At 44.9% G+C, this 576716-nt stretch overlaps 1 protein-coding gene across 1 annotated transcript; it reads left to right on the forward strand.

Annotated features, from left to right (window-relative positions):
* Positions 1-182925: 182925 nt before the first annotated feature.
* LOC146798150 (HHIP-like protein 1) lies at positions 182926-461273 on the forward strand. The gene is made up of 9 exons (XM_085625400.1): positions 182926-183396; positions 298987-299633; positions 386774-386917; positions 401505-401833; positions 404222-404348; positions 421322-421467; positions 428764-428845; positions 447987-448069; positions 455136-461273. The coding sequence occupies exons 1-9, from the start codon at positions 183118-183120 to the stop codon at positions 456005-456007; spliced, it is 2709 nt and encodes a 902-aa protein (XP_085481526.1). The 5' UTR covers positions 182926-183117; the 3' UTR covers positions 456008-461273.
* The last annotated feature ends 115443 nt before the right edge of the window (positions 461274-576716 follow it).

Genomic DNA, 576716 nt, shown 5'->3' on the forward strand with positions numbered 1-576716 from the left:
ACCCCAGAAAGGAAGAAATCCTTTGAGGAAATCTCCTCCCTCCTGTCCTGCTGTGTCTTTTGAATCAATAATCCCTCTGCCATATCTGTTCCGATGATAGTTTGCGGAAGCGGTGTATGTAGGGGGAAGAAGGAAAGCTATATAGCAGATACCAGAAAAACCCGTTGGCAACCACGTGTAAGCCCTATTGTGACAAATAAAATATGTACCTTGAGATGGCACTAGAGGAGGCGAATTCTGAGAGGAGTAGACGTATGTGTGGGAACAGTTGTTTCTTTGTATGGTGTCAGAAGACCGATCATTTATTTGCAGACAGAAGTTTCCCTGATGAGGAATAGTCCAAATTGGTGGAGATTTTCCTTGTTTAACCTTATCACTAAGGCTAGTGACATAATGGGTGACGTTCCAGTTTGTATACGCTTTTCTTTCATCAACAGAAATCTTACTATTTTCCATGATTTTAGCCATAGCTACCATTCCCTTAATTAATGAGCTATGACTAAAATCTGGACCACCAATATATGAACTAACGGATCGTTTGAACTTGCTTTGGTAGGCATTGGAGAAAATGACAAAATAAGCCCAAGCAGAATCCTCATAAGAAAACGGGAGAACTAAATATGGCATTCCTTTTTCTGTGATATGTGGCATAAGTCCACACACCCAACAGTCAGTCGTATTGACCACTAACTGGTGTTGATGTAATAACTGGACAAAGGAATTGTTATAATATTCAGTTCTTCTAATGAGTTCATGTTGAGGAAGGGTATGAAATAGATGTGGAGAGACAGTAGAAGAAGACGAAGAGGAAGAAGGAGAGACAACTTTTTGCTGCAGAGCATAAATAATCCAATTTATAACAGCCAAAAGGATACACAATAATATAATGATACATAAAGTTATACTGAAACGACTGTACATTATTTTACAGGATTCTTTCTTCATTTCATCTTTTCTCTCTCTTTTGCCTAGTGTAGTTTCCATCTTTCTAATGGATGCTCACGGCAATCTTCCTCGATCACTTAATTATGATTATCTGCCGTCCTATGACACTGCAAGTCCTGCAGGCCTATTGCCACTACTCAGGTCACAATCAAGACTCCTACCGTGACCCTGCAACCGGGACAGACTACTACACAAGAGAGAAAAAAAACGTAAGTGTTCTTTGGTCAAGGTCTCAAATTATAATGTTCTCTGTTTGGTATTCTCTGGTCTTAGAACAATGTTCGTGGATCTGTCGTATCCGAGCGACGATGTGGTGTTATCGCTTCCTGCAGAATGTCGTCGTCCTCTTTCTCGGACAATGTCCCTTTCAGGCGTGCATCGCTAAAAGGTACAAATCGTGGAACCTTTTCACTTTCAGAGTCACCAATGCCCCTACGCACCCATTGATCGTAAGGTAAAGGCAAAGGCACTTTCTTACAATGCACGCCGTGAATCCAATTTTTCTTTCCTTCAACTTTAACTGCTGTTCTCGTGGTTAAAAGCACCAAACGAGGCTCCTTCCACCTGGGCTCCAGATTTCTCGTCCTTTGGAAATTCTTGGTGCAGACCCAGTCACCTGGCCGAATGGAATGACCTGGATGTGTGGAAGCCTCCGGTAAAGTACTCTGAACCTGTTGATGGAGAACACGCAATTTAGTCGTAAGATCATGCAAGTAGTCAATTAACATTGGATATGGCAAGTCTGAGTATTTCTTAGGGCGAGGGACTCCCCATACATTAGCCGGGCATCCAAAAACCACTTCGTAAGGGCTAAGTCCCAAACGAGTGTGTACTGCAGTTCTGGTGGACAGAAGAGCCAATGGTAAAGCATCGGGCCAATTGAGTCCTGTACTAGCCTGAACTTTCGCTAGTTTCAACTTTAGTGTACCGTTGTAGCATTCTACTAAACCCGCTGACTGTGGATGATTTGCCGCATGGAACCTTTGCTTGATACCAAGACCCGCACAAACTTTTTGCATGACTTGGCCCACAAATTCGCTCCTATTGTCACTCCAAACAATGCGCGGCAAACCAAACCTGGGGAAAAATTCTTTCAGTAAAATTTTAGCTGTGGATAAGGCTGTGTTGTCTTTTAGACGGTATGCTTCTATCCATCTTGAAAAGGCGCATACTACCAGCAGAACGTATTTGAGATTGTTGCATCGTTCCATGTGTATGTAATCAATCAGCAACACCTCAAATGGATATGTCGGAGGAGCAAAGTGACCAGCTGGAGTTGGGGTTCCCTTTCCCGGATTGTACATTAAACAAACAATAAAATGTTTCACTACATTGTCGGCACACTTTGGGATTCCTTCATTTTGCCACACTGGAGCCAAAAGTTTGCATATGCCTTTTGCACTTAAGTGGGCTGGACCATGCGCCATAGTAACCACTGGGAGTACATAGGCATCTGGTAACAGCCAACGTTGGTGTTCAGATAATTCCACCCAACAACCCATCTCATCTAACATTCCCGTACTATCTTTCCACCTACTTAATTCCTAAATTGTAGCCTCTTCCTGAATCGATTTTACACTTTCTACTGTATTCTCATACATTACCTTCTCTCTGACCCAATTCGCAGGACCCGCCACATACATTCGATTTGTAGCGTCTCTCGCTGTCTTTTTCGCTACTTCATCTGCAAATGCATTTCCTCGGCCAACATCATCTGTAATCTTTTTGTGCGCACTACACTTCACAATCGCTATTTGGGTGGGTAAGGCAAGGAACTCGAGAAGATCAGTCACTAGCTGACCATGTTGTATTTTAGTGCCATGTGAAGTGAGGAATCCACTCTCCTTCCAAAGACGCCCAAAATTGAACGCTACACCAAAGGCGTATTGACTGTCGGTGTATACGTTCACTCATTTCCCTTTTGACAATACACCTGCTTTTGTTAGGGCTATCAGTCCTGCTGCTTGAGCTGAATTGTGTCTGATGCGTGCTGTTTCCACAACTGTATGTAAAGTAGTTACAGCATAGGCTGAAACTGTATCTTCATTAGGCATTTTAAAACAAGAACCATCTACCCATAGAGTTCCATCCGGATTCTCTAGCGGCGTATCTCTCAAGTCAATTCTTCCTTTTGTCTCTTCCTCGGTACGGAAGAAACAATCATGTTGCTCCTCAACACTTTTCTCATCTGGAAGTGGCAACAGAGTAGCCGGATTTAGGGTATTACATCGTTTGATGTGTACGTGACTAGCCAAAAGCGTCAGCTCGTATCCGGTTAGACGAGCACTCGTAAGATGCTGCGTTTTCGTTCTGTTTAGTAAAGTATCCACTGCATATGGTACCATGACAATGAGAGTGTTATCCAACACCACTCCAGCAGACTGTCAAATAGAAATTGCTGCTGCTGCTGTCGCTTTGAGACAACTAGGCAATGCTTTAGCTACGGGATCTAACGTAGCCGAAAAATAGGCACATGGCCGCTGTTTGTCTCCAAATTGCTGTGTTAGAACTGACAACGCACAACCCTCTCTCTCATGAACATAGAGTGTAAAAGGCTTACTGTAATCAGGGGTGCCTAGTACAGGAGCAGAACACAGAGCAGTACTTAAGTCAGTGAAACTCCTCTGACACTCGTCAGTCCAAGGAAGGGGCTGAGGCGTATCTTTCAAAGTAAGTGCCAGCAAAGGCTTGGCCAACAGAGAGAAGTTAGGGATCCACTGCCTACAGTAAGAGGTAATACCCAGAAAGGCACGAACTTCCCTTTGTGTGGATGGCACAGACATTTGCTTAATCGCCTGAATTCGTGCAGGGGTTAATCGTCGTCTCTCCTTTGATAGGAGATGACCCAAGTAGGTAACCTCTCGACGGACATATTGTAATTTGGAAGGTGAAACCTTATGATTCAGATTAAACAAGTGGCGTAACAATGCAACAGTGACATTTTTGCAAATATTTTCTGGATCAGCAGCGATCAACAAGTCATCCATGTATTGTATAAGAGCAGCACCAGATGGCAAATAAAAAGTATCAAGATGACATTTTAAAGCTTGGCTGTAAATGGAAGGACTTTCACAATAGCCCTGAGGTGCGCGTTTGAACCGGAAGCTTCGGCCTCCAAGAGAGAAGCCAAAAATGTCCCTACTCTCTTCTGCAATGGGAATACTAAAGAAGGCATTTTTTAGATCGATAACAGAAAACCAAGTCGCTGTGGAAGGTATCATTGTCAACAGAGCAGTGATATCTGGGACGACAGGAAATTGTGGTACAACAATTTTGTTTACCTCCCGAAGATCAATTACGAAACGATATACAGGAGGCTGAGAAGGATCAGTGCGTTTAAGAACAGGAAGAATAGGACTATTGCATATGTTTCCTCTCGTTTCCTCAACCACATCCTTCTGAATCAAATCATGAATGATTTCCAAAAGCGCTTTTTCACCTTCAGTGGAAATTCTATACTGCGGAATACGAGGCAATTCAACAGTAGGTTTGAGAGTGACAACATAAGGTGGAATCTCAAGACAGCCCACATCGTTCGGACCTGTGGCCCAAAGCGTTGTCGTAAGAGAAAGCAATTCAGGTGGAAACTGATCTTTGGACAAATACATTTGAGAAATCAGTTTCTGTCCTAAAGTAAGATGTACATCAGAAGGAGAACAATATATCGTAGCATGCATTCTTTTCAATAGGTCCAAACCCAACAGATTCTCACCGCAACCATTCGTCAACAGAAGTGGAGCTTCCAAATCATAAGGGCCAATTGAGATGGGCAGAGGGCAAGAAACCGGATTACGAACAGGGGCGCCAGAAAACCCTACTGATACGTTCGTTAAGCCAGACAAAGGTGCCCCAGGGAGTTTAGAATGAATGATAGAACTTCTCATCGCCCAAGTATCTAGAAGAAATGGCTCTAAAACACCCATTGTAGTGACGTTAACATAAGGTCCATTCTGATCTACTGTAATCGATACAACTCCCATGCTTTGTCCATGGTTGTCCTAGTTAGCATGAAGACTTTCATTTCCGTTTTCAATATAATGGTCTTCATTGTAGTACTGAGTAGACCTAACATTTTGCTGATCAAAGCAATTCACGGAATTAGGAGGAGGAAAGGCACGCTGTTCTTGAGTCAACACACCTCGACCTCTACCTCTGTTTGCTGATTGGAGGCTAGCACGACCTCATGGAGCAGACAATGCTCCATTGCTCTGTAATAAAACCGGACAACTATTTTTAAAATGACCTTCTTCTCTACAATAGACACATTGATTAGGTCCTAACAAAGGTCGCCGATTGTATGGCTCAGGTTTTTGATATAACCTCTGAAACTGCGGAGGCTGATGAAACTGAGGCTGAACATGACGAGGAGGATAAGCTTGTTGCAAAAAAACCTTTGTTTTTAATTCTTTCGTCTTTTTCTCTTGCTTTTCTTTTTCCTCTTTATCTCTGTTTTCATAATATTGTGCAGTAGCAAATATCTGGGCAGAAGAGGAAACAGCGCATGAACTTTCTGAATCTTTCAATTTGTGTGACAGCTCAGGGAGCAAATTAAATACGAATTTGTCCACGAATAATCGCTGTCCACTCTCCGTAGCCATATCTTGACCACTGTGATCAATAAATGTCTCCTCGAAACGAGTGAAGAAATCAGAGACACTTTCATCTTTCTTTTGTTTGCATGCCGCTAATTTATCCCAATTAACTCTCAATGCAGGCATCACCGTTTTCATTAATGTAATAATCCTACCAGGGAGTTCTGAAATCAAAGCATCAGGCTTTGCACCACCCACTTGGTCTCTATCTGTGGCAATTATAACATCCCAATTAGCACCTAATTCCTGTGCATGATTCTCCTTGTGAATCTTAGCCCATATTGTCTGTGGGACTACATTTCCCATCAACATGTCGATATCAGCTATATTCATGATGCAAGCGTCAACCGTCTGTGATAATTCTTTATAATAACCCGCAGGGTTTTTACGAGGATCCGGTAGAATCTGTTTTAGGGCCAAAACTTCAGATCTCTTCCAGGGGACGTGTACCCATATACGCTGAAAATGAGCAGGAATAGCTGGATTAGCACCTACTGCTGCAACCTCTTCCTTCCATACTGGAGGAACCTCTCTCATGGGATAATTTTTCAGTGTCAGTTTAACCGACGGATCAGAATCAAGGAAAGTCTGAGAGGATAATAAGTTTCTAAAGGAAATAAGTGTCCTACAGCATTTTCAACTTTGGAACCCACAATAAGTCCTTTATCAAAGTCAGCCTGAACATCTAACAAGCCCTGCTGAACCGAATTTAAATTCGCATCTTCCCATTCTTTAATGAGAGTATCACACATTACATCGAAAACATATCTTTGCGTGGGTGCATTCCATTGTGAGAAGGTAGGCATGATATCAAGTATACTGTATTGATCCATCTATGTGCAAGAGATTCCAACCTCTCTCGTTCCTCCGAATCTGGGAACTGACTACGAGACTGTCTTCGAGCAAAAGCCGGAGACACATTTAAAGCTTCAAAGAAAGGAGATAGAATACCAGTGACAGTGTCCGTAAGTCGCTTGCGCATGGACGGAGAATTGGAGACAAAGTATTAGGTGAACTGACAGGAGGAGAACCGATAATTGCAGAAGGAGCAGAAGGCAAAGGAGATCAAAGATCAGGAGATGAGGGTAAAGAAGTCGAAGTTAATGGTAAAGCTGGCAGAGGCGGTAATGCTGGAGGAGGTAAATGCGGAAGGGCCGGAACAGGTGGAGGTACCGTTGGCGGCTGAACAGGCTGTAACAACTGGGGTGCATTGGCACCTTGTGCATAGGGTGGAGGCAATCTCAATAAGTGAGACATTAGGGGATCTTCTTCTAAATCTTTCTTATTTTCGGAAGGGGAAACAGGCAACACCGGATAGCATGTATCTATTGCCATACGATGCTGTCTCTCTGAGATTTCTGTCGCATTATCAGTTTCATCGTCTTTAAATTGTTGGGCAGCCTGTATAATTGTCATACCATGTGCTCTTCTATCTCGTTTTGCTTGCTTAATTTCTTTCTGTTTGGCTTCCTTACGCCAAAGGCGGAAAGAGTCAAACATTGCCGGCCGGGCTTTTCTTTTGAACAAGACTGTTTCTAAATTGTCTAACACATCAGGATCGAAACTACAATTTTCTGGCCATTTTAGAACACCATCTTTCTTTGTGTGTCGGGTCCACGCCTCGTTAAAGGCAATGGGGCCAATACCATGTTTTGAATAGAGCTCATATGTGGGAGTTCCAACTGAAGGAATCGGACAAGAGTCCTCAAGCCGGGAATCCCTATTACAACCAAAGCAACAAAATTTTCCAAACTTAGTCAGACCAGGCATCTCGTGATATCACCGGACTGTTCACAAACTTCAAGGGGGTAAAACTCAGTTTACGCAGCACAAATGCACTTACCCCTCGGCTTCGGCTATTGCAATAGTCGAATCTAAGAAACCAGAAGATCAAAGTAACTAAGAAAACAAAATTGTGGGAGCGACCCACCAAATGCTTAACTAAGGACGTCTTCTCACGCCAACAGAGGCCCGTCTATCGTCTCGCCTTACCATACATCACCAAAGGAAGGGCCAAGGCAGGGCGTGAGTCAGGGCAGCAGTCGTCAGTAGCCGTCAGGAAGGAGTAACCACGCTGCAAAAGACCTTCGGACCACTTTCGACATACAGGGGTCGCTTGACGTGGCTCGCGAATCCTCCAGAATTTTCTTGCGGGTTCCTCACGACCTTCAGGCAGAACCGGTACCACTGAAGCCACCCCACGTTGGGCGCCAGTTGAAGAACCAGAACCATTTGGGCCTGGCGGCGCAGGGTATGCCTTAATCTCCTGGGTTCTCCTGCTCAGCTATACAGAGACACGGGACACTCTGTTAGGCGTTAGAAGATCAGATTTATTAGCTGCAGCTAGTACAGTTATCCCAGAAGTACATAAGGTAGGTTCTTAGGAGACTGCCACTGCACTCCGTGGTGCACAATCTTTTATACCATATAGGTAACATATACATTAACCAAATAAACACCCAGAATATACAAGAAAGAGCCAATAAGAAAAGTTGAAAAACAGGATAGAACCAATAGGAAAGGTTTGAAAACAAAGTGTCAGATGACTTGAAGAAACCTCTCCTCCAACTATGTTTGTCACCCCTCCCTCAAACTAATTCATTAACGGATTCGTAACTAACTTGCAGGTGGCGAGATACGTTTGTGTGTGTTGGAGGACAGATGTGAAACGAGAGAATGCTAGCAGAGGACAGTGAAGGCCAGACGATAAGATAAAGTCAGAAAAGAATAGTGTGAACCAACAGATAGTTGAGACGGGGATTAGAAAAACCAGACAGGGATTAGTGTACTCGGCCAGTCCTAACACCAGCTTTGCAAATAGAGGCAGAAGGGTTATTTCGACACGAAGCTGCAGGAAAAGCAGAATAGACTTTGTTTGCCATGCTGCCTGAGTGATGGCAAAACAAGATGGCGGCGGAGCACAAAATGGTGGGTCGATTCGATCATGATCAAAAATCGAAGTTCCTCTGCAGCTTACAAAAACTCATTCACTATTGTGCAAGGGGTAAGGAGACTACACACAATCTACATATTAAAGTATAGCACATTAGTGTCAAAGCATGACTTATTTTATCAATGCATAAGCAAAGACTGGCTTCTAATGCTACTAAAACTTGACAACATGGCAGGTTTTAAAACAGTTATCTGTCAGCAAATACACTATGTTACCAAATGCTTCTCTCACAGTGGTTCCCAAATGCACACATACTCACTGTGTGATTCTAGACAAACAACACTATCCCTTGCACTATACCAAAACACATTTCTTCATCTAGAAGGAGTACTACATTTTAGTATAAAAACATAACTCATTTCACAAATTCATAAACAATGTCTGGTTTCTAATTCTACCAAAATATAAAAACAGCACAGTTATCTGTCTGCAAACACATGAAAAACACAAATGCTTATTACAGAATGGTTTCTACATGCACACACACTGTCAATAAGATTGTAGAGAAAAAAAGTACTCCCTACACTTTAGCAGGAGAAATACATTAGTCTGATTAAAATCAAAATAGTCTACATACATCCCCTCACAATTAAATAACTCACCTTTTAAGTTGTTTTGTAGATTAAGAAGTAGATCAGTCACACACCAGATATCAGTCACACACCAGATTTTCTTATACAGAATCTCTGCACTGTGCACCTCTCAGCAAAAACAAAGAATGGCAAAGTTTCCCTTTCATTTTCCACACATATTCATGTAAACATCAAATCACAATCCTTCACACATAAATTCCAAAGCAAACACACATTTCTATTGGTTAAACATTTCAACCCTTTCCAAATGAAATACATTTCAACCCTTCCCCCAATCTGCCTTCTGCCTGTTACCATAGAAACAGGTCATGGAACACTGCACTGAGCACACAGGTCACAAGTTCAGCACACAATGTTGCTAAACAAGAAAGCAAGTATGCTTGACTTTTCAACATATCAGCTTATCATATATAATGTTCCTTACAATCAGTGTTTGTTAACCAATAAGAATCATGCGTTTAAAAAACAGAAATATACACCCTACCTTTCAGTGTAGAAAGTTGTCATACAACCAATGATTTCTTGTCTTTTTTCAATGTTTTTTTCCTTGGATCCGCGCACCCAACGTGAGAGGATCCGTGCACCAAACGTGATAGGATGCGCGCACCCTGCGCGCCTTTCGCCGTTTTTTGTTTTTTTTTAAAAAAGAGGGCCCCAGGGGGTCCTTCTGGGACCCACTAAGCACCTCTAGAGGGTCAGAGTATTTCCACTCTGCCCCCTTTATATGTTTTACACACTTATTCCCCTTGCTTCTTTAACCCTCGCTTCTATCGAGGCAGAAAATGGCCGCCAACAGTTCCTGGTTTCGAATGTAGACAGACACTCGACAGCCAATTAGCATTCAGCGCACGATCGGGAGGGTGCGCGCTCGATTCGGGGAGGGTGAGCTTACTGTGCGGGTAGGGTCCGCGGATCCTCCCCGGCCATAGATATCACTAACATTTTTACCCTAATTTTCTCAGGAACTAATGAACAGATTCACACCATTTATGCAAAAGGCACGAGTCTGAACTGAGGACTACCTCTTTGTCAAATTTGGTGTCATTCCATTCAGCGGTTCGGGCTGTAGCTGCGACAACAGATCCTATGGGAAATTGCATGGGGAAAACGTACTTTGGGACCCCCTTTTTTTCGGCCCCGCTTTAAGAATCACCACGAAACCTTCAGGGTAGGAGCGGAGCGGAGCTGGCCAAAGGTTTGAAACATTTCGCGAGGATTCATCAACTGGCACCAGACTTATTGGTAATAGAATATTGCGGATTTCCTATGGAAAATAGGTCCTAACTATAACTATCTACTGGCGACCGCCAGTAGATAAAATATATATATATATATATATATATATATATATATATATATATTATCTACTGGCGGTCGCCAGTAGATAGTTATAGTTTGGACCTTGTTTCCATAGGAAATCTGCAACATTCTATTTGGAATAACTTTGGCGCCGGTTGACGAATCCTTGCAAAATTGTCAAAATAGGTGGGGCGCTCCGCTCCGCTCCTACCCTGAAAGTCTCGGGGTGATTCGTCAAGCGAGGGCCGAGAAAAAAGGGGGGTCAAAAAACGCGTTTTCCCCATGCATTTTTCCATAGAACCTTTAGTCGAAGGTACAGCCCGAACGGCTGAACACAATTACTTGAAATTTGGCAGAGAGGTAGTCCTCAGGTCAGGGAAGTGCCTTTTGCAGGTCTGGTGTCAATCTGTTCAGTAGTTCCTGAGAAAATCAAAAGTAAAATCATATATATATGTCGGCGGAGCCTAACCACACATCTCATCCTGAGATCTGATTGGCTGTCAGCACTTCATCCAAGAAGTGTTGGCAGCCATCTTGGGACCAATATACATGATCGCACCTCATTAAAAAGCATTGCAGTTAATAGAAGGTTTTAAGACTTTAGTTACATTATAAATCATTTGTTGATGGTACCATACTCATTTTAGGAATTATGGTATGTTCTAAGGTGATTTCACCATGTGAAAAAGCCTTCTGCTGGGATATCATGATTGAGAGAAAAATATTTTCTCATGCTTTTCCCACAGAGGTTTGGAAGGTGATCTATAAGCTAAACTGAGAGCTTATTTTCTGTAAATTCACATTATCTTTCTCAGTCATGTGAGAATGAAGTCTGACATTCTCAGTAAAACATGTACATCCAACAAGGGCAGAGACTGTCAGTTGATTCCTTTGTGTTCTACTGCAGCTTCCCAGAGTGTTCCAAAGAACAACTAGAGCGCTAACAGTCCTACTTATGATAAACGTATGGCACACCTGAAGCCATCTTGCTTGGATGAAAGTGGTAACTCTTAAAACATTTAATTTAAAAAGCAACAAAATGAGGCGGTTCATTTTTCCATAAAAAGTATGATTAGTGCTGCAGAAAGAAAAATTAGGGCACATTTTGAGTGACTTCTCAAATCCTCTTCTATTTCATTAAAAAATTCTGACATGCAGACTGAAACATGCAATTTCAATACCAGCAGCAGTTTTCCCTGGTGAGCAGTAGCTTTGCTACAGTGATCTAATGAGCAAAAAGAGTGCTAACATTCTGAATTTATGGCAAATGTGTGACACATCTGAATGCCTTCTTGATGGAATCAAAGTAAAAAACTGAAAGTATTTCCTACTGAAGAGACTGCAGTAAATGAGGAAATTAGGAAACTTCATAACAAATAAGTCTCCCAAGATGGCCACCAGAGACAAAAGAGCCCAAATGTAGCCCAAATATCACCCAGATGTAGCCCAAGAATAGCCCAATGACAGAATGTCCCAGAGAGTTCTTAAAAACAACTAGAGCGCTTACTATCTTCATTATGACAAAAGTATGGCACACCTGAAACCATCTTGATTGGAATAAGCTGGTAACACTTAAAACATTTAATTTAAAAAGGAACACAATGAGGGGGTTCATTTTGCCATAGAAATTATGATTAATGCTGAAGAAAGAAAATGAGGGCACATTTTGAGTGACTTCTCAAATCCTCTTCTATTTCATTAAAAAATTCTGACATGCAGACTGAAACATGCACTTTTAATACCAGGAGCAGACTTCCATGGTGAACAGTAGTTTTACTACAGTGATCTAATGAGCAACTAGAGTGCTAACTTTCAGAATTTATGGCAAATGTGTGACATATCTGAATACCTTCATGATGGAATCAAAGTAAAAAACTGAAAGCATTTCCTACTGAGGAGACTGCAGTACATGAGGAAATTAGGAAACTTCATAACAAATAAATCTCCCAAGATGGCCACCGGAGACAAAAGAGCCCAAATGTAGCCCAAAATAACCCAGATGTAGCCCAAATATAGCCCACTGACAGAAGTGTGCAAAACACTTATTATTTTGTGTTTTTGCAGTGTTATATAGTGCAGACTTGTCAGGTATTGGAGTGCTTTACATGAGCATTGGTTACATCACACAAGAACAAATTAATTTTGGTTGTAGACATGGGGAGACTAAGTGATTTGACCAGAATCACAGAATGTCGAGCTGAAGCAGAAACTCCAACCTGGTTCCCCAGTTGCAAAGTTTGCAGTTCTGGAAGTAACACCACATCCTCTCCCCTAAGTGCAACATTTAATCAAGTGGTCAACTGGATAAAAAAACATAAAGATAACAAATAATTTAAAAGTGCTTTTTTTGCTATTTGAAAACTCAGAAAATATGTCCTTATTTTAGTCTTTTAGAGCACTAACCATAATGTTGATGCCAATAAGACCCTCTCATATATGTAATTTCTAAAGGAAATGCTCCAAGTATTACAGTTTTGATTACATCAAGATAACGTCAAGCGTTCCACACTTTTGTAATAAATATAGAATGTTAGCAATCTAGTTGTTCATTAGGATACTGTTGAGAGGCAGAGGCCAGGGGCACGGACTCTGAAAATTGAAGGCAGGTAGGAGGGTGCAAAGGCAACAATTTAACACACTGAGCAGGCAGGAAGGGCCGTGGCAGCACAACAGACTATGGAGGGCAGTGGAAAGGGGGGCAGGGGCAACAAACCAACAATACTGGACTTGCAAGAGAGGCTGTGGCAATGTAATAGACCATTGTGGGCAGAAGGAAGAGGCAATGGTAGTACAACCATACATGCCAACAGACCCGATTCAGCCAGGAAACGTCCAATGTTTTTAAGCTCAAATGGGCTTTATTTGATCTGTCTCCTGTCTACAATCTCCTCTTTTTCAATGTAACTCAAAGGGGAAAATCAATACCCCAGTTTTTTTTTTTAATATCCCTCTTACCAAGTTCAAAATGTTCGCAAGTATGGTACATTGGATCATGGAAGGAAATGGGGTAGGGACATGGACTTGGATAACAGAGGACAGGAGGGACATGGAGAGGTGCACCAAACTGACCCTGCAGGGCAGGCATCAGGGTTTGCAGCAGCACAATACACCACACAGGGCATGCGGGACGGGAGAGCAGCACAACAATCCATAGAAAGCAAGAGGGAGGGGATAGGACCATGCACATGGACAACAGAGAACAGAGGAGCAAGAGGCAATGGTAGCTAGCTGACCATAATGGACAGACAGGAGAGAAAGCTGCAGCGTAACAGACCATAAAGGGCAGGAGGGACGGATCAGGGGCATTACAATGGAACAGACAAGCCAGGAGGGAGGGAGTAGGGGTCTGCACATGTAAACAGAGGGCTGGGGGCAAGGGGGCAGGGCAGGAGCAGCAAGATAGCCATGGAGGTCAGGCAGGATGGGCACTAGAAGCAAGACACACCATGAAGAGCAACAGTGAGACTGTGATGGCATACACACAGACCATGGAGGGAAGGTGGGAGGGGGTCAGGGGCAGCTAACTGACCACACAGGGAAGGTGGGAGGGGCCATGGCAGCACAGAAGACCATGCATGGCAAGTGGGAGGGTTAGTGGCAGCACATTGGCTATGATGGGCAAGAAGGAGGGTGCAGGGGCATGCACAAAGGACGATGGAGGATAGAAGGGAGGGTCAGGACCTGTGCACAGACAAGAAAGGTCAGGGGAAGGGGCCTCACAATAGACCGCACGGGAGAGGCAGGAGGAGCAGTTGCTGCACAACAGACCAGGGAGGGCAGAAGGGTGTGGCAGTACAATGGACCATGTAGGACAGGAGGAAGAGGATAGGGGCATGGCATGTGGACAGGCAGGGTGGAGGTGGCAGGGACAGGTTACAGTCTTCTGATAATGCTAGGCAGGTGGGAGGGGAGTGGCAGCTCAACAGAACACTCAGAGTAGATAGGAGTGGCAGGTCCATGGAACATGGTGGGCAAAAAGGATGGAGCAGGGGCATGCACAAAGACATCGGAGGGCAGGGGGAAGGAGAATAGGGGCAGCAAGCTAAGCACAGAGTTTAAGCAGGAGGTCAATGATGGGGCATAGAATTGGGCAATGGAGGGGTGGAGGAGTGGACTGGTACATCATACTAAATTGAGGGCAGTGGCAGCACATCAGACCATACATGGCAGGAGGGAGGAGGCTAGTCCATGGATTCACACAACAGAGGATAGGGAGGAGGGGGATGAGGCAGCAAGCTAACTGTTCAGAGAAGGCGGGTATTAGGAACTTTATTGTTTTTAAAACGTGTGTCTGTGCGAACTACTTAAAATATGAATAAGTATGCAGCATAATCTCACTTTTATTCAGGAAGAAGAGGACGTTTGTGACTGTGACTCCGGGCTCACTTGGCAGAAACACCCCCTGACCCTCCACCCCCTATCGCAAAATGTAATGCCCGTGAAAAGGGTAGGTGATCACAGTGTTATATAGAACATAGTCCTGAGAGCACGATTGAAAATGAAAACTAGATATAGTGTATGGTATAAACTATGCACCAAAAAGTGTGATATAAGATGAACCGGGCGTGAAATATAATATGCAATACATTGTGCGCAATGACAGATTCATTGGAGAGCGCGAGATAGCACAGGCACTAGCGCATGCTATGCGATATGCGCCTTGGAGTGTAATATGCACAGGCAGTGTTGTGTAACCTAACTAGTCTCTAAAGTTGTAATATAAAATATGTGCTGGGGAGTGTAACGTTGCATATGCACTGTGACAAAGATATAGATCCCAGACTGTAATATGTATGGCATAGCACTGTGCGTTATAACATAGGCATCGAGGAAGGCACGTTAGATGGGGCATTATAACCCGTGCAAAGACAAGTGTGGCATGACATATTCACGGGGTGGTGTTACAGTGCACATGGGCTAGAGAGTGTCATAGCATATGCACTAGCTAGTGGAATACAACACAGAGGTGTGTGGCACTCAGCAGGCAATGGTGGGTGTAACACAGCATTGGGCTCTGCCAGGAGCGCGCTGTGACTCTCAAGTGATGATCGTCCCCTTTCCAGAGAGTAAAATAAAAAGTATTACACATCCGGCAGTGGATGTGTGTTTTATTAACCGTGAGGGGGGTTTCTTGCATAGTTTTGGTCAAATTTTTGTCGAATCCCCTTTGAATGGCTTGGTGTGCATGTGTATTAAATGTGCCCGTCAATAGCTACCCATGTTTGTATAAATAAACGACAAGGGTGTCTACCGGGATTAGGCACGGTAGGGCATCAGACATGTCAGAGCTTCACTAGTGGTGTAAATACATTCCACGTGGATTCATTGTATGCATAGTCGCCTTTTAATGAATATCACGCAAATCGTCATGGTGATAGGTACGTACGGTTTGTCCAGCATGTCCTAGGTGTGTCTATAAATATATATTTTTTAAAAATAATAAACAACAGTGGCCGGCCCTGGGGATTGGGGTCAAAAAAATATAATTAGGAGACAGGCCCTGGGGGATGGGGTCATCCGGGCCAATAAATTAGAATAAAAAATTAAAATAAAAAAAAGACTGGCATCATGCCGGAGGCCATGTCCCCTCCTTGCAGCACTCTGCAAACACGCCCCCTGGCGAGTTGTAAGTTGGGGAATGAATTCCTCTTCAATACTGAGGGTCCCTGAGGGCCAACTAGCCCAACAGGCATCTCCAGTATGCGCCAGGGAGCTGCGCTGCAGACAGGTGTTCTGAGGCCAAGCCCCTTTTTACACCTCTCTGCAACGCAGCTCTGTGGCGCTTACTGGAGGTACCTAGTGGTCTAGTTTGACCCTAGGGACCCTTAGGATTCAAGGGGACTTAATCTCTCAACTTAGAACAGCCACAGGGCGCGTTTACACAGTGGTGAAGGGAGGGGACGGGGCCTGAGGTGACGTGTGCAAACACGCACTATGGCACGTTTTAAATTGGGGATATAATTTCCCTTCAATACTGAGGGCCCCTGGGGGCTAACTAGCCCACCAAGTGCTTCCAGTAAGCGCCACTGAGCTGCATTGCAGAGAGGTGGTCCAGGCCGTGCCACTTTTTACACCTCTCTGCAACGCAGCTCTGTGGCACTTACTGGAGGTACCTAATGGGCTAGTTGGACCCTAGGGACCCTCAGGATTCAAATGAACTTAATCTCCCAACTAAAAACGGACACAGGGTGTGTTTACACAGTGGTGAAGGGAGGGGACGGGGCCTGAGTTAACGTGTGCAAAAACGCCCTGTGGCCTGTTTTAAGAGGTAGTTTTAATCCCCCTGCCCTATTATATACTAGGGGCTTACAGAGGAGGTCATGCTAATCACAGGGGGACCCCAACGCATAATGTTCCCTAGTGTATGTAGGTGTTTTCACTGTATTCTAAAGTGTCTTTTAACATAGCACTGGCTCTAGGACTGGTTAGTCAGACTCAGTTACCACCAGTATCCGTCTGAAAAAGTTGAGGGTACAGGATGATTTTGCAACAAGGCTTCTTTCTGCTCTTCTTTTTGTTCTTTCTGCACGTTATCCTTCTTCCTGCACTTTTCATCGTCTTTGAGGACTTCTGTTGCTTCTTTCTGCACTTCTTTTTTTTCTTTCTTTCTGTGCATTTTTTCTTCTTTCTTCACATGTCCTATCTCTGTAGGCATAGTTAGAAATTAGCATTTAAAAAAACCTTTGAAATTCACAGAAAAAAACATAGGTTTCAGGCACGTTATAGTTAGGAATTAGCATTTAAAAAACCTCAGAAATTCACTGAAAAAACCATGAGTGATGTCATTTGAGATGTCATCAGTGATGTCATGAGGGATGTCACTGACCATGTCATGAGTGATGTAATATGTGACGTCATCAGCAGTCCATTGCGGGCGCGCGAGTTATAGTTAGCTGAACTAACTATAAGGGGGGAATTTCAATGGTTTTGTACAAGTGAAAAGTCCAGCTAACTATAACACCCCTGAAACCTATGGTTTTTTCAGTGAATTTCTGAGGTTTTTTAAATGCTAATTCCTAACTATAACGTGCCTGAAACCTATGGTTTTTTCTGTGAATTTCAAAGGTTTTTTAAATGCTAATTTCTAACTATGCCTACAGAGATAGGACATGTGAAGAAAGAAGAAAAAATGCACAGAAAGAAATAAAAGAAGTCCTCAAAGACGAAGAAAAGTGCAGGAAGAAGGATATCATGCAGAAAGAACAAAAAGAAGAGCAGAAAGAAGCCTTGTTGCAAAATCATCCTGTACCCTCAACTTTTTCAGACGGATACTGGTGGTAACTGAGTCTGACTAACCAGTCCTAACCAGTCCTAGAGCCAGTGCTATGTTAAAAGACACTTAGAATACAGTAAAAACACCTACATACACTAGGGAACATTATGCGTTGGGGTCCCCCTGTGATTAGCATGACCTCCTCTATAAGCCCCTAGTATATAATAGGGCATGGGGATTAAAACTACCTCTTAAAACAGGCCACAGGGCGTTTTTGCACACGTTAACTCAGGCCCCGTCCCCTCCCTTCACCACTGTGTAAACACGCCCTGTGTCCGTTTTTAGTTGGGAGATTAAGTTCATTTGAATCCTGAGGGTCCCTAGGGTCCAACTAGCCCACTTGTGGTAAATATTTCATTACCGGTACTATTTTTTATGCGGTAAAGTCTAGTAAGAATAACTCAGTAAATATAAGAGGCAGAATCCGTGGTATTAGAGGTTCTAAAAGGCTTTATTCCTTTACAAAGGAAATACAATTCGAATTGCAGGCTTCTATTCCATCACCACGAAAGTTCAGGAAGGAAGGGCATACATTATTGACAGATAATCAGTTTTATAGGAAATGCATTACAGTGAAACAGATGCAAGAGGCGTAACAGCTGATAATACAGTTAAAATGTGCATACGTAACTAATAGAGGCGGACATATAGGCGTAACTTAGTAAACGTCATTATACATGATGTCACAAGTGGGTGGATCCATAAAAGAATCCTGCAATGTCAGCAGAAATATTTGGCAGAGATGCGCGCGCAGCCGCATGACGTGTGATTGACGTGCAACTAGAGGGTGAAGGGGACTTGACATTTAGCTCTACATGTGGAGACAGAAGTCTGGGGGGTCATGTCAACCTAATCCCAAATCATATCTTCAAATTTCAATTGTTCTTTATTTCGGTCACTTGGACCATAAAAGAATTACAACATTAAAAGAAATTCATATCATTGGAAGATAAAATTTACAGATAATTCAGCAATTTGTAAAACCATCATTCGTTCAATAACTTAATACACTGGGTGCGTCTGCGCCACATTGAAGTTAAAAATTTTGCCAGTGCAAAAACAATTGGGGCAGACAGATCACTTTTCAAGATCCTATAGGCAGGATGATAGTGCCTAAAACCCAGGTTCCTCAATATTGGAACAATCCAGTAATTTCTTGCTTTGCTGTATGCTGGACAGAAGAATATTATGTGTAAGTCGCATTCCCTCCAATAGTCGCACGCTGGGCATTGGAGTGAGCTCTCAACATTTGTCCATCGTGCAGTGTGCGCTTTGAGAGGAAGGGTGCCATACCGCCACTGTAGAAAAAGTTTCCTGGAAATTGGGGGGGCAATATTGTCAAGAACATCCTCCTGCATATATAAATCTTTTACCCCCAAGAATTTGCCCGTCAAAGATCTCTCCTCTGCATTGGTTGTGTTAGTGCGCAGTTGATATTCATAAAAAACTTTTGAGAGAGACTTTCGTGAAATTCTGGGGCAGATATTTTCTGGGTCGGACCATAGATTTTGCCTGCCCAATGACTCACATAATTGCTTGACATGTCTGAGCCAAGGAAACCGTACAGGATTGCTCAGTTTCATTATTTCCTGGAGCTCGGCTCTGAAATTAGACAATTCTGGTACCGACCATAGTCTCTGCCAATACAATAGCGGTTTCAAACTTAATTCTTCCAAAATCGGTCTTAGGCCTAAGTCCAATCTCAGTGGTAAAAGAGGGGTGCTAGACGGGAGCCCTGCTAGTTGCCTGATAAAATTGTTCTCAGTGACCTGTAGAATATGAGTGGCAGAATGCCCCCATAGTTCGGCACCATAAATCACTGCCCCTTTAGCTTGCATCCTGTAGATCTGTAGCCGAGAAGAAAGTGGCTGATATGTCAAACCACGGGACATCCTTGCCAGACCACCTGTCATTTGGGTTAGTTTGAGTCTAGCCTTAGTGCAATGTGAGTCCCAAGTCATAGACTCATTTAATGTTATCCCAAGGTATTCAAATTTGGAGACCCTTTCCAGCCTGATGGGTCCTAGTGTGGGGTTAGGACGTAATTTCTTGGGGGGGTTGAAGATCATGTACTTGGTCTTCGAAGCATTGATCTCCAACCCCCGGATCGAACAGAAATTTGCGAATCCATCAAGGATCCGCTGGATGCCCATTGGAGACTTTGAGAGCAACAGGGTGTCATCCGCAAAAAGAATAGCAGGTACCCCTGTGCCTCCGAGTCTAGGAGCATCAATGTTTTCCAGCGCATTTAAATGACCGATCACCCCGTTGACAAATAGGCAGAACAGAGTCGGCGCCAGCACACAGCCCTGTCTGACCCCCCTGTCAACGGGGAATCGGTCAGTCAGGGTGCCCCCCCTTCCAAACCTCACCCTTGCATAATTCCCCGAGTGGAGTCTTTTTAGAATGACTGATATATCGTTGGGAACCCCCATTTCATCCAGAACGCCCCAAAGTTTGTCCCGGGGGACTAAATCAAATGCAGCACGCAAGTCAACGAAAATAGTATACAAAGTGCCACCTTCTATTAAAACAGTTTTCCAATGAATGCACTTTAATCTAAAAATCTGATCAATGGTGGAGACTTTCCTCCTAAAGCCAGCCTGATATGTGCTCAAGATGTTTGATTCGTCCATCCACTCTTGTAAGTGATTGAGAATCAGTCTCCCAAATAATTTTTGGGAGACGTCTATGAGACTAATTGGTCTGTAGTTGGCTGGGAGCAGAGGCGAACCCTTTTTAAAAATTGGGACGATCTCTGCTCCCAGCCAAGTATCAGGAAGCTTCATGCCCTTGAGAATAGAATTAAATAAAAACACAAAGTATGGTGCCCATACTTCAGGTTCCTGTTTAAACAGGTCTCCCGGAAGGCCATCCAAACCCGGTGCCTTTCCTGACGCCAAGCCCGTAATGGCTACTTTAACTTCTTTAAGTGAAAGAGATAGTGACGAACTCAAGGATATACTTGTTTGTGCCTGGACAGGATCAATCACCCTCCCCTCTGATGGTATATATAGGGACTGGAAATGGTCCTGCCAGGATTTAGCTGAGATGTTTGGTTCAACCGCAGAAGCCAACTCTTCTGAGCCTGTGTTTACACAGCGCCAAAATTTCCTTGAGTCTCTACACGCCAGATGTTTTGTTAATTTCTCCCACTTTTCCTGTTCCCATTCAAGCTTTGCATTTGTAATTAAGAATTTGTATGCCTTCCTTTGCTCACTAATTTCGTCCCTGTCATGTCCGTTCTTTATTAAAAATAGGAGGTCACTTTTAGCCTTCCTACAGGTAGAATTGTACCAAAGGGGACCACAGGTAGTCACACGGGCCCTATGGGGATTACTAGATAGAATTTCTAACACAGAAGTGGTGAGATCTGCATGTAGCTCACCCAGCTCCGTGAATAAATCTATCATGCTAGTGCCACTATTTAGAGCTTGAGCCTTCTCTAACAAGGGGGTAACTAAGGCGTACAACTTGGGGAGCAACCCTTGTTTCGTTAGTATCGTCTCCCATTTTATTCTTCGTCTATTGTTAGAAAGAAGTAACCCAGCATCTGGAGACTCTCCATTCCTTTTCAAGGGTTCAAGACCCGCGCAAAGAAGCTCAAGCTCCAGAGCATTATGGTCGCTATCCTCTCTTAGCAATATACGAAAGTCACTTAGCTTTGCCCATAGTGCCAGTGGGACCAGAATGTAATCGAGGTTTGATGTTATATTTCCCCTGTGGAAGGTACATTTTGGAGGTATGTCTGATGGTAACCTTCCGTTACAGGCCCTAAGTCCGTGTTTAAAAGTAAGTGATGAGATTTGCACCGCCAGAGGAGACCAAGCTCTTGGGGCCGGAAGCTGGGAGGGGGGTATGGACCAAACAAGGTCCTCCTCCTTGGTCAAGCTATCCGATGAGCCCATGAGGGGCTCATAATGGCAGTTGAAATCTCCTCCTATTATATAGGGGACGCCTTCAGGGATTGTATTAAGGGCAAGATCAAGTTCATCAATGGTACTTGATTCTTTCGAAAAGCTAACTGGCCTTGAATAGACATTTATTATCAATAGCCGGTACAAGTCTGGCCATTCTAGGAGTACGGCCAAAATATCCTCCGAGTTTAATGCCAACGGGACAGCCCTGCAGCCTAGGTCTGTGGCTATCCAAATAGCCAGACCGCCAGAAGGGCGGCCCTTGCCACACCATTTAGCATTCTTTGAAAAAACAGCGAAGCCAGTGCGAGTAAAATCTTCCCTCAGCCAGGTTTCTTGGAACAAACAGATGTTCCTATTCTCTATGAAGGTATTCCAAGCCGGGCAATTTAGTTTGTTGGATAAACCTGCTACATTCCAGGATAAGATATTTAAAAGGGGAACTTTGATATTCTCTGGGTTGGGAGATAGTGATATAGTGTCCATGGGATTTGCATTCGGGTTGGCAAGGGGTTGGTCTTGTGCAAGGCTCCCCAGCACCACACCGCTAGGTTCTATAGGAGACACTTCACAAGGATTCAGATTCATTTGTGTCTGCTGAAATCCAATAATCTGTGTAGAATTGTCAGGTGGGTCAATGTGTAGTGGGGTGCTGTTGCAATTCTCCACCTCCCCTGAGTTTTGCCTATCCAGTCAATCCACTCTATCTAAATAACTAAACCTATTGTAAGTTGGAAAATAATCATCCCTCATAATTCTAGGAATAGGGTGAATTTTTTGTACAATAGATCTCCTCCTACAGTTCCTTCTGGTAGACACAAGTTCCCATCCCTCTCCCTCTCGCTCCCCCTCACATCCCTTTGAGGGATAGAAAAAAGACAAGGGGAGTGATTGAATTGGCGACCCCTGCGTGTTCCGTGGCCAACTGCAGATATACTTAACAGTGGCAGGGTCCCTAAAGTTTATCACTACACAGTCACCCTGGATAGACTTCCTGGTGGAGCCTATCCACGGTGTTCTTCTCACCATAAGAACCTCGCTATGTGAGCCCTCAGGCAAAGGTCTGTTGATGGACAACCAGTGAATAATTTTATTTTTTAATGCTCCCACTGATTCTCCGGAAGAAGTGGGTAATTCCGGAATACCTGCCAGAATCACCACATATGGCATAGCTTGGGGCGGGAGATTAACTATCCTATGCTGCGGGGTCAGCATTGGTGTCTCTAGAGGGGGAGGAGCCAAGGCTTCTTGTCGAATTATATTAGCGATAGATGACTTGGGTGGCAAGAATTTCCCTGATGTACATGCGGAAGGTTGTTGCGTTGGAATAGGGAGAGGTAGGGGTGGGTGTTCAAAATTATTATCCCTCTCCTTGTTAGTATTGCCATTGGAAGACTCAATCCCCTCTACTGTGGATAATAAACCCGTGTGAATTTTCACTAGAAGTGACTCTATCTTGGAGATGCGAGCCTCCAAGGGATTAAGAATTTCCCTTAGGAGGATTCGGATATCCAAGAGAGTGGGTATCTCATTCCCTATTGTACAATTAGAAGTAGGGGGTGGCACTGGCCTTTTTTTAGAAGATGATGCCCCATTTTGCCCAGGTTGCCTTAATAACTTTGATTTTGGAATCTTGTCGGACGAGTCGTTTTTGGTAGAACACTTGGGAGCGTTCACCTTACGTCCGCCAGAGGAACCAACCTTTTTTGGGGATTTCTTTTTCGATATTGCCCCCTCCCTTGTCCTCCGTGTTAAATCTAAAGTGGAGATAGGATTGTCGGTGATTATGTCACCGGTAGAGAGGGTTGGAGTCCCCTTCAAGGGAAGTGATGGCGTTCTGGCAGAAGGGAGAGGCATGATGCTTAATTCCGTAATATCGGACATCTCGCAGTCAGTGGTATTTACAATAGGACTGCACTGCTCAGCTAAATCAGGAACAACATTTGGTCCTCCAGGGTCTGCTGTGTTTTGGGCAACAGATTGTTCAGGCGTGGTAGCAAGTGCCAAGGGCCCTAGCGAGGATCTTCTAACCCAGTCAATTTCCTGGGATATTCGCCGTTCAAGGATGGAGATTTCGTCGATAATTAGAGAACCAGCTTTAGCAAAGTAGGTGTCTAAGGGGCCTTTCGGTGCTCCAGCGGCCCGATTAGATCTGCTTCTAGTTTCCCTGGCCGACATTCTCATACAATTCTTTCAGTACCAAATGCAGGGATTGGTAGCACGGTGGGGCCTTGGCCGTACCTCTGCCGTCCTCGAACGGCCTCAAACGGCCCGCTCTTTGCCCGGTCTTCGCCCCGGCCGTCGTCCCGCACGCGTCCCGCTAGCGCGTGGGTAGTGAGGGTCGTGGAAATAGAGGACAGGAGTGGGGAGGAGGAGTTGGCGGGAAGAGGGCCCAGGTGCAGCGGTGATCGCCGCGCTCGGCACTCTGGTCCTCGCAGTCCCGCCGGCAAGGATAATGCACACACCAAAGTCCCTTGATGAAAATAGGGTCCAGATATCCACAGGCAGGTGAGTTGGCAGCTTTCCCCCAGCGACGAGAGCCTTCAGCAACAGCTACGAGCGGCGCCCGGGAAGCAGGGACCGCGCTGTTTTTAAAGCTGGTACGGCGGGAAAGTTCAATTTGCAGGAGGAGCTGGCGGGAAGAGGGCCCAGGTGCAGCGGTGATCGCCGCGCTCGGCACTCTGGTCCTCGCAGTCCCGCCGGCAAGGATAATGCACACACCAAAGTCCCTTGATGAAAATTGGGTCCAGATATCCACAGGCAGGTGAGTTGGCAGCTTTCCCCCAGCGACGAGAGCCTTCAGCAACAGCTACGAGCGGCACCCGGGAAGCAGGGACCGCGCTGTTTTTAAAGCTGGTACGGCGGGAAAGTTCAATTTGCAGGAGGAGCTGGCGGGAAGAGGGCCCAGGTGCAGCGGTGATCGCCGCGCTCGGCACTCTGGTCCTCGCAGTCCCGCCGGCAAGGATAATGCACACACCAAAGTCCCTTGATGAAAATAGGGTCCAGATATCCACAGGCAGGTGAGTTGGCAGCTTTCCCCCAGCGACGAGAGCCTTCAGCAACAGCTACGAGCGGCGCCCGGGAAGCAGGGACCGCGCTGTTTTTAAAGCTGGTACGGCGGGAAAGTTCAATTTGCAGGAGGAGCTGGCGGGAAGAGGGCCCAGGTGCAGCGGTGATCGCCGCGCTCGGCACTCTGGTCCTCGCAGTCCCGCCGGCAAGGATAATGCACACACCAAAGTCCCTTGATGAAAATAGGGTCCAGATATCCACAGGCAGGTGAGTTGGCAGCTTTCCCCCAGCGACGAGAGCCTTCAGCAACAGCTACGAGCGGCACCCGGGAAGCAGGGACCGCGCTGTTTTTAAAGCTGGTACGGCGGGAAAGTTCAATTTGCAGGAGGAGCTGGCGGGAAGAGGGCCCAGGTGCAGCGGTGATCGCCGCGCTCGGCACTCTGGTCCTCGCAGTCCCGCCGGCAAGGATAATGCACACACCAAAGTCCCTTGATGAAAATAGGGTCCAGATATCCACAGGCAGGTGAGTTGGCAGCTTTCCCCCAGCGACGAGAGCCTTCAGCAACAGCTACGAGCGGCGCCCGGGAAGCAGGGACCGCGCTGTTTTTAAAGCTGGTACGGCGGGAAAGTTCAATTTGCAGGAGGAGCTGGCGGGAAGAGGGCCCAGGTGCAGCGGTGATCGCCGCGCTCGGCACTCTGGTCCTCGCAGTCCCGCCGGCAAGGATAATGCACACACCAAAGTCCCTTGATGAAAATAGGGTCCAGATATCCACAGGCAGGTGAGTTGGCAGCTTTCCCCCAGCGACGAGAGCCTTCAGCAACAGCTACGAGCGGCACCCGGGAAGCATATCTAATATCCTATGTTTAAAGAACTGTGTTATCCAAAAGGAAAGGTCTCTAGGATAGAATCTATTCTATACAGACTGTTAGTGCGTGTACAAGCGTCTAAGTGTCTACATGAGATGCGAGGGGGTAGGAATATTCCATGGTAACGGGGGCTATGAATTACTTGCATGAGGACAGCGAGGCCTGGCCCTTTGCACGGTAGCTGGAGGAATGTTTACCTAAACTACTAGACAGGAATGTATCGGATGAGGAGCGGAGCAGATAATCTTGAAGGTGAAATACAGTTTTTGGCAGGCAACAGGCTGGATCAGGCACCGTTAGCCGCGCAGGGAGTAGGACAAAGTTCATGGATGCAGATGCAGGCTCAGACTGGAGCTTTCAGAGGCAGAAGGCAGGAAAAGGCTTGATGACAGAATTCTGGGCCTACTCGCCTGAATCTGTAAAATGTGGAAAGTGAACCACATAAAGTCGGTGGCCTTTCATACTTAGGAATGGAATATCGGACCCATTCATGGCGGATCTGAAAGAGGACATGTTGACGGTGGACGCACATATATTTGCGTCTTCAAAACTGGAACTGGAGGGAACATACATGTACTTATAGCATGCACATGGAGCCGTTGGGGTCTACGATAGGGGACATAACTGATCACAAAATTCATATTTCCTCATTCCCTCCTTGTCCCCTACGGACCCTCAGGAGATATCGATCTTCATCAATCCATCGATCTGTTCATATAGCATCATTTGTTCTTCTTTCTTCTTCCGGGATCTTGAACGAAAACTTGGATGTGGGATACACGATGTGGCACACAGACCACAAATCGCTGGCCCACATTGTAGACATAAGCAGCAACTGAATAGTATGAGAAAGCCAATACCTAGGAAGGATAGGATTCTCCATCCCCAGGCTGACAACACGTTCCAAAACCAACCGGACCAAGTCCAGGTGCCTGGACTCTGGTGTATCTGGCTCACAATCTTATGAAGGCGAGTTATGGCTTTATATACTGACGGCGAATTTTCTGGTATGAAAACACAGCAATTTGATCCGATGACCCTACAAGCTCCGCCCCTATCGGCCAGGATGACGTCAAGGACAAGACGATTTTGAAGCACAACAATCCGCATGGCAGACTGCTCTTCTGTTAAATTGCCCAAGGCGGAAGTAGTCTCGTTCACTACTGCTTCAAGGGTTCTAGTTAATCTACGTATCAGCTTACTATTAGTGACTGTACCTATATAGGGAAAGAAACCTTTATTGAAATCTGTGTATTGCTCCCATGCTGTTTCAGTGTAATCGACAATTGGGAGATCTCTCTGCTGTCTATTGTGTACTAAATGGGTATTTCTATGATAATCAGGAGGAGCTAGGAAAACAGGTGGTAGAAGGAATGCTATGTAACAGGTACCATCCCAATCTAGAGGTAGACGTATATATGCGGTCTGGCCACATATAAAGTAGGAATGGCGAGAAGCTCTAAATGTAGACTTGCCTTGATCACTGAATTTTATTACAGTGGTGCATTTACTATGGCCCATGTGTATGGAACCATTCTTTCTTACACATAATTCCCCTTTTACTGGGAATACTGACATGGCGGGCAAGATTGGTGTAGTTTCAGATTCAACGTTCAGGATCATGAGGTTAAGTGTAAAATTACCTAATCCATATACTTCATTTTCTAGATCAGTTCCTGTTCTTTTGGGAAGTCCCTCCTTGTTAGGGTAGCAGACTTTAAGCAAAACTAGGTTCAGGTTTCCCCATACCCAGTTGTCTTGATAAACTGCGTAATTTGAATCTAGGGAATTAATCAAACTAAACCATGCTCCACAGGAGCCATTGTGTGTGAACGGATAGGGAAAGAGGGGCAAAACTCCCTTATAGTTCTGATAGGGAGGGAGTCGGCCACATATCCAACAATTTGTGGCATTGCTGGTCTGATGGGAATGATGTAACATACTAATGAATGTGTTGTTGCGCAGCGCAAATCTATAGGACAACTCATGCGGAGGTAATTCGCTAAAAGAATGTTCTGCAGTTACATTGTAAGCACGCTTAAGAATAGGGTAATACATGTGTAATAGTATGCTGGAAATGATGATCAGAAGACTTAGAAAAAACAAAATTAATAATGTTACTGTGCAGTGACTACGAAGTGATTTACAATACGCATGCTTTTTAAGCTGCATCTGTTGATTTCTTTCTCTATTCCGGTCTAGAGGATACATGTCAGAGACAAATTCAACCGATTCACCTTGGAGAGGACTTAAACAATCAAATTGTCTGACTTACTAGACCTTAACTTTAGTTTATAAAGTTCAGTGTTTGTTGGTTCAACCAAGGGGAGTTTTGAGTCTGTCTGTGAGGGAATGCAGGGCTGAGCGTCCACACTAGATGGTAGTCCATAAAATTTCTTGATATGACTCGAGTGCAACCACCCTTTACGTCCCTCGATCTTCACGGCTGTCCTTGTGGTTAGTAGAACCAATTTTGGCGATTTCCACCTAGGCTCCAGTTGGGTCTTCCGGTCGAAATTCCGGACCAGAACCAGGTCGCCTGGAACCACGTCATGGGGCTTCACCTCAGTATTATCAGGAAAAGCTGCAGCTACCTGTGAACGACAAGATTGTAGTGCAGACATCAAGGAAGCCAGGTAATCTGTCAGCATATTACAGTCAACATCAGTGATTTTGCGAGGTATAGGCGTCCCCCACATATTTGGTGGTCTACCGAAGATCACCTCGTACGGGGATAGCCCTGTTCGAGAATGTGCTACCATTCTCATGTAAAAGAGCGCAACTGGTAAGGCTACTATCCAATCGACACCTTTTTCTCTACATATTTTGGACAATCTAATTTTCAGAGTTTGATTATGGCGTTCCACGAGACCTGCTGCCTCGGGATGTCGGACACAGTGGAATTTCCATTGGTAGCCTAACAAAAGGGAAACGTGTTTCATTAGTTCGGATGAAAATGGCTGGCCGTTATCTGAGTAGACAACACGTGGTAAACCGTACCGTGGGAAGAATTCTCGAACTAACTGTTTGGCAGTAGTCGGGGCAGTGTCATCTGAAACCGGGTAGGCTTCTGTCCAACGGGAAAGAGCACAAACAACTACGAGAACATATTTGAATCCTCGACATCGTTCCATCTGGATATAATCCATCTGGAGGACTTCAAAAGCATGATCGGGAGGTTGAAATCCACCCTGCTCTACGGGGATGCTTTTACCTGGATTGAACTGACAACATATCATACAGGTACGAACTTTTTGTTTAGCTGCTGCTCGCAAGTGTTTGTTGAACCAAATGTGTTGAATGCTGTCTAGCATAGCTTTTCCTCCTAGGTGCACTGGACTATGTATTGTGTTAATGATGACTTGAACCATGGAGTCGGGAAGAAACCATATAGATTTTTCCTTCGTCATCCATCCTTGATCCGTTTGGATCCCTCCTAATTCAGTCCATTTCTTTATTTCTTCTTGTGTAGCATGTGTCTGTATGTCAATTACATCGAGGGTGGGATCCTTAACTGTCATGCAATGTGTTGGTGTCGGAACTATTGTCTTTGTCGTGTCAGTTGTGTGAGTCTGATTCTGAGCAGTTTGTTTAGCTGTTCTGTCAGCTAGGTCATTACCCTGAGAAATGATATCGGTAACTTTCGTATGAGCTTTGCATTTCATAAGCGATATTGCAGTAGGTAGATGAATCGCGTCTAATAGGGCTTGAATGAGGGGTCCGTGTTGGATGTGGGCACCGTGAGAAGTTAAATAAACTCTCTCTCGCCACAGTACGCCGAAGTCATGGACGACTCCGAATGCATAACGTGAATCTGTGTATATGTTGACTTTCTTATTTTTGGCTTGAATACAGGCTTGTGTCAGAGCGATGAGCTCTGCTGCTTGAGCTGACAAAGTGTTAATACAATTTGTTTCAATGACTTCAGTGTCTGTTGTGACTGCGTAAGCGGCCACTAACTCTCCTGTACTTGTTCTCATACATGACCCATCTACATACAATGTTAAGTCTGGATCTGACAAAGGGATATCTGTCAAGTCTTGTCTGGGTTTCGTCGTGATAGTAATGACTTCGACACAATCATGTGCCAATGGATCTGTTCCGCCCACTGGTAACAGTGTGGCAGGATTTAACGTATTACAACGTCTGATTTCTATGTGTGGCTGAAACAATGTCAATTCGTAACCAGTGAGTCTCGCTATAGTCAAGTGTTGTGTTTGTGTGCGGTTCAAGAGAACCTCTACTGCGTGTGGTACTTGTACTGTCATTTGGTGTCCTAACACTATGGCATCGCTTTGTCTGATTGCTAAAGCTGTTGCTGCCACCGATTTCAGGCACGCAGGAAGAGCCTGAGCTACTGGATCTAATGTACTAGAGAAATAAGCACATGGTTTGTGTGATCCTGCTTGTTCCTGAGTGAGTACTGACAAGGCAGTACCGTCGCGTTCTGTAACAAAGAGTGTAAACTGTTTACTGTAACATGGTGTTGCTAAAACAGGTGCTTGGCATAAAGCTTTCTTTAAGCTTTCAAAGGCGTGTGTATGTTCTGGAGTCCAAGGGAGGACAGTCGATGTGGCTGCCTCCTGTGTTGTCAACTGGATGAGTGGTTTTGCTAGAAATGCATATTGAGGGATCCACTGCCTACAGTATGAAGTGAGACCTATAAAAGCCCGCACCTCCTTTTGTGTCTTGGGTGGTGGCATGTTAGCGATTAACTGGATATGATCAGGTGTAAGCTGTCTTCCCTCCTTGGACAGCGAGTGCCCAAGGTAAACAACTCGCTGGACACAGAATTGCAGCTTAGAAGGGGACACCTTGTGCCCCTTGTCGGCCAGAAATTTTAAAACCGTCAGTGACGCTTTTTCACATTCAGGTTCGCTTCGGGCGGTGATCAGCAGATCATCGACATATTGAAGCAAGGCAGTGTTAACTGGCATGTGGATACTGTCAAGTTCTCGTTTCAGTGCTTGGCTATAGATGCTGGGGCTTTCTGTAAATCCTTGAGGTGCGCGTGTGAATTTAAAACTTCGTCCATTTAAACTGAATCCGAACAGATATTGACTTTCCGGATCTATTGGGACGCTAAAGAAAGCATTCTTGAGATCAATTACAGTGAAGAACGTTGCTTCCGAGTCAATAGCTGTTAGTAATGAAGAGATATCTGGGACCACAGGGTATTGTGGTACAATACATTTATTTAATTCGCGCAGATCAATAACTAATCGATATACTGGTGGTGCTTTTGGATCCGTTCTTTTAAGAATCGGAATTATCGGGGAATTACATACATTGGAGTCGGTTTCGACAACCACTCCTTGTGCAATGAGCTCGTCAATGATTTGCAGCAAAGCCACAACAGCATCTGGTGGTAACTTGTATTGTCGCATTCGTGGTAGTACTACTCCTGTTTTCAGTGTGACTCGATATGGTGTAATGTTCATGCAACCAACATCAGTGGGGCCTTGTGCCCATAAATGTGTAGGTAAATTCTGCAGCCGGTGATCCATGTCTCTAGACACGTAGTGACCTTTAAAGTCACGTAAAAATAATCGTACTCCTTCCGGAGAACAACATATTATAGCTCCTAGAGCTTTCAATGTTTTTATACCTAACAAGTTTTCTGGACATAATTTAGTAAGCAATAAATCTGTAGTACGTGTCAATGGACCAACCGTCAGTGGAAGAGGTTGTGTTACTTCATTAATGATAGGTTTTCCTGAGAATCCAAGGGAAATATTCTGTGAGCCTGAGAGGGGTGCCCCTGGAACTTCACTGCGTCTTATAGTTGTTCTGCTTGCCCCTGTATCAAGTAAAAACTTTCTGTCTTCCCCTAATAGTTCACTATGTACATAAGGTCCCTCTTGGTCTACAGGAACCTCAATAAGGGGTAAGCCAACTTCCCTCTCTAGGCTATTTCATGTATATCGCTGATAATCGGGATAATCTGCTTGTGCATACTGATACATCTGTTGTGTTGTTGCTTGTGTTGCAGCAATAGGCTGCGCTTGTGGTGGTGCTACGGTCTGTTGTGGAGCTGCCTGTTGCGGAGCTAGTTGTTGCGGAGCTAACCTAGGTTGTGCATGCTGAGGGATTTGTTGTTGATTCTGATCCTGTCTAGGTGGACGTGGTCTCTCCTGGGTTCTACCTGTGGCAATATTATGTTTCAGGACTGGACAATCGTGTATATAATGACCTTGTTGTTTACAATAGTTGCATGTCCCTTTCGTAGGACCTGCGGAATCACCCTTTTGATGACCATCAGCTGGAACTGACTGGGCAACAAGCATTTTCATTTTTGTATCTTTCATACGTCTTTGTTCGTGTTCTTGTTCTTCTCTAATTCTATTGTGGTGATATTGTAACATCTGTAACATCTGTGACGGGGTATTACCTTGCCAGGTACTTTTGAATTTCAATACTCTATTCTTGACTTGTGGTAGGGAATTTTCAACTAATTTTGTCACAAACAGATGTGGATATGACTCGCTACTTGCTTTTATGCCACTATTTATACCAAAACATTTTTCAAATCGGGAATAGAAATCACTAGTGTCTTCATCTTGCTTTTGTTTACAGGCTGAGAGTGCACCCCAGTCTTCCTTTTTCGTAGTTAATAAACGTGGCAGTACCTGTACTAGTAATCCTGGTAATGCTGTAGTCTTTTCCCCAAGCCCTGCTCCTGCAGCTCGGGCCCTTTCTTCGTTTTCCAATGCTGTCCAATCTATCTTTTGGTCTCCCACCTCCCATTCCTTTTCTTTCAGTTTCTCGTAAACACCGGCGGGTAGTAGGACTTTTAATATTTTCATAATGTCGGGGTAGGTATACTCTCCCATGAGTAACATGTCTTTTATCTCACGGTGGAAACCTGCTGGGTCCTTGTCATGACTGGGTACTACTTTCTTCATTTCTAATAATTCAATTTTAGTTATAGGCGTGTACACAAACACGCGTGTAAAGTTATTACCTTCACCTCTGATTGGGTGTACTTCGCGTAACGGATTCTGTCTATCTATGTGATACATTTTTCTTCCCATAATGGGAACTGGAACGTGTTCTGGGCATACGAAAGTTATATACTGGTTTCGGAATTCTAGAATTTCATTAATTAAATCAGTACCTGACCCTCTCCATTTATTCGTGAGTAGTTCTGTCAATATGTCAGGTAAGGGTCCTGGATCAGAGTGTTGGCTTTTATATAATATAAGGAGGTGTTGAATCATGTATATACTAGCTAAACGCTGTTCGTATGGGTCAAGATTCAGAAACGTGTGTGCTAGTGCATCATCATTGTATTCGCTGGGACTATCAGCCCATTGTACTGCTGACCTGGCTAATTCTTGTTCGTCCATGGAATCGAGCATGTGGTACCCCCTTCGATCTCGGAGTAATTTATCAGCGGCTTGGAATAGGTGTTCAGGGGATCTTGTATTCAACATAGGGGTTTGAAAATGTCGATTATATTCTGGACGTATCGGACGTATCGGGTCATTAAAACCTCTGGTATTATTATGGGGTCTTCCTCTACCTACATAAGCTATCGTATCTAATTGTTCTGATTCTTGCTCCTCCTCTTCCTCTGATTCAACTCTGTCTGCTTCTCGTCTTTCTTTATGTATTCGTTCTACTTCCTTGCGGATCTTTCGATACATGGCGATTATACACGCCTGTCTATCATGTTTTTCTTCTGATATGTTCTGACCCCATTTGGCAAGTTTTTGCATGGTATCATGATCTGCCCCAGGCCTGTCTTGGTTCCTAATCACGCAATTTATGAAGAAACGTAGTAGTTGTCTTTGTACATCCACTTTCTGGTATTCCATAGCTTCGTTAACACTTTCTGGACCTCGCCCTGTTTGGACAAAGCGATATATATTGACTAGGTGTTCAACCATTCCTGGTATCGTCATTAAATATAATGTAGCTCGTCGTATACGTAGTGATGATATGAGCAATTTGTCCTGTCTACCTGGCACTGGATCGTATCTACAATCCACAAGCTGTTCTTTAAACATGTCGGATGTCGCTAATTGGGGTGTACGTTGGAGTGCTAAATCTCTAAGGGTCTGTTTATTTCGCGGCGGGGTGGCAAACATGTCTGTCGTACCTCCTGTAGCACCATCTGAGGTGCTAGGCACGAAAGGATTCGTTGGACGTAGGATAGAGATTGTAGATGCGGGAAAAACTGTAGAAACGGACGGACCTGTGGGAATGGGCGTAGGAGTCTGTTGTTGCGGGGATACAGACGGATGCTCTTGGTGTTGAACACCATCGGCAAGTGGTGTGTGTGGTATGGTATTAGCATACTCGGGAGCTACGTCATCTAAATAGGAGGAAAGGAAAACGTCCTTTGCTGTTTTGGGATGTGTTTTGGGATGTGCTTTTATCGGGAGCAATGGAGGAGTTAAGTCTTTTGGTATTTCCGGGGTAGCCTTAGGTAACCCTTCGGCCAAAAGAGGATACATACCATTCATAAGAGTGTTTCTTTGTCTATCTACTTGTTCTGATTTTACTCGGGTACCTTCCTCAATTAATAGATTTTCTCGGGTTTTATTTGAATTCTCTCTACCTTTCTCTTCCTGTCTGAGCGCTTTTTCTGTACGTCTATATGATTCTTTACGCCATAATTCAATGGCATCTTTCTGTGATTGTCTGGCTTTCTTTTTCCATAATTCTTCTTCTACTCTCATGATGCTATCTGCATCCCAGGTCCCCGCTGCGGGCCATCTCTGATTTTCTGGCAAATCCTTGGTGTAGTCCACCCATAAATCAAGAAATAATATGGCATCTAGGCCATGCTTATGATACATAAAGTACCCTGGAGTGTCCCTTGGTGGGATGGGAACAGCTTCTTCGAGTACCCCTTTTCTAGTTTTGATCTGTCTTAATTTCGAAAAGAGCGGCATTTTTAGACGGTTACTAGAACACACTTTATACAATGAACACAATAATGAACAGTCATTCACACCACAATATATAGAACGTATTAAAACATTTAACACTTAACAGTTTTACGAACGATGATAACTAATAGAAAACTAGTTACTGACATAATACTGACACTAGATAATACTTATTTATATGCAAGACATACTATATATACTGCTAAACAGTACAGATACACTGCTGAAACAGTGCAGACCGGATTTGTGTACCCAAACCCGTCTTGACCGGCACAGACTATGTGCACGTTAAATGCCTCCCCGGTAATGGTACTCACCGGGTAGCTCGGAACGGAAGGCCTCGGAACGGAACTGAAACTGGACCGGACTGGACTCGACTCGATTGGACTCGGAACTTCGGAACCTGGTGGGCCTCTGTATACCTCGGATCTTGCTCTCTCAGCTAGGCTCTGGTCGGGATACTTCGCACTTCTCACCGCCTCGTCTGGGTGTTGATCGCAGCCTCAGTCGCCCCCGCTTGGCCGGAGGGAGATACAGGAAATCCTGCAGGTACGCGTTTTTGTCCGTTCAGCTGTGGCAGGAGACCGGGCCTGCAACGCACCTCCGGCGCGTGAGATGAGAAAGTGTCCCTATTCGGGCGCCAATTTATGTGGTAAATATTTCATTACCGGTACTATTTTTTATGCGGTAAAGTCTAGTAAGAATAACTCAGTAAATATAAGAGGCAGAATCCGTGGTATTAGAGGTTCTAAAAGGCTTTATTCCTTTACAAAGGAAATACAATTCGAATTGCAGGCTTCTATTCCATCACCACGAAAGTTCAGGAAGGAAGGGCATACATTATTGACAGATAATCAGTTTTATAGGAAATGCATTACAGTGAAACAGATGCAAGAGGCGTAACAGCTGATAATACAGTTAAAATGTGCATACGTAACTAATAGAGGCGGACATATAGGCGTAACTTAGTAAACGTCATTATACATGATGTCACAAGTGGGTGGATCCATAAAAGAATCCTGCAATGTCAGCAGAAATATTTGGCAGAGATGCGCGCGCAGCCGCATGACGTGTGATTGACGTGCAACTAGAGGGTGAAGGGGACTTGACATTTAGCTCTACATGTGGAGACAGAAGTCTGGGGGGTCATGTCAACCTAATCCCAAATCATATCTAATATCCTATGTTTAAAGAACTGTGTTATCCAAAAGGAAAGGTCTCTAGGATAGAATCTATTCTATACTGACTGTTAGTGCGTGTACAAGCGTCTAAGTGTCTACATGAGATGCGAGGGGGTAGGAATATTCCATGGTAACGGGGGCTATGAATTACTTGCATGAGGACAGCGAGGCCTGGCCCTTTGCACGGTAGCTGGAGGAATGTTTACCTAAACTACTAGACAGGAATGTATCGGATGAGGAGCGGAGCAGATAATCTTGAAGGTGAAATACAGTTTTTGGCAGGCAACAGGCTGGATCAGGCACCGTTAGCCGCGCAGGGAGTAGGACAAAGTTCATGGATGCAGATGCAGGCTCAGACTGGAGCTTTCAGAGGCAGAAGGCAGGAAAAGGCTTGATGACAGAATTCTGGGCCTACTCGCCTGAATCTGTAAAATGTGGAAAGTGAACCACATAAAGTCGGTGGCCTTTCATACTTAGGAATGGAATATCTGACCCATTCATGGCGGATCTGAAAGAGGACATGTTGACGGTGGACGCACATATATTTGCGTCTTCAAAACTGGAACTGGAGGGAACATACATGTACTTATAGCATGCACATGGAGCCGTTGGGGTCTACGATAGGGGACATAACTGATCACAAAATTCATATTTCCTCACACTAGGTACCTCCAGTAAGTGCCACAGAGCTGCGTTGCAGAGAGGTGTAAAAAGTGGCACGGCCTGGACCACCTCTCTGCAATGCAGCTCAGTGGCGCTTACTGGAAGCACTTGGTGGGCTAGTTAGCCCCCAGGGGCCCTCAGTATTGAAGGGAAATTATATCCCCAATTTAAAACGTGCCATAGTGCGTGTTTGCACACGTCACCTCAGGCCCCGTCCCCTCCCTTCACCACTGTGTAAACGCACCCTGTGGCTGTTCTAAGTTGAGAGATTAAGTCCCCTTGAATCCTAAGGGTCCCTAGGGTCAAACTAGACCACTAGGTACCTCCAGTAAGCGCCACAGAGCTGCGTTGCAGAGAGGTGTAAAAAGGGGCTTGGCCTCAGAACACCTGTCTGCAGCGCAGCTCCCTGGCGCATACTGGAGATGCCTGTTGGGGGCGCGTTTGCAGAGTGCTGGACGGAGGGGGCATGGCCTCCGGCACGATGCCAGTCTTTTATTTATTTTAATTTTTTAAGAAGGGGGGCTGTGTGGTTCCCCTTCTTATTCTAATTTATTGGCCCTGATGACCCCATCCCCTAGGGCCTGTCTCCTAATTATATTTTTTTGACCCCAATCCCCAGGGCCGGCCACTGTTTTTTATTATTTTTAAAAAATATATATTTATAGACACACCTAGGACATGCTGGACAAACCGTACGTACCTATCACCATGACGATTTGCGTGATATTCATTAAAAGGCGACTATGCATACAATGAATCCACATGGAATGTATTTACACCACTAGTGAAGCTCTGACATGTCTGATGCCCTACCGTGCCTAATCCCGGTAGACACCCTTGTCGTTTATTTATACAAACATGGGTAGCTATTGACGGGCACATTTAATACACATGCACACCAAGCCATTCAAAGGGGATTCGACAAAAATTCGACCAAAACTATGCAAGAAACCCCCCTCACGGTTAATAAAACACACATCCACTGCCGGATGTGTAATACTTTTTATTTTACTCTCTGGAAAGGAGACGAACATCACTTGAGAGTCACAGCGCGCTCCTGACAGAGCCCAATGCTGTGTTACACCAACCATTGCCTGCCGAGTGCCACACACCTCTGTGTTGTATTCCACTAGCTAGTGCATATGCTATGACACTCTCTAGCCCATGTGCACTGTAACACCACCCCGTGAATATGTCATGCCACACTTGTCTTCGCACGGGTTATATTGCCCCATCTAACGTGCCTTCCTCGATGCCTATGTTATAACGCACAGTGCTATGCCATACATATTACAATCTGGGATCCATATCTTTGTCACAGTGCATATGCAACGTTACACTCCCCAGCACATATTTTATATTACAACTTTAGAGACTAGTTAGGTTACACAACACTGCCTGTGCATATTACACTCCAAGGCGCATATCGCATAGCACGCGCTAGTGCCTGTGCTATCTCGCGCTCTCCAATAAATCTGTCATTGCGCACAATGTATTGCATATTATATTTCACGCACGGTTCATCTTATATCACACTTTTTGGTGCATAGTTTATACCATACACTATATCTAGTTTTCATTTTCAATCGTGCTCTCAGGACTATGTTCTATATAACACTGTGTTCACCTACCCTTTTCACGGGCATTACATTTTGCGATAGGGGGTGGAGGGTCAGGGGGTGTTTCTGCCAAGTGAGCCCGGAGTCACAGTCACAAACGTCCTCTTCTTCCTGAATAAAAGTGAGATTATGCTGCATACTTGTTCATATTTTAAGTAGTTCGCACAGACACAATGTTTTAAAAACAATAAAGTTCCTAATACCCTCCTTCTCTGAACAGTTATCTTGCTGCCCCATCCCCCTCCTCCCTATCCTCTGTTGTGTGAATCCATGGACTAGCCTCCTCCCTCCTGCCATGCATGGTCTGATGTGCTGCCACTGCCCTCAATTTAGTATGATGTACCAGTCCACTCCTCCTGCCCTCCATTGCCCAATTCTATGCCCCATCATTGACCTCCTGCTTAAACTCTGTGCTTAGCTTGCTGCCCCTATTCCCCTTCCCCCTGCCCTCCGATGTCTTTGTGCATGCCCCTGCTCCATCCTTTTTGCCCACCATGTTCCATGGACCTGCCACTCCTATCTACTCTGAGTGTTCTGTTGAGCTGCCACTCCCCTCCCACCTGCCTAGCATTGTCAGATGACTGTAACCTGTCCCTGCCACCTCCACCCTGCCTGTCCACATGCCTATCCTCTTCCTCCTGTCCTACATGGTCCATTGTACTGCCACACCCTTCTGCCCTCCCTGGTCTGTTGTGCTGCAACTGCTCCTCCTGCCTGCCCCGTGTGGTCTGTTGTGAGGCCCCTTCCCCTGAACTTTCTTGTCTGTGCACAGGTCCTGACCCTCCCTTCTATCCTCCATCGTCCTTTGTGCATGCCCCTGCACCCTCCTTCTTGCCCATCATAGCCATTGTGCTGCCACTAACCCTCCCACTTTTGCCATGCATGGTCTTCTGTGCTGCCATGGCCCCTCCCACCTTCCCTGTGTGGTCGGTGTGTATGCCATCACAGTCTCACTGTTGCTCTTCATGGTGTGTCTTGCTTCTAGTGCCCATCCTGCCTGACCTCCATGGCTATCTTGCTGCTCCTGCCCTGCCCCCTTGCCCCCAGCCCTCTGTTTACATGTGCAGACCCCTACTCCCTCCCTCCTGGCTTGTCTGTTCCATTGTAATGCCCCTGATCCGTCCCTCCTGCCCTTTATGGTCTGTTATGCTGCAGCTTTCTCTCCTGTCTGTCCATTATGGTCAGCTAGGTACCATTGCCTCTTGCCCCTCTGTTCTCTGTTGTCCATGTGCATGGTCCTGTCCCCTCCCTCTTGCTCTCTATGGATTGTTGTGCTGCACTCTCGTCCTGCATGCCCTGTGTGGTGTATTGTGCTGCTGCAAACCCTGATGCCTGCCCTGCAGGGTCAGTTTGGTGCACCTCTCCATGTCCCTCCTGTCCTCTGTTATCCAAGTCCATGTCCCTATCCCATTCCCTTCCATGATCCAATGTACCATACTTGCAACATTTTGAACTTGGTAAGAGGGAGATTTTGACAAAAAAACTGGGGTATTGATTTTCCCCTTTGAGTTACATTGAAAAAGAGGAGATTGTAGACAGGAGACAGATCAAATAAAGCCCATTTGAGCTTAAAAACATTGGACGTTTCCTGGCTGAATCGGGTCTGTTGGCATGTATGGTTGTACTACCATTGCCTCTTCCTTCTGCCCACAATGGTCTATTACATTGCCACAGCCTCTCTTGCAAGTCCTGTATTGTTGGTTTGTTGCTCCTGCCCCCCTTTCCACTATCCTCCATAGTCTGTTGTGCTTCCACGGCCCTTCCTGCCTGCTCAGTGTGGTTAAATTGTTGCCTTTGCACCCTCCTACATGCCTTCAATTTTCAGAGTCCGTGCCCCTGGCCTCTGCCTCTCAACAGTATCCTAATGAACAACTAGATTGCTAACATTCCATATTTATTACAAAAGTGTGGAACGCCTGACATCATCTTGATGTAATCAAAACTGTAATACCTAGAGCATTTCCTTTAGAAATTACATATATGAGAGGGTCTTATTGGCATCAAAATTATGGTTAGTGCTCTAAAAGACTAAAATAAGGACATATTTTCTGAGTTTTCAAATAGCAACAAAGCACTTTTAAATTATTTGTTATCTTTATGTTTTTTTATCCAGTTGACCACTTGATTAAATGTTGCACTTAGGGGAGAGGATGTGGTGTTACTTCCAGAACTGCAGACTTTGCAACTGGGGAACCAGGTTGAAGTTTCTGCTTCAGCTCGACATTCTGTGATTCTGGTCAAATCACTTAGTCTCCCCATGTCTACAACCAAAATGAATTTGTTCATGTGTGATGTAACCAATGCTCATGTAAAGCACTCCAATACCTGACAAGTCTGCACTATATACCACTGCAAAAACACAAAATAATAAGTGTTTTGCACACTTCTGTCATTGGGCTATATTTGGGCTACATCTGGGTGATTTTGGGCTACATTTGGGCTCTTTTGTCTCCGGTGGCCATCTTGGGAGATTTATTTGTTATGAAGTTTCCTAATTTCCTCATGTACTGCAGTCTCCTCAGTAGGAAATGCTTTCAGTTTTTTACTTTGATTCCATCATGAAGGTATTCAGATATGTCACACATTTGCCATAAATTCTGAATGTTAGCACTCTAGTTGCTCATTAGATCACTGTAGGAAAACTACTGTTCACCATGGAAGTCTGCTCCTGGTATTAAAAGTGCATGTTTCAGTCTGCATGTCAGAATGTTTTAATGAAATAGAAGAGGATTTGAGAAGTCACTTAAAATGTGCCCTCATTTTCTTTCTTCAGCATTAATCATAATTTCTATGGCAAAATGAACCCCCTCATTGTGTTCCTTTTTAAATTAAATGTTTTAAGTGTTACCAGTTTATTCCAATCAAGACGGCTTCAGGTGTGCCATACTTTTGTCATAATGAAGACAGTAAGCGCTCTAGTTGTTTTTAAGAACATTCTGGGACATTCTGTCATTGGGCTATACTTGGGCTACATCTGGGTGATATTTGGGCTACATTTGGGCTCTTTTGTCTCTGGTGGCCATCTTGGGAGACTTATTTGTTATGAAGTTTCCTAATTTCCTCATTTACTGCAGTCTCCTCAGTAGGAAATACTTTCAGTGTTTTACTTTGATTCCATCAAGAAGGCATTCAGATGTGTCACACATTTGCCATAAATTCAGAATATTAGCACTCTTTTTGCTCATTAGATCACTGTAGTAATGCTACTGCTCACCAGGGAAAACTGCTGTTGGTATTGAAAGTGCATGTTTCAGTCTGCATGTCAGAATTTTTTAATGAAATAGAAGAGGATTTGAGAAGTCACTCAAAATGTGCCCTAATTTTTCTTTCTGCAGCACTAATCATACTTTTGATGGAAAAATGAACCCCCTCATTTTGTTCCTTTTTAAATTAAATGTTTTAAGAGTTACCACTTTAATCCAAGCAAGATGGCTTCAGGTGTGCCATACGTTTATCATAAGTAGGACTGTTAGCGCTGTAGTAGTTCTTTGGAACACTCTGAGAAGCTGCAGTAGAACACAAAGGAATCAACTGACAGTCTCTGCCCTTGTTGGATGTACATGTTTTACTGAGAATGTCAGACTTTATTCTCACATGACTGAGAAAGATAATGTGAATTTACAGAAAATAAGCTCTCAGTTTAGCTTATAGATCACCTTCCAAACCTCTGTGGTAAAAGCATGAGAAAATATTTTTCTCTCAATCATGATATCCCAGCAGAAGGCTTTTTCACATGGTGAAATCACCTTAGAACATACCACAATTCCTAAAATGAGTATGGTACCATCAACAAATGATTTATAATGTAACTAAAGTCTTAAAACCTTCTATTAACTGCAATGCTTTTTAATGAGGTGCTATCATGTATATTGGTCCCAAGATGGCTGCCAACACTTCTTGGATGAAGTGCTGACAGCCAATCCGATCTCAGGATGAGATGTGTGGTTAGGCTCTGCCCACATATATATATGCTTTTAAATGCTATTTTCTCAGGAAATACTGAACAGATTTACACCAGACCTGCAAAAGGCACTTCCTTGACCTTATGGCTACCTCTCTGCTAAATTTCACGTAATTCTGTTCAGCCGTTCGGGCTGTAGCTGCGACTAAAGGTCCTATGGAAAAATGCATGGGGAAAACGCGTTTTGGGACCCCCCCTTTTTCTCGGCCCCTGCTTGACGAATCACCCCGAGACTTTCAGGGTAGGAGCTGAACGGAGCACCCCATTAGTTTTGAAATTTTCGCGAGGATTCGTCAACCGGCGCCAAAGTTATTCAAAATAGAATTTTGAGATTTCCTATGGAAACTAGGTTGTAACTATAACTATCTACTGGCGACCGCCAGTAGATAATATATATCCACTGAAAAAAACATAGGTTTCAGGCCTGATATAGTTAGGAATTGGCATTTAAAAAACCATAGAAATTCCCTGAAAAAAACATAGGTTTTAGGGGTGTTATGGTTAGCGGGACATTTCACTCGTACAAAACCATTGAAATTCCTCCGATATAGTTAGTTGTCCTAACTACATCTTGCCTCGCCTGCAATCCACTGCTGATGATGTCACATATTACATCATTCATGACATGGTCAGTGACATCACTGATGACATCTCAAATGACATCACTGATGACATCACTGATGACATCATCCAGTGAATGTGGTTTGGTTCGTTATTTAAATATGTATTATATATATAGCAATTTGCATTGACGAATGAGTGGATATATAAATATAAATATCTGGATGGAGGATTTAGTAGCAGTGTGATTGACTGTTTATTTGACTCATTTATAGTGTCTCACTAAATATATTATATAGTGACTAAACTGTGTGAATATCTGTATCACTTTGTCAGTTGTTGTGTAAACTGCTGCACCAGTTGGTTACTAGCTATGTGAAAGTCTGTATTAGTTATTGATTAGTTAACTGAGTATTGGTATGGGAGAGTGAATGTGTGTGTGGTTCGGTGGTGTGTGTGTGACTGCCCAAAGATGTGTGAATAGTTGATTCAGTAGGTATATGAAGTTAAAACTACATGTTATAACAGTTGTTTGGGTGAGTGAATATCTTTATGGGTGTGATGATGAGCAAATATATGTCTCAATGGTACATGTCCAACAAACTAGAAAAATAAAAGCCAGTGTATGTGTCAGCTGTTGTATATAAATAGGTATACATAAGACTCAGTGATTGTATGAGTGACTGTTTGGACAACTTTATACTTGTAATATTGATTTTATAACACACTAAGTATGAGTTACTATCTATATGAATAGATGAAGTGGTGTTTGTAAAAGTGTGTAGCTAAGTAAATGTAAGTATGATCCATTGTTTGCATAAGTGAGTAGGATGACTTCATAAGAGATTAGGATGTGTGCTGGTGTGTAATGTTGATATAGATGTATAAGTATATTTGATAGTGTTCTATTGATCATTGACAGCATGTATAAGTGAATCTATAGGAAAGTGATTAGATGTGTGTGTAGATCTAGAAATCACTGAGTGGGTGTCTAGAAACTTGTATTGATGTGTCAATGGGTTCAAATATGGCACTGAAAGGTTATACTAGTGTATGATGAGGTGTATCTGATTGTCACGTGGATGATGTCATCAGTGATGTGCTTTGAGAAGTCATCAGTGATGTCACTGACCATGTCATGAATGATGTAATATGTGACATCATCAGCAGTTGCTTGCGGGCGCGTGAGATGTAGTTAGTACAATTAACTATATCGGAGGAATTTCAATGGTTTTGTATGAGTGAAATGTCCAGCTAACTATAACACCCCTAAAACCTATGGTTTTTTGAGTGAATTTCTATGTTTTTTTAAATGCTAATTCCTAACTATATCAGGCCTGAAACCTATGGTTTTTTCAGTGAATTTCAAAGGTTTTGTAAATGACAATTTTTAAATGTCTTAATTGTTATATTGATTTTTTTTATACTGATTTCCTACAATTTTTAAAACTATTTATTTTTAGATATTTTATTTTTTAAATTACATTATATTTACATTATACATTACATTACAAAATATACTTTCTCAGAATGAATTACTTTAGTTTAAATAGTTTGCAAATAGGCAATAGACTTTTAAGTACAGTAGTTACAGTTGTTGCAATGGGCAACACAATTTCAAACACAATGCAACATTGAGCTCAATGGGAATTTCTAATTAAATGCAAATAGTTACTTTATGGATTACTTTTCTAACCACAGGACTGGATCCTAGATTCAGTCCTGCGACATCTCCTGTAAACAGTAGCGTAAAAGCATTTTGGTTACAGTAGTGATTTTTAAGGAATATTATTGTATTTTAAAAGTTGACACTCAGAATTTTTTCCACATAGAATCACCAATTTTATCCTATGGCAGGAAATTAACTTAGCAGGTAAGTAGTGTTATTGTTACTTTTCCTTACTCAGTGGTGGATCCTGGATCCAGCACTGGTGCATCTCCTGTAACCAGTTGAAAGAATGCGTTTAAGTCATACAGATGATTTTTTAGGACTATTTTTAGTTTGTGAAAATAGACACGTAGAAACTTTTCAGGTGAAAACCAGACAATGGATTCCTATGGAAGGAAATACAAGTTACTGGTAAGTACGGTTAGAATTACTTTTCAGGGTCAGTGTGGGCTAAAAGATGCAGCACTGGGTTTTGTCCTGATAACAAGTGAGTAAATCGGAATTCGTTCTTCGGATGATTTTAGGTGAATATTTTAAAGTTCCAAAACTCCACACTTAGAAGAATTTCCAAGTGAAACCAGTCAATGGTAGCCTATGGAAGCACATTCAAGTTACTGGTAAGTACGGTTAGAATTACTTTTCAGGATCAGTACTTGGCTCAAAGATGCAGCACGGAGGTCTCTCCTGATAACAGGTGAGTAAATCGGAATTCGTAGTTCTGCTGATTTTATAGGAATATTTTGAAGTTCGAAAACTCCACACACACAAGAATTTCCAAGTGAAACCAGTCAATGTTACCCCATGGAAGGAAATTCACTTAGCAGGTAAGTAGTGTTATCGTGACTTTTTCTTACTCAGTGGTGGATTCTGGATCCAGCACTGGTGCATCTCCTGTAAACAGTTGAAAGAATGCGTAAAAGTCATACAGGCGATTTTTTAGGAATATTTTTAGTTTGCGAAAATAGACACTTTGAAACTTTTCCGGTGAAAACCACATAATGGATTCCTATGGAAGGAAATGCAAGTTACTGGTAAGTACGGTTAGAATTACTTTTCAGGGTCAGTGCTGGGCTAAAAGATGCAGCACTGGGTTCTCTCCTGATAACAGGTGAGTAAATCGGAATTCTTAGTACATCCGGTAAGCGCCCCAGACCTGCGTAGCAGAGAGATGTAAAAAGGGGCACGGCCTGCACCACCTCTCTGCAACGCAGCGCAGTGGCGCTTCCTGGAAGCACCTGGTGGGCTACTTGGCCCCCATGGTCCCTCAGGTTTGAAGTGGAATTTTTTCCCCAACTTAAAACGTGCCACAGGGCGTGTTTGCACACATCACGTCAGGCCCCGTCCCCTCCCTTCACCACTGTGTAAACGCACCCTGTCACCGTTCTAAGTTGAGAGATTAAGTCCCCTTCAATTCTAAGGGTCTCTAGGGTCAAACTAGCCCACTAGGTCCTCCAGTAAGCGCCACAGAGCTGAGTTGCAGAGAGGTGTAAAAAGGGGCGTGGCCTTTGAACACCTGTCTGCAACGCAGCTCCCTGGCGCACACTGGAGATACCTGTTGGACTATTTGGCCCTCAGGTACCCTCAGTATTGAAAGAGAAATAATTCCCCAACTTAAAACGCGCCACATGGCGCGTTTGGACAGTGGTGAAGGAAGGGGGCGTGACCTGAGGTGATATGTCTGCAAACACACCCTGTGGCGTGTTTTAAGTTAGAGAATTAATTCCTCCTCAATCCTGTGGGTCCCTGGGGGCCAAGTAGCCCACCAGGTACCTCCAGTATGCGCCAGGAGGCTGTGTTGCAGAGAGGTGTTCAGAGGCCACGCCCCTTTTTACAACACTCTGCAACGCAGCTCCTTGGCGCTTACTGGAGGTACCTGGTGGGCTAGTTGGCCCCCAGGGACCCTCATTATTGACAAGGAATTAATTCCCCAACTTAAACAGCGCCACAGGTCATGTTTGCACACATGTGAACTCAGGCCCCACCCCCTTCCTTCACCACTGTGCAAACGCGCCCCGTGGCGCATTTTAAGTTGGAGGATTAACTCCCCTTGAATACTGACGGTCCCTGGGGTGCAAGTAGCCCACCAGCTACCTCCAGTAAGCACCACAGAGCTGCGTTGCAGAGAGGTGTAAAAAGGGGCGTGGTCTCAGAACACCTCTCTGCAACGCAGCTCCCTGGCACATACTGGAGGTACCTGGTGGGCTAGTTGACCCCCAAGGACCCCCAGTATTCAAGGTGAATTCTTTCCCCCTCTGCAAACGAGCCAGCGGGCGCGTTTGCTAAGTGATGCTGGTAGGGGGCGTGGCCTCCGGCACGATGCCGGTCTTTTTCTTTTTTTTTGGTTTAAGAAGGGGGCTGTGTGCCCGCCCCCCTTCTTTTCCTAATATTTTGGCCCTGGGGACCCCATCCCCCAGGGCCTGGCCCCTATATTATTTTTTTATTAAAAATTCTGGAAGGGGGCCGCCTGGTCCCCCTCCACAGGCTCTAATCGGTCCCCGGAGACTCCATCCCCCGGGGCAAGGCCCTTTTAAAAAAAAAAGTTTACTTCTAGGAGGGGGGCTGCATTGCCCCCCTCCTTAGGCCATTTATGGCCCCGGGGACCCCATCCCCCGGGTCCGGCCTTTTTAAAAAAAAATGTTACATCCCATTTTGGGGAGGGGGGCGCGTGGCCCCCCTCTCAGGCCATTTCTAGCCCCAGCGACCCCATCCCCCGGGGCTGGCCCTCTTCGTTGGGGGCTGTGGGGGGTCCCCAATCCCCCTACGGTCCCAGCCGGCTCCCCGCATCCTGCGGGAGCCGGCATTGCTTTTCCACACGGGGAGTAGCTAACATGCTTCTCCCCCAGTGGAAAATCAATCTGCTTTACTATTTGGAAGAGAGAGCAGGTTTCCCTGCTCTCTCTTCCAAACAGCAAAGCAGTTTGCTATTGCAAGGTGGGAGCCACGAGGCTCCCACCCTGCTATAGCAAACTACAGTGTCCCGGGGTTGGGCACCCCGGGACACTGCAGGAGCCGGCCCTGGGGGGTGGCGGTCCCCTGGGCCCTCAAGGGCTCCAGGAGGGGGGCCATGCAGCCCTCTCACACCTTCTTCAAAGCCCTGGGGGGTGGTGGTCCCCGGGGCTGTGGGGAGCCTTAGAGGCCCCCCAAAAAGTATCGTATTAAGCACTAGGGGTGGCGGTCCCCGGGGGCTGCGGGGGGCCGTGAGCCCCCCGCACACATTAGCAAAAAGCCACGGGGTGGCGGTCCCTGGGGCTGGTGGATCCATTTGGGCCCCCATAACAACTAAAACATTGCCCCCGGGATTTGGCCCACCCGGGGGCTAAATAGCAATGAAGCACGCGCTTCGTTTTTAAAAAAAAAATGCTTTTTTGGGCCCTTGGGGTCCTTGTGGGAGCCCCTGAGCAGGCCTAGGGGGTCAGGGTGTTTCTACCCTGCCCTCTTTTGCGTTTAGCGCATTTCTTTCTTAGGTTTCTTGTGCCTCGGTTCTACCGAGGCACAAGATAGCTGCCAACACTTCCTGATTTGGAGTGTTGACAGCCAATTAGAATACAGCTCGTGCACGGCAGGGTGCGCTTCGGCTGTGCTTAGGGTACGCGAACCCTCTGAGGCCATAGATATATATGTACTTTCAAATGTCATTTTCTCAGGAACTACTAAACGGATTTACACCATTTAAGCAAAAGGCACGAGTCTGAACTAAGGACTACCTCTTTGCCAAATTTGGTGTAATTCCGTTCAGCAGTTCGTTCTGTAGCTGCGGCTAAAGGTCCTATGGGAAATTGCATGGGGAAAACGTGTTTTGGGACCCCCTTTTTTCTCGGCCCCCGCTTGACAAATCACCGTGAAACTTTCAGGTTAGGAGCAGACCGGAGCTGGCCAAAAGTTTTGAAAATTTCGCGAAGATTCGTCAATCGGCGCCAAAGTTATTCCAAATAGAATGTTGCGGATTTCATATGGAAAATAGGGCCTAACTATATCTAGCTATTGGCGACCGCCAGTAGGTAATATATATTTATTGCTAACGAAGCAGGTACAGAACCGCGTTGTGATTAAGCACAGGTGGGGAGGCGTGCACCCGGGGAACTTGCTCCTGACCAAAACCCTAAGAGGGCAGGTTCCATTACGGGTCACATTATAGGATTACGCATTGCAAGCACACTATGTCCACCGCAGCACTACGCAGTAGAGAATCGGCTGCAGAAGGGATGTTTTCAGACACACCCTCGACATCACAGTCCCAAACATTCAGGGGGACCAACAAGGAAACAACCTATGAACAAGGAATAAAAGAAAAATATTGCATACTGGAGAAGCTTATGCGGCAAGAACAATCAAAATGGTGGGAATCAAAATCCCTGCAGGGATATTTGGATGTGGGCAGAATACCGAGGGGTTTGCGCATCATGATAGCCCCTAGTTATGATACCCTGAACCCCCTAATGATGGCCGAGTGGGCGGAAATCAACTTGGAATCATCAAGGAAATTGGTCCAAGTATTGGTAAAATATGCTGTCATAGACCGCGAGGCATTACAACTTAAAATAGGCGCCCTGGAATTAGAAATAAAAGCATTAGGGGATCCCCACCAAACCAAATTACATGAGGAAATGGTTAACAGACTAGCTAAGGAGGAAGATAAAATCAAACAACGCAAGGCTTTCAAGTTCCAAAGGGACAAGGATGACTATGCGCGCGGACAGATCTTTACTTTCTCACGTAAATTTGATGTATACAGATCAAAGGCGGCAGGCCAACATGGACAATTGCACAAGACCGCCCCAGCATCCAATATCCAAGATGAAACAGCTTCAGATCTATGCTCGGCTGTGGAGAGCGAATCAGAAGCTGAAGGAAGAACAGACCGAACACATTTAAATGCCATCAAACCAACCTTGGGGGAGGAACTCGACTATATGAGGAGAAGCAGACGGGAAACATTGAGGCCACGCAACCAACCAGCAAAAAACGACGAACAACGTCTAGAAGACAAAGGAGAAAAGCAAGGGAACGCCACTTACAACAAGCATCCAAACAGGGGGAGAGGACGGCGGGGAGGATGGAGAAACAGGCAGTAAACAATCCTCCTTCTATGACTTCGACGGCCAAAACAATAATCAACCTGGCTAATATCAATCTGACCCAGGCCGAAAAGCAGTTACTGTCCTTAGGATTATCATACTGTCCTCAGTCTGACTTTGATTATCCGACAACCCGCGTAGATGTTTACAAATTTATCTGTAAGCTGAAACTCAAAAAGTTCCGTGAATTAAAATCTCGGTCCAGAGGGGAAAGTACGGATATGGCGAATAACACAAGTGACACCTGGGAACTACTAGTTGCAGACCTAGAGGCCCTGAGAAATCTACAGGAATTGGCGAAGGAATCAGACATATCTATAAACAGATCAAGTCAAAGCCTGCCTTCTGAACCCTCTACCAAAGATCAATCATTGGAAATCAATATCAACACGAAACCGTCTACTCCCTTTAAGGCGAAGTCTAAATTTATGCCCATCATGCCTCGTGATTCCATCGATGTCTTCAATGAACAGGTCGTGGCACAAATTAGGAAATTGAACCTCAACATCAACAAACAAAAAAGGAAAGTAACCAATCATGAAAGACAATACAACCAATTGATGACAAAATTAAAAAAAGAAAACAAAATAGTTATCAGAAACTCCGATAAAGGGGGAAACATTGTACTATGGCCAATGAATGAATACATGGAAGAAGCCTACTTGCAACTAAATGATGTGCAATGTTACCGTAGAAGCACTGTACTAAAGTATAAAGCCATGATAAATCAATTCTATTCCAAATTATTGGCCTGGAAGAGTGTGGGACTTTTGAGTATGGAAGAGTTCAAATATTTAAAAACAGAACATCCAAAAACTCCATCTATGTACTTTATCCCTAAGGTTCATAAAAACATTCATAAGCCCCCCGGAAGACCAATAATAGCTGCCATCAATGGACCATTAGAGCACATGTCACGTTACATTGACTTTTTTCTCCAAGAACATGTGAAAAAATTGAAATAATTTGTGCAGGTCGCCGGGGACTTCATCAGGAAAATCGACAATATCCAATGGCAAGAAGGATATTTTCTCCTGGCCTTAGATGTATCCTCACTATATACGTGTATCAGGAACCAGGATGGTCTAAAAGCAGTTGATTATTTTTTGGCAAATAGACCATTATACTATGCACAGCATAACAAGTTGATAATGGATATGTTGGGTTTCTGCCTTGAGAATAATTTCTTTATGTTCAAACATCAGATGTTCCAGCAAATTCAAGGTGTAGCTATGGGGGCCAGCTTCTCCCCCAGCTACGCTTGTCTATTCATGGGCTGGTGGGAGGAGCTGGTCCTCATGAAAACATATGAGCAGACATATAAAGAGAATATCATATGCTGGTTACGCTATATAGATGACCTATTCATTGTATGGCAGGGAACCCAGGATAAAGCCATTGAATTTGTCAAATTGTTAAATGACAATGATGTAAACTTACAGTTCACTTCCAGCATAAGTAACACAAGTATAACCTTCCTAGATGTTCAGGTCAACATAGCGAATAATAGCATGAACACTTCACTACATCGTAAGGAAACGGCAGGCAACACTCTGTTACATGCTTCGAGTGCGCACCCTCCGCACTTGATATATAGCATTCCATATGGGGAAATGCTTCAAATCCGCAGAATATGTAGTGAGGAAGAGGACTGCAATATGAAACAGAAAGAATGTAGACAGCGATTCCTTGATAGGGGTTATACGAATGCATCCATTCAAAGTGCGATTGACAAATCAAAAAGACTTCTGAGACATGAGCTCATACAAAATGTGAAAAAGAGCAAGGATAAGGAAGACACTCCAGCTGAGCCTACTAGACTTCTCCTTACCTATTCAAAGCAGGAGCAACAGCTAAGAACTATAATAAGAAGGAATTGGCCAATAGTTCATGATGACCCAATAATTGGTACACTTTTGCCCAAACAACCTGCCATTACATACAGAAGAGCGGCCACAATGGCAAATGCTCTAGTAAAGAAAAACCCTGAGGAAAGTGAGAAAGCGGGTTGGTTGGTGGCCAGGAAAGGTTTTTTTAAATGCTCTGTCTGTAAAGCTTGTAACTATGCTTCAAACAGAACTACTTATCAGACAGCGTTTAATGGCACGACACGAGAAATCAAACAACACTTGACTTGTCGTACTGACTTTGCAGTATATGTGTTACAGTGCTCCTGTAACCTATTGTATATAGGTAGCTGTTAGAAATGGGATTTCTGGTTGGCTAAGGCTTGCGCCAAAGTCAGGCAGAAACCACCACTCTAGTCAGGGCAAGGAAGTTACACGCCAAAAATAACCCCTGCTCACCCCCTTGGTAGCTTGGCACGAGCAGACAGGCTTATCCCTGAGGCGATGTGTAAAGCGTTTGCGCGCGCACCCAGCAACAACACCCAAGGCCCACCACAAAGGAAACTCCACACAAGGTATTCTATAAAAATAGCCTTTGTATTATACACAGCACATCAGATAAAAACACACACTTTACAATGTGCCAACAGGCACGGGCAGAATTTACAAGGGATTATATGTACAGGGGACAGGGCCACATGGACCCCTGTCCGAAATTAGCACTCTTAGAACTTAGGAATAATACTTTAGAACATAGCACACAATAACATATATAACACACAATCAGTAACTCCTGGTAACCAGAAAGTACCACCTACGCAACCCTAACCACCTTAGGAAAATACTGCGCAGGGAATCAGGACCTCACCAGCACCACCTGTACTAGGAGAAAAACAACCACCTAAGTATCACTCTACCTGTAGGGGTCTAAGCACATAAACACAGGATGCATAAAATACATTCAGAGGTGTAAAGCAAAGCACATGACGCATAAACACATTCAGAGGTGCAGGAAAGGAACAATGGCGCAAAAACTCACATTAGCCACTATCTGTGGCAGTCCCTAGGCCAACTAGCCTTGTAGGGCAAGGACACCCTGTGTCCAGCAAAGTCAGGACGCGCCGGCGCAGGCTGCGCAAACCAGCGCGCACAAAGCACAACCTACACGTAGCAGTTGCCCACTAAGTGCTGGGCAACTGGAGAAATGCTGGGGCCAACGTTGGAGCCTCGCAGGCTCTAAATAATACTGTGCTCCTTCGTTGGAGCGGCCCACTGCCTTACGGGGCCGCTCTGATTCAGCGCTTAATGCCCCCTGAGCCTCGTGGGCTCTGAACAGCTGTGGGGGGGGGGAGGCAACGTTGGAGCGGCCCGCTGCCTTTCGGGGCCGCTCGTAACAGATAGGGAATGCCCCCGTTCGTTGGAGTCCCACACGGGGGACTCCAAGACAAAATGCCCCCGTGGAGCCTTCACGGCTCTTAAGAAAAATGCCCCCGTAGCAACAATGGCCCCCATCGTTGGAGTCCCGCTCGGGGACTCGAAAGAAGAATGCCCCCAACGTTGGAGCTACACGGAGCTCTTAGACATCACCAGAATGCCCCCGACACAGGCGCGGAGTCCCCCCCAGCCCTTCGGACTTACCGGGCTGTTCCGGGGACTCCCGCGCTGCCTCCGCTCTCCTGCTTCCGGGGCCGCAGCACTATCTGTCACTTCCCTCGTGGCGGGGCTGGGGAAGTCACGGCGCTGCCTCCTCTTCTGGGCAGAGTGCCCCGGGGCGCAGGGTAGGCTCCTGCCGGCTCCGGGGCTCAGAGCAGCCGCGATGCTTTGTTGGGAGGCGGGGTAGGCTCCCGCCCTCCTATTGCAAGTTCCGGTTGTCCCGGAGGCCCGCCCTCGGCCTGCCTGACTTCCGGATCGGCCGAACGGGCCGCAGCGGTGATTTTACGGGGTAGGCTCCCGTCCAAAAGTACCTAGACGCGGGGTGGGCACCCGCCAACGAGTGGCAATGTCCCTGGCAGGGTGGGCACCTGCCAGGAGGTTTTAAGATCCGCAAAGACAGGGCAAACGCCGGGTGGGCACCGGCAAAGCGCTCCTAGCGCTAAGGGCACATAAGAAGCGCTTCCAGGCGCTTTGGGGACACAAATAAAGCGCTCCCAGCGCTTTAGGATAAAAAGAACCACAAAGTGCAGCAAAGTTCTTCCCTGCATGCAGCAAGGCAGGGGTGGGGGGCAAGGCTGGACCCAGAGCCAGCTCACTGGGCCTCCAGGCAGGGAGGTAGTCCAAGTGGCGGTCCTCTGGTCCAGCAGCAGCAGCAGCCCCCCTCAGGTAAGATCCTGGCAGAGAACAACTTCTGTGGGGACACAGCCCCATTTTTATACACTAATACCCTTTGTTCTCGGTTCAGGGTGAGGGGGAAAACCAGTCGCAGCTGGTTGGGGAGCACCCTTGATGTGCTCAGCCCCTCACTCTATTCACTGGCAGGGCTAGGGTCGTCAGTCGCACCACAGGGGGAGGAGCCAGCATTGTGTGGGGAAAACCCTGCCCTATTCAGGACCCAGGTGTACTCCTCCCACCCATCTAGCTGCTGATCTCCCCATTCACCACTGGGTGACTCATCCTGACTCTGGGGAATCCCTATCCCGTCACATGACCTCAACCAGCCAATCACGCGACAAGGCACACATTTACACTGCACACCGAAGTGCCCACTTCTAGAAGTGGCACTTCCACACTAGGTACATGCACGCCGCACACATCACCGCGCAGCATTCAATCACCCGAGTCCGCACATACCAAACTCGGGCCTGCACACCCCACGCATCAGGAACTACTAGGGACACATACATTCCCCATGCATTCCTATGGGAGGGCAGGCCTATCTCACCACATGCACTCAGAGCGCACACGCACTTTACCCTGGGACACAGGGAAAGTGCGCAGAAACCAAAAAATCACCACACCAAGTCACCAGTAAAAAGCAAAAAAGTTCAGGGGTGAACCTGCCAGAAGGGCCAAGTCCAACACAACCCCCTTCCAGCCAAAACGCAGGGCAGCCCAATCACCACCGTGATGTACTTCCCTGCTTGGGGCGATAGAACACGGACGCGGGCCCGCAACTGCAGGGACACCCTCCGGTTCTACGCCACAGTGAACCCATGGAATTCTTTCTAACACCACTGTCTGGACCAACTGGGCTACCCCACTGGTACACCCAAGCTGTCCGCGGCCAAGACCAGGTCCTAGGCCACCCAGGTGCCACCGGTCTTTGCCTAATCACAGAGTGGGGGGTAGTAACCCCTGGCACATAGCGGCCATTCTCCACTCTTCCTCTCTGCAAGACAGGACTAGACTGCCACTGGTTCTCCAGCCTAGGGTCTACACCCTCAGGCGGACCAGGAGTCTCAGGGAAGGCTCTCCTCCCCCCACCTCTTCTCCTAGGGTTCCTCCTCCTCCGGCGAGGGGTACACCTAGAACGCCATTCCAACCCAGGGTTTAACCCCTCAGGTTGTACCGGGGCCAGAGGTGGGCTCTCCCACCCCCTGCACCCCCTTCCAGAACCCTGCTCCCTACCAACTGGGGCGGTACCCCTGGACGAAGAACCGGTCGGGACGCTGATTACAGACGTCCCACCCTTCAGGTCAGGCTGATCCCAAACCTGGCCTTCCAACCTCCGGCCTAGAACCTTTGGTGGAATAATCGCCTGGCACTCCAGGACTTTTGGGGACTTACACTCCATCCCCCTGAGGCTATCAAATGACACATATGTCGAGTGACTGTCTGTCTGGCGCTGATCTCCCGTCCCCTGTCCACCTGACAGTGCGCGGAGATCCCCCAGAACAGAAGTGGTGCCACCCTGGTCACTACACAGGATCCTAGCCCAACTTGGTAGTCCCTGACCCACAGGCTCTTCCACTGGGGAACTCATCCCCCAATCACTCCTCACGCTGGACTCCTGTACCCTCCCTACCGGAGCGGTACTGCCAGACTCCAGAACCACAGGAGCCCTGTTTACAGGCGCTCCAGGTCCTCTACTCACTAAGAGATCTTCCTCAAGTGGACTAACAGGACAGCCTAGGTCCCCAACTTGGTGTTCCCTCATGAAACCATCCAAGTCCTGAGGCAGGGTTTCGGGCATCTGGGGACCCTCGGTCACCCCCTTACTCCCGCTCGACTGAGCCAGGCAGTAAGCCCCTACATCCTCCTCGCTATCCTGGGACCTAGCTGGGCTACACTGAGCCTCCTCCACCACACTGGGCTGGAGGATCTCTGACCCACTATTGTTGGAATCACTCACTAATGACTCTAGAGAACCTCTGGCCCTTTCCCAGCGCTCTGCTTCCTCTGCAAGTTCCCATGGACAAAAAGAGTTATACCTCAACAGGTGTTGGCGCAACCCTGGAGAACAACTACTGAGCATCTGCTCTTTGATAATCATATTGAGTACTCCATCCAAATCCTGCTCCGGGTAAAACACCAGCCAGTCCACCAGGGCATCATGACATTCCTCCACAGCCTCCTCCCAAGACTGGTGAGACAGCTTCTTACTGCCCCTGAACTTCAACCTACATTCCTCCTCTCGGGAACAAGGTACCACACTCGGGGAACTGGGACTGGGACTCTCTATACTGCACTTTATATCGCTGCCACCACTGGACTCCACCCTCACTGGGGAATCCAGAAAACTACTACTGTGCTCAGGGGACAGGGAAAGGGATGAGGCGCTATCTCCTACGCTGGACCCAGCAAGGGACTCCCTACCCACGGGGTCCTCACTCTCTACTGGCGTCCAGGTACTGTCATCTTCTTCTGAATCTTCAGGGCTCCCCATAGACCCACCACCCTCCAGGTGAGAGGCCCGGGCCCTGTCTTCCTCACTGCGCTCACGTTTCCATTCACCTGCTTGCCATCCAATCATGTGGTTCCTCAGTTCGTACACAGTGTCTGACTCTCTCACCCCTATGTTTCTCTCTCTACAGAACCTTTCCAACTCCTGCATACTGTAATAAACTAGATCACTGGGATCAAAAGCAGGCTCCATTCTGGCAGACGTGCTAGAGAAAAGATCACACAGGAAACCTAGGGGTCTGCGTTTAACACAGGAGTACACAATTCACAAAGGATTCAGCAAGCTCTCTATCCCAGAGAACTCACACTCACTTGCCTAGTGCCACACACCACTCATCCACACACAACCCTCCCCACGGACTGGTAAGGCAGTTTCTACCACCCCTGATTCCTCAACCTGACCACCACGTGACACAGGTACCAACTCTGGGCGCAGGGCGTGGGACAAATGTACAGGACACTATTACGCTGCCACCACTGGATCCCACCCTCTGGTGAATCCAGAAAACACAATGCACTAAGGGGGATGATCTACCCTCCCGAGCTAGGGACACCTAACTCAGAGTGCACAAGAAACACATTTCCAAAGAAATGACATTTAAAAACAAACCTGAAACAATAATCCCTATACCATGTGATTATCTAAATGCAGAGTTTTGTAGTGCGGCCAGTTGCCGCTGCGGTACAGCGCAAACGCAAGGCCAAATCCCACCGCTGATCACCAATGTTAGAAATGGGATTTCTGGTTGGCTAAGGCTTGCGCCAAAGTCAGGCAGAAACCACCACTCTAGTCAGGGCAAGAAAGTTACACGCCAAAAATAACCCCTGCTCACCCCCTTGGTAGCTTGGCACGAGCAGACAGGCTTATCCCTGAGGCGATGTGTAAAGCGTTTGCGCGCGCACCCAGCAACAACACCCAAGGCCCACCACAAAGGAAACTCCACACAAGGTATTCTATAAAAATAGCCTTTGTATTATACACAGCACATCAGATAAAAACACACACTTTACAATGTGCCAACAGGCACGGGCAGAATTTACAAGGGATTATATGTACAGGGGACAGGGCCACATGGACCCCTGTCCGAAATTAGCACTCTTAGAACTTAGGAATAATACTTTAGAACATAGCACACAATAACATATATAACACACAATCAGTAACTCCTGGTAACCAGAAAGTACCACCTACGCAACCCTAACCACCTTAGGAAAATACTGCGCAGGGAATCAGGACCTCACCAGCACCACCTGTACTAGGAGAAAAACAACCACCTAAGTATCACTCTACCTGTAGGGGTCTAAGCACATAAACACAGGATGCATAAAATACATTCAGAGGTGTAAAGCAAAGCACATGACGCATAAACACATTCAGAGGTGCAGGAAAGGAACAATGGCGCAAAAACTCACATTAGCCACTATCTGTGGCAGTCCCTAGGCCAACTGGCCTTGTAGGGCAAGGACACCCTGTGTCCAGCAAAGTCAGGGCGCGCCGGCGCAGGCTGCGCAAACCAGCGCGCACAAAGCACAACCTACACGTAGCAGTTGCCCACTAAGTGCTGGGCAACTAGAGAAATGCTGGGGCCAACGTTGGAGCCTCCCAGGTCTCTGAAACAAATGAAATGCCCCCTAGAGCCTCGCAGGCTCTAAATAATACTGTGCTCCTTCGTTGGAGCGGCCCACTGCCTTACGGGCCGCTCTGATTCAGCGCTTAATGCCCCCTGAGCCTCGTGGGCTCTGAACAGCTGTGGGGGGGGGGGAGGCAACGTTGGAGCGGCCCGCTGCCTTCCGGGGCTGCTCGTAACAGATAGGGAATGCCCCCGTTCGTTGGAGTCCCACACGGGGGACTCCAAGACAAAATGCCCCCGTGGAGCCTTCACGGCTCTTAAGAAAAATGCCCCCGTAGCAACAATGGCCCCCACCGTTGGAGTCCCGCTCGGGGGACTCGAAAGAAGAATGCCCCCAACGTTGGAGCTGCACGGAGCTCTTAGACATCACCAGAATGCCCCCGACACAGGCGCGGAGTCCCCCCCAGCCCTTCGGACTTACCGGGCTGTTCCGGGGACTCCCGCGCTGCCTCCGCTCTCCTGCTTCCGGGGCCGCAGCACTCTCCGTCACTTCCCTCGCGGCGGGGCTGGGGAAGTCACGGCGCTGCCTCCTCTTCTGGGCAGAGTGCCCCGGGGCGCAGGGTAGGCTCCTGCCGGCTCCGGGTCTCAGAGCAGCCGCGATGCTTTGTTGGGAGGCGGGGTAGGCTTCCGCCCTCTTATTGCAAGTTCCGGTTGTCCCAGAGGCCCGCCCTCGGCCTGCCTGACTTCCGGATCGGCCGAACGGGCCGCAGCGGTGATTTTACGGGGTAGGCTCCCGTCCAAAAGTACCTAGACGCGGGGTGGGCACCCGCCAACGAGTGGCAATGTCCCTGGCAGGGTGGGCACCTGCCAGGAGGTTTTAAGATCCGCAAAGACAGGGCAAACGCCGGGTGGGCACCGGCAAAGCGCTCCTAGCGCTAAGGGCACATAAGAAGCGCTTCCAGGCGCTTTGGGGACACAAATAAAGCGCTCCCAGCGCTTTAGGATAAAAAGAACCACAAAGTGCAGCAAAGTTCTTCCCTGCATGCAGCAGGGCAGGGGTGGGGGGCAAGGCTGGACCCAGAGCCAGCTCACTGGGCCTCCAGGCAGGGAGGTAGTCCAAGTGGCGGTCCTCTGGTCCAGCAGCAGCAGCAGCCCCCCTCAGGTAAGATCCTGGCAGAGAACAACTTCTGTGGGGACACAGCCCCATTTTTATACACTAAAACCCTTTGTTCTTGGTTCAGGGTGAGGGGGAAAACCAGTCGCAGCTGGTTGGGGAGCACCCTTGATGTGCTCAGCCCCTCACTCTATTCACTGGCAGGGCTAGGGTCGTCAGTCGCACCACAGGGGGCGGAGCCAGCATTGTGTGGGGAAAACCCTGCCCTATTCAGGACCCAGGTGTACTCCTCCCACCCATCTAGCTGCTGATCTCCCCATTCACCACTGGGTGACTCATCCTGACTCTGGGGAATCCCTAGCCCGTCACATGACCTCAACCAGCCAATCACGTGAGAAGGCACACATTTACACTGCACACCGAAGTGCCCACTTCTAGAAGTGGCACTTCCACACTAGGTACATGCACGCCGCACACATCACCGCGCAGCATTCAATCACCCGAGTCCACACATACCAAACTCGGGCCTGTACACCCCACGCATCAGGAACTACTAGGGACACATACATTCCCCATGCATTCCTATGGGAGGGCAGGCCTATCTCACCACATGCACTCAGAGCGCGCACGCACTTTATCCTGGGACACAGGGAAAGTGCGCAGAAACCAAAAGATCACCACACCAAGTCACCAGTAAAAAGCAAAAAAGTTCAGGGATGAACCTGCCAGAAGGGCCAAGTCCAACAGTAGCACTAAGTTACAAGTACATAAGCGCATATTGCAGCACATTAGAGCCATCACCAATAGCGACCCAACCTATCCTGTAGCAAGGCATTTCAAGATGCAACATGACAATAATTTAAAACATCTTCAGTACTATGTCATTGATACGATACCTCCACTTGGCAGAGGTGGGGATCGGGAACAAAAACTTAGGCGCTTTGAAACACGCTACATTCTAGAGCTAGACACCAAGCATCCAGGAGGTCTTAATACTAGCGAGGATCTGCACACATACCTTGACTAGATATACTTTCATCATTTGTAAAATGGCATTCTTTTCCTTTCTTTCCTTTTACAGTTATTGCCAGGGATAAATGGGATTCAATGGGATGATAGTATTATATGTTAGGATTGTATATTAATGTGGAAGAATATTTTAATATTGTATATTTTAACATTTATGTACAATGAATCTTCTTTTAACATGTTTTGTATTTTATGCTTGACATATCTTACTATCATTTTATGAATTTTTAACTCTCCCTTCAGCAAAAATGTTCAAATGTCCCATGATTTAAGACCTTTTAATGGATTTATCTTTGCACAGACAATAATGATATGTTACAATGTTGGTATTTTACCTACTTTGTTAGGGGAGGTTTTTACAAACATTATACGTGGGTGTTTTAAGAATCTATTTATTTATATTTATATATTTATGTATTTAATATATTTTATACAAGTATCTATGAATGTCTGTTAGAGCTAGGAACGTCCAGCAACGATCTAATCCCCCACATTACATATATTGTCTGTTCATGAGGTAATAGTTGACATGATAATTGAGCATATGGCATATAGGTGACTTCAGTCGGCGATATTTTCAGTCAGAACTTATAGCTCAGACAATTACAGTCTGTGACACTAGATAGCATCCTTGTTATTATTATAATTGCACATACTGGGAGGTTACATATTAATAACCAGTCCCTTTATACACTTTTTTTACTACCTTTTATGCACTTACACTTTATTGAAATTTTAACACCGGTTCTCTTACTAGTTCGTAAATCTTTTTTTTTAATATTTAATGGATACACGGGTATAATCACTTTCTATCACATAGGTCCTATGTAAAACAATTTATGTTAGCAAATGGAAAACATATAGGTCTTTGGCATTTATGCCATTTTTCCAACCTTTTAAGTGACTTCACAGGTATGAAGCATTGAAATATTATATCAATAGCTGACATGACAACCAGGTCATTTTACAATGAGAGGCACTTAGTGATAAAATTGTAAAGCCTGATGTCTTTCTTTTAAATTACACACTTGTAATTTTATAGTCTGTTTTCCATGTTGATTGTACCATGTGACCTCGCAATAGCACTTTAAAAATGAATGCCTTCCGTGTAAGCGCTGTCATGTGATCAAGGCAGAGGAGCTGCCGAAACGCGTCATGGTGGAGAGTTGCTTGTAAATAAAATCAATCAAGCACCTATCTGGGTCCTTTCTCACTTTGTTCCAGCGGAGTGGCATGAAGGCATAGAGCGAGCGTTCATTGATATATATATATATATTGTCCAACAAATTGCCCAAGCATTTTAGGGGCGCACTCACGGCAAGACACCACCAGCCGGTTCCTCCCTCACAGGTATCACCAACGGCTTCTTTACTTGGGAAATGACCACGCAAAGCTTCTTTAGTAAAACATCTTTATAGGACCTGACGCGTTTCAAAGCCTTTGCTTCTTCTTCAGAGGTCGCCATTCAAACAGTCACAGGATACTCTGTGCAGACTCCGCCTTTAGTAGGACGCGCATAATGCGCGCTCTGCATTCTGGGATATGTAGTTAACAGAGCGTATTTCACCTTAAGTAGGTCCTGCGAGGCTGTTCCTTTTAAGGTTAATTTTATCTCCCTTAGTGGGCTACCAAGAAGTTTTCATGGTCTCGTTATGTCCCGAATCGCCGTACCGCATAACAGTTCGGAATAGTTCCGATCAGCGGTCTCCTCTTTCCTGGATGTTGCTGCCCCCCACGGCAGGACTGCCGAGTTTAATATTGTCCAACAAATTGCGCAAGCATTTTAGGGGCGCACTCACGGCAAGACACCACCAGCCGGTTCCTCCCTCACAGGTATCACCAACGGCTTCTTTACTTGGGAAATGACCACGCAAAGCTTCTTTAGTAAAACATCCTTATAGGACCTGACGCGTTTCAAAGCCTTTGCTTCTTCTTCAGAGGTCGCCATTCAAACAGTCACAGGATACTCTGTGCAGACTCCGCCTTTAGTAGAACGCGCATAATGCGCGCTCTGCATTCTGGGATATGTAGTTAACAGAGCGTATTTCACCTTAAGTAGGTCCTGCGAGGCTGTTCCTTTTAAGGTTAATTTTATCTCCCTTAGTGGGCTACCAAGAAGTTTTCATGGTCTCGTTATGTCCCGAATCGCCGTACCGCATAACAGTTCGGAATAGTTCCGATCAGCGGTCTCCTCTTTCCTGGATGTTGCTGCCCCCCACGACAGGACTGCCGAGTTTAATATTGTCCAACAAATTGCCCAAGCATTTTAGGGGCGCACTCACGGCAAGACACCACCAGCCGGTTCCTCCCTCACAGGTATCACCAACGGCTTCTTTACTTGGGAAATGACCACGCAAAGCTTCTTTAGTAAAACATCTTTATAGGACCTGACGCGTTTCAAAGCCTTTGCTTCTTCTTCAGAGGTCGCCATTCAAACAGTCACAGGATACTCTGTGCAGACTCCGCCTTTAGTAGGACGCGCATAATGCGCGCTCTGCATTCTGGGATATGTAGTTAACAGAGCGTATTTCACCTTAAGTAGGTCCTGCGAGGCTGTTCCTTTTAAGGTTAATTTTATCTCCCTTAGTGGGCTGCCAAGAAGTTTTCATGGTCTCGTTATGTCCCGAATCGCCGTACCGCATAACAGTTCGGAATAGTTCCGATCAGCGGTCTCCTCTTTCCTGGATGTTGCTGCCCCCCACGGCAGGACTGCCGAGTTTAATATTGTCCAACAAATTGCCCAAGCATTTTAGGGGCGCACTCACGGCAAGACACCACCAGCCGGTTCCTCCCTCACAGGTATCACCAACGGCTTCTTTACTTGGGAAATGACCACGCAAAGCTTCTTTAGTAAAACATCTTTATAGGACCTGATGCGTTTCAAAGCCTTTGCTTCTTCTTCAGAGGTCGCCATTCAAACAGTCACAGGATACTCTGTGCAGACTCCGCCTTTAGTAGGACGCGCATAATGCGCGCTCTGCATTCTGGGATATGTAGGTAACAGAGCGTATTTCACCTTAAGTAGGTCCTGCGAGGCTGTTCCTTTTAAGGTTAATTTTATCTCCCTTAGTGGGCTGCCAAGAAGTTTTCATGGTCTCGTTATGTCCCGAATCGCCGTACCGCATAACAGTTCGGAATAGTTCCGATCAGCGGTCTCCTCTTTCCTGGATGTTGCTGCCCCCCACGGCAGGACTGCCGAGTTTAATATTGTCCAACAAATTGCCCAAGCATGGATATAACTTATGCTCGTTATGGACCACATATCCCATAATACATTGAGAGACATGCACTTAGCCAAGCCCACTGTGGGCGTGTATTTAATGAGCAAAACGAAATAAAGAGAGCACTTCCTGCAACAAGCCTATGATTAAGATGTGTTACATCGAAACGCGTAAGGCGCAGAAGATTGTTTGTTGGCACGACGGAAAAAGCAGAAAAGAAAATAGCCAGAGGGCAGGCTTCCTTCCGAGTGCACTCCTAAGCTCCAGGGCAATTGTTTAATCAAATTACTCGCGGCGGCCCTCGTCGTAGAGGAGTAGCACCACCTCGTCATCTGAGGGGCTGAGGAGAGAAACAATTCTTTACCGGACAGCGTTGGAAGCCCAAAGAAATTGACTTTTTCACGCTGTGCTAAGCCTACTAAAGGTATTCAATCATACTAAGTATTGAAGATTTCAGGAGCCTACATAGGATATAACTTATGCTCGTTATGGACCACATATCCCATAATACATTGAGAGACATGCACTTAGCCAAGCCCACTGTGGGCGTGTATTTAATGAGCAAAACGAAATAAAGAGAGCACTTCCTGCAACAAGCCTATGATTAAGATGTGTTACATCGAAACGCGTAAGGCGCAGAAGATTGTTTGTTGGCACGACGGAAAAAGCAGAAAAGAAAATAGCCGGAGGGCAGGCTTCCTTCCGAGTGCACTCCTAAGCTCCAGGGCAATTGTTTAATCATATATATATATATATTCAGTGAAAAAACCATAGGTTTCACACACGTTATAGTTAGCGGACATTTCACTCATAAAAAACCATTGAAATTCCCCCGTTATAGTTAGTTAAGCTAACTATAACTCGCGCACCCGCAATCCACTGCTGATGACGTAACATATTACATCACTCATGACATGGTCAGTGACATCACTCATGACATCACTGATGACATCTCAAATGACATCACTGATGACATCATCCTTGTGACAGAGTGGTAGACCTCCTCTCACCCTAATATAACCTTTGATGCAAACATTCAAAAATAGAGACTGAAATTTTCAAAAAAATGGACATACCAATATCAGTTACAACAACCTATTCAGTAATTCTAAGATCCACATACACATCCACTCATTCACCAACAGTCCTGTACAGTCACTCATACATGTACTCACGCATCATGTGTACTCATACACCTATACATCCTGTTACACATTGTCACTCATCCATAGAGTTACTCACACACATAGTCACTCATGCTAATAAAGAGTCAAACATCCATTTACTTGCATATTCAGTTATACACACACCTCATCACGTACTTCTACAGAAACTTACACATACTTACTCTTTTAAATAATCACTAATAAAAACACATAATTATTCATACAGGAACTGTTTCAATCTCTCACTCTCACACATACTCACTTATATACACCAATAGTCAAATATAATTCTTTAAAACATATTTAGTAACTCATAAAGACACTATTGAGACAGTCATTCACTCACTAACACACCCATACACACACTCATCCAACCATACAGTCATGCACACATGCTGTCTTCAACACATACAACCAGAGAGTCAATCATACATGCACCTATGCACTACGTAATACCCCCCACCGAATCATGCAGACACTCAAACTGATACTCAAAAAACAACCTAAAATCCAATATAAACACCCATGTAGCTACTCACCAACCCAAGCAGACACTTATACACAAAGTGAGAGACTGATACAGATAATTACATATTTAAACATTACTCACTAAGCCATGTATTCACTAAGATACACTTAATCAGTCAGTTACACAATCAAATTTTCAAAAACAAATCATCCTTTCAGACACTTATATACCCATTTATTTTTCCATCGACCTTGAGATATACATATATAAAACATATTTAATTTTCAGAACAATACACATTCACTGGATGATGTCATCAGTGATGTCATTTGAGATGTCATCAGTGATGTCATGAGTGATGTCACTTACCATGTCATGAGTGATGTAATATGTTACGTCATCAGCAGTGGATTGCGGGTGCGCGAGTTATAGTTAGCTTAACTAACTATAACGGGGGAATTTCAATGTTTTTTTATGAGTGAAATGTCCGCTAACTATAACGTGTGTGAAACCTATGGTTTTTTCACTGAATTTGCAAGGTTTTTTAAATGCTAAATCCTAACTATAACGTGTGTGAAACCTATGGTTTTTTCAGTGAATTTGCAAGGTTTTTTAAATGCTAATTCCTAACTATAACGTGTGTGAAACTCATGGTTTTTTCAGTGAATTTGTATGGTTTTTTAAATGCTAATTCTTACCTATAACATGTGTGATTCCCATGGTTTTTTCATTGATTTTTGATGGGTTTTTTTTACAAATTCTTATATTAAACGTATAACATAGAGATTCTTTTTTTCCTTTTTTAAAATTTTTTTTTTTTTTTAAGTGCGCGTACGGTAAGCTTACGGTAAGCGTACGGTTTGCGTAATGTTCGTAATTTTTCTACTCTTTTTGCGTATGGTTACGCAATTTACGTAGCCGTGCGTACTGCGTACGTGGCGCGTAAGCGTGTACGCTACACGCGCACGTTACGCGGAAGTGTTGGGGCGTGCCCGTTACGCGCATGCGTACTTTTACCGTAAGCGCTCCGTAAGCGCACCGTAAGCATAACGTACGCGCACGGTGGGTCATGTGATCAAGAAACAAAACTTTTGATTGGTTCAAAGTAGTTTCAGTTCTAGAACTCTCCTACACCACACCCATTCCCCTCATTTCTGCTTGTGATCCCTTAGGAGAAGGAGCTGACTTGTCTTTGGGATACGATGGCAGACCAGCACTCTTCTGCTGAGAGTGAGGCTAGCAGCACCACCATCAGGCAGAGAAAGAGGAAACAGAAGAGCTCTTTTATATGGGAGTATTTTACTTTTCCTGGGGGTGAGAAAAAAGTAAATGCTGCCTTGGTGACTTGCAAGCTGTGCCAGCGTGTACTTTCGAGAGGTAATCCCAACAAGAAGTATTCCTTCGGGAATCACACTATGTTGAGACACCTTGAGGATGTACATCCTAGGACACATGCACGACATACTAGAGGCAACCCTTCAGTAAGTCGAGCAAGCACATCCACAGCAGCTCAGCCGAGTCCTTCTTCGGAAGCTCAGCAGAGCCCTTTATCTGTGGGGGCAGATTCACCTCTTTCTGGTCCTGTGGAAACTAACCATCGGTTTGCGAGGGTTACTATGCGGTGTTCATTTTGCCATGGTTTAATTGTTCATAGGGAGACCAGTCTTCCCCTCATTAACAGCAAAATAGACCAGCACATTTGTCCTACCAGCTAATGTTCCCATTCTTCCTTTCCTCTGTCCCTGCATGAACACAACGGCTCTTTTAAGAGCCAACCTTACCTCTCAACTTTTTTTAATTTTTTCTTAAAAACTTTTTTTTTTTTTTTACCGTACGCGTACGGTAAGCGTATTTTTTTTTTTTTTTTTTAAAACACTAAAAAAACAATTATCACATTACAAGGTCCTTGAGGGTTAATAACTAAATACTGAAAATCTGTTTGAGGAGAAGTGGAAGAAAGGGACCATCTAATTTCTGACTTACCTGACCCACCCAAAAATTTAATTATAATTTTAAATTTAATTGAAATTGCTTATAAAAATGGCTTTATTTTTCGAAAATTTTCTTTCTCAATCTGGAAAAAAAGAAAAAAGTATTAATATTTAATAAAACATTTTATAATACAGTACACGTATTTACATATTTTCCAAAAAACAATTTTTTGCCTTTTTTTTGCTGTTTTCAGAATATATTGCATTTCACTATAAATCGTGAAAGCAATTGCATTCATCACTTAACAGCGGGCAAAAAAAAATTAACAATCTCAAAGATTGTTTTAAAAAACCCCAGAATCTCTTCTCACTAAAACATAACATTATAGAAATGCAAAATATTCAAAAAAAATTTCATCTAATAACAATAACTATTTCTTTAAAATACCATCTGACAATTTTGTTACAGAAGCATAATCACAAAAATAATATATCTCAAATAACTCCACAATACATCTGGTTACCTTTCCTTTAGGCCAAATGGTAATTTTAAAATTCTTTTTTGATTATATTTCCAATGGTAATCCAATAAAATTCCAAAATTTAAATTGGACAGATGTTACCGATTCTCTCTAAAATTTTGGTTTCCGAAAGATTAATTAGGAATTAAATAAGTCCACAATACAATTGGTTACCTTTCCTTTAGGCCAAATGGTATTTTTAAAAATCTTTTTTGATGAAATTTCCAATGGTAATCCAATAAAATTCCAAAATTTAAATTGTACAGATGTTACCGATTCTCTCTAAAATTTTTGGTTTCCGAAAGATTAATTAGGAATTAAATAAGTCCACAATACAATTGGTTACCTTTCCTTTAGGCCAAATGGTAATTTGAAAAATCTTTTTATTTGTAAATTCCAATGGTAATCCAATAAAATGGTAAAATTTGTACAGATCTTGCCAAGTCTCTCTAAAATTTAGGTTTCAGGAAGATTAGATAGGAATTTGCTAAATCAAAAGGCAAACGTTGCTTGAAAATCAATTGGGAATCATTACACAGTGTCCAGCCTTTTTCACATTTAAGATAAACTGTGTAATGTCCAGAAGTTACAGTAGGTCCTTCATGGAAAATTATTGCAACTGTTACAAAAGTTTTTCCTGAAATTGATAATTGCTGTCCTATAAACTTCTTTATTAAAGTATCCAATTTTGAACCATCAGCTTTACATCGTTGCATCATTAAAATTACATACTGTCCGTATTCCTTTAAAATTAACGTTGAAAACATGTCAGATTTACACTCACCGCATTCCATGCTATGATAGCACCTTTAACTAATTTAGCAAAAGTGACTGTTTTACTGTCTGGCAATGTTAAATAAATAAACCTTTCAGAATCAACATTAGAGCCACATGTATTGAAACAGTTTTCACAACTATGTTCCCATTTATAAGAGACACCAAACATATTTTCAATTGGCAACCCTTCTTCTTCCAGTACCTGAAGAAAATACATCAAGAACTCCTGTGCGTCTTGCTGTACATTTTGAGAAAACTGTGTTCGTCCTGAACATACATCTAAAAGTTTTCTAATTTCAGTAGCACTTTCTATTTGAGTTTTATCATTACTCAGCTTTTGAAAAAGGAGACTCAACTCAGAACAGAATCTTTTTGTCTGATTTACTATTATCTGCTCTTGCAAACTTTCCAGATAAAATGCAACATTCAGCACTACATTAGCGTAGCAGTTGACACCAGAGCTATTTTCAAAATGACAACCTACAACCTCTTCAACATTTTCCTTTTTCTTTTTGCTTGCAATTTCTTCACTCCTCTTTTTTTTCCTCCTCTCTACATCCTCATTACAGATATTCTCAATTCTCCTTTTTCGAGAAACTACACGTTTCTCCAACACAGGATACTGACCTAAATGAGGAGCATAGGTTCTTCTTAATCTATTATACTCCTTTACACAGTTTGTATCAGCACTAACTTTTGAATCATCAAAGTCTATCATGAATAAACCAGATAATGTTTTCACTCGTGACAAAGCTACATAAGCCATACCTTCTTTGAACACAGTTGAACCAATGTTTACAAATGCACAATCTACAGTCAATCCTTGAGACTTGTGAATAGTTACAGCATATGCTAGAGAAAACGGAAACTGTTTTCTTTGTACATATAAGTCTTTCACAAGCATGAAACGAACTGTACAACGACAAATGTCTATAACTTCTTCTATCTGATCAAATTTTATTTTTAAACATTCAATTCCATCTTTTTTCTGATAATTAATAAAACCCACAACTCTTCCCATAGCTCCATTTACTAAGCCTTTTTCAACATCCAAATTTCTCCTTAAAAATACTCTACAGTTCATGCAAACATATAGATTTTTTTCTAATCCAGCAGTTTTGGAAATGTTCTTCTCTAGTGAATCCAATTTATTTTTCAGTTTGCCTGTTAATGTGATAGTAATTCTTCCATCCTGAATTTTGTCAACTGCTTCCAATTTTCTAATCTCTTCCTTTTCCAATTTCAAAAGCTCCTCATTGAATATTGAGCATTCACGTAGAGTTGGCATTAAGCAGATGACACTTTTCTTTTCTGCAATGTTCTTGTATATCTTCTCTGCAACTATTTCTTCCTTTGGAAATAAATTATGTAGCAACCGACTCTGTAATGCTTTTGTGCCAGCTTCAGTGAGTAGTCCAATTCTGATATCTTTCAGAATACTTCAATATTCTTCATCGTTTGCTTGCCTCATATTAGTAGTAAGTTCCTTGTACTCAAAGAAGGACCAACTATTTGCATTACCAATGCTTCCCAATGACTTCTTTGTGTCTTCATGTGTCACAGTATTAAACACTGGTTGTCCTTTAACTGGAGTAAGCTGTAGAAGATCCCCAAAAACTATGACATGTTTTCCACCAAATAACATGTCATAGTCTGTCCTTAGAATTTGCTGCATTCTTAAATGCACAAAGGCAAGCATTAAGTTTGATACCATGCTCACCTCATCAATAATGAGAACTTGCATCTTCTTCAATACTCTTGAAACTTCCAAGCATGCTTCTCCAGTTAGCTTGTGGTATTGTATTTTGTTCTCATGCTCCACTGGTAACATTAGCAAACGATGTAAGGTGATTCCTTTTATGTTATATGCTGCTAACCCAGTTGGAGCAGTAACCACACAAGACAAAGTTGAATCCGTTTTTTGCTGTAGGTAGCTACTGATGACTTTTATTAAGAAACTTTTTCCAGTTCCAGCTTGTCCGCTTACATACATCCTGATTGGATGAAATGATGTGCATGAGCACTCTTTTTTTTCATGTAGTAATCCGTGATCAATTTTGTTTCTGATCTCTTCATAAATTTGTTGCTGCTCTTCATTCAGTTGTCTTTCCAAATTTGGTAAGTCTATAAATTCTTCTTGAGCTTGATTCATAGCCGTTTCCACTTCATTCATGGCTATTGCAGCTTCATTTTCAACGATTGGTTGTCCTAGGGGATCTTGACTGAGTGTTCCTGAACTTTGGCTGTCTTGAGAACTGTCTCTAGCTACTTCAGCTGCAATTGTAGTTTCCTGTTCAATTTCTTCATTTAACATTTGCACATAATTTGTGAAAGTACTGCATTCTATGCTGTCTTTGCAAGCATTAAAGGAATCTTCATAGCTTTGAAATTCTCCCAGTAGTTCATCCTCTGTACGCCATGGTTTAAACAGCTGTAAAAGAGCCAAGTAGTAAAATTCCTTTTTGTCAGTAGTGTCGCAACTCAGCTTCCTGTGATTTATCAAACTTCCTTTTGTTTGCTTCACCAAACATCCTTCCTCACCAATGACTTTATATTTTCCATTGTTGATGTCTTCTGTGGCTTTCCGTGAATAAATGTAGTTCTGCAGCACTTCATAAAGACACATGTTCTCTAGATGAAGACTTCTCTTGGGATAATATGTGTCCAACATGTTTGATTTCAAAATATCTGTACTTTCTGGGTCATTCTCGGCCAAATATTCAATTTCTACAACAGATTTCAGTACCCGATTTCTCATTGCTGCAAGGCCTAAACTTGCCCAAATTATTCTTCTTGATTTCGAGTAGAGACTTGCAGAAGATAACCTATCTGAACATTCGTAGGATCCAATTTCTCGATGCGATAACATCTTTAAACTGAAACTGTACAGCTTCTTACTGACAGTCTTCTCGTGAGAAATCTCTTCCCACATTTCTTTCAATTCAGTTTTTTCAGATTTAGTAATGTAAGACGTTACATATCGAGCAACAGCAATGGAATTGTCAGCTACATACTGTATATCCATGTTAGCATTCCACATGGATAAAATGACTAGGTTGTAGTCATTTATATTTTTTGATTCTTCTTTTCTTTTAAGGTTGTAGGTATTCTTAGGTGATTTTCTTGTAATAGTATGTCTCACAGATGACATAAAACTGTTTACTCTTCCATTTGAAAGAACAGGTCTAGGAAATCCAAATCGACATTTAGTGTAGTATTTATCTTTGCTCTTGTATTTCCGTCGACAGTATTTTCCACACCGATGACTTTGGAAACATAAAACTTGCTCCTTTAACTTTTTCTCTTCTGTGCTTTTTGGTATAGCACATGTTGCATATTCTTCAATGAAAGATAACACTGCTTCATCAGTATCTGTTCCAAACTTTGGGGCATCCTTGATCCACAACAGCATATGAATATGAGGAGCACCTCTTGCCTGGTACTCTTTTCTCCAAAAGAAATCCACTACTTCTCCAAGAGGTTGATTTTTTTTATTGCAGATGAAGGACATCATAGCCTCAAATCTATGATTGAAATATCTGCAAACATTAACCGGATCCAATGAGCACAGTTCTCCTGCTGTCTTGTATTCGATGTTTTTAATGTTTGAATTTGCCTCTCGTAGAAAATCCAGTAAATCATCCCAAGCGTACTCAGCACAGCTTAGGGTAAGGAACCATGTTGGTGTTCCTAAATTCCGTAACATACATTTTAATTCACCATGGCGTCGGTACCAATATTCAATTGTCCCATGCTGACAAGCCATCAGATTGATCAGTTGTGTTTCCAAATGATCATCTCGGTGCTGCACTTTCTCCATAAAATCCTTAGCAGACACATTTTGTAAATGTACTCCACTTTTTAAAATGTGATTTACTGCATATGATAATGCAGACAAGTCGCTTTCAAATAAAAGATGGAACAAATAAGGAATACTTTGTCGAAATCTGGGATCTTCTGCATATAGTCTTGTAGTTCGATACTCAGAAGCTGGAATCTGTTCTGGACGTTCATCGTATCGTCCTCCTTTTCCTGTAGGAAACAGCTGGGGAAAACATCGAGCTTCCAAGCTCTCCTCCCATACACTCACGGGAGTTCCTTTTGCTTTCTTCATCTGAAACATATCAATATTGTCTCCCATAACTTCTTTTGAATGAAGAGGATGTATGCTAAAATGTTTATAAATTTCTTCTTCCTTTGACTTGTCCACTTTTTCAATTTGTCCAGTTGGTGTTTCTGTGTCTTCTTGTAAATCTTCTTCTTCTTCTTCTTCTTCTATATAAATTGATTCATACCATTTGTTATTCCTTTTCAAATACAAATTTGCTCTTTGTACTTTCCGTACATCTACCAGCTCCTGCCAAATCTTCTTATTCTTTGTAGGTACACCATTAACCAGAATAACTAATGGTTCAGTTTCCAAAGTATCTGCATCAATAGTTTCCATATTTTTTTTCAAATCCAAGGGCAAATACACCACTCTACCTTTTAAACCTCTCAGTAAATCTGAAGGAGGTAATTTACCAGTTTTGGGCTCCATACGTACTATGGTCTGGAAAGGATGAACACATTGAATAAGTATAGACTCATATGTATTTAATTCAGAAAGTTCGGCAGGAATAGCATCCAATTCTAAATTATTATGTACAGCTCTGGTCGGCATTCTATTTTCCTCTAACTTGATGTAACAGTATTTACAAATACGCTGATCTTGACCCAATTCAAAACAATTTTCAAGAAATATATATGTGGCAAAATCCTTCCACTTATAATTATCTTCATTTTCACTTTTTCTGTAGAGATCAACATTCCTGGTTTGTTTTCTATAATGAGTTCTGCGGCAACAAATACAAGTAATATTTGGTCTTTCATTAGAGATTATTGCAAATTTTGTTATGTGATCATTAAATGCCTTACTTACAGAGGGTTCTACATTCTCTTCCACTTCTTCCTCATTTACTGTGTCCTTTTCTGCACTTTCTTGTTCTGGACCAAAGTAACAAAACTGAATTTCATCAGTAACCTTCTCTACATCTGATACCGATCCACGGAACAGAGCCCTATTCAATTCATCTAACTTTATTGCTGGACTTTTAGCAAAATACAACCGTCTCACAAACTTTCTCATTTCAGTATGAAGAACAGCCAGCATCCTAAAATGATGAAAAACACTTTTACACACTTTTCTAGATAGACAAGCCAGAGAATGTCCCTGCAAACCAGTATTCTCTCTCACTCTGCATGGATCTAGACTTTGAAGCACCTTAATCTTCTGTTTAACACTTTTTTTTTACTATATTCTCTTAGAAACTCACAAAATTTATCAATAGATTCCTGACGCACAGTGCAAATACTACTACAATTCCAAGTGTACACTGGGGCTTTAGGACGTCTCCCCATAGCCTCATCCGCCATCACTTGTACCTCATCTCTTGGAACCATTTTCTCCTTCTCCGTTATACAACCATTTTTCTCTTCATAAGCACAACCTCTGGTGTCAACTGCATGCAGCAAACTATTACTTTGAAAATAACTCTCTTCATTAAAAAAAGGTTCACTACTTGAACTATGCATCCATTCTCCTAAAAACACTTTACAAAAGTTTGTTCTTTTCACTAGTCTTTTCCTTTTGCTATGTGATTTCAGTACATTGACCATTTTATCTAATGTACGCATCCTGTTCAAAATTAAAATGAATAGTTTCCTTTTTGCAACCAGCCTTAGTGATGCTGAATGTATTTGCATTACTGACTGCAACCTCAAACCCCACTCGGTTGTGAATACTATGCATGATTCCACAGGATAAGCAGCTGGGTGTGTGCTAAGAGTCTGCTTCTGCAGAAAAAATAGCTCCCCCTTTCCTACTAATGCAACTGTAAAATTACCAGAGTAATACGCAATAAATCTCTGTCTATAATTCCTCTTTGCACACAGAGTCATGGTTTGATATTAGTCAGAAAACGAAATTTCTTTGCCAATTTGAAAGCACACTTACTACTGTTTTTTTGGCAAGTGATATGTACTTTTACAGTCTGACACATTTTGAATCCACTTTTCATATTCTGAAAAAAGCACATGTCCAAACAGCTTTTTGAGACCAGCAACATGTGTAACCTGGGTGACTGACTACACTCCAGCAAGGGCAACCAGCCTTAGTGATGCTGAATGTATTTGCATTACTGACTGCAACCTCAAACCCCACTCGGTTGTGAATACTATGCATGATTCCAGAGGATAAGCAGCTGGGTGTGTGCTAAGAGTCTGCTTCTGCAGAAAAAAATAGCTCCCCCTTTCCATCTAATGCAAATGTAAAATTACCAGAGTAATACGCAATAAATCTCTGTCTATAATTCCTCTTTGCACACAGAGTCATGGTTTGAAATTAGGCAGAAAACAAAATTTCTTTGCCAATTTGAAAGCACACTTACTACTCTTTTTTTGGCAAGTGATAAGTACTTTTACAGTCTGACACATTTTGAATCCACTTTTCATATTCTGAAAAAAGCACATGTCCAAACAGCTTTTTGAGACCAGAAACATGTGTAACCTGGGTGACTGACTACACTCCAGCAAGGGCAACCAGCCTTAGTGATGCTGAATGTATTTGCATTACTGACTGCAACCTCAAACCCCACTCGGTTGTGAATACTATGCATGATTCCACAGGATAAGCAGCTGGGTGTTTGCTAAGAGTCTGCTTCTGCAGAAAAAATAGCTCCCCCTTTCCATCTAATGCAAATGTAAAATTACCAGAGTAATACGCAATAAATCTCTGTCTATAATTCCTCTTTGCACACAGAGTCATGGTTTGATATTAGTCAGAAAACGAAATTTCTTTGCCAATTTGAAAGCACACTTACTACTCTTTTTTTGGCAAGTGATAAGTACTTTTACAGTCTGACACATTTTGAATCCACTTTTCAGATTCTGAAAAAAGCACATGTCCAAACAGCTTTTTGAGACCAGAAACATTTGTAACCTGGGTGACTGACTACACTCCAGCAAGGGCAACAAGCCTTAGTGATGCTGAATGTATTTGCATTACTAGAAAAAAGACGGGCAGTGAGGTATATCCTGCGCAAACAATTAGTGATTAAAACAGTGAAAAAGAGAGACAAAATTATCACAAGGGTTGCATCAAAGGGAACAAAACAGCCACCACCCAACGCTGTTGCCTACAATTGTAAACAATTGCAACTGTACAAAGAAAAACACTTGTAGTTCCCTGAGCAAACTAAACATATCACAAGCTTCAATTTCAATTCATAGAAGTCATTTACGGATCACAGATAAGTATGTTAATAGATAAGGGCCTTGTCCAATCTGCATCTTCTTTTTATAGTCTCTGTGATCACAGCTAAGACATTTCTCCTTAGGAGACTTGTTCAAACCATAGGCGCCTCAGTGTTCAAAAAGTAATCCAAGTCCATATATGACTTTTGCAGAACAGAATATTTATTTCGATTTCAACAGGTTCAACAGGTCATAAAAGAACAGCTCAGGGAACTACAAGTATTTGCATTACTGACTGCAACCTCAAACCCTAAAAGTATTCCTCATTTATAACAATACACCTTATTTTATGGTGAAAACATAGTCCATTATATTTTACATGTTCCTTACATTTAAATTTCTCCCAAAACACAAAACGATAAACACAACTTCAACAAAAGGAATTCCAATTCTATTATTCATTTCTTAATTTACCATATACATCCCCTCTCAAACTCATAACTCACCTTTAAAATTAGTTAGTTGTGAAAGAAATGTGGCACTCAAACAGCAGATTATCAGAGCCAGGATCTCTGTTCTGTACACCTCTCTCCTCTCAGCAGAACCAGATAATGGCAATGTTTCCCTCTCTTTTTCCACACATATACATGTTAATTTCAAATCTCAGTGCTTCCCCCTTTTTTTCAAATGTAATCACACATTTCTATTGGTTGAAAACCAACCCTTTTCCAAAAGTACCCTTCCCCCAACTTGACTTCAGCCTAGTACCCTTCCCCCAACTTGACTTCTGCCTGCTACCATAGCAACAGCTCTTGAAACACTGCTGTGTAGAGTTAGGTCAGAAGTTCACCACACAATGTTTCATTTCCAAAGAGCAAGAGTGCTTGACTTTTCAAACCTAACAGCAAATCCATAGTACTGTTCTTTGGTAACACATTTTTCTGTACCAATACAAAACATGCTTCTATATATTGACACATACAGCCTAGTTTTTAGTGTAGAATGGTATGAAACAGCCAATGAGTTCTTTTTATTTAAAAAAAATATGTATGCCTCCATTTCCAAACTGTCTTTCATTTCTTTTTCCCATTCTACTGAAATACACCTCCTGAGTGCATCCCGATATCCTTGGAAGATGTTCACAGTGTGGATTGTAGGGCACAGCTATGTCTTCTGGAGAGAAAAGTATGCAGAGAAAACAGGTATGGTGAGAGACCTTGCTTTGCCAAATGTAGACATTAAATGGATTGGTCAGAGAGGATTAAAGTGGCACCAATTGATGCCATTGGTGAAATCCTTCATGCAAATCCAACACCCTGACCTCATAATAGTGCACTGTGGTGGCAATGACCTAGGCACTTTGACTGGGGTAGGTCTGGAAATGCTTATGAAGGAGACCTTTGCACAACTGTTTTCACTTTTCCCTAAAACTGCCTTTGCGTATTCTAACATATGCCAAAGGCAAAAATGGAACTGGTCCAATCATTTTTGTCCGCAGATTGACAAAGCAAGAAAGCACGTCAACAAATCTGTTTCTGCTTTCCTCCGAGACTATGCTATGGGTTCCATGTATGGTATGGGTTCCTTGCGTTACGACATGCAAGACATTTATAGAGGAGATGGTGTACACTTCACTGATGAAGGGAACAGAGTCTTCCTCTTGAACCTTAGACTCTGCATCGGTACTTACTTGTAGGTACCACTAAAAAATCAAATCACTTCATAAACACAACGGCTCTTTTTAGAGCCCCCTAATATCTAAACACTTAAATCTGAATTTTATTTCTTTTTTCTTTTTTTTTTTCTACCGTACGCGTACGGTAAGCTCACCGTAAGCTTACCGTACGCATACCCCGCGATTTTTTTTTTAAATTAACAAATGTTTTTTTTGTACTTTTCTGTCCTTCTTTGACCCCCTTTCAAATGTTAGGGGGGTCTGTAACTCTCTTCCTTGCCCCCTTTTCAAGTTATCTCCCTTTTTTTTTCTGTGTGAAACACACGAAATGGCGGCCGACACTTCCTGATTTCGTCCGATTCGAATGTTTACAGTCATGTGACAACCAATCAGATTTGAGCTCGCGCACGGCACCGTACGCGTACGGTAAGCTTACGGTAAGCGCACGGTAAGCGCACCGTAAGCTGCCACAGATATATATATTGATTTAAATGCTATGTTCTCAGGAACTACTGAACAGATTTACACCACACCTACAAAAGGCACTTCCTTGACCTGCGCACTTCCTCTCTGCCAAATTACAAGTAATTCTGTTCAGCCGTTCGGGCTGTAGCTGTGTCTAAAGGTCCTATGGAAAAATGCATGGGGAAAATGCGTTTCTGGACCCCCCTTTTTTCTCAGCCCCCGCTTGACGAATCCCCCCAAGACTTTCAGGGTAGGAGCGGAGCGTAGCGCCCCATTAGTTTTGAAAATTTTGCGAGGATTCGTCGACCGGCGCCAAAGTTATTCCAAATAGAATGTTGCGGATTTCCTATGGAAACAGGGTCCTAACTATAACTACCTACTGGCGACCGCCAGTAGGTAATATATATATATATATATATATATATATATATATATATATATATATTCACTGAAAAAACCATAGGTTTCACACATGTTATAGTTAGCGGAAATTTTACTGATAAAAAACCAATGAAATTCCCCCGTTATAGTTAGTGCAGGCAACTATAACTCACGTGACCGCAATCCTCTGCTGATGCTAATACTGTATTTAGACACTTATTTGCCCATGTCTTCTTCCATTAAATTTTAGCTATACATATATTGCAAATATTTTTTTCCATAAAGACACATATGTCATCAGCAGAGGATTGCGGTCACGTGAGTTATAGTTGCCTGCACTAACTATAACGGGGGAATTTCATTGGTTTTTTATCAGAAAAATTTCCGCTAACTATAACATGTGTAAAACCTATGGTTTTTTCAGTGAATTTGCAAGGTTTTTTAAATGCTAATTCCTAACTATAACGTGTGTGAAACCTATGGTTTTTTCAGTGAATTTGTACGGTTTTTTAAATGCTAAGTTACTTTACGCCATTCGTGGCGTGCGCGCCCACTTAACGCAGTTCGTTCCGTGCGCTTCGCGCACCGCGCGCCCACTTTACGCAGTTAGTGCCGTGCACGCACGGTGGGCACGCGGTGCGCTACGCGCACCGCGTGCCCACGTTACGCTAGATGGGCCATGTACGCACGATGCGCTTCGCGCACCGTGCGCACATGGGGGACATATGATGCGCTTCGTTGTGAAAGGTAATATTTTAATTTTGCAGTGGTAATATAAGCTATGCACTAATGGTGGCCTTCGGGCACCTTTTGCACATGGGGTGGGGAGAGTATGGATATATTTTTTTTTTTAATAACTTTTTACCGTACGCGTACGGTAAGCGTACTCGCCGAAATTATCGAAAAAATGAAAATTCCGTTTTTGCCTTTAGGGGAACTTTGGGGACTCCCTCAACATGGCTAGGTGCTTAGGAGCTGTCTAAACAGCCCCTTTACATGTTTTTGCCCTTTGTTTTTTAACCCCCTCTCAGAGTGCGAGAGAGAAAATGGCGGCCGCAACTTCCTGGTTTCGACCAATTCAAATGTTTACTAAGATCTAACAGCCAATCAGATTCGCGCTCGCGCACGTCACCGTACGCGTACGGTAAGCTTACCGTAAGCGCACCGTAAGCTGGCTTAGATATATATATTGATTTAAAGGCTATTTTCTCAGGAACTACTGAACAGATTTACACCAGACCTACAAAAGGCACTTCCTTGACCTGAGGACTACCTCTCTGCCAAATTTCAAGTAACTCTGTTCAGCCGTTCGGGCTGTAGCTGTGTCTAAAGGTCCTATGGAAAAATGCATGGGAAAAACGCGTTTTGGGACCCCCCTTTTTTCTCAGCCCCCGCTTGACGAATCCCCCCGAGACTTTCAGGGTAGGAGCGGAGCGTAGCGCCCCACCTATTTTGAAAATTTCGCGAGGCTTCGTCGACCGGCGCCAAAGTTATTCCAAATAGAATGTTGCGGTTTTCCTATGGAAACAGGGTCCTAACTATAACTACCTACTGGCGACCGCCAGTAGGTAATATATATATATATATATATATATATATATATATATATATATATATATATATATATATATATATATATAATACTACATATTTATTTTTAATTATACAATATGTAAATAACCTCTGGAAGAGGGTAGTCATGTATCCGGAACATACCACTTAGAAGAGTGCTTAAGGAAATCCAGGACTGCTCCATGCAAGGCTTTGTGGGCAATGCATGAAGCCTTAAACTTAACTCATTGCCTGACAGGCAGCCAATGCAGGAATTTAATGGCTGGAGCTGCAGATTGCCATTTGGGAGTCCAAGTGATCATTTTGCCAGCAGTGTTTTTCAACACCTGCAACTTGTTTAGATGTTGCTGCTGCATGTTGAGATATAAGGCATTGCAATATCTATCTTGGAAAGAATAAGCGCTGTGATCACCATATTATTTGGCAATAATGCAATGTAGGGGAGAATCTTTTTTATCATCCTAAGGACATAAAGAGTGGAAGAGGTGTTCGCATTAACCTGAGGTCCAAAGGTAACTTTGTGGGCTATAATAACACCTTGCTTTGCATACTGGGGTGGGGAGATGGCCGAGTTCTGCAGGCCAGCACTAAAATGACCACAGGGAGGGAGTGTTTTCAAATATAATAACCTCCGTTTTGGATGAGTTCAACCTCAGACAATTCAGCTTCATCCAGTTGCCTACGGCTGACATACAGTCGCAATACTTTAAGGCTTTGCTGCTCTTAGAGGACGATAATGCCACCACGATCTGTGTGTCATCTGCGTAGGATGTGAGGTCAAATCCAAAGGATATGATTGGAGATGCCAGCGGTTTAACGTACATATTAAAGAGGGTGGGGCTGAGGGAAGAACTCTGTGGAACACCGCATGGCAAGATGAATGGTTTAGATTGTTTAGATGTAAAGGGGGCCAAAGCAACCTTCTTTGTTCTATCTGATAAAAAAGAATCCAGCAGCTTCAGGGGTGTCCCCTTGATCCTGCCAGCCTGAAGACATTCTACAAGGTGCTTGTGATCAACTGTGTCAAAGGCTGCTGACAGATCAAGGAGCACCAGTGCTGCTGTTCCACCACCAATAACTATGTATCCAATTTCTTCTGAGGTTTTGATAAGAGCGGTCTCAGTACTATGGCCGCTCCTAAACCATAATTGGGTAGTGTCCAATAGGGAACGGTCGGTCAGGAATTGGGTGATTTAAGAGTTTAAAGCCCTTTCTATGACCTTTGCAGGGAGTAGTAGCCAGGAGATGAGCCTATAGTTGTTTGGATCATTTTGATCCAAATTGTTCTTTTACAGCAGAGGCAGTATTGATGATGTTTTCCAGTTTTGGGGGAAAATACCTGACGTGAGCATGCAGTTAAAAATGTCGGTGAGGCATAATGCTATAGTGTCTGCTGCTTGTTGACCACAAGAGGAGGGCACTACAGTCCCCTCACTGCCATTGACACTTTCAACACAAGGAGTAATCTGGACTGGGTGGGGGGAGGGGCACAACTTACAGCAGCATAACCCAAGCACACAAACCTCTGGACCTCACAGTCATCACCATGGAGAAGCAAGAAAGCATCCTTGGTTAACTTATCTGTCCATGGCATACAAGGACAATATAAATGTTGTTATCACGAACAAAGCTCAGCAGCAACAACATTTGCTACAGTAACACAATCACATGTGTGCAATCAGATGACAACTAGGAACACATATGACCAAATAGTATATCTCAAATGCACACATACATACAGGACTGTGACTATGTTGTCAGACACACCAATAAGACTCAACAAGACATGCACAAATACCAGCACACATGCACAAATCTTGCAACACATCGTAAGAAGAAGTGAATGTATGTCATTTAAAAAGCATGAATGTGTAAAAGAACAGCACACCTTTGTCAGGCACAGGTTGCCACTTGAGTTTCAATGGCTATGTACAGTCAAAGAATCAATACATGAGCTGTTCGTGCACAAAGCTCTACCTGCTCGGCAAAATGCATCTAGTTAAGATTACAATGTTCTGAACCAATATAGGCCTCTGTGTGTGTGACAATTGAGGACAGTGCAATGTACATACAGTCATCATGATGTACAACAGCAAATGTAATGTTTGAGTTCCCTTGACCTATGCAAAATCACAACATACATTGGGTTTTTCTTCTACCCACAGGGCCTGCTGGGGACACTGCAGGAACAGAACAAGAATCCCAGTCCCAGACTCTGGTTGACCCTGAGCTCTCCAGTGTGGAAGTCTCACAGTCCTCTTCGGACGACGATGAACGACCTTGCCCCTCTGGTGTGGATCAGCATGCAGCACCAGCAGCTGTAACTCCAGCACCCCCTGCGAGCACTCCTGCAACATCTGCCAACACCCAGATGACCTCTACCACCACGGACAGACCAAGGCAAGAAAACACCAATGGCACAGCTACACAGGGCACTCTGGAGTTGGCGGACTACACCAGTGTCAACAATGAAGGAGGCTCAGTGTTGTCTGTGTCTGCAACGGCAGGGCATGCTCGTGTGGGTAGGGGTGGTGTGAGGGTGCGCTGGGTGAAGTCACGTCCTGAAGATGGTTCTGCTACGCAAGATGAACCACAGTTAACACGCATCATAAATGCATACTGAGAATGCACTGGAGACTTTGGCCAGGTAGTTGGGATCCTCAAGGACATACAACATCTGCAGGCTGCACATTATGCCAAAATGGACTCCCACATGTCCAGGATGGAGTCCAAAATGGATGACCTCACTGCGGTACACAGGGCCATCCTCACATGCCTCCGCCAAATTGCTGACAACATGACCACACCGCCCTGTGTGCCCAACACATCTTTTGCCACTACATCTGCAACTGCCACAGGGAGGGATGAGGACTCTGGCAAAGAGTCCCCTGCACCTGAGGGTCCCCCTCAAAAGAAGAAGAGGGGTCATCAGAAGAAGGACAAATGAGAGACAGATGGCCATGCCTACCCCCAGGAAGTGAAAACCTGCTCCTGATATCAGTTCTCCTTGTTAACTGTGAAGAACCAGAACCTTTTGGGCCTGGCGGCGCAGGGTACGCCTTAATCTCCTGGGTTCTCATGCTCAGCTACACAGAGACACGGGGACACTCTGTTAGGCGTTAGAAGATCAGATTTATTAGCTGCAGCTAGTACAGTTGTCCCAGAAGTACACAAGGTAGGTTCACAGGAGACTGCCACTTCACTCTGTGGCGCACAAACTTTTATACCCTATAGGTAACATATACATTAACCAAATACACACCCAGAATATACAAGAAAGAGCCAATAAGAAACATTGAAAAACAGGACAGAACCAATAGGAGAGATTTGATAACAAAGTGTCAGATGACTCGAAGAAACCTCTCCTCCAACTATGTTTGTCACCCCTCCCTCAAACTAATTCATTAACGGATTCGTAACTAACTTGCAGGTGGCGCGATACGTTTGTGTGTGTTGGAGGACAGTTTGTGAAATGAGAGAATGCTAGCAGAGGACAGTGAAGGCCAGACGATAAGATAAAGTCAGAAAAGAATAGTGTGAACCAACAGATAGTTGAGACGGGGATTAGAAAAACCAGACAGGGATTAGTGTACTCGGCCAGTCCTAACACCAGCTTTGCAAATAGAGGCAGAAGGCGTATTTGACACGAGGCTGCAGAAAAAGCCGAATAGACTTTGTTCACCGTGCTGCCTGAGTGATGGCAACACAAGATGGCGGCGGAGCACAAAATGACGGGTCGATTCGATCACGATCGAAAATCGAATTTCCTCAGACCCTCCTTTTGCCAGAACTCATGCAAGATAGACTCATGTTAATCTGAGTCAATGTCGATGGCCATAAGGTCATCGAGCTGTTGCTGTAACATCATTCTTATGTTCTCTGTTACTTGTGGTTTGGGTTTAGGGATGCACATAGTAGCACACAAGTCGCAGATGGCAGGACCACAGTGCATACAAAGGCAACAAGAGAAAATAATGGTCAACACTATTCCAAGGAATGTCAACGCTTTCCAACCCCATTTGGACAGTAGTCCCCAAAACCACTCCGTAAAAGACCAATCTCCTTCGTCCTGGTGAATCGACTCAGAGATTATATGCAACTTGGAGATAGCTTGGTATACTGTCGGAGCGTCATTAGGTATGAAAATACAGCAACTTGACCCGATCAATTTGCATACTCCACCACGATCCGCAAGAACAAAATCTAAGGCAACTCGATTTTGTAGGGTCATAAGATGGTCCGCCTGTAGTTCTGCCGTGATGTTACTTAAGGCTCCTACAGTGATGTCTATTGTGGTTTCTACGACACAAACCAGTTGCCTTATATTTCTGCTGTTGGCCATTGGGCCCCAAAAAGGAAGAAATCCTTTGAGGAAATCTCCTCCCTCTTGTCCTGCTGTGTCTTTTGAATCAATAATCCCTCTGCCATATCTGTTTCGATGATAGTTTGCAGAAGCGGTGTATGTAGGGGGAAGAAGGAAAGCTATATAGCAAGTACCAGAAAAACCAGTTGGCAACCAAGTGTAACCCGTTTTGTGGCAGATAAAATACGTGCCTTGAGATGGCACTAGAGGAGGCGAGTTCTGAGAGGAGTAAACGTATGTGTGGGAACAGTTGTTTCTTTGTATGGTGTCAGAAGACCGATCATTTATTTGCAGACAGAAATTTCCCTGAGGAGGAATAGTCCAAATTGGTGGAGATTTTCTTTGTTGCATCTTATCATTAAGACTGGTGATATAATGGGTGACGTTCCAGTTTGTATACGCTTTCCTTTCGTCAATGGAAATCTTACTATTTTCCATGATTTTAGCCATAGCTACCATTCCCTTAATCAATGAGCTATGACTAAAATCTGGACCACCAATATATGAATTAACGGATCGTCTGAATTTACTTTGGTAGACATTGGAGAAGATGACAAAATAAGCCCAAGCAGAACCCTCATAAGAAAACGGGAGAACTAAATACGGCATTCATTTTTCTGCGGTATGTGGCATAAGTCCACACACCCAACAATCAGTTGTGTTGACCACTAACTGGTGTTGATGTAATAACTGGACGAAGGAATTGTTATAATATTCAGTTCTTCTAATGAGTTCATGTTGAGGAAGGGTATGAAATAGATGTGGAGAGACAACTTTTTGCTGCAGAGCATAAATAGTCCAACCTATAAACGCCAGAAGGATACACAATAATATAATAATACATAAGGTTATATTGAAACGACTATACATTAATTTACAGGATTCTTTCTTCATTTCATCCTTTCTCCCTCTTTTGCTTTGTGTAGTTTCCATCTTTCTAATGGTTGCTCACGGCAATCTTCCTCGATCACTTAATTATGATTAGGCTTTCCTGTTTTCAGTTTCTATTTTTGGTAAATTCTGGTAGGGTTTTTTCAGTTTTTTCAATACCTTAAAAAACAGTGGTTCTCAGTGGTTACACATTTTTGCGCCATTAAAAACAACAGAAACAGTGTTTTTCCGGTGTTTATGGAATTTTAATTTAATTTTTATTCTTGCTTGCTTTCTGCACTGATAGTGAGTGCATGTGTATAGGTAGTGTGTGCACAGGGTATATATGAGGACAAAATACATTTTTACTGCACCAGAATGGACTACTAAGTCAATAGCATTCTTCATTAACTCTGAAGATTGTAAAGATGCTTTCAGCATACACTCTAGCAAGTGACAAGGATATCTTACAGGGAAGTACTTCAGCTCAGGTATCTATTTTGACAGGCCATCATACAACTTGTTCATATACGTAGCTGAATTACTGCAAATACAAACAATATCACTCCAATCTTAATTGAACTTGGTAGGAACTTTTTTCAGCAGCATTCCAAGTGACACTGTTCCATGTTTAACAAATGCCTGGCGTCATGTTTTCACCACTATCTCAGATGCTTGGTGACAACATTAGTTTCACACATACCTGCCACTACATCTTGCATTGAATGTTTGAAAACTGGGCTGTTTGGCAATTCACTTACAATCAATACTGACTCACTAGAAAGGGGGACAGATGTATCAAAGGACTTCACCCATTCTCTGTCTGTGGGTAAATGTGATGCTACATATTAGGAAAGATTCTGATTAATCCAGCCATTTCACCTATCAGTGAAGTGAAATGTAGCCAAAATTTCAAATATGATTTTGATATTTCCCAATTCTCTACAGTTTATACAATAACTAAATAAGACCTAAAAATGCATCTAAACACTGCATCTTTAGACCAAAGACCACAAACGTAAAAAAGACAATGTTTCAGTGACATCCCTAAACAACAAAACTCAAGCAGAATAATGTTATCCCAGTCTCTCTTGATACTACCTTGTATAACAAAGTTACATTGTATTGGCCCCTTAAGGACGAAATAAAAATGACTCTTTCACTCATCTTTTCCTTTCTTTGAATGGCACTTAGTTTGTGGTTGCAAAGGTGTTTTTTCAGTGTTTATATGATTACACCAGTGATGGCTATTTTCCTTTCGGTGGGGTTTTATCAGTTATTATAGGTTTAAACCTAAAACCAAATAGCCTAATTATGATTATCTGCCGTCCTATGACACTGCAAGTCCTGCAGGCCTATTGCCACTACTCAGGTCACAATCAAGACTCCTACCGTGACCCTGCAACCGGGATAGAATACTACACAGGAGAGAGAAAAATCTTAAATGTTCTTTGGTCTAGGTCTTAGATTATAATGTTCTTTATCAGGAACGGTTTGGTTTTGGAACACTGTTCGTGGGCTTGTTGTATCCAAGCGACGATGTGGTGTGATCGCTTCCTGCAGAATGTCGTCGTCCTCTTTTTCAGACAGTGTCCCATTCAGGCGTGCATCGCTAAAAGGAATGAATCGTGGAACTTTTTCACTTTCAGAGTACCAATGCCTCTACTAACCCACTGATCGAAGGGCAAAGGCAAAGGCACTTTCTTACAATGCACGCCGTGAATCCAGTTTTTCTTTCCTTCGACTTTGACTGCTGTTCTCGTGGTCAAAAGCATCAAACGAGGCTCCCTCCACCTGGGCTCCAGATTTCTCGACTTTTGGAAATTCTTGGTGCAGACCCAGTCACCTGGTCGGATGGAATGACCTGGGTCGGTGGAAGCCTCTGGTAAAGCACTCTAACCTGTTGATGGAGAACACGCAAATTAGTTGTAAGTTTATGCAAGTAGTCAATCAACATTGGACATGGCAAGTCTGAGTATTTCCTAGGGCGAGGGACTCCCCATACATTAGCTGGACGCCCAAAGACCACTTCGTAAGGGCTAAGTCCCAAACGAGAGTGCACAGCAGTTCGGCTGGACAGGAGAGCCAGGGGCAAAGCATCGGGCCAATTAAGTCCTGTACTAGCTTGGACTTTTGCCAGTTTTATCTTCAAAGTTCTGTTATAACATTCCACTAGACATGCTGACTGTGGATGGTTTGCCGCATGAAACTTTTGCTTGATACCAAGTCCCGCACAAACCTTTTGCATGACTTGGCCCACAAATTTCGCTCCCATTGTCACTCCAGACAATGCGCGGCAAACCAAACCTGGGGAAAAATTCTTTCAGTAAAATTTTGCCTGTGGATAAGGCTGTATTGTCTTTTAGAGGGTATGCTTCTATCCACCTAGAAAAGGCGCATACTACCACCAAAACATATTTGAGATTGTTGCATCGTTCCATGTGTATGTAATCGATCTGCAACACCTCAAATGGATATGTCGGAGGAGCAAAGTGACCCGCTGGAGTTGGGGTTCCTTTTCCCGGATTGGACATTAAACAAACAATACAATGTTTTACTACATTGTCTGCACATTTTGGAATTCCTTCGTTTTGCCACACTGGAGCCAAAAGCTTGCATATACCTTTCGCACTTAAGTGGGCTGGACCATGTGCCATAGTAACCACTGGTAGTACATAGGCATCTGGTAACAACCAACGTTGGTGTTCAGATAATTCCACCCAACAACCCATCTCATCTAACATTCCCGTACTTTCTTCCCACCTACTTAATTCCTTCTTTGTAGCCTCTTTCTGAATTGACTTTCCACTTTCTACTGTATTCTCATACATTCCTCTCTCTCTAACCCAATTCGCAGGACCCGCCACATACATTCGACTTGTAACGTCTCTCGCTGTCTTTTTTGCTACTTCATCTGCAAACGCATTTCCTCAGCCAACATCATCTGTAATCTTTTTGTGCGCACTACACTTCACAATTGCTATTTGGGTGGGTAAGGTAAGTGAATCAAGAAGATCAGTCACTAACTGACCATGTTGTATTTTAGTGCCATGTGAAGTGAGGAATCCCCTTTCCTTCCAAAGACGCCCAAAACTGAACGCTACACCAAAGGCGTATTTGACTGTCGGTGTATACGTTCACCCTTTTCCCTTTTGACAGCACACATGCTCTTGTTAGTGCTATCAGTTCCGCTGCTTGAGCTGAATTGTGTCTGATACAGGCTGTTTCCACAACGGTATGTAAAGTAGTTACAGCATAGGCTGAAACTGTATCTCCATTAGGCATTTTGAAACAAGAACCATCTACCCATAGAGTTCCATCCGGATTCTCTAGCGGCGTATCTTTCAAGTCAATTGTACCTTTTGTCTCTTCCTCAGTACGGAAGAAACAATCATGTTGTTCCTCAATACTTGTCTCGTCTGGAAGGGGCAACAGAGTAGCTGGATTTAGGGTATTACATCGTTTGATGTGTACGTGACTAGACAAAAGCGTCAGCTCGTATCCAGTTAGACGAGCACTCGTAAGATGCTGCATTTTCGTTCTGTTTAGTAAAGTATCCACTGCCTGTGGTACCATGACAATGAGAGTATTGTCTAGCACCACTCCAGCAGACTGTCGAATAGAAATTGCTGCTGCTGCTGTCGCTTTAAGACAACTAGGCAATGCTTTAGCTACAGGATCTAATGTAGCCGAAAAATAGGCACATGGCCGCTGTTTGTCTCCAAATTGCTGTGTTAAAACTGAAAACGCACAACCCTCTCTCTCATGCACATAGAGTGTAAAAGGCTTACTGTAATCAGGGGTGCCTAGTACAGGAGCAGAACACAGAGCAGTACGTAAGTCAGTGAAACTCCTTTGACACTCGTCAGTCCAAGGATGGGGCTGAGGCGTATCTTTCAAAGTGAGTGCCAACAAAGGCTTGGCCAACAGAGAGAAGTTAGGGATCCACTGCCTACAGTAGAAAGTAATACCCAGAAAGGCACATACCTCCCTTTATGTGGATGGCACAGACATTTGCGTAATCGCCTGAATTTGTTCTGGTGTTAATCGTCGTCCCTCCTTTGATAGGAGATGACCCAAATAGGTAACCTCTCGACGGACATATTGTAGTTTGGAAGGTGAAACCTTGTGATTCAGATTACACAAATGGCGTAACAATGCAACAGTCACATTTTTGCAAATATGTTCTGAATCAGCAGCGACTAACAAGTCGTCCATGTACTGGATAAGAGTAGCACCAGAAGGCAAATGAAAAGTATCAAGATGACATTTTAAAGCTTGGCTGTAAATGGAAGGACTTTCACAATAGCCCTGAGGTGCGCGCTTGAACCGGAAGCTTCGGCCTCCAAGAGAGAAGCCAAAAATATCCCTACTCTCTTCGGCAATGGGAATACTAAAGAAGGCATTCTTTAGATCGATAACAGAGAACCAAGTCGCTGTGGAAGGTATCATTGTCAACAGAGCAGTGATATCTGGGACAACAGGAAATTGTGGTACAACAATTTTGTTTACCTCCCGAAGATCAATTACGAAATGATATACAGGAGGCTGAGAAGGATCAGTGCGTTTAAGAACAGGAAGAATAGGACTATTGCATATGTTTCCTCTTGTTTCTTCAACCACACCCTTCTGAATCAAATCATGAATGATTTCCAAAAGCGCTTTTTCACCTTCAGTGGAAATTCTATACTGCGGAATACGCTGCAATTCAACATTGGGCTTGAGAGTGACAACATAACGTGGAATTTCAAGACAGCCTACATCGTTCGGACCCGTGGCCCAAAGCGTGGCCAGAAGAGAAAGCAATTCAGGTGGAAATTGATCTTTGGACAAATACATTGGAGAAATCCGTTTCTGTCCTAAAGTAAGATGTACACCAGAAGGAGAACAATATATCGTAGCATGCATTCTTTTCAATAAGTCTAAACCCAACAGATTCTCACCGCAACCATTCGTCAATAAAAGTGGAGCTTCCAAATCATAAGGGCCAATTGAGATAGGCAGAGGGCAAGAAACCGGATTACGAACAGGGGCGCCAGAAAATCCTACAGATATATTTGTTAAGCCAGCCAAAGGTGCCCCAGGGAGTTTTGAATGAATGATAGAACTTCTCATCGCCCCAGTATCTAGAAGAAATGGCTCTAAAACACCCATTGTAGTGACGTTAACATAAGGTCCATTTTGGTCTACTGGAATCGACACAACTCCCTTACTTTGTCCATGGCTGTCCTAGTTAGCATGAAGACTTTCATTCCCATCTTCAATGTAACAATCCTCATTGTAGTACTGTGTAGACCGAACGTTTTGCTGATCAAAGTAATTCACGGAATTAGTAGGAGGAGCAGAATGCTGTTCTTGGGTCAACATACCCCGACCTCTACCTCTGTTTGCTGACTGAAGGCCAGCACGACCTCGTGGAGCAGACGGTGTGCCATTACGCTGCAATAAAACCGGACAACTATTCTTGAAGTGACCTTCCTCTCTACAATAGGCACATTGATTAGGTCCTAACAGAGGTAGCGGAATATATGGCTCAGGCTTTTGATACATCCTCTGAAACTGCGGAGGCTGTTGAAACTGGGGCTGAGCATAGCGAGGAGGATAAGCTTGTTGCAAAAGAACCTTCGTTTTTAATTCTTTCGTCTTTTTCTCTTGCTTCTCTTTCTCTTCTTTATCTCTGTTTTCATAATATTGTGCAGTAGCCAATATCTGGGCAATAAAAGAAACAGCCCATGAACTTTCTGAATCTTTCAATTTGTGTGACAGCTCGGGAAGCAAATTAAATACGAATGTGTCCACAAATAATCGCTGTCCACCCTCTGTAGCCATATCTTGACCACTGTGATCAATAAATGTCTCCTCGAAACGAGTGAAGAAATCAGAGACACTTTCATCTTTCTTTTGTTTGCATGCCGCTAATTTATCCCAATTAACTCTCAATGCAGGCATCATCGTTTTCATTAGTGTAATAATCCTACCAGGGAGTTCTGAAATCAAAGCATCAGGCTTTGCACCACCCACTTGGTCTCTATCTGTGGCAGTTATAACATCCCAAGTAGCACCTAATTCTTGTGAGTGATTCTCTTTACGAATCCTAGCCCATATTGTCTGTGGGACTACATTTCCCATCAACATATCGATATCAGCTAGGTTCATGATGCAAGCGTCAACTGTCTGTGATAATTCCTTATAATAACCCGCAGGGTTTTTACGAGGATCCGGTAGAGTCTGTTTTAGGGCCAAAACTTCAGATATCTTCCAGGGGACATGTACCCATATACGCTGGAAATGTGCAGGAATAAGTGGTACGTTACCTGCTGCTGGAACCTCTTCCTTCCATACTGGAGGAACCTCTCTCATGGGATAATTTTTCAATGTCAGTTTAACCGATGGATCGGAATCAAGGAAAGTCTGAGAGCATAATAAGTTTCTAAAGGAAATAAGTGTCCTTACAGCATTTTCAACTTTGGAACCCACAATAAGTCCTTTATCAAAGTCAGCCTGAACATCTAGCAGGTCCTGTGGAACCGAATTTAAATTCACATCCTCCCATTCTTTAATGAGAGTATCGCACATTACATTAAAAAAATATCTTTGCGTGGGTGCATTCCATTGTGAGAAGGTAGGCATAATATCAGGCACACTATATTGGGGACCCTTTTTGATCCATTTTTGTGCGAGAGATTCCAATCTCTCTCGTTCTTCAGAATCTGGGAACTGACTACGAGATTATCTTCGAGCAAAAGCCGGAGACACATTTAAAGCTTCAAAGAAAGGAGATAGAATACCAGTGACAGTGTCTGTGAGTCGCTTACGCATAGACGGAGAATTGGACATGAGAATAGGAGACAAAGTATTAGGCAAGATTACAGTAGGAGAACCAATAATTGTGGGAGGTGCAGAAGGCAAAGAAGATCGAAGATCAGGAAATGAGGGCAAAGATGTCGAAGTTCATGGTAAAACTGGCAGAGGCGGAAATACTGGAGGAGGCAAATGTGGAAGAGCCGGAACAGGTGGAGGTACCACTGGCGGCTGAACAGGCTGTAACAACTGGGGTGCATTGGCACCTTGTGCATAGGGCGGAGGCAATCTCAATAAGTGAGACATTAAGGGATCTTCTTCTAAATCTCTCTTGTTTTCGGAAGGGGAAACAGGCAACACCGGATAGCATTTATCTATCGCCATACGATGCTGTCTCTCTGAGATTTCTATCGCATTATCAATTTCGTCGTCTTTAAATCGTTGAGCAGCCTGTATAATTGTCATACCCTGTGCTTTTCTATCTCGTTTTGCTTGCTTAATTTCTTTCTGTTTGGCTTCCTTACGCCAAAGGCGGAAAGAGTCAAACATTGCCGGCCGGGCTTTTCTTTTGAATAGAACTGCTTCTAAATTATCTAGCACATCAGGCTCGAAGCTACCATTTTCTGGCCATTTTAGAACACCATCTTGGGTCCATGCTTCGTTAAAGGCAATGGGGTCAATACCATGTTTTGAATAGAGCTCATATGTGGGAGTTCCAACCGAAGGAATCGGACAAGAGTCCTCAAGCCGGGAATCCCTATTACAACCAACGCAACAAAGTTTTCCAAACTTAGTCAGACCAGGCATCTCGTGATTTCCCCGGACTGTTCACAAACATCAAGGGGCTAAAACTCAGTTTACGCAGCACAAATGCACTTACCCCTCGGCTTCGGCTATTGCAATAGTCGAATCTAAGGACCAGAGGTACTAAGGAACAAAGGACACAAATTGTGGGCGTGACCCACGAAAATACTTAACTAAGGACGTCTTCTTACACCAACAGATGCCCGTCTATCGTCTCGCTTTACCATACATCACCAAAGGAAGGGCCAAGGCAGTGCGGCAGTCAGGGTAGCAGTCTTTAGTAGCCGTCAGGAAGGAGTAACCGCGCTGCAAAAGACCTTCGGACCACTTTCGACATACAGGGGTCGCTTAATGTGGCTCGCGAATCCTCCGGAATTTTCTTGCGGGGTTCCTCATGACCGTCGGGCAGAACCGGTACCACTGAAGCCGCCCCACGTTGGGCGCCAGTTGAAGAACCAGAACCTTTTGGGCCTGGCGGCGCAGGGTACGCCTTAATCTCCTGGGTTCTCCTGCTCAGCTACACAGAGACACGGGGACACTCTGTTAGGCGTTAGAAGATCAGATTTATTAGCTGCAGCTAGTACAGTTGTCCCAGAAGTACACAAGGTAGGTTCTCAGGAGACTGCCACTTCACTCTGTGGCGCACAAACTTTTATACCCTATAGGTAACATATACATTAACCAAATACACACCCAGAATATACAAGAAAGAGCCAATAAGAAACATTGAAAAACAGGACAGAACCAATAGGAGAGATTTGAAAACAAAGTGTCAGATGACTCGAAGAAACCTCTCCTCCAACTATGTTTGTCACCCCTCCCTCAAACTAATTCATTAACGGATTCGTAACTAACTTGCAGGTGGCGAGATACGTTTGTGTGTGTTGGAGGACAGTTTGTGAAATGAGAGAATGCTAGCAGAGGACAGTGAAGGCCAGACGATAAGATAAAGTCAGAAAAGAATAGTGTGAACCAACAGATAGTTGAGACGGGGATTAGAAAAACCAGACAGGGATTAGTGTACTCGGCCAGTCCTAACACCAGCTTTGCAAATAGAGGCAGAAGGCGTATTTGACACGAGGCTGCAGAAAAAGCCGAATAGACTTTGTTCACCGTGCTGCCTGAGTGATGGCAACACAAGATGGCGGCGGAGCACAAAATGGCGGGTCGACTCGATCACGTTTGAAAATCGAATTTCCTCAACTGTCACTGTACTCTCCCACATGGAATGGTGGGTCTAAGTTGGAATGATGACTCAAATGACTGTGGACTTGGCTCTGAAAATTTCATCTACCAACACTAACAACTTCTCTGTGAACTTTGGATTTCTATCACTCTGTACAGCACTATCAATTACATGTACTGTTTCCCACATGCATCTTAATTAAATCATAATCACACAATACTTGCCTATGTTGTGAATTAAACACTGTTTGTGAAATAGAGATGATGACCTGCTTAACAAATACTTTGCAGGGAAAAAACTACAGCAATGAAAACACAGTCTTGTGAGTAATTGTGATGTGACACATATGAGAGATACACACAACAAGGTCAACAAAACACAAAAATCACATGGAATACATACTCATTGCCTCCACTATTGTGAACTGAAAAGACACTTAAATGCACATACACTAAACTCATTCAGACAAAGTGGAAATCAGGCCACAGGTACAGTATGCAAATGAATGTTGGATGTCTGCATACAGACAACGCATGCCTCAATGTGGAGCACAGGTTTATTACACAGTCACAACATGTTGCCTCCACAACAGATGCAAGCTAACCTCACCGTGACAATGAGCACAAAGTAACCAAGAGAGTAAAAATGTTAGTACTTGGTTGTGTGGCACTCCTTCCTGTTTCCAAGAAAAGTTGCACTCTGTAACAGCATTGCGTGTTTTGGAGGTCACATGTCACCAGACAACAGCCAAAGGACCCTGTGAAGGACAGACATAGAACAGTCTTGAAATACCAAAATATCTGCATACATCTCCAATAGACATTCCATACACAAGTCTTACGATTTGTGAACACAACCTAGGACTCATGTCAACACTACTGGTGAACATACTAACTCAATGGACACATAACTACAAGGACCATGTCAATTAGCATGCACCCACACGTATGCATAGACATTGCACTACATACACATATCAGGCAAAGAAAAAGCTTAGTCAACTCATCACTGTATACTCACAATCATGAGAAAATGTTGTTGATGCGCTGTCTCCGAACATCCTCCTCCCCCTCATCATCACTGGCAACATGACCCAGGGCTGGATACTCCCCTGCTGGAGGCTGCTGGTCATCGTCATCTTGAATGAGAGGTAGCTCATTCCTCAATGCCAGGTTGTGTAGCATGCAGCACACAATGATGATCTTACACACCTTTTCTGGTGCATATTGGAGGTCCCCTCCTGTCTGGTTCAGGCAGCGAAATCTGCTTTTCAGTAGTCCAAATGTCCACTCTATTACTCGCCTGGCCCGCCCATGTGCCTCATTAAAACGTATCTCAGGAGGCGTGACAGGGTTCCTGAGTGGTGTCAGCAACCAGGGCATGTTGGGGTATCCGGAGTCCCCTACATTCAAACAAACAAACATATCATAGGTCTGAAAAGAGGGTAAAGCTCGAGATGCAAACAACATAAAACATAAACTGACATTACACACCGACAAGCCAGGCATGCTGATTTGGCAGCTGTGACATCATCTGTGGAATCCTACTATTCCTCATGATGTACGCGTTGTGTGCGGATCTGGGGAAACGTGCACAGACATGTGAGATTGTCATGTCAGGCAGACATACCACCAGGGCATTGATGGAGTGAAAATGCTTCTGATTCCTGTATGTCAGTTCAATTGCTTGTGGTGGTACCAAAGCCACAAGTGTACCATCTATGAAGCCAATGACATGTAGCATCCTTCCTAAAGCATAAAAGTAACTCTTGATGTAAGCAAATTGTCGTGGTGTTGGGAATTTGATGTACCGGTTCAGCAAATGCAACATTTCTTCCAAAAAATCACGGGGCACACGGCTAAACATTGTCTGTGACATCCCACCAGCAGTTGCCACAGTGTACTGGAAGGTTTCCGTGGCAAAGACATGTAGGGCTGCCATCACCTTCACCTTGGGGGTGAGCGCTGATGGATATGGGCGTCCAATTTGCAAATGTGGCGCCAACTGCTCTGTCAAATCCTCAATTAGTGGTCTGGTGAAGCGGTAATTTCGGATGCGGTCACGTTCAGCCATGGTTTCTAGGTCTGGGAAGGGTCTGTGGACAGCTGGTCTCCTGCGATACATAGGTGACGAAGAAACATTATCATTTCACTTTCAAATGTGGCAAGGAACATGCTAAATATCACATGCGACATCGAAGCAAGACTCAATGAAGTTAGGTGTGTACTGTTGAGCATTGACACAGATGCCAGCTATGTGCCCCTCACAGAACATTTCAGGTCCTGATTGTTGTACTATAAGTGCGATGCTGTGCTGTGAACAATCAATGGGGTAGGTCAGAGTACATCTGAACAAATATCACATACCAAACACACACCTCAGTGACTAGCAAAGATAGATGTGTGGTCCAAATGACAGGTGTTTGAAAGATCCACCCACAGGGATCATGTAATGCCACATGGACACTGTCATGAAGTAATGTCTGATGTACACGTACCATCACACCCATGAAACACACATGATGTGATTCAAAATGTGTTTGCATGGCAAACAGGTATGTCTGTGACACAAAGACACAACAGCAACTCACATGCCAAATACAGATGGCTAGTTAAAAAGTGAATTACATCAACAACATAAAAAAAGGATTTTGTGCATTGAACAATACGCAAATACTGTGGATTCACCCCAGAATACTAGCTCAAAAGCACTTTGTAACACACAGTCCATTACAGCTGTTATTCAGGGTGTATGTAACATGTGATCACACAATGGGCCCCTGGAACTGTGTCCAGGCCTGGGGGGGTGATCTGTCAAGTAGTCACTCACAGTTGTGATGTGCATCACACACAATGGATTTGTGACAGGCTTATTGATTGGCTCAGCCAAAATAGTGTGCATTGCATCCTTTGGCTGTTTACTGTAATGGGGACAGACACGGGTGACTATACAAAAGACGTGGCGTACACTTCAAGACCAAGCCGGATGCATACATTGGCTATTGGCCTTCTGTGGTACAGACGCGGGTGACTATTCAAAAGATGCGGCATACACTTCAAGACCAAGCCGGACGCATACATTGGCTATTGCTCATCATGGGGATCGAGGTGTTTTTGTAGCATGTACGAATCGCGTGCAAACAAATGCGGTTGGACAACAACAACAATGTATCAAACTCGATAGTGTCATGATGCAGAATTTTTTAACAATGCGGTAGGCGTGTCCAAGGCATACAATGTGATGGATTGGACAAATTCGGATAATGCAATCATCTCCGACCTACATCTTTGGACCCCTGGAACAGAATCCGCCTCTGCAGCACAGATATAAGGCTGTCTGTTCCCAAGATACTTCACTTGCCTGCACTACATGCTACTTGCCTACATCTCAACCTACCACTGCTGGTGTCTCAGCATCCTCTGGGGTCTGCAATGGCATGTACTGTGGAGAGGGCCCCAGCTTTCACAGAGGAGGAAAACCAGGTCCTGCTGGACAGCCTCCTTCCACAGTACAGCAAGGTGTATGGTAAACCAGGGGAGCAGGCGAGTGTTGATTGCACTGACTTCTCAGTACACCATGTTTCCTAACAGGCACTACTAGCATTCAGATCACCAAGGACATGCATGCACACATAGTCATTGTAATTCTCACAGTGTGTAGATTCATGTACTGGACAGGTACAGTGATGTAAAAGTGTATCCTGTGCAATTTCATTTCATGCACTGAACTCATGTTGTTAAGACAGGCTTGCATACAGGACAACTGCTACTGCTGATACTTGAATTTCCTTAATACATCATCTGCCCTACTATCAATGACCTATATGTCCACATGTGTGAGGAACAAACATGTAGCATGTGTAGTAATGGTGTGTCACTAAGTCATCCTTACAGTTCGACGCCCATCAGAAGCAGGAACTTTGGCTTACCATCGTCCGGGCTGTGAGATATGTGGGGGTCTTCAAATGCTGCATCCGCCACTGCCAGAAGAGGTGGCAGGACCTCCGTGGCTGGACCCGGAGGATTGCAAGAGTCCAACTGAAGCTGTCACCTCCTCGCATAAGGGGTGGACGACGGACCCTGACCCCCCAAATTCTCCAGATACTCCCGGCGGTCTTCCCTGACCTGGATGGGCAGCTGAAGGCCAGACAACAGCAAGGAGGGGATGAGTTTGTGTCATTTAGCTGAACTATGTCTGAAATGCATGTTGCATTCCCTCAGCCTGGTAATACTCTCACAGGTCGTGTGTCTGATGAGACAACACTTGTGTGCCAAAATGAAAAGATGCCCCATTCTCATCTGATGCCCAGGTGTGTCTCTTTCCGTTTGTGACATATGTCACTATGCTCCTGTGTATTTGCTGTAGTCTAAGGTCACTGTGTACAGCACCATGTACAACAGGTGCATTGAGTTGACCATCATGAGTGATGTGATTGTCTGACATGTGTCAGCAACTTAACAGAAATATGACCTGCACTCTGTGTGGTACATACCTAAATGGACGATTAGCTTATCTGGGTAAACACAGGTTTGTGACATTAATACTGCACACACATGCAGCAGGTACGACCAATGTTGATGCCTCCGACAAATGAACTGGATAAGCTTTCAAAATGCATAGTAACCTGCCTCGTGCCCTGGGTAATCCCATGTTTCACATGGACCAAGGACAGGTATGCCAAGTCAGGCTAACCGCGACACTGTCATATCCTATTTTTGTGTGTGTTAGGCAACACTGTAACCATTGCAAATGAAGATTAATGTGTCTGACTCTGTGTCAGTGTGTACAAGACAAGCTATTTTGATTACACATGTTGCCAATGTATAGGATTTGGACAGACATCTCATGTATGGAAATTGGCTCAGTTACACAGGACTAATCATGTGTGTGTGTTATCCCTTGACTGTGCATAATGGTGGCTTAAACATATATGTGTATGCTGTATTACTTTGTTTTTGGGAGTTTGCAAAATGTTCCTGAATACAGATTTGAGACTTCATATACTCCAATGTCTCAGTAAAACAACATGAGCTTGTCAAAGTGTTTGAATTCTATGTAGCACATAGGGGACATGAATACTTGAGCATTTCAGATGTTACTTGAACAGTTTATACACGAGTGTGACCTGGTGCTGACTGTTAAATGGTGATTCACTGTCGAGGTAACAAGAGTCAGTACAGACAGTTTAGGCAGACAGGACTGTGGCATAGTGTGCCACATGAAAACATTTAAGATGCAGTATTTGTACTTGTCAGTTGTCCTGCATGCAGACCATGTTAGCATTGGAGTTCACGACATGAGCCCATCATGGTTACTGGGGATGGAAATATGTTCTTCATGTACACTTAGGAATTTGTCCATCCCATTTGTGTGCCCACTTCCAGACTACTTGCATGAGATGGGACATGTTTGTGATAAGCCCTGACACTCATGAGCATAACAGATCAGACAACATGCTAGACAGTGCCCTGTTGGCCATGTATTTGGTTTAATTTGAGATACATCTAACAGATATTTCCATTGCGATCATGTGTTTGGTGACCATGATTCACTGGCAGACTGACAAGGGACCTTTTTACATATGTGTGAGGTAAAGGAATAGTGGCTTTGACATTATGCAAGGCCTTGCTCTGTGATGTGTTGTGAAAAGAAATCTTGTGTCTAGTATATGCAGATGACTGATGTGAATCTGTTTGCCCTCCTTGTGAACAGCATCATCTACGGCAACTGGAGGAGACAGTTCCACGGACCAGGAGGAAGCGGCTATCCAGACGGGGTCCACTGTGGAGGAAGATGAGGGACCCAGTGGCACAAAGGGTGAGAGGAGCCACACTGAGGGCCGCTCAAACACATCAACATCAGCTGATGAACCATCCAGCTCCAGTGATGACTCCCTTGTGGTGGTGGGTATTACCAGAGCAGAGGCCACACCCACAGAGTCTGTCACTGCCACCACCACCACCTACACCCTCCCAGCTGCTCCCATTCAAAAGGTCCGTGTTCACTACTGTGTGAGGAAGCATGTCTCCTTTGGTCCAGGCACCGCACCCCCTGCATCTGTCACCCCTGCTACCCTGAGTGTGGAGCCTGTGGGCTTGCTGAAACAGCTCCATGTGGGGCAGACATCCATGCTGAGTGTCCTCCATGCACACACCAGTCTATTAACACAATTGGTGTCATACATGGAGGGCATATCATCAAACATGTCTGACCTACAGCAGACAAATCAGTCCATGGCCTCCTCACTGACGGCAGCAGTGTCCGTCCTACAACAGTCCCTCACCCCTCCTATCTCTGCCCCATCCACAGTCCACACCGACCTACCTAACCAAAGCACACTCACACAGGCACATGCACACACCCCAACAGACAGAAGCAGCACACAGCAAGCTCAGACAAAGTCCAAACAAACACGCACGCACACTCAGGGGACTGACATCACACACAGGGGATAGGGAAAAAACAGACATACACCCATCCACAACCACTGCACATTCCTCAGCTACCTCTCCATCCTAAAGCCCTACCCTAGACTCTCCTGCAACCCCCCCTTCTCAGAGGGTCTTCCTCTGTAACCTAGGACTCTTCCCCACTGATACATCAGACCAGACTCGCAAGGGGAAGAGGAAATCACCACGCACAGGGAGGAGATCCCCCACCACATGCACACCCTCCCCTAAGAGTAGGAACACTGAGGCCCCCACCCGTACATCCCCCAGGACAAAGAAAGGCAAAACCCTACCATCCCACACTTCAACCCCCGAAAACTACATCTACTAAAGCCAAGACCACCCCTCCCAAAGTTCACACACCAAAAGCCATCCAAGGTTCACCCACACACTATTACACCATCCCCAAGATGATAAGGCCCTCACCCCCTACCACAGGCACTTCCACTCCCACAACACCACACCCTCAGTCACTTCCAGACACTGCAGTGGAGACCCTGCCCCCCATCTGACCTGTCCACTGCAGTGGAGCCCCCACCCCCACAATCTGACATGGGCACTGCAGTGGAGCCACAACCCCCTCAATCCGATTTGTCCACTGCAGTTGATACGGACACTCCAGTAGCCCCCAATCCACCCATTACACATCCTAGTACACCCTAATCTTGTACCTGCGGTGCCTGGCCTGCCCCAGAAGATGCCCCTCCTTGGGGAGTTGTCCCCTAGTAATGTCAGTGCAGGCAAGCAATGGATGAAGACTCATCCTGTCTGGCCCCTGAAGGACTCATTGACATGGACTGGCCATTGGCCTTGTTTTTCGGCGAGAATCTTGATTTCACATTTAAATGCTGAATAAAGCAATGTTTTCTTATTACTGCTATTTTCTTTTGGTGTACATGATGTTGCTGATTAGTATACTAAAAATTGCTGTTGAAATATTGTTTTAGGCCAAAACATGATAGAGTGATATGATGGACTGCCTGAGGTCCATGGGATATTTGTCCTATTACAGTATGTTGCAGGGTCGTTGTTGGCTGAAATTGCTTCTTGTCAGGATCCACATTGTTTTGGACAAGGAATGTGACATTCTTTTCACAACCTCCCATCTTTGGCTTACAATTCAGCACATATGTCGGGCTGACATTTATACTAATTTTAAATGTTTCTAATGGTATGCACCACTCCAATGGACATGCATATTAGCGCATCGATGATGAACAAGTCATCTGTGTCATCAGTGCCACTTGGAAAACATGGATTATGACTACGTGCCGCCAACTTGGGAAACACACCTGTACACAGGCTGATGGGACCAAAGTATTCTGTGCGTTGTAATAGTTTAGCCAATGTCCGAGTCTCATTCTGACAAGGCAGACCCATGCCACGACCAAGCTTGACACAGTGGACCTTCCACAGAAGTGAAATCAACTCTTGGCAGTGTGTTAATCTGTGACTTTTCCAAAGCCCATGGTATGTGTTCTGTGATCATGAATTTTTGGTGATGACAGCTCTTTTTCTACCAAGACTGTAGTCCCTGCGGATGTTCCTGTCTGCGAGGCTTGCAAAATTGCCCTGTGATTTGTCCGCCTATTTGACTGTGAGTGTCCGTGATGTGGATGCATGTGACAAATAGAGTCAATCTGGTGTCCGCCTTGGTTGGGTTGCTAAAAGTCCCTGAACTGTGTGTAAACTCACATTAGACATAATTAGGATCGCACGAGTCACATCTGTGCTACCAACATTAGCGTGTTTTTTATCTTCTGTTTTCATGCGTTTGGCACTTGTATGTGTGTATGACTGCTCACACTCAGCAGATCCTTCCCTGTCACCTGATGTCAATGTGCCTTATTTGTAGGTCTCTTTGAGGGTTTCATTGCTCTGGGACAGTGTTGGATTTCCCTATGTGTCTGATACATTTCACATTATGCACATGTCATCTGCCCTAAGCGGAGTGACAAATTCCATCATGTGTAATGCCTAGCTATGTGTCTTGTGTTTGTAAAGCACAGATCCAACCACCACCCATGGGATTGTCATGGGTGCATGTGCAATGTCACCATTTAATGTATGCTTAGCTGCTGCACACTGTGTATGATCAAGGTGGGTGGTGTTTAGACTGGCCAAATGTGACTCGCCTCTTGGCAAGACCCCTACCTACATTGTGGCCCTACATTACTGGCCATGCCCTGTGAGTAATGTTTGGGTATGTGTAATGGAAGTTGTTCTGGCAAGACACAGGACACAGTGCCCAAGAGTGAGTGTGCTTCAAAGTATGGTCTACATCATGATTTTGCATCACAGTGGGTCACCATACAGGATACTGTCACCACAGTGTAGTGGCCTTGAGGATACCAGGGATGGTGAGTCAGTCTCCTGATGTGCTGTTTGGAGTTCCACCAAGATTGTTCCACAGGTGACTGTTGTTGACCTGCACATCAAACAATGCCAAATTGCCAACATTCTGTAACACAATAATTGAGATGCATCTGGGTTATACTCAGGACGCATATGTCTCAGTGTAGTTTAGACCACCACCGTGTGTGTGTGTGTGGGGGAGCCTAGAGACACTTACACACACACATGTTGCGTTTATTCTGCAGTGTGTGATTGGCTGGTTGATTTAGTGCATCTTGACCCACGTATATCTACTGGCTTTGTGAACAGTGATTCGATGTTTGTTTTATTTACTTTATCTACTGTCCCTGGGACTCCAACATCTTCAATCTGACCATTCATCATTTTCTTAATTTGCCATTGCTGTCACAGTGTGGAACAGGATCTTGTCTACACTGTTGTTTCTGGCGGATTTCCTTTGTATCTGTGTCTGTATGTGAACCAATGTGTGTTTATGCATTTTGATGGTCACTTGTTCCATTGTCCAAATGAACATTGGTGGCAGTGTTAGCCCACAATGGCAATGCTTGTCTCCACATGGCAGGCTTTTTTTTGGAAGGCCCAATGATGTTTGCCTCAACAGATATGTGCTTGTTTGCCACACAACCACTACTTCGTCAGTACATTGCTTGTGGTTTTAGGCCTCAGAGAGTCATACATGATTGTCTGCACATGCTGGGAGTCAGAATCCCACACTCACCTTTTTGTCACTACACTGATGGGAGTGTTACACCCCATGTCCCCTATGTGCTTGGCACTGCTGGGGGTTTGAAACCCACATTCATCTTTTGGGCACCACACTGATGTGGGGGTTATACCCCATCTCCCCTATGTGCTTGTCAATGCTGGGGCTTTGTACCCCACAATCTACTATTGTTCACTACAGTGATGGATGTAACTGCATTTGTTTGCATAATGTGTCACTGATTCTGGATGTTTGCACAATACACAAGCTTGGCATGGGAGTAGGGGGGGGGGGAGTGTTTGCCCTCCACCTCCTCTGGAGAGGATTGTGCTGGGGGGATAGACATACACCTCCTCTGGGGTGGCCTGTGCTGGGGGGATGGGCTTCCACCCCCTCTGGGGTTGGACTGTGCAGGGGTTATGGGCATACATCCCTTCTGGGGTGGACTGTGCTGGGGGGATGGACATACACCCCTTCTGGGGTGGACTGTGCTGGGTGTATGGACATCCACCCCTTCTGGGATGGACTGTGCTGGGGGGCTGGGCATCCACCAATTCTGGGGTGGATGGTGCTGGGGGGATGGGCATCCACCCCCTATGAGTGTTTTAGCTTTCGTGGGATCGTGACATATTAGTGGGTGGTTGGTGTCTGACTTACCGTCTGTGACGTACGCGTCGGTTCCGGTTGTTGATTCGGTCATAGGCGTACAGTATAGGGATGACTTGCGCGATCGGATACATGGCATCTTTGTCTCGTACGCGGTGTTCGTATTGTGGCACGATTCGGACATGATGTACAGCTCTTTGGGATGCTGTGACGTGCTGGAGGGGGCGACCTGTTCGGCACCGAGGAAGTACGCATCGTACTTGCCCAGCCGGAAACTGCTATGGTAATGGATTCGGGCGAGTCCATTCAGCGTTTACGGAACCGGTTCGTACAGGAATTGTTGCTCGATTCGGAGCGTGCGTGTCACTCGGGAAATGCACACATTCGCGCATCGAACTTCCTCATTTGGATGGACCGGCTCCGGGAACGAGTTGGTCGGAAGGTAAGGCTACAGATGGCTTTGAGAGGGCCATCCGAGCGAGATTAGAATAGGCCCCATAGAAGGAAAGTGTTAAACTTAGTAAAAGCATAGGGAACCATTTCAGTATAAAACCTTACTTGACATCACACACACACCATTTGCACTGTGGTACAAGGGCATGTGCATTGGCGAAAGGAGACCTTAAGGGCAACAGCACTTGGGGAGAGAGCAATAGTGACGTATCTTAGCAGATCTTGCACTGCTGCCCTGTCCTCCTTTCAACGTCATGCAACAACTTTAGTTACTGTGCTACATTGTGTGTAAAATTAGTAAATCTGCTGCTTCGTTTCTCCAGACTAAGCAATCTTCACATATAATGCCAGTATGGAAGACATATAACTCCTACGCCCAGGCACCGATGGACGGTGGTAGTAAAGGAATCTTAGCAGCTAGAAAGGGCACTTATGCTCTGCTGAAATTACTTTCTTTGCCTTTATTTCTTAGATTCTGCGATTTCGGATAGCTGTAAGGTGTCCCACTGACAGATGTTTTGTGAAGCAGTTCTGCATTATTTTATGAAAGCCCTTTCTTTGACAGTAAAAAAATATGTTTCTGACTCCAACTGGTAAATTGTGCTTAGATGGTGAGCCAACAACAAGAGAAGGTGCCCTTTAGGCAGTTACATATACACAACTCAAATGTTAATTTTAAAATTTAATATAGATGAAAAACAATATAAGAGAACACCCATAGGAGAAAGGATAGAACAGTGTGTAATTATCACCAGTGGTGGTTGGTGCAGGTAAGCGCAATGGGGCGGGGCACGGGCGGAGGCAGGGGGAAATTCGACAGATGACGGAATAGGAAAAATTCAAATAAATAAATCAATCCTATTCTGTCGTCTGTCAACTCCCCAAGGGCCCACCACCCCACTGCACTTACCTGCACCAGTCACAACTGATTATCACTGTTTAGTACAGAAAAAGCATAAATGCATATAAAGATATTACAAAAACAGAGTCCACCCATATATAACCATATATTCATCACTTCTTATATTATGACTAGTTTTTTGTGTGACCGTCTGTGTAACCACTCATTGGAGATGCTGAATAGGCAGCGCAAGTCTCCATTAAATATGCTTGTTAATTGGCCAATGGCCCTTCCCCCCACCATTTGTCAAACAGCCTGGTATTCCCTTATGACATAGTATCAGAAATGTTGTCACTGTCTGATACTATGTCATAGGATTTAGAATCAACTTTTTCATGGTAACGGCTCCCTGTGAGAGCCACACATCAAATATAGAATGATAGAAGAGTAACAGTAAATTAACAGGATGCTTTTCACTGAGTTCTGAGTAATATTACAGTATGTTATATATATAGCCCTTAAAGCTCTCAAATTTTCCGAGATCTATGCATGAGTCGCTCATCCTGGGATTTGTAGTGTATTTATCTCATTTTAAAATCCCACAACGCAAAGAATAAACCAAGAAAGGACGAGATAGTCCTTCATGGACCTGGAAACCAGAGGGCTCCGCTGCACAGTATGTGCTTGCTTACAATTGACTCCTAACAATCAATGGCAGCTCCTCCCCTATGGTGAAAGAGCATCGCCCACTGCTCTCAGAGCAGTTAAAAAAGGAAAAATGTACTGGTTTAGTTCTAGGTGCGGGGCTGTGCTGTGCAGAGCAGGGAGAGGAGTGGTGGGCACTTGCAAAGTGTAAATGACGGTTTGGCTGGCCGTCTTGGGCCGGACAAACAGTCATGCTCACTTTGCATGTTCTCACCTGGCTGTATTGCACAGCCTGGGTGGAGAACATGCACAGGCTCCCAGTACCTATCTGAGCACCGAACCACGGCGCTCAGACCAATCACGGCACTGCTGTCATGATGACAGCAGCGTTGTGATTGGCTTTTGAGGAGCCTGTGTGCTTCCGGCTTCGGACCAGGAGTCAGAAGAGAAGGGGAAGAGGAGAGGTGGCGACCGTACACAGGTAAGTGATTTATATATATTTTTTATTCCTTCCCCCAATCACCCCTGCCCCACCAGCCCCGTTCAGTAGCAGCTGCAATTGCTAATAACACATCACACAGACAGCAAGCTATGGTAACCTTACTTGATTCCCTAGTTCTTCAAGCTTGCTCTGATTCATTAAAGGTTCTGGTTTGTCTCCTAGAAGGTGCGGGGATAGCTCATCAGCAGATGCTCTGGGTGTGCATGGTCCTGCGCCATGAGGAAACCAAGCAGTGCTGATCATAAAAGCTCAACTATTGTTAGGAAACTGTGAGTCACCGCTTGCTTACTCTCTCCCTCCATCCATCCCATTCTAATGAGAGATTCTTTTCTGCCTACCCATAGCTTTGAGCGAAGAGGTCGTGGTTGTGGTTACTTCTCATCATTACCTCATTAGCAGTAGCACAGCCAGTGTGGCATGGGCCCAAGTGCAAGGAAGTGATAGGGCCCCATGACTGCTGTTTGAATGATAAAATACAGCAATAATCAGTATTCAGTGGGCCCCTCAGACCTCTGTCCTCCGGTACTACTACACCTGAGACCAGGGATGTATAAAAACAGTGTAGCAGAGAATTGTGCCCCTCTGGTATAGTCTTTCAGAAAGAATCAGAATGGTTAATCTTTGAAACAAGTGTACACAATGTTGCTGCAGCCATTGGCACCGAGTTTGACCTCTGCCTAGATTGGATGAGGTACTCATGCTTCATGATGGGAAACTTGACAGCTCTGCAAGACTGTTTCAATAATTGACAGGTATACCTTGCCAGACAACACTTGCACCATTCGGGCAGTTTCTCGCAGAAAATCATGAATCGAAGGATGAATGGCACTGGCCTACACAGTATTGTGAATTGGAAGTAATTTAGGGAAGTATCCATACTCCAAGGGCTTTAATAATGCAGTAATGCTAAGAACAAGTGAAGCAAATGAGCCACACCCATTTAGCAGAAGAGAGATATTGATGTCCTAAGTAGCTGGTGGTGCAATTCGGAGAACACTGTTGACAATATATTATTAAAGCATGCTGTGGTAGCATATTGTCATTTACAGACAGCAAATTCTCAATAGAAATAACCACTACATTTGCAAGCCAATATAATGCATGAGATTCTGCAATCCCTTTATAAATGTACGTCTATAATCGGTAACTATTGACGCACATAGTCGCCGAATAAAGAATAAAAGATGTCAGAGCTCGACTTTAATAAGTTATTGCAGCCCAGTTCTGACACTATGATGCCTGCTGCCAGCAGCCAGGTGAAAATTAGGCCAGGTCAGGGAGCAGCTGTTCAAAGCGCTGAATTTGAAATGTTGCTTTTCTGTCTTCTGCTTTATTTTCTAGCTTACAGTGGCAAGCAGAAATAATGTGATTGTTTTTGTATTTACTTACATAATTAGAGAACAGTTAGAATAATTCTCCATGTTTCTACACATTCTGAGTTACTGCAGTTTTTTTTTGTAAAAATAATACTGACTTGCATTGAACTCTGTCTAATATTTTTTTGCAACAAATATCTAACAGGTTTTGATATGTTTAATTTTGCACTAGAGGTTCTATGTTTATTCTTCATGTTTGCAAACATTCTCTCTCTTTCTGAAAGAGCTACACACCAAGGTTTTGAATGATTTGGGGGAAAGGTGATGGTGTGACCATGTATCATGTGGGATAAAGTACCCCTTGCCACACATGATAAGGAAATTGCAAGTCACCTTGGAGTTCCTTAACATTACAAAGCAACTCGGTCTTCGGCCTCGTTCCTCTATAGAGTCATGGAATTCCTCAGTGACGAAATATCCTTATGATATATGCAGGAGGTACTTTCAGGCACATGCATCAACCATTTTTGCGAGCGCAAACGGTGCGATTCACAAAAATCAGCCGTTTGCGCCCGCAAAAAGGGCATTTGCGATGCATCAAGGTTCAAGGCACTCGCAATTTGAGAATTCGCAATTATTTGCGATTTGTCAACTTGTGATTGCATTAAATGAATCACAATTAGCAATTTTTAAATGCAATGCAAGAACCACTTTAGAATAGAAATTTCACTAATGGGGGCGCAAATTACCATGAAGTTGAACTTGATGGTAATTTGCAAAAACTTTGAAAAATGCACTTTAGTGCATTTTTCCAAGTTTCATGTTGCGCGCACACATGCCCTTGGGGCATGTGTGTGAGCAACATGGGTTCACATCACTATTTCAGGGGTGCAACAGGGTGTCATTTTGACACCCTTGCACCCTTGAAATTGCATGTGTAATTTACGAGGACCTATTGGTACTCGCACATTGCGCATGCAATCTCCCATTCATTCCTATGGGCCTGTAGGCCCATAGGACTGAATGGGGAGCAATTCCTTCACTGCACTCGCAATTTGCGAGTCGCAATTAAGGAAATTGTAGGAATTGCTATTTTCGCAGTGATTCCTACATGCATAGGCATTTGCGCTTCCTTATTAGCGAATCCTTATTTTTCGCTAATAAGAAATCGCAAATGGCATGTTTGATGCATGTGCCTGTTTATCCCTTACATATCATGCAAATGATAAGGTATGGAAATGGGGTTTCAGCAAACATTTGTCATTTGCACATCATCAACCAAAGTGTCTTGATATTCTTGATCCTATTAAAAACTTTCTTTCCATCACACTTGAAAATTACAACAAGGGGCTTCATTTCTGCTTTCCTAACTGATGATATATTTATTTTCTAGTGTCTGTACCGTTAATTTATAGGTATTTTCATTTTATTGTGTGTTAGAAAAATGACATCATGCAGCCTTTGCTTTCACACCAGGAAGATGTCACAGTTCATTTCACAAAAGCCTCTCATTTTGCAGTCAGAGTAGAAACGTAAACACAAATTTCCAAAGTAAAAGAATAAGGAGAATTTGTCAGGAGACATAGTCTGACTCTTGACCTGTGTCTGTGATTGCACAGCAAATAAGACAAGATAAAAACAAACTTTATAGATATCTTTATTATTAATTCACCTTGGGAATGTCAGCACGTTTATTTTGGGGGAGCTGGTGCACTGCTCACACCCTTACTTCCAGCGTTTTTGACTGTATGTAATTCAGAGACATGGGCGGTATGCACCTAATCCCTCTTGTGGGTATTCCATCATTCTGATGATTCTGCATCTCTAGGGTCAGGAATATAACAACATTCAATATATATCTTTTTATTAGTTTTTTTCTTCTCATAGAAATATTTTGTTAATAATTAAGGGGATTTTCCTACTCACACCCTGTTGGAAAGGACTATTAATGCACTTACCTACACTTGCTGTGCCACTGACACTTAGATAAAACAGGTAGAAGTTTAGAAATATATCCATTAAAAATGTTTCGGAATACCTACAATAGTGTCGTACTTATATAGGACAATGTCACAACAGTATAAATTCTTGGTAATTGGCTTAATGAAAGTTTTTGTTGATACCACCCATTTTGAGACAGGCAGGTCTTCAGTATTGTTCGACTTGTCCCTTTCTGCCGGGTCATCCCCAAACTTTTTTGACTTCACCCTCCTGTTCTGATCCCAGTTTTGTAGGTCTTTAGAACTCTATGCACTTAACCACTTCTAACCAGTGCTTGTGGTCTCTCAGTAAAAACATGGTAACATTTGCTTACACCCAATTGGCACATTTAATTTACTTGTAATCCAAGTAAAATGGTACTACAGGTACACAAAGCCTGTAAATTAAATTCTATTAGTGGGCCTGCAGCACTTATTGTGCCACCCACTCAAGTAGCTTTTTAAAACATGTCTCAGGCCTGCCACTGCTGCCAGTGTGTGGTTTTAAACAGCTATTTTGACCTGGCAAAAGAAACCTGGTAGTGAAAAATTCTTAAATGTGTTTTTTACTACTGCAAGGCATGCCTCTCCCATAGAATAACATTGGTTTCCTTTATTACATTTAATAAGTGATAACTTTCTATTGGTAGCAGGTAGGATTTTCCGGTTTGATGTCTAACTTTAATAGTAAAGTCGGGTTTTAAGTCAGAATTTTGAAAATGGCACTTTTAGAAAGCTGGTATTTTTTGTACCAACCATTTGGTTCCTGCCTTCTGTATCCGGGGTCATATGACTAGGTGTGGCAGGTTTGGGAAATGGTACCGCGCTGCTGGTGGACAATACTGGTCAAGCAATACTCAAAAACCCTCTATGGTGCATATTGGAGATTACCACATGTACACGTAAAATCAAGAAAATTTTCACATTTATAGACTGGAGCTATGTACTGGGGAAACACTGCATCGCCAGAGCTTGAAAGACTCCAGGTGACCTGTCTATGCAATCATGGCTGCAATATTTGTTTAAGTGGGCAACGTGGCATTCACTACCGCTCCAGCGGGGTGCTCCCCACAGTGGGATACTTGGGATATATACCTAGAAGAGTTAGCAACTAAGACTGATTGGAGGCCCTGTGAGGGGCATCATGGCTCCTCTGCTCTGTAGGACACACACATTTAAGACTAGTACCCCTCATTACCAAGCCAAGCACATGGATTGATCGCCTGTTAGTCCCTGCTGTTCACCACCGCCAGCTTGCACGGCCCACCTTCCCCCCTGGTTTCAGGCCTGGGGGCGGGGTACCAGCACCCGAGAGTAAGTTGACTTATTCCTCCCACCGGCTACCCTAGAGAGTGGTGTAGTGTACCAGTACATTTTCACTCATAATGCAGACAACATCGGGCTGCCTCCACGGAAACATGGTTTATAAGAATATGCCCCAGTTGGGCTTTTCTACACTCTCACACAACATGAGGTTCCTGATAATTGAAGCGTATGAACTACAGACCCGTTCATGAGGAGGCATGAACTGAATTGGGATATGGGATGCACCCTTGTGAGAAGTTGGCCTGGTATATGCTGTTCACTAGTTAAAGTGGACACCTTGCACCAGTACAATTCGACTCTTATGGTAGATAGGTTTAAGACAACCGTTCAAGAAAGCTATCCTAGTGGTAGCTGTGGAGAGCAGCCTTCAGGCTAAGTCTTTAGAGGAATGTAAAGCAGCTTGTTTTACCTTATGATCTCTTGAATCACTAAATAAAAGGACACCACACAGGTATATATATCAAATATATATGTATATATTACTAACAACTCTCTGCTAATCTGTTTATGAGATTAGAAGTCAGGAACATATGCACAAATCAATATTTCACAATAAGTTAAGCAAAAATATGGCTGGGGCCCTAGGGGCGTACCAGACAATATACTAAAAAAGAGACTTAGAGATAACGACTTGCGAGGGGACAAGGCCTAGGGCCTTCAGAAGCGCTGGGGCCTCACGAAACCACCCAAAGCAGGTAAGTAAAGGACCTATGGGAGACGCATGCAGTGTGAGAACACAGCCGCGAATCCCTATTGACTTTAATGGAGCAAGTCGCGATTGGAAATTAAGTTTTAGGATACTTCGGGAGAGTCTACAAGCAAGTCCCTTACAGGGTAAGTAGTTCTAGAACCAACACCCACAGGAGCACCGTAGTGCTGGAGTTACCTCACCCAGGGAAGCTGGATGCATAGGTGTCTTTTGGTGTCGGATCGCGCGTCGTTTTAAATGGGAGCCAAAGAAGACTTGCTGCTTGTGAAGACAGGATAAGTGTCCGGTGGAATCCAAGCCTGGATTCAGAAGAAGGAAGACCTGAAAGCAGAGGGAACAGCGTTCAAAGTCACTTGGCAGTGACCCGGGGCAAGGAAGATGGATGCCCACAGTCGTCGGGTGATTTCAGGTGATCTACGGGTGTCTTGACTCACAAGGTCCAGGAGGCATTGACAATGACCAGGAGCAGGATTCAGCGTGTCACACGAAAACTTCAGCTTACTGCGGTGTCAGTGACCAGATTGGCGCCAACAAGCCTTGGTAACAGCAAGTCTTGTGGAAAGGATAAAAAGTCAGCGGTGCAGACCAGCAAGGTCTGAGGGACCCACCCAGCAAAGGTAAGTCAGGGCAGGCCTGGAGCAACCAGGGGAGTCCTTTGGAACTATAGAAAAGTCTTCTGGGGACCCACAAGCAAACCGGCAAGGGATCGCAAAGATTCCTCGGGAGGATTCACTCAACAGGGGCCCACGGTCACTCGAGACAGGGTAGGCCTCTGATCTTCGGAGGGATACCTGCAGGAGGCTTGGACCACCTGTGGTCCAATGCACAGGTTCGTAAAATGTTGAGAAGGGGTTGCACTCGAAAATAGTTCACGGTACCCAGGTATTGCGGTTCCTCGTCACTCGTGGGGTCCACTTGCCTCAGCGTCCCTGGGGACTCACGATGTCCTTGGAGAAGTCAGGAAATCCTCTCCCTGGGCTGCAGGGACTTCGGACTCCGGCAAGAGCGGGAAAGTTTGCGACCGTTGATTGCAAGATTCGGTGCCTGCCAAGCAGGGGAGTTACTCCTTGAGTCCAAGGGAGATTCTTCCGTCTTCCAGAGGTAATGGAACGTCGAAGGTCCAGGATTCTTCTTCAGAGCATCGTCCAGGGATATCTAGTTTGCAATGGCAAGGATCCCCTAACTTATACTGAAAGGAAGGGCGGGACTAGCTCTATGACCCCACCTATGGGAGGGTCAGGGGAGTGGGTGGCTACACCCACTTCCCTTTGTCCAGTTTTGTGCCATAGCAGGGGCAGGTAGCCCCTGAGCCGGTTTGAACTGGTGTATGTACAGAGGAGCCTACTGCTCCCCCAGTGCAGGACTTCAAAGAACTCTAGGAGTGCACCCACCCAGCCCCAATACACTAAACCCTGTCTGGGAGGTGGTCACACCTCCCTGTGACAGGATACCTATTGTTGGGCCTCCTCTACTGCGAGTTTCGGTCATCAGCAGGAGGGCAGCCCAGTGTCTGTGACTGGTGGCATCAATTTTGTGATGCCAGGGCTCTTCAGGATTCTACCAAGTTTCCACAGTGGGTACATGTCTATCACTCTAGAAGGGTGGGATCATACTCCCACACCAGTTACTGGTGTGGGGGCATGATTCCAAAGCGTTTCACACCAAACACTACATGTTTTCATGCTGCCATTCCAAAGTTAGCATTTACCGCGAGGTTATAATGCACTTAAGAGTATATGGTTTGACCGCATTCACAAACAGCCCCAGAGAATGGACTCTGAGAGCTGCAGAGGGGCCCTGCTCAGGCAGAGGCACCCACTCACATGGAAACCAAGCGCCCTGCCCTCAGGATTGATAGGGCCTGCCTTAGGGGTGACTGATAGGTTTAAATGTGTGTGCAGGGAGAGATATAGTGAACCTATATCTCAGTGAGGAGTGCTAACACTACCTCACCCAGGCTGCAGTAGCAGGCCTGTGGTGTCAGATTTAGTCTCCTTCCCAGGGGTGGCATAATACATGCTTCAGCCCCTGGTAGGCCTGTGAAGTACCTATGCACTTTGTACCTAAGGTACCATATACTAGGGACTCATACGGCACCACAGTATCCAATCACTAGTGCACCTAATATGCACTCCAGGTTGTTTAGAGAGAACAGAGAGGCTGGGGCCCTGATTAGCAGAGTCCCAGCCAGACTATAGCCAGAAACCAGTGTAAACATCAGAAAAAAGTGGGGGCAACATAAGAGGCAGATCCTACTCTCCTACACACCCCCCCCCCAAACGCAGGGACAATAAACTAACCTTGACCAGTTGAGTCTTCGTGTTCTAAGTGGAAATACCTTGAGAGTCCATCTGCATTGGCATGTTGGGTCCCAGGTCTATGTTCCACTGTATAGTCCATCCCCTGTAGGGAAATGGGTGACCATAAAAGTTTTGGGTTTTTACCTTTTATCTGTTTAAGCCATAGGGGGGGCTTGTGGTCAGTCTGAACTATGAAGTGAGTGCCAAACAAGTATGTCCTCAGCTTCTTCAGGTCCCACATCACAGCAAAGGCCTCCCTCTCTATAGCTGACCAACATTTAGCTCTAGGGGTCAGCCTTCTGCTAATGAAAGCTACTGGCTGGTCTTGACCTTCATCATTCAGTTGAGATAGTACAGCTCCCACACCCAGCTCAGAAGCATCTGTTTGGACAATGAACTTTTTGGTGTAGTCTGGACTCTATAAGATGGGAGCAGTGCACATGGCCTGCTTTATGTCTTCAAATGCCTTCTGACAGCTAGCTGTCCACTGAACCCTTTTGGCATTTTCTTTGAGGTAAGATTATTCAAGGGGGTCACTATAGATCCAAACCCCTTTACAAACCTCCTATAATACCCAGTCAGGCCTAAAAAGGCTCTCACCTGTGTCTGCGTGGTTGGAGCAACCCATTCCATGATGGTTTGGATTTTGCTCTGTAAAGGCTGAACCTGGCCCCCACCTACAAGGTGGCCCAGGTACACAACCTGACTCTGCCCTATCTGGCACTTAGTGGCCTTGATAGTGAGGCCTGCTTTGTGCAGGGCCTCCAAAACATTTCTGAGGTGGACCAGGTAATCCTGCCAGGAGGAACTAAAGGCAGCAATATCATCTAGATAAGCTGAGCAATAAGTTTCCATCCCTGCCAGAACTTTGTTCACCAACCTCTGAAGAGTGGCAGGTGCATTTTTCAATCCAAAGGGCATCACCACAAAGTGGTAGTGCCCACTAGGGGTCAAAAATGCTGCTTTGGCTTTTGCATCTTCAGCTAACCTGATCTGCCAGAAGCCAGCCGTAAGGTCAAATGTACTTAGATACTTGGCTGAGGCCAAAGTATCAATCAGCTCATCTGCCCTTGGTATGGGATAGTCATCAGTCCTGGTGACTGCATTGAGGCCTCTGTAGTCTACACAAAACCTAATTTCCTTCTTACCACCCTGGGTATGAGGTTTGGGTACTAGGACTACTGGGCTAGCCCACCGGCTATCCGAAGGCTCAATCACACCTAATTCCAACATTTTCTGGACTTCAGTCCTGATACAGTCCTTGACATGGTCAGGTTGCCTGTAGATTTTACTCTTGACAGGCAGACTGTCCCAGTGTCCACCTCATGGGTGCACCAGGTAGTCTGACTAGGGGTCAAGCTAAACATATGTCTGTACTGTTGCAGAACTTGTCTGCATTCAGTTTGCTGATGGTCAGTGAGGCTGCTTGCCAAAGCAACACCATCTACTGACCCATCATCAGGGTTCTGTGAGAGCAGGTCAGGGAAAGGGTCACTCTCCTCCTCCTGTTCCTCATCAGTTGCCATGAGCAAGCCCATGTCAGCCCTATCAACATATGGTTTCAATCTCTTGACATGGAGCTCCTTCAGGGGGCTCCTGGGAGTTGCAAGATTCGCCAGATAGGTGACTTCTCCCTTTTGCTCAACAATGATATGGGGGCCACTCCATTTGTCTTGGAGAGCTGCTGGGGCCACATGCTCCAACACCCACACTTTCTGTCTTGGCTGGTACACAGTCAGCACAGCCTTTTGGTCATGCCAAGTTTTTTGTAATTCTTGGCTGGCCTCCAGGTTTTTGGTTGCCTTCTTCATGTATTCGGCCATCCTGGAGCAGAGACCAAGTACATAGTCCATCACATCTTGTTTGGGGGGTTTGAGAGGTAACTCCCAGCCCTCTTTTACCAAACATAATGGACCTCTTACAGGGTGTCCAACCAGAAGCTCAAATGGGCTGTAGCCAACCCCCTTCTGTGGAACCTCTCTGTATGCAAACAAAAGGCAGGGAATAAGAAGGTCCGATTTTCGCCTAAGCTTCTCTGGGAGTCCTTTAATCATTCCCTTTAGGGTTTTGTTGAAACGTTCAACCAACCCATTGCATTGTGGGTGATAGGGGGTGGTGAATTTATAAGTTACACCACACTCCTTCCACATTGCTTTAAAATATGGTGACATGAAGTTGGTACCTCTGTCAGAGATTACCTCCTTTGGGAAACCCACTCTGGAGAGAACTCCAATGAGGGCTCTTGCCACCACAGGGGCTGTGATGGTCCTCAGGGGAATTGCCTCTGGGTACCTGGTGGCATGATCCACTACCACCAGGATAAATCTGTGCCCAGATGCAGTTGGAGGGTCAAGGGGACCAACAATGTCAATTCCTACTCTTTCAAAGGGTACCCCCACCACCGGTAGTGGTATCAGGGGGGCCAGGGGTTGGATCTCTACCCTCAGAATATAGGAGTCCCTCATCCCAATAAACTTTATGGGACCCACTAGCACTCCCAGCAGACTCAGCAGCAGCCTGCTGTCTGAGGGGTTCACAAGAGGGGCAGCACTGTTGCTCCTTACTCAGATCTTCCCTAGAAGGGACCCCCTGCCCCCAAGAACTCAGCCTGATCAGGCTCAAGTCCCTCTGGGGCAGTTCCTTCTTCAGGATCTGCATCTCCTCCCTCAAGAGGTGAATCTGTGATCTGAGGCAGAGGGGAAGGCACTGCTTTAACCCTACTGCTCCTCTTCTTGGGAAGCACCTGGTCCATGGTTTCAGGATCCAGAGCCGGTTCAGTGTTATGCATTTTGCCATGTGACCTGGTCACAGCAAATACCTCTGCAGGGATGCCCAACATCTCAGCATGAGTCCATAGCTCTACTTCAGACCAGGCTGAAGTCTCTAGATCATTGCCCAATAGACATTCTACAGGGAGTTCTGCACTGACTACTACGTTCTTGAGGCCAATTACCCCGCCCCATGAGAAATTCACAACTGCCAGACTATGGTTGGTCCTGACATTGCTTGCATTGGTTACCTGGTACATTTCACCCAGGATGATATGCCCAGGGTCCACAAGATCCTCTGCCACCATGGTGACACTAGCACCTGTGTCCCTGAATGCCAAAGCCTGTTTGCCATTTATTACAGGCTGCTGTTTGTATTTGTCCAGATTACTGGGGCTCACTAGGAAGGACATAGCAATGTCTCCATCACAAATCAGCAATGCCTGAGTGGGTAACTCTGACTAGGCCAGAGTCCACTTCAGAACCCAGGGTCAACCATACTACACCCTTATTTTGTGTACCACCTCTACCAGTAGCTGCACTAGGGGGAACAGTTGCCTTAGGGGAAGGAGTGGTGGTGGTTTGGTCTTTGGACTTGTTACACTCAGAAGTCCAGTGCCCTTTCTGTTTACAGAATTTGCACCAGGGCTTCTTTTGGCATTTTCCCTTGTTGGATTGTGAATCTCCCCCAGATGCAGATTTTTGGGGCCCTTGTGAAGACTTCTGGTCTTTTGACTTATCCCCACCTTTCTAAGAGCCCTTCGAATCCTGCTTCTTGGTGTCACCCCCTTGGTTCTGGGTTTTCTGCCTCACCCTGGTTCTGACCCATTTGTCTGCCTTCTTTCCCAATTCTTGGGGAGAGGTCAGATCAGAGTCCACCGGGTATTGATGCAACAACTGGTTCTGGCAATTATTAAGGATCTGTTCTCTCATCATTAGATGATACAATTCCTTGAAATCAGTAACCCTATTGCCAACCAGCCAACCCTCCAGAGCCTTGGTTACACAATCTACAAAGTCTGTCCAGTCCTGAGTCTGTGCTTTCTGGGTGTCTCTGAACTTCAACCTGTACTGCTCAGTGGTTAAGCCAAACTCATCTATCAGTGCACTCTTCAGGACTTCATAGTCATCAGCATCCTCTTCTCTAAAAGTGAGGATCTTGTCTCTGCCTTTATCTGAAAAGGATAGCCACAAGATTGCTGCCCACTGTTTTTGGGGGACCTGTTGTACTCTACAGGCCCTTTCCATAGCAGTTATCCACTTGTGGATATCATCCCCACTCTGGTAGGGAGGAACAACCTTGCTCAGGTTCCTATGGTCTGGAATATATTCTCTACCTCTAGGGACACTGTTTATGCCACCAGGGGGTTCTAACCCCTCTCTTCTAGAAGCTCTCTGGAGCTCAAAGGCTTTTCTATCTAATGCCAAATGCTTGGTTTTGAGGGAAAATCTTGCTTCCTCATACTGCAGCAGTTTGTACATTCTGTCAGAGGAGGTCTCCCTTCTAGGACAGTAGGAGCTCCTCTGCTGGACAGATTCTCTGCCAGAGTGATAGGAGTGGTCAGACTCTCTAGAAAGGGACCTAGGCCTTTCCTCCACTCTGTCAGTTCTCTTAGGGAGAATTCCTCTGTCCTTTTCAGACCCTTGTGGATCTGGCCCTTCAACCACAGAATCCTGGTCATCCTGATTCTCATCATCTGACCCAGACACTGTAATTGACCCACCCCCTGATTCAGACCAATTAGCTCCTATAGCTAATCTAAGATCATCTGCTGTCAGCAGGTCTATCAGGTGTAGTGTGGAGGGTCTCTGTCCTATCCACAGGTGCCTTGCAGCACACATGGCTTTCAAGTCAAAGAAAGTCATGTCCTTATACTGAGGCTGGGTGGGCCCACTGGTTCCAATCCTTAAGGACATTGTAGTGTTGTGCAGTGTTGTACTACCTACACTGTGGCCTACTGATCCTAGCTTGAGCTGTAGAAAGGGTGTGCTATCCCTTTACACACAGCTCTAAGTTCAGTAGAACTTATTGATACTAAACTTGACTTTATATGTACCTTGAGTACTTATAGTGGTTTTCAGTTAGTAATTCAAACTGCCCACCAATGTGAGAAGTTGGCCTGGTATATGCTGGTCACTAGTTAAAGTGGACACCTTGCACCAGTACAATTCGACTCTTATGGTAGATAGGTTTAGGACAACCTTTCAAGAAAGCTATCCTAGTGGTAGCTGTGGAGAGCAGCCTTCAGGCTAAGCCTTTAGAGGAATGTAAAGCAGCTTGTTTTACCTTATAATCTCTTGAATCACTAAATTAAAGGACACCACACAAGTATATATATCAAATATATATGTATTTATTACTAACAACTCTCTGCTAATCTCTTTATGAGATTAGAAGTCAGGAACATATGCACAAATCAACATTTCACAATAAGTTAAGCACAAATATGGCTGGGGCCCTAGGGGCGTACCAGACCATATACTAAAAAAGAGACTTGGAGATAACGACTTACGAGGGGACAAGGCCTAGGGCCTTCAGATGCACTGGGACCTCACGAAACCACCCAAGGCAGGTAAGTAAAGGACCCACGGGAGACGCATGCAGTGTGAGAACACAGCCGTGAATCCCTATTGACTTCAATGGAGCAAGTCGAGATTGGAAATTAAGAGTTTTAGGATACTTCGGGAGAGTCTACAAGTAAATCACTTACAGGATAAGGAGTTCTAGAGCCAACACACACAGGAGCAGCGTAGTGCTGGAGTTACCTCACCCAGGGAAGCCGGGTGCATAGGTGTCTTTTGGTGTCGGGTCGCGGCGTCGTTTTCAATGGGAGCCAAAGAAGACTTGCTGCTTGTGAAGACAGGAGAAGTGTCCAGTGGAATACAAGCCTGGATTCAGAAGAAGGAAGACCTGAAAGCAGAGGGGACAGTGTTCAAAGTCACTTGGCAGTGACCCGGTGCAAGGAAGATGGATGCCCACAGTCGTCAGGTGATTTCAGGTGAACCACGGGTGTCTTGACTCTTCAGCCACGAGGTCCAGGAGGCGTCGACAACAACCAGGAGCTGGATTCAGTGTGCCCCCGAAGTCTGCAGCTTACTACGGTGTCGGTGACCAGATTGGAGCCAACAAGCCTTGGTAACAGCAAAGTCTTGTGGAAAGAATAAAAAGTCAGCGGTGCAGACCAGCAAGGTCTGAGGGACCCACCCAACAAAGGTAAGTCAGGGCAGGCCAGGAGCAACCAGGGGAGCCCTTTGGAACTGTAGAAAAGTCTTCTGGGGACCCACAAGCCAACCGGCAAGGGATCGTGGAGACGCCTCGGGAGGATTCACTCAACAGGGGCACACGGTCACTCAGGATGGGGTAGGCCTCTGATCTTCGGAGGGATTCCTGCTGGAGGCTTGGACCACACGTGGCCCAATGCACTGGTTCGTAGAACGTCGTGAAGGGGTTGCACTTCGAAAATAGTGCACGGTACCCAGGTATTGCGGTTCCTCGTCACTTTTGGGGTCCACTTGCCTCAGCGTCGCTGGGGACTCACGATGGCCTTGGAGAGTCAGGAAATCCTCTTCCTGGGCTGCAGGGACTTCGGACTCCGGCAGGAGTGGGAAAGTTTGCGACTGTTGATTGCAAGATTTGGTGCCTGCAAGCAGGGGAGTCACTCCTTGACTCCAAGGGAGATTCTTCCGTCTTCCAGAGGTAATGGAACGTCGAAGGTCCAGGATTCTTCTTCAGAGCATCGTCCAGGGATATCTAGTTTGCAATGGCAAGGGTCCCCTAACTTATATTGAAAGGAAGGGAGGGACTAGCTCTATGACCCCACCTATGGGAGGGTCAGAAGAGTGGGTGGCTACATCCACTTCCCTTTGTCCATTTTTGCACCAGAGCAGGGGCAGGTAGCCCCTGAGCCGGTTTGAACTCGTGTATGCACAGAGGAGCCTACTGCTCCCCCAGTGCAGGATTTCAAACCACTCTAGGAGTGCACCCACCCAGCCCCAATACACTAAAACCCTGTCTGGGAGGTGGTCACACCTCCCTGTGACAGGATACCTATTGTTGGGCCTCCTCCACTGCGAGTTTCAGTCATCAGCAGGAGGGCAGCCCAGTGTCTGTGACTGGTGGCATCCATTGTGTGATGCCAGGGCTCTTCAGGATTCTACGGTGTTTCCACAGTAGGTGCATGTCTATCCCTCTAGAAGGGTGGGATCATACTCCCACACCAGTTACTGGTGTGGGGGTATGATTCCAAAGCATTTGACACCAAACACTACATGTTTTGATGCAGCCATTCCAAAGTTAGCATTTACCGCGAGGTTATAATGCACTTAAGAGTATATAGTTTGACCGAATTCACAAACAGCCCCAGAGAATGGACTCTGAGAACTGTAGAGGGGCCCTGCTCAGGCAGAGGCACCCCCTCACATGGAAACCAAGCACCCTGCCCTCAGGATTGATAGGGCCTGCCTTAGGGGTGACTGATAGGCTTAAATGTGTGTGCAGGGAGAGCTATAGTGAACCTATATCTCAGTGAGGGGTGCTAACACTACCTCACCCAGGCTGCAGTAGCAGGCCTGTGGTGTCAGATTTAGTCTGCTTCCCAGGGGTGGCATAATACATGCTTCAGCCCCTGGTAGGCCTGTGCCCTTGGTACCTAAGGTACCATATACTAGGGACTCATAAGGCACCACAGTATCCAATCACTAGTGCACCTAATATGCACTCCAGGTTGTTTAGAGAGAACAGAGAGGCTGGGGCCCTGATTAGCAGGGTCCCAGCCAGACTATAGCCAGAAACCAGTGTAAACATCAGAAAAAATTGGGAGCAACATAAGAGGCAGATCCTACTCTCCTACAACCCTACAGTACAATACAGTGTTCATCTGTTGTTGCTATAAACGTTAAAGGTACTTACAGGCTATGTTTAGATTGTTCCCTAAGTGTAACCTGGAACTGGTGTGATTCACTGAACAAAATACTTGTATTGTGTATATATGTTTAATGAAAAATGTCAATAAAGAAACACTTGCGAATAAAACTGACTAGGTGCAGTTGGCAGTTTGTCTTTGTGTATTGCTATCAGACAGTTAAACAAAAGTGGAATAAATGTTGGCAGGATGGGCCATCTATGACCTGATAGGGGGCAAAGCTGTCATGTGCCACAGTTGCACATCACAAAGGCTATGCCTCAGCACACTCACAAAGGGTTTGACACTACTCTTTTGAGCCTCCAGACAAGCTGGGGCCAGGCCAGGTAGGCACCTCTGAGGGTAGAAACCTCCATAAACATCTCAAAGCTGGCACCAAGTATAAATATTGGATCCTCAGACCCAACGCTTCAGTACACCTCTGGACCTGTAGATAGTATAGAAGAAGGACTACTGTGCTGCAATGCTGCTGTCGTGACCCTGTTAGTAGGACGAGAATATAGGATGCCACTAACCTGGAGGACGGACCAGCGGGGACGATGACGGACGAATATTCCCCTTCCTCCCCTGGGCGCACCCTCCCAAGGAGGACCTGAACACTCCCGTGTAAGGGAGCACCCCGGGGAAAAAAGGGAGTGGAGGAAACAAGAAAAGCTGCCGCTCCGACCGCTGCCCGTCACCCTAGTCCCAGCGGAGGGTTCGGAAGCTCGTCAATATTCTCCCAGTGGGACAACTGTGCAAACGAGAAAACAAAGGAGTTAGGACAAAGAATCTAGGGGCAGTTGTCACAGACCCCAACCCCAGGATGAACACCCACTCCCTAGTAGGACAGCAGCCAGGGCAGGGCAAGTTTGTTAAGAAACGCAGTCTCACCTGGCTAGATGAACGGAGGAACACTAGGTCTTCTCCACTCGCCGTGGGGAAAGACTAAAGTAACGAGAGGTCGTTTAACCCTAGAAATGCAGGATAGTAGGAAATTCTGGCGTCCATCCGCAAGCCCAGGGAAGGGGGAGTTAGCGACCAGTTAATCCAACAAACGCTGTTCAGTGTCACAGCGTTGGAGGCAAGTTTGCTTGCAGCTTGTCGTGGCAGTCAGAGCACCAGGCAGCACTGTTCTTTCTACAGCTAGCTTGGCGCAGAAGGCGAGGAAAGGAAAACAAGGAGAGGTTCCGGGAAGCGGGATGCTCCCAGGACGGCTGGAGGCGAAGGAGGACGCGGGTCCGGCATTTCACTCCCTCGCAAGTCACTCACGGGGGCCTAAATACCTGATTCTCCCTTGATGCTGGTGAGGTTTCGGCGTTTGCACAAGCGCCGGTTCGTGACGTCTTCCGTCGATTGTCAAGCGCCGCCCCTTCCGGGAGGAGGCGCTTTATAGGCAACTAAGGAAGGGCAACTGCCGAGTCTTCCTCCGTTGCCCCAGGGAGTTATGGGTCATGTAGTTCCCGCGGCGCCGATTTCCTCGGAACCGCGTGGACTGTCCATAACAGTGGGGCTTTCTGCAAGGGGCGGTTCTGTGGAGCTGGGTGGTCGCGACAGAACCCCCTCTTGTGGACCGCCATCACGGTGGTCGTCCTGGTTTGCCCGGATGTGCTGCATGGAAGCGTTCCAATAGGACAGGACAGTGGAGGTTTTGCAATGGTTCCCAGGACCTGTCCTCCACCCCGAACCCTTTCCAATCTACTAGGTATTGTACCCGTCCCCTCACTAGCCGGGAGTCCAGGAGTTCCTTCACCTCGTACTCCTCTTGACCGTCAATGTGTACAGGGAGGGGTCGGTCTGGCAGCCTCATGTTCACGGGGCAAGACTGAAGCAGGGAGACATGGAACACAGGGTGGATATGCCAGGAGTCGGGCAGGGATAGTTTCATGGCCACGGGATTTACTACTTTCTCGATCCTATAGGGGCCTATGTATCTCGGGTCTAGTTTATTTGCCCCTTTTAGATGAAGATTCTTTGTGGCGAGCCATACACTATCCCGCACCTTATATACTGGTTCTGTGGTTCTCCGCCTATCTGCAAACCGTTTCTGTGTCTTTTGTGCTGTGGTTAGGTGTATGCGTGCATCGTTCAGTATGGATCGGAGATGAGCGTGATGCTCATGGATACTGGGAAGTTGGGAGTCTACAGGCCATTCAAACGGAAGCATGTTCGGTTGATGGCCGTACATGCAAAAAAAAGGGGAGCAGCCTAGTGTAGTGTGATCCGCGTTGTTGTAGGTGAATTCTGCTAACCAAATCAGGGCTAACCAAATCAGGGCGTACAAGTCGGTGTTGTTTTGCAGGGTAAAACAATGCAAATACTGCTCCAGGGTTTGGTTCAGGCGTTCTGTTTTACCATCCGTCTGGGGATGGTAACTGGTTGAAAGTCTGGAATCCACAGCCATGGTCTCACATAAGGCTCTCCAGAACCGGGAGGTGAATTGAGTTCCTCTGTCGGTGATGATAACACTGGGTACTCCATGGGCTCGGACTACATGCTGAAGGAAAATGAGGGCCAGCTCGGATGAGGTGGGGAGTTTTTTCAGGGGGATAAAGTGTCCCATTTTGTCAGGTGATCCTCCACCACCAAGATGGTGGTATATCCTTCACAAGGGGGCATCTCTACGATGAAATCCATCGAGATGGTGTGCCATGGTCGGGGAGGAAGGGGTAGTGGTCGCAGCAGCCCTACGGGTTTAGAATGGTTAGCCTTCCCCTGCGCACATACAGAGCAGCTGTTTACATAGGCCTTAGTATCGTTCCGTAATGTGGGCCACCAAAAGGAACGCTCGAGGCAGGATACGGTCTTGCTCACCCCCATGTGTCTCCCTAATGCTGAGTCGTGAACCCATTTCAGAGCCTGTAGTTGGAGAGGGATGTTCGGGACATATAATGCATAACAGTGGTACAATATCCCCCCTTTTTTCCGTTCGGTGTTCAGGGTTTTCTTGGATCCGTGCCTGAACATCCAGTTCTGCGGAGGCCACCTTTATGTCTTCTAGGAAATCTGGCGAAGAGACCAAGGCTAGGGAGGCGTTCCTAAATGCTGATTCAGAAATTATCGAAGGCGGTTCATTGGCATCCTGTGATACGCTTCCCCCTGGTTCGTCTAGACGGGATAAGGCGTCGGCTTTTCCATTTTGCGTTCCTGGGCGGTACTTGATCATGAAATCGTAATCAGAAAAGAAGAGGGTCCATCTTAACTGACGGGGTGTGAGGGCCTTGGCAGTTTTCAGAAACAACAGGTTTCGATGGTCAGTATAGATCTCTATCGTGGGATGCGCTCCCAAGAGGTAATTTGCCAATCCCAAAAAGCTCTGTACTGATTTGACGTTATGAGGGGTATTCCAGTGTGTTATCGCTTCCACCTTACTAGTGTCCATCTGGAACCCCTATGCATTTATCACATATCCCCAAAACACGACTTTCTGGACGTGAAACAGGCATTTCTCCAGTTTGGCGTACAGGGAGTATTGCTGTAGCCGGTCCAATACTGCCTTCACATGGATCACGTGTTCCTGGGGGTCTGACGAGTAAATAAGGATATCGTCAATGTAGACTACACAGAATGTTTCTAGAAATCCCCGGAGTACCTCGTCCATAAAATACTGAAAGGCCGCCGGGGCGTTACAGAGCCCGAAGGGTATTACCAAATTTTCGTAGAGTCCAAACTTCGTACGAAAGGCCGTTTTCCATTCATCACCACTGCGAACACGTACCAAGTGATATGCCCTGCGTAAATCTAGCTTGGTAAAGTGACGAGCGCCCTTCAGTTGATCCAGTAACACCGGTATCGTGGCACTGTTAATCGCCTTGTAGTCTATACAGCGACGCAATTCGGGGAATGAAAAAAAGAGGAGAGGAAGCTGGCGACGAGGAATGCCTAATGAATCCGGAAGCCAGGTTTTCCTTTAAGTAGGTTTTCAGGTATCGTGTCTCCGGCTCAGTGAGAGCATAGACCCTGCTGCATGAGATGGCGGCCCCGGGAATCAACTCGATGCGGCAGTCGTACACCCGATGCGGAGGGAGTTGAGTGGCTTTCTGTTTATCAAATACTTGCTGGTATTTGTAATAGACGTCCGGTAATGAGGTAGAACAACAGTACCGATCTCCCTCCCGTCCGGTAGCCAGAAGTCCTGCCAGGGTATCGCCTGCCCCATCATGTTGCATCTCGTGTCTTGTGCAGTGCTCTTTGCAGAATGCGGAGCTCAGTGACACCGTGCGGGCTGCCCATCGAATGACTGGATCATGCAGAGTGAGCCAGGGCATGCCGAGAATGAGGCGGAACTGTGGAGCGTCGATGATATCAAATTGGATGATCTCAAAATGGTCCTCCCCGTACTGCATCATGAGAGGGATAGTATGGTATCGCACTGGTCCCGAGTCGAGCGTGGTTCCATCTACAGCCCTCACGATTTCAGGGTTTTTCTTTCTCTCGCACTTCACCCCAATGTTTCTTGCATAGGTCTGGTCCATAAAGGTTCCGGTAGCTCCGGAATCGAGTAAGGCAGGCAATTCCAGGGGGTGTTCTGGTGAGAACCAAAGGGTGCCCAACACATTCATATGAGCTACGGAAGACTGCATGGTGTAGGCTATGACTGAAGAGATCGTCTTTTGTCTATCACCCGAGTCAGCGATCTCATCCTGTCTCGGTTCTTCAGTTTTCCGCCGACTCGGCTCGAGCTTCAGGCTGGAAAGTCACTGCTTGCATCCGCTGCGGGTTGGGGCGATCCGGGAGGTTAGTTCACGCGAATGAAGTGTCCGCTCTTCCCACAATATAGGCAGAGCTTCATCTTCCGTCTCTTTTCTCTCTCCTCCAGCGTGAGAGGGCCTCGAATGCCTCTGATCTTCATCGGTTCTTGACCGTCTTTGGGTCTGGCGGTTTCCTCGGAGGCAGGTTTCACCCTAGGGTATAGAAGCCGGTTGTCCCCTTTGCTTCTGTCCCCCTCCGTTCTTGGAGGCGGTGGTCCAGTTGGACCGCAAGATCGATCAGTTCTTCGCAGGTCTGAGGGAGCTGCACCACTTGGGACAAGACATCTTTTAACTCTCCCCTTAATCCCTGATAGAACAAGGTTGTTCTTTTCTCCTGAGGCCAGTCCGTTTCCACAATGTTATATACGTCAGGAGATCCTGTGAGCCCTGGCGGAGAGTGATGAGTTCCCTATCCAGCGTCATTATATGAGACTTCCTGTCGAATAACTTCCTCATTTCCAGGCAGAAGTCAGTAAAACTGTGCAAAACAGGGTTGTTACGTTCCATCAGGGGAATGGTCCAACTGGCAGCATTCCCGCCCATATACGACATCATGAATGCGGTTTTCGCCATTTCATCTTGGAATACTGCGGGTTTACACAGGAAATGCAGCCGGCATTGATTCAGAAATGTTTCGAATTTCTTCGGGTCTCCATAGAAGCGTTCGGGAGGCGCCAAAGGGATGCTAGTATTTTGTATAACATGGACGGTGGGAGTAGTGTCCAAGGTATGTGTTGGAGCCGTGGCACCCGAAAAGAGCCCTGTCCCTTGGGCGCGGTCCGATGAGGGTGGAAAGCCAGCCTGGGCTAGACGGGTAAGAGTCCACTCCTTAATGTATGACCCTTTACCCCTGCCCTCTGGCGTACTTTTTCGGGATAGCCCAGCTACTTCTCTACGCAGGGTACCCATCTCTTTTTTCAATTCCTGGTTTTCTAATCTAGAGGTGTGGACCTCCTGCTGAAGAGCGGCCATGCTTTCCAACATGGAGGACAACACTGCGCCGGTATCCATCGTCCAGGCTGGTTGACTATCTCCAGACCCCATCCCCAGACAGTACCTCTTCTGTTTCCATCGCTTAATGGAAACCGAGCACCAGATGGATCGGTGGCAAGGTTTTCCATTGAGAAACCTGCCGGTTCCCAGATCAGAAACCCGAGATAAAACAAAGCGTCCCGCAGGCGCTCAGTGTCATTGCACCCGGAGCCTACTTGGGAGGCCTCACTGCAGCTGACACACGCTGCAGCCTAAGAAATTGATTTATCCAGACAAGAACAACAAGTAAGTCCCGAGCCCCGGTTTCTCAGCTCCCCACCCTTTCCACTCAGAACCCATCCCTAAAGCTTATATCTCCGTATGCCTTATTTCACAGTACCCTACAGTGCACCATCACTGCAATCAGCACCACGCTGTCAAACAGAATGCTACGGCTGTAGCGAACTTAAAGAAGAGCTTACCGGCCATCTAACATCCTGATGTGCCGTCCTGACCTCACTTTGAGGTAAATATAATTTCTTCCACCACAACATGTTATAATCAGCTACCTCTATGTCTTTACTATAATGCAGTAACTGACATGCATTCTCTTGTCCTTTCACTGAAGAACCCGGCCGGGTCCTCACATGAGTTTTTACCTTCACCTTTCACTTCACTGTCACAGAGGCAGCACTCTCTTCATCCAGGTAATTCCCTATAGATGCCTTCGCATTAGTTTTTCCTGCATCTGTGCCGGTATATGGGCCTTATGCTTTCCTTATTTTGTTTTAGATGTCCCTACATCGTTAGTCCTGAGGAGACTCCCATTGATAGAAGGGTCAAAGCGCCGTCGACAAGTAAAAAAGAACAGACCATTTCCCAGCCTGTATCATTGTGTACTGAAGCTGTAAGAAATACTGTATAAGAATGGTCGTTTTTCACAACTGATGGAAACCGTGTACATAATAATTCACTTTGTATATTCACTTATTGGTTCCATTTCTTCACTTGGGGACACAATGCACAAACAGTACTACTTTTGACTGAAAGAAGTGTACCTATTGTTTATTTATTTTTTCATAAAATATGTTATACCGAGCAAACTGTGTAGAAAGTTTTTCTTGCCCTCTGACATTAGATGGTCCTTTTATTGCGAATGTGCACAAGCATTTCAAATATTAGTTCTATTTATCCACAGGAACCATTGTTTTCTTATATATAAATATTACCCTGGTTCTGTCGGGAGTAGGGTTCCCCTGTTACTTCCTTAGACTTTTCGAGCGGTGGCTGCACGGCGAGGGATCTATCCTTTAACTTGGATTTTTTCCTTTACACCCTATTGACAATAGGGTTCTATCCCATATAGGGCTATAATGTCGGAGGACGAGGCTCCTCTCTACACAGAAGACTATAGTGCAAAAATTATCCGTGGACCGTCCCTTTTTTCAGCACAACCCACCCAAAACACAAACCCCAGGCAACAACTGTTAGAGAAACTAGAGAAGGCAAAAAAGAAACACGTCAGAACGGAGCTTCATGCTCGTATGCTGACGGAATACCTGAAAGCAGGCATAATCCCACAGGGACTGCAAATCAGAAACGTCCCAGGCATTTTTAGAGAAGATCCTAAATTCAAAGGGAAATTTAGCAACATCTCCACCACCTGCTCGCGCCATTGGATGGTACTAGGAGTAGAAACCGCACTAGAGCACGTAAAGGCCGAACTGAAAGAAATAGAAGAGCTTGAGAAAGAACTCCTAAGTGGAAACGCAGTAACTGAGGCCAAAACACTACTAGACAAACTCAACAAAACCATAGAAGACTTTAACACATTTGAACTTAAGAAAAAGGCAGACAAAGTCTCCAAAGACATCAAAAATTATTCAATAGAAAAAGCATATCCATATCTTAGAGAAGATTATTACACAACCATTGGCAATCAGAATAGACAAAATACCTGGGGTCGATTCAGAAGGAATCAACCGGTGACATTCTCCGAATCCTCTGGGGGTTCCGACGACTTAGACACACAGGCGGGCCCTAGTGGCCCAGACAATGACCCAGGGCAGCCTTTTTTAGACAAAGGAGGAAAAGCCAAAACCAAAACATGGTACCAACACCCAGGAGAGAGAGGCAGACTCGGAGAAAATACTACCAATGGGGCCCACAACCATATTAACTACAAATAGTAACCATTCTGACACTATCCCTATTTTTAACCTATCTCAGCATATGCTGTCATCAGCAGAAATTTCGCTGCTAAGCAAGGGTCTGTCCTTCGTCATTGCTGAGCGAATGGACTTTTTCGCACTAAAAACAGAGATCTTTCAATTTTTTAGAAAGATAAGGTTGAAAATATTTTTTAAAGACAAGGACCCACTCACACAAGACTCCTGTACAGGACTAAGACCACCCTCAACTTTCTAACCCACAAACTGTATGATGCCGCCAGAAATGCTGGTTTTTGAGAAATTGATCATACAAGGCATCAACAACATGAAAGCCAGCAAATCCTTTGCCCCATACAACATCACATACCCTGAACGCCAAGCGTTACTAGCACTTGAAAATGATGATTCTATGATATTGAAACCAGCTGACAAGGGAGGAGGCATTGTGGTACAAGATCGAATAAACTATGAGGCAGAAATACACAAGTAGATAAATGAAGAAAAACACTATAAGAAGCTAAGGACCAACCCTCTCACTGAAATTCGAAATGAGATCCTGAAGGTCACAACGGAAGCTAGAGATGAGGTTTATATCCCCAAGAAGGAATTTGAATTCCTTAATGCAGATAAACCTAGGACCCCAGTACTTTACACCATACCAAAAACACACAAAAGTACCTCAAACCCTCCAGGGCGCCCCATATTGACAGGATGTGGCTCCATTCTGGAACCTATCGGGTCATACATAGACCATTTCATAAAAGACTTTGTCCCCCTTCAAGGCATATATGTGAAAGATACTCTGTGTTTATGATTAATTTGGTGGATGGTATGCCCTTCAATCTAGGCACTGACCTATTAGCCACCCTTGATAGAAGCTCTCTTTACACCAATATACCGCAGGCTGACAGCATAGAAGTTATAGCCAACCTTCTGGAGACAAGACCAAGACCCACTCAGGTACCCACTAGCTTCATCCTCACACTACTACGCATTGCTTTGCAAAGTAACTATTTCATTTCCGGAGGACACTATTACCAACAGTGCTCCGGTACAAGTATGGGAGCAATTTTTGCTCCAAACTTAGCGAATATCTATATGGACTACGTCGAGCACAAGTTTGTCCTTGACGTCAATAACAGGTACCGCCCTAACATGAAATGTTGGAAGCGGTAAATTGACGACATCTTTGTTATTTGGACAGGCACAGACACAGACTTTAACAAGTTTGTCAAACATTTAAACACTGTCCAGACACATCTCACATTTACGTCCACCACACATGAATCCAAGATAGCATTTCTAGATCACAATATTAGTCATCAAAATGGGGCATTATACACCTCGCTCCACAGAAAAATTACAGAAAGGAATACATTGCTATCCTATCGCAGCCACCATCCACGGGCTCTCAGATACGACCTGCCAGTTGGGCAGTTCCTCAGGATACGCCGTAACTGCACACACAAAGCTGACTATATGAGGGAAGCAGAAATACTCAAAGCCAAGCTAGTTACAAGAGGGTACCCTAACAGACTAGTTAGAAGGTCACTAAAACGTGCCTGGCATTGTCCAAGAGAAGAGTTACTGAAAACTAAAGATAAACAAGGGTTGGATAAAATAGTTTGCGTCACCACCTTTGGCACTCACACCAACCAAGTTCGTAACCTTATCACAAAAAATTGGAATCTAATCCAAAACATAGACCAAACACTTGAGACACCACTGTTTGCATACAAAAGAGGAAAGACTATAAAAGACCACCTTGTGAGATCTGCAACAGACATAAAAGTGACCTCACCCAATACACTTATCGAAGCATGGGGCCTGCCCAAAATAAAGGGACATCATAAATGTGGCAATTGTGTCTCATGTGATTTCACATTCAATACCACCACATTTGAGCATGGCAACCTCAAAAACAGTCTAGAAACCTTCTCTAACTGCAACACACGTAACGTAGTGTACTGTATCTGGTGCCCTTGCAATCTTCCATACATTGGTCAGACACAACAACCAGTTAAGGCTAGGATCAGCCAGCATCGCAGTCGCATTCGCAGATCCGTACCCAATGCTCCCTTAGTATCACACTATAATGAGAAAAACCACACGGCAGATGACGTCAAGTGGCAAGGGATTGACATTGCAACCCTACCAGAAAGAGGAGGCGATATCACTAACATACTCCAACGCATCGAATGCCGTTGGATAGACAGAGTCAACTCCATAGAAGAAGGCCTTAACTCTCTTGAGGAATGGAGAGGCTTTGTAACAACACTACATTGACAAATCCCCTTAAAATGAATCAGTGCCATCAACGTACACTTTCAGCCAGAGACCCCTTCCGCTTGCAAAGTAAATGTACAACACACTTTTGATCGAATAATACTGTCAATACATCTATATAGTATGTCTAGCGCAGCCATAGTACAGTTCATTGTGCTCGCGCTTTGGGAACATTAAAACTAGCTTAATGTCTAACAGACTCTGCCTCAATAGAATGTATATTACATACTGTATTTAACCTGGTTGAATTTAATAATTGTAGATGTAAATAACGAACTAGTGCCATTTTTTACACATGTAATGATGAATATGATGTTTCTAAAATTTTAAAACCAGTAACAGTACAGCACGCACAAATCACCGGGTAGAGCAACTATCTCCAGACCCCATCCCCAGACAGTATCTCTTCTGTTTCCATTGCTTAATGGAAACTGAGTACCAGATGGATCGGTGGCACGGTTTTCCATTGAGAAACCTGCCGGTTCCCAGATCAGAAAGGCGGTAAACCCGAGATAAAACAAAGCGTCCCGCAGGCGCTCGGTGTCATTGCACCCGGAGCCTACTTGGGAGGCCTCACTGCAGCTGACACACGCAACTGCCTAAGAAATTGATTTATCCAGACAAGAACAACAAGTAAGTCCCGAGCCCCGGTTTCTCAGCTCCCCACCCTTTCCACTCAGAACCCATCCCTAAAGCTTAACTCTCCGTATGCCTTATTTCACAGTACCCTACAGTGCACGGTCACTGCAATCAGCACCACGCTGTCAAACAGAATGCTACGGCTGTAGCGAACTTAAAGAAGAGCTTACCGGCCATCTAACATCCTGAAGTGCCGTCCTGACCTCACTTTGAGGTAAATATAATTTCTTCCACCACGACATGTTATAATCAGCTATCTCTATGTCTTTACTATAATGCAGTAACTGGCATGCATTCTCTTGTCCTTTCACTGAAGAACCCGGCCGGGTCCTCACGTGAGTTTTTACCTTCACCTTTCACTTCACTGTCACAGACGCAGCACTCTCTTCATCCAGGTAATTCCCTATAGATGCATTCTCATTAGTTTTGCCTGCATCTGTGCCGGTATATGGGCCTTATGCTTTCCTAATTTTGTTTTAGATGTCCCTACATCGTTAGTCCTGAGGAGACCCCCATTGATAGAAGGGTCGAAACGCCGTCGACAAGTAAAAAAGAACAGACCATTACCCAGCTCGTATCATTGTGTACTGAAGCTGTAAAAAATACTGTATAAGAATGGTCGTTTTTCACAACTGATGGAAACGGTGTACATAATAATTCACTTTGTATATTCACTTATTGGTTCCATTTCTTCACTTGGAGACACAATGCACAAACAGTACTACTTTTGACTGAAAGAAGTGTACCTATTGTTTATTTATTTATTTATTTATTCATAAAATATGTTATATCGAGCAAACTGTGTAGAAAGTTTTTCTTGCCCTCTGACATTAGATGGTCCTTTTATTGCGAATGTGCACAAGTATTTCAAATATTAGTTCTATTTATCCACAGGAACCATTGTTGTCTTATATATAAATATTACCCTGGTTCCGTCGTGAGTAGGGATCCCCTGTTACTTCCTTTGGTTGACTATCGTGGGCTTGACAATCTGTCGTGACCCTGTTAGTAGCACAAGAATATAGGATGCCACTAACCTGGAGGATGGACCAGCGGGGACGATGACGGATGAATAGTCTCCTTCCTCCCATGGGCGCACCCTCCCACGGAGGACCTAAACACTCCCGTGTAAGGGAGCACCCTGGGGAAAAAAGGGAGTGGAGGAAACAAGAAAAGCTGCCGCTCCGACCGCTGCCCGTCACCCTAGTCCCAGCGGAGGGTTCGGAAGCTCGTCAATATTCTCCCAGTGAGACAACTGTGCAAACGAGAAAACAAAGGAGTTAGGACAAAGAATCTAGGGGCAGTTATCACAGACCGCAACCCCAGGATGAACACCCACTCCCTAGTAGGACAGCAGCCAGGGCAGGGCAAGTTTGTAAGGAAACGCAGTCTCATCTGGCTAGATGAACGGAGGAACACTAGGTCTTCTCCACTCGCCGTGGGGAAAGACTAAAGTAACGAGAGGTCGTTTAACCCTAGAAATGCAGGATAGTAGGAAGTTCTGGCGTCCATCTGCAAGCCCAGGGAAGGGGGAGTTAGCGACCAGTTAATCCAACAAACGCTGTTCAGTGTCACAGCGTTGGAGGCAAGTTTGCTTGCAGCTTGTCGTGGCAGTCAGAGCACCATGCAGCGCTGTTCTTTCCACAGCTAGGTTGGCGCAGAAGGCGAGGAAAGGAAAACAAGGAGAGGCTCCGGGAAGCGGGACGCTCCTAGGACGGCTGGAGGCGAAGGAGGACGCGGGTCCGGCGTTTCGCTCCCTCGCAAGTCACTCACGGGGGCCTAAATACCTGATTCTCCCTTGATGCTGGTGAGGTTTCGGTGTTTGCACAAGCGCCGGCTCATGACGTCTTCCGTCGTAGGGTCCTGGCGCTGGATACCTTCAGCGGCTCTCGGGTCTCGGCAAAGTGAAATACACACTCCGGCAGGGAATACCATCCGCCTGAAACCTGGATACACAATTACGGGCAAGATTGTCAAGCGCCGCCCCTTCCGGGAGGAGGCGCTTTATAGGCAACTAAGGAAGGACATCTGCCGAGTCTTCCTCCTTTGCCCCAGGGAGTTATGGGTCATGTAGTTCCCGTGGCGCCGATTTCCTCGGAACCGTGTGGACTGTCCATAACAGTGGGGCGTTCTGCAAGGGGCGGTTCTGTGGAGCTGGGTGGTCGCGACAGCTGCGAGAAGTACTGCTACTCTTCTGCCCTGCTTGCTTAGAAAAGATTGGACCTGCACTCTTCATCCCTGGCTGAAATGACTCCAAGTGTCATCTGATTGAGAGGCCTCAGAGGCTTCCCTGCATCTGCCCAGCTGACATTCCACTTGGACCTGCAACTGGCCCTTTCTGAGCCCTGCTGGCCTCAGCTGGAGTGAGTTCCTGATCTGCAAGAGGTACCCCTCAGGTCCTAAACCCCTGGTGTGGCATCAGATGAGCTCTCTCTTTATGAACAGGATAAAACCTGAAGTTTTGGGCTCTTTGCAACTGGGAACAGACTTGTACATGCCAAGATCTTGCATATGTGCTGCCCGCCAACGGGAAGCTCTGGTGACCGGCCACACAAGAACTGCCCTTCATTCTACAGCAGCCACAGCCCAGAGCAACCGCCAACGCAAATCTCCAGCAACAACCGTCTACGATGCCTGACAGAATTCTAGTCCTACAGTGAAGTCCGCCTGTGATGCCCAGCCTGCTCATCGTACTACAGCGACAACCATTCAAAACGCTCTTCCTGATCATCGCAGCCCCCTTCCCCATGAATGGAACTCTTCGTGCTGGTTTTTAGAAGGTAACTCTTTCAGCTGGACTGACCAAGTCCCTGTATCCCTCCCATGCTCCATCATGGTCAGCCTGAACTTGTGACTTTCACATTGGCGGCATCTGAGACATTAAAGTGGTGGGGCAGCACAGGGAAGGCAGTGTGCGGGGCAACACAGGGGGTAGCACTGGGAAAATAATTTTAAAAATGCTTACCTGCCACCCGGAGGAACCTCCAATCGGCCTGCAGAGCATTACTCTCCACCCTCCCCAGACTTTGGTCCATTAATGTGGGCATCCCCTCCCTTAGTACACCACCCTCTTCGCCTGCATGCACCAGTCAATGTCGACTTCCCAATCTTGGAATGCGGGCCCCACTTCAGCTCTCCAGTTTCTGGCTATATTGCGCTTGGCAACAATTAGGCCCAATGTGACTCATAATCTTTGCCTAACCTTTAGAGTAGTTGTCTCCCAAATATTTAATACACACTGTTGAGGTGAGGCCTCTGCATGCGTCCCACACACCGTCGTCATGCGGGTAACAATCGCTTTCCAGTACCCCTTGAGTCACGGGTAGCCCCATCACAAGTGTAGAAATGTTCCCTTTTGTCCACACTTGTTACGACAATGTGGAGACTCAAGTTTGCCCATCCTTACTAATGTTGTGCATGTATAGTATGCCCTGTGTAAGATCTTTAGCTGAACCAATCTAAATCGAGAGTGTATTGCCACCTCCCGGGGAGATGCAAGCCCCTCCAGCCACTCCTCGTCGCTCAGGTCCCCTAAGTCATCCACCTATTTTGCCCGCACTTTCTCCAAGGTATCGGGGGAGTTATTTATTAGTTTACGATAAGATATAGCTTTCTCCTTCAAGTAATCATCCAATAGCCTGTCCTCCAGTGGCAAGGAGACCGGGAGATCAGTGCCCTTTGGGATGGCCCTTGTAACGGGTGCTGGACCTGAATATAACGGAAGGTTCGGACGACGCTAACTCATAAACTCTTCAAGTCAACGAAGGCCTGGACCCTCCTATTCAACCACACATCTCCAACTTTTGAAAGGCCAATAAGATTACAGTTATCAAAACCTGGGTGGCTCGCAAGAGATCCCAACCGCGCCATGACCCATAATATAGTGGCCTGGGTGATCTTCTCTCTCCACCCAAGCGCCGACTACGCGTTATGTCATATCTTGACTGTAGTGAATGTTGGTTTGGCTACAGGCATTCCACGTGTGCTGCCGTAGAGGGCTTTGAGATATCTCCCTGACCCCATGTTATACCTGTCCATTTTGTAGGCTGGGTCTTTCTTGTGGTATTTGTACCCATTGATTAATGACTATAAGTTGCGTCGCCCAGTAATAATATTGGAGTGCCAGCGGAGCTATCCCTTCGTCATGCCAGCTTTTAGTTAATTTAGTTTAGCCTACGCAAGGCACTCTCCCTTCCCAGAGAAGCATCCGTACCTCTGCCTCTACCGTGCAGAAGAATGCAGGAGGGACCAGATAGGGCCTGTTCTGCAAGATGTTCAAGAAGCGGGGTAAAGCCATCAATTTGTATAGCGAAGCTCTGCCCAACAAAGACAGGGGCAAAGACCTCCCAAAGACGACTCAGAGGGTGGAGGGGACCAGGTTGCATTTGTAAAAGACTGCAGGGTCTCCAGTGATGTAGACACCCAAGTATTAGAATCCTTCTGTACACGATTTAGGGAGCTTTGGTTGTGGGCCATGTAGGACATATATCAACAATTTCTACCAATTTATGGTGTCGCCGAACTACTTTTGATATCAGGTAAAGACGTGAAGCACCCTATGCAGGGAGGAATAAGGTTTCGCCAAGTAGAGAAGGATGTCATTTGCATAAATGGAGATTCTATCCTCCCATTCTGCAGTCCATCTAAGTACCTGAATAAGTGGGTCACCCCATATCCATACCGCTATTGGTTCTAGGACCAGCGCAAATATCAGAGGAGAAAGGGGACAACTCTGCCTTGTCCCTTTTTGCAATTTGAACACTGCCCATCACCCCCATTTACCGTCACTTGCACTAGAGGTTCCGTGTATAGTAATCTGACCCATGCTAAAAACGTCTCTCCCAGCCCTAGTCTCTAGAGGACTGCAAATAAGAAGGTCCATTCTATCAAATCGAATGCCATCTTAGCGTCCAAAGATACCACCACTGCATCTTCCCGAATGCCATCCGCTCTCCCTAGTACTCCTTGGAGTCGCTGCAAGTTGAGTGCGGTATTTCTGCTGGGCATGAAGCCTGACTGATCAGGGTGAATTAGTTTGTGAAGCTTTGGAACAAGTCGGGTTGCCAACACTTTAGCCACAATCTTAAAGTCTGCGTTCAATAGGGATATTAGTCTATAAGAAGCACAGTCTCCCGGTGGCTTCCCGGTCTTGTGGAGCTCTACTTCATTAGAAAGCCTTTGACTTTGAGGCAATCTCCCAACTTTAAGGCTTTCCTGGTACATCTTAACTAAGTGTGGGGCAATTTTGGACGCAGACAGTTGTAGAGCTTATTCGGTTGACCGCTTGGGCCCATAGCTTTCCCAGTTTTTAAAGCTCGGATGGCTTGCACCACTTCACTGTCTGTAAGGTCTACTTCCAAACTGTCCTGGTCTGCAACCTCCAGTGACAGCATATCAAGAGTTGGCAACAGTTCCTTTGCTACTGTATAAGTGGTAAGCGCGGATGATGTATATAGTTTCCTGTAGTAGTCCGCAAAGGCGTTAGGGATTTCCTGTCCGTCTCGTACTGCCTCCCCTGTACCCAGATTGATTTCAAGTACCCATTTGGAAGCCTCTTCTCTCTTATCCAACCACTCCAGTAGCCTGCCTGCCATGTCTCTCACCTTATATAAGCGATATAGAGTTGCTCGATGACTGGTCCTAGCCGGGTCCTCAGCAATGTCTCTATACTCTTTTTGTTTAAGTCTTAGACTATGTTGTCCATCTGCTGGATCTGGCAGTAGCAGTTTGGCCTCCAGTCTGAGGATATCCCCCCCGATGTCCTCCAATTGCCTTCGTTTTTGTTTTTGTGTGCCCAGTAATCAAAGAGATACCTTGGCCTCTGACAATCACATTGTAGGCTTCCCATAATACCGGGCTGATTCTACTGAGCATAAATTCTCTTCGAAGTAGCAAGTTGTTGTCTTTTGCATACCAGCATGGATTAGCGATATTTTCAAGTACCATGGATTGAGTGTTATTATAGTATTACTGACCGAGGGTTTACTGCCATAGCATGTGTATATCGGAGAGTGGTCAGAGACTCCCCTCGAGGGATGCACCATCTCCCTAAAACTAGAAGTTGTCCTGCCAGCCCAAAAATATAATCTATACAGTACAGACTCCCATGCACCCCAGTGTGGAAGGTAGACTGGCAGGACTGTGGATTCCGTATCCACCATATACCCACTAGACCCAATACCGACAGAAAATCTGACACAAGTTTCCCCGAGCGGTCTTTCTGTTATGCTGGTAAGCTGTCTATTTCGCTATTGAGCTCTGCGTTGCAGTCCTCCCCTATGAGCAACTCTCCCTGTGGTAGGGTGACAATGTGCGAGCCGAGGTCTGCGACTGTGGGCGCATGGAGTCTCGGGGGTATAGAAAAGGACATAATGTTAAATGGTCGGCCTTCCCAATATCCCGATAGTGTTACAAAACGGCCATTAGAGTTGCTTGTAACCTTTTGCGTGATAAATTAAAAGGATTTTTGTAAGAGGATGCCCACCCCTCTTGAGCCTCTGGTATAGCCTGCATATGCCGCCGGTTTATAGCCCCATCTATTTAATGCAAAATATGTGAACCCCTGTATGTGGGTTTCTTGCAGTAGGGTTATATCAGGAGAATAACGCTTTAAATACTGCAGCACTATCCCTCTTTTGATTTTATCCCCCAGCCCATCATTCACATTCCAAGAAAGGTTTTTATTTTTTTTTTTTTTTTTTTTTTGAAAACCTTTATTTCGAAATTCAGGACACAGCTATTCAGCCGACAGCCCGAAGGTTCGGCAGCATTGCAAGTTAGATACAGTAATGCGTCCCGGATACAGTACGAGGAGTAATGCAAAGGTCCAATTTTAAATAAACACAGAAAAAACACACAACAAACCCCAGCAAGGCAGAACATTGAAATCCCATGGCGAAAGCCCCCAGGGGAGGCAGGACCCCACTCATCTACTAAGTATAAGACTGTGTGCGGAGGAAGAAGGGGAACAGCAGAGGCCCAGAACGGGTACCAAAACCAAACTGTGCTGGAAGGTAGGTCAGGGGGAAAGCTGTTCCTCGGGAGGTTCCGGATCCGGGGCAAGACATATTCCCCCCCTGTATTGGTTCCACCGCCCCCAGATGGCATGCCACTTCCGGGGGCGACCTCTAGAGCAGTAGACCGTCTTCTCCCTAAACATGCTCCAATCCATGTTCTCCTTCCACGCGGTCAGTGTAGGGGGACCCGAGGAGCCCCATAATCGCGCGATATCCCTTTTAGCTACCATGTTACCCAGAGTCACCCATTGGGTCTGTGCCTCATCGAGATCAGTGGGCCCCCAAACGTTCAGGAGGCAACACCGCGCCTCCGGCTGTACCACAATGCCCGTCACCTCCCCCATAACTGCATGGACTCTCCTCCAGAACTCCACAATGACACCACATTCCCAAATGATGTGCAGAAAAGTACCCACCATACCACATCCCCTTCTGCACAGGCCATCCTCCGAGAATCCCATGTGGACCAGCCTTGGCCCCGTAACATACACCCGGTGCAGTATTTTAAGCTGCACCAGCCTCAGACGCGACGGGATCGCAACCTCCTTAGGCGAAGAAACCGCTGACTGCCAGTCCTCATTATCCAACTCGAGGCCATCCCTGGTCCACTGTTCTCTCAGCCCCAATAGCAAGTCTGCCCGGACGTTTATCAACTTCTTATATATGAGCGAAATCGTGCTCTCGGGCATATGACCATCAAGGACACGGTCCTCAAGGGGAGAGGACTCCGGCACCTTCTCACCCTCCACTAGGACTGATCGGAGGGCGTGACGCAGCTGGATATACCTAAAATACTCTGAAGGCCCTAGCTCAAACTCAGTCTGCAACTCCTCGAAAGACTTCACCCTCCCCTTATGCAGCACATCCCCCACCCTGGATATACCTATCAGATCCCACTTATCAAAGCCCTTCGTATGCCAGAGTCTTCCCAACCTTTCCGATTCAAACAATGGGGTAACGAGGGTTAGCCTGTCCTTCCAGCCCAGCGAGTCGGTCGCCACCTTCCATACGCGCACCGCCACACCTGTGGGCCCCGTGAGGGACGAGTCTAGGGACCGCGAATACAACGCCCTGTAGTAGTTGCCGCCGCGCAGCAGCCACCTATCCATGGCATACCCAGGGCTGAGGGCAGGGCCGTAAAACCCATGGTTGATCGCGCTCAACTGCGTGGCCCAGTAGTACCGTCGGATGTCTGGGAGCGCAATGCCCCCATCGTACCATGGGAGCGTCAACTTTGAAATAGCTATTCGCGGCCGCCCATCCCACAGCAACGTCCTTTGGAGGCCTTCGACCTCCCGAAAGTATTTAGCCGGTACCCAGTCCAAGGTGTTCTGGAGGGCGTAGAGGAAGCGGGGAAGAGACATCATTTTGAACAGGGCCGCACGCCCAACAAGGGAGAGCGGCAGCCTCCGCCAACCTTCAACATCTCGCCTCAAGCGTGCCAAGGGGGGGAGCAGGTTCCTCTCATAGCGCACAACAGGATCCATGGATATAAAAATCCCCAAATACACAAAACCTTGCTGAGCAACCTGTATCGAACATGTTCTAGGGATCGGTGGGACCTCGCCCCTAAGAACGTACAAGTACGATTTGCCCCAATTAATCACAAGCCCCGAGTTCCTACCGAACGATGCGAGTACGTCACAGACCACTATAAGTGACTTCTTTGGTGAGGCAAGATACAGCAGGATATCGTCGGCATAAAGCGAAATACGGTCCTCGTGATCAGGCGACCACCGAAGGCCCCGTATATCCGAGTGCCAACGTATCCACGCAGCCAACGGTTCAAGGGCGAGGGCGAACAACAGAGGCGACAGGGGGCAGCCCTGCCGAGTACCCCTTCCAAGCTGAAACGGAGCAGATGCCCGACCATTCACCACAACATTCGCTAGTGGCCCCTCGTACAGCAACCGGACCCAACTCACAAACCCGCGACCGAAACCAAACTTGGCCAGCACGGCCCATAAATATGCCCACTCCACCGTGTCAAAGGCCATCGTGGCATCGAGAGATGCCACAACAGCCGGTTCACGCAGCGTGCCCGCCCTGGCGATGACGCCATGAAGACGCCTAAGGTTCAATGCTGTGTTTCGGTGCGGGATAAAGCCAGACTGATCAGGGTGGACCAGGTCGCCAAGTACCCTAATCAGACGGGTAGCCAGGAGCTTGGCCAGAATTTTCGGCTCAGCGTTGAGGAGTGAAATGGGCCGATAGGAGGCGCATCTATCTCGGGGTTTCCCCTCTTTGTGTATGACCACGATCGACGCCAGCCGCTGATCCAACGGAAGGATCCCATCTCCCCGCGCCTCCAAAAACATGGCGCGCAGGTGAGGGGCGACCCTATCCGGGAACAGTTTGTACAGATCGATCGGCAGTCCGTTCGGTCCAGAGGCCTTACCCGAATTCAACGCGCGAATCGCCCCCGCCACCTCGTCAACCGTGATATCGCCATCCAAATCGTCCCTATCTATGTCAGAGAGGCAGGGCAACTCGATATCACGGAGGAGATCAGACGAGTCTTCGGGCGGCCTGTCCGACACAGAGGAATAAACCCTATGAAAATACTCCGCGAAACACTCCACAATCCCTTCAGGTTCCACAATCGCCTCTCCCCCCTCTCCAATCAACTCTGGCACCACTCTATTGACCCGTTCCTTCCTGTCCAGCCACGCCAGGAGTTTCCCTGCCTTATCTCCAACATCATACAGACGGCCCTGTTGTTCCTTGCTGAGGGTCTTGGCGGCGTCCGTCACCAGGTCCCTATACTCCGCCTTCTTCAAGCAAAGCTCATGCAATGAGGACTCTGTGACCTCCTCCTCCATATCCCCTTCAAGGGCCGCAATCTCCTCCTCCACTTGCCGCACTTCGCAATCCCTCCGATTCTTGGCAGTCACCACCAGGGAGAGGGCCTCCCCCCGAAGCACGGTCTTAAAAGCTTCCCACAGCGAGATCGCCGAGTCCACGGATCCCAGATTGTCCTTAAAGTAATTATCTACCTTCTTTACCAGGGCGCTGCGCATCTTGGGGTCTCGGAAATACCAAGGGTTAATGGGGGCCACCCTCCCTCCTCCCTCCCGACCGAGATCCAGCCGGATCCACACTGGCGAGTGGTCAGAGATACCACGTGCCATGTGCCTCGCCTCGGATATCAACGAGGCATGTGCGGCCAGAGTGAGCAGGTAGTCAATCCTGGAGAGGCTACCATGCGCCCCGGAGTGAAACGTATATTGACTCTGTGTGGGGTGCCGGAGCCTCCAGCAGTCTATCAGGCCAAACGTGTCTAGGAGGTCTGGAAGCCATTTCTGAGCCCCCCCTGTGTCCCTGGGCGGGTATCTATCCAGCAGTCCGGAACCCACAGCGTTGAAATCCCCTCCCACTACCAGCATGCCCCCCGGGAGAGTCAGCAAAGCCCTGCCCAATTCAGCAAATGTGGCGGCCTGCAGGGCCGGCGGGACATAAACCGACACCAAAACCAAAGTCCTTCCTTCCCACCGCCCCGCCACCGCCACAAACCTCCCCCTATCGTCAACAATGGTGGAGTCCACCTCAAAAGGCAGCGATGCTCTAACGAGGATGCCCACACCCCTGGACCCAGAAGAGAATCCCGAGTGTGCAATGAATTTATACCCCTTCCTATTCAGGGCATAGCACGTATTGCCTATGAGGTGCGTCTCCTGCAGCAGCACAACGTCTGGCATTGAGCGTTTCAGAAATTGCAAAACAATCCCCCTCTTAATGCGATCCCCCAAACCATTAACATTCCAGCTTATAACACTTAGGCCTCTACCCCCCATCCTCAAACGGAAAGAGGCCCACCCCACACCCGAGGCGCCACCATGGAACAGCCCTGAGGATAATCATCATGCCTTGCAGAAATAAACCCCCCAACAACAAACTCGAACTCCCCATAACTCCCCCCACCCTGCACCCCTGCTGCAGCTTAAAAAGCCCCCCCAACTTGCAGTGTGCCTGTCGCCCTACAAAAACAAAAATCTACAAAAAGTACCCTAAGGGAGGAAAAGAGCACCCCTCGTCCTCCCGCAACCCTCCACAGTTACTGCACTCTGTTCAAATCTTCAAATACGGTCAAATCAAGTCAGGCCGGCTTTGAGTTATCAGCCCTGTCCATCCCGGCCACTGTCTCCATGCTCAGCTATGTCGTCCCCGGTCCGTCGCCGGGGCAAAGCGTCCAGCCATTCGTCGGCCATAACAGGAGAGTCAAAAAAGAATGTCCGATCTTCATGCACCACCCGTAGTCTGGCGGGGAAAAGCATGGCATACTTTAGGTCCCGCTCCCGAAGCCTTCGCTTCACCCCCAGGAAGCTCTGTCGCTGTCTCTGCACCTGCTGGGTAAAGTCCGGGTAAAAATTCACCGACGCATTCTGGAAGGGGACTGGGCCCGTCACCCTCGAAGCTTGCAGGATAGCGTCCCGATCTCGAAAATGAAAGAGCCGGGCGACAATCGGCCGCGGCGGGGCACCCGCCTTGGGCCGTCCGCCCGGCACCCTATGGGCCCTTTCCACCGCAAAAAACTTTCCAAGGCCCTTAGGCTTCAGATGATTGAGGACCAAATCTTCCACAAGCAGGTCCACCGAAGCCTCATCCGAGGACTCCGGGACCCCGATTACGCGCACGTTGTTGCGCCTGGACCGGCTCTCGAAGTCCTCCAGCCGGCGGGCGGCGAGGTCACTCTCGGCCCTCAGCTTCCGGACCTCGTTCTGCAGGTCCGCAACCTCATCAGTGAGGCCCGTGGTCTTGTGGTCCAGGTCCTTAACGCGCTCGTTAGTCTTGCCCAGGTCCGAGCGGATCAAGTTGACATCCACCAGGATGGCGTCCACCTTATGCGCCAGGGCCTCGAATTGCCTCCCCATCGAGGTCTGCATCCCATCAAGCGCGCCCATGACATCCTGCAGGGAGAGCTCCGGGGTCCCAGGCGAGTCCTCCTTCTGGGCATCCGGCGCCTGGCTCGATCCACTCAGCGATGTCTTCAGGAGGGCGTAGCGGTCCATACTGTTGACTTGGGAATACGTTCCCCGCCTGGTGGACTTAGTCTTCAGCCGATCTCCTTCTGCCTTGCCCGACATAATGGACTCCAGGCAGTCCAATGCAGTGAGGACCGTCCCCTCTCAGAGAGAGGTATAAAGAGTGAGCAGGTCCGCCTTGTTCTGCCAAAGTAGCCCACCGAGCGTCCCCGGGGTTATAGAGCCACCCAGAGCACTACAGTGTCCGGGCAGACAAAGGGAACGAAACCGAAAGTGAAAGAGCGAGGGCCTCCGTCCGGCAGTTCACACCTCACCAGGCCGTTGTTGATCAACTAGGAGTCGGGCATCCTGCCAACTCTAGCCCCTGGCATCTCCGGGAGTTAGGCCGCAATCTTTCGCCAGTCATAAGTCCGGTTCCCGATGGGCGATCCGACCGCGGGTAGCATCAATCGCCTCCCTGACAACTCAGCAACACGGTGCCATGCATACCATCAGGATTAGAGTCAGGATAGTCGACGGAGGGCGCGAGGGTCTCGGGAGCTCTAAGCTCACGCGGCCATCTTGGTCAAGCGCTAGGCTCCTCCCCCCAAGAAAGGTTTTTAAAGTTTCCGGACACTTGTGACATATTCTAGTAATTATACATGAATAACATTTGGATTCTCAGCCCAGAGGTCTAGCTACCTCATAGGAGCTCCCCGTTTCAACAGTAAACAATTGAGCATGCTGAGTTGCTGCCAGGGGTGGGATGGATTTACGGATACTTTTGATGCTAACTTGGAGAAGTCTTGGTTACATACATTTTCACATTGAAGACATATGCCGAGTGTCATTGCCTCGTTAACCAATTCACTGTCCCATAAAACCGTAAAAAACAGACTAACATAGCAATTCTCCCCCTCCCCCATCCCTGCCTCCCTGCATCGTGGACTTAGAACTGCCCACCTTCCCACCTTCCCAACTTGCGGAGTGCCTCTGTATCCCATACCTTATCATCCATTTAAGGGGAGCGTGTCTCAACCAGCCCACCACCCGTCGCGTCCCCCCCAGCCCTACCTGTGAAAACATTTTACCACACAGCAAAATTTTACTGGAGTTCACATACAATCACGTACCCTCCCATTAGTTCTTCATAAAATCGACCATTCAGAGTCTCAACCCACAGCAACTAGATGTCTACGTATTTAGTGTTGTGCTTCACATTATAGCACTTCCTAGGGGCATAGTTCATCCCAGGCATTTTCCACATCTCCTCGGGTATCTGGGTCTAAGTTCCCAAGACTTCAGTTAAGATAGATGAGAGCCCAACAGCTGCTAGGCGTCCGGGAATCTCTCAGCGTCCGAAGCCGCCTCCTGACTCTGTTGCGATTCCAGGAGTCGCTGCACATTATTTCTTCTCTGTTGACGAGCATTGGATCTCCTGTTCCCGGGTTGATGCCAACCGTCCAGCCAATCCCAGGCTTCCTCTGGGGAGTCAAAGGACCACGACTTTCCCGCCGCTATCACGCGGAGTCTAACCAGGAATAACATTGTGTATTTTAGTTCTTTTTCACACAGGACTCTTTTAACCTCTAGGAAGGAGTGACGCAACTTTTGGACCTTTGCGGTAAAATCCTGAAAGGTGATTGTGACATTGTCGTATATTAATGGGGGGTGCTGATTGAGCAGTTTGAAGTATGACATCTATGTCTCTATAGAATCTTTGCCAATATTGGACATGGGGCGCACCCGGTGGGCTCCCCGGGACATGATGGGCCCGCTCCACCAAGAAGTAGTTGGAAAGTTTGCAGGGTTGCAATTGATTCAGGATGAGGTCTTCAACAAATAGGCCCACTGCTGGGACTTCCGCCCATTCCAGAACCCCCAAAATTCTTACGTAATTTCTGTGTGCACGCCCCTCGAAATCCTTCAACTTAGCCTCCAGGGCTGCAGACGCGGTCTGAAGTTTTTTAATTGGTTTTCAAGTATCTTGGTAGGGAAATGGAGGCTTACAATCGAATATTCCGTGTTTATCACACGTTCACTTAATTTGCGGAGGTCCAATTGCATCAGTGTTACTTCTGAGGTGACTGTGTCGATTTTGCTTTCCAGTGTGGAATGGACACTCTGGATTGCCTCCATTATGTCCTGTAGTGTGGGGGCCCCCTCCTCAACCAATGCTTTTTGTCGTGTCTCACATACCCCGTCCATCGGTGCATCTGACTTGGGCTGAGCGAATTTGTCAAGTTTCGCTTGGTGCGTTAATTTAGGTCCCTTGTGGCCTGACATCTCGTGTGACTGACTCTTAATAATGGGCACTTGTGGCCCATGTCCTATACTGGTGATGTTGCTCTTAGGCCTTTGCCATCAGGGCATTGAATCTCACCCCCACTCTGGAGCCCACGTGTGAGGGACCTTATTAGGTGCTCAATTCCTGGGCCCCTTAATACAGTACATGTGGCCCGGAATATCTCAATTCAGGAACGAGAGAGAACCTCCTCCCTTCCCGAGGTACTTATGCAGCTTCAGCAGCTCAGGCAGGAGAGGAGGGGGCCAGTGGAAATCCCCCTTGCCGCACCGCAGAAGGGGACAGTCACTCCACCACTGGGGCCTACCCTCTCCCCTCCTCTCGTGGCGTGCCCAGAAAGTCAGCCTCAGAGTACCTCTTTTGCCTCTTGGCCCTGAACACAGTTTTGCCGGCTCAGGCAAATTCGCCTGTCGCACCCTCTGCTGGCGTCTTCTTGCAACGCACTCCTTTTCATGCTGCCAAAGCCGCCGCATCTTTCTGCTCATAGACCATAGACCGCGGCCCTCCGGTGCCTGGAAGGACAGGCCGCCCGCCGTATCTTTTCCACCGCCGCTCAGATGAGAGTCCTGAGGCTAGGGGCCCCCGTCGATCTACACCACAGTGGTCACCTCCGTTTCACTCTGCTGCGGCCTGACCCCCAAGACAATGACGCAGAGTCCGCTTCACTCCACTAGGCCGCTCTTCCAGTGCCACTGGGTCTCCGTGGAAGGTGAATTGTCACAGGAGTCATGAACTCCCCAACTGCTGGAGTCGGTGACGGAGTGGCAAACGGATCATTTATCAGATTTACAGGGGTTCACGACGGGCAGCTGCCGGAGCTCGATCAAGGTGCAGCCATCCCTATCGGCCGTTGGCCACGCCCCAAGGCCTCCCAGAGTTGACCATTGGGGCGCGTCCAACACAGGGAATGCAATTAGGCCCCAGCTGGACACCAGAAACCGGTGGACACATCCACAGTTGTAAGCCGGACCATGGGACCTTGTATGTCTCTCGAGGATGGACTCACGCATGGCTTCAACTGTGCTTGGGGCTCTGTTGGCTCCCCCTATCTTGTGGAGCACCTATTGACATAGGGGAAGCACTAGGGCTCGTACTGTGAGTGGCAATTGAGCTTAGAGTTTCCTGCTTCTGTGGGGATATCCACACGTACTTACTGGGGTACTGAAGTACTGACTCAGCCACTTTGTTGTTCACCTGGGATTCTGTCCAAGCCCATCCACCTGTGCCGCCTCCGTTGTGTGTATTTCTGGAGGGCAGGCGGGTTGGCAACCATTCTACAATTCAATATCAGTGCTGTTGATGGGAGCCTTGAGTGATGGAGCCCCGCAAATCCCTGCAGCATGGCCAAGGACAAACATCCCCCAGCCAGCAAGCAGGGCACACTCAACAAGCATGCCCACCAGGGGGCAAGTGGGCACCCCCCATGACATCATCAGCTGGAGGACATCAGGGTTTGGAGATAGAGGAGGTGACCCTATCACTGGAGGAAGCTACCATACTACAGGCCATCAACACACCCTGGGATGCCTTAGATGCCAAAAACGGCATGGTGGGGACTGATGTTACCCTGCTGAGGAAGGACCTGAGAAAGGGCGGTCATTATACTTACAGAGGGAGAAGAGTACTTACTAACAGTGGAAGACACTAACAAGTCCCTGCCACAAACACTGCGACACCCCAGTCTTCCTCAAAGTCCTTGGTGGTCAGGGCAGAGGACAAAGAGTTTTGGAAGTCACCGTAATAACATTTGATTTGTGGGATTCCCAGAGGAATGGAGCAGTGGGTTCTTGGCGCAGTTCCTCAAAAGGTTGCTCTCGTCATGGATCTCCACAGACAGATTATCCTTGTGATTTGTAATTGAGTGCACCCACATGAGGAACCACTCCTGCAACAAAAACAGATCCCGTTCCTCCAAGCGTGGTTTAGTGGCCGACCCTCAGGATTCTGATATGGACCCGCGGGACCAGGCAGAAAATGGCGGAGTCCTAAACAAGTGGAGTGCACACACGGAGGCGGAAAATGACAGAGCCTCCTTGGGTGATGGGGCGCAACGACTGGTTGCATTCAGCTGGTGGTCTCTGGGGGTTGTGTTACATGAATTAAATACACCCCCCTCACAGGTCCCACAGTACTGAATCATTGGGCGAGTGTATATTTAGTTGAAACATTGGGAGGTGGGCAGAGTGGGAGATGGAGGGCCTGGGTTGAGATTTCTGTAGGTCCTGTATCTAGGCACCCCCTGACTCACATTATCAGTTCTGTTCTTCATTGTTGAAGGTGGTGAGTGGGAACGGTATTGTGCATTGGGGCTATGCTCTTGTTTTGCAGTTGGGTTGGAGTGAGTCCCAAGCTTATACCAAGGCAGATATTTTTGAAGTGAATGGATGGGGGAGGGGAGTTGTGTTTGGGTTAAGGGTAGGCCATATGTAAAAGTGTAAAGGAATCCATAACACTACATGTCTGATAGACATTCGCCTTCCACCCCATAATGCCCATACACAATCCATTCCAAGATTGATAATGGCTGAGTATATAAAGAAGGGGAGCAGCTTAGTATGTGCACTATCATGGAGTGTGACTGGGATGTTGGATAGTATTAAATGAGAAGTGATCCTTCAGGTGGCTAGGGGATTACACCCAGACATACTCTTTTTACAGGAGACCCATTTTCTGGAAAACCGGTGTCCCTTTTTGGTTGCATGGATTTTGCACAGGTGTTTCGTGCTGTTTCATTAGCAGTTCTAGGGGAGTAGAAATTGGAATACATAAAAATCTCCCACTCACTGTTTCTAGGGTCTGACCGGATAATGTGGGCTGGTACATAGCAGTTTCAGGGCTACTACAAGCCCATGTAGTCTCTATGGAGTGCATCTACACCCCACCCCCCACCTCTGACCTTTGCTTTTCTGGAAAACATTGGTAGTTTGCTGAGGAGCTTCCCCCTGGACTGTGGCTTCAGGGAGAGACATAAATGGGTTTGTTGACTGTGTATGGAACCGTACAGCGTGTGGGGGGGCAACAGTCAGGTCAATCAATCAATCAATTGATCAATCAAATGTTTATCAAGAGCAGCAAATGACCCGAGAGGGTCTTGCGGTGCTAGCTGCTAAGCAGTGGTATGGTCATTCCAACATCCAGGTCTTGAGCTCTTTCCTGAATTGCTGGATTGATGGTAAGGTCCTAAGGTGCAGTAGAGGCTGTTCCATACCTTGGCCGCCAGGTACGAGAAGGAACATCCTCTGCTGTTGGTTTGGCAGATCTGAGGGGTATCTGTGAGAAAGAGGGAAGCTGATCGTAGGTGATTTGTGGGTTGGTGGAAGATCAAATGTTTGTTGATGTATACAGGCCCTTTGTTGTGTAGGGCTTTCTAAGTGTGGGTCAGCACCTTGAACTGGCATCTCTTCTAGATTGGGAAACAGTATAGCTTTTTGAGGTGGGGTGTGATATAAGTCCTTCTGAGGAGGTCGAGTATGAGTCTTGCTGCTGAGCTTTGTTTTGTCCGTAGTCTCTTCAAGAGGCGAGTGGTGATTCCTGTGTAAAGTGTGTTCCCATCCTCCAGCCTGCTGGTGACAAGGGCCTGGTTGACTGTCCTTCTGGTGGTGACTGGGAGTAATTTGCAGATTGAGCGGAGCTTGCGTAGGGCATGGAAGCAGGCGGGTGAGACTGTGTTGGCCTGTTGCTTCATAGTCCAGTCACTGCGGCCCCTTCCCCCGGAATACCCCCCAGGAATTCCCCCCCGAAATTCCCCCGTACCCACCTCCCAAGCTCTCCTCCCTCCCACCTACCCTATTTAATGGCGGCTGCTGTGAAGGCTCGCCAAAGGCAAGCCCATCTGCGCCCGTCCGCGACCCGACCGTGGCCAGCGCCAGGAACCCTGGACCTCCCACTACCCATCGCTACAACACCATCACCCTCCTCGCACTCAACCCTGGAAGATTTAGAGAATGCCAACAGGCCTCGCCGATCACGACTCACGGCCAGTACTCCTGCCTCCACTGCCGCCAGACCCTCACCGCCACCCCAGCCTCCAACACCGCCGATGCCAGCACTGGCGACACCCTAAAATGCATCCTCCTCAACGTACGCTCCGTTCACAGACACGCCATGGAAATCTGGAGCCTACTCAACTCTCTCTCGCCAGACATCGCCTTCTTCTCAGAGACCTGGACCAACGCATCCTCCTCCCCAGACATCAGCACCACCTTTTCAGACAGATACAAGATCCAGAGGATAGACCGCCCCAACCACCCTGGAGGAGGCCTCGCCATTGCCCACAAAAGCACCCTCCGCCTCACAACCTCCAGCGAAACCTTCCCCTCCGCGGAACACCTGCACTTCCAGATCCAGACCACCCCCAAAGCCACACTCTGAGGAACCCTAGTCTACAGACCTCCCGGCCCCCGAACACACTTTGCTACCACCATCACCGACTTCATTGCACCCCACGCCATCGCCTCAACCAACTACATACTCACTGGAGATCTGAACTTCCACCTTGACAACCCCGGTGACCCCAACTCCACTATCCTTCGTGACAACCTCACCAGCATCGGACTTTAACAACTCGAAAACACACCGACCCACAGAGCAGAACACACCCTCGACCCCATCTTCGCAGCAGGAAACAGCGTCCAATTCAGCCACACAACGCAGCCGCCATGGACCGACCACCACTGCATACACGCGCCATTAACAAACCCAAGGCACCCAAATCAGCCCTACGCCCACCATGAAGGAACTGGAGCAAGGTTACCGATGAGCAACTTAACTCCACCCTCACCCGAGACAACCACACCTGTGCACCCGATGCAAACGACACAGCCAGAGAACTCCACACCTGGATCTCCGACTGCGCAGACGAGCTCGCCCCGCTACGCAACCCCGACAGACAACGCCCCAGGAGAGCTTCCTTGTTTTACCAGCGCCCGCCAAGAAGCCAGACGCACCTGCAGACGCCTGGAGAAAACTGGAGAAAGACCAAGACAACCGAAAACCACACCACCTACAAGGACGCCATGATGGACTACCACAACCAGATCAGAGCCCCCAAGAGGAACTTCATCCACAATAAAATCCTGGCCAACTACACCAACTCCAAGGAACTTTTCAGTGTCATTCAAGAATTCATCAACCCACACAGCGAAGCCACAGACATCACCCCATCCCAAGACCTCTGCGACAAGCTTGGAACCTATTTCCACCTCAAGATCAAAAACCTCTAAGACAACTTCATCGACCATCCACCAGGTACCACAGACTGCCCCCCGCCCCCCAGAAACACCAGCCAGCCCACCATCTCCAACTGGACACCCATCACGGCTGAAGACACTGCCTCGACATGAAAAGCATCCACTCGGGGGCCCCCACCGACCCCTGCCCCCCCACATCTACCACAGAACCGCGGCTACCATTGCACCCGAACTACAACGCACCATCAACACCACCTTCAAAACAGGCACCTTCCCAGACGACTGGAAGCACGCAGAAGTCAGACCTCTGCTCAAGAAGCCCACAGCTGACCCCACCGACCTCAAGAACTGTTGGCCGATCTCGCTCCTTCCCTTCGCAGCCAAAGTTGCAGAGAAAACAGTAAACGGGAAACTGACACGATTCATTGAAGAGAACGCAGTCCTTGACCCGTCCCGATCCGGATTCCGAAGCAACCACAGCACAGAAACCGCCCTACTCGCCACCACAGATGAAATCCGCACCCTCCTGGACCAAGTCCACTCCGCAGCCCTCATCCTACTCGACCTATCAGAGGCCTTCGACACTGTCTCCCACCGCACACTAGTCGCTAGACTACACGATGCAGGCATACAAGGAACAACCGTGGACTGGATCCGATCATTCCTCACCAGAAGAAGCCAAAGGATCAGACTCCCATCCTTCCTCTCCGACCCCACGAAAATCACCTACGGAGTCCCACAGGGTTCATCCCTGAGCCCCAGCCTCTTTAACATCTACATGGCCCCCCTCGCTGTCATTGTCCAACAACACGGCCTCAACATTGTATCCTATGCCGACGACACCCAGCTCTTCCTCTCCATCACGAAAGACCCCACCACTGCCAAACTCAACTTCCAGAAAAGAATGCAAGACGTCGATGACTGGATGACCAACAGCTGCCTGAAGCTCAACACCGACAAGACAGAAGTCCTCGTCCTCGGTACCACCCCTTCTGATGGGACAGCACCTGGTGGCTGCCTCGGGAACCCACCTACCACCTCGGACCACGCCAAGAACCTGGGTATCATCCTCGACACCTCACTCACCATGAACTGACAGATCAACACCGTCACCTCCAGCTGCTTCAACACCCTCTGCATCCTCCACAAGACCTTCAAGTGGATCCCCCTGAGTCAAGGAAGACAGTCACCCATGCACTCATAACCAGCAGACTGGACTATGGAAATGCACTCTACGCCGGCATCAACAAGTCCCTACCCTGCAAACTCCAGACAATACAGTACACCGCTGCCAGACTCGTCCTCGGCATCCCCCGACATGAACACATCAGTCAACACCTACGAAGTCTCCACTGGCTCCCCATGGAGAAAAGAGTCACTTTCAAAATCCTCACGTCTACAAATGCCTACACAACAACAGACCCAAATACCTCAGCAACAGAATCAACTTCCACGTACACAAAAGAAACCTCCGATCTTCCACCTTCGCACTGGCTGAAACCCCGCGCATCCACAGAGCCAGAGCAGGCGGAAGATCCTTCTCTCACATTGCAGCCAAGACCTGGAACGAGCTACCAGCAGACATCAGACATGCCCCCTCCCTGAACACCTTCAGGAAGACCCTCAAGACCTAGCTCTTCGGCTAAACTGATCTGCGGACCCCCCCGCCCCTCAGCATCTTGAGACCCTCAGGGATGAATAGCGCGCTTACAATTCCATGATTGATTGATTGAGTCCTCTTGCTGTCTAGGACAATGCCGAGGTGGAAGGCATGGTCTGTTGGAGTTAAGGGGGGGGCCAGTTCCACTGGCCACTATACGTTGTTCCATGGTGAAGTGTTGTACCAAAGATGAGGAATTCCATCTTGTCCATGTTGAGTTTGATACATTTGTCCTTCAACCAGTCAGCGATGTTGAGGAACTTCGATTTCTGATCGCGATCGAATCGACCAGCCATTTTGTGCTCCGCCGCCATTTTATGTTGCCATCACTCAGGCAGCACGGCGAACAAAGTCTATTCTGCTTTTTCTGCAGCCTGGTGTCGAAATACGCTTTCTGCCTCTATTTGCAAAGCTGGTGTTAGGACTAGCCGAGTACACTAATCCCTGTCTGGCTTTCCTAATCCCCGTCTCAACTATCAGTTGGTTCACACTATTCTTTCCTGACCTTATCTTATCGTCTGGCCTTCACTGTCTTCTGCTAGCATTCTCTCGTTTCACAAATGTCCTCCAACACACACAAACGTATCTCGCCACCTGCAAGTTAGTTACAAATCCGTTAATAAATTAGCTTGAGGGAGGGGTGACAAACATAGTTGGAGGAGAGGTCTTTTCGAGTCATCTGACACTTTTGTTTTCCAACTTCTCCTATTGGTTCTATCCTGTTTTCTAACTTTCCTTATTGGCTCTTTCTTGTGTGTTCTGGGAGTGCTTTTGGTTAATGTATACGAACCCTATACAGTATAAAACCCTGTGCGCCACAGAGTGAAGTGGCAGTCTCCTGAGAACCTACTTTGTGTACTTCTAGGATAACTGTACTAGCTGCAGCTCAATAAATCTGATCTTCTAACGCCGACAGAGTGTCCCGTGTCTCTGTGTAGCTAATCAGGAGAACTCCGGAGACTTGGGTGTACCCTGCGCCGCCAGGCCCAAAAGGTTCTGGTTCTTCAACTGGCGCCCAACGTAGGGCGGCTTCAGTGGTACCGGTTCTGCCTGAAGGTCGTGAGGAACCCCGCAAGAAAACTCCGGAGGGTTCGCGAGCCACATTAAGCGACCCCTGTATGTCGAAAGTGGTCCGAAGGTCTATTGCAGCGCGGTTACTCCTTCCTGATGGCTATTGACGACCGCTGCCCTGACTGCCGCCCTGCTTTGGCCCTTCCTTTGATGATGTATGGTAAGGCGAGACGATAGACGGGCCTCTGTTGGTGGGAGAAGACGTCCTTAGTTAAGTATTTTCGTGGGTCGCGCCCACAATTTTGTTCTTTGATTGATTTCTTTGGGTTCTTAGATTTTTCTATTGCAATAAACAAAGCCGAGGGTAAGTGCATTTGTGCTGCGTAAACTGAGTTTTACTCCCTTGAAGTTTGTGAACAGTCTGGAGACATCTTGAGATGCCTGGTCTGACTAAGTTTGGAAGAATTTGTTGTCTTGGTTGTAACAGGGATTCCCGACTTGAGGACTCTTGTCCGATTCCTTCGGTTGGAACTCCCACATATGAGCTCTATTCAAAACATGGTATTGGCCCCATTGCCTTTAACGAGACATGGACCCGATACACGAAGAAAGATGGTGTTCTAAAATGATTTGCTAGACAATTTGGAAGCAGTTTTATTCAAAAGAAAACCCCGGCCGGCAATGTTTGACTCTTTCCGCCTTTGGCGTAAGGAAGCCAAACAGAAAGAAATTAAGCAAGCAAAACGAGATAGGAAAGCACAGGGTATGACAATTATACAGGCTGCCCAACAGTTTAAAGACGATGAGATTGATAATGCGACTGAAATTTCAGAAAGACAGCATCGTATGGCGATAGATAAATGCTATCCGGTGTTGCCTGTTTCTCCTTCTGATAATAAGAAAGATATAGAAGAAGATCCCCTAATGTCCCACTTATTAAGGTTGCCTCCGCCCTATGCACAAAGTGCCAATGCACCTCAGCCGTTACAGCCTGTTCAGCCGCCAGCGGTACTTCCGCCTGTTCCGGCTCTTCCGCATTTGCCTCCTCTGGTATTACCGCCCTTGTCGGTTTTACCATTAGCCTCAACTTCTTTGCCCTCATCTCCTGATCCTAGATCTCCTTTGCCTTCTGATCCTCCTGCAATTATCAGTTCTCCTCCTATCAGTTCTTCTAATACTCTGTCTCCAATTCTTATGTCTAATTCTCCGTCTGTGCGTAAGCGTCTCACAGACACTGTTACTGGTATTCTATCTCCTTTATTTGAAGCTTTAAATGTGTCTCCGGCTTTTGCTCGAAGACAGTCTCGTAGTCAGTTCCCAGATTTTGAAGAACGAGAGAGGTTGGACTCTCTTGCACGTAAATGGATTAAAAAGGGTCCACAATACAGTGTGCTTGATATTATGCCTACCTTTTCGCAATGGAATGCGCCTACGCAAAGATATGTTTTTAATGCAATGTGCGATACACTCATTAAAGAATGGAAAGATATGAGTTCGAGTCCGATCCCACAAGACCTGTTAGATGTTCAGACTGATTTTGATAAAGGACTTATTGTGGGTTCTAAGGTTGAGAAAGCTGTAAGGACACTTATTTCTTATAGATCCTTATTGTCCTCTCAGGCTTTCCTTGATTCTGATCCGTCGGTTAAACTGACACTGAAAAATTATCCTATGAGAGAGGTTCCTCCAGTATGGAAGGAAGAGGTTCCAGCAGCAGGCAACGTACCACTTATTCCTGCTCATTTCCAACGTATATGGGTACATGTCCCTTGGAAGAGATCTGAAGTTTTGGCCCTTAAGCAGACTCTACCGGATCCTCGTAAAAACCCTGCAGGTTATTATAAAGAATTATCACAGACAGTTGATGCTTGCATCATGAACTTAGCAGATATTGATATGCTAATGGGAAATGTAGTCCCACAGACAATATGGGCTAAGATTCGTAGAGAGGATCACGCGCAGGAACTAGGTGCTCCTTGGGATGTTATAACTACTACAGATAGAGACCAAGTGGGTGGCGCAAAGCCTGACGCTTTGATCTCGGAACTTCCTGGTAGAATTATCACCTTAATGAAAACTATGATGCCTGCATTGAGAGTTAATTGGGATAAACTAGCAGCATGCAAACAAAAGAAAGATGAAAGTGTCTCTGATTTCTTTACTCGTTTCGAGGAGACATTTATCGACCACAGTGGTCAAGACATGGCTACAGAGGGTGGACAGCGATTATTTGTGGATAAATTTGTATTCAATTTGCTTCCCGTGCTGTCACACAAATTAAAAGATTCAGAAAGTTCATGGGCTGTTTCTTCTTCTACCCAGATATTGGCTACTGCGCAATATTATGAAAATAGGGACAAAGAAGAAAAAGAAAAGCAAGAGAAAAAGACGAAAGATTTAAAAACGAAGGTTCTCTTGCAACAAGCCTATCCTCCACGTTATGTTCAGCCTCAATTTCAACAGCCTCCACAGTTTCAGAGGTTGTATCAAAAACCTGAGCCATACATTCCGCGACCTTTGTTAGGACCTAATCAATGTGCCTATTGTAGAGAGGAAGGTCATTTTAAGAATAGTTGTCCGGTTTTATTGCAGCGAAATGGAGCATTATCTGCTCCACGAGGTCGTGCTGGCCTCCAGTCAGCAAACAGAGGTAGAGGTCGGGGTGTTTTGACTCAAGAACAGCGTGCCCTTCCTTCTCCCAATTCTATGAACTACTTTGATCAGCCAAATGTGAGGTCTACTCAGTATTACAATGAAGACCATTATATTGCAGGCGAGAATGAAATTCTTCATGCTAACTAGGACAGCCATGGACAAAGTAAGGGAGTTGTGCCAATTCAAGTAGATCAGAATGGACCTTATGTTAACGTCACTACAATGGGTGTTTCAGAGCCATTTCTTCTGGATACTGGGGCAATGAGAAGTTCTATCATTCATTCTAAACTCCCTGGGGCACCTTTGTCTGGCTTAACGAATGTTTCTGTAGGATCTTCTGGCGCCCCTGTTCGCAATCCAGTTTCTTGCCCTTTGCCTATTTCAGTTGGTCCTTATGATTTGGAAGCTCCACTTCTGTTGACGAATGGTTGTGGTGGGAATCTGTTGGGTCTAGACCTATTGAAAAGAATGCATGCTACGATATATTCTTCTCCTTCTGGTGTACATCTTACCTTAGGACAGAAATTATTTCCTCAATGTGTTTGTCTAGAAATCAGTTCCCACCTGAATTACTTTCTCTTCCAGCAGCGCTTTGGGCCACGGGTCCGAACGATGTGGGTTGTCTTGAGATTCCACCTTGTGTTGTCACTCTCAAGCCCAATGTTGAATTGCCACGCATCCCATAGTATAAAATTTCTGCTGAAGGTGAGAAAGCGCTTTTCGAAATCATTCATGACTTTATTCAGAAGGGTGTGGTTGAAGAAACAAGAGGTAACACATGCAATAGTCCTATTCTTCCTGTTCTTAAACGCACTGATCCTTCTCAGCCTCCTGTGTATCGTTTCGTAATTGATCTACGGGAGGTAAACAAAATCGTTGTACCGCAATTTCCTGTTGTTCCAGATATCACTGCTCTGTTGACAATGATACCTTCCACAGCGACTTGGTTCTCTGTTATCGATCTAAAGAATGCCTTCTTTAGTATTCCCATTGCAGAAGAGAGTAGGGACATTTTTGGTTTCTCCCTTGGAGGCCGAAGCTTTCGGTTTAAGCGCGCACCTCAAGGCTATTGTGAAAGTCCCTCTATTTACAGCCAAGCTTTAAAATGTCATCTTGATACTTTCTATTTTCCGTCTGGTGCTGCTCTTATCCAGTATATGGATGACTTGTTAGTCGCCGCTGATTCAGAAGATATCTGCAAAGATGTCACTATTGCATTATTACGCCATTTGTTTAAACTGAATCACAAGGTTTCACCTTCCAAACTACAATATGTTTGTCGAGAGGTTACCTACTTGGGTCATCTCCTATCAAAGGAGGGACGACGATTGACACCCGAATGAATTCAAGCGATTACGCGAATGTCTGTACCATCCACACAAAGGGAAGTACGTGCCTTTCTGGGTATCACTTCTTATTGTAGACAGTGGATCCCTAACTTCTCTCTAATAGCCAAACCTTTGTTGGCACTCACTTTAAAAGATACGCCTCAGCCCCTTCCTTGGACTGATAAGTGCCAAAAGAGTTTCACTGATTTACGTACTGCTCTGTGTTCTGCTCCTGTACTAGGCACCCCAGATTACACTAAGCCTTTTACGCTCTATGTTCATGAGAGAGAATGTTGTGCATTGTCAGTTTTAACACAGCAAGTTGGAAACAAACAGCGGCCATGCGCCTATTTTTCAGCTACGTTAGATCCTGTACCTAAAGCATTGCCCAGTTGTCTCAAAGCGACAGCAGCAGCAGCAATTTCTATTCGACAGTCTGCTGGGGTGGTGTTGGATAACACTCTCATTGTCATGGTGCCACATGCAGTGGATACTTTGCTAAACAGAACGAAAACACAGCATCTTACGAGTGCTCGTCTAACTGGATACGAGCTGACGCTTTTGTCTAGTCACGTACACATCAAACGATGTAATACCCTGAATCCAGCTACTCTGTTGCCCCTTCCAGATGAGGAAAATGTTAAAGAACAGCATGATTGTTTCTCCCGTACTGAGGAAGAGACAAAAGGAAGAATTGACCTGAAAGACACATCGCTAGAGAATCCGGATGGAACTCTATGGGTAGACGGTTCTTGCTTTAAAATGCCTAATGGAGATACAGTCTCAGCCTATGCTGTAACTACTTTACATACAGTTGTGGAAACTGCACGCATTAGACACAATTCAGCGCAAGCAGCAGAATTGATAGCTTTAACGAGAGCTTGTGTATTGTCGAAAGGGAAAAGAGTGAACGTGTACACTGACAGCCAGTATGCTTTTGGTGTAGCGTTCAACTTTGGGCGTCTCTGGAAGGAAAGGGGTTTTCTCACTTCACATGGCAAATACAACATCGTCAATTAGTGACTGATCTCCTCGAATCACTTGCCTTATCCACCCAAATAGCAATCGTGAAGTGTAATGCACACAAAAAGATTACGGATGATGTTGGTCGAGGAACTGCGTTTGCAGACGAAATAGCGAAAAATACAGCGAGAGATGCTACAAGTCGAATGTATGTGGCGGGTCCTGCAAATTGGGTCAGAGAGAGAGGAATGTATGAGAACACAGTGGAAAGTGTAAAAGCGATTCAGAAAGAGGCTTCAGAGAGGGAGATAAGCAAGTGGGAAGAAAGTACAGGAATGTCAGATGAGATGGGTTGTTGGGTGGAATTATCTGAACATCAACGTTGGCTGTTACCAGATGCCTATGTTCTCCCAGTGGTTACTATGGCACATGGTCCAGCCCACTTAAGTGCAAAAGTTATTTGTAAACTTCTGGCTCCAGTGTGGCAGAATGAAGGTATCCCAAAATGTGCCGACAATGTAGTGAAGCACTGTATTGTTTGTTTAATGTACAACCCGGGAAAGGGAACCCCAACTCCGGCGGGTCACTTTGCTCCTCCGACATATCCATTTGAGGTGTTGCAAATCGATTATATTCATATGGAACGATGCAACAACCTCAAATATGTTCTGGTGGTAGTATGCGCCTTTATAAGATGGATAGAGGCATACCCCCTAAAAGATAACACAGCCTTATCCACAGCTAAAATCCTTCTAAAATAATTCTTCCCCAGGTTTGGGTTGCCGCGCATTGTCTGGAGTGACAATGGGAGCGAATTTGTTGGCCAAGTCATGCAGAAAGTTTGTGCAGGTCTTGGTATCAAGCAAAAGTTCCATGCAGCAAATCATCCACAGTCAGCAGGTTTAGTAGAATGTTACAACGGAACCTTGAAGTTAAAACTAGCAAAGGTTCAAGCAGGTACAGGACTTAATTGGCTCGATGCTTTGCCGTTAGCCTTGCTGTCCACCAGAATTGCAGTACACTCGCGTTCGGGACTTAGCCCTTACGAAGTGGTTTTTGGATGCCAGGCTAATGTATGGGGAGTCCCTCGCCCTAAGAAATACTCAGACTGCCATATCCAATGCTAATTGACTACCTGCATGATCTTACGACTAAATTGCGTGTTCTCCATCAACAGGTTCAGAGCGCTCTGCCGAAGGCTTTCACAGACCCTGGTCATTCCATCCGACCAGGTGACTGGATTTGCATTAAGAACTTCCAGAGGACAAGCAATTTGGAACCCAGATGGTGAGAGCCCCGGATGGTTTTATTAACTACGAGAACAGCAGTTAAAGTCGAAGGAAAGAAAAATTGGATTCACGGTGTGCATTGTAAGAAAGTGCCTTTGCCTTTGCCCTACGATCAATGGGTACGCAGGGGTACTGGTGACTGTGAAGGTGAAAAAGTTCTACGATTCGTGCCTTTCAGTGATGCACACCTGAATGGGACACTGTCTGAGAAAGAGGACGATGACGTTTTGCAGAAAGCAATTCCATCACATCGTCGCTTGGATACGACCAATCCATGAACATTGTTCCAAGACCAGAGTGTTCCGGGGAAGGAACGATACGATTTGAGACCTAGACCAAAGAACACTTAAAAGATTTCTCTCTTGTGTAGTATTCTGTCCCAGTTGCAGGGTCACGGTAGGAGTCTGGATCATGAGTAGTGGCAATAGGCCTGCAGGACTTGTAGTGTCATAGGACGGCAGACAATCGTGATTGAGCGATCGAGGAAGATTGCCGTGAGCATCCATTAGAAAGATGGGAACTACACTAGGCAAAAGAGAGAGAAAAGAAGAAATAAAGAAAGCATCCTGTAAAATAATGCACAGTCGTTTCAGCATAACTTTATGTATCATTATATCATTGTGTATTGCTTTGGCGTTTGTCAGTTGGATTATTTATGCTCTGCAGCCAAAAGTTGTCTCCCCTTCTTCCTCTTTTTCTTCTTCTACTGTCTCTCCACATCTCTTTCATACTCTTCCTCCACATTACCTCATTAGAAGAACTGAATATTATAACAATTCCTTTGTCCAGCTATTACATCAGCACCAGTTAGTAGTCAATACAACTGACTGTTGGGTGTGTGGACTTATGCCACACACCACAGAGAAAGGAATGCCATATTTAGTTCTCCCGTTCTCCTATGAGGGTTCTGCTTGGGCTTATTTCGTCATTTTCTCCAATGCTTATCAAAGCAAATTCAGACGATCCATTAGTTCACATGTTAGTGATCCGGATTTTAGTCATAGTTCTTTGATTAAGGGAATGGTAGCTATGGCTAAAATCATGGAAAATAGTAAAATCTCCATTGATGAAAGAAAAGCATACACTAACTGGAACATCACCCAATATATGTCTAGTCTTAGTGGTAAAGTTAGGAAAGGAAAGTCCTCACCGATTTGGACTATACTACATCAGGGCAACTTCTGCTTACAGATAAACGATCGCTCTTCTGACACTATACCAAGGAATAACTGCTCCTACACGTACGTTTATTCCTCTCAGAACTCGCCTCCTCTAGTGCCGTCTCAAGGCACCTATTTCATCTGCTATAATAGGGCTTATACTTGGTTACCAACGGGTTTCTCTGGTACTTGTTATATAGCTTTTCTTCTTCCCCCTACTTACACCGCTTCCGCAAATCATCATCGAACCAGATACGGCAGAGGGATTATTGATTCGAAGGACACAGCAGGACAAGAGGGAGGAGATTTCCTTAAAGGATTTCTTCCCTTCTGGGGTCCAATGACCAACAGCAGAAATATAAGGCAACTAGTCCGTGTCGTAGAGACTACAAAAGACATCACTGTAGGTGCCTTAAGTAATATCACGGCAGAACTACAGGTGGACCGTCTTATGACATTACAAAATCGAGTTGCCTTAGATTTTGTTCTTGCCGATCGTGGTGGAGTGTGCAAACTGATCGGGTCAAGTTGCTGTATTTTCATACCTAATGACGCTCCGACAGTATACCAAGCTATCTCCAAGTTGCACATAATCTCTGAGTCTATTCATCAGGACGAAGCAGATTGGTCTTTTACGGAGTGGTTTTGGGGAATACTGTCCAAATGGGGTTGGAAAGCATTGACATTTCTTGGTATAATTCTGACCATTATTTTCTCCTGTTGCCTTTGTATGCACTGTGGTCCCGCTATCTGTGACCTTTGTGCTACTATGTGCATCCCAAAACCCAAACCACAAGTAACAGAAAACATAAGAATGATGTTGCAGCAAAAACTCGATGACCTCATGGCTATCGACGTTGACTCAGATTAGCATGAGTCTATCTTGCCTGAGTTCTGGCAAAAGGAGGGTCTGAGGAACTTCGATTTCTGATCGCGATCGAATCGACCCACCATTTTGTGCTCTGCCGCCATTTTATGTTGCCATCACTCAGGCAGCACGGCGAACAAAGTCTATTCTGCTTTTTCTGCAGCCTGGTGTCGAAATACGCTTTCTGCCTCTATTTGCAAAGCTGGTGTTAGGACTAGCCGAGTACACTAATCCCTGTCTGGCTTTCCTAATCCCCGTCTCAACTATCTGTTGGTTCACACTATTCTTTCCTGACCTTATCTTATCGTCTGGCCTTCACTGTCTTCTGTTAACATTCTCTCGTTTCACAACTGTCCTCCAACACACACAAACGTATCTCGCCACCTGCAAGTTAGTTACAAATCCGTTAATAAATTAGCTTGAGGGAGGGGTGACAAACATAGTTGGAAGAGAGGTCTTTTCGAGTCATCTGACACTTTTGTTTTCCAACTTCTCCTATTGGTTCTATCCTGTTTTCTAACTTTCCTTATTGGCTCTTTCTTGTGTGTTCTGGGAGTGCTTTTGGTTAATGTATACGAACCCTATACAGTATAAAACCCTGTGCGCCACAGAGTGAAGTGGCAGTCTCCTGAGAACCTACTTTGTGTACTTCTAGGATAACTGTACTAGCTGCAGCTAAATAAATCTGATCTTCTAACGCCGACAGAGTGTCCCGTGTCTCTGTGTAGCTAAGCAGGAGAACTCCGGAGACTTGGGCGTACCCTGCGCCACCAGGCCCAAAAAGTTCGGGTTCTTCAATGTTTCTCAAATATCTGTGGAAGTTGGCTCTGCTGGTGGAGGGGTCTTTTGACAGCGAGAGGATGAGTTGAGTGTCGTTGGTATAGGAGATGATGTTGAGTCTGTGTTGTTTGTCGGTGGTGGCCAGGGGGGTCATGTAGGTGTTGACGAGGGTGTAGGTGAGGGACGACCCTTGGGGGATGTTGCAGATGATCTTTTAGGGCTCCAAGGTAAATGGTGGGAGTGGAACTCTCTGGGTTCTTCCAGTGAGGTGAGTCGCGATCCTTTTGAGGACATCTCCCTGGATCTCTATATGGTGGAGTTTGACGATCAGGATGTGATGGAAGACAGTGTCAAAGGCGGCTGATAGGTCCACGAGAATGAGGGCTTCAGTTTCATCAGGTTCCAGGAGGGCTCTGATGTCATTGGTGGCTGTGGTTGACTCTAAAACAGGATTGAGATGGGTCCAGGAGGTTGTTGTGTTCCAGGTTTTCTGTATGTTGATGGTTGATAGCTTTCTCATTAACCTTTGCTGGGAAGGGGAGCAGCAAGATTGGCCAGTAGTCCCTTGGTACTGCAGGATCAGTAGATGGTTTTTTCAGAAGGGCCACACTTCAGCATGTTTCCAGTCCTCTGGCAAGGAGGCTGAGGTGATGGAGGTTTTCTGACTCTGTCGCCAATTGTCATGCTTATGAGGTTGAAGTTGCGGTTGGGGCAGGGGTCCATGGATGCTCCTGAGTGCAGTGAGTTAATGTTGGAAAATGTGGTTTGAGTGGTGAGGAGGTCCCAGTGGGTGAGCCGGTGTTTGGTGTTTGAGTTTGTGGGTGTGAACAGGTTGACACTGTCACTGTGGGGGGTTGGGGGTCCACTTTCACTGGCCCGGTTTAGGGAGAGCAGTTCATCCTCTGGGACAGGGTTTCACTTATTTCTCTGGGGCACACAGGACATCTTCCTGGCTTGATTATTTCTAGTGCACAACTCCAAGGATAGGGTGGTGGATGTTCAGATACTGGCCAGAGGGCTCTCGAATAATTCTCCAGTAGATCTGCTAAGGAGGTTGCGTCCGGGGAAGCCATGGAAGGGCTGGAGGCAGGACAATTGGTGGTTGAGCAACCCAGATCATAAAACGCACCATGTCAAGACAACTGATTCTTACTAGACTGAGAACACGGATCGGTAGAGTCCCCCAGGTGTTGTGGGAAGTACTGAAGGCTATGATCTGAGTTGATAATATTAGCTAGCAAGTGGGGAGAAATATAGGAAACAACTAGAAATGTCTGCCCTTGAGGGACAGAATCTTCCTCTAGAAGCACAGCATTTGGTGTCCCCTTTTCTACTTGCACTTCGTGTTGCCTGACACCACCAAACACTACTAAAGCAAATACAGATGAATGAGGCCCGAAGGGTGTGACTCACCTCGAAGAGCTGTTTCTAACAATGGGAAAATGAAGCCAGCAAAAACCCTCTATGGGTTATGCTACAATGTGATTAGCCATGATCCGATAACCCATATAGTCAGGAAGGACGGCACGGTGATCAGGGGTGACCGTGGAAAGGTTGAGAAGTTTGAGGCATAATATGCAACTCTGTATTCAACAGAATTGGTGTTGGATCGGACTACCTTAAGGCAGTTTGTGCATGACCTTCCAGTCAGGACACTGATGAACGACGAAAGAGATCAGTTACAGGGTGACATACTGAGGAAGAATTGACCGAGGCCTTGCATCAGCTTCGTGGGGGGAAGACTCTGGGGCCCAATGGGTTCCTGGTAGAATTCTTTAAGACTAACTCGTCCTTTATTAGAGATGGTAGCTAAAAACCCTAAAAGTTGAGACTTCTAAAGATCTGCAGACAACAGAAATAGTTGTTTTTCATATGCCGGGACGACAGCCTGATCGCTGTGCATCATACCACCCAAACTCCATATTAAGTGTAGAAATTAAAATCATTGCAAAATGTCTGGCACCTGCATCTTGACGGGGGGTTAACTCCCTGGTACAGAGGGATCAATCAGGTTTTATGTCTAAACGAGCCGCTAGGTACAACATTGAGAGAATATATAACGCCATGCACCTGACGAACCGTATTCAGGGTCTGATAGTTCTTTTTTTAGCAGACTTCAAGGAGGAGTTCGGCTAAGTGGGTTCGGAATATGCCTTTCTTTTACTGAAGAATCTTAATTTCAGCCCTAAATTCCGCAACTATGCAAAACTCTTGTACACTGATCTGCTGGCCAGAGAAATTATTAGAAGTGCTGTGCCAGTGAATTTTAGGGTGCAGAGAGGGATGAGACAGGACTGTTCTCTTTCCTGCTACGTTTTGCTATTATGATTGAGCCCTTGGCAGCAGCCACAGCTGCTGCAGGTAAGAGCGGTGGGGGGATGGGGCCAGGTGAGGGGGGATTCCGAGGTATGACCACGGGGGAACATTTATTAATTATTTAATTTTCCCTCGTGGTCGTCTCTCGAAATTGCCCCTCACCTTGGCCACCGCTCTTACCTGCAGCTGCCGCGGCTGCTTGGCAGAATGGGTAAGGGTGGATGCCCAGACAGTCCATGCCCTGCAGGAACTTGCTTTGGTGTTCCCATTGCAGTGCCTTTTTTATAGGCACCGCCATGGGACCACCACAGAAACGCCTGCCAGTGACAAACAACATCAAAATCAGGTTTGGCGGTGCGGGAGCGGGGAGGTCCTGCAGGACCAAACTCAAAATAAGGCCCTTAGTAACAGGTAGAAGATGGTGCTGTTGTGGCTGGGACTCATAGTGGCTAGGAAGACATCACTCAACAATTGAAAGACTCGAGCTACCCTCCCTTCCAAGGGTGAACAAGTTGGTCTGGACACGTTTATGGGTCTTGAAAGAGCAATATTTCAATCTAGTGATTGTCCTCAAAAACACAAGAGGATATGGGGGGACTGGGTTGCAGAGATGGGCATTCCACTAGAGCCCATAAGCTGTCAGTTATGCACTTTGGATGACGAAATTAACATCTTTCAGCCGGATACTATTCAAAGGTAAGGTTGCTATTGTGGAGGTGGTAGGAGGTGCAATTGGTATTCTAAACAGTGGTGTTTGTTGTAATAATAGGAATGAAGTACTCGTTGATTTTGTCTTTCATGATGTATTTGTCTGATTTGAACTTCAAGAAAACTCAACAAAATGTATTTTAGAAAAAGAAATGTAAATCTAAAACATTTGTGGCTTTGCTGGGTAGCATGTGCATTTTATACAAGTACGTCCCAAATCAAAATTTGCCCCTTAATCTCTAGCAGTGTTTCCTAAACTGGGAGTCGCAACCCACTGATGGGTCGCAAGCCAATTTTTGGTCGGTCACCAAAGTCCAGTCAATAAATAAAGATGCCTTTAAATTCTGTATTTATGTGTCACATTTGCTGAGCTTCAGAAACAAAAGTCAAATGCCAGGCTATGTCTTCTGCTGCTCGTTTTTATCATGGCAACTTGTGCTTATGAACTCCTTTCACCTTACTGTCAGAGAAAGAAAAATAAAGTTAATTGTGTGAAAATCTGCTGGGGTTCATGAAGTGTGAAAGGAAAGCTGGAGGATGTCATTTTTCCTAACACACAACAAAATGTAAATACCTGTAAATTAACTGTACAAATTCAGCAGCGAGGAATGCAAAATGAAGCACATGTTTTGTAATTCTGAAGTGTGATGTTAATAAAAAATGTATTTTAGTAGGATAAATCCCAACACTTTACTTTGGTGCTGATTTAGATCTTGGAGGGACACCCGTCGTCCCTCCATAGCGGCAGTTACAAGTACTGCGTCGAGCTGAGGGAGTTCTGCATGCTGTATTTAGATGTGGTCTGGCTGAACCACCATCCGCATCAATCGACTGTTTACCTTCGCGTAAGTGACGCACCTCCATCGTCACAACAGACTCCATTGCTGGCTAACAGTACTCTGTCTCCGGCTGGTTTGCTCCGAGCCAATTTAGAATTCCCTGTTGTACTGGTGTAGTCCTAGCAGCAGATTCCTGATGGAGTGAGTCCCTGGTGGAGTGGAGACTGTCAAGTACCACTTTGATGATGGGTCACTACACATATAGTTTGTGTTTGGTTTAAAAATATATGTAGGTGTAGTGAATCAGCCACTTTTGTGGTCTGACACCCTATGATGACCCTCAACCACCACCATTCTGTACTGACTTAAGTGTGTTCTGCCTTTTAGTTGAATAGTCTTTCCAAGAATAGAAGGTATGGGATGTTGAGGTGCAGTCTTGTGGGTGGTGGTGCACACATGTGCTCAATGTTGTATACTGAGGGATTTAGTGTATAATGCTATTTGGGTTAGGTGAATTATGACTTTGACCTATTGGCTTTGACGTGGTCTAATGTCATTCTGCCTTCTGACTTTACCTTGCTTCAAACTTTTCTGTGTGCACAGTGGTGCTTGTAAATTGTGTGGATAAGAATTATAGGTGCTCCTTGCTTTTTTGATTCCATCTTGCTTTGGGCCTTTGTGTGCATGGCTTAACTAACTCTGAAGCCATTTTCTGTGAAGAAGAGGGCATGTTTTGCTTTCCTGCTGTTTTTCGCATTTTACTGACTAGAGAGAACTGGTTCTTATCAGAGGAATGTACATGGTTTGACTTTTAGTCAGAACAGGGGCCTGATCAACCCTTGGTCTGACCTTGAAGCAGGCTGGTACTGGCTCTCATGAGAACTAGGGGGCGTGGCTTGCTAGAAGCTTCGCTGTGTTTTGAATGTGTATTAAAAAGGGGAGTCGGCACTGGCTCGGTGGAAGTTCATCCGTGAAGCAGACGTGTTGTCACGGAAAGTGGGGTCACCTCTGAGCTTTCGCCCGGTTCAAGCAATGGACTCCCCTTGAGCAAAGTGGGGTGAAATGGAGCATAAGGTGAGGTGTCTCTGCTACTAACTGTCTCTGAATTCTTTCCTTTCCTTCTTATTTTCTGATTCTTATATCCATACATATATATTTCTAAATATATATTTGTCTTGATTGATATTTGCAATCATACTATTGATATGTTAGAGTCTGCTATGTTAGGTGCAGTTGGCTTACTGTGTGATGCTATTTACTAATAAATACATCCCAGATATACCAATTCGTCTTTTCCTTGTAGCAGGAGGTGTGGACTCTTCTTGGCCAAGTATTCTGTTGTAGAAGGATGGGTGAATTCCCTTCTAGCAGGTAATTGTGTTATAGGAAGTTGGCGCTACTCCTCACAAGTGATGCGCAAATTATTGTTTTCTTGCCTTGCCTTTGGGGGAGTGTTGAAAGTGTGCCCACCTTAGGAAGTGCTGTGTATATGTTATATTCCATAAGTTTGGAACTGATATTCTCTCCCTGGGAAAGTGACGGTACATTCCTTGGTCCAGGGGAGATCTAAGGTTTGTCATTACAGTAGGTAATCTGTCATGGGCCTTTTGGAACATATAGCATAGCACACATACAACATACACCCACTTTTGAATGTATACCCACATACACCACAAACAGAACACCCACCACATAAAAAAAGATTTATCAGTTTCAACACAGGTGTGTGCTTTTTACATTGATAAGTTGTACAATGAACACTAATGCATTACACATAAGGACAACTTTGCATGTAAGGACAATGTAAACAAATATGAGGCTAAAGCAACTGTTAACATACGATTCATAGTATGACGTAAATAGGCAGCAATACAGGTAATTATTGTGGTCAAGTTGTAGCAGCAAAGGATGGACCTGGACAATGGGATTCAAGTTGGAAACAGAAGTGGGTAACAGACAAAATGGTGAGTTATTACCTCATTTCCTTGGAATCTGCCAACTCAAGCATGGAGTTATCCTGGTCACAGTTGTCCCGACCGAAAGGCACATCATGATAAGCCGGGTGTAATCCTGGCTGGCCTCCCTCCAACAGCTGCTTTTGCCTATGATTCCGTCGACAAAGGAGGGAAATCCTGGTGGAGCCGGTGGCACCTGTACGGTCTTTCATCAATGGTCCCGCCAACATTTAGATCGAGCCGGAGGACCGCCATGTAAACGAGCGATGAAACCGTGAAAAAGTGACAACAGGACCAGATCCGTCAAGATCTAAATCAAGCCCTTAGTCATGCATAAATAATAAATATACTCACTGAAACCCAATTGCCACACATCATCATTTGTATGCAATATAACAGTAAGTCCGTTCAAATGTATTTCAATGGAAAATGTGTTGTCTGCAAATAACAGTGTGCTACCACATGATAATTTATTACATTAAAAAATAGCCTGCCTCGTGTCCATTAAAACTAGGTGGGTCAGGAACGCTTGTCATTCTAAAAAGTGGGTCATGATTCTAAAAGGTTTGGGCACCACTGCTGTATAGAACAGTGAAGGCAAGGTCCGTGTTTCAATTAAAATGTCCTCCTGCTGGAATCTCTTCTTTCATCTCCCCATTGCAGACGAGGGTGGTGTGCTTTTCATCCCCTGGAAGGCTGAAGCAATGCCTCTGAGGCAATGTTTACAGTTCTAAATTTACTTTGGGAAGAAGTTTGTGTGCGCACGCCAGTGACAGAGCTGGCAGAGTCAAAGATGCGTGCATACTCAGCTGAACGAATCCCATGGAAAGCTGTCACTCAGAAGTCCACTGAATAAGAGTATAGACCAGTCCCTGTATCCACATCCCTCCTGCGAGAGCCTCTGAACAGGTTAGTGCTTGATTAAGAGGTGCGCAAATGGAATTGTTTTTTAGGCTCAGTTGCTGTAGCATCAATCACAAATCAAAATGATTAAAACCAATTTAAACATTCCTATATATGCCTCTTAAGACATCAGGGCACTACCATGATCATTGCTTAAAGTGAGCAAGGGAGTTATTTTTCATCAGAGCAAGAAACAGAAAAAGGACAGAAAAGAGAGAAGGGAGGAATAGAAAGATGAAAAACAGGGATAACGGGAGAAAGCAGGGAAGAAATAGTACCTGCATCAACGAGAGAAACAGAGACAGGAAGTATAGGGTGATGCATGAAAGAGGCATGAGGTGGAATCAAGACAAGGCAGCGTTGGTTTCCACCAACCCTGCCATTCAGCAGCACCTCCCAAGCACTCCTAAGAAAAACATTAGTGTCCTCACTTTCTTAAAACACTGTGAATGGTCATCACGGCCCACGCCATCATCAAAACAATGGGCATGTGTGTGTGAAATTTAGAGTATTCCGAACAGACCTGAAACAGATCTACTCAAAATACCCAGATTTCTGAAAATCACAGACATCTTAGAAAGGGCACATGGGGAGGCAGACTTACCCATCACTGCTTCCCTGCCACGCCCAGCGGGAAACATCCAGAAGCACTAGATAGAGAAAATATGAGTTAATTAATTCAGTTCTCAATGATCCTAAGATGGAATAGAAATGAAGTCATCCAGGCTCTCCTTGTTGGGCGTGTCTCCCTGCTGACCCCTCCCCTCCCCCAACATATCTCCTTAGTAGGGGTTGGCAAAGAATTCCATTCCACCAGCGGAGCTGACTGAGTTTAGCTGACTCTGTGCTCCGCACGTAACGTGGAGTTTCACAAAACTACAGGAAGTGACACGGAGTGGAGTTTTTTCTCTTGTGCGGCCCACCAATGGCAAGTTGGCGAGCGCTCATGAGGGAAAAATCCCATGCTAGACTTCCTATTGGTGAGATTTCTCAACAAGGGCAGTCGCGGCAGGTCGTGACCGCTAGAGTTGAGAAATCTGCTGCTCGCGTTGAGGAAGTTGCCGCTCGAATATAATTTCTACTCTAGCAGCAGAAAGCAGCTGATTTTACAGCATGTGCCAAACTCCTGGCACTTAAAATCACTGCAAGCAGCACAACTTTACATACTCCACTGCTGGGTGAACTCCACGGAGCACTTCTGAGTTTTTCTGTCACTTCGTGGAGTTCCGCGGAGTAAAACTCCGTTATCTCAATCCAGGCCTACTCCCTAGGCTCATGTTCAGCTCCGTAATCTCAACATTCATTCAACCGTGAGTTGGCCAGCTCTGCGTCCCATAATATGTACTGTTTGTTTCAATGGACAATTCTTAGTTTTGTAGGAAATAAGATCCCTGCCTGGGTGCAAAGAGCCAAAGATGCTTTTATTACTGGCTCCAACCTCTACCTTCTCATCTCTATTGCATCACTCACATTCAGAATATTAAGAATCTGAGAACCCTTATGGAACACTTTACTTTTCCAGGCCAGAATTTGCTCCTTAGCCATTTTGTCTGTGAGCTTTACAAATATTGTGAGTGCTCCACATGTGTTACAAGTTTGAACATATTTGATTCAATATCGCAACTTTCAGCTAAGTCCTCATTGGAACCTTCCTGGGCTGTGCCATACTGTGACAACCACACAGCTTTACAACTCCATTTGATTGGTTATGATCTGGCTGTTCAGACATTTAATGTCCACCATCTCAGAGGTCAATTCCAGTGATTTAGTTTGTTGTTATCTGACATTGCCCTCCATTATGATGACTCTCGTCCTCAGCCTCAAAATGGACTCATTTAGAGTGTCCTGTTTGGCATTTGAACCTCCTGTAGTTTTATGTTTTGTAACATCTTAAATAAAACATGTTTAAGTGATGACAATGACCTAAGCGACCTGTCCATCAAAAGACCTTCCTCTGCCGTATTCTTGGTGTCAGGCAAGTTGAGATCCCTTTGCATCCAATGTGTTTCTTTGTTCATGGCTATATAAGGATAGAATACTGCAATGCAAGATCCAAGCAAACACCAAGGGCCATATGTAGGTAGGTTCACATTTACTGACTCATAAATACCGAATTTTACCGATTCGGTATTTATGAATCGGTAAATGTGATGTAGGTAATCAATCGGTAATATTTACCGATTCAGAAAGGGTCGGTAATTTCGAATCGGTATTTACCGATTCGGTAATGATGCATACCTTCCCATTGATTCCTATGGGCCAGGAGGCCCATAGGAATCAATGGGAAGCCAGTTACCATTACCGAATCGGTAAATACCGATTCGGTAATGGCGGGAGCACATTCAAGGGTGGCAGGGTGTCACATTGACACCCTGTTGCACCCCTGATTCCTGCATGTGTGCACATGTGGCGGACATACATGCCCTGAGGGCATGTATGTCTGCCACATGGCACTGTTATTTCAGCAAAATATTGCTTTGTGCAATGTATTCGGTATTTAGCACCAACCTATATTTGGTGCTAAATACCGAATTCTTTTTCCTAGACATCACTCATTTGAGTGTTACCTACATATCATTTCAGGATTCGGTATTTACCGAATCGGTAAAATTACCGATTCGGTAATTGTACCGAATCGGTAAATTACCGAATCCTGAAATATGCCCCCTACATAGCAAAAGCCAAAATACCGGTCGGTAACGGGATATTTACCGAAAATCGGCCGTTACCAACCGGTATTTGGCTTCCTACATATGGCCCTAAGACACTAATCTAAAAAAAAAAAGATATAACATTTCTCCTGCAATGCCTCAAATGGAAAAGGCAACCCTAAATGGTCTCTTCAGAATTAATAAATAATAGCAAATGTCTTTTCCAACAAATGAATATTTAATAAAAAATGAATGAATATTTGAAAGATAGATAGATAGATAGATAGATAGATAGATAGATAGATAGATAGATAGATAGATAGATAGATAGATAGATAGATAGATAGATAGATAGATAGATATAATCAGGTCTGCATTTCCATAAGAAGTTCCTTATCGTTTTGCTAATGACTTTGGTTCCATTTGACGATTCTTCAAGAAAGTTTCCAAACCAGTGCTCTGTTTTGCCGAGATTGGGCATGGAAAATTTTGGGGTGATGTGTCAAGCATTTTCTATAGACTTTTCTGAACAGCACTACTGCAAGAATGGAATTACACCAAATTTGGCAGAAAGCTCTTGGTCCAGAAAGTGTGCTTTTTGTGTAATTCATTCACTAGTTTTAGAGAAATTAAGTCTCAAAAACGTTGTGTATATATATCACACCATGGATGATCCTGGGAGCAGAAAGACATCAAGATGAGATCTAATTGACTGCCACCTCACCCACAATGATATGGTGGAAGCCATCTTAGGATTCTAGACTCAGCTCTTGTCCAGGAAAAAAGGTAAAATAAAGATATAAGGGGTCTGGGTAGGGGTACTGTGCTCCCCAGCCTGGGCCCCAATTATTATTTTTTTACATTTGCCGCAAATTTGCACTGCATACGCAATCCGCAGCAACATTTTTTTTTAACATAACATGCTCTTTAAAATAAGCCTCCCCAGGTTGGGCCAGGGCCTAGGGGCGGCGCTATATATTTTATAGGATGGGGGGCATGCAGCCTCCCTCTTGGAGCCTCTTCATTCCTGGGGACCCCATTTCCCATTCCAATTTTGTGGAAGGGGGCACATGGTCCAGCTTCCTGGGCCTTCTCAACCCATTCCCTGGGATCCTATACTTCTGTAGCTGGTGCATTTTTAGGACCAAGTCTGGATGGTTCTTGTGTTGACTATCCAACAACAGCCTTACATTCTAACCACAAATCTCCAGGAACCACATTTTCAAATAGCCAAATTCAAATCCGCTCATAACATCAGAGAACTGTGTCTTACGTAGTTCCTTTTTCGTGTAACCTAGGCACATAAATCTGATGGCAACCAAACATGAAGCATAACAGGTTCCCTGAGAACCTCCCGGCTCATAAATACAGGTAGCGTAGAGTCTGTGTCCAGGATACATGGAATATTAATAGGAACATCCCGCATTAACACATGTCAGATTGCTACCATCCTTAGCTATCTTGATGAAGACCTCACATGAATGACTTTAAGGGGTCGAAGCACCGACTTATTAGGATATATCCATATTATTGAGTGTTGAATTACATGAACCCAAATGTCTTTATTGTTGGGTTTGTAAAAATCGTTTTGTCCTAAGGGCAGGAACCATTTTGTATTTTTTGTAAATATTGTCAATGTCATATATGTTTGGCTCACATATTTGCACATTCACTGCGCCGTCACTTCCAGCACCTACATTTTCTTAATTTTGTATTATTGTGACTTCATTAACATTGATCACTAGTATAATGGTGTTTAAGATTTTTGGCCAATTGGATCATGTATGAAGTCACAGGCTGAATAATTCCTAGGGGAACACTGTTTTTACAACCTTATTACCCTTGTTCCTCAGAATACTGGGGTGCCTGTTTTTGCTGGGTCATTAGGACATCCAGCAGGTTTTTTTCTATCAAATTCCTCATTTCATCAGCTTTGTAAGTCAACAATCTGTTAAAATCCACATTCCCTTGCAACCTTTCCTCAAATTCAATGTTGACTTCTTTAGGTGGCGACTCTACCATCACTGCTCTTACAGGACTAACATGTGTCTGAATTCCTGGCAACGCATTGTACCAGGCATTGCTGCTGTCACTGTAACATCTGCTGATGCACTTGGTACCATTCCAACAGGAGTTTGGACTATTGTATTATCTCCCCCAAAACCTGCCTTAACCCCTGCTTGTTTCTGTTGGTCTATATGTATATGGAGGAGATTAAGAATTCAAAAGCCCATTTATAAATTTATCATCATCATCTGTGTCCTCATCCTCCTTTATATGTTTTTATTACACTGATCTTTATCATTTACTGTGAAAGGGAATGTTTTCACACATTCATTCATATCCCCCTCCAATGATTCTCCTATCTGTCAAGTTTGATCTCAAGCCAATGTCTAGATGAACTCTTTACCTCTTTAGAGGCTTTCTTTCTCTCCTTCTAAGTCGCCAGGCAATCCCATTTTTTAAGTGCCACAAAATGCATAGGTCTAGGCATCGGTTTCATGCCATTTATGGTTGGTCACAAAAAATCTAACTTTCTGATATTAAAAGTACACTCTAATGGAAACTGTAACTTTTGATCATGTGCAGTATGTTTATTCAATTCTCAGAACCAGTTACATGTATAGTACCCAACCTCCTTCATCTCCTACTTCACCGCATGGATCACCAACTGTACCAATGGAGTAGCCCCGCTATAATCCACAAAATCCAAGACCTCCAAACACGCCAGCTGGTACACTATAGAGCTCAGATCCACCAAGCGCAACTGCCACCAACTGGAGAAACGATGGCACGCCACTAAGCACCCCGCTGACAGAGCAGCCCAAAAATCAGCCCTCAAGAATTATCGGAGGCGCATCAAGGAAGCCAAGCAGAAGCCATCATCATCCGCATTAACTCTGCGGCTAACCACACATAGGAACTCCTCAAAATAGTCAAAAGAAATCTCCAACCCAATAGCTATAGAGAACACCATCCACCCCTCCCAAGAACTCTGTGACAACCTATCAGACTACTTCAACAGCAAAATCACCAGTATCTACAATAGTTTCAACCTTCAACCCGCCACCCTCAACCATCAGGCAAACATTAGCCAGACCATCACCACCTGGTCTCCACTCACCACCCTGACCACCTTAGCCATCATGTCTTCCATCCACTATGGGGCACCCAACGACCCCTGCCCCCACCACCTCTACAGCCTTGCAACAAAACCAAATCAGCACACATCTCACCAGCATCCTCAACACCTCCATCACCACTGCAACCTTCCCGGACAGATGGAAACATGCAGATGTCAGACTCCTCCTATAGAAAGCCCCTGCTGACCCCAGTGATCTAAAAAATTATTGTTCAATCACCCTGCTCCCCTACCCAGCCAAAGTACTAGAGAAAGCCATCAACCAGCAGCTCACCAAATTCCTGGAACAAAGCCACCTACTGGACGCCTCATAATCAGGATAAACCAGATTGGTCGCACACTGCTACACCTACCAGGCGTGTTCCCCCAATGAAAATGGTCCCTGAAGGTCAGCGTCGGCGGATACACCTATGCTCGAGTGTGAATGCAAGTATGCGTGGCGTGTGCCATCCCTGGACACGTGTTTCGAGGTAGTGGAGTCGACGGGCTCAGGTTACGCACCTGCGTTGCTACGAGAGGTACATACCTGATAATGATTTTAGCAGCCTACACAGCAACCCAGCACTCTTTCCTACTCCCTGCTGACGAGAGGCAACAACCTCGAAACACGTGTCCAGGGATGGCTAACGCTATTCACACTTGCACTCACGACACAAGCATAGGTGTATCCGCCGACGCTGACTACAGGGACCACAGTTCTTTGGGGTAACACGCAGGTAGGTCAGCAGTGTGCGACCATTTGGATTTAGTTATTTAGTGGCTCTTTGAGCCGGGGAGTCGACGGGCTCAGGTTACGCACCTGCGTTGCTACGAGAGGTACATACCTGATAATGATTTTAGCAGCCTACACAGCAACCCAGCACTCTTTCCTACTCCCTGCTGACGAGAGGCAACAACCTCGAAACACGTGTCCAGGGATGGCTAACGCTATTCACACTTGCACTCACGACACAAGCATAGGTGTATCCGCCGACGCTGACTACAGGGACCACAGTTCTTTGGGGTAACACGCAGGTAGGTCAGCAGTGTGCGACCATTTGGATTTAGTTATTTAGTGGCTCTTTGAGCCGGGGAGTCGACGGGCTCAGGTTACGCACCTGCGTTGCTACGAGAGGTACATACCTGATAATGATTTTAGCAGCCTACACAGCAACCCAGCACTCTTTCCTACTCCCTGCTGACGAGAGGCAACAACCTCGAAACACGTGTCCAGGGATGGCTAACGCTATTCACACTTGCACTCACGACACAAGCATAGGTGTATCCGCCGACGCTGACTACAGGGACCACAGTTCTTTGGGGTAACACGCAGGTAGGTCAGCAGTGTGCGACCATTTGGATTTAGTTATTTAGTGGCTCTTTGAGCCGGGGAGTCGACGGGCTCAGGTTACGCACCTGCGTTGCTACGAGAGGTACATACCTGATAATGATTTTAGCAGCCTACACAGCAACCCAGCACTCTTTCCTACTCCCTGCTGACGAGAGGCAACAACCTCGAAACACGTGTCCAGGGATGGCTAACGCTATTCACACTTGCACTCACGACACAAGCATAGGTGTATCCGCCGACGCTGACTACAGGGACCACAGTTCTTTGGGGTAACACGCAGGTAGGTCAGCAGTGTGCGACCATTTGGATTTAGTTATTTAGTGGCTCTTTGAGCCGGGGAGTCGACGGGCTCAGGTTACGCACCTGCGTTGCTACGAGAGGTACATACCTGATAATGATTTTAGCAGCCTACACAGCAACCCAGCACTCTTTCCTACTCCCTGCTGACGAGAGGCAACAACCTCGAAACACGTGTCCAGGGATGGCTAACGCTATTCACACTTGCACTCACGACACAAGCATAGGTGTATCCGCCGACGCTGACTACAGGGACCACAGTTCTTTGGGGTAACACGCAGGTAGGTCAGCAGTGTGCGACCATTTGGATTTAGTTATTTAGTGGCTCTTTGAGCCGGGGAGTCGACGGGCTCAGGTTACGCACCTGCGTTGCTACGAGAGGTACATACCTGATAATGATTTTAGCAGCCTACACAGCAACCCAGCACTCTTTCCTACTCCCTGCTGACGAGAGGCAACAACCTCGAAACACGTGTCCAGGGATGGCTAACGCTATTCACACTTGCACTCACGACACAAGCATAGGTGTATCCGCCGACGCTGACTACAGGGACCACAGTTCTTTGGGGTAACACGCAGGTAGGTCAGCAGTGTGCGACCATTTGGATTTAGTTATTTAGTGGCTCTTTGAGCCGGGGAGTCGACGGGCTCAGGTTACGCACCTGCGTTGCTACGAGAAGTACATACCTGATAATGATTTTAGCAGCCTACACAGCAACCCAGCACTCTTTCCTACTCCCTGCTGACGAGAGGCAACAACCTCGAAACACGTGTCCAGGGATGGCTAACGCTATTCACACTTGCACTCACGACACAAGCATAGGTGTATCCGCCGACGCTGACTACAGGGACCACAGTTCTTTGGGGTAACACGCAGGTAGGTCAGCAGTGTGCGACCATTTGGATTTAGTTATTTAGTGGCTCTTTGAGCCGGGGAGTCGACGGGCTCAGGTTACGCACCTGCGTTGCTACGAGAGGTACATACCTGATAATGATTTTAGCAGCCTACACAGCAACCCAGCACTCTTTCCTACTCCCTGCTGACGAGAGGCAACAACCTCGAAACACGTGTCCAGGGATGGCTAACGCTATTCACACTTGCACTCACGACACAAGCATAGGTGTATCCGCCGACGCTGACTACAGGGACCACAGTTCTTTGGGGTAACACGCAGGTAGGTCAGCAGTGTGCGACCATTTGGATTTAGTTATTTAGTGGCTCTTTGAGCCGGGGAGTCGACGGGCTCAGGTTACGCACCTGCGTTGCTACGAGAGGTACATACCTGATAATGATTTTAGCAGCCTACACAGCAACCCAGCACTCTTTCCTACTCCCTGCTGACGAGAGGCAACAACCTCGAAACACGTGTCCAGGGATGGCTAACGCTATTCACACTTGCACTCACGACACAAGCATAGGTGTATCCGCCGACGCTGACTACAGGGACCACAGTTCTTTGGGGTAACACGCAGGTAGGTCAGCAGTGTGCGACCATTTGGATTTAGTTAGCCTCATAATCAGGATACCAGGCAAATCACAGCACTGAGACCGCACTGATTGCTGCCACTGATGACATCAGATCACTCCTCGACTGCAGAGAAACGGTGGCCTTGATCCTCCTCGACCTCTCCGCAGCATTCAACACCGTCTCACACATCACCCTCATCAACAGACTCAACAGCATAGGCATAAAACAAGACTCCCTCAAGTGGATCGTCTCCTTCCTCACAGGGTGCATAGGGCATCTGATTGCATCCCTTTACCTCTGCACCCAATGTCATCATATGCTGCGTATCATGAGGATCATGCCTCAGCCCCACCCTTTTTAAATATCTACATGACCCCCCTCGCAGACGCCATCGGATCCTATGGAGTCAACATAATCTCCTACGCAGACTACACTCAACTGTTCATCTTACTCACCGAGGACCCCTCCAATGCCAAAAACAACTTCTGCAGCGCCATGACCAACATAGCGAAATGGATGAGAGACAACTACCTCCAAATTAACTCTGACAAAACTGAAGTACTTTTCTTCGGGAAGAACCTCTCCACATAGGACCACAGCTGGTGGCCTGCAGAACTTGGACCCACACCAATCAACCATGCACTCAACTTCGGCATCATCTGCAACAGCCAACTGACCATGAAATGACAAGTCAACGTAGTCGCCTCCTCCTGCTTCCACACATTTCACATGCTCTGCAGAATCTTCAGATGGATTCCAAACAACACCAGAAAGACCGTCACTCAGGCCCTCGTCACCTGCCTCCTTGACTACATTACCCTCAACACTGGTATCCTCACCCAGCTCCTCAGAAGACTCCAGACCATACAAAACGCCACAGCCAGACTCATCCTGGAGCTCCCCAAACAAACCCAAATCGCCCCCCACCTTAGAGACCTTCACTGACTCCACATCCAGATGAGATGCCAGTTCAAGATCCTCACACACACCTATAAAGCCCTCCACAACCTAGGATCTGCCTACATCAACCATCGACTGAGCTTCCACCAACCCACCAGACAGCTGGGTTCCTCCTCACTCGCCCTCACACATAACCCCTGCATCCGTTGCAGCGGTGGCCACTCCTTTCCTACATCGCTGCCAAGACCTGGAACAACCTTCCCCTCCAACTCCGTATGGACCCTCACTGGCAGACTTCAGAGAGGGACTCAAGACCTGGCTCTTCGACACAGGCACAGCGCCCAGATAACCCCAGGGGTGACAGTGTGCGCTTTACAAATGCTTGATTGATTGCTTGAATTCAAAGGATGGTGTTCCATCAGCTGGCATTTTCTGACCCTCTTTAGGAATATCTGTAATTTTGCACTTTGTCACCAAACTTCCCATTGTTTATTATCAAAACAAACACACGATAAGCTCCAAAACTACTTTAAAACCACAACAAACAGTTTATCGAACAACAACCATTTGCAGCGCAGCTCTGTCAAAGATAAACCTATGAAACCAGTGGCTACGAGATTGTAACCCAAAAAGATTTACATCACAGTTGCCACTGTGTTCTTTTTTACAAGGCCATTCTGAGGTCATTTTTCCCCACGCTTTTGCTTTTTGAGTGTCTCAGTCGCACATTTTTAAAATGTTAGTTTGAAGCTGCCCTATTTTTAGGTATAATAACAAGATAGTGAACATGGCTAGTAACAATAAATGGCGCCAGATGATGGCTCTGCTGTGTTTATATACATGTTCTATTTATGTTTATGATATGTCTATTTGAACTTTGATATAGGAACTTGTCCTATGAAGTGACCATTTCAATTTGTTGGCCTGGGCCGCACAAAATCTCCTGAAATGCCTGTTTGTTTCTAAGTTGCTGCAAAGATGATTATTGGCTTTGGCGACCCTTGACTGTTAGGAGTCATGTTATTGCTGCTCTTTACATTTTGCTCTCCTGTAGTGAGCTTGTTTTCTGTGTACTATCCTCTAGCTACAGTTTCAGCCTTCAATTTGTAGGGTATTTGTCGTTGATATCCTGGTTCCATTATCCGGACCCTAAGAAAACTGAGCCGCGTGACAATCTTTTGGGTACTCCAACCAAATGAGCTGAAAGAACTAAATTCTGCCTCACAATGTGGCAATTCCTAGTTAAATTCTAGACATTTTTAGAACATAAAGTGGAAATAACTGTGGGGATGTGATTCCCTTCTTGTAGTTTCAGATATTCCAAGGGCTCTCAGCCAAGTGACTGCTCAGTATCAGATCATCACTTCGACAGCAGACGTCCCAGCTCACCTGTGCCAGCCACTACATTGAAAACTCAATTCCCCGCTTAATTCTGATAGATGGTAGAATATATTCCTTACCTGTCCCTGCTGACAACACCCAGACTAACCCGAGGGTCCAGCAGGACCACCCATGAATGTGCGTACAGAGTTGCTTTCCGCACCAGTGGTTCAGACATGACGATCTACTGAGTTCCAGACATTTCTTCATTTCGATGACTTCCTGTTTCACACACACATTTTCTCTTTTTTTGGAATGGCAGCTTAGGGGAATCTCGTAACCTTTATTTTGTTGCAAGGGATGTGCAAAAATGATGCTTTTTTACAATCCGTGCACACTTCCTCCCACGAGCCGTGTCTGCTATCACAAAAACTCTCATTTTATTTCTCAAATAATACTGTAGTGGATACAGTGAACCTTTAAATTATTAATAAGGAAGTGCCTGAATTTAATTTTATAGCACACTCTATAAGGCACTCACTCCCTGCATCATATATTATGCTTCAAAAAAACTCCCCTCTCTCAACCAGTTTGGGGCGTGCTCCTAGACATAAAATTGTTTCTTCTACATTTTCAAATTGAAAATGATTAATATCACTTTCTAATGATGCGTTGTGTAATAATAATAACAATACAAATTATTAATAATAGTCATTGTTTTGTTGTCTATTATTATAATAAGTACAGGAGGTAATAGTAATAAAAATGATTATATTGATAATAGATATGGGGCGAGGTGACCACATTTATTTCCGGACATTAAACAAAAACAAATTTGCCAATGAAAAGCAACTAGTTAAGATCATCCCATGTTGTGGCATGTTTCGAAAGGTGTACTTACAAAGGCCCTGATCACAAGTGGGGTGGCTATTGACAGGGTAGTATTCGCATCTGTGCAAATACCATCAATGCGCTGTGAGATAGTTACCTGTTGATATATATACCTCATATTCAGAGTTTTTATCTTGTAAAATAGAACATGAATTTGGTGCTTAACAACACCACGAATTCTCTGTGTATTTATAATTACTAAGAACTTCCCCCATTCAGCTGCAGAAGGCCTCATATGACAAAATGTACCTGGAGAAAATTGGTGGGAGTGTAATGACTGCATATTTAAGGATTCTGATATCTGTGGTACCAGCACTTAATGGAATTTAAGGGCCCACACATAAATGGGCCAAGTGGGTCCAATTCACTAAGGCTTTTTTCACACCATACCTTAGTTCAAATGAAGCGCATACAAAAAAATTAACTGCTTCTTTTGTTTTTGTATATAGTGCGGCTCATCACCCGTGAGGGTACCCAGGCTGCTGTCCTTGGGCACGAGGAGATTAAGTGATTTGCCCAGAACCACAGGATGATGCGCCGAAAGCCGAGACTAGAACCCGAGTTGGGAGCTCTGGTCGCTGTGCCACACCATCATATGTGAATGCAAACTGACAATCCTTAGTTAGCATATTTACAAACACATATGAACAGCCAAAAAGGTTCAGTTGCCCTTATTTGTACATGCACGGTATGTGATGGGAATGTGGGTGTTCCTGGGTAGCATAATTCCACCAGGTATAAGAAGGCATATAATCCTTGCCTGTACTCTCGTACCCAGGAAGTGCATGCAAACATGCTCCTAAAGAAAACAGCAGCATTCCAGGGTGGGGGTGTGGAAGGAAGACTCCCCTATTTAGGCACTCATGAGCAACCTCTTAATAGCTCGGCTATTGCCCCAACATGGAATCACTGTTGCCAAGAGGTAAATCGGGGCCTAAAAACTAATGAGGACTACACCTTTTGGGGGAATAACAACCGATAAATGTGTTTCCGTGTGCCAGTTCCTGAATGTTTTAGCACCGGAGTTTCACACTGAAATTTCAGCAGCAGATATTTTCCATGTGAAAACTAAAAACTTACAATACTGATTGACTTAATTCCAGTTTCTGGACCACTGGGAAATTGTAGATACTTAAAATGCCGGTCACAAAGGGTGGGGAAAGATAATTTACTGGTGGGGGACAGGGGAAGTTAAGTGTGCAAATACACATTTGTAGCAAATAAATGTAAATGGTCCTAATATTGCCTTTTCGTTCAAAAGAGAGCTTGGAAAATGGATAAAAGCCAACAAATGTGCCAGCCACTTATACTTAATGGGCACAAGAGGCTTAAGCAGGGCATTTAAATCCTCGGGAAAGCAGCACGCTTACACAGCACTCCTTGAGGGATGGGGCGAGAGTCAACAGCATCCTGTCATTCCATATAGTGATCAATTAGGAGCGGGGCTCGGTTAGTGTAAACGCTCGCTTCACATTCCCAGCTGTCTCAAACGAGCCACCCACCCCTTCGCTCTGATTTCCTCCTTTATACATCAGCACCGGTCCACCTCTTGAACAAACTGTGGAAAAGACACGTTCCGTGACGGAAGCGGCGCAGCCTGCGTGTCTCTCTGGGTCCGGATCCCAGCCGAGGAGGAGGAGGAGGGGGACAGGCTCAGAGGACTTCCATGACGCCGTGCAGCCTGAGCGGCGCCCTCGGTGGGCTACTAGCTCTGCTACTCCTGGGCCCCGTGGACTATGGTAGCGGACACCCTCAGTGCCTCGACTACAAGCCCCCTTTCCAGCCCCCCAAGCCCTTGTCGTTTTGTTCCATGTACTCCGGTTTCGGCTGCTGTGACTCGCGCCAGGACGCGGAGCTCTCGCGCAGGTTCGACTACGTCACAGACTTCCTGGACCAGCCCGGGGTGCAGCGCTGCGGCAGGTACATTCGGGACATCCTGTGCCAGGTGAGCCCTACACGCGCACGCCATGGAGGCTGTTTGGCGCCCCCTCAGGCCAGGGAAGAATTCTGAGTGTTGTGCTACTGGTCCGTTTTAAGGAGCAGAAATGCTGTGTGTGCCATTTCTCCATATGTGATGGGAACTGTAGTTGCATTTATATAGCGCTTACTACCCCTGACAAGGCATGAAGAGCTTTTTTTGGAAAGTAGCATGCTACTCTGGAACCCATAAAGGATTAGTGGTGAATTAGTATAGTGAAATATGAAAGTAATTTGAGTGGTGGATATGTTAGTCTTAAAATTGCCGAGGGTTTTCTGAGTAAACATGATACTTTTGTTTTCCTATTCGAACATAATAAATTCTCCACATAGAGCCTCTGGTTTGGGGTGTCAGAGATCCTGCATACTTTCCACAACCAAGAATCTGACATTTTAGTTTTATTTTAACAGTGAAGTGGCTGCAGTAAATTTTATTCACAGTACTATACGCATTTACTCCTGAAAAGTATGGAATACGATGCTTCGTCTAAGGGTTGTCCTGGAATCTTTAAACCAAAAAGTGCTGCCTCTCTCCCATGCCAACCATTATACTAAGTGACATCATGTCTGCTGAACTGAGGTGTAATCCTAGGATAGAAACCACAGGAACTCATCTTTTGGGTACCTTTTGATCAGTTTTTTTTTCTGCCTCAACTTACAGTAGATGTTTTCCCTTGTTTCTGTGCTCCCCATATCATTATGGTGCCTTACATTTGCCTCCTCTCTGCTTTTCTTCTCTCCTAGCCAAGGTCGCAGCTAGACCCGATCTCTTGGGGGAGTGGGGAGGGCCTAACATTCCAGCCAATGGAGATATGGCTAACACTTCAAACAATGAGTGATTTGGCAACTAAAAAGCAGATTCTACAGGTTACAATACCAAGTATTTTAGGACCAGTTTTTGCAAAGTTATTTAAAGACAATGACCCATTTTTCCCCAATTGTTTTATTGGCATTTAGATTACCATAGAACAGTTAAAGAATGCATGGACCTTGAGTCATACAGAATGCATAACATAGTACAGTATAATTCATTGTATTATAAAATATAGATCTTAATTAGGGCTCCCGGTTTTATGGTATTTGTTGGCCATTTCCATCTGTATTTATCGATGTTTTTTTTTTTGTCATTTTATCTGTATCTATCCACATTTTTTTGTCACAAGCAAAAGAAGATTCTGCAGCTAGTATTTTTTCTTATTTATGCGAGAGAGGGGCTATGGAGAGATTGGAACGACTGCACGCACTTAGAAAGTTACCAAACAAAGCTGAAAACACTGAAAGGCAGAACATTCTATGTCAAACAAAAAGTGTGCATTTAATGTACAGAATTCCAGGGAACATTAAGCAAGTAATGTTAAGCACCGTGTTCGAAGAGGGAGTGATGGGGATAGAGCCTCTCTTTTGGCAATTTTTGAAATTTTTGATCCTAGTTGATTTACACACCTGATTTCATGATGTGTAACTGGCAAGTCACAGGTTTGATTCCTAATCTATCTTTCATTCCTCCTGCGATTGAATAAGTGAGTGCCAATCCCTTAGAAATATTACTGCCTGTCAATTATTCTACTAGGAATCTGTGCTATCCTAAATCAAAATAAAATAGTAGCTGTACTTAGTACCCCACATTGAACAGTTTCCATCTGAAATGACCAAGGAACATCCATAAAACCACCAGGTCAAGAGAACTGGCAAAAAAGTAATTGGTTTAAAATAACTTTGCAACGAATAGTGTTTTAGCATACAAAGAATACAAGTAATCCTTCAATCTACATAATCCATACAATGTGTGGCTGAGGGGCAAAGTCCTACTAAGAGGTCACTACACCAGAAACAGAAATTATGCCTGTTCATAGCATGGCATAATAACAAAAACAATGCTTTCAGTTCTGAAGCCCGCAGCACATAAAGTGTCAAATATACTAAATCATCAAGGTTGTTTATAAACCCTGTGGAGGCAATGCACATTATAAATGCAACATTTGTTATGAATTTCTCCAAAATTCCTTTAAGAAGAATGACCATATTCTCCACAATGATTGGTCATAAATGACTTTACTAATTAGTGAATTTATCTTGTCCTAGGTAGAGAGACACCCTTGAATGGAGCAAGGTTGACAAGTTTGTCATTGTAACACCAGAAAACCTAGTGCATAAAGCAGTGTTTTTATTGATCAGTACCTTTACATTGACAATCTTTAACACACAATGTTAGAGTTCGGCTGCTTTGACAGACCCAACCTTGGTTTGACAGTATAATAAGGTTTCTCAAGCATCTTGCTACCATACTACACTAGTTTGAAGAGGCAGGACACACGGATACAATCCTTGCACAAGGGGATAGTCCTGTAATTCTTTTTCATAAACCGCATTCCGGAGAAAAAACACACAAGGCATATATTAAAGCAAATCCTGCATTTCTCTTACAATGAGCTCTGAGAAACTGAGCACATAAGGGTTTGCTTGATGTCGAAGAGGTATGCCTCTGATTAGACATACATTTCATGTTCAGGCTTCACCTAGCTGAGCTATCCCTCAGGTTACAATGCTCCACCTCCAAAGGATAAGAACCTCAAACTGTTATTTTTGCATGATTTCTTCTAAAATTTACACTGGCCCTGGATTCAGGAGCAGCTCCTTCATAATGGCGGAGGAGCATCGTCCCACTGAGTCAGTCAGTGGAAAATAAAATGATAATATAACAACATTATCATTTTTGTTTCGCTGACTAACTGTGCCAGGGAGTCTTCAGTGGGGCGGGGCTGGGCATGGCAGGTAGGAGGGGGTAGTGTGCGCTGTAAAGTGAGCATGTCAGTTTGGCCGGCTGTCTTAGGCTGGCCAAACAGATGTGCACTTAGGTTTCTTCAAACCAGCTGTGTTGCACAGGAGGGTTGGAGAAATACCACAGGCACTAAGGCATGTCTGAGTGGCAAACTAGACCACTGAGACCAATCCTGGCGCTTGTCTCATGCTATGAGAGCAGCATCTGGTTTGAGTGGGGAGCCTGTGCTGGTGTTGCAGGGACTGCTGAGACACCATCAGGAGAGAAGAAGAGTCCCGACGCGTCGGTGGCAGGACAGGTACTTAAAAAAAATTATATCTCCCTTACCCCCGCTCCTTCAGCCCCCCCACTGGAGTTTTGTGGCAGCCGCCACTGCCTGCATTTAGTGCCAGAGGGAACCCACAAAATATATTGAAAGCCTCTACATGCACAATATTATTTGAGTTGTTACTAAAAAAGTGCAGCAAGAGCAGCATGGCATCTTGGAGCTGAACTAACAACATTATAAAAGTAATGAAGATAATTAATAACATAGATGATTTTTAAGGGGCCTCCTGAACATAGAATGGTCCTCTATTTTGTACCAGCCAAAATAATTTCCAAATAGAGGAAGCAATAAAAGAGAAGGAACTTCATGCCAGTTCATGCTGACATATTGTGATAGCCTTGAAGCTTGTAAATAACTGACTCTGCGAGGCCGATGTCGCAAGCATTGGCATAGTTCAATTCAGAGGTGATGGTAGCATTAACAATGCAAGCTATCAATTATCACAGGATGACGTTTGGTTTTCTCCAGATACTCATTTAAAAGTAACAGGACAACACAACTGGGGCAGCAGGATGACGGAGGTGCAAATGCCATGCTAATCGTGTCTGACATCGTTCAGTACTGAAACTTATCTGGCCCGCATCTAGAAACTGGTGCGCTTCAAGATGCTTAGAATGTCAGTGAGTCAGAACTTCTCACCAGTTTTAGTGACTGCTGACAAAAGAAAGATGAGCCTATTGTGACACAAACAAGCGTGTAGCTGAACTTACTTCTGGGTGTAGGAGAGACATGTGAAGAGAGACACAGTTGTATACGCCAATACCTGCCATTTTTTTTTTTTTTTAAACCGTTTATTACAAGTCTCAAGAATATACAAGTATGGGCCTACAACCTTCCGGCCGGCCACTAGCAATGACAGGAGCATACGACATACATTTATAAAACACGTGGTGTTGCGGAGGAGCATGCTCAGGAGGTAACAACGTCAAAAGCCACATCAGCCAGACCCCACTATACGGTTTCATTTTAAATTAAGAACAACAAGAAAAACCACACCCACAAGGCAACCCACAATCGGAAATAGCAGCACGTGCTCCCCTAGAGGGGGGATCCCAACTATCCACAGGAGTCTAAAGAGGGGGGAAGGGAGCAGAGCGAGGACTGGGGGAACCCAATGCCTGGTACCGGGGGAATGAGTCGGCTAAGGGGACGGGGCTGGCGAGGTATCAGGCAGCAACGGTGGTGCACAGATACCCCCGCGGTAGGCGTTCCAGGGGCCCCATACTTTCACCCATGTCCCAGGCTTACCCCTCGCCACATACACCACCTTTTCTCGAAACATGCACCAGTCCATGTGTTCTTTCCAGGCCGAGACCGTCGGGGGCCTCTGGGATCCCCACAGTTGAGCAATATCACGCTTGGCTATCATATATCCCAGAGTCACCCACCACGTCTGCGGCGCCGAGTAATCAGTCGGTTCCCACACATTCAACAGGCATCTCCTCGCTTCAGGCAACAGCGCCACATGCGTAACCAGTCGCAGCACCTCATGTACACCACGCCAGAACCCTTCCACCTCCGGGCACTCCCACAAAATATGCAGAAAGGTCCCCAAAGCACCACACCCACGCTTACACAACCCATCTTCAGCATAGCCCATACGCAGAAGCTTTGGCCCCGTCATGTAGACCCGGTGGAGTATCTTGAGCTGGACGAAGCGAAGGCGAGCCGGTATGGCCACCTCCTTCGGGGAGGCCACCGCGGAGGTCCAGTCCTCGTCGTCCAACTCCAGCCCGTCGGCAACCCAAGCCGCACGAAGGGCAGTCAACAGGTCCGAGCGGTCGTTAATCAGCTTTTTGTATATCAGTGAGATCGTGCTGTCCGGGACGTGCCCATCCAGCATTCTATCCTCCAGGGGGGAATATTCCGGGATGGAGGCAACTTCCGAAAAGACGGAGCCCAGCGAATGACGGACCTGCAAATACCGAAAGTATTCACTGCCCTGCAACTGAAATTCCGTCTGCAGCATCTCAAACGTTTTCAATCCTCCCCTCGTCCAGAGATCCCCCACTTTACTAATGCCTATTATGTCCCACTTCTCAAAGCCCTTAGAGGTCCACAGGGAGCCCAACCGCTCAGACGCGTATAGTGGTGACGCCCGGGTCAAACGGTCCTTCCACCCCATAGCTGCATTGGCCGCGTGCCACACTTGCACCATGACACGCGTGGGGCCCGTCAGACGAGCGTCGGGCGCGCTAGAATAGAGCGCTCGATTGTAGTCGCCACCTGGCAGGAGCATCTTGTCCATTTCGAATGCCGGGTTTAAGGCGGGCCCGTATAGGCCATGGTTAATTGAAGCTAGCTGGGAGGCCCAATAGTACCGTTTAATATCCGGGAGGGCAATCCCCCCGTCATACCATGGGAGCGTCAACTTCGCCAGGGCAATACGCGGCCTCCCGTCCCAGAACAGGCGGCGTTGCAGACTCTCCACCTCACGGAAGTAGCGCGCCGGGACTAAGTCCATAGTGTTCTGCAAAGCGTACAGGAAGCGTGGCAACGACATCATCTTGAACAATGCCGCCCGGCCGAGCGGCGAAAGCGGCAGGCGCCGCCAGCGTGCGACATCCTCCTTCAGGCGCTGGAGGGGGGGAAGCAAGTTCCGTTCGTAGCGGGCCTCCGGGTCCAGAGTAATGAAGACACCCAGGTACCTGAACCCCCGCGAGGCGATCTGAATCGGACAGCCCCGCGGGAGGATGGGAGCCTCCCCAGAGAGCACATACACACATGATTTAGCCCAGTTGATGACAAGGCCGGAGTTGCGACCGAATGAATGTAAAACATCAACCAGTACTATTAGTGATTTACGTGAGGAGGCTAGGTACAAGAGGATGTCATCAGCGTATAGGGACACGCGGTCCTCATACTCGGGGGTCCAGCGGAGACCACGGATAGAGGGATGCCACCGCAGCCACTCCGCCAGGGGCTCCAAGGCAAGCGCAAACAGGAGCGGCGACAAGGGGCAGCCCTGTCGCGTGCCCCGGCCCAGCTCGAACGGGGCCGATACTCTTCCGTTCACCACCACCTGCGCCAATGGGCCCGAATACAACAATTTGACCCAACTGATGAACCCTGGGCCAAATCCAAACTTCGCAAGCATCGCCCAGATGTATGGCCACTCAAGCGTATCAAACGCCATGGTGGCGTCTAAGGACGCCAAAATGGCCGGTTCCCGTATGAATGGGACACGTGCGAGCACCCCATGCAAACGCCGCAGGTTAAGGGCTGTGTTGCGATGGGGAATAAAGCCGGACTGGTCCTGATGAACCAGATCGCCCACCACGCCGACCAGCCGATTGGCCAGTACCTTGGCGAGAATTTTGGGCTCCGCATTCAGTAGCGAGATAGGCCGATAGGATGTAACCCGGTCCCGAGGTCTCCCTTCCTTGTGGATCACCACGATTGTAGCCAGATGCTGGTCCAGCGGGAGGGAGCCCAGCGAGTGGGCCGCCAGGAACATTGCACGGAGGTGGGGCGCCAGTGTATCCGGTCGCAACTTGTACAACTCGATAGGGATGCCATTCGGGCCCATGGCCTTGCCAGAAGCGACCGAGCGTATGGCGAGGGCGATTTCGTCGGAGGTGGGAGCGGCGTCCAGCGACACTCTGTCCTCCCCGGAAAGGGACGGCAGCGCGATATCCCTGAGAAGGGCACGGGAATCCTCTTCAGAGCAGGAAGAGACCGGGGAATACACCTCGCGGAAATAATCCGCGAAACAGGAGACAATTTCTTCTGGCTCAGTTACACACACACCATCCGTTTTCTCAATCAGCGGGACCACACGATTCGCTCTCTCCTTTTTGTCCAACCACGCTATCAGTTTACCAGCCTTATCACCCACATCATACAGTCGCCCCTGTTGCTCTCTACTGAGGCCCCTGGCCGCCTCCGTGACGAGGGCCCTATAGGCCGCTTGCTTGAGTTGGAGGACATGTAGTGCAGCATCCGTCACCCCACCTTCTAGATTACCCTCCAACTCGGCTATTTCAGCCTCCACCCGGGTCACCTCCTCCCGCTCGCGCCTCCGGGCGTGGGAAATAAGGGATAGGGCCTCCCCTCTGAGTACTGTCTTGAAGGCCTCCCACAGGGAGATAGCCGAAGGCACGGACCCCACATTCTCATCAAAATATCGCTGCAGGGATTTAATCAAGTCAGCGCGAATGGTGGGGTCGCGCAGGTACCAGGAATTGATTGGGACTACCCTACCCACCTGCCATTTTTTAATTGGTATGTGAATATATAGTTTGAAACACATAGAATACAGAGCTAAAAAAAAATGCACAGTGAGAACATAAGCTACCTTTGGCAGGTACAAACTGAGGGATTTAGGTAGTTAAAAGGCCTGAAAGTGCATCCAATCAACCCCAAAACAGCCTTTGTGGAAGGAAAACCCAATATGCACTTCACAGTACAACAGGGCCTACAAGCCCACAATACATTTTGCTTAAGGCAACAATTATCTCAGATCTGGAAAGTAGACATGCTTTGGAGGCCTGTGTCATTACTTACTATCATTGGTAAAACCTGATGACAGAATATATCATTTTTTCATGCTGTTCTGTGTAAATAGTGCCTGATGTTATAAATGGGATCAGAGCAGTAAGAAACTCAAGCAGCAATGTTTCTGCCATATCCGCGTCTTGGGACTCTTAAGGTCTAGGACAGTGTTGTACAAATGACAATGCACTACAATGTCACTACCTCTGTGGTTACACTGTGATGGAATTTGCACCCTCTGGTTTTTGTTGAAGTTAAAGTGTGGTGTGAATGTGGTGCGCTGTGATAACTGGGTCTTTCAATTCTGTTGATCTATCTTGAGGCCCCTTAACCAGCCCTTCATGGCCCTGAAGAAGCACGGTACTGGTGAGGCGCAAACTCTGCACCAGTAATTGCCAGTAGTGTGTGGTAACTGCTCACCAGTACCATGCAAATTATGAGTTTAACCCCGCAGAATAGGAAATTAATTTGAAGACCTGGATTTACCAGGTGGTGTTCCCCTTGGTATTCCCCTTCCAATGAGGTTTAAGACACACATTTACAACCTGCTCTGTGCATCTGGTAAAAGTGTGCAGGGAGCTGTGGCAAGGCGAGGTTGGGAAGGTCATTAAGAACGTCAAGGTGGGAGGGAAGTATATTGACTGGCTGCGTCATGGAAATTGATTCACCAACATGCTAAAGGGTAGCGAAAATGACATCACACAGGCTTTAACCTGAATGACATCAACGGAAAATTCATTGTATTTTCTTTGACCCCAGATCTTTCTAGGAAGTGATGTCACTTGATCTTAATTCAAATGGAATTACAATAGTTGACATTGTTGAAGTTCAATAATAACTGTGCAATTAATATAATGACACATCACAAACGCCTATTTCAGACACTATCATGATCTTTGAAAGTCATGGGGTGTAATACGATACTTACTCTAAATTGTAGCATATGAGCCAGGCCTGTTTCAGGGGTGCTTGGCGGGATTCTCTACCCTGCAAACATTTTGAAATAATGGGATCAAATCGTCCATTTAAAATCAAAATTTCACATAAATGTGTTAATAAGCCATGGGCTTTAAAAAGACACTGTTAAATATACAAGTCCTTTCAAGTTGTGCCAAGCCAATTAAACATGAAACTGCCCAGGAACTGACCCCCTTTTTTCCAGAATGTGCTATGGGTGCAGCTAGATGTCAAAAAGTACCTTTATTGTGCAAGTCAACATTTTGCCATGTGCCCCCCATTCCAAAAATGACATACAGCATACCAGCTCCAGAATTTTCCTAATAATTTTATCCATTTACCTTTAGTGACCCACATGTCAAACTTCATCTCTAGTATCGAAGACCACATTTTGTCATGGTTGCCTTCACCCTTGATGTCACATTTGACCGCCAAAAAATTTCCTCCAAAGTGGTTGCGCCAGCATTTTGCAACAGGTGCTCCGTGTGCCAAGAAATTCCTCAAGTATGCCACCAGCAGCATTTTTCCACAGGTGTCCCAAGTGATAAGAATTACCTTTTGTATGCAAGCATTAGTATTTTACCATGGATGCCCATTATGCCAAACATAACCGCCAGTATGCAGCATCAGCATCTTTCCATGTGTACTCCCATGCCAAGAATTATCTCCTGTATGCCAGTGCCAGCCTTTTGCTATGGATGTCTCATATGCCAAGCATTACCTCTAGTGTGCCAGTATTTTGTCACAGGTGTCTGTCATGTTACAAGTTGCCTCCAGTAAGGCAGCACCATTATTTTGCCATGGGTGCCTTTAAAAGGCAAGAATTAACTTCAGTATGTCAAGGCCAAAGACAGACTTGCAGGCCTAACACAACATTCTCACTCGGGTTCACTTACATAAAATTACACTCACACTCATTCACACTCACTTCCTCACTCTCAATCATTCTCACTTACCTGCGGTCCCTCATTCATTCTCGCTCACACTGACTTGCAGTCACTTTTACTCTCACTCCTTCATTCTCCACCATTCTCAGTTATTCACCCTCAAACTCATTCCTTCTCATTAATTCTCACTCACCCACTCTCACTCACTTGAAGTCACCTCACTTTCACTCATTCTTAGTTTCTGACATTCAATCTCCCTCTTTTTCGCTCACTATCACTGACTGTAACTCACACACTATTACTCTCACGCACATGTACACGCACAGGGTTGCACTCAAACAATACTCTCTGAAACAAACACACTCACCATTTAAATATATTTGTACTTACCTCTACTGCCAGTGAGGGTCCCATTCCAGTGATCCCGTTTTTATTTATTTATTTATTACACTAACAATGATTAATAAATTATCCACTGGTGGTGTAATAAAAATGGGCAGAAATCAAGGAGACTTCCATGAGGGTGAGCTCCCTCTGTGGTCGTGGCACTGACTTGGCCCCTTTTGAGGCTGGTGTCCCAAAAGTAGTGCCATGCGCCACAAGATACAATCCAGGGGTCTAAGCTGCAACCACTGTAGACCTCAAAATTATGTCTATGTGTGGGGGCATGTAATGCTCCCCCCTTGCCTTGTCTGATGTTTGCGCAGGGATTATGGAAGTGGTTCTGGCTATAATTCAACCTTTTCCCACGGTAATTTTACCTGCTGGATTTTCCATCTGGTAAAATCAGGTTTGTTGTTACAGTACCAGTACATTTGGGTGGAGGTGCAATGGACCTTTTATAATTGTGTAGAATGGAATTCCATACTGGAGTTTCACTCCAGACACTTCCCTGTTGGGCCCATGATTATGGACACCTTGCAAGTTGGATGATTAGGCACAGAGAGTGGGCCACCATGAGGCACAAGAATCAATGAAAAAACAGAGAAAGGCTCCTGTGCCTGTGTATGGCTTTTAGAATGCCTCAGTAGCTGAAGTGGGTAAGATCTATTCAGAACACCGTTTTAATTTCACAACCGTCTAGAACGGATAATGCTAACCTCCAGTTGCCTCTTGCTTAAAGGAATAGGAGGGGGGTTCCCAGTGGTTAATTTGTGTAAAAAAAAAAGTAAGTGTCAATTATTTCTCAGGAAGGCACTGGGGCTCATGCCATCCACTGCCTCTTCTAGGTCTGCCAGATGCCGTTTCCAGCACTTAATACTAACTATACTACACTCACTGATACAAATATAAAATGTTTCACTATTCCAAACCATTTTGAGCTGTAAGAATTGACTTTACACACAAGTCCATTATGTATTTTTCCCATGTATATGGAACTGTAAAACAATTTGCTGGTCTTAAAAAAAAGTCAAACAACACAACCATGTGGTGGACTGGCATAATGAAGTCCGGTGTTTGTAAATAAGTTCTGGTGCCAAGAACCGCCAAACACCGTCACAAATTAAGCTCTGGGGTCTCTTGTACTGTGAAGTCAAGGGAGAAGCAGACACAGAGGGAAGAAACAAGCTTTTTCACCTTGGTACCTGCTACTTGTAAGAAATGTAAATGTGTACAATTAGTTAATCAGCAAATCTAAATGCTGGCAATATATGGCTTTAGTTGATGGAGTCATTAAAGACTTCATGGTGACATCGATTTAATGTTTTGAGAGGTAATGCAAGGGCATTATAAGGTGAGATCTGAAATTCGTCCTTGTCATAGAAATATATATAAAAAAAGGTTTGCTATAGGTACAATCTGATGGTGAATTACTGAAAATATATGGAAGATTTGCTAACATTTCGCAACAGGTTTGCGTCACAAAAGAGAAACAAACTGAATGCAAAGTGTTGTGGTGGGAATTACTTTCCAATGCAAATCTGGATGTGCGTTGAAAAGCTGCCAACAATAATGCAAAGTAGTGTGTGTTCCTACTTTACACAACTTTGTGTCAATGAGGGCTTACCATGTGTGGTACATGGGTTTTCCCTGCAACCACCTTTTGGTTTGGCGCAAATCCAAACCTATCTACAAGGATTGGCAGACACAGATTTGCATCAAAAACGTATGCCTCCTCGAGGCAGGCATAACAGCTAAGCAATTTTTAAAAGTCTTTACATTTTTACAAGTTTGCATGTGTGCTCTACTGTACAGCACACAATCAAAGTAGGAAAAGTATTAAAGCATAGTTTTTGAGATTGAAGGGTCCCCTTCCAGTACAAAACCTACCCTTGACAGAACTCACACACCTTTGCACTATAGTGTGCGTTGGCGTATGGCAGCCTATAGAGCGCTTATACAGAAAGAGAGAAAAACAGCGCCTTATCTTAATAGATAATGGTGCTGCTCTGCCTTCTCACATTCATGCCACTAGCAGCTTTGGTTACTGCACTACATACAAACTTGGTAAATCTGCTCCGTATATTTTAAATGCACTTTTTTAATGCTAAACACTAAATTTATTTACACATTTTTACGGCAACCTTTCTTATCATTTGTATAATATAGATTTTAAGTAATGGCTAGCATAATACCAGTGCTTTCAGTCACAGGATGGGGCCTCGTAGCACTAGAAATACGCGTCACTTGGAGTAAAACTGTGACTGACTACACACACAGACATCTGCAGTGATCTCATTAGGCCTTGGAGCTTTTATAATGCATTTCCATTATTCCCACATACTTTTTGTTCACTGCAACAAGGTACTTTATCAAAAGGCTGTCATTGAGACCCCGTTTCCAGTGCAGTCCAGTACACATCAGCACATGAGATAAAGGGCTGGTGTGTCCTGAAGCTGTAGCAGCCCAGGCCGAGACACAGGACGGGAGAGGGGGAGGGGGTGGAGTGGTGGGTTAAAGCATTTTTAGCCCAATGAGCGTGGCGCGCCCGCTCCAAGTATGTCCATTCTATCACAGTGATAAGCCCCAAAGAGGGAAAAAGCCATCTGTGATTTCTTTAACCACTTAGAGGGAATTATTTTGATTTTTGGGTCTCAAGGCTGTGTGAAAGGAGACACAACCACAGATCACTGTGCCTTTCTAAGAATTCCAGGGAATTTGCATACCTCTCACTGCCTGCCTGGGCCATCACTTTCTCGATCCGTACCCCTCGGATTTGGGGGGCCCTGGGCCAAACAACTTTTGGGGGCAGGGCCAGCTTTAGTGCTGGTGGCGCCCTGTGCGACAATGTCTGTTGGTGCCCCCCAATGACCACCTCTGCCACGGATTCCCGCACCACCAATCTTTAACAGTGCCCCTCAAGTCTCCAGAACCACTGTCTCTCGGATTCATTTAGTTTTATAGCACCACTCATACCAGTGTAAGGTGTCAGAGCACTTTACATCACACACACATTGCACAAAGAGACAATCATATGTGTGTAAATCAGTGTATAGGAAATGTTACATGAGGCAGGACTACAAGGTGTCGTGTAGGAGTGACATGTCATTGATACTGGTAGGCAACATAGTTTGAGGGTCCATATTCTGGAAAAGCACAAATTCAGAATTTTAAATGTAACACCATTGGCAGGGGTTCTCTATAATAACAAGAATTGTTTTCCACCCAAATGAACCCGTTTGGCAAGATTAGGATAAGGAAAGACGGGGCAAAAAAACATATAGCTATAACATATACCTTGCAGTTTACACACAGCTCTTTGGTGACATTTAATAGCTCAATGTTCTATATTAGGATTTTGACTTACAAACGACAAGTAACAAAAGGAGATCTCTAACAGAAGCAGTAACCCACTGACTTATTTACAATACATGCACTTCGTTATCTGCATAGTACACGTTCTCAGCAGCAGGCATTTTAACCCTCTGCACTACCTTTTGATTAGTCAAAACTTCCACTAGAAAAACCTCTTGTCCCTTTCCAGGAACACAATCAACCACCGAGTTATCTTGACGTTTTAACTGATGCCTACAAAAATTTCTAGAGGCCAGGAATGCACGCGCCAGCAGGTTGGTGCTTTTAATAATAATATTGTAAAAATGACGCCCCCACCCCAATTCAGCTCCCGGCGCGGTGGCACCGGTCGCAACACCCTAGAGCCAGCCCTGTTTCGGGGGGGGGGGCGGCCTGTTCAGAACACGTTTGAACATATATGATCAAATTTCATCTGTGTCATGCCTCCTTTGGGCAGGTCACTGACAGTGCCCAAGCACACTCTTCCAAATTCTAAATGCGTTTACATCTAATATTCAGGGATAGTGACATGTACTATCAATATTGTAACACAACAGCAACTCGCTAACATTACCCCAAATAATTTCTGTGACACCGTCCTATTTCTCATGTCAGGTCCTGTTTAGATCTAAAAGAAACTTTTTTTATGGATGTTGCTTGAAACATTAGCACAAGATTTATCTGCAAAATGTCTGTACTAGACTCTCACGCATAAACCACGTTAAAAAACTGAACTAAAGAGAAAACTTTTTAAAACAATCAGGTTAAGAATTTTTCAAGGTCATCAGGGCAAGACTCTCTGCAGAGCAGAGCTGGCTCTATTTGGGCCCTCTGAAAGGCTGGGGCCTTGCACCGGAGCCCACTTTACGCATGCCTTAAAACGTCTCTAGCCAAGGGTCACTAAATGGTGTGTGTGTTTCCTACAAGGCTTCTGCAATCTTTCATTCTATTCTGCTTTTTTTCTGCTGCAGGCGGAAGGCTTGTACTAGAGATACAAATCTGCACTTATACTCTCCAGGACATTTTCATGGAATTTCTAATGAGTCGCATGACATCTCTTCTTCGTTCCTCACAGTGTTTCATTCATAAAACGAAATTGATGAATATCCCTGCTGGCTTCAGCCCACTGCGCGAAGGTCTACAAGGAAATTGGGGCAATCATCGACAGGCTGATGCCCCTGAAAGTCCCCTAGGGCTGGGGAGGAGGCAGTCAACATATCAGGGTCCAACTGAAATATGATTCACTCTGCCCCAGTGCCAGGTACCTTCTATTGGAAATCCTCAGATTTTCTTTATAGGCCAATCGCCCTCTGACGTAAATCCGTTCAGTGGTCTCAGATGTCAGTTGCACATATTGAATTAACCTAAGCTCAAAACCAAACATGGTAACTCAATATTCAGGTCTGATACACAGCCCTAAAGACCCCAAGTTAAATTATATATATATATATAATAAGGAATACACAAACTCCTCTTATGTGCGATAAGATGTTTTTATATATATATATATATATATACTATACTGTGGCAATTTGGATTGTGTATTGTGTTTCTATAGGAAATGTCTTTTTTTTGCTGCTAATAACTTTGATGCCGTTTGGCGGATCTATTTGAAACTTTCCAAAAAAGTGATCCCTTTCGAATAGATTGCACGTGAAAAGTTTTGGGGTTATCCGTTAAGTGGGGGCGAACAAAAGGAGATCCCATAATGCATTTGACTTATTCGATTTTCCATAGGAACTTGAGACACAGCTAAAACCCAAACTGGTAAACAGATTTAAACAAAATTTGGCGGAAAGTTAGATCTTGGTCCAGAAAGAGGGCTTTTTGTGTTTCGGTGTAAATCTGTTCAGTAGTTTTGGAGAAATGAAGGTGAAAAAAACGGTATATATTAGGCCGTGAAGGATCCGTGGAGCCAACAGATCCCCTGCTGAGATCTGATTGGCTGCTACCATTTCAACAAGGAAGTAGTGGCAGCCATCTCAGATCTCAGTCCTCAGTCTTACAAGTAACGTAAAGAAAGATATAGGGGCAGGGTACAGATAACCTGACTTCCCAGGCCTGGTGACACAAATTCACAGAGGATCCACTGCAAAATAAACAAGCCAATTGGTCTCGCCTTTGGGACAGTATAAGTTTTTAGCCATGCAACAGTTGATGTTGTTGCACCAAGGATATTATGCTGCATAACTAAATACTTATAAGGTCCCAAAGGCGAGACCTATTGGCTATGCCAATGCTTGTTTTTTTTTGTCAGCAGAGCAGCCCCGCCTGCAAAGCTGCTGCAGCAGGAACAAATAAAATGATAAAATAGAGTTATTATCATTTTATTTTTGCTTTAATTACACTGCTGAAAAGAAGTGGGGTGAAGCTCTTCCATCAGTGATCTGCTAGTTACGAGTTCAAATTCTGGTAAGTATGGCTCAGCTTTGCTTCCTTCAAAGGTAAATAAATTGAGTACCATTCATCTAGGCAGTAGTTACACTAGTTAACACTTAGAAGTGGCAGAAGCGCTTTAGAAGAAACAACTTAATTAGCTACCACATGTTTCATCCACTGGACTTTAAAAGGAACTTAATCATCCAGGGGGTGGAAGCTGCGCCCTGGATGCAATAGGTGCAATAGATCAAAAACGTATGAACAGGTAGAATTACCTCTCTGGGAATATACAGAAAGTGTAATATCCACGCTCAATATGGCACATACTGTACACAAAAAAAGTATAAAGGTGTATCTACCCCACAGGACATAACACATATAGCAGATAAACATATAGAAGGCGTAACTGCTGCCCAAGAAGTGAGACACACAATACATGACAACCATATCGAAGGTGGCGCTACCACCCAGCCATCATACATGTGGGGTACAAGGAATATACAGAAGTTCTAACTGTCCAAAACATACATTAAATGCAACTTCCATCCCCTACATCATGCATATGGAAAATATGAAATAAACATATACAAAATAATAAGGGTAACAACCACTCAAGAAATGGTACGTATGGTACATAACAGAAGAAAGGTGTAACTACTACCCAGGACATGATCAGTACAGGACATAAGCATACACTGGGTGTAAGTACTACACCGTGCATCATGCATATGGGACGTATGAAATACACAGAATGTATAATGGCCACCGAGGACATGAGAATTACAGACAGGCATACAGACAGCGCAGCTATCGCTCAAGGCATGATACATCCGGTATATAAAAAACATACAGAACGTGTAACTACCACCCAGTACATCACGAGTACAGGGCATAACCATACTGAAGGTGCAGCTATCGACCAGGGCACGATACACTCTTTAGATGAAAATATACAGAAACTGTGACCCAGGACATGTGTGGCACATAACATACATATTGTATTGCATATATATTTGGTACAACCGCCATACGTGCATCATGCGCTATAAAGAGAAGAGTCAACGTCCACCCAGGCAATCATAGCTACAGTACATACCCTCAGAAGTTTTAATGACCGCCCAGAAGTAGCCTGTGACACATAGAAGCTTTAACTACCGCACTCAGACAAACGAAACACACAGAAGGTGTAACTAACGCCCTGGACATAGTATGGACAGTTCAAAAGAGGCATACAGTTGTATACGTATCCGTACCCCCAAGGGCACGATACGTACAGTACAACAACTATATAAAATGTGTAAGTACGGCCCTGTCCTAGGTGTGTTCCGTATATACAGTCAGAAGAGAACTACCACTGAAAAAATACATACAGTACGTGGAGGGTAAAACCGCTACCCAGGGCACGAAATGTACAGTATATAAGAAATAAACCGGCGGTGTTAGTACCGTCATGGACATACCCAAGACGCTATGTAAATCACAGGAGGCGTAATGGCGCCTCGGTCAGGAAACATACGGTACATAAAAGTACGTGCATATGTTCCAAGTGCCATTGTATCTATGGTGCCCAGGATCACACATGGCTAACTCAGTGGTGTGTAGACAAGAAGGAGCGGAGCAATTAATGGAGTTGTCTGAAGTGAGCGCTGTGTATATGTTGCCTGAAATAACAAGCGTGCGCGCCACGTGCTGAAGGTCTAAAAAAAAAAGGCGTGCAGGCTGCAGCGGGAGAGAGAGGCGGATGGGTGCACCCGTGAGAGGTGCGCTCGCACGCGGGGAGAGCAGTCTGCTCTTTTTCGAAGCACACTCTCGTGCTTATGGTGTGCCCCTGCACGCTCCCGCAAGGTGTATGCCGCCACAAGCACGAGTATGTGCTTCAAAAAAGAGCTGAACGACGGCTAAAGGTCTCCTAAGCAGCGCATGCGCTCTGCGTAGGCGAGACCTAAAAACCAAGTGTGGGCTCCTGCACTTGTTTTATTAACCTACCCGGAGTGGGCAAGGGCCCGGGGGAACGCATGTTTTTTTTTGATGGAGGGGGCAAATGGCCCCCCTCTCGAGCCTAATAAGGCCCGGGGGACACCAACCTCCAGGGCCGAGTAATTAGATATAGTGAGATGGGCTCTCGGCCCCCCTTCTGGAGACGACTTAGGCACCATGGAGCTCATCTCCCAGGGCTGAAATGTATAAAAAAAAAGGAGAGGGTGCAACCCGGGCCCCCTCCCTGAGCTTTAACAAGGACCTGGGGATCCCATTTCCCAGGGCTGTAACTAAAAACAAAAGGGAGCAGGGCCACTTGGCCCTCTCCCTGAGCCTGTAATGGCCCCAGGGACCTAATCCCTCCAGGCCGGCCCACTTACTCTGCCCCAGGGACACAGTAGTTTCCCTGCATGCGCCAGCAAAGGCAGGGAAACACGTGCTTGCTCTCGTCTGGCAGAAGCATTTTTAAATCTCCCACCAAACAGGAGCAAGCATTAAGTCTTCTCGCAGCCAGGGGGAGCTTTAAAAAGGCTAAGGCCAGCTGGGAACAGACTTGTGTTCTGCTTCCCTGCCCGCATAAATGTGGGCAGGAAAACGGAAACCATGATGTTTGTTCCCTCCCGGAGGGAGTGCATAAATGCAGGTACTCCGCAGGAGCAACGCTGAATTTGCAGGGAGCCGGCTGGAGCTGCGGAGGCCCTTGGCCTCCACCTGCAGCCCACAGCGTTGTGCTTGGTGGGTAGCCTGTGTGGGCAACTGGGCACCCACCATTTATAAAGACTGTCCCTGTGGGATGGGTTCTCCTTGGCCTATAAATGCTTGTCAACAGGGACTGCATGCGACCCCCCCTTTCTTAAATACTCTGCCCAGAGGTATAAGGTCCTGGGTCCTAATAAGGCTCGGGGGAGGGGGGCCATTGTCGCCCTCTCCTTTCATTTACATTGCAGGTCCCAGGGAATTGGGTCCCCAGAGCCTAATTAGGCTCAGGTAGGGAGGTCTACACAGCATCTCCCATATTTATTTACTCAGCCCCTTTTTTATTATATTTGGTCCCGGGGTGAGGTCCACGGGCCCCAAGAAGGTTTTGGAGGGCCATACATCCTCCTCCCCCGTTTAATTGGATTTGGCGCCAGGGTATGGGTCCACGGGGCCTAATTAGTCTCAGGGAGAGGAGCCATGTGTCCTTACTCCCCTTTTTTATTGGCTTTGGCCCCGGGGAAGGGGTCCCAGGGGCATGATAAGGCTCAGGGAGTATGGCTGCACACACACCCCCATAAAATGTGGCCCTGGGAAATGGTGTCCCCGGGGCCTATGAAGGCTCGGGGAGGGGGATGTATGCTCCCCCCCCGTAACATATATATTTTGGCACGAGAATGGGATCCCCGGGGCCCATAGGCCGACCCACCACCATGTCAACAAAGGCTGTCTGCAGCGTGCGGTTGGCTGCCTTCGGGGGTTTTCCTGTTGCCAACACCCCGCCACTCATGACTCATGCAGGGTGTTGGCCACAGGGCCTGGCCTCAACCCTCTGCTGCTAAAACCACAGAATTCACCAGTTATAGTAACTATGACCCATGCCCTAAGGTAACTATAACTTGTGCCCACGTCATACACTGCAAATTACCCCTACATCACTCATTACATCTTCTATGACATCATTGATAATGTCACTGTAACATTTGCAATGAAATTATAGATGAGATAACTGTGCATGGCTGGGGCGCGAGTTATCGTTACCTCAGGGCATAAGTCCTTGTTACTTGAGATAACTAGAACTTGTGTAAATTTCTGTGTTTTTTAGAGTTTAAAACGTTACTTTGTTACTGACGATTTCACTTAGTTATAACGCTACTTTAACCTTTGTTTATTTTCCGTGAATTTCTAGGTCTTTTGTAAAGTATAGTAATAAGTTATTACTATACATATATCCAACCCTATATAATTCACATCATTTTTTTTTCCTACAACTCACATGACAAAGGAATAGAGGGGAACAACACAGAAAAACCAGTCACATTTAAAAGAATTTGTAATCTAATAACCTAGCCAATTCGAATGCCGGACTGAGTTTGTAGCAGTGTCACAGGAGCCATGTTTGTGACCCTTCTTACCTATGGCCATCTCCAAGGTATTTTATTCACAAGGTACTACAATTTAAACAAGTATTTGTCAAATCCAATAGGTCTTACTTTAATGTGCTAATGCATGCAGGCTTAGCACATTATACAAAGACACATGGGCTGGAGCTGACCAAGAGGGCTTTAGGTGTAATGTAGTTCATTGCAAGCACTCGAGAGGAGGGAAAGGATACATCCAAACAGCCAATTAGGCATTAGGTGAGCAATAATGAATACCCTATTAGGCTGAGCATAGACATGATTGACAAAGTCTCCAAGTGTTGCCTAAAAAAGGCTGGTCAAAGAAAGCCAGTGGTTGAAAGGTCACAGCCTACCATTTGTATATTGTTAGCAATAGATCTGTTTGACACCCGAGCTGTCAAGCTCAGATATAAATAAATGACACACCTTCTTAACTAGATTTCATATAGTGCATTTCTATTGTCTGCATGTGTTTAGTGTGTATGAATGTGAACATATCTTTGAAAATAAAAATGCTGTGCTTTTTGTGTGCAAATGTCATTTTGAATATGTGTTTGAACAGCTGCTGCAAACTCTGGTGTGAGTATTCACTTGTAGGTGCACAAGTCCAGCCTTCCCGAAGGCTGAGAAAATATCTTCACTGTGGCAAACAGGAGAATGTGGCAAAGTGTATCAGTTCTCACAGGTCACCAAGAGGTTCATAAGGGGAACTGCAAGAAAATGCTCTGCCCTCTTATGCAGTACAGTGTGCAAGATGCAGTCCTGCAGGACGCAGCGTGACCGCGCGCAGTGGGTGCATCACTGGTGCCCCTAAGGCGCACCAAATGCAAGCCTGTCTGTACCCATCCAATTCTGGACCGTGCCCAGCGACATGACCCCTGGCCCTTCTGCCCCCGAAGATACATCATTGTCGTGCTCAATTGACACCCTTGACCCCTGGATGCCGCAACAAACATTGCCGCCAAGCCATGCTCTATGGTAGGACCTTTCACCTGCACCCACTGCAACTCCACCTGCCAAAGCCCACACACAAGCCCCACCCGAACAAACCACCTGAATGAAAACACCATCTCTCCTGCGCCCTTCTCAACACACGCTCACTATGCAAGCATTCCACCGTATAATGGGACCTCATCGCCACCCTTGCACCCGACATCGTCTTCCTCACTGAAACCTGGCTCAACCCCACAACCGCCCCAGACATTGCAACAGCAATCTCTGATGGATATAAAATCACTCACCAGGACCACACCAACAAGGTAGGAGGAGGAAGAGCCACCATCCACAAGGACATCATACAGTGCAGCACCACCACCGACAGCACCACCACCGACAACACCCCCTCATGGAACATCTCAGCTTCAAGCTCCACATGGACGACAAGACAGCCATCAGAGGCACCCTTGCATACCAACACCCAGGGCTGCGCTCCAGCTTCTGCAACACCATCACAGACTTCATTGCTTCCCTAGCCTTAGACTCCAAGGACTACTACACCTTCCTTGGCAACCTAAATTTCCACTTCAACCTTAATTTCCACATCAATAACAACAACACCGCACACCTCCTTGCCAGCATGAGCATCCTCGTATTGACTCAGATTGTCCACGACCCCACACACACCACAGGAAACACACGACCCCATTTTCACCTCCAGCCACAGTTTCAAATACAGCCACGTCACAGAACTCACATGGACCGATCACTCCATTGTCCACTTCAACATCTCCAGCCCCCGCACCACCAACCCCAATATGGCCAGCGACCCCACCTGAGGTGGAACAAAATCTCAGAGACAAGCTAGACATATGCCCTCAACACCTCCAACCCCATTACTGCCACCAACCTCAACAGGGAGTGAAGAACTTCAATGCCTGGCTCACCAATTGCACTGACAGCATTGTCCCCATCAAGAGCAACATCCAGAGAAAATCCTCCAAAAATGCCAGCTGGTACACCCAAGAACTCAGAGCAGCCAAACAAGACATCAAACAGCTGGAGCGTGAATGGCGCACCAGCAAGGACTCCTCATGCAAGGCAGCCTTCAAGACCTTCCTCAATCTCTACCACTGCCTGATGAGGGCAACAAAGAGACAGCCCTAGCCGCATGTTTAGAAACCAGCCCCAACAATGCCAAGGTACTTTTCAACATCAATTAGGAATTCTCCAACCCGGCTGCCAGCGAAAACATCGCACCCTCACAGGAGCCGTGCAACAACCTTGCGACTTCTTCCACAACAAGATCACAACCATATACAGAAACTTCGAATCCCAACCCACACTTATAGACTTATTAAACAGATATGCCACCACTGCAACCGAAACGAACCACCGACTGACCACCTGGAACCTTCTCTCCACCCAGGACACCACCTCCACCATGCAAATCATCCACTCTGGAGCTTCCACAGACCCATGCCCGCACCACATCTTCAACCTCGGAAACCAAAGGATTGGCCAGGAACTCACTACCTGCTCAGCACTTCTATCACCACCGCAACATTTCCCGATACCTGGAAACACGCCAAAGTCAGACCGCTTCTCAAAAAAATCCACCGCCAATCTCAATGAACTCAAAAATTACTGGCCAGTCTCCCTGCTCTCATTCCCAGTGAAGTTACTGGAAAAGATCATCAACAAGCAACTCATGACACACCTTGAGCAGCAACAGCTCCTCAACACCTCCCAGTCGGGCTTCCACAACAATCACAGCACTGAAACCGCCCTGATGTGCAGTCAACAACGACATCCGAACCTTCCTTCAACGAGGAGAAATAGCACCTTTGATCCTTCTCAACCTCTCGGCAGCCTTCAACACTGAATCCCACCACACGTTGTTTGAAAGACTCCACCACATAAGCTTCCAAGGGGACACGCTAATATGGATCACCTCCTTCCTCACTGGAAGAACCCAGAGGATGTACCTCACACCTTTCACCTTCGAACTCAAAGAGATCACCTGCAGTGTCCCACAGGGCTCAACCCTCAGCCCCATACTCTTCAATGCATATATGGCCCCACTGGCCAACATCGGCAGATCCCACAGTCTTAATATTATTTCCTACGCAGACGACACCCAACTCGCCCTCTCACTCACCAAGGACCCCACCACCACCAGAACCAACTTCCACAGATTCATCACAAGGGTCACTGACTTGATGGAGAATAGCTGCCTGCAGCTGAACATAGACAAGATGAAAGTACTGATCTTCAGCAACAGCAACAATACATGGAAGGACTCTAGGTGGCCATCAGAACTAGGACCCGCACCCACTCCCTCCGACCAGGCCAGAAACCTCAGAATGATCATTGACAACAAGCTCACCATGAAATCTCAGGTCAACGCCATCTCCTCCTCATGTTTTCTTACTTTGCCCATGGTAATGAGATCTTTAAGTGGCTACCTCTACACACGAGATGCATCATGACACAGGCCCTCATCTCCAGCCGCAGCCAGACTCATCATCGGTCTTCCACGATTAACCCACATCACACCCCACCTCAGGCAACTCCACTGGCTCCCCGTACAGAAGAGATGACAATCCAAGCCGCTTACCAGTGCACACAAAGCCCTACACAACCAAGGACCCACATAAAAAAACACCGCCTGAACTCCCCCCAACCATTGTGAAGACTTCGTTCCGCGTCCCTTTCTCTTGCCCATACTCCCCGCATCTACCGAAGCAGCAGTGGAAGATGCTCCTTCTCCCAAATTGCAGCAAAGACCTGAAACAGCCTAACCACGCAACTCTGGACCATCACCTCACTTCCGGAATTCCGAATGGCCCTCAAGACAAAGCTGTTCCAATAAGCTACCAGGGTCTGCAAGGCCTGGGATACCCCATTGAGTGTTTAGTCGCGCTTTAAAAAACCTGATTGATTGATTTATTGATGCAGTCTGGGTCATGGAAACTGTGGGACAATGACCAGAGTTTTGAGGTGAAGGTTTCTGGAAGGGGGCAAGAGCAGAGAGAGGCTGTAGCAGAAAGCAGTGAGACGGCGCCTGGCTGAAGGCTGGAGTGCCCTGCAGCAGAGAGGAAGAGCTTAATCAGTATTGAGAGACAGACGAGAGGGGTTGAGAGCCAGGTACAAAGGTGAGGAAGTTATCTTCACTCCCCTGCTCACAGGGGACAATGCAACATCCAAGAGAATGGTAAGAGGAGACCTGTATATTGGCTACTGATGCTGCGGGGCTTGTGAGGCAGGGGCTGCCACACACCTGTGTTCCATAAAACATGTCTGGAAGGTGGCAGGTTTGTTCTAGTGGCAGCTCTAGCCCGCCCCTCCTGTTGTCTTGCTGGCATGTTTGGGCAGCTGGTGGGGTAGCAGGTCAGGTACTGGGGCTGCAGTAGGTGCTAGGCAGTGCTCAGTGGGTAGTTGGGCCTTTTCAGTGGAAGCAGCTTTGCTTGGAAAGAAGAATGATAGTGGAGGTCTTGAGGACAGGAGGCAGGAAAGCATTATAATGATAATGTTGATAGTGGTGTTGATGGTGATGACAGTGGTAGTGCTACTGGTAGTGTCACACCGTCCCCCTTATGAAGTCACACAGGATAGTGTCCTAGTCCTTAAAGCACCCAGGGCTGATCCAAATAGACAGATTATTTAAAAAGTGTAGCAATCTGGGTAGCACTACCATCTTTGACAAGGTAATACGACCTGCAACTGAGATCGGTAGAGTTTTCCAAAACTCGATATTCCCTGTCAGTGATTGCAATACAGGACCCAGAATGCCATCGATCAAATCAGTATCGGTATGGTACACCCTCACTACCAACTTCCTAAAAGTGTGCACCTCTACCCTATTTTCGGATCTGTCAGGACTTCAGCCTTTGCCAGTGAGTTTGCTTCCACTGGGAAGGTGCTTGTCTTACCCCAATTAGTGATGTGGCCAAAATGCTTTCCGAAGTCAACCAGCAAGGGCTGTGTACTGCCTGCATCTGCCGGCCTATTCCTAATATATAACAGGATGTCATCAGCATATAAAGAAAGGAATAGGATCCCAACCCTCAAAGCTTTGTTGCTTTGTTTTTGAGACTTCTTTTTTTTTTTTTTAAACCGTTTATTACAAAACTCAAAAAATATACAAAGATGGGCCTACAACCTTCCGGCCGGCCGCTAGTAAACAAAAGGAGCATATGATACACATTGTAGAGCGCGCGTTGCGGCTAAGGAAGATGCACAGGAGTTAGCAGCGTTGATAGCCACACCATCCGGACCCCACTGTACGGTTTCATTTTAAACTGAAATAACAACCAGAAAAAAAAAAAAAAAAAAAAAAAACACAAGGCAATCTACAATCAGAAATAGCAGCATGTGCTCCCCTGAGAGGGGGACCCTACCAATCCATAGGAGCATCAAGAAGGGGAAGAGATCAGGATTAGGGCTGGGTGAAACTCAATGCCCGGAACAGGGAAGATGGGTCGGCTACGGGGATGGGGCAGGCGACGGATCGGGCAATAACGGTGGAGTACAGATTCCCCCGCGGTAGGCGTTCCAGGGGCCCCAGACTTTCACCCATGTCTCAGGCTTACCTCTCGCAACATACACCACCTTTTCCCGAAACATGCACCAATCCATATGTTCCTTCCAGGCCGAGACAGTCGGGGACCTCTGAGATCCCCACAATTGAGCAATATCACGCTTGGCCACCATATATCCCAGAGTCACCCACCACGTCTGTGGCGCCGAGTAGTCGGTAGGTTCCCACACATTCAACAGGCATCTCCTCGCTTCGGGTAGCAGCACCACATGCGTAACCACACGCAGGACCTCATGCACACCACGCCAGAATCGCTCCACCTCCGGGCATTCCCACAATATATGCAGAAAGGTCCCCAAAGCGCCACACCCACGCTTACACAACCCGTCCACAGCATAGCCCATACGCAGAAGCCTCGGCCCCGTCATGTAGACCCTGTGGAGTATCTTGAGCTGGACGAAGCGAAGGCGGGCCGGTATGGCCACCTCTTTCGGGGAGGCCACCGCAAGGGTCCAGTCCTCGTCGTCCAGCTCCAGTCCATCGGCAACCCAAGCCTCACGAAGGGCAATCAGCAATCCCGTGCGGTCATTGATCAGTTTTTTGTAGATCAGTGAGATTGTGCTATCCGGAACGTGTCCATCCAGCACTCTATCCTCAAGGGGGGAACACTCCAGGATGGATGCAACGTCCGGGAAGACGGAGCCCAGTGCATGACGGATCTGCAAATACCGAAAGTACTCCCTGTCTTGCAAGTGGAACTCCGTCTGCAGCATCTCGAACGTTTTAAATCCTCCCCTCGTCCAGAGATCCCCCACCTTGCTAATGCCTATCATGTCCCACTTCTCGAAGCCCTTCGAAGTCCACAGGGAGCCCAACTGCTCGGACGCGTATAGTGGTGACGCCCGGGTCAGACGATCCTTCCACCCCATCGCCACATTAGCCGCGTGCCACACTCGCACCATGACACGCGTGGGGCCGGTCAGCCAAGCGTCGGGCGTGCTGGAGTAGAGCGCTCGATTATAGTCCCCACCCGGGAGTAGCATCTTATCCATTTCGAATGCCGGGTTTAAAGCGGGCCCATACAGGCCGTGATTAATCGCAGCCAGCTGGGAGGCCCAATAGTATCGTTTGATATCCGGGAGGGCAATCCCGCCGTCATACCATGGGAGCGTCAGCTTCGCCAGGGCGATACGCGGCCTCCCGTCCCAGAACAGGCGGCGCTGCAAACTCTCCACCTCACGGAAGTAGCGCGCTGGGACGGGGTCCATAGTATTCTGCAAAGCGTAGAGGAAGCGCGGCAGAGACATCATCTTAAACAATGCCGCCCGGCCGAGCGGCGAGAGCGGCGAAAGCGGCGAAAGCGGCAAGCGCCGCCAGCGCGTGACATCTTCCTTCAGGCTCTGGAGGGGGGGAAGCAAGTTCCGATCATACCGGGCCTCCGGGTCCAGAGTGATGAAGACACCCAGGTTCCGAAATCCCTGCGGGGCGATCTGGATCGGACAGCCCCGCGGGAGAATGGGCGCCTCCCCAGAGAGAACATACACGCACGATTTAGCCCAGTTGATGACAAGGCCGGAGTTACGACCAAATGAATGCAAAACCTCAACCAGTACTATAAGTGAGTTACGTGGGGAAGCTAGGTACAAGAGGATGTCATCGGCGTATAGGGATACGCGGTCCTCATGCTCGGGGGTCCAACGGAGACCACGGATGGAAGGCTCCCACCGCAGCCACTCTGCCGGGGGCTCCAAGGCAAGCGCAAAAAGGAGCGGCGATAAGGGGCAGCCTTGCCGCGTGCCCCGGCCCAGCTCAAACGGAGCCGATACTCTACCGTTCACCACCACCTGCGCCAATGGGCCCGAATACAGCAATTTGACCCAACTGATGAACCCTGCGCCAAAGCCAAACTTCGCAAGCATCGCCCAGATGTATGGCCATTCAAGCGTATCAATCGCCATGGTGGCATCCAGGGATGCCAAAATGGCCGGCTCCCGTATGTACTGAACACGTGCAAGCACCCCATGCAAACGCCGCAAGTTAAGAGCTGTGTTACGATGGGGAATAAAGCCGGACTGATCCTGGTGAACCAGTTCGCCCACCACGCCGACCAGCCGATTGGCCAGGACCTTGGCGAGAATTTTAGGCTCCGCGTTCAGTAGCGAAATGGGCCGATAGGATGTAACCCGGTCCCGAGGTCTCCCCTCCTTGTGGATAACCACGATTGTAGCCAGACGCTGGTCCAGCGGGAGGGAGCCCACCGAATGGGCCTCCAGGAACATCGATCGGAGATGTGGTGCCAGCGTATCCGGTCTCAATTTGTACAACTCGATGGGGAGACCATTAGGACCCATGGCCTTGCCGGAAGCGACCGAACGTATGGCGAGGGCGATTTCGTCGGAGGTTGGAGCGGCGTCCAACGACACTCTGTCCTCCTCCGAAAGGGAAGGCAGCGCGATATCCCTGAGCAGGGTACGGGAATCCTCTTCAGAGCAGGAAGACACCGGGGAATACACCCCACGGAAATAGTCCGCGAAGCAGGAGACAATTTCTTCCGGCTCAGTAACACACACACCGTCTGTTTTCTCAATCAGCGGGACTACACGACTCGCTCTCTCCTTTTTGTCCAGCCACGCAATCAATTTACCAGCCTTATCACCCACATCATACAATCTCCCCTGTTGCTCTCTACTGAGGCCCCTGGCTGCCTCCGTGACGAGGGCCCTATAGGCCGCTTGCTTGAGTTGGAGGACATGCAATACGGCATCCGTCACCCCACTTTCTAGATTACCCTCCAACTCGGCTATCTCAGCTTCCACCCGGGTCACCTCCTCCCGCTCGCGCCTCCGGGTGTGGGAAATGAGGGACAGGGCCTCTCCTCGTAGTACTGTCTTGAATGCCTCCCACAGTGAGACAGCCGAAGGCACGGACCCCACATTCTCGTCAAAGTAGCGCTGGAGGGATTTAATCAATTCAGCGCGAATAGTGGGGTCGCGCAAGTACCAGGGATTGATCGGGACCACCCTACCCTCACCCCTCGGAAAAAGGTCCAGGTGTAACAGGAGCGGGGAATGGTCCGAGATACCCCGTGCCAAATGGCGCACCTCTCCCACCCTCCCAACATAGGCCGCCGGGACCAGGACATAATCTAGTCGTGAGAGACTACCATGGGCCCCCGTAAGGAAGGTATACTGTAACTGCGTGGGATGTTTTAAACGCCAGCAATCCACCAATCCCAAAGTGTCCAATAGACCAGAGAGCCACGCTTGGGCCCGGGGGAGGTCCCTAGGGGGGTGACGATCCACAGTCCCGGAAACCACCGCATTGAAATCCCCCCCCACCACCAGAATCCCCCCCGGAAGGCCAAGGAGGAGGCGCCCCAGGTCCGCAAAGGTAGTCGACTGTAGCCCCGGTGGGACGTATACTGACACAAAAACCACCACTTTGCCCTCCATCCTTCCCACCAAGACCGCGTAACGTCCCCTGTCGTCATGGAGCACCTCATCAATCTCAAGCGGAAGCGAGTTCTTAACCATGATGCCCACACCCCTTGAGCCAGACGTAAAGCCCGAATGGGCCACTAGGCGATAGCCACGCCGATTCATGGCGCAGAAGGAGTTGCCAATGAGGTGTGTCTCCTGCAGAAAAACTACATCGGGCGAGATTCGCTTCAAGAACTGCAGGACCACCCCACGTTTAATCCTGTCCCCCAGTCCATTCACGTTCCAGGACAAAAGAGTTAGTTCCCTACCCCCCATCATAGACAAGAGCCACCATTCGTCCCCCCGAGAGCACTATAGAGCTAGCACAATGATACTTTTGCCTTGTGGTGAAAACGAACAACACCCCCCCATCCCTACCCACCCACCCCAACAAAACTCCCCCCTCCCTTCACCCCTGCATGAGCCCGAACAGCCCCCCAACGTGCAGTGTGCCTGTCGCCCCATATATATAATCAAAACTAGCTAAGCCCCCTAGAGGAGGAGGGAGAACCCCCAAGAGACCCCACACAACCTCCATAGGAGGGGAAATTATACAGACAGATGCTTAATCGAGAGTGGCAACATTTTTGTCCAGAGTGAAGCCCAACATCACCCCCTCAGTCCCGATCCAGTGTGCCGTCTCACCCCGCCGCCCCCCCCGCCCCCCAGATCACGATCCCCAGACAGAGTGTCCAGCCAGTCTCCGGCCGCTTCGGGGCGATCAAAAAAGTGCGTGCGACCCTCTACCTCCACTCGCAGCTTGGCTGGGAAGAGCATTGCGTATTTAAGGTTCAAGTCCCGAAGACGGCGCTTGACGCCTTGGAAGCTCAGTCTCTGCTTCTGAACCGCTGGGGTGAAATCCGGATAAAAGTTCACCTCCATGTTGTCAAGCTTAACCGGCCCCAACAGTCTGGAGGCTTGCAGGATAGCGTCTCTGTCCCGAAAGTTGAAAATCCGGGCAATGAGGGGCCGCGGAGGGGCTCCGACCTTCGGCTTTCCCCCGGGAACCCTGTGGGCCCACTCCACCGCGAAGAATTTACTCAGCCCCCGTGGCTGGAGATGGGTAGCGATCAGGTCCTCCACAAATAGGTCCGCCGCTGCTTCCTCCCGTCCCTCGGGTACTCCGATGATGCGGATGTTGTTTCTCCGGGCCCGACTCTCGGAGTCCTCCAGGCGCCGATCCATAAGCGCGCTCGCCTGACTAAGCCGGCGCACCTCTGTTTGTAGCGCCGCCACATCAGTAGTAAGGCCCGATGCGGTGTGGGCCAAAGAATCAACTCGGTCGTTGGTCTTGGAAAGATCGGCCCTCACCAGGCCAACATCCACGAGGACCGAGTCGATCTTCTGTGCTAGTGTGTCGAACCGCTGGCCTACCGAGGCCTTCATCTCGGCAATGGCGCCCATGACATCCCGCAGAGTCAGATCCGTGGGCAGGTCCGGGGCATCAGGAGGGTCCTCAGGGGATTTGTGCGGTCCGCCGGGAGATCCCTTCTGGAGGGTATAGCGGTCCATACTGTTGGCCTGATGGGTGGTGCCACGCCGGGTCGGCTTGGTCTTTGCCCGGTCTCCATCTTGTTTGGTGGCCATGGCCACTAGTCTCCCGGTCGCACCAGTCACGTCGTGAAGGGCAGGCAATCAGGGCCACAGGCTCCGGGGGGGGCCACCCCCGATCGGCGGGGTGGGTCACAGCCGGCGGGCAGGCCAAGTCTCCCAGCGAGACCACACCAACACAAGGAGCCCCGCGACCCAACCCTGCAGTGATTGCAAGGGGGTGCGAAAGCGAAAGCGCGGGGTGCGCGACTCGCCAGGCCCGGCCCGCCGCTGTTGTTCACTTTGTCACTGGGTCACCCCTCAGCGCAAATCCGGGGTCTGGCGAGGAGAAGGCCGCAGACTTCAACCGGTGCTCACTCCGGTGTCCGAGGTCCGATTTGACAACGGGAAACGGGTGCCACCTCAGCTCAGGCTCACCAACACATTCCCCTCATCCGAGACAGGATAAATTCAGGATAGTCGTGGGAGGTTGCGGAGGTCCTCGGGAGCCTCGCACCTACGCGGCCATCTTGGTTGCGCGCTAGGCTCCTCCTCTTTGAGACTTCTTAATGGATTCTGTAAAGGGTAAAAAGCAGTGAGGACAAGGACAGCCCTGTCTGGTCCCACAGAATACAAGTGGAGTCATATAGCCATTTCCAAAATATCATAGCCTTGATGAACAGCCCAAACAAACAATGCTAACCCATTAACAAATATAAAAGTCAAAGTCTTAAAGGGGCTGTCCTAAAACCTACTCTCTGTAATTCTTCTTATCTTACTTTTTTGAAGAATTGATTACCTGAGGTCCTCCAAGGGTTTAAACGTGTCTTGTTTAAAGGACACCACGTAGGAACATTATGCGCTGCTTTAATAAGAAGAAAGTGTGAGGCACCTATTATTATGGTTGAGAGATGTGGTCAGATCAGAACCAGAAGACCTCAGTTGTAATCACAACATTGCCACCTGCCCTGGAAATCTGGCCATATGGAAATCAATTTAAAACCCTCAAAATTAGTAAGTGCTGCGTAAACAAAGGAACTTTGCTCAGCTTGTAGTCTGTTCACTTTGCACCCTTGCCCTCCAAGAGTCTGGTCACCGTGCAGATAGTAGTTGCATTAAAATAGTTGGCACTTCATTTAGCTGTTTAGTTGGTATTCCTGCAGCACTTTTTGTGAAATCCTGTTCTGTGGTGTGCATCCAAGAGTAGCATGATTATAAAGGTAATGTGTTTGATATTCTGATCATAACACCATTTGCAAACAAATATTGCAGGGCTGATCAACAATAAAAATAGTACAACAAATATGCAATTACCACATCCCACCGAATATCAGCAAAATAAACCCAGAATACCGCACTCTATTTCTAATTGTCCCAACACCCATACTAGCAAAAATAGCTCACAATCCATATTTATTGAAAAAACGCTAGTGCAGATCTAAAATTGCGTTTTTTTTAAATCTGTATTTCTGGTAGTACACTACGAATACTTTATACTTTATCGTTTATACACTCCCCTGCCTTCCACACACACAGACTTATCTAGGTCCTTATTCTATTTACTCACGAGTTTACAAACAGAATGGCAAAATATCTCTCACTATAACTCCAAGAGGCCCACCTCTTATCATTCGATTACCATTTCTATACTCCATAATGTCTTTATGCACATTTTTAGTCTTCTTTTCATTAGCCTTGTTTACTATAGTGCAGTATCCCCATCAGGGGTGGCTGGTACCCTTTGAAAGTGGTGAGGCGAGTGGGGCGCCCCACCATCTCGCAAAAAAACCGAAATAAAACACACCTCCCTCAAAAACCTCAAAGTAAACCAACCCTCTTTCCAAAAGCTCAAAATAAAATATCTTCTCCCTCTAAAAACCCAAAATAAAACACCTCCTCCCCAAAAGCGAGCGTAGCGTAGTTTTCCGCCCAGGGCTAGTGTGTATGCTACGTTGCATGTTGCATTGTTGTGCAGTAGTGACTGCACCAGAACAGAGCAGTCAGAGCGTCTGGTTTTAGACAAACTGTGCCATCTACAGCGGATCAGTCTCATAGTCCTTCCTTGAAGCTAGGTTTCATCCTCTTATTTGCTTGCACTGCATAAATGAAAATAAATATGACACTTCTGAGCTGCACTGTTCGCTATCGAGCTAGCACATGTGCTGCAGTCGGCATGATTTTGTTCAGAAAAAGGCGCATTTGTACATCTTTGAACATATGAATGTGCAGCACTTAATTTGAGCCAGTGGGGCCCACTGGCACTCATTTTTCTGTATCAGACTTTTACAGAGACAAGAGAGGGAAAATCACACAGAGCAGAAGAACGGACGCAGAGATAGTTGGACAAAACTGTCAGGAAGGAAGGAAGCGGGAAACTGCAAGACCAAGTTAAGGGGCAGAGAGTGTCTGTTAGTGAATTAAAAGGGATAAAGTGAAATTAAGACCTTGGTATTCGGTGAGCCAACATTTAGTAGCCTAGCGGCAAGCTGCAGAGGAGAGTTTTGGGCACCAGCCAGGGGCGGCTCCTCCGTTGGAGCGGAGGAGCGCCGCCCCACTTAAAATCCCCCCAAACCCTGAAAAATAAAATGGTAATTTATTACCATTTTTTTTTTCTTTCCCATACCGAACAAAGCGTCAAGACCGGGGCAGGGCCGCTGCTGAGTGACAGCATTGTGTCACTCAGCAGAGAGGAGGGTGGGCTGGCAAAGCACTGTTTAAAGTGCGCATGTCTTTTTGACTGTCCGTCTTGCGACAGGCAGCCACACGTGCACTTTGAACAGCTCTAACCCAGCTGTCTTATGACAGCTGGGTTAGAACAAGTGCAGGCCTACAGAGCAGTGGGGAGCACCGAGTGAAGCCGCTCCCTCCAATCAGGGAGCTGCTCTCATGCAGCATGAGAGCAGCGCCCTGATTGGTCAAAGGAGTTGCTGCTTCCAGTTCCAGTGGTGAGAAGAGGAGTGGAAGATGTCGCGTTCAGGTAATATTTTTATTCGATTTGGCTTGCGCCTGCCCCCCTCCCCGTAGATATTAGCCGTCACTGGCACCAGCACTCACTCTTTTACAGATTAAGAACTGAGTGTGTGTGATGATTCCATACTGTGTGTTTCCTTGTTCTGCCTTGTACTTGCAGGATACTGCAGAAAGTTCACAGTTTGCTGCAGCTGAAACCATGTAAATGTTGTTGCTTGTTTTTACATTTACCCGATTAATATTGCATGCAATCTCGCAAGCCCTCCCACAATATTGCTAAAATCCTACATGAAAAAGTTACCTTGATTTATACCTTTCTGCATGTTTCTATCTCCTCTCCTACTGTTGAATGGTATCCTTAGCTATGTTCCTTTGCATGACCTACTCTATATAGTGAATATATAGGTAAGAAACTGAAATAAACGCATTAAATGGTTACCTTAGAAGAGCAAGATTAAACCCAATAATCACTGGATTAACCACTAACATTGAGTTCAGGAGTAGCGTGCTGGAAATCTCTACAGTGCCTCTGCATGGGTAGTAAGTTCAGTGTAAATACAATTACAATACAAACCAACTTAATAAGGTGAAGAAATCTGTACAGCTCACAGAGCAGCAACAATTGTACTTGTATTGGACTGCCTTGATCTGCTAGTATCTAACCTCATACAAAACATGCAGAGAAAGGACCATAAAGTGAACTCATTGCCTCGGGTTCTGCGAGCCCCCTACACTGCTTGTCTTTCACTGTAGAGCAGCCACCCCACAGGACAGTACTCCACTATTCTTCATATCATACATCACCTCACATGCGTTGTGCTTTGTGCCTGAATTGTCATGAGCACTCTCCCATTTTCTCCATGTTGGCTGCATGCAGCTTGCATGGAGAAAACGACCTCCCCATAAACGCCTGTACAGACGACGTCTTAGCCAGTCACATCGCTGCTATTGCAGCGTTGGTGTTGACTTAGGGGAGGGGATAGAAGCTGCCTGCTTCTGCTTCCTGTGAGAAGAGAGAGAGCAGGAGACGCGTCGCAGGACCGGAGTCGAAGGTAGTTTTTTTTGTTTTGAAATGTCATTAAATTACCCCACCCACTCCCCCCGCAACCCCCCGCCATGCCCCCGCCACACCCCCGCGAGTCATGCCGGCCGCGACTGAGGGAGTGCAGATTCTTATCATAAAGCAGGCTGAGCAAATGTACTCGGCATTGTACTTTAAAATTTTATACTTTTAGCTCCGGGTTGTGGTGGAAAATAGTGAAGTCGAAATAAAATGAAAATAAATTAAAAATATCGCCATACTGCCCACATAATGCACATACTGACTCTAATAGTAAGATCGTGCAGAAAGAACAGGACAAACATTACAGAGAAAAAAGCTGGTTTATTAGGAGAGGCATGCAGCTAGCTTTCAGAAATATAATGAAAACAATCCAGTCTCACTATTACACTCTCAGCCACCTATGCTCCCACCCTTAAGCACCCTTAAATGATAAACTCCCCCAAGCAAACGATCACATAAACCACTACCATTCTGGTTCCTCTCCTACCACCCAATCTCCTTCGTATTCCTGGTTTCTCCCCATATTGCTGTTCCGCCATCTTTCTCTTGCTGTATCTTTCCCTGTTCTGTTGTGTGTTTTTCTCTCTCTTGCTCTGGGTGAAGGCCTGATAAATAAGTGCCAGTCCCCAAAAATAAGTGCCGGTGGGCCCCACATGCAACCACTGGCACACATTAAGCACTGGATATGTATTCCATTACTGCTGTGCTGCTCTGCAAAGGGGCTGGGAGATTTCACACACATATGGTCTGGATGTTTAGTGACGGGTATCTGTCACAGTTGTGACGGAGTAACCTGCCCCCAAGATCTAAATCAGGCCCTATGTCATTTTGGAAATTACATTTTCAAAATGAACTCTCATCTAGAATGCAATGTATCCCTGTACAGGCCTTGCAGAGACAAGCACAGGAAAAACCAATAGGTCTTGCCTTTGGAATCTATTGGCTTTGTCAGTCTTTTGAGAGATGCTGTACAGTGTAAAGTTAAAATGACGAAGGTACTATTTTTTTTCTTTTTATATGACAATCTGAGTTGGATTGGTAAATAAAAAGAGAAAAGTCTGAAAGCAATTTCGAAAATTTTAAGCAGCTAGAGGTGAAGCAACAAGGAGGTAGTGGAAACAACACGGAGCAGGGTAGGGAGAAGCACGCAACATGAGGCACAAGTGGGTGGCAACAATGAGAAAGTGGGTGGGGTGATGGACAGACACAAATGGGTGAGAGAAAGCAATGTGGCCATCAGCGGAGAAAAGCAAGCGGGTGAGAGAGAGAGGAATGTAGAGCTGGGATAAGAAGCACATGAGCAAGTAACCAACACAGGTGAAGAAGCTAACAAAGGTGAGTGCAACAGGGAGGGTACCTGAGAAGAAGACCACAGACACGAAAGAGCACCACAGAGTGGGAAGAGAAGCACACTGGGAAAACAGCTGGCTAAAAAATGCACTCTTGTGCTGTGCTTAAGACAAAAGAAAAAAGTAGTTCCCTAAATGTGAGCGGTGGATGGATACAATCAGCTTTAAAGTACTTCACAATAGTGACAGGCACAATTTGGATAAGGCAAGTCATCAAATGAGAAGCATCCAAATGGGAGTGACAGTAAAGTCAACCAAGGGTAAGCAATAGGTGGGCTTCAGGCCGGATGTATGACGTTACAACGCATACTTTTACAACGCATGCACTTACAACGCAATTTTTACAACGCAACATCCACTACAACGCATTCCATTACATCGCATGACACTACAACGCATTTTTAAAAACTACCTTTACAACGCATTCCATTACATCGCATACTACCTTTACAACGCATACAATTAAAACGCATAATATTACTTTGCATTTAAGGTAAGTATTGGATAGTATAGGGGTAAAAATTACTATTCTAACTCCAGGGGGTGCAACACTAGGGTAAGTGTTGGATAGTATAGGGTTAAAAATTACTATTCTAACTCCAGGGGGTGCAACAGTAGGGTAAGTGTTGGATAGTATAGGGGTATAAATTACTATTCTATCTCCAGGGGGTGCAACAGTAGGGTAAGTGTTGGATAGTATAGGGGTAAAAATTACTATTCTTACTCCAGGGGGTGCAACAGTAGGGTAAGTGTTGGATAGTATAGGGGTAAAAATTACTATTCTAACTCCAGGGGGTGCAACAGTAGGGTAAGTGTTGGATAGTATAGGGGTAAAAATTACTATTCTAACTCCAGGGGGTGCAATAGTAGGGTAAGTGTTGGATAGTGTAGTGTAATATTATGCATTGTAATGGTATGCGTTGTAAAGGTAGTATGCGATGTAATGGAATGCGTTGTAAAGGTAGTTTTTAAAAATGCGTTGTAGTGTCATGCGATGTAATGGAATGCGTTGTAGTGGATGTTGCGTTGTAAACATTGCGTTGTAAGTGTAGTGCGTTGTAAAAGTTGCGTTGTAAAGGTTGTTCCCCCTTCAGGCCTCTCTGTGTTCTTGGTAAGCCCACAATATGTCCTTTGCAACAAGACAGCTGTGTTGTCTGGCAGGCTCCACCTGAAAAAGAAGAACTACAAAATGTAATGTTCTCACAATAGTGTGCGCATTGGATTAGGAGAAATGGCATTCCTTGAGAATAATTAGCAGCATAAGTCAATTTGAATTTACAAAGAAATCAAAAAGTGCAAAAAAGGTTTTCTGTTTCTGTTATCACTAAGGTATGCATTTATAGGTAAGTAAGACAAGTCATACCTCCATATATCTTCTGAGTCTGTTTTACTGGTAAATATATATTTACTATTCTTAACTCCACATCTACGTACCTTGAAGAAATTTGTATATATTGTAAAGGTTTATGTATGTGGAATTAAAAACAGCACATATATTCTAACTAATATAAACTTACCTTCACAATATTGTGGTAGTCCATAGTTAGGCCATGATATTTTGGCACGATGATATTAAAAATTCAATATTCTGGTATAATAGCAAGCAAGCAGGCACCTATACTATTCGCCACTTGCACTGTGTCACCCACATGTGGAGTTGCTGTTTGGTGGTACTCCAAAAACAATAATTTAGTACAGTTTTCAACTTTATATTCAGATGTTGTAGGAAATCCTTAAACTCACGACTTTTAAAGGGTAAGCCATTTTCAGACATCACATTGGCTGGAATTCCCCATGTTGCAAATATTTTATTCAGTTTCTCAATGACTCATTCATGAGTAGTGGATGAAAGATCTGCTATGAGTGGAAATAAAAATATTAATCAACGATTACTAGTAAATGATGTCCGTTATCTAGTGGACCAAAGAAATTGATGGCTTTTCTCTCCCACGCACGTTTAGGGAGTTCTGACATATTCAACGTATGTTGAGTCACATTAGAAAGGCAGTTGCATAGATGACAAGAACTTAGCTCCTTTTCAGCTCACTCATCTAAATATGGGAACCAAACTCGACCTCGAAGAGCACTCTTGGTGGCAAATATACCACTGTCATTCGTGAGCCACTTCAATCATTCTCTGTCGTAAATTCTCCAGAATTAGGATTCTCAAATCTAGTAGTATGACTCCTTCCTGAGTTAGAACAGTTAATCTTTAACATTCTTTTATTCTTGATATTCACTATCATTAGTTAGGGGTTAAATGTGTTGGTTCTATGATTGATGTGTAATTATCTTTTTCAATGTCAGCATGTCACTATCATGACTTGAGGCAGTGATGATCTGAGCTAATCATATGGCAGCTGGTGTATTAGTTTTGACAAAGAAACTTATATAGTCCTCAGCCGTCTTAGATGGAGTCTCTTGACCTTGTATAGGCACTCTTGAAAAGTAGTCAGCAGGATTCTGACCCATTGTGAACAATTAACAAAGGTGCAATTGTGCTCTTGCAATCTTAATCCCCATCGCTCAAAGCAAAGAGGCATCTTGACTTTTGGATTGCCAGATATAGTCAGTAAAGCTTGATAATCTATTGCCAAAGTAAAAGGTTTTCCATACAGGAACACATGTAAGTATTCACAGACCCATACCACAGCCAAACTCTCTTTCTCAGGTTGTCAGTAAACACATTCTGTTTGGGACAAACCTCTACTGGCATATGCCCCAATATACCTTCCTGCATTTGCATGTCCACTGTGCTGTGCAAGGTTAGCGCTTAACCCAACAGGGCTAGCATCAACAACAATCTCTGTATTATGTTTGGATTGAGGTAGCCTATTTCAGTATCACTTTCAATGGCTTGTTTAATTTTCTTAAAGCTTCTCGCGCATTCCTGCGACTACTCAAATGATACATTTTTCTTCGTCAACTCTCGGAAGGGAGTACTTACAGGAGCAAAGTCCCTTATGTATTCTGAACAGTAACTGGCCATGCCAAGAAATAAACGTAGCATAGAAACGTCTTGTGGAGGATTAGCATTTGATAATGCTTGTACTTTAGCAGGCGCATGTGTCATGACGCATCTGAAAAGATATGACCAAAGAATTTCAACTTCTTCTTGTGGAACTCATATTTGTCTGTATTTAATGTCAAACCTGCATCTGTAAGTAAATAGAATACATACTTGTGCGAGAGCTGTATTGTGCACCTTCTGTGTAGCTCCTAAAACCAATATGATATTGCTATAATTGAATGCATTCACAACAGGTTGTATATGTCGAATTACATCTTGGAAAAGTTCTGCTGCTGATGACACATCAAAACTGAGTCTCTTGTAACAAAACAGAGCAACATGTGCAGAAAATGTCGTAATGTACCTGCAATCATCTTCAAATGTCAACTGATAATGACCTTTGTTTAAATCAAGGCGAGCGACCAGTTTTGCACCTTTTAACTGTGTTATCATGTCAGCAATATGTAGACCTGGATGTCGTTGTCTTTAAATTGTTTTGTTTGCCTGACACATGTCAATGCATATGCGTACAGCTCCTTCACTGTTCTTTTTGGGAACAATCACTATGGAAGAAACCCATGGCGTCGGTCCAGTAGAACACTCAATAATTTCATGCTTTAGTAATGATTAAAGTTATTTTTCAACAGCTTCTTGTAAGTGGAAAGCAATTTGTCCATGTCTCTGAGCAACAGGACGGATATCTTCAATAATATGCAATTTCACTTTCATAGTCTTAAGCTTTCTTAACCCATGGAACAATAAAGGGAATTGACATACTATTTTGTGATGAGCTTTCATATTGTAATTCATGTAAATCAGTCCTATATCAGCAGCTGTGCTGAAGTTGAGTATACAGGCACTTGACGTTGTACATTGAAGCACATGGATGGGTACTTTCACCTTCATCTCTTGTGTTTCATAGTGGTGACAAAAGAACCTTGACTTTTTATAGAGGTCGATACAACCCATGGATACACTTTCGTTTGCAAAGACGTGAGTTGTGGTAAAGAAGACAGTTCATTATAGTTCTCTTCAGGCATTGTTTATTGAGGCACCACTCTCAATGATTAAAGGTATCTAACATCCATTTATTTTCAACGTAATCTTTGGACAATGTTTATATGACTTTGGTGTTTTAGAATGTCGACTAATATGTGACTGACATTTTCTTTCATATGAGGCAACAAGCGCACATTTCTTTGAGGTAAACATTGACATGGCACAACCATCTTCACTTTCACTCAATGTCGAGGCAGATGATAAGTTTGACGAAGATTTAGATGATGATTTACTTTGTTTGGTGCTGATTTGTCTCAACTGATGTCACCTCTTTGCCTTGTGGGTGTGCATCAAACATTGCTTCTGGAAGGTTCTGGCAGCCATTTACTTTTCGCGCCATGACACACTTACTTTTCCTTCACTCTGCAAACTGTCACAAAATGGTTCTCCTTGCCACTGCCTTTACATATCTGGTCAATGGTGGGACATTTACCTTTGTGTGGAAATGAAAATCCGCATCTAAAACATAAATAATTTTTACGTGTAGACATCACTTTGTGTCCTTCTGTCTTTTGCTTTGGCTTACCTTTTACGGTCATGACTGATTGACTCTGAGCATCTATGGCCTCCATGTCAACAGCTTGTCTTTCAGCATGCTCTTCAGCTCAGGGAGCCATCAACCCACGCTCCAGACTAAGAGTTTCTTTCAGCATTCGTCATCTGAATCAATCTGACAAGCATCCATCTTTAACTCTACGATGCATAGCTTCTTCATCATTGAATTAATTGAACTTACAGTGTTTGATGAGCATCTCGAGTCTCTCTAAAAAGTCATCAATGATTTCACCAATTCTGTCATTCTTGACTGAAAAAATATATTTTATAATCAACATATACCAGATTAGACTTGAGATTTAATGTTTTTCTAATCTGACTGTATGTGATTGGTTCATCAGTTCGTGGCATTTTCTTTATAACTTCTTTCACACCATCGCCAGCAGGATTTTATAGATACTTAATCGACTTTTTGTTATCAGTCTCTTCAAGTGCGTCAATGAAATCATCAAATGGGTCTAACCAAGCAGTCCATGTTACGCCAATATTTTGCTTTTTGGCTGTATCAAAAGGGGGTGATGGTTTGACTAATACATTAGAGTTGTAGGCCAGTGTGGAACTTAAGAACACTGCTTGTGGATTACCGGGACTTGGTGTGGATAATTCTTCGGTGAGACCTTGGGACATGCTGACCTCTCACTCAACTTTAATGATGGGGGGAAACATGACCTTCTTCGTAGCCATGTGAGAAATTTCACTATTCCGAAAGGTGCTCTCGACTTCCTTATTCTTCGAAGACCTGCAAAGTTGTTCTGGGGCCCACTCAACACCTTTGTGAACATCCACTTCAGGTATGGAGGCTCCGTAAGCACAACCCAGTGTACTCCTCCTTTAGCCACTTCACCACTTGCTGTGGTATGGTGACTCTCTTTATAGATTTTGGTAAGTCATGCATTTCTTTTCTTTGGACCACCAGTTTGTATTTCTTCCACCTGGTTGAATCTGCCTTCCGAATTAAACTCCGTATAATATACAATTTTATCTTGCATCACCTAATGTAAGGCCTTACTAGAAAGTTCTCGGCCGACGACGTGTATTCTTTGCACTATTTTTGTAGTCTTCAACTGCTTCACAGCCGCTGGAGCTGCACTTTGACTCCCATGCATGAAGCGTTGATTCCGTACTTCCACAGCCACACACATGGCATGCATGAGTAGTCTGCCTGGACCACGGCAAACTCTCTGAGAGAGAGCAGTTGTTCCTCAGGTTATTAATCCCCTATCTCGCCGCCGATTGTAGCGTCTACCCCAGCCTGGGTACCTGCCAATGACTATGCCACACACTGAGCTTAGTAATTCACGCCTTTATTCTTCTGTGTGTAACTGCGAACTCAATATTTTAAACCAAGCTTTCATTGCAGACTGTTCTAACACTGGCGTCAGAGCTCTATGGAATCCAGTAACAACCAAAGGGGTCTCGTCATAAAACTCACAAGACACTACAATATACTCCAAGCCCCTCACAGGAACGGAAAGCTAGGTCATTGGTCAGAGGTTTAGCCGGTCACTGATGTCAAGCAGAAGCACTTGCCCTGATTTAAGGTTGTCCAGATAAACTCTCCAGGACAATGATGTATTACCAGCAGCAAATTTCTTTATAAACTGACTAAATTAGGTGTTTGTTTTTTGCAGACCAGTTTATACAGAGTTGTCTTTCAAGAAATAGAAAGACCCTCACCATAATTGGGCCCCTGCTTGTTCCAGGCTACTAGATTTCAGCACCTTGTTCCAACCTCCCTCGCCAGCAACAGACTGTGAGTATCATACCTCCAGTGGCAGCCTGGCAGGAGCCCTCCGAGGCAGCTGCGTGAACGTAAGCCCGGATCTCTAGGAAAAGCAGTGATAATTGAATGAGCCTGGAATCACATCTACCCTCTACCAATATGGCGCTCGCAGAGCTACTGATCCCATTGTTCTTAATATGGCATCGTTTACGAACACCCTTTTGCCATTAGCTGCAACAGCTGGTTTGGCTCAAAGTATTATTCACAAAGACAGAAGGAAAACATCTGGAAAGAGACAGATTGTTGCGCCACGTATCCGTGATAAGCGAGTGTTGGGCGGTGATGTGCGCTTACTCATAAAGGAGGATTAATTGCCGAAGTATGTGAACAGAAAAACTGACCCTAGACGGCTCGAATGTGTCTGGGAGCCTAAGTGGTTCTCTAAAGATACAGATGTCATTGTGAAGATGAACGTGAAGTGGTGTCTGACGGAGTATAATCTTTCTAGTTTTGATTGGCATTTGTGTAGCGCACATTCAGTCATTAAGGGTCCGTAAACACTACTGGCTGCCTTTCTATACAAGTACAATCGCAAATTAAGCCCAACTGGACTTCTAAGGCCAGAAAAAACAAATATGTTCCAAAATGAGGATTCACTAGTGAAACAAATTAGTTGCAATGTGTTTAAAGTGGTCCAAAACCTAGGTGGTTCCTAAACTCGTCTGTGCAATTAAAGCAGAGAGCAGCTGTTTTCTTTGCCTCTAAAAACAAGCATTGGCAATGCCAATAGGTCTCACATTTGTTAGAGTTAGAGCTATTGGCATTTTAAATGGCAATGTCTTTTACCCATGTGTTACGGGGGGAGTGGATGTATGTGGTGTGGAATTATGTGGGTTGGATTGGAATTGCTAGCTGTGGAATTGTGTAGTGTGAAGTAAATGTGTGTAGTGGAATTATGTGGCATGGTATGTAGTGGTATTATGTGGATAGTAATTATGTGGCTTTGAGTGCACTGGGATTATGTGGAATGGGATTGTGTGTCATGGAGTGTAATTATGTGGAATTGCATTTTGTGTTGTGTAGTGGTATGTTGAGGAGTTGTTAAATTTTGTGGCATGATGTGGTATTCTGTGGTGTGGATTGGATGTATGTGGTATGTTGTGTAAATGTGTTTTTTTTTGTTGAATTATGTGATATGTAGACAAATTATGTGGTGTGGAATGTGGCGCTGAGTGGAATTATGCTGTTTAGAATTATGTGGCATGATGGCAAGGTTGGGAGAGCGTGTAAGCTAGTAAGGAGGAGAGTGCATAACATGGGAAAAAGAAAGGTGAAAAGATAATGAATGGGAGAGAAGAAAAAGGAAGCAGGAACAGTGTACAGAGAGGGAATTGTGAGAAAGGCTAGTGGATGGAAGAGCAGGAAAGAAGTGGAGGGGAGAAAAGGGAATGAAAGGAGGAAAAGGGACAGTGAGAGGAGTGTGAGAAAGGAGAGTGGAGTGAAGAGGAAGACAAGAGAACAGTAGTAAGAGGAGAGGAGAAGGGAAGCAGACAGAGGACGGGGAGAGTTAAACTTGCCACAGTGCATGAAGCCAATGAGCCTCACTGAACTCTGAATGTATTCCCTGCATGATCATGTTAAGCTAGAGCTTTTCAACTCTGGTGTTCACTCCAGTGCTTTTGGATTTTACTTCCAGCAGTTGGAAGGAGCTTTTATGGGAATGCAAGGGGGCACCTGAGTAGCCCTAACAGTGGCATTTGTCTCCGTTATCTACAGCTGCCAGGGCCAAATCGGCCGTAGCGGACACTGGGCATTTCCCCGGTGGGCCGGAAGGGTGGGGGCTGGTTTTGCTAAAGGTGGACGGTTTTGAAGAAGTGCTGCAATATCAGCCGCCTGTAACAAAAGAGGCAGCAGGAGTGGGACTTCCCACTCGCACCACCGCCTCACGCCCCTTGGGAGCCGGTCGAGCTGATTGCCAGGGCTGGTTTCAGTTCCCAATCCGGCTGTGAAAACTTCACTCTCTGATAGAGCACACCTTTACTCTGTACCAAGCTTCAAACACTAAACTTGCATTGCTGGTGCATCAGGAGGGGGAGACATAGCGATTACATCAGTCTGATGTCTTGCTTTTTTGTTTCCACTTTATTTCAATTATTTTTCCTTATCATGGTGCTTGGGATCCAAATCCAAGGCTGATTTCTCAACAAAACTATTAGATAGAATGATGTTAGTATAGCATGGGCCGGATATAGAAAGCCATTTTGAAATTGCAAACCGTGTGATTTGCTAAATCACAGGATTTGTGACCGCAAAGTGGATTTTTGTTTAATGTTAAACCCATTTTGCAAGTCAGAATAGCATTTCTGACTCGTAAAATGAGTTTATTGACCCAAAACAAATTGCAATTAAGAAGGAGTGTGAAAGGGGCATTCCCTCCCAATTAATATTTGTTATGATACGTATCAGTGGTTTGCTATCACAATTCCAGCTGCAAACAAATCATCGATCAGTCACTGAATTCTCAAAGGAGACAGTAACTAATTCGCAAAAAGGGAAGGTATTCGCCTAGGAATTTTTCCCACACTGTGAATGATGTCAGCAGCTTGGTGGGAGTAGGAAGTGGTCTAGGTGACCACTACGTGCTCCTCCCCCTCCCCCCAATATTTTTCCAAGCGGGTAACTTTTTTAAAGCACCATCAGTTGCTTTAAAAAAGCTAAAACAACTTTGCAGACCGCCATCCCTGTGTTTGTAGCCAAGCATAAGGGGTTGTAAATAGCAACCTGACTGATTAATATTTGATTAGGCAGGTCATTTTATGACCCCAACTTGAGATCTTGCTGTTCTACCTATTTGGACATAGGCCGCTTTGTAAATTAAAGCCTGGTCTTTTAGTAAATGTGGCCCCAATATAGTGTAGGCAAAGTAATAGAAGAAAAATAAAATACGTTCCACTGGGAACCCTGATCTGAAATGAATCGCTGCTAGCCGACCGAACCCTATGGTGTACCCTGCACCCTGGGAAATTTTGGAGCAGATTGTTGGCAGATTGGGGTATTTCACACTAAAAACTTTCAAAAATATTTGCTGAAGAGCTGTGTTTTCCGTGCAGCTCTTAAAAGGCACCGATGAATATTATTTGAAGGATCAAGAACTGCCTACTGAGGTAACCCTCCCTCTTAACAGATCAGCCCTCTAGAAAATTGTGAAAAATGTTGCCACATCATGTATCTTACAGCACCAACTTCAAATAATTAGACAAAAAAGTTATAGACAGTTCTGTAGAGACGTTCATGAAAACAGTTCAGTACCTTTTTGTTGTGGCAGACAAATCAGCCCCTTCCCATGGGTATTGGGGGTTCACCCTAAAACCACCTGGTAAAATTGTGGCAAAATAGAGCATTTTTTACTCCAGTTTCCCTCAATATTGGCTAATAGGTTATAGCTCTAATAGGCAGTTTACATCGTTTTGGTGTGCAATACAACAGCCTCCTGCCATCGATCAAGATGCATATTGCATCTTGATTCACATATGTCTTCTATCTACTTTCCTGTTCAAATCCTTCCGCATTCAGGTAGATTTGCAGCAGTATAATATTATGACTCAGAAGTTACTTGGTGGGGACTTTTAGGAATGAAAAGTTGCACATATGTGTTAGCCTTAATTTGTAGGCATCTGAGCTGTCCTTCAGGTTTACCCCCAAACCTTAAAACAGAAACCTTATGATGATAATGTTATAGAAGGCCTAATTAATATGCACGATGAAGTGCCTCCATGTGACATGTAAAATAATAGTTGTAGCAGCAACTGCCCTTTGGGAACCAGGGCATTTCCTTCCTTCCTTCCTTCCTTCCTTCCTTCCTTCCTTCCTTCCTTCCTTCCTTCCTTCCTTCCTTCCTTCCTTCCTTCCTTCCTTCCTTCCTTCCTTCCTTCCTTCCTTCCTTCCTTCCTTCCCTTCTCTTTCATTCCTTTTTCTTCATTCCTTCCTTTTCCTTCAATCTTTCCTTTTTTTATCCTTTAATCTGTCCTTCCTTTTCCTTCATTCTTCCCTTCCTTTTTCCTCCCTTTCTTGTCGTGCACACACCAGAAAGTAGCTTTTTCCTTATTTTTTTTGTTGTTCTTTATTTCCATTTTACTTTCCTTCCTAACATAATTTGCTTGCTCATTGCTGGCGTGGCCAGTGATGATCAATCAGCTGGTGTCTCTGGGTAGGAGTAGGCAAAGGTGAAAATGGAGGAACAAAAGGGCTTGCCTACGGATTGCCAATAGTGAAGAAGCAGGAGGGCATGGACAGGGTTCGGCAGAGAAACTAGGTAATGGCTCTGGATGGACTGCATGGAAGCAAGAACAAGAGACTTAGTGTGGGCAGAGCTGATGACAGAGGGCAGTGAGGGAGTTGCTTGCGACAGTGCTGAATATAGGGGAGAAATAGTTTGTGACTAGGGATGGGCAGTGGAGAAGACACAATATATTGTATGGATAGAGACGGAAACTGGCAAAGACTGAACAGGAGAGCTAGGCTAGGGATGAGCAATGCTGAAGGTGGTGTGGACCAGGAGGGCACGCATACGCGTCAGGCGTGGGGAGAAGTGAGCAGATATGGGCAGAGATGTGCAGGGATGAAGAATGAACAAATGACATAGGATTGGGGAGTGGAGTGAGCAAGGATAAGAGTACATGACTAGGGATGGACACTAGTGAAGAAGGATCAGGAGGGCATTAATGATGATGCAGAAGAAGGAGGAATAGCAGGAGATGGCTAGGGATGAGCAGTATCGAGGAAGGAGCTAATGTCTGGAGACCGGGATCTTGATAAAGAGGAGCAGGAGGTTATTACTTTCAGCTGCCAGTCACGACATGCATGGCCAAAGAAGATCAGGAAAGAAGAAGGAGGAATGGAAGGGCACGGCTATAGTAAGCAAGGGTGAACAATGTCGGGGTGGGGGAGAGCGACTAGGGATGGGAGGAAGAGAAGGAAAAGTAGGAAAAGGCTGATGCAGCTAGTGGTAAGATAGGCATGGCAGGAGGGCTTTACCACAGAGGGAAGTGGCATTGATGGTACAGGAGGATATGTTCAAGAGTAGAGCAAGTGATGAAGGAGCAGGGGGTGCTGACTTGAGATGGGTGGTGGTGAAGAGTGATTAGCAAGGCACGGCTTGTGGTGAACGGCAGTGCGGAAGGTGAGGGGAGATAGAAGACAATGGTGAAGGTGTGTCAGATTTGACTCTGGAAGAATAGGACAAATAGGCTAGTGTTGATTAGTTGTAAGGAAGAAGGCACAAAACAGCATGGGTAAATTTGGGTAGTTTTAAAGCCGAAAGAATGAAGCCAGTTCAGGGCAGTGGTTAGGTAGTCGTTGTCGCTGGAAATGGAAATTGGAGGAAATGGCAATTGTAAACTACTGAATTATCTTATAACACTGTCAATCTATCAATCAATCAATCAATCATTTATAAAGCCCAGCAAATCACCTGCGAGGGTCTCAATGTTCTGGTGTTGCTGGCTGCTGCGAGGTGATATGTTCATTTGAACAGCCAGGTCTTAAGTTCTTTTCTGAATTGCTGGAGCGATGAGGTGGTCCTGAGGTGCAGGGGGAGGTTGTTCCAAGTTTTGGCCGCAAGATATGAGAAGCAGTGTCTTCTGCTGTTTGCTCGACGGATACAGGGGGTATCCTCATAAAATACGCCATCTGTAGTCAATCACATAACAGGCCACAAGGGAATTTAATTATTAATATGTTGACTAAGGCAGCAGTACTACCTGTAATGAAATCTTAAATAATGAAACCACTGACCAGCTTTACTACAAGCCCAGGTTTTTCTATTTTGCATATTAGAACAAGCCACAGGAAGCATCTTGAGGCTTAATCATCCATTTATCACTATCAGGAAAATACAGATCCCTCCCGCACAAAATGTGGAATATGAGTCTCTTGTTGTGCACTGATCATAACTCTCTGAAGTGTTCTGGGATAACTGCAGATGGAGTGACGGGGCACTGGTAGACATGGACACTGGGAGACTGGGAAAGGCAGACTCTGGGAAGACTTTGACATGTTAAAAAGGATAACAGATAACTATAAGACATAAAAACAGGACAATACCAGGACCAAGGTATTTGTCTAACATTTGCATTCATAATACCCCACATCCACCCATCACTCTTTATGCTTGCTCAGTAAGTATCCCTAACTGGGGTAGGGCAGAAGACATGGGTCTTGAGCTCAGCATAACACAGGGTCACAGCTGTCCTTCACTGATGAAACCACAAAGGCAGAAACTGGTCTGGTGTTGCTTGTTTGCCTGTTTAGAGGAGACACGGTGAGCAGTGTAGATTGAATCATCCTTTGTGGGGCATGGAAAGACTGCTTTGCATAGGATTAGTGCTTGTGTGTATTGGCAGAAAGATAAAATCTAAAGGACTATAATACAGCCCAGAGTGTTGACCAGAAGCTGAGATTACTTTAGGCATTCCACCTGTCACATTGTGTGCAATTTCTTGAACTCACAGGCTTGGGATTTTTGGGCACTGGGTGACACAGGTCGTGAGAGGGACAATTTTGGGAAAAGGGTACCGAGAAGCATGGATCCTTGGAGATACGGCACTGGAAAACTGGTGATTATGACACTCGGAGATGTGGACACAAGTAGGCATGTGCACTTGAAGATAACTAGTAAACACCTCAGGCCTAGGTTGATGAGTGGCCACCAGCCTTGGTGAGACTAAGAAGCTAAAGTCACTTGCCTACCTTTGCAATCGTAGTACTCAGCATCCAGTCCAGCTAGGAGCAAAGAGAGACTCACCATTAAAACTAGTAGGAACTCCCTACTGCCTGCATTCCAAAATCTCACCACTACTCCCAGTTGATCAACCCAACAATATGCCCAGTACACAAGGAAGAATAAAGGGGACCAGCAACTCCTGGGAACAAAGCTGTAGGGTATCCTGAGGCAATGTTTTGGTATAAGAATTTATCAGGGAAGCAGATAACACTGACACTCATCTACAGATCAAGCAGCACAGACAACCGTAATACTTGTAGGGATTGGTGAAATGTTCCAAGATCAGACCCTTTATATAGACATATTTAGAGAGAGGCCACAACCTGTGGAAAATATCTAGGGTGGCGGAGAGAAGTAAAATATATGAAGACAAGGAATAGAGAAGCACAAGTTTAATAGAGAACCCCATAGGAGTAAGGCTAAAACTGCACAGAAATGTTTTGATAAAAGGACGTGAGATGAAGCACCCTCAAGTGGCATTATCTATCACCATCTCTTTTGGACACCGACCAGCACCAAGAGGGTGTGGAATTAGACTGTGGTGTACCATACCGATGGAACAGGATTTTTACTTTTTTCTGGATGTGTTTGCACTGCAGGTAGAGGGAAGATTCTTCTGCAGAAATCAAGAGGAAGGACCAACTGCTTTTGAAGTAACCTATATAATATGGATGGGATGACATCAGTTTAAGATGGCTGCAATCGCTATAAAGCCTTGGGGTTGTCACTTGGTCAATTTACATGTGCAAGGTGCAACTCTTGCCCTTTCTATTGTCCAGAAATGGCATGACGTAATAGCAGTCCACCTCCACTCTCCACGCTGCAGATACCTGCATTGCAGGGTATACTTACTAAGATAACTCATATGGGTAATGCAGTTGGTGGTGAAATCTGCGTGTAATCTCTGCTCATAGGTTTGAATCGTTACATAGCTCAGAGGTTTAATGTGTCTGCTGCAGAGAATTATAGTGCAGGTTACAGATGTCTGTTTTAAGTAAGATAGCTTCGATGGGTAATACTTTTACTTAAGAAATCCTTATTTAACCCACAGTCCACAAGTGATAATCCTGCAAAATCTGTCTGTTATCTGTGGACATAAATTTGAATCCTCGCAGGATTTAACTCAATCTTTTGATATTTAACATTGATAGAATAGTTTAAATGGACAATAATAATGAATTCTTATTATTAAGTGTGAAAAACGTGAATTTGTATGTGTGTCTATAAAGCAATTGTTTTTGCATATCTGCAGGTCTTAAGACGAAGAAAACACTCAAATGTCACTCTGCCTCTTGCCAACTGACACCTGAGCATAGCGTTTTTTTAGGTATTGCATAGGCAGCGCATGTGCTGCATGCCCTGTCTCAAAGAGACATGTTGTATCTAAGATATGGACTTGAAAAAACGCCAATGTTTTTTATTGTTACTCTTACTGTCCTTTGGAAATGCTGGCTTTTGATTGGTGAATACACTTAGTAGTCTCTCCTTTTGTTCCACCCTGGAGACTGCCCCGCTACATGAATCCTTTCACTATGGGCCATATCTTTTCCTTCAGTGCACTACTTTGGCTTTTGCTCTGTCCTCACTGCTGCTCTCAGTTCACTTAATCTTCTGTGCGGTTCCCTCACAGCTTGTTTGGATACTGAACAGCAGCTTTTTGGTCCCTCTCATGGCCTGCAGTTGCCTCCTCCTCCCTACCAGTGGCGGCCACTCGTACTACAAAGTGGGGGGGGGGGGGTGGGGAGAGGGAACACAAAAATTAAAAAAAGTGTCAATTAAAAAAATAAAACGTATTTATTTTATTTGTTTATTTTATTTGAAGAGTTTTATATTGCGCTGGCTAGACCCGGATGTATCGGAGCGCTTTATTTGAGGAATCACAAGTTACAAAATTACATTCGTTACTGGAGCATAAAATACCATTGGAAAAGACAGTGTTACACAGTAACATGAGTTCGAAGAGTATAACATAACAAGGACAAAAGGAGGCGGGGGAGGGAAGGAAACACAACGGAGAGACGAGGAAGAACTATGTCCAATGTCCGGCTGGGTAGGTGCCGGCCGAGGGGGTTAACCAGAGCCAAAATTCCTCTATAGCTGCCTAAACAGCTCCACCGGGCATCGGCCATGTTGCTCGGACTCCACGGTCAGTAAAACATTCAAATAGTTTCCGCCCATGGGGCATCGTCATAGATTCCATCGGCCGCACCAGTCCCGGAGTTACTGGGAGCGCCGCTCGCCTCATCCTCCAGCTCGACCCCAGGAGAGCCGAGTGTGCCACCGTAGTTCCTTGGTCTAGGCAAGGGGAACTCACCACCACTATCAGAACTTTTAAAGGCCAACGGGAAAAACTGAGTCAATCACCAGTCAGGTGTGACTCGAATAAGCTTGTCTGCCTCCCGCTGAAATCTCTCACCTGCCCCACATACCTTGACTCTAAGGGTAGGTGGTCCCTAGAAAGATTGTTGCCTAAGTAAGAGTAGATGTAAGAGGAGGTGCTTACTTGATGCTTTTAGGTGAAACAATTTAAGGCCAGTTGATCTAGTCCCACTGCTGCACTTCTGGAACACGTTCATTTTCCGTGGTCGTCCGCCATCTTCGGTATAGGCAGCATGGTCAGGCAAGTAGGGGAATTGCAAGGAGGTGGATCGAAGAATGGCAAAGACATGTTAATTTGAGCTACTTACTCCTGCAGGGTAAGTCAGGTTTACCGCATGGTTCCACCTGGATCCGTGTGCTTCTCTGTCTATTTATGCTGTGCGCGCTTAAATTGCAAAAGAGAGCCGCCATCTTGAGGTATTTTAGTCAGACAGTTAGGAGAATTGTTCGTGTGATGGGAAAGGATTGTGAGCTTTAGTGAGAATAGATTCAAGAGTAGGTGCTTACTTGGTCCTCCTGGCTAATCGATTCAACACCGGCTGATCAAGTCCACCTGCCATACCTCTGGATTGCGCCCATTCTGCGTTGACAACCTCTATCTCAGAAACAGGCATCAAGGTCAGGCAAGTCGGAGAAATGCAGCAAGGTGGATCAACAAAGGCCGAAAGATAACCAAAGACATCCTCTTGACCCACTTGCTCCTGTAGGGCAAGTCAGGTCCGCTGACCGGAGCTGTGTGCAGATGATTGCTCGCTGAGCCAGACCAATCACATCGTGCCTTGCACGTAGAAGTCTGTCTTGGACGATCTGACCCTCCCTGCTGTCCCGACAGCCCGCTTCCCTGTGTGTCGTCTCGCGCCCGTGAGCCTGCTCCTCAGAGGAGTAGAGTCGCGGGAATCGGTGAGTCAAAAAGGCCCATTGTCCACCAGAGCCCCAGGCGAGTGAGACTCCTAGCTAGTCCGGGCAGCTCAATAACCGCCCCGTCGCGGCTCCGGAGAGAGAGCAGTTTGAAGAGGCTCCAACGAGGATAGGGTCCAGAGCTCTGATGACGGTGGTGGGGTCAGTCGTTGCGCCAGTGAGCTACCGATGAGGTGAGCAGGGTTACCGGGTTCAGTACGGTGTCAGTACTCTGACGGCCACTGCCTTGCTCCTGATCCTCGCCTCCTAGTGAGGAGCCTGCTGCAACCTGTGCACGTCCCAGCTCCCAATCTGAGTGCTGCTCGCATGCTGGGAATGCTATTCTAAGCATGTGTTTCATAAGCAATGGGGTGACCCTGTGTCCCTCAGAACCTGGGTATAAGTTATATGAAAAACAGTGGTTCTGTCGGGTGAGACCATACAATTACTTTGTTTGACAAATACTTTCAACAGAAAAAATACATATATAAATTGACGAAAAAATAAATTACATTTGGACAGAACAAATACTAAACAAACAAAAACGCATAAACTTGTGTGGAGTCAAATATATCAGGTGGTGAGATATTCTTTATATATAAATTACATCATTTATATTCACACCCATATATTTCTTTTTTAGCAAAAGAAGGTTGCCAAAGTTGTGAACATTATAGTGAATTTGTGAAAAAATGACATAGTGACATATGTGACAAAGATAGTGCGTAATATATACACAGTGATTAGAAACAGTATATATACATAGTAAAACAGGCCAGTATAAGAATAGACAAATGACAGTGTTTCCTTAGATCAATTCAATTCGTTGTGAAACAAGGTCTTAGACTGGGCCTTAAGAATGTCGACGTTTCAACCCTATAAAAGCGATCCTAGATCATCATGCGGGTCTTCATCAGGACTAATGATACACAATGGCAACCTGAAAATGCAAATGAGGCATATATCAAAGATATTCCTCTATGGAGATAACATGTTTTCCACAAGCCACAAAAATGTGGGAGCAAAGTTGGATAATCAAGACTCACCTAACGGGCAGTTTAGGTCAGCTTTAGAATGGTGCAGTGCGGGGGAAACCGCTCGTCCGATCGAATTCTAAAGAAAAGAGTTGGGAAGGAATAAACTAACAAATAAATTGCCCTCTGAGCGAATGCTCGATATTAGACATTAATTAGTAATCCAACTCACCCAGATTATGCGATACGTAATGACAAACTAAACATGTATTGAAAGTGCTGACCAGGTTACGGCATATCCAGCAATCTCAAAAATGCGAGCGCTATGAAAATGCAGACAACAGTAAACTAAACAAAATGTCACGCACTTAGTCAAAGGGCACCGCCCACTACTCTGGCTCCAACCCCAATTTGACGATACTGGTCAATAAACAAGGCCACCAAGGAGTGAACCCTGTCATACAGGACATAGTCAGTGTTAAAGCGGAGCTCACCTTGAAGGTAAATGTCAAAGACTGGCTAAAAAGCTCAGTTAGAAGTGAAGTCAGCGTCAATCTGGAATTTATCGAGGTCTCCTCTTGTGGACGTCTACAACAAAAAGACCCAGCGGGCAAGCTTAGGAGGGCATGCTATAACGCCAGGTGCTGAAAGGCGACTGGCAAAGAAGGTAAACGAATGCTCACCTTGATTTATGACCGCCATACATCGGCGTTAGGCTTAATCTAAGGAATCTTGTTTAGGTCCTCTGGACAGCGTCTATAACAAAAAGCCAAGTTGTAGGCATAGCTACTTCAATGGAGGACAAAGTTGTAGGGAACCAAGGGGGAAAGAGGCTAAGTAGCTCACCTTTTAGGAATGGAAACCGCAATGAATGACGGTCTGCACGAGGGCGCAGTAATGAATCCTGCCGTGGAACTCCCTGTCAAGAGTGTCTCAACGCCACGTTTACTAACCGCTTAAGCCTGTCAGTCAAATTTGATTGGATTCAGTAAGTGCGAGCAAGATTGATGTACAAAATTGCGAGGCCCCTTACTGGTAGTGAAGCGAACCCGGCAGCGGGGAACTGACGTATCAGCAAGCACGTCCGGTCGCGACGCAGGGCGCGTTGCACGGAAGAGCGCTGTGCCCGTTACCTAGCGACTGAGGCTGACACAAACAAAGGACTCTGACCGAGTAATCATTGCAATGTAGGACTTAAGCGAAAGGGGGCAACTGTGTTTAAAAATAGCGCTTTGATGCACAAAATTGTGCAGGTGAGGGTTCCATAAAAGTCATCCTAGAAAACTTTAAACTAATTTGTGTTCTAGATCTTCTATTCCATGGGCAATGATGTGAACAATAAATCGTTCAAATGAACTTTAAACATGTGGACACACTCTACTGGCAAACATCCAGGTGAAAGGGACCTTATATGAGTTGTTCAAGTATTTAAATGAAAAAGCACAACAGGCAAAGGACATTTCAATAAAGTACAGTCAAATATTGAAAAAGCATTGGTAACATCAGTCAAATTCTGCTATCAAGCATTGGTAACAGCAATTTGTTTCAACAATTAAATTCAACAGACGCTGAACATTTGAAACAAGCTAAATAGGGACACATAAAAATATACATTGTATAGCTCTGGACAGAGAGACACATGTAATCCAGGGCAACTACTTAGATAAGGCCTCAAAGGTACATGGCAATTACATGATCAATACACCAAGTGTAACAGCGTAAATTGTACAGTGTATCGAGATTACCAAAATAAAAGCTGTGGTACCAATCAGCTTGTGGGCCTCTGAAAACGTTAGTTTTAATACTAGTGAATCACAATTGACCCATCTGTTTGGAGATCTCTTCAAGCTCATTAAGACCCCGTTGGACAGTATTCAGAGAATGTATCCATCTACACTCCTTCCTCTTCAAAATTGGTATGATGGAACCACCTCTTGGAGAGGAACTTAATCTCTCTAGCACCCACCATCTAATGTCTTGTGGCTGATGGTTTTTAGAGAGAAAGTGATCTACTAAAGGGGCTCCTTGTGTTTTGCATCTAATGCGGCTCATGTGTTGGAGTATTCTAGCTTTTACCTTCTGTGTGGTTTGACCCACGTATAACAGCTCACATGGACAACTTATCGCATAAATGAGATTGACACTGTTGCAATTTGTAAAGCACAATGATTTGTATGTCCTATCGTGATAAGTGAAGGACGAGCCCTCCACTGTCAAAGGACAGGCTTTGCAGCAGCCACATCTGTGGTGACCTATAATAGGAGCCAGACCTAGTTGGTCTCTGAGTCCCAAGGGTTTTGGGGGCTCAAGATATGCTGCGACCACGTTGTCTTTTATGTTCCTACCCCGTTTAAAGGCGAACAATGGTTCCTCAGTGGTTGGAAGTTCACTGGCCACGAGATTCCAATATTTTTTCATAATCTTCTTCATCTCGTTACTTTTTGTATGGAACGTGTTTACACATACAATGTTCTCAATTCTCGATGTTCTTTTTTTAACTTCTAAGAGTTGGTCCTTAGGGCAATACCAAGCGCGTTTACGTGCACGTTTAAGTAGCCCCACCGGGTATCCCCTCTCTTTGAGACGATTGGTAAGAATATCAGTTTCCTTAAAGAAATCTACCCGTCGCGTACAATTCCTTCTCAGTCTGAGATACTGACCATACGGGAGATTATCTCTGAGGCTGCGTGGGTGGTGTGAATCATATTTGAGGAGGGTATTCCTCTCTGTGGGTTTACGATACAAGTCACAGAATAACAATCCATCTTCAACTTTAAATGTTAAATCCAGGAAGTCAATTGTTTTGGAGTTATTTACCATAGTGAATTGAATATCGCCAGATCTTAAATTAAGCCATTCGTAAAACCGCCCCAGTTCAACCTCGGTGCCAGACCAGATCATTATAACGTCATCTATGTAACGTTTCCAGACGATTTATGTATGACAGGGTTCACTCCTTGGTGGCCTTGTTTATTGACCAGTATCGTCAAATTGGGGTTGGAGCCAGAGTGGTGGGCGGTGCCCTTTGACTAAGTGCGTGACATTTTGTTTAGTTTACCGTTGTCTGCATTTTCATAGCGCTCGCATTTTCGAGATTGCTGGATATGCCGTAACCTGGTCAGCACTTTCTTTTTTTTTTTTTTCTTTTTTTTTTAAAACCTTTATTTATATCAGTCTGGAACACAGCTATTCAGCCGACATCCCGGAGGTTCGGCAGCTAGTCAAGCAACACATGAAAGCGTCCACAGCTCTAGTACAGGAAAAAGACAAAGGTTCCGTTTTTTAAACAACCTACAATGAATAACGAAAGCAAGGCAGTATACACAATAAACTTGTGCCAGTTCCCGATGGGGGCGTGGCCCCATTCCCAAAATCAGGTCAAAGCCACCGGTCGGGAGGATGAGGGAGAAGCAGAGGCGCTAACATTCTAGCATAGTTCCATCATGAAAATACCAAGTTGGAAGTGAAGCTAGGGGGAAAGTTGCTCCTCTAGTGGTTCAGTGGCCGGGGGCAGACATATATCACCCCTATATTGGTTCCATCGTCCCCATATCTTATGCCATTTCTTAGGCCTCCCCCGGGCACTATACACTGTTTTCTCCCTGAACATGCTCCAGTCCATATTGTCCATCCATGCATCCAGAGCGGGAGGTCTCTGGGAGCCCCACAATCGCGCTATATCTCTCTTCGCCACCATATTTCCTAGGGTCACCCATTGAGTCTGCGCAGCGTCATAATCAGTAGGACCCCTAACATTCAAAAGACAGCGCCGCGCCTCTGGCAGCAGTGCAATGCCCGTGACCTCCTGCATCACTACATGAATTCGCTTCCAGAACTCCGCAATCACACCACATTCCCATATGATATGTAGAAAGGTGCCCACCATCCGCAGCCCCTCTTACATAAACCATCCTCGGAGAAACCCATATGAATCAGTCGGGCCCAGTGACGTAGACTCTATGAAGTATCTTAAGCTGGACCAGCCTTAGTCGTGCGGGGATCGCGACCTCCTTAGGAGAGGAGATGGCGTACTGCCAGTCCTCATCATCCAACTCAAGGCCGTCCCTAGTCCACTGATCCCGCACACCTAGGAGGAGGTCGGTCCGGACATTAACAAGCTTCTTATAAATTAAGGAGATTGTACTCTCCGGCATATGGCCATCCAGGATCCGATCCTCCAAGGGAGAGGACTCAGGCACCTTCTCCCCCTCGACGAGGACGGACCGCAGAGCATGGCGTACCTGTGCGTACCGGAAATATTCTGTACCCTCCAGTGCGTACTCCGTCCGTAGCTCGTCGAACGATTGGTCAGCACTTTCAATACATGTTTAGTTTGTCATTACGTATCGCATAATCTGGGTGAGTTGGATTACTAATTAATGTCTAATATCGAGCATTCGCTCAGAGGGCAATTTATTTGTTAGTTTATTCCTTCCCAACTCTTTTCTTTAGAATTCGATCGGACAAGCGGTTTCCCCCGCACTGCACCATTCTAAAGCTGACCTAAACTGCCCGTTAGGTGAGTCATGATTATCCAACTTTGCTCCCACATTTTTGTGGCTTGTGGAAAACATGTTATCTCCATAGAGGAATATCTTTGATATATGCCTCATTTGCATTTTCAGATTGCCATTGTGTATCATTAGTCCTGATGAAGACCCGCATGATGATCTAGGATCGCTTTTATAGGGTTGAAACGTCGACATTCTTAAGGCCCAGTCTGAGACCTTGTTTCACAACGAATTGAATTGATCTAAGGAAACACTGTCATTTGTCTATTCTTATACTGGCCTGTTTTACTATGTATATATACTGTTTCTAATCACTGTGTATATATTACGCACTATCTTTGTCACATGTGTCACTATGTCACTTTTTCACAAATTCACTATAATGTTCACAACTTTGGCAACCTTCTTTTGCTAAAAAAGAAATATATGGGTGTGAATATAAATGATGTAATTTATATATAAAGAATATCTCACCACCTGATATATTTGACTCCACACAAGTTTATGCGTTTTTGTTTGTTTAGTATTTGTTCTGTCCAAATGTAATTTATTTTTTCGTCAATTTATATATGTATTTTTTCTGTTGAAAGTATTTGTCAAACAAAGTTATTCTAAGCATGTGAGCAGCACTGGGATTGATACGAGTTCTTCGGTTCGATGCTAAGACATAGACTGGGAGCCTGTGTTGGTTCCTCCACCCAGCTGTACAATGCAGCTAGATGGAGAGAGGCTAAGTGCGCATGATGGTGTGGCGCTTGAAGGGCCGGCCAAACCGTCATGAGCACTTGGCAGTGTCCATCACTCTTCTCCTCCTTTGTGGTGCTGGAGCTGCAGCATCAGGATGGGAGGCCATGCCCCTCCCCTGGCTCGAAGCCTGCAGGGCTAAAAATAAAATTATAATAAAAATGTTTTATTATCATCTTATTTTTGTCCTTTCCCTCTGCTGGCTTTCAGCAGGGGGGCGATGCTGCTCTGCCATAACAGAGGAGCTGCCCCTGCTCCCCCCATTAACGACGTGAGGAGGAACCTGGAAATGTGTTTTCATCCAATACTGCCTTGTATTAGGTGTAACAATAGTACGCGTTTGCTGGGGGACTGTTTTTGGTGCTTTACAAACATCCTTGAACTTTGAGCTAGGCGAGCAATCACATAGAAACCGTAAGTATTATGGAGGCTACAGTTTCATTTAAGAGCCGCTTTTATTTCCTGCGAGAAGGACTCAGAATCCAGCTTTCATCTTCCAACACCAACTCAAGAAGTTACTTTGACAGTAACTTGCATAAAAATCAGATGGTTTCTGTCAACTGTGCTTTCCATTGTGATATAAAGGGCCTAACTTGCCTTAGAATTGTTTCCATTGGGATTTTCAGTGAGGCATGGAATACTAAAGGGTGATTGTGAAAATTTCGGGGCAGATTTACAAGCCCCTTGCGCCACTTTTGCGTCACTTTTAACATGGGAAAAGTGACGCAAAAGTGGCGCAAGGGGCTTGTAAATCTGCCCCTTCGTATTTTGTGTTATGCAACTGGTGTTCATGTAAAGTGCTCCAAATACCATAGGGTGCCCAAAAACGCCCATTATGGTAGGGGGCCTTAAACACCAAATTTGCCCCCATAAGCCTCCGTGAGGTGGGCTGAACCAGGATGCAAGTATCGTTGCATGTATGGCACTGCTCTCCTCTAAGACCCTCTGCAGTTAATCAAGCCTTCACTGTGGAAAGTGGCATTGCCTGGTTTTCATTGTCGCGTCTTCCCTCTCAAACAGAATCATGCTACAAAATCCTGTCCTCTGCTTCCCTCTGTGTGGTTTCAGGAGCCTAGTTTGCAGGAAAATAAAGTAGCTGACACTCCAGATTTCATGTATAATACATTTTTCTAAATTCTGTTTAGATAATTTATTTGTGCTGCTTAGCATTTTTATTTTGGAGGAATAATTGGTATGTGTTTGTAAATGTAAAATTGATACTTGTATAGCGCACTACTCACCCGCAAGGGTCTCAAGGCGCTTGTACGAATACCGCTGTGGAACCCATCCTGGCTTTCACTGTGAGGCAGCCACTCCTGGGCACCCCCAAGGTGGAGGCCAGGCATCCTTAGCGTTGTGGGGGCCGTTGTGGAGATTAAGCAAGCTATTGCCCAGAGTTGCAGAGTGGGACTCCATGATTGGAATGGCACCGAGGCGATAATTATCAGGTCCGTGGAATTTTTTTTTAGCCTAAGACCGGCCAAGGCGGGGAATTGAACCCTGGTCCCGGGCTAGACCTCTGCATCAGGGTCTGCCGCTCTAATCATTGAGCCACACTTCTCCACAAGTTTGCAGCTTTTAATGACAATATACTTTTTGAAAAGCTGCTTATTGCAACATATGTACAAAATGTTATAACCAGACGCTTTATTACCAATTTTAAAAGGTTACTTGCGACAAAAAAAATATATATCTATTGTGATCTAAATATGAAACATTTAAAGCTCATCTGGACAGTGATGCATCGTTAAAAAGCATTTGTTGCTCTTTTATGGCAGCTTCCCGTTAGTCAATATGTCAGAGCGGGGTGTGCGGAACCAAGCACTTCAAAGCTTTTTTTCTTCTTCAAAGCCATAATGCTTATCTTTGGGATGTATTTAGTTACACTGGAAAGTGACTGTGAATCGTGTTGCTTTAAGCATTCCACAAAGTGTTCATGTTTTCGTTTACACTCCTCTGCCCTCTATCCACTCTCCCCCCACCCACAATCAACCACAGCCAGATCGCCCTAACATACAGACATGCTTTATTTAATCACTCTGCAGAATGCATCTTTTCACTCCCCCACCTCAAAAACCTGCAAGCACTTCTCCTTTCATTCCTTTTAAATTTTTTTGCATTTATATAGCGCAAATAAAGGTATCAAAGCTCTTTATATGAGCACTAGTTCCATTATAGAAATGTGTCTAGTGGGGTATAATGTGCTGAATAACTAAACACTTATAGGGTCCCAAAGGCAAGCCCTATTGGCTATGCCAATGCTTGCATTATTTTATAGCCTCGACAGCCGGGGATGGAGCCTTAGGAGTCACATTTCAGTTACACATCACAGGTCCTCATTTAAAATGGAGACAGGGTAATGTAGTTAAATTCATTTTAAGACACAGTGAAGGGTGGCAATCCATGAACTCAAATAGAGCAAGGTTCATGCACAGTTCAAACACTTGTGCTTCTAAATTCAGTGCATAGTTTTCAGTGAGAGGTGTGTTAAAGCTCTCATCTTATTGTGTTAAGCATAACTTGCCCCTCACACACATTCTTCAGGCTGTACAATACTCTAGTTATGCAGCCGCACAGAAAATGTTATAGTGCGGTTTACTTGCATCAAGGCACTTGCCTTTCTGTTTGTGTGTTAAAAAGCCTTGCAATGTGTCCATAAATGCTTTCAGGAGCAGGCATATATTCCTGATTCAAACTGCATGAACCACTGTGTAGTAATTGTATAGCTATTCAATCCCTGGCAGCACAGCACCCAGGAAAATATACTGCATTGCTAAACACTTAATAAAAGCCCACTGCTCTGTAAACCAAACCAAACACGTAAAAGGCATTCTCATTTACAACACCAATAACTCTAACTCTCCCAAATGCGAGACCTATTGCATTGCAAATGCTTGTTAGGAGCTTCTGATCGCAAAGTTCCAACCGCCCCAAGCCAGTACCCAGTCTAATCAGAATTAGTGATTGTAGGTAAGGCAGTTACAGACCTGGAAATGTACCCCCCCCCCCCCCCCCCGCCCCCAGGATGCGTCTCCACACATGAGTTGGATCTGAGTGTGCGTGAGCCCCCTTAGTGTGCCCTGGTGCAGCCATAGTGAATATTCACGAGGGCTAACTGGTTCTGGCTAAAGGAACTGCTGGAATCTGAAACCAGCTGGATCCTGCCTTATTCCAGCAATGCTAATTAGTGCCAAATTTACTTTTGCATGTACTGAAAGTTAGATATTGTTCTGACCATTCAGTGCAACAATTTCTCTAGTCACTAGGGCACAGTTGCTGAGTCATGGGCGTAATGTATGTAATCCGACCCCAAGACTACACTAGCTACTCAACATTGTTACCCCAAATGTAACCATCGCTCGTGTAGATCGTGCTCCTAAATATGGCACATTGGTGCTATAATTATGTTTTACAACATACTTCTTAAGCACTTTAAAAACAGGGGTTTGTGTTATCCAGTTTCATGTTACCTCCCTTTCCTGATCTTGAAAGGTTGAGTCAGCTACACCGAGGGGAGGTTTATGATTTTTTGGTTGACAGAGTGTTTAATTTGTTGTGATCCTAGGTGGGAAGCGTTTTAACAGTGCGATTAGCTGCATGCATAATTTACTCTGCAGGTCATGTGTTAGGGTTCATGGCTTCTATTATGCTAGAGGCAGTGGTAACATGGTCTGTGTTTCAGGTAGTCCCTTTGGGTGGGAGGTTTGCTGGCAAAAGAGCTAAAAGGCAGCTACGCGTCTCCAGCCTAGCCAGAGGGACGATAGGGTGCTGATGATGTGGGCGTGTACAATAGAAGGATAATCAGAGAAGGCCCGATTACCAGCACAAAGACTGCAAAATATTTTTAAAAGGCCAGATTCCGCCTACCCCTGCTAGCTGAAGGGAAGCCATGATTTTGGGTAGGGTTTCATGCCCAATCCACTCTCCTGCTCTTGAAAGCTCTCATGGCCGAAGAGCCTCAGTGGCGCCGACCCTAGCCTGACTGGCAGCCTTTGCCTTTATTGCGACATAGCCAGGCTGGCAGCCTGTACTTTTATCATGACCCTAGCCAGACTGGCAGCCTGTACCTTTATGGTGACCCTAGCCAGGCTGGCAGCCTGTACCTTTATCCTGACCTTAGCCAGGCTGGCAGCCTGTACCTTTATCGTGACCCTAGCCAGACTGGCAGCCTGTACCTTTATCGTGACCCTAGCCAGGCTGGCAGCCTGTACCTTTATCGTGACCCTAGCCAGACTGGCAGCCTATACCTTTATCGTGACCCTAGCCAGCCTGGTAGCCTGTACCTTTATCCTGACCCTAGCCAGGCTGGCAGCCTCTACCTTTATCGTGACCCTAGCCAGGCTGGCAGCCTCTACCTTTATCGTGACCCTAGCCAGGCCGGCAGCCTGTACCTTTATCCTGACCCTAGCCAGGCCGGTAGCCTGTACCTTTATGGTGACCCTAGCCAGGCTGGCAGCCTGTACCTTTATCCTGACCTTAGCCAGGCTGGCAGCCTGTACCTTTATCGTGACCCTAGCCAGACTGGCAGCCTGTACCTTTATGGTGACCCTAGCCTGGCTGGCAGCCTGTACCTTTATCCTGACCTTAGCCAGGCTGGCAGCCTGTACCTTTATCGTGACCCTAGCCAGACTGGCAGCCTGTACCTTTATGGTGACCCTAGCCAGACTGGCAGCCTGTACCTTTATCGTGATCCTAGCCAGGCTGGCAGCCTGTACCTTTATCGTGACCCTAGCCAGGCTGGCAGCCTATACCTTTATCGTGACCCTAGCCAGACTGGTAGCCTGTACCTTTATCCTGACCCTAGCCAGGCTGGCAGCCTGTACCTTTATCGTGACCCTAGCCAGGCTGGCAGCCTGTACCTTTATCCTGACCCTAGCCAGGCTGGTAGCCTGTACCTTTATCGTGGCCCTTGCCAGACTGGCAGCCTTTACCTTTATCGTGACCCTAGCCAGGCTGGTAGCCTGTACCTTTATCCTGACCCTAGCCAGGCTGGCAGCCTGTACCTTTATCGTGAACCTAGCCAGGCTGGCAGCCTGTACCTTTATCGTGACCCTAGCCAGGCTGGCAGCCTGTACCTTTATCCTGACCCTAGCCAGGCTGGTAGCCTGTACCTTTATCGTGGCCCTTGCCAGACTGGCAGCCTTTACCTTTATCGTGACCCTAGCCAGGCTGGCAGTCTGTACCTTTATCCTGACCCTAGCCAGGCTGGTAGCCTGTACCTTTATCGTGACCCTAGCCAGGCTGGCAGCCTGTACCTTTATCCTGACCCTAGCCAGGCTGGTAGCCTGTACCTTTATCGTGACCCTAGCCAGGCTGGCAGCCTGTACCTTTATCCTGACCCTAGCCAGGCTGGTAGCCTGTACCTTTATCGTGGCCCTTGCTGCGGCTGGATGAGTTCATTCTGTTGTGTGTGGGAGGGGGGCGCTGGAGGAGGCTGCCACTCTCCCTCCCCCAGCCAGGGTCAATGCGCAGAGACCTGGCAGAGTTCAAGATGTATGTCTCTCCCACCACAGAGTGCTGCAGACTGGCGACATGAGCTAAACCCCAACCCAGACTCGTGGTGCGCACGCCAAAGTACAGCAAAATATGTGGTCTACCACCGACATTCCAAGAATAATAAATCATATTTTTGGGGAGTTGGACATGCTCATATTAAAGCAGTAGCACTATCATGACTGCCAAAAGAGAAAATTGCACAGTTCTGTCCCTTTGTATTCCACGTTTGTGCTTACGCTTCATTTTTCCCAAACTTAATCATAGTATGTAATTATGTGGAAACAAAGCTATGCTCTTTTTATTATTCATGTATGCCCCAAACATTTAAGACCCTAGAGCATGGTATTCTGTATCAGGAGTTTGTACTGTATTTTACTTTGATTTGTTCACACTGGTCCACGGATTTGGAACTGCACAGCAAACATTGTACAGATTACCGAGATATCCGAAATTATGTGGCAATGCCTGCTTAAAAATTAGATGCAGAATTGGATGAAGTCAGCAACATAAACTAACACTTATTATGCACCACGTTTCAAGGCATTATTATCAACTAACATATACCATTTTAACATGCTTAGGGGATGATACAAAAGCACCGAGAGCTTAAATTAAGACGTAGAAAGTGGTTTCAAAATCATAAATATCAGCATTTAAAAATTGTTGTTTGTGGGCCTAATCTGTCTGCAAAGTGCTCATCATAATACTGCAAACAATACCACACCAAAGGATTGTGGGAGGTGGGCTTTTATGCACAGCAAAGGAACTAGAGAATGAGAAATGATGAGAAAACCCAGAGAGAGGGTCTGTTGGACCTGGCACTTTCTGGTTGGGTGAGGCGTGCCCCAGCCAGGCAGAACCTACCTCTCCTGTCAAGCGCAGGTGATTAGAAACTCTAGGTATATACCCTGCGCTCACCCTTGTGTAGCTTGGCACTGAACAGTCAGGCACAGAGGCAATATGTAAAGCATTGGCACAGCACTCACTCAGGATAAATACCTTGAAAATTACAAAACAGACTTCAGACGTGATGCATGGAAATAACGTTTGTATTCGACACACATAATAATCAACACAACATGAACATCATGTATTTCGGGACATAAATTCCATCAGGAAATATTGCTAGCAGTTCTAGGCCCAGCCTTCTTCAAATGACATCAGTAATATGCACACTTGGGAAAATCCTAATCTATCCCCCCCTCCAGTACGCTTATGCAGTGCAACACGTTGTCCATCCAAGGATCACCCTAGCAATTCTTATAATTCACTACCACACATTTAGAGGGTGCACCACGGGTCACAACGATAGCAGAGATATGTACATACACAAAATTATGCACATTTTTAGCACCACCGTGGCCTGAGGCCACATGGGGAAAACCAATGTCAAACGTAATGCTTTTCGAAATCAACGTATTGGGCAAACTGTCGTCCAGTATCATGAATCAAGGGTGGTTCTCCACTGTCACTCCAGCACACACACTCACTCCTCACTGCTACGCGTTGCAATGGATATCAGACAAGCCCGTACGGAAGCACTCACAGAGATACGCACTCGGCACCCTGATGCGCTGCAACCGATACCCAGCAGGTTAATTAGTTACACTCTGTAGACCCCAAGGTCCCAAGCCACACTTATGGACAAGAAGGGGAACAGTAGACAAATGAAAAATGAAGCAGGTGGCCTCTTGGATTGAGGAGGCACCCCGTCAGGTACACGGTGATCAGAGTCGTACCCAGGCAATCCGGGCATAACGTCGGGTGCACGATAGTATGGGTCGCACCAGACCATTCTGGTCACCCAAAAGGAAGAGTTACAAAATCCATACCTCCCTGGAAATGAGGCACAACTTTCAGTGCACGTCAGTATTGGACACACTAGACCTGTGGTAGACCATTGGCGGCCCGCGGACCTTGCAGGTAATGTACCCATGGCCCTAGAGAGCGAGAGAGAGAGAGAGACAGAGGGAGAGAGAGAGTGAGTGGCGATAGAGAGAGCGAGAGAGACAGACAGAGGGAGAGAGAGAGAGGGGGAGAGAGAGGGTGGAGAGAGGGAGAGATAGAGAGTGGAGAGAAAGAGTGGGGAGAGAGACAGTGGAGAGAGAGAGTGCAGATACGGTGGAAAGAGAGTAGAGAGAGAAACTGACTGACTAGGAGACTGAGATATTGACTGACTGAGAGACTGACTGACTGACTAAGAGAGAGACTGACAGAGAGAGAGAGAGCGAGAGAGAGACTGACTGCCTGAGGGAGAGACTGCCTGAGAGAGAGACTGACAGAGAGAGACTGACTGCGAGAGACTGACAGACAGAGAGACTGACTGAGAGAGAGACTGACAGAGAGAGAGAGAGACTGACTGACTGAGAGCGAGAGACAGACTGACCAAGAGAGAGATTGACTCAGGGAGACTGACTGACTGAAAGAGACTGACTGACTGAGAGAGAGACTAACTGACTGAGAGAGACTGACTGGCATAGAGATAGAGACTGACTGACAGAGAGAGAGACAGACTGGCTGAGAGACAGAATGAGTGACAGAGAGAGAGAGCGACTGACTGACAGGGAGAGAGACTAAGAGTGAGAGAGAGACTAACAGAGAGAGAGACTGACTGACTGAGAGAGAGACTGACACAGAGTGGGAGAGAGACTGGGAGAGAGAAAGACTGACTGAGAGAGAGAGACTGAGAGGGACTGACTGAGAGAGAGAGAGAGAGAGAGAGAGCGAGAGAGAGAGTGGGAGAGAGACTGAGACTGACTGAGAGAGAGAGACTGACTGACTGAGAGAGACTGACTGACACAGAGAGAGAGACTGAAAGAGAGAGTGACTGACTGCCTGAGAGAGAGACTGACTGACAGAGAGACTGACTGACTGAGAGAGACTGACTGACTGACACTGACTGAGAGAGAGACTGACTGACTGAGAGAGACTGACAGACAGACAGACTGACTGGGAGAACGACTGACAGAGAGAGACTGACTGACTGGCTGAGAGAGAGAGAGAGACTTTCCGAGAGAGAGACTGGCTGAGAGAGACTGACTGACTGACTGAGAGAGACAGGCTGACTGACTGAGACTGACTTAGAGAGAGATTGGCTGACTGAGAGATAGAGACTGAATGATTGAGAGAGACTGACTGACAGAGAGAGAGACTGACTGACAGAGAGAGAGACTGACAGAGAGAGACTGACTGACTGAGAGAGAGAGAGAGACTGACTGCCTGAGAGAGAGACTGACTGACAGAGAGAGAAACTGACTGACAGGGAGAGAGAGAGAGACTGACTGACAGAGAGAGAGAGAGAGACTGAGAGAGACAGAGAGAGAAAGAGAGAGAGACTAACAGAGAGAGAGACTGACTGACTGAGAGAGAGACTGACACAGAGATAGAGACTCACTGAGAGAGAGAGACTGACAAAGAGAGACTGACTGACTGAGAGAGACTAACTGACAGAGAGAGAGACTGACTGACAGAGAGAGAGACTGACTGACAGGGAGAGAGAGAGAGACTGACTGACAGAGAGAGAGACTCAGAGAGAGAGAGACTGAGAGAGAGACAGAGAGAGAAAGAGAGAGAGACTAACAGAGAGAGACAAACTGACTGACTGAGAGAGAGACTGACAGAGAGAGAGAGAGACTCCCTGAGAGAGAGAGAGACTGACAGAGAGAGAGAGACTGACTGAGAGAGAGAGACTGACTGAGAGAGAGAAAGAGAGAGAGAGAGAGAGACTGACTGACTGACTGAGACTGACTGAGAGAGCGACTGACTGACTGAGAGAGGCTGACTGACAGAGAGAGACTGACAGATATGGAGACTGACTGACACAGAGAGAGATAGACTGACAGAGAGAGAGAGACTGACTGACTGAGAGAGAGAGACTTGACTGACAGAGAGACTCACTGAGAGAGACTGACTGACTGAGAGAGAGACTGACTGACAGAGAGACAGACTGAAAGAGAGAGTGACTGACTGCCTGAGAGAGAGACTGACTGACAGAGAGACTGACTGACTGAGAGAGACTGACTGACTGACACTGACTGAGAGAGAGACTGACTGACTGAGAGAGACTGACAGACAGACAGACTGACTGGGAGAACGACTGACAGAGAGAGACTGACTGACTGGCTGAGAGAGAGAGAGAGACTTTCCGAGAGAGAGACTGGCTGAGAGAGACTGACTGACTGACTGAGAGAGACAGGCTGACTGACTGAGACTGACTTAGAGAGAGATTGGCTGACTGAGAGATAGAGACTGAATGATTGAGAGAGACTGACTGACAGAGAGAGAGACTGACTGACAGAGAGAGAGACTGACAGAGAGAGACTGACTGACTGAGAGAGAGAGAGAGACTGACTGCCTGAGAGAGAGACTGACTGACAGAGAGAGAAACTGACTGACAGGGAGAGAGAGAGAGACTGACTGACAGAGAGAGAGAGAGAGAGACTGAGAGAGACAGAGAGAGAAAGAGAGAGAGACTAACAGAGAGAGAGACTGACTGACTGAGAGAGAGACTGACACAGAGATAGAGACTCACTGAGAGAGAGAGACTGACAAAGAGAGACTGACTGACTGAGAGAGACTAACTGACAGAGAGAGAGACTGACTGACAGAGAGAGAGACTGACTGACAGGGAGAGAGAGAGAGACTGACTGACAGAGAGAGAGACTCAGAGAGAGAGAGACTGAGAGAGAGACAGAGAGAGAAAGAGAGAGAGACTAACAGAGAGAGACAAACTGACTGACTGAGAGAGAGACTGACAGAGAGAGAGAGACTCCCTGAGAGAGAGAGAGACTGACAGAGAGAGAGAGACTGACTGAGAGAGAGAGACTGACTGAGAGAGAGAGAGAGAGAGAGAGAGAGACTGACTGACTGAGACTGACTGAGAGAGCGACTGACTGACTGAGAGAGGCTGACTGACAGAGAGAGACTGACAGATATGGAGACTGACTGACACAGAGAGAGATAGACTGACAGAGAGAGAGAGACTGACTGACTGAGAGAGAGAGACTTGACTGACAGAGAGACTGACTGAGAGAGACTGACTGACTGAGAGAGAGACTGACTGACAGAGAGACAGACTGACTGACTGGGAGAGAGAGACTGAATGACAGAGAGACTAAGGGAGGGAGACAGAGAGAGTGAGAGAGTGAGAGAGAGACTAACAGAGAGAGAGACAGAGAGAGAGAGAGAGACTGACTGAGAGAGAGAGAGAGAGACTGACTGACTGACTGAGAGATAGACTGACTGAGAGAGAGAGACTGACTGAGTGAGACTGACAGAGAGCGAGAGAGAGACTGACTGACTGACTGAGAGACTGACTGACTGACTGACTGACACAGAGAGAGAGAGACTGACTTACCGAGAGAGAGAGAGAGACTGACTGACTTAGAGAGACTGTGAAGAACCAGGGCCTTATGGGCCTGACGGCGCAGGGCACGCCTTAATCTCCTGAGTTCGCCTGCTTTGTTGAACAGAGACACAGGACACTCTGTTGAGCGTAGAAGATGAGGTTTATTAGCTGTAGCTAAGTACAGTTGTCCCAGAAGTACACTAGGTATGTGCTTAGGAGACTGCCACTTTACTCCGTGGCGCACAATCTTTTATAGCACATAGATTCACCAAGAACACTCCCAATGCATACATGGTTAGCCAATGAGAAGAGTTTGAAAACAAGATATAACCAATGAGAAAAGTTTGAAAACAAGATATCAAGTAACCCAAATAAAACCTCTTTTCCAACTGTTTTTGTCACCCCTCCCCACAAGTTAATCAGTGGTAGTGTCTACAACTCAACTTGCAGGTGGCAGGACACATTTGTATGCTTTGGAGGACAGTTGTGAAATGAGAGAATACAAGTAGAGAATAGCGAAGGCCAGAAGATAAGATAAAGTCAGGAAAGAATGGTGCGAACCAACAGATAGTTGAAACAGGGATCAGTCGGACCAGACGGGGATTAGTGGACTCAGCCAGTCCCTGACATCAGTCTCGTAAACAGAGGCAGGAGGTTATTTTGACACGTCGCAGTGAGATCAGCAGAAAAACTTCGTTTATTGTGCTGCCTGAGTGAGGGCAACACAAAATGGCGGTGGGACACAAAATGGTGGCTAAATACAAGCGAGATCGAAAAATCAAATTTCCTCAGACCCTCCTTTTGCCATAACTCAGGCAAAACATACAGACTCACGTTAATCTGAGTCAATGTCAATAGCCATGCGGTCGTCAAACTGTTGCTGTAACATCATTTTAATGTTCTCTGTTTTCTGTGACTCAGGTCTTGGGACACACAGAGTGGCACAAAGACCGCAGATGGCGGGACCACACTGCATACAGAGACAACAGGAAAAAATGATGGCCAAAATCACTCCAAGGAAGGTTAGTACCTTCCATCCCCATTTAGATAGTAATCCCCAAAACCATCCTAATAAAGACCAATCTCCTTCGTCTTGATGAATCGATTCGGAGATCATATGTAATTTGGAGATGGCTTGGTATACCGTAGAAGCATCGTCAGGTATATAAATACAACAGCTAGATCCGATCAATTTACAGACTCCACCACGATCTGCAAGAATAACATCTAGTGCAATCCGGTTCTGCAAAGTCATGAGACGATCCGCCTGAAGTTCAGCTGTGAGATTACTCAATGCTCCCACAGTGACATCTATGGTAGTCTCAACAACACGAACCAGCTGTCTCATGTTTCTGCTGTTGGCCATTGGGCCCCAAAAAGGAAGAAATCCTTTGAGGAAATCACTTCCCTCTTGCCCTGCCGTGTCTTTAGAATCAATAATCCTTCTGCCATATCTGTTTCTATGATGGCCTGAAGGAGCAGTGTATGTAGGAGGGAGAAGAAAAGCTATATAGCATGTTCCTGAAAAATCCGTTGGTAGCCATGTGTAAGCTTTATCGTGGCAGATAAAATATGTGCCCTGAGATGGCACTAACGGCGGAGACGTGTAGATGTATGTATGTGAACAAAAGCTTTTTCTTTGTCCAGTGTCAGTAGTCTAGCCATTCATTTGTAAACAGAAATTACCTTGACGAGGGACAGTCCAAATTGGTGGAGATTTTCCCTGTTTAGTTTTATCTGTAATGCTAGTAACGTAACGAGTCACGTTCCAATTAGTATATGTTTGTCTCTCGTCAACAGGAACCTTATTATTCTCCACAATTTTAGTCATAGCCACCATTCCCTTTATCAGAGAATTATGACTAAAATCTGGCTTACTACCATAGGAACCAACTGGACGTCTAAATCGGCTCTGATATGCATTTGAAAATATTACAAATTAGGCCCAAGCGGAACCTTCATAAGAAACTTGAAGGCCTAAATATGGCATCCCTTTATCTGTGGTATGAGGCATAAGTCCACACACCCAACAGTCGGTTGTGTTGACTACCAATTGGTGTTGGTGCAACAATTGGATAAATGAATTATTAAAATATTCTGTTCTCCTGATTAGTTCATGTTGGGGAAGTGTATATAATTGATGTGGGGAGATAGTAGAATGAAGAGGCAAGGAGATAGAATTAGGGACAACTTTTTGCTGCATAGCATGAATAACCCACCCTACACAAGCCAATAAGATACACAAAAACATAAAAACACACAATGTTACGCCACATCGACTGTACAATATTTTACAATATTTCTTTCTCATCTCTCCCTTATTATCCTTCTTTCCTAATTTAACATCCATCCTCTAAAATTGTTGCTCACGGCAATCTTCCTTACTCACTTGGCTGTGATTATTAGCCGTCCTATGACACTGCAAGTCCTGGGGGCCTAGCCACTATACAGGTCACAAACCAAGACTCCTACCGTGACCCTGCAACCTGGACAGATGATAAATGTAGCAGAAGAGATGGAAATCTCAGGTGTCCTTGATCAATCTAGGTCTTAAATTGTATCTAGTCCTTGTTGGTACAGTTTGGTCTTGAAATAGGGTCTTTGGCTCTGTAGTGTTTAATCGGAGATGGGAAGGTACGGCTTCTTGTAGAATGTCGTCATCTTCTTTCTCCGATCGAGTTCCATCCAGGTGTGCACTACTGAAAGGTATGAATCGGGGGACTTTTTCTCCTTCAGAATCACCTATACCCTTATGAACCCACTGATCAAAAGGCAAGGGCAAGGGCACTTTCTTGCAGTGCATGCCGTGGATCCAGTTCTTTCTCCCTACGACTTTCACTGCTGTGCGAGTTGTCAGAAGAACTTGTCGAGGCGTCTTCCAGCAAGGTTCCAAATTCTTTGTCCCCTGAAAATTTTTCACACAGACCCAGTCTCCAGGTTGGATAGAATGACCTGGGTCTGTGGAGGCTTCTGGTAAAGCGTTTTGAACCTGTTGGTGAAGAACACGTAATTTAGTGGTGAGGTCATGTAAATAGTCAATCAGCATTGGATACTGTATGTCCGAGTACTTTTTAGGGCGAGGGACTCCCCATACATTAGCTGGGTGCCCGAAAACAACCTCGTATGGGCTGAGTCCCAAACGAGAATGTACAGCTGTTCTAGTGGACAGGAGAGCCAAAGGTAAAGCATCGGGCCAACTAAGACCTGTGCTGGCTTGTACTTTTGCAAGCTTAAGTTTGAGAGTGCCGTTATAGCACACTACCAAACCCGTGGACTGAGGATGATTTGCCTCATGAAACTTCTGTCTTATACCAAGACCGGTACACACCTTTTGCATAATTTGGCCTACAAATTCACTTCCATTGTCACTCCAGACAATGCGCGGCAAACCAAATCTAGGGAAGAATTCTTTCAAAAGAACTTTAGCAGTGGACAAAGCAGTGTTGTCCTTCAGGGGTACACTTCTATCCATCTGGAAAAGGCGCACACCACCACCAGGACATATTTGAGATTATTGCATCGCTCCATGTGAATATAGTCGATTTGCAAACCCTTAGAAGGATATGTTGGGGGAGCAAAATGACCTGCCGGAGTTGGGGTTCCCTTTCCCGGATTGTACATCAAGCAAATGATACAATGCTTCACCACATAATCTGCATATTTTGGAATCCCTTCATTCAGCCACATTGGAGCCAGAAGTTTACATATTCCTTTCGCACTGATGTGGGCTGGACCATGCGCCATAGTAACTACAGGCAGTACATAGGCGTCTGGTAACAGCCAACGTTGGTGTTCTGACAATTCTATCCAACTTCCTGTTGCGTCTAACATTCCTGTACTCTCTTTCCACTTTCTCAACTCTTTCTCTGTAGCATCTCCCTGAATCGATCTCACACTTTCTATTGTGTCCTCACACATCCCTCTTTCCCTGACGCAATTCACAGGGCCCGCAACATACATGCGACTTGCAGCATCTCTGGCTGTCCTTTTTGCTACCTCATCTGCAAAAGCATTTCCGCGACCAACATCATCAGTAATCTTCTTATGCGCATTACACTTCACAATTGCTATCTGGGTAGGCAAAGCAAGTGACTCAAGAAGATCAGTTACCAATTGACCATGCTGTATTTTAGTACCGTGGGAGGTAAGGAATCCTCTTTCCTTCCACAAACGACCGAAGCTATGCACCACACCGAACGCATACTGGCTGTCGGTATACACATTCACTCTCTTTCCTTTAGATAACACACACGCTCTGGTCAAAGCTATCAGTTCAGCCGCCTGAGCTGAATTATGTCTGATGCGTGCTGTCTCCACAATTGTAAACAAGGTGGTAACAGCATAAGCTGAAGTTGTCTCGCCATTTGGGAGTTTGAAACAAGACCCATCCACCCATAGGATCCTATCTGGATCCACTAGCGGGGTATCTTTGAAATCAATCCTTCCTTTTGTCTCCTCCTCAGTACGGAGAAAACAATCATGTTGTTCCTTAATATCTTTCTCTTGTGGAAGAGGTAACAGTGTGGCTGGGTTTAAAATGTTACATCATTTGATGTACACATGACTAGCCAAGAGCGTCAGCTCATATCCAGACAATCGAGCACTTGTAAGATGTTATGTTTTCGTCCTATTTAGAAAGGAATCTACTGCATGTGGTACCATAACAATGAGAGTATTATCTAGCACCACTCCAGCAGACTGACAAATAGAAATCTCTGCTGCTGCTGTAGCTTTAAGACAACTAGGCAATGCCTTGGCTACTGGGTCTAATGTAGCTGAAGAAATAGGCACATGGCCGCTGTTTGTCTCCAAATCGTTGTGTTAAGACTGACAACGCACAACCCTCTCTTTCATGGACATAGAGCGTGAAGGGCTTACTGTAATCTGGAGTACCCAACACAGGAGCAGAACACAGAGCAGTACGTAAATCAGAAAATCTCTTCTGACATTCGTCAGTCCAAGGAAGGGGTTTGGGTGTGTCTTTCAAAGTAAGTGCCAATAAAGGCTTAGCCAACAAAGAAAAATTTGGAATCCACTGTCTACAATAAGAGGTAATACCCAGAAAGGCACGCACTTCTCTTTGTGTGGATGGCACAGACATTTGCGCAATTGCTTGAATTCGTTCTGGGGTTAATCGCCTTCCCTCCTTTGATAAGAGATGACCCAAATAGGTAACCTCTCGACGGACATATTGTAGTTTAGAAGGCGAAACCTTATGATTAAGATCAGACAAGTGACGTAACAGTGCAACAGTCACATTCCTGCAGACACCCTCTGAATCAGCAGCAATCAACAAATCATCCATATATTGAATAAGAGTAGCACCTGGGGGCAAAGGAAAAGCATCAAGCTGACATTTCAGAGCTTGACTTTAAATGGAGGAGCTTTCACAATAGCCTTGGGGTGCGCGCTTGAACCGGAATCTTCGGCCTCCTAGAGAGAAACCAAAAATATCCCTACTCTCTTCGGCAACGGGAATGCTGAAGAAAGCATTTTTCAGATCAATAACAGAAAACCAAGCCGCTGAGGCAGGTATCATAGTTAACAAGGCAGTAATATCTGGGACAACAGGAAACTTTGGTACAACAATTTTATTGACCTCCCGAAGATCAATCACAAAACGATAAACAGGAGGCTGAGAAGGATCAGTGCGTTTAAGAACAGGAAGAATAGGACTATTGCATACATTTCCTCTCGTTTCCTCAATTACACCCTTCTGAATCAAATCATAAATGATATCCAAAAGCGCTCTTTCACCTTCATTGGAAATTCTGTATTGAGGAATGCGTGGCAATTTAGCATTGGGCTTGAGAGTAACAACATAAGGTGGGATCTCAAGACAACCAACATCATTTGGACCCGTAGACCAAAGCGTTGCTGGGAGAGAGAGCAATTCAGGTGGAAATTGATCTTTAGACAAATACATTGAAGAAGTCAATTTCTGCCCCAAAGTAAGATGCACACCAGAAGGAGAACAATATATCTTTGCATGCATTCTTTTCAATAGATCCAAACCCAACAGATTCTCGCCGCAACCAGTTGTTAAAAGAAGAGGAGCTTCCAAATCATAAGGGCCAATTGAAATAGGCAGAGGGCTAGAGACCGGGTTACGAACTGGGGCGCAAGAAAATCCTACTGATACATTCGTTGAGCCAGACAAAGGTGCCCCAGGGAGTTTAGAGTGAATGATACAACTTCTCATTGCACCAGTATCTAAAAGAAATGGCTCTGAAGCACCCATTGTAGTGACATTAACATAAGGTCCACTCTGATCTACTGGAATCGATACAACTCCCTCACTTTGTCTATGGCTGTCCTCGTTAGCGTGAAGGCTTTCATTTTCACCTTCAACCTGATAATCATCATTGTAATACTGTGTAGACTGAGTATTTTGTTGATCAAAGTAGTTCGTGGAATTTGGAGGGGGAAGGGAACACTGTTCTTGGGTCAACACACCTCGACCTCTACCCCTGGGCGCTAATTGATAAATACCACAACCTCGTGGAGCAGATAGTCCTCCACTACGCTGTAATAAAACCGGGCAACTATTCTTAAAATGACCCTCCTCTCTACAATAGGCACATTGGTTAGGACCTAATAAAGGTCGCGGAATAAAGGGCTCAGGCTTTTGATACACCCTCTGAAACTGTGGAGGCTGTTGAAACTGGCGCTGAGCAAGATGAGGAGGATAAGCCTGTTGCAGAAGAACCTTCGTTTTGAATTCTTTAGTCTTTTTCTCTTGCTTGTCTTTTTCCTCTTTATCCCTGTTCTCATAATATTGAGCAGTAGCCAATATCTGAGCAGAAGAAGAAACAGCCCATGAACTTTCAGAGTCTTTCAACTTATGTGACAGCTCGGGAAGCAAATTAAATACGAATTTATCTACAAATCGCTGTCCACCCTCCGTAGTCATATCCAGACCACTGTGATCAATAAACGTCTCCTCAAAACGAGTGAAGAAATCAGAGACACTCTCATCTTTCTTCTGCTTACATGCAGCTAGTTTATCCCAATTAACTCGCAAGGCGGGCATCATCGTTTTCATTAAAGTAATATTCCTACCAGGGAGTTCTGAAATCAAAACATCAGGCTTAGCACCACCCACTTGGCCTATATCCGCGGCAATTATAGCAGCCCAATCGCCACCCAATGCTTGGGCGTGATCCTCTCTACGAATCTGAGCCCATAATGCTTGTGGGACTACATTTCCCATCAACATATCAATATCGGCTAAATTCATAATACAGGCATCAACAGTCTGGGACAACTCTTTATAATAACCAGCAGGGTTTTTACGGGGATCCGGTAGAGACTGTTTAAGAGCTAAAACTTCAGATCTCTTCCAGGGGACATGTACCCATATACGCTGGAAGTGCGCGGGAACAGCTGGATTAGCACCTGCTTGTGCAACCGCTTCTCTCCACACTGGAGGAACCTCTCTCATGGGATAATGTTTTGATGTCAGTCTAACAGCAGGATCGGAATCGAGGTAAGTCTGCGAGGAAAATAGGGACCTAAAAGTGACAAGTGTCTTTACGGCGTCCTTAACCTTAGAACCCACTATGAGTCCATTATCGAAATTAGCCTGAACATCTAACAAACCCTGAGGAACTGAACCCAAATCCATATCCTCCCATCCTTTAACAAGAGTGGCACACATAACATTAAAAACATATCTCTGAGTGGGCGCTTCCCACTGATGAAAGGTGGCCATGATGTCATTCACACTATACTGGGGACCCTTCTCAATACATTTGCGAGCAAGAGAGTCCAACATTACCCGTTCGTCGGAAGCTGGAAGCTGACTTGGAGGCTGTCTTCGGGAAAAAAACGGAGACATATTAAGAGTCTCAAAGAAAGGAGACAGAAAATCAGAGACAGTATCTGTGATTCGTTTGCGCACAGTAGGAGAATTAGACATAAGGACAGGGGACAAGGTATTAGGTGAACTAACAGAAGAATTAACAGTTATAAGGGGAGCCGAAGGCAAAGGAGATTGATGTTCAGGAGACGGAGGCAAAGAAGTCGGTGGCGGAAGAGGTAGGGGTGGCACTACCGAAAGGGCAAATGCGGAAGAGACGGAGCAGGCGGAGGCGCAACTAATGGCTGAACTGGTTGTAACAATGGGGGTGCATTAGCACCTTGTACATAGGGAGGAGGCAATCTCAATAAGTGAGACATCAAAGGGTCTTAATCCGGATCCTTACTTTTATCAGAAGGGGAAATAGGCAACACCGGATAGCATTTATCTATTGCCATACGATACTGTCTCTCTGAAATTTCCATTTTATGATTAATCTCATTATCTTTAAACTGCTGGGCAGCCTGTATAATCGTCATACTTTGTGTTTTCTTATCTCGTTTTGCCTGTTTAATTTCTCTCTGTTTGGCTTCCTTGCGCCGGAGGCGGAAAGAGTCAAACATTGCCGGCCGGGCTTTTCTTTTAAACAAAATTGCTTCCAAATTTTTTAATATGTTAGGCTCAAAGCTACCATTCTGTGGCCACTGCAAAACACCATCGTTCTTCGTGTATCGGATCCATGCCTCATTAAAGGCAATGAGGCCAACACCATGTTTAGAATAAAGCTCATAAGTGGGAGTTCCAACCTGAGGAATTGGACAAGAGTCCTCCAGCCGGGAATCCCTATCACAACCAAAACAACAAAACTTTCTAAACTTACTCAGACCAGACATCGTTATTTCACTGGACTGTTCACAAACATCAAGGGGTTAAATCAAATAACACAGCACAATCTGTACTCACCCCTCGGCTTCGGCTTTTGCAATAGCCGAATCAAAGACCCACATCAAAACAAACTAGTGGGAGCTACCCACCAATACTTAACTAAGGGTCTTCTTACGCCAACAGAGGCCCGTCTAATGTTTCGCGATACCATACATCACCAAAAAGGGGGCCAAAGCAAGGCGGCAGTCAGGGCAGCAGTCGTCAGCAGCCGTCAGGAAGGAGAAACCGCGCTGAAAACGACCTTCGGACCACTTCGACATACACGAGTCGCTTGACGTGGTTCGCGATTCCTCCAGAATTTTCTTGCGGGCTCCTCACGACCCTCAGGCGAAAACCGCTACCTCTGAAGCGCCAGAGGGCACCAATTGAAGAACCAGGGCCTTATGGGCCTGGCGGCGCAGGGCACGCCTTAATCTCCTGAGTTCACCTGCTTTGTTGAACAGAGACACAGGACACTCTGTTGAGCGTAGAAGATCAGGTCTATTAGCTGCAGCTAAGTACAGTTGTCCCAGAAGTACACTCGGTATGTTCTTAGGAGACTGCCACTTTACTCCGTGGCGCACAATCTTTTATAGCACATAGATTCACCAAGAACACTCCCAATGCATACATGGTTAGCCAATGAGAAGAGTTTGAAAACAAGATATAACCAATGAGAAAAGTTTGAAAACAAGATATCAAGTAACCCAAATAAAACCTCTTTTCCAACTGTTTTTGTCACCCCTCCCCACAAGTTAATCAGTGGTATTGTCTACAACTCAACTTGCAGGTGGCAGGACACATTTGTATGCTTTGGAGGACAGTTGTGAAATGAGAGAATACAAGTAGAGAATAGCGAAGGCCAGAAGATAAGATAAAGTCAGGAAAGAATGGTGCGAACCAACAGATAGTTGAAACAGGGATCAGTCGGACCAGACGGGGATTAGTGGACTCAGCCAGACCCTGACATCAGTCTCGTAAACAGAGGCAGGAGGTTATTTTGACACGTCGCAGTGAGATCAGCAGAAAAACTTTGTTTATTGTGCTGCCTGAGTGAGGGCAACACAAAATGGCGGTGGGACACAAAATGGTGGCTAAATACAAGCGAGATCAAAAAATCGAATTTCCTCAGACTGACTGACTGACTCTGACTGAGAGAGAGACTAAATGACTGAGGGAGACTGACTGACAGAGAGAGAGACTGACTGACAGAGAGAGTGACTGACTGAGAGAGAGACTGACTGAGAGAGAGAGAGAGACTGACTTACTTAGAGAGAGACACTGTGATGGCATTGGGGTCAAAGTGTGTATGAAGCTATGCAATACCTCTTAAGATCAATATTGTCTGCTAATAAAATTAACAATAAAAATGTATTATCAAAATGTACTCTATGTAGTTACAGCTGCTCTTGAAATACAGCATTATCGCTAATATTTTGAAATGGGTTTGATTTTTTTACTCTAGCCCCGCCCCCACGGACCCCGCCCCCCACTGACCCCACCCCTACCGGTGCGACCCTCAGCCACAAACCACACTGTAATTTTGTCCCCCGACAGAAAGTTTGTGAGTACCCATGCACTAGACAGTTCCAGTTACACACACAGGCACAAGCCCAGCGATTACCCACGAGGTAGTATGAGGCACTACTACAATTACCCCTCCCCTCACCTCCAAGGGTCCCGATCAGTGAATCGGATACCACAAGCAATGAGCATGTAGTTGGCATGTTGCACAAGAGGGATACGGCATGATCAAAGAAGTGGGCGATGTTGGGTCCCGCAATTAGTGAATCCACTCACCTCCACTAGACTCCAATGCGTGTCAAGAAACCAGGGGTGGGGGGGGCACTCACCTTAGATACGGGCCAGACTTCGGGGGATTCGGGCAAGGTGATCCAGTCTCCAGGCACAATTCTTAGTTCTGCCCATGCCACACTACCAGCTGGAATCCATCAGACGATGTGGGCACTTGAGAGGGCATTGTGCTCCAGGTGTCCCAGGTAGACGGTGTGGATCCCTCTTGGGAGATCTTTAGTGTCCCTGAGACCTCCGAGAGTACAGGTGGCAAGCACACTTCAGGGTGCCACAGAGTACCAGGTAGTCGGCCAAGCCAGCCACTATTCAGGAAGGGCACACGGTCCTTTTCAACGGCAATAATCCTCCTTGTGTGCAACAGTGTCCTCTAGCAATGTGCACCATGCAGTTCCAGATTCTCCGGTCCCACATCCACACATACGTATCTCACCCTTTGCTGCAGGGTGGCACCAGTAGTTATACTGGAGTGTGCCTTTGAAGTTGGGGATAATTCAAAGGGTCTCCTTTTGAACCACAGATGTCTCCCCAGAATTTCCGTCCTGTCTGCCATGAGGCTGTGGTTTGCAGATCTTCATCTTTAGTGGGGGCCAAGTGTTGAAACCACCTCCTACAATGTCTGCAGCCTGGCCTGCAAATGGCAGAGGTCAATCGTTCCAACTGAATGGCCAGTGTTTTATAGCTGTCGCTAGGAAATGCCCAGATGCTCTCCTCCAATTCCAGTGTGGACGGAAGCCAATCAGCAAGGTACTCAAAGAGTTTTAGAGCATAGAAATGCTCACTTTCTAGTAGTGATATTTGTACATGAATCATGAAAAAGCCACTTTGACCACCCCTGGCAAGGGGTTGTCACAGTGAATCCAATGATAGGAAACATCATGAGGATGGTCCAATCCACTATTGCAGCCTGAAGTAATATCAACCATTTCCTCATGTTAGCCTATGGGAAGAGCAAACCTCATAGGTAGCAAAAACACACATGGTTCAGGTGGGCGATACAATCAATGCAGTGTCCCCCCATTAGTCTTGTTGCACCCGGCCTAGGTATGAGGTGTACCTTTGTACGGGGCACTCACTGGTACGACACCTAACCCAATCAAATGAGCACCCTATCCTGACATGTGTAGGAAGGGCGTGGCCACTTTCCTGCTGCAGTACAGTGGCAAAGTGCCCATAGTCCTAAGGTCGTGAAAAGCGAGTAGGCAAAAATCAGGAGGACAAAAAGCAAAACGTTTTAGGCATATCCCCCCTAAGAAGGGCCATGTCCAACAGGGACAAATAATAAAAGTGAGCATGAAAGCAAAATATAGGGAAAAGTAAATATGTGAGACATAAGGTGGGTAGATAGAAACAAAAAAGAAAGAGAAAAAAGAGTGAAAAAAACCCACATGAAAGTATATAATGAAGGAAAGGTGAAAGGTAAGACAGAAGAATGAAAGAATGAATGGATGGAAGAGTGAAAGGGGCAATGAAACAATGAAAGTAGTGATAGGTTAAGGAGTGAATGAATGGAAGGATGAAGAATGTACAGATGTGGAATAGTGAAATAATGGATCATTGAAAGTATCACTAGATGGATACATGGAAATATTGATGGGTGGATGCATAATAGATAGGCGCAATATATAGAAGGATGGATGGAATTTCAAAGGCAATTCTCCTAAGGTGGGTTGGTTTGCTCATCACATGTGCTCAGTCGGATTAGAGATTTGGTTCAAGGTGGATGTATTTTGATTTTCTGGCTACTCCCTTGACATTGAATTTGGGTGCATGCCTCACATAATTCAAAACATACAAGATTAAATATGTAATGAATTGAACCAGTGTTTAGTCAGCATCTTCTAAACAGATTATTACCTCCCCGTTCTGAGTTCCCCACCTCAGAATGGGTATATGCAGTAATACAGTAATACAGCTAACCGTTTGATTGATTCAACTCCCATCAAAGTGATGCACATGCCCTTGTGTCAGTCAGTGACCCAACCATAGACGGGTAGGTTGTGAAATGTTATTGGGACAAACAAGCAACAGCTATGCTGAATAAAGTTTACTATTGGGACAAACAAACACCAGATATGCTGAATCCAGTTTAATAGGAATAGAATTGAAATATCTTACATACTTAGCCCGTACAGCTGCATAAACTTCGGGATCGTGTGCCTACCTGCACCAGTTTAAAGACTTACGCAAACAAAATCATAAATGGTGAATTCAAGTACCACCGACTGACTTTCTCATGCCTACATACTACTGTGTTGACCACAAAACTCTTTCAGATCATTTATCAATGAAGAATGAACCCCCACAAGAACCCAGCTTCCAAGCATCTACTGTCACTCATTGCTTTTTATACACATTGTTTTTATTGTTTTACAGTTCTGAATCTTTAAAATTATATTCAAATGGTCCCAGCAGCAGATAATACACTTCATACATCAGAAACAATCTCAAGAACCTGAGTACCGCTCCCTATAGGACTGTTATATAGCAGTTCAGGTTTTCTATGTATCTATGTGGGGACTGCTCTAAACCTGCCACCTCCTCCTCAAACTTAAGTTTCTTCAAGATTTCTCTCAAGTGCAGACTATAGCCATTCTCCATTACTGTGTCACTGCCCATTCCCTCGCATCGTTCCACCGTTTGTCAAAATTAGGACCAGTGGCTGCAGACAATGTATCCCAATATGCCTTTTTTATGCCAGAAAAATACATAGGGGCATATTCTCAAGGATCTATCGCCTAGTTATCGCCACTTTAGTTCAGCCAAAGGCGCAATAAGTCTATCGCCCCATTTACAAGCTGGTGCAAACAGCCGATATCACCAGTTTTCCTGCGAGCTTCCTCAAAAAACATCGCCACGGATGACCCCAGCAACTATCGCTAATGCGATGAAGAGTAGGCGTTCCCGAGCAAAAAGCCGCGGCATCACCACTCCGCAACATTCTCAACGACCAGCCAGATAGGTGATAAGAACACAAAACATATGATAAGGTGCGTTAGCAGCTGGAAATTAATACCTGCTCTGACCCGGTGCAAAGTCTGTCGACAACCGGCACCACAAAGGGAGCCCAGCCCAGAGCCACACCTGAAGAACAACAGATGCCATGGAGCTACTCATCATGCAGCTCTGAGCCCCAACAGGGTCACAACACCCACCACCCCCACCCCCAGGACTGCCACCCCCACAGAACCCCACCAACCTCCCCCAGACCACCACAGAGGCAGTGCAGACAAAGACAGCGGACCTTCAGGAAACGCACCAGCCTCACAGACTTAACACCAGAGCATGTCATTGCCCACTACAGACTCAAAAGGACAAACATCCTCCGCATCCTGAACATCATTGCCCACAGGCTGACTGCACCAACACAGTGGATAACCAACATCCCTCAGCAGACAAAGCTGCTGGCTGTGCTGCACCTGTTGGCCTCTTGTACTTTCCAACCAACAACAGCCAGAGTCAGAGGGGTCTCACAGCCAGCCCTATCCAAGTTTCTCAAACCTGTCCTGGATGCCATCCTCAGCATGGTACCCCAGTACCTATACTTCCCCCACACTGCGTAGGAACAGCTGGAGACCAAGCAAGGCTTCTATGCCATAGCTGCATTTCCGCATGTGTTGGGGGCATTTGACTGCACACCAGACCTACTTGTGCCCCCTGCCGACCCTGCACACAATTACCGCAACAGAAAGCACACACATTCCATCAATGTGCAGGCAATAGTGGACCACCGGGGACTCTTCACCAATGTCGTCGCCAACTGCCCAGGCAGTGTGCATAACTCTTACATCTTTCGACAGTCCATCATCAACCGGCGCTTCCAGTATGGCACCTACGGAAACGCAGTGCTCGTTGGTAAGTACCAAATGAACACAATACACACCTCCAATCCACAGTCATGCAACTCACAACTCTGGCAATACACACATTGCAAACCCACATACAACATGCCAAACAACATGCCCACCCACCAGCACAAAACAGCACAACTTACTGTGGCAACCTGTCCTAGCCATGTACATGAGCCATCAAAGGCATGGCCCCTCAGCCACACAATAGCAGAATGTGGGGAGAGGTGGGTACCAGACTTGTGCGAAGGAGGCAACTGACCCATGAATGAGAATGTACACAATGCCAAGTGTGGCGTGGACGTGCTGGACAGACTGCAGTATGCAGACCACAGACATATCCATGTCGATATATAATGCTGGTGTTGGTAGTGTTGTGGACAGTGGACACAACCATTTCACCCCAGCCAGTGGGGAAGATCACGGAAATGTAGCTTGTTATGTCCCCCCTATAAGCGTGTGCAGAGTGGGCTGGCCTGGCGTACGCCAGGCTAGCGTAGGGGTGTGAATAAAAAGCACGTATCTCTGGGCGTGTTTCTCTTCCGGTATGCCCAACGTGTCTGCCAGGGTGGCGCCTCTCATCCCGCCACAAGGCCGATGCCGTGTGTGGCCGTGCCTGCGATTCTGGGCACCTGCCGCAGCCTGGGCCGCTGCTCCCAAGTCCTGTCTCGTCCGCCCCTGCGCATTCCAGGCCTCACTGCTCACCTGCCGACACCAGCGTGTCTCCAAGAGTGCCCACCACATGCTGGTGCAAGCTCCAAGCCCGAGGCCCACGACCTTGACAGCCTCCTCGGACCATCATGGCCTCCGCGAGCAAGGCCCACAGTACTCCTTTTTCGTTGACGTACTCCACCGGCATACACAGCGGACAAGTGGTCACACATTTGGAACTGAGTCTTGTTCACACAATGGCAGAGTACATATTTGAGGCATCGTTTAAATCCCTATACTCCCTTCGATGTGGTGCCAGCAACTCTGTGCATAGCATTCCAACAACACATGTCTGGGCCCCTGAGGACTTCTGCCTTTGGCCTGCACACCAGTCCAGCAACCCTCAGACAAATCCAATCCAGACTGTCCCAGGCAGGACACGGCATTGTCGCAAGGTGCACACCCGCTCAGCTCTGGTGCCCCCACCTCAGTCAACCAGGAATCTTCTCCACATGCCATTCCAAAGCTGTGTGTTAGAGATCCAGGAGGAGCTGGCTGCACAGCGGTTGCCCCATGCTGACCGCTGCCTCCGGCACACACTGCGATCGAGTAGGACACACAATTGGAACTGAGTCTTGATTTGTTCATTGCGGAGTTGATATCATTGTAAAGGCCTCATCGTAGACTGCATTCCCTCACAGCTCTGGAGCCACTGACTCTGTGCCACGGGAGTTATGGGCACTCTTCCGTTGAACTTTGTTGGCGTCTGAGTCTATGGCCTGGGGGTTGTCTTCATCATAAAGCTAATACTGACATGGTGGGAAAAAGGAGACTGTAGCATTCAACTCCTTCATATTGCCTGTTTCTGCTTGCTTCTGCCCTCTGCATCATGCCATGGATGGACACCTTCCACTGTCCTCCGTAACACTCTGCGGCATTCTCCCTGGGCATCAACAGGGACCCGCTCAGCACTCGTGGCCCTATCTCAGTGCACCACAAGTCACCGTCCCTTGTGGGTGTGCCTGTGCCAGCCGCAGGGCATTCGGGAACACTAACTCTGTGCAGCTCACATCATGGACCCTTGCTGTTTGTACTTTGAACTTCTGATTGTCTGATCACTGTTGTAGTTGTTGCTAGCACCAACCAACCCCTGAGGGGTTGCTTACACTACCTAACACCCATTCAGCACAGGTGTCACCGGACGTGCGACCCTGGCAATAAAAGGGGCCAGGCGCACATGCCTGTAGCCAGTTCCACATATTCTCTCAGTGTGTCCGTGTGGTCATTATGTATGCATGAGGGCCCTGGGCCATACCACATTACATTGTGCTGTGTACAGTGTGCGCAACCTTGCCACCTCAGGCCATGGGGTAGACCTGTGACATGTAGCTGTGCCGGACCCCCCTGTGAGGGAGTGGACCGGCATATGGCAGTACAGCATAGGTGTGTGGTCATTCGACACATGGCTCTGGGCATGGTTGAGTTTAGGCCTTGACAAGGAGGTAACTGATGCGTGTGTCTCTGGTGTAGTGTCTGCTCCAGCTGTCACGCAATATGCAATGTTGCCATGTAGCATGCCCACGGATTCCGGCCTCGGCTGAGGGGTACATGAGGTTGAGCAGGCCCGCCCAGGGTCCAGGATCATACATGCCAACTGTTGTGTGTGTCGTTACTTCCACAGCATAAGCCGAAGGTCTACCCTCACTGGCAGGGCGAGTTCAGCCAGGCATGAACTCTACATCTGTGTCCTCCCTGTCCTTTCCATAGGCCTACACACACGTGGCCGCCCACCTTCAGTGCACAACATCACTGTATTGTTGTAAGGCTTGTGGACATGTGCAGAAGGGCATGACAATGGTGTGCCGTAGGGGTGCAAGTGATGCAACCCCGCTGCGCACACTAGTGAATAGGCTCGGGGAGGGAGGAGCAGAAGTGATGCTACGTAATACACATTGATGCAGCTCATTTGGAAGAAGCAGTACATGTTATACAGGAATCTCAAGGTCACACATATCACACACCAATGAACCAGTGAGCCTGCCAACACATCATGCAGAACCAACTATTGACTCATGTCTCTCTGCACTGTCACAGGTGACCAAGGATATGCACTCCGCGCTGGGATGATGACGCCCCTCTGAGCCCTGAACACACAGGCCCAGAGGCAGTACAATGCAGCCCACAAACGCACCGGGGGTATCGTGGAACGCACATTTGGCATGTTGAAGTCACGTTTCAGGTGCCTGGATGTCACAGGTGGAAGGCTCCTGTACAGCCCTGACATCATGTGCAAGATGATCGTTGCATGTTGTGTGTTGCACAACATATGTGTATGCAGCAAGGCACCATGGATACCAGTTCCAGAGGCACCGGATGATGATGATGAAATGAGGCAGGTGGACCACACCCCACTGCAGCCGCAGCAGGAATAGCCCGCAGGGACACCATCATTGCAAATTTCTTCTGATGAACATGTCACATTGTGACAGTCCATGGCAATCATGGGACAGTACAGGATGATCACAGGCACAGCATGTGCAAATAAATGCATTCCAAAATAACATTCCCTAAGGCTATGTCACTCATCTGTTCGGGCACATCACTCAGGTGTGAGTGCGACATGTGTTGATGACGATTTTATGATGTGTTAGTGGACTCGTCGGCGTTTCACGTGTTTCCAAGGTGTAGGAGAGTAGGATCTGCACTTATGTTGCCCTCACTTTTTTTTCTGATGTTAACACTGGTTTCTGGATATAGTCTGGCTGGGTCCCTGCTAATCAGGGCCCCAGTCTCTCTGTTCTCTCTAAACAACTTGGAGTGCATATTAGATGTACTAGTGATTGGATACTGTGGTGCCTTCTGAGCCCCTAGTATATGGTACCCTAGGTACCAAGGGCATAGGTACTTCGCAGGCCTACCAGGGGCTGAAGCATGTATTATGCCACCCCTGGAAAGTAGACTAAATCTGACACCACAGGCCTGCTACTGCAGCCTGGGTGAGGAAGTGTTAGCACTCCTCACTGAGGTATAGGTTCCCTATATCTCACCATTCACACACATATAAACCTATCAGTCACCCCTATGGCAGGCCCTATCAATCATGAGGGCAGGGTGCTTAGTTACATGTGAGGGGCAGCTGGAAGAGTCTATTCTCTGTGGCTGTTTGTGAATGTGGTTAAACCATATACTCTTAAGTGCATTATAACCTCCCAGTAAATGCTAACTTTGGAATGACTGCATCAAAACATGTTGTGTTTGGTGTCAAACAACTTGGAATCATACCCACACACCAGTAACTGGTGTGGGAGTATAATCCCACCCTTCTATAGGGGACGACATGTACCTACTGTGGTAACACGGTAGAAATCTGAAAGAGCCCTGGCATCACAAAATGGATGTCACCAGCACAGACACTGGGCTGCCCTCCTGCTGCTGACTGAAACTCGCAGTGGAGGAGGCCCAACAATAGGCATCCTGTCACAGGGAGGTGTCACTACCTTCCAGACCGGATTTAGTGTATTGGGGCTGGGTGGGTGCACTTCTAGAGTGCTTTGAAGTCCTGCATTGGGGGAGCAGTAAGCTCCTCTGTGCATATGCCAGCTCAAAACGGTTCACGGGCTACCTGTCCCTGCTCTGGCGTGAAACTGGACAAAGGGAAGTGGGTGTAACCACCCCCTACCCTGACCCTCCCAGAGGGGTGGTCATAGAGCTAGTCCCTCCCCTACCTTTAGTATAAGATAGGGAAACCTTGCCATTGCAAGTTAGATATCCCTGGATGACGCTTTACAAGAAGAATCCTGGCCCTTCAACATTCCACTACCTTTGGAAGACAGAAGAATCTCCCTTGGAGTCAAGGAGTGACTTCCCTGCGTGGCAGTCATCAAAAACCTTAATCAATGGTCGCAAACTTTCCTGCTCCCGCTGGAGTCCGAAGACTGCAGCCCCGGAAGTGGATTTCCTGACTTCTCGACGGCCATTGTGAGTCACCAGCAAAGCTGTGGCAAGTGGACCCCACGAGTGACGAGGAACAGCAATACCCGGGTACCGTGCACTATTGTCGAGTGCAAGCACTTCACGACGTTCTACGAACTTGTGCATTGGACCATTTGTAGCCCAAGCCTCCAGCAGGTTTTGCAGCGAACATCAGAGGCCTACCCCATCCCGAGTGACCGGGGCTCCTGTAAAGCATTTCACCACAAGGCATCTTTGCGATCCCTTGCCCGTTGACTTGTGGGTCCCCTGAAGACTTTCTTATCAAACCAAAGGGCTCCCCTGGTTGCCCTCGGCCTGCCCTCACTCACCCTTGCTGGGTGAGTCCCTCAGACCTTGCTGGTCTGCACCGCTGACTTTATTCACTTTCCACGAGACTTGCTGTTGCCAAGGCTTGTTGGCTCCAATCCGGTTGCCGACACCTCAGTAAGCTGCAGACGTCGTGGGACACTCAGAATCCAGCTGCTGGTCATCGTCGATCCCTCCTGGACCTCGTGAGCAAAGAGTCAACACACCCTTGATCACCTGAAATCATCTGACTTCCGTGGGCATCCATCTTCCTGGCCCCGGGTCACTGGCAAGTGACTGTGAACACTGTCCCTTCTGCTTTCAGGTCATCTTCATCTTGAATCCAGCCTTGGATTTCACCGGACACTTCTTCAGTCTTCGCAAGCAGCAAATCTTCTTTGGCTTCCATAGAAAACAGCGACGCAACCCGACACCAAGAGACACCTATGCACCCGGCTTCCCTGGGTGAGGTAACTCATGCACTCCGGTGACATGGTGTGTGTTGGCCCTCGAATTACTTACCTTGTAAGTGGCTTGCTTGTAGACTTTCTCGAAGTACCCTAGAACTTTAAAAATCCAACCGCCACTTGCTCCATTTAAATCAATAGGGAACCCGCGGCTGTGTTCTCACACTGCACGCGTCTCCCGTGGGTCTTTTACTTACCTGCCTTCGGTGGATTAGTGAAGCTCCAGCAATTCTACAGGCCCTAGGTCTTGTCCCCTTGCAAGTCGACTTTCCTAAACCTTTTTTTTAGTATATGGTCTGGTACGCCCCTAGGGCCCCAGTCATATTTGTGCTTAACTTATTGTGAAACGTTGATATTTGAATGTGTTCCTGACTTCTAATCTCATAAAGAGATTAGTAGAGTGTGTCTAGAAATAAATACATATATATTTGACTGTGAGGAGATGCCTATGTGATGCGGGACAATGGTCATTTGTTCTATGTCACAGATGTGGGGTTGTGCTCGTACATTATCATCTCACCGTTTTTTAACTCTACTTTTATGGTGCCTTTTCCCGCATGACGCTTGGGAATTGTAGGCCTATCACTGGTTATCGCTGATTTTTGTATCACGCTTGGCCTCATTGCAACTTTTTTTGCGTTCGTGTTTTGAATTTTTGCAGCGTCGCGTTGGTTTTAACGTGGTCATTTGATGCGTTGTGGTGTGTCTATCGCATGGTGCTGCCGTGTTGAGAATACCACGTTAACATGGTGTTATTTCCCCGCGATAGACTGCGATGCGTAGAGTTGCGTTAAGCTAATTTTGCGATGAATATCACTCGTTCTTGAGAATATTCCCCATAATGCACAAATTTGGGAAAAAATTAAATCTCAGATGTACCCTGAACAAGTATTCCCAACCTACATTATCAAAAGCATTTTCAATATCCAGAGCAGCTGCAGTGTAGTCCTCCCCACTCAGCTTCAGAAAATATTTCATATGCACCAATCGCCTCAGGCTGATTATTGTATTGCTATGTATTAGAAATCCTGACTTATCTTGATGAGCCAGGTGAGGAAGAATTTAAGCATTCTTCCTGTGATTTTTTGCACATTGCTTAACGTCTTGCATTGTCTATAATTAGGTTGTGTAAGAGTTTCATGTCTGCCCAGATGCTACCGTAAGGGTACTCGAGCGCGGAAAATGAAAGTCATGAACCATTGGGCAATTCGATTTACAAGACAACACCCATGACAGAAGTATGCTGTTCAAATAAAAAAGTTACATAACAGGCATACCTTGAGGATTATGCATATCCAGGAATATAATGCCATCTTCTACCAAATTGCCATCTTCTCCCAAATCTCAAAACACCTGGAGGAAAATTCCTTACTGGCTGACCCCCAAACAATCTTCTGGCTGAGAAGTGGTACTGAATCTGCCCTGATCGCCTTCTGGGATGAGTTAAAAACTACAGTGGATAATCTAAAAATCAATACAAATTTTTTAAAAACTGCAGTGGATAAAGATGGAATGGCAGCACTCAATCTCTCGGACGTATCAGCAACAAGCAACACCATACATTATGCAATGTTACTGAGCAGAATAAATAACATGGGTATCAAAGGAAATATCCTGGACAAAATCAACTCCTAACTTTAAAATAAGGCAAGCATCATATGTGTCTCCTCTTCTCCTCCACGCCATACAACATCGTGAGAAAAGTTTCACAGGGATCAATTACTTTGCATATTTTGTTCAACATTTACATAAAATCATTCCCAGAGCTCCTGAATTTTATCAACCTCACAAGCTACAACTATACTGACAATACCCAGCTAATCCTTGAACTGGATACACCAAATGAACCTGAGCTTTCAAACCTAGACAACTGCCTCAAACCCACCGACCAATGGATGATAGTGACCTCCAACTCTAAAAACATAAATCCTAACTTGTGTCAAATGGAAAATCTACTAACCACTAAGTATCTTGGAGAACTATGAATGCCACACACAACCTCTTCCAAGGTATGGAACATAGGAATTGTGATGGATTCAACCCTCTCTATGATCCACAAGGCAACCAATAGATCACATGCACATTCCAAACCGCGAGGGCACTCTGGTGCATCTTCAATCATCCACCACACTCATTTGATCAAATCTGACCTATACCAAAGGACTGTACCTTTGAGTGTCAAGATCTAGTATGAGACAATTTCAAAGAGTTTAAACTGCAGCAGCAAAACAATTTATTTACCGTAACATTTTCAACCACATCTCACTGGCTATGGGGTTTTTCAGTGCTTCCCAAAATTTGAAAAACAATTCTAAACATCAGTGATATAATTGTTTTCTTTTTACCTCTATAAAAACATCATGAGTGTGGTGTTTTTCCAATGCTTACATTAAATATGTTTTTCATTTCTTTTCTTCTCTTGTTCTTTATTATTAAAGACTGAACTAAATGCCCTTGTCCTTAAAAAAACAAGAACCTTTTTCCGAATAACCTCACTTTACCTGTTTTAGCTCGACCCTTCCCCTTCCTGGTGAGGTTGCACAGGACTGTGGTTTTTGCCTTAAACTTGCATTACTGATTAACCTTAACTTTGTATGTTTCTGTGTTGAATGTGTTCATTTCTGAGTTTTCATACTTACTTGCAGTGGGCTGAGGGTTTGCACTAGCCTTGCATTGCTGCTTCACTGTGTATATGACGTCTTTTAACTTCATATTTATTTATTTATCACTTCATTATGCTTGTGTAATTTATTTTTAGTTTGTAATATGCTACTTAAATTGTAAAGTACTCCAACACCATAGAGTAATGTCCGCACTATTATAAAAAAAGGATACATAAATAAATAAATAAATAAATAAATAGCTCAAACTGTCTATGGCCTAGATGCCTCTCTACACCGTCAGCCCTACTGAGGAAGGAGCACGCACGTGTTAAGTGTGCATTGAATCCCAAGCATGCCACAATCCGTGAAAGACCATAAAACATTTCAGTTCAAATAATTTTATTGAAAAGAAATTGAAATAACAGAACACAGTATGCAAAATAAACGGTACAACTTAGCATTCCAAGCTCATCAGATAAGAATAATAACATCGGACTACCAATATAAGATTAAAAAGAAAAATCCAAAAAAAGTAAAATACATATGTCATCCAGATACATAGAAGAAACACATGGAACATTTAGGAAATCTAACGTGGTTTAAGAACCTCCTGTTGAGAGGGTATTGGTAACAAGCATTGTTTAGCACATGTATCAATAAACATTGTAACAGGCGACCATAGGTCAGCACGTTTTGTAGCCATACGGGGAGGGTACACAAAAGCAGTATCTAATCTGTGATTATGGCAAACAGTGTACCACCAAGCCCTATAGGAGATTTTCGAGGAATACTTCCAATTGACAGTAATCTGCTGAAAGGCAACTGCCAATAATAAATCAGTAATTTGGACATTGAGAGTAGTGTCATCCCAGATGGGGGAAAGGCTACCTAAAAAGATATGAGTGAGGTAAAAAGGAAATTTAATGCCGAAAATTAAATTAATTTGAGACCATACCTGTTGCCAAAAGCTATGTACCTGTGAACAATGAAACAACATATGAGATACATCAGCATTAGGGAAAGAACATGTCCAACACGTGTCTGGAGTAGACACGAAGTGTTTGGATAAGGTAACTGGCGTAAATAACAATCTATTATAGACAAAAACCAACGTTTGGGTAATGTTAGCTGCTCTAGAAGCCTTACGTAATTTAATCCGTATGCCCTTCCATGTTGATAGTGGCCAGCAAGTAGTCAAATCTCGTTCCCATGCCTGTTCAGTTTTTGTCTTCTACCTGTTAGCATCAGTGCCCTGCAAATAACTGTAAATAGTGGATACCTTGGGTGTGGTCATTAACAAGGTCTGAAGACAGGTAGGAGATTTTGCGTCATTTGGAGCATCTTGTATGATAGGGAGATGGGAAAGGGATTCCAGCACAGTGTGTTTGAGCGAGATATACTTATTGAGGAAGGAAGCCGGAAGATTGAATAATAGCCTGAGCTTATCAAAAGGTAAGAATTGTGACTCTGAAAATAATTGATGGGTCCAAATTAAGCCTCTATGTCTCCAAGTCTTCCAATAAAAGGGCTTACCTTGAATCAGCAACTTAGTATTTTGCCAGATTGTTGAGTTGAAAAAAGAATCTTGAGAATCCTTAAGAGAATGTGAGGTGAAAGCGAGTAGGCTGGAAGTGTGTTTTATAACGGGGGTAGAAACGGACTGTGGTTTACGAGAAAAGGAAAGAAATTCACGAAATGAGTAAGGAGCTAAGAAGAGGCGTTCCATTGAAGTCCAAAGAGGACATTCATCTGCGGAGTCAAGCAACTAAAGAGAAGCCTGACGCAATAAAAAAGCTTTCTGATAAGCCTGGAAATCAGGAAAATTGGCACCCCCTTCTGATTTGGGTCGAATTAATTTTAACAAGGACATTCTGGGTTTTTTATTACTCCATAGAAAAGAGGATAAAATGGAATTAACTTTTTTAAATAACTTAGTTGTAATTGGAACCGGAATGTTCAAAATAGTGTACAAGACTAAAGGCGACAACATTATCTTAATGGTATCCAAGCGGCCCCACCAAGATAGATACAAAGGATGCCATTTAGAAGTCAAATCTGAGAGTTTCTGAATACACTTATTCATGCATAAAGTTACCGTTTCCGATATTGAAGATGTGAAGTGAATTGCCCAGATATTTAATGTTATTCGGACTCCATTTAAAATGGGAGGCTTGAAATTCTGAACTAAAAGTGTATTTCGTTAAAGGCAAAATTTCGCATTTATCATTATTTAATTTATAGCCAGAAATAAGAGAATAAGATTTCACCTCCTCCAAAAATGCAGGGATAAATTCTTCTGGTTTAGATATAAAGAGTAAAATATCATCAGCGTAGGCTGCGAGTTTAACGTGGACATTCGGTGTTTGAAATCCATAAATACTAGGGTTATGACGCAGTTTAGATAGAAATGGTTCAAGGGCTAGGTTAAAAAGGAAGGGCGAAAGAGAACACCCATGACGCACTCCTCTACCCAAGTTAAAAAAAGGAGAGATTAGGCCATTAGCACATATTGCTGCACGCGGATTGGAATATTAAATTTATGAAATTCGGGCCAAATCCAAACCATTTTAGAGTGTAAAATAAGTATTTACATTCCACTCTATCAAATGCCTTTTCATAGTCTTATACTATGGCCGCTAGAGAATGATTAAAATGGGATGATTTGGACAAAATATCAAAAAAGAGTTGAGTGTTATCGGCCTTTAACAAAGCCAGATTGTTCTTTCCCTAATAAATTTGGTCAAGACGTATCGCTAAAGCTTTAGAATTTTTTTTATAATCGATGTTAACAAGTGAGATAGGTATATAATTTTTGCAATACTTGGAGTCTTTACCTTCCTTGGGGATAAGTCAAATGTGTGCTTCAGAGAAAAAGCCAGAAGAATTTTTGGAAGAAGAAAAGAAACTAATAAGAGAATGTAACTTGGGAATTAGAAGCTTAGAGAAATGTGTGTAAAATTCGACAGTAAAGCCATCGGGGCCAGGACCTTTATCTTATTTGAGATGTTGAAGCGCATTAAGAAGTTCCTGTTGGGAAAGATCAGATTTTAAACAAGACAAATCCGGGAGCGTTTTCTGGGGCTGTTGGATATTAGCAAAGAATTGCAATAACGAGTGGTCTGTAGGTTGGGTTTCTGAAGAATATAAAGATTTATAGAAAGAGAAAATATATTTAAGATTTTGACATCTTTGAACTTTAAAACTGAGTTGTCATCAAAGATAGAGTCAATGTTCAGTTTGTTTTGGCGAATCTTTAAATAATTGGCAAGGATTTTCCTTGCTTTATTTTTACCCCCATAAAATTTAGCACTCGATTTTAGCCAGTATACGTATATAAATATAAAGAAGCTTATTAAGCGCTCAAATGCCATAAGGCGTCTTGGCGCTAGGGTGTGTGTGCGTTGACGGAGAGGAGGGCTGATAGTTAGCGGAGGTTGAACAACCGGAACTTCAGGGCTTTCCGGAAAGAGGAAAGATTATGTTGAAGTCGCAAGGCCACTGGTAGCTTGTTCCATAATTGGATTGCACAGCTGGCAAATGAGCGGCCACCCCATCTGGCCCGTGTCTGTCTGGCGGTACATATGAGGCCAAGATTGGCCGAACGTAAGTCCCGGGAAGGAGTGTAAGGCCTGAACCTATCCTGACAATCCACCGAACCCCCTCCATACCGTGCCTTGTGCACCAAGCAGAGCGCCTTAAACTCAATTCTCTGCTGAACTGTGCGCCAGTGTAATGACATTTTACCATTGGAGGTAGGGTGACCCTTGGGTAGATTTAAGAGAACACGGATGGCAGCGTTTTGCAGTGACTGGATTTAACTGACCTGGTGCTTATCAATGCCCAGGACCATTGCATTACAATAGTCCAGTCTGGACATGAAGAGAGCGGCCATTACCGTCTTCTGCAGCGCCTGGGGAATGAAGGGGAAGATTTTGCGCAGAGTTTTAAGCAAGAGAAAACATGCTGAGGTTAAACTATTAACCTGGGCTGACATGTTCAGTGTATCGTCGAAAATCACCCCGAGATTCCTCACCTTTCTAACAGGTGAAGGACACTCCCCAGCCTCTGGTGGCCACCACAAAGAGCTCCATAATGGGGAACCGTTGCCAAATTCGATGACTTCTGTCTTCTCAGTGTTTATGTTTAGAAAGCTCAGGCTCATCCACTCCATAACGTCCTTCAGACAGGCGTGGAATCTTGCCGCTGTTAGCTCTTGTAGGAAGGTGGAATCTGACTAATGGTTGCCCCCAACTTTTTGCCTGGTATTTGAATGGTTTTTGACTAGTCTGGCTGGGATCCTGCTGTCCAGGACCCCAGCCTATCTGCTTTCTCCTTAAAACGATGTGAGTACCCTAGGTACAAACCAATTGGATGCTGAGGATGCCCTGACAGTCCCTTGTAGATGGTACCCTATGTACCCAGGGCATGGGTTCCTCAGTAGGCCTACCAGGGCTGCAGCACTTATTGTGCCACCCTGGGACAGCCATACAAACTGACACCACCAGACCACTACTTTAGTCTGGGTAAGGTGGTGCTAGCACCCCTTACAGGGATATAGGTACCCTATATCCCACCCCATTACAACACATATACTCTCATAGGTCACCCCTATAGCAGGCCTTGGTAATCCTACAAGGCAGGCTGCTGAGGTATGTGTGAGGGGGGACCCCTACCTGAGTAGGGCCCCTCTGCAACCTTCGTAAAATCATTGCTGGGTTGTTTGTAGTGTAGCCATACCATATACTCTTAACCGCATTATAAGTCTATCGCGATAACGCAATAACTTGAGAATGGCTACACAGAACCATATCGTGTTTGGTGTCAAACATGCAGGAATCATACCCCCAGTTCGGCCATGGGCATGAGGGCACGATTCCCCCCTGCTAGAGGGGCGATATGGGAAAAGCGGCAGAATTTAGACACCAATTTAAAAGTGCACACGTAGTACAAAATGGCTACTACCCGCCACCCACACGACTCTGGCTGGCTGTTGCTGGGGAAAACCCCAGCCTCGCCAGCTGGACAATAGGGCTCCTGTGGCAGGGAGGTGCTAGCATCTCCCCAGACAGGATATGTGGATTGGAACAGGGTGAGTGCACCAAATGTCCTTTCAGAGTTGCACGTAGGCAGCTACAGCGCCTACATTCTGCATACACCGCTTGGAACAGGTTCAGGGGCATCCTGCCCCTCGCCAAGGTGGGAAACACACAAAGGGGAGAGGGTGTAGCCACCCTTTCCCGCCTCACCACTCATTGGTGGACACTACGTTGGACACTCCCCTAATCTTGGGGATAAAGGTGAATAACGTGGCCCAAGAGCCTCAGATTAATCTTGAACTTTACAGTCTTGACCTTCGAGTTGCTGCTGCCCAGCTGACAGAAGAAATCTCCCTTGGGGTAAAGGAGTTACCCCCCTGCTTGGCAGGCACCTGAAACACTGCAAGTGACCCAGTTGGAACCTCGCTGCTCCTATGGACTTCGACGACTTCCAGCACCCTTGAGGTGGGTTTCCTAAGCATCCCAGAGGCCATTGAGTGTGCTCAGTGAACCTGAGCACCGTGGACCGCGTAGGTGCCGAGATTCCCAAAACCCCAGGACACCGGCCACCTCTTGCGTAGCACACGACCCTGACCAGTGGGGAAGTTGTGCTTTGGCCCATTATTGAGCCAACCACCAAGCAGCATTTGTGCCAAAGACCAGCACCCTAGCCCCCTCCGGTGGCCCGTGGGCTCCCTTTTACGCACTCCATTTTGCTGCCTTCCGTGGTCCCTTGTCTCTCAACTAGTGGGCCCAAGCAGAGGACACTCTCGTTATCTAAGAGTTCTCCTTGTTGCTCCAGGCCTGCTCTACAGTCTCTCCAAAGGAGACCTCTTACAGGCCTCGTGGGTCTGCACCAGTAGCTGATTTGTTCATCTTGCGTGGGTTGCGGTTGCCAAGGCTTAGTGGATCCAATCTGGACACTCACACTGCAGTAACCCTCATCCGATGTGGGACAGTTGCCCCCCAGAAGCTGGCCTTCCTTGAAGCCTCTCGGAGCCCGTGGCTGCAGATCCAAGCTACACCTCTTTCCACTTGAAGCACCCGACATTGAAGGGCTCTTTGCTTTGAGCTCCCTGGTCACTGTGCCGTGACCCAGACTCTGTCCCCTCTGCTTTCAGGTTCTTCTCTTCAACTTCTACAACTTTAATCTTCACGGCATCATCAACGCTTTTGGCTAGCAGCACTTTTGAACATTTTCCCATTGAAAGTCAGCCCGTGACCCGACATCGAAACGACCTATGCACCCGGCTTCCCTGGGGACGGTAACAGTGGTACCTCGGTACTCTCGTGGTAGTGGGCTCCTCAAAAGCTTAACTCTAAAGTTTTAACTTTGAACTCCTGCTAGACGTGTCTTTAATCTGTGTAAATCAAACCGCAACATTCTCCATAGGCTTTAATAGAGATCCCGATAGCAGCTATTTCCACTGCACGCGCCTCCCGTGGGTCCCCTTCCTCATAACCTGGGGTGGATTCTTAAGTGGCCAGCGATCCTAAATGCCCTAGGCATTGTCTGTAGAATTGTCGTGGTTCTTATACCACTTTTTTGATATATGGTTTGGTCCCCCCCGGGGGCCCTGTGATTCCTGTGCTATTTATTGTGTTTATAAATGCTTGTTTGAATTGTAACTTTGCCACTAGCCTCATAAAGAGACTGTGGGATTCTGTCTAGAATAAATACATATATTTTATATATATCCCTGTGTGGGCTACTCTTTCATTTGGTCATTCAAGAGGTTATCTATGGTAAAACAATAAGCTTAACACTCCTTCAAGACTTAGCCTGAAGGCTGCTCTCCACAGCTACCACTAGGATAGCTTTCTTTAAAGGTTGTCTTAAACCTATCATCAATAAGAGTCGAATTGGACTGGTGCAAGGTGTCCCCTATAACTAGGAGACAGCATATGCCAGGCCAACTTCTCACAGCTCTGGTCTATCGGATACTGATATCACCAATTGTGAATCGTCAGCATAGGACACAAAGGTGAAGCCGTGTTTCCTCACTACTCTAGCCAGCAGCCTAACATAAACATTAAGCAGGGTAGGGGACAGAGTTGAGCCTTGTGGGACGCTACATGGCAGGTTGAAGTTACCCGCCCAGTTCAGGCTCTGTTTTCTGTCATCCAGGAACGAGGAAAGGAGGGCCGGCGCCCGCTCAGTACTCCCTACCTCCTTTAGACACCGCACCAACACCGTATGGTTAACGGTGTCGAAGGCGGCCGACAAATCAAGGAGGACAAGGATTGCCCTCCCTCCCCCATCAACTGCTGCCCGAATTCCATCCGCTGCCAAGATAAGGGCCAACTCAGTGGAATGTTTGGGGACGAAAGCCTTGTTGGGACCGGTCAAGCAGGCAGTTACTATCTAGGTACTCAGTTAGCATTGTGTTGATAGCTCTTTCAATTACTTTGGCTACCAATGGTAGGCCGGAGATTGGTCGAAAGTTTTAAAATTCTGCAGGCTCCAATGTGGCCTTCTTAAGGATAGGCCGGACGCTGGCCGTCTTCCAGGCAGTGGGGTAAGCCCCGGCGGCCAGGACTTGATTGATCAGAGACGTGAGGGTGAGACTGATCCTTTCCGCCACCAAATGCATAATCGGCGGGGGGCAGGGATCGGAAACTGATCCTAATTTGATAGATCTTAGGATATCTATTACCACCTCTTCTGATAGGGGACTAAAGGTAGTGAGGCTACACAACAGATACTCCTCATCACACGGTGTCTGCTGCTTACCTGATACAGATTTTAGGGTTGGTGAGTTGGCCAGATCATCATATATTGTCTGCACCTTATTGTGGAAGAAGACTGCTGACTGTTCACAGAAGGCCTGGCCGGGACTGAACAGGTTACCCTGCTGGGGTTTAGCCAAAAGAGACACGGATTTAAAGTTCTTTGACAGAATTGCCCGCATCCTGGATTTTCCGGGTGAAATATGCTCTCTTAGTTGGTCAAGGCACAGTTATAGGCATCCTTGCTGACCCTGCTATAATCCACTCTCCATAGGCGCTCGTACCTTCTGCATTCAACTTTTAGCTGTTTGAGCTCCGGACCATACAACGGTGCACCCAACGGGCGCCTGTTGAGTGTAGCGGCCTGTACGGGAGCAACACAATTGATCGTTCCCAGGATCCACTCATTAAACTGAGTTGCTGCCACCTCGTTGTTATTATCTAAAATTGGAGGGGAATGCTCGAGGGCGGTCGTTAGGCTCTCGGCCAAGTTATCTTGTTCCATCGCCTGAACGTGACCTTGATAGGTTTGTGGGGAGCACCCCCTGCCCTCGGTTTGACCCTAACCTCAAAGAATACTGCTTTGTGATCGGTCCAGGGGAGTGCTTCTACCCTGCAAAAGGAGATATCAGAATGGCTAGAAAACAGTCCGTCTAACGAGTGGCCTCTTGTGTGTGTAGGGTCTGAAACCAGTTGATGCAGGCTGAAGGCTGCCATACAGTCTAGGAGTCTGGTGGAATCAACGTTGGTGCCGAGCTCCAAATGGTATTTGAAATCACCCAGAATAGAATAAAATTCAGAGTCGGTACAAGATTCCATATGGGACAGGAGAGCCAATGGAAAGGCGGCTCTGGGGCCCGGCGGCCGATAGACCAACAGACCTTGAAAAACAGTTGCGTCTCTTAACCTAATACAGAATTGCATTGCCCTAACCTGAGCCTTCAGGGTTACCTTGTAAATGATGGCTATACCACCGCCTCTGCTATCTATTCTATCTTGGCTGAGTAGTGCATAGCCTGATGGCAGGGCTACATTCCAATCGGGACCGGACACTGCGCCCGTCCAGGTCTCGGTGAGAAAGACCATGTCAGGGCTATGAGTATTTAGGAACAATTCAAGTTCATATTTGTGTTTCACGACTGAGCGAGCATTTAAAAGAATACCCATGAGCCTATTAACTAGAGTGGACTCAGGCTTTAAGGCCAGAGCTTGCTCCTCCCCAATGCGGGGAGCAGCAGGTGGCCGAGAGCCATCTCCATTACCAATGCCAGCAAAGGAAGCTATCCTGGCCTTCCTCCCACTACTTCTACCAACATGCATGCCCGTTGAAAAGTGGCAATGTGTATAGGTGTGCATTCTTGACTGACCATCAAAGTTAAACAGAGTGCAATCCCTGGACCGCTACGGCCGAAGTCCAGACAACATCTCTGGCGTGTAGCATACGGGCCTAGTAGGACCAGGGGTTGTGGCCCTGGGCCCGTTCCAGGCGCTGACGGGCGCAGATGGGCTTGCCTTTGGCGCGCCATCGGCGCGCTCGCGCCAGTGTGGGATTCAAGTAAAATTTCCTGGGGAGGACTAGAGCACTAACCCAAGAAGGCAGGCCCGATCGCACGGACGGGCTCCGCCGCTACAATTACAGAGTTGTATGGGAGAAAGTGATAAACAAAATGAAGCAGACAATTTACAGTTAATAACACTCTCGCAGCCCGAAAGTTGCCACCGTGACACAACACTCAGAGCGCCAACATAACACAAGCTGCACGCTCGCGCCAGCGTGGGATTTAAGTAAAATTTCCTGGGGAGGACTAGAGCGCCTACCCAAGAAGGCGGGCCCGATCGTACGGACGGGCACCGCCGCTACAATTGCAGAGTTGTACGGGAGAAAGTGTTAAATAAATGAAGCAGACAATTTATGTTAAAAACAGTAAAAGCAGTTAAAGTAAAGTAAAGTGAAGCGTCTTCAATTGACTTCTTGTTAAATGTCAATTTAGCATTAATGAGCGCTCGTAAACAATCCTCCGAATGGGAAGTATAGTATGAATGCTCTAATGCTTTAATATATTGCAGGAGCGTTATTGTGGACGCACGTGCAGATTTTCGATTCTTTGCTACAAAGTTTATTGTAAAGTCTCTTGCTGACGCTTTAAAAGCATCCCAAATAGTAGCGGGAGATAGAGAATCTGTTTAGTTCCACTCATAATAATCATTAAAGAAGGAGGTAAAGGAAGTTAAGAAGTTAGGATCTAAGAGGAGAGCGTTGTTAAAACGCCATCTTTTAGAGGCAGTATTCTTGGGCAATATATCAAAGCCAATGGAAACGGGTGCGTGATCAGATAAAAGAATGGGACCAATATCTGCGAATGTGAGGGATTGCGAAATATTATGAGAAAGAAAGACATAGTCAAGTCTTGATTGGGTATGATGTGTGGGGGAATAAAAAGAATACTCTCTAGTGGTAGGATTGCAGAGGCGCCAAGCATCAAGCAATTTATGTTGGGAAATGGTGTTAACAAAAGACTTTTGCGTTTTTTTGGGAATGATGGGCACTTTGGAGTTCCTATTTATGAAGGGATCGAACACTTGATTACAATCTCTAGCCATAACAAAGTTGTCTTCAATGCAGTTGGAAATTTGTGTGGCTAAGGCATTCCAAAACGAGGGATACCCTCCCGTAGGTGCATAAACATTAAGAAGGGGAAATGGAATATCATTTAGGGATAATCTAACGATGACCCATCTTCCTACATCATCCATTTCTTGCGACAGAAGTGTAACTGGAAGAGACTTACGACATAGTATTCCAACCCCATTCCGTTTGCCATCTCCAGGAGAAAAATAAGCCTCACCTACCCAACCTTTTTTTATTTTCATAGACTCAATATCCGTAAGATGCGTTTCTTGTAGAAAGACAATATCAGCATTTAACTTAGCTAAGTGTGCTAAAACCCTTTGTCTTTTAATAGGGGAATTTAATCCCCTAATGTTCCATGAAAGCAGTGTAAGCGACATATCAAATTAAGACAAATCGCAAATAGCAGTCAAAAACAACAGTCCGAATTAATGAAGTAAAATAAACATCAATAAAAGAGTTCAAACTTATAATGCTAAAATCCAAACCTATGCAAGAACATTGTAAGTTGATAAAGGAGAAAGAAGAACGAAAGCTGAATAAAATGAGCTGAGAGCAGAGAGAAGTAAAGAAATGAAATAAGCAAAGGTAAGAAAGAAGAAGAGGAAAATTCATATGAGTAAGAAAAAGTGTACAAGCAGAATGATGAAGAAAAGAGAAAGAAGAACATAATACAGAACAAAAAACAGAAAACATAACAAGGGACAAACAAACAAATAACATACCTACAAAGAGAAAACTCAGAGAAGTATGTGAGGGGGTATGGAGCCACATGGCAAAGGCAAGACGTCGGGGATCAGCCAAATGGGGAATCCAGAAGAGACCACGGTGTAGGAATGAGATATCTGTAAGGACGATGAATAATAAGAGTTAAAAACAATAGTGAAAAAAATAATGAGGCTGAATAATAGTTCAAACAAAAACAGAAACATAATTAAAAAGCCAAGAAAAAACATATAAAAGTCAAAACAAAGAAGTAAATACAAATACGGTTAAGGGAAGTTAAAAAGTTAACTTATTTGTGAGATTTCGCAGATATAAACCAACATCTAAGTAAATTGAAGATAGTATGCAGAAAGCCAACAATAGATGGATACAAAGTCAAGAGGATAAAGAAACATGTAATCCATGAAGAAATAGAATTGTATAACTTCAAAAAGTTCATAAAGTGGCCGAAGGAGAAGGTCGCTGAGTATCCATAGCATTTGGATTACACAAATTGATGAAACTCTGCAACCGTACTGGATTTTCATACGTTGTTGTTCTGTTGTTGTATGTGACCTTAAACAAGCACGGATGAAAAAGACCATATCGGGCCCCCAATGACCGAAGAGCTGGTCTCAAAATAAGAAAAGCTTTCTGCCTGGCAGCCGTAGACTTAGCATAGTCTTGCGCAAAGAGCAAAGTCGAGCCAGACCAAGTAATGCGTTGAGCCGATTTGACCGCAGATAGCACTAATAACAAATCTGTGTACCCTAAAAAATAAATAATTACTCCTCTTGGTCGTTGTGAGGATGACATGCTTGAGGAAGGACGACCCAGTCGATGTGCTCTCTGAATGTTTAGGTTTGTGCCTTCCGCTAGATGAAGAACCTTGGGAAGGAAAGACGCAAAAAAGGTAAGGGGTTCTGACCCTTCAACTCCCTCCTTCAGGCCATAAATGCGTAGGTTATTCCTTCTACTGCGATTTTCAAGGTCCTCGACCTGCTTTTGGAGCGTCAGAACTTGAGACTGATGCTGAGAGACGTTCACATTTGTATCACTTAGCATGGAAATGCTTTGTTCAACTGCAGTGACTCTTAATCAAGTTGAGACCAATTATCTGTGAGGACTTGTAACTTAGAATTAGTTTCCTCCATAAAGGGCCAAAGAACTCTTATCTCATCCAACAGCATCTCCATGGATACCGAAGAGGCTGGTTTGGGAGGAGAGGGACGAATTGTGTTTTAAGCGCTTAGTAAGCGACTTTCCAGGTGGTGTAGGTAAAGGGTCCATGTTGGCCATCAGGGTACTTGACGACGACTGCAAAGAATCTTCTAGGTGAGAAAATGCAGTAAAAATTTTAGAATTTTTAATAAAAATTTGCTTTTGTTGCGTCTTTGTAGGTAAGACACCTTTTATTCTGCCCATAGAGACGTAGCGTCGCCACAAAGACAAAAGAAGTATAAAAGGGAGTGGTAATAAACAGAGGAGCGCTGCGGATGGCAATCAAAAATGCTGGGAGATGTCTAGGTCAGAAGCACAACATCCAGCAAATCAGAGGCAAAGCAAACAGAGTATATTATGAAATAATATTTTGACCATACATGGAGAAGAAAAATTAAAGTGTCACAGTCCTTAGTACATGGCGTTGCAGCTTAAAAAATTAAATTGGTGCCACAAAATTTCAGTAGACTGAGGTAATAGTATCAGAAGGAGCCTCAGAAGCATTTAAAATGGCCGCCAGAAAATCTCTTCATCCAGAAACATTGAGGAGACAACTACTTGGCCAAAAACAACATGCGAGGGGCAGAGGAGGACCTCAATGCCAAGCAAATCAAGCAAAACAGTCCTTTGGTGAGATGGGTATAAAAAAAGAAGCAACGCGGCAATTATAAGAAGTTTTACCAATCGCAGGTAAAACAAAATGGCGGCCGCAACTTTGTTCGTGAAAACTTACAAGCTAAATAAATACAAATAGGGAGCAAATACAGCCTCGTCGAAACATCCAGGGTAGTCAGCAGGGTTTCCGACGTCCTACAGGCGATTTCATTGCATCCAGCGCTGCCTGAAACTGCGGAAACCCGAACTCCCGGCGGATCGCTTCACTCCGACGCCGCCATTAGCCGCGGGCGCCAAGCCACGCCCCGACCATAAAACATTTATAAAATATAACTCGCTTACAGTCTCATACACTACAGAACATACATGACAGGAAATAAATGACAGAGAAAATGTCAGCAGGGCACAACCTCCATGACACGGAAAGTTACATACATGTCCAGCACAAGGATCAATAGGACACACCAACTGGTACAATTTGTGTGGGTGGGGGGTTGTTCAATGACTGACTAGAAAGGAGGCCCACGTCCAGTGTACTATCTCCAGATACCACAATACAATTAAAAGCTACACCTGTCCAACCAGTCTTACGTGTTCTGGAGACCAGTGCACAAATATTGAAATTAGGACATGCTAATTATCAGAGTGACATTTGACCTTCAAAAAGTGACCTCTAGGGACACACATTATTGACACCTGTCTGATAGTAGAGACACATGCCAAGGTCAAGATCAAGAGTCACGAAAAGAAACCAAACAAGTCCAACACAGTAATCACAGTAGTGCTCCAATGCCAGCCCAGAGACAACAGCTTCCAAGGGTGAGAACTGCCCAGGACCACAGGGGATGCAACAAAATTACGAAATCGCCACATCCACATCAATAGACATTTAGACTATACTGTGTCTGCACATATCCTCATCTGAATGCGGAGATGAAAATCATAATGAAGTACATCTTGTAGAGGGGAGATTATAATAATTAGGAAATTGTACACGTTCCCATAATGAAATAACAATACATCTGTGAAGAAAAGCATCAAACGATAATTAATAAGTAGATTTATTGTATAATTACGCAGCACAGCAACAGGAACAACTGATACTAAGACAGCTCCAGTACAACTGGCCAGTCTCAGTACAGATTCCAGTCCATGGTTCCAAATGGAACTAGAACGCATAACAAATGACCACTCATGTGGCAGCAAGTAGAAATCAGCATATAACATATCCCCCTTTCATACAAAAACAAAGAAAACAAGATATGAAAACAGAGCAATAGTATATAACAGAACTATCAAACAAAATCTGAGAACTTCACAGGAAAAGATCTTGCACGAGTGGAACCTTTCACTCTATGAGCAACTGAATCACCATGTGATCTAGTGGTATCCAGACCATTGGAAATCTCCAGCTGGGAGCAACCATTCAAAGGTAATTTAGGAGATGAAGCATGAGAATCATTATAAACATCTTCTGCCCGAGATCTAATATTCGTTGGACATCTAGAAACCCGCCTGACATTCCAAAGCTTACCATCCTGGGTTATAAGAGAATTCTTAAAGACTTTGGTGATCTTAATGGGCTTATAGAACTTACTCATGCATTTCCCTAAGAAACCCGGTTTTTTTACTCTCACCCATTCTCCTACTTTAAAATTGTGTTCCTTAACTTCCACTTACGGTCAAACCATTCCTTGTTCTTAATTTGTTTTTCCTTAACTCTAATGCTGGTACCACTTATATCTTGGACATTCCTTATTTTATTGTCACACTTCTCTTTAAGCCACCAAGGACAAATATAAGAAGCAGGATTCCTGCCCCTTAACAAATAAAAGGGACTGACCTCCGTAATCGAATGTGGCGTAATCCTATACGTCCACAACCTTTCCCTTAATTCTCCTTTCCAATCCTGAGAATACTTAAGAACCTCTGAAACATAACCCTTTAAAACACGATTGAAACGCTCAACCTGCCTATTTTCGTGTGGCGCATACAATGCCGTGGTAACATGTTTGATCTGGTGACACATAAGATATTCCTCCATCTCCTTTGAAGTCAACTGCACCCCATTATCAGTCACAATGACCGAAGGACAACCTTCCCTTGCAAAAATTTCTTTAAAGAAATCCAAAACTCTAGAAGTGGTGGCCATTGGGACAAACTTTACTTCTGGCCATTTGGAATGATAATCTACCAACACAAAAGCATACCGTGAATCCAAAGGCAAATTCAAAAAGGGACCAGAAATATCAAATGCCAGTTTCTTCCAGGGTTCCTCTGGCCAAACTGTGGGACTAAGAGGAGGGACATTGACCCTAAGCATTTTATCATTAGAAATGCAAACATCACACTCCCTAACAACCCTATCAGCCATGCGATCCATCCCTGGCCACCAAAAATAAGTCCTCATTAACCGCTTCATGGCAGACATTCCTGGATGTGATTTGTGAGCCAAATTAAGAATCATACCTCGGACTCCAAAGGGTGGTACACATTTACCAGCTTTATAGACAAAATCCCCTTCTAACTCCAAATCATCCGCCACATTATACAAAGGCATAAGCTCTTCTGACACATCTTTCCTATTTGGCCAACCTTCCACAATAAATTTCTTCACTGACTCCCATAGAGAATCATTCTCCTCACTAGACTTCCACGATACCTCTGATATGTCCGCAAACGCACCAACCACCACATCCTGAATGGTTGTAACAATATCTGTATCATCTTCTTTTTTACTAGGCAAAGAAACACAGGGATGACGTGACATAAAATCTGCAGTTACATTTTTCTTCCCTGGTACAAACTCCGTTTTAAAACAATACTCCTGCAATCTCGAAGTTAGCCTCGCAATCCTGGCAGTGGAATTCCACCCTCCTCCTGGAGAAAGAATATTAACCAATGGTTTATGATCTGTCCTCAAGGTAAACCTTCCACCCCAAATGTAATTCCTAAAATGTTCAATCGCCCAGACACATGCCAACAATTCCTTTTCTATGACAGCATACCGTCTTTCAGTTTCATTTAATGTTCTAGACGCAAAACACACATTCCATTCCTCATTTCCTGATTTCTGTGAAAGAACCCACCTATGCCATATAAGCTGGCATCTACTGTAATTACACAATGTTTGTTAATGCAAAAAGGCCTTAAAATGGGAGCATTGACAATATCCTTCTTGATCACCATAAAGGCTTCTTGTTGTTCATCTGTCCATTCAAAAGTTGCCTTCTGGCGCAATAACTTCCTCAAAGGCTCCATCTTATTTGCAAAATTTGACACAAATTTCGAATAATACTCGCACATTCCTGCAAAAGACAATAATTGCTCCTTAGTCTTGGGCGAGGGAGCATTTAAAATTCCATCTACGTTTGATTTTTTGGGAATCACACCATCACCTGTTAGAGTATGCCCCAAATACTCCACACTTTCTTTAAACATTTTACACTTGTGAGATTTAAGGGTTAAACCATTTTTTTTTAGCCTGAGACAAACCTCCTCCAAGTGTTTTAAGTGCTCTTCATTATTGTGTGAAAATATTAAAATATCATCCTGAAAGCACTTCACGAAATTATCAATGTCCTTGAAGATGTTAAACATAATTCTTTGGAAAACAGATGCCGCTGAGGCCAAACCAAAGGGCATTCTGTTATATTGAAATAACCCTTGTGGAGTTATAAACGCTGTCAACATTTTCGATTCCTCAGTAAGCGCGACTTGGTGGTATGCTGACCTTAAATCAAAAGTCGAAAATACTTTCGCCCCTTCCAACAATGACACCACTTCATTTATATTGGGTAATGGGTGACAATCAACAATGATTTCTGAATTCAAGGCTCTCAAATCCACACACAACCTCAGAGATTTATCTGGTTTCCGGACTAAAACAATGGGGGAAACCCACTCAGACGAATTAATGGGCTCTATTATGCCTTCTGATACCAGATCTTTTAACATGGTTTTCAACTCATCCCTTACGTTAATGGGTACTGGTCTAATCCTTTGTCTAACCGGTGTGGCATTATTCTTAAGTTTAATCTGGTGGGAATAACCCTTAAGTTTTCCTAAAGATTCTGAAAAAACTTCTTTGTACGAGTCTTTTAAGAAGTTCTCCATAGTATCACATCCTGTAAAGGAGATGTAACTATCATTAACAGACTCATCCAACACCACCGGATCCTTAAGTCTAGGATTCAACATTACCCCAAGCTTCCACTGATCTTTCCAGCCCAATACATTTATACCCTTAACTGCAATGTATAAGTTAATATTTGCCAATCTGTTTTTAAAAGTCACTGATGTTTTGAAATAACCCACCATGTCTATGCGTGAACCATCATAACTCAGCGGGTTTATGTCTGGTGGCAACATTTCATTACCCTCGAAAACCCCTTCCAGCTTCTCTTCAAAATATTGTCTTCCAATAATGGTCCATGGTGAACCTGAGTCAGCCATGAGATCTAAATCTACCCCTGACACTCGAACCACACACATGGGAGGATTCCTGGCCGGAGTGTTCTCATCTTCTTCCCAGTCAGCCATGCCAGACAAAACCGACACCACAAACCCAGTATTCTGTGGCCTGTCTAAATTTCCTCCCTCAACCAAATCTTGTACAGGACCTTGTAACGTAGATGAAATTCTTGGGCGAAATTGACCTGCAAATTTCCTTTGTTCCCTGCACATGTTAACAAAATGACCAATCCTACCACAATTCTTACACTCTCTCTTTAAGGCTGGACACCCAGAAAATGATGCCATGTGGTTCCTGTTCCCACATCTGTAACAGGCTAGACTCTTTCCCCACCTTTTGAAGTTAGGATTACTCCCTGACAGCGGATTATGCACCTCATTTTTACTCTCATCTTGGCGTTTCACAGACGCAATCTCTTCGGCTTTATCTACCTTGCTATTATTCTTAACCACATGCATCCACTTCTCAGTTTGTTCAAAAGCTTTCGCTGTCGAAATTGCTTCTGATAATTTGGGATCCCCCATCACCCACAACTGTTTTTGAGTTTCTTTACATCTTACATGTACAATGATTTGATCTCTTATCATTTCATCTGTAATTGTACCAAAACTGCAATGTAAACTTAAATTGCGCAACGCAGTTAAGAAATCATCAAATGACTCACTTTCTTCTTGCACCCTCGTATAAAACTTAAATCTGTTTAGTGCTATATTACTTCTGGGTTTAAATCTTTTCTCTATTCTAATCAAGGCTTCATTGTACACATTAGTTGCTTCGGCATTTTCCGCAACCGTAATTTGTGGTAAAGCTCTAAAAACCATCTGTCCCTCAGATCCTAAACAGTGTAAGAGAATACTTTTCTTCCGTTCAGCTCCCATCCTCTCCCCATCTATGGCCTTCATGTAATTTAAAAATTCTTCCTTCCACCTGGCCCATGGAAGAGGTGGATCGCCTTTCGTTTGTAGGAATTTAGCTGGTGGTTCAAACTGCATTTTTTTTAAATATCGTTAAGCATGTAAACTTTAGTTAACCTTTAACAAGCTAGACTAACCAGACTTAAAACAATACTATATACATTTCCTTTTCATACATCAGTTAAATAATATAAGTTTTATCTACACGAATCACCTTAACCCTATATATATACATAAAACCTTGAGCGCCTCTTTTTTTTTTAACAGTTACTTCACCCCGAGTCTACTTTTACTCCTGCGATCTTGCAGATGAAGTAACAAATCTCCCAAGTGTTACATGAGGAAACTTCAGTACTTGTTAACGTTCCTCTGCCCAAAGTCCTCTTTCTTTTTAAAACGAAAAAAAAAATATTTCCAAGACTTACAAGCGTTTAATCCTTGTTTCTGGCCTAAAAAAAAAAACCAGGTTCAGAAACCGTTACTCCGAACCGACACCTGTACAATATATTTAACCGGAGATGAATTCCAGTCTTTTCCAAACGTTATCGTTCTTCACCGTGTTCATCCCAATCCAAAATGGCCGCCACGCCAAAAGCGTCCTTGAATACTTTATACTGTTGCAAAATGGCCGCCACGCAAAGCGCGTTGTGGACGTCAATAATTACTCCCAGGCTTCCATCCGATTCCCAGACTGCACTTCGAAGTTCCAAACGAAGCAGTAATGGCGGAGAACACAGAACCGAGAGAAGACACCAGGACTCGAAGAAGAACCACGACGTGCCAGCGTTCCCGGAAGAGCGAGACAACACACCAGGACTCGAAGACGAACTGCCAGCGTTCCAGGGACCGATTTTCAAAAGATGCAGTAAGTGTCTAATACGTTTATCAGCCGATCTTGAGCCAACGTTGTAGTACCTTTTTTCCGCTGTAAATCGGAGATTCCCACGTAGATCAGCAGACACTATTGTGATCTCCAGACAGCTTGATTGTCGATTTCTCCCTTTGCTTAATCGTCTTCCTTGTAAAACGTTTAATCCATCCTTATTTCAACTCGATGAAAATAGCTTCAAAATACACCATCTTCCAAAATCCGTTTTATGTAGTAACATTAGCTCGCTGTATCTCCACAGTTTCGACGGATATTTTCTTGGTTTATTCCTTTTTTTTTTTTAAATAAATTAAGTTTATAATGGGTTCAGGAACATAAATCTTCCTCTGTGGTGCTTCTTAAGTTGAGAAGAATGTTCCTCCGCTCGTCGCCATTGAAGAAAAGCATCAAACGATAATTAATAAGTAGATTTATTGTATAATTACGCAGCACAGCAACAGGAACAACTGATACTAAGACAGCTCCAGTACAACTGGCCAGTCTCAGTACAGATTCCAGTCCATGGTTCCAAATGGAACTAGAACGCATAACAAATGACCACTCATGTGGCAGCAAGTAGAAATCAGCATATAACAATCTGTCTATATGTGTTGGGCCTCGGCACAATACCACGCAGCTGCAACCAGGCAAATATAACCCACGGAGAACTCCAGTCGAGCTGTCTAAAAAGACTGCATCCCTGATGCCTAATTCAAGCACATCAGTAAAGTGGAGCGGTTATGAGGAGACACCCAAAAACATAACCACCTCTAAGGGGAGGACTTGAGGCGCACCAACAGTACTGTCTGGCAATGGCGGCTCAGACATCTTTTTTACCCACTCGCCAGGCTCAACACAAAGCTGATGTTCAATGGGAGGGACGCTAGGCCCAACAAACCACCAATAGTTCAAAGTGAGTGATACACACAGCACCATTAGGTCCGATTCACGAGGATATTGCTGTGACTTACTATTGCAGTACTCCTGGCTAACTCCCGCATGCCATAAGAAAGCCAGGTGCACACCTCTCTTATTAATATAATTCAGGTCTGCTAAAAAATAACACACCTATTTATAGCAAAATATCCATGTCTCAGCTATGATACTCAGTATAGGACCATAACAGATAAACTAGTTGTTAACAAATGAATCATGTCATTCTTTACTGATTTTCGACTTGTCACAGTGATTATGACATCAACAAAGAACCTGCAGAGTGCCCTACGTCCGATGGCTGCATAATTAGTATAATGCACACAGCATGTGTTGCATTTACTATACACCAATCGAAAATGTTCATTTAAGCACAATCCACAACAGTCTTTTGCCCAGCACATACCTCAATTAAAAAGATCACTGTCTTTACACCTCCTCAACACTCTGCATTTGACAGAAGAGATACGACTCTTACTGCCACCATGCCACAATACATATATATCATGGTTGATAAGAAGAATTACTGTGCTCTAAGGTCCTCGTTCCACTCGCCCTAGTACTGCAGGAGCTAAGACTGGCCGAATAATACAAATACCACAGAGTGCAGAATTTTGAAGGTGTGGTATTATTTCCTTCCCCCTTTGGGTGCAGGTGGAAAGAGAGAAAACACAGTGATACCTCACATTTCCCCACTTTGACTTTGTGTATATTGCAGTTGTTTCCCCACACACATTTTGTGACATTATTACTTGCCAAATTCATGCACAGAAAAAGTGTAATTTTTGAGCTCTAGTTGTAACTACAAATAGTCAGACACAAATCTCCATTTGCACCGGTGTTCGGATTATCTGAGCCAGTGGAATAAAGGCCTTGATACAATAACAGGGCCCGTCAGATAAAAGGTTGGCGTCCATTCTTGGAACAGGCATATTTTAGTGTCACTATCTGGATCACGTGCCCCTTCTAAGAAAGACTCTTTCTTGGTGCTTCCCAAGCGTTTTAGAACTATAGCCCGATTTTAAGAACGACAAACTTTCACGATCCACCTAAGCTTCAATGGATTTGAGGCCGAGTTGATTTTTGAATGTAATGACAGCAATTGTTTGCAAGCATCATGACACCGATTGCACCCTTCAATATCGGACTGTGGCCAAGATATTGAACTGTCTATAAAAGCGGTAGATGATGAACTGAGCTGTAGACTGGAAAAAATATTGGTGTTGATACAAATAATTATAGCAAATTGTAGAATCCTCTCCTGCAGAAGAGTTTGGGGTCAGGCCTCATACCCCTTTCTGTGTTAAAACAAGGCCCAGTGGAGCATTATCCATCCATCCATCCATCCATCCATCCATCCATCCATCCATCCATCCATCCATCCATCCATCCATCCATCTATCTATCTATCTATCTATCTATCTATCTATCTATCTATCTATCTATCTATCTATCTATCTATCTATCTATCTATCTATCTATCTATCTATCTATCTGTCTGTCTGTCTGTCTGTCTGTCTGTCTGTCTGTCTGTCTGTCTGTCTGTCTGTCTGTCTGTCTGTCTGTCTGTCTGTCTGTCTGTCTGTCTGTCTAGAACAAACACAGCCCAAGGACACAGAAGCACTTTACGTGAACACCAGATTACATTACCCGAGGTCAAATCCATTTTACTACAAGCGAGGTAGATTAAGTGATTTTCCTGGTATCAAAGGATGTTGAGCCAATACCAGGAATTTGAACTGGGTGGCATATTTACAAGCCCCTATTGCCACCACACCGTCACTTTTTCTGACGTTGTGGTGGCGATAAGGGCTTTACCTTGTTCACAGACAGCGTTAAGCCACTATGTGGTTTAATTCCGCCCTTTGAATAAGGCCCCCTTTCACGCTATACTTAGCGTGAAAAGGGTGGACAATGGGTGTTGCAGTGGGCGTTCCACCGCAACACCCATTGATTTTGATACTGCCCCATATTTACAAGGGCGGCGTAAATATGGGACAGCGCCAAAATTAAGACCAGGGAAAACCTGGTCTTAAACAGGAGCAACGAGGAGAAATGATACATTTCTCCTCGTTTTTGCTGTTTCTATGTGTGCCGTGTTGTGCAGCACATATAGAAACAGCAAAAGAGCATTGATTGTTTATGTGTAGAATGGTGACCCTTCCTGCACATAAACAATCAATAAAAAATTATGTTTTGTAACTTTTATGTGTGCTGCATTAAGCAGCACACATAAAAGTTTAAAAATGCCATTTCAGATTGTTTATGTGCAGGAAGGGATACCTTCCTGCACATAAAAAATCTCCCCCTACAGCACAGGCACCATTGCACTATGGTGCATGGGTATCTGCGTTGGCACTAAGCAGCTAAAAGTAGCGCCAGCGCAGGGCTGCACCATATCCTTGTAAATACGGTGCAGCCCTATGTTTTGGAATTGCCGGAGCACAGAGTTAAACCAAGGTGGCTAAGGCCATGCTTTGCTACTTCCTCGTTAATATGCCCAGTAGTTCCTCAGGTCCAAAGTCGGCAGCACTGGCAGTTAGGCCACATCCATATTTTTTAATTTATGTTTGAAAGTCATAAAGAAGTGGCATGGTTGTGTATGACTGTGAATAGTGAGCACGTTCTCTGTTGAAATGGCTTTACGAAGTAAAACAACAGCACCAACAAAAATTGAAAGGTACACCCGAGTCATGCTTGGTAATACTTGCAGGGGTTGGTTTTAAACTGGAGTTAGGGATATTGTTCAGCACTTTTTCACTGGTGGGCAAACAGGGCTAATCATTTTAAATATTACTTACATACAGAGCATGACTTTCTAGTGCAACAAATTGTGTAAAATGCTGCTGTATCTTCTGTGTAAGGGACACTTTCTCTATGTGTCACGTCTCACCCCAGTTGTTCTACAAATATGATCAGAAGGGAAGGAAAAAGGCAGGCACCGCACTCTGGTTGCAAGTAATAACCCACGTGCTGCTGCAGACATCAGGAAACATTGGGCAGTCTTGAATGTGTCCTTTTCGATAAGGCTTGGGTGAACAAGCAGTACTCACTTTCTTCCGAGTGTTTAGACATGAGGTAAAGGAAGGGGGTGTTGAGTTCTATAATCTAAAGTTAGTTCAAGAAAAGTCATGTCAACCGTGGTTTACAGAGAATCCTTCTTCTAAGCACCATAGACTGTTGGCATACAGTTGGCATAATGGGAAAGAGGTAAGTTGGAGTAGTTGTAAATAACTCCCTTTGGAAGGTACTATAGATACATAGTTAAAAATTAAAACACCCAATCAAAAGACATTCATACTCCCAGTCTCGAGTGAGTTGAGAGGTCGCAGAAACACATCAATCCACAAACTGTTCAAAACATGCAGTGTTTTTATTAACAAAAATCATGTCATACATATATATATAAAATGCATCCAAATGAAAACCCAAATAGTCTAAACAACATGAATTCATTGATAAAAACAGAGACACAAACAAGACAATCACATTTGTAATTGACCCGAACAAATTTATAGGAATCATTACGAACAACATATTGATTCTTACAAAGTAGTTCAGATCAATGACAAATGTGATTGTCTTGTTTGTGTATCTCTTTTTATCAATGCATTCATGTTGTTTTAGACTATTTGGATTTTAATTTGGATGACATATATGTATGACTTATTGCATTTTGTATTAAAAAATATTGTATTTGGTTTTAAAGTTTGTGGATGGATGTGTTTTTGCAACATTTAAGCTCATTCGAGACTGGGAGTGTGAATGTCTTTTGATTGGGTGTTTGAATTTTATATTATGTATCTATAATGCTTTCCAACTGCAGTTATTTATGACTGATAAGTCTTTCTTGGAGCCCTGTCCCTTTGGATTGTGGGGCCCCTCTCATTGCATTTATCTACAGTTATACAAATGCCGGGTGCATCATGCAAAGGGTTTTCAATTGTATGCGCTAAATGACTGTAAACTAGTCAAGGTGTCTATGAATGACATTATTTGTTCTTGCTTTCATGATGATGTCTCCATTTTTAATAGTAGAAATGCCAATTCCTTTTTTTTTTACTTCAGGAATGCTCCCCTTATGCGGCTCATCTATATGATGCTGAGGGTGCCAACACTCAGATGAGGCAGCTCCCAGGCCTTTGCGGCAACTACTGCACTGAATTCTGGCTCCAGTGTCGATCCACTCTTAGCCTTCTCATTGAAGAGACAGCGATCATGGATCTTGAGTCTGACCAGCGGAAGTTCTGTGGATTCTTGCTGCTTGATGATCCAAACTATTGCTTCCCCAATGTCTTAACCAATGCTGAGTTAAACAACCGCCTCGGCGAGGTGCAGGAGGATTCTGAAGGCTGCCTCCAGCTCTGCTTGCAAGAGGTGGCCAATGGCCTGAGGAATCCAGTGGCTATGGTGCACGCCAATGATGGCACCCATCGCTTTTTCATTGCTGAGCAGCTTGGGTATGTCTGGGTCTTCTTGCCAAATGGTTCGCGTCTTGACAAGCCATTCCTCAACATCTCCAAAGCAGTTCTCACTTCTCCATGGGCCGGGGATGAAAGGGGTTTTCTTGGGATAGCTTTCCACCCTGCATTTAAAGCCAATGGGAAGTTCTACATCTATTACTCCATTTCAGCTAAGAAAGAAGAGAAGATCAGGATATCAGAGTTTCGTTTGTCAACTCATGATATCAACATGGCTGATCACACATCAGAACGGTAAGCATTTTATTTATTTACCCCTCAGTTACTAATGTTTTGTTAGTTGTCCTTAAAAAGGTGTGAAGCAAATTATTGCAAGTGTTTTAGGGACCATAACCACAAGAAAATAGATAAACAAGAAAGTCATCGATTCACAGAGAATCTCTGGCTTCTATTCTGGGAAACAGTATTATCTAGAATTCTCATATTCATGTATTCAAACTGTGCTAAAATGATTCTGCTACTTTTATGTTGTATATTACAAGATCTTCTATATCAGTCTTTAAAATTATTGCATCCACTGAATTGCACACCACTATATTGTCAAGGTATATATATATATATGTTCTTCCCCAGCTATGTGAATTTGCATATTAGCAGGTGGGAGGAGCAGATGCTCACAAATAAATGGGCCGATGAATGGGTTGAAAATGTGGCCCTGTAGACCAGGTATATCGATGACTTGTTTATGATTTGGAAGGGGTCTGAGAGTTCTTCAAAACAATTTATCAAGAAAATCAATGACACTAGTTTGAATTTGCAATTCACCAATTCCATTAGCGCACAAGATAGTACATATTTTTGACTTGACTGTATATGTAAAAAATGGTAGGTTGAACACCAAAGCATTTAGAAAGCCCACCGCAGGTAGCAATACGTTGCATGCTCAAAGCTTTCACCAAAATAAGCTTAAATGCAGCATTCTCTTTACTGAAAACCTATGGATCAGACACAACTGCAGTGATGAGGAGGAGTTGAACCATGCATAAAATGAATTGACAAACAGATTTATCTCAAAGGGCTACAGACAAGATATCATACAGGCTGCTAGGGATAGGGCCAACGAAAAAAGCACGAGAAAATCAGTTGTTTTCTAAAAATAAGATTAAGAAGAGCATCAAGATCATGAAATCAGACTGATTACATGAAATTGCTCAGAACATCAGGTAATAAGGAGAATACTGACTAAACATTGGCATCTGATTAATAGCGATGCAGTTATTGGACACACAATACACAATAGGCTGCAGATTACGTTTAGGAGATCCAAATGTATGCAGCAGGAATTGGTCACCAGTAGCCCTGAGAAGAAGATTCCAAAACATCAGTTAACAAGTAGTAAGGAATTCAGAAAATGTCATGGGTGTAAGGCCTATCAGTATGGGGTAAATATGACTGAGGTTATATCACATTTACCTAATACCCTATTTAAGATATGAGGAGCATTTAATTGCAAAAGTAAACATGTGGTATACATTTTGAAATGCTCTTGTCCTAAAATATATGTGGACAGTACAATTTTGAAAGTACACAAGAGAATCTTGCAGCACCTGCAGGCATTAAGAATAAGGATCATAGCTAACTTGTTGCAAGGCACTTTGAGGAGGTGCATAATAGCAATCGCAAAGAGCTAAGATATTTTGTGGTAGATTTTGTACCCATAAATATATGAGGTGCCAACAGGGAGCAGAGGTTACAGAGATTAGAGTCCCACTAAATATTGGATTTGAACACCAAAATACCAGAGGGCTTAAATACAGAAGAGGAATTGTATATACATTTATAGTCCCTCCCTTTATCTACAGCCACAGAGCCATTGTTTATCAGTATCATTACCTTTAGACTCAACAATTCGAATTTTGTTTGATTCTGTATTAATTTAGGTTTATTGGTTCCATTTACTTATTATTTTGCATTTTCTGGATTAGTATATTGGTGTTTGCTCACTAGGGCTTGATTCAGGACTAGTTATGCTGTTAAATTTTAGAAATGTTTAAGCATGCGTGATGCTGAGTCAACCTTGTGGAGCGCATTATGCTACATATCATTGGTGGAAACTAATTGACACATGATATTTTATTCCCACTTGGGCACAATTGTACACTTATGATGCAGCTGAATCCAATGACTGTTTTTAGCAGGCATCTTGCTTATTTAATATTATGGGGCGAAATAAGCAACATGATTATTAGAGGCTGATGGATCAATGCGCAGAAGAACTTACATTTTTATTTTGTGCAATACAAAATGTAAATTATGTGAATGCCTTAGGGATGCACTGCGAATGTATCAATCTAATAGAATCACAAAGTATGTCTTTGAAGTATTGATAATGTATTGATTCAAAGAAACACAAAGTAATTCTTTCAGATTGAGAAGACAATGCACGTGGTTGTATAAATAGTACTTGTTCGAAGTGGAGCACACTTGTTTGCTATGGGATGATGGGCGCACTGTTCCTGCTTTCCCATAGCAAACTGCAATGTCCCAGGGATGGGCACACCGGAACATTGCTGGAGTCGATCTGGGGGGTGGCAGTCCCCAGGGCCATTTATGGCCCGGGGAGGTGATGGTCCCCAGAGCAGCGTGAGGGGCGCGTGCCCCCCCTTGATTTTTAGAGCCCTGGGGAGGTGGCGGTCCCGGGGCTCTGTGCTGGGGCTGGAGCCTCCCCATGCATCTTATAATTAAAAACATCCCCAGGGAGGTGGTGGTACCTGGGGCTGCAGGGAGGTTGCATGGTCCCCTGCATTTTAAACATTTAGCCCCAAGGTGTTGGAGGTCTCCGGGGCTGCGAGAGCCTGTGTGGGCCCCTGCATTTTTATTTTTTATTGCCCAAAGGACCTGGCCCACCCGGGGGCCTAAATTAAATGAAGCGCAGGAACCCATGCTTCGTTAAAAAAATAACGTTTTGAGGGATTTGCGGATCCAATGCGACTCCCACAGAATCTTTTTTTTAAATGCTTTTTATGGCCCATGTGGGACCCCCTAACAGGCCTAGGGGGTCAGGGTGTTTCTACCCTGACCCCTTTTCTTTTTTCAAACGTTTTTGCTTGTGACTCGGTTCACCCAATTCACAAGATGGCTGCCAACTCTGCATGGTTTGAAGTGTTGGCAGCCAATCAGATCTCAGGCACGAGATCGGCAGGAGTTTATTAATCCACAGTCGCCACAGTTGTATATCTGAGAAATCTTTACATTTCGCGGGAACAACTGAACTGATTTACACCATTTACCAAAATGAGTTCTTTCTGGACCAAGAGCTACAGTTCTGCCAAATTTGGTGTAATTCCGTTCACCAGTTCGGGATGTAACCGTGTCAAACTTTTCCTATGAAGCCCCCTGAGACCTTCCCTGAGATGTCAGGGAGAGGATCCACCTAACCTCCACAATTGCCTCAGAAAATCTACAACATGATCGAAGGACCTTCTTAAAGCGTGGCCTGAGATGCTACCATTAATCAGAGCTTCCCCAGTGTGCCGCAGCCATCTGTGGGTAGAGGCAGGGTCAGTATGCAATCACCATGGGACAGAGCCCCCTTCACATCAGCTTCATCCAGGGGAAGTGCTGGGAGCAGCAATCACCATGAGCTAGTCGAGACAGAGAGAGGGAGGCACTACACAACTATATTACCCGCGGGCCATATCCTTTCTCGACAATAGTAGAGAGCCTGGAGCTGGGAGCATGCCACTTCATTGCAGGGTAAGTATCAGCTAGTGAGCCACACACACTGGGGTGGGGGCACTCTGCATACTGGACCCAATGCCAGAGGGCAGGCACACTCGGGTAAATATATATATAGGAAACAATTATTAAAATAAAATGTGGCGATGTACAGATTGATCAATATCCAGAGTCAAGCATAACTATCACACTTGAAAATTCGATTGAAAATTCATTCTTTAATATTTTTGTAAAGTTATATACTTTTTTTTTTTGGCTTTTCTTTTCCCTTATTTATCCAACACAATACTCATGTAGGTATCATTGTAGCTTCCTAACACAATATAACAGAATTATTCAGAATTAATCTATAATTTACAATTTGTCAGACATTTTATGTTTTCTGTTTTCAATCGTATTGCAAAATATCACACACAATTACTACATAATAAACATGGCTATTTTCATCTATTCCAGTCTACGCGCGTTTCGGCGATCAGCCTTCCTCAGGCAGCCATGGTATTCAAGAAATCCTAAAGCATAATAAAGAAAAAGAATAATCTATGACCAATTGTACGTCTACCACATATTCAAGTGCACTTTATATTAAAAAAGGCCCTATATCGACCCTATACATATATACATTTATACATTTATATACATTTCATCTCTATATCCCTATTTACAAATTGATTTTTAAACAGTAATCATCTCTAATCAAAAAAACGTGTCTGTGTCACAATCAAAAATTACGATTTTAATCCATTCTAATGGCTTATGTTTTCATCAGAATTGTTACATCTATAGCGTCTAATGACCCAGTACAGGTAATGAACAATCTCATATCAGTCGCTTCATATACTTCAATACAACTAGAGACTTCAACATAGCAATTAAATTAAACCAACTACTAGCTTAGTGTCGTAGTGGGCTGTAGGTGTACCTGATTCGTAATGAATATGTCTGCTATCAAGGTTCCCTCTGTGCAACAGATGTTACGTCCAACGCTATACTCTTGGTGGCGTTTCGTGTGACAGCGTACTCTATATCCAAACGTTGCTGTGGTAGTTGTTATACTGAAAAACGACCGATAAGACAGATTGGCATAAAGTTTGTCACAGGAATAAAACTTAAGGCCACCTATCCGGACAATTGAAAAACACACTTACTCAAGCCACGAAGTTTTTATACGCGTCTTTTCGAGCTTTTCTAAGTTCAGCGGAGAAGTACGATCAGAGTGACTCTCTCGGGAACCTGCAGCGTGTTTACACGGGTTCTAATCGGGAATATATAAAAAGCGGTTGGTTCTAGTGCGTTGTAGTCAAGCCTCGTTTTAATTGTGTAAACCTCTCCCCAAGCGTTAGTTATTTCTTACCCGGTCAGGTCGGTTGTTTTTGTTTCACGCCGCTTATTTCATCTTTATAATACAGTGTTTCAGCGACGTATTTTAAGGTTTGTAGTCAGACTCAGCCAGACCTAGGAACATATAATTGATGTAAATAAATATGCTCCACTACTGAGGGTTTTAGATTACCGCGTTACACTCAAAACGCAGAGCTAATTCGCCGTAGTTATCGCGTTGCACTCACCTCGCCATCTGAGTCCTTTCTCCCCGTTGCCAGCAAATCATTAAGGTAGAAAGGGGACTAGGCATTGTAACGCTACATATATACTCAGACTTGCTCAACCATTGGTCAGTTCCCTGTGACATTGACCTTCTGGTAGATTGGCAATCGATCTTCCATTTAGCCGACAATAAGGCTTGAGAATGTTGTATGGGGGTGACAATAGATTTTTAGTGCGTTCATAACGTTATTTTAGTTAATAAAACGCTTATATTAGAGTATCTAGTTAATTGAATAGGTGAACCAATCGTTCGCAGCTATTAATTTGAACCATTATACACATCAGTGTCAGAGAGATGTTCACTGTCAGGTATGGCCCTAGTTATTATATCGTATGGCTTGGCTCCATGGTATCTCACTGTTCAATCCTCTCTTATAGGCGTCCAGAGAGAATATCCAAAACACTTCTCTCCTTTTTCGAATCTCAGTGCCTTGTGTTCCACTAGTGTTGATTTTTTCGAGGATCAGCCATCTTATGTCTTTTGCAGTGTGACTGTGCTCGATAAAGTGTTGGACCAATGGCGCTTGTACCTTCTTGTTTTTAATCGCTGACCTGTGTTCCGTCAAGCGAGTTGCCATTGACCTTGATGTCTCCCCTACATATGGTCTCTCGCAAGGGCATAGAATGGCATAGATAATGTTGGTGGATTTACAATTGGTTAGACATTGTAAGTTTATTTTAACTCCATTTATGGAGTATTGTCTAACTTCTAAAGCTGACTCACATGCTAAACAAGACATGCATTTGTAATTTCCTTTCACAGTGGGTAGGCCACCAATTGTAGTCTGGATAGTTGTAGATATGTTTTTTGGCATCCGTGATCTTGTGACTAGATCTTTAAGGTTTTTATTTTTGCGATACGCAAACATTGGCCTAGGTAACTGTTCTGATTCTGCTCTTGTCGCATTTAAAATATGCCAGTTAGCATTGATAATCTGGCATATGCTACCATTCATTGTACTATGCCGTGTTACCATTACAAGTCGGTTCTGCTGTTTAGGAGGTTTTTTTCTCAATAAGCTTTGGCGATCATAGTATCGAGCTCTCTTGTATGAGTCTCGTACTAATCTTTTGGGATATCCTCTAGATATGAATTTCGCTTTCATTACTTCCGACTGTTGATCATAGTCACTGATGCTAGTGCAGTTCCTCCGAAGACGGAGGAACTGTCCAAACGGAATAGTTGTTTTTTGCATTCTTGGATGGTAGCTAGAAAAATGTAACAATGTGTTACGAGCTGTGGGTTTACTAAATAAATCCACTGATAACATTTGTCCTTCAGATTTGATATTGACATCTAAAAATTCAATGTTCAGCTTATCACTTTTTGCTACGAACCGGATATTCGTATCACACAGGTTCAGCCATGATACAAATTGCGTTAGATCTTCCTCAGTACCATTCCAGATATAAAAGACATCGTCAATGAATCTGGACCAACTTGTGGTAGATTCACTGAATGGGGCCACTTCATTATAGATGTATCTCTCTTCATAATGTGCCATGAAGATATTGGCCACCGTTGGCGCACACGAAGCCCCCATACTTACTCCTTGGGTCTGCTGAAACAACGACCCATTAAACTCAAAAGTATTCTCTTTGAGCACTATTTCCAAACATTCTAGTATGAATTGGGCTGGGCACTCTATATTATAGGTTTCAATGAACCACCTCACGGCTTCCAATGCTCCCACCTGAGGGATGTTACTATAAAGGGCCTCAATGTCCATTGTGACCAGGAATTGAGTGTTCCGGTCAAAATGGATTTGTTCAACTTTATTGATAATGTCAGTGGTATCCCTTATATATGATCTTATTTTAGGGACATGTGGGCGCAGCAGAGCGTCAACATATTTTGATAGTGCTTCTGTTGTAGATCCGATGGTAGTTACAATAGGCCTATAGGGGGGGTCTATTGTGTTTTTATGTATTTTCGGAATTCCATATATTGAGGCCATTTTAGGTTTGGCCACATTCAAAAAAATACATTCTTTCTCGCATATGACCCCCTCTTCCAAGGCACGGGTAGTCAGATCCTTGATCATTTTTGATACCCTTCTAGTGGGATCCATTCGTATGGGTGTATAATGTTCCTCATTCGATAGCATAGTTGTCATTTTTGCTACATATTGGTCAGTGTTCATAAGCACTATGCCTCCACCTTTGTCACAACCCTTGATTGTAATATCCTTATTATTCTTGAGGGTGGACAAGGCTTGATATTCCTCCCTAGAAAGATTATACTTGGGTGTTGGAATAAATTTTGTGGCTGCCATCATTCTGTTGAATACCACATGCTCGAAAATGGCGATCTCGGGTCCTACCTGTTCTAGTGTCGGGACAAAAGTGGAAGGAAGTGCCAAGCCTGATTTATTTGGTACAAGGGATTCTTGCTGTTCCCGTCCCTCAAAAAATGCACGTAGTCTTATCTTGCGAAAGAATGAGATTAGATCCTGAAACAGTTCAAATCTGTTGGCTTTTGTATGTGGGACGAAAGAGAGACCTTTCGTCAACAGAGATTCTGTCTGATGATTAATCTCGTAAGTACTGAGGTTAAAGATTGGTATTTGGTTTACTCGCGCCAATAATGGGCATGTCTCGTTACTAGGACCTGAGGATCGTCCTGGTATACATTCTGGCCCTGTGTGTAATTGTACGCTTGCTGGTAGTTGCCCCGTTGGCGTCGTTGGTATCTGGGCCGCCATCTGGATCTTTGTCCCCCACGCCTGGCTAAAAAACTGGGACGTTCGCCCCTACTGTTACCTGCGACTCGTCGGCCCGAATTGCCAGTTTGGTATTGGTCATAATTTTCCCCTTCGGAATCCGTCGTGTCAGAAAAAGTGACTAATTTTTTAGTAAATCTATCAGTTGAAGATTGAAATTGGTCTTCATCTATTGGTTGTTGCTGATAGAAATTATCTGCCAGGTATGGGTACATTCTCTCCTGACTGGTGTATCGTATATCTTTTTTAAGCTTTTCAGTCTTACGTTTCATCAGGTAGTCATGATAGGATAACATCTCTGTTTCTACTTCCTCTAACTTCTTTTTGGCTTCCTATATTGCTTGATTGCTATTAATTTTGTTCTCCAATTCTTGGATTTCCTCCATTAGTGCCTGAATCATCTCCTTGGATGTTTCAACTATGAGGATCATGAGATCCCGAGAACACCTATTGGCTATGTGGGACCAACGTTCGAGGAATTTCCTGATTTTAACAAAGAGACCTGGAATGTTTTTTACTCTCAAGCCTTGGGGAATGATTCCTGCTTTGAGATACTCTAACATGAAATGACCATGCATTTCAATCCTTTTTGCCTTTTTCTTTAGTGAAGTTAATTTAATAAAGTCTTCAGAGCCTAAGGAGCTAGTTGTGTGTGCTGCTTGGCCCCCTAGGGCAAAATCCCCCAATAGTGAAGCAAGATCTTCATCTGTGAATCCAAATGTTTGGAGCTTATCCATTTTGTAACAAATAAACAATCAAGGATTGCTAAGGGTGCAGAAAAAGAGATTCTATCCAAATAGAGTCTAAAGAAACCCAAAGGGTTATATGATCTTTCTATCAGTGTATATGTGAGATGACTGTGTTATACATATAAAAAATGCACTTGTAATGAAATTATACAACAAACTTTCACACTACCCCACATGGACTGGCCATGGAGAAATAATTTGTAACATAACAAGGGTACCCCTAATCTAGTTTCCTATCTTAGGGTTTTAAAGTAAATACTACTGAAAAAATATATATAGGAAACAATTATTAAAATAAAATGTGGTGATGTACAGATTGATCAATATCCAGAGTCAAGCATAACTATCACACTTGAAAATTCGATTGAAAATTCATTCTTTAATATTTTTGTAAAGTTATATACTTTTTTTTTTTTTTTTTGGGCTTTTCTTTTCCCTTATTTATCCAACACAATACTCATGTAGGTATCATTGTAGCTTCCTATAACAGAATTATTCAGAATTAATCTATAATTTACAATTTGTCAGACATTTTATGTTTTCTGTTTTCAATCGTATTGCAAAATATCACACAAAATTACTACATAATAAACATGGCTATTTTCATCTATTCCAGTCTACGCGCGTTTCGGCGATCAGCCTTCCTCAGGCAGCCATGGTATTCAAGAAATCCTAAAGCATAATAAAGAAAAAGAATAATCTGTGACCAATTGTACGTCTACCACATATTCAAGTGCACTTTATATTAAAAAAGGCCCTATATCGACCCTATACATATATACATTTATACATTTATATACATTTCATCTCTATATCCCTATTTACAAATTGATTTTTAAACAGTAATCATCTCTAATCAAAAAAACGTGTCTGTGTCACAATCAAAAATTACGATTTTAATCCATTCTAATGGCTTATGTTTTCATCAGAATTGTTACATCTATAGCGTCTAATGACCCAGTACAGGTAATGAACAATCTCATATCAGTCGCTTCATATACTTCAATACAACTAGAGACTTCAACATAGCAATTAAATTAAACCAACTACTAGCTTAGTGTCGTAGTGGGCTGTAGGTGTACCTGATTCGTAATGAATATGTCTGCTATCAAGGTTCCCTCTGTGCAACAGATGTTACGTCCAACGCTATACTCTTGGTGGCGTTTCGTGTGACAGCGTACTCTATATCCAAACGTTGCTGTGGTAGTTGTTATACTGAAAAACGACCGATAAGACAGATTGGCATAAAGTTTGTCACGGGAATAAAACTTAAGGCCACCTATCCGGACAATTGAAAAACACACTTACTCAAGCCACGAAGTTTTTATACGCGTCTTTTCGAGCTTTTCTAAGTTCAGCGGAGAAGTACGATCAGAGTGACTCTCTCGGGAACCTGCAGCGTGTTTACACGGGTTCTAATCGGGAATATATAAAAAGCGGTTGGTTCTAGTGCGTTGTAGTCAAGCCTCGTTTTAATTGTGTAAACCTCTCCCCAAGCGTTAGTTATTTCTTACCCGGTCAGGTCGGTTGTTTTTGTTTCACGCCACTTATTTCATCTTTATAATACAGTGTTTCAGCGACGTATTTTAAGGTTTGTAGTCAGACTCAGCCAGACCTAGTGTCAAGAATTCCTGTCATACAAGGGAAACACGCCCTTATGTAAACAGGAGAGCTGTTACATAACTCAAGGGAAACACGCCCTTATGTAAACAGGAGAGCTGTTACATAACTCAAGGGAAACACGCCCTTATGTAAACAGGAGAGCTGTTACATAACTCAAGGAAAACACGCCCTATAAAGGGAGGAACCGGGAGGTACAAGGCTGTCGGATATTGTGTTTACATCGACGTACCTGCTTTGTGAAGAGCAGTGTTCCGGAGTGGTGCTCCAGTAAGGCAAGAACGGAGGTAGGTCGAGTCGTTGCTCCCTGGGCCGTGTCTTGCCCCATCGTCACCTGTGAAGGACCCGGAAGCTCTACCGGTCAACCATTGAGCTTCGCTTTTTGACTCGGCTGAGTCCAAGCGCAGTGGCGCTTTTGCTGGTTGGAGTCGTAACTCCCAGCCCGACCAGAGACACAGGGACTGCCAGCTGTAACGCACACCAGGAGGTGTTTGCCGCGTTACAGACTCGGAAGTCCACAGGATTGATCGAGCGGCTGCTCTCGGTTCAGTCTTCTTGCTTGTGATTGGGGTATCGGTGACGCATCACCAGGAGGTGACCCCGCGTCCCGGTGCAGTCTGAGGAAGAGGTTGAGCGGCTGCTCCCTTCAGGTAGAGACCCCGGCTGGGTGTTTCCCTGACTCCTCGATTCTCCCCAACACTCTTCGTGCCCCTCACAGCCTACCGATTGGCATTGTCGGCCATTTCATTTCTGCCCTCTGTTGGCATACGCCGGGATCGGCGTATATGCAGAGGACGGTTAGGACCATCCGTGCTGTGGGCTGGTAACGTACTTAGCATGGAGGATTCCAGTGACTATAACTTTTGTTTGTTCTTTGTATTTTATTTGCCTTCATTAAAAGAACTAACCCTTCACAAGTGGTTGCGTCCTCATTGTCGTGTCTGTTAAACGATCCTGAGACGTTCAGGGCGTTACAAAATATCCGACCTTAATAACACTAACTGTCTCCCGGTCGATAACAGACATGGCAACACTTGATGATGTGCTGGCTGCTTTAGCGGCCATGCAAGTTGAAGTGGCTGCCTCTAGGCAAGAAACAGCCGATGTAAAAGCCAGACTGGATGCTATCCAATTGGACCCGCTCACGCCCAGCACCTCCCTCACGAACCAGACCCCTGCGGTAGTAGTGGAAATGCCGGTAGCCATCCCCTTGGCAACACCAGAGAGGTACAGTGGGGATCCTAACACAGTGCAGGTATTCCTCACACAAGTGGCGCTACATTTATCGTGCAAACCAAAGGCGTTCCCCACGAGTCAGGCTCGTGTGGCTTTCCTTATATCCTATTTGGCTGGAAACGCGGCACAATGGGCCGTACCTCTGGTGAGCAGGGACGACCCACTCTTATGTGATTGGGGTGCTTTTCGCGAGGAATTCCTGAAGGTATTCGACAGAAGGGCTGACTCGTACACGGCGGACCGTGAAATGCTTGAGTTGAGACAGGGATCCAACGACCTGGTGCAGTATCTCAACGCGTTCCGAAGGCTGGTTGCGGAAACCAAGTGGCCTGTTGCTAAACAGACGGCGCTCTTCCATCAAGGGCTGTGCGATGAGCTCAAGGACGCCGTGGCTCATATTGACCCTCAACCCAAGACATGTGAGGGCCTTATCAACCTGGTATTACGGCTGGAACATAGGCTAAGTGAAAGAAAGGGGGATCATGGGAGAAAAGGAAAATCCCTTCCATCCTATGTGACGGTGGGAAGTCCTGAAACTTCCACCGCATCCAAGGGAGAACCCATGGACATCAGCGCAATACGAGCGAGCCTCACAGCCACGGAGAAAGAGTCACGCCGTAAACAAGGATTGTGCCTATATTGTGGCAAAAAAGGCCACTACGTACGTGAATGCCCTGCCAAACCGAAGACGTCACGTTATCGGGCCAACCGGTCGGTAACAGCCGTGGTGGACATACCGGCGGAAAACTAGAGGACTCCAAGACCAGAGAAGGGGCATCTCGGAGTCACTCATCCATCCCTTCACTTTCCAACTCGGTCACTAAGGGACAACGACACCTGTTTATCACGGTGCACGTGGGAGTGCATGACCAGTGGATACCCGTTGTGGCCATGGTGGATTCAGGGGCCACTGGCATGTTTATGGACCACAACGAGGCATGCAGGCTAGGGCTAGTGCTTCTTCCCAAAGCAGTACCCGAAGACGTCTATGCGGTAGACGGAAGGCGATTGGTGACGGGGCCCATCGGACAGCACACGGGGGTCCTTCCGATGAGATATGGGAGGAACCATTTGGAACAAATCGATTTTAACATCATCCGAGCGCCCCAATATGGCGTCATATTGGGATTGCCGTGGCTACAGAAACACAACCCCTTTGTGGATTGGCCAACACATCGCATCGAAATGACGTCACCGTATTGCATCCTGCATTGTGGAATAAGAACGGAATCCCTTGACGCAGATGAGAGCGGGAGTCAGACGGTGGCTACAGCGGCAGAAAAAGATGTGGCTCTCCCGCAGGCTTATCACAGTTTTGAGGATGTATTTGATGAGGTGAAGGCGGAAGTGCTACCACCACATAGACAGTTTGACTGCCAGATCGACCTGGTGCCAGGGGCCAGCGTTCCCAGCGGCAGGCTGTATGCCCTGACGGAGCCTGAAAACGTGCATCTCCGGGGGTACCTGGATAAACTCCTCAAGCTAGGATTCATCCGCCCGTCCAAGTCTCCGGCCGCCTCGCCACTCTTCTTCATCCCGAAGGCTAATGGGGAGCTGAGAGCCTGTGTGGACTTTAGGGCATTGAATGCGATAACCATAAAAAATCGGTACCCCTTGCCTCTCATCAGTGTACTTCTGGAACAGGTCAAGAAAGCTCGTATCTACACCAAGTTGGATTTGAAAGGGGCATACCATCTGGTGCGCATGAGGGACGGAGACGAGTGGAAGACCGCCTTTAAGACCAGGTTCGGCCTTTTTGAGTACCTCGTCATGCCGTTCGGTCTGTGCAACGCCCCGGCAGCCTTTCAGTACTTTTTGAATGAGGTATTCAGAGAGGAGTTGGATATCTACGTGGTCGTATATATCGACGACATCCTCATCTATTCGTCCAGTGTGGAGGAGCACGTACACCACGTCAAAGCTGTGCTCCAAAAGCTGAGGGAAAACATGCTGTTTTGTAAACTCAGCAAGTGTGACTTCCACGTCACATCCGTGGAATTCCTCGGAGTGATGCTGAGTCCAGAGGGACAGGAGATGGCAGAACGAAAGATCAAGGCGGTGAAAGAATGGCCGGTGCCCCAAAGCGTGAAGGACGTCCAAAGTTTCATTGGCTTCGCCAACTTTTACAGGCGGTTTATAGATGGATTTTCAGGAGTGGTGGCCCCAATCACACAGCTACTGAGGAAGTCCAAGGAGTTTGTCTGGTCCCCTGAAGCGAACAAAGCCTTTGAGGCCCTGAAAAGCGCCTTGGGTAAGGCGCCGGTGTTGGCTCACCCCGATCCGGATCTCCCCTACGTGGTGGAAGCGGACGCGTCGGATGTGGCGCTGGGGGCTATCTTGTCCCAACGCAACCACGACACAGGGGTGCTTCATCCCGTTGCGTACATGTCCCGCAAACTCAACGACGCCGAACGCAACTACCATATTGCGGAGAAGGAGCTTCTCGCAATCAAGGACGCCTTCACCGAATGGAGGCATTGGTTGATGGGGGCAAGACATGTGGTATCGGTGTACACGGACCATCAGAACCTACAGTTCATGACGGCCACTAGACACCTTTCTCCCAGGCAGCTGCGGTGGATGATCTTCTTTGCGGGGTTCAACTTCCGCATCACATATCGGCCGGGGACGGAAAACCGGAAGGCGGACGCCCTGTCCCGTCAATCTGCCGTTAGGGAACCATTGCCTGCAACCGAGCGTTCCATCATTTCCCCGAGGATGGTATTGGGGGTTATCCAACCGGATACTTTCCTGAGGGGAATAAAGAGAGGGATCAGGTCATTCGCATGGCGGAGGTGGCTCCTCAGTCACAGAGAATGGCAGCTGAAGGACGGGATACCCCTGAAGGGCAGGTGCCTATTGATACCCACGCCTAGGCTAAGGAAACAAGCATTCATCTGGTGCCATGACTCTCCATGCGCAGGTCATTTGGGCTTTGAAAAAACGGTGGCTAGCATGGGACGGCATTTCTGGTGGCCAATCATGAGAGTGGATGTCAGGAGGTGGGGACAGGAGTGTCCTACGTGTGCTACCATGAAGGCCGACCATGGCCGAACCCAAGGGCTCTTACATCCACTTCCGACCCCGGATAGACCATGGGATAGCATATCACTGGACTTCGTGGTGGGCCTACCGGTAGACCAGGGGATGACGGCAATACTGGTGGTGGTGGATTACTTGACGAAAATGGGGCACTTCATCCCCTGCAAGAGAGTCCCTACGGTGGGGAATTGGCGTCACTACTCCTAAAGAATGTGGTACGACTGCATGGATTACCTGGGGTGATCGTGTCGGACCGGGGGTCGCAGTTTACTGCGCAATTCTGGAAGACTTGGTGCACTGCGCTGCATGTTAAGACCGCCCTGTCCACCAGCTACCACCCTCAAACGGACGGCCAAACCGAGCGCCTGAACCAAACGCTCAAACAGTATCTGCGATGTTTTGTGGACCAGGGCAGGGAAGAATGGGTCGACTTGCTATGGGTTGCAGAGATAGCCTATAACAACGCCACTCACAGCTCCACACAGTCATCTCCGTTCTATAGCAACTATGGCCAACATCCCAGGTTCTTGCCATTTCTACATCCGTTCAGAGAGGACAGGATTCCCGCCACAGCGGACAGGGTGGCACACATAAAAGACACGTTGATGCGCTCAAGGGCTGTCCTAATAGAGGCCAAGAGAAGATACAAGGCTGCGGCAGATAGGAAGAGAAGGCCCGGGCCACTGTACCGCACTGGAGACTACGTCTGGATATCCACAAGAAACATGAGGTTTCGAAAGAACAGTGTGTTCAATCCCAAGTACATGGGCCCCTATCGAATTACCAAGTGTATGGGTCCCGTGAACGTGAAGGTGTGCTTGCCCCAGTCATTGCGGATACACCCTGTCTTTCATGTATCATTGCTCAAACCAGCACCCTCCAAGCCGTCTGGGACACCTAGGCCGGTATGCGTGGAGTCGGAGGTGGAGTATGAAGTGTCGGGCATACGGGCGTCCAAATGGCGCAGGGGGAAGCTGTGGTACCTGGTTGCGTGGGAAGGCTATGGCTCGGAGGAGCATTCATGGGAACCGGCTGAGGGGGTTCATGCTCCGCGCTTGGTCTCCTTGTTCCATCGGCGTTTTCCTGCCAGCGCTGGACCCGTGGGGAGCCGCTGAGAGGGAGGATGTACTGTCAAGAATTCCTGTCATACAAGGGAAACACGCCCTTATGTAAACAGGAGAGCTGTTACATAACTCAAGGGAAACACGCCCTTATGTAAACAGGAGAGCTGTTACATAACTCAAGGGAAACACGCCCTTATGTAAACAGGAGAGCTGTTACATAACTCAAGGAAAACACGCCCTATAAAGGGAGGAACCGGGAGGTACAAGGCTGTCGGATATTGTGTTTACACCGACGTACCTGCTTTGTGAAGAGCAGTGTTCCGGAGTGGTGCTCCAGTAAGGCAAGAACGGAGGTAGGTCGAGTCGTTGCTCCCTGGGCCGTGTCTTGCCCCATCGTCACCTGTGAAGGACCCGGAAGCTCTACCGGTCAACCATTGAGCTTCGCTTTTTGACTCGGCTGAGTCCAAGCGCAGTGGCGCTTTTGCTGGTTGGAGTCGTAACTCCCAGCCCGACCAGAGACACAGGGACTGCCAGCTGTAACGCACACCAGGAGGTGTTTGCCGCGTTACAGACTCGGAAGTCCACAGGATCGATCGAGCGGCTGCTCTCGGTTCAGTCTTCTTGCTTGTGATTGGGGTATCGGTGACGCATCACCAGGAGGTGACCCCGCGTCCCGGTGCAGTCTGAGGAAGAGGTTGAGCGGCTGCTCCCTTCAGGTAGAGACCCCGGCTGGGTGTTTCCCTGACTCCTCGATTCTCCCCAACACTCTTCGTGCCCCTCACAGCCTACCGATTGGCATTGTCGGCCATTTCATTTCTGCCCTCTGTTGGCATACGCCGGGATCGGCGTATATGCAGAGGACGGTTAGGACCATCCGTGCTGTGGGCTGGTAACGTACTTAGCCTGGAGGATTCCAGTGACTATAACTTTTGTTTGTTCTTTGTATTTTATTTGCCTTCATTAAAAGAACTAACCCTTCACAAGTGGTTGCGTCCTCATTGTCGTGTCTGTTAAACGATCCTGAGACGTTCAGGGCGTTACACCTAGGAACATATAATTGATGTAAATAAATATGCTCCACTACTGAGGGTTTTAGATTACCGCGTTACACTCAAAACGCAGAGCTAATTCGCCGTAGTTATCGCGTTGCACTCACCTCGCCATCTGAGTCCTTTCTCCCCGTTGCCAGCAAATCATTAAGGTAGAAAGGGGACTAGGCATTGTAACGCTACATATATACTCAGACTTGCTCAACCATTGGTCAGTTCCCTGTGACATTGACCTTCTGGTAGATTGGCAATCGATCTTCCATTTAGCCGACAATAAGGCTTGAGAATGTTGTATGGGGGTGACAATAGATTTTTAGTGCGTTCATAACGTTATTTTAGTTAATAAAACGCTTATATTAGAGTATCTAGTTAATTGAATAGGTGAACCAATCGTTCGCAGCTATTAATTTGAACCATTATACACATCAGTGTCAGAGAGATGTTCACTGTCAGGTATGGCCCTAGTTATTATATCGTATGGCTTGGCTCCATGGTATCTCACTGTTCAATCCTCTCTTATAGGCGTCCAGAGAGAATAATAATTGTTTCCTATATATATTTTTTCAGTAGTATTTACTTTAAAACCCTAAGATAGGAAACTAGATTAGGGGTACCCTTGTTATGTTACAAATTAACACTCGGGTAAATACACATGCCCCTCGCTGCATGTAGGAGCTAGACTATTGTTTGCCAGTGCCCATGTTTTAGCAAGAAGCGCATGCAGGGCCAGACCTATTGCATTTGGAAATGCATGTTTTTAAAGTGAGTTTAATTTCTTGTTAGATCCAATTTGGTGGCTAAGAATGCAGCCCTGTACTGCCTTCTATGTGCATATTGTTTTTTCAAGTGAATTCACAGTTCAGCTGGCACAGAAGTGAGGGTTTTAAGAGCTGGTTTTATGGGGCTGTGCTGGCTCCGGCCCATGCCTGGCTCTATAGTTCTGAGGCAATTTCCATTTTCATTGTCTTGGCTAGGAAGCCTAGGTGGATGTATTACAAATGACCAGCAGTGAGCCAGCAAGGAGCCAGCACCCTGCTAGGACTAAGCTAATTTGGGTTGCAAGTTAAAGGAAAATATTTGGTGAATCATTTTCAGATCATGACAAACTTTTTTTGTTTAAATCTCTTTATCAGAGTTTTACAAAATTGAAGTACAATGAAGCAATATGATCGGGCTACACCCACACAGTATCCATGTCTCTGGAGTCCCTCCCAGTGGGGCATAACCTGGTGTCAGGCACTGAACAACAAAGCAAGCAAAAGGAGATGATGGACAAAGGTCTGAAACTTTATAGACACTCACCCTCAGTCACAGATCTGAGGCGAATCCATAATTGTTCTTTAGCTCACTTTGCCACCCCAGTTCAGACCCAGCCATATGCAAATCAGTCTTGACATTGTGCCTCATGGGAACAGTCCAGCCCGAATTGCCCATCCTGGTCTTCCCTGAACCGTAAACAAGCATCCTGGGACCGGTTTCGGGGTAACACCCCTCATCAGTCAGGCTAGCTTGAATCCAGTGGCTGGGTCTTAACTGGGGTGTCGAAGTGAGCTAAAGAACGATGATGGATTCAACCCAGATCTGTGACTGGGGGTGAGTGTCTGAAAAGTTTAACTGCTCCGTCCATCATCTCCTTGTGTTTGCTTTAGGCACTGAACAACCACCAAGTCATAGAAACAAACAATGGAGTACATTTACATAGGGGTCAATCAGGAGCACATTCTATGGGCAATAACGTGTCCCAGGTGCAGCAGGGCACCATAATAATACCATAATGTGCAGAGAAACGGGTTACCAAGAATATCTTGTACCATAAAGAGAACTATTAACCATTCCCCACTCAGGGCGGCCTCTCATCGTTCTTCGATTCTAACTTTACCACATATGTGACCCACATAGTGCAGTTGGGTCCCCTGCTATCCTGAAGAAGAAATCGGGCAAGCACATCCACCTCTGCTGAAGCCAACGCCCTACTACAGGGGCTGACTGGCCTTCCATGACAGCGCTATCTGTCTCAGAAAGGGCACTACGGCCATTGCAATAAAACTGTGTGTGTGCTTATCACCCTTAGTTCTGGGGTGTATACCTAAGAGACAATATTCGGTGGTGAAGTGTATCACCTTCTCTACCGCTCCAGGCAACATGTTCATCACTTCCCGCCAGGCCCCGTAATGGCTAGGGCAGTCCCATACCATGTGGTAGAAAACTGCAATTTGTTGGTGACATCGCGGACAATCCGAAGGAACCCCCAGGAATATCCAGTGAATGCGTTTTGGTGTCTGGTATGTCTGATGTAAGTAGTTGAATTACATGTAACGGAATCGAGGATTTCCGGAGATGTCCTCTCCATGCACCTTAGCACTCGCCCATTGCTTGTTGGACAGGGCGGTACCCCAGGTAGCCTCACACCGTCCCATAGTGTTGGGCATTTAGGGCACTACAAATTACAGTTACGGCCTTCCTGGCATCCCCGTGTGCTAGCAAAACATTCAGTAGGATTGATTTCTGCGCCTCCACAGCCCCTGCCCCAAAAGAGTGGCAAACTCATGATGAATAACATAATACTCCAGTAAGTGACCCACTGGTATCCCATGGTCATCCCTCAGAGACTGAATTGCCTTGAGCACCTTCTCCTGATGTAGGTCCTCACTTAGCAGTACCTCTGCCTCCTTCCAAGTGCTCATAGCACTCCCATTGAAAAGGTCACCTATCATCAGCAGCTGCCAAATTGGTAACTGGGGTGCATATCAGAGGTGCCTCTCCCTGCCACAGACATGCTTGTGCCAACACTTGTGCACCACCAACATTAGTCTGTTTTCTTTGGTAGCCTTCTGGGCTTTGTGTCACAGACATGTTAGGATGGGAGTGCCCTGCAGTGTGCGTTTAGCCTCCTCCCCCTCAGTACTCTGGATTAGCCCCTGCCAGTGCATCAGCCATAATAGACGTTCTTGATATAATTGTTATCTTGTGAGGCAAAGGCAAAGTGGAATAAAAAATAACTGATTTTGAGCAAGCCAGTTTTAGTAGTAACAGTCATACACTGAACCGACACAAACTATACAACCTGGGGCGCTTTACACATCCTAAGTTCTCTTTTGTCCAGGATTGAATCCCGAAGAGATCTTGGCCATTTTATGAAGACTCCTAGAACAATCTTCAGCTAAAAATGGATCTGATTGCCAATGACATGCTCTTCAGCAGATACAATGCCAACCAACAAGGCTAGTCATTGGCCTGGAAATGTCTGCATTGATAAAACCGGCACCTGAGAAGCCATAAAGGGACTCTGTACGACACACAAAGCATTCTTGGCTCTGGCCCATGTCAGCAAGCTGATTTGCCACTACAACCTAAAGTGCCAGGTCCATTTAACAAACAAGCATGGACAAAATCAATAGATTATGCCTTTGGTGAATTAATTGTTTTTGGTGTTTTACTATGATTTTCTCTTAGGCTCATAGACATTTTACAGCCGATGCCTGGGTCTTTGGGAACATAAGCTCTCAACTTGTCAAAGTTGTGAGAGTCCCTAAAAAATAAATTGCTTGACCAACTCAATCTGCCTATTGAAATGCAGTGGTCTGGCATTTTGAATATTGAATTAGCATGTGATTATTTATTAAGCAAAAATGTAGTCATAATGAGGCTAGACCATATGTGCAGTGGCTGGTATATCAACAGTGGTTGGTGGGTGGAGTTCCTCCATCTTCCAAGTGCCACTGAAGAGAGGCATTAGCAGGGCTAGCAGCCTAAAGAGGAAGTATCAGTTTAGGTAATTTTTCCCTCACACATTGACACTGCATGTTGACAGAAGACAGCTAATCAGAAATATACACATGTAAGTGTACTCTTACACTTTGAGTAATTTTACCACTTTATCACTTTTTCATAGTAACAAAATGGAGGCAGGGACTTAAGAAAACACATTGTAAAATATAATAATTTATTTTGACTGCTGAAAAATGTATGTACATTTAATTAAAAATGTTTGATCTAAAAATAAATCGAATTTTTATTTAATTTGAAAATATTTGAATAAACTTTTTTAAATTTAAAAATGAATGGACAAGTTTTTATTAAAATATAAGGTAACTATTTTTTATTAATACTATAAATCACTTTTAATTATTAATGCATGATATAAAATAAATGTTTTACTTTAGGATGGATTTATTTTCAATTTAAACTTCAGCACAACAATGTTAATTACATTTAGTATATTTAAATTAGGATTTAATTCAAAATGAATAGTGCTGTAACATGTTATTTTGTTCTACATTTAAGATAAACATGTGCAATTAATGTACATTAATATTTCACCGAAAATATTTTTACTATTTTTTTGTTTAATAAACATTTTAAGATTCATTCAAGTATTCTTCTACCCGTAGCATTTTTGGTTTTCCCAAGTTGACACTGCCATGTAATGCGAAGTGTCAAATATTGAGAAGCTTAAAGGAGAAAAATTGGGAGATTAAGGCAGGTGGCGCATGCAATGGCTGCCCCTGCCGCCACTAGCGTTCTCTTGCCGGCTGGAGCCACTAATGGGACTTTGAGGCACCCTGCAGGCATGCGATCATTGGCGCAGTGGCTGGTGCCACCAGTGTGGTGGTGACTTATCGATTGCTGGAAATAAGGAAGCTGGAGACAACCATCCTACAATCTAGAGGAAATGCCAAGATTGTGAGCACTGTTAGATTAAAGTTCTTGTGGCTTGGAAGTAGACTGTCAGTTTACAATTACTCCCTCCGGCCCTGAGGAAAACAACTGGAAATTTGAACAGCAACAAAACACTTGTTGGCTAGTGTTTTGAAGAACTTGTGTAGCAAAGAAATGACCTTTGAACTCCTGTGAATACATTTTTTTAAGGGACTTTTTTTCAAACCTTGAAGCTCTCAAGGATTAATACTTACCTACTTGAACAATTTAAGAAGCCAGACAGCCCTCTTCATCCATTGGTGTGTTGTTGTGTCATTCACATTTTTCTTCCTCTCTCTGCAGCATATAGCATGGTGCAACTGGTCATCCCAATTCAGCTATTGGCTTAATTCACCATGAGTGACAGTGACGGCATACAGCTCTTTCACAAGGACTACTTTTGCAATGTGTGCTTTAATAGACCATTCAATTGGTTGCCTTTAGCCATTTGTTTTAATATAGCCAAGGACCCATCAGGTACCCAAGCAGTGCAAGCACACAAAACAAGCATTGGCAAATGCAAAAAGCTCACCGTCAGCGCCAGAATTATGGGCTTTGCCAATGCTTCTTGTTCTTATGGTGTTTTGGGTATAGTACTGCGATCTGCTACTTATAACATTTGTTGTTAATAATGTGTTTTTCAAAAAACATACGTTGGCTTGTGCAAAATGATTCCCAAAGCATTTTCTAGGCATCAGTCATAATTACACATTGGGAAAATCTGAACCACTGCATGCAGTACTAAGGAGTGATTCACAAAGCCAGCTTTTCATTTGAGGATATCATTTAGGCATGCACAAATTCCATCACGCATTTTCCACATTCATAAATGGTATCTAGATATGACGTTATTGACATTGCTAGTGGAATGTTACAGGAGGGTTGGCAAATTCAATTAAAATTAAATGAACACTCATAACGTTTCAACTTTTTGGCTTTCATAAGCATTTAAAATATCTTTCCAACACTTACTGCACTTCCGAACTTAAATCTGGGCATATGTGGTGCATTTTATGTGTACATATACACCAGTGTTTCCTAACTTCGCTCCGTTCAAATGTGCTTGGTCGCGCTTGTGCCCACCCTTGTGGTCGTGCTTGCTCCGCTCTTCTGCTTACCCGCGGCAACGCTACAGGGCCACGGAACCAGGTCCCAGGAAAGCAGGGCATGGGGGCATTGAATAACCAAGCCCTGCACGGATGGAGGGTCGTATGCCCTAAATCCAGCTAGAAGCAGCTTGTGGGGTGGGGGAGCTTTGGTTCCTGACAAACTCAAGCAAACTCGAGCTTGGGCTACGGCTGCAGCATATTGGAGCATCAGAGTGGACCTCCATAGGATGGTCATGACCGGATAAAACACTTTATTACAAGGGATACTTAGCACTTGTATCCACACCTAGCCCCTGGGGACCACATCCTGCAGGAGGGTGCCCATGGGGTGTCAGACTCAACGCCACTGTGCTCGTCCCTCCTGGGAGCCAGGGCATACAGAGCAATGCGGCAGGGCGAGAAAAGCCACGGCCTGAGTCTGTCCCCACTTTGGGTCACTGGTCATGTCGCATCAGAGTCCACACAATGAGCAGCAAACGTGCAGAGTCTCAAAACTAGCCCCTGCAAGGGGATCACTCTCCCTTCTTGAATTGCAGGCGTGTGAAACATGGAGCAGCTTTTAAATGGCTGCTCCGTACTTCACTTGAATTCCTTGCCCGCAGGGCAGCACATTTTCACGGCTGCCCAGAGGGCACTGCATTCACCATAATATGGCACACGTTACATGTTCGTGCCCGGTGCACCTTTTGGAAGGTGCACTGTGGTGCAAACAGAGAAAGTGTGCCCTGTGCATAGTACGACCCTTAGAGGTTTAAGACATTAGAAGGCGCCATTAGAAGACGCCAGTGTACAAAAGAGAAGAAAAGAGAAGAAGAGGAGAAAATATAAGCAGTGACAAACTGAAAAAGGGAGAAGAGATCACCACATAAGAAGAGAATATAGTGTTGGAGTCAATCTCGTGTACACTACTTATGGAGTTATGAATAAGAGCTTCTGCAGGGCTGGTAAATAATGGCAGTGTAATTTGTTGGCAGTGGAGGCCATTTTTGTCCAATAGTTTTGAACCTTAATGTTTACGAAAAAGAATACATGTAGGATGTGGCCTTCACATATATTCGTGAAGCATCCCCAGGATCACCAAGAAAGGTGTGACAACACATCAGCCTTGTTCCAGATACACAGGTTTGTCTCTGAGGCGAGTGCGATGGGTAAGTCAAGTGGCTGCAGTTTGTGCTTAGAGACGTAGCTTCAAGGGGGGAAAAAATTTACAATTTAATAAATAGGTTGGCAAAGGAGCTTTCATTCGGGTATGGTAAGGTAAGGTGTCTGTCGGGTTTAATCTGGAATGTTTAAATACTCACTAAGACAAAGACACATACACACACTTTCGTCTCTGTTTTGAAGTTCTTAAACAGGGTTATTTTACAAAATACTGTGTTTTATATACCCCTTCACAATCCGCACTCCTTATCCTTTTCACTGACCCTTAAGCCCCCCTCATGGGCTGCTTCACATATATTGTTTCACATTATATGCCAGCCTGATTGTCGGAAAATCTGTCGCTCACCCCCCCCCCCCCCCTATTCGTTCTGGCCAAGCTACGCCCCTGTTTGTGCATATCTTTTCCCAGGGGGTTGGATGGCATACCTAGACATAACCAAGGTAGCTGAATTCCAAAACTGTATGGACATTTATTTTTTATTTCCTCCTCGATCGCCTGCCAAAATATCTTTACATTAATGCTATGGAAAATCGTGCCAGATACTTACTACCTTTGGCGGAGTAACAATGCCAACAGATTTGCAGCATTTTAAAAACACTGGCTCATAACAAGCAGGAGCAAAATCTCGCCTACTATACCAGCCAACAGTAATAGCATGCTTAATTTTAAATAGAAAATTAAGGTGAAAGTTTGAACGAACTCCATAAATGCACGTTGGTTTGGTCGAACCCCGAGTCAAGTGGCCTCCTGGTTGTATTAGACTGTGAGGTCTCTTGTGACTTGGCATGGTTCTATTTCCCAGCTGGGTCGAGATCGGAGTTATTCTTTAAATAGAAGCAGAGCAGGATAAACTTTAAAATATCACTGTATGGAAACATCGAAGAGGATCATGGGAGACTAAGCAGACTAGGGCCATCAATTCACGTGCAGATCGTTGGAAGCTTTCTCCTCTAGGCTGGAGGTTCAAAACTGCTTCGGGCAATAGTGGTCAAAGAGAACTACTCTTTAGAAATGTGCTTTTATTGGCCAGTGTGACATGCATTGGTGAGTTCAGTTCAGTGCTGAGGTGACAGCTAATCCTGTAATCCCAAAACCACCATCATAATTCACAGCCTGCTCTCGGTGATCGGGGCTGAACTAAACAGCTCTGGAAATTGGTTTAGAGCCAGCACCGTATTTGCTAAAGCCGTCCACCCCACCCCAGTATTTTTGCTTTATATAGGGCCAAATTGTACATTTCATAGCCCAATGTGGCAACAAGATTGGCTAAAAGGGGCAAAGATTCCTTTACTTCGGAATGCCATATAATATTTCCATAGCAGCCGATCCTCTCTTTTACCATAAAAACAATGTATACCCTACATTGAATACACGGGATGATAAGCAGGCAAATGTTTGTGACTATAAAAGCTGTGCATCTCTGGTATATGTGGGGTGCACCACTGGGAACACTGACATACTGCAAACTGGGTGCTGTAAACAATGCTGCAAAAATGTAATATCCTACGCTGTTTGTGTGCCCGTTAACAGCCCATCAGAAATCCTGTATCAGAAAATACAAGATCATGAGACCTGATGCTGTTCAGCGGTAGATCACTGTTACCATATACCCGCGAACGACTATATTTTAATTAATTGTTCCGCAAATATTCCAAGGTGCTTCCAGTCAGAGGGCTGCTAATGACATGATGCTCAATGTGTCAGAAGACAAAAGTACTGCAAACATGTGCCTGTGCTCTGCCCAATATGGCCGCCTTTTAAGCGGGGAGATCACCGATGCTCACATGAGCCTGAGTTGCTCAATGTTCTAATTTTGCTGCAGAACAGAATAATCCCAGTGCTACTAAGCTGCAATGGGCCGTTTAGTGGCAGCTAACCATGCTGTAGGACCACTTAAGATACCTTAAGCTGCTGCCCAAAGTAACATGGCCAGTACAATCTGAAGATGTGATATTACCATGATAGTTGCCACGTTAATCCTGCAGGAAAAACCCACGTTGCTATGCCAGTATCAGTATTGCTCCATAATATAAAACAAGGTAGGTAACACATGTGTGGTTATACTGATTCCACATTACCACAGTATCCAGAGAACACATTTCCTTGCCATTTTCCACCTTGACTCAATGGCCAAACATTCAGTGCCACCCCAGTTCCCATATTATCCCAGTATGCAATGCACACTCGCAATGCCATTTCTATATTATCTCAGAGTGTAAAGCAGATCATTCTATACACATTTATATATTACCTCAGACTGTAAAGCACACATTGCCATGCCCATTTCCACATTGATCCTACAGGCAGAGCACACACTGGCGTGGCATTTCTTACATTGCCCCAGTATGAGAGTGCACAGTGCAAGGCCCGTTTCATACTGCTCCAATAAAGTACGCTTTGAGACCATTAGGAGCATACACACTCTGGTACAATGAGGCATTGCTATACACACACACATGGACGCACGCACCCACTCACACACATACACCCAGACACCCACACCCCCACACACACCCACACACACGGGCATCCATACACAGCAACACAGGCAAGCATTCACAAAGGCAGAGATACCCATAGACAGAGCCCAAACACACACTCACATAGATGCCTTTCTGACCTTTCTCCTCTAGCTACCCCTCACTCACCGGAATGCTGTACAACTATCTGGCTCTTTTCTGTCATAGGTTGCGCGCCCTCTGCTATGGGTCATTTTCTGGGCCATAGCGGTTAAGGTCTTCAGTCTTTGAGGGGGGTCATGCTGCTGCCACTTGTAGCGGCCATATCTCTACTGTTTTCTGGCTATTCCAACATGATTAATTACTCAGTAACTTCAGACCGCGCTTACCTGATGGTCCTGCAGTGATGGTGCCATGTAGTCAGGACATGGCAGTGACAGGCTGACTCTCACCACAGACCCAGCCAATCATATTTGATCCTACTGGCAGGCAGCCACATTTTGGTTGACTTTTTCTGGCACAGACCAGGCGTTGTGTTTGGTTTGGATCGTTTTTACACTGTTTTTCATCATTTATTTGCTTTTCATCATTTAATTTAACTAATGCATTTGATTTATCACATACGGTCTGTCAATCACTTCTCCCCTGGACCCTGCCAGTAACACAGGCTGACTGAGCCATATGGTGGTCTATGTAGCCAATTTAAAGGGGGTATAACCAGAATGCCAATGCCTGACTCCTTGAAATCTGTCATTATGCATTTAGTTTGCCTTCTTTGAATTACTTCTTCATTCCTCTACTTCGCTTGGTAATCAAGATACATGATGTTGTCAGAGCGTAGCTGCATAGTGATTGAGCTCTGGAACGTCTAGAAGACTACAATTGCATGGAAACTATCACCACTTGCAACCCAGGTGTAATGTATGTTTCCATAGGCAGAAGTATGTATTTCATGTACAGGAATGTGACATCCATCATAGAAAAGATGAGAGGGGAGCTAGAATTCGGAAGGAACCGACCACCAGAGGACACCCCTTACTATTTTCCCATCTCCTGGGGTGGGAAGTCTGCAGATAGAGTCTCTACCGGAAGGAGTTACCAAATGTAAGTAACTTGTTTAGCAAAACAATTTCACTAAACCGAGAACGAGCCTTGGCAAAATCAACAAATTGGACTACTTGGGACCAACAAGGTTCTCAAGAACAGTTACCTTCACAGAAGAAGCAATCCTCCAGCAGTTCTAGGCACTTTTTCTGCATTGCAATGGATTCCTATGGAGTGTTTCTGTTGCAAGGGATGAAGGATGCTGAAGATGCTCTAAGGATGCTCTAAGAATGCTGTGGATGTGATGTGGTTGATGGGGGTCTTCCAGTAGACATTCCTCAGTCCAGGGCAGGACTGGGAACCAAAACTGGCCCTGGCAAAGTGTTCGGTGGGCCCCTGAGGGATTGGGGGTTTATCCGAGCCGATTGCCAAGGCCGGGTATGGCCGATTTTGTTACAGGGGCCGATATTGCAGCTATGCTGCAAAAACAGCCCTGTGAAAAAAAAGGCCCCCCAGGGGTCCAAAACTGGCCCTCACCCTGGCAGCCCACTGGGGGAAATGTCCGGTGCCCGCTACGGCCAGTCTGGCCCAGCCTCAGTCCACAAAGATGTTGAATGGGTCCTGGTTTCAATGTTGAAGTCCCACAATGTACTCTCCTCTCTGGTCTGGCCGAAGTCTAGTCACCACTGGACTACCAATTGCCCGGTGTCACGGTCAAAGGCCAATCATCATCATCATCATCAAATATCTTTATTTCGGTCGTTAAGACCATAAAAGAGTGCATCATAATACAATAAAGACGATACAGTATAAAAAACATTACACAATTGTGATAAAGATATTAACTCAATAAAACATCATTACTTGATATGGTTTTAAGAAGACGTATACGTGTAAACCACATAGACGTTAAAAATTTGGCAACCGCAAAGGCAATTGGGGGCGAGATGTCAGACTTAAGTATTCTAAAAGCGGGGGAGTATTGTTTAAAACCCATGTTTCTGAGTAGTGGACAAAGCCAGTACTTCCTTGCTCTGCTGTAGACCGGGCAAAAGAATAAGACATGCAAGTCTGTCTCTTGTGTCTGTTTGCAAAAGGGGCATAGAGCCGTGTGTGCTGAGTGTGGCCAAAGTGCAGTATATGCCCTCAGGGGGAGAGTGTTATAGCGCCATTGCATATAGAGCTTTCTTGTGAGTGTGGGACCCATATCGTTGTAAGTTGACTCTAGGTGGTAGAAGTCTTTAAGAGCCAGGAAGTGGGCAGTGTGGGAGCCCTCCCTCGCATTCCTTATCGCATCTTGTAAGTAATGCTCACGAAAAGCCTTTGTGATAAGTTTGCGTGAATTCCTGGGACATGCAGCCTCAGGATCATGCCACAAGTCAAGTCTACCCAGTGTCTCACAAGTATGCTTTATGTAACTTAGCCATGGTATTTGTGTGTTGTTACGAAGGCGCAGAATCTCTTGCAGCTCTGCTCTGTATTTAGAAAGTTCTGGGGAAGACCATATTTTACACCATAGAGTTAGGGGTTTTAAGCCCAGCTCCTCTGAAAGCGGTCTTAAGCCCAGATCTAATCTAAGTGGCAAAAGAGGTGTACTGGCAGGTAAAGCTGTCAGCTGCCTGAGAAAAGTATTCTCCGTTACCTGGAGCTTCTGTGAAGACGTGTGTCCCCAGATTTCTGCACCATAGGTAATGGCCCCCCGGGCCTGGACCTTATATATTTGTATGCGTGGGCCTAGGGGCCTGTATGTGAGGCCTTTTGTCAGCCTGGCAATACCTCCCACCAACTGGGTCAGTTTCAAATTTTCCCTTAGTTTGTGGGACTCCCAGGTCATGCGCTCATTAATAACTATACCCAGATATTCAAAGGTAAAGACCCTCTCCAACCTAGAGGACCCTATACTGGGGGGCGCACGTGTGGTCGGGGGGGGGTTGAAGATCATAAATTTGGTTTTAGCTGCATTGATCTCCAACCCACGTTCCTCGCAAAAACCTACAAAGCCATCCAAAACCCGTTGGAGTCCCATAGGGGATTTGGAAAGCAGCAGGGTATCGTCCGCAAACATAATTGCAGGAACCCTGCTGCCGTCCAACTTGGGGGCATCAGTATCATTCAGGGTGCAAAGATGATCTACGACCCCGTTGACGAAAAGACAGAAAAGAGTCGGGGCGAGGACACATCCCTGCCTGACCCCCCTATCGACAGGGAAAGCATCGGACAGTGTACCTTCCCTTCCACATCTTACTTTGGCATAATTCCCCTGATGCAGCCTTCTCAGAATTGAGAGAATGTCCACGGGGACCCCCATCTTCATTAACACCGACCATAACTTATCTCTGGGCACCAAATCGAAGGCGGCACGGAGGTCCACAAAGACTGTATAAAGACTGCCGCCCTCAATCAGCACCGTCTTCCAGTATAAAAGATTTAAACGGAAGATTTGGTCGGTGGTAGAAATACCTCGTTGAAATCCCGCTTGATAGGGACTCATGATCGCCGTTTCTTCGATCCATTCCTGGAGGCGATTTAAGATGAGCCTGCCAAAAATCTTCTGCGGTACATCTATTAGGCTAATGGGTCTATAATTGGCTGGGAGCAGAGGCGAACCCTTTTTAAAAATTGGGACAATCTCCGCCCCCAGCCAAGTACCCGGAATAGCCATGCCCGCTAAGATGGCATTGTAGAGGGTCACGAGATAGGGGGTCCAAACGTCTGGCTCCTGCTTGAACAAGTCGCCCGGGAGTCCATCTAAGCCAGGTGCCTTTCCTGTGGCCAGACCAGTCAGAGCGGCTCGTACCTCCTTGAGAGTGAATGGTTCGCCAGTCTCAAGGGGGCAGTGGGGATAGTTAGAATTTTCCCCACCATCCTCAGGTAGTTTATAAAGAGACTGGAAATGGTCCTGCCATACCTTAGCTGAGATATTAGGTTCTGAGGCAGGTGTCAATTCCTCGGAGCCCGTGTTGACACAGCGCCAAAATTTGCGCGAGTCTGCACGGGCCAGGTAATTAGTAAGTTTAATCCATTTGTCATATTCCCATTCACTTTTGGCGTTTGAGGTCATGGACTTGTGAGCACTACGTCTGGCCCTGATGACCACGGCACCCCTTCCTTCCTTTATTGCACCCAGAAGGTCGGCTTTTGCCTTACGGCAAGCGCCGTTGTACCAGGATGGACCGGAAGTTTTTCTATTGGTCCTAGTTATTGGTTTCGTTAAACATTCAGAAACTATTTTAAGGAGGTCGGCATGTAGCTGTCCCAAATCGGAATGGATAACCTCGCTGGTATCTTTCTCTGCTAGCACCTGAAGTTTCTCGAATAGAGGCAGTGCTTGAGCATATAAATTGTGTATCATTTCCGGATGGGAAGATATGTGCTCCCACTTTATTCTGCGTCTATTAGTCTCAAGTACCCGACATTCCTCAATTTCACCCATTTGATTTCCCCTGGCTGGGAAGCCGGGGTGACTATAATTTAGTTCGAGGGCATTATGATTGCTATCATTCCTAATTGTGACCCAAAAGTCTTTGACAAGGGGCCGAGAAGACACAGGAACCAAGACATAGTCCAGTCTGGACTCGCTGCCCATTCTATTAAAAGTACATCTTGCCATAGTATCAGACTTAGACCTGCCATTACAGGCACGAAGGCCGTATTTCAGCGAAAGGGTATTAATTTGCAGAACCAGGGGGGACCATGTCTTTGGAGCCGGAGCCTGAGTGGGAGGTATATGCCAAAGGAGATCCTCCTCCGTGGCCATACCTTCCATAAAGCCAGGGAGGGGCTCGTAGTGGCAGTTGAAATCCCCACCTATGAGATAGGCGGTGCCCTCTGGTATATCATTCAGAACCAGAGCGAGCTCCGTTATAGTGGATGACTCCTGAGTGATTTTAGTTGGCCGTGAGTAAATGTTGATCAGCAACAGGCTAGCGGCATTTGGCCACTCCAACAGCACAGCAAGAATATCTGCTGAATTAGTGGGTAATACATCCGCCCTGCAGCCTAAATCGGAGGCCACCCATATTGTGAGGCCACCTGAGGGGCGCCCTCTACCCCCCCCACGTTGCCTGCTTGGAAAAGGTTGCAAACCCCTTGTAATCAATGTTTTCTCCAGCCCACGTCTCTTGTAAGAGACAAATGTCTTTCTGCTCAATAAAAGAACACCAAGACGGGTTATTAAGTTTGTTGGAAAGGCCCGCAATATTCCAAGATAGAATTTTAAGGGGGGAGGAAGTTGATGCCGCAGAGGGTATACTTGGGGATAGAACCACTTCCGACTCCGACCTCCGGGGGGAGGTTGGGCCGTAGTTAATTCCCTGAATAGCCCTCAGAGGTGGGGTACTCCGAAGTGGAAGAACCACCTCAACACTACCCTCTTCCGTAGCTTTAGTGTGAGGATGATGTTCCTTCTCCTTAGGAGGTACTGGTTGTCTATTCTTGATTATATTCAAAGCGCCACCGCCCACAGACACACACGGTCAATCCACCATATCTAAAATAGAGAAACGATTATGGGTGGGGACTTGGTCGTGTCTAGGGCACCCTGTCAACCAGCGTTCCCTATCCGCCAGTGGAGCCCTTGTCCTATTTCTCCTAGGTACTAGGTCCCATCCATCCTCAACTTGTGCAGTTGTTGTGGGAGGATAGAAGAAGGAAAGTGGAAGGGATTGAATAAGAGATACCGAAGTTGGATATGGCCAGCTACATATGTGAGAAACTGTTCGGGGATCCCTAAAATTAATCAATACGCAGTCACCCATAATAGTTTTTTTGGTGTTACCCAGCCACGGGAGTCTCCTAACCATGAGCACCTCGCTGTTGATACCCTCGGGTAGAGGCCTGTTTTTGGAGAGCCAGTGGATGACTTTGTTTTTCAAGGCCACCACTGGTTCGCTGGTAGATGGTTTTAGTTCCGGGATACCCGTTAGGATGACTGTGTATGGGGCTGACTCAGGCGGTAAATTAACTGGTCTGTGTCTACTATCATGTTCCTGCACCCGTGGTGGAGAAGGAAGTGGAGTGTCACGGAGGCTGGGAATAATATTCCGTGAGGGGATCATAGGCCCAAGTTTTGGAGAAGGAATCAGTCTGGGCAGATGTAAATGGGGAAGCTGTTGTAGACCGGAGCTGTCCCTAGATGGTGGTATATCTGCGGTCTTTGTGGGTGCTTTGGTTGATTTAAATGTGTCCCCTAACTGAGCCATTCCATGATGAAGATTTTTTATAGATGATTCCAATTTTGCAAGGCGATCTATTAGGGGGGTGAGCAATTCGCTCAAGAGAGATTTTATATCAGCAAATGAGAAGCCCTCCTCCCGTGTAGCAGTTTTTGGACTCACAGGTCTATTAGTCTGAGTTAGGGGTGCAACCACTCCCCTTCGTCCCACTATCGGAGAGTTTGTTTTTCCCCTAGGAGCATGCTTCAAATTCTTCGGCCTGCGCCCCCCTACAGTTTGAGCCCTTCCCTTCCTCTTGGGTATTGCTCCCTCACAGTTCCCCTGGGTGGAATGTAATATAGGGGTAGTACTAATGTTCGTGGATGTCTCAGGGGCTGTATCTGGTTTGGTTGTAGTGGGGGCAGTGGAAAGCCTTGGGGGCGGGAGGGATAGTGTAATAAAATCAATTGGGGTGGAAATATCACAGTCTATGATAGATGAAATCGTATTGGTTGGGTTCAGTGATGTCGAGGATCCAAGCAGTCCAGGCAGTCCCCCCGTAGCAGGATCAACATGTTCTGGCAGTTGTGGCGGGGAGGTAACATGTTTGAGGGGGCCTAGAGACGATCTTCTGATCCAATCTATTTCTAGGGAAATGCGCTTCTCTAGGGTAGTTATGTCGTCGATCAATAGGGAGCCCGCCTTTGCAAAGTATAAGTCCAAAGTACCTGTAGGCTTGGCAGCAGCCTGGGTTGTTTTACTCCGAGTTTCTCTCGCAGACGCCATTAAGACAGTAACGGTAAGGGCGTAAGAGAGTAGGCCCTGTCCCTGCCTCTCCTGTCCTCGAACGGCCTCAAACGGCCCGCTCTTTGCCCGGTCTTCGCTCCGGGCGCGTCCCGCTGGCGCGTAGAGGCGGGACTCTTATGCTGCTCAATCGTTGGAAAAGGGGGGAGGGCGAGGCCGGGAAGAGGACACAGGTGTGCTGGTTCAAGGCAGCAGCGAGCACCCTGGTCCTCGCAGTCCCGGAGTAGCGATAGTGCACAGCGTCCTCCACAAGTGCAGCGTCCTTCGAGATCAGCAGTCCCAGACAGGGAGATTGACCGGCTTCCAAGAGTCCTGCAGACAAATGCAGCGAGCGGCTCCCGCGAAGCGGGGGCCGCAAGAGGTAAAGTGCTTGGTGGGGGCGGGGCCGGGAAGAGGACACAGGTGTGCTGGTTCAAGGCAGCAGCGAGCACCCTGGTCCTCGCAGTCCCGGAGTAGCGATAGTGCACAGCGTCCTCCCCAAGTGCAGCGTCCTTCGAGATCAGCAGTCCCAGACAGGGAGATTGACCAGCTTCCAAGAGTCCCTCCAAATATTTTGGGGGTTTGGCTTAAGCAAGAGCTCTTAGTGCCAACCCAAGTTCGAGCTGGACTGTTCCCATGAGGCACAGGGTCAAGACTGATTTGCATATGCCTGGTTTCAAACTGGATTGGCATGGTGAGCAAAAAAACGATGGATTTAGGCTCAGATTTCTGTACTGGGGTGAATGTATGACATTGTTCTGCATTCTGTCCATCAATTGTTGTTTTTGCATTTGTCACCCCGAGTGGGACAGGTATGCTCAGACGTGAGTCCCGTGCTCTTCATGCCACTGGAATCAAGCTATCCTGGCTGAAGAGGGGTGAAAACCTGAAACTGGTCCTAGGATGCTTGTTTCCAGTCCAGAGCGGACCTGGCTTGGCAGTTCGGTCTGGACTGTTCCCATGAGGCACAGGGTCAAGACTGATTTGTATATGGCTGGGTTCAAACTGGAATGGCATGGTTAGCAAAAAAACGATGGATTTAGGCCCAGATCTCTGTACTGGGGTGACTGCATGACATTGTTCTGCATTCTGTCCATCAACTGTTGTTTTTGCATTTGTCACCCCGAGTGGGACGGGTATGCTCAGACGTGAGTCCCGTGCTCTCCATGCCACTGTAATCAAGCTATCCTGGCTGAAGAGGGGTGAAACCCCGAAACCAGTCCTAGGATGCTTGTTTCCAGTCCAGGGAGGACCTGGCTTGGCAGTTCGGGCTGGACTGTTCCCATGAGGCACAGGGTCAAGACTGATTTGCATATGGCTGGGTTCAAACTGGAATGGCATGGTGAGCAAAAAATCGATGGATTTAGGCCCAGATCTCTGTACTGGGGTGAATGTATGACATTTTTCTGCATTCTGTCCATCAACTGTTGTCTTTGCCTTGTACATAAGGCGCAGCCCCTATCGCCACCACAACATCAATATATGTGACGTTGTGGTGGCGATAGGGGCTTGTACATATGCGTATATAACAAAGGAGGGAGAAAGATTCAGTCGAAAAAGATTCAATCGAAAAGAAGGGGGAGAGATAGAGAAAGGAATAATTCAGGGCAAAAGAATTTCCTATTTGGAAAAAGACCCATCACTCACCAACCTGGTTGGTGACATGCTTCATCATCTGGGTCCCACCCTGACCGCCGAATGCCGCCAGGGTGTGCTTCGACGCCTGGAATTCCAGCGGAGCGGGTTTTCGTGTGCATAGGTGAGTGAAAACGTGAATGATGAAAAATAAAAGTGATATTTAAAAGTGTCAGCGGTGTGCTTCCTAATCATTTAATATGAAGCCACTTGGCACGATTAAAAACTGTGAATAGATATCGTAACTGGTATTAATGGCCAGTGATATCAGTGTTGGTATGTGTGTGTGGTCAACATGTTTCAACCTTTCTAGTAATTCTTAGGTTTTCATCAGGACCAGGAATTTAAGGAACGGGGGGTCTGCACTCGCTAAGGTGCACCCACACCCTGAACCTTTGTGTATTACACCTTTATTAGAGAGTAGTTTGTTGTGCCTTCAAGCCGTTCTTGAAGGATGATTCGGATCTGTAAAAGTAAAATCCGAAAAAAGAAACTTTATATTGGAATTATTCCTATTAACTCTCCACGCTCATTATGGTATGCAATATGCAATGTGAGTTGTTGCATGTAATCTATTGTAGGTTATTGAGGGTGGTTTTTGCATGTCTCAATCCATGTATAGGGCATGCATTGTCGATTTGGCAAAAAAAATTATTATTAATATTCTCGCTTCACGAGCATTAATTGTGCCTGTCTGTTGGCAATACAAGAAGGGCATACGTGATGATTCACACTGCTATCAAACATTTCTAGTGCAGTGCGCGTATATTGGTAGAAGTACAGACAGAGACAAAACAAACAAATAAGGAGTACTATCCGATGCAAGAAAGCGACTACTAAATTGACTGAACATTTTATCAGCAATAACCACACTCCAAATGACATGGCTTGGACTTTTATTGTATCTGTCGAAAGTCAGAATACACTCTTTGAAAAGGAACAAAGATGGGTGTACCGTCTGTCAACCCTCATAACAGGGCTGAACGACAATATACCATGGAACTCGGTACTTAGTAGATGAATTTGGTCCCTGTTATCTCTTCTTCTCAGTTCATTGTTATAACACATACCAAGGTTTCAATCAGAATCCAATGTTACCTATTTCTCTGCAAATATACCTCTTTAATGCAGAGCCCTTATTATTTACACGGAATACTGAATTTTATGCTGAGCCCTATGACTCAGCAAACATCTGCAAATAAACACCTCTTTATTGCAGAACCCTTATCACCCTCACGAAATACTGAATTTTACCTTGATCCCCATGACCCAATTAAACCACACCCCAAGTCACAAGGGCGGCAGCTTTTTCTCTTAAATACCGACCGACCAGCATTCGGTAACTGTGGGATCCCGAAGTAGGTGTGTAAATGGGCGTACCGGTGAGAGAACGTAAGTGTATCCCTATTCCAACTATAGAAGGGCCTTACGAGATCAAGGTAAGACAAATCAAGCTGAAAATGTTGTTTCCTTTTCTATCACAGCAATGGTTCAGAGCCCACGCTCCCCACGGGAACCATGAGGCTTTATATTTAGCCTTTTTAACGTGAGTCCTTAAGCTCTTCTTATTTGTTTGTTTTGTCTCTGTCTGTACTTCTACCAATATACGCGCACTGCACTAGAAATGTTTGATAGCAGTGTGAATCCTCACGTATGCCCTTCTTGTATTGCCAACAGACAGGCACAATTAATGCACGTGAAGCGAGAATATTAATAATAATTTTTTTTGCCAAATCGACAATGCATGCCCTATACATGGACTGAGACATGCAACAACCACCCTCAATAACCTACAATAGATTGCATGCAACGACTCACATTGCATATCGCATACCATAATAAGTGAGCGTGGAGAGTTAATAGGAATAATTCCAATAGAAAGTTTCTTTTTTCGGATTTTACTTTTACAGATCCGAATCATCCTTCAAGAACGGCTTGAAGGCACAACAAACTACTGTCTAATAAAGGTGTAGTACACAGAGGTTCAGGGTGTGGGTGCACCTTAGCGAGTGCAGACCCCCCGTTCCTCAAATTCCTGGTCCTGGCGAAAACCTAAGAATTACTAGAAAGGTTGAAACATGTTGACCACACACACATACCAACACTGATATCACTGGCCATTAATACTAGTTACGATATCTATTCACAGTTTTTAATCGTGCCAAGTGGCTTCCTTTTAAATTATTAGGAAGCACACCGCTGACACTTTTAAATATCACTTTTATTTTTCATCATTCACGTTTTCACTCGCCTATACACACGAAACCCCGCTCCGCTGGAATTCCAGGCGTCGAAGCACACCCTGGCGGCATTCGGCGATCAGGGTGGGACCCAGATGATGAAGCATGTCACCAACCAGGTTGGTGAGTGATGGGTCTTTTTCCAAATAGGAAATTCTTTTGCCCTGATTTATTCCTTTCTCTATCTCTCCCCCTTCTTTTCGATTGAGTTTTTTTCCCTCCTTTGTTATATACTCATATCCAGACCGGGGGTTCGGGATCCTCACTCTCTCTATTGTTTTATGGATGCTTGTACATATGCCCCAGAGTGTAACACGACTCAAACAATCACACAACAGAAAACCATCAGTTTACAGTAATATCAAAATTTGATGTATCTTATTTTCCTCAATCTAGTTTTAACTAAGTCATGATTGGTCAAGTAAAATTTATAAACAGGGTATCTCATAAAGTTACATATAATGTTACATAGGAGTAATCACTTTGAGACAAAAGTAGTGGCTTAAATGGTTGATGAATCTTCATGAAATCAAACCTCAAAACTCAAAAAATACTACAGAAAAAGCCAGACTGAGCCACAACTGCACCAAGCACTATATCAGAACGAGAAAGGCAAAAGTGAGGTATGACAAATGGGTAACATGAGGCAGGTTATCCGACTCTTGCACGATCAGAGCAGCAATCTCCAAAGTGCTTGTACTCAGAGCCGTGCATATGCAGTGTGCAAGTTTGGGCGGTTCTGAATGACGACCCAACTAGGGCTCAGCTGACTGGTGCTCATCAGATTTTGAGCACATTTGAGAGCCTGAGATGGGTTTGGGGCATGAACTCCTGCTTAAAATCTTGGCTTCTTCAGTTTAGCAGTAGGTTGAATTTAGGGCCTTTAAAGTTTGTGTAGTTTCTTTTCAGGTTGGCAGCCGTCTTCCTTCCTTGTGCATGGGGTGCATGTATTCAGCCGCATGCAGGATCTGGGACTTTAAAAAAGAAGTCAACTTAGTGAAAGCAGGATGGGTGTGATGGGGTCCTATTTTCTTGAGTCTAATACAAGTCTAGCTGCAGAGTGGAGGGCTGCTTTTAGAGCTGCAAGATGGAACTTCAGTATCCCAGTTAGAAGAGCATTTCTGTAGTCTAGTCTTTATAGGACATGAGATTGAACTAACTTTTTTAGGTTCTCTGGAAGAAGGAGGTGTTTTACTCTTCATAGTGGTTTGATTGTAGTTGTGCTCCTGTTGCTATGTTTATCTGTGTTTCGAAGTGGAGGTTTTTGTTCAGGTCGAGGACAAGTGATTTTGCACATTCAACTATGGATGATTGGCCGTTGAAGATTTTGGTTGCTTTTAGCCATGTTTAGCCTTGGGTCATGCTGTTGAGGGATTAGACCTGTAAGAATTCTGTGTTTTTTGTTGATTTAGTTGAAGGTGATGTTGGGACATCCATGATTCTGTTTTCGTCAGAGTCAAGGAGAGGAGTTGGCCTAACGGCTAGAGCGCTTGACCTCGGACCTGGGGAACTGGGTTCGAGTCTCGGTAATGATGCCGAACATCCTGTGATTCTGGGCAAATCACTTAATCTCCCCGAGCGTAACAAAAAATGAATGTGTGTCCTCATGTAACGTAACTGGTGCTATGTAAAGCGCTCTGATACCCGATTGGATTCGGGTCAAGTTTGCGCTATATAAAACTCTGCAAAAAAAAGAAAAAGGAGAGGATCTCTGTGTGCTTTGGTGAAGAGACTTTTAGCTGGTATGAGATGTTAGAAATGCTAAGCGAAACACCTAAGGGTTCAAATAGAGGTTGAAAAAGTTGGGAGAGAGGCTAGAGCCTTGGGCACTCCTTATCTACAAGTAAATGTAAATGTAAATGTATGGATACTTGTATAGCGCACGACTACCCGGAGGCCTCTCGGCGCTTGTAAGTGCTTCACTATTGTAATATTGAGGAACATATAAAATGAAAATAAAATCATTGTTTACAGAAAAAGTTATGAACGTACACAAATAAATTAACTTCAAGTACAGATTCACTTGAAAGTCTGAGTTTATACAATACAAGTTTAAATCGCATGATATTATCTTCCTTATAGATGTATACATTTTCTGTGTAGTTATATATCTATATATTTATTACTTTACTCATACTGTGGAAGACAAAAAGACCTTTGACTCTCTCTAATGCATTACTCCATTTCTCAACCTATACCTCTCAATGTATCCTCTAGCTCTACACTCTGACTCATCCCAAACCTCATTCTACTAATATGATCTCCAAAATTACCCTTTCTAGACTCTTCCCTTCTCCATCTCTCCTTTACTCATCCCAAACCTCATCTTACTACTATGATCTCCCAAATGTCACTTTCTAGACTTGTCCCTCTTCTATCCCTCCATTATCCTATTCAACCCAACTAACAGACTTGCATGTCCTCCACACAAATTAACCTATATTTCCCTATACTAATCCACCACTAATCATTTGTGGGTCCCGTAGTAGTTTGCTACTTGCAGAAAAGCACTTCAATGCCTTGTCAGGGGTAGAAAGCACTATTTAAATACAATTACAATTACAATAACCACACTGGTCATCATGGACAACATGAAAACACTTTCCTTATGGGCCCACAACAAAAAGCAACCCCCTCCCATCCACACCTGCCTCATGGTGTAACTTTCTATCCGTGTGGGTAAGTGCTTCTTTATCACCCACATAGGAGTAGTAAGTGCTATACAAATGCTACATTACAGTACAAAACAAGTTGACCAGCTGGCAAAGTTTCCTGCACAAAATGTTTTAGCAGGAGAGTTATCCTTCTAAACATTTTTTCCAGGAGAATGTTTCTGCTCAAATTCTGTTTTGCACACAAGATAGTTTTTTGCAACTTTTAAATATCAATTATAGAGCCAGAACTGTAGATCCTCAGGTTACGGTAGTCTTATTTCCCATCCATTTCTTGTACATCCAAAAGGACTACGACACACAAGTTCCAAGCCAACTTGAACCTAAGAAATGTTGCGATAACTGTATATCCCGCTGCTGAGGGCTATGCCGGTTGGCTGTGAGCCTGCAGCTTAAGACGATAACAAGAGACAGGGCTTTTAGCATCCTTTATAGCCATTGGCAGAAGGTCTTTAAGGCTATTATAGCATTCCACCCACTGAGGGTAAAATGTTCTAAATTGAAAAGGGAGAAACTGAAAGACAAACACTGGTATGTTGGAGCTGCAGTCCTACACCAGCCATAATTGGCCCTGAGACACTCCATATTTTCAGTAGAGCTCCCAACGTTCCAAGTGCCATAAATGGTATTTCAGATGACATCCTCTAATGAGTCAACATTCAGAGACACCAATGGATCCCCTCTCCTGTCCACAGTGTAATCAAAACCTCATTCGGCACATTTGGAGAAAACTCTTCTTCCTAACATTTCACTCAATCGCTCAAATACCTCTTTGGAGACAGCACCTTTGCCACCAAACACACATTTATTTAGTGTGAGTAATCTGTGTACCCACTGGGGTCAGAGGTGATGGGGTTTCAAGGAGCTAACTGATGTCAGCAAAAAATCTCCTAGCTGAAGTCAAATAAAACTATGCTGTTTTTTAGGAGACATTCTGGGTACTTTTGTTAAGTTTATTTGTCATATTTTTAGATTTGTGCTTACCCAGCAAACAATTTGGAACTGTAATTGCATTTGTATAGCACTTTAAACCCGTGTATGAGGATCTGAAGCACTTTATGAGGTGGGTAGCATTCTACAGTGTGGAGGAAAGCTTGATTTGAAGGATGTTGAATATGCTGTGGACCTATGTGGGATGGATTTTTTGTGTCATGCGTGAGTGACTAGAGTGGTGCTCTTAACTTGTATTGGGTTGCAGGGTTAACTGTGTAATGAAGGATGAGTTATTTTGTACCTTTTACTACTCTGTGGTATTTGAGAGAGGAAGCAGGGCAGCAAAATGGTGTGATCCAGATGCAAAATGAAGTGAGGGGTCCATGTGATACTGACATCTCACAGGTATGCCAAGGCCTACAGTCGCATTTTCGCCTTAAGGGCTAAAATATGCATGGTTCCTGAGAAAGTAAGCAATATCTAGGTCTCCCCACCATCTAAGTATTTCCACTGACTTCCACCCCTGAAGCGTTACAGCCATTGTATGTGTAATGAGAGTTCGAAGACGACAGCTGGACGGTGTATGTGGGAATGAATGTGCTGCACATGTCCTGGAAGGAGGACGCATGAGTCATCCTATCATCACAGGACATCCCATTGATACCATATGGATATACGTGCATCCTTCACTTGTTAACAGATGATAGAGCCTGGTGTGGAGAGCTCCAGTGGCGCAGTCCTTTACACAAGCAGGAGGTGAACATTTTCTATCCAGGTTGGAATTTCAGTTGGCCAGTCATGAATGGTTTCTGATGTATCTAGTTACTAGTATGTGAATTTTTAGACCTCGATTGTGTGGAAGATGCAGGTTGCTTTTTAGAGTGGTTTTTTTGCGGTATGGTTAGTGACAATTGGTATTTTTATTTATCCACTATCACTGTCTTTATGCTTTTACCTACTGTGCACATGTAGATCAATGTTCAAAAACGTATTTGCTGACAATTGGATAAAACACACACTTTAGTAACTCTTAAATGGAATCTCCACCTTGGTCATACTTAGCTTCAGCTCCATAATTGGTGTATTTACTTTCTGGTAAAAAAAACATAATGGTCTGATGTTCTGTGAACTAGTCCCCGAGCAGGCAGTGTTTTTTGCATTCTTACTGCTTGTGACCACCCTAGTTGTTGCTTTGTGCTGCAGCTGATGAACCATGCTGAATCATTCCTGAGCCACAGGGTGTTCTGAAGACAATATTGTTTTGACCTACTGCACTGAAAAATTCCTGCCTTCCCCACTTTATTGGAACAAAGTGTTGGCTTCTGTTAAAAAGACGTAACACCAGGTAAGTGCAGAAGAATCTTTATTCCGTCATCCACCACCAACAGGTACCTGTCAGCTGGAGGCAGCTGTGGAATGTTGGCTCCAAACTGTCAGAACGTTCCAAGAGAAGGACAAGGGCAGGGGAGAAAGGAGAAAGAGTCAAACCAAGTGAATTACAACACACCTCCCAGGGCAGGAGGGAATGAAGAAGAAAAAGAAGAGTGAGAGAGAGAAAAAAGGAAGGGTAAAGGAAAAACCAGAACAAGGACAGAAGAAATTGCATTTTAGAATCTGGATAACAGCAAGCAGAATACATAGAAAATGTTTAACCAACCACAAAGTCTTTGTGCCAAACTGGACAACCACTGTTCCTTGGTGACCTACAAGGAGAATTGGTAAGTTTTTTCATATGCACACCACCATTATTGGCTCCGTCCATTACAATTTGAGGAGACTTGCAACAGGCCCTCTTATCCTTAGAAACAGGATTCGGTTCTACATTCCCACTAGACACCTCCGCTCACAAATTGCGGCACTGGCCAGCATACCCCGGGTAAAGAAAGCCAGAATGGGTGAACGAGCATTTTCCTACATTGCCGCAAAGAAGTGGAATGAACTTCCCATGGCCCTTCGACTTACAGTGGATCACCTGGCGTTCAGGAAACAACTAAAAACTTTCCTTTTCCCTGACTTTAACTAAAGACACCTATTTTTCCCACTGCATCCTTACTGTAGCAATCGCAGCGCCGTGATATCCCCCGGGATGATTGTTAGCGCTTTATAAGTAACCTAAATAAATAAATAAAAATAAAATAAATTTACCACTTTGTCCATCCCCCATGTTTGTCCATTTCCTAATTGGACCACATTTCTTCCTACACTCGTTATCTTGAGAGGTTCAGAAAAATGGGAGTAGTTCTTTCTCCTTGCTTTGAGAAGGTCAATGCGTATCCAATCACCTGGGTTGAGCACTTGCGTTTTGGTAATCTCCGTGTAGTCATATCTTGTTTTGTATTTGGTTTGTTGTAGGTCAATTCTTCTGGCAATTTCTGATCTCTCTACAATACATGTGCTGTTTTTCCGTAATCATCCAGCCGAGAGATTAGTTTTGAGTTTCCTACCCTTTAAAGAGACACACGGAGACACTCCTGTGACACTATTTGGTGCAGTTCTGTATGCCCATATTATTTCTTGCAAGGCTAAGCTGAGACATTAGTAATTTCTGCTCTTTGAAGACATTCCTTGATAACTCTGTTGATGCTTTCTACAGGCCCAGTAGCCCTGGGGCAATACAATGTGGTTTACCAGTGAGAAATGAGTAAATCTGAGGGGAAATCCTTCATGAGATTGGATGTCAATTGGACCCCATTGTCTGTCACTAGGGTATTTGGTATGCCTTCTTCATAATTCAGTATCTTTTAGAAATTGAATGAGAGACTTGGTGTCAATTTGGTTTACACATTTCGTAATTACCCACCGAGTATGGTAGTCTATGAGAACCAAAATAAATCGTTCATTCAGATGTTTGAGGTTTGATGGGCCAATAATGCCCAGAGCAAGTTTTGACCATGGTCAAGTAGGGACTTGGACAGGGGACAAAGGGGATTTCCTGACTGTGAGCGTTTTATCACTTTTAGCACACTTGTTACAGTTTTTGACTGATTCTTTTACCATGGCATCCATCCCTGGCCACCAGTATTCCTCACGTACCTTGCCTTTAGTGCTTCAACCCAAGGGTCCAATGAGTGCTAAGTCTACAATTTTGCTTCTGACGCCCATAGGAGGTAAAATCTTTTCTCCATGATAAATAGCATCACCAATTATATATAACTCAAGCCTCACTTCCCAATATTTCTTGAGAACTTCAGGTAGGGCACACCTGTTGTCAGGCCATCCACCCATAATGTATTTCTTTAAGTGAGCTACAATTTAGTCATGTACATTGCAGTCCTCCCAAATCCTCTTGTCCAAAACTGCTACTTCCAAAATCCCGTTCATTTCTTCCTCTGCTGGTGCCTCAGTACTTATATTAAGAGGAGCACAAGACAGGAAATCAGCTACCACATTGTGTTTGCCAGGCACTTATTCTACCTTGAAATTGTAGCCTTATAACCTCAAAATCCATTTGGCGATTCTAGGTGTGGTCCTGTTAAAACCTTTGGTCATGAATACATAGGTGAGGGGTTTGTGATCAGTCTTGACAGTGAATGGTATACCCCACAAGAAAAACTTAAAGTGTCTAAAGGCCCAGAAACACCCCCGGGCCTCTTTTTCTACTACATAGTAGTGTTGTTTAGCTCCCTTTAATGTCCTTGAAGCAAAAGCAACAACTTGCTCCTTATCCCCTACCCTTTGGGTGAGGCTGGCTCCCAACCATTTATTGCTGGTATGTAATAGGTGGTTTTCATAGGATCGAATCTGCCTAAAAAAGGGGCATTGGTAATACATGACTTGATGGTCATGAATGCAGTTTGGCAGTCTTCGTCCCATACAAAGTAAATTGCGTAGGGGTTCTACTCGGCTGACATAGATTTGTATGAATTTTAAGTCATCTTCTGATAGGCCTAAAAAGGACCTCAGTTCTTCAGCATTGGTAGGAGCAAGGGCATTTAGAATGGCATTAACTAAATTCATTTTGTGCTTGATGCCATCTCCGGAAATGGTATGACCTAGACATTCCACAGAGTTTACTCCGATTAGACATTTCTCTTTCTTTAGTGTTAGACCAGCTTTACTCAACTTGTGCAGGACTTGCCTCAGCATGTCATTATGCTCTTTTACGTCTTTCCCATGTATGAGAATGTCATCTTGGAAGCACAAGGTGCCAGGAACATCTTTGAGAACATGTTGCATCATTCTATGGAACATGGCTGCAGCTGAGGCCAACCTAAAAGGCACGCAAAGATATTGGAACACCCCAAGGGGAATGATGAACAAGGTAAGAAGACGACACTCAGGATGCAGTTCCAATTGGTGGTACACCGGGGATAGGTCAAGGACACAAAAAAAACTGGCGTCCTTGATGAGCATTAAAATCTCATGGATCCTCTGCAGTGGGTGTCTGTCTATCCAGAAGTTTAAATCTCTAAGGTCAGTGCAAAGTCTGACAACCTTGCTAACTGATTTGGACATGATGACAATAGGAGCTAACCAGTGGGAGCTCTCTATGAGGTCAATGACTCCCAATTCCAATAATCTGTCTAACATCTACATGGCTCCCCTGGCAGCCATCGTCCAACAACTAACCCTGGGCGGACAACTACGCTACGCTCGCAAAGTTTGCGTAGTTAGTGCTACTTCGCACTATGCGAATTGCACGTAGCACAGTGCAAAATCACGTAGCGTGGCGTAGTTGGCATTTTTTGCTCGCTCGCAGTCCTCAACTTCAAGTTGGCGACCGTGAGCGAGCAAAATGACATCCCAGCGAGACTTTTTCCTCGTTCGCGATCAGCAACATCAAGTGGCCGATCGCGAGCGTGGAAAATAAACCTCCTGGCGAGATTCTCATCGCGGGGAGGTCAGGTTTCTCATTGCGAGTGGTCGCGTATGCTCGTGACCGCTTGCGATGAGAAACTACCAGTCCGCGTTGAGAAAGCTGCTGCTCGAGTAAAAATCTACTCGAGCAGCAGAAAACGACCGCTTGTACTGCGCAAGATGCCGTTTGCAATGATTGCACAGTGCGGACAAGCATCCGGCACTGTGCAATCATCGCGAACAGCGTACTACACAGTTTGCGTAGTGCTACGCGTATCTCGCGAAGTGCACTTCGCGTAGCTATGCGTAGCGCTACTACGCGAACTACGCCCAGGGTTACCGACAACACGGCCTCAACATCGTATCCTACGCTGACGACACCCAGCTCATCCTCTCCCTCACCAAAGAACCCACCACCGCCAAACTCAACTTCCAGAAAGGAATGTACGACGTTGCAGTCTGGATGACCAACGGCTGCCTGAAGCTCAACGCTGAGAAAACAGAAGTCCTCACCCGCGGTACCACCCCTTCAGCACGGGACAGCACCTGGTGTCCGACCACCCTTGGAAGCCCACCTACCCCCTCAGACCACGGCAAGAACCTCAACATCATACTCGACTCACCACTCACTGTGAACCGACAGGTCAACGCCGTCACCTCCAGGTGCTTCAACACCCTCTGCATCCTTCGCAAGACCTTCAAGTAGATCCCCCCTGAGTCAAGGAAGACAGTCACCCACGTGCTCATCACCAGCGGACTGAACTATGGAAACGCACTCTACGCCGGCATCAACAAGTCCCTAATCCGCGAACTGCAGACAATACAGAACACTGCCGCCAGACTCGTCTTCAGCATCCCCTGACACGAACACATCAGCCAACACCTATGAAGACTCCACTGGCTCCCCTTGGAGAAAAGAGTCAACTTCAAAATCCTCACTCACACCTACCAATGCCTGCACAACAACGGACCCAAATACCTCAACAACAGAATCAGCTTCCACGTACCCAAAAGAAACCTCCGATCTTCCAACCTCGCACTGGCTGGAACCCTGCGCATCCACAGAGCCAGAGCAGGCGGAAGATCCTTCTCTCACATTGCAGCTAAGACCATGAACGAGCTACCGGCGGACATCAGAAGCGCCCCCTCCCTGAACACCTTCAGGAAGACCCTCAAGACCTGGCTCTTCGGCTAACATATCTGCGGACCCCCCCTCAGTGCCTTGAGAACCTGCATTAGATGTGGAATTGTCCTGACTTTATGAGCAATGGCTTTAGCCTTGTCTTTAAGTTTTATGTGATGCTGGAAATCTCTTTGGAGTCCTAATTGTTTAGTGAAACTTCAGGGAATTCTTCGCAAATGTCTTGCCCACACACGGAGCAATCAACTAATAGTACTTGGTCTGGACTGTTAGGGTCAAGTTTTATGCCCCATTCCTTTTCATGTTTCCAACCTAAATGAAGCCCTTTTCCGTGACATACACTTTACCAACAGTGCTCCTTCCCTTGTACCCTAACAGCATGGTTGTCACCCCGACCAAAGGAATGGGATCCCAGGGTATCCTCCTGATTTAATGTCAGTGGCCTGAAATGTACTTAGTCTGTTGGGGAACATTACATCAAGAGCTTTGCCCTCCAATAGGATGTACGGAAAACATGAGTCTGCAAAGACTTTGACCTGTTTGTTGTCTAGAGTGATACAACACTCTGGAAATCTGACACTATCATCTCTGTTCTCTAGTTGGAACACAAGTTTGGTCTCTACCGGTGTAGTTTGTTCGATCATAGATACAGTTTTTTCATGAACATCACAGCATACTCTGGCCAAATGTCCTTTCCATCCACACTTGTGACAAGTTACATTCCTGGCAGGACAGGATGGGTTATTGGCCAGATGTGTTGGGTTGCTACACCTGTAGCACTTAGATTTAAAACTTGCACCCCCTTGTTTTTTTTGTTTGTAATCCTTATCTGGCTTGAGATTCTCCTTACTAACTTGTTTAGAAATGGCAGTGACTTCATTGCATGAATCGGCGCTTACTTTCCTCTCTTTTATGCGTTCTGCGGTATGCTCTATTCCCAATGCAATTTCAATGGCTTGTTTTAAGATCAGGGTTCCCTGCCAATAGTTTCTCTTGTATTTTATGGTTGTTAGTACATCTTACTAATTGGTCCCTGATGAGGGAGTCAGTTAAACCCTCAAAATCACAAGTGTTGGACAAGCCCTTGAGCACCGCAATGTAGTATCTAATCTTCTCATTTGCGCCTTGCACTCTAGAGATATTGTGTCTTTCTAGCACTACGTTTATGGCTTGACCAATATGTTTCACCAACTTGTTTACAGTTGCTAAATACATTGAAGTCTCCATCCCCCTCATCAACCTCTTGTTTAGAATCTTTTAAATTATTAAAAGTTTTACGGCCTTCAACTCCCAAATTGTGCAGCATGATGTGTTGTTTCCTGAAATGAGAAAAGTTGCCAGCTCCCAAAAGCTATTAGATAAGACCCAAACAGCTCCTTCCATCCTTTCCAAGGAATGTTTGGTTCTCCAGCTTCGTTTAAGAGAGAAGGTGGTAAGGACATATTTAGAGCAGCCATACTACAAAAATGGGAACAGCTGGTCCAGGAATTGCCAGGAACAGTGGAAAGAGGGGTGGAATGGAGAGATAATGGGTAGGCTGTGCCCGTCAGCGAATGAATGTGGTGACTGATGAGCTTGCTGTGCCCGTCGGCAACATGCAGCTGAGAAAGGAGATCCCAAAATCGCTGTGCCTGTCAGCTCTGGCATGGCGTGAAGAGCGTAAAACTACTGGCAAGAGAAATAAAGGCTTACAGGGGCTACCAATATTAAGTAGCTGAAATGATTCCGGAGGGAGGCAGACTCCTGTAGACACACAAAGGGTGAAACATGTAGACCATACAAATTGAGAAAAGGAAGACCAATTTTATCTTCACCTATATCCCGACTCTGTTTTCATACGTGCCCTAAAGACCCAGGAATAAAAATTAATTATTGGACACTCCAGAGGTACTTTTAATCTGCACCTCCATCACTTTTTTACGTACACACCCCAAGAATAAACCCACTCCGCTGTAATTCAGGCATTGCAGCCCAGCTTAGAACCCAATGATGAAACATGCCACCAACTAGGTTGGTGGGTGAGGGTTCTTTTAAAAAGTCAAATGGTTTTTTCCATTCATGTAAATGACAGTGTATCATCCCTGGGTTTGTCCTTTTTCTTGTATACTGATTTACTATAGGGAGACAAACGTTCCCTTTGCTTCTTACTCTCTCTTTGTTATGATTTGAAATAATCAGCTGAGCCAACTTGCAAAAAATCAGGGCGGAGGAAAATCTATGCTTCGTGTGTCCGCATGAAGATGGCGAGCCGTGGGGCGTGGCTAAGCCGCTGAGCACGATGGCCGCCGCTTAGCGTAGCTCCGCCGAACCCTCTCACTCCCCATATATCCGTCACACTTATCCGTGCTTTCTACCTGGATTCTCCAACAGGAAGGTGTCCGATACGAGATCCCGCAACAGCGAGCCCCGAGGAGTGCCTAACGGCCGAGATCAGGCCATGTTCGTAATTGGGCCCGGACAGTGCAGAGAGACCGGGGCCTCGAGTGGCGGCTGCGGCTCAAACTACAGAGCGACCAGACACATCCTGAGGCGGCGAGCCTCGCATCAGAGGCCGCATGGAATACAACCAGCGGCGGGGGGTGTGTGATGTCTTCAGGAACCCCAAGGTAGGCACATGTGTGATCGGTGCCTGGGAGTGGAGTGAGCGCCGGAGACCCTGCATCGGAGTGTGCCATATCCGGTTTCGGGCATACTGATAGAGTGACTGTTCGGCCTGTCCCGCCGACCCGACTTGCTGTGAACTGCCGATTCTCCCTCCCCCTCCCTCCCCGCGTCGCAACCCAGCTGCCAGGGGTGAACAGTGGACAGGGGAGTTATATTGCTGCAGGAACGGGCTGGGGGCTGGTATCCCGCAATAAGTTAAATATTCTGCATACATCCCTCGTCAGACCAAAGAACTGCTGGGGACCTGCAGTGGCCGTCGAGCCCCCCCCCCCCGCCCATGGATGTTGTGGCAAGGACGTCCAGTCTTTGCCTGAGGTAGCCTCATAGTGAACACCTGGACTGAGTGCAGTGCAACCCGGGACACCTGTGGAATCCTTCTGTCTGCAACCCACACACCATCATTGTCTCGGTAAACGCAGCACTCGCCTCGAGATTCTATTCGCACAGAAACAGGGGCTTCCGGGGCCCCTCACCCCCCTCCTGACTCTGAACTGGAGCTGTGTCTGGCTTGTGTAAAAAAAAACCTCCCCGTGGTGCAATATGTCAGCCTTCAGCCACTGCAGTATACCCGCTGGCCCTAGTGTGAACAACTAAGCTAGGATACCAGACGAAGGGGCAACTTGTGGACTGGTTTGTTGCGACGTGCTGGTCCTGCTGCTGACACAAAGGAGCCCCCTGGGGGGGGGCGTGGAGAGACATGAGGCAGAGTGGAGGTGCTGCCGAAGATCACGTATATGGGAGTTTCTTGGCAGCTGTAACCAGCGCGACCCAGGCTACGTAATGGCATCTAGGGGCAAAAAAAACGATGCAGCAGAACCGATTGGATAGGTACACGCTCCCCAAGACATCGATACCGGACTCCTCTTCAACGGGTGACGCGATGCCGGAACCTACGCTCAAAGATGTACTGGAGGCGATCGCGGGCATCAAGATCTCCCTAGAAAATAAGATGGACGCCATTACTGTTGAGGTCAACCTGCTCCGGGCAGACATGAATAAGAATAATGAGTGAGTTAGGCAAATCGAACTTACCACGGCGAGCTTGGTGGATGACACCTCCCGATTGCAGCTAGAAGTCAGAGACCTGCAATCCTTCCGAAATTCTGCAGAATCCAAGTTGGATGATTACGAAGGGTGCCTACATCGCAATAACATGCGAATTTTAAGAGTCCTGGAAAAATCAGAAGGACAGGCTATGGATCTCTTTGTCGAGGACCTCATCCTTAAGCACCTACAACCTAAGGGAATGGGGAAGTTCTTTGTTATTGAGAGGGCTCACAGGGTCCCCGGAGGTCGACCGAAACCCGGGCCCTTCCCCTGCCCGATCCTTGCCAGAGTCCTCAACTTCAGGGATCGTGATGTCATACTCCAGCACGCCAGGGCGGGGCCGCCCTTGAAGTACGAAAATGCGGATGTAACATTTTTCCCAGACTTTACCCAATTAGTCCAGAAGCGAAGTCGCTCCTTTCTGGGGATCAAAAAGGTGCTGAGGGATAAATGCTATAAATATGCCATGCTATTCCCAGCCAGACTCCGGGTTGAGGCAGATGGCAAAGCCTGGTTCTTCGTACATCCAGAATCGCCGGCAGAATGGCTGGAGACTCGTTGACCAGTGATGTACTTGGCGCTGTGGTAAAACTAGGGGGGAGGGTTAAGGGAGTTCCTAAATGTTGGGGGTGATGCTCTATTTAGTCTATGCACAAGAGTGTTCAGATGGAGGACCGAGACTTGATCTATGGCCACAGCCATGAGTCAGCTACTCCCTGCTGGACCCTTCTCGGGGCTCATAGTAGAGTGGCATTTTGATCTATCCATATCAGGTGAAGTGATGATATTTTTGGTCGCAGGGGATGGGGGGAGGGCACCACGCACCCTGTTTTTCTACTGTTAGTCTGTTTTAGGGGGCGACAGGTACTCTGCAAGTTTGAATATGGGCAGTTTGGCGCCCAGAGTGCAGGGGAGCAGGAAAGGGGAAGTTGGGAGGGAATGTTTTGGTTAATTGAAATTTTTGTGTGTTTTGGATCAGTGCATTTAAACACGCAGGATGATGGCATGGAGCGGAAGCAACGCATGAAAGTAATTCTAAATGGGTGTGCAGTGGGAAATAGGGGTTAGAGTCCTTAGTTGGAATGTCAACAGACTTGGTGACAAGATCAAAAGGAGTATGGTACATCTCTATATTAAAAAACATGCCCCAGACATTATCTTGCTCCAGGAAACACATTTGATTGGAAACAAGTGTCAGGTGATGAATAGGGGGGGATACAAGTTGGTTGCACACGCAGGCTTCACCTCCGGTTCTAGAGGAGTAGGTATCCTAGTTAAGAAATTGTTCCCCCTTACAGGGCAGTCCATCTGGTCTGATAAATGGGGCAGATATGTGGGGCTCTTGGGGCAATGGGAGGGACGAAACATTACATGTATTTCGATTTATGTTCCCCCCGGCCTTCAGAATGAGACATACAAAGATCCGGGAACAGTACTGTTGTCTTTTCCACCGGGCCTTCTTATTATGGGGGGAGATTTTAATGCAGTGATGTCTGGCGCTCTGGATCGTCACCCCCGCGAGACGTTAGGCCTGCACAACAATGGCTTCCTAACTTTGTTGAGGCCATGGGACTGGTGGATGGATGGAGCATGGGACTGGTGGATGGATGGAGGGTGCACAACCCTGATAGGACTCACTACACTTTTCGATCTAGTGCCCATCAGAGTCTGTCTCTCGTATTGACTATGTCCTAGTCCCGGCAACACAGGTAGGAGACATCCGAGAAATACGACATTTGGGTAGGGGCATATCGGACCACTCTCCAGTCTGGATGCATATGGTCCACGCAAATGCAGGTAGAATTGCTCCCATTAATCTGTGGTACTTACAGGACCCCGACATTCGTAAGAAGATTGTCCGATCCACTGATCATTACTTTTGGGAAAATGTGGGAACGGTGCCATCTGCCCAAACAATGTTGGAGGCCTAAGAGATGGTTATCCGTGGAGAAGCCATTTCCCTCATAACGGGCAAGAAAAAAGACACACAAGCAGAATTAGTGAGAGCGGAAGATGAAGTGCTTCAATTAGAGGAAGAGCTGGAGCATATGGTGCCACCCGAGAAGGTCCACCTACTAAACTTAAAACAGGATAAATTCAAAGGCATGGTGACAGATAGAGCGAGGGCACTAGGGAGGGAAACACAAAGTAGGCTATACGAACAAGGAGACAAAGAAGGAGAGTTGATAGTATGGCTGGACAAGAAGAAAGGGGAAGCGCAACTGGTGCCTGAGCTGGAGGGGGAGGGAGGAGACTTGATCACTGACCCACAGCACATAGCCGACCATTTTGCACAGTATTACCAAAGGGTCTATAGTACGGAGGGGCGCTACACGGAAGATGACAACAAAGCCCTGCTTCGTGATATTGTACTTTCCACCCTGACCGATGAGAACCGTGATTATCTTGAGTCTGATCTTTCAACAGACGAAGTGGCACAGGCGATAAGGGCGATCAAATCTGGGAAGGCGTCGGGCCCCAATGGTATACTGATTGAGCTTTACAAGCTGCGACCAGATAAAATAGCTCCTCACATTCGCTCAATGTTCATTGAAAGTAGAGAGAAAAGGTTGCTTCCCAAAGATCAGAGAATAGCTAACCTTGTGGTCATACATAAAGAAGGTAAACCCAAGAAAAGTTGCGCATCGTATAGACCGATACCGCTATTAAACGCGGAACCCAAGATTCGAGCAAAAGTATTAGCTACGTGCCTGGTTAAAGTGATAGACACTTTGGTCCACCCGAATCAATATGGCTTTATGCCACACCATGACACAGCCTTAAACCTGCGAAGGTTACATGGTGTGTTAGGCAGAGCTAAGACCATCTCAGAGCCTGCTGCCCTGGTGTCACTAGATGCCACCATGGCGTTTGACATGGTGGAGTGGCCGTATCTTTTCAGTGCTGGGCAAGATGGGTTTTGGGCAACATTTTGTGAATTGGGTCTGACTGCTGTACTCCAAGCCCCAGGCCCTGGTTGTTGTAAACAATCGTAAGTCGGAGACATTCAAACTCGGCTGTGGAACGCGTCAGGGATGCCCCTTATCACCACTACTTTTTGCCCTGGCACTGGAGCCTTTGGCAGCATGAATTCACAGAGATCCAATGATCCGTGGGATGCGCTGGTCCCCGGAGTGGGAAGACAGGATTTCGTTGTATGCAGATGACGTCCTGCTGTATCTCACTTCCCCGAGAACCTCCCTGATATGTGTATTAGATATCCTCGCAATCTTCGACAGATACTCCGGGTTTACCATAAATTGGTCTAAATCCGTGATGTATGTGCTGCAGGGAAAACCGCCAGTCATTCCCAAAGGCTGTCCGATTCAGATAGCTTTGGATGGCTTTCGTTATCTCGGAATATTTAGCAAATTGGTTCCGGCGCTTCGAGATACCCAGAATCTCCTATCACCAATCCAGAGGTTGAAGGGTGATGTTGACCACTGGAAGTCCCTGCCTCTTTCATTATTGGGTAAAGCAGTTCTATTCAAAATGATGGCTCTGCCCCGTTTTCTTTATGCCCTTCAAAACTCCATGGACCCCGTTCCCAAATCGTATTTTAAGGAGGAGGAAACCCTGCAATGTTCTCTTTTATGGGACGGTAAGCCTCGGATTGCCCTGGCTAAACTCCCCCTCGGCTGGTACGATGGTGGTATCAGTCTACCGGACATTAGGAAGTATTATTGGGCAGCCCATCTGTCCGCAATAAAGCAAGGGATGTATAGTCGTCCAGATGATCCAGGCTACGCAATAGATAGATGGCTCCTTCCTGGTGTAGACTACCTCAGAGCTTTATATTCTAAACCTCGGAAGTATCCCATCCCAGGCCCGACTGCACACTCAGTACACGTATGGCATGAGGTCAAAAAGCACTTTGGATGGCACCATAGGCTCACATTGGCAACTCCTCTATGGCAATCTGAACGTCTGGGAAGCCTCTGGTGCACTAAAGGGTTTGACAAATGGGAATTAATTGGCATCTCCCAAGTCAGGGACCTCTGGGTCAAAGGCTAGGTTCTCTCCTTCGCCTCCCTTCAGCAACAATTCAGCTTGGCAAACTCTGAGTACTATAGGTATTTGCAGTTCCGACATTCACTTCAGGCGCATATAATTAGTAAGTCCTCCCTCTCAGAGGCATCTCTCCTTGGAGACAGAATACTGGACGGTCATCTCCCCGAGAAGGCGATCTCCCTGACCTACAAGAAATTAATAAATAACATGGAAGATCCGCTCCGATCACTTAGAGATAAATGGGTTGCTGATGGCCTAGAACTGGTAGATGAGGACTGGCAGGAGACGGTCTCCTACCCTCGAGAAGTCGCGATCCAGGCACGGTTGCCGCTGGTGCAATTAAAAATCCTGCATAGAACTTACATCACCTGGCCGGGTTTTGTCCGTATGGGAAGGACTGATTGTGGAGAGTGTAGGCATGGCTGTGGGGAGGTAGGCACATTTATGCACATTATATGGGAATGCGACCGCATCCAGACGTCCTGGCAAGCGCCGCATGACACTCTCCGGGAAGTGCTTAGAGTCGACTTACAGCCTGAGGCACGCAGGTGCCTCCTAAACATCTGGGAGCCTACAGACCTCACGTCTTGTATGAAGCAGTGGGCGACCCTGGCTCTTATGGTGGCTAAAAGGAATATAGCGCAAACTTGGGGGGCACATAGACCCCCGGAATTGGTTAAATGGAAGGAGGATTTAGATTGGTGCATATTCCAGGAAAAATCAGTCTGTTGCCAGGGGGTGCCCCGGGTAATGGAGCAAGGCCTGGGGGCCATGGAACACCTATAGAGGTGATATTTGTGCCCCGCCAATTTCCCAAATTGATGAAGAGACTCTTGTAACCCCTTAATACTCACATATTGCTTAGAGCGATTGGCACCTATGTAACCTGTGCCTCATTTTTGAAGGATATATGCTCTACTGCTCATGCTGAATAATGCTTTGTATTGTTGCTTGATTGTTAATAAAAAAGATATATAAAAAAAAAAAAAAAGAAGGTGAGCCATGGGCCGTCACTGCTGTGTTCTTGCCCCGATGAGGAAGTGAGTGAACGATTCCAAAGATCCAGCTGAGCTGATCCGCGAAAGAACAGGGCATAGGTCAGCGTGATGAAGGCGGAGCCGCAGGCTGTCACCGCCGCGTGTCCGCCCCACTTTCTATGAGGGAGTGTAATGGTGGCAAGTTGACGCTGCGGTAGGCACCAATGGAGAGAACTTGAAGAGAAGGCAAGGAGTGCTTGTAGGTAAGGCTCCCCACATTTCCCGCACTGGGAACACTCTTCGCATCAGCCTTTGAGGAAAATGGCACAAGGCTCCACAAACTGTCCAGTCCCGCGGAACAATCCAGTGTTTTGGGGCAAATGCCGCACTGGAATGGAGAAAGCAGTGTCACCACCAGGGACACAGCAGGACAAGCAGAAAAGCTGTGACTCTCCATGGGTACGGAGACAATGAGTAACGGTAAGGCTGTACCCTCCAAAATTGAAGTGTGGGAGCAGTTCCCCTTGAAATAGATTGACAGTACCTTAAAAGTAGAGAATGAGGTAATATGAAGATCCTTTTGAAGTTACCGCTGTCCTGGAGTACTGCTGTAACCTGGTTAGGTTACAGCTGGGTATGGTGGAGTGGCTGCCCCCTCGCAGCTAGTCGTCGCCAGTGTTAAAAAGACGTAACACCGGGTAAGTGCAGAAGAATCTTTATTCCGTTATCCTCCACCAACAGGTTCCAGTCAGCTGGAGGTAGCTATGGAATGTTGGCTCACGAACTGTCAGAACGTTCCAAAGGAAGGACAATGGCAGAGGAGAAAGGAGGTAGGGTCAAACTAACTGACTGACAATAGCTTTTTTTTTTCTGAACCTCAGCTTCCAGCATTAAACTCCAGCACTGGTGGTGATGACCAGCAGTACTTAAGCCCTTTGGAAATTTCCTATTGAGGTTGGAGGATGCAAATGTTCTGAATCCGAGGATGCTGCTGCAAAGCTTGGGAGACCTACCGGCACATAAACAATCATTAGAAAAAAATGTTCAACTTCTATGTGTGCTGGATTAAGCAGAAAGGACCTTGCAACCTAGAGAAAAAGAAAACTCTCCCAACACCCTGAGAGAGAAATGGTGTCTCTAAAGACTTTCGGGAGAGATCTTTGTGGGGTCTTATGGGGATGGGGTCACCACTGTGCTCCTGGATGCCCCTTCCACCCATTACCAATTGCTTTATGGTGCCCCTGGTCTTCCAAGCACTGCATGCAAATTATGCCTATTTGCCTTCAACAGTGTCTTCTGGTGCGCTCCTTTGCCTTCTGTCATTTTTTATAATTGTGACCTTGTTCCACAACACATATTTTTTTTAAGTTCTATAAATTAATCAGGTGCATAGCCGAAATCAAGCACTCAAGACACTCCAAGTCGTGGGCCGCCATTGAAAACCATCACAATCCTGCGGTCGTTGCTGGCTGCCTGCCTGACACAGCTCTCAAGAGCTGATACTCCTGGGGCTCTGCACCACCCCTGTACCAGTATGGTGAGAGCAGTGGTGCTTGTGCTCTTCTTTGCCCATGGGGGTGTGGCAATCCATGGGAGCTACTGAAATTGAAGTGTGTTGGCACTCGCGATGTTTTATGTCCCCGGTGGTGCAGTGACCTCGGAGGACTTCTTAAATTAAATCTCAGCAGCACTCATCCTCTTTCATGACCGTAGGCAAGTGACGGTCCCAGGGGACTAAAAGAAATACGAGCGTGGAAGCGAACATGCTGCTCTCAGTCCCTCAAATGGTGTGGTGTCCAAAGGACAATTTTATTTTATCCCTGCTGAAAGGGCTGGGCCAATGAATTCTAGACCTATTCTAGAGACACAATCCAATTTTTCTTTTTAGCAATATGGAAGCGTAGAGAGGATTTCTTTTTATTACAGACAATGAAATGAACAATAGTCCCTTTGGGCACATAGTTACCAGAGTAAACTACGTTGGATTAGCTTGATTTTTTACAAATCCAGAAACAATTGAACATAGAGACACCTCAATATAATGGTGTAGAAATATATCAGAATTAGCATAAAGCCAAGTCTGCAAATCTAATTGAGATGATGTAACATAAACAAAACAATTAGTTCAAGAAACAAAATGAAGAGTATCAGAAAGCATGAGTCCAAATTTCCCTGCATCGAGGGCTGATGAATGAAAAGCATTAATCCATCCCTGTACTAACATTAAGAAGACATCCCTACCTAAGCAGCCCCAGGAAAAGAATAAAAAGGTGTCAGCTCATGGATTCTTCCTAATAAGTCTCTCCACTATCCGTGGGTCATGTAGCATAAAGCTACCAAGACAGAGCTTTTCCTAAGATGTTCTCTCTCCCAAGGCAAAGAAGTGGGCACTTTCCCTTATCCCATTATCGTGTTATTGTAGGTAGCTCTCCCAAGATTCATTTCGGGTCATGCCATCTGCTCTGGGTAGAATCCGAAAGATAGTTTTCCATGGGACAACAGTGTTCTTCTCTTGCAGCGAAATGTCCTTGGTTCACATGCCTTGTCCTGTGTGAAGCACAACAACTCAAGCCACAAAATTGTAACTTCTTCTCTTCTTGCCTGACTAGTAACACAAAGGCATTATTCTAGCTAAAAAGAGCGCTTCTTTCACCTGCAACACAAAATGTGAAAAAGAACAAATTCCACAGCACACATGAAACTCGACCTGTTAATTCTAAAGTGAGAGTTTCCAAGGAACTGCATTTCAGGCCTACAAGATTCAGCTAACATAAAAAACATTATATGAACTTTACGAAATTGCATAGAAAATGAGGCACTTTCAATGAATGCATTTACCTATATGTAAAATGACGCAATTAATAGACACGTTTAGTACATGAATAATTGTCAGTTTCACAACACGAGTTCTTCACGTTAATGTTTTCTGCTATACACATTTACTTTCTACATTAATTCTCCATGTTTCTTTCCAATGGCCTAAGCACGTCATGTTTCATATTAATACATTTTGAAATTCTAACACTTTATGTGAATGCAACAAAGATTATATGCGGGTGCGCTCTACACGTGTGATCATAATGCACCCCTACAAATAAAATGTGATTATCACCGCCAAAACTTTTCAGGATATGCTGACTCCAATCCAGTCAGTTACATCTTGTTGAAATTCAAAATGTGATTGACAGGATTCACATGTCATGACTTGTGAGGTTTAACTAACATATGCAAACAGGTTAACCTTTCAAATCCCATCTGCCATCTATATTGTCTCAAACTACTGAACAACTGAACGGAAATAAAAAAGCACAAATTTTTTAGGTCTCACCTAGCATTGCAGCGCGAATGCTTTGCCATTGCTTTGCGAGGCATGCTGTATATACTGTAGTGTGGAAGCTTCGTGGAAGCTCAGCACACTCTCTGCCCATTGGCTTTTGTCTTAAATGCTGCCTTCCGATTCGTTTGAGGGTTGTTAGTCCCTCCTCATTCATCATTTGTATCCTTCCACGGCTATTGGCCCCTTTACTCCTAACACTATTTTCTTCCCTGTCTCCCACCCCACCCCACCGCCCCCATCCTCAGTCTGTGACTTCTCACCCCCACTCCCGTTCGGGTTTTCTTGCCTGCCGGCACTTCCGTTTTCATCTTTATTATTGCCCCCTTGAAATATGCGAGTTCAAGATGCGTGCTGTACAAAAACTTCTTGTGTTTAATGAACTAGATTTTAACGTTACTCTAAATATAATAAGAATCTAGGCAACATTTGGGGTATATATGGCAACTGACGCCTCTTAGTTCACAAATGGCATTGTTGTTGGGCGGGAGGAGCGGCAGTGTTTTAACTCAAGCTTAAAACGAGCACTTTTAATAACTTCCTCTCAATTGAGTGCTATAATCTTGTGTATTGAGGTGACACGCTAAAGAAATGCACTTTTTTTAATTCTGAAGAGACATTATTGCACATTACATCATGTTTACTGTATGATTAACATGCCGATCATTTTCACGGCTCACCCACTGGCTCATATACGCTTGGCTCGTCTCCGGCTGGCTCTACCTGCTAATTAATATATTGGCTCACACACCTCTAACAAATAGAGATGAATGGATACATGACAGTGAGTCCGGTAGATGATAGAGAAATAGACTGGTGCAGACAAACAGACAAAGTCAGTCTCCATTGCCTCATGTCAGAATCATCACTTTCAATAACCTTGAAATCTGCCGGCAACTCCTACATGCCCCAACCTCATCCCCCTCACCTATTCTTAGCAGAAGCGGCAGATTCTGAGCTGTGCCCTGCTGGTGCAGAGGAGCACAGCAGAGTCTGTAGAAGTGCTGGGATCCCTAGCCTCTCCGGGCGGGCACCTAAGCCTTCCGGGTGCCTTCACACTCAGGATAAATAAAAACATTTTGTTCTGTGCTTTAGTCGCCCCTCTGTGAGCACTGTCTGGTAGATGGAGCTCTGTGTTAATAAACACATTCAGAGAGGTGGTGGTGTACAAGCAAACAACAGCCACAATACCGTACTTTTTGAACGTGTAGTTAAATACCTGCTCATCGAGTACCTCATTGGCTGATCATTCCATGGCACCACCAAAATTACATTTGGACACATTTGCTCAACTGTAAAACACTCCCTTCTATGTGTCATTTAACAACTCGGGTTTTGGGGTTAGGTAACCTACTTTGGATGCTGTGTAAAAGAGTAAATACAAAAATTAATGCAATGAAACTAAGCAACCAGTACTGTCTAAAACACTGTGAAAACTGACATGCATTCTGGCATTTTGTTTAGTTAATGTCAATTTTCTCATAGATGCGAGTAAAGTACTCTTAATATCTTAATGAAATCTGCACACTTTAAACTAATAGCACCGGGCGACCTTTGACAACTAGGCAATGAATACATTTTCATGTACCCCCAAAGCACCCCTGCCCCCTTGGCAAACTTCATTGCCTCCCAGTGTTTGGGGGATAACCAAGACGCAGGAGAGTGAGGCAAATAGTCTAGAAAATGAAAGAGAAACCGGGATTCGGTCCCATGCTCCGATCATGATCGCGTTGGTTAGCCTGTAAGCACTACTTTTATTAGTGAGTTTCACATTAGTAAAGCACCATGGTGTGCATGTGAGGCAACACTTCACCCATGAGGTACGTGCCAAGCAATTGTTGACACAATCCACACTTTGCGTCTTTTTCAATATATTTATTACGAAGTGCAGGACCTTTCCAAGGGATTTTGCACACTGCGTACATTCACTCCAAAAATAAAATGTTTTGGTAAAAAACATTACCATTTACAACGTCAATAGCTCTAACTCACAAATGCGAGACCTATTTGCTACTTTCATGCCAAGTTGCATGTGGGTCTGTTCAGCGGTTTTTGCTCCTTCTTTCGGCAACATTTCCTATGAAAGCAGATGGGAAAGAATACACTTTTTTACTATCTCTTAACTAATTTTATTTACTGAGGACAAATCGTCAAAAAACGGAGCTGCAAAAGCTATTAGATTGGCACATTTTGTGCAAATCAATCCACGGTGTGAAAAGTTATAGGGCAAATTATTAAAATGCCTTCTTAGTGGAAAGTGGGGCTGAACCAAAACTACACAATGCTACTGTGTCATATTCATATAAATTACATGGGTAAGCCTTCTTAATGAGTGTTTGACAGTGGTTTTAAAGTTCAGATGTCACAGCTAACTGTGAATCATTTCCTGTAATTCACAATGTTGAGTTTATTTGCAGGATATCTAAATTCTCTAAAAAAAAAAAAAAAAAAGTTAAACACACCATTTTATCTACTTTCAGTGCTGGTATAAAAAAAACTGCTTTCACAGGTGCAGTGCTACTCTTAGGCCATTATTCAGCACACCTGAATAGCTCACTCTTGCAGGCCAATTGTTTCTGCAACCATCTACCAGGGAATCCTTCCCATTGTGAGGGAATACACATTATAAGCGCAGAATGCTGGCAGCAAGAAGTCACATTTTCCCACATTGCTCTTTAGTTTCTTTCTTTATATAGGTCTGTAAAACCTACTTTGTGGAGTACAATAAAAACATATTTTTAAAATGCATTTTTTTAATTTCCTTACAGTGTGCTTTGCATTTAAAATGTGATTTAATATATTTTTACTACTGTGGCCTCGGTTACAAGTTGAATGGAAAGGAATCTCTCCGTACAATTTCCCTCTGCTCAATCATGAGCATCTAACTTAACCCCTTCCCTGCTCATGATGGAACCACTCCGTCATGAGCCATGGGTGCCGTGTGCTCATGACGGAGTGGTTCCGTCATGCTGCGGCCGTTGGCGGCCGCTCCGCCCACGCGGCGCTAATTCCCCGCCTGTGCGGGCGATTAGCGCAGTGGGCGGAGACGTGACGGAACCACTCCGTCATGAGCACAGCTCACCCGTGGCTCGTGACGGAGTGGTTCCGTCACGAGCACAGCGCCACCGCACCTGCCCCCAAACTCCCCCAGCACCGCGGCGGAATTCCTGCCGCGGCGAAGGGGATAACAGGTGTTGGAACAATGGGCTCGATTTTACCAGACAGAAAATTCTGCTGGTTCCAATGAGCATGTAGTGTTCTCCTCTGCTAAGCATTGCCCCTCCGCACAACACCTATCGCACATGAGCCCTCAAACACTCACATTTACAACCTGCTTAAAATAGGTGGTAAATGTGAGCCTTAATCACCATGGAAAAGAGAATATCCTGCGCAATTTCACTCAGTAAAACCATGGGGATTAACTTGTAATTGCATGATTCTGGTATGGAGTTATCGCATGGTACAGGTGTTTATGGCTGTGGAGTTACCACCACAACAGTTACATGCAACTTGGCCCATCTTTTATAACATTGGTGTTTTAGTGTGCTGTGTTTTGTGTATTTTTTACATTTTGAATTCCATGTGTATAGCATTTGCGTTATTATTCAAGTGGTGTGCACACACATTGCTGACAGGGCATTCACATAATTTTTACAACTGTGATAATTGTGTTGTATTCCTGGACTCCCCCTACGACACGCCCCTTGACCTGGGCCTTGACTTGTCACCAAGCCTATCCAGAAAGTCAAAAGCCTCAGTGCCATCTTTACATTGAAGATGAACACTCTCTGTCATGCTTGATGAGTACTCCTAGCAGTCTCACTTTTAGAGTGTGTGAAGGCCCTAGCAACTACAAGCATGAAGCATAATTTGGAGTAATTTCTTTGAAACAGGCCTATCTTTCCAGGACTAAAACTACAGATTTCTGCAGCAAAAATGCCTAAAATCTGCCATAATCCTGACTTTAAAAACAAACTGAATACAACATGGATGTTTGTCTCGCCTATAAGACCTATTGGCTTTGCCAATGTTTGTAGGCATGCTGTGCAGCATCACAGCTGTGTGCAGCATGGCTAACAAAAAAATGGCACAATGACACACCCACTGCATCTTTTGTATGCATGTGTCATGTATGCATGCACGGGCCTGCAAAAGACACTTTTTTTCATTATTTACTGATCCAAGATAGATAGGTTAATTTTTAAAAAGTAGCACAAAAGTGTTCTTTGAAAACATAGATCGAAAGCGCGTTGTTTTTTCTTCTTTAAATGAAACAGATACTTGAGTTGGGGTGGGGCTGCCGGGGGAAACAGTATAGCGGGGTAGGGGTGAAGAAACACAATGGGTGTGGTTGATGGAGCATGGTGGGCGGAGAAGAAGCAATATGATGGGCAGGGGGTGAAGTGACACGATGGATGTTTGGGAAGCCACAAAGCCGGAAGGGAAAGAACAAGGGGAACAGGCAGCGGTGGCTGCTCCGTTGGAGCAAAGGAGCGTTGCCCTGTTTAACTCCCCCAAGCCTCAGAGATGAAAAATAAAATGCTAATTTATTACCATTTTAGTTTTTTATGCCCCATCCCATCAGAGCATCAGGACGGAGGCGGGGGCGCTGCTGAGTGACAGCAAAAGGGAGGAGGGTGGGCCGGCTATGCACTGTCCTTTTGACCGGCCGTCTTGTGACGGCCAGCCATTCATGCACACTTTAAACATCTCTAACCCAGCTGTCTTAAGACAAGCACATAGAGAGAAGCACATAGCCAATAGAGTAATGTGGATGGGCAAGAAAAAAGCATACGAGGCAGACAACTGTAAAACACATGCAGTCTCATGAAGTGCTCACAAAAAAAGATTTTAAAAGTTCCCCTAAAAGGGAACAGAGGCAGGAGAGATGCCAGCCAATAGAGAGATGGCAAACATGTTACGCCCCATGAGACAGGCAAACAAAAGACAGGCAGGCTGAAACCATGCAAGCTATCCAAGAGAACACAACCAAAGAGGAGTGACGGTAAAGCCAACCTATGGTAAGCAATATGAGGGATTCAAGTCGCTGTATGTTCTTGTTAAGCTCACAATAAGTCTTTCCACGACAGCTTGCTCTGTCTGATAGTCTCGACCTTAAAATGTGTTTTTGTTGAGTGCAGATCTTTCTGTCGCTACTAAAATGGTTTCTCTCTGGCTGTTTCATAGTTAGTCACAGACCATATAATATGAAAAAAAGGAACACTGCAACAAAAGGTGGCACTTTACCCTCCAGAACACAACCTATCGACTTGAAAATGCTAGTTGAGCTAACCCGACAGGACTCTGTGGACCCTCAGATTACACCCACTTCTCTGCTGAGAGTACATTAACCCCATAACCTAACTTACTAAGCATGTGTTCCTAAAAAAATGCAATAATTAGACCTGTCTAATAGCTGCCTTTCCAGTTCATTTAATAATAAAGGAAGGCCCAGATGTGATTTAACACTTCAGGAAATTGACCCTATTAAATCCAGTCGGGGAGCTGTTCTTCCTGCCCTTCCCGTAATACACGGGATGTCCAGATGTTACTATGCTCTTCAGGAAACTGACGCTGTTACTATAAGAGCCACACCCCAAAATAACCAGCGCAAAATGCCACGGATGCCAGGGGAGAGGAGGACCTGCACAGAGCTATTCATTCATACATTGGTTAGTGGGAAGCACTTCCCGTTACTGCTTGAGCTCACAACTGCCAGTGCTTGTGCTGGGAGCGGGCCCACTACTCTGTTTACAGAGGCCAGCGCCCCCACGCAGAAAATGGGCTGGACCAGAAGGCAAAATATTCATTTCATGGAGGAGAGTGGAGGGTGCACCCACCCACACTGCCCAGATACAAGACACAGACACAGCAGGCTCACTGTCCAACACTGCCAGCTTTACAGAACACACAGCAGCTTCCTCATGTATGAAACACAGCAACCTCACTGTCCTACGCCGCACAGCTACAGGGCACACAAAGAAGCCTCACTGTCCTACATTACACGGCTACTGTCATATATTGCACAGCTATAGGGCGTACAGAGAAGCCCCACTGTCCTGCATGGCACAGCTATAGGGCACACAGAGAAGCCCCACTGTCCTACATGGTACGGCAATAGGACGCACAGAGCAGCCTCACTGTCCTACATGGCACAGCAATATCGAATACTACAACCTTACTGTCTTGCAGTGGACAGCTATAGAGAGCAAAGAGCAGCCTCACTGTCCTATATGACACGGTAATAGGGCTCATAGAGAAGCCCCACTGTCCTACATGGCACAGCTATAGGGCACACAGAGAAGCCTCACTGTCCTACATAGCACAGCTATAGGACACACAGAACAGCCTTACTGTCCTACATGGCACAGCTCTTGGGCACACAGAGAAGCCTCACTGTCCTACATGGCACAGCTATAGGACACACAGAACAGCCTTACTGTCCTACATGGCACAGCTCTAGGGCACACAGAGAAGCCTAACTGTCCTACATGGCACAGCTGTAGGGCACACAGAGAAGTCTCACTGTCCTACATTGCATGACTCTAGGGCACACAGAGAAGCCTTACTGTCCTACATGACACAGCTATAGGGGACACAGAGAAGCCTCACTGTTCTACATGGCACGGCTAAAGGACACATAGATAATCCTCACTGTCCTACATGGCACAGCTATAGGGCGCACGAAGAAGCCTCACTGTCCGACATGGCAGGGCTGTAGGTCACACAGAGCAGCTTCTCTGTCCTACATAGCACACCTCTAGGGCACACAGAGAAGCCTCACTGTCCTACATGGCACAGCTATAGGACACACGAAGAAGGTCACACAGAGCAGCTTCTCTGTCCTACATTGAACAGCTTTATGGAACACTGCAACCTTGCTGTCTTGCACTGTACAGCTATAGAGAGCACAGATCAGCCTCCCTGTCTCATATGGGATAGCTATAGGGCACGCACAGCATCTTCATTGTCTGATAGTGATTAGCTAGCCCTGTGGAACACACACAGCAGGCACACTGTCCTGCACAGGTACATGGAACACCCAAATCAGCTTCTACGTTCAACACAGCACAACTTCAGGGAACAAAGAGCAGCTTCAGTGCCCTACACAGCACACAAATGAAACTGTGACCTCACTGTTCTACACTGTTCAGATATAAGGTGCAAACACAGCAGGCTTACTGTCCAGAACTGCACAGCACTAGAGAACACAGAACAGCTTACTTGTCCTACTCTTCACAGTTTTGGGTAACACGGTATCCTCACTGTCTTATGCTGCAAAGCTATAGGAACACAGGTAAGCCTCACTGTCCTACACTGCTCAGCAATATAGAACACCGCTGCCTCATTGTCTTACCACAGCACCGCTGTAGGGACCGCAGGCCTTCCTCACTGTTTGACAGTACTTAGGTATATGGAACACACACAGAAGCTTCACTGTCCCAACCTGCAAAGGTACATGCAACACATACTCTAGTCTCACTGTCCAGCCCTGTAAAACTATTGGAAACGCAGAGCAGCTTCAGGGTCCTACGCGCAATACAGTATTGAGTCGCCCTGTGCGCCTCAGAAAACAAGGGTCAATTACGTTACATATTTGAAAATGGTTCTCTCAGATCAATTTGCAGAATGTACCAGTATTGAGGGAGTCCCTACATCAACGCCCACTCTATCCTCCCAACCGGGTCTGTCCAGTACGTCACTTTTTGTGACGTTCTAGTGGCGTATTCTACTGCTCCATATTCACAAGGAGAGGAAAATACACCCATTTCCAGATTTACGAGGATTCGTAAATCTGGAAATGCGTGTGAATGCTACGCCTCCCTCGGGGAGGCGCAGGGAGGCGCAACAAAGAGAAATGTTTTCATTTCTCCTCATTTTTTCCTCTTTCAATGCGTGCTGCATTCTACAGCACGCATTGAAAGAGGAAAATGCTTGTAGTGATTGTTTTTGTGCAGGAAGGTGCCCCTTCCTGCACAAAAAATCTCCCCATGACGCAGGCATCCTGGCACCATGGTGCAAAGGTGCCTGTCTCGGCCCAAGGCAGCAGTTTGTGCACCAGCGCAGGGGAAAGCACAGGAATGCGACATATCATTGTAAATATGTTGCATCCCTGTGCTTTGGAAGTGCCGCAGCGTGGCGCAGCCAAGGGCTTGCATAGCCATTCTGCGGCACTTACTCGTAAATCTACCCCAACATCTCATGAAAGGCTGCAATGTGTGAAAATGTGCTCGTGCAGTAAAGTGTGCGTGAAAAATAAATTCAAAATATTAACAATATTAGATGACATGTCTAGCTGGTTCAATTTTAAGTATAGTCTTTCAATGCCAGCCCATAAGAATGATACAATTTAATGTGTCATTGTTTCGACCCCAAAAATCCAACGTGATAATTGTTCATCAAACGTGGTTTTTCGTGGGGTGGGGAAGGGAGGCACCCTATGAGTGGAAATTGAGATTTTAATTAACACTATGTGTGCCATCGAAAATCTTGTAATTCGAACAATGTAAGTGAAACACTCGCCTAATTCTACAGGTGAGAGTGTTCATGGTTTCCGATCGGTCACCTTAACGCTGCCACTGTTATGTCTTAACAATGTGTATTGAGTATGAGAGGCTAATTTCCAGTGCTTAATTTGTAAAAAACATAAGTGCCAGGTCCTCGTCAGGAGGCCACAGTAGCTTGCACCACACATTACCATTGTACCTACACAACTACTAACCATCACACTGCTGCAAGTGTGACAGTTCAAACTGTTCGAGGCCGCCAAAGCTTTAAGAATGGCTTGGATGGCTGTCATTAGTTGTTTTTAATGTATATTGAACTAACAAACAACAGTTTTTCTGCTCATCTTTAAATTACACAAACAATGCCACCATCTGGCAGCTATCATAAGTGCAGGTTCCGGCAATTAAGTGCTGGTGCACGCAGTTAAGTGCTGGTGTCGAGCACCAGAGACCACCAGATCAAATTAAGCACTGCTTATTCCCCTTATATCAAACATAATACAAATATTTTAAAAGGAGGTCACTCTCACCAAATTATCCTCAATGGCTACTAATGGCTACTAATGTTCGCCCTAGTAGTTAAAAAATTATAGCCCCAATGGGTAGTCTATCAAGTGAAAAAATAAAAAAGAACATAAAGGTCACAAGGAGTAATCTATGTATGAAATGCACACAGTACTAAAGCAGGGCCACGTGCACTTATAATCGACACATATCGATTCAATAATTCAAGTTGTGCATGTTAATTACTCTTAAAGTTGTTGCCTTTGCTGTCTGTTTACAAAAGACATAAAGTGGGCCTACCAGTGCTTGATTTGTAAAAAAAAAAAAAAAGAAAGTGACAGGGCCCTTCTCAGGAAACCACTGCAGCGTGCATCACCCATCCCCTGCCTGCGCTGCCAATAACAGTAGCAACGCAACTACGAATCATCGTACTCCTACAAGTGTGACAATTCAGACTATTCCAAGCCACCCACAGCTATAAGAGTTGCGTGGAATCGTCTGAACTGTCATTTTTTAATGTTTGATTAACTTTCAAATTCTGTTGTAAATTCTGTTGTTATTGTCATTTTAAAATTAGACAGACAGCGCCATCATGTGGCAGACTGTCATTAGTGCCGGTGTTGGTAATTAAGTACCGAGCACAGGAAACCACTGGCTCAGATTAAGCACTGGAGCTTAGTAAGAACATGATAGCATGGAAATGAGTATTTAATTTTACAGTTCAACCCGTGACTTGCAATGAGGATCTCCTACTCTGTGCCAACTCCTCCTCAGGTCGAAAAGATCTTTGCCACTGCTATAGAATGGAGCATCGAAGTAAAATATCTGAAATAACATCAACTATTAGCCTTAGTCTTTTAGTCAATGATGAGTGGTTTGGTAAGGATTTCAAAACCTTTATTGTTCATTTAACTTTAGTATTTTGTTTTTCGTCTTTTTATTCAATTAATAAAGATAAATCTGTTTACAGAAATATCCAGAAAAATAATGGTTGATGGCAGCAGATAAAGGACAGTATGTTCTATGAGGGAAATAGTCCCTATAATATACTAGAAGGATCCTAAGTCTCTCAGAATCCATTAAGAGTCCCTTGAAAAAGAGTAAGAGCTTTGAAGCTTGAGTTTAGTATCTATAAGAAGTCGAACTCCTCATAAAGAGCAGTTCTAGAAGCTCAGCCGAGTCTCTCCAACAGTTGCAGTATCAACCGGCTAAATCAAATTAAAGGAAAACAGTCACAGCAGTAGCTTATGGCCATCAGCATAAGTAAATTAGCCACCGAGCAAAGTGTCAGGCAACAGTGAATCACTGTTAGCAGTAGCTCATAGCCATCATTCAAAGGGAAGAAAAGCACAGTGAAGTGCAGAGGATTGAATCGCAGAGAATTGTCTGTCTAGCATTACGTAATCTAGCTAGGAACACATTTGTAAACGTAAATGCAGCAGTGTGTAAAGTCATCTCGGGTCAATAGGGAAGAATCTTACGATGATCTGTCATTTCTTCCTTTGATTTACACGGTATATGCACAAGACGACATGGCGCTATCTAAATGCTACCAAGCATTCTTACAATTGTTACAACCCGGTGAGGTTCTAATGGGATCCTCTGCAAACCTACTCTGTTAGCTGTTTAGTGTTCCATTGTGTAACAATGGATGGGTCTATAAAAATAAAATTTTTTGATTACCAGATGTCCTGGTTAGATCGTTAGAAACAGGCTTTGAACAAACATTATTAGTTCTAATATACTGTCTTTCTATTTTAACATTCTGAGCAAAGCATAGAGGAGGTATTCTTAAATTATGATGAAATAATAACGGGTGAGGAAGGAAATGAATACATTTTAAACAGCACATTGAAGAACCAGAACCTTTTGGGTCTGGCGGCGCAGGGTACGCCCTCTGTCCTCGGAGTTCACCTGCTTCGCTACACAGAGACACGGGACACTCTGTCGGCGTTAGAAGATTGGATTTATTTAGCTGCAGCTAGTACAGTTATCCTAGAAGTACACAAAGTAGGTTCTCAGGAGACTGCCACTTCACTCTGTGGTGCATCAGATTAAATACTATACAATACATAATTATTAACAAGACACACGGCCCAAGCATAGAAGAAGAGAGCCAATAGGGTAAGTGGAAAAACAAAGCGGAACGAGTAAGAAAGGTTCGAAAATAGAAAAATCAGATGACTCGAAGAAACCTCTCCTCCAACTGTGTTTGTCATCCCACCCCCGAACTAATTCATTAACAGATTATAACTAACTTGCAGGTGGTGAGATACGTTTGTGTGTGTTGGAGGACAGTCGTGACACAAGAGAATGCTAGCAGGAGACAGTGAAGGCCAGTCGATAAGATATGATCAGGAAAGAATAGTGCGAGCCTACAGATAGTTGAAACAGGGATTAGGAAAGCCAGACAAGGATTAGTGTACTCGGCTAGTCCAAACACCAGCTTCACATATAAAGGCCGAGGACGTATTTCGACACCAAGCTACGGAAAAGCAGAATAGACTTTGTTCGCCGTGCTGCCTGAGTGATGGCAACACAAAATGGCGGCGGGTCACAAAATGGCAGGTCGATTCGATCGTGATCGAAAATCGAAGTTCCTCAGACCCTCCTTTTGCCAGAACTCAGGCAAGATAGACTCACGTTAATCTGAGTCCACGTCAATAGCCATGAGATCATCGAGCTGTGCTGTAACATCATCCTTATGTTTTCTGTTACTTGAGGTTTGGGTTTTGGGATGCACATAGTAGCACAAAGATCACAGATAGCGGGACCACAGTGCATACAAAGGCAACAAGAAAATACAATAGTCAAGATTATTCCAAGGAATGTCAATACTTTCCAACCCCATTTGGACAGTAGTCCCCAAAACCATTCCGTTAAAGACCAATCTCCTTCGTCCTGATGAATAGACTCGGAGATTATGTGCAACTTGGAGATAGCTTGGTATACTGTCGGAGCGTCATTAGGAATGAAAATACAGCAGCTTGACCCGATCAATTTACATACTTCACCACGATCGGCAAGAATAAAGTCTAAGGCAACTCGATTTTGCAAGGTCATAAGACGATCCGCCTGTAGTTCTGCCGTGATATTACTTAAGGCTCCTACAGTGATGTCTATTGTAGTATCTACGACACGGACCAATTGCCTTATATTTCTGCTGTTGGCCATTGGACCCCAGAAGGGAAGAAAACATTTAAGGAAATCTCCTCCTTCTTGTCCCGCTATGTCTTTTGAGTCAATGATTCCTCGGCTGAGACGGGTTCGGTGATAATTGGCAGAAGCAGTGTAAGTAGGAGGAAGAAGGAAAGCTATGTAGCAAGTACCAGAGAAACCCGTTGGTAACCAAGTATAAGCTCTATCATAGCAAATGAAATAGGTGCCTTGAGACGGCACTAGAGGAGGCGAGTTTTGAGAGGAATAAATGTACGTGTAGGAGCAGTTACTCTTTAGTGCAGTATCAGAAGAGCGATCGTTTATTTTTAAACAGAAGTAACCTTGATGCGGTATAGTCCAGATTGGTGAGGATTTCTCCTTTCCCACTTTATTATTAAGACTCGACATATATTGGGTGACGTTCCAATTGGTGTATGCTTTCCTTTCGTCGATGGAAATTTTGCTGTTCTCCATGATTTTAGCCATAACTACCATACCCTTAATCAAGAAACTATGACTAAAATCCGGATAATTAATTTGTGAAGCAATGGATCGTCTAAATTTGCTTTGAAATGCATTGGAGAAAATGACAAAGAATGCCCAAGCAGAACCCTCATAAGAAAAAGGAAGAACTAGATCTGGTATTCCTTTCTCGGTGGTATGTGGCATAAGACCACATACCCAACAATCAGTTGTGTTAACCACTAATTGATGCTGGTGTAATAGTTGGAAAAAGGAATTGTTGTAATACTCGGCTCTTCTGACAAGTTCATGTGAAGGAAAAGTATGAAAGAGGTGTGGAGAGATAGTAGAAGAAGGCAAAGAGGAATAAGGGGAGGTATTTCTTGGCTGCAACACATAAATTATCCAACCAATAATCGCCAAAGCAATACATAATGATATATAAACACATAGAGTTATACTATAATGACTGTACATTATTTTACAAGATGCTTTCTTCATTTCATTTCTTCTCTCTTTATTACTTGGTGTAGTTTCCATTTTCACTAGTGGATGCTCACGGCAATCTTCCTCAATCACTGAAGTCACGATGCTCTACCGTCCTATGACACTGAGGATCCTGCAGACCTATTGTCACTACTCAGGTCGTGACCTAGACTCCTACCGTGACCCTGCAACCGAAACAGAACACTACACAAGGGAGAAGAAAGTCTTAATTATTCTTTTGTCTGGGCCTGAGGTTGTAATGCTCCTTCCCCAGAACACTCTGATCTCGAAACAATGTTCTTGGTTCAGTCGTATTCAAGCGACGATGCGATGGGATTGCTTCTTGTAAAATGTCTTCCTCTTTCTCAGACAATGTCCCATTCAGGTGTGCATCGCTAAAGGGTACAAATCGTGGAACTGTTTCGCCTTCACATTCACCAACCCCTCTACGAACCCACTGATCAAAAGGCAAAGGTAAAGGTACTTTCTTGCAATGCACACCGTGAATCCAATTTTTCTTTCCTTCAACTTTAACTGCTGTCCTTGTTGTTAGTAGGACCATTCGAGGCTCCCGCCACCTGGGCTGTAGATTGCTGGACCTCTGGAAGTTCTTCACACAGACCCAGTCACCTGGTCGGATGGAATGACCTGGGTCTGCGGAGGCCTCCGGCAAAGCACTCTGAACCTGTTGATGAAGGACATGCAATTTAGTTGTAAGGTCATGCAGATAGTCAATCAACATTGGATAGGGCAAGTCTGAGAACTTTTTAGGACGAGGTATTCCCCATACGTTGGCCAGACGGCCAAACACCACTTCGTAAGGGCTAAGTCCCAGACGAGAGTGTACTGCAGTTCTGGTGGATAGCAGAGCTAACGGCAAAGCATCAGGCCAATTAAGTCCTGTACTTGCTTGAACCTTCGCTAATTTCAACTTCAAGGTTCCATTGTAACATTCTACTAAACCCGCTGATTGTGGATGATTTGCCGCATGGAACTTTTGCTTGATTCCAAGACCTGCACAAACTTTCTGCATGACTTGGCCAACAAATTCGCTCCCATTGTCACTCCAGACAATGCGCGGCAAACCAAACCTGGGAAAGTACTCTTTTAGAAGGATTTTAGCTGTGGATAAAGCTGTGTTATCTTTCAAAGGGTATGCTTCTATCCACCTCGAAAAGGCGCATAATACCACCAGAACATATTTGAGGTTGTTGCATCGATCCATGTGCATGTAATCGATTTGCAACACTTCAAATGGGTATGTCGGAGGAGCAAAGTGACCTGCTGGAGTAGGGGTTGCCTTTCCTGGATTGTACATCAGACAAACAATACAATGCTTTACTACGTTGTCTGCACATTTTGGGATGTTCTCGTTTTGCCATACTGGGGCCAAAAGTTTACAAATGCCTTTTGCATTTAAGTGAGCTGGACCATGAGCCATAGTAACCACTGGGAGTACATAAGCATCCGGTAACAACCAACGTTGATGTTCGGATAGTTCTACCCAACAACTCATTTCATCTAACATTCCCGTAATTTCTCTCCACTTGCTCAACTCTCTTTCTGAGGCCTCTTTCTGAATCGCTTTCACGCTTTCCACTGTATTCTCACACATTCCTCTCTCTCTGACCCAATTCGCAGGACCTGCCATATACATTCGACTCGTTGAATCTCTCGCTGTTTTCTTTGCTATTTCATCAGCAAATGCATTTCCCCGTCCAACATCATCTGTAATCTTCTTGTGTGCACTGCATTTCACTATCGATATTTGGATGGGTAAAGCAAGTGACTCAAGGAGATCAGTCACTAACTGGCCATGCTGTATCTTTGTGCCATGTGAAGTTAGGAAACCCCTCTCCCTCCAGAGACGCCCAAAATTGAACGCGACACCAAAGGCATACCGACTGTCAGTGTACACGTTCACTCTTTTCCCTTTTGATATTACACAAGCTCTCATCAGTGCTATCAACTTTGCTGCTTGCGCTGAATTGTGTCTAATGCGTGCAGTTTCCACAATCGTATGTAAGGTAGTTACAGCATAAGCTGACTCGTGAGATGCTGTGTCTTCGTTCTGTTTAGCAAAGTATCCACTGCATGTGGCACCATGACAATGAGAGTGTTATCTAACACCATTCCAGCAGACTGTCGGATAGAAATGGCTGCGGCTGCTGTGGCTTTGAGACAACTGGGCAATGCTTTAGCTACAGGATCTAATGTGGCTGAAAAATAAGCACATGGCCGCTGTCTATCTCCAAATTGCTGTGTCAAGACTGACAACGCACAACCTTCTCTCTCGTGAACATACAGCGTAAAAGGCTTAGTGTAATCTGGGGTACCCAGTACAGGAGCAGAAAACGGAGCAGTGCATAAATCAGTGAAACTCCTTTGGCACTCATCAGTCCAAGGAAGGGGCTGAGGCGTATCTTTTAAAGTGAGTGCCAACATAGGTTTGGCAATCAAAGAGAAGTTAGGGATCCACTGTCTACAATAAGAAGTGATACCCAGAAAGGCACGTACTTCCCTTTGTGTGGATGGTACAGACATTCGTGCAATCGCCTGAATTCGTTCTGGTGTCATTCGTCGTCCCTCCTTTGATAGGAGATGACCCAAGTAGGTAACCTCTCGACAAACATATTGCAGTTTGGAAGGTGAAACCTTGTGATTCAGCTTAAACAAGTGACGTAACAGTGCAACAGTGACATCTTTGCAGATATCTTCTGAATCAGCGGCGACTAACAAGTCGTCCATATATTGGATAAGAGCAGCACCAGACGGCAAGTGAAAAGTATCCAGATGACATTTCAAAGCTTGGCTGTAAATGGAGGGACTTTCACAGTACCCTTGGGGTGCGCGCTTAAATCGGAAGCTTCGGCCTCCAAGAGAGAAACCAAAAATGTCCCTACTCTCTTCTGCAATGGGAATACTGAAGAAGGCATTCTTTAGATCAATAACAGAAAACCAAGTCGCTGTGGAAGGTATCATAGTCAACAAGGCAGTGATATCTGGAACAACAGGAAATTGTGGAATCACAATTTTGTTTACTTCTCGCAGATCAATCACAAACCGGTACACAGGAGGCTGAGAAGGATCAGAACGTTTAAGAACAGGAAGAATAGGACTATTGCATGTGTTACCTCTCGTTTCTTCAACCACACCCTTCCGAATTAAGTCATGAATGATTTCCAAAAGCGCTTTTTCACCTTCAGCAGAGATTCTATATTGTGGGATATGTGGTAATTCAACATTGGGCTTGAGAGTGACAACATAAGGCGGTATCTCAAGACAACCCACATCGTTCGGACCCGTGGCCCAAAGTGCTGTTGGAAGAGAAAGCAACTCAGGAGGAAACTGATCTTTAGACAGATACATTGGGGAGATCAACTTCTGACCTAGAGTAAGATGTACGCCTGAAGGAGAACAATATATTGTAGCATGCATTCTTTTCAATAGGTCTAGACCCAACAGATTCTCACCACAACCAATCGTCAACAGAAGTGGAGCTTCCAAATCATAAGGACCAACTGAAATAGGCAAAGGACAAGAAACCGGATTGCGAACAGGGGCGCCAGAGAATCCTACAGAAACATTCGTTAAGCCAGACAAAGGTGCCCCAGGGAGTTTAGAATGAATAATAGAACTTCTCATTGCTCCAATATCTAGAAGAAATGGCTCTGATACACCCATTGTAGTGACGTTGACATAAGGACCATTTTGATCTACTGGGATTGGCACAACTCCCTTACTTTGTCCATGGCTGTCCTAGTTAGCATGAAGACTCTCATTCTCGCCTTCAACATAATGGTCTTCATTATAATACTGAGTAGATCTCACATTCTGCTGATCAAAGTAGTTCATGGAATTGGGAGAAGGAAGGGCACGCTGTTCTTGAGTTAACATACCTCGACCTCTACCTCTGTTTGCTGACTGGAGGCCAGCACAACCTCGTGGAGCAGATAACGCTCCATTGCGCTGCAATAAAACCGGACAACTACTCTTAAAATGACCTTCCTCTCTACAATAGGCACATTGATTAGGACCTAACAAAGGTTGTGGAATGTATGGCTCAGGTTTCTGATACAATCTCTGAAACTGCGGTGGCTCCTGAGTCTGAGGCTGAACATAATGTGGAGGATATGCTTGCTGCAAGAGAACTTTCGTATTTAAATCTTTCGTCTTTTTCTCTTGCTTTTCTTTTTCTTCTTTATCCCTATTCTCGTAATATTGTGCAGTAGCCAATATCTGGGCAGAAGAAGAAACAGCCCAAGAACTTTCTGAATCTTTTAATTTGTGTGACAGCTCGGGAAACAGATTGAATACAAATTTATCCACAAATAATCGCTGTCCACCCTCAGTAGCCATGTCCTGACCACTGTGGTCGATAAATGTCTCCTCGAAACGAGTAAAGAAATCAGAGACACTTTCATCTTTCTTTCATTTGCATGCTGCTAGCTTATCCCAATTCACTCTTAATGCAGGCATCATAGTTTTCATTAACGTAATGATTCTACCAGGAAGTTCCGAGATCAAAGCCTCAGGCTTTGCGCCACCCACTTGGTCTCTATCTGTATTAGTTATAACATCCCAAGTAGCATCTAGTTCCTGTGCGTGATCCTCTCTACGAATCTTAGCCCATATTGTCTGTGGGACTACATTACCCATCAGCATATCAACATCTGCTAGATTCATAATACAAGCATCGATTGTCTGCGATAATTCTTTGTAATAACCTGCAGGGTTCTTACGAGGATCTGGTAGAGTCTGCTTAAGAGCTAAAACTTCAGACCTCTTCCATGGCACATGTACCTATATACGTTGAAAATGAGCAGGAATAGGTGCATTACCACCAACAGCCGCAACTGCCTCCTTCCAAACTGGAGGAACCTCCCTCATAGGATAATTTTTCGACGTCAGTTTAACCGACGGATCGGAATCAAGAAAAATCTGAGAAAACAATAAGGATCTATAAGAGATAAGTGTCCTTACAGCTTCCTCGACTTTGGAACCTACAATAAGTCCTTTTTCAAAATCGGTTTGAACATCTAACAAATCTTGTGAGATCGGACTCGAACTCACATCTTCCCATTCTTTAATGAGAATGTCGCACATTACATTAAAAATATACCTTTGCGTAGGCGCATTCCATTGCAAAAAGGTAGGCATAATATCAGACACACTATATTGTGGACCCTTCTTTATCCATCTTCGTGCAAGAGAATCTAGCTTCTCTCGTTCCTCAAAATCTGGGAACTGACTACGAGATTGTCTTCGAGCAAAAGCCGGAGACACATTAAAAGCTCCAAAGAAAGGAGATAGAATACTAGTGACAGAATCTGTGAGACGCTTACGCACAGTCGGTGAATTAGACATTAGAACTGGAGACAGAGTATTAGGAGAACTAACAGGAGAAGAACTAGAAATTGCAGGAGGAGCAGAAGGCAAAGGAGAGCTAGGAACAGGAGATGAAGGCAAAGAAGTTGAGACTAATGGTAAAACCGGCAAGGGCGGTAATACTGGAGGAGGCAAATGCTGAAGAGCCGGAACCGGCGGAGGTACCACTAGCAGCTGAGCAGGCTGTAACGGATGAGGTACATTGGCATTTTGCGCATAGGGCGGAGGCAACCTCAATAAATGGGACATTAGGGGATCTTCTTCTATATCTTTCTTATTATCAGAAGGAGAAACAGGCAACACCGGATAGCATTTATCTATCGCCATACGATGTTGTCTTTCTGAAATTTCAGTCGCATTGTCAATTTCATCATTCTTGAACTGTTGGGCAGCCTGTATAATTGTCATACCCTGTGCTTTCCTATCTCGTTTTGCTTGTTTAATTTCTTTCTGTTTGGCTTCCTTACGCCAAAGGCGGAAAGAGTCAAACATTGCCGGCCGGGCTTTTCTTTTGAACAAAACTGCTTCCAAATTATCTAGCACATCAGGGTCAAAACTACCGTTTTCTGGCCATTTGAGAACACCATCTTTCTTCGTGTATCGAGTCCATGTCTCGTTAAAGGCAATGGGGCCGATACCATGTTTCGAATAGAGCTCACATGTGGGAGTTCCAACCGAAGGAATCGGACAAGAGTCCTCAAGTCGGGAGTCCCTATTACAACCAAGACATCAAATTCTTCCAAACTTAGTCAGACCAGGCATTTCGCAATGTCTCTGGACTGTTAACAAACTTCAAGGGAGTAAAACTCAGTTTACGCAGCACAAATGCACTTACCCTCGGCTTTAGTCTTTGCAAAACCAAATCTAAGAAACCTAAGGACATCAAACAAAGAACCAAAATTGTGGGCGCGACCCATGAAAATACTTAACTTAACTAAGGACGTCTTCTTCCACCAACAGAGGCCCGTCTATCGTCTCGCTTTACCATACATCATCAAAGGAATGGGCCAAAGCAGGGCGGCAGTCAGGGCAGCGGTCACCAGTAGCCGTCAGGAAGGAGTAACCGCGCTGCAAAAGACCTTCGGACCACTTTCGACATACAGGGGTCGCTTAGTGTGGCTCGCGAACCCTCCGGAATTTTCTTTGCGAGGTTCCTCACGACCTTCGAGCAGAAGCGGTACCACTGAAGCCGCCCTACATTGGGCGCCAATTGAAGAACCAGAACCTTTTGGGTCTGGCGGCGCAGGGTATGCCCTCTGTCCTCGGAGTTCACCTGCTTCGATACACAGAGACACGGGACACTCTGTCGGCGTTAGAAGATTGGATTTATTTAGCTGCATCTAGTACAGTTATCCTAGAAGTACACAAAGTAGGTTCTCAGGAGACTGCCACTTCACTCTGTGGCGCATCAGATTAAATACTATACAATACATAATTATTAACAAGACACACGCCCCAAGCATAGAAGAAGAGAGCCAATAGGGTAAGTGGAAAAACAAAGCGGAACCAGTAAGAAAGGTTCAAAAATAGAAATATCAGATGACTCGAAGAGACCTCTCCTCCAACTGTGTTTGTCATCCCACCCCCGAACTAATTTATTAACAGATTATAACTAACTTGCAGGTGGTGAGATACGTTTGTGTGTATTGGAGGACAGTCGTGACACAAGAGAATGCTAGCAGGAGACAGTGAAGGCCAGTCGATAAGATATGATCAGGAAAGAATAGTGCGAGCCTACAGATAGTTGAAACAGGGATTAGGAAAGCCAGACAAGGATTAGTGTACTCGGCTAGTCCAAACACCAGCTTCACAAATAAAGGCCGAGGACGTATTTCGACACCAAGCTACGGAAAAGCAGAATAGACTTTGTTCGCTGTGCTGCCTGAGTGATGGCAACACAAAATGGCGGCGGGTCACAAAATGGCGGGTCGATTCGATCGTGATCGAAAATCGAAGTTCCTCAACATTTAAGAGTGATGATGAGTTTTAACTATTAAATCACCATAATTCAGTATTTTCTAAAAGGCATGAACTTTATTAAAACGAGAGAGAAAGAAAGGGTAAACAAAGCCTAATTGGGCCTAACAGTGAAAATACAGTAGAAATCTGAGCTTTCTGCAAAACATAAAGCTGCATGTTAACATTTTGCAGGTTAAAGAAAGGCATGTTTTCTCCATGTTCTGCTCAGCATTGATTTTCCACAGTAATGGCTAGGTAGCTGTCAGCTTTAATGTGTGGTTATTCTGATCTAAATTTTTCCATTCTAACAAATATACAGTGGATTGAAGTACGCATAGTGTTTACCATTAGTTGGCTTTACTGTCACTCTTATTTGCATGTTTTCTCTTGAATGGCTTTCCTTGTTTCAACCTGTCCGTCTTGTGTTTGTCCGTACCATGGAGTATATATAGGCGCCTCACCATCTCTTTGATTGGCTGCCTTCTGTGGGTGCTAAACTCTCTTTTAGCAAACTACTTTTTTCTTTTTGTTTAAGCACTGCCTTAGAGTGCATGTGTTTTCCAGCTGTCTCCCTTGTGTGCCTTTCTCTTGCCCCTATTGTTGCTCTCTCGCGCCTACTTGTTTCTCTACTCTCCACCTGCACTCTTGTTGATTTCTCTTGCCCATGTGCTTCTCTTTCTGCCCTACGTTCCTCTTCCCCCTTGTTCTCACCCTGCCTGCTGTGTTACTTCTCCCCTGCCACTGTGTTGCTTCATCCCCCAACTCCTTCCCAACCCACTCATGTTTTAAAAGAGCCCTTTCACTTTCCTTTTTAGGTCTCACCTTGCTATCGCGTAAGCGATCGCAAAGCGAGACTGTTGTAAAAGGGCTTTTCAAAGTGCTCCCAAAAGCGGATTGCATGGCTAGCACGCGCACAATCACGCGCATCGTGCCGCCATGCACTCCGCTTTTGGGAGCACTTCAAAGGGTCCGCTCCCCCGCCTGGAATGCGCTCCCCCGCCCCCGCCAAGAGCGCGCGCCACGCTCCGCCGGGCTGGTTTACCATCTCCTGTTCTACTTTCTCTTTCGTCTGGAAATACCACAGCTCAAGTCACCTCACCCAGCAGAAGCCGTTGTCCCGCTTCCCCTCGAGCACAGAAGAGCAATTCTCTGTTAATATGGAGTTTTTGGATTGCATATCTGCTGCAGATAACATGTTTGTGATGCTATGTGTCTAATAAGTTTAAACATGTTTACACGTCTGTCTATTTTTCTGTAATAACAATGGTGCTTATAACGTGCGACACACGTAACTTTTAGAAAGGGATGCTGCGTTTTAAATCCCCTTTATGGTTCACAGCGTGTTTCCCCTTCTTCTAAAATAACGTGAGTCTTTTCTCATTCATTGCCAGGATATCACGATTGGGACATTTTAACCAATGCACATACACGCGAGTCGCGATATGATACGCGTTGGTTTGACACGTTGGTGTCAGCATTCAGCATCTGTGCTGCGACGTCAGCAACACACTCGCGGTCATTTATCCACCTATTTAAGCCACTGACAGCTTAGCGTTCAGGTCCCCATCCACACGCAAGGAGTTTCGGAGCGAGTAGCGGCGAGTCATCTTCCGTCCTGGGTTGTTTCATGACTAATTCCTCTTCCGATACACTGATTCTAACTATCGGCGTGCTATTCTGTTTCCATGCAGAAACAGCACCGGTTTGACTGTCAAATGGAATCACGGCATCCCCGTTTCTTGGGGTGAGTGGATATTTTTAATCCCCCAATTCTAAACACGGAAGTCACTTTGGCTGTGCCATAATTGTCTCTCGTCACATGCTTTGTTATTTCAGACTCCGCATCTAACAAGCACAGTCCAGGTCGTCAATGGAGCTATAATTAACCAGGTAGATCTTGAGGTGATTCATTGGTGTGGTGTTTGGTAGCTAATAATCGCTATGGGTCTATTTGGAGCAATACATTTGTCCCTTTCCTTGTTTTTAGATGAATTAATTTAAGTGATCAAACCAAGACCGCTGGTTGTGATCTACACGGGGACTAGAGAGGGATAATTAGCGTGCATCCTCTACACAAGTAAGTGGCTTTGCCTCCATTTTTAACTGATTAGTCCTATTTGTTTTCCCCCCTAAGGGCAGTGTGTCCTAATCTAAATGCACCTTATTTCTTACAGGTACTTGTTTTTCGCTCGTACAACCCTTTGGAGCCTACGCGCCCGTTATTTCAATTGCCCTGTCTCTAGGGCTGTCCATGGTAATTTATTGGATTTTTCATCTTTCCACTTCTTAAATATTTTATTTCCTTTTGGCAAGAGTATTTAGTTTTATTTTCACCTTCATCCTTAGGTGCTCTCCCCCACTCTCATCACCGTCCTGAAGAGAACCCCGTTGTAAGGAAGTCAGGAACCTACGTGTTTTCAGGGGTTGAAACGTCGACACTTTGTTGATTGCCAGTCTAACCAAAAGTGATTGTTTCGCTATGGTAACCCCCTTTGGGTACATGGCTATGTGTTTATATGTATAAAAATGGACAATACATTTAATCAACAGGCTGAATGATAGGCCTTGTTTGGAAACAATTTCTGAATATGTATTTGGCACAATATTCTGTCCCTTTATGCACACCCTCTATCCCAACATAAATCACTTTACCTTATCCCCTTTCTCCCCTCTGGGCACTCACTATTTATGCCTAATAATTGCCTATATTTGTATAGCATAGTTCAGTATGATTAAATGACACTGTTAACTAAATATGGAACGTGGTTGTCTTGAATTTGTTTGTTTGAATTGTGTATATATTGTGTTTTGGTGCGATTTGGCATGTACTGTGACCAAGTTTTTTCATTGTACTTGACTAGGAGGCAGCAGTGACTGTGGCAGAGGACATCCTGCTATGTAGCAATATGGTGCAATATACGACATGTGTTCATTACGCAAGAAGAGTTACGATTTAAAGCGGGAATGTTTATAAATATTGACATTTGTGCTTAATTCACAAAGTTTTTCCATTAAAGGAAGGAGGGGCATTTTTTATTTATTGCAACCGATGCAGATGCGATAAATTCCAACTATTACGAGATTTGCCTTAAGAAGGGGCCGTAACACGCAATTGTGGGGCTTTCCGCACTATATTCTACATGTCCCAATATTTACCAGAACGTTTTTGACCAGTAAATTACAGCAGGCTTGACTTGTCGGTTACACTTGGTAACTACAGCATCCAGTAAACTTTACACCACTTCTAAACGCGTTCTCTGAACAAGCAGGTGTTGATTAATCCAGAGTATACTCTGCCACTCACAGTGCTCCTTATTTGTCAGAGGAGCTGTTGGCAAATGTGCCCGCTTGGTTTAGGGCAAGTGGCGCAGTTAGGGGTGTGACAACCCCCAAATAAATGCATTCATGGCATGATAGTTGCGTCAGAGGGGCCTGAGTCTGGTTTGCTATATCTGTGACGTTTTTCTAGTCCTGAGCCAAGAATGGAAGACAAAAAAGTCACCTTTGATGTAAGCTGCCAAAGAGGAAAAATCGACATCTGTGCGTATAAACATTCAGCAGATGCAGATTTTTGGGACTCGGGGTGTGGAATTTATGTGTCAATTTGCTACATTTTCCATGCGCGTGAAAAAAATCGTGAAGCAAGCACTCTCACTATAACGAAAGGTGTTCTTTAATGTGGACCAGGCCCAGAAATCGACATTATTTACATAAACTCGTACCTCTTAGGTACACATGCAGTCACGTGTGATGTTAACGGAGGAAACAAGCATTTGCAATGCAATAAGTCTCGCAGTTACGAGAGTTTCAGCTATTGGCATTGTAAATAACAATGCCTTTTATTTATGTTTTTAAAACAGAAATTTAAAAAAGGCATTTTTATTTGCAATGTCAATAGCTCAAACTCGTGTAAATGCGAGACCTATTGCATTGCAAATGCTTGTTTTAATTTACCAATGCAGGTAGGAAGCCCAAAGCTGTTGAACTGATAGCATCAGATAAGACATCTGCCAAGTATTTGGCTTCCTGCTCCCTCTGCAGCAGGAGGTCATAGCAGTTCATACTCACTTGGATGGCCTTGGAAGGGCCTGAAACATGCTTTACTAATGACTGTGAGGTATAGGCAGCGTAGGTAGATGCATTCAATGACAGACTGTCTGCTGAAAAATATTTTTTCGCGCATTTTACATCTTGCGGCTGACAGCACCTGCCTGGGAACAGTCTTCAAGGTTTCCAGCAGTTATCCCAAATAATGGTGCTAGGATCGAATCCACCTTTATAGCTGCGGGAAGCACATTTGCCACCATCTTGTAGAGTATATGATTTATGCTAAAATCTAGGTCCTGCCACCCGATGGACTTCTTTGCTGTGCTCGTCGATGAACTCCTTCACCTTGTTGTGAATTGGTAAAGACAGACATGGGGGTTTGTTATATTGGGGAGGGAATTCCTACTCTTCCTCCTGGACTGGAGCCTGCTCAAATACCAAGTTGTCTCTTGTGTGCTCCAGGCAGAGCCGGACTGGAACCCAAAGCAGCCCTGGCAATTCCGTCAGACCAGCCCCGGGGGATAGGAGGGGTGCAGGTGTGAAGCACTACTGCCTTTGTTACTGGGGCTGATATTGCAGCACAGCTGCAAAACCATCCCCAGTAACAAACCCCAGACCCTAGAGCTGCAAAACTGACCCCACCCTTCCAGCCTCCCGGGGAAACGCCCTATGCCAAGAAGGGCCAGTCCGGCACTGGCTCAAGGACCCAAATGAGGTCATCCTCTGCTATATACTTTCCTGATGCAGAGGTTCTTGGATAATCCACGGCAAAATCAGAATAAGTGTCCGTGAAAGCAGCGACGGATGCTGCCAATCCAATGTGGGGTGGCAGTGTGGGGAAAAAATTATTTAAAAAATAAATAAATATACACTAACCCTTCTCTGCCGGCTGCCGCCTTCATGATCTTCTGCTCCCATGCCACACCTCGCTGCTTCTCTGCTCCCGGCATAGCAATCCCCATGAGCACAGGCTCCCCATTCAATACCAACACTGCTGTCATGCTGTTGCCCAGCATGAGAGCAGCGCTGGGATTGGGCAGAGTGGGCCAGTTTCACACTCCAGCAGGAACTGGGAGCCTGTGCTCCTGAGCACTACTGATATCTCAAAGAACAGCCTTGAGATATCTAAGAGAACATGTTGGTTTGGCAGTCTTAAAATGGCCGGCTATACCAACATGCACACTTTCAGTGCCTACCACTCCTCCTCCCCCTGCTGCTGACACTGTGGCATGGCCTCTCCCTGCCCTAGACTTGGTGGACTGGAAGTGAAAAATTAAATGATAATAAAATAGTTTGTCATTTTATTTTTTATCTGTCTGCTGCCTTTTAGCAGTGGGATGACACTCCTCTGCAATAGCAGAGGAGCCACCCCTGTGTGAAAGCAACCATACTCTTTAGATTACTTAATCCCCTGGTGCTTGAAGGCTTGATCTTTGGGCACCGCCTCTTCAATCATGGTGTAGACTTGTGAGGCAAAGAGAAGCACAGGACTCCATGACCTCTCCGCTCCTTCCCGCTCAGAGGCAAATGAAGGCCCGGATTAGCTATTTAGTCTATTGGGCATTCACCTTGGAGCCACTTGAGGCTGATTTTGAGAATCCGGGGCCACTGTTGGTTCATCTGTCACTTTCTCCAGCTCCCTGAGGATAATAGCAGCAGGCACAGGGGAGTTCAGGGGAGAGAAATAGAGAGATTGAGAGTGAATGATGGATGGCTGCAAAGGCAGGTGGTGAGAAAGGAGGAAGTGAGCTGGGCTGCTTTGATCACTTTTTCCAGGGCTGTTCTGTTTCCCTGCTCGGCCTTGCAAAGAAGCATGAGCACGGGGGTAAGGGTAGGAGATGAAGAAGAGAGTGAAGCACAGTGCATTGATGGGGAAACAGAAACTGGAGCAAATATCAGGGTCAGAAAAGCAGCAGGCAGGAGATGGAAGGAGGGAAAAGGAAAGCGAGGCCGGCATTGGTCTGGCTGATGGAGTGATTAAAAAAAGAGCATGCACACATTGCATAGTGGGAGTCCCACATTTTATATGTGGCCTAATACCAAGGGTAACAAAATGGCTAAAACTCAGAACTTGCTCACAGTGTAACATGACAGGGGGAACCCTTGCCACTTATCTAGAAAGAAGAACAGTAGGGCAGTAAGGAGAGACGTGGACCAGAGGATTATGGAGAAATAAAGGAATGGAAAGAAAGCACACTATGGGATTTGCCACAAGCCTCATGCATTTGCCAACTCCAAAGTTCCCAAAGGATTTGGGAGTGAGGTATGTGTACCAAGGACATGCCCGTCCTAAGAAATTGAAGCAGGCAAATACAAGACAGGATGACAGAGGCATGCATATTTTTCAGGGCAGCCCATGTCTCTGAAAAGTCAGTAGAATAGGTTTTGAAGGGAGAATAGGGGAATGTTAAGGTGAATTTCAGTACCAGAAGTCGTTCTGCAGGAAAATATTCACCATGTTACAGCTGAGCAGGCAACACAGTTGTTCCCATACTGTGAATGTGTTTCCTATTTTTTCTATGATAACAAAAGCATGGTATGAAAAGTGGGAGCAGCAAAAAGCCAATATTGCATCATTTTCAATATTCTCATCATTAGGCCTATTACTAACTTTGAAAACTGAAAACTCCTGCTTCTTTTTGGTCGCAGAATGTTGGTAAGTATGCACAACATGTCTTATGCATCCACTGTGCCTGGATGGCGAGTAGAGTCCTTTAATACAGCCTGTGTGTCATCACCGGACCATGGGAAGTGAGGTAGCCGGCCCCGCTGTACTTGGTATACAGAAGAGATGCCAATTCAAGCTGCTGACCCATGCACACAAGGCTTGACACAAGCAAGGACCCACCTACATTAACCACCACCTGAACTTCCACCAACCATCAACAGAACTACGCCCCGGCTCCCTTTTCGCTTGCCTATATTCCCCGTATCTACCGAAGCAGAAGTGGGGGACACTCCTTCTCCCACATCACAGCAAAGACCTGGAACAGCCTCCCCACGCACCCCTGGACCTGGCTGTTCTAATAAACCTCCAGGGCCTGCAAGCTCCTGGATAACCTATTGGGTGATTAGCCATGCTTTATAAATCCTGATTGATTGATTGATCGAGTATCTGCAACTGATGATTTTTCACCAGTTCCAGCACCACATAATATATATAACAACAAAGTCACTTACCTAATTCATTTGAAGAGTGAACGACCAACTGAAAAATAGTGTGTGCTAGCAATCAGATAAATTATGATGATGCAGGGGTCTCCAAAGTGTATCCATGAAATGCTTTTCAGAGAGTGAATGTGAATCACTAGGTCATTGGCAGTATGGCAGACTCAATTATTTTTTTTCTCCTAGTCCTTCCTACTCATAGGGTACCACCATGGGCCACACAATTTGGGAGCAACACTATACATGTTTATTCTTTCTAGGTGCTCAAGAAAAATTACGTGCCTTTAGTCATACAGTGTTTGTGTCTAGAACTTGTGTAAATGTAAATCAGACCAAAACGATCGGGTAAATATTGCCCAAGGCAAAAAGCTACGTTTCTTAAAACACCCTTAAAGCTACCACCATGGCAGGTACCGAACAATATCTAACTGAGGAAAACATGGGCAAAACCCAAATAAGTTAAAACAAAGAAACATTGTCGTGGCCAGAAACCTGGTTAATAGTAAACAAGGACAGATAGGACTGTAAATAATTTAACAAACATTTTTAGTTGAACAAGTCTGTAAAGAACCAGATGCCAGACTTTGAGAGCTGTGCTCACTTCAACTTTTTATGCATCCTTCTGCGTGCTAATGTTGATTGACAATGATGTTTGTGCAATTTTGCATTATGTAGCACCCTTTTGTTTCACATGAGTGCCTGCTTTAAAGTTTAGGAAATCGAGCCTTTTGTCACAAGCAGGATTCCTTTTCTGCAGCATATTATTCGAGTTAGTATTAATATGACGAGTCACACGAGGGCTCCGTTTTCCAAATGCATTACATATATGCATAGGAACTTCCAAACGCATAGTTTATAGATATTTTAGGCTAAAATATCACCATTTCAGTAATGCAGGATGCTTTAGGTATTGCCACCTTTTTGCTAAGAAGTCACACCATCACATTTTGTACCCAAAAAAGTTGCAATAATTGTGGCAATTGGTTAATTGTAATTTTAATCACCGCTGGTACTTCCCGGACAGAACGGTTTAGTGCTCTCATGTTATGCGTATGCTATTTATTCTCAGGATTATCCTCGAAGTCCCTGAGCCAGCGTCCAATCACAACGGAGGGCAGCTGCTCTTTGGCTATGACGGCTTCCTGTACATCTTCACCGGAGATGGAGGGCGAGCTGGAGACCCCTTTGGAGAGTTTGGCAATGCCCAGAACAAGTAAGTGATGGAAATGAAAAGGGCCCGTACTTCCCCATAACTGGAAATACTCAAAAGTTGGATCATTTGTGTCACCACGGATCATCTACATGATTTGGATTTGCAGTCAACTTTAGGACTTTTGAATGAATATTACATTGTTGCATTACAAATATAGAGCTGTGGTTGTGAATGAAAATTAACAGGTATCAACAAAAAGGCATTAGGGTTTGGAATTTAGTTGTGAGTCAGAGTGAAAAAATAGAAAAATAAATTATGAGCATTTGCTAAATGTGGGCAGGGGGTTGCAAAAGATCCATTAAAATGCTGCTACCCTCACCACTGAATAATGTCCATCTGAAAATTTAAAGATTAATGGTCATTTTTGTTATGCCATCTCTTTTTTAATGTATTGGATTGTAGAATTTCTATAAGGCTTTCTGTACCTGTGGTTATGTAATTCTCCAGTGCATGGGTGAGGAAAGGTGTAGGTTTCAGTGTCATGTACTGTGTAGATTATTCATGTCATGAGTGAAGGACCAGAGTGGCTGCTTCATTATTGTTGCATCAGCCTGTTGCAGTGCTGTACGCATGAATCAGGAATCAATCCACAATAGAGTATGATGGAGAGCGTTGCAGGCTACATACACAAACCAGTATCATTTGAAGTCATCTGTCACATTTTAAGAGAGCTTAATTCTTTGTTGGTGATCTGGGTACAGGTGGCTTTGGCGGTCATTAATCTTTATTGAGTCGAGGTTAAGAGAATAGTTCCCTCAAGGGTTAACGATAGAGTCTGTCTAGAGAGAAAGTAGCCCAGCCTCTGGAGGTACTGTTCATCCCCAGTAAATCGCTTTATGAGATCCACTGAGGAGCGATAGCAGCCCAACCGCAGACAATCACATTATGGAGTCCACCCAGGAGTAGTAGGAGGCCCATGATATGGCATAAGATAACTGTAGAAGGGAGAGTGAAGTGGTTGGGGTGATGTCAAGAGTTCTGAGTTGAGGGCACCAGTTATGGCTCTACACATAGTCAAGGCCTCGGTCTGAAAGGCATAACTTCAAGCAGGGTTAGGAGAACATAGAGTGGATATAAACAGGTATGAGAGTTTTAACCATAAGTGGGGTTAGGGTAAACAAACGGAAAACTTTGATCTGTACTGGTAAGTCTCAGAGTTATCAAGAAGGAGTTACAATATTAATTGGTAGCTGACCCAACATTGAAGAACAGTGTTGGGGCAAAGTAATCATGGCATGTAACTATGAGCCAACAAGAACTAAGGGACATATTATCAAGCCTATTATCGCCGCATTAGCGGCCGTTTTCGGCCGAAAAGCTACGATAATGGCATCGCAGCATTAGCAAGGACACGCTAGCATGTGTTTCCTTGTCTTAGCACCGGTTTTCCTTACGCCTAGCATCGCATCTCTAATGAGATGCAAAGTAGGCATTCCCTAGCAAAACAACATAAAAAATATCGCTATCCGTCCTTCGCAGTATTTTCAAGCCCGCCCAGGACATATATAGCGATATTAAAAGCCGCGCTAACCGCGGTTATCGACGGTATTTTACGTCTGTGAAAATCCTGACTTGACTATCTTTTACATGGGAGGTGGATTGTATGGCTAAATCCACATCTCCCTATCACTAAGGATTCCCCTATCGATGCAGGTTTATCGCTGGATTCACAGCGATAAACCTGCATTTCGCCACTATCACCGGATTTTTAATCGCCGTGGAGATAAGCGGTGTAAATAACGCGATAACTCGGCAATCAAATCCGGCGATAGCCGGTGTTAAACAAAATCGCGCTAAGCGTGCTCAGCGATATTTATCGCTGATCGTTGATGATATGCCCCTAGGTGCTCTCATGATATCCTATACCACACTACCAAAAGGGTATAGGTTGACTATGTGCGCACAGGGATTCACAATCAAGACAGTACTGAATAAAATGATACTGAAGCACATAAATGTAAAGTCCAAGTGACTGAATACACAAATAAACTTCAACTGATTGAATAGTTCCAGTGATTTATTGACAAAATGTCCAAAATAAACCCCAAAACTCTTGATTGAAAATTCTTACAAATAAGCTGGCAGCCGACACTTGTGTACCGCGATGGAGTGGTAGGGCAACCCAGAAAGAAACCTACACACTACAGTAGAAGGATAAGAGTCCTACTCAAAAGCATAGTAAAAGCAGCCCATAAGGGAATGAAGACTCTACAGCAGTAGGTTTGCGGAGCCTACCAGAAGCTATGTAAGGCAGACACAGGATTCACTCTGGCAACCCAAGTAGAAGTAGGTCTGAAGGATCTCCTGTGATGCTCACACTCCAAGGCACTGATACATTTAGGTGACAAAAGACTGACACTTACCTATTTTATAGGTGATTCAGATTTCTGTTGGGGTAATGGAATATAGTGGGGTGGGGTTTCTAGCCCATGACCTTTTCTTGGCTCTAGCAGGCCTGCTCAATGAAGTGGTGACACTGTTTCACTATTTTTTCATTTTGCATAAACATACTAATGCATATTAAATGTATTCATATATGAAGGGTGATCAGAATTAATGATACATGTGTTATAGTTAATCATAGTTAGAGTGTGCTCACATTAAAGTAGCCATAATTAATGTGAACCTCTGTTTGGCAACTAATGCTAAAGTTTAAATTGCATTTTGGCTGTGGTGTGTTATTTTACTCTTTCTCTCATTTCAGGGGCCAAGCTCTAAACTGCTGTAGCTTGAATAATGAATTGTCTTAGGTGTTTTAGCTCTCATGAGAATTGTTTTTATTGATAGTTTCAGCAACAGTGGATAATGTGTTTCTTACGCCTGTGCTTGCGACAGCCTGACCCTTCTGTACCATCCTGTATGAGATATCTCGTGAAGGCTGTGCAGCTGTGAGCTCTCTTTGTGGGATGCCTGGGAAGCAGGACGACACCTCACTATCCTTAGATGCTGGCTTCTGATTGGTCCCCTCATTTGGGGAACCATAGTCAGTTGTAGTTAACTTTAGAAATCAGATGTTTTGTTGTGCATTGCTGAGTTAGTTACATTCAGATTGTTTTTCCATTTACTTGATTGGGAATGCCCCTCTTTATTCTCTTGAGACTCCATGTCTATTTCGCCCCTGCTCAAAGAGTTAGACTCGCAAGCAAATTCCTTTCTCAGTTTCTGACTGAATCTTAATTTGTTTCTTCCTTTTAGAGGCTTTACTTGCTTCCACCTGCTGCTCAAAATTCCCCTAATTTCTTTTGAATTCTCAGCTCCACATAGGGAATTTCCTTTCGAGGAAGACCAACTTAATTTGACTTGCATATATCAATCTTTAAATAACTTGCCCTTGTATTTGCTATTTGACCTGCTTTGGATTACAACAAACTATCTTGTAAGAAGGTGATTATTGATTTATGACTAATTTGAATGATTTGAGTTGTAAATTTGCTAATCTGCTTATCAACCTTCATGATTTGCCAATCTACTCTTCTCTGTCATGATTGTGGAGCCTAATGCGCTTCACTGTCATTAATGTATTATTCATAAACTGATGTCAAGCCTCAATTCGAGACAAAGGTCCATCCTCTCGAGTGCAGCTTGTACTTCAATTTGCACCATCAATTTGCATGGTGCTAACCCATCCCACGCTGCTTCTGAAGACATCCTGAGATAGCTACCCTTTCCCTAAATATCCAGGCTATATCCAAGGCATGGGGGTTACTTATGACCTACCTGGGTATGGTACCCTGACTTCAGTCGTGCCTTATTGGTTAGGATCGTCCTCGGTATGGGTGGAGCAGGGGAAGGGAGAGAGATATGGAAGAAAACACATTCCACAGGGGAAAATGGAATGCAAGAAGCAGGCAGACAAAACCAAAGATTAATAGTGCCCCAATTAAATAAACTGTTACAGCAGCACTATTTAATGAAAAACCTGAGGGTTAAAAACAGCTTGCCCAAATACAGAACCTTGGGCCAACCATTAAGCTTGAGATGCTAGTCAAATGTCCATCCTTGGGTCCCCTCTGATGATTTTGGTGAATTCTCTGCAAACTCTCTGGGACAGTTTCAGTATTATGTATACTGGCGATAGATTACTCATTAGGAACAGAACCACACATTTTAAGCCCCACAAATATTGTTGGAGTTGGTTGGTTTAGTTGGTAGGACGTGCTCACAAATTTTGTTGCCCCAAAAGTAAAGTATTGTTACTCAAACTGTAGGTTTGCAGTATATAGTGACCACCAGAATTGTGTTTCAGGAAGGCTGTAGGTGCATACTCAGAATTATTTTCTTATAGCTTATCCCACATTTGGAAGCTGCACAGAGTCCTCTGAACTAGAAGGCTATTATGCAAAAACAGTTGGCAAAAGCAAGCCTTGGGTTAATTTGTGGTACATGGCAAACTTGGAAACAATACAAATGGCTGATATCAAATTCCTAATACGCATCGTTGGGGCTGCATAACTCGACATCAAGTAACCTACTATGTTTATAGCTGGGTTGTACTTGCGTTACTTATTTGCTGACCTGTGCGGCGTTTTTATACTGGATCAAACTAAGGTCCAATCCTTTTGGGTGGATTTGAAGTAAGTTACTAATAGATTTGTAGAGCTGATGGGCCAGACATCTAACTTCCAATGGCTGGGGTATGCCATTACAAAGAAACCCAGAGAACAAACAAACTGAACTTTTGAAACTCCTTAAGGCCCAGTCTCTAGTGGAAGAGTAGGATTGTCATTTTAGAAGAAGTTGTAGGGTTAGGGATAAATTCTGAAGACAGTCAGCATATATTCCTTTTTGAACTAGTCAACGTTTTGCAGATTTCCACAAGTAGAAGACCACAAATAGAATTTGCTTTGCTTACATTTTGTGCTCTTTAAAGTCTGAATCCAAAGAAACCATAGTGTCTATTTCACCAAAAACATGTGGTTATACTAACTGTAATGGAAATCGTCTTAGCCTTTTTCATCATCTGCCTATTAGTAGGCTTGAATTCTCCTGCTGAGCATGCTTCCACCATAGTTAAGCCTAATTCCACTCATTTAGACAAGCAGTATAGATTTATTATGATGATGTTGCATGGAGTTAGTTACAAAGGGAGTTACACAAACAATGTATTCTTTCATTTGTTGCGTGAATATTCCACATTTATGCATGTGTGTGATTGTTATTTCTGTGCTTGTTTACTTGCATCTACTGTGTATGGATGGAAAAGACATTTTATCTCGTTTTGTTTTCGTTTTTTTTCACTTTCATGTCTCTAATTTGATGTACTGAGAGCCACAGACATGATGGGCTAGATAGGGAAGAATGCTGGTTGTGATGGCTTTGTAGATGATGCAGCTGGTTTTTGAAATGGTGTGGGTTGGCAAGGGCAACCAGAGAATCCATCAAAGTGCGGCTGAAGTGGTCATATTTATGTGTGTCCGTGAAGAGGCATGCGTCGTCTACATGTCCGATGCCCTTTAGGGGGACCAGTGTGGAGTCGGGGAGGCCATGTAGCATGGATTTGTCACCATCACAATGTCAGTATGCGTGCTTGAACAGCAGTTCTGATGTTGCTTTGTGGGAGGAATGGTTCACTTTGTTTAGTAGAGAGAACTGATACCAGCCTCTTTTAGTTTTCTTGGCAATGTGTTCCTTGAGGGTAAGATCAGAGACCAGGGTGAATTTGAAAGACTTGGCACTGGATGACATGGGGCAAGGTGGAACCCTGGGGAACCTCACTGTGAATCTGGATCATCTGAGAACTGGAGGTGCCCATGTGAACGAACTAGTGTCAGTTTGATTTGGAAAAAAATGCAAATTAGGGACATTTCTGGATCTTCCTATTCAAGAAATCAGGGTGTGGATATGGCTGGGTTGATTTACAGTGTTGAAGGAAGCTCAGAGGTCCAGTAATATAAGGAGAAAAGGCTCATCCATATTTAAGGTTGGGAGCAACATCTATCATAATGTAATAAATATAAGTCACATGATGATGTTGCTACATTTTTATCAGTGTTTTTATGATACAATGCTGCTGTTGGCTGGATTTTAAAACCAAATGTAAGCCGATTTGGTGCATTTATAGAATTTCATTTGCCAGAATCCGGAAATTTGTGTTAAATTCTGTGAGGCAAATTTACAAGAACTGGCGCATCTCTGCATATTAGCAGAGATGTGCCAGTTAAAATGTGTCATGTAAAAATACCCTTGCACCACCATGGATGTGTCACATTTACAATGCGGTGCACCGTGGCGCAAGGATAGACAGATGCGTGTCGCATCTTTCGACATACAGGCAGCGCATCGCTGGAGTCGTGATGCAAGCACAACGCAACTCCAGCAATGGTTAGGAATGCCTATTCATAACGTGCTCTATCACTCCTTATGCCTGCTTCAAGTAGGCGTAAGGTTTTGACGCAGTGGCATCGTAAAAGTGAATCGTGAAATCTTTTAGATTTCACCGAGTCACTTTTACGAGGGTCTTCTGCGTGGGTACGCCCACCCTGCATACATTATACCTGACGCAGGTATAATGTAGTGCAAGGCTTTACAACGTGACCCATCTCCCTAGTTGGGTCACGTTGTAAATATGTTGCAACGTGGTGCATTGTTTACGATGCCGCTGCGTCACAGAAGTAAAGTTGTCGCAAGGGGCTTGTAAGTCTGCCCCTCAGTGTTTGTTTTCAGGGGTGTGCAAAATAATGTAATTTGCTTAGTGATGTTCGAGAAATTCCACAAAAATTTTATAAAGATACACTAAATTATGGTTTTAGGAAAAAATGTGTTTGACACTATCTCTTATTATTCTTATTATTGTCATGTGAATCCACATCTTGTGCTAAAATAAAGGTCTCGTGAGATACTGATAGGAGCCTTGTTTGACCAGTAATTATGTCCTGTTGAGATATTTTCTGTGCCTGCACAAAAATGCATAATTCAAAGTTTTGTGTACCGTAAAATTCAAGAATTTTACTAATTTAACCTGCATAATTAAAATGTCGCCATCATAATTAAAATATCACTCAGGCCTAACTTCAAGTTATAAAGTATCTTCTTCAGAGCAAGAAGGTAATATGATTACAATCTTCCATGTTCTCAATTTGCAACCCATAGAAAAGAAACAAAATGAAATTAAATCTTATTAAACTTCATGTGAATCGTGACAATCAAATTTGTAACAACTGTGTAGACTAACTGATAGAATGGGTTACAAAGTACTGCTGGTTACCCAAATTGGTGAGGAAATAGAGGAAAAACTATAGGATGGAATTAGAAACAGTCAGCTACATAAACATCAGGGTCTAAACACATGGTAATGACGGAGAACTCTGACAGACTTGCGTATTGGGCAACCTGCACTTCTGCATTAAAGCTTCAGACTTATAAGAAACGTCTAAGAATAATTAGAACAAAAAGTTGATCCAGTCAACAAAGTTCTGTTCAAATCTGTCATTCACATAGGAGCACAGAATGAAATACCTATGAATCTGGTAGTATGTCTCACTTACTACATTGTTTGAACTGCCCACAGAACAAACTTACAAAGGTCAAATATACTTAACCTATCTCTCAAGTTGCATCAGAGTTATAATAATGAATGACCACAATCGACATCACTCCACATTTAGTAAAATCACTTAATATATGCTTTGACAAATTCATCCAGAAACACAATAAATCACGCCCCCAAAGCACAGTGGTCAAACCCATGAGTGGACTGGCACGGCATGACACTGCTTTTCATCACTGGTCACCTGAGTCAGTTTATGCTAAAGGCTGCTTGGTAATTGAAGATATTAGACCACTTGGAAAAAGTTCAACAATATTGGATGATACCACTTTGGTAATACATTATTTTTTTTTTTGCCGTACAAAATGATACCAGTAAAAATCAAAATTCAAACTTCTGTAGTGTTTATCTTCAGGTGCTGGTACCAAACAAAGAATAGAAGGTGAATTAAGATAGGACTTCCATAGACAATGGGCCTCCCCGTGAGTTATTTGCTATTCCTAATATCACCTGTATTGACATTTAGAATCTCGGAGACAGCTAGTTTAGGCAGGCATGCAGATTTGGAAGGATGACAGCCTTGAATTTAGCAAAAACAAAAGGAAGAGTACAAAATGTCATACACTTTGTGGTTCCAACCCTATCAGGTGAGGACCAGCAGGAGAATACAAAAACCACGATTAGCCAAACTCTGGGCCATGCGTCACTGTGGAGCCCTCATGTTGGAAGGAAGTGAAGGCTGTCACTAATTAAATCGAAATGCTAAATGCGCATTCCTAATAACATTGATTGTAGTGACACTAGAGGCCTCATAATGAGTCTGGTGTTAATCCTGTAGAGGCCCTTACATCCCATCAGGGCTACCAGATGAGCATTAAGTGTTTTCACCCAGACATTTCAGCTGTTATAAGCATTGAATCATCTGGAGGAATTTCAGGGATACCTTGAGAATTACCCGAGAAATTGAGTACAATATTCCCAAATGTTCTAGCAATCCCTCATTTCTGAGCGTGCCTTGTAACAAGTTAAAATGTAACAACTAAATGGTGTAAATGATAATGTGGACTGCAGTGGCGGCTGGTGACATTTGGACATAGTGGGGCAATAAAAGTTGGGTATGACTTTTATGTAGCAAGCAAAGTGTGCAAGTTTAATGAACAAATGGGGGGTACTGAGAGGGTCCAATGCCGAGAAAAAATTAAAAAATGCAGATACGGTAATTTCTTGGAACTTCAAATTTCTTGTGTTCCCCCAGATGAGTTGAGATTAATCAGCCTTACACTAGTTCTATTTGATTTTTATAGGTGCCCTCCTCCTTTTCCACACGTACCCCAGTCCTGAGGAAGACCCCATTTTGTAAGGTCCTAGTGAACACCTACACGAATCAAGGGGTCAAAACGTCGACATAACATTACTGCCAGTATTATCACCAGTACATGGTGCACTGTGATTCTCATTATACATGGCGTTTTTTAAGTTGTTTGTACTGTATCTTGCGATTGGATCTATGTTTAACATGTGGCATGGATTTAATAATGCCGATCAATGTGATTGTTATTAAGTGGATATACTACTGTTTTCACTTTTCCCTTAAATTCCACACTCAATCACTGACCCCCCCCCCCCTTCTTTCCCTCCTTCTCTGGGCACATTCATTGTATTCTGTTGAAAAGATTTAGCTTAATAGTTCAATCGAATATATGCCTATTATAGTTCAATGTGATTAAACAACATTTGAACTTTCTTCAGTTGTTCGTCCAAGTGTTTATTGATGTTTATTTCATATGGTTTACTTTATGCTGGGACCATTTTGTCTATACTGTCCTACACCCAGGTCCCAGTGATTTTGGGTTTACCCCTTCTTTAACCATTTCTAAAGGGGTCAGCAACCTGCAGGCAAGGCCTGGGTGTCACAGTGGCAGAGGTTAGCGTGGCCAGGGGTCTCAGCACAATATGCATAGCACAAGATTAGCAATATAACAGTTATCATTACCAAGGCCAATGCACCAAATCACACCTGCTTGCATCCAGTATTACCGTGTGATGAATGGGAAAGGGTGGGATCTTTGCCAGCGAATTACAGACGTCTGGCCTCAAACAGGGATGCCGACTCTGATGCTCGAAACTGTGACATTGAATGTTATTGGCCTACAAGGGATACCACCATAGACTACAATGGTAATGAAGGGCTTTAGAAAGCATGGTGGGTCAGATTGTAGAAAGTTGATTAACTGCCTGGCAACATATATAGGCTAAAGTCATGAGTGGAATGTTAATATGAAAGTTACATTCTGTGGATTTGATTATTGGACCTTTCTGTTGGTGTGTGGAGCGATTAGAATATAAATATATCTTAGTGGATTAAGCACTGCAAAAGGCCGAAAATATTTGCGTTCATGGTAAACTCTCGCAGTACCCTGCTGAGTGCACTGTCTGTCTGGAAGACCACAGCAGCCTCTCTGAGCTCCAATGACATCAGACCTCAAATCTGATATCGTTCACCTGTCTCATTAAAGTATATGCTGAATGGTTCCATCTGCAATGTGTGGTAAATGGGAATCTTTAAGCAAGTATCAGTAGGTAGATCAAAAGCATTTTTCCCAGAGGCCACAAAATGGCCGTTTTATAGCACTTTCTACCTTTAAAGAAAAGGGTGGTAAATCCATGTGGCAAAATAATGATCCATAAAGCATGGTAAGGTCTTATCACACCAGGACGAGCTTTACCATATGTTTGCGCAAGTAATATGTGTTTTGCTAAACGGCAACGTAAGCTGTGCAAACTGCAGCATTGATAGCTTTCTAATGCAAAATTATATTTTAAATAGTTGAAGCGATTTCAGCTCAAAAAAGCTTTGCATCATAGATCTCCAACTACCCTGTAATCTACACAAAGGGGCGTGACAGGACAAGAGCAGAGCAAAGACCAAGATGTTTACACATAAAACTAGCCTCATTAAAATAGCATAACTTAGTATTATGGGAACTCATAATAACAAATATAATCAGATAGAAACAGGCGGGCATGAAATATTGTGTAATCTGCCATACATATTGCGTAATTGTATCGATATAACACATTTTATGTGGCCTACATTTGGAAGTGAAGGAGCCAGGTTCCATGTTCTAAACTTACTCAGGAACCCCTGGCTGATGGTTCTTTATTACCTGCTTGTAAGTGTGTAGGAGAGAAAACTCATCTATAAGTTATACATTACCAATGCCCATGACGCCAAAGGAATACAGACTCTTAATCTAAGTTTAGTATTTTATTACAGTGCCAAGAAAAGTTGAACATACAAACACCTCATTATGAGACTTTAAAGGTACATGGGCACTAATACAAATCCAAATCTACTAAATAAATTTAGGCGGTGCAACATGCACATAACCACCACTTCAAGAAATAGGACACAAATGAGTATCGAAACAACATCAAGAGATTTCTTCATTGGCAATTCATAAGTAAAAAGCATTAGTATGTCCCTACACTATTCTAACATGTCATCCCTACTTAGCATTTCCCGGGCACACTCCCTAAAAGGTGTCAGCATGTGAAGACTTCCTAAGAAGCGCACTCATGTCAATTGGGTCGAGTAGCATAAAGCTACAGAGCTCGTTCTAAGATGTTCTCTACTCTTCAGGTAAGGCAAAAGTGAGATCGAACTCTGTCCCTGTCCCCAATACAAAGGTCGATTACCACGCCCCAAATATATCACAAGACCACTTCATCCAATCAGACACTTCTTGTTAGGTAATCTTCAATGAGGTAATGGACATCTAGTCTCTTGTCGATGACCTTGGTTCCAAGGCCTTTCCAGACACGAATTACATCCTCCTACTTTATCCACTCCGCTAGTTCAAAGGCATCCTCCTCTCTCTAAACCTGTCCAACTCCTAAAAGAAACATGTTATTCATACTAACGAGGACAAATTCCTGCACCTGCATTGGGGACAAAAAAGACAAAATTCCACAAACACATAAATTCTAATTAGCAAACTTTAATCCGAGAGCAAACAAGGAGAAACAAAAGTTAGGCCTACCAAGTCTTCGGCTAACATAAGAATGATGTACACATTTAAAATACATGCATATAGGAACTTTTAATATACACACATTATAAGAGCCGTTATAAAAGATATGTTCATCAGTCATGAATAAACTTCACACATATGTAGTTTAACAAAATTCGTACATTTACTACGTTAATTCTTTGCATGAATAAATCTCTAAACATTTCACTTGCACATTATTACAATTCACGTTAACACATCCGATTGCATGTGGATGCGGACTAACCATAATTATAACGCACCCCTACAAATAAAGAACAAAGCTGCGCTCTATCAGAATCTTGTCCTCTCAATGAAATTTTTGTACTGGAGTTGGCACCTCAAGTACCAGTCTCTCATACGACAGCGCTCACCTGCCTTTGTGCCATTGTACAGCACTTAGTGCTGCGCTAAAATGGACAATGACTTCTTCAATTCGCAACTCTTGCTAAATATGGTACTGTGCCATTTTGAGACCTTGCCTGTGACAGCGCATGCGGTGTCACTAGCTAGATAATTTGTTAACTTAAAGGGGACTTGGTCCAGCAATTACCAACCATTTTTTGGCTTCAATGTCAGTGTGTTTTCCCCATCCCTGGAGCATGGACAAAAAGTACTTTTTTTGGGAGTGTCCTTCTGCTGGTCCTGCTTTCTGTCTCGGCCCATTTTTGTCTTCTACTTGCATTACTTCATAAGAGTGTATGTGTTGTTAGGCTGGCTTGCTCCTGCTGTTGCTTCTATCACTAGTTTTCCATATTCGTGTCTGTTCCATTTTACTTTTCATCCTCTCTTCTTGGGTACAGCATAACAACACCAGCGGACCACAGGTTGATAGCATCACATTTAACAATGATTTCAAAATACATTAATGGTTTTTCTCTGTTATTATTAAGTATTTACTCATTTAGTTTGTAACAAAGTGCTTTTTTACTATGCGTTTTATGATTTATAGGATGTCTTAAGGCATGATTAAATGTGTTATGCATAAAACAGGGCTGGGTTTAAATTGCTTTATGTTTGCATAATTAGAGGTTGGATAAAACATTCTAAGGTGAAAATAACATTAAATTGTAAAGTGTTTTTTTTCTAGTTTAGACGCTCCTATTGCATTTCCTTCTGCTGTTTAATTTGTACATTGTAACAAAGATTACCACATCATTGTATACGAGAACAGTATACCCTCCTATACAATGACAGTCATACCTAAATATATTATACAAGCCAAACCATACCATACTATACAATGACACCGTACCATAAATGACAATACCATACAATGACACGCCATACCATGCTATACTGTACCATACCATACCATATTATTCAATGACAGGCCACACCCTTTCATACCATACTATACAATGACAGACCATGCCACATACAATGATAGGCCACACCCTACCATACCATACTATGCAATAGCAGCTAATATCATATACAGTGAAAGCCAAACAATACCATACTTTGCAATAACAGCCCATATCATATAGAGTGACAGGCCACACCATATCATACAATACTATGCAATGGTAGGACATACTATATAATGACAGGCAGTTGCATACTATACAATGAAAGACAATACTAATTGATGAAAGACTGTACTACATCACATAATGACAGGCCATACAATATCATTACATGCCAAACAATGATAGGCCATCCCATACAATCACTGACAATACCATACTCTACAATGACAAGGCATACCATACTATATAATGACAGCCCATGAAACACCAAACTATTCAATTATGTGCCATACCATACCAAACCCTAAAATGACAGGTTATACCATACCATGCTATACAATAACAGGCCATACCATACCATATGATACTATACAATCACAGGCCATACCTTGCTTCACATTGGCAAGCCATACCATACAATAATATACAATGACAGGCCCACACCATTCTCTACAATGACAAGGCATGCAATACTATACCACACCATACCATACAAAGACAGACCATACCATAACTTATCATACTATTCAATGACAGGCAATATCATACCATACTATACAGCGACAGGTCATTCCATATTATACAATATAATACCATACCATAATATACAATGACAAGCCATCCCATACCATACCAGACCATTATATATAATTACAGGCCATACCAGGCTATACAAAGGGAAGCCATACCATACCATACAATGACAGCCCATTGCATAGTATACGACAGACCATACCATTCCATACCATACTGTATCACAGGTCATACCAACCATACCATACCATGGAATGCCATGCAATATCATACCATACCATACTATATAATGCCATGACATGCCATACGGTATCAAACTATGCAATGACAGGCTATACCATACTATTCAATGACAAGCCATATATACTATACCACACCATACAATGACGGACCATTCAAAACCATACCATACATTGGCAGGCCACGCCAAATCATACTATACCATACTATACTAAGGTTATACTGTGGCCAGTAATTACTGAATCATTGGGCTTTTTTCCTTTTTATTACTTTTTAGCCACGCTGTACAAAGCAGTTGTGCTTTGTACAACATTGCAACAAAAAACATTGACTAAGCCAAAAGATCTTGCATAGACAAAACCTATTTATTAGCGTTGCCAATGCTTGTTCCCCACTCACAAACAACACTTATTTTCCCTGATCAAACTTTGACCCAGAGCAAGTGTGTAAAAAACAGAAAAGGGGGAAAGAAGGAGGAAGAGAAAGACAGAAAAATAGTGATAAAGAAAGAAAGCAGAGTTGAAAAACAACCTGTAAGAGTGAGATAAAGGGTCTCACAGTGTCTGGTGGTGAATGAAAGAGGCATGATGTGGAATCAAGATTACTAAGGCTTGGTATTCAGCAACCCCAAAATTCAATAGAGCCAATCGTGGGCCTCAGAGCCAAACTTTGGGTCCCAGCACTTATACTTTTACAAATTAAGCACTGCTTATTCCTATGATTTGGTTCCTTTGATAGCAAACATGCTGGGTATGAGTCAATGCATCCTGGCCTCTGTTCATTTCTCTAACCTTTTCTTACAGATCATCCTTACTGGGGAAAGTCCTGCGTATTAACGTCAATGGCAATGACGTGGGTCCACCTTACCGCATCCCACCTGATAACCCTTTCCTCAGAGACAACAGAGCTCGGCCGGAAGTCTTCGCCTATGGCGTCAGGAACATGTGGCGCTGCTCTGTCGACCGGGGAGACGCCACCAGCTTGTCTGGGAGAGGCCGCATTCTGTGCGGGGACGTGGGGCAAAATAAGTACGAGGAGGTGGACATCATCCAAAAAGGAGGCAACTATGGGTGGAGGGCAAAGGAGGGCTTCTCCTGCTACGACAAGACTCTCTGCCACAACTCCTCCCTCAGTAAGCCTATCCTCAAATGTTTACTTTCTGTATTGAAAGGAAGCTTGTATGTCACTTCGTGGAAGCTAATAGACAAAAATGTCAAGAAAAATATAATAATAAGCCCAGTTTTGCAGGAATGTCAAATGACCAAAAGTTTTAGATATCTGCCCTTGCTTTCCCCAAAGTATTTTTACGGTAGACTTTATGGCCATCAATGACATCATTGACAATGTCGTATGTGACATCTTTGGTGTTGTCAGCAATGCAGTGGACTGCATAGAAGTGGGTACAGTTTGTCGCCAGTGGAGTTAGTGAGGTCACTGGTGATTACATGAGCTGTGCACTGCGTGGAAGGGGAAAAGGCCTTCAGTGGCGCCTCTGAGGCAATTTCTGATGTCTCTAAGGGAACACAGGTTTTCTTCAGTAGTGCCAATTAGCCCATATTTGATTTAATGAGCAGTGCACTGTGCTGAAGCTGGTTAGATTTGTGTTTTGTGGCATTGTTGAAGCTATCTGCTATTTCACTGCACAGGTTGGGGTTAAGGTTGTCTTCAGTGGTGCCAGTGAGACTATCTGTGATCAAATGAGCAGTGCACTGCATGGAAAAGGGTTAAGGTTGTCTTCAGTAGTGCCAGTAAGGCCATCTTTGATTTCATGAGTAGTGCACTTTGCTTAAGGACTTAAGTGGTTATGGCTGTCCGCCGTGGGTTTAAGTACGCCATCTGTGAGATCATCAGTACGGATGGGGATAAAGGTTGTCTTCTGTTGCGTCAGTGAGGACAACTGTGATTTAACAAGCAGTGGATTGCACAGCAGGGGGTAAAGGTTGTCTTCACTGGTGTTGGTGCTGACATCTGTGATTTAACGAGCAGTGACCTGCACAGAAGGGGGTAACAGTTGACTTCAGTGGGATCAGTGGTGACATCTGTGATTACATGAACATTTTACTGTGAGGGAGTGAAAGGTGCCTTTACCGGTGAGAGTGAAGGCATCTTTATTTCATAGGCAGTGCACTGCGCAGAATAGATACAGATTGTCTTCATGGGTGCTGGTGAGCCCATTTTTGATTTAATGAGTGGTGTACTGCACTGTTAAGCTTACCAGCTGTGGTGTCAGTGCAGCAGACTGTAATATCATGAGCCGTGCCCTGCACGAATAGAGATCAAAATTGTCTTCAGTGGGATCAGTGATGACATCTGTTATTTTATGAGCAATGCACTCCCCAGGATTGGTTAAATTTGTCTTCAGCCGTGTCCACAAGGACATCTGTGATTGCCATGAGCTTTACACTGTGTGGAAGAGGGTACAGTTTGCATACTTACATTACTGGGGAGTGTCTAGAGTTTTGAGGCTGTCATATGGAACTTTAACACCCCTTAAAATTATGGTGATAGAACTTCTAAGAATTTTCATTAATGTAAACTAGCAGGGGAGCCCCAAGACGAAGTTAAACGTTTTCAGTATAGTTACAGGAAGATCTCACTGCACCAGATCTATTACCCAAATTGCAAGCCTTCAACAAGCTGCACCACTTTGTGGTCTCTGTGCTCTGACTCCACCTCCCCTGCCTTGCTAGCCCATCGTTTTGGTTCCACTTCCCGTGCCCTCTCTCTATCCCAACCCCTGTGTTTCTGCCCCCAATTCTTCCTGATTCCTATATCTCTCCCATGGATCCAACTGACTTGATGAATCATTAGTCTAGTAGAAGTACTGGCGGCTGGCAGTGAACGGGGGTGGCCGTGGGGGGGAGCAAAATAAAAAATAAAAAAAGAACTCTCCTCACGGGCCACCGTCTCTCCTCCGTCATTGCTTCTGTTTCTGGCGAGTCCCAGAAGCAAGAAGCACACAGGCTCCCATCATCACAATGCTGCAATGTAGTGTTGTGATTGGTCTAAGCGCTGTTCGGCGCTAAGACAGGGCCTGGGAGCCTGTGCATGTCCTCCACCCAGGCTGTGAATTACAGCCCGGTGGAGAACATGCAAAGTGTGCATGACTGCTTGGCCTGCCCAAAACGGTTGGCTAAACCATCATACACATTAGTGTGGACAAACCACTCCTCCTCCCTGTGCCACCATCCCCACCCTACCCTAACCCTACCCTGTAGGTACGGAAAATAAAATTATAATAACAATGTTATTATCATTTTATTTTTCATTTTTCCTGCTCTGAGAGCAGTGGGGCGACACTCCTCTGCCTTAGCGGAGGAGCCACCCCTGAGTAGGAGGAGTCAGTCAGGCGCCCATCCAAACAGCAAAACCCAAATTACCCTGTAATATCTATTACACATTAGAACCAAAGCCCACTAAATCAAATTCTACAGTGAATGGAAAAAGTGAAGGGAATAGTGAGGGGAACAGTACTTTGTTCTCCCCTCAAAGAAATAAAGTGCTATGATTTTTGTTCCAGATGACATCCTGCCAATTTTTGCCTACCCCCACAAGCTGGGGAAGTCGGTGACAGGAGGATACATCTACAGGGGCTGTCAGATGCCCAACCTGAATGGACTGTATATTTTCGGAGACTTCATGAGCGGGTATGGAATGTTACATTTTCCCCTGTGATTATGTGGTTTGGTTGCCTCCTATCAAGCCACTGGTAATTAGTGGTATGATCTGTCTGTGCATCAACTAATGCAGAATAAGACAATTAATGCTATTGATAGAGATCAGGGTACCTAAAATAAACCCACTTCCACGGATAGAGTAATCTCACAGTTACACGCACATACATTCATCATACACTAGGGCCCATTTCACTAACATACACTCAAATACTCTACCAGCAATAGACCTGTGGGAAGGAAACTCCAAACCACCCTGCATCTATATCTAGGACGATAGGACCTGATTATAGTGGTTGTCCTTAAACATACTCTATACAATCTATACAATAATGATCAAAATATACACAATAATTGACAAGAAAGGAAATTCAACACCATGTTTAAAAGTTATATTGCTTTATCTAAAATTAGTCAAAGGAAAATCAATCAGAATAAATCATTTCTCATAGTTACCTATTCTAACTAAGTGTCAGAACGGGTCAGGACAAGTCTCTCGGTAAAGTCTCTCAAGACGTAGTCCCTCAGCATCGATCCTCAGCAACGCAAGTTCACGCAGCAAAGGTAAAATGGCAAGTGGCAAAGCCCTCCCTAAGCTAACAATTCTTATAGTGAAAATTACAATGGAAACACACATAAAGTTGGCAGAATAAACTGTATCACTGAGCAGAGCGAGAAGGAAGGGATGTAACATTGCTACATCTGAAAATCTTCGCTCAGGAAAAGTCACAAGACGTGAACTACGGAACAGGAACCAAGAAACTATCAAAGTATCCAACTTGTTCAACTTCCCTCGGCAGCCGGGCCACAGTACATTGTTCGTCTCTGAAGCTCCTTTGTTTGCCAAGGACGTTCCATTTCTTTTGGAGATCCTCCAAACTGCTGATGTCCTCATGGAAATTTACAATAAGGACCATGGTCAGTTGTCTTCGACTTTTTTCCAGCAGGGGTCTCCCTTGCCACATCACAGAATATGCCACAGCCAGGCTTCGAAATACTGTCAGCTCGGTTAAGGCCTTCATAGGCCACAATAGACCATCTTAATTAAAGAGACAAAATAAACGTTACTACAGCATAATAATTAAACAGTGTTAACCCCACTAATACCCTTATGTGTATGTATTTATCTAGCTTTGCGACATAAAAAGCATTAATTCAGACAGCTTTTTGTGCTCAAAATAAATAGCACACAGCAACGTTTAAACATGAAAACTTGCACGATATTATTAAACAGAAACAGCACAAATAAGCTAACCCTCGTATAACTTTCTCTTATGTTAGAACAAACGAATTGATTAATAAAATCACACTCGCACAAAACAAATAATTAATTGTTATTTATTAATAAATTAATAAAACGCATAGACATGCCAGAGCTTCAAAAGCCCATGAATTTTCTAAAAGAAAACTCTGCTCCAGCAATCCCCCCTTTGGTGATTTTATCACCAAATAAACCCCAAAAAAAAAAATTAGTGAAAATTTAGTCCCATTTTAGGAGAAATCAGAAATGTCTTTTCCCCTTACACAACATTAAACACCAGTCACTCTTCCATCATCTCTCTTTGTCTCTAAGTAAACACTCTCCCTCAATTCTTCTAGTTCAATTTCTTGAGGTTCTCTCTTCAACCTCTTGTTTTTCTTTTCTTTATTCAATTTCTTTTTCCCTCCCCTGTTTTTACAACACACACACACCAATCTTATTATTAATAAAGCCACAATTATACAAGACAAGGGAAACAATATTCTACCTATAATAGTACTACCTATCTTTGCAATAAAATCCTTAACAGCTATCATTTTATTAGCTATTTTAGTCCATAAACTCCCAGCTTCAAGTGGTACTAATTCTTCATGCAAATCAGTAATATTTTTGATATAGACCTTCAGGTCTTTACTTTCGTCAGGAATGTAAGTATAACAATGTTGAACTTTCAAAATTCCACAGACTCCACCCTCCTTGGCCAATAAAATATCAAGGGCAAGTCGATTTTGCATTGACATGGCACGTACGGCACTTAATTCCGTATTCACCAAAAGAAACCCTCCTGCGGTATTTGTCGATAAGCGATCAACCACTGTGGACAGTTTCCGAATTCCATAAGCATTTAAAGAAATTCCCACTGCTAGAATCAAAACCCCAAAAATATCACCCACAATTTCAGACCAAGTTTCTCTCTTAAAACGTGTTAATAAGTTAATATCTTCTACATCTCTTATTTTATCTGTATGAAAAATCTTAGGAAAAACCAGGCCCACATAACACGTGCCATACCAATGGTCAGGCAACTTGTAATAAGCCTTGTTCCCACAAACATAGTACACTCCTGGAAAAATTGTATCTTCTCCACCTCTGAAACCCCAACCTGTCGCAATGAAGTATGTATCATGGCACTCACTAGTTCCCACAAAATATGTATCATATTGGGATTTCCTTCTGGTAATACAAAGTTTACCCTTCTGCGGTGCATCTAGAGCTAAAGTTGGACTAGCCCCATTCTTCAACTCTTTTCCCATCTCAATGTCCCAAATTGTTTCACTCTCTCCATATTTTCTCCCTTTCTCATGCATGTTCACTCTCCTTTCTTCTACCATATCCAGGAAAGCTCTCTCCTCTTCTTTCAAACTGCAAGTTAAATTATTCTTAAAAATATAATCTAATGTTAATCCTTTTTCTTCAATAAAAATCTCACCAAAAGTGTTAGCTTCTTTAGCTGGATTCAGCTCTTTGTTCATTGGCAAGTGCCCAAAAATACTATCTCTGTTAGACATCTTATAATCTATTTTCCCTAACAAATAAAAAACACTACTTAAAATACTACAGGAAATACCATATGTAGCTGGTAAATGGTGATAAGTAACACCCTCTGAAACGGATGCAGGTAACTGCATGCAGACATCGCAATCCCTTACTTCCATTGTCTTCACATATTCATATAACAGTTTAGAAAAAACATTACTAGAAAAATTATTAATCGACCTATCTTTGTGTATGTAACTACTACTTCTAATTGGAACTACTTTTTGTGAATTCTTCTCTACATTTGTCACATTTTCTATATTCATTCCAAACTCTACTCTAAAAGTAACTAATAAAACTAAAACACCCCATAGAAGCATTAATAATCCAGTACAACAGCAGCACATTCTACACCACCTCTTAAAGAAGGCACATCTATTTCTATTATCTTCTATGTTAGCCATTTTAGTTTAGCCTCTACTACTCCACTACTGTTTGAACTTCTTCAATTCTTCAGCAATTCTTCAGCTTTCAGTTTATCCAAATGATCTCTTCGTTCACTTGATCCAAGTGAATCCTTCTTTCACTCAGTTTGGATACTTGTCATTCTTCACTTCAATTTCTTCAACATCAAATTGTATCAAATCTCCAACGTCAGAATCCTCAGTACTCGACTCTTCTCCAATGTCAGTCAAGAGTACTTTCAGAATTTCACCAGTATCTTCCTCAACCACTTCTCTCAAGACCACTTCCGGATTATCTCGAGTCACTGTTTCTTCTTTTCCTTCTTCAGACAGTGTCACATAAGACCATTCCGGTGATCTGTACTTTTGGTTGAGTCTTTTAACTCTTTTTATTTCTACTGGTTCTTTTGACTCCTTTGATTTTTCTCCTTCAGCTTTTGAACTTTGACTTGAAACTTCATTCACTTGTTCAGCTTTCGATGAATTTACTCTTATTACTCTGTATCTCACCCTTTTAACTCGGTTGTTAGGCCAACGATCTCCTTTCACAACCTTTTTCGGCTTTAATTCTTTAACACTCTTTTCTCCAATCGAAGTTCTCTTTCTCAGAACTCGACCCTCTGTTTGTTCATTCTCATCATCCGATTCTATTTCAATTGCCTTTTGCTTTCGTTTCTTAGCAGTTTTCTTTTCTTCCACAGATTCTTTCACCACTATTTGAGACTTCCCTACTTCTGTCCCTCCTCGGGTCTCGGACACGCAATCTTCTTGCTGTCTACTTGTCCCTTCACCTAGCTCCTCATCAATGTTCCCTACACCTCCTCGGGGGTCTTCCGCAATCTGTCCCTCTCTATCTTCTTCTGACCCTGTTTCTTCAAGAATAATCTCAAGTGGTTCTTCAATCTCCTCCTCTTCTGATTCAGGAGTAGTCTCTGTGTGATTTCTTTTTTCTTTTCTTTTCCCTCCACTGCCACTTGAGACTTCAGGCTCTTTAACAGAATCTGATCTTCTCTCTGATACTCGCAGTGATTCTCTTGAAGCTCTCTCTGCTTCTTTTCTCACTGATTCCGTATCTTCAGGATCTTCACCATCACTGGAATCTGACTCTTCAAAATACTCTTTACCAGTTCCTTCTTTTGGGTTTGGAACTCTCAGAGTATGACTTGCATGTACCCAGTGCTTCACTCCAGCACACTTTACTGCAGTCGTTGTAGTCAGAATAACTTGTCTCGGCCTTCCCCACCTTGGAATCAAGCAATTTCTTCTTCTGTGCACCTTAATCCTCACCCAGTCTCCTGGACTTAGATCATGGGCTTGCTTCTTCTCAAGTGTGGTAGCTTCTTCTCCAACCTGGTGAAACACAGAATGAACTGCGTCAGCCAGGCCTTTACAGTAATCCAAAATCATGTCATCAGTTATTGTCACCAACTTATTGACAGGCACGAATGCATGGCGCATAGCACGTCCCATGATTATTTCATGCGGGCTCAAACCAGTAGTTCTATCTGGAGTAGATCTCATAGTCATCAGAACTAGAGGTAACACATCTGGCCATTTCATGCCAGTGGCTAAACACATCTTTCCAATTCTATTCTTGATTGTGCCATTGATCTGCTCAACCACACCAGAAGCCTCTGGTCGGTATGCACAATGTAGCTTCTGCTGTATTTTCAATGCTTCACAAATTAAACCTACGAGTTCATTTTGAAAGTGTCTACCTCTATCAGATTCAACTGTAACTGGAAACCCGTACCTAGGAATCAACTCCCTCAACAGTAATTTTGCCACTGTTAATCCATCATTTCTTCTAGTCGGGTAAGCTTCCACCCACCTTGAAAACAAACAGACTACCACCAAAACATACCTCAGTCTGTTCACTTGAGGCATTTCAATGAAATCAATTTGCATTCTTGTAAAAGGACCTCCTTCTTTGCCAATTGTCCCTAGACTCACCACTGTCTTTTTCCCAGTGTTAAATTGCTGACAAATTAAACACCTTTGACAGATGCTCTCTGCAATTGTCCTGAACTTTGCATTGTACCAGGTCTGCTTGAACGACCTTACCATCGCATCCCTCCCCAGATGTCCCTGGCCATGATACATCCTTGCCATTGACGACAAGATTGAATTTGGCATTACTGGTCTGCCATCTCTATAGACCCAAACATGGTCTGTTTCTCTTGGAGCACATCCTGCCTTAACCCAATCTTGTTTCTCTTCTTCTCCTGCTTCATCTTGTAATTGCTTTACTTCATCCCATGTTTCTAGGACATTAGTAAACATCACAGAAAGGAAAGACATTTCTCCTTCTCTTTCCTTATTAATCGATTGATTTGTCTTGGCGCAATATTGCGCCACATCGTTGGCGTAACGGTTTCCAACCGTGATAAAATCATCCCCTGGACCATGGGCAGCACATTTTACAACGGCTAACTCCTTAGGCAGCTGTATCGCCTCAAGCAATTTTCCAATCAATTCAGCATTCTTTATCGGAGTTCCACCCGATGTCAGAAAACCTCTTTGCAGCCACAACTGGCCAAAGTCATGCACCACTCCAAATCCATACTGACTATCAGTCAACACGGTTGTTCTCAAATCTTTCCCAATCTCACAAGCTTTTGTCAATGCCACTAATTCAGCAACTTGCGCAGATTTCACTCCTTTCAATGGTGATGCTTCCATGACCTCTGAAACTTTGCACACCGCATATGCTGCACATAGCACACCATCATCATTCCTCAAACATGATCCATCCACAAACAACACATGATCATTCTCAGGTAAGGGAATATCCCTTATGTCTGGTCTCGGTTTTGTACAATACTCAAGCACATCCAAACAATCATGATCATCTTCCATCTTTATACCCACATTTTCAATATCCGGCAAAAGTGTTGCTGGATTCACATTCACACATCTCTCAAGAGTCACATTTGATGCTCCCAGAATCACTTTTTCGTACTTAGTCAGCCGACTATGTGACATATACTGAGTTCTGCTTCTTGTCAAAAGAATTGCCACATTGTGAGGTACGAATACCCTTACAGGATATCCCATTATGATCCCCTCGCTCTGTTCCAGGCTTTTGCATGTTGCAGCCACAGATTTTAGACAACCTGGTAAACCCACAGCTACAGGGTCAAGTGTCGATGAGAAGTATGCAATAGGCCTTCTCAATTGTCCATGTTTCTGGATTAACACTGAAAGTGCACATCCATTTCTCTCACTGCAGTACAATTCAAACTCTTTCTCATAGTCAGGCATACCCAAAGCTGGAGCCTCACACATTTTACTTTTGAGCTCTTCAAATGCTGCCAATTGTTCTGCATCCAGATCCAATGGATCTGTCATTTCACTTTTTGTCAATTTAATCAATGGCTTTGCTATCAGGAAAAAATTAATTATCCACTGACGACAATATCCCACCATACCCAGGAACATTCTCACTTCTCTCTGGGTTTTTGGAGCTTTCATTTCTCTGATTATTCTGATCCTGTCCGTAGTCACTTTTCTCAGACCTTTTTCAATATTGTGTCCAAGATAATGAACCTCTTTCTTGCAAAACTGCAATTTGGCTGGAGATACCTTTAACCCTCCATCTGCCAGATGATTCAGTAAAGCTATGGTATCCACTTCACAAGCTTCACGTGTTTTTGATGCCACAAGTAGGTCATCAATATACTGCACTAACACTGAATTTTCAGGCATAATCAAACTCTCCAACGATTTCTTCAATAACTGATTGAATATCAAAGGACTCTCTGTATACCCCTGTGGGATTCGACACCATGCTAAGATACGCTGGCCAAACCTAAATGCAAAAATCGGCTGGCTGTCATGATGCAATGGAATTGAAAAGAACGCATGACACAAATCAATCACTGTATACCACTCAGCATCATGTGGAATTTGATACAGAATCACTGATGGATTTGGCACAATAGGACAACATGCCACCACAATTTGATTAACTTTTCTCAGATCTTGCACGATCCTAAATTTGCCATTGGGCTTTTTCAGTCCCATTATCGGTGAATTACACGGACTACTCAGTAGTTCTCTCAGAACTCCCTGCTGAATAATTTTCTCAATTATAGGAGTTATCCCTTCAATTATTTCTGGTGTCATTTTGTACTGAGGAATGTTAGGATATGTAATTCCCTCTTTCACTGCAATTTTCACTGGATCTACATTATTCATCAATCCCACATCCTCTCCTGTAAAATCCCAAACTGCTCTTTTCACTGTGTCTCTCAGCTCTTGAGGCAAATCTTCCGGATTGAACACAGCAAATGCACCAATTAACTCACTTTCTCTATTTTCTAGAGTCATTCGGTAGAAAACATCATCATCTGGTGTCTCAAAAGCTATTCCATCTGGTGTACAAAAAATTGTGCAATTCATCTTACACAATAAGTCCCTACCTAACAGGTTCACTGGACTCGTGTCACAGACAATAAATCTGTGCATGTCTGAAAATTTCCCTATCTGTACTCTTACTGGTTCAGTAAGACGTGTTCTGATTTGTGTATTGGCTACACCAACTACTTGGATTGCTTCATCCGAGAGAGGAAGATTTCTAACATCTGTTGACCTGACAGTTGATCTTGTCGCACCTGTGTCTACCAAAAAAGTAACACTCTCCTCATTTATTTTCCCATCCACAAATGGTCCTGCCTGGTCTATTTCTAGAGTTGCACCAAGTATGCACTCTTCCTCCTCTCTTCGGCACCGTCAATAATCACCCTCAGACTCACTCCCTTCACTCTTTAACAAGTACTGTTGTACTTTGTTAGAACGTCTTGGTTTGTTTACCTGCTCATCATCGAAGAATCCCGAGTCCTGATTGTACTTTTGTACCCCTCTATTCTGCGGCAAGGGCGGTTTTGGCTCCTGACTCTGCTGTCTCACAACTTTCTGTTGCTGTTGCTGCTGGTTATTCCCTTCATTCTGCACCTGTTGATTTAAGGATTTACCCTCATTATTCACTAATGGTGGATTAGGACATTCCGATCTCCAATGTCCCAGTTGGCCACAGTTGTGACACGGGAACTTTTTTTTCGCTTCCTCCAGACTTCCTTTTCCTTTTCCTGCATATCTCGGTCTATTCCCTGCATTATTTCCTGGATTATTTGCCTGTTCCACCAACTGTGCTTCCTGTCTTTCTGCAACTTTCACTTGTGCCCACATTGCTTTCTCTTTCAGCTTTCTTTGTTTTGCTTCAATTTCATCACTGAAGTATTTTGCATGTCTCAGAATCTCATCTACTTTCTTACTCTGCCAATCCACCGTGTGCTCACGAATTCTCTCACCAATTTCAGGTCTTAAACCATATACAAATCTGTATACAAAATGACTCAAATCCTTATCACCCAGGTGTTCATCTCCACTGAATTGTTTAAAAGCCAGTATCAGCCTCTCGTAAAAAGCATGAACTGATTCTTTTGCTTCCTGTTGTGTTCGATCTATCTTAACCCAGCCTGTCTCTTTGGGAGGAACTTTACTCTTCAGGTATACCATCACCTGATCATACTTCCTCATTACTTCTGGATCTGGTGCCCCTGTTCTTGGATCTCTTGGATATTCCTCAGTAGGCCAACTCACAACTATTTTACACTCAGTCCACAAGTCTGCTGGAACAATTATATCAAACAGACTATTCAGGTCAACCCACAGCACTTTTGACAATTTCACAAACCTGTCTACCTGCCTATACCACTCGACGGGCTTTTCTCTCAATCGAGGGAAATCATTCGTAAATGATAAAATATCCTGTCTGGTCCATGGAACATGTACATATCCTCCTCCAGGTATTTCTCTCATGGGATAATGCTCCACTGGTTTCTCCTTTTCTCTCACTGGAAATGCTGAATAAGTTGTTCTATCTTCAGATTCTTCTCTTTTCTTATACCACCTATCCTTCCACTTTTCTACATCACCCCATCTTCGCAATAATGCCACCATTTCTTTAATCTGTCCTGTTCTACCAGAAGTATTCAAATTTTCTATGTCTTTCTCTGTGAAATCCATCCTGTAAGTTTTCTGCAAAACCTTTACTTTATCAATGTCAACTCCTTGCTCATTTGCTATCGCTCTTAGTCTATCATGAGTATTTCTTGCTCTCCATGTTATGCTTTTACACATAAACATTAATTCACTATCATGATGACTCTTCAGAATTTCTGTTGGAACTGTTCCTGTCACAAGCTCCTCTAATTCTATACGTAACTTAACCACGTCAATAACTTGTGAATCCTTATCCTTTTTCTGAAGAACCTTCATCCAATCATTCAAATCATCAACTGTTATTTCAGCAGTTTTTCTCACTGGAACCACTTTTTTCTGCGGTTCTAAAATTGGCATCCCTGAACAACTGGGTTCACTAACATCCAATAGTTCACTACATGTGTCATGTCTTGTTTGTCTCAGGTCACTTCTTTCTGCTCTTTTATCTGAATCTCCTGAAGGACCCACTGAATTTGTCAGATTATTCCCAACATATGGAATCACTAGTCCATTCTCACCTGCTCTCTGTTTGTCAAACACAGGCATAACCGGACCTATTGTTACAGGCACCGTAACAGCTTCCAGATTCTTCGTTAACTCCCTAATCTTCTCAGTCAGTTCTGTTGTTGTTTTTGCTAATTTTCTGGCATTTTCCTCACTACTTCGATTCTCCCTGAAAGAACTACTACTTCTTGATTCAGGTGTCATTTTTTCTTTTTCAATAATACAGACTGTATCTCTTATCGGAGAAACAACTGGTGTACTCTCATCTGGTTCTGGTCTATATGGAGGTGGTCTCTTGTAAATCATGTCATTTAAGACCTCATCATCATACTCATTAACTCCAACTGCTCCTTCTTCAATTGTTCTCATAGGATATAATCCCTCTGACATATTAACATCTCGCCATCTTTTCATCCGATCATGATGTGTTTCACGATCATGTCTCCTCCCAAACATATTCCTGTAATACCCTCCAGATCTTTGCTTTTCTCGCTCATGAACTTCCTCTTCCCATTCCACTAAAGCCTCGAACTGTGTAGGTCTCGGCTTCGGGTCCAGACGTACCATCTTTTCCCATAAATTTCTCAACACGGCCAAATTAAATGAACCATGTTCTGGAAATGCTAGAACACCATCTTCTTTAGTATACCTAACCCAATTCTGCAACCATATACAGGTATGTAATCCATATTTCGCAACCATGAAGGATGCAGGTGTTTTCGCTGGAGGTAGCAACTCACCCTCTCTCGTTTTAACCTCTTTATCTTTGGTAAACCACCTTTTAACTTTCCCAAAGAACGTTTTTTCCTTTTTCTCCTCTTGATAATACATTTTAGCGCTTACTAAAACTCTCTATTCTTTCCGTATTATAATTATACAATACAAGTTTTTCAACAAATAGCAGCGCGACTCACACTAACGCACCAATCCTGGAGCGTCTACGTCACTAAACAGCTCTTCCAATCCCTGCGCGACTCACACTAACGCACCAATCCTAGCGCTATCCAATCAGAGCGCGGACCTTCTGACGTCAACAGCCGCTGCAGTCTCTGTCTCCTGTCTCTGTCACTCGTCTACCCCTCCTTTACAAAACTCTCAGTAGACTTCGTGTCAAAATTTCTACAAAATCTATTAGTTACAACATAAAAACATCTCCATTGTCTGCTTCGCTAACCACAGGATAGTAAAAAAGAGACTATTTCTCAAGAGTCAACAAACTTTCATACATCTCATAACTGTTTCCTCTAGGACTTATCCAAAGAGTCTTACAATCAATTAATGTATATACATTCACGCACATTCATACAAGAAAAATATAGTACATGCACACAGAATCCTGCTTCCCGAGAACAGCGCACAATCTGTCCCACTACAGAATTATAACTCACAACAACTAAGCAGCTTACCTCTGCCCCTCAAACAAGCTCAGAGAATACCTATTACTCCTCCCGCGATAAGCTTTAACGGCAATCCTTACGGATCCCTGGGACTTAAGACCAGAGTTTCACAGATAACCTTCACTACGATACACACTCCTTATATACCAGAAATGTTTTCTAATAGTAACATACGATAATGTCACTGATTCCGAACCCAGACAATGTGAACGCGCAACTTCAATTGTCACACGTTATTCCTTACAATCCCGTCTTTCCCGAGAGCAGCATATACACCTTCCTCTGCCCTACTACGGAACTGCTACCAGCTTCCAAATTCCAGAAGCACTACATATAACTCAACATGACGACTCCAACATATAGTATTAGTACATATACCAACATCAACCAAAATAAATCAATAATCAATAAGCCAATATACAAGCAATCTTATCTTATCAGATCAAGACAACCATCTATAACCATCCTCTGCTACCAGAGAAATTGATAGAGATCAGGGTACCTAAAATAAACCCACTTCCACGGATAGAGTAATCTCACAGTTACACGCACATACATTCATCATACACTAGGGCCCATTTCACTAACATACACTCAAATACTCTACCAGCAATAGACCTGTGGGAAGGAAACTCCAAACCACCCTGCATCTATATCTAGGACGATAGGACCTGATTATAGTGGTTGTCCTTAAACATACTCTATACAATCTATACAATAATGATCAAAATATACACAATAATTGACAAGAAAGGAAATTCAACACCATGTTTAAAAGTTATATTGCTTTATCTAAAATTAGTCAAAGGAAAATCAATCAGAATAAATCATTTCTCATAGTTACCTATTCTAACTAAGTGTCAGAACGGGTCAGGACAAGTCTCTCGGTAAAGTCTCTCAAGACGTAGTCCCTCAGCATCGATCCTCAGCAACGCAAGTTCACGCAGCAAAGGTAAAATGGCAAGTGGCAAAGCCCTCCCTAAGCTAACAATTCTTATAGTGAAAATTACAATGGAAACACACATAAAGTTGGCAGAATAAACTGTATCACTGAGCAGAGCGAGAAGGAAGGGATGTAACATTGCTACATCTGAAAATCTTCGCTCAGGAAAAGTCACAAGACGTGAACTACGGAACAGGAACCAAGAAACTATCAAAGTATCCAACTTGTTCAACTTCCCTCGGCAGCCGGGCCACAGTACATTGTTCGTCTCTGAAGCTCCTTTGTTTGCCAAGGACGTTCCATTTCTTTTGGAGATCCTCCAAACTGCTGATGTCCTCATGGAAATTTACAATAAGGACCATGGTCAGTTGTCTTCGACTTTTTTCCAGCAGGGGTCTCCCTTGCCACATCACAGAATATGCCACAGCCAGGCTTCGAAATACTGTCAGCTCGGTTAAGGCCTTCATAGGCCACAATAGACCATCTTAATTAAAGAGACAAAATAAACGTTACTACAGCATAATAATTAAACAGTGTTAACCCCACTAATACCCTTATGTGTATGTATTTATCTAGCTTTGCGACATAAAAAGCATTAATTCAGACAGCTTTTTGTGCTCAAAATAAATAGCACACAGCAACGTTTAAACATGAAAACTTGCACGATATTATTAAACAGAAACAGCACAAATAAGCTAACCCTCGTATAACTTTCTCTTATGTTAGAACAAACGAATTGATTAATAAAATCACACTCGCACAAAACAAATAATTAATTGTTATTTATTAATAAATTAATAAAACGCATAGACATGCCAGAGCTTCAAAAGCCCATGAATTTTCTAAAAGAAAACTCTGCTCCAGCACTATCATTCTTTGTATGTCGTGAATGTACAGTAGAAATGTGTCCAGGATCTGAAACTGCTTCCAGCCAGGACATATGTCACAATATCAAGGTCCATAATATCAGCCTGCACATATACAGACTCCTCAATTTATCTCTAATATCAACCAATACTATATCATCAAGGTACACATACTCAGGGAAGTATATATTTACTATTCTAACCCATCATATACTTGCCTGGACCCCTTAGTGGTAACCTGTATTGTGGAGTTGATATCAAAAAGTCACAATATCTATCCATATCTGCATTTAGTTCCATCCATCATAATATATCCAAAGTGTTCAAAACCACAGGATTAGTGAAATAACTCTTTAGTAAATGATAAACAATGCACGTCATCAGAAAAGATCATGATAGACTGTCTTTCTGTAATCCGCAGCGGAGTCCAAGTCCCCTCTCCCACTGTCTGCCATTGGCTGAGGTAAAAAGAAGTGTATAACACCCAGCACTCACACCGCCTGGCTTACAATTCAGGTCTGGTGTCTTGGGTAGCATAATCAACCTAACTGCACATCTGTGACATAAGCTACTAATCAGTACATGCTTGATATCCATTCTCATATGAGAGCAACATAGTCTTGCTCCCTGCTGTAGGATCCCACCTTAATAATTCAGCCCCAACTGGTAGGTGCTCACCCTACAATTCTGAAGAGACCCCACTTCAGCCTTTACATAAAGGTGGGCACTGCATCTCGCAGACCTCATCTGGAGGAGAGTTTGACTTTATTCAGGAGAGATATAATGCATTTAGCTGTTGTTTGTGGAAGTGCACTAAATTATTTGAAAAATATAAGCCCCGGATCTCAGGCCCTTCAAAGGATACAACATGAGTCAAAGGAGAAATGTAATTCCCACATGGCTATGATGTTTCCACATGCTCCTCACCTCTGTAAGTTGTACATAATGTTTGGACAGCAAAATACCTCCAGTGACTGAAGTGAAGGAGTGAAAGTACTGCAGGATCAATCCTATCTAGCAAAGATGCACTCCTTCAGAGCTTTTTCTGAATTAAGCATACTAAGTTACAAACGAAAGATGACAAATGAGAACCTCAAAGCTCCAGTTCTCAATCTAAGATTGTGGAAGACAAATGCCATATAAAGATGTACCAACCTGGTCAGCAAAATAATTAAGGCTCCAAGAACAGTTCTAATGATCTATAACTACATGTTTTGAGGGACTTTGTGCCAGTCCTGTTGGTCTTTAAGAGCCACCGGTGTGCAAATGTCTTGACTGGGCCACCTCATCCGAGAGTGACCAGAACATTATGTAAAACCACACTTCCATTGGCATGTGGATGCACGTGTGTTTTCAGCATAAATTTGAAATTGTCAGTTAAGGTGGTCCCAAAACTGTAAAGCAGCAACCTCATGTAACTGTCAGCTATCAAGGGGTGAGCAGTCATTGCTTACATTTCACCATGTAAAGATACATTGCTTATTCTCTGAAAACTATGGAGACTCCTACAGAAATAACAGAGGAATTGTGTTATCAACAGTGTTAAAGACAGAAGGATTGGACCAACATGATATATAAGTGGTATGGCCCTTATGTCCTGCTCACATAGCATATTCCAAAAAAGGAGAAACGTAGTACATCACTTAGCCTGATCAAAATCCAGAGTGTGCAAAAGGTGAAAATGTCACAAGCGCCCTTGCAGTTGGTTACAAGCAGACCTTTGAGAAAATTGTCATGGAATTGCGATAACACAATAAACTGGTACTTGACCAGCAGGCTGGGATCCAGAGTGTCAGTCAGTCAAGTGTTTATTGTGTCAATTAATAAAAATTGTTACAAAAGATTGAAATAAAATCTCACATACTTTGTTACAATTAATGTGTACCAAGCCAGTTTTGATATATTGTATCTACTAAAACTACCAAAGATGATTTTTACAAACGGGGCTTTAAAAACAGATAAAATAAAGTGCTGGTATAAAACAATAAATCAATTCAATACTGTAGGGATCCAGAGTGGTCAGGGGAATTGTGAAGACCAATCCAAGATCTGGCTATGCTCTCTCCTGAAGGGATAAATCATCATACAATGTCAATGTTAGTCTGCACACACTTTTCTAGCAGCATAACCTGGTCTGGGTGAGCTATGGAGGAAGAACTCATAATTGTCTGAACATGCCATAAACGGAAACCAGAGGCATAGTGAAGAAAAGAATAGTGTTTGCATGTAAGAGCTAGACTATATCCTTTAGGAGGACATATAATCATACAGATTAGGGAATGTACTAATTTCACATTCTTAGGAGGTAAATACTGTGCTTTGAGAAGCATGTACTTAGGGGGAGAGCTAATAAGTGTGGATGTTAACATGAAGCAACTGAGTGTAACTCTTTAACAGTAACTACTCTTGTCTAAACAACATACCTAGTTCAATGTATATTAATATAGCCTTATAGCCCGCCGTAGCGGGCTATACCGGCTGTTAAAGGCCCGCAGCAGCGTTAAAGGCCCGAGCCGAAGGCGAGGGACTTTAACAAAGCAGAGGGACTTTAAAAGCCGGTATAGCCCTGCTACGAAGGGCTATAAGCCTATTAGAACATTCTGCCACTAGAGGGCAGAATGTTCTAACAAAACAAAGTCTTCAGGGAGCGCGAGGGGATTCAAATCCCCTCAGGCTTCCTGAAGCCTTTATTCACAGCCAGAGCTGTGAACAAAGACACATTGGAATGTTGAAGCTCCGGGCTTATACCAGCCATTATAAGCCCGGAGCACTCCATTGTTTTCAATGGAGCTCCCAACATTCCAATGTTCTAATAGGTGGTGTGATACCATTTCATGAGCATGAGAAGAAAGAGAGGACCATAGTCACTGACTGTAGGGGTGCTGCAGACTCTCCAAAATAACCTTGCCAAAGTTAAAAAGGTGAATGAGCAATAATAATGCCTTTACACTTACTTTTTATCTGGTAACATTTACTGTGATTCAAAGTCAGAGGTCAAATGTCGGGCAATATCTTCTGGCAAATGACTGTTTATTCTTTTGATATCAAAATTGGCATTTGCTTTCTCCTATTGCAAAGTGAATAGATTTTGTAAAGTAAACTATGTGGCAATCTTGCAGGGGTACAGGGAGTGTAGGGAGTGTGAAAAGAACGATGGTAAGATGTCACTTTTTTTCTAACACACTACAATTTAAATACCCATAACTGAACTGTACAAAGGTTTCAAAATATATCAGCAGTTTGGACAGCACATTTTTTGTAATTATAAAGAGTGATGGACAAACATATTTAAGACATACTTATTTCTTGAAAAACTATTTTCCCACATTATCGTTTGTGAATTTTTATCAGTAAAACTCTGTCTGAGCAAATGTAGTGGCAATTTCAAGGGAAAACGTGCTGTCTGTAAATGATATAGCACTAGCCTACTATGCTTTAGTAAAATATTTGCGACAGTGTTCTCCAAAAAGTACCGCCAGCTACATACTAAACCCATACCACCCTCTGCCTGAATACATTTGATACACATGTTCTTTGTGTGATGCTTTGATTTTTCACAATCCCAATGACTTCAGTGATTTCAGCACCCACAGTCGAAAATCTGTTCCAGCAACCCTGGAGTGGAGAATATAGTATTCAGTTAGAAAATGTAGGACCAGAGGTTGGCATAAACAAACACAACAAGATGCTACAGGGACTTGACATTTCATGTAGTTTAGCTTATTTTTATTTTATTTCAAATTCTTTTGCTGGCTTTGTTCCAAATATGTTTTTTTTTAAAGAAACACATTCAGTAAGATTGTACACATGATTTTGTTCATCTACCTTATTTGGGAAAGCATGTTTTTACAAATATTTGTTCTTGTTTCAAGTTATTGTTGGCATCCCTTCCCAACCCACCCACTAGATGGCAGACTATATCTAGTCTGCAGCTCAATCGTCTCTTTCTTTCTCACTTCCTCTTGCTCTTTCATCTTCTGGAGAAGAAGTCTACGCACTCATCAACCTCTATCATTTTGGTGTTGATAGGCGACTGATGTCTCTCAAGGAAGACAGGAGTTCAGGAGAGTGGCTTTACAATGAGATCTGCATGGGAGAACACCAGACCTGCAACTTCCCCAAACTCATCAACAATTACTTCCAGTACATCATCACCTTTGCTGAAGACGAGGCAGGTAACTTTAATTCACCTACAAAGTAGGCAAGCAGCCAACATAACGGGCAACACAATGGGACATATCACATTCCTTCTAATCTGCTGTAAGACACCAAAGAGGCACAAGAAGAAAATATGTTAAATTCAGTTACATTTGAATTCCCTATGTAGATCTGAGTGACTCATATTCAGAGTGGGTAATTCAAAAGTCTGATTGTCTTCCTAACATTCTTTTTTATGCCTCAATTTTGAAATAAATTCTTGTATCTTCAATTATTGTATCAAAATAAATTGCCAAAAAATTCTGTTTGTTTTTTTAGGAAATATAAAATTGAGACATATTGAAAGTTAGACATTCAAAATGAATGGATTGAAGTATGTTTCCCATTGACACTTTTTGACATACATTTTTATACTCCTCACCCTTCAATAAAGAAATTCCGATTCATCATTTAGAATTCTGAATTCCAACTTGGTATCATTAGTAGAGTGTGCAGTGCATCACAAAATAATCATATTAAATTAGAAATGTGTAATGCAGAAATTGTACCTGAAGTCCGATCTAAGTTTGAGACTTCCACTCTGAATGTTTTAAAAAACGCCATTGTTTTGTTTATTTCAAATTTCAGATTTGGAACCAGCCTACTCCTCTAAAGAACACAATAGTTAATACCCTGCTTGAAAATTGAAGTTACAAATGGCTCAGTAGATATACTTTGTGGGTATATTCTTAAAATGGGACAGTCCTCAAGCAGGCTGAACTTTTGCAAAACTACTCTTCGGGCGTAATTAAAAAAAAATCCTATCCCAATAGAATATCAGACATTACAATGCATGTCATTACAACGCATGTAATATAACTTGTTGACCTTTATAATGCTTTGCATTACTTTCTTGGACCTTTACCTCACAGTTTTGAGGTTACACACACACACAGACACATGTGTGTGTGTGTATATACTATAAACAGAATTTCACCTTCTCGGTGGAAAATAACGAGCCACACCCATCAGCTGTTTCACAGGCATTTATTCAGTCGGCAGGGATATATATCTTTCCTTCCTGTCACTGGTGCTGTGGCGCTCTTTGTAGTTTTGTGGTGCATCCGTGATCGCGGCAGGACCATGCAGCTACAATCCTCTTCCAAGAAATACTGCTGCCATTATGAAACAAGTCACTCTCACAGGACAGGCTTCAAATTCCACTTATTGAAGTTGTGAAAAAAATGGTTCGGACAAAGCCTGACGCTTGTCAGTCCCCCTGGGACCTTACTCACAGGATGTTTTCTAAGAGTCCTTCTACTATTTTTATACATTATTTTTACTTTTCCAACTTCCTTTTGTTACTTCCCATCACATGGGGGCTGTAATTGTTAAAGTACAAGAGCGTAGTGCAATTTGTGCAACATCAGTCTGTGGTCTATTTAATAGAATGTCCTTGTGGATTGCAATAAATATAAATAAGTACCATCTGCAAATTGAAAAAAAGCATCCTGGAACATGTGAGGGCCACCAACCATAAATATAGAAGCAATGCAGTGGCCAAACATATGGAGCAACATCACCAATGTGATTGGTCAAAATTGAGATTGTATGCAATTGACACAGTGGAAAAAGCTGAAAGAGTAGGACATAGCAAATGTTGCCTATGCCAAAAGGAATCTTATTATATTCTGTCATTACGCACCCTAATCCCACATGGGCTAAACCAAGATGAGGAACTATTTCTTCATCTACAATCAGAGAAGTAATTTGCACAAAACAACTTCAAAACATCACAACTTAAAAGGAGAATCTAAAATACCTGAAATATCATCTGACATAGGAAGATCTCATGGGAAACACCCATTACAACGACTCCGTTTTCACGCGCTGCCATCGCAACGCGGCTTTTACATTGCAGGAGGCTTGACACCGCGTGCTTTTAGGTCGCATGCTATTAATGCGCATGCACATTTACATCGCTACCGTTTAAAACGCAAGCAATGGATTATTGCGCTTGTTCGGCATGGAATGTTATTGACACGATTCAAAGGCATTTAGTTATAGTTACAGACAGAAATGCACAAAAAGAAGCCTCGCATGTGTAAATGGATTCACAAACGTGCTCATTTGTGAACAATCGCACACTTTGAACCGACCCTTTGTCACCCTGCACAAAAAGAAGCCTCGCATGTGTAAATGGATTTTCAAGACCTGAGGAGTGGACAGAACAAGGATTCATTAGCTTTTTAACAAACTTTGAACCGACCCTTTGTCACCCTGGGAATCGTTAGAGGTAGACTCCAGCAAAGAGAATGGAAAGGCAAACGGATCACCTCCAAACGTGGAGACGATGTTCCCTGTGTAGAACAAAAAAAGAGAGATGCGACGACATGGGCCATTAGTTGGCAACATTGGCTAAAATAGGGGGGGGATTTTACGACCCCCCCTCGGACCCACACCTGTAGTAGAACGCCGCAGGGACATATGCACCCCCCCAAAGAAAGATGCTCGACAATATATTTAGAGAAGGCCGTAGGGACATATGCACCCCCCCCCAAGAAAGATGCTCTGCAATATATTTAGACACGTTTACGCACGAATGGCGGCTTTTACAACCCCAAGGCCCCCCCCCCGCACCTCCCCCAAGAAAGATGCTCGCCAATATATTTTGACACGTTTACGCACGAATGGCAAATTAGGACTTTTACACCTTCCGTGACAATATGCTGGATGCATGATGGATGGGTGGATGGATGGGTGGATGGGTGGATGGATGGGTAAATGCATGATGGATGGGTGGGTGGATGGATGGATGTGTAGAATTGTAACAGGATGCTGGATGGATGGATGGAAGGAGAAAAGTGGGATGGATGGGTAAATGCATGATGGATGGGTGGATGGATGGATGGATGGATGGATGGATGGGTGGGGGGGATGGATGGATGGGTGGATGGATGGATGGGTAAATGCATGATGGATGGATGGGTGGATGTGTAAAATTGTGACAGGATGCTGGCTGGATGGATGGATGGGTGAGTGGGTGGATGGATGGATGGGTGAATGGGGGCATGATGGATGGATGGATGGATGGCTAAATGCATGATGGATGGGTGGATGGATGGATGGATGGATGGATGGGTGAATGGGGGCATGATGGATGGATGGATGGATGGGTAAATGCATGATGGATGGGTGGATGGAGAAAAGTGAGATGGATGGGTAAATGCTTGATGGATGGGTGGATGGATCGCAAACACGCAGTGACGCACAGGAACATTGTGCCCCGAAACCAAGGACCTCAAAATGAATTACCACCAGCACTGCTGTGCTGCCATAAACTGAACTGTTACGCATGTTAATCCCACCTCTCGGTGAGGCGGCCATGCGTGAAATGTTGTTTGAACTGTGGGCGGTATTTTACACATATCCGAGCAGTCACAGGGAAGGGGCGATAACACTTAGTCCACAAGAGAAAATTATACTCAATATTGAAAGAAAAGCTTGAAAAATAGATGTAGCCCCCCTCAGAACTTGTGCTTTAATATCTAGAGCGCAGAAAAGCAGATTGTACGGGGTCCTCACTGGCAAAACTGGATGGAACGAGCAACTAGTTGGACATAAAGCGAGAGGTGGCACAAGAGAGACAACTCAACTACCACCCGCACACGTCATGGTGTAAATGTAACCACTTCCGGTGTCTCGTTGAAAACAGCGTTTCATGCCATGTGGGCCAACATCGATCGGCTTAGTGTGGCACTAGTTATGGAAAATAACCTGTATTAACGAAGGTCACGGCATTGTTCTGATGTGGCAATAGCACTATATTTTTTAGATCGCACATCTAGATGCAGATGCGAGACATATAGCATTGTAAATGCTTGTTTTTATTACTGTCTCCAAAGATGATACATTTTGCAAAGCATGTACGAGTGCAATCCTTTAATAAAGTGCCACCTTTATCATTTTACTCCCATCAATATACAAGATAAAGCGCTGGGCTCCATAAAAAACCTGTGACCACAGGTGCTAAATTTGATTTCCTGAGAAAATTCTTTCAAGTCCATTTGGGAATCGCGAAGATCTTGGCTCGATAGAAACCGTACCGCTATTACAAGACAACCCCACCACACAAAACGCCCTGGTTTCGCTGCAGCCTAATTCCAGGGAGTTTACGAGCCAAAAAGAGAAAACATTGAGCGTTGTAATGGCGTGCGATATTTCTGTATGCATCGTAATGGATTGTGCTATAGGGTAAACAACATTGGCGTTGAAACTCCATGCGGTGGAAAATCGTGCAAAGTAAAAGTCTTTGCGATGTGGAAACTGCGTGCTAAAAGCCCGCGTTGTAATGGTTTGCGATGTACTATCGTACATCCGATCTCATACTTATCTAAGGAATAGCATGTAGAAGTATGTTAAAAAAACAGATCCAACACAAATCAAACTTCTTCTACAATCAATGATTCAAAACAAAAATTCACTGAAGGATGAATGAAAATAAAATAAACTGGTAAGCCTCCTTTAACATAAGGCAACACAAGTTATAGTGAAACGAAGACCTAAAACGACATAGTAATTTACACAATTGTTAAATGGAATGGATTAAATTAATTTAACATGGCATGATTCCAGTTACAATGAATGATTTCTGCAATTATTAAAGAAAACAAAGACTCACTGGAGGGTAAAACTAAGTAAAGTGACAGGAGCCAAAATCAACTAATGATTTGGACATGAGAAACAAAAACACTGAAGAACTGCTGTGATTAAAGAACACAATGTAAAGGCAGCAACAGTGTGAAACCATATATATATATATATATATATATATAAAAAATAGCAATAAAATATCATTACTGGGAAATTAAAGTATGTCGTCTTTCAGAAATGAAAAAAACTGGACAGAAACATAATCTCAATCATGAGTAGCCGTATTTGCCACATTTTAATTTACATGGAACATCTTCACATCTTTTACCACTTAACTTCACTTTTCCACACACATTCACTTTATCACCATCCTGGGAGAGGATATAATTATTTTGAGTGCAGTAAAATGAGCAAGAAAAGTAAACTAAAGAAATGAAGATTTATCCAAGAGGACCGTTTAAGTAAATGGTAACTCAAGGAATGAGCCCACTGGAGGGCAGAAAAAGACAGGTAAAAATTAACAATGAATTCAGAAAAAAAAAACTACAACTATCAGCAGGCAGTGTGATCGCCCACTGATGGGCAACGAAAGGGAATAGGAAAAAGACACAATCAATTGAATAACACACTATGGGGCATATCAACAAGGGCTTTATCTCTGCTTTTTTGGCTTTAAAAGCCAAAAAAGGAGAGATAAAACTAGCGCCCTATCAACAACAGGGTGCTAACATGCAAATTTGCATGTTAGCACCCTTTTACTCTACGCTTCCCCTTGCATCTCTAATGAGATGCAAAGGGGGCGTTCCAGAGTAAAATAATAGGAGAAATGTCGCTAAGCGACATTTCTCCTATTATCAAGAATGTCGCTAACCCTGTTAGAGACAAAAAAAGCAGCGCTAACCGCGGTTAACGCTGCTTTTTTACGTCTGATATTTTTCAGACTTAGCCATGATATCCTATGGCAGGAGGATATCATGGCTAAGTTTGCCTGTCCCTATCAACAAGGTAACGTGAGATTATCGCTGGGTTTCCAGCGATAATCTCACGTTAGCCTGTTAGTGTGAGGATTTTTATCGCTATTGAGATAAGCGTTGCTAATAGCACGCTATCTCAGCGATAAAAATTCACGCTAGCCGGCGATAATTATCCTAGCGCTAAGTGCGCTTAGAGATAATTATCGCCGGTTGTTGTTGATATGCCCCTATGTTTGTTATGGACTACTAGCAGGCAGTGTGATCACACACTAATGGGCAGTGAAAGGAAATTGAAATAGATTTGACCATTAAGCTATGCATGTTATGAAACAAAGAGACCTCAAAAGTTTAAGCCTGTATTGGACGCGCTGCATTTTAAATAGATTTAAAAGATTGTACAACCACAATTTTGGCATATTGGAGATCTACTGGAATTTAAATCTGTGATGATTTGACTTTTTATCTAAAATGCTTATTCATATTGTTTGCGCTTAAATTGAAAAGATATAATGTGCACTTGCTGCATTTTAAAAACACAAGCATATTGTTTCACACTGATGTTGCATGAATCGCTCTACGCACTTGCACTTTAAAAACGACATCTCCCGTCTGATGGGAAGTAACAAAAGGAAGATGGAAAAGTAAAAATAATGTATACAAATAGTGGAAGGACTGTTAGAAAACATCCCATGAGTAAGGTCCCAGGGGGGCCAAAATGTGTCGGGCTTTGTCCGAGCCATTTCTTCACTACTTCAATTAATGGAATTTGAATCCTGTCCTATGAGTACAACTTGTTTCATACTGGCAACAGTATTTCTTGGCAGAGGATATATAGATATACATATATATATTTATACATACACTTATGGCAGGGGTATAGGGATGTGAGAATACATTTAGTATTTAGGGGTGGGCAGAAGCTAAGGGAGGTAAGGATACATTTAGGGTTCTGGGATGAGTAGAGGTAATGGGAGGTATGGGTTTAAAGGTGGATAGAGGTAAAGGAAAGTAAGGGTAAATTTAGGATTCAGGGAGGAGAGAGGTAAAGTGAGGTTAGGAGTAAAAAAGAGAGGGTCTGGGGGTTCACAAAAAATAATATATATAATTGCATATATATTCAGTTAAAAAAACAAAGGGTAAATTAACGTTATAGTTAGGTGACATGTTCAATAACAACGTAACTTTTTAAAATCTAAAAAGCACAGAAATTCACCATTTCTAGTTATGGTTATCTCAAGTAACTATAACTTGTACCCTAAGGTAACAATAACTCGCCCCACCCATGCATAGTTTACTCATCAATAATTTCATTACACGTTGCAGTGATATCATCAATCATGTCATGGAAGATGTCATGAGTGATGTAATATGTGGATGTAATATGTGGGGTAATTGGATAAGTGCATGGCGAGGGTGCAAGTTATAGTTACCTTATGGCACGAGTTCTAGTTACTTGAGATAACCATAATTATAACTGATACATTTCTGTGGTTTTTAGAGTTTAAAACGTTACATTGTGGCTGGGTTCATGTCTGGTTGCGAGGTCCCTTCACCAATCCAATTCTGGAAGCAACTCTACATCAAAGCCCCCAAGGGGGCTTTGCCTGTTTTTCATATGAACATATCAGCCCAACCATTTGCACAATATAAATATGTCCTGTTACCAAATATCAAATAATTCCCCTCCTTTGCCTGTTCTTTTTTCAGGTGAGCTGTATTTCCTGTCAACGGGGACGCCAAGTGCGGCTGTTGCTGCAGGAGCGATGTACAAAATAGTGGACCCTTCCAAGTAAGGTGATTTGCCTTTCTTCAGAGGTAATGATGGGCACATTTTAAACAGTTTTAACATTATTTCTACCACTATTTAAATAGTCACGGGCAAGCCCATATATTAATGTCCTCAAGACACAACTTTCTATTCCTTCCATTGAAGACTCATCCAGACACAAACAAGTTACTCACTGTAGCAACTGTTGTTCATTTAACCAGATTGTACTATTTACTTCACTTTTGCTTATAGCTGGTAGGGACGCTGAGCAGAACACCTTTTTCTGGGGCAATGTTCAAAATATTTATGGTCACAAGCCATGAGATTTGCAAAATCACAGGATTTGAGGGGAGAAAAAGTGTTTTACAATGTACTAAACCCATTTTGCAAGTCAGAAAAGTCTTCTCAAATGGAGCGGCACCTGCCCCTTTAATGGACGAAGGTCGCTTAAAACATGTTTTTTCTTAGGGCATGCTGGGACCAAGGCCTGCTGTCCCTTGCAGACTACCATCGCAGCATTTGCAGTCAATAGCATAACGTTATAAATAGTGATGTGCCTAGTTTAGATTCCTTAGGTAGGTTGTTTTGGAACACTCTGCATACTGGAATTTTGCGATCCAGGTGGGCAGCTTGAAGGTCAGGAAGTAAAAATCAAGAGTCACAGTACCATGGCCCTCATCAGGAGGATTGTAAATACGCAGTACAGAACCCAGAATACATGATGCCATTGGGTGTGGGAAATACCAGGTATGGCTCTACCGCCTCAGTACAGGTTCCTGGCCTGGAATGAGAGATGATTTCAGCATCTTTTTACACATTCCAGGGGCTCTCCCTTGCATATTCCTACCTAGTATGCTAGCTGAAGGTACTGTGCAACTTGTAATCTCCACTCATACAGTAACTCGGGTACACAGCCACATATATACCATTGTGCTATTTGTGCTTACTGCTAACTCCCACAGAGGTTGTTGCCAGTTACCTGTTGGTCCTAATGCCTCCACCACCGCCAGAGTCATTTGGGGATAAGCGCTGGTCTCCGTGGTCTCGAGTGAGGAGGGCAAAGACCAGAGACTACAACGCCCAGCACCCCAAGCGGCGTGCACGCCACTCACGCCAGCAGCAAGCGCCGGGAGGTGCTCAAAAGAGGAACAGAGCTCCCACAGTCCGGGACGCTCATTTCATTGTGCTAATTGTGCTTACTGCCCACTCCCACAGAGGTTGTTGCCAGTTACCTGTTGGTCCTAACGCCGCCACCGCTGCCGGAGTCATTTGGGGATAAGCGCTGGTCTCTGTGGTCTCGAGTGAGGAGGGCAGAGACCAGAGACTACAACGCCCAGCACCCCAAGCGGCGCGCACGCTGCTCGCACCAGCAGCCAGCGCCGGGAGGCGCTCAAAAGGGGAACAGAGCTCCCGCAGTGCGGGATGCGCGCGAGCGTGCCCGGGCCGCCCCAGGGCGAAGCCCGGGCCAAGGGCAGTCCCGTCCGCGGCAGGACGTGGCAGGGCAGGGCCACCTCCCTTATGTTTCGTGGAGAGGCACATAAGCTATGGTAAGAGAACTTCTACATTGTAATAGTTACAGAACGCCATTCAGACTGCTAATATGGGTAAAAGGAAGTTACTGCAAGAAGGTGGTAAGAAGTCTACGAAGACTATAAAGAATGCACCAATAATGAAATATTTAACTAATGCAGTAGGTCTTATAAACAATCAAATTATCCACGTAGAGGAGCAATTGGCAGCTACAAAGACAGCCCTCGATGGGGCATTAAAGGAAACAATATCAGAGGGAGAAACTGAACCCCTAGCATCTGAAAACACCGTGAGAGATAGGGTCATGGGGTCAGATACATGTACAGTAAGCGCCCATACAAGACTGGATAACCTTAAATCTCTTAATCCTTGTGTCCTGAAGTCATCCCTGGAAATCTCTGAATTAACAGACGATAACTCCCTGATATCTCCACCAGAAAAAATGTTGAAACAATCAGGCCGATTTCTAGATAGCCCAGTGGAAAAGCAAAATACCATATCTAAGGCTAAATTAACAGCTAAGCACAAAAAGGGAGGATGCATTCCTGGGCAGACCAGAAAGGACCATGATCTTACAAAACAGAAAAAGAAACCTCCAGATCTTGAAATCCTTTGTAAAAAAACTACATGGTAAAATGGACTGCATCGAAAGACGACTAAGGCAGGAGATTTAGCAGATCCAGAAGGATGTGGCACAGCTAACGGACATGGTTACCGAATTATTATCCCTCAAAACAATAGATAAAACACCTAATATTTCCAAGACAGGGCAACCTCAAATGGTAACTGTAAAAGAAAAACCAAGTCTTGCCAATAGAACCAGCTCTATGACACAAAGAGAGACGAAGTTGATTATTTCAGCCACATCAAAGAGAACTTCTACATTGTAATAGTTACAGAACGCCATTCAGACTGCTAATATGGGTAAAAGGAAGTTACTGCAAGAAGGGGGTAAGAAGTCTACGAAGACTATAAAGAATGCACCAATAATGAAATATTTAACTAATGCAGTAGGTCTTATAAACAATCAAATTATCCACGTAGAGGAGCAATTGGCAGCTACAAAGACAGCCCTCGATGGGGCCTTAAAGGAAACAATATCAGAGGGAGAAACTGAACCCCTAGCATCTGAAAACACCGTGAGAGATAGGGTCATGGGGTCAGATACATGTACAGTAAGCGCCCATACAAGACTGGATAACCTTAAATCTCTTAATCCTTGTGTCCTGAAGTCATCCCTGGAAATCTCTGAATTAACAGACGATAACTCCCTGATATCTCCACCAGAAAAAATGTTGAAACAATCAGGCCGATTTCTAGATAGCCCAGTGGAAAAGCAAAATACCATATCTAAGGCTAAATTAACAGCTAAGCACAAAAAGGGAGGATGCATTCCTGGGCAGACCAGAAAGGACCATGATCTTACAAAACAGAAAAAGAAACCTCCAGATCTTGAAATCCTTTGTAAAAAAACTACATGGTAAAATGGACTGTATCGAAAGACGACTAAGGCAGGAGATTTAGCAGATCCAGAAGGATGTGGCACTGCTAACGGACATGGTTACCGAATTATTATCCCTCAAAACAATAGATAAAACACCTAATATTTCCAAGACAGGGCAACCTCAAATGGTAACTGTAAAAGAAAAACCAAGTCTTGCCAATAGAACCAGCTCTATGACAGAAAGAGAGACGAAGTTGATTATTTCAGCCACATCAAAGGTCACTAATTTACCAACAGAAAATACAAGTCAGCCCAATATAGACAAAGAAGATACTTACCATGATACAACAGCACTTAAAAAAAAAAATTGCCAATCCATATGAAGAATAGCATTTTACATCCTGTTAATAACTACAAGGGGACATTAAATCTCCCGCCTGAAGCAACACCGTATGTTATAGTTTTAAATAATGTGCCTAAATTGTTGAGAAACCAGAAGGAAACATACGATACCATGAAGAATCAAGTGGTTCATTGGTTTTCTACTAACACTGATGTCAGGGCACATATTTTGTATTGTGATATAATCATGTTAAGGAGAACTGATTGGCTGGGTACATCTAGGAAATTATGTCAGGGAGATTGTATAGTGGTGAACTTTCGAAGTAAAAGACTAGTGGGTGAGATATAGAAAAATCTTATGTATCATGAAAAAGGAGAATGTCTTGATGCCACTGACCTCATAATGGTCGTTCCCTTGGGATATTTCTACAGACCAAAATATGATAGTTTTATGGCAAATGCTAGATTTAATTCGCCTTTGCACATGCCTTGGCACAATACATATGAGCCACTGCGTAGATGTAGTGAAATAGATTGACATACAATTGCCGACCAACCTAATGGGATTAAGGTTCAAGAAACTGTTTACGGTCTGCTAGATGTTGGTAACATAGACTATAGCAGGGAAATTGGTCTGGGAGAGCTGTCTCTTAATACCACAGGAGATGTCAATTTTTATAACTCAAATACCTATATGGAAAATCGAAAAGTAATACCGCATATAGTGATTTCAGACACTCCTGTGACTGATCATAGTAACAGTACTCCCAATATTACGTTATCGAAAGACGAACCTAGATTACACCATAGAGAGCTCTTGAAAATTATGACTTGAAACATCTCAGGCATTAAAAATAAGATGTATGATATCCATTGGTTAAAAATGCTAGATGACTTTGGAGTGGTATTATTACAAGAAACCTGGTGTACTGAACCCTTTTGTATAAATGGCTACCAGACAATTTGTAAAAACGCCATTACATCAAGGATGGGAAGGGCGAAGGGTGGCCTTGCCACATTAATTGCAGTCACTTCGCCCATGACCTTAAAGAAAACCTTTATTACATCACAATATTACCAGTTTGTATACCTCTATTCCAATGGAAATCAAGCTATCGTTGTAATAAATTTCTATAACAATCTATTTGACAACACAAAGAGTAAGGTAATTAGCTTATTAGAAAAAGACTTGGATCGCTTCTTAAAAGGAGTGGCAGGGGATTATATTTTAGTTTGGGCTAGGGATTTTACCTGTGTCAAATGCGATTATGAAGTAGGCGAACCTTGTGGATATTGTGATCATTATGGTGACAAGATTCCACATTTTTCGCACGATATGTATGGGGAAGCTATCAATAAGGTGGTGCATAAATACAATTTAACTGTTTTAGAACCTAATACACCAGAAGGGGAAACAAATATGCACACTTTTGTAGGAGCAAGGTCTTCATCAAATATAGATCACCTTATAATATCAGCAAATGGTAGTAATTTGGTTGAAAAAGTTTTGATAAATATTAGTTTGTTTAGTGATCACCACCCTCTAAGTGTGATATTGAAAATAAACTCGCTGACAAAATTACGAGGAAAGACAGCAGATGCTAACATTGATACTCAAGGAAATAATGGTGTCTCCATAAAATGGACGGGTGTTAATCCAGTTATATTCATGGAAAGCATTAGAGAGAAAACACAAAAAGACCTAGAAACCTGCTTGGATAGCTCTTCTACTGAAATAGCTACCATAATTGCCTTTTTCAACATCACTAAGGAAATTGCAGGTAATTTAACAACTATAAAGAGGAAGAAACCTTGCGATCTTAACCCAAGATGGTTTAGCCATGAGTGTACGAGGTTGAATGGGGAATTGAAACTGTCTCTAAAACAAAAACCTAGAGACCCTCATAGGATAAGTACCGCAAGGAAAGATTATAAAAAAAACCTTGGAAAAAAGAAAAATGGAGATCCTTGAGGGGGCTTGGGAGAAACTAAACCAGACAGCAGAGCTGAAAGACTCTGCCCTCTTCTGGAAGACAATTAATCATCCGTATTTTAAAGAAAATAATGAAGTAAAGATTGATACTGTAGTTCCACCGGAAGACTGGGTGTTACACTTCGAGAATATTTTTATCCCTGAAGGTATAAAAGCAACCGATTGTAACAGAGAAAAGTTTATAATATTAAAACCAGTAAAAGCACTACCAATAACCATAGGTGAAATTAAACTAGCCCTTGAAAAAAATGCAAATGGAAAAGCCGCAGGACCGGAAGGAGTGCCCATAGATGCTTTTAAGTGTGATATGGATTTTTGGATACCTATTTTATTGAATGTTTTTAATGCTGCTTTGGGAGGTGCATTACCCTCCACTTGGGTTGAAAGTATTATCGTACCCATTTTTAAAAAGGGGGACAGAGGGAAGGCAAACTGCTACCGCCCACTATCCCTTTTTGATTCCTCATCGAAGTTGATGGGCCGTATTATGCTGGAAATGTGAGAAGACTGGGCTAGAGAAAATAAAATCTTGACAAAAGCCCAATATGGTTTCAGAAGGGGTATTGGGGCGGTAGAGCAATGCTTAAATTTAGAATTATTAATAGGGAAGTATACACTGGCCAAGGAGGGGGCACTTCAACTATGCTTTGTAGACCTCACTAGCGCCTTCGATTGAGTTAATCATCAAAAACTTTGGCAAACATTGAAGGGGCTAGGGGCTCCCATCGAAATATTTTAATTTCTATCTCAAATTTATGCCTTTTTAACTACTAGGGTACGATATGGTAAGATGGAGGAATGTACGCCTGATTTTATAGTAAAGCGTGGTATTAGACAGGGATGTGTTCTAGCTCCCCTTTTATTTTCACTATATATAAACAATGTGAATTTGTTCTTACAAAAATCTATTGCAGATGCCCCGAAAGTAGGAAAACATACCACACCTGTTTTATTATACGCAGATGATGCCGTCTTAATGTCCAGGACCGCAAATGGCCTGCAATGTTTAATAGAAAATGTTGCCCTATACGTGTCGGACATTGATCTGCAGTTAAACTTTAAAAAAAGTTTGTAATGACATGTGGGGGCAAGAGGCCAAAGCATAGACAACATCACGTGGGAGTGTCCACCTTTTCTTATTTAGGGATGCTGTTCTGCAAAAGTGGTACCTAGAACAAGCATATCGACTCATGTAAAATGAAATTTTTGAGAACCACTGAGGGTATTTTTAGATTTGCAGCAAAATTGGGAAACAAACCCATACGGGAAATGTTATCATTGTATAGGAGTAAGTGTGTTTCAGTGGTCTGTTATAGTACAGCGAAATGGGGGAGAGCAAACACGGGTGCACTACAAATGAAGGAAAATACGTTTTTAAAAAGACTGTTGGCTGTCCCTAGTGCTACTGCAAACATCATCGTACACAAAGAACTATTTGTACCATATCTAAGTTACACAATAAACATGGGAGGCCTTATACTCTGGCAAGGGCTATGGGCAAAGGAAGAAACTTACAAAAGATTTAATAAAGGATTGCCTAGCCCTTGACCATAGCTTGAAAATACCATGGCTGGAGCACATTTTTAAACTTTTAACAAAATGTAAAGTAATCATTGACAAAAACAATCCTATTGCAATACAGGATTATATTAAAAGTGATTTGAAATTAAGATACCTAACTGCAATGGAGCTGGAACGGGAAAGGGCTGCTAGTCAAAAACAGAGTATAGTTAGTTATTGTGAACGCCCACTCATGAGGAGCATCCAGATATATTTGACTTTGGTAAGGATCACACAGCATTGATTCTACCTGACCTGATTGAGAATGGGTACCTTACATTATTTAATTGCCTTTCCAAGAACTGGAAAATGGTGCCACACATTACCACCTTGCCCATGTGATGGAAAAACTTTACAATCAACTCTGCATTTTATACTTTTTTGTCCTTTATAGGGCTCGCGCAATAGGCCAAAGGCGGGTGCATTGCTCCGGCCATGGCCTATTGGTGTCTGTTACGCGCACCAAAGCCCATGTGGTTTCAATTATCGTGCCCAGACACGGGCGCGATAATTGAAAACATATGGCACACCATTAGTGGGCGTTTTAAAAAAAAAATAGCTTTCAGTGCCGCTTGTTTTTTGGTGCTCTGAACATGTGGTCTTTTGAGCTATGCCCACTAGACGAGCTCAGCCACACAAGTTATGTGTTCTGTTGGGTATATGGTTTGACATACCTCATAGGTTAATTCTGCTAGGAGCCCAATAAATACCGTATCCGAGCTGCATCCGGTGTGTGTAGTGATGTCTTGTGAATTACTAGTGTCTATTCGACAAATCCTTACACCAGGTGGGCTCTTTGATACCGGTCTTTTATGCTTGAACCTCTGAGGCCGTCAATGGCCTCTACCTTGGTTTCCTCGTTGCCACAGCCATCTTTCTAGACACCAACCTGCTGCACTCCCAGTCCTTAAAGCCACTGATGACCTTTTTGGATGATAAATGTTAACTAAACCCCCCCACCCCCAAGCAGCAACAGTTTTGTTGATGCCCTGTAAGGCACAAAAAACTATAATCGGATTATGTGGACGCAGAGTAAACACACAACTGACTGTGCACTGGAACAACACAGCTCTCTGCTAGGAGCATTCTTTAAAGGCTGCTTTTAATCCCCCCTGGGTGATTTGTCAGGCCACCTGCAGCGACTGTTGGAAGAAGCCACATATTATATTTTAGCTCAGTCACGCACACCTGCAGGAATAATACGTGACTGCCATTAGCGCAACTGACACTGCTAATAAGCATAAGTCTAATCAGCATACGGAAAGCACTTTTAAATGACAAACTTAAAATAGCCTGCCAGATAAACACGTGCACAACATCAACTGCACTTTGAAGTGGATGAAAAGGGGGGACGCGGAGACCTCGCTACAAAGCCATAGATCAGGCGTGGATGGTAATTGGGAGCCGCTAAAATAACAAAATATACTTTATTTAGAAATGCTTCATTATGTTGCAAATGCGCACTCACTGCAGAGACATTCAACACCATATGGGGCTTTCATACTCGAGAAGTAGCATGGTGTAGGCATGCAAAGCAACCCTCGCCGACGAGGAGCCCAATGTTTGGGGATCCGAAGATTCGGAGTGCATGTAATTTATATTAATTGAGATGCAACTCCAAAATGGAGCTGGTTGGAGCTTGACTCTTATTCAGCGTCTTATGTACAAAATATAAATAAAACAATAATAATAATATTAAATTCAGGGTTTCAAAGATTTTCTTGGGAGCCCACAGTTGACGCTTCTGAGTGCTGGGGTTGCCTAATACCCCATCTTATCTTGAAGTCACCTCATACCTCATTCTTCCACCATCCTGTCCTCCCTCTCTCTTTATCTCACTCTTGGAGGTTGTTACTTATGCCTGCCTGCTCCCTCTGTCACTGTTTCCTATTTTTCTCTCTCGCCTCCCTTCTCCTTCTTATGCTTTTGTCTCTCTTGCACCCAGCAAAAGTCTGATGATGAAAGTAAGTCCAGGTCTCCACAAGGAAGAACCGGAGCCCACCACTAGGGATCACCAGCACAAATTATGTGCTGTGTACTAGGCATTAAACAAGCACATAAGTTAAATTAGAAAGTGTTCAGTGTGCAGCTAATGGCGTGGATTCAAGTTCATCAAAAGAGTAAGCTAGGGTCACCTATGGGAGTCAACACTTTATAATGAGGCGCAAACTAAAGAATCCTCCTGAAACTGAAGCTGCATCAATGGGAGAAGCAAAGCAAATGATTCAGGCTGAGCCAGACCAGGCACCCTGCCTAGAAGCTGGGAGTCACGGTGAGGCCAAGTGTTGATACACACAGCAAAGCAAACAGGAGCTACACACTGGGCCAGGCTACTGCATTTATGAGCCTCTGTACCTGCAGCCTTTCCGCATAATTATGGATTTGCCACATTTGCCATCATCTGCTGCATGATATGTAAACTCTAAAAAAAAAATTACAAAGGTGTTTCTAGCTGAAACGTATCAATACTTCGTAAAAACATGGAGACGTGTTCCAGGGCAGTGGAAGGCCCTTTACAAAGATTTTCCCAGTCAGTGTTACCATGTGTAACAAGCATTTGCAATGCAATAGGTCTCGCATTTACGTAAGTTTTAGCTATTGGCATTGTAATGATTTGGTTTTTAAAACATAAATAAAAGGCATTGCCATTTACAATGCCAATAGCTTAAACTTGTGTAAATGCGAGACCTATTGCATTGCAAATGCTTGTTTTGTCTTGCTGCTTATCAATCTGAACCCAGCATAATGCGTGAAACCTTGTGGTGACCACTCCAAATCTCTGTCGGATCCCTCTATAGTGACCTTTGCAGGCCAGAATCAGAAGACGGGTATGTCTTGATAGCTCCTCTGGTAGCGGTCACCTCAGGCACCCAAGCAGGTTAGGCCTCCTTAGATGTGGACATGGTGAGGTGACCAAGGACTGAGGAACAAGCCCGTAGGTGCCTGCTTCAATACGGTGGCATCCCCCACATGTATATATTATTTAACTAACGACTCTGTAGGTTAGGACTGTCAAATGAGGAGATGACATAGTGTGCCACCTATGCTTAGCATGGATTTTTATTGCTGCGATAGCATGCTATTAGCAACGCTTATCTCAAAAGTGATAAAATTCCTAGTGCTAACTGCCAAACATGTGATTATCGCTGGAAACCCAGCAATAATCCCACGAAGTTTGGCGATAGCTTGCTGATAGGGCCACACATACTTAGCCATGATATCCACCTTCAATAGCATATCAAATCAAACCTAAATACCAGCCTTCCACTGCCCCTCACCTCACCTCCGAGCTTCCCCTGACTAGTGGGAAAATATCCAAACATTCAGAAACCCAGATTTGAGGAGGCATTGTCATACCTTGTTAAGTCACATTTTTTATACTGAGAAATGGCATGTGTTTGTTTTGGACATGCCAAATTGCTTTACTTTGAAACCGTAGTGTTTCCCTTTCCAATGAAGTGCTGTGTTACTGTGAAAACAAACACTTCCATTTTTTGGGGGGGGGAGAGATAGAAGAAAAATATTTTTTACAATCATCAACATGCCTTAAGCACCTTTCCAAAAGTGACACTAAACACATGCTACCCTTCCCTGAACCTTATACTACCTCTTAATGTGACCCTTCCTTGAACACACTAAAAACGTATTACTATGCCTTAACACTACTCATAGCTGCACCAAAAAACATCTAACTATCCCATAACACTACCCTTCCTTGGACCCTAAAGAATCTTTACTACCCATTAACACTACTCTTCCCGGAACACTAAAAACCTCTTGCACTTAAACTTTAAATCATAGACTAATACATTAAATTATGTTAAGTATTCAAATTAATTCAGTCTTATACCACAAGCCCTTACCCTATACTCAAACCCGATATCCCTAAACCTATTCCTGTACCCTTAAACCTTAAACCTTTCTTCTCTTTCTCACTATCCTAACTTTAATATACCTTGGGGAAAAAAGCCATGAGGAGTGTTCATTTTTAAAAGTACTTATGTTTAGAACTAATAATTGGGAAGTGTTATTTTCAAAGTTTAGAGGCAATTTTGAAGGCAGTGATTCATGACATTCCATAGGCCCAGCCAAAGATAGGCCTTGGCAAACTGAGAATTATTTCTGGACACCAGTGCTTTCAAAAAGCATGTGGCTTAGCCCATGTGGGTGGTTTTCAAATCATATCCACTCACATGTATCGCTCAAACGCCACAATCTCTGCGTTGACCTCCAGCATGTGCAACTCTTTTGGTGCTTACTGATGTGTGATACTTCATAAAACAGGAGAGGATTCGACACATATGAGACAGCTAGGAAACTAACTTGCATCATAACCAAAAATGGCAAGGAAGCTGTAAGAAAACTTAATAGAGTTATGGACTCATTATGCTTGCCTCAGGTGTAGAAGTGTTAATTCCACATCCCTCGGAGCTAACAGTATCAGGAGTCCTGTTAACTCCATGGGAAGGCAATTAACAGTGATTGTCCCTGGAACTCTGCAAACTCAGGGTCTCATTCTCAAAGTATCCCTAATTTGTATTAAAAAAATTTGTGATGAATTCTGGGGACAACCTTCTTCCTATAAAAAAAACTATAAGAACTCATTGGACCAAAGTGTTTGCAACATACTTAATCCTCCTGACCAACACAACAACACAGAGGATTAGTTTTCCTTGCCAAAATCAACAATATAGTCTGAACATGTGATCTCTATTATATTTCCAATTATATACTCTCAGTCACAGAGTAACAAATCAGTTTCCAGAGGAATCTTGGAAGATGAGTCTGCTGGCATTTCTCAGTCAACCAGATGTTTCATTCCTGTTTTCCAGGAGATGGACCCCGCTAAAGTCCCAATTATTTTGTTAGCTAGCAGGACTGTGAGTAGTTGGTATATATATTCCTTAGCTTTAAGCAATGAATTGCAATTTGTGAGCGTATTGCTTGTCTCTGGTTCTAGCAACTTCTTAAAGTAATAGGAGACCAGAGTTATGGTAGGTAATACTTCTTCTGTGATCTTGTCTACCACAAGGCTGAAGAGTCCATTTGGGTACACCTAGTATTGTGAGCCAGAATTGACCTTGCATAGTCTTTACACCTATATGTTTTTGTATATTTATTCAAAACATATCTCATTTTTGCAGCCGAAATTCAATATTCCTCTGAAGAGGATTTGGACCATTTATTGACTCTCGAATTATGGTTAGTACATCTCCCTTTCCGAAAAACTTAATTCCAAATAGGTATAAGATGGCATCAGTTTATTATCAGCTTGCTCAAAACTGCATCTATGGCTGGTACGTCCTGCAGAAATGAGCATTCTTCATTTTATCTAATGTCCGAATAATGCTGTGAAGAAATCTGTCATTGCCTCACATTTTTGAAGGCCTCATGGGGGCTTATCAAACAGCATCATGTAATCTTTGTATAAGAAGATAGCATTTCTTTCCATGTAATGTGTGTGAGCAGGCAGACAGCTGAGAGCTTTTACTGTATTGTAATAACTGATAAATAAAAAAAAGTGTGTGTATGGTATATTCTCTGTATGTTCCTGGTATAATACTTTTTTTCCTGGATGCGAGTCCCCTCCACCCATACCTAAATGGCACCCTAAATTTTTAATACGGTCTGTCCCCAGTGGATATGATACAGCCAACACATTCCTCTGTGGAGGTAAACCACTGGGGCCAAACCGGTAAAAACAACGGGCCCAATTCAAAAAACTAATCTGAGGCAAAATCCTAAACTTACTACTTTTGGTATTCACAGAAGGCACTTACTACTTTTGGTTAAACTTACTACTTTTGGTTAAACTTGCAACGTTCGGTATTCACAGAAGGTATTTAGTAGTAGTAAAGTTAGTTTACTACTACTAAATGCCTTCTGTGAATACCAAAAGTAGTTAGTTTAACCAAAAGTAGTAAGTTTAACCAAAAGTAGTAAGTGCATTATGTGAATTCTAAAAGTAGTACATTTAGGATTTTGTCTCTGATTAGTTCTATGAATAGGGCCCAACATGTTGATGTCCTGTCCTTATCAAAACATACTTATCAAGTAGGAAATTTAGGACCAAACTATGATTAATTGTGCTAAGACCTGCTGCAAACCCAGTGTGATTGTCAGGGTGACTGTGACCTCTACAGGCCATTCCTCACATTTTATTGTAACCTAAACAATCTTGATAATATTTAATAGCAAATGAGTAATTTAGACTGTTTTTTTTTAAACTCAAGGACTATCATTCTGAATCACAAAATATTTGCTACTTTCCCAGTGTTGTTAATTACATTAGTGGAGTATGGCAATCTGGATTATCTAGAAATATTTCACATTTGATGGCAGGAAATTTAGGCCATATGTACAGATTTTAGGAATAGCAATTACTTAATTGTAATATTTTGCAAATCGCTATTAGGAAATCACTATTCTTAATGTATGAAACTCATTGAGTTTCATTGAGTGACTCCAATTGGGTCACAAATCGACCTACCTCAAGATTTTTATGAGGTAGGTCACAGTTTGTGACCCATCAGGAACTGTAGCCATCACAGGGATGGTGGCATGCTAGGGTAGGCACACCACCGTGTCTGTGATTGTTTTCTTATAAGGCAAACGTTTTCCTTAAAGGCAAAAGAGATGCATTTCAAAAAAGAAAATGAAATGTCTATGTTTCACTTTTTTAGAGCAGGCAATGATCCCTTGGGCCAATGCCTGCTTCTTTTCAAAAATATTTGTTTCAACATTTACAAAGGGGAATGGGTCCCATAGGGCCCCTTCCCATTTGCAAATGTTTACCACCGCCCTTGAGGTGTCAGTAAAAATAATTAATGTTTTGATACCATAATTTGGTTGCAAAATGTTCATACATACCACAGAAATTCGGTATTTGGAAGGGATGCCCTAAACACACCCCTTCCAAATATCAAATCACTAAACCATATTGCAATTCGGTAACATGTTACCAAATCACAATTTAGGTTTTCTATACATGAATTAGCATTTTTGCGGTTGGAAACGGCCCGCTTCTGTGAATTGGTCTCTTTAGAATGCTTTTGTACATATGACCCTTTATTGACTTTGTGGTCAATGTTGGCTTTGTGGTCAATGGGAGGCTGAAGAGCAGTGATAGAAAGCTTTAAAATAACTTTCTTTTAAATAACTAAGATTATAAAGGGATATAAAACAGATCTAGGCCCCTGCAGTATCCAAGGTGGTGCACCAGCCTATACGTTTCATGTTATAGTGACTTCAGTACTAGGACGAAGAGCATGGATCCGATCAAAAGGTTACCTTTAGACACCCAGATACTCTAGATGTCTCACCTCTTTAGACAGAGGGACCTAAAGTGACTGTTGGTGTCTGCCCTTAACTCTAGTGCTGAAATAACCAGACTGAGTGCATCACACGCTGAGCTGAGCATTAGAAACCATCAAGTCTTGAAAATCTTCTAGACTAAGGCTCATGGAAAACATCAAACCGTGATGAGAGGATGATTCAAAAGTATTTAGCTCTGTACTTCAATTCTCTCCTATGAGGTGGAAACTCTCCCCACACAATTCTGAGTAACATCCTGTGGATTTTCTGAAAAGAGAATGTGGATATACAAATATTCAGGTTTATGGTGCAGAGCCAGTGCCCTGTATGGAGAGAAAAGAATTAAAATCTGTGTCATCATCACCACCTTTGCACTACTACTGAAAAGTAACAAAAGTAAAAATGATGGAAGAACTACTTCCTTTATGCCATCACAAGAGATCAGGAATAGAAGCCTTATTATGTTCCACGCATCATACCAGATGCATGGCTCCAAGATAAAGATGTGTCTCAACCACAAGTAATAGTTCAATAGAGGATGAATTGGGGCAAATGAGCTGGATGAACCCGGCAAAGGATCTTATCTCTGTTTCAGTCATCAATCAAAACAAAAAGCCCATGTTAACGCCTTGCAAGTATTGAGAACGGATTCCTACACTCACCCTAAATGGTCCCTGATAACAAGACAAGTGCATATTTCACTTAATCCGGTCAGTGGAGGCAAAGAACCCTTTAACGAGCTTCTGGAACATCTGGAACATTCTACTTATGCCACTGAAAGATGTGTGCTCAGAAGCAGTGGTTGATAAAGCTGTGATACACATGTTGAGTCCAGTCTCTGTCTGCTACAGAAGGCCCCTGAGTGCTTGCAAGATTTGAGGCATTGAGGCTTTGTCAAAAGGACTGAAACTGAATTTGATGTCCCCAGAATTTCTTTTTCTGCAGTGAGTGAAAACTTAACATAGCACATATTTTGTGCTTTCACATTGAGATAATAGGTGTGAAGGCATGTATCATGTGCACAGTGATCCACAGAGATTTGTTCGTAGCTGGTAAATTTACATGGACACTGCTGGATGTTAGCTTCTGGAATCATCACATACATTGTGTTTGAAAAAGGGCTGAGAGGGCTTCTTCTTGTCCTATAACATTTGTAGAAAACAACAAAGAAGCTTATTTACTATTATAAGTCTAGTGCTGGAATATTTTGGGAAAAGTTATAAATGCCCCAAGTATTTTTCGGAAGGGTTGAAAAGTAGTAATTTTAAAGTTCTACTCTGAGGGCGCAGTTCAGGGCAAAAACTAGGAATACCATGTTTAGCACACACTGCAAGGTTATAAATGACCATTGCCTAACCCTGACAAATAAAAAAAATTAAATTGGTATTGGGACCAAAGTCAGCCTTATAAAGGCACTTCTGGGTAAGTCTACATGTTAGATCTGTGCTGCCCCATATAGACACCGTTTTAGGAATGACCAGCAGAGTGATATTCTCTCAAACTACAGTCTGGATTCTCTGGTGGGGTTGGTATGTAGAAATACTCCTCAGATCAGATGGCTGTTGTAAGAAAGCATTACACCCTTTGACCACAGATTCACCCTGTGGATTATCTGTAGCAATCCCTAGTGGTCAGCCCTGATTTAGCAGAACAATCTGCAGTAGCCAGTGATGGAACACTGCAGCACTGGTCTTTCAATTGTGATCCTTTGTCAGTATTCCAAGATTCAACACATACCATATTTGTAGCTCAAGTCCCATGGGAAATAAAGTATTTGGTACATGTTGACTCAGAAGGCTGAACATTTGATATCAGTAAGAAGGGGTTCAAAGCTGCTCAAATATTTTGTGTGAAATTGATCCCTAGGAACTGGAGCTAGGTTACAGGAAGTTGGAATTCAACTCAAAGTCAAATTTAGTCAATGAATTCTAAGTGGTGGTTTCCATTGAAGGGAATCTTTGCATCCTCAGAGCCAGTTCTGGTAGTAAGTAATAAGGGTGCCGATTGTAGAACACAGTAGTAATCCCTCATTAACATCTCAGGGAATCTCCAGTGTTTCACTGGATCAGGACAGTGGCTGGAGTGATTTTCCCTCATACTATTTATGTCCTTCCCTGACTGGGAGGAACACATCCCTAGGAACCAGTATTTATGTAAAAACCAGTTCCCACGATCTACTTCCATATGGCAAAGTCCTAGAAGTACTGGAAAGTGATTACGTCTGAGGGGTTTGAACAGCAGTTCAACTCATTGTTCAGAATAAAATAACATGCAGATATCTTGCGGCATAACCCTGAGCGGAGGAATAAGCATGAAGAAGCTGGGATGCCATCCCCAGAAAAATCGAGGCCAATCTCCAATACCCCACATTATCTTCTCAAAACATACCTTCTCAGCCTCAAGGACAACCATAGCTTCCCATATAGGAGAATGATCTTCAACTCTCCTTGACCCCCAGCCTGATACTAGCAAATCCAACACTGTACTACAAAGAAATCAGCTTAAGGAACTCTGTGTACAATGCTGTCTTATTCTTTAACAAATCATTTTTACTCACTCACTCTTCTATGTAGCCAGTCTTCTGCCTGTTTTTGCCTAGACTTTTTGTGAAAAGTAGCATAATTTATCAAGAAAAGCTCCCTGGACAAAGAAAGCCGCTAGGAAATAAAGGAATGAGCTCCAGATACTAGTAGAAGTTTCTAGAAAGCAGCGGCATGAAGCATAAAAACCTAAAAAAGCAGGACTGCACCAGTAGGATGCATAAGGAAAAAAAAGAAAAACTGCACACTACCTCAAAAAAAAGTAAAATAAGAAAACCAATGGTAATATTTCATTGTTTAGAAACATTAGTGTTTTACATCAAGACTAGCACACCAAACCCTTCACTTTTGGTCTCATAGACATTGCCCTGTTTTAGAAGGAAACATTTAACATTAATTATTAAAATAGTATACAGATTCTACAATGACTGGCTGGATGGATACGAATGGAACTCAAGAAATCTAAAAGCACAGTCACCCTGCATTGAAAAATCTCTCAGACTAACTGAAACCCTAGTATTCCAGAGGGTGTTAATTGTGAGGAATGGGTGTTAGCTGGTCCTTGATGCAGTAAGTTGCTGAAACACAAGCAAATGTGAAAGACTTTAGTATCTCTAATGACAGAAATGACTTTGAAGTCATTTTGCTTTATGCCTTCGTGAATCAGTTTATCTCCCAGATCATAACGTACTAGGGACTGTCATTCTGCACTACACAGATGGAATAGGCTGTTGAGATATTGGGAAATTCATAGCAAGTTAGGAAGGATGGTGCATGATCAGTTTCAATATGTGTCTGCTCCAGAACAAGCCCTACTGACTGTGTTGCTTTTATTCTAACATTTGATTAAATATGAATGTTTACATAGTTAAGATAAAGAAAAAAATAGATTCATATTTTTTTATCAATACATAAAACTATCATTAGAAACAATAACACTCACCTGCAAAACATAGCTTTACAAAAAAGAATTAATGATGCCTAACACACACTAACTTCTACAGTTCTAACACTATTCAAAGTAAAGGAAATTAATTTGTCTAAGCAGATATGTTAACCTCAATATACCTTCGAAAAGGCAGTAATTCCTTATTGAACATGACGAAGGCTGTGGATAGTAAACAAGAAGACGAAAAGGAGAGACCTGTATAAGCTCTAATCCAAGATAAGAACAAATATTGCATGACAACATATTATTTCAGGGGGTAATATGTAAAGCTTTGGAGATTGTCTTAAGTAAAGCACTAAAATTGAAATAGAGCACTGCTTTAAATATGTTGTCCCAGAACGCAAAATCCCAGACTACTGATTGATCCACATGGAGAATCCATTACCCGGGTCTCCGTAACTTCCAAAGCACGCTATGACCAAAACTCCTATGACACGCAGTGTGTATGAGACATGTAGTGTGCCTAATCTCCTTATCCATGGTTTCTCAACCCTCCCTCTGAAGGTTGTACGATTCCCACCATGTGAGGTCATTCAGACTCTCCCTCGAAATCCTATCCCCAGGTAGATTTTAGTAGGTCTCTCACACACAAATACAGGCACACACAAGTTGGCAAGCACACAGACATAAGCAAACACTCACATAAAGTCTCAGGTAGGAAGAAGGCCATTTTAAACTCCTTGCCTCCCATGGCTTGCTAAATTGCCACTGTCCATGTGCTGCCTCCATACCTGTGTTTGTCCAAAAGCACACAATAGTGGGAATGGGATTAACAGCATAGGGTCTAAATGGGCCCTCCACTGTCAAACACAGTGTGGTGGTGAACACAGGGACATCATGCAAATGATACCATGCTGAATAGTTCAGCAGCGGCTCAGCTCGCGACTACAGGAGCTCCTTGGCTGTCAGAGATAGTTTCCACTTTCAGAGGAATGGTTGTTGTGTCCCTGATCGACGGTGCAGGGTCTGTCTAGACCCTGCAATGTTAATCACAGCATGACGCAAGGCAAGTTCTCTCAGACCCCTGCAGTCTCAGGGCATTTAAATGGACGCTGCTGGAATCTCCAGCAGGGACTCTGGAAAAGGCTACTGTGCTTACCAGCTCCCGAGAAGCAGAGCGGCATCCACCCTGTTCTAGAAGAGATACCTTACCAGAGCCTGCAGTGCCGTCTATTAGTGTACCGTACTCTCCCTGGTTAAAGAGAAAGGCCGGTATAGACGGCCAGAGAATTCGGAAGTGTCGGAACTCAGTACCCTAGAGTACCGCCCCATTTAAAGAACTGGCTTGGAGGACCTGGTTTGGGACAATATGAATCAATTCTAGGAAGTGTTATCTTCTGTGGGAGTTCAGGGTGGTGCTGACATGCACTCTGTATAATAGAATGAATAAAAGCTCTTGTTGGAACCAGTTGCAACAGTGTGAGCTGTGGACGTATCAGACTTCAGGCCTATTAGAGTTAATGGTTGTGTCTCTGTTTTTATTACTGCAGGCGAGCACCACCCGGAAAATGTGCAGTCAACCCTTCTCCAGTCACAGTCAAAGGGAAGTTAATTCACTTCTACCCACGACAAAGTAAGTACAAAAAGAGCCGATGTTTCAGACTCAATAGTTCTAGGCATATATTTATTGTTAATGATGTTGTTAATACAAATTACATACAGCCTGATATATATTTATACCAAGAGGCAGGCGGGCAACTAGAGCCAAATTTCGGGGGGGGCTGAAAAAGATTTCGGGGGGGGCTAAGTCTTCCAGCCATAGGCAGAGTGGCTATAAAAAGGGGTGAAAACACAACAAAAGCCTCATTAACGAATAAATGGTCTTTTAAAGACCTGTGAAGTACTCGGGTGCGGCTGCAATTAAACGGACGCCAGCCGGCGCGAGGCTGTCTCAGCCGGGCTGACAAACATGACGGGGGGGGGGGCTGAAGCCCGGTGAGCCCAATGGGTGTTGCGCGCCTGCCAAGAGGGAGCTGGCGGAAGGTGTCTGAAGAGGCTCAAGAGTGGGTGTGGCTCTGCTCCATTGCTGCGGGAGACGGGCATGCCAACAAGTAAATTCCATGTGAAAAAGATGTTTGAGGCTACTATAGTTGTGGATCACATGCTTTACTCGGTCTTGCCATCTAGTGTTGAGCTCAGAATGTTAAAAAATTATTTTTCATCAAAGGGATTTGGGTTTTGAGGGGACTTGTGATACTTCCCATTGAAACCCACAATGCACCAGGACCCAGACTCCAACGCAGATTGCTTTTTTCTGCCATTGTGCTCAGACATTTCATCTAAAGTTGTACACCGAAGTATTCATCGTTCGATTCCAGAAGACTGGGGGCAGGGCCGAACTGGTAACAGCAACCAGCCCCCAAGGGGGTTGGAGATGCTAGCAAGAAGAACTGCTCCCGCTTTTGTTACAGGGAGCCGATATTGCAGTACTTCTGCAAAACCGGCCTCCAGTGCCAAGACCGGTCCCCACAGACACAAAACCGGCCCCCACCCCTGCGGCCCACCGAGGACAAGTCCAGTGCCCGCTAGGGCCAGTACAGCCCTGACTGGGGGTATTGTTGAAAAAGAGAATGAAAATAAATAATTGGGAAAGAATCTGTCAGTAGTCGAAGACATTTCACACCCAGTACATTTCACATCTGTCTACCAGTTCAACACCAAACCAACTGCAGTTTGAATGAGAATGACTCATTTGGGGGAAGGACATGGAGAACATACCCTTTAAATTCTATGCGTCCTGTAATCACAGATTCCAGTGGTTGGAACAATACAGGATCTGTAATCTCTGTAGAGGCATGTCACCCTTAGAGGTGTCAGGACTGCACCAGCCTTGTTTTCTGGACCAATTTGAATATACCAACGGGGAATAATAACCTATTGTACACTGTTGGTACAATAACAAACATGCCAATCCTTGGGGCCAGTAGCATCCTAAGGCAGTGGCATCAGTCTGGTGGCTGGCGCAGATGAACAAAAGCACCTGCACTAGCCATCAGAGAGATTATCAAAGGCTGCTGAAGTCCCAGCCCTAGCCTCAGGGGCAGCAGCGGCTCGTGGCTGAGGGCTAAGCCTGGGCAGAGTTTGCTGAGGTCCACTGTGCGGAACTACACGAAGTGACCAAAAAACTCAGCTGCGCTATGCGGAGTTCCGCATGCAGCGGAGTGCACTGCATCATGCCTGTTCGTGTTGATTTTCAGCGCCCGGTGTTTGTCCTGCGCTCGAAAATCAATACAAATGGCACCATGTGCAGTGCAAGAGAGCCCTGCTTCTTTTCTGCGGCTCGAGTAGGTTTTCTATTCGAGTGGCAACCTTCTCAATGCGACAGAATGTTTCTTAACACGAGCTATGGCGACCACCCACGACCATCTGCATAGGTAAATCCGACAGCCAGCTTTGAGAAATATTGCCGGGAGGTGTATTTTTCTCGGTCACGCACACCATCTTGATGTTGGGGAGTGCAAGCAAGGAAAAATTTCGCCAGGAGGTGGATTTTCCTAGCTCGCGCTCACCAACTTGATGTTGGGGAGCACAAGCGAGGTAAAAACGATGTTCCGCTGTGTGGAGTTTTTCGGCACTCGACATGCTCCACAGAGTGAGGAAAACTCCACAAACAGAGCAGAGTTTACCGTCCGGGCTTACTGAGGGCGTCGGGGCACCGAGTTTTGAAAGTTATGTGGACGGTAGTTTCTGACATCAAAATCCATCCACATAACATTGCAGAACAAAAAAAAGCCCATGCCACCCTCAGTGCCTGGCTGCCTACTTTTCTCTCATCCCTACTGACGTAAGAGCCAGGCACTTTTTAAAGAGGCACAAAGGCTAGTGCCAACTCATGGTATTTGTTTATTTTGTATTTTTTAATTTCAGCAGGCCCTGATGAACTGGCATCAGCCTGGGCAGCAATTCTAGGGGTCTCAAGATGCCACCCATTAATGAAACAGAGCAGTGTCATATTTTAAAGCGGCCCCAGGCACCTAAGGCACCAGCCCTGTATTTCCCAGTGCTGCTTGGCAGTCATATACAGGCTGCAAGGATGTGTAAAACATCAACCATTTTTTAAGTCGACACAGGGTAGGGTGGGGTCAGCAAACATTACTGACTCCACCGTGTGACGAGCTGGAAAAAGGGGTGGTTTACAGCATGCTCCTCCTGTATGACTGAGGGCATGCATGCAAACAGATGCACTGCACATGCTTTAGCACGCATAGAGTATCTGTTTACAGCATATCGCCAATTGCCGAGTCATCTTTAGAAGATGCTTGGCATCTGACTGGCACATGGAGCACACCCTACTAAGGAACATTTGTGTCATATTTTAAAGCGGCCCCAGGCACCTAAGGCATCAGCCCTGTATTTCCCAGTGCTGCTTGTCAGTCATATACAGGCTGCAAGGATGTGTAAAACATCAACCACCTGGCCTGGAGCAGTACATTACGCATGGACCTGGGAAACTTGGTATAGTCGCCGGGCAAACAGACGGGTCTTCAAGGTAAGTCAGAGGGCTGGGCCTCATGCCTCCCTGTTGTGTTCAGTGTTCCCTTTCATCCTGAAGGCTGGATCCCGCATCTTCAGATCCAGCCTTGAGGCTTAAAGCAAATACATGAGAGTCTTTCAACATCTCCTCAGCTCATGTTTTTCAAGACACTCTCACAAGTGCTAATGAGGTCTGCCACCACACCGTCATCGACAGACTCCATAACATTGGCATTCAACAAAACGCCCTCAAGTGGATCGCTTCCTTCCTGTCAGATCACACACAGAGCATCTGTCTCCCTCCCTTCACCTCTGAGCCCAAGGACATTATATACTGCAAACCCCAAGGATCATCCCTCAGCCCCAACCTGTTCAACATCTACAGGCCCCACTCACAAATGTTGTCATATCCTACAGACTCAACATAATCTCCTATGCTGACGACGCTCAACTTCTTCTATCGCTGACCGAGGACCCCTCTAACACCAAAATCAACTTCTGCAACGCCATGATCAACATAGCCAAATAGATGAGAGACAGCTGCCTCAAACTCAGCTTCGACAAAACAAAAGTACTGATCTTCGGGGAAAAACACTTCAGCATGGGACCACAGCTGGTGGCCAGCAAAACTCAGATCAACAACTACACTGACAGACCACGCTCACAACCTTGGCATCATCTTTGACAGCTATCTGACCATGAAACGATAATTTAAAGCAATCACCTCCTCCTGCTTCCACACCATCCACATGCTCTGCGGAATCTACAGTTGGATCCCTTTCTCCTCCAAAAAAAGATTTAAGTAGGCCCTCATCACCAGCCGCCTCGAGTATGGCAACGCACTCTACACCGAAATCACCACCCAGCATCTCAAAAGACTCCAGACCATATGGAACACCGCAACAAGACTCATCTTGGACTTCCCCAAATGGACCCGCATCACGCCCACCTCAGAAACCTACACTGACTTCCCATTCAGAAGAGATGCCAGTTCAAGATACTCACGCATGCATGCAAAGCTCTACACAACCAAGGACCAATCTTCATCAACCATCGACATACTATCAGTAGATCAAGATTGATCGGGAATATCGGGAAGAGGCATGGCATAATTATACAATAGACCAACAAGATGATACATTCCATGAGCCTTATCCAGGGAGAGTATCACCTTCAAATGACACATTAGTATGCAACTCAAGCAAGGCTAGAGCAGCTTCACATTACAATGTGCCTGTGTATGTTGAAGAATAAAAGGATGTCCTAACAAATTCTTCCTATGCAAAAAAAAAAAATCTCAACTTATTCATAAGACAATTTGATGGACACGGCAAAATATGCCTGGTGGAGAAAAAATGTAAACCTGCTTCTCAAGAACCTGTTTTTACCTGAGGACATCTGCCAGCTGATTCATTGGAACTGAACATAATCATATGCACTTAAGTGCCCCAACCACTTCTCCCCTACTGGCTGTGACGACAGCCAAGCCCCACCCCTCCCTGTGAACCTGCCTAACAACGGAAAAATAAAATGAAAATAAACTACTGTTATTGTCATTTTATTCTTCCTTTTTCCACTGCTCAAAATGCAGCTGTATCTTCCTCATGTATGTACACTCCCTGTTCACAAACTTTTTATTGCTTCGCTTTTCTATTCTTACACTTTCCTATAGGAAATAAAACACAATCTGAGGTGGAGTCTGTGTCCTGGTGCACTGCGGATTTCAGGGTTAGATATCACGATTCTCCACAAAACTGAAACCTCTTCTTCAAAGAAAAACTACATGTAATGTTCCAAGCCACTAATAGTTGGCATGCATGTGCAAAGCATGTGAATCTACAGCATAGCCGCCTGCATCCCGATTGTTAGAGGTAATTTACATTTTACAAATTGAACCACCAATAAGGTGGAGCAGCGCGATGAGCCCCCAAAGAAAACCTGTGTACATAAGTTTGTCATGCATGAGACCCTTTTTAATGCTATTATTTTGTTTGCTTCATTTTTATCCAAGTCTCAAACCTTCTTATACCAGGTGTAAATTTGGATATTTTTCTTAATTAAAAAGCAAAGACGCACCTTACAGTTGGATCCTGACATTAATATTCTTATTGAATAATATTTTACATAGCTCTTTTAAGATGAATTAGAACACTGGAATGTTGGGAACTCCATTAAAAACAATGGAGTAGCTCCAGTCTTATAATGGCTGGTATAAGCCCGGAGCTCCAACATTCCAATGCTTCTTTGTTCACAGCTCTGGCTGGGAACAAAGGCTTCAGGGAGCCTGAGGGGATTTGAAAGCCCTCGTGCTCCCTGAAGGCTTCGTTTTGTTAGAACATTCTGCCCTCTAGTGGCAGAATGTTCTAATAGCCTTATAGCCCTTCGTAGCAGGGCTATACCGGATTTAAAGTCCCTCTGCTTTGTTAAAGTCCCTCGCCTTCGGCTCGGGCCTTTAACGCTGCAGCGGGCCTTTAATAGCCGATATAGCCCGCTACAGCGGGCTATAAGGCTATATTAGAACATTGGAACATTGGAATTTCCAGTGAAAACAATGGAGTGCTCCAGGCTTATAATGGCTGGTATAAGCCCGGAGCTCCAACATTCCAATGTTTCTTTGTTCACAGCTCTGGCTGTGAACAAAGGCTTCGGGGAGCCTGAGAAGATTTCAATCCACTCGCGCTCCCTGAAGGCTTTGTTTAATTTGTTAGAACATTCTGCCCTCTAGTGGCAGAATGTTCTAATAGCCATATAGCCCTTCGTAGCAGGGCTACACCCTCTATTAAAGTCCCGCTGCTTTGTTAAAGGCCCTCGCCTTCGGCTCAGGCCTTTAACGATGCAGCGGGCCTTTAATAGCCGGTATAGCCCGCTACGGCGGGCTATATGGCTATATTAGAACACTGGAATGTTGGGAGCTCCATTGAAAACAATAGAGTAGCTCCAGGCTTATAATGGCTGGTATAAGCCCGGATCTCCAACATTCCAATGCTTCTTTGTTCACAGTTGTGGCTGTGAACATAGGCTTCGGGGAGTCTGAGGGGATTTCAATCCCCTTGCGCTCACTGAAGCCTTTGTTTTATTTGCTAGAACATTCTGCCCTCTAGTAGCAGAATGTTCTAATAACATTATTGCCCTTCGTAGCTAGGCTATACCGGTTATTAAAGTCCTGCTGGAGCGGGCCTTTAATAGCCAGTATAGCCCGCTACGGCGGGCTATAAGGCTATATTCAAATACACATATAGCCTTTAAAAAACGTTATTCCATTTGAATAATTGACCATACAGCACAGATGGCAAAAGAGATGTAGGCATGCACCTATTAAATAATATACCATAACAGTTTACATCGCCTTATTTTAAATGCACATGCGCCCATCCAACTTTTAATGTTTCTTTTTTTAGTGCTACTGTATAACATTTTTCAGTAAAGCACTGGGCGTTTTTTAACATTGAAATGTTTTATATTTTCAAAGACCCTATGCGGAGAGCCCTGGCTTCTCTTCGTCTCCGCCTCTGAGCTCACATGCAGCACCGAAATGGTATCTTATCATGTTTGTGGACTCTGCAGAAATGAAAGCGAAGCCAGAGTGGTCGGTAACATCAAGTCAACATTTTGTGAGCTGAGGATGTAAATTCCCACACTTAAGCGAGTACTAGTTATTCAAAATAGCTGATGTAATTTAGTGCTTAGAAGTTTGACAATATCTGACGAAAACACATAAAATTCAATAATTGACCTTACCTTAGGTAATATTTTTTTGTATGAGAATTTGGAGTTCATAGACTTATTGCATGAATACATTATGCACCAACAGTTAGTGCTGCAATAAGTTATAGCATGCATTAAAAAATAAAATAATTCACAACAGCTCATTTAGGTGTTTAAGTGAAAAATTACCAAGCCAGCTCCTTAACAACAGACGCTATTTCTGGACTTCAAACCATCATTAAAGCAATAACCTGAAATTCTGATGGTCTACATATTTCTTAACAGGAAACATAAATGATGTAACCCTTCTTTCACAGGCAAGGGTAAACTGTCTTATAGTAAAAATCTTGGGATTTTGCTATCAGCCAGCTCTCCTGTGGTGCAGTATGCTACAAAAATGTTTTTGAAATAAAAAAAAATGAATGTAAGACTTTATCTCACAGCTTTTTTCTGTGTTTTAGAATTTGTTCTGAGATCTAAAACTACGCCTTCCCCGTCACTTGCTCCCAGCGTCATTGCAAGTACCAACAAGACAACCCCCAGAAGCACGAGGAGGCCAGATTTTCATGCTACAACGACAAGAGTTTACAGCACTTCTTCCCCTGCAAGAAGAAATGAGCCACCGTTCCCCAGGGTGAGGCCTATCACCACAGCCCCAAGGGTAACACTGGCAGCTACTAAGATGGTAGCAACTCAGAGGCCAAAATCACGTGCATCCACAACCTCACGGCCATCCAAGGTGCCTTGGCAATCCTCTTCCAACTGGTACACAACGCTCATTGATCGCCTTAAGCCCGATATGGCCAAGTTGGGTAAGACGTCAGCACCATCCCAAAACCCTCATCGTCCGATGACCCCAGTGCCAACCAAACCTCAACAGCCATATCTAACCACAGTTGGTGTGAGACGCCGAGTCAGCAAGCAACAGAAACGCAGGAGGGTGAAAAAAATCAAAAAGAAGCAGAAGAAGCTAAAACATGGTACAGTAAGACTGGTCAACAGGGCAAACCTACCCGACCGTGGCCGAGTGGAGATCCACATCAACGGGGAGTGGGGAACCATTTGCAATGACATGTTTGACAGTCGGGCAGCTGGAGTGGTGTGCCAGCAGCTAGGCTACCCTTTTGTGCTGAAAGTGGTAAAGAAAGCAGAGTTTGGTGAAGGAGTAGACCTCAGGATTCTATTAGATGATGTGAGGTGTGTCGGCACTGAACGAACCCTTCTGGAATGCCGCCGGTCAAAGATTGGACAGCACAACTGCGGCCACGATGAGGATGTGGGAGTTATCTGTGGGCACACTGTGGAAGAGGCAGTGGAGGAAGAACAGGTTTAGAATGAGCTGGATTTTGTTGCAGATGTTCTGTTGAGTGCATCAGGAGAGATTGTGGGAACTTCTCATCATCTAATCAGACTAGATTTAGGATCAAATTTCACTTTTGAATGAACAGGTAACTGAACCCAATTGTCTTTAAGATGATATTTAGCCGTGAATAAAACCACAAGAAAATTGACTGAATTAAAATGAAGGGATTTGCAGTCCAGAACATTACCCCTCGTCCTAATGTCTATTTTTAAACCTCTTTGAAACGTAGAGTTTCCCCCCTTAGCTTCGTACGTTCCACCACCCCTTGTGTAATTTGGAGCTCTTTTGCAGAGAACCATCAAGCCTCCTCAAACGCCTGTTTACGATGTCATCACACGGTCCCATCTCTGATGACATCATAGGTGGACACGCTTTGACCATATTTCATTTTGTTGCTGGCACTTAGGAGACTATGCAGTTATCAAAGGTACAAATAAGGTTGACTATTGTCTCGCAGGTCATAGATGGAACAAAACCTGACTTGCCATTGAAAGGACAAAAGGACAAAGGGAGCAATGCATGTGGCACAGCAGGTCTATGTCATGCAACTGTCTAATATCAGCAGAGTAACACTAAATGCAAATGTCAACTCACTTTTCCATTGCCTGCTGTTGCAGCTGCCTAAATTATCTTGTACATAAATATGTGGATTCTTGTGTGTGATTGATAGAAGCCCAACTCAATTCATGAGCACTGAGTCTGGTGCTCCAGTATCTTTGCCAAAAAGATTTAGAAACATATATGTCGTTATAGATATTTTATTTGAAATCTTTGCCTTTAGGTGTCTACGCGCCAAGGAATTGGCAGTGTAAAATGAGGACATGGTTTAAAAGAGAAGACCTGTGTTTTACTTGTCCCTAGAACTATGGTGTTTCACAGTTAACAGTTTATTGTTCTGAAAATACGAGGGAAAACTAAGGTAAGAAAGATGGTTTCCAGAACTGTCTTCATAGTATAGTTATCTGCGGTCAGCCTGTTTAAACAAGCATAAATCTTGCGATGCTTTGTCCAATTGGAGAAGAGCAGTGCATAATTTGTACCAGCGATTGTAGGTGATGCTCACCAGCACTCTTTCTTGGAACCAGGACTTCTTTTTCACTATGAGTCTTTGCCCACCACGGGGCATATTTACAAGGGCTTTATCTCTGCTTTTTTGGCGTTTAAAGCCAAAAAAGCGGAGATAAAACTATCGCCCTATTAACAAGAGGGTGCTAACATGCATTAGCGCAAGTTAGCACCCTTTTACCCAACGCCTCCCTTTGCATATCTAATGAGATGCAAAATGGGCGTCACTGGGCAGGACAACTTTGTAAATATCACTGATGTGCACATCGCGATATTTACAAGGCCGCCCCAGCATTTTAGCCCACGTTAGTTTTTGGAGAAAACCGTTGTTTTCTCCAAAAACTAACGTCTGCTAAAATGCAGACTTACCTATCTCTAACATCGGGGTGGATTATGCTGATACGACCCTGTGGGTCGTATCAGCAAGGTTATCGCTGTTTTGCAGGGAATATCGCTGGAAAACCAGCGATGTCCCCTGCAAAACGGCGATGACCTCGCTATCTCTGGAATTTTTGCGCCCTGGAGAAACGCATTGTTAATAACGCGCTACCAGGGCGATAAATTCCAGAGATAGCTTGCAATGACAAAATTATCGCTAAGCACGGTCAGCGACAATTATCGCTGGCCATTGATAATATGCCCCCACAAGAGAGAGAATGGCGGAAAAAAAGAGAAATGAGGAAGAGAAAGCCAGGACAGAAAGTGAAGGGCGATGGAGCAAAGTGGCATGAGGTGAAACCAACACTAGCAGCCTTGGTGTTCAGCAACCCTGGAATTAAGCATCTCCGGCAGCCACATGCCAAGAAAATATTTGCATTCATGCACTTGTGGTTTTTTTTACAGTTTAAGTACTGGCACAGGATATGCCTTCAATATTTAATCTATGATAGATTTTGTATTGGTCGGGTCTGGTGCTTTCTGCAGAAAAGAAAAGGAACTATTAAGAACGCAGGTTGCCAGCCTACATTTTACCAGAGGCAGGAATCTCTGACTAAACCTCACATATTTTGCTGAAGAGGGCAGGATTAATGGAGTCATACTGTGGCAGTCATCACTAAGCCACTTTAATGCATGAGCAAATTGGACATCTGCACATGGTCTCCTCCATTCCAAGAGACACGGTGGCAAAGTGATCTCTCTCTCTCTTTCACTGCCATCTCTATAACTTTCTTTGCCTCTTTCTCTCTCTCTGCCTACCTCTGACTCTGTCTCTTTTACTACCTATCTCTTCATTACCACTCTCTACATTTTTGTCTCTATCTGCATCCTCACCTATCTCTTGCTGTGCCATCTCTCTCTCCCTACCTACCTAACCTCACTTCTCTTTAACTCTTCCTCTACTTCTATTTCTCTGTCTCACTTGTATTTCTGACTCATGTCTCAAACCTTATGTCACCTGACCTTTTCTACCTTGCTCCTGTCTTTTTCTAGTTGTATTAATCTCTGCATCTCTCTACACCTACCTCTTGCTCTGTATTAACTCTCTGCATCACCTTTACTCACCCCAAAACGTACTCTCTCTTAAATACGCCTCATTCCAAACCTTCTTTTTTTCCTATCTCCTCTGTCTCTACCACTAACTCTGCCTACCTTCGCATCTCTAACTCACCTCTCTTTCTCCATTGCTCTTTCTATCACACCACCCTGTATCACTCCCCATCTACTTTACCTTTCTCAACCTCATTTCTCCTTTTAATTCTCCTCTCTAGCTCTCTCTGCACCTCATCTCTTTACTTTTCTCATAATCCTCTTTTTACCTCACTCTGTTTTCCCTCAACTCTCTACCTCAGATCTCACTCACTGCATTATCTAGATCTTTGTCATAAATCTCTCCATCGCTAACTAACCTCTCAATGTACCTTTCTTTTCCTACCTCACCTTTACAAATCCTCTCTCTAATATCACAAAAAGAGTAGGAAAGTAATTCGGCTTTGTGTAAGGGCCCGCAACTGATGTCACCAGATACCCACTGGTGTCATAATTGAACAAATTCTCCAAAATCTCAAAAGCACCTACATTGACAAATCTGAATACTTGAACAATGATTATATCAACATATCACACTCGAAAAGGGTAATATATTTACAAGCAATCAATTTACTGTATCAAAATACATGGCTCACAATATGAAAGTATACTTACATTGTCAATTTATACATTCTAATTGTATCATATGAGTTGGAAGTGATATACGATTATTTCAGACTAGGAGTCAATCCTTTCGTATTTAATTATTGAGCAGAATCACAGCTGACATGTTTCACCGATAAATTTCTGCTTTATCAAGGCTCCGTAGACCTTATTTTGAACATCTCTGATTTTATAAAATATAATTTATAATAATATCTAAATAGTGCAAAGTAAGACACCCACTGGAGTCCCATAGAACTAACTTCAAAAGATCAACATTAGATCTACGTTAGTCCAATTAGTAAAATTATTAATTAGTGCTCAAGTTAACTGCAACAAATGTTTCCAGGCTCTCAAGCACACCTTCACCTCTTTCTACCTGTGTTCCTTCTACCTCACCGCTCAGACTACTTTACTCCTTTCGGGCTACTTCTCTGTCTTTACCTCTTTTTCTATCATCACCTTCTCTCTCTATCTCTCTCTCTCTTTCTCATCTCACTATTCATTTCCATAGCTATTTACTTACCGGACTCTCTAACGTATCTCTCTCTTTATGTATCTCTGCTCCTGAACTCTTTCTACGTCGCCACTTTCTCTACCTCACTCTCTCTTTCTGCATCCATCTCACCTCTCTCTCTCTCTACCACACCTCTGTCTCTCTTCTTCATTCCTTATCTCTGCATAACTCAAAACTATTTCATCTCGTCACCCCTCTCGCTCTCTCATTCGCTCACCTACAACATTCAGCTTGGAGAGAAAAGTGAAGTCCCCTTTTACTACATTGAAATGGTACAAGAATAGGGGCACATTTCTTTTCAGGGTGCCCCATCTTAGTAAAATTTCAACTAGGATCTTTTTTGTAGAATTTCTGACCTTTTCACTATGTTTATTGTCATTTTCACTCAGTTTTACTGCAGTGCTTTAAAACGGCAGTTTCTTCTAGGCTCTAACCAACTGCACTCCTTTTCTTTGGTAGGAAAGTTTTCACACTTCTCAGCAGGAATGTGGGCGAGGATGGTACTTCTCAAAAAGAAAACCAAAGATAGCTTTTTAAATTTTGTTCACTTTTCTCATTTTAGATTGGACATTTTTACATACTGTTTGGGAATAAAAAAGTGTTATTTTCTACCAGCGTCACCTCTTTGGCCCATCTCTACTTAACACCCCTTGGAAACAAAGACCCTGAAAACAGTGGGGTTGCAGTGACATGCCTGGCATATCAAAGATACTGAAGTTGCTGTTGGCAGTACACTTATTGAGGTCACTCATTGTACTAGTTTTTGATTTGTTGGGAGTGAAGGTGGAGGTGAATGATTGGGTCTAGTTTTAGCACTTATCCACTGCTAGTTCTCTTTATACACTGTTCTGCTGCTGCCAAGGTGAAGAAGTCGAATACGGATCAAAAAGACTGGATAAATGTATCTGGAAGGGGAGGAGGGATTTATGAAATATTAGGACAGTGGAATGTTAGGTGCTGCATTTAAACAGTGGAGTTCTCAGGGCTTCCAATGGCTGGTAGAATCCGGGAGCTACAACATTCCAATGTTTGTTCACAGCTATTGCTGTGAACAAAAGGCCTCACTGAGCCCGAGGGGATTTCATTCCCCTCGGTCTTCGTGAGGTCTTTGATTTTCAAATTAAAACATTCTGCCCTCTAGGGGCGGAGTGTTCTAATAGCCTTAGAGCTCTCCATAGCGGGCTGTATCGGCCATTAAAGGCCTCTTCCTTGTTAAAGGCGCAAGCAAAGTGTCTGGCCTTTAACGCTGGAGAGGGTCTTTAATGGCCGATAGAGCCTGCTATAATGGACTCTAAGGCTATAATGGTAGAAGTAATCATAATAAAAGAAAGGTTAAAATGAATGAGTGGATAAATAATGTTGTTTTAAATAAATGCAGGACATTTGCCAAGTGCTGTAGTGTGTCTGGCTTTTGTAATACTGTGATAATGAGCACTTCTGTATTGTAGTCAAACTTGTACTGTACACGCTTTAAAATCTATTTGAGGCACTGGCTGCCTTATTTAAAGAAAATAAGATAAATGACTTTTGCAGTTCTGTTTTTGAGTCTTTTGTTCAAAAGGAGGGGTAGGTGGGGGAGAATGTGATGCTGATTACCTGGGTCCAACAGGCAGCAGTGCAGGTAAAGACCGTGGGTCCTTTAAGCGATGTGCAGGCCCCTTTAAAAATGCTCCTCCCCTTACATTTGTAACCTTTTTGACTATCTCCATCTCTGCCTGGTGATGCCTTTAAATAAAGGTCAGTTGCAGGCATTTCTGCCCTTGTGTGTATACGTATGCATGTGATTTGTGTAGGATGAACCAAGCTATAAAGTAACAGAGTGTTCCACAGTAGTGAAGGGATGCAAAGTGTAGTGGTGAAGCAGGGGGAACACTGCTGACTCCAGATGCAGGAAGTGCAGATTGGCTGCTCTTTATCAGTCATGGATACAGATAAAATACTTTGTAATATGAAAGTAATATTGTCACTTTGAGTATGGGGCCTAATGGGAGGTAACTGAATTCCTTACATATATATTCCAAATAACATAAAACAAGCCTCCTTGTATTGTTAGCATTCTTTACCTGTGGTGTTTCCACTGAGGAGCCTCCCATGGTAAATATTTGTCTTGAATCTTTAATAGTCGTACATTTTTCTAACTGGACATGAGGATGGGTTGATCGAACTAATGTTGCAACAGGGTCCTTCAATAAAGATCACTAAATGTAGCTGATGGTGGTGCATGTATTAGAACACGATAACAATTCAGGATACACAAGAGTGTAGGCTTGTCAGACAGATTCAATAAGATTTGACTGCTGAAGGAGTACCTCCACAGACTCTTACGTCAGTCCTGCTCTGTTTACTCTCTTTGACCGTCAGTTCCTTTGCTCATTTGGCAAAAGGTCTATTAGAGCAATATAAGTTTGTATATAGATCTGTGCTGCTATTTGTTAATAATAGATGTAGATTAAAATTGCATTATACTCCCCGAGATTGCCCATGATGTCATTGCAAGAAATCCAATCTGCCTAGGATTTTATCTCAAAGTTGTTTGGCTTTTATTTTGTTCTCTAGATTTGAAACTCTGTGCTTGTCTGTGGTCTGCCATACAAGCTTCAGCCACAACAGTTGTGTTAAAATGAAGATGCAGCCCTCCTGTCTTCTCAGTGCAGCCAATCCTAATGTGAGACATGTTGAATTCCACACCAGCCAACCACTCTGCACACCCACAATGACCCAGGATCATGTCCCTCATCCCCGTGGCACACTGCAGTACACACACATAGCAATCACAGCACATCCCATGACAATGTGGCACCAAGTGCAACACCGACACTGCAGATCAGGGGACACAATTGGGTCCGCTCATGCGCAGAAACAGGCCAATCACATTGGACAGTGCAGGGAACTGTGAGATGCATATGCATGGGTACAACCTCACATCCATCATGTAGTCCCAATTCCACTCTCCCCCCCCAAATTGACAGCATCGCCCAAACAGTCACAATGTACATTTTCACATAGTCTGCATGTCAACTTCACATTGCAGAGGGACAAAAAACACATCCAGCAGGTCAGACCAGACAACCCATCAGTGATGCCGGAGACGACCACCACACCTCCGACGTCCTACAATAGCTCATAGAAATATCAGGCAACCCACCCCCAGGAGCAGGGCAGCTAAGCTACATAGAGAAGACCCCAGCCCCTCACAGACCCTTCAGGAGGAAGCACCCGCCACCACGGCTGGCTCCCAACACTTCACTGAAGCAAACATCACATTCCAATGCCAGGTGTCAGAATGCCAAAAGGAGGTGGCCGAACAGGTGTGGGTGGGGTCAGAGCTCATGGAAGCAGAAGTAGATCACATACGTGGGTGTAGGGACCACCTACACCCCACAAATGAGACCCACACCGCAACAGATATACATGCATGTGCACATGTCCTGCAATGAACCACACCCAGAGCCACGGAATCATCATTCACACCCCAACGCAGGACCTCCATAAGACGGCCCAGTCCACTCCTCTTACGCATTGAGTGGGTGACAACAAAGCCACATGTCCAAGGTCTTACCCGCTGCTGGCAGTGACATGTCTGCGTCTGCTGTACACAGCACAATGTAATGTCGTAGGGCCCAGGGCCCTCATGCATACAACAAGACCACGGGGATACACACAGATATCATGTTGAACTGGCTACGGGCACATGCGCCCGGCCCCTTTATTGGCAGGGCCATATGTACAGTGACGCCTGTGCTGGATGTGTGTGAGGTGAGTATAAGCCAGCCCGCACGGAGTTCTTGGTGCTGGCAACAACTTGAATAATAGACACCAGTGCAATGGAAACAGAAAACACCTGCACAACAGAGTCAACTGCTGAGCAACATGGAGGGAGCCGTAGCAAGGACAGCGGTCACCCAACATTCAAACAGAAGTGTGCAGTTGCAGTGCACTGAGGTTGGGGCTCTATAGATGAGTGCGCTCATGTGAAGAAATTGCTAGGATTGTGTCTCTTCGGGTTAGTCCTAATGCAGATGCAGTGGGGTGTGTTACACCTGCATCAACTTCCTCATCAGGGTCTGTGGAGTTGGAGTCAGTTGATTGCCAGAAGTCTAAATGCTTCAGCCCTTAGCCAGTGAAGTAGCTACATCAGAAATTCCAACATGGCGGCTACTCGGTGCTGAGTTAGCCTTCTAGTGTTTCGCCTGGTCATTTTGCCTTGCCGGTTATCGTGCTTGCGCACCTGTGGTGTTTCGCACTTCAACCGTCATTCCGTTAGTGAAGCAACGTTTTCCTTCACGCTTCACTTTTCCTGAGAGGAATCTCTGCGAGGGTATTTTCTGGTCGCTTTTCCTGTAATTCCTCACCTTGGCGTATTTTGAGGTCTGTAGTGGTTCCCAACACCGCCGTCGAGGGAGCATTCAGGTATTTTTTCTTTGGACTTAAGAGAGAGTCAGGGCTTTAGACTCTCTCCCTCTGCCCGCATTTTGGCTATTCTGGTCCCTCATGTCACCCCATATTTTATGATAGAAAAGATGTAGTCAGCGCTCCTGTTGCTTCAATTTTTGTTGTTGTAGAGGAATAGACGAACTCGTTTCCTCAGCGGAAGAGTATATTTTCAGTTGGTTCATTCATTTTTGTTAAAAGGAAAGCTCAGCGTTTTCTCTTTAATTTTTTAGCTCCTTAACATTACTAATTGAAGAACTAATAGCGCAGAGACTTTTTTCTCCGTTCAGAACTTATGAATGACACAATGGACTTTCTTAACTAGCAGCTCTAATTCAAAACTCCACTAACTTGGAGCACTCTACCATCTAGTCTACAAGTAAATAAAAATATATATATTTCTACTTATCATCTCTACCGGCGTGTTCATCATCTGCATCATCTAGAGCGACAAAGAGAAAGAATGATTGTTAGTAGCACTGCATTGGCTAGAGCTTATAAGTTAACACAATTTAATAAGAGAGAAGCTAGTCCACTGTTTTTTCAGGTATAAATAGAAGTTTAGAATCACATAGAATTTATGGAAATATATTTGCAAGCGTAGTGTACAGAGTAATTTGTGTTTTGTAATTTCAGGTGCTAGGAGAGCAGATGAGGAAGAGCGCCAGTTGCACCGCAGTGGCAATCTCTCTCTGTCCTCCCATTCCCCTTTCCCCCTCCCCTCTGCAGGCAGAGTAATCTGGTGCGCAGCGGGTTTGGGGAGTTGGGAAATTATCATCCTCACAGTGATTCAGCCCTTCAGCTCCCGTGGAGGCACTACTTTCGGTACGGAGTTTCGACAGATTGAAGTGCCTCTACATTCCTTCACTTGGGCAGAATGGCTGAAGGTATTGATGTTAAGGCTTTGGCGTCAGTTTTAGAAGGGATTTAGAAGCAGTTGAGTGAAACTAGGGAGGAGGTCAGGAAATCTAGTCAGTAAACCAATTTCTTTCGACAGAGGGTTGAAGAATTATCAGCCAGTACCAGTTCAAGCACTAGAGAACAAAAATCCTAGCCTTTCTCTCCTTCTCCTTCTGCCACAGAGTTAACAACTCAAGTTATCCATGCCATCTCCCTGACAATTACATTGGCCCCGCCCGAGAGGTTTCAGGGGAACCCACACAAGGCACAGATTGTCTTCACACAGTGTTCTTTACATTTCTTGTGTAGGCCTATAATCTTCAAAGAAGACCAATCCAAGGTAGCTTTCATACTGTCTTACCTGAGTGGAGATGCCACTGCCTGGTCCATGCCTTTAGTACACACCAATGATCCCATTCTTTATCATTTGGAAGAGTTTAAGTTGGAGTTCATGCGCATTTTTTATCAAAGAGCCATTTCGCAAACTACTGATAATGAACTGTTAGATCTGAAACAGGGAAATCGAGAATTGGTAGCCTATTTGGCGCACTTTAACAAGTTGATAGTGGAAACTAATTGGCCAGAGGCGAAGAGAGCTGCCAATTTTTACAGCAGACTGAACGATGAGTTGAAAGATGGTTTAGCTCAAAATCCCAAGAGACCCACAGAGTTGTCTGAATTAATTGACGTAGTTCTTCAGATCGATTAGCGACAATTTGAGAGAAGAAGTGAGCGTCGAAAGTAAACAAGATCTCTACCACCCCGCTTTGATCGATTTAAGACTGAAACATCTAAGCCAAGTGAATTGGGGTCTGGAGAGGAGCCTATGCAGATTGGTTCAGTGTGAGGTCCGTTAACCAAAGAAGAGAGAGAGAAGAGAAGAATCGGCAAATTGTGTATGTACTGTGGAAGCGCTGGTCATTTTATCAAAGAATGTACTAAAAGACCCAAAAACAATTCATGGGTAAAAGACAGGCCACACCAGTAGAAGGAGTTGCTCTGATGGGAGGTGCGGAGGAGACAACTCCAATGGCTCAGTTTCTAGCTAATACATTGCAGTCGGCCGCACATAACTTAATCATTTCCAGTCTGATTAGATTTTGAGATGTTGAGGTGAACGAAGTTTCAGTCATTGTGGATTCTGGGGCCACCGGAAATGTTTGTGACATCAAATTCGCAATGGCCTTAGGAATTCATTTTGTCAAGAAAGAGAAGCTGGAGCCAGTTTGGGCAGTGGATGGAACCAACTTGTCATCAGGCCCCATCATCCAGGATACTGAAGAGATCACCTTAAGTGGGCCTGGAAAACATCAGAGCATTTTAAGGTTTAGCCTTATAGATGCTCCTCAATTTCAATTGATTTTGGGTTTGCCATGGTTGACTGAGCACAACCCGAAGATAGATTGGGCAAAAAGAACCATCAAACTGGATACTGAGTATTGTCAGAAACATTGCTTCAACTCAAGAGTCGCAGTTGCACAGCAGTCCCCATCAGTTCTTCTGGCAGATCAGGCACGGATGATTTCCTCTGTGGAAATACAGAGCATTCCCGAGGAATACCAAGATTTGACAGCGGTCTTTGATGAGAAGGAGGCTGAGAAACTACCCCCGCACCGGGAATATGATTGTAAGATCGAACTTGAACCTGGGGCGTCTTTGCCGTGCAGTCACAGCTATGCTCTATCTGAAGTGGAAAACAAACCTTTAAAAGACTACCTGGACCGATATTTAGCCAATGGGTTCATTCGACCTTCACAGTCTCCAGTTTCCACTCCATTGTTCTTTATTCCTAGGAAGGATGGAAAATTGAGACCCAGCATAGACTATCGAGCCTTGAATCAAGTCACCAAAAATAATCGATACCCCTGACCTTTGATCTTAGAACTCTTGGACCAGGTCAAAGAAGCCAAGATCTATACCAAACTATACCTAAGGGGAGCCTATCATCTAGTTCGTGTGGCCGAAGGTGATGAGTGGAAGACTGTATTCCGAACTCGATTTGGTCTGTTCGAATACCAGGTCATGCTTTTTGGCCTGTGCAATGCACCCGCTGCTTTTCAGAATTTTGTGAACGACATTCTATTTGAATTTCTAGATCATTTTGCTGTTGTATACATCAATGACATCCTTATATTATCTGCAAATTTGGAGGAACATGTTCAACATATTTGATTAATCCTGAAACCATTATTGGAGAATCAATTGTTTGTAAAATTGCAGAAATGTCTTTTTCATTCCAGGCAAGTGGAGTTCTTGGGGTTCATTCTCTCCTCCGATGGTGTTTCAATGGATGATTCCAAGGTGAGAGCGATAAAAGATTGGCCCGCTCCTCGTTCTGTCAAGGAAATACAAAGTTTTCTGGGCTTTGCAAATTTTTATAGGCGATTCATTCCAAACTTATCTGAGAAGCTTAGTCCCATCACTCGTTTGCTCAAGAAGAAGGAAAAGTTTCACTGGAATGATGAAACAGAGAATGCCTTCCAGTTACTTAAGAAAACTTTCATCACAGCCACGATATTGGCTCATCCGAATCCAGAGGAGACTTTCTATGTTAAAGTGGATGTGTCTAACTTGGCCATCGGTGGAATTATCTCACAGAGGCATAAGGAGACTGGCCAGGTGCATCCAGTGGCATATCGCTCTCGTAAGTTATCTGCTGCTGAAATCAATTACTCCATTGCGGACTAAGAATTGCTAGCTGTCAAGAATGCGTTCCAGGAATGGAGACACTGTTTGCTGGGAGCGAAGCATGAGATCAAAGTCTTTACAGATCATCAGAATTTACAGTTCCTCAAATCAGCTAGAACTCTTACCCCACGACAACTTAGGTGGTTCCTCTTTTTTGCTGATTATGACTTTGTCCTATTCTATAAGCCTGGTTCAGTAAATGGAAAGGCTAATGCTCTATCTCATTTGCATACTGGAGGAGAAAGAGAAATTCGATTAGAAGGTCATATCATTGCTGAGGAAAATATTGTAGGAACGATTTTGTACCCGGATTTTGAAGACAAGATAAGAGCAAGCATATCACAAGCAGAAATCCAGAGTTGGATATTGGAAGGTCCCGAGAGACAAATCAAGGAAGGAAAGCCTTGTTTTCAAGGGAAGCTGTATGTACCCGACAACAACTTGCAGAATGAAGTCATCCAATTGTTTCATGAAAATCCACTAGCAGGCCACAAAGGAGTGAAGAAGACCTTGGAACTGTTGAAACAATCATTTTGGTGGCTTGGCATGGAATCTCAGGTGGGGCAGTATGTGGCATTTTGTGAACAATGTGTAAAGGGGAAGGCCAGTAGACAAGCTCCTCAGTGAATTATTAATGCCCCTACCGGTAGCCCCATATCCTTAGCATACCGTTTCTATGGATTTCATTGTTGACTTGCCTTCTAGTCAAGGGTATTCCACTATTTGGGTAGTGGTAGATCATTTTACCAAGATGAGTCATTTTATTCCTACAGCGGCTCTTCCGAACGCTGCCCAGCTAGCTAGCTTGTCCAGTCAGCACATTGTAAAATTACATGGAGTTCCAAGGGTAGTGATTTCCGATTGGGGTCACAATTTGTGTCTCACTTTTGGAGGTCATTTTTGAAGTGTTTGGGAGTGGATTCGCTCTTGTCTACCAGTTTCCATCCTGAGACTGATGGACAGACGGAAAGAGTGAAACAGGATTTAGAGCAATACCTGCAATTGTATCTCATTGACCAAGAGGGAGATTGGCCCGCTTTGTTCTGTACAGCAGAATTTGCCTATAATAATTCGGTACACTCTTTCACTGGTTTTTCTCCTTTTAAAAAAAATTCTGGCAGGCATCCAAACATGGTAATTGATAAGATTGAGAGTGAGGTACCAGCTGTGGAGGAAAATATGCAGGAGTTACAAAGGGATTATCGAGTTGCTACTGAAAATTTAGTAAGAGCAAAAGATTCACAGAAGAAGCAGACAGACAAGAGTAGGAGGGAAAGTCCAGTTTTTGAGCCTGGAGATCAGGTTTGGATCACTACTCGAAACATGCGGTTAAAGGGAAACAGGAAGTTTCAACCCAGATTTGTTGGCTCTTGTGTGGTAGAGAGAATGGTAAATCCAGTTTGTATAAAGGTCAAACTCCCTAAAAGATTGAAGGTACACCCAGTTTTTTGTGTCTCTCTGATCAAACGAAATCCCCCTAATTTAAGGAACGTTTTGCCTCCAGCACCGGTTCTAGTGAATTCAGAAGAAGAGTTTGAGGTTAAAAGAATAATTGATTCCAAGATTAGGAGGGGAAGGTTGTTTTACCTAATTGACTGGAAAGTCTTTAGGAACTTATCCACTGATGGGAGGAGCTATCATCTATAACCCTCCAGGAAGTACAGTAGAATTTAGCACGCAGCTTCTCTCTCAGATACTCCCTGCTTGCCTAAAACATAAAAATCTCCTAGTATTAGGAGACTTCAATGTACACTTCGAGTCACATACCAATTCACTCACTAAGCATCTTGCAGATAATATGGGAATCCTACAACTCAAACAAATAGTCAACCAGGTTACACATAGAGCAGGACACAGATTGGACCTGATATTTACAAACATTGAGACCACAATAATTAACAACATTGTGCCTCTCACCTGGACTGATCATTTCAGGATTGACTTTAACATCAGCCTTCCGATAAAAAATATGAGACCAATGATACAGACACCAGTTACAACTAGAAATTGGAAAAAATTCTCATTGGAGAGATTCCAACAGCATTTCCACTTTCACACTAATCCGGGCTTCGCAATAGAAGAAGAAACCAACGGTCTGCATAAAAGTATAGGAGACGCACTTGAACATTGTTCAAAGAACGTTACTAAAACTAAACCCAGACGTACATTGTCGGAAAAATGGTATGGCCCAGATCTTAAAACTTTCAAAAGAAAATGCACTAAGTTGGAACATAAATGGAGGTTAAGTAAAACCACGATGGACAGATCCATCTATAAGAAGGAACTGAAAGCCTATAACGCAGCCATACGGAAAGCAAAAAAAGATTTTTTCTCTCAGCAAATACTTGAACATAAACATTCCTCTAAACAACTCTTTAAAATTGTTAGAGAGCTCTGCAATCCCCCTAGTCTCACAACAAACCTGGTACCTTCACAGGAAGGATGTAATAAAATCAGCAATTTTTTCTCTGATAAAATCGATAAAATCTACTCATCCTTCTCAAGTCATGACTTGAATTCGACAGAGCATGATACGGATGCTGAGCCTTGCTTCTTGGCCAGATGCTCTGCCTTTGGCCCTTTTTCAGAGGAAGACGTAGCCAAAGTCATGTCAGAAATTAAATCGGGCTCTCCACTGGACCCGTGTCCATACCACATATTCCTACAATTAATTCCATTAATTGGTCCAATAGTGACGCAAGTTCTAAACCAGTCTCTAGACCAGGCGGTATTTCCTACTATTTGGAAAACAGCGGTAGTGACTCCTTTATTAAAAAAAGCAGGTGCGGACATAAACAATCCAGCTAACTACCGACCCATCTCACTACTGCCATACCTTTCAAAAGTGTTGGAGAAACTGGTGAACAGGCAATTGTCAAACTTTCTGGAAACTAATAATCTGCTTGATGCCTCGCAGACAGGATTTAGGTCCAATAACAGCACTGAGACAACCCTTTTGGCAGTACTGGATGACATCAGAACCCAGGTTGATGCGGGTAAAACGGTGGCACTGATATTGCTAGACTTATCAGCGGCTTTTGATACCGTATCCCACAACCTCCTATTAAGAATGTTAGCTGCAAAAGGAATACAGGGAAAAGCCCTGACTTGGCTAAATTCTTTTCTATCCGACAGATCGCAATCTGTCCGATTAGGCAGCTATACTTCTACCCCTCGAAAGATCAAGTTTGGGGTACCGCAGGGGGCATCATTAAGCCCAACGTTATTCAATGTTTATGTCTCATCGTTGGCCACCCTTGGGAAGAAGTGGGGCGTCAACATCTGTTCATATGCAGATGATACGCAACTAATGATTGCATTAGATGGCGATGATGGCTCTAAAAACAGACTGCTCAATTGCCTTTCCGAACTATCCAGTTGGATGCACAATCATTGCCTGAAACTAAATGCCGATAAATCGGAGATTCTACTGTTCGGTGGTTCCCAACAGCTTTGGGATGACACCTGGTGGCCCAACAGCCTTGGCACACCCCCCAAACCAACTCTGATGGCAAAGAATCTGGGAGTCCATATCGACAATGTATTGTCAATGAAAGACCATGTAACAATCACCTGTGGTAAAGGCTTCGCGATTCTGAAAATGCTACGAAGAGTATTTCCCTGGATTCCCCTGGAATGCAGAAAGATCCTAGTCCAGTCACTATTAATCAGTAGACTTGATTATGGGAATTCCCTGTTCGTTGGCATGGCAGACTATCTATTCTCAAAGCTTCAGATTGTTCAGAACGCGGCAGCAAAAGCCGTATGCAACAAAAAGAAATACGACTCCGCTACTAGTTGCCTAAAAACTCTGCACTGGCTGCCTATGAGAGAAAGGGCCTCTTTCAAAATTCTGTGCATCACTTATAAAGTATTACACGATACTGGCCCGACCATCCTGAAAAATAGAGTCAATTTTTATACTCCAAACAGAAATCTTAGATCTCAATTTACCGCAAGAGCAGCAACCACCCGTATAAAGAAGGCTAGGGCGGGTGGCCGTGCCTTCTCACATCTGGCTGCAAACATGTGGAACAAACTACCAATTGATTTAAGACTGACCGACGGTTATCTCATCTTTAGAAAGAAACTTAAAACCATGTTGTTCCCCAAGACTAAACTAGTATTGACCCCTATAAACTCGCTGTATATTGTACAATCTTAGCGCCATGATATCCTTCGGGATGAATGCCAGCGCTTTAGAAATACTTTTACCATTACCAAGGTTTTGGCCCAGAGGAAAGGTCCTGGGAACCTAGTTTTCATGCCCCTAGGTTGGTTAGAGAATTCCATAAGACTCATCCCATCAAGCCCAAGGAGGGAGGAGGAGGGTTCTTGGTGTGGGGTACTGTCAGGTCTGTGCTACCCCATTTTAAGCAGAGATGTCTCTTACCTATTTGTGGATTGAAGAGGAAATTTGGCTGCCGACAAGGTCTATGGAGTTGGCGTCAGTTGATTGCCAGAAGCCTTAATGCTTCAGCCCTTAGCCAGTGAAGTAGCTACAGCAGAAATTCCGACATGGCGGCTACTCGAAACTGAGTTAGCCGTCTAGTGTTTCGCCTGGTAATTTTGCCTTGCCGGTTATCGTGCTCACGCACCTGTGGCGCTTCGCACTTCAACCGTCATTCCGCGAGTGAAGCAGCGTTTTCCTTCGTGCTTCACTTTTCCTGAGAGGAATCTCTACGAGGGTATTTTCTGCTTGCTTTTCCTGTAATTCCTTATGTTTGAGTATTTTGAGGTCTGTCGCGGTTCCCAACACCGCCGTCGAGGGAGCATTCAGGTATTTTTTCTTTGGACTTAAGAGAGACTCAAGGCTTTAGGCTCTCTCCCTCTGCCCGCATTTTGGCTATTCTGTTCCCTCATGTCAGCCCATATTTTTTGATAGAATAGATGTAGTCAGCGCTCCTGTTACTCCAATTCTTTTTATGTAGAGGAATAGACTTGAACTCGTTTCCTCAGCGGAAGAGTATATTTTCAGTTGGTTCATTCATTTTTGTTAAAAGGACAGCTCAGCGTTTTCTCTTTAATTTTTGAGCTCCTTAACATTACTAACTGAAGAACTAAAAGCGCAGAGCCTTTTTTCTCCGTTCAGAACTTATGAATGGCACAATGGACTTTCTTAACTAGCAGCTCTAATTCAAAACTCCACTAACATGCAGCGCTCTACCATCTAGTTTACAAGTAAATAAAAATATAAATATATTTCTACTAAAAAGAGAAATAATAATTGTCAGTGGTACTGCATTGGCTAGAGCTTATAAGTTAGGACAATTTAATAAGAGAGAAGCTAGTCCACTGTTTTTTTCAGGTATTAATAGAAGTTTAAAATCACATAGAATTTATGGAAATATATTTGCAAGAGTAGTGTACAGAGTAATTTGTGTTTTGTAATTTCAGGTGCTAGGAGATCAGATGAGGAAGAGCTCCAGGTGCACTGCAGTGGCAGTCTCTCTCTGTCTTCCCATTCTGCTTTCCCCCTCCCCTCTGCGGGTAGAGTACTAGGGTGCGCAGCGGGTTTGGGGAGTTGGGAAATTATCATCCTCACAGTGATTCAGCCCTTCTGCTCCCATGGAGGCACTAGTTCAGGTACGGAGTTTTGACATCACCGTCCCAGGTCTCCCACTCTGCCTGAGGTGACATTGCTGCGCAACCTCTCCACAGCACAAAACTCAACCAGTAGCAGTCCATGTGTTGCGGTGCACTGAGTCAGTGGCACCTGGAGTGCTGAGCAGGGGATCAGGGAGATAAATGGCATCCACGGCAGGCCTGAGCAACTCCGTTAGTCTGCCAGTACCACTGTTTCGACTCGGGCAGATGGTGGATGGAGTTGGCCCTTGTGATGGTGGTGTGTACCTCCTACGGTGATGTGACGTCTGGGCCGGTCCGGACTCAATTTGATGTGTGAGCCCTGGTGGTCTGCAGTTGAGGCCTTAGGCAGCGGACAGCGCAGGGCCACATGCACATGGGGTCGATGACCCAAGACCATCGTCACAGAGGTCATCCAATATTCATTCAGGCAGGGTCCCTGATGTGAGCTGAACAGAGTTAGTGGTTAGTTAGGATGCACAGCGGTTGGCACAGGCACCCCTCCAGAGGACGGTGACTTGCAGTGCACTGAGGTAGGGCCATGCGGACTGGGCGTGTCCTCATTGATGTCCGAGGTGAATGTGGAAGAGGGTTGCGGGGTACAGTGGAAGGTGTCCTCCAGGATATGATGCAGAGATCTGATGTTATCCGGAAGCAGCAAATGGAGGAGTGGAAAGCGACAGCCTCGTTGCCACCACCAATTTGGTGACAGCCACATGAGGATGAAAACTACCCCCTAGTCCATAGACTCAGACTGCACCAATGTACGACCAGAGAGTGTCCATGAATGTCGGGGAACAGACTTAGTGGCACCGGGGCTGGGAGGGGGTGCAGTCTGCGATGCTGCCAGTACACTGATATGAACTCCGCCATCACTAAATCAAGACTCCGTGACCTACTGGACCGCAGTGTAGGCCGGAGGCAGCGGTCAGCAGTGGCCCACAGCCACGTGTTGTTGGCTCGGGATGCACAGAGTTAGTGACACCAGGGCAGTTGTCGGTAGTGCATCATCCTCTTACGCCTCTCCTTGCATGCAATGATATGTATTCTGCCTTTGAATAATCTATGTCCAGTTCCAATTCTGTGACATACTCGTGCGCAGTGTAGACCGAGGGCAGTAGTCTGTGTAGGCCCACTGACACGTGTGGTTGTAACGCTATGCACAGGCTTGGTTGCACCACATCGAAGGGAGTATAGTGACATAAACTCTGCCTTAAATAATGTTCACTGCCATGGTGTAATCAAGACTCGGTTCCAAATGTGTGACCTACTTGTCCGCTATGCATGCCGGTGGAGTACGTCAATGAGTAAGGAGTACTGCGGGTCTGAGTTGCGGAGGCTGTGATGGTTTGAGGTGGCTGCCACGGTCGCAAGCCTCAGGCTTGGAGGTTGCACCAGCACGTGGTGGGCCCCCTTTGAGACATGCCGGGGTCGGCAGGTGGGCATTGAGGCCTGGGTGTGCAGGGGCGGGCAGGACTGGTTCAGGGACCAGTGTCCCGAGGTGCAGAAGGCGCACAGGATTGCTGGCGACTCCGCTCATGGTGTCGGCCTCGTGGCGGGGTGAGAGGCGCCACCCTGGCAGAGACGTTGGGCATTCCAAAAGAGGACCACGCCCAGCGTTACATGCCTTTTATTCACACCCCTACACTGGCCAGCCCACTCTGCTCATGCTCACAGGGGGGACGTAACAAGCTACATTTCCGGGATCTTCCCCACTGGCTGGGGTGACATGGTTGCGGCCACTGTCCGCTACACTCCAAACACCAGCGATGTGTGTAGACATGGATATGTGTGTGGTCTGCATACTGCAGTCTGGCCAGCACATCCACGCCATACTTGGCATTGTGTACATTCTCATTCATGGGTCGGTTGCCTTCTTCACACATGCCTGGTCCCCACCTCTTCTGACATTCTGCTATTGTATGGCCGAGGTGCCATGCCGTTGATGGCTAATGTACATGGCTGGCCCAGGTTCCCACAGTGAGTTGTGCTGTTGTGTCTGGTGGGTGTGCATGTTGTATGTGAGCTTGTGACGTGTGCATTCCCAGTGTTGTGAGTTGCATGATTGTGGAGTTGAGGTGTGTGGTGTGTGCATTTGGTATTGGCCAACGAGCAGTGCATTTCCGTGGCTGGCATCCTGGTGGCGCAGGTTGATGATGGACTGTCGGAAGGTGTAGGAATCATGTACACTGCCTGGGTGGTTTGCAGCGGCGTTGGCGGAGATTCCCAGGTGCTCCACTATTGCCTGCACATTGGTGGGATACGTGCGCTTTCTGTTGCGCTTCTTGTGTGCAGTGTTGCCAGGGGCCACTAGTAGGACATGTGTGCAGTCAATTTCCCCCTGACATGTGCGGGAAGCCAGCTGTGGCGTACATGCCTTGCTTGGTCTCTGGCTGTTCCTGCGCAGTGTGTGGGAAGTATAGATAGTGGGGTACCAAGCTGATGGTGTCATCCATGACCGTTGTGAGGGACTTGGATTGCCTTGGCTGTGTGACTCCTCCGTCTCAGGCGGATGTTGGTTGGAGGGTACCAGAGGGCAACACGTGCAACATGGCCAGCAGCTTTGTCTGAGGTGGGATGTTGGTTCTCCACTGTGTTGGTACTGTCAGCCTGTGGGCAATGGTGGTCAGGATGCAGTGGAGGGTTGTCCCTTTGGGCATGTATTGGGCAGTGACATTCTCTGGTGTTGGGTCTGTGTGGTTGGTGAATTTTGGGAGGGTCTCTGTCTTTGTCTGCACTGCCTCAGTGTTGGTCGTGGGGGGCGGTGGGTGTCCAGGGGGGTGGGGGTAGTCCTGGGGGTGGTGGCGGTGGGTGTTGTGGCCCTCTTGATTGTCCGGCATGCATGTTCAGTGGCTCCATGCCATCTGCTGTTCTTCAGGTGTGGGTCTGGGATGGGCTCCCTTTTGTGGTGCAGGCTGCCGTCCGACTTTGCACCAGGTCAGAGCAGGTGTTAGTTTCCTGCTGCTAACGCGCCTTATCGCATGTTTTGTTATCTTATCGCCAATCTGTCTGGTCGTTGAGAATGTTGTGGAGTGGTGGTGTTGCGGCTTTTGGCACGGGAACGCCTACTCTACATCTCATTAGTGATAGTTGCCGGGGTCATCTGTGGCGATGTATTTTGCGGCTGCTATCGCGGGTAAACTGGTGTTGTGGGCTGTTGACACCAGCTTGTGAATGGGGCGATATGTTTATCGCAACTTTGGGTGCGATAAAGTGCCATTAACTCGGCTATAGCTCCTTGAGAATATAGCCCCAAGATTTCAGTAAGATGGATGAGATTGCCTAATAAGTATCACAACAGTCCTGAAGAAGACCTCCAAGGAATATTTTACATTAAACAACTGTAGTTGTCAAAATGCGTTGCCTAACAAATGATGAGTGTATTTTCTAATAAATGGATCATTGCAGAGGAATATAGGCGTTTACATTGCATGCTTTTACAATGCATGCAATTACAACACGGTTGTTACAACGACCGCGTTGTTACATCGCAGTATCATTCCAAAGCAAGTCGTTACAACGACTTGCTCTAGGGGTTGCGCTGGACTTAGGAATAGTATAATTTACTATTCCAACTCCATTGTGTGCAACAGTAGGGAAGGTGTTGGAATAGTAAATTATACTATTCCTTAGTTTAGAGCGCCCCCTAGAGCAAGTCGTTGTAACGACTTGCGTTGTAATTGTACTACGATGTAACAACGCATCGTTGTAACGACCGCGTTGTAATCGCATGCGTTGTTTCGCATGCGATGTGATGGCTGTTTCCCATTGCAGAGGCACCCTGAACTAATAGCAAAACCCATCACCATAGCTAGGAAAAGAAATGCTGGTCATCAATTCTAGGGCTAAGTAGCCACTAAGTTTAAGGTTAAGGTACTGAGATGAGGCCAGTGATAACTCATATGGGTAGTTGATAGGCAGTGAACTCTGATATGCAAGAAGCCTGTGCAGTACTCTGATCCTTTGCACCACACTTTTGCTATTGTAGAAGTAGGATGATCATTTATTATTTCACAGACATCCATTCTGTAGCATCCATTTTCTATTTTTGTTCCTTCAAAATAATTAAACTAAGAACAATCATAAAATATTAGTGAAACATTTCTCTTTTATTTCCCTTGTCACCTGAAATCTTTTTCTAGGATATAATAAAACATAGAGAGATAAGAATAAAAGACAGAAGATATTTTCAGGGCCAGTTTTAATTTTAAACTAGAATTTTTTGTTCTAGCTGTATCGTGACAGCTGTAGATTGAGAATAGACTGAGAATAATAAAAAAAACACCGTCAGAGCTAGTGTGTTTCCATTAAGGGTAAACTGAATATATTGTGGGGCAGAAATGTTTTACTTTTCACACATCACTGCACAGTAACCAAAATTGCTGTACTGCATGAACTGGAGAAAGCACAACAGTGCCATAGCTATTAGGCCATGGCTCTGTTATCCTCTTTCCATATTCTGGTACACTTTAGATTGTCCAGCGCCAAAGGGCAAACACTATTATACTATATTGCAAGTGGAAGTCTTTGTGTAAGCCCAAGAAAAAGTGTAAGAAGTGAAATGGGAATCAGCCCCCTCCCACCACTCTTGGACTCCAGAGAGTGCGTGAGGGCATCAACGTGCCTGCCGTTTCCGCTTCTGATCTACATCAGAACCATTTCCGAGCTTGATCCGATCGCACCATGAATTTCTAGTTCCAGCCACATTTCGGGGGGGGGGGGGGGGGGTAAGGGTAATAAAACTTTCGGGGGCTAATTCTGCCAGCAATAGGCAGATTGGAGATGCAGGGGCTCTAAGAAGGCGTGCAAACACAACAAATCCTCGTTAACAAGTAAATGGTCTTTTAAAGACCTGTGAAGTGCTCGGGTGCAGCTGCAATAAGACGGTCGCCAGCCCGGGAAGCAGTTTCAGCCCGGGCTGACACACAGGACAGAGGAAGGGGTGGAGGCTGAAGCCCTTTGAGCCCAATGGGCGTTGCTCACCTGATCAGTGGCATTGCAGCAAGTAGAGGGCTTCTTTGAGGCAATACTACATATATTTAGCACTTTACCAGCTACTTTTGGTGGGCCTTCGGGCCTCAAGGATCCGCAGGCTCCTCCAGTCAGACTCCTGCAGGCAGGTACACCCATGACTCCATCTGTATCTGGTTCAGCACTGGCTCATGTCCCTCCACCATATCCTGCACCAGTTCCTTTTGTGCTGATACTAATGCTGTTGATGCCGAATTGGAATGTGCAGCCTATAGTGCTAATCCACCACAAACTTGACTAAGAACTCAACTGACTCCTACCAGCACAGAGCCTTTGGGCAACCCTTTGGATTCAGATACTTTGCCCTCATCACATGGTAGAGGTCAGAATTTACATTATCTTTTTGGTACAGACTCAGGCAATTATCACTAGAAGAATGGGACATTTATGTGGCCCAGTATAACAAAGAAAACTGGTATGAAGAGCTTCAGGATGCCAGTGGGTTTGATACTTGCACCCCCCAACACCTCCCTCCCTTCCTATCCAGTCATAGAGGAAAGCGCCTCTTTCACTGTTGTGATGCAAAGGGCAGCAGAGTTTCTAGATTTACATTTATCCAATATGGAAGTAAAAACAATGTATTAACAGAAGTCCCTCAACCTGGTTGGGCCTCAACAGAGCCACTTTTACATTCAATGAGGCCCCTACAAATGATCTTTGGGTACTTGATTAAAACCTTGATCAGTTCTGCCAGTTAACAGGCAGGTTGTGCGTTGCAAGCATCTTGTGCCAGGCTACCCCACCTTTGCCACTCAAAACCTGATGATAGAAAGTCTGGTAGTACAGGCATCCACCAGCAAAATGAATCCCAATACCTTCCCTGCTACTCCACCTGATTGCGAATCCAAACGCATAGATATATTTGAGAAACTGATTTCTGCATCCAGCCTGGCCCTCAGAACTGTGAATGCCATCTTACTTCTGAGCCATTCTTCTCATATCCTATACAATTCCGTGGCACGAGTTTTGGCAAACGTTTTACTGAATGTTCCAGACAACCTCTGGGCATCCCTTACCCAAGCAGGATGGTCGTGATGAGGCTAAATTTGTCATTCTGTCTTGATTGGAGATGACCGACTGCCCAGGGCGACCAACCAGCATTAGTGTGGCCCATAAGCGCCATATTCCGATGAGGTCTATGGCTTCTTTAGGGATGTCTAGGTGTCCTTCATGGATGTGCCATTGGATGGTGCTTGCCTTTTAGGCAAAAAACAGACTCGGCATTAGAACGTTTCAAGGAGAGCAGAGTCACAGCTATTCTCACAAGACAATTCCACAAGTGATTTCTCTCTTTCCATGGCTAAGGCCATTTCACCAAGGCTAGATTCCTCCTCCAGCCCAGCAGGCCTTTCAAGCTTTTCCTGGCCGGGGCCACTGTTCTCAGAGTAAATGTTCAGGGCAGCAAGGGGCAGTGTGCAGCTCAGTCCCTCTAGTAACCAAAGTTGCAACACTGCTGTAGTGTGTCATTGCCGGCACAAAATCACCAGGTCAGAGGCAGGATCCAATATTTCTTCCAAGGGTGACAAGCCACCACTTTAATTTATTGTGTTCTCCAAATTGTCTATTGGGGCTATGCACTCTCGTTTCTTTCCACTCTGCTGCACATTCCACCACCATCAGGGTGGCTGCCAGAGGACTACCTATTTGTCTTTTAGAATGAAGAGTAGACCCTTTTGGCCAAAGGGGGCATAGAGAGGGTTCCTGCCTCAATGAAGGAACTGGTTGTTACTCCCACTACTTCCTTGTATTGAAGAAGGACGGAGGTCTATTTTAGATCTTTGTCCTCTTAACAACTTCTTGCAGATGGACAGATTCAGATGTTCACACTTGCCCAGGTCTCGTCTTCCTCAGGCACCAGAGACTGGATGGTATTGTTGGGCCTGCAGGGTACTTAGGTTCCATCCTGCAGGTCCATAGGTGCTACTAGTGGTTCATGGTAGGCAAGGAACATTTTCAGTTCACAGTGCTCCATTTTGGTCACAACAGTGCCCCTTAGGTGTTCATTAAAGTGATGGGGGTGGTCATAGCACACTTCGGACGTTGGTGGTACCAGTCTTTCCCTACCTCAATAAAAAGCTATTGAAGGGGAGTTTGCCCCAGGATGTCATTAACCCACTTCATATGAAGGCCGATCCATCTAGCATTGTTCAGGTTCACTATCATTGTGCTGAAGTCATATCCGATTCCTTTTGGTTGCTCCTTTTCCTCTGAGATGTTCTGGATATGTAAGGCTTCTGGCATTTCCCCCATCACAGACAGTCCAGTACATTCAGTCCATGATCTTGATGTTTTAGCATTTCTCCTGGATCTCACTGCATATGTTCTTGGTTGCCAAACATACCAGATGGCACATGCAGGCTCTGCAGTGTGACCTCAAACCCCAGTGGATGCAACATTATGGAAATATGTGAGATTGTATCCAGATTACAGAGGAGACTCCAAAAGATTTGCAGTAGGTGTTACTGGACCACATCTGGGTCCATGGCAGGCCCCTCTCCCAGAGCTGATGGTGGTCACGAATGCATCACTACCGGGGTGCAATTATGTTGTCAAGCGGAAAGCCACTGACCAGCTGTCAGAAGCTTTCCGCCCGGCATCGCAGGTTTCAGTCCGACTGCCATATTAGGATGATGGTGGTTGGAGTGCAACCTGCAGTTGGATTCCAACATGCTTTCGACTGGCTCAAGGAGCCCATCAGAGCCACAATAATCCTCTAAAGACGGCAAAACCAGGGATTATGATGGCACTTTTTGACAGCCATTTCATGTTAGCTTTTCCGATATGGAAAGGCTGTTGGAAAGTGCATATGGGGAGCCCAGGGCCCCCTTTCCCCCGACTCTCCACTATGCGGCCTGTGGGGCAGCTATGGTGCCCCCTAAACATCCCTGCAACATGTGGCAGGCACCGTGAGGTGCCTGCCAGACGTTGCACAGATGTTTAAAAACATCCATTTTACAATGGCAGTTTGTGCTGCGGGCCTTTTTTAGCTGCAGCACTAGCTTCCATTACAAAATTGATGTTTCCGACTTCCCATATAGCAGTCAAATCCTAATACTGAGATCAGTACTGCTGACCTAATGTCGGGCAGTTCCAGACCACTACGGTGTCGAACATCGTAATGAGCCTCTTGGTTTGGGGAGTACATCTTGGAGAGTTGGAGACAAGCGGTCTTCGGTGGAGGCTCAACTCCACATCCATTTGTTAGATTTTAGGGCAACTTACTTGGTGCTTGAAGGCCTCGCTGCCCAACATCAAGGAAAGGCTGCTGCAGGTGCTCACTGACACCACTGCCATGTGCTACTTCAACAAGCAGGATGCTGTGGAGTGTTGGACCGTGTGTCAGGAGGCTCTATGCCTCTGGAAGTGGCTGGACCACCAATGAATTTCTCTGGTGGTAAATCACCTACTGGGATCTTTGAACTACAGGGCAGATGAGCTCAGTTACAGATGCCTCACGGATCACAAATGGCAGTTGCTCCCAGAGGTGATTCAGGGCATCTTCCAGCAATGTGAAGAATCCTGGCTCGATCTTTTTGTGACTGTCGAGAATGTACAGTGTCAGCCCTTTTGCATATTGGAGTTTCCCAGGCAGCTCTCTCTCAGAGACTCATTCCTGGAGCTCAGCACTCCTCTACATTTTCCTGTCACTGCTTCTCCTGCTTTGAGTTCTGAAGAAGATCAGGAACAACCAAGCCTAAGTCATCATAGTGGCACAGGATTGGGCCAAGAGAGTGTGATACCTGGAACTCCTGGGCATGAGCACCTGTCCTCAATCAAGCTGCTGCTTCAGGAGGTGCTTCTGTCGCAGCAGCAGGGCAAGGAGCTACACTCAGGCCTTCACAGTATGGCCCTCCATGTTTGGAGATTGAGCAATGACAGTTAACCTCCTTTAACCTTCTCCCTGAGATCATTGATGTCATCTTGCCAGCGACACATCCATCCACAAAATCAGTGCATGCCAGTGATTGGGACAAACTTGTGGATTGTTATGTTATATTATATGATGCCTATTTCCATAGCATTCTAATAACTCGTGAGCGTATCACGGCTCTTCATGGGTGAGTAGGCAATGGTCTCCCAATGTGAGATTATTCGGAAAGCCAGGTCTTTAGCTTCTTGTGGAACTCAAGAAGCGAGGAGGAATATTTGATGTGCTGTGGAAGGTCGTTCCATCCTTTGGGAAAGATAAATGAGAAGGCTCGACTTCCAGCTACGTTTAAGGGTCCATGTGCTAGTGAGAGTCCGGCTAAGGGGGGGCACATGGAAGGTTGCTGGAAGTGGATGTGGGTGTTGAGAAAGGCTTGGTCTATGTTGTGTAGTACTTTGTATGTGTTTGTGAGGAGTTTGAACTGAGTGGGATTGTATATGGGGACCGAGTGAAGTTCTTGAGGTGTGGATTGATGTGGGTGCAGAGAGGTAGGTTGAGGACGAGTCTTGTTGCAGCATTTTGGGTGGTCTGGAGCCTCTTAAGGAGCTGTTTGGTGATTCCCATGTAGGGTGTGTAGCTGTTGGCTTCCGACATGTAGGGTGGCATACTGACTTTTTGCGTTTTTTTCTGTGGAAAAGGAGCAGCTCCAGGTGAAGGCAGACCTTTGGATGCCTGTTTAAAGGTAGTCTTCTGATGAGGGTGGAGTGGGAGACTGTGTCAAAGGCCGCTGAGAAGTCGAGCAGGATGAGTGCCTCAGTCGAGGATAATCCTGATGTTGTCAGTTGCTGTGATTAAGGCAGTGTTAGTGCTGTGACTTGGTCTGAAGCCTGATTGAGTGGTGTCTATGAGTTGGTCTGTGTCGATGCAGTGGGCGAATTGCTTATTGATGGCTTTCTCCACCACTTTGGCTGTGAAAGGCAGTAGGGAGACAGGGCTGTAGATTGTTTGCTGGGTGAGGGCATGCCAAAGGTTTCTTTAGCGGGGCTTTGACCGCTGCGTGTTTCCAGGCCTTTAGGAACATTGCAGTGGATGAAGGAGGTATATAGGATGCGGGTGAATACTTTGCTGGTCGGGAAGGTGTCCATGTTGTAGATGTAGCGGGGGCAAGGGTCCGTCGAGACATTGGTGTAGATGGCTCGAATGATGTTGTCTGATTTTTCCGTGCTGATTGTTTTCCATGTAATCAGAGTTCTACTAAGGTTTTTGTGGATAGGCTGGTGGCAAGGCTGCTGAGGTTTGGTTGTGGGTCATATGTGTTATGAATGTTTTCAATTTAGTTGCTGAAGAATTCCAATAGGTTGTGGCATAGATTTTTGCGAAGGGGTGATGGTGTGAATGGCTGGGGCATCCAGTATTATTCTTTTTGAATGTATATTGACTTATTAAACACACTTCCTGTGCTCATCTTAATTTAGACATACAACACCACCATGTGGTAGACTGTCACTAGGATTGGTGCTGACAATTAGGTGCCGGTGCTAAGCGCCGGAAACCACTGGCTCAATTTAAGAACTGCTTTGACTCGAAGATCATTATACAGCTATTGGAGCTGGTGAGTATTGGGCCATTTTGTTGGTTTCTCTGATCTGCTGGTGTTGGAATTGGCCCTCTCTGCAGGGTCACTCCCAAACATTTTTGCTTCATCCATCCTGTTTTCTTAACCTGTTTTTGTTGGCTTTTAGGATTCTGTGCAGTTTACCACTTCTAACCACTGCTTAAGTGCTTTGTGCTCTCTCCGTAGAACATGTACAATTGGCTTACAAACAATTGCCACATTTAATGTACTTGTAGGTCCCTAGTAACATGGTACCACATGTAACCAGGACCTGTAAATTAAAATCTACTAGTGGACCTGCAGCTCTTATTGTGCCACCCACTTAAGTAGCCCTTTAAAACATGTCTCAGGCCTGCCATTGCAACCTGTGTGTAGTTTTAAATTGACATTTTGACATGGCAAAATGAACCTTTTGCCAGGCCTAACCCTACCTCTTCAATACATATAAGTCACCCCTATGGTAGGCCATAAACAGCAAATAGGGTGGGTGCATTATATTTAAAAAGTGGGACAAGTTTTATATGTCTTGGTGAGGGAAAAACTCAAATTATTTTTTCATTACTAGAAAGCTTATGTCTCCAATTGGATTACATTGGGTTAGCTTATTGCATTTATTGAGTGCTAACTTTTGATTGGAACAGGTTTAAATATCAAGTTTGGTCTCACATTAATTGCAATTTGAAACCCTCTTTAATGGTAAATTTGGATTTTAAGTCACAATTCTGAAAATGGCATTTTTAGAAAATTAGCATTTTCTTGTCATACCCATTTTGTCCTGGGCCACATGACTAGGTGTAATTGGCTTTTGTATTCCTCCCAGGCAGTGTAACAAAGGGGGACTTGATGTTGGCAGGATGGCCCATCCTGCCAGGATGGGAAGAGCAGAGCTTTGCACAGCCCCACTTTCTCCAAAGGAGCTGCCTCAGCATACTTACAAAGAACTTCACACTGGCCTTTTCTCATCCAGAAAATCTTGGGACCAGGGCAGGGAGGAAGAACATTCCAGAACCATCTGTAGGAGGGAAATTCCAGAAGTTTTTCCCACTTCAAAGCTGGCACCAGGTATAAATATTGGATCATAAGAACAACTCTTCAGTGCACTCCTGGATTTGAGGATACTAGAGAAGGACTGCTCCTCTGCCAGAGGATTGCCCTGCTGCTTGAGGACTGCCTAGCTGTCTAAGAATAAAGAGTGCACCTGCTCCCTTCATCCCATGCTACCTGAGTGACTCCAAGGGTAAGTCTGTTGACCTCTTGTCCTGAGATACAGGGTCACTACAAGCTTCGGAGGCCTCCTTGCAACTTCCCAGCTGACCTGCTGCACTGGATCACAACTGGACCTACCTGCGCCCTGCTGGCCTCTGTTACAGTGAGCTCATGATCCCGAAGACATGCCTTCCCAGGTCTTGCACCCTTGGCTGACATCAGTTGATCTTTTCCTGTGAAAAAATCCTGAAGTTTTTGGCACTTCATGACTGCGAACAGGCCTGTTTACGCTGAGCCCATGACTCGTGCAACAACTGCCAAAACTAAGCTCTGGTGGACGGGAAACAACCCTAACAACGCGGGCATTACATGGCAATGCCATTACAACGCGGTCATTACAACGACCGCGTTGTAACCACGCAATGCCATTACTACGCATGTTGTTACATCGACTTGTAGTAGATGGCAGGCTAACATTAGAAATAGTATAGTTTACTATTCCAACACCTTCCCTACTGGTACGTAGGCTGGAGTAGGAATCATAAATTATACATTTCTAATGGCAGCGCGCCATCTACTGCAAGTTGATGTAATGACTTGCGTAGTAATGGCTTTGCGTGGTAACCACGCGGTCGTTGTAACAACCTCGTTGTAATGGCACACAGAGTAATGGCTCACATTGTAACGAGTCATATTCTGGTGGACCAAACTCTTTGTACTACAGGGACCACCAGCGATGACAGGCAACACAAGATCTGGTCTTCTCATTACTGCATTGACAGTACGCGGTGACTGCCAATTCAACCGATAACCCCAATTCTCAAAGTTGGTGGTAATGTCTCAGTGCCACTTTGAAGGTATCCTTGTCTGTTTCTTTGTGGCTCGTTCTCCATTTTCTTTCTAGTTGCTTGTTGTATTGTTTGGTTGAATGGCGTTCCTCGCTGTACCAGCTTGCCTGTTCCCAGTTCTCTAGTGGTTGCTGTGTTCATAGGGTGCCAGGAATCTGTGATTCCCTAGTTGAGTAGTTTGATGTTGCTGTTTAGTTTTCCAGTGGGGTTGGCCTGGTTCATGGCAGGGTATGGGACCAGTTGATTGTGAGATGTTGTCCCAGCTGTGTCTGGCCAGGCTGGTGGTGGTGGGTTTCGTTTGGCAAGGGATGTTGATTTGGAAGTGGATGATAGCATGATAAGTCCAGGTGAGAGGCACGGTTGTGGTGAGTTTGATGCTGTTAAAGTTGGCAAAGATGAGGTTGAGGGTGTGTCCGGCAGAGAGTGTGGGTCTGGCGATGTGTTGTGTCATTCTGAGGTTTCCTAGGCTTTCAAGGAGTGCCATTGTGCTGGCGTCATTTCGGTATTCCAGGTTAAAGTCGAGGTCTCTTAGTAGGATGTAGGCTTTGGAATTGATGGTGAGAGGGGGGGTGGAATCTGCAATGCTATGAGTGAAGATATCTTGTGGTTCAGGCATTCAGTAGACTAGGGTTCCATGCAGTATGAAGTGCAGGTACTCCATGAAAGGGGTCACGTTCTCTGAGGTTGCGATGCAGACGAAGGCTTCTTTGAAAATAATTGCGATTCCTGCTCCAGATTTGTGTGGTGGTTCTGCTATGTGATCTTGTATCCTCCCGGAATGGCCTTGGTGATGTTGGTTACCAATTGGCAGTCAGCCACATTTCTGTAAGGAAGAGCAGGTCCTGGGCATCTTTGACCAGAATGTCCTAGATTTTCCTGGTGTTTGTTGAGCAAGTGGATGTTGAGGAGAATGCATGATAGTTTGTCATGGGATGCTTATTTGTTAGTGGGAGTAGGAGGAGTGCTGTGTGTAGGATGGATGTGCATTGATGGTCTTAGTGTGGTGGTTAGGTTGCTGCACACAAAGCAACAGTGGGTGTCTGAGTAGGTTCCTAATGTGTTGTCGGGTGTGGCTGCAGCTTGGGGATTGATGTCCCGGGGTGAGTGACTGGCGGGATGTTGCGCATTAATATTGGGGAGCAGATGGACCAGGGTTATTGGCGCTGGGTGAGGTCAGGAACAACTGGTGCAGATAGACTTGCCTTTGCTGTGCCTTCAGCATGTCAGAAGTGCGTTCGCTTACAACTGCCATTAAATAGGTCCTGGGAGGGGGGAGGAGGGCAGGGGATGGTGTGCAGGGCTTTGCAGGAGTGCAGGAAGGAGCGATCGGTGAGGAAAGGAACAGGTAAGTAGCAGGGGAGGAAGAATGGGGAGTGGAAGGAGGTGGGCAGGAACTGGAACATAAAAAGGAGGCACCAAAACAGATGGCAAAACTGCTTAGAAAAAAAAGAGCAAAAGGGAAGAGAAATTTAAATGAAATCAAATAAAAAAAATGCAAACACCAAAAGGCAAAAAGGGCAAAGAGAGTAAGAGAGAGGTGAAAAGAGCATGAGGCAGAAGGCACAGAGGCACAAGAGACAGAGGGCGTGTAAGAGTGGGAGATGAGGTGGGTGTCTTGCGGCTGGTCAGAGGACTGGTCGGAAATATGTCCAGGGAGGGCTGGGTCTTGGCACCCATGAGACTGAGCAATTGCAAGCAAAGTTGTCTTATGTCTTGTTGTCTATCTGGCCCTGGACCATCGCGGACTAGCTTTGCGCACTGTTAAGGGCTACTTATCTGCTCTTTCAGCTTTTTTGCAGTTGCTGGATCAATCTTTATTATTTTAATCACCTGTTGCAATTAGATTTTTGAAAGGTTAGCAACATTTGCTTCCACCAAAATCCTTTGTGCTGCCTCATTGGGACTTGTCTCACTTTAGTCACTAGTCCTTACTTTTTTTGATGTGCATCTCTTTGGAGCCACTGCACAGTTATCCAGTTGTACATTTTTTTACATTGAATACTGTGTTTCTCATCAACATAAAATCAGCTGGGCCTGTGATTTTGCTGCAGGCTCTTTTTCTCAACGTACCTTTCCTTATACCCCTTTCTTCCATGGTAAGTTGGTGTTGAGGAGCCGAGCTTCATGTCTCCCAAAAGTGATCACTCCATTTTATGTAAGACATTCTGCCACCCTTCCAGCATTCTTAGCTCCGCCTCATCTCTCTAAGGAGGAAGAGAGACTCCATTATTTAGACCCTAAGAGAGCACTAAGTTTTTATATTGATCGTACCAAGAAAGATCGAGTGGACGATCAGCTGTTTGTAAGGTTCTCTGAAGCAAATTAGGGCAAGGCAATGCAAAAACGACCATCTCTTGATAGATCGCTCTCTGCATAAAGTTCTGCTACACACTGGGATGCCTGGGAAGACTCTTGGTGGCCAACCACGCTGGGAACAGCACCGACACCCACCGACCATGCACGCAACCTGGGAATCATCCTCGACACCTCCCTCTCCATGTCGAAGCAGGTCAACGCCGTCTCCTCCTCCTGCTACAACACCCTCCGCATGCTCCGCAGAATCTACAAGTGGATCCCCACCGAAACAAGTAAAACGGTAACCCAGGTCCTCGTCAGCAGCAGGCTGGACTACGGCAACGCACTCTACGCAGGTATCCCGGCCAAACACTTACGATGATTGCAATGCATTCAAAAAGCATCCGCCCGACTGATCCTCAATGTCCCTCGTCACAGCCACATCACCCCCACCTGAAAAACCTACACTGGCTCCCCGTCAAAAAGAGGATCACCTTCAAGCTTCTCACCCATGCACACAAAGCCCTCCACAACACCGGACCAGCCTACCTCAACGGCCGACTCAGCTTCTACACCCCCACCCGACAGCTCCGCTCTGCCAGCCTCGCCCTCGCCGCTGTTCCCCCGCATCCAACGTACAACCTCCGGCAGCAGATCCTTCTCGTTCCTCGCCGCCAAGACCTGGAACACCCTCCCCACCCACCTAGGACTGACCCAGGACCTGCTCATCTACAGAAGACTCCTCAAGACCTGGCTCTTCGAGCAGTAGCAGCACCCCCCCCCCCCCCACACAGTGCCTTGAGACCCTCACGGGTCAGTAGTGTGCTCTATAAGTACTATGATTGATTGATTGACACTGACAAAGAAGCAAAAGGCTTGCAGGCACCCTCCACAGGCCTAACACTGCTACCACTGTGTTAGCATTCTGAGTGCCTTTCCTGGACATTTGATAGGCATTTGCATGGGTATTGGTACACACTTTCATGAAACACTATCGCCAGTCAGGTTCATTGAGAGAGGCATTTTTCGTATTCACCAGTTCACAGACCCATCACCATGGACGGCACTGCTATGGTATCTATTCCCAAGGAGAGGAATCTGCGGTTATAAGTATCCATAAGAAGAGCAAATTACTCACCTAATCTGGTGATTACTCTACCTTACTACAGATTCCTCACTGATCCTCCCACTTCCCCATTCTGTGATCTGGACTCTTTCTGCATCTAAAAAGGTCCCAAATGTAGACATCTGCACACTGGTCATGCACTCTGTTAAGGATCTCTGTGTGTGAGGGTGCATACTGCCTAGAAAGCAACTGACATAAGTGTGTATGGGTGATGCCTAGAAGCCAGACTGCTCACCACTTCCAGAGCAGAACAATGTCAGTGCGGGATCGTATGACACCACCTACTTTTCTGCTGGAGTACTGCTTTAAGATGGCAGGATCCAGTCTGAGGCCTGAGGATTAGTTACAAGGTGAGGAAACTGCATTTGAAAAGCATGGAAAAATTAAAACATTTCTCCTCTGTTGCGCATGCCTGGGGAAGGTGTAAAGTTGTTGCGCAAATCCTGGTCAAACAAATGTTAGTAAATAGGAATTTGTGACAATGGCGCATAGCGCTATTTTGAGTTGGCCAACTTTTCGAAACAAATCTGGATTGCTTTGGAAGGTAAATGTTACCACAGCAATTTGCACCTGGTTTGCATTACAAAAGCAAACCAAACCCAGTGCATTGTTAGTAAATCTGGGCCCTTGTGCTAATAGTGTTCCTGTTCCGTTGAGTGTACATATTCAGTCTATCAAATCAAACAGTGTTGACGACAAAAGTTTCAATCTTACCTGTTGGTTGCCTAAATGCAACTTTTATCACATGGTGTCAACTACCAAGTCATATTTAAAATTGGCACATTTGTGAAAAGTTATTTGCAATTTGTTACCATTGCCTATGCATTATTTCTTGTGGTGCTTTTAGAATTATTCATTACACAGTGTTTAAAATAATTACAAATAGCCATCAGTAACCTTGTTGGCAAGGTTTCATTTATAATGATGTGGTCATTGTGCTGTTTAATAATTCCTTGACTACAGCTATTGTACCATTACTTTGGAAACAGGATAAGGTCAAACCATTATTAAACAAACCTTCCGCCAAGGCATTGGCCAGTTTTAGGCCGATCTTACTACCAGCTTTTTCCAAGATGTTGGAAAAACTGGTGAATGCCCAGCTGTCTGAATACTTGAAAATAGAAAAACTCCTACATCACTCGCAGTCAGGATTTAGACCTAAATTCAGTATGGAATCTGCACTGTTAGAAATTCCAGACTACCTGAAGATTGCCTTAGACAGAGGTTTGAATGCTACCCTCATTCTTGTAGATTTGTCTGCAGCATTTGATACAGTATGCCATTCTCAGTCTTCCACTGCAGAGATTGCTTAAGGTGGCGGTCTGTGGCCAGGCCCTGAATTGGTTTCAGTCTTTTAATGTAATAGATATAAATCGGTCACTGGGTCGCAATATTCCTCAAATAATAAGGAGCTTTAGTCTATCTTAGTACAGTGTTCCTCAAGGCTCCTCTATGAGCCCTACACTTTTTAATGTATACATGGCCCCTTAAGCTGCTTTGACCAAATCCTTTGGGATCAAAGTAGCATTTTTTGTGGTTGATACACAGCTCATCCAATCAATTGATAGAACCTCAAATGACACTGCAGAAGCATCCTTCAGGAATTGTCTATCACAGGTCATCAGGTTGATGCAAGTGTTACCTGAAGTGTAATTCACAAAAGTCAGAGATTGTGATCATTGGGAAAGCTAATACATTTACCTTTGAAGAATGGTGGCCAGAAGAGCTACCAATCAGCCCCCCAACCCCGCCTTCCAGGCCCAATCTCTGTAGTAAAAATTAAAAATGTGGGGGTGAAATTTGACAATAAGATGTCATCTTGCTAGTAAATTCTTAATACCACAGGTATGCGCTTTGCCTTACTATGGCCGCTCAAAAACAATCTTGATCTCTTACCTCTGTATGCACAGAAAACAGTTGTACATATCCTGATCACTTTGCGTATTGACTACGACAATAGTCTCTATCCCAGCCTTTTTAAGACCTTGATCAATAGCCTTCAGGTGGAGCAGAATGTGTTGGAGTGTGTGATCTTAAAGCTTCTGAGGCGATCATCATTATCAGGTCATCTCAGACAGTTACACTGGTTGCTTGTGCATAAACGTTTGGAGTTTAAATCTCTGACTTAGGTACATCGTATATATGTCATGAGGCTGGCCTAAAATATCTGAGAGACAATCAATCAATCAATCATTCAATCAGAACATTTGTAAAGCTCACTACTTACCCGTGAGGGTCTCAAGGCGCTTTGCAGAGACAGAGTTCAGCATTACAATCCTGTTAGAAATCGGAGATCTAGTAAAACAAGGTTGTTTTAGCTTCTTACGTTTAGATTAAAGAGAATGGGTGGCAATGCCTTTTCCTATTTGACAGACAAATTATGGAATATCCTTTACCTAACTTTGCAGGAGTGATGATGAATTTAAATTTAGGAAATTGTTAAAAATATGATTGGTTTTCTCTCAATGGTATCAGTGATGGATTAAATATTTGGAAGTTTTCTTCTTGCTTACTGCTGGTATACCCATTTGGGCTGCTGTTTGCTCTTTACAAATTGATTGATTCATTTATTTGTTCACGTATGTTAAGGACATTTTAAAACAAGCATTGTTAATGCCAATAGGTCTAGCTCTAAAGGCATGTTGTACGATAATGTGAGACAATAGAAGTAGATAGCATGGGAATTGATATGCATTTGTGTGGAAGCAAAGAACTGTAGAATGATATTGGTGTAGGTCAAGCCAGACCTGATAATCCATGTATGTTAATGACTGCCCTACTACCAGCTGTAATGTTTCCAGAGAAAAACATCATAGTTTATTTAATACACTTTAATAGCATCACAAATGTCATGCGTGTGACCCTGAAAGTCCAAGCACAGGAAGCTGGATAAATAAACTAAATGAACACAGCTGTTTGAAGGGCAAGCACTTTGTTGTGAAAGCACACAACTTCTGCCTAATCAAAACATATACTCCTGGTTCCCAACAAGTGGGCGTAGCCAAAGCCCCCCTCCTGGTGATAAGCCCCCCTCCTGGTGATTCTCGTATAATTGTCTGGTGACAGCTGCACTCTCAAGCCAGACCATGAAAAGGGTCTAAATAGGGAGCGAAAAGAGTACAGAATCAGTTAATCGTGATTTTTCCATGCTGTTTCTCTGGTTAGAAAATAATTGCACTGCTAAATAGTACCAGTATTTTATGTCTTAGTGATGGTCTTTTATGTGGTAAGGCACTCAACATGTCAAGATGTGTTTTGGTTCATCTGCATTTAAAAATGGTAACAAAATGGTGTGGAATATAAAAGGGAGTGCATGTACATCACTAAAACGTGCATGTCTTGTCTGTCCATCGCGAAAAGCTCATCCAAAAATTGGCACATGTTTGAGGTGACAAGGCAGGGTTATGTCAAACCTCAAAAATCAAAAGGACAGTATATTATTTTACTGACTTTTCTAAGTGAACTTGTACTTGCATGCCCATTATGGAAAAATACAAATCTATGCCTGCTGAAACGTAAAGAGTAAAAATCAACTGCCATGGTAAGTATGTATCATAGTGGAAGTATGTGTTCTATCAGGTATGACATTGAATGTTCCAGGGAGGATGCTTACATCAACACTGCAGTGTGTCTTCTCTTTTCATATGATAAGCACATCTCAAGGACAACGCCATCTTGGAAGTAACACAGAATGCGTACCCAAATCTTTTGAGCTCCACATTGTAGTATCAGTTGGGCATTGTCAGATTGAAAGTCAGAAAAATTATATATTTTAACTTCAATTGTACTTTATTCGACATATAAACCATAAAAGCAGACCACAAACTAGGTATGCTAAAATTCATCAACAAATGCATAACATAAATAGAGTATTATACAGTGCAGTAAGCGATCGTAAAAATAGATACAAGGAAGATCAGGGAATCCACAGGTCCCTCTTGTTCCAAACACTTCTAGCAGTGAACAAAAAGCTACTAACACAGAAGTACACCAAAGGATTACCCAGTAGGTGTTTAAAAAAGGAAGGCATTTCTACACGGATTAAATCGGCCATTTTTAATTACTATGATAAGGAATTTTATTATAGGCATCACATAACTTTGGGAAAAAAGCACAAAATTAATGCCAGTTTGTAACGAGATAGCTTCACAAGGACAAGGATTTTGAACTTTAGACACCATGCTCATATTTCGAAATGTAAGAAAATAATGCACAGTACCCATTCTGAAATGTGTTAGGAGGGAACGGATCCAGGTAATCCAAGCCTTATTAAACATGGTCCCATAGAAACCAAGGATTTTACAGTAGGTTTTGGTAGGTCAAAGGCCTCTGTATTGGAGTTTCTTATTTAATAAAATATATTCTTAGCCAATTTTTGTCTGTTTTAGTAATACTCACTGGACTAGCAAGATGATCAGGGCTACCAAGCTCTTTCCTCAGAGAATTTACACAGCTAAGCCCTTTACAGTGAAGTTGGACATCCCAGGCTAAACAGCCTAAGACTTAAGCCAGACTGATAACCACAATAAGAGTAGGCAAGCTAAATTCTATCCCATAAATAGAAAACCCCAGCTCTTGGTGACATTAATTATGCAGACTGCTCCACAAGAGTGCAAGTAAATGTCTGCAAAATCTGTTCTCCCCAACCTGTAAGATTCTGGAATCAGTGAAGACCCTGACATCTGAGCCATACCTTGAGGAGGAGAGACACATCATGTTCTATACCTAAACATATGTGGTAGAGATGTATTACATAATCTAGAGGCAAAATCAAAAATGGCAGCCTGTAGAGAAACAAAGGACTTTCTTCTTGAGGACAAGTAATGTGATCAACAGGTACAGTTGTCAAAGGTAATCCCCAGATACCAGAAGGCCTGAAGCTTTCCAAAAACATGGCTATTAACAGAAAGGTCTTAGAAAACGTGGGCCTAAAAACCATAACATAATATCTTGCATTGTTTGTACTCTATACTCATCCACCTATAATGCCTTTAATAAGATGGATGAGCCCATTAACTGTACATGCGATCAGGGCGGCACTGTCCGCATACAAAGGGTGAGGATGAACTTGGAACCCTCCCAAGATATGTCCTGGCTCATCTCCGTTATGTTTATTCAAGATTGTTATTATATAAAACAGAGAGGATCAGAGCCATCACATAGTCTTGCTAGACAACCCTGGCCAGTGTAAAGGGTTCACTACATTCAGCCATGATACAATAGCATACCCTGATGGTCATGTCCCACTGTTAGTGCTGTAGAGAAGTCACAATGCCAATGTTGACCCCCACATTGAAAAGTAATGTCCAGAGTTTAGGTCTATTGACTTGTTCAAAAGCAGATTTTAAGTCCATAAAAAATAAGTAAATGGAATATTTATTATCAACGTATTCTTAGCCATAAGGAGGTGACAATTCAAGCCTTGTTCAACTGTCTGTAGACAAGCCCTAAAACGATATTTCACTTTGGAAAAAATATTTTTCTTCTCTGGACAAGCTAATAGTCTTTCCAAGATGACACACACAGCCACCTTGACCACCAAGGGGCCCAGAAGTCAATATTGTTCATGAAAGGTTCCATGGTAATATGGTCTGTGCCAGCGGCTTTGGCTGCCAGACTCTTGGTAATAAACAGCCTAACCTTCAGATAAGAAAAGACTGACCCAGTTCAGTTCAATAAAACTTTATTCGGCCACGTTCTGGCCATAAAAGTACATTACACAGAAAGGACCCATACATGTACAATTTAAAAGCTACAGTACGAATGGGATTGAGAACATAGAAATAATTCATCAGAATATTAAAAACGTTTCCAAATCAGACCAATAAACCCAAATCATTACTGTGGACAACCCATATTTTTCCTTTTGCGTTTTGCCCCTGATAGGAAGCTAGCGCCCCCATTACAAATCAGTGGGGAGGTAAGCATTTGCAGGTAAACCAGGGCTGGTCTTACTTGTGCAAAATAGCAATTTCTTAAAAGAGGTAAAATATATTTTGATCGCAGATCTGTGTAAAAACCACAGAAAAACATAAAGTGCAACAAATCTTGGTCCGAAAAGTTATCACATGAACAAGGCTGTAGGGTTCCTAGCTTTAAAAAGCCTTTAGGTGCAGTAAGGGACCAGTGAATACAGTTAAATCTAAATCTAGGTAAAAGAAAACAATGATGCAAGTTATTAATAAAAGACCAAAAAGGTTGATCTAAAATCCCAGAACTTATAATCATAAAAAGTCTGCATGTAGGTTTCTTAAGTTCATTTGATTCCCTTTCCAGATTTCTCCTAGTTAAGAATTGCGTTTTTATAACTTTCACCTCAGCAGGGTGCAGCTTTCTTGGTTGATTGAATAGCTCAGGACACCCTAAAGCTGAAAGTTGCCGAGAAACATAGCTTAACCAGGGAATATCTGCAGCTCTATCTAGCATCATGCAGTCATCTAAAATAATTTGATTTAGGTTCGGCTCAGTTCTGGACCATATTTTTAGCCACCATATGAAAGGGTCCGCAGCAATATTATCTGTGATATAGCCCTGCCTTAATTCCTCATGCATCATAAAGCCTGGAATACTTGAGGGAGCAGCTAAAAGTTTTTGTAGGTGTTTATTTTCAACTCCTTGTAATTCATTACATTCCTTGTAGCCCCACACTTCCATACACTGTCATTGGGACGCATTTCTCATTATAAATCTTCAGCTGTGGTAATAGGGGTTTACTCCCTTATCTTCTGGCAAAGTCCAGTGTTGCTCCTGGGACTCTTGCTAAAGTATTTTTCTTAAGTGCACGCTGTGCCACCCAAGTGCCATTCTCGTCAAATAACACACCCAGATATGGGCAGGTTGCTACATTGGACAGCAGCCCACCTTTACATATGAGGGGGTTTTTCTCCCGCTTTAGATAACTGGTTGACATTATATGAAATTTAGTAAAATTGACTGCAAGGTCAAGAGCTACCATAAAATCGATAAAGGTATTAACTAAACATTTCAAAGCAATCGGAGTCCTGGCAAGTAAAACTGCATCATCTGCATATAAAAGGGCTGGAATTTGTTTAGAGCCTACTCTCTTGAATCGGATAACACTGCCCCTAAATTATGTATATAAATAGTAAATAAAACCAGTGCAAGAATGCCCCCTGCCTCACTCCTCTTTTTACTTTCCAAGATTTGTTAAGAAGGCATTTTCATTATATCTGGCGGAGGCAGTTAAGTTAAGATGTGACCAATGCAGAAAACATACTAAGTTTATGTCCATCCCTATTTCTAACAGCAGTTGCCATAATTTAGATCTATTCACCCTATTGAAAGCGTATGTTAAGTCTATAAAAGGCAAGAACATACGCCCTTTTTTGGCTTGGGTGTATTTGTTAGATATCATGAGTAGGTTCATACATTGTTCCACTGTAACTCTAACTTTTTGAAAGCCAAATTGCAATTCAGATAACACGTCTTTTTCTTCCAACCAAATATTTAAACAATCTAAAATTACCTTGCACGTTATTTTTGCTGCGGAATCTAATAAAGAAATCAGGTGGTAACAGGCTGGATCGTCCCTGGCACCTTATTTAGGTCTTGCGCCTAGCGGTGCACTGCATAGCAGTGCTCGCGCAGCACGAGACATTTAGTAGGTGAAAAACAGGGAATCGAAGCTGACCTAGGAATCGCACACGCTTGTGCGTGTGCGATTCCTTTTGTGCTACGCGATTGGCCTTTGCGTGCGTCTTTTTATAAAAGACAGCACGCAATTGGCCAAAGGTGGGTGCATTGCTCCACCCATGGCCTATTGATGTCTATTATGTGCTTGGTGCGCGTAATAGACACTAATAGGCCATGGCTCGCAGTGGCGCGCACCACTCGCAGGATTCTTTGTTTTTTTTCAAGCGGAAGTGAAAGCGAACGCTTTCCCTGCCGCTTGTTGTTTCCATGATGCTGCTGCTGGGAGAGCCGCGAGTCTCTGGTTTTTTAAAGTAAGCGCTTTTGATATATATCACAGTGCGTCTTGCTCCCCCTTTCAGCCGAACATTCAGACTCCAGATAACGCGCCCACTTTGCTAACAAACAACAGTAGATGGACGAGACCACGAGTAATATTTTTAATTTTCACAGATCGCTCGCACATTTGTGATCATTCACAAGACTGTGTTTGTGATCACGGCTGCGGTGTCGCCTTCACTAGAAGCCTGTGGGTGCTGCAGAAAGCGCTTGTTTCCACTGATGGCGGAAATGCCCCGGCGCTCTCTTTGCACTCACTGCGCCCTCCCTGAAGCAGGGGCCACTGCTGCTCCCACTCACCAGTGAGAAGCGCTCGATAGCGCCTAGAGCGGAGGGGCTCTCGCTCAAAGAAACGGCACCAAGCACATGTTTGTGTCAGCCTCCAGCAGGCCCTGCGCCTAGAACATAAAGGGGCTATATGGTGAGTGTAGCAGCCTGCCTCTGGGCGACGTGCGAGGTTCACCCCCTCACTTCATTCTCGTGGTCCTTTTCTATAAATCGTGCGCCATGAATCAGTGCCATTTAGTTCGGCACGGTAGACTTGCTTTGTGCAGCACCAGACACGTCACCTTTCAAAACCCTCTAGGTGCTAGGAGACCTACTGTTCACAGTTACAGTGACTCAATGCAATAGCTGCATGATCTAGGGTCGGAGGTGAAGCCACGTGACCCAGGAGTGGTGGGGGGGGGCACTGCATCTGCACATGTGAAGCAAGCCTCGCAGCAGGCACATGCACACACCGAGCGAGGCTCTTGGGGCCCCGACCTGGAAGAACTGAGGCTGAATCTAAAGCACAGCCCCAGGCCGATCCTCGCAGGCTGATCACAGTTTATAAGGGACACCCCATTATTCGTAAGACCTGGTACTCCTTTCATCATCCTCTAGAGACTAGTTTTAATTTGCTTGCAGATCGTGAATTAGCAAAATCCCGAAGGGTCTGGCGTTTGACACCGTGCATGGTTGCAGAACTCTCCTGTTAGAAACCCTTTGTTGCACCAGGCAGCACATCAGAGATCCACACGCTGGACCTTTTGGGCCAGCAGAGATCTAATTTTTTAAACCTCATCCCGGACATGTCCTGAATGCAGAGTGAAGAAATTCCTGACAGATGAAGTTCTTCTAATGTACCACAGAATGGAACAGACTCCTACTTTGAGGGGCGTTAATAGTGTATTAAAGCCCTAAGGCTGCGCAAAATATTTTCTAGACCAGACTAGAGCAGGTGGTCTGCATCACTCATGGAGAACATCTCCTTCTCCTCACTGGTAGTTTAAACAAACCTCGTGCATATCTAGGTGTAAACAACGAGAGAATGATAAAATTGGGGGGGATGACTTTTTATAGGGTTTTAATGAACAAACTCCATAACTCATTCCAAGCAAATTCACAAAACCATAGAAAGGAAAAATGAGAAGTGGAGTGGTTTTGCAAAATGTGCACTTTCTTCTCCTCCTGTGAAATGCATAATTAAAGCAGGTGCCCCAGTGCTCTATGGCTATTCAGCACATTTCAGGGCATAACACTGATAAGATAACTCAGGAGGTTAATGGACTTTCTGGAGAGATCCTTCTGTAATACCTGGTTACAGATTTGAAGCATCAGAAAATGTGCGAGTTCCAGAGGGTTGCCTGCATGAAAAGATCACAGATTTGTGTTCTATTTAAGGCATCTCATTTGGTTAATGCTTTTGTTGCAGAGATTATTGTGCAACCTGTATATCACAATTTGCATCACTATTAAAGTAGCTTGGCGCTCTACGCTTTTGCTCCACACAGTGGCATATATATCAAAATGCCTGCTTTATAAATGTTTATTACTGTGATACCAAACAAACAAGCATATCTGAACATTATAGAGCAGACACATAGATCTACATTTTACATAGATTGAAAAAGTCGAAAACACTTTTAAATCGTAGTTTATCTCTTGGCAACTTATGAATTGATGAAATCGGTGAATCTGTGTCTCCCTCGATGAACTGCTCAGTATGGTGGCCAGACAAAAGCGGCCTCAGAGCCTGGAGGCAAGCAAACTACAAATGAATACTGTACATTGCTTTCAGAGAATGAACATGTGAGCTAAGGATGGGCAAAGAGGATCTGACGCTCCATCTGTTCTCTGGTAGCATGCAACACAAAATGTTTTAAGACTGAGACCCCAAAACGCCACCAGGGCACAACTCAAGCAACAATGTTCATGAAATGAGTCACTTGCAAGGATACAATTCTGAAGGGAAATCCCTACTAAGGCTGGTTCCTTTTGCACAGAGCACACAGCGAAAGCATGTATGTCCTCTGTTAACTTAGCTGTGTCTTCTGGTACTATGTGCAAATACACTAATCTTACCCAAAACTATTTTACTTTTCCAAATAAGTCCAAACCGCTGCCCCTAATTCTGTGCACACAAACTGCCTATTACATAGCTCTAGCTGCCCAAACCCACACCTTTGCCTTGTAGTAGGGAACATCTCATTCCTTGGTGGTAAATCTCAGTGTCACTCAACCCCCAATATAATTTACTAAGCTAAACCCCTGATATTGGGTTGTTGGCAATAATAAGGGCCACTTAATTACGCAAGACCGGGAGCCCGAAGCAGATGGCGTACACAAGACATACCACAGCCAAGTCAAACAACTCGCCCTTGGCAGTGGTTCATTTTTATAAAACGTAAGTGTCAAGGTTCTTGTCAGGAGGCAGCTTGCACCATGAAAGTGGGAAGAAGATGTGGCATAATGGCCAGAGCTGAAGACTTCGGAGCTGGGGAACCAGGTTCGAGTCTCGGCGTTGGCTCAACAGCCTATGATTCTGGTCAAATCACTTAATCTCCGCGTAAATGAATATGTCCTTAACTGGTGCTCATGAAAAGCGCCAGTGTGGGTGATTAAGTGCCGGTGCTGAGCACCGGAAACCACTGGCTCAAATTAAGCACTAGCCCTTCCTTGTTGAGCGCTTGGGATCGCCATGATATCCTTGTTCTCGTTCCCTCACGCTCTGCTCTGCCCCTTTGCTTCAAGTGGGCTAGGTTTTGCTTTACTATTAGAACGCAGTTTTTCCCTGTATTTTCATACTGTTTAGTTTGGTCAGAAACATTCGCCACCCAGTTTACCTGTTGCAGTGAGGCAGGTAGTATACTGCTGGAGCTGATCTGGGGATAATTGAAATACGCTTTTGGGAGCAGTAGTTCTCATCTCATCCTCTTGTATTGCTCGCCACTTAGAGTAAATGTCAACGTGTGAGATAATAATTAGTGTAGGAAACTGAGTTTTTGTTGTAGTGCCCCCCACTTTTTTCATGGTAATGGGTGAAACTTTGATTGAAGTGTATTGGGTTCCTGCTAACCAGATCCCCAGGACCAGTGTTCTTTCCCTAAAAACTGTACAATTGTTCCCCCAATTGGCACGCTTTACCACCCTCTGTAAGTCCCTAGTAAATGGTATCCCTGGTACCCAAGACCTGAGGTGTTAAATAGGGTCCCTAAGGGCAGCAGCACGAATCGTGCCATCCTAAGGGACCCCTCACCAAGCACATGCAAAACTGCAATTGAAGGCTGTGTGTCTTGGTGCAGACAAAATTGAAAACACGAAATGCCACACATCCATGTGTGCCATGTCCCTAACACTGCCTGTAGTATTTGTAAGTCACCCCTACAGCAGGCCAGACAGCCCTAAAGCAGGGTGCTGAATATTTTACATGCGGACATACCTGCATGAGGAGATAAGCCCCTCTGCTGGTCAGTTCTATTACTGCCAGTTGCCAGGTAAGCCATTTTAAAACATGTGCTGGACACTGGTGAAGATGGGTTCCCCAGCTACATGGTGGCTTCAATGAAAGTAGGAATTTTGGGTATCAAACATCTCATATTGCTAAACCCACACTGATGCCAGCGTTGGATTAACAATACATGCACCCAGAGAGCACTTTAGAAGTGCCCCGTGATAACCTACCAGCTTCTGGTGTCCTTGCTGGCTGGTTTCTGCCAGTCTCCCACCCGAGACACTGTTCTGACCTCCTAGGGTGAGAGCCTTTGCTATCAGGAGACCCAGAACGAAAGCCTGTCTGGGAAAGGGGTGTAAAACCCCCTCCCAGAGGATGACCTGCTGAATAGCCTCCTTAGGCCGGTGAGCTTCAAAGAAGCTGCTGCCTTTGGAATGTGAATCTGTCTCCCCTAACAGGAGAGGAAGCCACCACCCGTTCAGAGCCCCCTTGGCACCTGGACAGGTGGGAAAATTAGCTAGTCAGGTAGGACTGCCACCTCCAGGCTAGTAGTACCACTAAAGTGGACTACTGTGAGGTGGATATGATTTTTCTGAAGTAGCCATCCTTGTGATGGCATACTTAGGAATTCTGGGACAGGGTTATGCCAACTTATCACAGGAAGTGGTCATATAGGGGATGTAGTGACCCCAAGGGTCCGTAGCTCATTGGCTACTACCGTGCACTCCCCTAACACCCCTAAATTCAGTATTTAGGGGAGTCCCTGGCACCAGAGAAGGAGATACTGATGAGTTGCAAAGGCAGAACAGACAGAAGAAGCAGCTGACCTGGTACCAACCCTGCTGGCCTGTCTGCATCCCTCGTTGAAAACTGCACCCAAAGTTGACTCATACACTAGCTGTTGACTCCAGAAACCTGGGAGGACTGCCTGCCTTTGTAAAATACTTAAGACCTCCCGTGAACAGCAGACCTGTTCTGAAGAAGCTCCAAAAGAAAAGATTCTGAGGCCCCAGAACTGCCAAAACCTGACACCTGAAGTCGCCACTGCACCCGTCCCCTCCGGCCTGAGTTGAAATGGGCTGCCAGTGCCAACAAGGTTCCCCAGCTCTCCAGAGCTCAAGTCCATTGTGGTTTCACCCCTCATGGATTCCCCGACATCGTCTGCAGCCTCTGCACGCAGGCCCCCTAAACCGCGACTGCTCTGGTAAGGAAAAACCTGCTGCCTAAGGACACCCCTGCACCGTCTCCCCTGGTCCTTGGAGAAGAGGACCAAAGATGTCCCCCCAGCCCACTTGCTGGTTCAGCTCAACTAGCTTCCTAGCCAGAGCCTGCTTTCTCTTTTCACAGAGACCGATCTCCATAGAATAACATTGGGCTCCCGACGCAGATTTGCACCCTGCACCCGGCCGTCCTCATGCCGCTGGTGGTGTACTGTTGGTGCTGCCTTGGACCTTGCCCGTCACTCACCTTAACTCCTGGAGATTGGTCCTGTAAGTCAATGTGCTGTACCTGTTTGCAGAACTTGTACTTCCTTTCATTGGATAACATTGTAGAACTCAGAAATTGCACTGTGTCCACTTTTTAAAGTGAAAAGAATTTATATTTATAAAGATACTTACCTGAACGATTTTTTCTCTAAAGGCAAATCATATATAAATGTACCTGGTATTTTTATAAATTGGTGTGGATCTCCTTCTTGAGTCATGTTGTCATTTATTAATCAGTGTGTATTTTTTAAATGTCTTGCACTCCTCTGTGTTCTGCCTAAGGCTGCTCGGTCAAACTACTCCCTATTCAAGCTCTTTGGGATTGCATAGCAAGACCCTGTTCACTCATAAAGGAACCCCTGGACTCTTTACACTATATATCAACTTATTAATATATCACATAAAGAGCCAGCTTCCTACAATTCGCAGTTTGAATTCCAAGTGTTGTTAAAAGTGGGGAATGTATTCTATGAAAACCTATTCACCTACTGTCTTGCTGTAGTTTTATTTAAATCTCCAAGGGAGGTTTGGCGGAAAGGAGGACGTGCTGTGAATCTACAACTCTCTAGATCTGCACCAGGCCTTACATGTGTGCAGTGCTTTAAATAGATATACAAAACTATTGGTACTCTCTCATTAAATGTATTGAGTTGAGCCGCAAGGTGCAGGTACTCTCCCTTTCATATTAAAGAAGGGCTGGTATGCAGTTCTGGACAGTGCCTGCCCATTTAAAGCACTGCATGTGAGTTAAATCTAAAAAGGTGAAGAATGGGCTTAAAGCTGCTGGCTATGTGTGTGTGTATGGCCTGAATTTAAAGAGGTGATATCAACATCCTTCCAAAGCTGTCTGGAGCGACCAATGAAACCAGCGGCCACTCACGAATGAAAACAAAAGAAAGTAGATTGACGAGGAAGCCAGCCAACGGTAAGTGATGGGTGGGCTCTAAGCTCTTTTTAGGTCTTGCCTAGCGAACGCAGCGCATGCGCTGTTTCGCCTTGGCGAACCTATTGTTGTCGGTTTTGCTAGTGAAGGGAGACAAACCATGTGCGCGCACGGACAGGCGATGTGCACGCGCATGGCCTCACCTCTCTAGCGATATTAGCTTTCACATGCTCCCACCGCGCTCTCACTTTCGTGCGCTTCATTTAGCTTTCAGTTTCACTGCAACTGTGCGAGGCAGCTTCAGAGCTGTGGCCGGCGCCGGACAACAGATGTGCACACGCACGGCGTCTCATTTTGATAATGGGGCAGGCTGCGAGGGTGAACATGCTACGGAATGTGAGTATGTTGCTGTTGTTAGACAAGCAAGTGCTGAGCATGTCTGTGAATTGCTGAGGATGTAATTTTAAGTGGGTGGGCACTGACCTGCTTTTTGGGTGCTATTGAGTTCTGTTTTTTTGTCCTGTGAAACTCACGTCGAAAGTACCTTCCTTCGAGTGTCCGTCTTGGAAGCTGGATTCTGAAGTCCGCGTTGCAGGAAATAAAAGCGACTCTTAAATGAAACCAAAACTTTCATAAATACTTACGGTTTCGATATGACTGCTCGCCCAACAAAGTTCAATCATGTTTTTAAAGCTCTAAAGACAGAAGCAATCTCATAGCAAAGTTGAACTACTGTAACATGTACCACAAGCCAGTTGTTTTTTTAGTTTTGTTTTTGAAATGGATTAATCTGAAACTTTCCATTGAAATGCTTTGAATTAAACATTGTTTTTCACGGCCACATCAAGGATTAGTACCGGTAATTAACGGCGGAGATAAATTAAAGCGACACATCTTCACAGCTCCAACAGTGAGATTCGCTCCCTTATCATTATAGCAAGCACACCTCGACTGAACAAGTGTTGTGTGGAATCCACCACTGCACCGTAGTGCTGCGTGGTAGTTTTTGAAAGTTTCACTGCAATGCAATCGGTCTCGCATTTACGCGAGTTTAAGCTATTGACATTGTAATTAACAATGCCTTTTATGTAAGTTTTAAAAACGAAAACAAAAATAAAAGGCATTGTTATTTGTAATGTGAACAGCTCAAACTTGTGTAAATGCGAGACCTATTCCAGTGCAAATACTTGTTATGAATGGGCAAAATCACTGCCGTTGGTCCTTGAGTTAGGTAAACCTACGATTGTAGCAGCGTTAAATACCATAGTTAAAATTTTGACCATGTACCAGAATCTGTTTTGTAAAAGTCCACAGGTATCCCATTGGGACCTGGAGCTTTCCTTGTGGACATATCCTCAATCGCTTTCTGTACTTCCTTTACCCCAAACCCTAACAAGAGTGGTGCAGTACTTGGTACCCAGAAGGAGTCTGTTTGTTCTGTAGTCACCTCTGCGTAAATCTGCTTGAAGAGACTAACCCACTGATCAGCAGGAATTACACACTCAGTTCTTGTCATATAATTGTTCTTAAAAAAAGGACTATTTACTACCTTCCAAAATGTAGCACTATCGGCATTGGCACTAGCCTGGGTTAGGTCCTCCCATGCCTGTTCCTTTAAAGCATCCTTCCTTAATTTTAGAGCCTTATCATAAGCTTTCATTGGGTTTCAATCAATTCAGAATCCCTGCGTGTACTTTTAAATGCAACCATAAGGGCTTTGTGAGTTTTAGAGCAATCGGCATTGAACCATTTAGCCTTGTTGGTACCCGCCGAGCTCCTTTTACCAGTTAACCTTTTTACAATCCGCTTTGGCAATTTGTCAAATGTCTTTAGGACTTCCTTGGGCTCATTATGTAAGTTGAGGCACTGCTCGATATCTGCTTTGCCCTCAGTACATAACTCTGCTAAAAAGAGCCCAGGGATGATTTTCCCCCATCTTATTTTCCGGTCCTGATCCGTGGGCTGAAAAACCCAATTTGCAAGGGTTCTTAACTTGACACCCCAGAAGACCATTAAACCCTTAGATTCTGCAATAATCGGGTTATGATCACTGAAACCAGTCCAAGCCGATCTCACTTCCCTTATATTTTGGTGTAGTGGGGCTGATATTGCGATATAGTCTATAGTTGAGCAGCTCCCTCTCCCAAAATAGGAAGGTATTATCCCTGCTTCATCCATGGACTCTAGGCAGTGCAAGTTATTACTAGCAAATGGGCTTTCTAACCGGGCCCCCTTGGCGGAATATTCAAAATGGTCCATGAGTGGTAAGTTGTCAAATGTCCCCCTCTCTAATAAACATTTTAAGGGGCAGCGGTGTACATAAAAATCCCCTATTATGATCATTTCATAGGGGGTATGTCTGTCCTGTGCAAGGTCCTCTATAAAACTTTCAAGAGCAATTAAATGCTCACTATCATTTTCCCTACAGAATGAGTTATAAAAGTTTACAATCACCAGGGTTATGCTACTCAGAAAATTAATTCTACTGCTAACAGGTGTGGAGAGGAGCTGGGCAAACTCTTAATAGTACATGACAGTTCAAGCGATATTAAAGTGAGCAGTCCACCCTTTGCTCGCCCTATAGCTGAAGGAGATGCAGATTTAAAAAATGTGGCAAAACCATCCATAACAAAGGAGTCAGACGTGTCCCAAGTTTCTTGCAGTGCAATGATATGGCCCACTTTTATTATCGCTACCCACTGCTCGTCATCTTTTTTCGCCTTCTGCCCCGCAATATTCCAAGACATGAAGGTACACACAGAAGGGTCTGTCACTTTATGGTCACAATGTAAAGAAACAGGGTGGTTGTTTGCGCTGTTAAAGGAGGGTTGGTACTGATCATAGTATCAGTAGAGGCTAGCTGTCAGTCCATACTATCAAGATCCCTAATGGGGCAAATCTATTTGCGAAGGGAATAGTTGTATTCATTGTAGTACACATTTATTGTGTTTGTGACAACATCCCTTGACGCCGACTAAATCTAGTGCCCCTACTACTAGAATGTAACAACCCATCTGGGTAAAAAAGGAGAGAAGAAGAGCCTGGATTCCCGTATACGCATCTGCTCTCCTCTGGCCTTTTATCATGGCTCTTGCGCGTAATGGGTGAGTTACATTAACCACAATAAAATCCCCGCACCTGTCTTTACTTGTGGCTTTCCCCATCCAACCCACTCTTTGGGCCATGATAACATGGGGGGGGGGGGCACAGATCGACCACTTATTAGTAATTTGTCCAGCCAGTGTGTTACCTTGTGTATTAAATCCATTGTTGTCTCTTTGGAATTCTCCTGCAAGGGAGGCACACCTACTAGGACGGTCACTAGAGGGGCTGATTCGGGGGGGCAAGTGTAAGATGTCAGTTATCTGTCCCAGCAGGCTATTTGAGTTAAGGGGTTTCAGGCCAATGGATTCAGTCCCGTGGGTCACCCGAGTTTCTTTTGGCACAGCCCCTAGTGATTTGTGCAGGGCTTCATCTCGGGTAACGCCTTCAACCCTACCATTTTTAGGGTGACCCATTCGTCCCTGTAGGCCTGTCCTATCTAGGGTTTGTATACTAGGCCTGGTAACTGACTGCTGAGTCATCCTGTGTGCCGTATGCACACTTTTACTGGTTAATGTCCCCATACTATTTGAATGTCCTTCAGCGTCATGGCCCTCTGACGCCAAAGGACACTGACCCCACCAGTTCTGCCCCCATACTATCCGTTGTACGGTTAGTAAAACGCTCATTTGACTGACACAGTAATAATTCTAGCTCGTCCAACCATGGGATTATAGGAGATAAGTGTGTCTTTAGAATTTCTTCTATTTTTAATGAAAGGATATTTAGGAATTGGCTCAAACCCCCATTAGCTTGATCAAAGAAGGCAGGTTCTGATAGTTTTTTTGGCTGCTGTGCCATTCACTTGCCTCCACCTCCACCTCTTTTCTTCTTTACTGGGGGTTCCAGCATAGATGCACCTTCTCCTTGGTTGCCCTCGACCTCATCCAATAAATCGGTGACAAACATTAGAGAAGGCACAGCCTCGCTTTGCACTGTATGGACTGGGGTGTTCGATGGTACCGGGTTTGGGGGCAGATTATTCAATTCCAAAAAAAGTCTCCTTTCGGTCAGGGCAATTTCATTTGACAAAACATTTGCTGCCCTGGCCAAACATGAGTCAAGGGTTGTCGCCGCCGCCCCCCCCCCACTAGGCCCTGGCATAGACTGCTTTCTCTTGCCCATGTCTTTTCAATCAGCCTGCAAACAGTGGTTCAGTATAAATATGCTACAAGCTAAAAGCGATAAGTCCCTGGATGCTAGATGCTGGGTTTGAAGCAAAATTCCAGACTGTGTGTAAAAGCCCTCTACATGTTTTATAGCACCACTTGGTGCTAAGGGCTAAGAACAGTCTGCTGAGACATCTAGGGGGTTTAGAGACCCACTACTCCCAGTCCATAATTGCCCACTATAGGTAGACAAGTAGCGATGAAACAGAGACTAAGATCTTAACCTTGATTCAGAATACTAGCTGGTTGAGAGGAATATAGCACGTTACAACGCGTGCTGTTGCCACGTAGTAGGTTATAACGCGGTTGTTACAACGACCGCGTTGTTACCACGTGTGGCTTTACATAGCAAGTTGTTCCTTTTTTTTTTTAATTTCAATGATTTTTATTGAGATTTTTGTCATAAAAACAAAAACAAACCCAGCACATACAAAGCTAAACATTTAGTCATACAAAAAAATAGAACATGCACAAAATCCGTGAATTCTATAGTCTACGGTACCCACCGCTTCCTTCTATTTCTTTTATGGTCTGCTCTTCCCCTCTGTTCTAGTAATGAGTCTAGTTTATGTAGAGAGGAGATAGGGGCCTGAGCTGCGGTACTTGTAAAGGATCATAGATAGAACAAAGATACCAAGCTCTCTCTCTCTAACAGCTATCAGGCCGAGGTCGCGCTTCGCTTTTTTCATGGGGGTTCGTATGGGCCTATGTACTTGTCCATAGAAGTCCACATCCCTCTGTTGGGTTGTTTCCACGGTGAGTCTCGTAGGGTCAACATATCCGCACCTCTAAGGTATGTTACCCAGTTGAGCCACCCTTTGAACGATGCCTTGGATGTGTTCTTCCACTTATTTAGAATCATTTTAATCCCTGCAGTAAGCAAAAGATCGAGTAGATCGCTGTCTCTTTGTGATAGTGGTTCTGTCGTGATAGGGGTAGTTACCAGGGTTGCGAAATCTGACTTGAGGAAACACCCTAGCATGTCATTTAGGAAGGTAAAGATTTTCTCCCAGTAGGTTTTAACTTTAGGGCAGTAGAAGATGAGGTGTGCTAGATCTCCCTTCTCGCTATTACCGTTCCAGCATAGGTCATTTGTGTTTATGCCCAGTTTCGCTAGGCGAGCAGGAGTCCAGTGTAGTTTGTGTAAGATCCAGAATTTTGTCTGAGCTAGTACCGGGGTTACTTTACTGTGTGTGGGGGAGGACCATAATGTTTGACTTTCTTTCTCGCTTAGGGTGTTACCCCGCTGTGACTCCCAGTAGGTTTGTACTTTGACGCTCAGTCTTGAAGTGTTTGGGCACAGAAGTCTATAGATGTGTGACACTTGGTGGCCCGTTTTGTTAATGCTGGACATATATTGGAAGATTGAGGGTATGGCATTGGACAATCTTGCTCTGGACACTGCCGCCTTGATTTTTTAGGAAGTTTTATAGTTCGATATCCGGTAGGGTGTGTCTGTCCTTAAGCGAGCTGAAAGTGATGGGTCTCCCTTCCTCTTCTAGCTGGATGGGGAGGGATATTCCTGCTTCCACCCATGTTTCCATATAGAGTGTTTTGCATTTGTATTTTATTTTGTTATTTGACCATATTGATTCCCATCTCGAGTTTGTTAATCTGTGTTAACTTCTGATCAACCTTCAGTTGGGCGTTTCTGGTGCTTGTGAGTATAGTATTCATTAGGGTGTTGTGTCTGTTGGTTGTTAGAAGTGCTATTGGCTCTAGATTGTTCAGCCACGCCGGTGTATATTCCTGGTCTGGTAGAATCCAGTAGCTGCCCTGTTTTGCTAGGAAGGCCGTTTGGAAAGTCCTGAAGTCTGCCAGGTTTAAACCCCCCAGAGTTTTCGTCAATCTTAGTTTCTTAAGACTCATCCTTCGTTTTTTGTCTCACCAGATAAAGTTATTTAGCATCTTGTCTATTTTGCGGTGGAAATCTACAGTGAGGGTTAGAGGGAGCATGTTAGCGAGGTAGTTGATCATGGGTGTGACCATCATTTTGATTGTTTCAATCCTCCCCCACCATGTGATAAATTTTGGTGACCATCCCTCAAGCAGCATTTTTATCCTGTTCAAAAGCATCTTCTCATTGTTTTCTAGCGTGTTTTTAAGATCTTTATCAAAATAGACTCCGAGGTATTTGATGAACCCGTTTTGCCAAGTGATGCCCGAGTCTCCCAGTACATCTCTAGTTGTATGTATGTTGAGGGGTTTACATTCCGACTTATCTCTGTTGAGTTTATAACCAGAGTGAGCCGAATATCTATTTATGGGGTCCATAAGGGCCATGATGGAGGTTTCAGGGCTTTCAGTAACGACAAGAATATCATCCGCATATGCCGCTAGTTTCGTTGTAGTGTCCTTGATGGCAAAACCCTTCACCCGCTTGTTGGCTTCAATTTCCCTGATCAGTGGTTCAAGTGCAAGTAGGATTAGTGAGGGGGATAGTGGGCATCCTTGTCTTGTGCCTCTGTGGAGTCTAAAGGGTTCGGAGATGGCCCCGTTTACCACTATGCGGGCAGATGGTTTGTCATATAGTGCCATAACTTTCTTTATGAACGCGATACCTAGGTTGAAACTCTGCATGCAGTGTTCTAGAAAATGCCATGATACCCTGTTGAAAGCCTTCTCTGCGTCGAGTGCTATGGCCACTGCTGGGTTGACTTGCTTGGCTGCTCTGTCGATAATTTGGCAAAGGAGTCTGGTATTGTCATGTGACATGTGTGATTTGAGGAAGCCCACTTGTGTGTCCCTTATTAGTTTTGGGAGTAACCCATTAAGTCTCACTGCTAGGATTTTTGCTTATATCTTGCAATCCACGTTAATCAGGGATATCGGCCTGTAATTTTGTAGGAACTGAGTGTTTTTGCCCTCTTTGGGTATGACTATGATGTTCGCCTCGGACATTGTTTGAGAGATGGACCCCGTCCCTTCGCAATGGTTGAAAACTTTTTTTAATATTGGCTGTAGTAATGTGATAAATGTTTTATATAATATGGCTGTATAGCCATCTGGTCCAGGAGCCTTATTAGTTTTAAGAGATTTAACTGCCATTTCTATTTCGGTTGTGCTGGATCTCTTTCTCCAAACTGAGTGCGTCTTCCGGTGTTATTTTTGGGAGATTTAAGCTGTTAAGGTATTCTAAGCTGCCCTTTTCATCTAATGTTTGGTCCTTATTATAGAGCTCCTGGTAAAAGTCACTAAATGTGCGTAGAATTTCTTTATGTTGTGTGTGTGTGATGTTATGGGGTCTGTGATCGCGGAGATCGTGTGTTGCCTTTGTTTGTGTTTTAAGTAGGATGCTAGTATTTTCCCCGCTTTGTTGGCTTTGCACAGGTTAATTGCCTTGTATTTGTTTACCCACAGGCCTGCTCTCTCGCTTAGAATTCTATTGTATTCGTATTTCTTTCTTGCGAGGTCTAACTGGGCCTTGGCATTTTTGTTCATCCTGCCTTTGATGTCCATGATCGTTCCCCTAATTGTGGTTTGTAGGGCATCCCAAATGATTTTGGGGTCCGCATCGGCTGTGTCGTTAAAATTAATGTATTCCTTTATGGCTTGTTCTATTCTGGTTCTATTACTTTGTTCTTTTAAGACATCACTGTTAAATCTCCATCTACGAGGGTGGTCTTCATTATGGCGGCCGTTTAGGAGTAGGTTGATACAGGAATGGTCTGAAATTGCTCTCGTGGCTATGTCCGTATGCTCTATTATGTGGGTGTGTGAGCCAGAGATCAGTATGTAGTCGATTCTGCTATATGAGTTGTGTGGGTTTGAATAGAAGGTGTAATCTCTTGTGTCCGGGTGTCCTTCAGGTTGTACTTAGTACATATATTTCTAAGTACTTTGTGCCCCCCTGGGGGTACTGTGTGGCAATGCGATTGTCTGTCTAAGGTGTAGTCCAATGCCATATTAAAATCGCCTGCTAGCACTGTTAGTTCATTTTGTGGGAGCGCTTCCATCCTCTCTGACACGTTATCCCAGAAGATGGCATCGTCCGTGTTTGGGACATATATATTAAGTACATGACATTTTTTGTCTCCCCTTTTGAGGTGTGTCAATAGGATTCTTCCCTCTAGATCAGATTTATGGTCTTCTATGCTTATCTTGGAGTTCCTATTCATTAATGTGATCACTCCACGTTTTTTCCCTACAGCCTGAGAGTACGCCATTTGCCCTGTCCATCTTGCCCTAAACCGTTCTGCATCATCTTGTGATAGCCTGGTTTCTTGGAGGAGAAATACGTCCGCTTTTGGTTTAGCTAAATAGTCAAGTACTTTCTTCCTTTTGACTGGGTGGTTAAGGCCTTTGACATTCAAGGACACAATCTTCAGATTGGATGAGAGAGATGGTGCCTTAATTTGTATGGGGGTCATTATGTGAGGCTAAGCTGTGGTTGTGAGGTTCTGACCCTGCCCCCTTTCTATATGATAGTGCTCACGTTGGTTCTTAGTGTTTCGTGGGTATTATCCTTGACTCAGGTCTCTCTCTGTGAATATATTCACTTTTGCCCATGCTCCTTTCGTTTCAACAATGTGCATGAGTTTGTGGGTGGGGAGATTTGGAGACAAGAGGGTACACGATGTAGAAGCTACATTCGAGTGCTGGACAAACAGTGCTAGAACTAACTTGACATACAGACAATTAAACCCCCCGCAAGAAAAAGTCCCTCCCTCCCGCCCCCCCCCGCGTCCTACTTCTTGAATTTTGGACGTGTGACAGCAAAGCTCATTCTCCTCTTCCCTGGGGTGTTATTTCTACAGTGCTTATCTTCTTTGCCTCCCAAATTACTTGCATCTTATTTGCTCTATTTACCTCTTTGTTAGTCTGGAGGTCCGTGACATAACATTGATTTTAAGAAAAGGATATTATTGATCTAGTGTTCGCTTAATTCGCTTCAAGACATTAAAAACGCATGTCTGCAATGTTGGGTTTGGTGATTGTTCCTTCCAGGTGCCAAGCAGCTCCCAGCACGCAGTCTTTTCTGAAGGTCGATCCAGGGCATTGGTTCTTCAGGTAGTCGAGTGGTTAGAAGTAATGGTTTAAGTGAGGTAGATATTGAGGGTGAGGTAGGTGGTTGTACATGTGATAGTGTCCGGCGTTATGAGGTGAAAATAGCTTCACACGCTCTCCCCTAGTTCTGGTGAGGCTCTTCTCTTGTTTGCGTTTGCTTGCGATAGCTCCATATTTTGTGTTGACGGTCCTCGTAAATAGTTGGATAGATCGTTGGGGTCTTCAAAGATGTGCACTCTGCCCCTGTCTGTGATTTTGAATTTCGTAGGGCCTATGAAAGAGAAAAGGATGTTTTCCTTCCTCAGTTTTTCCCTTTGTGTAAGAAACCGTTTTCTTATGTCTACTGTGTGTTTCGAGAAGCCCTGAGTTAGGATTATTTTTTGACCGTTCCACATCAAATTCTGCTTTTTTCTGGCCAATGCAAAAATGGCTTCTGTATGTTGGAGTCTCAGTGGTTTGCATATTATGGGGCGCGGCCTAGCCATATTCGTCGGTCTATATGCCAGAATTCTGTAGGCTTTGTCTAGTTCAAGAGGCATATCGAACTTCAGGTTGGTGAGTTTAGGGATCAAATCTTGTAGGAAGGCCATGCATGAACCGTTTTTTTCTTCTTCTCCTTCGGCCATTCCTAGAATCCTGATGTTCCCTCTTCTATTGCGATCATCCAGCTCAGCTGTTTGTTTTAGAAGTATTGCTGTTGTTTTTGAGAGTTCCTGCAGAGCCTTGTTGAATTTTTGTTCTCTGTCTTCCACATCACTTACTCTCTGTTCTACATCCGCTAGTCTGTTATTTGCTGCATGTATGCCTGCTCTAACTGCAGCCAATTCCAGCTGTATGGCATCCGTGGTTTGCTTGGTCGATTTCGCTAGATCGTGTACATCTGCCAGTTTTTTTAGGATCATATCCAGCGTGCTGTTAATGTCTGGTCTTTGTTTGATAGGGGATTCCAGATTCTCACTCTTATTTTTTGTTTGTTTGTTGTGTGAGCTTCACATCGTTACCAGCCATCGCAGCTCGACCCCTCTTCTCCTGTTGTAGGGTGAGCCTACTTCTAGCCTTCCACTCTATGATTGAGTTTCTTATGTGTCTACTTTGCTGATAATTGGCTTTAGATTCCTCAGATCTCTGTCTTAGAGTCGTAAGTTGTTGTTGTGTTATGAGTGGCGGATATGACCAGTTGGTCTATGTATGTAGACAGTATGTCAGTTATGGGCCTGACTTCGCTGCTCTGGATTGAATAGCGTATTTTCTTTTACTGTTGAGCTAGCTATTCCCTGTTGTGCACCCCGCTGAGTTTTGTCTTCTTTCAATTATTCTTTTGTGTACGTTCCCCTGTAATTGGCATCATTTTGTCCATTGGTGTCTTGGCCCTCTTGGGTTGCGTTCTGGGTCTCTCCCGGTCACTCTTGCGCTGTGTTCCCTATCGTTGTTAACTTGAGCTTTAGTTGGTGTTGTTATAGGTCATCGGTCGCACTGTTGTCTGGTGCGAGTGGCAAGTTGCGGAGCGGGTCTGGCTATTCGGCTATGCGGCTATGTTTTCCAGAGAGTCGAAGCAGTGCGAGGCTTGGGAGCGTTGGTTTTGACCCTCCTTTCCGAGTTAGAATATCGTCGCTCCCCATGTGTTGTGCTGGTTGAGCGTGTTGTCTCCTGCTTGGCTTTGTTGTTGTTTGCAGTGCGGCCATAAGATGGCGGCGCCCTGCCGATAGTTTCGGTTTCACTCCGGGAGCGCTGAAGTATTAGGCATGCCCCCTGATCTTCCACTGGACTATGGGAAGCAATAGTGCTCCGGTTTGCAATATCAGATCCCCTTATCCTCTTCTCATACCCACCGTTTTGAGCAAGACTTACGTTGTTTTCCGAAACCTATCGCATCATAATTGTTTTTGTTCTCCCCAAAATGGCGGCACCCAGCAGCCAAGTCAGTTTCGGTTTCCCGCCAGATATTTTAACGGAAACTTTGTTTGTCAGTATATCAGTGCTGTCCCTTCTGCGATATCACGTGTAGTTTTCCTCTGCACTGACCTTACTTGAACGAATATGTTGCGGAGCTCACCGTGTGCGTGGCTGAGTGTGGGTCTTTTTCATCGGGGGTAGTTCAGCTTGCGATCACCATCTTTGGTCCTTTCCTCTTCTCCGACCCAGGTCTTTCCTTCCTGGGATTTTCTCCTCCTTCGTTGCTTGCTCGGTTGAGTCGAGCTGCGTTGCCATCTCTCTGCTAGTTCTGACGTCTTCTGATGCCCCTGTTTTTTTTCTTTCTCTCTCAGCACATTTAAGTCCACTGGACTATGGGAAGCAATAGTGTTTCGGTTTGCGGTATCAGACCCCCCTATACGTGAGGCGACCTCTTCACACACCTGCCGTTTGAGCAAGGCTTTCCGTTGCTTTCCGAACCTATCGCATCATAATTGTTTTGTTCTCCCCAAAATGGCGGCTCCCAGCGGTCAAGTTAGTTTTGGTTTCTCGCCAGATATTTTAACGGAAACTTTGTTTGTCTGTATATCAGTGCTGTAACTTCTGCGATATCACATGAAGTTTCCTCCACACTGATCTTGCTTGAACGGGTATGTTGGAGGGCTCACCGTGTGCGTGGCTGAGTGTGGGTCTTTCTCTTCTGGTGTAGTTCAGCTTGTAACCACCATCTTTGTTCCTTTTCTCTTCTACGACCAGGGTCTTTTCTTTCTGGGATTTTCTCCTCCTTCTTTGACTTGCAATGTAAAGCCAAGAGTGGTAACACCGCGGTCGTTGTAACAACCGCGTCGTTACCTACCTGTGTGGTAATAGCGTTACAACAAACAAATGATGGACGGAATGCTGACAATGCAGACATTCTCCCCCAGTCAAGAGATCTGGGTTAAATCCATCGTTCTTTTGCCCACTACACCACCCCAGTTTAGACATGGCCATATGCAAATCAGTCTTGACCCTGTGCCTCATGGGAACAGTCCAGCCCGAACTGCCAAGCCATGTCTTCCCTGGACCGGAATCAAGCATCCTAGGACCGGTTTCTGGCTATCAGCCGTCATAAGCCAGGATAGCTTGACTCCAGTGGCGTAGTGAGCACGGGTCCCACGTCTGGGAATACCCATCCCACTTAGGGCGAAAAGCGTTACAACAAACAAATGTTGGACGGAATGCTGACAATGCAGACATTCTCCCCCAGTCAAGAGATCTGGGTTAAATCCATCGTTCTTTTGCCCACTACACCACCCCAGTTTAGACATGGCCATATGCAAATCAGTCTTTACCCTGTGCCTCATGGGAACAGTCCAGCCCGAACTGCCAAGCCATGTCTTCCCTGGACCGGAATCAAGCATCCTAGGACCGGTTTCTGGCTATCAGCCGTCATCAGCCAGGATAGCTTGACTCCAGTGGCGTAGTGAGCACGGGTCCCACGTCTGGGAATACCCATCCCACTTAGGGCGAAAAGCGTTACAACAAACAAATGATGGACGGAATGCTGACAATGCAGACATTCTCCCCCAGTCAAGAGATCTGGGTAATAGCAGCGTTGTGAACTCTGTTTCCCAGTTGAGAGTGGTGGTTTACTATTCTCTAGGCATTACACTCAATTACCGGCACAGGTTCTATAAGGGCTGCAGTGGAACAGTACGCCAATGTTCATATAAATGCAGACTGCTAATGCAGTAAATACACAACTAACGATCACCCATCCGTCAAGGACACACAGAGTACAATAGTTCTAACTTAGTTTTCTAGGCACACTGTATCACTCCCAACACCTGCTAGGTTCGTTGACCCGCGTTGCGGGAAGTAAGTAACCTACTTACTTATGTCTCTAGTCCATTGCTGCAGGTGATGTCCAACAATGTCAAACCGGAGACAAAATTGAAGAGAGGTGGCCCAGCCCTTCCTCTTCCTGAGAATGATGGGCCTGCCCTTGGCCCACACGAGTCCCGTGCAGTGGGAGCTTACCAATGGATTTACGCGCTTCCGGGCACGTCTGGCAGCGCCAGCGGTGCAGGGGAGCCTGGGATACTGAGTCTTTAGGCATGCTCACCCCCCGATGGCAGTTCCGAGCGTCCCCATGAGGCATAGGCTGGCAAAAAGGGATAGAATTGCAGTGATCTAAATCTATAATAAAAGGCTCATTATAAAGAGCAGAACAGTGACTAACCCATCTATCAGGGAGAATTGCAAAGTCAAGGGAGGCGCTTCCTGTTTCAAAGTTTTTTATTGGCATTTAAAATTATGATAAAATGTTTCAAGCTTAACTGATTATTGGATAAGGAGGAATTCATAACCTTCCAGAGAAATCCAGTCTCTTTCTTATGGCCAGTCTTGACAAGGGAGTCTCTAGATTTTCTCTGATTTCATATTTCCTTTTGATTAGTGCTTCCTTAAAATGGAGTTGCCAATGCACTATCTCTGATTTGTCCCCGGGGTCTTTTATTCAGGGGCTGTCGTAGATCAGGAACGGTTTGAACTGAAAGTATAAGTGGTCAAATAATCTTTGTGGTTTAAAAACAACAGAACCACAATAAAATGTCAATATAAGCATATTCTGAAAGGAGACCAAAATCAATCTATCAGATAAAACACGTTTCAAAATAATTATAAATATAATTTTAATGGAATTCTTAAGTTGCTTTAGAAAAGTTTCAGGAATAATGTGTTCCTGATTTTCTTATAATGCAATTTAAGTTCCACTGGTTCACATTAGTGGATTTATCCGGATACTGGGGGAGGAAAAAAGATAGTAGCAGGGAATTGTGGCGACTGTAACCGATCAGGTGATCCAAAAAGAATGAAATATTATTAGCAAAATTGTTAAGGACAAAAATATAATTGATCATGCTAGAACAATCCCGGCCTGTATTAGGGTTAGAACAGTTGTCTAATGTAGATGCCCATTGTACATTAATCAGATTCCTATCAGAGATTCATTCCTTGCGGATCCTGTTTGCCACTAATGATAGCGACTTCCATTCAAGAAAGATTGTTTTTGTCATAACTGAGAATTAAAATCACCAGCTACAATTATAGAACAAGGGTCGAAAAATGAATGAGGGATTCCAAAATAAATCCATATGCTTAAACAGACCATTGAAATTACTACATTTGTTTAGGACACAACTAGCATTGTAAAAGTTGAAAATCATAGTTTGTGTGTCCTTACCCCATGCATTAGCACACACTGAGAATTATGAACATTGACAGATATCTGAGTTGTGTGACATGTCTAGACGCAGCCACTCAGACCTGTAAGCCCCCCTTAGGCCTCCCACAAGGGGAAGGGATGGCCGGAATAACAAATAGGGCAAATCCAAGTGGTGAGGTTATGTGGACATGTCTCCTGTAATAAAAAAATGTCAACCCGTCTGACAATTCAAGCCAGGAATAATTTGCTCTTTTGGGAGAGATGCCGGCAAATGCTCCAAGAAAGAATATTTAAGTACTCCGTAGAAAATGTTGAAAAAAACGTTGTCCAACTATAAAAAATGACACCTCTGCAGGAGGGTCTTTGGCAAAGTGGGTACAGGAGCAAGATTGTTGGCAGACTCATGTGGAGGAGAGTCAGTCAGTGCCCTTCATTGATTTCAAAGTGTGAATTTCTGCTTCAACTGCAAAAGACGTTTTAGCAATGCCAGGATTCGATGGAGAGGTTTTTTTGATCACATTATTGCCGCCTGAGATACCTTCAATAGTATTTGTTTCGGTGGGATCATTTTGAAAACACCGAGAAGAAATAATACATTTTTCAGTTCATTAATTGAGTTCATTGCTTTAATTAGAAAGGCGTCTAGGGAGTAGGAGGAAATAGCACGTTTCCTGCCACTTGATCTCTCCACGGGGACAGGAGGCAACATTATTTTGCCCATGATAAAACAAAAGAAATGATAACCAGTTACAAGTAAAAAAAAAGTGAAACACCAAGAAGAAGTATGGCCGAGCATCTTCTGCGCTCAGCACCTACGCAAAATCCCTGATGGTGTCAACATCTAATCGTATGAGCCAATGTTTCCCTAAAGATAACGGATTAACAGCAAATAAATCAGCATTGTCAATTAAATAAGTCTTGAAACAAGAAGATACAAGAAACCTCCTTTAAATTCAAAACCATGGAGGTTTATTGAATAATTAAAGTGCATTACAGAAAGCAACACTAATAGTAAATGCATGGAAAATCAGGGAAGAGAATGAGCATAAATCTCAATCTAATGCAGCAACGGGAATGACGAGAAGTCAAGCTTCCGAGCCAAACATTTCCAAGTCCTAAGCAAGAGCCAGACTGACGTAAATCCGCTTTGTAATGTCGGGGCAAACCAGAAGTGGCACCAGTGGCGGCTCGCAAAGGACGTGCTGCGGGGTGGTGAGGCGGGGCAGGGGAGAGGCAGGGTGGGGAGATAGAAAACTCAATCAATCAATCAATCAGTCATAGCATTTGTAAAGCGCACTACTTGCCCGTGAGGGTCTCAAGGTGCTAGGGGGTGGGGAATGCTGCTACTGCTCGAAAAGCCAGGTCTTGAGGAGTCTTCCGGAGGTCAAAACTCAGACATACGATGGAACGGAGAAACGTAATAATTACTTTCCTCCGTTCCGTCGTATGTCCTTGTTTGCTACCCCCCACCCCGCCGCACGCCCTATGTGAGCCGCCACTGCCTGGCACACCTCCAAAAACAGCTCCTTATATAACAAAATACAGTGAAAATTGCAGTGTTAGCATAAAGTGATCATACATCATTTCCAACGACAAATCAGATTACAAACTGTAATACTGCATATGCTAGCACCATTCCAAAACCATTGCCTAAATGAATGCTAGAATAACCCCATGTGACCTATTATCATTGGATGTGTCAATACAAATCTAGAACACTCAAAACAATGACAGTCTCATTTTATGAACAACCCTACAGTAGTTCAAGCGGGAAAAGCCTTGAAGATAGCAAAAGAACTGTATTATTCAGATGTCATAATACATTATATGTCATTAGTCAGTGCAGATGGTGCAAGGTACAAAAAAAAGTGCTCAGTGTGTGATGATATTTATATATATATGAGGACTATGTGGGGTGCCACAACCTTACACAGAGTTACACTCTTATACATGCTTATTCAATGTCCACTCAGAATCATAGTTAGACATAAAAGTGCATTCAAATTGGACATGGGCCCTGTAATTAATTAACTGCTATACTTTCATACCCCATTGTGATTGTATGTCTTGGGTTGATAGATCTGCAGATAGATTTGACTCAGAGAACCATAGTGCTATATATAACTATTTCAATCTGATTTACATTCTGGGTAAAAGGGTCTGTCTTTATTGGTATGCATATTGGAAGTAGTGAAAGGCTTTCTTAAGACGGTATGTTGTGTTTACAATGACTCATTTGCACAGACTTAAATATACAATGCATTTTTTATATCATATGTCATTTACATAGACTGTTATAATCAAGAAGAGAGAGGAGAACTAAAGAGGCTAGTCCGTTTCCCCAGTTTATATGTTAATAATCAATGAGAACTAGCTCTTGTTTAAATTGTTTGTATGTCTGTGGGTGGGGGAAAACCATTAGGTTTTTATGAAGGCCCTCACCCACCAACCTAGTTGGTGGCATGCTTTCTCATTGGGCCCCACCCGAGGTTCCGAGTGTACCTCAGGTGTGCTTCGACGCCAGATTACTGCGGAGCGGGTTTTTTTGGTTCGTGAGGGTGCTGTGGGTGTGCTCTGAGTGAGGTTTAAAATACTGTCCTGGGTGTCCCAAAGACTGTTTTAATGGTGGGCCCCAGGCAGTCAATAGAAACAAAGGCTATCGGACGTGCACGGTAGGCTTATGGCCTCCGACGTCCTGTGCGGTCAACTAGTTTCAGCCAGGCCTTTTCTTCTATGGGCTTTCGTCAGGACCTTATATGTGTGGGGTGTTACAGGGGGTGTTATGAGTTTGTCAGTGCCCTGTGTGTAAAGCACACGCTACGGTGCTTATATGTGCAAGAGGTGTTTCCTCTCGGGTTGTACCTGTAGGGGGTAAAAACAAGGGGACAGACATAACATTTAAGTAAAGGCTCCTAGTAGTGGGTTAAAGCTTATAGTGAGGCCGTACTAAGTGCCTAGAGGTGACCACGGACAAGGCGGTAGTGTTGGCATCAGTGGCGGGCAGTGAAAGAGTGGCCGGTCTCACAATATGCGCTATTGTGTGTGAAATTAGGCCTATGTACTGTAACCAGTGTTGGTAAAAACAGCAAAGTGGAGTTGCTTTAACCTGATTATAGCGAACAACTCAGCATGGAGCTCAGCCAGGGGCCAGGACCATGTGCTCTCTAAATAGGGGGAAGAAAAGGAAAAAGGCTGTTGGGGGAGGTGGGTGATATGCACCCAACAGTGTAACGGTAAAAAGGATGCACACACAGACACGGCCGGGGGCAGCATGAAAGGTGGCTGTACCGTTAGCTTGGTCAAGTTCAGGTACTTACTGTGAAAAGTTGCTGGACCCTCAATGAACCTGTTGTCCGGGCAGAGGCTCCGTGAGAAATGAGCTTCAGTGTAGAGAGTGCTTAAATACCTATGGGAAGGGCCAGGTGTTGCTTGTTAGCTGGGTCAGGTGTTGTGGCCTGGGCACGAGTCATGGGGCGTATTCAGCTTCCTGTTGTCTCAAGGAGGTGCCTGTAGTAGAGGAAATGGAAGAAAGACTCGCATGCAGGTGTATGTAGCGCTCTATCTAAATTATTTCCAAGGTGCAATTGGATGTCTAAGTTGCTAACATGTGCGTGCAAATGTGCGGATTATTTAGGGGAGTGCTAAACCATTAGGGGGAGTCGCGCTCCATCTGTGCACTGCAAAGGTGGGGCAGCCTCTCTATTTAAATGTAAGTGGCAACTAGGCGGGGCTAAGAAGGTAACGTGTGTTCATATGCAGGGATGTTGCTGCATATTGGCCCTGCTAAAAAATGGGGGTGATGAACCCACTGTGTGGGGGCTCATGAGTATGTGTATGAAGGGTACACCGTGGGGTCACTATGTTCTCGTGTAGGTGTATAGCCTGGCACAGTGTAGTGGGTCCAGGCAAGGCATCGAGTTTAGATGCCCTGCCGGCTGCAGTAAGGTTCACAGGGCATCAGTTGGTGGGATCTGATGTCGTCCCTTAGACTGAGAAGGGGGGGCCTCATTTGCTGAGGCTGCTCCACGGAATATTATCATCCAGTCCCTCCATGTGGGTGGACAATCTGTAGATCCAGCGTTGTTCTTTGGACAGTAGCTGCTTCTCGTTGTCTGTAGGGTGGACAGGGATCTGTTCAATGACCGTCCATCTGAGGTCATTGGTGGTATGTCCAAACCTAAGGAAGTGGTCTGTGAGTTAGCTGATAGTCTTCTTGCAACGAATCGTACTTCTGTGTTCAGTGATTCTGATGCGTATTTTTCTCGTGGTCATCCCCACGTAACGGAGCTGGCATGGGCATTCAATCAAGTACACTAGATTGGTTGAATTACAGTTCGTGTGCTTACGTTGGTGCAATGTTTTTCCGGTTTCCAGATCGAGGGTTTTGGTATGTGTCGTGAGGTGGCAGATGCTGCAGTCGCCACAGGGGTTGTGACCTGTGACTTTAGGGAGGTTTCACACTTGATGTAGTGTGGGGTTGGTGATGGTTTCCGTGGTTCTCGGCCGCGTGGAGATGAGTTGATCCCATAGGCTGCTCGATTTTTTAGAGGCGAAAAGGGGCACGTCCCAGTCTCGTTTGCCCGTGTTGATGATTCTCCAATTTTTCTTGATGATTTTAGCCACTGTATTGGAGATAGGGTTGTACGTGGTGACACAGGTCAATTGTGTTGTTGTTTCTTGACGGGTCGGTGTTTCCAGGAGGTCATCTCTATTTTGGTTCTTTGCCCGTATTTTGGTCCTGTTGATGATCCTTTTTGGGTAACCCATAACCCAAAATCATCAAGAAAAATTGGAGAATCATCAACACGGGCAAACGAGACTGGGACCTGCCCCTTTTTGCCTATAAAAAATCGAGCAGCCTACGGGATCAACTCATCTCCACACGGCCGAGAACCACGGAAACCATCACCAACCCCACACTACATCAAGTGTGGAACCTCCCTAAAGTCACAGGTCACTACCCCTGTGGCGACTGCAGCATCTGCCACCTCACGACACATACCAAAACCCTCGATCTGGAAACCGGAAAACATTGCACCAACGTAAGCACACAAACTGTAATTCAACCAATCTAGTGTACTTGATTGAATGCCCATGCCAGCTCCGTTACGTGGGGATGACCACGAGAAAAGTACGCACCAGAATCACTGAACACAGAAGTACGATTCGGTGCAAGAAGACTATCAGCAAACTCACAGACCACGTCCTTAGGTTTGGACATACCACCAATGACCTTAGATGGACGGTCATTGATCAGATCCCTGTCCACCCTACAGACAACGAGAAGCAGCTACTGTCCAAAGAACAACGCTGGATCTACAGATTGTCCACCCACACGGAGGGACTGAATGATAATATTCGGTGGAGCAGCCTCAGCAGATGAGGCCCCCCGCCCCCCCCTTCTCAATCTAAGGGACGACATCAGATCCCGCCAGCTGATGCCCTGTGAACCTTACTGCAGCCGGCAGGGCATCTAAACTCGATGCCTTGCCTGGACCCACTACACTGTGCCAGGGTATACACCCACACGAGAACATAATAACCCCACGGTGTTCCCTTCATACACATACTCATGAGCCCCCACACAGTGGGTTCATCACCCCCATTTTTTAGCAGGGCCAATATGCAGCAACATCCCTGCATATGAACACACATTACCTTCTTAGCCCCGCCTAGTTGCCGCTTACATTTAAATAGAGAGGGTGCCCCCCCTTTGCAGTGCACAGCTGGAGCGCGACTCCCCCTAATGGGTTAGCACTCCCCTAAATAATCCGCACATTTGCACGCACATGTTAGCAACTTGGACATCCAATTGCACCTTGGAAATAATTTAGAGAGAGCGCTACATACACATGCATGCAAGTCTTTCTTCCATTTCCTCTACTACAGGCACCTCCTTGAGACAACAGGAAGCTGAATACGCCCCATGATTTGTGCCCAGGCCAGAACACCTGACCCAGCTAACAAGCAACACCTGGCCCTTCCCACAGGTATTTAAGCACTCTCTACACTGAAGCTCATTTCTCATGGAGCCTCTGCCCGGACAACAGGTTCATTGAGGGTCCAGCAACTTTGCGCAGTAAGTACCTGAACTTGACCAAGCTAACGATACAGCCACCTTTCATGCTGCCCCCGGCCGTGTCTGTGTGTGCATCCTTTTTACCATTACCTTGTTAGGTGCATATCACCCACCTCCCCCAAACAGCCTTTTTCCTTTTCTTCCCCCTATTTAGAGTGCACATGGTCCTGGCCCCCGTCTGAGCTCTATGCTGAGTTGTTCGCTATAATCGGGTGTAAGCAACTCCACTTTACTGTTTTTACCAACACTGGTTACAGTACATAGGCCTAATTTCACACACAATAACGCATATTGTGAGACCGGCCACTCTTTCACTGCCCGCCACTGACGCCAAAACTACCGCCTTGTCTGTGGTCACCCCTAGGCACTTAGTACGGCCCCACTATAAGCTTTTAGCCCACTACTAGGAGCCTTTACTTAAATGTTATGTTTGTCCTCTTTTTTTACCCCCTACAGGTACAACCCGAGAGGAAACACCTCTTGCACATATAAGCACCGTAGCGTGTGCTTTACACACAGGGCACTGACAAACTCATAACAACCCCTGTAACACCCCACACATATAAGGTCCTGACGAAAGGCAGTAGAAGAAAAGGCCTGGCTGAAACTAGTTGACCGCACAGGACGTCGGAGGCCATAAGCCTACCGTGCACGTCCGATAGCCTTTGTTTTTATTGACTGCCTGGGGCCCACCATTAAAACAGTCTTTCGGACACCCAGGACAGTATTTTAAACCTCACTCAGAGCACACCCACAGCACCCTCACGAACTAAAAAAGCCCGCTCCGCAGTAATCTGGCGTCGAAGCACACCTGAGGTACACTCGGAATCTCGGGTGGGGCCCAATGATGAAGCATGCCACCAACTAGGTTGGTGGGTGAGGGCCTTCATAAAAACCTAATGGTTTTCCCCCACCCGCAGACATACAATTTAAACAAGAGCTAGTTCTCATTGATTATTAACATATAAACTGGGGAAACGGACTAGCCTCTTTAGTTCTCCTCTCTCTTCTTGATTATAACATTTCCTCGACAGTGCACAGCTGTGAGAGATTGTCTAGAACATGGCCGAAAACCCTGGCCTCACGTTCTCTGAAACTGAGATCAGCGAACTCCTCGCCGATCCGCTATTCACACTGGACATCAACATCGCCCAGACCATAGCTCAAACCACCGACTGGGACGCACTCACAGGAAAGAAAAGGAACAAGATCAGTACCATTCTACATAGAGTAATCCTAACCCAATACCTACGAACAAACAGCGCACCTAAAGGTCTGCTAGTCACCAATGCGCCCAGGATCTTCCTAGATGATGCCACATTCAGGAAGGACTGGGCCCAGATAGCTTGGCACTGCACCTGAGACTGGTTGGTCCTCATAATCAAAACCGCCAAACGCCTTTCGGACGCAATGATCATCGATATACAGGCCACCGAATCACATTTCAAAACTACGATAACCTCGTTCAAAAAGAAACTGGAAGAATCCAATAAAGAACTGAATGGGTATAAAGAGTACTTGACCCAAGCAAAGATAGAAAAATTTGACAAAGATTTAAATCAATCAATCAATCAATCATAACATTTGTATAGCGCACTACTCACCCGGAAGGGTCTCAAGGCGCTTGGTGGGGAAGGGTCCGCTACTGCTCGAACAGCCAGGTCTTGAGTTGTTTCCTGAAGGCGAGATGGTCCTGGGTCAGCCAAAGGTGGATGGGGAGGGAGTTCCATGTCTTGGCCGCCAGGTAGGAGAAGGATCTGCCTCCGGCGGTGGCTCTTCGGATGCGTGGTACGGCGGTGAGGGCGAGGCTAGTAGACCGTAGCTGGCGGGTGGGCGTGTAGAAGGTCACGCGGTCGTTGAGGTACTTGGGGCCCAGGTCGTGGAGAGAATTGTGTGCGTGGGTGAGGAGCCGGAACGTGATCCTCTTCTTGACGGGGAGCCAGTGTAGGTCTCTAAGTGGCCGGAGATGTGGCTGCATCGGGGGATGTCCAGGATGAGTCGGGCGGAGGCATTCTGGATGCGTTGGAGTCTTTTCTGTAGCTTGGCTGTGGTTCCGGCGTAGAGGGCGTTTCCGTAGTCCAGTCGGCTGGTGACGAGTGCCTGGGTGACCGTCTTCCTGGCTTCGGTCGGGATCCATCGGAAGATCTTGCGAAGCATGCGTAGGGTGTGAAAGCATGATGAGGAGACGGCGTTGACTTGTCTGGTCATCGAGAGTGAGGAGTCCAGGATGAAGCCCAGGTTGCGTGCGTGGTCTGTCGGCTTGGGAGTGGTGCCCAGGGCGGGGGGCCACCAGGAGTCGTCCCAGGCGGAGGGCGATGGTCCCAGGATGAGGACTTCCGTCTTGTCTGAGTTCAGTTTCAGGCGGCTGTTCTTCATCCACTCGGCGATGTCTTTCATCCCTTCGTGTAGGCTGGTTCTGGCGGTGTCGGGGTCTCTGGTGAGGGAGAGTATCAGCTGGGTGTCATCGGCGTAGGAGATGATGTTGAGGTTGTGTTGGCGTGCGATGGCTGCAAGAGGTCTCATGTAGATGTTGAAGAGGGTGGGGCTGAGTGAAGATCCTTGCTGAATGCCGCAGATGACTTCGGTGGCCTCGGATCGAAACGGGGGGAGGCGGACTCTCTGTGTTCTTCCGGTGAGGAACGAGATGATCCACTCCAGTGCCTTCTCTTGGATGCCGATGTTGCTGAAGCGTTGGACTAGGGTGCGGTGGCAGACAGTGTTGAACGCTGCAGAGAGGTGCAGGAGGATGAGTGCCGCTGTTTCCCCGTTGTCGAGCAGGGCTCGGATGTCGTCGGTGGCTGCGATGAGGGCGGTCTCGGTGCTGTGGTTGGCTCTGAAACCGGACTGCGAGGGGTCGAGGGATCCGTTCATCTCGAGGAAGGCGGCAAGCTGTCTGTTGACGATCTTCTCGATGACTTTAGCAGGAAAAGGGAGGAGCGAGATGGGGAGGTAGTTTTTGAGGTCGGTGGGGTCCGCTGTTGGTTTCTTCAGTAGAGCGCTGAGCTCGGCATGCTTCCAGCTCTCCGGGAAGGTGGCGGTGTTGAAGGAGGTGTTGATGATGTTCCGGAGTTGGGGTGCGATGGTGGAGTCGGCCTTGTTGAAGACGTGGTGGGGGCAGGGGTCGGTTGGAGATCCGGAGTGGATGGTGTTCATCGTGCGGGTTGTGTCTTCGGTGGTCACCGTGGTCCAGGTGTGGAGGGTGGTGGTGGGGGGCGTTGGTTCGACGGTTGGGTGCGTGGATGGTGCGCCGAAGCTGTTGTGGATGTCGGCGATCTTGCGGTGGAAGAACGAGGCGAGGGAGTCGCAGAGATCTTGTGACGGAGTGATGTCGTTGTTGCCGGTGCTGGGGTTGGAGAACTCCTTGACGATGGTGAAGAGTTCCTTGCTGTCGTGGGCGTTGTTGTCCAGTCGTTCCTTCAGTGAATTCTTCTTGGTGGTGCGGATAAGCTGGTGGTGCTTGCGGGTGGCGTGCTTGAGGGCGGTCATGTTGTCAGTGGTCCGGTCGAGGAGCCAGGTTTTCTCGAGGGTGCGGCAGGTCTTTTTGGAGTCCTTGAGTTCGTCGGTGAACCAGGATGCCTTCTTGCTTCTGGGTCTGCTGGGAGGGTTCTTCAGTGGTGCGAGGTCGTCGGTGCAGGTGGTCAGCCACTGCGTGAAGTTGCGGGCTGCTTCGTTGGGGTCCTTTGTGCAGGCGGGTGGGCTCTGGCTGAGGGAGGTGGTGAGCTGGTCGGCGGTGATCTTGCTCCAGCTTCTATGGGGAACCTGTTGCGGGTGGTGGTGGGTTGTGGTTCTTCTGAAGCTGAAGTGGACGTAGCTGTGGTCGGTCCAGTGGAGTCCGGTGGAGTGGCTGAAGGTGATGTGCTTGCTGGATGAGAAGACGGGATCAAGCGTGTGGCCGGTGTAGTGGGTGGGGGTGTTGACCAGTTGCTTGAGTCCGAGGTTGGCGAGGTTGTCCAGCAGGGCGGCGGTGTTGCGGTCCTTGTTGTTCTCCAGGTGGAAGTTGAGGTCCCCTAGGAGGATGTAGTCGGCGGAGGGGAGGGCGTGCGGGCTGATGAAGTCCGTGATGTCTTCACTGAATTGTGTGCGTGGTCCCGGGGGTCTGTAGACGAGGGTGCATCTGAGAGTCGTCTTTGGGTCGGTGTGAATCTGGAAGTGGAGGTGCTCGGCGGCGGCGAAGGCGTCGTTGGAGTTGGTCGTGATGCGGATGGTGTTCCTGTGGACGATGGCGATGCCTCCTCCGGTCTGGTTGAAGCGGTCCCTCCTGATGATCTTGTACCCGTCCGGGATGGCGATGGCGATGTCGGGGGCCGAGGAGACGTTCATCCAGGTTTCCGTGAGGAAGGCGACGTCTGGTGATGTTGTGTCGAGGAGGTTCCACAGTTCCACGGCGTGTCTGTGGACGGAGCGGGTGTTGAGTAGGATGCACTTGAGGTGGTTGTTGCTGGTGTTCGGCTTGGCGGGTGCGGTGCGGTGCCGGTTCGGAGGCAGGTGAACTTGCAGGCCTTGCAGGTGAAGGGTCCGTGGATGCGTCTCGGGGTGGCCCGGCAGCAGGCGGGGTTCCGGCCGGCGTTGATTGCGTTGAGGGCGGCGGCGTCGTAGGTCTGTCGGGTCGTCTTGCATCGGCGGGGGCCAGGGGGCCCGGCACTGGGCGCGGTCCAGGCGCGGACGGGCGTAGACGGGCCTGCCTTTGGCGCGCCTTCGGCGCACAATCGGCGCGCCCGCTGCGCTCCCGCGTGGCGACCTCCATAAATGGCGAAGTGGGAGGGAGGAGCAGCTGGGAGGCAGGAGCGGGGTGACCAATGGGCGGGCTTCAGAAAGCAAAAGGGGGCGGGGCCGCAGGGGAGCAGCGGCAGGGATCAGGGACGGGGAAAGCGGCGGGAAAGGACAATGGGACGGCGACAACTTCAGGGGCACAGAAGGCACGAAAATACAATCACAGGCACGAAAATAGAAGGCACGAAAATACAATCACAGGCACAGTGGGCACAACGAAATACCAAGTCAGGGGCACAGACAGGCAAGCAGTTTGCAGAACGGCAATCCGATCGCACGGCTGTGCGAGGCAGCAGCGGGGGGGTCAAGGGTCCCGGCACTCACGGAGGGAGCTGCGCGGTGTGTGGAGCGACCGGCCCTGCAGGCAATTCAATTACTCAAAAACCTACCCTTACACAGTGGACGATTATGTTGCCCCCCTAAGACAAGACAGAGGCTCAGATTCATCGGGGGACAACACCTCAATGTCCAGCGATTCCAGCTCAGGACCTGTAAAACAACAAAGAAACAGAGGCCGGGGCCGTCGCTGGCAACAACCATGGGGAGGACAACCACAGCCCAATCAGGCATATGGACCCCCGATGTTCAACCACCCACAACAGAACCCCTACTTCGGATGGCCACCCCTGTACCACCAAGCACCCCAGAACTTCTATGGCCAACCCTACAGACCACCTTTTTTAGGGCAGGGCGGCCGAACAAGAGGCCGCAGAACAAATACACAACAGACACCCCATGTACACTGGACAGAGGAAGACAAACCGGTCAGCGCCAACACCCGCAACAAGGGCAAGGAACAACAACCGAGCACCAGCCGCTAACCAGGGAATTAGACACACCTTCCCTGGTCTTCAACCTATCCTCCATAGACTTAACCACTACTGAAGAAAAAGTACTGAATAAAGGCCTCTCCTTTGTCCCTACCAAGAGAGTTGACAAATTCCTCCTACACACCGAACTAGCTGAGTTCTTCCGGAAGCTGAAGCTCCACGCCTTTTTTGAAAGACAAGACACCAACAATGACACAAGGGAAACCAATGAGACGGGTCTACGACCCAAATCAACATTCATGCCTCCACCTTCCAGTATACCTGTAGAAATCATTGCCTTCGAGCAGGCCGTCTACAATGAAGTAGAGAAAACCAACCAAACAGAGACTTACAACAACCTATCTCAAGAAGAACGGGCAGCTCTGAAAACCCTCCGAGACAATGACAACATTACCATCAAACCCGCCGACAAAGGCGGAGGGATTGTGATTCAGGACACCCAGGCTTACCGAGCAGAGTGCCAGAGACTCCTCGAAGACAACCATAATTACAGACTCCTTGACAGCGACCCTTCCAACCAACTCAAGCTAACAATCACCAACCTGGTGACTACAGCTGCAAACAACAACCACATCTCCAAACAGGAGGCCACCTTCCTCTGCAACACACAAGCCCGGATACCGTACTTTTACACAGTACCGAAGGTACACAAGGAAACAAGACCACCCCCGGGATGGCCGATTGTCTCAGGCTGCAACTCACTCTTAGAGCCTCTCTCCAGGTTTTGTGACTTTTTTCTTAACCCTCTAGTACAAGCTGCAACCACTTACATCAAGGACACCAAACATCTCCTGTCCCTCCTTCAAGACCTGGACTTTAACCCCACAACCCAGTTACTTGTGGGTCTGGACATTGAAAGCCTATACACAAGCCTGCCCCAAGATGACACCCTCAAGGTCCTAGAGAGAACTCTGACCAACTCACAATGGGAACACACCACACCAAGAGAATGTGTCCTAGACTGCGCCAGACTGGCATTAAAAGAAAACTTTTTTGAATTTGAGGGAACATACTCTGGAAAAAAACCTCACGTGGAAGGGACACTGAACGAATTTACCACTAACAGTCTAGTGGTGCCTACGGACATAGCCAGAGGAATTAAATCTGGCTCCCCCGTAGACATTGCAAGACCAGATATAATTATGGAAGGAGCCAACCCCATTATACCGCATATTTTGGATATTATCTCTCGCTCCTTCCATGAAGGCATGGTCCCCGTAAAATGGAAACAAGCTATTGTCAAACCATTGAAAAAAAATATTCAAATTAAACATACTGTACTAGAAAACTTTCGCTACTGCCTTCTGTAGCAAAGATCGCAGAGAAAATAGCTAACAGACAACTAACTGATCACATAAATAAATACGATTTACTACACCCCTCACAGTCAGGATTTAGAAGCGCCCACTCAACAGAATCAGCACTACTTTACGCCACTGAAGCGCTGAGGAAACATGCAGATGAAGGCGATACTATCGCACTAATCCTTCTTGACCTCAGTGCAGCTTTTGATACTGTATCACATCAGCTGCTCCTACATAGACTAGAATCATGTGGCATTAGGAATAAAGCCTTGAGCTGGTTGGTATCTTTCCTCTCCGGCCGCAGTTTTAGAGTGGCTCAAACACCTTACATATCCAAGAGTATGCCTCTTACTCAGGGAGTTCCTCGGGGCTCTATATTGAGTCCTACCCTTTTTAATCTATATGTAAGTCCCCTAGCTGAGCATGTAGAACAACATAACATATCGATTGTTTCATACGAGGATGATACACATCTAATTGTTCTGTTATCTCAAAAAGATGACCAAGCATCCACCCGCTTCTCCAAATGCCTATCAGAAGTGGCGATCTGGATGTCCAACCGCTGCCTCAAGTTGAATGGTAATGAAACAGAGGTAATGGTTGTGGGCAGGTCACCAACCATTTGGTCATCTGCGTGGTGGCCAGAATCTTTAGGACAATTGCCCAACCCTAAAACAGAAGTAAAAAATCTAGGAATCTACTTTGACTCTGAACTGAACTTCATCAACCAGATTTACAGGGTTGCGGGCAAATGCCGTGGAACTATAAAAATCCTACGCAAGATCCTTGACCTTCTGCCTTCTAGTGCCAGGAAAACAATTGTCCATGCAACATTAACCTCGCAACTGGACTATGGCAATATCCTTTATCTCGGAGCTACCAAAGGGGGATTAGTCAAATTACAGCGGGTACAAAATGCCGCTGCTCGACTTGTACTCGGCCTACCAAGAAGAGCAAACTCAGAGAACGCCCTGAAACAACTGCACTGGTTGCCAGTGGAAAAGAGGATAATTTTTAAGGCATTGTGCTACGGCCACCGCATCCTCAGGAAGACCAGATACCTTCAGTCTCTCTTAACCGAATACACACCGGGCCGGAACCTGCGGTCCTCAGGTAAGGCCTTGGTTAAAGTACCAAGGATATACAAGGCCAGACTAGGAGCCTGCACCTTCAGGTATAGGGCGGCAAAAACATGGAACACTCTGCCGATATCCTTAAGAGTAGAGACATCCAAAAGAGATTTCCGCAAACAATTAAAAACCTGGCTGTACAGAAGGATCGAAATCCCATAGTCATAAGCTAGCGCCTCTCCTTTTCTGTAACAGCTCCCTCTCTTGTGTCTTAGCGCGGGGACACACCGTCTGGTGTTACCAAGCGCTCTATAAATGGATGAAACTAAACTAAACTACTATCTCCAAACAAACGGAACTTCAATGGGCAGTATTTTTGCTCCCAGTGTGGCGGGACTATACGTCTACCACCTAGAACAGTCACACATCCTCAAGCCCAACAACCCGTTCACGGAATCAATACTTTTCTGGCGTCGATACATTGATGACGTCCTCATGATATGGGAAGGCTCGGAGGAATCCTTGAAGACCTTCCTGACCTGGCTCAACACACGTGATCCCCACCTACGCTTCACGTACACCAGCAGCAAAGACCAGTTACCTTTCCTGGACCTACTGATCAAGGCCGCCGATGGTAAACTGTCAACCACCACATATTACAAACCCACCGCTAGAAATTCACTACTGGCCTTTGAAAGTTTCCATCCACGACCACTAAGGGAGAACCTGCCCTATGGCCAATTTCTACGCATAAGGCGCAATTGCAGCAATAAGGAGGACTACAACACACAGGCCACAGACCTCTCCTACAGATTACAACAACGGGGTTACCCAACAAGGATCATCAACAGGACCAAAAAACCGGCAAAGAACCAAAATAGAGACACCCTCCTGGAAACACGACACGTCAAGAAACAACAACACCATTGACCTGTGTCACCACGTACAACCCTATCTCCAATACAGTGGCTAAAATCATCAAGAAAAATTGGAGAATCATCAACAAGGGCAAACGAGACTGGGACCTGCCCCTTTTCGCCTATAAAAAAATCTAGCAGCCTACGGGATCAACTCATCTCCACGCAGCCGAGAACCACGGAAACCATCACCAACCCCACACTACATCAAGTGTGGAACCTCCCTCAAGTCACAGGTCACTACCCCTGTGGCGACTGCAGCATCTGCCACCTCACGACACATACCAAAACCCTCGATCTGGAAACCGGAAAAACATGGCACCAACGTAAGCACACAAACTGTAATTCAACCAATCTAGTGTACTTGATTGAATGCCCATGCCAGCTCCGTTACGTGGGGATGACCACGACAAAAATACGCACCAGAATCACTGAACACAGAAGTACTATTCGGTGCAAGAAGACTATCAGCAAACTCACAGACCACTTCCTTAGGTTTGGACATACCACCAATGACCTCAGATGGACGGTCATTGAACAGATCCCTGTCCAACCTACAGACAACGAGAAGCAGCTACTGTCCAAAGAACAACGCTGGATCTACAGATTGTCCACCCAGATGGAGGGACTGAATGATAATATTCCGTGGAACAGCCTCAGCAGATGAGGCCCTCCCCCGCCCCCAGTCTCAATCTAAGGGACGACATCAGATCCCGCCAACTGATGCCCTGTGAACCTTACTGCAGCCGGCAGGGCATCTAAACTCGATGCCTTGCCTGGACCCACTACACTGTGCCAGGGTATACACCCACACGAGACCATAATGACCCCACGGTGTACCCTTCATACACATACTCATGAGCCCCCACACAGTGGGTTCACCACCCCCATTTTTTAGCAGGGCCAATATGCAGCAACATCCCTGCATATGAACACACGTTATCTTCTTAGCCCCGCCTAGTTGCCGCTTACATTTAAATAGAGAGGGTGCCCCCCCCCTTTGCAGTGCACAGATGGAGCGCGACTCCCCCTAATGGTTTAGCACTCCCCTAAATAATCCGCACATTTGCACGCACATGTTAGCAACTTAGACATCCAATTGCACCTTGGAAATAATTTAGAGAGAGCGCTACATACACCTGCATGCGAGTCTTTCTTCCATTTCCTCTACTACAGGCACCTCCTCGAGACAACAGGAAGCTGAATACGCCCCATGACTCGTGCCCAGGCCAGAACACCTGACCCAGCTAACAAGCAACACCTGGCCCTTCCCACAGGTATTTAAGCGCTCTCTATACTGAAGCTCATTTCTCACGGAGCCTCTGCCCGGACAACAGGTTCATTGAGGGTCCAGCAACTTTGTGCAGTAAGTACCTGAACTTGACCAAGCTAACGGTACAGCCACCTTTCATGCTGCCCCCGGCCGTGTCTGTGTGTGCATCCTTTTTACCGTTACATTGTTGGGTGCATATCGCCCACCTCCCCCAACAGCCTTTTTCCTTTTCTTCCCCCTATTCAGAGTGCACATGGTCCTGGCCCCCGGCTGAGCTCCATGCTGAGTTGTTCGCAATAATCAGGTGTAAGCAACTCCACTTTACTGTTTTTACCAACACTGGTTACAGTACATAGGCCTAATTTCACACACAATAACGCATATTGTGAGACCGGCCACTCTTTCACTGCCCGCCACTGATGCCAACACTACCGCCTTGTCCGTGGTCACCTCTAGGTACTTAGTACGGCCTCACTATAAGCTTTTAGCCCACTACTAGGAGCCTGTACTTAAATGTTATGTCTGTCCCCTTTTTTTACCCCCTACAGGTACAACCCGAGAGGAAACACCTCTTGCACATATAAGCACCGTAGCGTTGGCTTTACACACAGGGCACTGACAAACTCATAACAACCCCTGTAACACCCCACACATATAAGGTCCTGACGAAAGCCAGTAGAAGAAAAGGCCTGGCTGAAACTAGTTGACCGCACAGGACGTCGGAGGCCATAAGCCTACCGTGCACATCTGATAGCCTTTGTTTTTATTGACTGCCTGGGGCCCACCATTAAAACAGTCTTTGGGACACCCAGGACAGTATTTTAAACCTCACTCAGAGCACACCCACAGCACCCTCACGAACCAAAAAAACCCGCTCCGCAGTAATCTGGCGTCGAAGCACACCGGAGGTACACTCGGAACCTCGGGTGGGGCCCAATGATGAAGCATGCCACTAACTAGGTTGGTGGGTGAGGGCCTTCATAAAAACCTAATTGTTTTCCCCCACCCGCAGACATACAAACAATTTAAACAAGAGCTAGTTCTCATTGATTATTAACATTTACATAGACTAACATTGACATCACATGTTTTCTATGCTTTGTAAATATGAGTATGTAGTTACATATTTACGTTCTATGGTAATTAGAATATTATAAATGTTATGAGAAATTCGTTCATTTTTGGTTCAAGATCAAAAAGCTATAGAGGGGCAAAGGGTGGGAAGAATTCTTTTTTGAAAACGCAACATTAAATTAGTAGTTCTTTATCTTTATTTAAATTATATTTTATTTAAGAACAGGTTTTAAAATTGATATGGGGCAAAGGGTGGAACATAATGTAATTAAATTATATATATATATATATGTTTTAATTGAGTTTACAAGGATAATGAACATTTTAGGATATGGGGCAGATTTATCAATATTTCACACAACACAACACAGCAAGACGCCTGCTGCATTGCACTGCATGAAAGGGAGATGGCAGGCATGTGCCAAATTTAACATTATATGGCGCTTTCACGTCCTCTCCTTGTGCTGGTGCACTTTTGGTTGCCTAGCGCCAATGCAGGCACTTTTGCATCATGGGGGAAGGGTGCCTGAATTGCAAGCAGGATTGTTTTTGTGCAGGAAGGGATACCTTCCTGCGCAAAAACAATCCTCTGAGGCTTATTCCTCTTTCTAAGTATGCTGCAGAATGCAGCACACGTAGAAAGAGTTAAAAACTAGGACAAATTAAGATATTTCTCCTTGTTAGTCCTTCCTTGGGAGGGTGTAGCATTTTTACGCCTAACCAGGTCTAATGCTCATGGTAAATCTGGAAATTTGCCTAAATCCATGGATGGATGCGTGGGAACACCCACGCTCCAACCATGGAACGCTTCTCTGGGGCAGAGTAACACAAGGCAGTGACTTATGTTGCCTTCCGTTACTCCAGATTTACCAAGCACTGCAGGGCCACACAAGTTGGCCTCCCTTGGCTTGGTAAATCTGACTTTAGTGTTGCGTTGCCCTTGCTTTACCTTGCTTGACGCAAGGGCGACCAACACTTTGATAAATTGGGCCCCTGGTCTTGAAAGTTATATAGGGGTAGAGAGTGGGACGCCATTTTAAATGTAAATACTTTAATTTACAAATTCCATTTTTAAAGAATTACAATCTTTGCAAAACAGGTATGTAAAGTAAAGCGATATAGGGGGAAACTTTAAGAATTAATTTGACTAAATAACATAAACTTCATTTTCCATTACAAATAGGAGGAAGATATTTATGTTAAAGTGTAACCAAGGCATTGGAACTAATTTAACCTAAAACAATATAAAGATTATCTCGAAGAATTAATAACACAGTTTTATATACTGTTGGAAAAATAGATATTTAATGATATGCTTGCCATTACCTCAAAAAACAGAAGATGGCAGTGTTTACTATAGAAAAAGGCCGGAGACAGGATGGCTTATAGCTTGTGAAAGCAATATCAGAATGTCAATATAGAATGTTGCCAGTAAGAGATACAGTTTTAAAAACAGAAAGCACTGCAGACTTGGAAACATGCTGCATGGTATCGGTAAGCAATGTTAATTTAATTGACATTAAATTGTATCAAAAATCTATTAAATGTTTGTGATGTAAAAAACACGTTGTAGTGGTTTCATTGTTTATGTTTGCATTGAAGTGTCTGATATCGGACTTCTTCGAGAATAGCGCATCAATTCAAGGCAGTATACCGATGCATATGTTGCTCTGGAGGACAAACGAATACATACATCACAGCTTCTTAGAACTCAAGATGAGGTTTATGCCTACTTCGGACCTAGTTTAGCCAAGCATAGGAAAGAGAGTTTTACAAGGTGAAGTTTTAGTGCAAAAATGTTCATAACGATAGGCACCCATTTTAGTAAAGCAGAATCCTCCGGCTCGATCTGTGAGCAGCAGCAAAGAAGTCTGGGAGTTGTAGTCCCTCTCTCCCAGTCACAGTCGGTCAGGCTTCAAATTCCTCCCAGGCATAGACAAAAACGTCAGTCTTCCTGTGTTGCGGGTATAATCGGTGTGCTAAATAGTGCTGAGGGCACAAGTACGCTGTCTCCTCAGATAGCAGCAGCAGCAAGAAGCCTGGGTACTGTAGTCCCTTCCTCCTTGGTACAGGCAGGTCTTCCGCAGTACATGTGTAGTAGGTGCTCCAAGTTGCGCTGAGGGCATGCCTCCTTCTTTCCCCCACTGTTAGCTGCAGCAACAATACCCTGAAGATGTAGTCCCTCCCTCCCGGCACAGACAGTCAGGGGCATATGCAGTGGCGTCACTAGGGTTGGTGTCACCCGGTGCGGGTAACTCATGGTGTCACCCCCTCACGACTTACCGCATGGACCTCCTCCGCTCCGAGTCCGGCTTCCCCCTCATTTCAGGGCGTGCCTGGCGGTTTAACCAGATTTAACAGGTGGATGCGTTTCTGCCAGGCAGCTCTCCACCATAGTGGAGTCGTGTGACAATGACACTGTAGTTGAGCCTCCCACCCAGGCATGGACATCGGGGGGAGGTGCTCCTACAAGCTATTCCAAATAAAGGTCTCAGTTCAATAGCACATAAATGCCCAATAAAGGGCAGCCAAATATAGCCCCCGCCCCCCTTCCTGGACTCTTATGGGAGTGACAGAAGTAAATGGTCGGTCTGAAAAATGATAGCGCCACAGATTCACCCCTTGTGTCGTCTTCACATTTCAAATTACAGATGGCTGCCAGGACACCAGGTCACATGATAGTGAATTTTAAAGCACATTTTTCATTACATATTCAAATTGTATCAACTTTCAAAGCACAGTAAATAGTAGATGATGACCTTAAAGAACATCAGGTTACCCAACCAGTCATATGTACCCATAGACATTCTATCAGAGAGCACCAAAAATAGACACAAGTAGTGAATCAGAGGGAACAAAGTTGAAGTGAGACCAGCCCCCGCATGGTGTGTAGCGAGCAAGCGCAGTGAGCAACCACTACTAGGGGGAGTTTGGGGGGTTGAACTTCTCCACCCCAAGAAAATTTGGGAGACAGAAAGGGCAAAACAAAGCAATTTTCAACACATTAATCATTACATATTAGATTGTATTAACTTTAAAGCATAGTAAATGATTACCTTATAGAGCACCAGGATATCCAGTCATAAATCACAGACATTCCTACAGAGAACACTAAAAAATGAAATGTCGAGCATGAAACATGAATTTAAATAGAACCAATTTATTCTTCTACCACCCAAATCTGTGTAGACAGTGAGCGCCCAGCCGTGCCTCAGCAGACAGAGACCCCTATGCCTGTTAACAACAGTGTGATAATGACTCATAAATCAGGTTGTACAGTGGGCTACCTGCTAGTCAACAGTTTATTGGAATTTAAAATATCATAGGTATGGTACTTTATACTGGTGTGGTGTTCCCACTATCCGGCAACATGATATATCAGTGGTCGAAGTGGGGGGGAAAAAGTAGGGGAACTGTGGGTGGAGAATCAGAGGGCGGGAATAACCCAAGGATTGGATCAGTGGGCGGAGCCAGAGGTGTGGCCAGAATGCGCAAACATCCCTATTTTTTGTATTTGGTTTGACTGCCCAGTTTAATCAACCAATGGATACACATGATTATTTAAGGTTATAATGAGTTATTGACAGTAAAATGTATTCACAAAGTGGGATATACTTCTAATCGCAGACTGTCCCCAAATACGATAAAAAGCACAAGCCATTTGTCTCCGAGCCATGGAGTTTCTGTCATCAGCACTTCTCCCTTTTCCACAACAGCAGTTCAAACATTAATGGCTAAAATCCTAGTTTGCAAATGTTTTCTAAATAATAATGGCTCTGCCATATTTGCCTCATAATGCAAGATCTGCAGCATGATCTGACCATTTAAACGAATAAATTGTTTGTAGCTCAAACGTATCAAAAGTTAATAAAAAATGTGACTTGTGTTGCTGCGGAGTAGATGACAGTTAATAGCTCACTGTTCTATGTTAGGATTTTAACTTATAAACTGCAAGTAAAAAAAGGATCTCTCTGACAAAAGCAGTAGCCCACTGGCCTATTTACATTATGTGCACCTTGTGATCTGCATGGTACATGTTCTTTGCAGCAGATACATTAACCCTCTGAGCTACCTTTCCATGAGTCAAATTTTCCATTAGACAAAATTCCGATCTCTCTCTACGTAGAACATTAATCACCAGAGTCATCATGACATTTTTATTGTTACCGAAAATTACTGGAGGCCAGGAAGGAGGCAGCAAGCACTTTTAAAACCATAATATACTTGCAAAAATGATGCCTCCACCTAAAGTCAGCACCTGCTGCGGTCACAGTGGTTGCGCCACCCTAGAGCTGGCCCTTCTCAAGGGTCATGTGATCTCAGTGACAGGGTCACTGTTGTTCTAGGGTGTGCTGCTTCATAGGCCTGCCCTCAAGACTGGAGGTGAACTTCAGTATGAATAGTGGTGGACAAGCCTTGAAAGTTAACCTACACTTGTCATGCTACGGTCTCCCTGCTGGTGCTACGACACCGGGGCTTCTAATATAAGGTCTAGCATGAGATAGTGCTCTCTCAGTAGAGTGGTCTGATGGACTGGTCATGAAGGCTGAACCTGGTTCCCCAGTTCCAAATTCAGCAGCTCTGGCCATAGTGCCACATCCATCCTCTCCCCCCACACTGAACACCATTCTGCCCCACTGAGAAAAACTCACACTGCCTTCAACCACAACCCAATTGTTGCCAGCTATAAACACCTGGATGCGGCTCAATTGAAATTACACACTGGGCAAGAGCAATATGTGGCCTACATTTACAACAAAAAAAAGTGACAGCATCCTGGAAAAAGCAAACAATCATAGGGGATGCAAAATTTCACAAACCATGTGAAATGTAAGCAGGAACAACATGGTTACCTTAACGCTTTTACACTCACTGTTCAGAAATCAGTGAGTGCTTTTGTCTGAAAAGTTAAGGACATGACTACAGGGCCCTGAATGGACCTATTTCAATGGCCATTGCTTATACCCTTACAAAACGTAAGCAGTATGGTAAAAAAAGACAACATCCCTAGATGCAGAGCAGCAGTACAAATGTTGTTTTTCAATCCTCACATTGCAGTACCTCCAGGATTGGTGCACTAGTTCCAAGCCCAGGGAAAACAAAGCCAAGACAACAAAAATAGCGCTTCACTGGCAAACTCTGTAAAAGTGGCGCTAATGTGTTTGGGTGTGAATACAATAAATCTGGCCAGTTTGCTACCACTCTGTCTTACATTATTTAGTTATTCATTTTTCATATTTTTAAACTTGTATTCACGATGCTGCCCTTTGGAATTAAATGTCAGAAAAATACGTCATTGATTTCCAGCAAAAGTGATTTTCTTTTTTGGATCCATTTCACAGGGGTGCAAATAAAAGAAAGGAGAGGAAAGAGAGTGAGAACCCCGTCTTGCAGGCAGCCACTGTTTTCAGTAAGAGTCAGACTAGAGAAGAACTGCCACGCTAGCAGGCGAGACTGAGGCCTGAAGTTATTTACAAGAAGAGATACACACAGTAGTATAACACCCTGCGAGGTACAGACACGAGCGGAGATCCGCATAACCTCGGCTTGACCACCACCCACCGCCACCTGACCCACATGGCTTAATCAATTGGTGCCGCCCGACCGGAGAAACTGAAGTACACTCACCTGCTGAGTTGGCAATGGTGGCAGACAGGGGGAAGAGGGGGGGGGGGACTACGTCGGTCGGTCGGTGGCTAGCCTTAAGCCTGGCGCCTTAGAATAAAATTAAATTATGGCGGGTGGTCAAACCTGCTGAGACCTCCTCCTCGACCCTCGTGATGCCGAGTCACGCGGCGCACTTAGGGCCCAATGCGCATGCGGGATTCCCGGCCCGGGCCAGATTCAAAATTACGATCACTGCACCCCTCTAGTGACGATGCCGCGGCGCGCAGACGCGGTGGAGGAGGAGACAGTGCGCACTGTGCACAGGCACCTCCTCCTCCTGAAAGCAGGTAACTCTTTCCTTAAACTCCACTAAAACGATTAATCACAAATGTAAACAGGTCACAAAATCTAGAACACGTCACTTACGTCCAAAAGAAGCTCATCTGGGAACTAAATCAGTACGTTCCTCTCCGCAATTCCCAGACATACGAATAACAGCAAAGTGACCCCTCGTAGGACAGGTCCCCGTCCTACCTGCATCAGACACCAGCTTGTCCAGGTCCGAGTTCATCAAGTTCCTCTTCCAACAGCAAATGAAGTCTTTGACCCACACCTTGGAGCCGAAGGATTTAAGACCTGCCTCTGCTCCTTAACTCTGTGTAAAGTGGTGAAACCCAAAGTTAATCTCTAACTCTGCTCGTCCCATGCTCCCAGCTCCTCCCCCGCGGGCAGCGCCAGGCCACGCCCACAGCGCGCCCTGGCAAGCGCTGTCATTTGGTCCAGCAAATCTGGTCACGTGGCTTCCCAGAACTCTTGAGCGTGACATCACGGGAGAACATTCTGTAAATCATTAGAGGTAAAGTAAAGAAAATAGAATCTACTACAACGTTGTCTAACATTACCCCAAAACAGCCATCCCAACTATTTAAACAAGCATCTGCAATGTAATAGGTCTCGTTAGGTTAGGTTGTGTTGCGTTGCTCTGCAGTGCACACACACTGGCCCTTTGGTGTCACCCCATGTGAGGGTGTCACCCGGTGCAGTCCGCACCCCCCGCACCCCACTAGTGACGCCACTGGGCATATGTACAAGCCCCTATCGCCATCACAACATCGTCGTGGTGGCGATAGGGGCCTTGCCTTATTTACAAGGCAGCATTAAGCCACTTAACATGGCTTAACGCTGCCTTGTAAATAAGGCCCCCCCCCCCATTCACGCTATGCTTAGCGTGAAAGGGGTGGGCGGTGGGTGTTGCAGTGGGCGTTCCACCGCAACACCCATTGTTTTTGACACTGCCCCCTATTTAGAAGGGTAGCGTAAACAGGAGGCAGCGCCCAAAATTAAGACCAGGAAAAACCTGGCCTTAAGTTGGCGAAACAAGGAGAAATGCTTTATTTCTCCTCGTTTTTGCTTATTCCATGTGTGCTGCCTAGAGCAGCACACATGGAAAAAGCAAAAGACCTTGGATTGTTAATGTGTAGGCAGGTGACCTTTCCTGCACATAAACAAACAATCCTTTGGAAAAAAATACATTTTGTAACTTGCATGTGTGCTGCATTAGGCAGCACACATAGAAGTGACAAAATGGCATTTTAGGATTGTTTAAGTGAAGTAAGGGACACCTTCCTACACATAAACAATCCTCCTCTGCATGCAGACACCCTTGCACCATGGTGCAAGGGTGCCTGCATTGGCACTACACTGCCAAGTGTAGCGCCATCACAGGGTAAACGCAAGGCTGCACCATATCCTTGTAAATATGGTGCAGCCTTGCACTTCTGAAGTGGATGAGTGAGGCGTTAAGCCATGACGGCTAACGCCTCACTCCGTCACTTCATTGTACATATGGCCCTCAGTCTTAAGAGTTTATATAAGCCTATAACATTATATTCTATCAAAGGAATATCTCATAAAGGATACATAGTGATTAGAACATATAGCCAATTTTCATGAGAATATAAGATAATGTCTCAAAAGAAACATCATAAAAGCAAACTGATAAATTTTGTTTGATGATGTGGAAGGCACAGCTGACATTTGTCTGCTCATGCTCTTTCAGTAAAATATTCCTAAACGCTGTGGAAAGTTTTATAGAAAGCCATCTTCCAACATTTTAACTAATTCTATACATTCTCATTAGCTAGACAAACCAGACCAAATATGGTAAAATAAAACACTAATTAGATCTTTCAAATTAGCACTTTTGTTTAGCTGACAAAACAGGTGATATATCACAGTAAGACAGTATGCTTATTAATTCAATCCAGACATTGACAACTATGGATCATGTGAACCTGGTGTACAACTCTGCATCCTTCCAGATCCCAAATTGCATAATCTGGGTGTAAGGTGTGTTTACTGCCTTTGTCTTCGATTCATAGTTTTTTGTGGTTTTATTAGTTCTCATCCTGACAATGACCTGAAATCAAAATGTTTGTTGTGACTCAAAGCAAAATGATCAGACAGATGATGTTTTGTATTAAATTTGGGTGTAACTCACTTATGTTTCTGGATTTTCATTTACATTTTTTGGCCGGAGAACAACATGTAGATGACTGAAAAAAGACGTATCAAGTGTAATGATTACTAAGCATGTGAACAATCTCTTTTATTTTTTTCTATACAAATCAACAAGTTACATTTATGAATAACATATTTCAGTGTTTTTCAGTAGGATTCGAATTTTTAGTGGCACGATAGGTCCTCTCGTATATACTATGTGCATAACATAAAATGTTATGTTACGGGTCCAATATATCGATGACCTGTTTGTTATTTGGAACGGTACCACAGAACATGCACATAGTTTTGTGACTTGAATTTGACATTTGCCAGTAATATTAGCAAGTTGGAGTTGGAATTCTTGGATGTTAAACTGAAAGTTGTATAGCATAAATTAGTTGATACTGTTCATAGAAAACCAATAATAGTACCTTACATGCTGTAGTGCTCCCTGGTAGCTCTTAAGAATAGTATTTCTTTTGGAGAGTTAATGCCAGCAAGGAGAATATGCAGCACACAAGAGGGCTATGAGAAAGTAGAAGAGAAGTTGTCCAGATTAGGAGATAGTGAATATTCTTAGGACATACTATTTACAGAAAGAAGCAGTGTAACAAGTAAACGAGGAAAGGTTTCCTATTTGGGGCCAACAAGAAAAAGAAAGAAAATACGTGCAGATTTATTACAATTTACCACAGTCAACATGAAAGACCCCAGATTACATTTGGAAGGGCACATTCGATGAGGAACCAACAAGTGAAAAGTGAGGTCAGAGGTGAAAAGGAGATGTCAACTGAACCTATCCATAGACTGGGGTACATCACTTATATGCAACCTGCCATAAAAGGCCATCGGGGGAGACCCTCGGGGGGTCTGTGTGTCTGGGTGGGCACTCATCTTGGTTTCAACATCAAAAGTGTTGAAACGAATAGTAGCGATATAATATGCATTCTTTTGTCCCATAAAAAGACCCCTAAGATTGCACTTATTAATATTTATTCTCGCCCTACCCGTGGTGGTGGTCCATCACCTACCTTTGATTCCCTGCTAACCCTTTTGGAATTACTTCCAGACGATGTTGTGTTGATGATTGGAGGAGACTTCAATTGTCACTTTGAGCCCCTGCCCGGAGTAACTCCACTTACACTTGAGGAAGATGAGGCTAGATCTATACCATCTACTAGTATGTACCCTGCTAAACATTGGACCCCTCTGGTACTCCAGCTTACCTCCCTCACTTACGCTTTCTCTATGAGAGCGTGCAATGGTCGCTTCAGCGGAGATATACCGGGCCAGCCAACATATAGGGGCATGGGTCATGAAACTGTGATTGATTACGTTCTGGTCAGTCTAGACCTATGGCCCCATGTGCTGGACTTTAAGATAATTAGGCGAACTGAAAGTGACCATGATCCCTTGATAGTCGTTCTAAATTTCCATCTATTGAACACGGGGCTAGCTTTGGTCACCTCTCCAGTAGGTAACCTAAGAGTTATACAAGGGGGGGAAGAGGATTCGCTGGCAAACTATAAAACAGTCAGACACGGCAATTGCCAGCCTGTACCTAAAAATACTCCCCTTACTTGATATGGTGTTTAAAGGAGATGTTAACAATATTGCAGTTGATGGAACCTTGGATTTGGTTAAAACCCATAAGGACCTTGTAGAAATATTGCGTGGTTCCTTTTACACCACAGGTACTGTTAATGCAAAGAAGCCGGTTAACAAAAACTCCTGGTTTACAAAGGACTGCAGGTTAGCCAAACAGGATTTATTACAGGCCATCAGGGGGGGCAATCCTTTATTTATTCGGGAAGCTAGGAGGGCATATAGAAAGTTAATTCTTATTGCTAAGACCGAGTGGGAAGAGGAAAGATGGGTTGCTATGAGATTAGCTCTCGTGGCAAAAGATCTAAGATCCTTCTGGAACCTTGTCCACTTTGGGAAATCGGAGGGTAACTCCCCGATTGACCCAAACATCTCCGAAGACACTTGGGCTTCTCACTTTGAAAACTTGTATTCGATTAACACAATCAGGACCGCCGATCCCCCTGCTATTTTATCAGCCATGGATCCTTCCTGGCTTGTTCCCCCCTGGACCCTATCAGAAGTGAATCTGGCTTTGGATCAGCTTCAAGTGAACAAGGCCCCAGGGTTAGATCGTATTCCCGGGGACCTTTATAAGGATGAACCGAAGATCTGGGCCCCTTACCTTCAAATCCTATTCAACGCCATTTTACAAGGTCTACCGGTACCATCAACCTGGATGGGTGCGGAAATTATTCCCATCTTTAAAAAGGGATCTCCCCTTGATCCAGGTAACTATAGGCCTATAAGCCTAATAGATGTGAGCCAAAAAATCTACTCTAGGCTCATTCTGCAACGGCTACAGAACTGGATAGAAGAGAAAAATATACTAACCCCACTACAAGCGGGATTTAGGCCCAAAACATCAACTATGGACCAATTATTTAGGCTCCAGATGCTACATTGGAAACATGTCATATTGGATAGGGGTAGCCTATATATGACCTTCGTGGATTTGAAATCCGCATTTGATATGGTGGATCGTAACCAGTTATGGAACCTATTGCTAGCCATGGGGGCCCCGCCATACCTATGCTACCAATTGAAGATTCTCCACGATGGGACCTATGCTAGAGTCCGTTATGGAAAACACGGCAATTTGACTGGCCCCTTCCCCGTTGAAAAGGGAGTACGACAAGGATGTGTCCTTGCCCCAACCCTGTTCTCTCTCTTTCTTAATGGGCTCATTGCCGATCTTTTGGACACCACTAATATAGACACACCAAAATTGGCCTCTAGAAAATATCCTGCCCTCATGTTTGCTGACGACACCCTGCTGCTGTCAAAATCCCCAATGGGTATGCAGCGGGTGTTGGATCAGTTTACTAACTTTTGTAAAAAAAGGAACCTGGTGGTCAATATAGGTAAAACGAAGTATATGGCTTTTAATGTAAAACCCTCCAGCTACCCGCATCCTAAAATGGAAGGTATCGCCCTGGACCGGGTTACTATATTCGAGTACCTAGGTTTGACCTTGAACGACAAAATGGGTTGGTCCCCTCAAATGCGCAAGGCCAATCTAAAACTTAATCAGGCTGTGGGGGGCATCCTTAAAGTTTATAAGAATTGTCGTACAAAAATTATAAGTGCTCCCTTAGAAATTTACTGTGTGCAATCCCGATCCTCTACATTGTACGGGGCTGAACTTTGGGGCCATACCAGTGCAAACGATTTGGCTACCACCGAAAACAATTTTATCAGGAAACTCCTATCCCTTCCAACTAACACGCCGCTTGTGCCATTGAGGTTGGATCTTAACATCCGTCCCATCCTAGAGGTCATTGCCACTAGACCGGTGATGTACTGGAAAAGGCTCTGGAGTACACCAGAGCTAGCATGTTACAGAGACGAATTGAAAGTAATCTTGGGTACACTTGGGGCCGATAAGATTCCATGGCTCCAGTATGTAAGGCAGACATTAATTCATATTGGCCTTGCCCATCTCTGGGTTAATCCAGAGACTTCTACTCTAGGCATTTCCAAAAAAACTCTTGCCTTAACCTTTAAAGATTACTTTCTAATGAAAGCTTATAGCTCAGTCAGACCATCTAGTCTGACAGACGCTTTCCTTGATGTTAAATCTTACTACGCCTTTGTACCTGACCTTGATGCAATCCAACCCATTTTAGCAAAGAAGCTGTACTTACAGTTCAGATATGGAACCCTCCCTCTTTATTCCTTTACTGATCGATGGGCGGGCGGTTCCTAGCATATTTGTCCTGGTTGTTCAGCTGAACTGGAAACTACGATCCATGTTGTGCTTTTCTGCCCCGCATATGTCGGTATCCGGAAAAACTGGATCATACAATTATGTTTAAACTTGGGTATTAGGAGTTATCTTGATTTTTTTAGGATCATGCGAAGCGATTTAAATCCAGTTGTTGTGGCTGCAGCTTCTAAGTTTTTGTTCGCGATGTGGTCAATCCGTAGGAAACTCATACAGCAACAACACTGACTGACCTATTGGTTCTAAAAGGGGTTTGCTTACTGCTTAATTACTATGACATCCTGTTTTTTTAAGATGGGCTAGTGTATCAAATGGAATATGTATTCTAAATGAACTGTTTTATATTGTACTTTTATGATTTTAAACAATCGCAATAAAGTTTTTTTGGATTGGAAAAGGAGATGTGGCTAAAACAATTGGAGGCTTCACTCAATACAGTAGGTACAAGGGGTTCCAACAGGGAGTGAGTATAAAAGAGATTAAAATGCCACTTAACAAGAGAATAAGGATTAAGGATCTTATTACGAGTTTGGCAGTTCTCCTGCAGCACCACCACTACTGCTCTGGCAGGAGGACCACCAAGCCCATTGTGCGCCCACCCGCCGAATTCTAAGTTGAAGCCAGAGCAGGCGGCCAGTGCTGCTGCAGTCTCACGGCAGCAGCTGTGTCAGGCTCATAGGAGAGCCTTAACAGCACATGCCTGCATGTTGTGGCATGCACCATGTGTGTATACCACACAATGCAGGAACACGGGTGCAATTCCAAGGGGGCACAACATGTGCCCCACCTTGCATGCACCCTTCAGCCCAGAAATGGCAGGGGGCCCTGTTAGGGCCCCCTTAGTTGCATCTTCGCCACCCTTTTCATGGCAGGTTCACCGCCATGAAATGGGTGGTGGAAATGCAACTCGGAATAAGCTTGGCAGTGCCACAGCGGCACCACCAGTATATTCCTGCCCCTTACCCCTGCGTCACCACTGTGGGATCCTGAATCCCGGCAGAGGCAGTGGTCCTGTGATGGTCCGACAGCTACATTTGAAATATGGTGAGCAGACCTGCAGTGGTAGTGGTGGTTGGACCGCCACCGTGAGTACGAAAATCCTTAGACCACCGTACTCAGAATAAGGCCCTATGAATACTTTGATTTGCAAGAGTGAATTTGTAGTTTATATGTGCTGACATGTCCCTGCCCCAAAAATCCATATAGGGAGCACCATTCCTACTGCACACTAAAGAATTTTGCAACATTTAAGAGCAATAAAAAAAATGGACAAAAGGTACCCTGTAATTCAGCACTTTCATACATTTTCACAAAGAAGATAAAAAGAGAATTGTGAAGGACAGAGTCACAATCTATTTTGGAAACCTCGGGGGCTCAAATGTAGATGTTTGTTTATTTTGTATATAGTGTATTATCTAGCTTAGCACTAATGTTGTAGTATGTTTTTAAAGTTTTTATGTATGTTGTTCAGAATTACTTCCTTGTAGATTCGAATTTCAGACTCAATAATCCAAATAGTCTTGAATGTTGTACAGTGAAAAGAAGATTATGGATATATGAGACAAGTATAAAGGTATATATCAATATGATGATCTGAGTGGTAAATGTATGAAAATACAGTTGGGCCCACTTGGGCGAAATAATGTGGTAATAGCATCAGATGCAGAAAGCAGAAAATGGCAAAATTAATTTAGTATGTGGAACTGATTTATCTTCACTATTATTTATGTCATCAAGTCATGCTTATTATTGTGAATGGGATTAATATAATTAAATAGATTGCTTGACAACACAAGAAGGTGCCCAACAAGTAATTAAGTGTCCACTAGGATGGAAAAAAGTGATAACACCGTATGCCACTAGCATGAAATGGAGACATGAATTTAAATTGCATTTAGAAATGATTTCTCTTTGCTATTATGTATGCCACATAGATGTGATAATGATTTTGAATGAGATTAATGACATCAAATGGAATGATGGATTTTATAAGATGGCATCCATTTTGTAACCAAGGGCATTATGTTTTCTTATTCACTATGTATAAATAAAGTAAACAGAAAATGCAGCCAACATTATGATCAGGGCTTATTTACCCAAAACTCATTGACACTTGAAAATACTTCAGCACTACTTTAATAAATATTATCCCAAGCGAGCTTCGGAGCGCCTTACCTCATTGAAGTGGAGTGAAGGTGGAGAGATTAGAGACATAACAGTATGTACAGCGACAGCCCGTATAGGTCGTTTTACCAGGGCGGTGACGTGGGGCAGAGGAGGGGCAGGGTGGGGGGTTGCAAAATGCGGCATACGGCCAATTGCAGGTAAGTTACGAAAAAAATAAAGAAAACGAATTTCGTTGCACGCGCAGCATCGCCAAATGCGATGCAGTACGCGCAACAAAATTAGTTTTCTTTATTTTTTTCGTAACTTACCTGCAATCGGCCGTATGCTGCATTTTGCAACCCCCCACCCTGCCCCTCCTCTGCCCCACGTCACCGCCCCGGTAACACGCCCTATACGGGCCGTCGCTGAGTATGTATATTCAAATGTATTATTACATTGTATCTGCTCCTTGCTGTGGAACTTCTCCTTACTATGGATCTTGCTTAGTTTGGTCCACTAAATATTTATTGTTTAATCCATAATTATAGGCTGAGCAGTATAGAAAAGGATGAACACAGATAGTTTTTGGGTTTCGAAAAACGTCCATTGGTCGTGTCCCTCTTAGATTTGCATCCCACCTTGATAAAGCTTGTATGCTTAAATTTAAGTCAACTTATCAAAACAACAGTGGCAAAGTCTGTAGGTCTGGTTTGACTTTTCATTTATGAGCCACAACCAGAGGCTTTGCCAAAGCTTGTTTTAAAGAGTGGTGAAGCACTAAAGATTGATACAAATAACATGCGTAAGTTAACGATGTAAAACCAACTCTGACATATATTTTGAACAAGAAAGTAAGTCCTTTTAATTTATGGACTTTGGCTATGATATCAATGAAAACCACTTTGTTGAAATATTTAACTTCTTGTATCCTGAGGGATTCTCACCTCCATGGCTGAAAACGTTTTTGACATAGGAGCACCTTTGTATTCAAACCTTCATAATCTTTTCCTTGATAAGATGGCGTCCTTCCATCCACATTGCCGTGCATGGCATTTCTTTGCTTGCACAACACAACAACTTTATACATTGCGCAAAGTCAAGTCAGTTAAAGATAGCTTTATTCGATAACAGGTATCTTAAAAGCATTAACATTCATACAATCATCAATAAAAAATATGGGTTATCAAAAAGCAACAGTTAAAAGTATGCAAATCCATAAACACAAGATAAAAACTTGATACACAATAAAATGAATTCGTTTCCAACTTGTATACAAGATATTATATACAGTGACAGTGCAATATAAATAAGCAGACCAATTGAGCTCAGGATAAAATAATATAAAAACATGATAATTCATTGAGATGTCCCACGTAAGAATTTAAACCTTACTATACAAACGCGGCCAAGGTACTTGGCCACGCCACAGGCAAAGATGGTCCTTGCATCCAACTTCAGATTGCGCAAAGCAAGACTATGTTCATAGGTGCCCAGTTGGCTACAGATGAGTTTGAGCCATCTTGTTCCAGCCCTCTCATAGGCGGGGCAAGCAAACATAAGATGGGCCACACTCTCAGTCGGTGCTTTACAGCAGGGGCAATCCGCTGTTGTCTGATGTGGGGCACCCCACTTTACAATTAGCTCTCGTACCGGGAGTGAACCTACCCTAAACTATATGTAAAGTGCCCTATCTCGTGGCGTCTGGATAAAATCTAAATATGGTTCTAAAAATATGCACTGCTTGTGGAGGTAAAATTCTTCTGTAAGCCTTCCTGATCTCGAATTGCTAAGCTCTTGGGTATCAACCCATGCCCAGTATCGCTTTTTGAGCTCGGCCTTACTAGGTGGGGGTTGAGTATCCCACGACTCCTTGAGGCCAAGCACAAAAAGTGTGTTCTTAAGATTAAGCAACCAACTAATTCTTTGGTTGCCATCTAGGGCAATCAATTCAGGGAGCGCGGAGGCGTAGCTGGTAAGCTCAGGAGTCTGTTGCAGGCGGGCCCAGAATAACAAGGGCCGCAGCCTGGCTATGTCTCTAAAAGAATGCCTGCCCATATTGCTCATCAGGGGTTTTAGTGGTACATTGCAGGGGAGCATCACTAGATCTCTTAAGAATTTATGTTCAGATCTGCTAATTCCATCTACATTGTCGAAACCCCATAATTCAGCACCATAAAGGGCTGAACTAACTGCTTTAGCTGCATAGATCGTAAGAGCAGGAGCCACAGGTCTGCTCTGCGAGGAATGATGTTCTCTAGCTAATGCTCCTGCCTCACGTTTGTGGCTCAAAAGCATTTTGTCGATGTGGTGTATCCAATGCATTTTCTCAGCGAGCCGAATACCTAGATAATCGAAAGTTGTGACTCGCTCTAAGCAGGTTCCATCTAAGGTAACATTACCTCTATATGGCCTGTAGGGGTTAAACACCATAAGCTTGGTTTTAGAGGTGTTAACAATCAGCCCCCTAGACTCACAAAATATATGGAATCTATCTAAGAGCTTTTGGAGTCCTGCCGGAGTCTTAGGTATAAGGAGTGTGTCATCTGCAAAGAGCAGGGTAGGAACCCTACCTTCTGCCAGGGCAGGGGCATCAGATGGAAATTCTTGAAGAAAGCTAACCACCCCGTTCATATATAAGGAGAACAGGGTGGGCGCCATGACACAACCCTGGCGTACTCCTCTGTTTACAGGGATCCTGTCTGTCTTCTGGTCTTGGGACCCCCGCCTCACTTGAGCATAATTGCCCTCGTGAAGACGAATCAACAGATTCAGAACCATTGGTGGGATCCCCATATCATCTAGTACATGCCACAACCGGTCAAGGGGGACCAGGTCAAAAGGCAGTCTTCAGGTCAATAAAGGCCAAATAAAGACTGCCCTTGCCAATTACAACAACCTTCCAGTAGATTAAAAGCAACCTAAATGCTTGATCCACCGTCCCTGTACAGGCCCTGAATCCTGCTTGGTACTGAGAGAGGATATTCTCATCATCCACCCAATGATGAATTCTCTGCAACAACACCCTGCCAACTACTTTCTGCATAGCATCAATCAAACAGATTGGGCAGTAGTTGGCAGGGTCATCCCTTGCACCTTTTTTAAAAAAGGGTACCACCTCTGCACCTTTCCATGAGTCAGGTACTGCACTGCCCTTTGCAATAGAATTGATTAAAAGCATAATATAGTTTGCCCATTTAGGGGGATCTGCAAGAAAAAGGTCTCCCGGGAGGCCATCTGGTCCCGAGGCTTTTGCTGGAACTATTTTCTTTATGGCCACCTCTATTTCTTCTGAGGTGAAAAGGTCAATAGCATTCAAAATGGGACAGGCAACTAAATGGTTACCTGATTCATCTTGGCAAATTGAATTAGACCCAGAGTAAAGTTTCCCAAAATGATTATACCAGTCCTGGCTTGTAACATGATTAGGAATGAAATCAGGGTCTTTATTACCTGACCGCCTAACAATGTTCCAAAAAAGACTGGGATCCCTGGCTGCACTTGCATCTTTTAAGTTCTGCCAGTGAGTCTCATCCCACTCAAGCTTTGCGCAAAGTACATTTAGGGGCTGGGGAGCAGAAGCTGGGGTTTGGGGGGAAACCCCATCCCATTAAACAAAAGCAGCTAATTGTGTGGAGGGCTGATAGAGTGGTCATCCAATGCACCAAATACAAAAAGTAAACCAAACAAGGCTATGGGCCACATAAACCAATAATGTCTTTGCCTTTGGGTCATGGCCCTTCTACTTCCACGTTCAGAAGTAGGAGCCACTCTTACCCAAACAGACACGATTTTAGCAGACTTTAGCAGAAGAGAGGCACAAAAATCAAGGAAAAAATTGTAAATGAAGGCGTTGGGTGATAAGGAGTGAGCAGAGTGACATGTCAGTGTGAGCCAGTCACAGGAAAAAATCATGGGTGGCTTTCTGTGGTGGAAAGTTCATGAATCCTTTTCCTTGTTTCCCCACTAGATGGTCATGTAATGATTCAATAGATTTACAGTTCCTTCTTTTATGACAACATTTTTTAAATATCTGTGTTTTTTAAACATGTGCAAAAAGCAGATGTTTATCCTGCTAATAAAAGGTTGAATTTTTATCCGGGAAGCCTGAGGTGACACCACAGAATATACTTAGATTTTGCTCCCAAGTGTAGCTTTTTGATGCCTCTTTGTTACTCCAGTGGCACTAGGAGTAGGGGTGAATGAGGTGCTGCAGCAACCCCTCGTATCATGAGGAAACAACAAAAGGCGAATACGACATTACGCTGCCTTTTGAAGTCCGTACATTGAAAAACGTGTTTAACAAACTAAGGGGGAGATTTACTAAAAAGTCACACAACGCAGTGCAGCCCCCCCGTGAGTATGTACTGCATTGAGCGACAGGGAGGGAGCAGGTTGAGATTCATATCTTCAGAGATATGGGTCTCTCTTCCCCTTTTCCCTTGCGCTGGCACAGATTTCAACAGCCGTGTGCCACGCACACGCCATACCGCTAGGGTGTGGGCATTAGTCTAGCATAGGTTTTGTACCCTTCCTGTACCAAATACTATGCCTAGACACAAGGGGAAGCTTTTCCCTCTTTGTATCCATGCTGCACAGTGCAGCACACATGCAAAGTCAGAAAAGGAAGGAGACATGAAAGCATTTCTCGTTCCTTGGGCCTACTTGAAAAGGGCGCAGTTTTCTCATGCTAAACCCATTATACTTTCTTTAGTAAATTGGTTTTAGCATGAGAAACCTTGGGCGGTTGCATGGGAACGTCCATTTTCCACCCTTGGTACACCGCCATGGCGCAAAGTAATGCAAAATAGCGCTATACGCTGCTTCGCATTACTTTTCCGTTATTTCCAGCGCTAAACAAGTTTAGTGCTGGAAAGTAAATTGGGAAAAAAAGATTTTGCGCTGATTTGTGTCACTTTTGTGACGCAAACACAGCGCAACATTTGAGTAAATCTCACCCACAGGCTGTTTATTTTGTCTTTGTAGGCCTTGCTTTTTGTTTGCCTCATGGCAATATGTGTGCCTTTTGTAACGTGAAATGATAGGCACTTTCCTGGCTTAGACACTGCAGAGAGTGGAAGGAGAACAACAAGTGAAGAAAAAAAATCACTAAAACAGATGCAAAATATAATCCTTTCTGATATGTACGAATATGTTTTTTTAAGTTGTATCCCAACTAGGAGCGTAACAGAGGTATGTTACTTCGTAACACTGATGTTTGATCAACAAACATTTTTAGAATCAACAACACGAAGCAAAATTCAGGTACTTTGTGCCACACATGCCAGGGGAAAACCACACATTTCATAGCACTCTATGTTAGATCTTCCCCTTTTCAGTGATACTTAACAGTTCTACAGATAAACAAGCCAGTGTATTTTACGCCTCGTATCCGGTCCAGTGTTTCAATGGCATACATTAATTGATATGCTATACTGCATTAGGATGTTTCATCTCTGAAATTGATATTTCCCTCTGTCTGTGATATTGTGGAATCCACACAGCAGATTAATGAACACATTGAAGTACCATGCCATTCAAATTGTCAGTATTAAAACATATGTGTAAGAGACCCAGGGCCTGCAGAGGGAAGATGCCTGGCACTTTCACTAGCAGTGTGCCAAGGTATGGAGCAGAAGACGAGGAGAGGGAGCATGGCACCACACCAACAGAGGGTAGGAGCAGATAGACTATCAACAGAGGGGCACAGGCTAGGCTACTATGTTTGTTGTGGAGTGTAGGGACTGAGGCTTAAGTGCATGTCCCTGTGTTTTTGGTGTGTGTACATGTGCATATGTGTATGCCCTGTTTCCTTATGTGTTTGTCTGAGGGCATATGATGGCACTTCTCACCAATCTTATGATCACCATCTCCCCTGTGCACCCACCCCATTAAGTGACACAACTTGGCATATTGTGAACGTTGTAGGAAATATGGCAGTGAAAACATAAGGTGTTTGTGAATTTGCATATTACGGGCACTATAGAGGCCCTAGCATAAAATAGACTTTTTGGCCTATTGAGGGGATTCTAAATATTCTATGCATTGCCGCGGTAGTGGCATGAGAAGTCTGCCATTGGCTATCAGGGGTGTTATGGTTGTCATTATTAGGGGCATAGGATGTGTAACATTCCTACCCTTAATGTGGCATTTTAGACATTATCGTGGTACTTCTTGGCATTTTACAGGCGTCCTATTTTTTTGGTATTGAACTGCCTCTGGCATGTGGTTGCCACCCATGGCCTCTGAGGAACATTTTAACCCGAAGTGGCCATTAGTACATAGCTACTTGTATATTATGGCATCTGTAATGTGTTATTATGATACAGGGGCATGCAAGGCAGATCTGTTCATTTGAGGCAGTAGTGCAAGTGTGTACTTGATGAAAACTACAAGCTGGTATATCTCGGGGGTCAGACGTGGATTTGATCATTGAAACGTCACTGTTTGAAGAACAAAAAGGTAATTTTCACAGTATATGTGTATTTAAAAAAATGACAACATGCTTGTTAGAAATTGGATTTCTGGTTGGCTAGGGATTGCGCCTAAGCCAGGCAGAAACCATCACTCTAGTCAGGGCAAGGGAGTTACATGCTGAAGATAACCCCTGCTCACCCCCTTGGTAGCTTGGCACGAGCAGTCAGGCTTATCCCAGAGGCCATGTGTGAAGCGTTTGCATAGCACACACACAGCTGCAACACACTAGGCATACTACAAAAGAAAATCCACACAGGGTTATCTATAAAAATAGCCTTTGTATTATCATAAACACATTAGAATAGTAATCACACAATATACACTGTACCAACTGGCACTAGGCTAGGCCTGGGCAAAATTTCCGTTCCGTTCGCGGAATTTGCGATAATTTGGCATTTCCGCGTTCCGCGGAGAGCGCGGAAATGTCAAAATTTCCGCATTCCGCAGCTTTGCGATAATTTGGTTCTTGCTCGCGCTGTAAAATAATACATTCCGCGCGCGATCGCCTTACCTGAATCCTCGCATTTGCCGACAAGTTTTCCCGATCCGGTCGCGTTCTCCATGAGATGTTGTATTGTTTTAGCCATTTGCGCTGTCTCGCGCCAGTTCGCGTCCACAGTGACGTCATGCGTCGCGCGATCACGTCTTTTTTCTCGCGATCATGCACCGCGAGACAACTGAAAACAAGATGGCCGCGCCCGCAAGCAACCACATGGGTAAGTTGGCGACCCGCAACCATGCAGAAAATCTCGCGAACATGCCGGAAAAAAACTTCCGCATCTTCGCGATATTTCCGCTTGTTTGTGGAGATTTTTAACATTTTTGCGATAATTTGCGAAAGTCGCTTTCGCAAATTCCGCCCACCCCTACACTAGGCAATATTTACAGGGGATTATAAACACATGACAGGGCCAATTGGGCCACTGTCAGAACCATCACAAAGTGAAAATAGTAAATGAAGAACACAACCAGTAACTACTGGCAAGCACTGTACTCCGCGCTATCCTGCATCATAAATCATAGTATGCAATCAGCATCACATCAGGTGTAAAATACATTATGCGCCAACCTCATAAGCCTAAACATATTAGACCATAACCTCCTAATCATAAATCACATTAGAGGCATAAATCACAGTAGCAAAAAACCTCACAAGCATAAACACAGTATGCAAAACTTTCATAATCTTAAACCACAGAGGCATAAATCGCATTTCCTGCGCACCACATAAATCACATTAGGGCCTGGCGCCCTATCAACCTAACACAGTCCCCCTTGTCAAATGGCCTTCTCCGAGGGCTCTAATGCCCTATGTCCATAATGTCAGGGCTTGGGCTGCCAATGCAGCGGAATTCAAAAGAGCGCAATTGCGCAGGCCTAAACGTTGCAGCTGCCACTAATTTCTGTGCAGCTGTGAAACAAAATGAGGGCATGGGCACTCACTGTGCCCTCTGGGTGGGTCCCCACTGGGACTCTCTAACAAAGGTGCAAAACGTTGCAGCTTCCTACGCTGGTGCACCGCAGCTGTGAATGAGCAAAGGGCCTAACACCACTGTGCCTCTCCAGCCCCACTGGGTCTCCATCACAAAATGCCCCCATCGTTGCAGCTGCCCTCTAGCAGGCAGGGCAGCTATAAAAATAGCACAAATAGAAGTGGCACGGCCCCCCTGGGCCCTCTTGACCTCTCCTGGGGCCCTAAGAACAAATGTACTCCAAAAGGAACTGCGCACTGGCACTAATAGTGCCTGAGGAGCCCCGTTCACCGGGCTCCTCCTGGGACCATCACTCCATTCCACCGTGTGCCCTCTGCCCCCACTCACCTGGCTGTTTGGTCGGGGACTCTCCTGCAATGGCGGTGCATTGTGCATGCGGGGATTCCCTCAGCTTCACAGGAGCCCCACCTGACCGCTGGCTCCCACTCGGCCGATCTACAATTGGCAGCCTCTTCCTGTTCTGGGCCCCGCCAAGAGTCAGGCAAGGTTGCCTGGCTTCCGGGTCGGAGCGCTCGATCGCGGCAGCTCCTTTGGAGATTTCCAAATACGGGGTGGGCACCGTAAGGCAAATAAGCGGGGTGAGCACCCGCTTGCCGAAATACCCTCATCAATGTGGGGTGGGCACCCGGGAAAGGCTCCATAAAAGCGGGATGGGCTCTCGCTAGCAAAATAATCATAAAGCGGGGTGGGCACCCTCTCGAAAGCACCACAATTTGGGGTGGGCACCCGCCAAAAAGCATCAATGCGGGGTAGGCTCCCGCTCGAAGGAAGCACAGATGCGGGTGGGCACCCGTGACTAAAATAACCATAAAGCAGGGTGGGCATCCGCTCCCAAGGTATCAAGGGGGAATCCCTACGACGGGGATTCCCTCTAAAAGACAGGCAGCTCAGCGCTGCACAGCCCACGCTCTCCTCCTTCTTGGAAGTCTAAAATATAGCGCTGCCAAGGCGCTAGTAGTCCTTAACCCCTTCGATGCTCATGATGGAATGGTTCCGTCATGTGCATCGGTGCCCCTGTGCTCATGACGGAACCATTCTGTCATGAGGCCAGGGGCACGAAATCCCTCTGCTGCAGACAGCAGAGGGATTTCTATTGAATCCTTTTGACCTTGGGAGCTGGGGAAGAGCTTCCCCAGCTCCCGAGGCCCCTTCCCTGGCTTCTGTGCAATGAAGATCAGCGCGCACGTCGCGCTGTCTTCATTTTAGGCTCATTTCAGTTTCACTTTCTATGTGCTCAGGGGGCTATCTGAGCCCCCCGGGCACGTAGAAAGATGGAAGAGGTATCATTGGAAAGGGTAGAATCTCCCCTTACCAATGGTACCCCTCCCCAGTGGATCCCTGATTGGGGATCGCCCCAGGAGGGCGATCCCCCAAGCAGGGATTCACCCACTAGACACCAGGGAGGGGGGAGCGGCCCCTTGGAGAAGGGCCTTCGTTCCCCCATACAAAAATTGGCTAAATGCAGTATTTCTGCCCCCCCCACCCCCGGGCAGAAAGCCCACTAAACACCAGGGATTTTTTTTTTGGGTGCATTTATTTAAGGGTGGGGGCTGCCCGAAATGGGAAAGCCCATGCCCCCACCTCCCCCGCCACCATTACAGCCTTTCTGCCCCCTCGGGGGCAGATGAGGGCAGTAGCCCCCAGTCTCCCCCCGGGAGGGCAGAAAGCCCACTAAACACCAGGGATTTCTAATTGCACCATTTTTTTAGGGTGGGGGCTGACCGAAATGGGCACGCCAATGCCCCCACCCCCCTGCCACCATTAGAGCCTTTCTGCCTCCCGGGGGGGGGGGGGGGGGCAGAAAGCCCACTTGACCCCAGGGATATTTTTGGGTGCGTTTATTTAGGGTGTGTGCTGCACAAAATGGGCACGCCAATGCCCCCACCCCCTGCCACCATTACAGGCTTTCTGCCCCCCTGGGGGGCAGATGAGGGCAGTAGTCCCCAATATGCCCCCCCGGGGGGGCAAAAAGCCCACTAAACACCAGGGATTTCTTTTTGCGCCATTTTTTTTAGGGTGGGGCTGCCCGAAACGGGCACGCCAATGCCCCCACCCCCTCCCCCGCAAACATTACAGCCTTCCTGCCACCCCAGGGGGCAGATGGGGGCAGTAGCCCCCATCTGCACCCAGAGGGGCAAAAAGCCCACTAAGACGCCAGGGATTTTTTGGGCAAGTTTGTATTAGCGTGGGGGCATTGGAATGCCCATTTTTGGCAACCCCGCAACTTAATTAAAATTTGCTCAAAAAAATCCCTGGTGTCTAGCTCCAATCTGCACCCCAGGGGGGGGGCAAAAAGCCCACTAGTCGGCAGGGATTATTTTGGGGCAAATTTGAATTACGGTGGGGGCTGCCCAAAACAGGCATGCCCATGCCCCCACACCCTCCCCTGCAAAAATTGCAGCCTTCTTGCCCCCCGGGGAGCAGATGGGGCAGTAGCCCCCAATCTGCCCCTCCCGTGGGGGCAAAAAGGCCACTAGACGCCAGGGTCTTTTTGGGGAAAATTTTTATTAGGGTGGGGGCATTGGCATGCCCGTTTTTGGCAACCCCCACCCTAATTAAAATTTGATCAAAAAAATCCCTGGTGTCTAGTAGGCTTTCTGCCCCCCCTGGGGGGTAGATGGGGGCATTAGCCTCCAATCTGCACCCCCGGGGGGGAAAAAAGCCCACTAGTCACCAGGGATTTTTTTTAATGCAAATTTGAATTAGGGTGGGGGCTGCCAAAAACAGGCCTAGCCATGCCCCACCCCCTCCCCTGCAAAAATTACAGCCTTCCTGCCCCCCGGGGGGGCAGATGGGTGCATTAGCCCCCAATCTGCCCCCCGGGGGGGCAAAAAGCCCAGTAGACGCCAGGGATCTTTTGGGCACATTTTAATTAGGGTGGGGGCATTGGCATGCCCGTTTTGGGCAGCCCCCACCCTAATTAAAATTTGCCCCAAAAACTCCCTGGCGTCTAGTGGACTTTCAGCACCCCCAAGAAGCGCAGATGGGGGCATTAGCCCCCAATCTGCCCCGCCGGGGGGGGCAAAAAGCCCTCTAGATGCCAGGGTTTTTTGGGGGCAACTTTAAATTAGAGTGGGGCAGTCCAAAACGGGCATGCCCATTTCCCCACCCCCTCCCCCACAAAAATTGCAGCCTTCCTTCCCCCCCTGGGGAGCAGATGGGGACATTAGCCGCCAATCTGCCCCCCGGGGGGCTAAAAGCCCACTAGACACCAGGGATTTTTTGGGGCAAATTTTAATTAGGGTGGGGGCTGCCCAAAACGGGCATGCCAATGCCTCCACCCCCACCATTACCAGCATTTATGCCCCCCCCGGGGAGAAAAAAGCCCACTAGACGCCAACGATTACGCTGGCAAAGTGCCTAGCTGTAGTTTTTTAACCCTAGCTCTGCCGGCACCTAGGGAAACCCACACATTTCTGAAAACTAGACACCCATGGAATTCCAGGGAGGTATGGCTTGCGTGGATCTCCCAACGTTTCCTTACCCAGAATCCCCTGCAAACCTCAATTTTAGCTGAAAAAATAACTTTTTTCACACGTTTTTGTGTGGGAAAGTTGTGGCATCACCGGGCTGACACAAATTTCCTACCACCCAGCGTTCCCCCTGGTCTCCTGATAAAAATGGTGCCTCACTCGTGTGGTAGGCCCAAGTACCCGCAACAGGCAAGGGCCCAAAACGTATTGAGGCGACATAAAAATTGCCTATCACCAAACAACCTGGTTTTGCAAGGGCGGTCGCCTGGGTTTTTGGCCCGTGCTCGGCGACCATCTAGGGAAACCTACCAAACCCATGCATTTCTGAAAACTAGACACCTGGGGGATTCCGGGGAGGTATGGCTTGCGTGCATCCCCCAACGTTTTCTTACCCAGAATCCCCTGCAAACCTCAATTTTAGTTGAAAAAAATCACTTTTTCACATAGTTTTGTGTGGGAAAGTTGTGGCATCGCCGGGCTGACACAAATTTCCTACCACCCAGCGTTCCCCCGGGTCTCCCGATAAAAATGGTGCCTCACTTGTTTGGGAGGCCCAAGTACCCGCAACAGGCAGGGGCCCAAAACGTATTGAGGTGACATCAAAATTGCCTATCACCAAACAACCTGGTTTGGCAAGGGCGGTTGCCTGGGTTTTTGGCCCCGTGCTCGGCGGCCATCTAGGGACACATACCAAACCCATGCATTCCTGAAAACTAGGCACCTGGGGGATTCCAAGGAGGTATGGCTTGTGTGGATCCCCCAACGTTTCCTTACCCGGAATCCCCTGCAAACCTCAATTTTAGTTTAAAAAAAATCACTTTTTTCACACATTTTTGTGTGGGAAAGTTGTGGCATCACTGGGCTGACACAAATTTCCTACCACCCAGCGATCGCCCGGGTCTCCCGATAAAAATGGTGCCTCACTCGTGTGGGAGGCCCAAGTGCCCGTGACAGGCAATGGCCCAAAACAATTTGTGATAGGCAATTTTGATGTTGCCTCAATACGTTTTGGGCCCTTGCCTGCCGCGGGTACTTGGGTCTCCCACATGAGTGAGGCACCGTTTTTTTCTGTAGACCCGGGGGAACACTGGGTGGAATGACATTTGTGTCAGCCTGGTGATGCCACAACTTTCCCACACAAAAATGTGTGAAAAAAGTGATTTTTTCAGTTAAAATTGAGGTTTGCAGGGGATTCTGGGTAAGGAAACTTTGGGGGATCCACGCAAGCCATACCTCCCTGAAAGTCCCCAGGTGTCTAGTTTCCAGAAATGTGTGGGTTTGGTAGGTTTCCCTAGATGGCCGCTGAGCACGGGGCCAAAAACCCAGGTGACCCCCATGCAAAACCAGGTTGTTTTGTGATAAGCAATTTTGATGTCCCCTCAATATGTTTTGGGCCCTTGCCTGTCACGGGTACTTGGGCCTCCCACACGAGTGATGCACTGTTTTGATTGAGAGACCCGGTGTAACGCTGGGTGGTAGGAAATTTGTGTCAGCCCAGTGATGCCACAACTTTCCCACACAAAAACGTGTGAAAAAAGTGATTTTTTCAGCTAAAATTGAGGTTTGCAGAGGATTCTGGGTAAGGAAACTTTGGGGGATCCATGCAAGCCATACCTCCCTGGAATCCCCTGGGTGTCTAGTTTTCAGAAATGTGTGGGTTTGGTAGGTTTCCCTAGGTACCAGCAGAGCTAGGGTTCAAAAATTACAGCTAGGCACTTTGCCAAAAAAGGGTCATTTTTCACTGCAAAATTGAGGTGTCTCCACGTTGCCTTTTGCTCCGTTTCCCGTCGTGGGCACTAGGCCGACCCACACAAGTGAGGTACCATTTTTTTTAAAAGACTTTGGGGAACGCGGGGTTGGTGGAAATTTGTGGATCCACGCAGATTCCAGAACTTTCCACCACAGAAATGTGGGGAAAATGTGGGTTTTTTGTAAAACTTTTGAGGTTTGCAAGGGATTCTGGGTAACAGAACCTGGTGGGAGGCAGTCAAGTCACCCCATCCTGGATTCCCCTGGGTTTCTAGTTTTCAAAAATGTATAGTTTTGCTAGGTTTCCCTAGGTGCCAGCAGAGCTAGCGTTACAAAACTACAGCTAGGCACTTTGCAAAAAAAGGGTAATTTTTCATTGTGAAAATGTGGTGTGCTCACGTTGGGTTTTGAGCCATTTCCTGTCGTAGGCACTATGCCTACCCACAAAAGTGAGGTACCATTTTTTATCGGGAGACTTATGGTAATTCAGATTTGTAAAGCAACTGTTATTACCTATTGACTTTCGATGCATTTCTGCCTTCCAAATGAAAGACATTGTGCAAAAAAGAAGTCATTTTGAAAAATCACTGATAATTCTCAAGCTAGTATGAGTATTCCCAATTTCGAAAATGTGCAAATATCTACTGTTTCTAAACTCTATAATTTGTTCCTATTTCAGAAATACATAGGTGTCTTTCATACCGATTTTTCCATGTATACATTTTCCCACAATAATTGTTATATACCCAGTACATAAAAGCCATTGCAAATTGCTGCTCAGTTTTTGACTCTGGGTTCGTCAGGTTCTTGCTGAACCTACAAGCCCTATATATCCCCACAACCAGAAAGGTCCAGCGGATGTAACGGTATAGTGATTTTAAAGAGTTGTCATAATTAGAAGAAGTTACAGGTGAAAACATTGATAAAAAAGGCTGTTTTTTTCAACTAATTTTCAATTTTTCCTATATTTAACTGTTAGTTTCTATAAAGAAACCTTAAAGGATCTACACAAATTACCCCTTGCTGAATTCAGAATTTTGTCTACTTTTCTAAAATGTATAGCTTTCCAGGATCCATTATTGCTTTCATACCCATTTCTACCATTAACTGGAAGGAGGTTGAAAGCACAACAAACAGCAGAAATAGGCTATGTCCCAGAAAAATGCCAAAACTGTGTAAAAAATGTTGGTTTTCTGACAAAAGTCTGTCATTCCCTAAAAGCTGGAAAAAATGTGATTTCAGCCCCACAAACCCTTTTTTGATACCATTTGCAGGGAAAAACGCAGACGCTTTCATTTGCAGCCCTTTTTTCCCATTTTTTCCAAAAAAAACAAAATGTAGCTGTATGTTTGCTAATTTCTGGGACCCCTCCAGGGGAATCCAGAAACCTTGGGTAACTTTAGAATCCCCATGATGTTGGAAGAAAAGGACGCAAATTTGGCATGGATACCTTATGTGGTCAAAAAGTTACAGGGGCCTAAGCGCGCACTACCCCAAATAGCCAAAAAAAGGCTTAGCACAAGGGGGAAAGGCCTAGCAGCGAAGGGGTTAAGGTCCTGGGAAGTGAAAGAAAAGCGCTCACAGGGCGCAGGAGCCCTTGTAGCATCTCTTCCTGGGCCCCCAGCAGCAGCAAGCCCCCAGCAAGTCCAGAAACAGCACACGAACATGGGGTCACAGCCCCAACATTTATATCACACAGTCCATTGTCTGTAGTACAGGGTTTGGGGGAACCAGATGCAACTGGTTCAGGGGGGAATTTGAGCTCTCTGTTTACCAGGCTCCTATTCCCGTTTGTCAGGTGGGGACTCGGTGATCAGACACACCACAGGGGGCAAACCCAGCATTGTACAGGCTAGGCACAGACCTATTCAGGGTCAGGGGATTACTCCTCCCACTACTCCCAATGCAGATGTCCCATTCAGCCTAGTGCCGACTTACCCTGCCCCTCCTGGAACCACACACACCTCCCAGCCCCTGTCACTCAAAAGCCAGACATGCAATCTTACATCAGGCAGGCAGACACATAGTACACAGCAAAGCCAACTTCTAAAAGTGGCATTTCTAAAATAGTTATAATAAATCTGCCAAAACACACCATTGCACAGCATTTATTATGACAATTCCAAATATACTAAACTTGCCCACGCTGCTCCTCTCATATCAGGAATTTTCACTGAAACACTTATCAGGGAATCCCTAATGCATTCCTATGGGAGGGCAGCCCCACAGTAGTGAGAAACCAAAATGGCTGTTTGTCACTACCAGTACATGTCACACACTTAAGGTACATGTCCTATCTTTTACCTACAAAGCACCCTGCCCATAGGGCTAGCTAGGGCCTACCTTTGGGGTGACTGACATGCAGGAAAAAGGGGGGTCACAGACATGGCACACTTTTTAGGTGCCACGTCACAGCGGCAGTAGCATTGCGCGCACAGGCCCCACAGTGGCAGAGGCCTGAGATAGGTTTGAAAGGCTACTTTGGTGGGTGGCGCAATCAGCGCTGCAAGCCCACCAGTAGCATTTAATTTACCCGCCCTGGGTATATGAGATACCACTTTACAAGGGACTGACAGGTAAATTAAATAAGCCAAACAGGTGTAGACCAATCTTACCAAATGTAACACAGAGAGCACATGCACTTTACACTGGACAGCAGTGCTAAAGTGCCCAGAGGCCTAAAACCACCATGTCAGAGAAAAAGCTAGGAGAAAGGCAAAACGTTTAGGAATGACCCTGCAAAAAGGGCCAAGTCCAACAATCATGATGGGGACAAAGTTATTGTTTTTGCACAAATGTATTTAATGTTCCTGCTATCTGTGTTGAATTACTTGGACAGTTACTACTGGTGTTATTTCCTTGCTGATAGATGGCCTGTGTTAGTATACCATGCAGAGAAATGTTATCAACCATATTGATAAACCTCCTTATTACAGAATTAGCATTGCTCCAGTTGGAGACTGGAGCATGTGCAACCGGTGCAATCATCTGCTTATGTCTGGCATCCAAACTTGTTTAATCCCTCTAATCTGAGTGGCAGCTATAGTCTCTGAGCCAGTGTTATATGTATAAACTCAGGGAGAGCTTCACTGTTTCATGGCTGAGTTAAGGAAGATGGTGGAAGTCTACAAGTCAATGCTCAACAGCTAGCACAAAAAGATTACACTTTGTTAATTTCAATCACTACTACCATTTTGTCATGCATAATGACTGCTGCATTGTACACAGATTTTTATCTTAGATTCTTCTCAATTACCATATACCCTGATAGTCAATTTCTTTTCGCTTTATCATTTTCCGAGACCAACTCACATGGTTTTGATTGCCTCACAAGTATACAGTTGCCTTCTATCTTCTCACAGAGACTTAAAAAGGTGTGAACACCCACAACTTCCAAATAGGATCTATGCTTGTTCAATAAGCTGCCTAGATCTGTTATGTTCTCATGGGATGGTGGGTTGCTGTGGGCAGTGGGTACTTGGTTATGCAGGCATTCCTTTGCAAGATTTCATTAAATCCATACCTTGTTCCAAAGAGTCAGGCTCAGCATTTGTATTTTGGAAACAAACATTTTTCTGTGCACGTGCATTAGGATTACCATGTTTGCCAAACCTTTCACGTTGTATTGCCATGAGTGGAAGGACTTTTCTTTGGGAGTATTAGTGCAAGGTCTTAACTACAATAAGAAACAAATTGCTTATTATTCCTTAACTCTCAAAGCTGTAGCAGCAGAGTGGACTCTGTGCCTGTGCACTGTGGCCACTACTGCCCATATAGTCGAAGCCTCTAGAAACTTTGTGTTGGGATTACCTCTCACTGTTGATGTACCTCATGCTATTGCTGTGCTATTGTTTACCACTAAGATTCTGCACCTTTTGTTGCCCAGGTTGACGTGACGAAAAATACTGTTGATGCGTGCTTCTCATATAACATTGGTACAATGTCCTGTGTTGGACCGTGTTTCCATTTTCCTGACAGCTCTCGATATTGAGCCTCATGATTGTGTTCAGACAACTGCCCACTTGACCAAGCCTCACATTGATCTCACAGATGAGATCGGAGGACAATGCTCTAGTTCAAGCTGATAAAAAGGCTGCTTTGTCTCCCAAAACCTGAAGTCACTCTTTATGTATCTCAGATTTATGAACTTATGCCTACCTTGAAGGACATCACGGAGCTCCATTAATGTTTTTGTAACAGTGAAAATGGTTGAAAGGTTGTTGCATAAAATATCCTGCTGAAGTGTGCTGGAATAAGCAGGGGAAGTAGTATAAACTTAGACTTAATATACCATATTGTTACCCATGTCAGAGAAAGCAGCATCTGTGCCCCCACAGTGTACCCACTGGTTTCCACCCCAGTTCCCTTTGTTGCCCAGCATTACTGTCATACCTGCACCACTTTCCATGCCTTTAATATAGGAAACGTGGTTAAGACAATTCCTGCTGTCCACCTACCTACGTGTGGTCCTGTTATTCATTTGTACATCGATTTCTCTATCTTGGTCTTATGTTTATATTTTATTTCACATATTCTCTGGCTGGATTGAAGCTTGCTAGGAAACTGCTTTGAGACTTTATCCTGAAGTTCAGAGTTCCTCAGCGGTTCAGAGGTGACAAGGGAACCCACTTTGTGTCCTCTATAGTTTAGGGACCGTGTAAAGCTTTAGAAATTGAACTGCACTTCTGTTCTGCTAACCACCACAAACCTTTTTGGAAAGATGAGCGTTACAATGTTACTTGGAAAATAAAAAATATCCAAGATGTATGCAGAAACTGGGCTTAAGAGGCCAGATGCTCTACCTTTGGTCAATTAGAGCCACCCCAAATGAAAGACTAAGCTTAGCTTAGGTTTTCCGAGAATTTCCTAGGTTGTCCCATGCTACTTCCTGTCAACTCACATGTGTCTCTAGTGTTTTTCTGATTAGCATGTAAATCTAGACTATTGGACATTAATTTCCTGTCTCAATAGCTTCTATTTCCAATTGAAAGCTGCCTTGCCCACCAGTCATACAGAAGCCAGACTCAATCTATAGCCAGGAGACTGGGTCCATGTAAAGATCCAGCAACTAGAATCTACACTCCAACCAGGTGGCGAGGCCCATACCATATTCTACTTACCTCGAACACCACTGGGAAAAGGCACAGTCTGATGGCCTAAATCCATACTTCACACTGGAGCAGACACCAAACCTGCAAGCCAAAGTGCTTCTGAACCTATAACGAGAAGAGCTACTGTATCTGCTGTCCAAAGCAATACAGCTCCTGGTACCTAAAGTATTCAAAACTCTACTTCTATGAATCACAGTTCCCCTACTCCTGCTACTCTCGGCTCTGGCCTGTGACCCTGGCAGTGGGAAGCCTACACGCTACCTCATTCCTTGGTGGGCTTGGCTGGCCCTCTTCGCTGCAAGCCTGATTGGCTGGCTCACTGTGAGGCGGGAGAGGCCAAGCGGCAGATGTAAACAAATCAACCACATGGAGCCTGCTACCCACCTTTGCAACAAACGCTCCCTCTATACCGAAAACACATTGTGGAAAAGAGCCTTTTGGGGGGCTCACCAGTGCAGGGGTTCACTCTTATCTGTCCACGGGTCCTTAAACCAACAAAGAAGAAATTGGCACTGAAGCTAGAATTCAAAGAACAAGTTTATTCACTCACGAGTGAGACCACGTCCATGCAACACCCTCAAGTGTTCCAGGAGGTAGTGGCTTGAATACACAGACCATGGTGCTTATATACAGAGTTTTCTGCACTGGTAAGCATGTAGTTACAAATACAAGGTACAGGCCTACACAAGAATAACTACCGACAACCATGGGCAAATGGATATCACTTAGTCAGCGTAGTGGGAGGGTAAACAGAACTGCTTACATCAGTAAGACATGACGGACAGTTACATTTTCAAATTGGTGCATTCTAGCAGCTACAGGCCTCTCTGAGCTCATACATTGCTTGAGCTTAGAATGGAAGGAGTTAACTAAAGCTGATGACTCAAGCAGAATAGAAAGGCAAGCAACAGTGAAGACGGAAGAATCACATGGCCAACAAAATGGACACCACAACCAAGATGGCTTCAGCTCATGCAAACAGCCATTATTTTCGATTTCCACAGATGGACCTTTTAGCATTAGCTGAAGACATCTCTATAATTTAGAAGGAGCATGGAAGATATCATGGACGTCAATCATCATTAACTCACTAATTTCTTGGTCTGTTACTAGTCGGGCATTTACATTCTTGGCATTTTGTTTAGCTGGTATACATGAGGTACAGGTAGAAATACAGAGGGAACAGAGCATCGGACCACATTGTATACATAAGCAACAGGTAAAAAGGACCGCAAAAATTATACATACTGTTAACATTTTCCAGCCCCAGGTAGTGAACAAAGTCCACAACCATCCAGTCAAAGTCCATGCCCCTGAATCCTGATGGATTTCAGTGGCTATCTTGTGCAGCTTAGAAATCGCTTCAAAAACTGAAGGAGCGTGGTCAGGGATAGAGACACAGCAACCACTTCCGATGATGCGGCATGCTCCACCACGGTCCGCAAGGACAACATCGAGGACCATCCGGTTTAGGAGCGCCACAATCCTCGCAATTTGCAGCCTCTACAACACGTGTCAAGCGCCTTATCTTTCTGCTGTTTAAGGCCGCACCAACAAAGAACAACAGTCCCAAATTAAAGTCAGCATATTGCTGCAGTGCAGTATCAGTCTGATCCACCTCATCGTGATTTATTGTCCTCTTAAATCGGCCCTTGGGAATGTCATTGTACAGGTTATAGTCTTTGTGGTAGGAAGCAGGAGCCAAGAACACAGGTGGTAGCAAAAAGGACACAAAGCATGTACCCCATCAACCAATAGATAGAACGTAATACCCTTTACTTACCACAAATGAAATAGGTGTTATGTAATGACAAAAAATTGCTATTGTTTATTCTAGTAATGTTCAATGTTTGAATACAGTTACTTTTTCCCACTGGGATGCTACCAATACTGCTTACACAAAGATCTGCACAAGCTCTAGTAACAGAAATAACAGGAGGTCCATTACCCTTGACAGTTCGAGTGTTAGGAAAAACATAGTTTGTGGAGGAATTTCCTCGGCGGTACTCTTCCATTTCCCATACTGTTCCTTTGGCTTGTGGGTCTCCTTCTTCATAAGGATAGCAGACTTTATTTAGCCGAGTATTGAGTTTGCCTACACCAGCGTCAGTAATATTAGCAATTTGAGAAGCCCACAACAGTGCGAACCAGGCTCTGCAAGAGCCATTGTGTGAAAACGGCAAAGGAATAAAAGGCGTTCTTCCCTTTTTCTGATGAGCTGGCATCATTCCACACACCCAACAGTTTTTAGTGTTCATAGCATTGTGGGTGTGATGCAACATTTCAATGAACGTATTGTTGAGATAGGACATTTGGTGCTTTTTCTCATGATAAGGAAGAGTGAAGTTGTGGTGTTCACTGGGGACAGGGGTAGTAGCAGTCAGTAGATTTCGAGCAGGAGCTACTCCCTCTACAACCCAAGTTGTTATAGCGATCAGAACAATAATCGAAGTGAGTCCAAAAATGAACATTTTCTTTCGATCACAGACTCTTGCAGCAGTTGATTTCTTCTCCATAGGCATATTCATCTCGATGTTGAAAAACAGATGGTGCCCTAGGGTCCTGGGCAACCGTTGGTTTCTTCACTGAGGTTGAGACTAGTATCACTAAAAGAGTGCCCCCCTTTGCTACTCAGACTTTCACTAACCCAGGGCAGTGACTCACCGTCTTTTTCAGCAACGAAGTGGGTTTCTTCCGGGGTCGCAGCTGATATCGAGATGTACCAGGAATCGTGCGGTCCGGGAAGACTTCCTCAGATCCTTCAGGTGACGCAGCTCGGCCTCTCTTGATGTCCCGGATATTGCGGTGATCTTTCAGCGCAGCAGGTTCCACCAGGGCGGACGGCATCCTCTTGTAGTGGGTAGAATGGACCCAGTTCTTCAGATTGGTCACTCAGACTGCAGTTCTGGTCGCCAGAAGAAACTTGCTCAGGTCCCTGCCACTGAGGTTCCAGGCTGCTCGACCTCTGGAACACCTTCACCATCACCTGGTCACTGGGCCGCAGACCATGACCATCACCTTGCGACCTGTCAGGAAGAGCTTTTCGGACCTGTTGTTAATAGAAAGCAAGCTGTGAGAAGTAGTCACTCATCAACACCTGGGGAACATCATGTATAGGGCATGGCTTTGGGATCCCCCAAATATTCATGGGTCTGCCAAAATCAACCTCATAAAATGTAAGGCCAGATCGAGTTTGGGGTTTCGATCTAATGGAGAGCAATGCTAAGGGCAGGGCATCAGGCCATTTTTTACTCTAATCTAACAGGCACCAAAGACACAGCTCCTGTACCCTAAACTCTAGTCCTTCCCTAACTCCTGTGTTGCCCTGCTGGCACACTGCTCTTTCGTCGGGGCCGCAGATTGTACCTAGTGTTCCCAGGAACATCAGCAACAAAAGGTGCAGACTTGCATTCACTTGGGGACCGGGACTCAGAGGCCTGATGCACAGAAACTGGAGTATCTGAAGCAACCCTTGTTTCAGAGGGGTCCCCTCAGGCAAAACCTCCTTGCTCTTGTTATCATTCTGTACCTCTCTTAGCTAGGCATCAAAAAAAGGAACAAAGCAAGGAATCAGCTCTCTGTCCTGATTTGTCACCCAGTCTTTCACACAAGAATTATCCGACAGTGGTAGGGGTACACGTTTTTTCCGGCCTTCCACCTTCACCGCTGTTATAGTGGCCAGCAACACCTGGGCTGGGTCCCTTCACCTCTGCTCCAAATTAGACTTGCACTTAGTCCCTTGGTTGGATCTGATATCCTGGCCCCTCTGGCAATGGTTGTAGGGCACCGGATTTCTGAAAGTGAACAGAACGGAAATCTTTAGACACAACATACAAATAATCAATAAAAAGAGGATATTCAATTTCAGAAACACCCCAATATTATTCTTTTGAAAAACCTAAAAAAAAAGGAATTTCAAAACAACTATTCTTTTAACAAACTAGTACTTATAAGTCCTAGAAATCACGATACAGCTTCTACTTTGTGAACCTTCACTATTGTTGCAAAACTGCAGGCACCTCTAAAATAATTTTCCTTGCATAAGAACAACCATGTTTTACTCTTATGACCATGCTCTCATATTATAGGTGTAGCGGGAAACTCTAAAACTGTGAATGTAACAGAGATCTATATTACATGAATAACTGATAGATTAAACATAACCTAATAGGTACATGACTTTTCCAGCAGAACTTTGTGGCAGACAAGAAAATAAGCAAAGAACATTGTGTTCTTAAAAATGTGTGCTAAGGGCATATGGGCATCTTTCCTAGCATTGTAAACCATATGCATCATACTTTTCATGATCCGGGCCATGTAATATCATATTCAGGGGAGAAGCCAATTCACCAGCTCTAGCAAGTGCTGTCAGCTCGATTACATAGACTAACTGATAAGGGGCTCGTGATGCCTCTGCGACTTATGTAGTGCTGCAATAACATCAACAATAATGATGTTGCCACCTGGGAATTTGGAACAAAAATCACCAACATATAGTTCCCCTTAAAGGTCAAATAAGGGAACATCAGTCTATTCTACCCATCCTTTCATCCTTATCCAATTCCAATTTCATCAGTTTACAGAAAGGAGGGGTAGTAACATGGCGTATTTATTTATTCATTTTGTTAATTCTAACAATTTGTTCAAACGGTATTACTTAATAGCCAATTAGATGTGCACTGGTGAGGTGCTTTGTCTCTATTTATTCAAAAACATATTCACAGCATCCTGTGAAATGAATGACTAAAGCGAGCCCAACAGATTGTCTCATGGCCATTCCTAGACAGCTCAGACAGACTCGAGAGAGAGAGTACACAACAAGCTGCCCTGCGTACTTTCCACACAGAATAGCTCACAATAATACACATAATAGGCACATAAACCAAGAAAAAAGGACACAATAATACATATACCAAGCAAAAAAAAAAAAAACCACAGTGTGTTACTTAATTTTGCTTACCCTTAATTTGCCCAGGAGCTAGTCTCCTACCACCGTTCGACAGTAGGTAACCTAAGCAGGTGACCGCCTGTCGACAATACTTACCCCCTTTGGCAGCTGGGCACGAACAGACTTGTAGGAGGTAAATAACTAGGGGAAACCACACCAAGGAGGCCATGTCCAATACTATTGGACTGTACCACTTCGTAAATTTTGCTGTACAAGCATATTGAGCTAACTAGAAAACATTAATCCAATGACCAACTACCAATTCCTTTAGCTTATTGTGCTGTTTAACATGATGGCGCATTAATGCAAACTTTATTTTATTGCCTCCTCATCTGGCTCAGGCACAGCACCCTTAAATTGAAACCATTATTCTGCATGCATGGCAAAGCTGCTCTCTGTGTGAGGAGCTGCACATGGCCCACAGATGCTGCTGCCCCTCCTTCTCTCTTATGGCTTCATAGAACCTGCCTGGACTTTTGCCAAAAATGATAAGCAGAGCCTCCCCTTTCTCTCTACGCTCTGGCCCCCTCCTTCGGAATGTCTACTAAGGTCGAAGTGTCAGAGCCAGCCTGCCAGAAATAAACCCTCCTTCGTCCACTCTGGTCTCTCCCCCCTTCTTTTTCATAGAGGGGGAGAGCAAATTCCTACATGTACTTTTAAAATACATGTCTTTCTAAGCACAGAAATAAACAGCACCGTTTAATTTAAACACACATTCTTTTTTACATTTTTCAAAAGTTACACTTTTTCTATGTAAAAACGAATGTACATTCTTACTAGTATTTCTGATCAAACCATATTTTTATGTATTATCATTTATTTATTCTTCAAAATTTAAAGTGTAATTCTGTCAATGGCATCTGCAGAACACAATGACGACAACAAACCAAATTGAGCTCATTCCAGACATTTTCAAGAAGGGGCCACACACTCAAAAAACAACACAGCTTGCTGAGGCAAGCCATCCTTACACAAAGAGCACAGTCACTACTCACTCAAACAAGTACCTCACAAGCATCACCACCGATGTCAGTCCACAAACCTCATAGACACTCAAACACACAATCAAACCACAAATCAACCCCAGGACAGAAACAAAAGGCAGCCCACAGACTGCACTCAAAGCAAACCAATTGTAAATCCTATTTACAAACAAAAGAGCTCTCAAAAGCAGTCCAGAGACTGCACCAAGACAAGTAAACAGCCCAGAGACTATTCCTTGTTCAAGAAGACAGGTTCTAGCCCCAGACCTTTCCCAAAATACGCCGAATTACCAGTTGGTCTGGCAGAGTGTTCGCAAACACTCTGTGTCTTTACCAAATCATACTTATTCCAAAAGGCATGCCTATTACACAGGTCCACAGACCCACCCAAAACAAGATAGGGTAAAACCCCCAAGCCTTTGCAAGAAGAGACCGAATTACCAATTGGCCTGGCAGAACACTCAAGAGCGCTCCGTATCACCACTCACACATTTTTCTAAATGCAGGCATGTTCTTCCAAGTATACCCATTCAAACAAATATCATAAGGAGAAAAATCCCCACATTACCTGCCTTTATTTATTGCAGTAAATAAACAAACAAACAAAACCAGAATCTTGGCCAAGCAAATCCAAAATCAAGAGTGCCGCTTCAACGACCTTACCAAACAAAAGTCTCCAGCCTCCAACTGCCAATCTCTTGGTTGACCTAATGGTCACTGCAAAAATGTGCGCCAAGGGAAATCTCAGTCGGGACCGGCCACCACCGGAGAGTCAGATCAGGAAGACCAGAAAAGTCACTTCGGTCTGCAAAGACAAGGGTCTCCTCATGCAGGGTACCTCCTCAGCAATATTCCATTCCTCCATCAAGACCACTTCTTCGGGCGGCTGCGTCTCCAATGAGCCCCACGAGTCGGCGCCAAACTGTGGAAATTAGCCTTTTTAGGGGCCCACTGGTGCATTATTTTCGATTTCCACAACATAACTACATTTTATGGAGAAGTACATGCAGAACATATCATTTTCCTCTCCTGAACAAGCATCTTCACCTACCTGATCAATAGATTTCGCCTCCTTCTCTCCAGTTTGCTGATTATGGAATGACTCCTAAGATTGTGAATGGCAGTATCCTCATGATCTGCAGTGAGTACGATACATCGCTCCCTGCAATTACATATTTAGCTTCTCTTACTCTTAAAAATAAATAGAGCCGTATATGAGCACCACCCGGGAAACAGTCGGAGTAACAAGGGAAGAGCCATGCGTGTTTTGACTACACAAGCACTACTACACTTGCCTTAACCACGCATATGCATGGTTAAGGCAGTGCGCGGTCCAGCTGCTAGCTGCAGCTTGTTAGAAGACGGAAGAGGCCAGAAAGACAGGACGCGGCGAGGTAAGTGGGTTTTTGGCTGGGTTTAGTAGTGGTAGTTTTGGGGGGTCTTTTTCAGGGCTGAGGGGGGGTTGGGTCGTTTTCAGGGCTGAGGAGGGTGTGAGGCGTCATTTTCAGGGCTGTGAAAGGGGGGTCCTGGGTAGTTTTCAGGGCTGGGGTAGTTTTCAGGCCTGGTGTAGGGTAGGGATATTTTTTTTTTAAATTAGTGGTTATGATTTTAGGCCTAAGGGCAGCGGAAGGGGTTGGGGTAGTTTCAGGGAAAGCAAGGGGGGTGGGAGGGGATAGGGGTAGTGTACGTTAAGGGACAGGGATGTGGGCCCCAGGGGGAGAGAATTGGGTAGTTGGGGTTGGTTTTAGGGCTTATGGGAGGGTGGGGTCGTTTTTTTAGGGCTGGTGGGTTGGGGTCGGGCAGTTTTTTAAAGTATGGGTTAGTGTTTTAGGAATAAGGGCAGTGGAAGGGGTTGGGGTCGTTTTAGGGACAGTGCGGTCATGGGTGGGGGTCGGGTAATGCACATTAAGTGTTGGGGACAGCGTGCTGGGTGGGAGGGAGTCAGGTATTTGGACGTCAGGGTGGGGGGTGTGCACGGCAGGGAGGGGATGTGTAGCTTGGGGAGGGGGGGTCGCAACCTTATCCACACATACCCCTGTACCATTTATTCCTTTACCACAAAATGTTGTGGTAAAGGTATGCGTGGTAAAGGAATGCATGGTTCAGACGCATTCGTTGTTTGGGCTGCATGGTAGAGACACACGTGGTTTAGCCATGCATGCCTGTATCATACAACCACACCACCCCTGTGCACAGAAATCAGTTTATTTCTTGATTCTGTCCACACCTTCAGAAGCGGTGCCTGAAAATAATCAGTGATACCACATTGCAGATTCCTAGATTGGGATACTTTTAAGATTGGAAAGGAGACTATTCCACAGAATGGGGAGGAGGGAGCGTGGAGAGGAATCGAACGTTAGATGAAGTATCCACCAGAACGAATGTTACCGAAGGTAATTTGTTCTCCTGATGGATACTTCTAACTGCAGATTCCTTACCCATTGACTAGAGAACAAATCAGTATCTACCAAAGTAGTGGCTCTGTGAAAAGGCTCAGATTAAAATGTCTTGCAGAACCAGACATCAGAATGGCTCACACATGAGGAAAAGGAAGCCCAAATTAAGATCCCACTTTGGCATTCAAAAGATTTTGGGAGGAAACAAATGAGTCAAACTTTTGAGAAACATCATCACAACATGTGATTTGAACAAGGATGGCTGGCCGGTAAACATAAAAAAGCTGAAAGGGCCAACAAATATTGGTTCTCACAGCAAGTCCTTGCTGGGCCAGGGATAAAACAAACAAAAAAACATCCGACAGCTTGGCCTGTAATGGGTCAGTATTTATGTTGCCATATCAGGCTATAAACCTGTACCAGCACCCAGCATAGACAGACTTTGTAGAGGGGCACCATGCAGCAAGGATGACATCCACTACCTTAGGAGGGAGATCAAATTAAGTCAACTTTCAATGCTTAATCTCCACAAATGGACGTGTAGATTGAGTGGGTTTGGATGCAGTACCCCGCTCTGCTGCTGGAGCAGGAGATCTTCACGAACTGGAAGTCTTAACGGAAAAGAGATGCACATGTCCAAAAGTTCAGGGTAGTACACTCGTCATGCTAAATCTGAAGCCAATATGATGACTTGGGCCAAGTCGTTCCTGATATTCTTCAGAACTCGAGACAGGAGAGTCAGTGGCAGAAAAGCATACAGGAGTCCCGTGCTCCACTCAATCCGGAATCCATCTCTGCGAGAGAGCGCCTTGGAAAGTACAGTGCGCAAATGTTTTGATATTGTGCATTCTTGGCGGTGGTGAAAAGATCTAGCAAGGGTTCACCCTATTGCTGGAAGATACCCAGTGCAACCTCAGGGTGTTACCGCAAAT

This window comes from Triturus cristatus, chromosome 9 (genome assembly GCF_964204655.1).
Source record: "Triturus cristatus chromosome 9, aTriCri1.1, whole genome shotgun sequence".
Taxonomy (NCBI): domain Eukaryota; kingdom Metazoa; phylum Chordata; class Amphibia; order Caudata; family Salamandridae; genus Triturus; species Triturus cristatus.

Excerpts from the sequence above, each read along its gene's own strand:
- LOC146798150 (XM_085625400.1), top strand. The coding sequence starts at position 183,118 with ATGACGCCGTGCAGCCTGAGCGGCGCCCTCGGTGGGCTACTAGCTCTG. Across the intron at positions 421,468-428,763 it reads CTTTGCTGAAGACGAGGCAG|GTGAGCTGTATTTCCTGTCA; the intron begins GTAACTTTAATT and ends TTCTTTTTTCAG. Across the intron at positions 428,846-447,986 it reads AAAATAGTGGACCCTTCCAA|GCGAGCACCACCCGGAAAAT; the intron begins GTAAGGTGATTT and ends TTATTACTGCAG.